Source organism: Mus caroli, unplaced genomic scaffold, assembly GCF_978045245.1.
Source record: "Mus caroli unplaced genomic scaffold, Mus_caroli_1 scaffold_5, whole genome shotgun sequence".
In the NCBI taxonomy this organism is placed as follows: Eukaryota; Metazoa; Chordata; class Mammalia; order Rodentia; family Muridae; genus Mus; species Mus caroli.
This window is the reverse complement of record NW_028227260.1, coordinates 6,320,964-6,895,747: the sequence shown is the minus strand read 5'-3', so window position 1 is coordinate 6,895,747 and position 574,784 is coordinate 6,320,964. Positions and strand designations below refer to the sequence as shown.

The 574,784-nt window shown below is 37.7% G+C and overlaps 1 protein-coding gene and 1 pseudogene across 1 annotated transcript; one reads left to right on the top strand and one right to left on the bottom strand.

Annotated features, from left to right (window-relative positions):
• The first annotated feature begins 125,038 nt into the window (after positions 1-125,038).
• Positions 125,039-156,073, top strand: LOC110286446 (serine/arginine-rich splicing factor 7 pseudogene; annotated as a pseudogene).
• Positions 156,074-160,796: 4,723 nt separating this feature from the next.
• Positions 160,797-361,543, bottom strand: Glra2 (glycine receptor alpha 2). The gene is made up of 9 exons (XM_029472935.2): positions 360,941-361,543; positions 358,611-358,744; positions 324,420-324,487; positions 316,147-316,370; positions 286,514-286,596; positions 283,660-283,797; positions 281,658-281,872; positions 212,368-212,517; positions 160,797-161,169 (listed from the first exon to the last, which is right to left on the bottom strand). Exons 1-9 carry the CDS (start codon positions 361,006-361,008, stop codon positions 160,891-160,893), a joined length of 1,359 nt encoding a protein of 452 aa, XP_029328795.1. The 5' UTR covers positions 361,009-361,543; the 3' UTR covers positions 160,797-160,890.
• Between the last annotated feature and the right edge of the window lie 213,241 nt (positions 361,544-574,784).

Sequence of the window (574,784 nt, the reverse complement as noted above, 5' to 3'; positions counted from 1 at the left end):
GTTGATATGACCATTATTCTGGTCTTGTTTAGGCATGCATATCTGGGAGACACAAGTGTCCCAGCAGACATCCTGGTTGCCTGTCTTCTGTGATGTTCCCGGGTCTTAGTTGCATCTTCTGGGGCTGGGCTCCCCATGATCTCTTGATCTCTGCATTGTATCCAGTTGTCCTGTAACAGAGTCTCACTAAGATATTCAAGCTGATCTTGAACTCATTCTGTAGCCTAGCAGGCATTGACACTTATCCTGCCTCAGTCTCCCAAATAGTTGCAACTACATACTTGTGTTACCTAGCCTGGCTACATATGGTTAATTCTGCACAGAAACCTATGAATTATAGTTATTAGTATTCTCACCAACTGAGGGGGAAGTTAAACCAAATTAGAGGGAGGGACACAAACATCGTGAGCTTATACCCTGGTTGTAATCACTTTTAAAAACAGCAGGCACTTTAAAAGCTCTACTTATGCAAGTGAATATTTTATTGTCTTGATAGCATCCCTTTATACCATTTAGAATTGGCTAAGTATTTTTCCTTAGTCTCGAGAAAAAATATATATTCAACTTCCATGTCCAGCTGTTTCCCCTAATAAAAATTTAAAAACTGAGTAATCTAAGATAGAAACCTATGCAAGGCTTTGATTTTTCCCTTTGCTTCCTCTCCTTCCCATCTGCTTTCCCTTTGTACAGTACTATACATAGAGAGAAATCATCTTTCTTCCATGTTCTCTAATTTTTATTTGAAAAAATTACCTCCCACTTTCAGAGGTTGCAAATGTAGACTTTTTTTTTTTTTTTACGTCCCTCAGGCAACTCCATTTGAAGAACATGACATATTTGCATTTAAGGACAGTTGGTGAAGTTGAAAGAATGATGAAACACAAACTGTATACTGCATTGAGTTCTTCAGAGGGCTTGTTCTGTTTACCATTTGGGGTTATCTATATCTTTGATTTGACTTGGTTAGTACCTTAACAACCACAGAAAGCCTTATTTTCCTTTGGTCCATATTCTTGGAATGCTTATAGTCTGGTCTTATTTTTAAAGTCCCTCTAACTTTTATTGATATTAAAGAAAGGGCCTTAATTTATAACCCATAGATATTGTGCATTTTAGATGCTGATACTGTACTGTACCATTGAAACAACAACCCAATGGCATGTTTGTTCACTTTTTAGAATCTCTTTTCAGTATCTATTCTGCTTGCTGTATTCAGTAAGTAGGTCCTGTTTAGACACTGATTTTTGATAAGCGCAATAAGGCAAGCAAAACACCCACGGTACTCTCATTGTTTGGATATTGGCCAATGGCTTTGCTGTATGAAAGTTCGTACCTTTTGGAGGGGAGGAGGGGCTGGGTGGAGTGAAGAGGGGAGGCTGTGGTTAGGATGTATTATATGAGAGAAAAATGAGAGAAAGAGAAACAGAAAGACACAGAGAGAGACAGAAGAAAGAAAAGGAAAGCAAAAGGAAAAGAGATGAGAAGAGAAAGAACTTATACCTGTAAATAGCTCAACATCATGGCTCTGAGTTCAGCTAGGGAGTTCTTTACCCCCTTTAACTTGAACTTTATCCACTTCCTCATAGAAGTAGTCACTGAGGACAGAGTGTAAGTAGTGTTATGGTCAGTTAGGTTGTCACTTGGCATCAGAATGTTTAGCATTAGTCCTTCCAAGTTCAGTCAGGTGTTCTAAGTATTATGTGCTCTATTAACTACCTCTTGTTTACCCATCTCCTCCTTTTTCTGTATCAGAACTTTTTATTTAGAAAGATCCCTTTTTTCCTCCAGCTCAAGTTCAGGGAACTGGGGCAATGATTCTTCATAACTACTCCCAATTGAATACGGGCATTGAGGTATTTTTGAGGGGGGGGTAGGGAATGGGGGAGCTGGTTGGCCTTAAGAAGGCCACACCAATGATTGTTTTAGTCTCTGATGTCTGTGTCCTGACTGGATCTGGCTGAAAGTCCCTGAGTTCAGGAGGTCAAGCAGGTCAGTTCAGCATGTCTGACGATGAGACTCACCAAGGCTGCATAATCTGTAATATACAAATCTCAAGACAAAAATTTTAATATCAAGGTAACTTTTTTGTTTGATTCTCTGGAATCTAGTTCTTCAAGGGGATCCCCCTTCTTCATATCTGATCCATGTTACTTTGGAAGGTGGATAGATACTAATCACCTTTTCTAAAAACACAAAGACAAAACCTTCCTCCCAAATCAGCAACCAGGAAAGATTATATTCTGCTTTCTCTTCCAGAGGAATAATAAAACAACCAAAAAAAAAATCCTCATAATCCTACTCAGTTTGAAAATCTGTATTCTCTCCTTCTAACTATAAAAACAATTTAATCACACTTCTATTAATATCTGCGAATAAGAAGCAGGCAGCTAGTCAAACCAGGATATTAACCCAAAATTCTCATGGAGTCCATAAACAAAGAATGTTAGTTACCTACAGACTTTAATATACCATCGATCTGTTATGCTCTCTGCCCGGAGCCATAGACATTTATTTTATTAAAACCTGTTAGAACATCTGTCTGTTGTGCTCTCTGCCTGGAGCCATAGACTTCTATTAATTAATACCTGTTCATAGCAGACAATTATCACTGTTCTCTACTTGGAGTCAGTAATTTTCCCTATTCTAGTTCCAACATGCGGGCGAAATTCCCCATTTGATTCAGACAAAATTTGTATATAAATCTATCCTAAAAGCAAATAATCCCAATTTTATAAATTCACAGTTCAGTCAATATCTGCCCCAAGAAGTCTGCACCTTCCATTCTCTGACTCTCTGGCTCAGAGCAGCCATGTTGTCTCTTTTCACAGCAGGGGACCTTAGAACCCTCTTTCTTTGTTGCAAGGTCCCGCTATTGAGTCCTCATATGACTCCACTCTACTCAGCTCACCAAACCTCCATATTATATTTCTAACTAAATTTTTAACTCATAGGCTAAGAATCTTACATTTCTAGTGGACTCTAGCTTCCCATGTTGGATTGCCACTTGTAGCGAGCAAGGCACCAGAGGGCGGGCCAGCTTGTTCTCAGCCTAGCAGACCCTCTGTCTCAGAACTCCAAAATCTCTCCACCCAGCTTGCTAAACTCCCATGGCAGGTGGCTGCCCCACGCTTCCAAATTCCCATGGCCAGCTGGGGTGCCTTGCCACCTTACCTTTTCACTAGAATTCAGTTGTGTCACCACATGAAGGAAAACACCACATAATCTTAGTTTAGAATCAAAAGGCAACACATTCGCTGGACCCAGCAACTAGCATCCTAATTTGTAAGCCATTCTAAGTTAAATCTTCCTGTAGCAGATCCCAATAGACCTGCCACCTGAACCGGGGACCTCCACTACCTACACTTTGGCCTTCTGTGTTCTTCTCCTGTCCAACAGTCAACTTTCCTCTCCCACCATCCCTTTCTCTGACCCGGAAGTTCCACCTACTCCCCCAGGGATTGGTTCCTTGAAATCTTTATTCATTAGGGAAAGGTTCACATGATATTACCTAAGTACCTGATTTACTCCTCATCCCAGGCAACCTCATCCCAGGCAGAATTTGCATCAAAATACAAACAGCACCAGGGCTATCCACAACACTTCCTCTCCAATTCCAGAGGTTAGCCTTGACCTTTAATAAGGTAGCAAACGCAAGATCTTTCTTTGGCAGTAATAGCTGATCTGGAACTGGCCCAAGACCGCACCCTCTTGGACTTAATCAGACTGAGAGAAAGGACTTGGTCCTCTGTGGAGGAAAGAACTCTGTCTAGATCCTGCTTGAAGGAGCTAGTCCTAATTTTAAAAGCTGAGAATTATAATTACAGGAAATTAAGCCTTGGAATGAGATTAAAAGTAGATATCATTTTCATTGTTACACCATGAGTCAAATCAAATGCAGTTTTCACTGCACTGCCAATTACTTTAGAAAAAAAATATTTCCTGTGACGAAAATGAAGGTTTCATTGTTTCTGGCTGCTAGCATTGATATTAGCATATACTTGAAAACTGTTTAATATTTCCTCTCTCTCTCTCTCTCTCTCTCTCTCTCTCTCTCTCTCTCTCTCTCTCTCAGGGTCTTATTGTGTGTTCTAAACTGTCTGTATATTCTAGAATGATTTTAAACTAAAAGGCAATAATTCCTGCTTTAGCTTGAGTGCAGAGATCACCTCCTAACCTCTGCTTCCCCTCTATTATGTACAGCAGGCCAGCTTGCTTTACATCTTCCTCATTGAGAAGAGCTGTGTGCCAGACCATTTTAGTTGAATCTCACTATTTCCTGTTGTAGAATATGGGATGATAAATGGAAAGACTATATCTGTCTAACATTTTTTTCTCTCTTATGTGTTTACACGTCTGAAGAGTTCAGAATTTCAGTGATTTCTTATAGCAATAAGAATCTTATGTTCTCAGCTGCCTCCTATCTTGTAACAAGAGAAGGAACCTTGATCATTTTTTTTTTATTGTTCAATGCATCTTTCTTCTGGAAAAGAAAAAGTGATTTGATGTCCTAGGACTGTTGGTAAAATAAAGTGTTATTGCTATATGACATAGGCCTAGGGTTATTAATTTGAGCTTACTCCCTTTCCAGGGTGTGTGAAATGCTAACCCTCTCTAACCTCTTCTAGCCATCTTATAAAACGTGGTAAGTTTTAGTGTGATTTTTGAGAGCCTAATGAAATGGTTTAAGGTTTAGAATGGTTGGGCAATTTATGTCAAGTGCAATAATAAAATCTTATAAGTTCTCCAAATAGGGAAATTATGCTATAGCTTTATACTTTAAAAATTCAGATAAAAGTAGTAAAAACAAAACACAACAAATCATTGTTGTATTAGAATCTGAATGGATCCATTACTGGTGGAAAAAATCCTTTAAAATGGCTAAGTATGTAGTACAGATATGTTGCCACCCACAATGAAGATGAGGATAGCTGTACAGACTACTCTAGTGTTTTCTGAAACTCATGCCACATGCACAGGGGAAAAATTAGTGGGAAAATAAAAATATCAAGAAAAAATATTCAAAAGTTTTAGGTAGAATATATAATTGTATATCACTTTTCTGTGGTGAGCATTGTTGGGTAGTATTTATGCCATTTATTGAACAAAAGTGTCATTTGTTGCTACTCAACTTTCCATTTAAATTAGTTAAAATAGAATTTAAAAATTAATTTGGGATCCTTACTTGCTGTAACAAGATTTTAAAAGCTGCATGTGGCTAGTGGCTAGCATTTGGTCTGTGCAAAGTAGGACATAGTCACAGAACGTTTTTTTCTACACTGCTACTTTAAGGTGTGTACTATTAACTAAGCCTCGTTTACTGATAGAAAAACTGATACCCATGCATGTGAAATAATATACCCAAGGTCACATTGCCAGTAAGGAACAGAGCCAAGATTTTAAGCCTTCAGTAACTATAACCTTTGCTCTCTTGATACTGTGTTTTTCTGCTTGTAGTCAGGATATTAATAAAATAGTCATGACCTGGTAATTTTATATTAACAAATTACATTTAGTAATTTTAAAATATAGAATTATAAATGCACATTTTTTAAACTATAACTTTGATAACACAATTGAAATATGAGGGAAAAGGTTGGCTATATTTAAATCTGGCAATGGCAATATTCTGAGAGTCAAGTGATAGCGTCCACGGCATTTTTTTCTCATAACCGCTTCTCTCCAACAATAGCTATAATGCACTCTATCTGTTTTCTATTTGCTCTCATTGTCTTTGTTAGTAGTATCACTTTCCAGAATTTTTGTATTGCTATTGCTGGTTCATATTTAGGGATTTCTTAAACCAATGTCAAACTTTTAAGCATTTTTTCTTTGTTTTGTCTCTTAAACCATTTATTTCTCCTGACCAGAAGGTTGGCATCACTATGGGTGGGTGAACACAAATCATTGTGTGCAGCAAGGTTCCAAGAACAGCTGTGCAGGTGAGAGCAGGACTCAGGAGAAGGTAGAACAGTTCCAGCCCACACTGGCTGTGTTCATGTCTTAATAGTTGATGTAGATCTGATCTGGGCTGATGTGTAAGGGATTAGACAGCAGGCCATACAGTAGCTTGCTGTAGGTGTGGTTCTGGGCACTGCCGATCTTGCAGATGCTGTGCAGGCTGCAGAGGGTGCAGTGGTTGCTTGATCTGCTAAAAGTCATGATCTGGCCCAAGACTGCATGCACTGCTATGTATTGTGCCAGTTTGGCAGTGACCTGGATTCTTTTTGAGACTCACCTAAGTCTTCCAGTAACTGAAGTGTTTGTCATTATTTGGCCATGACAATAGAGGACTTGGAATTCTAGAATAAAAAATGTAAGCTGTCTAGGCTAGAAACCTTTTGCCTTTGTTTTGTTTGAGTACTCATCATTTGAGAAGAAAAGAGGTGGAAATCTCTTTTCTATTTATTTACAGTTGCCATCTCCTGTCATACTTCCAGATGATATTCCTACCAAAAATGTTTTACCTCTTTCAAGATACCAAATGGCCCATGAAGTGGAAGATAAAGAGATTTGTCCATTTGGTCCTGTGTTTTTGCCTATGGTTTCATTAAGTACTTTGTACACATCTAGGGGCTGAGGATGGAAAGAAAACTTGGCTCTTTAAAGGGCTTACACTCTCAATGGAGAGATAATCATACAGAACAGTACTTCAAACAAAGTTAAACAAGTGTCCCTAGTATTTCAAGGGGGCAACTCTAAAGGACTATGTCCACTAGAAACATGATCTGAGAAAGGAGGTCTTCATTTAAAAAAAGAGGCTATCTTTTGGTAATCTGATAAAAGCCAAGAGTGTTCATGTTGGAAGTGGTTTAAGACTGAAGGTATTCTGGTGGTGTTTTACCTAATGATTCAGGAATAATGCCAGAACAAAAGGAAAATCAAGGCTGGAGAGATGGCTCAGCAGTTAAGAGCACTGGCTGCTCTTAACAGAGGTCCTGAGTTCAATTCCCAGCATCCACATGGTGGCTCACAGCCATCTGTAATGAGATCTGATACCCTCTTCTGGTGTGTCTGAAGACAGTGACAGTGTACTCATATAAATAAATAAATCTGAAAGAAAGAAAGAGAGAGGGAGAGAGAGAGAGAGAAAGATTGAACACATACAAGGAAATTCACACTAGAGCATTTTGAACATCATAAAGGGATTCAATACATAAGTCATACCTTTGAGATATTATGATGATTTTTATGTGGTGCAAAAGGGTGTCATACATGTTAGGCAAACCTTCTGCCACAGAGTTTCATCCCTAACTCTGAAGTATTTTTTATTGAAAATTTGATTTGATTATATAGTTTGAACTCTGACTTTCACATATACACCTACACACATGTGTGCAGACATACACACATATGCAAAATACCATTCTGATGGTTGTTATGAGGTAGAATAGATGGTTAGTGATAGGAGATGGAGTAGAAAAAAAGACTTCAGTTTATAATTTAGATAAAAGATATAAAGTTTGGAAGAAAAGTACTTTGAATTCCCTTGATGAATCCATTTAATTTTGTGTGCATGTTTTTTCATTAAATGGTTTGCACTCAAGGAGAACAATATTTCTTCCTTCTGTGCTCAAACAGTAATTCTGGCTTATCTCAGTAGCTTTTTTGGCAATTTCTCTGTACTGGAGAGCAATCTCACTTTTATATATTGAAAAGCTCAATCCAGTCTATTGTCTTCAAAATGAGACTATATAAGAAAGCAAATATCATAATTACAGTAGCAACAAAAAGTGCCCATAATAAGAAATGTTTATGAGCCAAATGCAGAACACATTTTAAAGGATTCCAAATAAGACTTAACAATAGCACATACCATATTCCTAAATTGGAAAGCAGATGACACTAATTTCAGTACTATGTTCACTTGAAAATGTACTGAAATATCAGTAGGGTTCATAAGAAATAAGTCAAGCTGATTCTAAAATTCTTGTGTAAAAATCTGCAATCCAGAAAGACCATGGGAACTCTCAAAAAAAAAAAAAAAAACCCATGGAGGGAATAGCATATCCCTACTGGATATTAACATGCAGAGTAGATTGTCAGTAAGTCAAAGTTTAGTTCTGTCATGTGTTTAGACATACCACAATAGAATAGAAAGTTCATAAATAACACCAGATGAATGTGATAATTTGGTACTTGTTAAAGCAACATTTCACTTAGGCAAAAATTTGGAGGGAGAATTGGTGACACGGCACAAAGCTAAACTGCTATAGTTTTTGCTTAGCATATTCAAAAAAACTGGGATCTACCTCTAGCATCATATAAAACCAAGTGCTCAGATCCAGGCTTGTAATCTCAGCTGGAGAATTTGAAGTCCATGGTCCCCTTGATCTCATTCAGCTTTCTTATTTCTCTGACTACGGCCTGTACTGTATTGGATAGGTTCAGTGGAATTGCTTAGAATTTCTCTCCATTTAAGTTGATGTTGGCTATGGGCTTGCTGTAAACTGTCTTTATTATGCTTGTGTATGTCTCTTGAATCCCTAATCTCGTCAAGGCTTTTATTATGAAGGGGTATTAGATTTTGCCAAAGACGTTTTCTGCATCTAATGAGATGAACATGTAAATTTTGTCTTGCAGTTTGTCTGCAAGGTGGATTGCATTTATCAATTTACCTGTGTTGAACCGTCTCTGTATCACTGGGAAGAAGTCTACTTGATCATGATAGGTGATCTTTTTAAGGAGTTCTTAGAGTTTGTTTGTGAGTAATTTTTGATTTTTTTTGTTTTGTTTTGTTTTTCGAGACAGGGTTTCTCTGTGTAGCCCTGGCTGTCCTGGAACTCACTCTGTAGACCAGGCTGGCCTCGAACTCAGAAATCCGCCTGCCTCTGCCTCCCGAGTGCTGGGATTAAAGGCGTGCGCCACCAACGCCCGGCAATTTTTGATTATTTTTGCATCAACATTCATAAGGGAATTTGATCTGTAATCTTCTTTTTTTTATTGGGACTTAATGTGGTTTCGATATCAGAGTAACTGTGGCCTCATAAAATGAATTGAGCAATATTCCTTCCCCTTCTATTTTGTGGAATAATTTAAGAAGTATTGGCGTTAATTCTTTTTTGAAAGTGAGTAGAATTCTGCACTAATACCATTTGGTGCTGGGCTTTTCGGGGTAGGAGACTTTTAATGTCTGTTTCTATTTAACTAGGGGTTATAAAGTTTACAATGTTTATCTGGTCTTGATTTAAATTTAGTAAGTGGTATCTATCAAGAAAATGATTGATTTATTTTAGTTTTTCCTATTTGTTGGAGTGCAGGTCTTTAAACTATGTTCTTATGATTCCTTGAATTTCTTCAATGTCTGTTCTTATGCCTGTACCCTTTTTTTCTTGTTTTGTTAATTTGGTTATTCTCTGCTCTTTTAGTTAATTTGCATAAGGGTTTGTTGCCTTATTGGTTTTCTTCCCCAATTTTAGGTTGTACTACAAATCTATAGCAATAAAATCCAAGTGTTATTGACGTAAAAACAGAGATCTTGATCAATGGAATAGAATTGAATGTCCAGACATAAATCTGCACAACTATTGACACCTGATTGTTTTTATGAAGAACCCAGAAATAGGTGCTGGAAAAAAGAAAGCATCTTCAACAAATGGTCCTGATGAAACTGGATGTCTGCCTGTTGAAGAATGCAAATAAATCTATATCTATCACCCTGCACAAAAGTCAAGTCCAAGTAGATCAAAGACTTCAACATAAAATCAGACACACTGAACCTGATAGGCGAGAAAGTTGGGGAAAGCCTTAAACTCATTGGAACAGGAGACAGCTTTCTGAACAGAACATCCATTCATTGGTAGCACAGGCACTAAGATTGACAATTAATAAATGGGACCTCTTGAAACTGAAAAGCTTCTGTAAGGCATAGGACACCATCGATTGAAGAAAGAGGCAGCCTACATAATGGGAAAAGATTTCCACCAATTCCACATCTTATGACAGAAGGCTAATATCCAAAATATATAAAAAACTCAAGAAACTAGATAACAAAAAACCAAACAATCCAATAAAAATGGGGTACAGATGTAAACAGAATTCTCAACAGAGAAATCTCAAGTGGCTGAGAAACACTTAAAGAAACATTCAGTATCCCATCAGAGAAATGCAAATTAAAACTACTCTGAGATTCCATCTTATACCTGTTAGAATGACTAAATTTAATAACACAGATGACAGCTCATACAAATGAGGATGTGCAATATGGGTAACATGTCTCCATTGCTAGTGGGAATACAATCTTGTATAGACTCTATGGAAGTCAGTATGACAGTTATTCAGAAATATGGAACTTGATCTACCTCAAGACCCAGTAATACCACTCTTGGGCATATACCTGAAGGATATTCTTTCCTATCACATGGACAGTTGTTCACCTATGTTCATAGCAGCTTTATTTATAATGGCCAGAAACTGCAAACAACCTAGATGTTCCCCAACCAAAGAATGTATAAACAAAATGTAGTACATTTACACAATGGAATAGTACTCAGCTGCTAAAACAATGACATAACAAAATGGCATCCATGTAGTGGATAGAAAAAAAAAAAAAAGGTCATCCTGAGTAAAGTATCCCAGACCCAAAAAGATAAATACGGAATGTATCTATTTATATGTGCATATTAGTCTTTACGTAAAGGATAACCAACCTAAAATCCGTAGACCCAGAGAGGTCAGGTATAGAGGAAGGGACTAGAGGGGGATACATGGGTCTCCCTGGGAGGGAGAAAGAATAGATTGTTGGTGTAGACTCTTGGCAGGGTGAGGAGGATGGAATTTGGAGGATCAACTAGAAAGGGACAGGGGAGATGGAGTTAAGAGAGGGGATGCAGGGAAAGAGAGCTAGAAATGGGGACCTTTTGAAAGGTGGTATGGAAACCTAATACAGTAGAAGCTTCCTAAAATACATGAAGGCAATCCTAATGAAGTCTCCAAATCCCCCATCTCCAATTGAGAGATGGAATCCCGACTAGTCATCTCTTGTTACCAAATGAAACTTCCAATACTGAGACTCGTTTAAATCCAATTTAATTTTGGGCCAAAGGAGTCCCATGGAAATCCCAAAATGCACTGAGCAGTTGTTGGGGTAAATTGTTGTCTACAAATGAACAGTAAGGTTCCATTGCTGAAGACAACACCTGTATGACTTCATCTATGAGTTTTGAAGGTATTTCACTTTTACGACTTGGAGAAGGGGGAGGAGAGATACCTCTCGATGGTTTGGGTGGAGGGAGATGAAGGTGGTAGCTCCTTTGTTTTTTGTTTTTTGTTTTGTTTTGTTTTGTTTTGTTTTAATGGCGCCTTGCCTTTGAGTGGGAGAAGGAGGGTCACGGGGAGCAGATGGTTTATTTAGTGTTTCCTCTGAGGCATAAGGAGGCTGTGGTGGATTGATGGATTTTATTTCTCTTATTAATTGGATAAGGGCTGTGAGATCTGAAATGGAGTGGATTTTAGGACCTTGATCTTTGGGTTCTTCTGACTGAGGGGGCTCAGGAGCTGTGTTGCTATCAGTCTGTCCTATTTAAAATGGTCCTATGCACTGCCTAATTGTAGCTAAGATTGGCAAAAAATCATGGGAGGGTATTTTTCCTTCTCGGGTATCTTTGTTTTTGATGAGAGAAGCTACTCTGATCCATGAGTCCGGGCTATACATATTATCATTGGCCATGCATGGTACTATCTGAAGAACTTCCTCCCCAAACAAAGAGATTTGGTTTTTGGCTATCTTTATTCCTCAGTGTTTTAGTAGGGCACATATTTCCCTGGTCTGGGGTGATTTTTTTTATGTGATGGTGAGTTGCCCATGATAGAAAAGAGGAAAAGTGCTTGTCCAATGGGAACGTTCCCTTGGCCTATTTAGCTTCAGGGGATTCCACAGAGGTCCAAAATGCTAAGCCTTCCCACAGATTTAAGAACTGGCAGCCACCCTGTGGCTTTTAAGTGGCTGCTGCATTATCAGGGTTTCTTTTTGTTTTAAGGACAAGTTAGATAGAGAGTCTTTGCCAATGCCCATTGCAGGCTGTCAGGATTTAGACAGAGGCCAGAAGGACCTTCAGCCAACACCAGGAGTAGCTCTGGCCAAGAGGTTTCAGTTGCCCCTTTAGTTTGTCTAAATCCACAAGATGGCACTGACCAAAAGCACAGTAGGAAAAGACAGATTAATTGTTGCCAGAGGTGTGGAGGGCTCACTTTCCCGAAGTATCAATTCGGTGCAGTCCTGTCTGTTCAAATCCTGCATCAGGAGCCAGATGTGGTCCTGGGTACCAGAGATTTTCCACGGAGATCTCTGGCCAGGCCTGGTATACGGGTTCCGAAGAAGAGATGCAAGTGCGGGCAGGGAGACAAAGTCTCTGCCATGCCTTCCAGGTCACTTGGTAACTCTGAGCTGCTTTGCACTGGGTTGGGCTGGGCCACAGAGAAGCAACTATCCAGTGACGAGTTCGGCGGAACCTCAGGTGGCACTTCAGGAGAGAAGATCTCTTCCCAAGTGTTACAGCTCTTGGAACAAAAGACTCAGAGACAGAGTAGTCCTCACATACCTTTAATTCCATGGATAGGGTTTATATACAGTTTGGGGGGGGATGATTCAGGGTTCCACAGCAGGTACCTCTCATTGACTTGGACTGAGAGCTGGGGGGGGGGGAGGGAAACCTTATTTGCATGTGGGAAAGCTTGGTGCTGCTCCTATGTGACTGATAGCCACACACCTCTCCTGCAGGGGCCGTAACTTCAACAGGAGCGGGGGGTCCAGGAGACATGATCGAACACCTTCCATCCCATGGAAATCACCACCCATCAGGTCCCTGGGGTTCCAGACCTTTGCTCCATTGGAGATCAAGCTGTCTGTTCACAGTCCACTGCTCCACAATCATCCATATAACTCACTGAATATGGAATTATTAAGTTGATGTCTGTATAAAGCCATCACTCCCCTTTTCTAGTATCTTTGGTATGAGGAAGTACTGTGAAGGCTACCAAAGAGTAGCCACCCACAACACTAGTCCAGCCACAAAATCTTTGATGTACAATGATGCCCTTCCTGCAAAATATGCTAGGGCAACTGTGGCACAATTGCAGGAGTAAGGAGTCACTGTTTGATTTTACTTATGGCTCAGTCCTTGAGATGGAACTCACATCTGACACTACTTGGATAGCTGAGAACCAGAGACCAAATAGCCCAGAGACCTGAGGTGAAACAGAATACTACTAGTCTTTAAATATAATTGTGATAAGATGATTCTTAATGATATTCTGCTATATTCATAGCTCAGTGCTTTATTCAGTTATCATCAGAAAAGTATCTCCCTTCCGCAGATGAGAACAAATACAGAGACACAAAGGCCAACATCACACACACACACACACACACACACACAGAGAGAGAGAGAGAGAGAGAGAGAGAGAGAGAGAGAGAGAGAGAGAGAGAGAGAGAGAGAGCTCTAAATGTACTAAATAGTATGATGGTATGTCTCCATCAAATCCCTCCCCTCAGAGTTCAGAGAACCGTTGGAAGAGGAGGCAGAAAGACTGTAAGAGCCAGAGGGGATGGAAGACACTAGGAGAGAAAGGCTCTCTAAGTCAACTGAGCTTAGTATTTTCATGGAACTTCTGAATGTGTAAACAAGTGGGTTTTCTTATGCCTGCTTTTGGGGCAATTTTTCGTCTGTTGGGGTGTCTTGTCTGACTTTGATGAGATGGCTTTTACTTTATCTTATTATATTTTATTTCATAATTCTTTGTTGCTATGTCTTAGAAGTCTGTTATTTCCTAATGAGAGACAGAAAGGGAGTGGACATTAATGGATTGGGAGGAATGGGGAGGATCAGAAAGGGGGAAAATGTAACCACCATATATTGTATGAGAAAAGAAGCTATTTTTAGTAAAAGGTGGAAAAAGAAGAAAGAAATTCAAGGTCTTCTATGGCTACATATATAATTTAAGGCCAGCCTGGCATACATGAGACCCTGTCCAAAAAAAAAAAAATGAATGAAAGAAATGTGATAGTAGGAAACTTAAATAATGATCTTAAGAAAGAAAAATTTTGGAATTAATAATAAATGAAGAGGGATAAAAAGGAAAAGTGAGAATTGTTCCCCAATTGACTTCTTGTCACCTCTTAGGGTAAGATTTCCTATCAGTCTTCAAATCAAGACTTCTGCAGTTGTATGGTATTATAATGATAAATTAATATATTAAGGTGCATACATTCAGATAGTTTTCACATTAGAATATTTACATAGTTCTGTTACTACACAAGAAATGTGGCACTGAGCCCCCAATTTTCTAAAAAACAGAACTTCCAAGGGAAGGTCTACTTAAAACACAAAGTTGGTTTCTCCATCAATACCTTTGCCAAGGTTTCAAATTGAATGGAGTAGGAAACTAAAGAGCTAAGCTGGAAACTTTTAGAAATCAAAAATTTCTTAACTTTGAGAGCTCATATATACCCTCCAGGAACAAGGAATAGTAACATGTCAGGTGTTGAATGAAGCTTAGTAGTGTTGCAATACAGTCCAGATTACATGATTTCTGACTGGAGTCAGTTCATTAATCCCTCATCTTTCTTGCCTAATGAAATAAAAGGGAAATTGAGTCTGGTAAAAGATAAAATCATCTGCAATATCTGTGATTCATCTGTATATACCACTTGGCACACAGTATTTTCTAGCTATGCAATAAGGAAAAGCTAAAATTCCACCAGAAAAAAATAAAGATGTCCATCCAGATGGGGTTGATACCGAGACTAACTAGCAGATAATGGTAAAATGGTGTATTAAATATGTCTAAAGTAGAGGGACACGATGAGAAATGGAACTATAAAAAAATTAGAGCACTTAGTCACCTAGTAAAACAGTCAGAACTGAAAATTGCAGCCTCTGAGATAAAAGACTCCATGCATGCATTTAACAACTTACATGACAGACAGTAGAATACAGTTAATGAACTGGGATGTAGGTTAACATAACAGAAAGTGAAACAGAGAAGGAAAGGTGGAAGAGAGATTACCATGTAAAAGCCATTGTGGGGCCAAGCCATGACACATGCTATAACATTTATGCATTAGAAATCTCCAAGAAAGGGAAAGATTGAGGCAAAAGCAATAGTTTAAGTGATAGTAGCTGAGGTTTTGTTCAAAACACATGAAATACACTACTAACTCAGACACTTACATTTTAGAAATTCCAAGTTGGAAAAATAGTTAGAGACCACATTTATTCACATCAAAGATAAATAGCTGGTTAAACAAAGACAAAGCTCTAGAATAATGCTATTAATATGTAGGCAGAAAGAGTTGAATTATTTTTCAAGCTATAACCTGTTTAAAAGCATCTAGATATGCCTGGATATAAAATAAATGTGAACTCTATTTTACAATTAAAATCTACCATCATTCAGACTAGTGAGAAAAGTCAAGTCATTAGACAGAAGCAAATCTGTAAGTAGAATTGGTAGGGAATATTCTAAAGTTTGCAGATACAGGAAAATTATTTCTCTCAACCTCATATCTTAGTTCTAGAGAGTTCTTATAGAAAATTGATATCATATACCTATGTATTATTTGCAATGTGTAGCAAGTCTTACTTTAAAGGTATACCATTTTATGAACTCTGCTTGCAATAGCTCATTTATGGCTTTCAACTAATCATGTATATTATCAAGAATAATTTTTTTAGAAATAGCCAACCAGAGTTCAACTCTGGGATCTTCCACTGACTGGCTAGGAACATCTTGGTAGTTATTTAACCTCCATAAGGTTAAATTTCTTTCAGCTCAGCATAGCTGACGGGAACTAAACTGTCTGGTTTTGGAGTAGCTGGTAAAGACACATCAAAATGAAAGTAGCACCTAAGCATTGGCTTGCTTTCTGCATAAGGACAAGAAGACTAAATCAGAGAAAGAGCCAGATTCTTCCTGTTCTACTCTGCTCTCCCAACCTCCTACCCTTTACAACCACCTCTGTGGAACAGTGATTCACATGGGTCGGGGGGGTTAGCTAATCATCATAGACATGGGAAAGACTGGCTATTGCGGGATCCCAAACAAGAAGTTCCTGTTCTGAGAACCAGGGATAGCAGGAAGTAAAACAGCTGGGGGTGATCTAAGAACACAAAAATAACTCCAGTCCCCAAACAGGAGAGGGACTCTATAGGAAGACCAACAAGACCTAGACCCTTGGGGGCTCCCAGCAACTGAATCACCAACCAAAGAGAAAGCACGGGTTGGACCCAGGCCCCCTGCACAGTCCTGGAGTTAGAAAACCTAGGAAAGAGATCAGGAGTCATAAGATGTAAGCATCAACAACAGAATACAAGAGATAGAAGAGAGGATCTCAGGTGCAGAAGATCCCATAGAAAACATTGACATAACAGTCAAAGAAAATGCAAAAGGCAAAAAGCTCCTAACCCAAAACATCCAGAAAATCCAGGACACACGAGAAGACCAAACCTAATGATAATAAGTATAGAAGAGATCGAAGAGTCCCAACTTAAGGGCCAGTAAATATCTTCAACCAAATTATAGAAGAAAACTTCCCTAACCTAGAGATGCCCATGAAGATACAAGAAGCCTACATAACTCCAAATAGACTGGATCAGAAAAGAAATTCCACCCATCACATAATAACCAAAACACCAAATGCACTAAACAAAAAGAAAGAATATTAAAAGCAGTAAGGAAAAAAGGTCAAGTAACATATAAAGGCAGACCTATCAGAATTACACCAGACTTCTCACCAGAGACTATGAAAGCTAGAAGATCCTGGGCAGATGTCATATAGACTCTAAGAGAACACAAATGCCAGCCCAGGCTACTATACCCAACAAAACTCTCAATTACCATACAGGAAACACACCTCAGTGACAAAGACAGATACTACCTCAGAGTAAAAGTTTGGAAAACAATTTTCCAAAAAGCAAGTTGGAGTAGCCATTCTAATATTGAACAAAATCGACTCAATAGAAACAGATGTATAAAAGTTGGAGTCTTAGACAGATGCACTTTGCACTTGAAATGAGTAGAATGCATAGAAACAAACACTTATCTAGGACTAATTGACTATTCTGTGTCTTGTTCCATATCAAATTGAGAATTTTCTTTCTATTTATGTAAAGAATGAGATGAGGATGTTGATTGTGATTTCATTGAATCAGTAAATTGTTTTGGTAAGAAGGTCTTTTTTCACAATGTTAATTCTACCAAGCTATACTCTTGGGAGGTTTTCAAATTCTAGAATGTTTCTTAATCTCTTTCTTCACACATTTAAAGTTTTCATTGTAGAGGGTTTTTGTTTAACCTCTTTTGTTATGTATATTTTAAATATCTTACTTTATTTGAGAAACTGGGAAGAGGAGCGTGTCGTGTCCATGACCTCTTTCTGAGCATGCTTGTTACTCATATGTATTAAGACTGGTAAATTTTGTAAAAAAATTATGATACATATCAACTATGTATCTTTGCTAAAATTATTGATAATTTCTACAATTTTTCTAGTCAAATTTTGGAAACATTGGGTATAAGATAATGTAATCTTCAACTGAAAATAATTTGACCTAATATTTTCCCATTTGCATCCCTTCTCTTGTCTTACTGCTCCAGCTAATTCTTCAATCACATTATGGATGAGCAGTAGGGATAGTAGGCAGTCCTCTCCCATTACTGACTTTAATGGGGCTTATTAATGGTTTCATTCATTTAGGATGATATTGGCCATGAGTTTGTCATAAATAACCTTTATTATGTTTAAATATGTTTCCTACATTCCTATTTGTTCTAGGGCCTTTATTAAGAAGACATGTTGAATCTTATCAAAGACTTATTCTTTCTTTCTTTTTTTTTGGCTTCCATTGAGATGATAATATGATTCTTGTATTTTTGTCCATGTATTTGGTTTATTACATTTATCTTTTTATACATGTTAAAAATAAAAAATAAAATTAATGAAAAAAATAATCTTAGCTTTCTCATCTTCTGTCCAGATAAGGTCTCAGAAGAGGAGCTGGAGAGATGCTTCAGCACTTAAGATCACTGATTCCTCTTCCAAAGGTCTGGAGTTCAAATCCCAGCAACCACATGGTGGCTCACCATCATCCATAATGAGATCTGATGTCCTCTTTTGGTGTCTAAAGACAACTACAGCATACTTACATATAATAATAAATAAATCTTTGGGTCAGAGGAAGTGGGGCCAGAGTGAGTAGAAGTCCTGTGTTCAATTCCCAGCAGCCTCATGATGTCTCAAAACCATCTGTACAGCTACAGTGTACTCACATACATAAAGTAAATAAATAATATTTTTCTAAAAAGAAGGTCTTAGAAAAATCCATGGCCTGGATAAAGACTTTCTGAAGGGTTTTGGCTTGGAAGGATATGTGAGGAAGAAGGCCTGCCTTTCTCCTGTGAAGCCTATTTTTTAGGTAAGCCTTTAAAATTCTATATAGTTGGACCTGAATACTCAAACATGGGTAGGTTTAGGGCACAGAGATGGAGTCTTTTGCTTTTTCAACTGTAAAATGTGCTTCCTAAATGAAATAACATATATAAAGTATTTAGGAAAATAGCACATATTAGGTACCTAATAAATGTGTTCTTGTCATCATCCCAGGACTATCACCCTTTGCTGCTATAACTTCAATTCTTGTACATAATCAAAATCCAATTTTTTTGATATTTTGCTTATACTACTGGTCAAAATCAGTTAAGACATTTCTTAGAAGACTGATTTCAATATGTATCCATGACCTTAGATCCTCACGATCTTTGAGCAAATGAACTGCTAGAAATATAGTCTAAGGAAACAAATTTTAAAAAGATATATGCTCAGATATGATCAATGTGCTATTTCAAACAATAAAACCTGAAATGTCTGACTGTACGGAAAGATTTTTAGGATGTGGGAATATTCTGCAAATCTTAAAAATTCTGTTCACATATACAGAAACAATTTGCCAAGATAATCAACTTAAGATTGGCAAAAATCCAAGTGTTGTCTGACAATACATTCTGCTGACGAGGATATGGGGAAACTTGTACTCTTGTGCTCTGCAGGTGGGAGTAGAGATGCAGAGATCTCTTAGGCAGGTAATTTGGCAATATCTGTTCAGAATTACAAATTCATTTATAACTTCAGAAAGAAATTCTGCTTCAGTCAAACTGGTTAAATTTATTTGTGTGTACATTTGTGCATACATGTGTACAAAGTTATTTATTTTCTCATTGTTTGTAAATGGAAAAAATAAAAATAATGGAAGGAAATAATTCATCAAATTAGAAATACCCATTCCGTGGTAGATGTTCTATGGACTTGTAAAACAAAAGGATGTTTTTTCTGCACTGAGGCAGAAAGACCACACACACACAGACACACACAGACACACAGACACAGACACACAGACACAGACACAGACACACACACACACACACACACACACACACACACACACAGAGAGAGAGAGAGAGAGAGAGAGAGAGAGAGAGAGAGAGAGAGAGAGAGAGAGAGAAAGGAGAGACAGACAGAGACAGAGACAGAGACAGAGACAGACTGTGAAGTTTTGGTTTGGCCATAGGGTCTTGCTTTCTAGCCTAGGGTAGCCTGGAATTCTGTATAACCCAGACTGGCCTTATACCCAACTCTTCCTATCATGCATGAGTCACTATGCCTAGCATCAACATATTGTTAGAGTAGCAATCTATAGAGCAGAATATTGTGAATGACTTTTATTGAAAAGTGAAAAGTATTATATGCTTTTTATCTGCTTTTAATTGCTTATATTTATACATATGCCTAAGTGTGGGAGGCTAACAGCCTCCATGAGTACACCTATTCCTATTCTTAGGAATGTGTACCTATTACCTTACATGGTAAAGTTGATCAAATTTATGTGGTATTTTGAGAGGAATTCTCAGTGCCATTGCAAGTATCCTCAGAGGGGCAAAGGGGTTATGCACAGAGAAGCAGGGGTAACCTATTCATCCAGGCTGATAATGGAGTTACATGCAGCTGTTTGTCAAGAAATTCTAGCAGCTGCCAGCAGCCAAAAGAGGCAAGCTGCAGCAAGCATGCTTGTCAGCCCTTGCTTTGTGCTCAGGCAGACTGAGTTCAACCTTCTCAGTTTGAAGTCTCCAGAAATTTGAGAGAATAAATTTCTTATTGTCTTAAACCATCACACTTTCTAATTTGTTCCAGCACCCACAGGAAACTAATGCAAATAGTCACATCTTAGAGAGAAGTGTGGGAGATTGAAACATGGGAGGCAGAAGTAGGAATTTGCACTGATTATCTCGTTAGGTTATCTTGTTTGCGGAATAAGATGGATACACGTCCATTTTAAAATTCAAACTATTACAAAATATCACATTCGATTTAAAACATTTGTGTGTGTGTGTGTTGTTTGTAGTGGTGGTGATCATGTACATTCAGTCACAACCATGCAAAGGACAGAGCTCAGACCTGGGTGTCTTCCTCCAGCCTTATTTTGTAAGGTAGGGTTACTCACTGGACCTAGAGTTCACTGGTTTGGCAGGTCTGGCCTGCAAGCCCCAGGGATCTTCCTACCACCATCTTCCGGCACCGGATTGCAGGTGTGCATTGCCGTGATGAACACTATGTTTAGGGAATAAATCTACTGTGCTGGGCTTGTAAAAAAATTTTTGGTTTTGTTTATATAATCTGTGAGGAAGTTGCTCCAACCTAGAATGTACCCTCTCAGCTAGACCCAGATGGACCAGTTCCTGGTACAGTTGGGCTCTTTTTTAAAGAAAAGAAAAGAAAAGAAAAGAAAAGAAAAGAAAAGAAAAGAAAAGAAAAGAAAAGAAAAGAAAAGAAAAGAAAAGAGAAGAGAACAGAAGAGAACAGAAGAGAACAGAAGAGAACAGAAGAGAACAGAAGAGAACAGAAGCCGGGCATGGTGGCGCTGGTTCAGTCCTGGCCAGTGTCTTTTAAAGAAAAAGTCTCTAATTTACAAAAACCAAAACTTGAGTCAGACTGATGAATCCCTGTAGAACCCCAGACCCACAAGGGCACTACCATTTGTCTTGTTATATAGCTGCTAAGTATCCAAACCCAGGCAAGCACTTGACTGAGGCACCTCCCTGCCCCTTTCCCCTTCTTAGCCTGACCAGCAATTGAGAAAGAGACTAGATTATTCTAGGAGCTTAGCTTTTCTCCTGGTTCTGGCTAGCTTCCAAAATGTCCATACACTGGAAGAACAGTTCTTGAGTGGTCCTAGCAATCAGTCAGCAGCAAACACTCAGCTGCAGTGTCTTAATCTCATAGCTTTTCTAACCTCAAATATCTGTATGGAGGCCTTAGTATTGGCCAAGTCTATGACAAAGGTCACAATGATTTCAGGATGACACCTTAACTCTTAACATTTGACATCATGTCTCTTCGGATCCCTCACCATCCTGGAAGATAGATAATTTTAAAATGCTCATAGTTAGCTACTGTCCACAGAATCTATTTGGCCTCCAGAGAAATGTGTCCCTCTTTCTCCTTCCAGTCTTGGCCAGGTACTTACTCTCACCGTTTCCCTTCCAGCTGTCAGGAGGTGGCTCTAACTTCAGCAAAGAACAGTGTAGCACTAGGGCTGCTCTTCCTCAGAAATTTGGAATTGCTTTCAATTCTTCCCAAGAAGCCCTTGCATCCATTCTGGTATCACAGGGCTGTCCTGTGGCTATGTATGTCACACCTAGCCAGCTTCAGTTGCTGAGCAAAATGCCCTTTTTTCCTGAGGGGGATGTCTTCCATCTTTCCAGAGATTTTGTGTTTTGCCCCTTGAGTTGCACGAGGGAAAAGAAAACATTCACACAAGGAAGAACACAAAACTTCCAGTATGCTCTCATTTCTTCTCACTTTGAGAAGTCACCTGACTTCTCTTTTTCTTTTGGAATGTGTCCTGAGATTTATCTTAAACAAGGTAGGTGGTGGTCACTGAACCAGTTTGTCTGCCTCTCACAACGTCAGTGCCTGGATGACTAGACACTTGATGCCTGTTGGCCTCATCTCTGGGGGCTTAACAGAATGTCCCAGACACTAAGAAAAGCCTTATATGAATTAGGGGCCGAATAATCAGCTGCTTAAATAATTAGGTTATACACGTCACAAAGCGTATGAAATGCTTTGTCTTATGCTGTTAGTTTCTCTGTCATGGCATATGTCACAATTACTTGTCAGCTGGATGACTGAGGGCACATTTGGCAGTTAGAGGGCAGAATTTCCTGACCAGATATTTTCCAATATAATTAAAACGCAAGATTAGATAGACCTTTCCCCAATTGACTGTCACGTTTCTACCCTCAGCACTGGCTTTCACTTTCCACCTAATTTTATCTGATTCTCATAAAGACTTTCTGTAATTGAGACACAGCTTGTTACTGAAATATGACAGAATTAGTATTCCAACGAAGTTGACTGGGCAGTTTACTTTACTAAAAATAGTATTTTAGTGGTTACAAGCATTGCAGAATATTTAGGATCAAATTTGCTTATGGCAAAAATTGTCTTAACTTTCTGTAGCTTTTATAGTCATAGCAGTAAGAGGAAGTTGTAATAAACTAAACTCACTATGACACATTTAGTCCTGCAATATGGGGAATAGTTTCTGGGTGTGTGTATAAATACTGAAATCCTTAGTACCTGTTTAGGAAAATGGTCAGATTTTCCTTTCTTTTGGCCTCATATGTTTATGAAAGCCCCCCACCCCTTGCCTTTTAAGGATATAAAGGCAATTTTAACTTGGAACTCTTTTAGATTTGCTTCTGAAGAATTGCTAAATGGACGGAGCTCCTACAGGGAAGCCTCTGACTAGTGTTAAACATGGAGGTGACAGATTCTGAAGCTTGTTTGAAAAGAGCTCCCTGCCTGCCATTCAGGGCATGGACTAGAGTGGAGCAATACTCAGTAGGCAGCCTTGGGAATCTGCAACAGCAATACAGATAAGAGATATGACCTATACAAGTGAGTGGCAAGGCACATTAATGGGCTTAAGAAATGTTTTGACATTGAACAAGGCAGAACTGTATGGTGGTTTATGTAATATGTTAGGTTGCCACCTGTAATCACAGCAATTGGACAGATGAGGCAGGTGAACTGCTGCAAGTTTGAGGACATCCTGGGCTGAATACTGAGTTCTAGTCTAGGCTTCACTACCAAGTGAGACCCTGAGTCAAAACAAACCATAGCTTGCCCTATCAGGCAGATAATGAATAATAATACAATATGCCTATATATTGTTTTAAAAATGTAAATTTCCATGTCATTTGTCCATTTAGCAGGACTGTTTGCTAATTTTTGTTTGCTAATTTTCTTATTATTAAATTTCTTATATATTTTAGATACTTGCTCTGTGTCCAATGATCATTTGGCTTATATTTTTCTCCCACACCGTATGTTGCCCATTTACTTGTTGAGTTTTTGCTTTGCTGGGTTGAAACTGCTTAGGTTAAATATAGTCTATCTCTCTAGAGTTGCCCGTGCTTCTAGAGTCATATGTAGGAAATATCTGTAGTCATAGTGTCTTTATTTACATTTTGTCCAGCAATATCACAGTGTTGTATATTACATTCAGGTTCTTAATCCATTTTCAGTTGATTTTTCAGTGTGAGAAGAGGCAAGGACCTAGTTTCAGAATTTTGTCTATGAATATCTAGTTTTTCCAGTATCATTCATAGAGAAGACAGTCCAATGGATGTTCTTGACATGCTTGTTGAAATAAGTTAGCCGGTATTCCTGGATTGAGTTCTAGATTACTTTTTGGTTTTGTATCACATTGGTGTCTGAACTTAGTTTTATACCAGTATTATGCTGTTGTGGTTACTACAGCTTGGTAGTATGTTTTCATGTCAGCAATTAGGATGTCACCATTTCCCTTCTGCAGTGTTTCTTTTTGGCTCTTGGAGACCTTTTGCATTTTTTTTTCTGTCTAGTTCTGGGTAAAATGTCATTGATATTTTGATATACATTGCGTGGCTCTATATCTCACTTTGGGTGATATATAAAATTTAAAAGAGTTAATCCTAATTCATGGGTATGATTATCTGTTTCCATTTTGTATCCTATAATTTACTTCATCAGTGTCTTAAAATTTTTATTACAAATAAATTTTCACTTCTTTAGGTAAATTTGGGTTTTGAGTGGCTATCATGAATAGGATTAATTTTCAATTTCTTTTCTAGACAGCTTGCCATTGATTTGTGAAAATGCTGTGTCTTTTTTATTTTTATTTCATATTCTGACACTTTCTTGGGCTTGACTACTAGTTCAAAGTGTTTTGGTAGGATCCATAGGTTTGCCTACATATACAATCATGTCAACTACAAAACAGGCTTCCTCTTTCCCAACTGGGAGAACTTTTTACTTTCTTTTCTTGTCCATTTCCTCCGGCTAAGAACTCTAGTACTATTTTATTGATTAGGAGTGGTAAAAGTGCACATATGTGTTTTGTTATAGACAATTTAACACGATTCATCTAGAGGTTTGTTATACGCAGTCCTAATTGATATATGTTCCTTCCTATTTTTGAAGGATTTTATCCTCAAGTCATGTTGAATTGTATTGAATGCCTTAGAGCATCAGATGCATCTTTTAGTCATACATGTGGTGTGTTGTAATGCATTACTGATATATTAATCCTGCTGATCATGGTGCATAGTCTTTTTTTTTTTTTTTTTTTTTTTTGGTTTTTCGAGACAGGGTTTCTCTGTGTAGCCCTGGCTGTCCTGGAACTCACTTTGTAGACCAGGCTGTCCTCGAACTCAGAAATCCGCCTGCCTCTGCCTCCCGAGTGCTGGGATTAATGCGTTGTTGTACTTGGCTTGTGCTAGTGTTCTACTGAGAAATTTTGCAACCCTATAGGTACTTTGTCTTAATTTACCAATGAGTCAGTAAAATCAGAGCTATTACAACTAATAACAAATGAATACAATGAATCACTAAGACTATTAGGATCAACTACTAACAAACATATGCAAAATCCTAGAAGAAATTGATAAGTATCTGGGTACACATAACACCAAAATTAAACAATAACAACATGACAGTCTAAACAGACCAATAATGAGGGATGAGGTTGAATTAATAATAAAAATCTCTAATAACAAAACCCCAGATGAGACTTGGTCTTAGTGTGTTAAGTTGGGAGGGTGTGTTGACTTTGATTCTAACTGGGTACAACACATACTACAGCTTCTTCATCTATAATGGATTTGTTTTGGCCAAGTGCATATCATAGTGGCATAGGACAGTTCATCCATCTGTGAGAGCCATTCAAAAGTGGGACCATTCTAGTGGTAAAGCAGATATAGTAGTTAGTTTAGATATATCCAGACAGTTCAAAAAGGTGAATAGCAGCAGAGGAAGCAGATTCCAGCAATGGAAGTGGTAGCCCTGAGGAGTTTGGTCAAATGAAATTTTTAATAGCTTTAGTTGGACTACTAGAAAGTAGCTAACATGTCTGATATATATTAGAGAATGCTGCTCTACAGTATTTGGGCAACTTATCTTAGTCTCATATCCTTTTTTTTAAAAATTTTCTTTTTTAAAAATTTTATTTATATTTTACACTCCATATTCCATTCCTGCCCCCTGAATGTTCCACATTGCACACCTCCTCTCCACCCTCTGTCTCCACGTGGATGCCCCCAATCCCCACCCCACCTGACCTCTAAACTCCCTGGGGCCTCCTCCAGTCTGTTGAGGGTTAGGTGCATCATCTCTGAGTGAACACAGACCCGGAAGTCCTCTGCTATATGTGTATTGGGGGCCTCATATCAGCTGGTGTATGCCGCCTGTTTGGTGGTCCAGTGTTTGAGAGATCTCAGGGGTTCAAATTAAATGAGACTGCTGGTCCTCCTACAGGATCTCCCTTCTCCTCAGCTTCTTTCAGCTTTCTATAATTCAACAACAGGGACAGCTGCTTCTGTCCATTGGTTGGGTGCAAATATCTGCATCTGACTCTTGCATCTGCTTGTTGGGTCTTTCAGAGGGTAGTTATGCTAGGTCCCTTTTTGTGAGCTCTCCATAGCCTCAGTAATAGTGTCAGGCCTTGGGACCTCCCCTTGAGCTGTATCCCACTTTGAGCCTGTGGATGGACCTTCTTTTTCTCAGGATCCTTTCCATTTCCATCCCTGTAATTCTTTCAGACAGGAACAATTATGGGTCAGAGATGTGACTGTGTGATGGCAACCCCATCCCTCACTTGATGCCCTGTCTTCCTGCTGGAGGTGGGCTCTGTAAGTTCCCTCTCCCTGCTGTCTGGCATTTCATCTAAGGTCCCTCCCTTTGATTCCTGAGAGTCTTTCATCTCCCAGATCTCTGGTGTATTCTGGAGGTCCCCCCGCCAACCTCCTATTTCCTGAGGTTGCCTCTTTCCATTCTTTCTGTTGGCCCTCAAGGCTTCAGTCCTTTTCCCTCACTCAATACCAGATCAGGTGTCCCACACACACACACTGCCCGTCCCCTCCCCCATCCACTTTTCCTCCCAGGTCCCTCTCTCCTTCCCCACTTGTGATTGCTTTCTTCTCTCTCCCAAGTGGGACTGAGGTGGCTTCACCTGGGTACTTCAGCTTGTTGACCTTTTTGAGTTCTGTGGAGTGTATCTTGGATACTTTGTACTTTTTTTTTTTTTTTTTTACTAATGTCCACTTTTAGTGAGTACATTAGGAAGGCTCAAATCTTAATATTTGCTGTACTCAGATTTTATGAATAATACCTTTTAAAGAATATACTTGATTACATGGTTTATAAAATATTATCCTAATTTCTATCCTATCCCAGCATTTTCCCTGTCTATGTTTCTGTCTATAACCCCCCCCCACCCCCTGCAAATACTAGGGATTAAAACAAGGCCATCAGGCATTACTCATGGTAAGTAATTTACATCTAAGCCACAACCCCAGTGTTCCTTTTACAAAGCCTACATAAACATTTTTAGTTGAACTTCCTTCCAGATGCCCATGTCTGACATGCTCTTTCCTCTCCTGATTCCCAAAGTGTCTACCTCATTTGTACTTCTTGCAGGTAAAATTGTCCCTTTCTTCTCAAAATTTAAGCCACTCAAGTCAAGGACATTCTTCTTCTTAATCATTTTCTATTAATTGGTTATCTTAGTTATTTACACTTCAAATGTCTCCATTCCTGGTCTCTGGCTCCTGAACACCCTCATCCCATTCCTCCCTCCACTTTGCCTCTAACAGGGTGCTACCACACCTACCCACTCCAGCCTCACCCTCCAGCATCTCCCTACACTGGGGCAACAAGCCTCCATAGGACCAAGGACCTCCCATCCCATTGATACCAGATATGGCAGTCAATCTTCTGCTATTCCTTTGACATTATCTATCAGATAAATCTCTTTCTTTGAGTAATTCACAGACTCAGTAAGGACTAGTTGATAATAATAAGCTAGTGAGGAAAAATTATAAATAGTTAATATATACACATATTACATTGATAAATGTAAAACTTGCTCATCCAAGTATATTATTACATTCAAATTATATATTTATGTCTGTTATGCACAATAGTGGAAAATGCTATCTAGTTAGCAAACAAAAGTTTTAATTGTGCATCTCTGGTGCCTGACCTTGGGTAAGTGTATTTCCCCTTTCTTGAGTTGAGTTTCTTCATCTAAAAGATAGATTAGATAATTCCCAAGGTGCATTGCAAATTACATGTTTATAACTCTACAATGTAAGTCATGCTTGAGTCCCTTATACACCACCCTGAGTGTTTTAAATATAACACACTGAACAGAAATTAACATTTTTAAAAATGTCACAGTCATTATTAAGAATGTTAATTATTATTCACTGACGCTATAATTCAGCTAAGTGATGTGGATAGCTGCTTACTCTTCAAAGCATGTGGCTTTTGTTTCTAATTAAAGTGTGCCCTTTAATTTCCTCTTTTAATGTCAGATCGTTACCTGTCACTGTCACTTCTTACTACTAATACAAGTCATGCCCATATCAATACCTTCCTTCTGCCTATCTCGTCTGATCTGGGACTTCTAACCTAAGGTATATAGAAAAATCAAGAAGTGTTAAGTTTATTTAACTTATGCCCCAAATTCATCATTTAATTACTCAAGAATCATTACTTAGACGCTTATGGTTGTCTATCATACCCAGGATGGCTTACGGACTGAAAAGAATAAAGTTTTAATTATTTTGGAGTGCTTTGCCATGAGGACTGTATCTAAACTTCAGTGCTGTACTTATGCATATTTTTCTGCTTTTCAGTTTTTAGACAAATCACTTGTAGAATATAAAACAATTAATAATGACAATAATGATGGCTAAGTATTCTCAAAGGAATATGCAAAGAGACAGTAAAACAGAACAGAAATTCCACAGATTAACTCCCATATATAGGGAACTGAAGTTACTAAAAGCAACAGTTTCTAAAAACAAAGAGACATAAAAATTCCGTGTCTCATTTGATTCTTCACTAATCTAGTGAGCCAGGCAACACTCTTCTTTCCACTTTACAGGTAAGACAACAGAGGTTCAGGAACATGTGCAAAGTCACAGTGGAAATGAGTGGAAGAGCTGAGAGAAAGTCTTCCAGGATTTTCAGTCTATTTCTGTCTGATCTCAATTCTGGGCCATTTCATAGGTTAGATCATCATAACCCTTCCATATTTCTTCTGTAACTGAAACTTCTAGAAGAAAATAGAGGCCGTTTTCTACACAATGTAGGGATAGGAGAGGACTTTCTCAACTAGATTCCATTTGCCAAGTAATTAAGGTCAACAATTAACAGTGGGGGCCTCATAAGAATGAAAAGCTTCTCTATAGCTAAGGAAACAATAAATCAAGTGAAGACATCCACACAATGGGAGAGAAATTTTACCAGCTATACAGCTGACAAAGGAATAATACCAAGAATATACAAACACTTCAAAAAACAATGAGTCAAGAAAACAAGTGAACGAACTAAAAATGGGCTTGGGATCTGAATATAGTTCTTAAAAGAAGAAAAAAAAAGACGGCCAAAATTCCTCAAGAATGTTTATTATCCTTTTCTATCAGGAAAACGCATAGCAAATGAAATTTCATCTCACCCTAGGCAGAATTGCTAAGATTAACAAAATGACTGACAACAACAAATGCTGTCAAGGTTGCAAAGAAAGAGCAACACTCATTCCCTGTTGGTGAAAATACAAATTGGTATAGCCATTCTGGAAATCAGTATGGAGAATCTCCAAAACAAAAGTAAACAAATCATATGACCCAGCTATGACACTTCATTGGCATATACTCAAAGAACTGGATACCTTGTTCCACAGATACTTGCTCAACTCTGGTCATTGCTGCCTTTTTCAGAACAGCCAGGAAGGTCTAAATTTTTCTCTAACTTTCCTCCAATAATTTCTAAATTTCAGGTCTCACATCAAGGTATTTGATCCTTTTTGACTTGAATATTTTGTACATTGTTAAGAAATAGGGGTCTAGTTTCATTCTTCTATTTATGGACATCTGATTCTTCCAGAGCCATTTGTTGAAAAAGCTGTTTTCCACTAGTGTCCATTTTTAACAACATTGTCAAGAGTCATGTCTGTGACTGCAAGGATTTATTTCTAGGGCTTATATTCCATTAATCCACATGCCTGTTTTCTGCTAATACCTTCCTTGCTGGTTTTGTTTCTGTTGCTGTGTAGTTTAATTTGAAATCAGGTATTGTGCTACTTCTAGCATTACTCTTTATGTTCAGGATTGTTTTGACTACTCAGCTCTTCTTAGTTTATCAGTGTGTGGTGATTTAATATGAGGAAAATATCTCTTACATTCTAAGAGACTGAAACTTTTCCTGGACATCACAGCCAAAATTAATAATGCATCTTGAGATCACTGAAGACTTAAGACTTCCATCCTGCTGCATACTCAAACTGTTTAACATTGTCTTAAAGGAGCAATGTAACAATCAACCTTACTTGCCTTGGATTTCCTATGTGATCAGCTTTTCCAGCTTAAGCTAATGTATAGTTCTAGTTTTAAGTTATGTTTCCTTCCCGCTCCTGACCCAGATAATGCATCAGTATCATTTGCTCAAAGCAGCAAATACAGAAATTGAAAGCAAGATCCTAAACTCTACCATAAAGTTTGAAAAGACTCACTTATGGATATTGAATGATAAATGGTGTTGGTGATCTGAGTCAGTTGGATCAGCTGGTGCCAGTGGCTTAAGTCCTTGTAAAACTCTATTAAAATTTCCTTAAAATACCCCATCCCTTCTTTGTGATGCTTTCTGTGCTGTTCAATAAACAGAGAATGAAGTCCTTTGTTAGAAACAAACATACAGACACAACAGACAGAAACAAACAACTAATAAAATGGACTAACACAAAGACACACAATGACAGAAGCAGAAAAAGACACATCCAGGGCAGAAACAGACACAGGAACTAACATATTAACCAGAAAGCCCCAGACAGGCACAGATTCAAATTCATAAATAGACAGACGGTGGGAAGATAATAGAGAATAGAGAACTGAAATCTGAACTCACTTTTGGTTAAATGACTCCAAGGGGGAAATGCTTTCTCTTCTTAATGTGACATGCATGCATTATTGGCAATGCAGGGTTAATCACTAATGTGACAGTCCATGAAGATGTGAATTCTAAGGTTGTGGTTAAGATTCTGAAATGTGGTGCATATGCATAATGGAATTTTGTCCAGCCTTAACAAAGCATGAAGTCATGACATTCTCTGAAAATCAGTGTAACTGAAAATTTTAACGTTATGTGTAAGAGATAAGTATTACTTTTTTCTCTCATATATAAACCCAAGATTTAATTTTATATCTGTCTATAGGCATGTCTGCTATATTGGTTTAGGTTAAAACAAAACAAAATAAAGCAAAGAAAAAAACCTATATTCTATTCTATTCCTTTCCTCAGTGTTTTTTCATTTTATATGTAGCATGTTTGATATCGGCACATATAGAACTACTGATTTTTGTTTTGTTGTTTTGTTTGACACAGGGTCTCACTATGTAGAACAGGTTGGATTTGAATTTACAGAGATCTGTCTACTTCTCTCCAGTGCTGGGATTAAATGTATGCACCACTATAACCATGCCTATAACTACTAATTTTTTATGTTGCTTCTGTACCCTGGCACTTTGATAAAAGTGTTTATCTGATCTAGAGGATTTTTTTTTACTGGAGTCTTTTGTCTTTAAACATAGAATCATGCTGTCTACAAATAGAGATAATTTGATTTTTCCCATTTCTATTTGTATGCTTTTTCATTCTTTCTCTTGCCTCATTACTCTGGCTGAGAACTCAAGCATTACATTGAATAAGAGTGAAGAGATTAAGCACACTTGTCTCATACCTGATTTTGTTTTCTGCCATTCTCTGTAATGTTAGGTATGAGATTGTCATATAAAGCTTTTAATGTATTTGTGTATGATGCTTCTGTCCCTGGTTTCTTAGGGGATATTTATTGTGGAGGAACATAGAATTTATCAAAGGTCTTTTTTTTTTCTGAATGTTTGATAACTTTATGTGATTTTTGTCTTTGATTCAATTTATGCACTGTAGTACATTTATATATTAATGTTCATTCACATATATGTATTATATGTTTGTACACACACATATATGTATGTATATATGAATTTTTGAATACATGCTCATCAAAGATGAACCAATATCTATAGTTTTTTTCTTTTGTTGCATATTTATTAATTCATTAATACAGGCTCTGGCTCTTTATAGTAAATTATGATAAAATTTGAGACATGTTACTCTTTTTTTTTTTTTAGTGTTTGGATCTTTTTTTTTAAAATATTTTTTATTACATATTTTCCTCAATTACATTTCCAATGCTATCCCAAAAGTCCCCCATAGCGCCCCCCACTTCCCTACCCACCCATTCCCATTCTTTTGGCCCTGGCATTCCCCTATATTGGGGCATATAAAGTTTGCAAGTCCAATGGGCCTCTCTTTCCAGTGATGGCCGAATAGGCCATCTTTCGATACATATGCAGCTAGAGACAAGAGCTCCGGGGTACTGGTTAGTTCATAATGTTGTTCCAACTATAGGGTTGCAGATCCCTTTAGCTCCTTGGGTACTTTCTCTAGCTTCTCGATTGGGAGCCCTGTGATACATCCAATAGCTGACTGTGAGCATCCACTCCTGTGTTTGCTAGGCCCCTGCATACTCTCACAAGAGACAGCTATCTTTGGGTCCATTCAGCAAAATCTTGCTAGTGTATGCAATGGTGTCAGCGTTTAGAAGCTGATTATGGGATGGATCCCTGGATACAGCAGTCTCTAGATGTTCCATCCTTTCATCACAGCTCCAAGCTTTGTCTCTGTAACTCCTTCCATGGGTGTTTTGTTCCCAATTCTAAGAAGGGGCACAGTGTCCACACTTTGGTCTTCATTCTTCTTGAGTTTCATGCGTTTAGCAAATTGTATCTTATATCTTGGATATCCTAAGTTTTGGGCTAATATCCACTTATCAGTGAATACATATTGTGTGAGTTCCTTTGTGATTGTGTTACCTCACTCAAGATGATGCCCTCCAGGTCCATCCATTTGGCTAGGAATTTCATAAATTCATTCTTTTTAATAGCTGAGTAGTACTCCATTGTGTAGATGTACCATAATTTCTGTATCCATTCCTCTGTTGAGGGACATCTGGGTTCTTTCCAGCTTCTGGCTATTATAAATAGGGCTGCTATGAACATAGTGGAGCATGTGTCCTTCTTACCGGTTGGGACATCTTCTGGATATATGCCCAGGAGAGGTATTGCTGGATCCTCCGGTAGTACTATGTCCAATTTTCTGAGGAACCGCCAGACTGATTTCCAGAGTGGTTGTACAAGCTTGCAATCCCACCAACAATGGAGGAGTGTTCCTCTTTCTCCACATCCTCGCCAGCATCTGCTGTCACCTGAAGTTTTGATCTTAGCCATTCTGACTGGTGTGAGGTGGAATCTCAGGGTTGTTTTGATTTGCATTTCCCTGATGATTAATGATGTTGAACATTTTTTCAGGTGCTTCTCTGCCATTCAGTATTCTTCAGGTGAGAATTCTTTGTTCAGTTCTGAGCCCCATTTTTTAATGGGGTTATTTGACTTTCTGGAGTCCACCTTCTTGAGTTCCTTATATATATTGGATATTAGTCCCCTATCTGATTTAGGATAGGTAAAGATCCTTTCCCAATCTGTTGGTGTTTTTTTTGTCTTATTGATGGTGTCTTTTGCCTTGCAGAAGCTTTGCAGTTTCATGAGGTCCCACTTGTCAATTCTCGATCTTACAGCACAAGCCATTGCTGTTCTATTCAAGAATTTTTCCCCTGTGCCCATATCTTCAAGGCTTTTCCCCACTTTCTCCTCTATAAGTTTCAGTTTCTCTGGTTTTATGTGAAGTTCCTTGATCCACTTAGACTTGACCTTAGTACAAGGAGATAGGAATGGATCGATTCGCATTCTTCTACATGAAAACAACCAGTTGTGCCAGCACCATTTGTTGAAAATGCTGTCTTTCTTCCACTGGATGGTTTTAGCTCCCTTGTCGAAGATCAAGTGACCGTAGGTGTGTGGGTTCATATCTGGGTCTTCAATTCTATTCCATTGGTCTATTTGTCTGTCACTATACCAGTACCACGCCGTTTTTATCACAATTGCTCTGTAGTACAGCTTTAGGTCCGGCATGGTGATTCCACCAGAGGTTCTTTTATCCTTGAGAAGAGTTTTTGCTATCCTAGGTTTTTTGTTATTCCAGATGAATTTGCAGATTGCACTTTCTAATTCGTTGAAGAATTGATTTGGAATTTTGATGGGGATTGCATTGAATCTGTAGATTGCTTTTGGCAAGATAGCCATTTTTACAATGTTGATCCTGCCAATCCATGAGCATGGGAGATCTTTCCAACTTCTGAGATCTTCTATAATTTCTTTCTTCAGAGACTTGAAGTTTTTATTATACAGATCTTTCACTTCCTTAGTTAGAGTCACGCCAAGATATTTTATATTATTTGTGACTATTGAGAAGGGTGTTGTTTCCCTAATTTCTTTCTCAGCCTGTTTATTCTTTGTGTAGAGAAAGGCCATTGATTTGTTTGAGTTAATTTTATATCCAGCTACTTCACCGAAGCTGTTTATCAGGCTTAGGAGTTCTCTGGTGGAATTTTTAGGGTCACTTATATATACTATCATATCATCTGCAAAAAGTGATATTTTGACTTCATCTTTTCCAATTTGTATCCCTTTGATCTCCTTTTGTTGTCGAATTGCTCTGGCTAGGACTTCAAGTACTATGTTGAATAGGTATGGAGAAAGTGGACAGCCTTGTCTAGTCCCTGATTTTAGAGGGATTGCTTCAAGCTTCTCACCATTTACTTTGATGTTGGCTACTGGTTTGTTGTAGATTGCTTTTATCATGTTTAGGTATGGGCCTTGAATTCCTGATCTTTCCAAGACTTTTATCATGAATGGGTGTTGGATCTTGTCAAATGATTTTTCCGCATCTAACGAGATGACCATGTGGTTTTTGTCTTTGAGTTTGTTTATATACTGGATTACATTGATGGATTTCTGTATATTGAACCATCCCTGCATCCCTGGGATGAAACCTACTTGGTCAGGATGGATGATTGTTTTGATGTATTCTTGGATTCGGTTAGCAAGAACTTTATTGAGGATTTTTGCATCACTATTCATAAGGGATATTGGTCTGTAGTTTTCTATCTTTGTTGGGTCTTTTTTGGTTTAGGTATCAGAGTAATTGTGGCTTCATAGAATGAGTTGGGTAGAGTACCTTCTGTTTCTATTTTGTGGAATAGTTTGTGAAGAACTGGGATTAGATCTTCTTTGAAGTTCTGATAGAACTCTGCACTAAACCCATCTGGTCCTGGGCTTTTTTTGGTTGGGAGACTATTAATGACTGCTTCTATTTCTTTGGGGGATATAGGGCTGATTAGATCATGAACCTGATCTTGGTTCAACTTTGGTACCTGGTACCTGTCTAGGAACTTCTCCATTTCATCCAGGTTCTCCAGTTTTGTTGAGTATAGCCTTTGGTAGAAGGATCTGATGGTGTTTTGGATGTCTTCAGGATCGGTTGTTATGTCTCCTCTTTCATTTCTGATTTTGTTAATTAGAATGCTTTCCCTGTGCCCTCTAGTGAGTCTGGCTAAGGGTTTATCTATCTTGTTGATTTTCTCAAAAAGCCAGCTCCTTAATTGGTTGATTCTTTGAATAGTTCTTCTTGTTTCCACTTGATTGATTTCGCCCCTGAGTTTGATTATTTCCTGCCGTCTACTCTTTTTGGGTGAATTTGCTTCCTTTTGTTCTAGTGCTTTTAGGTGTGTTGTCAAGCTGCTAATGTGTGCTCTTTCTAGTTTCTTTTTGGAGGCACTCAGAGCTATGAGTTTTCCTCTTAGAAATGCTTTCATTGCATCCCATAAGTTTGGGTATGTTGTGGCTTCATTTTCATTGAACTCTAAAAAGTCCTTAATTTCTTTCTTTATTCCTTCCTTGACCAAGGTATCATTGAGAAGAGTGTTGTTCAGTTTCCACGTGAATGTTGGCTTTCTATTATTTATTTTGTTATTGAAGATCAGCCTTAGTCCATGGTGATCTGATAGGATGCATGGGACAATTTCAATATTTTTGTATCTGTTGATTCCTGTTTTGCGCCCAATTACGTGGTCAATTTTTGAGAAGGTACCATGAGGTGCTGAGAAGAAGGTATATCCTTTTGTTTTAGGATAGAATGTTCTGTAGATATCTGCCAGATCCATTTGATCCATAACTTCTGTTAGTTTCACTGTGTCCCTGTTTAGTTTCTGTTTCCATGATCTGTCCATTGGTGAAAGTGGTGTGTTGAAGTCTCCCACTATTATTGTATGAGGTGCAATGTGTGCTTTGAGATTTACTAAAGTTTCTTTAATGAATGAGGCTGCCTTTGTATTTGGAGCATAGATATTCAGGATTGATAGTTCCTCTTGGAGGATTTTACCTTTGATGAGTATGAAGTGCCCCTCCTTGTCTTTTTTGATGACTTTGGGTTGGAAGTCAATCTTATCAGATATTAGAATGGCTACTCCAGCTTGTTTCTTCATACCATTTGCTTGGAAAATTGTTTTCCAGCCTTTCATTCTGAGGTAGTGTCTATCTTTTTCTCTGAGATGAGTTTCCTGTAAGCAGCAAAATGTTGGGTCCTGTTTCTGTAGCCAGCCTGTTAGTCTATGTCTTTTTATCGGGGAGTTGAGTCCATTGATATTAAGAGATATTAAGGAAAAGTAATTGTTGTTTCCTGTTATTTTTGTTGTTAAATTTGGCATTCTGTTCTTGTGGCTGTCTTCTTTTAGGTTTGTTGAGGGATTACCTTCTTGTTGTTTCTGGGGCGTGGTTCCCATCCTTATATTGGTTTTTTCCTGTTATTATCCTTTGAAGGGCTGGATTCGTGGAGAGATAAAGTGTGAATTTGGTTTTGTCGTGGAATACTTTGGTTTCTCCATCTATGTTAATTGAGAGTTTGGCTGGGTATAGTAGCCTGGGCTGGAATTTGTGTTCTTTTAGTGTCTGTATAACATCTGTCCAGGATCTTCTGGCTTTCATAGTCTCTGGTGAAAAATCTGGTGTAATTCTGATAGGCTTGCCTTTATATGTTACTTGGCCTTTTTCTCTTACTGCTTTTAGTATTCTATCTTTATTTAGTGCATTTGTTGTTCTGATTATGTGTCGGGAGGTATTTCTTTTCTGGTCCAGTCTATTTGGAGTTCTGTAGGCTTCTTGTATGTTCATGGGCATCTCTTTCTTTAGATTTGGGAAATTTTCTTCTATAATTTTGTTGAAGATGTTTACTGGTCCTTTGAGTTGAAAATCTTCATTCTCATCCACTCCTATTATCCGTAGGTTTGGTCTTCTCATTGTGTCCTGTATTTCCTGGATGTTTTGAGTTAGGATCTTTTTGCATTTTACATTTTCCTTGATTGTTGTGCTGATGTTCTCTATGCAATCTTCTGCACCTGAGATTCTCTCTTCCATCTCTTGTATTCTGTTGCTGATGCTCGCATCTATGGTCCCAGATTTCTTTCCTAGGGTTTCTATCTCCAGTGTTGCCTCATTTTGGGTTTTCTTTATTTTGTCTACTTCCCTTTTTAGGTCTAGTATGGTTTTGTTCATTTCCATCATCTGATTGGATGTGTTTTCCTGTTTCTCTTTAAGGACTTCTACCAGTTTGGTTGTGTTTTCCTGTTTTTCTTTAAGGACTTGTAACTCTTTAGCCATGTTCTCCTGTAGTTCTTTAAAGTCCTTCTTGATGTCCTCTATCATCATCATGAGATATGCTTTTAAATCCAGGTCTAGCTTTTCAGGTGTGTTGGAGTGCCCTGGACTGGGCGAAGTGGGAGTGCTGGGTCCTGATGATGGTGAGTGGTCTTGGTTTCTGTTAGTAAGATTCTTACGTTTACCTCTCGCCATCTGGTAATCTCTGGAGTTGTTATAGTTGTCTCTGTTCAGAGGTTGTTCTTCTGGTGATTCTGAGTATCGTCTGTCAGCAGACCTGGGAGACAGGCTCTCTCCTCTGAGTTTCAGTGGTTAGAGCACTCCCTGCTGACAAGCTTTCCTCTTAAAGGGAAGGTGTACAGATATCTGGCGTTTGGACCTCCTCCTGGCCGAAGAAGAAGGCGCTCCCTGCAGGGCAGATCACTGTCCTCCGGCTGGGAGGGTGCCGGATGTCTGCAGTCCCAAAAGGGTGTTGCCTCAGCGGCTCTGTGGCTCCCGCCTGTCCCAGAAGCTGTCTCATGTTACTCTTTTAGTAGTCAGAATTTGACAGTTAATCTATTCTAGTAGGGGTTTTTGTTGTCGTTGTAGTACTTTTTATTGTTTAAAGCTCGTGGTTCATTATCATATCATCTAAATTTTCATATCCTGTTCATTCAGTTTTATTAAATGACATTTGTCTCAAAATGTCTTTGGTTCTTAAGATTTTTCAAATTCTTTGCATATAATTTTTACATATTACTTGATTGGTTATCTGGATTTCACTACTGTTTTTTATAATATTCTTTACCCATACCTAATTCTATCAAATAGGGTCTTTTCTTTTGGTTAATTTGGACTTTGAAATGTCACAATAGGTTGCTTACTTGAGATTTTTAGTTATTTTTTCATATAGGTACTTAAAACTGCAAAGGTTCATTTTGGATCTACCTTTCTATATCCTATCCCAAAGGATCTTGTAAGTTGTATTTTCATTTCCATTTGTTTCTGTAATGAAGGCAACTCCACCCTGACTTTTCAAATAACACTGATCATTCAAAAGCATATAGTTTCATTTCCATGTATTCATATATTATTTGTAGTTCCTCTTGCTAGAGCTTCGATTTATTTATTTATTTATTTATTACATTTTCTCTGTATCACCTTTATTACTCTATACCTTTTAGCTGTCTGCTACTATCTTTATTGTTGATGCACTATCTTTCTTTTTAAGTCATAATATCATCTCTCCTTTGTTACCTTGACTCCTCTTATTTACATAGTTGCTGAGAATACATATTGATATGAATAAATAAAGAAGCTACAGTGACATAAAAACCCCTGTGTCTAGTTATAGAACAGTGGCACTAACTCATTCTCCAAGACCTGCTGAAGACATAATCTTATGCTATATCACTGAGAATACTGATTGTATTACTGTGCAGTCTAAAATATCTTGATGATTACATAACTGTTTATTAATAATTAGTTTGCAATTCTTGAGCTTCTACACACTTTGAAGACTTCACTTTTGCTTTGGAAATCAAGATGTATTATTTTACAAACATATTTGTTCATAGTGTTCTCTCAATCTCTAATCAGCATAAAGGTCCTAGAGAGATAACAGCCTCATTACAACCCTTGTGACCACTTAAGTAACTACTAAATATTATATATATCTGTTGGAAGCATGTACAAAGGAAAGAATTTTAAGGTTTAGAGAGATCTACTTTATGCCTCAAATGATTTCTTTTGGAATTGAATTTTGTTCTGAGATGTTACATCTCAAACATGAGAAATTCTACCTGCCTGTTATATAAATTCTATTATGTAAAATATAATGGAAATTTTATTTAGCTTCTTGGATTTCCAGATAAGAAATTGCAAAAATTCCAGCACAATTATAATCAATTCAGTCTTCATTTGTACATACTCCTCTTATTCACTTTGAATCAAAGTTGTATAATTATTCCTCTGACCCATTGCAAACATAACAATTTTGAACCATGGAATAAATAACATTGTTTTCTTTTAAAAATTGTCATCAGTGATTGTGTATAGTTGCTTTATACCTCTAATGTAGTACAATTGAGTTATCCTTTTCATAGAAGTATATGTATTTTATTTTCTGTTTTACATTGTTATTGTAGTAATCTATTCTGAAGCATTTAGTTACTTTATAGCAGTTCCATAAGTTTCTGGTTTGGGCTGAAACTGTAAGGCAAGGGTGACCTGCATGGCAATTACCAATTCTTTCAGTCTTATGGTAGTTGCATCTTCCTTTTCTCTGATGTCAAATAGACTATTCTCTCTGAGATTTAATTATTCAGGTGGTAGAAAATCTATAATGCTAGCCAAGTTGTGTGGTTAATGCTGTATTCCCAGCTTTTTTGTATGGTCACTCCTCACTGTGGTCTTTTTCCCCTTAAACACTGGCAGCTCTGTCTTCTCTCTGCATGCTGCATCACCTCTTTCTCACCTGTGGCACTGCCCTATACTAACAGGGACGCCTTAGTAGTCATAGAGTGGCTCCCATCTCAGAATAGTCACAAGAATCCATATGAAGCAGAGTCTTAGGCATTCCAGCTCATCAAAATTCCTTGCCTTGGCTGTTCTTACCAATCAGTGGATGTCTTCCTTCTCAAGCCATGGCATCTAAGCACAGTACCAGATGCTTTCACATGCACACTCTTCCGACAAAGCTCCTTCCTTCTTTTGGTAGGGCCATCATACCCTTTGATCAATATACCTTCATCCCATTCCTTTGAAAGTCTCTTACTTACTGCAGTACATACTATAATTTACTTAACCCAGTCTTGAACTCAAGTGTGTTCCTATCTTTCTATTTTTTTTGTCATATGAACTTTAACAATACATTCTGCCAAATACAGACCATCTACTCTGGGATGCCTTCTAAAAGCATGCATATATCCAGAAGAGCATTTTCTTCATTAGATATTGGACTACTACTTACAGACTTTTAGAACAAGAAGAAAGCAATATGAAGTATGAAGTAATTAAAAAAAGGATAATTACTGGAAAGTTCTAAAGAAAAGAAGAAACTGAATATGAAAGTTAAGGAATGTTAGTGAATCAAAACTAATAGGTTGGAGTTTTCCAAATGAACCACATAATATGGGACTTGAGAATAGAAGGAAGCCATTGAAAGTTGTAAGGAAATATCATAGTCATCCACTTGTGGTGGATCTCAGCACTTTTGTCTCAGCACTCAGGGATGGAAAGCAGGAGAATCAACCCCAAGTTCAAAGCCAATTGTGCTACATAATGAGACCACAGCTCAGAAGCAAAAGAAGAAAACATGATGTCAAAAAATAAACTCAATAAAGGTAACTTGAGTTACAAACTTTCAGTCCAAAAAGTATGAACTCTCTATGTTAAAGCCTATAGGAGAAATGGTGAAGCAAAGTGGATTCATGAGATATTAAGGTGGACCAATGAGTCAGTGGGAGGATGGAGCCAAGATGAACATTTTAGAGGGATAATCATGTCTTCTCTGAAATCAGGGAAGTCAATAAAGTTTTCTCTGAAATAAGTGGCAGTCAAGATCATGGATTTTGATAGTGGTGGTTTTGGTAGAAGTGCTTGTGAGACACTGTCTTGAGGATGTTGAGTAGCTAGCTAGGGAGCCTCAGATCCTAACACTCACAGATTTAATACACTAGTCTTTAGACCTGTCCTCACTAAAGCATAAGTATAAACTTAGGGAGTAATAAAATAAAATAATGTTCAGGAGTGAATCTTACAGTAGAAAGCCAGGATCATGGCTTTTGATAATCATGACTAAAGGTAAACATAAGTATAATTCCATTTTTTATTAATCATTATATACTTTTACATTTTAAATGATATCTCCCTTTACAGTTAGTTCTTCACAACTCCCCCATCTCATCCTCGCTCCCCTTTGCCTCTATGAAGGTGTTTCTCCACCCACTCACCCACTCCTGCCTCAGCACTCTAACATCCCCCTATGCTGGGGCATCAAACCTCCACAGGAACAAGGGCCTCTCCTCCCACAGATGTCATATAAGGCCATCCTCTGCAACATATGTATCTGGAGCTATGGATTCCTCCATATACACAGGTTGGTTAGTGGTTTATTCTCTGGGAGCTCTGGGTGGACCAGTTAGTTGATATTGTTCTTTCTATGGGGTTGCAGTCCCCTTCAGCTCCTTAGTCCTTCCCCTAGCTCTTTCATTGTGGTCCCCTGGCTCAGTCTGATGGTTCCCTATGAGTATCTGCATCTGTATTAGTCAGGTGATGGTAGATCCTCTCAGGGAACAGCCATACCAGGTTCCTGTCAGCAAGCACTTCTTGGTATCAGCAATGGTGTCTGGGTTTAGTGTCTGCAGATGGGATGGATCCCTAGGTGGGGTGGAATCTGGATGACCTTTCCTTCAGTCTCTGCTCCATTTCTTGTCCCTGTCTTTCCTTTAGATAGGAACATTTCTGGGTTAAAAAGATGCACTTAATTCTCAAGAGACTGGAAGGCCCAGGGAATAGGGAGGTCTAGTGGTGTGGAGGTTGGGAGAACATCCTCATGGAGACAGGGGGAGGAGGTATGGGATATGTAACAGTCAGAGGGTGGACTGGGAGGTGCATAAAATCTGGAATGTAAAAAAAAAAAAAGATTAAGTAAATGTAAAAAAAAAAAAGTTGTTGAGATGGGTGGGTGACCCCATCCCTCAACTGGAGGTGGTCTCTACAAGTTCCATCTCCCCTTTGTTGTGTATTTTAGCCAAAGTCAACCAGCCTTTGATTTTGTAGTCTTATTAAGTTGTGTGAAGCTGAGAAGTTGCTCTTAGAATTTGTTTTTTTTTTTCTTCTTCTTTGTACAAGGCATTCTGTTGAGATTGGCAGAGATAGGTAGGTCCTCACAATATGTGAAGGGATTGAAGTGAGGAATGAATTTGGAAAAGAGGCTGAAATTTCATTCACATCAGCAGAAGTATTTCTTTGTTATCTGTACTTGCTGTGGGTGGAAAACACACATGGTATTTGAAACCAGGAAAGGTGCTAATTTTTCACTTCTGGCACTTTTTCCTATTTTAACATTATTGGAGTCTACATGTGTTCCTCTCTGTCACAATGGAAAAAATAGTAAGAATACCTTCTCCTCCTAATGTCTTCCAACACACATATGTAGAGCATGTAGGCACCCACATCCACATCCAGTAATTAGCACATGGTTTTTCTTCGAAAGACATTTTAAAATGAAACTTTCACATTGGTGAAAAAATTCATGGCAATCATTCAGTGACAAAAGGAATTCCTGATTTTTTTCATGACAATAAACTGAATCTTTGTTCTACAATAATATTTGCTAACTCCAAATTTATGACTGAATCTCAAGTAACATGGCTGCTTTGGCCAAAGACTGTACTTACATATGGATAATGGGCAGGCCGATGTGGATCCTGGGGTGATTTATACACTTTGTCTACAGGAATAAAAGCTTATCTCTTTAGAAGATCTTGTCTGTAGTGTCCACAACCAAGTCTCGTTTGTGTATAGAAAATAGTTGGTTCCCAAAACTCAGAGCAAATTCAAGACCAGGACCATGAAACTGGATGGCCTTTCTCTACCCATGCAAACCTCTTGCTTCTGAAAAATGAAGCTTCGTTGTCCAATGACAAGAATTTATTCAAGCCAGGAATGGTAAAATATAGCTGTAATTGCAGCACTAGTAAACTGAACGAAAGAACTGCCACTAGTTTAAGGCCAACCTAGGCTATGTAGTAAATATCAAATAGCTAGAGTTGTGTGACAAGACCCTGTCTCAAAAACTCTATACCACAAAAATATTTTTATTCAACTCTCAGCAACATTTAGGTTCAGAATGTAATATTTATGCCCCATTGTTTTGTAAAAAATTTGTTTTTTATTTCTTCACTTTGTATCCCGATAGCAGCCCCCTCTATTCCTAATCATTTCCCCTCTGTTCATTTCCTCTTCCCCTTTTACTCAAAGAAGGGGAAGCCTCCATGGGTGCCAACTTTACCTGGAACATCAAGTCACTTCAGGACAAGGCACAACCTCTCCCACTGAGGCCAGTCAAAGCAGCTCAGCTAAGGGAAGTGGATCCAAAGGCAGGCAACAGAGTCAGAGACAGGCCCCAGTCCAGTTGTTCAGGCACCCACGTGAAGACAAAGCTGCACATCTGCTACAAATATGTAGGGGTCTTAGGTTCACCACACATGCTCTTTGGTTGGTGGTTTAGTCTCTGTGACTCTCATGAGTACAGGTAAGTTGACTGTATCGTTCTTCTTACGATGTCCTTGACACCTGGGGCTCCCTCAATTCTTTCTGGGGCTTTTCCAAATGTCTCCCCAGACTCTACCTAATGTTCTCTGTTTTCATAAACTGCTGGATGAAGTATCTCATAAGACAATTATGCTAGGTTCCTGTCTGAATGCATAACATAGTATCTTTAATACTGTCCGGGATTGGCTGTCTCCCATGGGGTAGGTCTAAATGTTGGCCACTCATTGGTTGATCATTCCCCCAATCTCTGCTCCATCTCTATCCCTGCATACCTTGTGGGCAGAACAAATTTTTGGTCAAAGGTTTTGTGGGTGGGTTGGTGTCTGCTCCTTCTACTGGGAGTCCCACCTGGCTGCAGGAGGTGGCCACTTCAGTCTCCATATCCTTAACTGCTAGGAGTCTCAGCTAGAATCATGTTCATATATTGCCAGGACCCTCCACTGTCCCAAGTCTCCTGTTCTTCCCAGGGATGGTTCCCCACCAATTTCCATTCTCTCTCCCAGCTCTCATCCACTCCCATTCACCACACATGTGATTCTCCACCTCCATTCCCTTTCCCCTGTCTCTTCCACCCAGTTCCCTCCCTCTGTACACATCTGATATCCATTTTATATCCTCTTCTAAGTGAGATTCAAGTATCCTACCTTGGGCCCTGTTTACTTATTGTCTTTGGGTCTGTGGATTCTATCAGTGTTATCCTATACTTAATGGGTATTATCTATTTATAAGTGAGTACACGCCATACATGTCTTTCATATCAGCTGGTGTATGCTGCCTGTTTGGTGGTCCAATGTTTGAGAGATCTCAGGGGTCCAGATTAATTGAGACTGCTGGTCCTCCTACAGGGTCGCCCTTCTCAGATTCTTTCAGCCTTTCTCTAATTCAACAACAGGAGTCAGCTGCTTCTGTCCATTGGTTGGGTGCAAATATCTGCATCTGACTTTCAGCTGCTTATTGCATCTTCTGGAGTGCAGTCATTCTAGGTCGCTTTTTGTGAGCACTCCATAGCCTCAGTAATAGTGTCAGGCCTTGGGACCTCCCCTTAAACTGGATCCCACTTTGGGTCTATCCCTGAACCTTCTTTTCCTCAGGCTCCTCTCCATTTCCATCCCTGTAATTCTTTCAGACAGAAACAATTATGGGTCAGAATTGTGACTGTGCAATGGCCCCTCTCCCTCATTTGATGCCCTGTCTTTAGAGGTCAGGTGGGGTGGGGGTGGAGATATCTACGTGGAGACAAGGGGTGGGAAGGAGGTTTGGGATGAGGGAATACAGAGTGTAAAAAAATAAATAAATTGGTCCCTTCTGGTCGAGACCAACTCCGGGCCACCTTGGATGAGAACTGGTGGACAGTTCCACATTCCCAGAGGACTCTCCACGCTGCAGGCGCCCTAGCATGCCCAGGATCTTAGGATCACTGGTGAGTGGAACACATCATCTGTTCCAAACCAATAGTGACCGGCCTGTGCAAACATCAGGGACGCAGGAAACCCACCTGACCAGGGGCAAATGTCCCTTCTGGTCAGCGCCAGCTCTGGGCCACCTTGGGCATGAACTCAGCAGACAGTCCCACATCCCCAGAGGACTCTCTACACCACAGTGCCCTAGAACGCCCAGGATCTTAGGATCACTGGTGAGTGGAACACAACATCTGTTCCAAACCAATTGTGACCTGCCTGTGACAGCAGGAGCAAGGACAAGGGAGCCCTGTCTGACCAGCAGCTTGGGTTCCTTCTGATCGGTGCTGGTATACCTTTGTTTCGAACACACTAGACAGCCCCATGGTTCCCAGAGGAGACACCACTCCCATAAGATCCACTAACACGCTCAGGATCTTAGGATTCCAGGATCCCAGGATCCTTAGTCACACAAGGATCTCAGGGTCTCAGAGGAAGCTTGACTGCCAAGAACTCTGACATATCAGGAATCTCAGGTTCACAGGATCCCGGAATCATAGGATCACAGAGAAAGCTGGACTCTGAGGAGTCCTGAATCAACTGGGATGATAGGAAGGACAGGCTCCAATCAGATATATTGAGGGCAACAAGCACTTGAGATAATCAGATGGCAGGAGGCAAGCATAAAAAGAGACGCAACAGAAACCAAGGTTACTTGGCATCATCAGAACCAAACACTCTCTCCATAGTAAGTCCTGAATACACCATCACACCAGAAAAGAAAGATATGGATCTAAAGTGACTTCTTATGATGTTGATGGAAGACTTAAAGAAGGAAATAAATAACTCCCTTAAAGAAATACAGGAAAAGACAGTTAAACTGCAATAAGCACTTAAAGAGGAAACACAGAATTCGCTTAAAAAGTTTCGTGAAAAGACTACCAAATAGGTGAAAGAATTGAACATAACCATCTAGGATCTAAAAATGGAAGTAGGAAAAAAAAACATAAATGGAGACAACTCTGGAGATAGAAATCCTAGGAAAGAAATCAGGAACCATAGATGTGAGCATAAGCAACAGAATACAAGAGATGGAAGAGAGAATATCAGGTGCAGAAGATTCCATAGAAAACATGGATACAACAATCAAAGAAAATGAAAAATGCAAAAAGATCCTAACTCAAAACATCCAGAAAATCCAGGACACAATGAGAAGACCAAACTTAAGGATAATAGATATAGATGAGAATGAAGACTTTCAACTTAAAGGGCCAGTAAATATCTTCAACAAAATTATAGAAGAAAACTTCCCAAACCAAAAGAGAGAGATGCCCATGAACATACAAGAAGCTTACAGAACTCTAAATAGACTGGAGCAGAAAAGAAATTCCTCCAAAACATAATAATCAGAACAACAAATGCACTAAATAAAGATAGAATATTAAAAGCAGTAAGGGAAAAAGGTCAAGTAACATATAAAGGAAGACCTATTACAATAACACCAGACTTCTCACCAGAAGACAATGCAAGCCAGAAGATACTGGGCAGATATTATACAGAATCTAAGAGAACACAAATGCCAGCCCAGGCTACTATACCCAACAAAACTCTCAAATACCATAAATGGAGAAACCAAAGTATTTCATGACAAAACCAAATGCACACATTATCTTTCCATGAATGCAGCCCTTCAAAGGATAATTAATGGAAAACTCCAACACAAGGAGGGAAATGATGCCCTAGAAAAAGAAAGAAGGTAATTCTTCAACAAACCTAAAAGAAGATAGCCAGTAAGAACAGAATCCCAACTCTAACAACAAAAATACAGGAAGTAACAATTACTTTTCCTTAATATCTCTTAATATCAATGGACTCAATCACCCAACATAAAGACATAGACTAACAGACTGGCTACATAAACAGGACCCAACATTTTGCTATATACAGGAAACCCTCAGGGACAAATACAGATACTTCCTCTGAGTAAAAGGCTGGAAAACAATTTTCCAAGCAAATGGTTCAAGGAAACAAGCTGGACTAGCCATTCTAATATTGAATAAAATCGTCTTCCAATCCAAAGTTATCAAAAAAGACAAAGAAGGAGGGGCACTTCATACTCGTCAAAGGTAAAATCTTCCAAGATGAACTCTCAATTCGGAATATCTATGCTCCAAATGCAAGGGAATCCGCATTCATCAAAGAATCTTTAGTAAAGCTCAAAGCACACATTGCACCTCACACAATAATTGGCATCATCAGAACCAAACACTCTCTCCATAGTAAGTCCTGAATACACCAGTGGGAGACTTTAACACCCCACTCTCATCAATGGACAGATCCTGGAAATAGAAACTAAACAGAGAAACAGTGAAACTAACAGAAGTTATGAAACAAATGGATTTAACAGATATCTACAGAACATTTTATCCTAAAACAAAAGGATATACCTTCTTCTCAGCCCCTCATTGAACCTTCTCCAAAATTGACCATAAAATTTGTCACAAAACATGCCTCAACAGATACAAAAATATTGAAATTATCCCATGAATCCTATCAGATCACCACGGACCAAGGCTAATCTTCAAAAACAGTATAAATAATATAAAGCCAACATTAATGTGGAAGCTGAACAACACTATTCAATGATAACTTGGTTAAGGAAGAAATAAAGAAAGAAATTAAAGACTTTTTAGAGTTTAATGAAAATGAAGCCACAACATACCCAAATTAATGGGGCACAATGAAAGTAGTCCTAAGAGGAAAACTCATAACTCTGAGTCCCGCCAAAAAGAAACTAGAGAAAGCATATACTAGCTGCTTGATAGCACACCTAAAAGCTCTAGAACAAAAGGAAGAAAATTCACTCAAGAGGAGTAGATAGCAGGAAATAACCAAACTCAGGGCTGAAATCAACCAAGTAGAAACAGAATGAACTATACAAAGAATCAACGAAACCAAGAGCTGATTTTTTTAAAAAAAGAAAATCAACAAGATAGATAAACCTTTAACTAGACTAACTAGAGGGCACAGAGACAGTACCCTAATTAACAAAATTAGAAATGAAAAGGGAGACATAACAACAGAACCTGAGGAAATACAAAACATCATCAGATCCTACTACAAAAGGCTATACTCAACAAAACTAGAAAACTGGATGAAATGGACAATTTTCTAGACAGATAAAAGGTACTGAAGTTAAATCTGGATCAAATTAAGGATCTGAACAGCCCCATATCCCCTAAAGAAATAGACGCAGTCATTAATAGTCTCCTAACCAAAACAAGCCCAGGACCAGATGGGTTTAGTGCAGAGTTCTATCAGACCTTCAAAGAAGACCAAATTCCAATTGTCCTCAAACTATTTCACAAAATAGAAGTAGAAGGTACTCTACCCAATTCATTCCATGAAGCCACAATTACTCTGATACCTAAACCACACAAAGATCCAACAAAGAAACAAAAAATAAACACTGATTTCATTGTGTGCCATAAGTTTGAGTATGTTGTGCCTTCATTTGCATTGAAATCTAGAAGTCTTTAATTTCTTTTTTTCTTTATTCCATGACCTGGTGGTAGTTCAATAAAGAGTTGTTCAGTTTCAAAGAGTTTGTAGGTTATCTGTTGTTTCAGTTGTTGCTAAAGTCTCATTTTAATCCGTGGTGATCTGATAAGTAAATGTATTATCTAAATTTCCTGTATCTGTTCAGGCTTGCTTTGTGACCAACTATATGGTCAGTTTTGGAGAAGATTCTGTGAGGTGCTGAGAAGAAGGTATATACTTTTGTGATTAGGTGAAATATTCTGTAGATATCTGTTAGGTCTATTTGATTAATAACCTCTGTTAGTTTCATTATTTCTTATTTAGTTTCTGTCTCAATGACCTGTCCACCACTGGTAAGAGTTAGGTGTTGAAGTGTCCCACTGTTAATGTGTGGATTTTGATGTGTGATTTAAGCTTTGTAAGATTTATTTATTTATTTATTTATTTTTATAAATATGTATGGTCTTGCATTTGGGGAATAGTTGTTCACAATTGATATGTCATTTTGCAGGATTTTTCGTTTTATTAGTATTAAGTCCTTTCTCATCTCTTTTGACTACTATTGGTTGAAATTCTATTTTATTAGATACTAGAATTGCTACTCCAACTTGACTTTTGGGCCTGCATGCTTAGGAAACATCTGTCTAGACTTTTACTCTGAGATAGTGTCTATCTTTGTGGCTGAGGTATGTTTCTTGTATGCATTAGAACTTATTTTCACATACTTTCTGTTAGCCTGTGTTATTTTATTGAGAGAATGAGTCCATTGATGGTGAGATAGTAATAATCAATGATTGTTAATTCTTGTTATTTTCATGTTGCTGGTATAAGTCTCTCTCTCTCTCTCTGTATCTGTCTCTCTCTCTCTTTGTGTGTGTGTGTGCATGTCTGTATGCATGCACACTTCCTTTCATTTGGTTTTTCTAGTGTGGAGTTACTTCCTGTGTTTTCTTGTGTGTAGTTAACCATTTTGGGTTGGAGTTTTCCTTCTATTATCTTCTATAGGGCTGGATTTGTGAATAGATATTGTTTAAATTTGGGTTTTTCATGGTATATCTTGTTTTCTCTATCTATGGTTATTAAAACTTTTGCTAGTATGGTAGTATGGGCTGATATCTGTAGTCTCTTAGAGTCTGCAATGCAAGATATCTGCTCAGGCCCTTCTCACTTTTCAAGTATATGCTGATAAGTTGGGTGTTATTCTGACACACACACACACACACACACACACACACATATATATATATATATATATATATATATATATATATATATATGCTCACATCTGTTGGCTGTGCCCCAGGTAGACTCTGCAAGCAGGTGATTGTTAGGAGATGGATCTAACATGGATGTTCCCAGAGCCAAGAATTTCTTATATTTGGTGCATATTGACATTTTATATATGTTATATGCTATTTGGCCTTTATTTTGTGTAGCTTGTTCTGTACATTTAGTGTTTTGATTAATATTTGTGTGTGTGGGGGGGGATGAGTTCTTTTCTGGTTCAGTCTAAGTGGTGTTTTGTAAACTTCTTGAACGTTTATAAGCATCTCTTTAGGTTGAGGAAATTTTCTTCTATGACTGTGTTGAAAATACTTGTAGGCATTGGAGCTGGAAATCTTTACTTCTTCTATTCTTATTATTCTTAGATTTTGATCTCTTCATAGTATCCCAGATTTCCTGGACGTTTTTTTTTTTTCTATCAGAATGTAAATGCTTTAATATGACTCAATTAATTTTTTTTTAATATTTTTATTGCATATTTTCCTCAATTACATTTCCAATGCTATCCCAAAAGTCCCCCATAGCGCCCCCCACTTCCCTACCCACCCATTCCCATTCTTTTGGCCCTGGCATTCCCCTATATTGGGGCATATAAAGTTTGCAAGTCCAATGGGCCTCTCTTTCCAGTGATGGCCTACTAGGCCATCTTTTGATAGAAATGCAGCTAGAGAAAAGAGCTCTGGGGTACTGGTTAGTTCATAATAATGATCCACCGATGGGGTTGCAGTTCCCTTTAGCTCCTTGGGTACTTTCTATAGCTCCTCCATTGGGGGCCCTGTGATCCATCCAATAGCTGACTGTGAACATCCACTCCTGTGTTTGCTAGGCCCCTGCATCGTCTCACAAGAGACAGCTATATTTGGGTCCTTTCAGCAAAATCTTGCTAGTGTATGCAATGGTGTCAGCGTTTAGAAGCTGATTATGGGATGGATCCCTGGATACGGCAGTCTCTAAATGGTCCATCCTTTCATCACAGCTACGAATTTTGTCTCTGTAACTCCTTCCCTAGGTGTTTTGTTCCCAATTCTAAGAAGGTGCACAGTGTCCACACTTTGGTCTTCATTCTTCTTGAGTTTCATGCATTTAGCAAATTGTATCTTATATCTTGGGTATCCTAAGTTTTGGGCTAATATCCACTTATCAGTGAATACATATTGTGTGAGTTCTTTTGTGATTGTGTTACTTCACTCAAGATGATGCCCTCCAGGTCCATCCACTTGGCTAGGAATTTCATAAATTCATTCTTTTTAATAGCTGAGTAGTACTCCATTGTGTAAATGTACCATAATTTCTGTATCCATTCCTCTGTTGAGGGACATCTGGGTTCTTTCCAGCTTCTGGCTATTATAAATAGGGCTGCTATGAACATAGTGGAGCATGTGTCCTTTTTACCGGTTGGGACATCTTCTGGATATATGCCCAGGAGAGGTATTGCTGGATCCTCCGGTAGTACTATGTCCAATTTTCTGAGGAACTGCCAGACTGATTTCCAGAGTGCTTGTACAAGCTTGCAATCCCACCAACAATGGAGGAGTGTTCCTCTTTCTCCACATCCTCGCCAGCATCTGCTGTCACCTGAATTTTTGATCTTAGCCATTCTGACTGGTGTGAGGTGGAATCTCAGGGTTGTTTTGATTTGCATTTCCCTGATGATTAAGGATGTTGAACATTTTTTCAGGTGTTTCTCTGCCATTCGGTATTCCTCAGGTGAGAATTCTTTGTTCAGTTCTGAGCCCCATTTTTTAATGGGGTTATTTGACTTTCTGGAGTCCACCTTCTTGAGTCCTTTATATATATTGGATATTAGTCCCTTATCTGATTTAGGATAGGTGAAGATCCTTTCCCAATCTGTTGGTGGTTTTTTTGTCTTATTGATGGTGTCTTTAGCCTTGCAGAAGCTTTATAGTTTCATGAGTTCCCACTTGTCAATTCTCGATCTTACAGCACAAGCCATTGCTGTTCTATTCAGGAATTTTTCCCCTGTGCCCATATCTTCAAGGCTTTTCCCCACTTTCTCCTCTATAAGTTTCAGTTTCTCTGGTTTTATGTGAAGTTTTTTGATCCACTTAGACTTGACCTTAGTACAAGGAGATAGGAATGGATCAATTCGCATTCTTCTACATGTTAACAACCAGTTGTGCCAGCACCATTTGTTGAAAATGCTGTCTTTCTTCCACTGGATGTTTTTAGCTCCCTTGTCGAAGATCAAGTGACCGTAGGTGTGTGGGTTCATTTCTGGGTCTTCAATTCTATTCCATTGGTCTATTTGTCTGTCACTATACCAGTACCATGCAGTTTTTATCACAATTGCTCTGTAGTAGAGCTTTAGGTCCGGCATGGTGATTCCACCAGAGGTTCTTTTATCCTTGAGAAGAGTTTTTGCTATCCTAGGTTTTTTGTTGTTCCAGATGAATTTGCAGATTGCACTTTCTAATTCGTTGAAGAATTGATTTGGAATTTTGATGGGGATTGCATTGAATCTGTAGATTGCTTTTGGCAAGATAGCCATTTTTACAATGTTGATCCTGCCAATCCATGAGCATGGGAGATCTTTCCATCTTCTGAGATCTTCTATAATTTCTTTCTTCAGAGACTTGAAGTTTTTATTATACAGATCTTTCACTTCCTTAGTTAGAGTCACGCCAAGATATTTTATATTATTTGTGACTATTGAGAAGGGTGTTGTTTCCCTAATTTCTTTCTCAGCCTGTTTATTCTTTGTGTAGAGAAAGGCCATTGATTTGTTTGAGTTAATTTTATATCCAGCTACTTCACCGAAGCTGTTTATCAGGCTTAGGAGTTCTCTGGTGGAATTTTTAGGGTCACTTATATATACTATCATATCATCTGCAAAAAGTGATATTTTGACTTCATCTTTTCCAATTTGTATCCCTTTGATCTCCTTTTGTTGTCGAATTGCTCTGGCTAGGACTTCAAGTACAATGTTGAATAGGTATGGAGAAAGTGGACAGCCTTGTCTAGTCCCTGATTTTAGAGGGATTGCTTCAAGCTTCTCACCATTTACTTTGATGTTGGCTACTGGTTTGCTGTAGATTGCTTTTATCATGTTTAGGTATGGGCCTTGAATTCCTGATCTTTCCAAGACTTTTATCATGAATGGGTGTTGGATCTTGTCAAATGATTTTTCCGCATCTAACGAGATGACCATGTGGTTTTTGTCTTTGAGTTTGTTTATATACTGGATTACGTTGATGGATTTCCGTATATTGAACCATCCCTGCATCCCTGGGATGAAACCTACTTGGTCAGGATGGATGATTGTTTTGATGTGTTCTTGGATTCGGTTAGCAAGAACTTTATTGAGGATTTTTGCATCAATATTCATAAGGGATATTGGTCTGAAGTTTTCTATCTTTGTTGGGTCTTTTTGTGGTTTAGGTATCAGAGTAATTATGGCTTCATAGAATGAGTTGGGTAGAGTACCTTCTGTTTCTATTTTGTGGAATAGTTTGTGAAGAACTGGGATTAGATCTTCTTTGAAGGTCTGATAGAACTCTGCAGTAAACCCATCTGGTCCTGGGCTTTTTTTAGTTGGGAGACTATTAATGACTGCTTCTATTTCTTTGGGGGATATAGGGCTGTTTAGATCATTAACCTGATCTTGATTCAACTTTGGTACCTAGTATCTGTCTAGGAACTTCTCCATTTCATCCAGGTTCTCCAGTTTTGTTGAGTATAGCCTTTGGTAGAAGGATCTGATGGTGTTTTGGATGTCTTCAGGATCTGTTGTTATGTCTCCTTTTTCATTTCTGATTTTGTTAATTAGGATGCTTTCCCTGTGCCCTCTAGTGAGTCTGGCTAAGGGTTTATCTATCTTGTTGATTTTCTCAAAGAACCAGCTCCTTGATTGGTTGATTCTTTGAATAGTTTTTCTTGTTTCCACTTGGTTGATTTCACCCCTGAGTTTGATTATTTCCTACCGTCTACTCCTCTTGGGTAATTTGCTTCCTTTTGTTCTAGTGCTTTTAGGTGTGTTGTCAAGCTGCTAATGTGTGCTCTCTCTAGTTTACTTTGGAGGCACTCAGAGCTATGAGTTTTCCTCTTAGAAATGCTTTCATTGCGTCCCATAAGTTTGGGTATGTTGTGGCTTCATTTTCATTGAAGTTTAAAAAGTCCTTAATTTCTTTCTTTATTCCTTCCTTGACCAAGGTAACATTTAGAAGAGTGTTGTTCAGTTTCCACGTGAAGGTTGGCTTTCTATTATTTATTTTGTTATTGAAGATCAGCTTTAGTCCATGGTAATCTGATTGGATGCATGGGACAATTTCAATATTTTTGTATCTGTTGAGGCCTGTTTTGTGACCAATTATGTGGTCAATTTTGGAGAAGGTGCCATGAGGTGCTGAGAAGAAGGTATATCCTTTTGTTTTAGGATAGAATGTTCTGTAGATATCTGCCAGATCCATTTGATTCATAATTTCTCTTAGTTTCTCTGTGTCCCTGTTTACTTTCTGTTTCCATGATCTGTCCATTGGTGAAAGTGGTGTGTTGAAGTCTCCCACTATTATTGTATGAGGTGCAATTTGTGCTTTGAGATTTACTAAAGTTTCTTTAATGAATGTGGCTGCCTTTGTATTTGGAGCATAGATATTCAGGATTGATATTTCCTCTTGGAGGATTTTAACTTTGATGAGTATGAAGTGTCCCTCCCTGTCCTTTTTAATGACTTTGGGTTGGAAGTCAATCTTATCAGATATTAGAATGGCTACTCCAGCTTGTTTCTTCATACCATTTGCTTGGAAAATTGTTTTCCAGCCTTTCATTCTGAGGTAGTGTCTATCTTTTTCTCTGAATTGAGTTTCCTGTAAGCAGCAAAATGTTGGGTCTTGTTTGTGTAGCCAGTTTGTTAGTCTATGTCTTTTTATCGGGGAGTTGAGTCCATTGATATTAAGAGATATTAAGGAAAAGTAATTGTTGTTTCCTGTTATTTTTGTTGTTAAAGTTGGCATTCTGTTCTTGTGGCTGTCTTCTTTTAGGTTTGTTGAGGGATTACCTTCTTGTTGTTTCTAGGGCGTGGTTCCTGTCCTTGTATTGGTTTTTTTCTGTTATTATCCTTTGAAGGGCTGGATTCGTGGAGAGATAATGTGTGAATTTGGTTTTGTTGTGGAATACTTTGGTTTCTCCATCTATGTTAATTGAGAGTTTGGCTGGGTATAGTAGCCTGGGCTGGAATTTGTGTTCTTTTAGTGTCTGTATAACATCTGTCCAGGCTCTTCTGGCTTTCATAGTCTCTGGTGAAAAATCTGGTGTAATTCTGATAGGCTTGCCTTTATATGTTACTTGGCCTTTTTCTCTTACTGCTTTTAGTATTCTATCTTTATTTAGAGCATCTGTTGTTCTGATTATTATGTGTCGGGAGGTATTTCTTTTCTGGTCCAGTCTATTTGGAGTTCTGTAGGCTTCTTGTATGTTCATGGGCATCTCTTTCTTTAGATTTGGGAAGTTTTCTTCTATAATTTTGTTGAAGATGTTTGCTGGTCCTTTGAGTTGAAAATCTTCATTCTCATCCACTCCTATTATCCGTAGGTTTGGTCTTCTCATTGTGTCCTGTATTTCTTGGATGTTTTGAGTTAGGATCTTTTTGCATTTTACATTTTCCTTGATTGTTGTGCCGATGTTCTCTATGGAATCTTCTGCACCTGAGATTCTCTCTTCCATCTCTTGTATTCTGTTGCTGATGCTCGTATCTATGGTTCCAGATTTCTTTCCTAGGGTTTCTATCTCCAGTGTTGCCTCATTTTGGGTTTTCTTTATTGTGTCTACTTCCCTTTTTAGGTCTAGTATGGTTTTGTTCATTTCCATCATCTGTTTGGATGTGTTTTCCTGTTTTTCTTTAAGGACTTCTACCTGTTTGATTGTGTTATCCTGTTTTTCTTTAAGGACTTCTACCTGTTTGATTGTGTTATCCTGTTTTTCTTTAAGGACTTGTAACTCTTTAGCCATGTTCTCCTGTAATTCTTTAAGTGAGTTATTAAAGTCCTTCTTGATGTCCTCTACCATCATCATGAGATATGCTTTTAGATCCGTGTCTAGCTTTTCCAGTGTGTTGGGGTGCCCTGGACTGGGCGAAGTTGGGGTGCTGGGTTCTGATGATGGTGAGTGGTCTTGGTTTCTGTTAGTAAGATTATTACGTTTACCTTTCGCCATCTGGTAATCTCTGGGGTTAGTTGTTATTGTTGTCACTGTTTAAAGATTGGAGCAGAAGCTGTGTTCCACTCACCAGCAGTCTCAAAATCCTGCGGCGGGGGTCGTGGGAAGCTGGCGGTACCCCGGTGCTGATCCAGCCAGAAGAGGCCTGTGGTCCTACTCAGGCCGGTTTTCTGCTTCCCTAACTAATGCAGTCTCTGGTCCCGCGTGCAATTGGATTGGAGCAGAAGCTGTGTTCCACTCACCAGAAGTCTTAAGATCTGTGGCGGGTGTTGTGGGTAGCTGGCGAGTGTCAGCCGACCCTGTGCCCTAGCTGCCCAGGTGCTTTTCTGACCGGAAGAGGCTTGTGGCTTTATGTAGGCCGGATTTCTGCTTCCCCAACCAAAGCAGTCTCAGGTCCCGCGTGATTGGACTGGAGCAGAAGCTGTGTTCCACTCACCAGCAGTCTCAAAATCCTGTGGAGGGGGTCTTGGGTAGCTGGCGGGTGTCAGGCGACCCTGCGCTCAAGCTTCCCCTGTGCTGATCTGGCCGGATGAGGCCTGTGGCCCTACTCAGGCCGGTTTCTGTTTCCCTAACTAATGCAGTCTTAGGTCGCGCGCGCAATTGGATTGGAGCAGAAGCTGTGTTCCACTCACCAGAAGTCTTAAGATCCTGTCTTCCTGGACGTTTTGTGTCAGGAACTTTTTAGATTTTACATTTTATTTATTTGATGTATCAAGCTCTTCAATTGTACTATCTGTGCTTGAGATTCTCTCTTCTATCTCTTATATTCTGTTGGAGATGCCTGTATGTGTAGTTCTTGTTCCCTTACCTACGTTTTCCATCTCTAGGATTCCTTTAGTTTGTGTGTTTTAATTTTTCACTTCTATTTCCATTTTAATCAATCAACAGTCTTATTCATTTTTGTCACCTGTTTGATTGTATTCGTTTCCTCTTTAAAGGTCTCTATCATTTTTCTAAAATTGGATTTAAGGTCATGTTCTTGTGCTTCTATTGTGTTAGGATAGCAAGGGTTTGCTTACATAGCCCTGCTTTTATTGATTTTGTATGCTGGCCTTTAGCCATCTGGTTGTCCCTGCTGTTTGCTAGATGTTCCTGATACCAACAGGGCTCCTTAGGGAGGCAGTCAGTGCTGTGGTCCTGACAACAGAGTTCACAGTACAGTGTGCAGCTCACCTCTGTTGGCTGTGCCCCAGGTAGACTCTGCAACCATGTGATTGTAGGGAGATGGATCTAACCTGGATGTTCCTGGGACCAAGAATTTCTTCTTCTTCTTTTTTTTTTAATAAATATTTTTTTAACATATTTTCCTCAGTTACATTTCCAATGCTATCCCAAAAGTCCCCCATACCTTCCCCCCCACTCCCCTACCCACCCATTCCCACATCGGCACAACAATGAAAGAAAATACAAAACACAAAAAGATCCTAACTCAAAACATCCAGGAAATACAGGACACAATGAGAAGACCAAACCTACAGATAATAGGAGTTGATGAGAATGAAGATTTTCAACTTAAAGGGCCAGCAAATATCTTCAACAAAATTATAGAAGAAAACTTCCCAAACCTAAAGAATGACATGCCCATGAACATACAAGAAGCCTACAGAACTCCAAATAGACTGGACCAGAAAAGAAATTCCTCCCGACACATAATAATCAGAACAACAAATGCACTAAATAAAGAGAGAATATTAAAAGCCTTAAGGGAGAAAGGTCAAGAATTCCTTATATTTGCTGCATATTGACATTTTTCTCCTTGTAAATTAGGTTTTAAAAATACATGGTAATGTAGCTGTCTTTTTGCTATTTTGTGGTTTCTCTTCCACTATTCTCTACCCTCTTTTCATCAGTTCAATCCCCTAAGACTAGATAGAAGAGAAAACATGATAGAGGGGAAAGGGAGTAATGTTATCATTAGACTACTTCCTGCTGATCAGGGGCATTGAGTTCCTTGGAACAACCTTGATCATCATCAGGTTATCTAATTTCTTCTTCTTGTTTCTTCTTTGCACACATTATTTTAAATACTGCAACCAACAGCAACCAATCAACAGCCAACAACCCACAATAACCCTTGCCACTCCTGCCTCTAGCATCTATATACTCTCTGAAAAGTCTTCAGAATCACAAAGGTCACACACTCTCAGAAACTATCTGCCGCTGTCAAAATCATTCCCTCTGTTAGAGCATGAGGCAAATCATAGTCAGCTGCTGTGGACAGTCGGAAGCAATACTATATTACATACATGGGATTAAAACAAAACATATTCTCCTATTTCCTGTGTGTGTGTGTGTGTTTAAAGAAAACAAAATTCTCACTACAGGTAAAAACAATGACTTATAATATGAAGTAAAAGGATTGATTGACTAAGGCCTGCATAATTCATTTATTATTTATAACTTGACTTAGCAGACAGAAAAAAAGTGTTAAAGAACCAGTTATCTAGCATTCTGATTTAAATAGATTTCCTATAGGCACATGAATACAGTTTAGATCAAACTATAGTTATCTTTTCTCTCACATTTGTTCCAATCCTCTACCAAGCCATGTAACCACAAAGTCTTGAAAGCATCTACCACTTCTGGTCTTCCCCTATGTCCACATTTTCTTGACTTTATCTCTTAAAAACCCGTTTCTATTGCTTACTCTGTCTTTCCACCATTTTAATTAGATCACCACTATGTATCATCTTCAAACAGTTATTGACTGTTCAACTGACTTGACTGTTCCTGAAAAACAATGCTGGAGGGAAGGACTTGATACACTACCTTCTGTCTATAGTAGCTAAAAGGAGGGGAGGAAGCTGTATAGATCCAGTCCCAAGGTCTCAAGGAATTCACAAGGGTATTTAAAGAGCTAAACCCACAAAGCTTTTCCAATTATTGTACATTTTACTCTTTTTCTTTGTGTCTTCTGCAGAATGAAGTTTTTTTTTTTTTAAATCTATGTTTCTAGGAGGTGCTGGTTCTTTTGACCTGGGTCATAGTATTGATTTAAAAAGCAGAATGATGGCCACAGTTATTGTGCAACAGGCAATTGTTAATTTTTAAACTGAAGATACTTTTAAATCATGATAATGCCCTAGAGACCACTATTTTATTTTTGTTTTAATATCATGACTTCACATAGGATATGCAGCACACAGCTCTGGCATCATACAAAGTATATGTGTTCAGTAATAGGCAGTGTTTGCAGAGACCCAACAAGAAACAACTATTTGTGGAAGGGAGTGATGGCAATCAGTAGGATCAATATCAAGCTAATGAATGTCATTCCTTGTATTTTAAAAGCTAAAAGAAGTGTGTAGTGCAATCCAATCTTGACTCTTCTAAGAGCTGAAAGAAGTTACCAAATCAATAGAGCATGAAGTCAGAAACTAGATGATCATTCCAACCCAGCTACTTAGATTACAGGGATTTAGAGGCCATCTGAGACTTTGAAGCAGTGATACTGTTGGACAGTCTCATCAAGGTGGTATTTCTGACTTGTTATGCATATCAAAATGACTGACAGATAGTGGCTCAGGACATAAACAAAGCCCTTGAAGAATTTAAATCCTTTACTAATGAGCAGTGGTGTTTGTTAAAAAGAATGCTTCCTGTCTTTAATTGGATGTAGCATGCAAAATATTGGCTGGGACTTTATAGTCATATGAAAGAAATAAGGAGTTTGGAGATCAGAGGAGATGAAAATAGACAAAATGTAAGTATTTGGATTTTAAAATGTATTGTAAGCCAAACTTGAAAATGCTCACTTATTTGTCAGATTGTTTAATTAATTTACTGCAAAATTTATTAAGTTAGATTGGTTATTTTGGTTTGCTAGGTCAGTACAGAATATTTATGTAAGGGCAACACAAGAGGGAATTTCAGCTAGTTTATACTTTCTTGTACCTGTTGTATTATTTTTTTTAAGACTGACATGACAGTACAGCAAACTGAGTGCTGTACAAACTAGAAATTTTTTCTCCTGTGTTTAGTATCTAGAAGTCTAAAATCAAAGTACTGACCAGACCATAGTCCTTCTAAAGTCTTCAGGTTTGGTTTTCTGTCTTTCTGACATTCGGCAGCTGCTGACAAGCTTTCGCTTTGTTCGTCTTGTGAAGATGTCAATTCAATCATTTTTGTCTCCACATGGCACGTTTCCCTCTGCGAGTCTTCACAGAGGGGCTTTCTTTCTTCCTTTCAGTCCAAGTTGACAGTGTCTTTCCTGGTATGAGATTCTTGAACTGTATCCATTTTTTTTTCCCACAAAAATCCATGGCAGTTCAAGCCATTAGACATGACAGTTCGGTACAAATCCTCCCTAGGTAACCCCATCACGATTCCTGTCTGCAGGTGGGATGGTTCATTAGACCCATGTCACATTCCCAGTCTTTTTATCAGAAGGTAGCATAGTTATACCATTTTCTTCAAAGCATACTTTCTCATTTTCCTGCATTTACGTATGTTGAGAAGTTCCCAAGTCAATAAGTGTTCCTTCCTTTTTATAAACAATCCTTTATTCAGTTTACCTCTGTCCTCTAGCATGCTCTTGTAAGTAGTGAAGAAAAATCAATTCACAGCTTCCAACGTTTTGCTTGGAAATTGTCTCTGGTAGAGATTCAAGTAGATCACTTAAACAATGTACCTTCCACTAAATACTAGTACACAATTCAGTCAAGTTCTCTGCCATTGTATAATCTAGAAGGCCTTTCCTCCAGGGTCTGGACACCTCCCCAGAATCACTTTTAACTTTCATAGTTCTGCTAATATTCTGTTCCTAGTAGTTCCTTCTGAGAAGATAGAAACTTTCTCTGCTGTGAATACCACTTCTGTCTGCACTCTTACCTGAGTTACCTTAAATATCCATGCAGACAGTAGAATTAGCCATCTCTTCAAGACAATTTGCACTTTTTCTTTGAGCCAGTGATAGTTAATGAAGTAAGATGTTACTTTCTCAGTATCTACCCAAACACGTGTATTGCATTGTGTTGAAAATGGAAAGGAAGATGAAAGTTAAAAAGTTTCATGTTTTGAGATGCAGCACAGCAGAAAACAAATATATTAGAACTAAAATACAGACATGTCTGGATAATAATCTGCTAATAATTTGAGCATCTAATAGCTAATTAAAAATCACTTAAGGCATCATATGGAAATTGAGAAGCTAAAGATCTAAGAGACCCATTCTTTTATCGTTAGCCGAATATTACTTTGTAAAGCCAGAAGGCTAACAAAAATTTCCCCTGGAAGCCAAGTAGCAATATTGTAGCCAAGTGGCAGTTCCCACCCCTTTAAATTGCATCCTTTATTACATTCTCCTTTCAGAATATGAACTACAAATAAACTATACTTGGTTTTCCCACCATGTTGCTCTACAGGCATTTCCTGGGTAAGCTCACCCTCTGCCACGACTGAATGACTTAGTGAGTAAGAAATAGGAAAATGCGTAGATTGCTGTTCAGTGAGAATTAATTGAATATTGGCTCTATTTCTTACAAGATCTGTGGCTTTCCAGAAATACTCCATCTTCCAGTGTCCTCATCAATACAAATAATATGCAGCAGTGGACATTATGTGAGATAAACTTGAAAATGATTTTTATGGTGGCAGTTACCTTGCCTTCTGTATTCACAAGTGATTGACAAAAGCATTTATACACTTGCCTCCTTAGAACCAAATCTATCCAAAACATGATTTTTGATATATAATTCTGTTCATCATCTCTTACATCCTTCCTTCTCCAGTGCTCACTAGGTTTGATTTTATCGATCACTACAAGGCAACCAATAATCTACTTTCTATTTCTGTGTTTGCCTAGTCTCTGCATTTGTGTAAATAGAACCACAGAGTATTGTTTTCTGATTGGATGTTTTGCTTAGCATATTATATTAAAATTTCTTCCATATATAAGACGAATAAATTCTTTACTTTTTAAAAATACCATAACATATTTTGACCCTTTTCTTCAGGATTGGTTTTTGAAAATTTATTTTTATTTGATGTGTCTTGGTGCTTTGCCTGTCCTTATGTCTGTGTGAGGCTGTCAGAGCTTATGAAACTGAAGTTGCAGACAGTTGTGAGCTGTCATGTGGGTGCTGGAATTGAACCTGGATCCTCTAGAAGAACAACCAATGCTCTTAACCACTGAGCCTTCGCTCCAGCCCCATGGTGGGAAAACACTTTTAATCCAACTTTGTAGAGCTCTTATTTTTTTCAAATCTATGAAACACTTTATCTGTTAAAAAACAAACACATGTTGAAGACTAGTGAGATAGATCTTTAGCAAAGGCATTTGCCATAAACCTGACAACTTGAGTCCAGTACCAAGTTGGATGTGGTAGGGGAATGCTGACTGCTCTATGTTGTCGTCTGGTATCTACAACCACTTCCATGTACATATATGCACAAAGACACAAATAAATAGTTCAATTTAAAGAGCATGTAGTGATTGCCCATTTTTGAGAGTTCAATTACTTAGTATGTTAAAACACAAATAAATTCACATCAGGTAAATATGGAAGGTGAATTGATTAAGTCATCTCTCACTGTAACATCAATGTAGCTTCTAATTAGGTAGTTTAGTGGAAAGTATAGAGTTAGCTACACATTCCTAAAATTTTCTTTTATTTCATGTTATATTTGACACAAGGCATTATAAAATGTATAAATTCAAAACATGACAATAAGTAGTACACACTCTCTTTTAATAATAACATCTCTTCCATGAAATAAAATTCATGCCTTCAATTGCTCTTTTTGCTTTGGAAATGTTATAGAGAGGAAGAAAAAGCCATCTTACATTATATTTTAAAATGTATCTAGTAATGACAATATGTACTGGAAAAAAGATAACACCTTTCATTCCTTATTCAACAACATAAAAACCAAATGGCACATTTTCTTCCTGAATTTATAGCATTATAAGTGGGCATACTATTTATAACAAAATTTCAGGGTTACTTCCAACATACTCTTTGTATTTTTATCTCTTGACAAATTACAGCTCCTTTAAAGTGAAACAATGTATTGAATTTTTGAATTCATCGTATCTGATTTTTCTAAATGGTGCATTGATTTTGAAACTGGGACTGTGCTTTCAGTTCATCAGCAGGGTTCAAAGTCTATATTCATTCTAGACAATTGCTGCTTCACTTTGGTGAGGGGCAGGTCAGGAAGGTGTGAAAGGAGAGTCAGATTCCAATAAAAGTAGGCCACAAGAAAGGTATGCATGAAGAACCTTGCTCTTTCTTCTTATCATATGTATTCAGTATCTTGAAAAATAAAATCTCCTCACTAATTTGTGCATGAACTTCTTTTGAGACTGATGCTTTTGGAGAGAATGTACAAAATGGCAATGTCTGGGAGTAGCACTTGTAGCAAGATATTCCTGACCTAGTTAGAGAATTTTAAATTCCAGGCAAAGAAAAAAAAAAACGTTTCCAATTTCTTGGCAGTTCTAGGATACATTTTTGTGTGTGTGTGTGAGTTCATTACACCTCTAAAGCATTTCCAATATAAAAGATTATGAATATAAATGTAGGGTTGTAAGTTTAAAACAGTTGTTATACTTCTTTTTGTTTCTGCAATTCTCACCATACAAAGAAAGGAGGAAGTTCTAAGGCAATTGGACTGTTAACTGCCCTTGTTTTCAAATGTGTTAGCAAGTGCCATTGGTTCCTATAAAAGAGGAAATGGAATCTCCATGGCTGGTGTAGGAAGAAATAGTATATAATAAATGAAAATAGAGGGCTTTAACATTGCTTCTAAGAAACCCTGTAATGCTTTAGGCTACAGTGCTATCCATTTCTGGTCATATCTATCCTGCTTTCCTTGAGGAGTTGCTAAGAGACAGTGGGCTGATTGCTTAGCCTAAGTCTTTCTACCTGCCTTGACTTTTGTAGCAGATGAATTTTAGTGCACACGTTACTACCCTTACAACTTGTAAATCCAGCCACAGCCACAGCCATATTGCATAGCTCCTCCGATGCTCAGAGCCCCCCTCCCCAACTCCCCTTCCTGGAACTGTCTGTCTCCCCCCCCTCCCCTTTTTTTAAAACAAACCAAGTTTTTTGTCTCAAGGTTCTGGAAGCTGAAAGTGCTTTTAGCATCAAGGTGCTGGCCATTTTTGACCCCTCAGGAGATACTAGGAAAGGGGTCTGTTAGAGAGCTCTTTCATGGCTTCTGCTAGTTTCCACATTGGAGGTGGTAGTTCCAGTCATTAATTGATTTCTCCCTCTTACTCTATATGAAAGGGTCTTGCTGTATAGGCCTGACTGGCTTGGAAGTTGCTATGTTCTAGCCCTTACTTCTGGAACACTAGGATTATATGAAAACACTACCATATCTGGGCTTGTCTTTTTTGATAAGAACACCAGTCATAGTGGATTAGGTCTCAATTTAATAGCCTCATTTTGAACTCGATCACTTCTATAAACACTTGATATTCAAATCAAGTCACATTCAATGGTACTAAAGTTAGCATTTAAACATATGAAATCCAAGGGGCCACAATTCACCCCATAAGTTCACACCTTACTTTTTCCCCATGAAAAAAAAAAATCCCCTTTCCAAGGTGAAGGTAGGAAGCCATTGGGCATAGAAAGTGCAACGAATTGTTGAAATCTGTGGGGGTAATCTTTAATCAGAAATGGAATTCAAGTGGGGAAATGTGCTGGCTTTGATACCTTTGGTGGTGAGACAGTGAGGTAGTCCAGCTGTGAGAAGCCAGATACTCCTGGATCTACTTGCTGTAACAGTAACCCCACGACTGACTACTGTTAACATTTCTCCCATATCAATGTGCTTTTCCCCTTGCTACAACTTTAAGGATCCTTCCTCAAGGAAATTGCTGACATTTTGCTGAGACTAACTCCTGGTCTCAGTTGCCATTTTAAAAACAGTACAGTTTATTTTCATCATTTTCAATAGAAAAAATATGCTGATTCCCTAAAAGCTTACATCTGAAGTTACAATGATAGTAGTATCGTTGGTTATGATATTAAAATAGAAAAATAAAAAAATAGAAAAATATTTCCAGTCTTCATAAACTTTATAAACTTATCACAATAAGCTTATAAAACACTGTCTTATTGCTGAGATCCTAGAGTTGTGGTCCTATGTTGACAGGTAAGAGAACAAATTCATGTAGAATCTTGTGTACCAAAGTAGAATTTTTTTCTTTACATTTAATTCTTACTATTAGGAATACTTAATTTGTTGGTAAATATGGTTCCACGACAAGGGTATTGTAAGTTTTAAGGTAAAGGGATGTCAATTTCTTTTTCTTTTTCTTTTTCTTTTTCTTTTTCTTTTTCTTTTTCTTTTTCTTTTTCTTTTTCTTTTTCTTTTTTTTCCTTTTCCTTTTCCTTTTCCTTTTCCTTTCCTTTTCCTTTTCCTTCCTTCCTTCCTTCCTTCCTTCCTTCCTTTCTTTCTTTCTTTCTTTCTTTCTTTCTTTCTTTCTTTCTTTCTTTCTTTCTTTCTTTCTTCTTTCTTTCTTTCTTTCTTTCTTTCTTTCTTTCTTTCTTTCTTTCTTTCTTTCTTTCTTTTTCTTTCCTCCCTCCCTCCCTTTCTCTCTCTCTCTCTCTTTCTTTCTTTCTTTCTTTCTTTCTTTCTTTCTTTCTTTCTTTCTTTCTTTCTTTCTTTCTTTCTTTCTTTCTTTCTTTCCTCCTTTCTGAGAAGAGAGAGAGAGTTAATCTATGTAGCCCTGGGTTTCCTAGAACTAACTGTGTAGACAAGTCTGACCTCAAACTCACAGAGATTTGATTCTGCCTCTTGAGTTTTGGGATTAAAGGTGCATGCTACCACTGCCTGGCTTGGAGTATTAATTTCTTAAGGACATGGAATGATTCCTACTCATGAGAAAAATGTTCTGTCTTTGATATAATAGATGCTATTAGCTCTGTAACGTCATGACTTTCATCTAGTATTTTCACTGATATGATTATAAGTATCTAGTATAGTATCTGGTCCCTAATATACACTCAATTAACCTTTGCTAAGTATACAAAATAGTTTATCAGATAATTAATGGTAATTATTTCTGTACTAGAAAATCCATTGATTATAGTACAGTTCTACATGTTAAAAATGTTTTAGCTTGTCAACATGTATTCATAACCTCATTTAATCCTCAAGTGATTCTTTAAGGTTAAGGAGACTGAAACTTAAGTGAATTTAGTAACTATATTAATTTCAAAGCTAAGCAATGTCCCAACCATGTCTCTTCATCATGTTGCCTCCAATTGGCATAGCATCGATAATATCAGGGTCAATATTAGAGAGACTAAGAGCACAAAGCACTTCTAGCATCGCTTCGGTAACAAGAAAATATCTTGTAAACATCACAAACTGACAAGGTGAAGGATTTCTTCCAAGTTATTTTTAAGTCACACTGAGTGTGACAGGATGTGGTGAATCATCATCAAATCAGAAAAAAAAAAAACCCAAAACACCTTTGATTCATCCCTAAAGTCTGTTGTGAACTGCAGTTCATTAACTGAAATGACTTTTATTGTCATAATACCTTATATGATTACGTTTCACTATTAACTTGGATGTCTGGGCCCAATTTAGTCTTTCTTAACACATAACATACTGCTCAAGAGTTGCAAGTGAAGAAAATCTTCATGTGAAAGTGTGAGCTCCCTATGATAGCCTGAGATAACATTTCAGAGGTTTAATCAACAGCTCTGGAATCAACTGCAAAGCTTTTGTCAAGTTGTATTTTAGTTGCTTATCATTCTTTTATTTATTACAACTCGATAGATAAATTACAAAATCTAGGAGCATAAAGACTGTCAGACTTGCTCAGGAACACAGCACCTAGGAACAGACTCTGTTTCTTGGTGTACCCTTGATTTACTTGCCTGAACCAAAACATGTGTGTTTTAATTAAATATTTTTCATACAATAGAGTTTGATAATATTTTTCTGTCACCCAGCTCCTCTCAGATATTCCTTACCTCTATAATTTTATATTCTTTCTTTATCTCTCTCTTTAAAAATACACACACACACACACACACACACACAAAACTAAGATCAAAACAAAAGCTAGTAAAGACAAAAAATGCCCAAACTAAACAAAAGCTTCTCTCCATACAAAAATAGATGGTGTTAATTTTATGCTGGTCTCTTGACATGCCATGTGGCCAATCTACTCAGAAGGGACAGGTTTCTTTCTGTCCACCTGTGTTCCTGGTTGTCATTCTTATTGCAGTAGTGGTTATTCACTCACTGTGACGATGACATTTGGTCCAGGATTGCCATATTTCCAGAACTGGCTTCATTGTCTCATTATGATGATGTTTGTATTTTGTGTTCTCTATATTAGGAGTGGGAGTATGAAGATGAAACTCAGGATTTGGGGCATTCTTGGAACATACTTTATTATTGAGCTAACCCCCCCCCCTTTTGGTTTCTTATGTAAAGACTCATCCGTTTCATTTATTTTTTTTTATTATGTATTTTCCTCAATTACATTTCCAATGCTATCCCAAAAGTCCCCCATACCCTCCCCCCCCCACTTCCCTACTCACCCATTCCCATTCTTTTGGCCCTGGCATTCCCCTGTATTGGGGCATATAAAGTTTGCAAGTCCAATGGGCCTCTCTTTCCAATCTTTTCTGTTCTGTTATTTATACTTACTTAGCTCATTAATCAGTAGACATAAAAGCAGAATGGAAAATAGTTGGAAAAAAAGAGTTCAGCAGAATGGAGATGGCAGCAAGAGAGACTAATAGGTGACTGTAATCAAAATATATTGTATGAAATTGTCAAAAATGATACTGTATACATGCATAAAATTTCCAAAAATAAGAAAACCCTTTACAATTAGAAAACAAGCATTCATTTAAGTTTTATTTTATAATATAGATTTAGATTCTTTTTATGAACTGAATAATGATTGTATATGTGGACTAGTTACAATAATGTATTTATACACTAGACTGTAATGTTTTGATTTATGTATATATTCTAGAAATTTAAAGTTAAGCTAATTGGTACATTTAAAGCCACCTCTTTGGCAGCATTAATATGAACTGTATATTAACTATCATCATCGTTTTAGGCAATAGATCACTAAGCCTTATTTCTCTTGTCTAGCTGAAACATTGTCCCATTTGATCATTGTGTTAGTGTTATTTTTCTCCTTACCCTCAGCTCCCTCTTTTTGGTAACCACCGTCCTCTCTGTTTCTGAGTCTGCCTTATCTAGGGCCCATACAACCTTATCATGCAACATTGGTCTTTCTTTGGTTGGTTTATTTGTACCTTTTTCTATGTTACAATATGCTTTAAATGTCTTTTCATAGATATGCTGAGCACAGAATGAGGTTTCAAGATCACTAATGAGAAAAGATTTTAAATTCTGAGACAAATGGAGGTCTTTCCACTCCTGGATCTTCTCGTCTGGGTTCACTAATGGCTTGTTCTCTAAAGAAATTCATAAAAATTGACTTTCCTCAACATAATAATCTCCATTTTGCCTTTGAATCATTCTCTTAACTGGCACACTTTTATATCCCTGTATCTCACATCTTTTGGCTTACTGAACTCTGAATAAGTGGCCTATTCAATGTATTTCCATTGGATATTTGACAAGTTTGTCTGGTATCATGTTAAAATTTAGTGTTATGGATGTGATAGCAAGGGCAAAGCTGATAAGATGAAGTCCTCAGGTGGAAATGAACTTCATAATTCCAAAGGAAACTATTTAGAAACTTTGTTGATGCTAATGTTTAGAGAATTTTAGTACAATATATGTTTTGTCTACTGTAAGGTTCTCAGTCCTCAGTTCTCATTAGGGACACAGAAAGCTTTCATTTAGGTAAGTGCATTTTTTTCTCACCTTACTTCCCTGTCAGGAAGACAAAAGAAAGACTAGGTAGAATATGAAATAGCACAATTAGGGGTTTAAAAGTAGTGTGGGTCTGCACTAGATGGGCTCCTAGAGCCTTAAGAAGTAGACACATAAGCCGAGCGTGGTGGTGCACACCTTTAATTTCAGCACTCAGGAGGCAGAGGCAGGCGGAGTTCTGAGTTTGAGGCCAGTCTGGTCTATAAAGTGAGTTCCAGGACAGCCAGGGCTATACAGAGAAACCCTGTCTCAAAACACCAAAAAAGAAGAAGAAGAAGAAGAAGAAGAAGAAGAAGAAGAAGAAGAAGAAGAAGAAGAAGAAGAAGAAGAAGAAGAAGAAGAAGAAGAAGAAGAAGAAGACACATGCCCAGATACTAAACCCAGAAGCTATTTCCAATTGAAAACCAACTGCAAAGGAAATTTTAGTTTTCTTCAAGAGAGTCTAACTGGGAAAACAAACTACTCTTAAGGGTAGGTGACATGTAGTAGATGGCAAACACAAAAGGTTCTCATTGGCGTCTTTAACAGGTTCTTTGTCTCACAATGTCATGTCACGGCTTTCCTTTCTTAAAATTTAATTTATTGGTTTTCTTTTATTTTATATTCTGTCTTTCTTTGTGTGTGTTTCTCCCCATCTCTTTGTTTCTCTGTCTCTCTATGTGTCTGTCTGTCTGTCTGTCTGCCCTACAGGCCCTTTGCATATATATTATTGCTTCTAGTTTAGTGTTTTTGAATTCCTAAGTGTGTGGGTAAGTGGGTGTCTGCATCTATATCTGGGTCATGTGCCTTTTCTTGGGCTCTTTTCCATCTGATTATTTTCTCCTAGTCTGATGTATTAGTTTGTGTTTTATTATGTCATATCATATCATATCATATCATATCATATCATATCATACCATATCATATCATTATCCTTTGTTTTCTAATGAGAGACAGAAAGGTGGTGGATCCAGTTGAGGGTCTGAGTAGTGAGGAGGAACTGGGAGGAAAAGACAGAGGGGAAACCATAATCAAGATATATTATTTGGCAGGGAGGTGGTGGCGGATGCCTTTAATCCCAGCACTTGGGAGGCAGAGGCAGGCAGATTTCTGAGTTTGAGGCCAGCCTGGTCTACAAAGTGAGTTCCAGGACAGCCAGGGCTATACAGAGAAACCCTGTCTCAAAAACAACAACAACAACAACAACAACAACAACAACAGATATATTATTTGAAGAAATAAAGGCTAGTAAATAGGGGAAAAAACGTTTTCAATAAAAGAAAAAAGGAGTTTATTTTCTTTTCAGGAGGGTTGTTTTCATTTGTCACATTTTATCCTTGGTCATAGATGATAAAGCAGAGGGCCAGACCTCATCACTTTTAGAGAAGGATCTAAGATATCATATAACCAACTGGAGATCAGGAGAAGACTACAAATCTAAAGTGCTGGAGCAAAGTACTTTTTCATGTTTACCATCACTTTGGTTATAAATGCTGCTATGCACTACACAGGTGTCCCTTAAGACTGAAACACCAATCTTCCCATCAACTTTGCTAGGAGTTGGCAACTGTCTGTGAGTTGTTCGTTTGTATTTTTGAAACTACCCTTGGCTGACACAGTATATCACATTTCTACATTAGTTGCAGTTAATTGCTTAAGCTATTTTATATAAAGGCCCAGCTCCTTTGAGGCAGTATAAGACAATTTAAAGGGCAGTGTGGGTTTCAGAGCACTCTACCAATGCTCAACTGAGGCCATTTCTATAAGTATATTACAATGACTTTCTCTGAGTTTCCATCAGTGCAATCCTTACATATTTCCCTAAGAGTACTCCCAGAACACAGAAGTTTCATGCTAAGAGCAGTGTAAAGACACATGGTCTAAAATGGGGTCATCTATGCATCTGTAACTTTCCTCATTATTCTTTTCTTTCTTTCTTTCTTTCTTTCTTTCTTTCTTTCTTTCTTTCTTTCTTTCTTTCTTTCTTTCTTCTTCTTTTTTTTTTTTTTTTGGTTTTTCGAGATACCTATTCATGGTGGCCAAGTTCCTCTTGTGAAATTCCAGGTCCTAAAGGTTCTACAATGTCCTAAAACAGTATCACTAGATGGAGACCAAATATTCAAACTGATGAGCCTGTGGATGAGATTTTACATGAAAAGCACCATCTTGTTGTCCATCAGGACCTAATCACTGGGGAGGTAAAGGTCAAAAGGCTTCTGACATATTTTATCCCTCTAATTGTCAAAACTGTAATGGGGCACCTTTTCTTCTATAGGAGATATAACCTAGAAAAAGGAATAGTGGATTTCCGAGGGGAGAAAGTTGCTGCTGGATCTACCAAGATATGCTATTAGGTTCTAGAAGAGACCCATGCTTATGGTTTTTAATGGTACTAGATAGACCAAGGGGGTAAAAAACAGATTACTTCAAGAGCAATATATTGATTTAGGAATATTTCTATATGATGAAAGTTTTAAACATTTGGCATAGATCCAAGAAGAACACGCCAGTATAGGTAGAATCATTTCCAGAAGCTTAGAGGAATTGATGATATCTCTCAAGTTTCTAGGAAACTTTCAGAATTTACATAGCAGATGGTGGGAGTAGGGGTCAAAAGATTCAGAGAAAAGAGTAATGTAGTCTTGATAGACTGGGTGAGGTAATAGACCTCAACAGTTATTATGTTTCTGACCTCCAGAATCTGTGATGCTGCTGCTGTCCTATGGTACAAAAAGGACTTTGCCACTATGATCAAATTAAGGATTGTGAGATTATCTTGGATTCTTTATTTGGACCAGCAAACATCACAAGGAACTTCATAAGGAGAATTAAGAGTCAGAGATGTGAGGACAGAAAAAATTACTTGAGTGATATGAATGTGGATTTTAAAGATGGGGGAAGGAGCATGAACAGAGGAACTGGTGCCTTCTCACAAGTGTTACTGTCCTGCCTGTGCCTCCGTTTCAGGGTAGTGAAACCTGTTGCCTACTTTTGGCTCTCAGCAGTGCTAGAGCACAGAGTCACAATGTTTTAAAGATCAATAAAGATTGTGTAACTTGTTACAGTAACAGTGGAAAAGTGATACTAATACAGATATGTTGGTTAATTCAGCATATTTGTATCCTTTGCCATTAGAGCTGTTGAATTCATAGTAATACAGGTAAGTGTTAAAGAACTCCAACATATATTCTCCTGTAGTTATGCTCAAACATTTCTAGAGTACATGGTACTTTTTGTGATTTTTTTTCTTGCCTTTCTTTATATAGTCTTCTTTTCAAATTAACATGTTCACCATCTGTCCCTAAAAGTATACACTTAATATTTGCCCACATAATTTAACAATTTATGATAGTTCTTTTGCATAAGCCTTCAGTTCCCTAGTTTGACTTCATACTCAGTCTCTTCCCAAGATAAACTAGACTCTTATTGTGGCAATTAGCCTAGTGATAATAATTGGGAAGATATGAATGACAAAATTTGTTCTGCAACAAAACACTATTAAAGCAGGAAATAACTGTTCTTTAAAGAAAAGAAAGGACAACTAACTACTCTCCAGGCCCTGGGAACTCCATTGGAAGCACTTCACAGGGATGTGGGAATTTATGGGACTCTAAGAGTGCTTCAAACATTGTGATTGTACTCTGTCCAGGTCACCTCCCTCAGCTCACATCAAACACCTGAAAAGTGCCATGAATTTGGCTGATACTGTAATTCAGCAAGCAAATTCATATTGGATCAGATTTAAAACCTGAATTAGGTTTTTTTTGTTTTTGTTTTTGTTTTTTTGATACTTCATTCACGCTGCTATAAGAGAGAAGGAAAATTTTTTAGCATGATCACAGAAAATCTTTGATTGAAATCTGCACCTTGCAGTGACCATTAACACATACAAAGGTTTTGTTCTTCACATTTCATGCTGCTATCAGTAGCAGACATCGAACACAGTGGCTACATCTCTCTGCCCAGTGGCACCTACAAGGCTCTTCTATCAGATAGCAAACATAAAGTTTATTTTGTTTTCCTTCCTTACTACTTAAATTATGATCTTCAAAATCAGCAGTATGGATATGTCTTAAGTCTCAGGAGCATGCTAGAAATGCAACCAAAGCTTCACTCTCACTGCTTCCTGTAGTGGCCAGTCCATACTTTCTGCCTTCTTGAGGCCTTTATGCCAAGACACCCCTGACACACACTGTCTGACCTCAGTGTGGCTCTCTGAAACCATGGAGGAAGACTCCATGACCTCGTCCTTCTCGTAGCCTCCATTCCTCTAAAGCAAACACGCTGCAAATGACACTGCCAAGTTCAATTGCCAGACTTGTATGATAGTGGCTGGTTCTGTCTGTCAACTTGGCACAGGCTGGAGCTATCACAGAGAAAGGAGCCTCCCTTGAGGAAATGCCTTCATGAGTTCCAGCTGTAAGGCAATTTCTCAATTAGTGATCAAGGGGGGAGGGCCCATTGTGGGTGGTGCCATCCCTGGGCTGGTAGTCCTGGGTTCTATAAGAAAGCAAGCTGACCAAGCCAGGGGAAGCAAGCCAGTAAGAAATATCCCTCCATGGCCTCTGCATCAGTTCCTGCTTCCTGAACTGTTTGAGTCCAGTCCTGACTTCCTTTGGTGATGAACAGCAATGTAGAAGTATAAGCAGAATAAACCCTTTCCTCCCCAACTTGCTTCTTGGTCATGATGTTTGTGCAGGAATAGAAACCCTGACTAAGATAGGGATAGACCCTGGCCATTTTTTATCACATTGGCAGCAGCTTTTTTATTTGTCTGCTTTCTAGGGACAAGAATATTCTTTAGGATCTCTTTGCACAAGTTGGAAGTTTAGTTGTATAGGGCTTTGTACCAGGGGTTATCTTCTCCTTATTATGTAGCAGGGGGCCTCTAGCTCCTTAACTGTGCTAATCTCCTTAACAAACACAGACTGTAGCATTATATTTCCTAGTGCCCCTTCTTTTCATCCAAACCATGCATTTTATGTTGCCTTGCTATTTTTCTTTGTAGACTTGCTTAAGCATTATGAATACCAACCCCACCAAAGATTTGATATTATGCTGACTTGAAATTTCCTCCAACAAAGAAATTACTTTTAATTCAGCCTCAGTCAAGTTCTTTGGATATACATGGGAAAGATCCCAGGCTGAATAATAGCATTCTTTTTTTTTAATTAGGTAATTTCCTCAATTACATTTCCAATGCTATCCAAAAATTCCCCAATACACTCCCCCCCAGTCCCCCACCCACCCACCCCCACCCCTTGGCCCTGGCATTCCCCTGTACTGGGGCTTATAAAGTTGGCAAGTCCAATGGGCCTCTCTTTCCAGTGATGGCCTACTAGGCCATCTTTTGATACAAATGCAGCTAGAGACAAGAGCTCTGGGGTACTGGTTAGTTCATAATAATGATCCACCTATGGGGTTGCAGTTCCCTTTAGCTCCTTGGGTACTTTCTCTAGCTCCTCCATTGGGGGCCCTGTGATCCATCCAATAGCTGACTGTGAGCATCCACTTCTGTGTTTGCTAGGCCCTGGCATTGTCTCACAAGAGACAGCTATATCTGGGTCCTTTCAGCAAAATCTTGCTAGTGTATGCAATGGTGTCAGCGTTTGGAAGCTGATTATGGGATGGATCCCTGGATATGGCAGTCTTTAGATGGTCCATCCTTTCTTCACAGCTCCAAACTTTATCTCTGTAACTCTTTCCATGGGTGTTTTGTTCCCAATTCCAAGAAGGGGCACAGTGTCCACACTTTGGTCTTCGCTCTTCTTGAGTTTCATGCGTTTAACAAATTGTATCTTATATCTTGGGTATCCTAAGGTTTGGGCTAATATCCACTTATCAGTGAGTACATATTGTGTGAGTTCCTTTGTGAATATGTTACCTCACTCAGAATGATGCCCTCCAGATCCATCCATTTGCCTAGGAATTTCATAAATTCATTCCTTTTTTTTCTCTTTTCTTTTTTTTTAATTAGGTATTTTCCTCAATTACATTTCCAATGCTATCCAAAAAGTCCACAATACACTCCCCCAAATTCATTCCTTTTAATAGCTGAGTAGTACTCCATTGTGTAAATGTACCACATTTTCTGTATCCATTCCTCTGTTGAGGGGCATCTGGGTTCTTTCCAGCTTCTGGCTATTATAAATAAGGCTGCTATGAACATAGTGGAGCATGTGTCCTTCTTACCGGTTGGAACATCTTCTGGATATATGCCCAGGAGAGGTATTGCTGGATCCTCTGGTAGTATTATGTCCAATTTTCTGAGGAACCGCCAAACTGATTTCCAGAGTGGTTGTACCAGCTTGCAATCCCACCAACAATGAAGGAGTGTTCCTCTTTCTCCACATCCTCGCCAGCATCTGCTGTCACCTGAATTTTTGATCTTAGCCATTCTGACTGGTGTGAGGTGGAATCTCAGGGTTGTTTTGATTTGCATTTCCCTGATGATTAAGGATGTTGAACATTTTTTCAGGTGCTTCTCTGCCATTCGATATTCCTCAGGTGAGAATTTTTTGTTCAGTTCTGAGCCCCATTTTTTAACGGGGTTATTTGATTTTCTGGAGTCCACCTTCTTGAGTTCCTTATATGTATTGGATATTAGTCCCCTATCAGATTTAGGATAGGTAAAGATACTTTCCCAATCTGTTGGTGTTCTTTTTGTCTTATTGATGGTGTCTTTTGCCTTGCAGAAGCTTTGCAACTTTATGAGGTCCAATTTATCGATTCTCGATCTTACAGCGCAAGCCTTTGCTGTTCTATTCAGGAATTTTTCCCCTGTACCCATATCTTCGAGGGTTTTCCCCACTTTCTCCTCTATAAGTTTCAGTGTCTCTGGTTTTATGTGGAGTTCCTTAATCCACTTAGATTTGACCTTGGTACAAGGAGATAGGAATGGATCAATTCGCATTCTTCTACATGATAACCGCCAGTTGTGCCAGCACCATTTGTTGAAAATGCTGTCTTTTTTCCACTGGATGGTTTTTGCTCCCTTGTCAAAGATCAAGTGACCATAGGTATGTGGGTTGATCTCAGGGTCTTCAATTCTGTTCCATTGGTCTACTTGTCTGTCGTTATACCAGTACCATGCAGTTTTTATCACAATTGCTCTGTAGTACAGGTTTAGGTCAGGCATGGTGATTCCTCCAGAGGTTCTTTTATCCTTGAGAAGAGTTTTTGCTATCCTAGGATTTTTGTTGTTCCAGATGAATTTGCAGATTGCCCTTTCCAATTCGTTGAAGAATTGAGTTGGAATTTTGATGGGGATTTCATTGAATCTGTAGATTGCTTTTGGTAAGACAGCCATTTTTACAATGTTGATCCTGCCCATCCATGAGCATGGGAGGTTTTTCCATCTTCTGAGATCTTCTTTAATTTCTTTCTTCAGAGACTTGAAGTTCTTGTCATACAGATCTTTCACTTCCTTAGTTAGAGTCACACCAAGGTATTTTATATTGTTTGTGACTATTGAGAAGGGTGCTGTTTCCCTAATTTCCTTCTCTGCTTGTTTATCCTTTGTGTACAGAAAGGCCATTGACTTGCTTGAGTTAATTTTATATCCAGCTACTTCACCGAAGCTATTTATCAGGTTACGAGTTCTCTGGTGGAATTTTTAGGGTCACTTATGTATACTATCATATCATCTACAAAAAGCGATATTTTGACTTCTTCTTTTCCGATTTGTATCCCCTTGATCTCCTTTTGTTGTCTAATTGCTCTGGCTAGGACTTCAAGTACAATGTTGAATAGGTAGGGAGGGAGTGGGCAGCCTTGTCTAGTCCCTGATTTTAGTGGGATTGCTTCCAGCTTCTCACCATTTACTTTGATGTTGGCTACTGGTTTGCTGTAGATTGCTTTTATCATGGTTAGGTATGGGCCTTGAATTCCTGATCTTTCCAAGACTTTTATCATGAATGGGTGTTGGATTTTGTCAAATGCTTTTTCAGCATCTAACGAGATGATCATGTGGTTTTTGTCTTTGAGTTTGTTTATATAATGGATTACATTGATGGATTTTCGTATATTGAACCATCCTTGCATCCCTGGGATGAATCCTACTTGGTCAGGATGGATGATTGTTTTGATGTGTTCTTGAATTCGGTTAGCGAGAACTTTATTGAGGATTTTTGCATCAATATTCATAAGGGAAATTGGTCTGAAGTTCTCTATTTTTGTTGGGTCTTTATGTGGTTTAGGTATCAGAGTAATTGTGGCTTCATAGAATGAGTTGGGTAGAGTACCTTCTGATTCTATTTTGTGGAATAGTTTGTGAAGAACTGGGATTAGTTCTTCTTTGAAGGTTTGATAGAAGTCTGCACTAAACCCATCTGGTCCTGGGCTTTTCTTGGTTGGGAGACTATTAATGACTACTTCTATTTCTTTAGGGGATATGGGATTGTTTAGAACATTAACCTGATCTTGATTTAACTTTGGTACCTGGTATCTGTCTAGAAACTTGTCCATTTCATCCAGGATCTCCAGTTTTGTTGAGTATAGCCTTTTGTAGAATGATCTGATGGTGTTTTGGATTTCTTCAGGGTCTGTTGTTATGTCTCCCTTTTCATTTCTGATTTTGTTAATTAGAGTACTTTTCCTATGCCCTCTAGTTAGTCTGTCTAAGGGTTTATCTATCTTGTTGATTTTCTCAAAGAACCAGCTCCTTGATTGGTTGATTCTTTGAATTGTTCTTCTTGTTTCCACTTGGTTGATTTCACCCCTGAGTTTGATTATTTCTTGCCGTCTACTCCTCTTGGGTGAATTTGCTTCCTTTCGTTCTAGAGCTTTTAGGTGTGTTGTCAAGCTGCTAATGTGTGCTCTCTCTAGTTTCTTTTTGGAGGCACTCAGAGCTATGAGTTTTCCTCTTAGAAATGCTTTCAGTGTGTCCCATAAGTTTGGGTATGTTGTGACTTCATTTTCATTAAACTCCAGAAAGTCCTTAATTTCTTTCTTTATTCCTTCCTTGACCGAGGTATCATTGAGAAGAGTGTTGTTTAGTTTCCACGTGTGTGTTGGCTTTCTATTATTTATTTTGTTATTGAAGATCAGTCTTAGTCTATGGTGATCTGATAGGGTGCATGGGACAATTTCAATATTTTTGTATATATTGAGGCTTGTTTTGTGACCAATTATGTGGTCAATTTTGGAGAAGGTACCGTGAGGTGCTGAGAAGAAGGTATATCCTTTCGTTTTAGGATACAATGTTCTGTAGATATCTGTCAGATCCATTTGTTTCATAACCTCTGTTAGTTTCACTGTGTCCCTGTTTAGTTTCTGTTTCCATGATCTGTCCATTGGTGAAAGTGGTGTGTTAAAGTCTCCCACTATTATTGTGTGAGGTGCAATGTGTGCTTTAAGCTTTACTAAAGTATCTTTAATGAATGAGGCTGCCCTTGTATTTGGAGCATAGATATTGAGAATTGATAGTTCCTCTTGGAGGATTTTAGCTTTGCTGAGAATGAAGTGCCCTTCCTTGTCTTTTTTGATGACTTTGGGTTGGAAGTCAATCTTATCAGATATTAGAATGGCTACTCCAGCTTGTTTCTTCCTATCATTTGCTTGGAAAATTGTTTTCCAGCCTTTCATTCTGAGGTAGTGTCTATCTTTTTCTCTGAGATGAGTTTCCTGTAATCAGCAAAATGTTGGGTCCTGTTTCTGTATCCAGCCTGTTAGTCTATGTCTTTTTATTGGGGAGTTGAGTCCATTGATATTAAGAGATATTGGGGAGAAGTAATTGTTGCTTCCTTTTATTTTTGTTGTTAGAGTTGGTGTTCTGTTTTTGTGGCTGTCTTCTTTTAGGTTTGTTGAGGGATTACCTTCTTGCTTTTTCTATGACATGGTTTCCATCCTTGTATTGTTTTTTTTTTTTTTCTGTTATTATCCTTTGAAGTGCTGGATTCATGGAAAGATAATGTGTGAATTTGGTTTTGTCGTGGAATACTTTGGTTTCTCCATCTATATTAATTGAGAGTTTGGCTGGGTATAGTAGCCTGGGCTGGAAATTGTGTTCTCTTAGTTTCTGTATAACATTTGTCCAGGCCCTTCTGGCTTTCATAGTCTCTGGTGAAAAATCCGGTGTAATTCTGATAGGCTTGCCTTTATATGTTACTTGACCTTTTTCCCTTACTGCTTTTAGTATTCTATCTTTATTTAGTGCATTTGTTGTTCTGATTATTATGGGTCGGAAGGAATTTCTTTTCTGGTCCAGTCTATTTGGAGTTCTGTAAGCTTCTTGTATGTTCATGGGCATCTCGTTCTTTAGGTTTGGGAAGTTTTCTTCTATAATTTTGTTGAAAATATTTGCTGGTCCTTTGAGTTGAAAATCTTCATTCTCATCTACTCCTATTATCCGTAGGTTTGGTCTTCTCATTTTGTCCTGTATTTCCTAGATATTTTGAGTTAGGATCTTTTTGGATTTTGTATTTTCTTTGATTGTCGTGCCGATGTTCTCTATGGAGTCTTCTGCACCTGAGATTCTCTCTTCCATCTCTTGTATTCTGTTGCTGATGCTCGTATCTATGGTTCCAGATTTCTTTCCTAGTGTTTCTATCTCCAGTGTTGCCTCAATTTGGGTTTTCTTCATTGTTTCTACTCTCCTTTTTAGGTCTTGGATTTTTGTGCTTCCTCTTTAATGTCTTCTACCTGTTTAGCAGTGTTCTCCTGCAATTCTTTAAGGGATCTTTGTACTTCCTCTTTAATGTCTTCTACCTGTTTAGCAGTGTTCTCTTGCAATTCTTTAAGGGATTTTTGTGCTTCCTCTTTAATGTCTTCTACCTGTTTACCAGTGTTCTTTTGTATTTCTTTAAGTGTGTTATTAAAGTCCTTCTTGTTGTCCTCTAACATCATCGTGAGAAATGCTTTTAGAACCGGGTCTAGCTTTTCCGGTGTGTTGGGGTGCCCTGGACTGGGCGAAGTGGGAGTGCTGGGTTCTGATGATGGTGAGTGGTCTTGGTTTCTGTTAGTAAGATTCTTACGTTTACTTTTCGCCATCTGGTAATCTCTGGGATTAGTTGTTATTGTCACTGTTTAAAGATTGGAGCAGACTCTGAGTTCCACTCACCAGAAGTCTCAAAATCCTGTGGCGGGTGTCGTGGGTAGCTGGCGGGTGTCAGCTGACCCTGTGCTCTAGCTACCCTGGTGCTGTTCAGACCGGAAGAGGCTTGTGGCCCTACTCAGGCTGGATTTCTGCCTCCCCAACCAAAGCAGTCTCAGGTCCCGCGTGGTTGGACTGGAGCAGAAGCTGTGTACCACTCACCAGAAGTCTCAAAATCCTGTGGAGGGTGTAGTGGGTAGCTGGCGGGTGTCAGCTGACCCTACACTCTAGCTACCCAGGTGCTGGTAAGACCCGAAGAGGCTTGTGGCCCTACTCAGGCCGGTTTTCTGCTTCCCTAACTAATGCAGTCTCAGGTCCCGCACGCAATTGGATTGGAGCAGAAGCTGTGTTCCACTCACCAGAAGTCTTAAGATCCTGTGGCGGGTGTTGTGGGTAGCTGGCGAGTGTCAGCCGACCCTGCGCCCTAGCTACCCTGGTGCTGGTCTGACCGGAAGAGGCTTGTGGCCCTATTCAGGCCGGATTTCTGCCTCCCCAACCAAAGCAGTCTCAGGTCCCGCGCGATTGGACTGGAGCAGAAGCTGTGTACCACTCACCAGAAGTCTCAAAATCCTGTGGCGGGTGTCGTGGGTAGCTGGCGGGTGTCAGCTGACCCTGCGCTCTAGCTACCCAGGTGCTGGTCCGAATAATAGCATTCTATCATGAGTTTTTGTACCTCTGTCTCAGTCAGTGCCCTGTTGCTTTGAAGAGACACCCAGACCAAAGACAAGCTGAAACATCTAGCCTTGTGTATTGAACAATTACTGGATTCTTGAAGTTTACATTGGGATACAGGTATAGTTCATATAGTCAGACTATGATCTGTAAGCAATCTAGGGCAACCTGGAGGATAATGATAGCTAATGATTCCAGCTCCCCATCCTTCAGAAGAACATCGCAGAGTCACATACTACAAACTAGTAATCAAGTACCATACTATTTAGTCTTTTCCTTGCTTGCCCTCTTCATTTCTCTGTCTCTCTCTCTGCCTCTGTCTCTTCCTATGTATGCATTGTGCCTTCCAGTATCTCCAGGTTCGCTTACTTACTATTCCTTCCTGGAGCCACTCCTCAAATAAATTATCTCACCTATAGATGATCCCTGCTTTAGACACCACGTTCTCAAGCCGTGTTTCTTGCTATCTGTTTTTGTATATTTTTAATCTAGACAGTCTTTTTAGTCTTTTAAACAATTTTAAAAATCAAAAGAATAATCGTTTGTGTTGTATGATAATAAAATGAAAATCAGACACTTGTGTCCATCATCTTTTATTCAGACAAAGCCGTAACCATTAGTTTATATACCACCTATGGCTGCTTTTGTATGGTAAGTCAATACAGTGATGAATAATCGGAATGAATCATCTAGCCTGAAATGTATAAAGTAATAGATGGTAAATTAAAGTTAAATTATAATATTGTCTAAAGTACAGATCAAACCTACTGTTATTCATTTTAAGACAATTTCTTTTGGAATTCTATAGAATTTCAAATTAAATATCATAAATAATTTGTTTTTTTCACCTCAGGCTAAGATTTAATACTATAGGAAGCTCCTTATTAATTACATGTATTTATGTAATGAAATTAAAATCCATAAAACTATTTTCATGTTTATGATGATCACTTTTTAATAACTGAAAAGAGTTAGTTTCAGTGAAGGATTGCATAGATCAGGTTGGCCTGTGTGTATGTCTATGGGATATTGTGTTGATTATCTTAATTGATGTTGGAAGAACCAGCCCACTGTGGAAAGCACTATTCCTTAGGCAGGGGATCCATGGCCAGTTGTGAATGTATAGACAAGTTGCTGCAAACAAGGCAGCACGCATGTATATATTCTCACTCTGTATTGTCTATGTGACTGGCTGCTTCGCATGTATATATTCTCACTCTGTATTGTCTATGTGACTGGCTGCCTCAAGTTCCCAGTGACTTGACTTTTCCAGAATGATGCATTGTAACCTGCAGTTGTGAGCTAAAATAAACCCTTGCTTCTCTACTTTGCTTTTGTCAGGGTATTTTATTACCGCAACTGGAAAGGGAACAGTACAATATTTAAGTTTACTAACAACTTTTTTTTTTTTTTTTTTTTTTTTTTTTTTTGGTTTTTCGAGACAGGGTTTCTCTGTGTAGTCCTGGTTGTCCTGGAACTCACTTTGTAGACCAGGCTGAACTTGAACTCAGAGATCCGCCTGCCTCTGCCTCCCAAGTACTGGGATTAAAGGCGTGTGCCACCATCACCCAGCTTACAATCAACTGTTAAACAATTTATTTAGCGGTAAACACATGGTAGGAAGTAGTAAGGACTATTCAATAATAAAACAAAAATGTATTTTTTCTGAGATATCAAGTAGGTTTGTTTCATGTTAAAAATTTAACTTGTTATAGGGATAAGTTATATTTCCCTTTATAAAGTAAGTGATCTTAGCCCATAGAAAGCAAGACTCCTTTTCATGGTTGGCTGCAATCACAATTCAGGGTCATTTGATCTATTCTTAAATTTCTATAGCACAAAACCTCTTTGTATGCACAAAGTAATCAACACCTAGGAATTTTTCATTTTCTTCCATTACATTGTGCTGTACTTGCAAGTTCCCCATTACTGAGTAATGGACTTGGAAAATATCTAATAAATTATGTTTAGTATCAGGGAAGGTTTATAAATGTAGCTGATTCAATTTCATGAAGAATGCTCTCCTTTACTGAAAAATCATTAGTAATTCTTATTATTCACAGAATATATGCACATTCCTTAGCTAGACATACCCTGAATATATCCTATCTCTTTGACCTTAACCTGCCACTGTCATTCATGCTCCTCTTCTAAATCTTTTCAAGTCTTCCCAATCCATTGATTTTTGTTTGTTTTGTGCTTCTGTAACAAAATACCTGAGACTTGGAAATGTACAAAAAACAACAAGAAAATATTTTCTCACAGGCCTGGAGGCTAGAAAGTTCATGATCAAGGTATCAGGATTTTGGTTTTGGTGAAGGACTTCATAGTTAATCCATCCTGTCTTAAGTAACAAGTCCCTGTCTCAAGCAGGCAAGCAAGCAGGCAGGCAAGCAAGGAAACAAACATTTTTGCCAAGGAAGGGAACCCAAAATTGGTAAGAGAAATCTTAATTCCAGTTCTGTCATTTCCTCTCATGTGTAATTACCATGAGTCACATACCACCTTATGCTTTGTGGATGCCATTGGATGGAGAGAGTTAGGGAAAGGAACACTGACCTGTCACTTACTCATCTGGAGAATATGGACATATGGCTAAACTTTACTTGGTCTCAGATAGTGCTTCTTGAAATGTTCTAACAGATGACTGTTCCTGTATTAAACAGGTTTCAAGGGAAGTTAGTACATAACAGCTCTTCCATTTAGGTTAAATCTAAAATCACCTTAATTGGCCAAACTCTACTAACTACTATACAATAGAGAGAAATGAATTATGAGCTCTTATATTTAGAATGGTTAAATGCTATTGACAAATGACGTATAAAGGTTAGGTTGGACTCCTTAACTTCAACACTAATGACATTTTGGACTAGATTACTCTTTGCTATGGGTGACCGTATTGTCCATTGACTGTACCACGAGTAACATCATCCTTAGCCTCTACCTACTACATCTTTTTTTTTTTTCTTTTTTTTTTCTTTTTGGTTTTTTGAGACAGGCTTTCTCTGTATAGCCCTGGCTCTCCTGGAGCTCACTTTGTAGACCAGGCTGGCCTCAAACTCAGAAATCCGCCTGCCTCTACCTCCCGAGTGCTGGGATTAAAGGCGTGCGCCACCACGCCCGGCTCCTACTACATCTTAATAGCAGTTCCCAGTTGAAAAATTAGAAAATAACCCTAGAAATTAGAAAATGTGTCTCATAAGGATACTCTATAAATGTGGGAAATATAGCTTCTTTTTCCTCTTTAAGTAATATGATTTTTCTGCATTGTGAATGTTTTTTCTCTTTTCTTTTTTGAGAGAGCATGGCTTGCTATTTTGTTTTGCAACATGGTTAAAAAAGGGAGGGAGGAGCTTCACATATTTCAAATAAAAGAATTTGAGGAAAACCATGCTGTGAGAAAGAACACACATGTCCCCAACACTATTCAAGATATTCTCTCATGCTTGCAGACAGAAGCCTAGCATAACTGCCCTCTGAGAAGCTCCCCCTGTAGGATGGAAACAGATGCAAAGATCCATGGCCTAACATTAGACTGAGCTCAGGGAGTATTGTGGAAGAACTGGGGGAGGGATTGAGGACCCTGTAGGAGATAGGGACTCCACAAGAATATGAACAGAGTCAACTAACCTGGATCCTTGAGGACCCCAGATCCACCAACCAAAGAGCAAGCATGAACTGGACTCTAGGCCCCCTGCAGGTGTACAGTTTAGGTTTACATGTGAGTGCCCCAACAATTAGAGCTGTGCCTTTTTCTGATTCTGTTGTCTGCCTGTGAATCCTGTTCCCCTAACTGGACCACCTTGTCTGGCCTCAGTGGGAGAGGATGCACTTAGTCCTGGAGTGACTTGATGTGCCAGGTGGGTTGATACTGGGGTGGAGGTGGGGTGTGATGTGATTCCCCTTCTCAGAGGAGAAAGGGTGGGGGAAGGGGTTGTATGATAGGGAACAGGGAGGAGTTGGGGGGGAGTACTGCAATCAGGATGGAAAGTGAACAAATATATAAAGGGGAAAAAAAAGAATGTCCAGATTTTCAAAGAAGCCAGGGTTTAAATTAGGATTTCTTTATTTAATCTAACATCTTGGAAGCAGCTGATGAAACACTATTATATTGGATAATGATTGATTGTTTCCAACATAGCATTTTGTTGGAAACTAGAAGAACACAATGAATGTTATTGAGTGAGATAAGATGTACCAACCTCCTTTCTATAAGGGAAGATTGTCAGTACTTAGCAGCTGTAGTCTAATGAGGTATGTGTGGGACTGAGTATTTCCATCTAAGATGCTGTCCAATAATTTTACCTCTACATGACCTCTCAGTTCCACTTTCAATTTGCTTCTGTCATCTTTATCAAAGAGAAAATCAAAGTAATTGAAATTATTAAATCACTATAATTGCAACTTAATACTAATCCAGTAATTATCCTTTGAATTCAGATTTCAGCACTGTGGATTCATGTCTCTATTAGAAGCAGATAAAATGGAAAGATAATATTGAAGAAAGCAAATGATATATCAGGAATTTGAAGGGACGTTACTTTCTTATGTTAGAAAAATATACTGCCAATTTTCAAATTCTCCTCACATACTGATAGCTGTCAACTGAGGGACAGATTTATATGGAGGCCCTAATATGTTGACCTCTGTGAAAAAGAAGTTTGTATGTGACCATTGGAGTTTCATTTAAGAGGGGCCCTTGACTCTTCATGAATTGAATTTGTAAACCTTTAAGTATTTCAGCATTGTAAAGATATATGTTATTTATGTAAATCTGCTTTCTGATATAGGAATGATTGTGAAGGTTACAGAAACAGCCCATTCTTCCATGGAGGAGAGAAAGCAGAGGGCTTAGTGCAATGCCAGTTTTATATCTCCCACTTGCCTTCAGCCCACCTCACATTTTGTAGTCTCCTTCCTTTGGTTCATTTTGTTACCTCCCCTGGTACTCCATCTCCCTAGCTTCACCACTGAGTTACCCACACAGCCCCAAAACAACATGGCCACTTAGTAACTCTGCTCTTCTTTCCTGAGTTCCCCTTGGCTCCGATGCTCTCTCAGTTCAAAGTGGAACAGTTTACAAATCAGTACCACTTCGTTGCAGACCCTGCTCAGCTGTCACAACTTCACTGTGATGTTCTCTAGTTAATTTCTATTTTAACTTGGTTAAGTGATTATACAATTTTATTTTGATGCTAAACATATTGTGCAAACAAAACTAGTGAAGTTGCTCCCGTAAATAGAGCAGAACAGACTTGTTGCTCTGGGAGAAGTGATATCTGGAGTCCCCGGGGCAAAGCTGCAGTCTCAGCTTAGGTACTACACAAAGTGGAGTAGTCCATGTAATACTACAGTAGTTTGCCTTTCCTTAAAGTTTCCTTTCTGGAATTTCAATTATTCATTGCTGTCTTAGTGAGGGTTTCTATTCCTGCACAAACATCATGACCAAGAAGCAAGTTAAGGAGGAAAGGGTTTATTCGGCTTACACTTCCATGTTGCTGTTCATCACCAAAGGAAGTCAGGACTGGAACTCAAACAGGTCAGGGAGCAGGAGCTGATGCAGAGGCTATGGAGGGATGTTCTTTACTGGCTTGCCTCCCCTGGCTTGCTCAGCCTGCTCTCTTATAGAACCAAGACTACCAGCCCAGAGATGGTCCCACCCACAAGGGGCCTTTCCCCCTTGATCACTAATTGAGAAAATGCCTTACAGTTGGATCTCATGGAGGCATTTCCTCAACTGAAGCTCCTTTCTCTGTGATAACTCCAGCTGTGTCAAGTTGACACACAAAACCAGCCAGTACAATTGCTAACTATGGTCTAAAAATAATAAAAGGAAAATTCTCAGAAACAGTTCATGTTTTAAATCCCATACAATTCTGAACAACGTGAAGAAAGTCTAACTTTCCCATGAAGGGAATATATCATTCCTTTGCCCAGCATATTCATGCCTATAATCTACTTGCCCATTAGTCATGGCTATTAGGTCAACTGTCATGGAATCACAGTGCTTATGTTCAGGTAAGATTTATTTTACTTAATTATATCCCAGAAGCAAAAGTGTAGTTATAATAGCAATCCTGATAATGCCAAAAGAAGCTATAAAGGCCTTCATATAAATGAAAGGATAAGAAAATTCCTGATTTAATAAGGAAAATGAAAATATATGTTGATATTGTTGAGTTTCAGAGTATATTTGAAGAGTCTGCCTGTCCCACATCACCCAGCTCCCTTCTTCTGAATTGATCACTCAGATAGGAGCACTGCCAAGCATGCCTGATAAACTCCTCTAAAAAATTCAACAGAGATCATTCTGAATCCCTGGGAGGAAAGGTTGTGGATGTTGCCAAGAATGGCATGCCAAATTAGATGTGCATAAGGGAGATGTACTTGATATCCAAGCCACTGCTGCATTATTAGTTGCCTGCGTGGGACTGGGACTCTATTGTCCTCACTGAGACTCTAGTGGCCCTGAGTTCTGAGTTGTTGTGGTCCAAATGCAACATCTTCTCTACTCAAGATCATTATAGCCAATACTGACACTCTAATGAATGCCTAGAAGAATGAATTGATGGAGAGCACCTGTGGTACAATGAGCAGATACTATACTTTCAAGGATAGAATCCTCAACATAATTTTGGATAATGGTGGTGACCTTACTAAGGTACCAAAGTTTCTCTTAAGCATCCAAGGTATCTCTGAGAAGACACCAGTTAGGGTCCACAGCTCTACCAGATGATGGTCAATGGAATATTGAGTGTGTCTGCCATCAACGTCAATGAGTAGGTCATCAAAAACAAATTTCCCAACCTCTCTGGATGCCTGGAGTCCCTCATAGATGACATCAAGCTGTGTTAATTAGAGGCAAGATGTTAATGGTATCAGGCTACGGCAATGTAGAAAAGGGCTATGCTCAAGTCCTAGGTAGCTTTGAGGCTCAAGCCATCATTAATGATATTGACCTTGTCAATGCACTGCAGATAGGGGGATTCCCTGGAGGGCTATTATGTGACCACCAAGAATGATGCTTGTAATGAGGGAAATATCTTTGTCTCCACCCTAGGCTGTGTTGATGTCATCCTTGGCCAGCTTTTTTTTGTTTGTTTTTGTTTTTGTATATGAGTCTGGTCTCACTGTGTAGTCCAAGCAATCCCTGGAATTATGTAGACCAGGCTTTGTCCATCACATTGTACAAATAAAGCATGATGCCACTGTGTGAAAAATTGGACACTGGGATTTGGAAATTGATATGAAGTGACTCAATGAGGACACTGTGGATAGGTTGACTCTTAAGCCACAGATGGACCACTACTGGCTGTAGAATAGACACTACATCATTCAGCTGGATGAGGGCTGGATGGTCAACCTGCTTTGTGCCATGGGTCACACTAAGTTATGGTTTAGGTACAGATTGAGCTCAGGAACTATTCAAATAACTTGTTGGGGCTCACTTCATGCATAAGAAGTTCAAGAAGGCTATGATTAAAGTCCACCTAGGCAGGCTGAATATGAAGCTAATTAAGTGGACTGAAAAGCAAGCCCAGAACATCACCATGTTTGTGATGGCCTCTTTAAGACTGATCACTACTGCTACTGGTATCCAGGACTACTCTTCATTTTCCACCTTCCATTCATATACTAGGCTCCACCTTACTTCTCCAAGAGTAAATGGCACCAACTTTGCAATATATGTTCCTGGGACTGGTCACTCACTCTTTGGCCTCTGCTATTCCAAGTGTATCAAGAGGAATTGAGAGGTCTCAGTAAAGATGGGGGTACAAAGGAGTCATCCACGGTGCATAAGAGCTTAGGGGCCTTGCAGATCTATAGGGTGGAAGTAGCTAATGATGTCTCTAAGCTCCTGTATTTTATTCAGGCCCTTCCTTGGTCTTTAGACCCAGCTGTTGATTTTTAGAATCATTGGATGTTCAGCCAAGACCTCTACCAATGGGAAAAGAACTATTGGAGCTGGAATGTTTCTGAGAGCTTTGTTTACTTAGTGCTGGGTCTTCTCTTAATTTTCGAAATCCTGAGATGGGTACTTTAAGTCTCTATTACACGGGGCTTAGAATAACCAAGAAAGGGCAAGAGAAGTGTCAGCCAGAGGTTGGGATGGGTGAGATAGATATAAACAGGCAAAGATCTGTTACTATTTTGTATCTAACAGTTCCTGTCATCTCTAGGTCATAAAGAGACTATTTTGTTTTGCTAATTTATTTACATATTTTTATTAGTTTCCAAAGTTGAGAATGTTAAAAGTATGCAGGAAGCTAGATAAATAAAATATGTGCTGCCAAACGAAGGTGTTTTAAGAAAGAGATCACATTTAAATATATTTTATTAAGGTTTATATTTGTTCCATTTATTAACAATTTTGTTATTAACTTTTTAACCCATTTAATTTATGTTTTACATGTTATCATACACATGTATGAATAAGAAAACTGGTACAGATGAGGTTTTTGTATCACCTGCAATTTCAAACATCCACTGGGATCTTAGAAGGGGACAATCGTATTTGAAAATTCCTGACTTGGTGCATTTTCCTTGTTTCTCAAATGAGGGAAAAAGGTGCAGAGAGTTTCAGACACAAGTTCCCAGGCTCATTGTTCATTTTGGACAGGGCCGGGGTTTCAGTTGGCCCAGTGCTTTCCTCCCAGCAGTCATTCTAACTATGCTGGCTAGGTTTTTAGGAGGACTTGTTTTGTTTTGTTTTGAAAACCTGAAGCAGGTAAACCTTTGCTCTATGATTAGTGACCCAAATCAGTCGGAATTACTTGCTTTATCATTCCTGATGAACCAAAGAGCACTCTGGGAAAAAAATACTACATTCAAGTTGAAATGTAGCTTGTCAGGTGAAACCTCTTCATTTCTACCATATCTCAAATTCCAAGGAATTTCTTTTTGCTCCCTCAAACCCCATATTAGTGATTTTGAAGCCCGATGAAGACATATACAGTATGTCTATTGACAAATCTTTTCTATTATATTTTTGAGATTAGATCTCACTGGATAGACCATAGAGTTCTGGAATTTACTATGTTGACCAGGCAAGGCTTGAATTCTAGATCCGTCCCTCATACAAGTAACAGAGATTGTAAGCATACGCTACCACACCAGGCTCTACTATCCAGTTTTATTCATGTCCTGATGCTCCTCATTAGACCTAGTTGGCTCAGGCTCTGACTTCTCTCAGTAAGGTTTGTGGGTGCTGATGACATATCCATTGCACTTCTTGTTCTTATTTGGAGACATCTTTTAATATCAATAGTCTTTCCTTTTTTTGTCATCCTCTTTATAATATCTGATTATGCTCTAATGCCTTGTGGAGGTTCTAGGACTATGACCAGGGTTCTTCTATAAGGTGCAGGCCTTTGTGCAGTAGTGGGTGCTCTTCTGTACTGACCCCAGACAGTTGTCAAAATAAGCCAACTCTCCAATCATTTTAATTGGGGGACTAGATCAAACTTAGATTACAGAAATCATTTTTTTTTGTTCTTTCTCAATAGATTATGCAATTTTACAGACAAAAATCAAACATTGGCAGAGCCGTTCACCAGGGCCCACAGACCTGACCAGACAGGTTTTTCTCCTTGGTGACCCAGAATAAATTCAAGCTGGGACTCTACTATGTTATGAAAAGTAATTTTCTGATCTTGAGATTTGGCTACAACCTAGGTCCTCTTCTGTTCCACCAAGCAGTCTCCTTTCTTTGCTACTTCCCAGCAAACCAAAATGTTTGCAACATTGTCCTTTGATTTAACTAGTTATTCTGATGCTTCATGTCCCACAAGATCTGATGAAACATTGATTGATTTGAAAGATATAGTAATGAGGGTAGGGGAAAGATTGGTTATAGGAAAATCTGCAAGTCAACTCCCAGTGAATGACTTATACTTTGGATTGTACTGAATTCTATGTGTACTGTACTTTTCTTACACACATCTACACAGATGTAATGTTTTCTCTTTGTTGATTAGGCACTTGTAACACACCATTGATAACATTTGGAGTTTGAGGTGTAATAGCTAAACCCACATTAATTTTCCTTCCTCTTTCCCATGATCTCCTGGGTTAAAGATTAATTCTCATCATAACCCTTATCAACCTTATTATGTATCTTCCTTCTTTCTCTATTTAGTTGGGAGCTTATATTACCTCCTTAGTTAAAGGAAGACATTTCTTTTTTCTTTCTAGCATATCCAAGTTCATAGCATCTCTATTCCTGTGCTTTGGGGCCATTATCAAGTAAAAGAGTTACTTGAAAACAAGGGAGGTGTCTCTTCAGCAGTTAATTTCATAGCCAAGGCTTCCAAGTGACTAATATGTGGCTAGCATATTAGAGTGTGGGTAAGCCAGGTAAGGGGAGGAGGAGTGTACACGCTGGAATGGAGTTAGACAGTGCTAGATGTCATCACATTACTTGGAAGAAAAGGCAACTTAAACATTATGACTTGTTTATTTTTGAATTTCTCCATTAAAAAATTTGATTCCCAGTTGGCCATGTATAGCTGAAAGTGTGAAAAGAGAAAGCATATACCAGAGGAGACTGCAGTACACTGGAGGGGAACAGCTGGTGAGGATGTGAGTGACTCTCTTGACATGAAACAGAAAAAGAATTGCGGCATCCAAATGGAAGGACTGGGTTAGAGGAATGCAGTAAGAGAATGGAAATATCAAGAAGAGCCTAAAGCAGAGTGTTCTTAGTTACCTATCAGATGGAGAAATGAGAAACAATTTCTGAATATGGCACTTAGAGTGTGAAAATATATGTTAGAACATTTTTATTTTTCTTCCCCATAACATGGAAAGTTATCTCTCCCCACAGGGAATAAAGCCATTTATCTACTTTCCCTCTAGATTTATCTATCTATCTATCTATCTATCTATCTATCTATCTATCTATCTATCTATCTATCTATCTATCTATTACTTTGAGAGGTCTTATACTATAACACAGGCTGGTCTAGAATTCACAATTATGGTCTAGGTTGACTTCAAACTTCTATCAGATCTTTTGCCTCAGCCCCCCCACCCCAATGAATGATATTTTTATAGGCCTGAATCTTCATGTTCTCTCTGTCTTCTATGACACTTTTCCCCATGAGGTTTGTCAGACTAGCTTCTATGACATTTTAAAAATTAATTATGTTATTTATTTACATCTCAAATGTTGCTCTTCTTGTACCCCCTCGCAGAGTTCTTCACCCCATTCCCCTCCCCTTCACCTCTGAGCAGGTGCTCCCTCCATATCCTTTCATCCTGGGGTATCAAGTCTCTACAGGATTAGGCACATTCTCTCCCACTGAGGCCAGACAAGGCAACCTTCTGCTACATAAGTGCCAGGGGCAGGGATCTCAGACCAGCCTGTGTATATACTCTCCAGTTGGAGGCTTAGTCTCTGAGAACTCCCAGGGGTCCAGGTAACTTGACATTATTGGTCTTCCTTTGGGGGTAGCCATCCCCTTCAGTTCAAGTTTTTTATGGGAATGGCTAACCAATGACTGGTCTAATTTGAGGCCTGTGCCACCAGAGGGAGCCCATGTTTGACACTACCTAGTTCACCAGGAACTGGAGGATAGATAGCCCAGAGATCTAGGATAGGAAAAAACAAAAACAAAAACATGGATAGGTCCTTAAAACAATTGTCATCAGAGATGCTTCTGAAGGTAGCTGATGGGAGCAGATGCAAAGACTCACAGCCAAGCATTAGATTGAAAGAGAGACCAGATAGGAGATCTCCATCAAGTCTCTCCTCATGGAGCTTGGGGAACCCCACAGAAGAGGGTAAGGAGCCAGAGCAGTCAAGAACACCAGGAGAACATGGTCCCCAGAATCAACTAAGCAGGGCTCATAGGGGTTCAGTGACTGAAGTAAAAATCAGAAAGCCTGCATAGGTCGGAACTAGGTTGTCTGCATATATGTTATGGTTGTGTATGTTGTGTATGTTGATGCTCTTGTGGGACTCCTAATAGTGGGGAATGGAGGTTGTCTCTGTCTTTTACCTGCTCCCAGGACCCTTTTCTTCCTACTGGGTGACCTCGTCCAACCTTGAGATGAGGGATTGTGTCTACTTTTAATTACATCTTGATATGTTGTGTTTGGTTGATACCCTGGGGGAGACCTGTTCTTTTCTGAAGGGTAGTGGAGGAAATGTGAACCTGGGGAAGAAGGAAGGTTGGTGGGCATGTGGACTGGGAGAATTTGAGGACGGAAATTATGGTCAGGACTATTGAAAACAAACAACATAAGAATTCCGAGTTTTAAATCATTTGTCTATTTGGATTTTGATGCACACTGTGAAGACCCAATCTCAGGTTTTCACCCAGTTGTCTCTGTGCCATTTTAAACAGGCTCAGCTTCACCCAACAGTCTTCAGATGCTGATTCTGCAATGTGCTAAATTGTCATGTGTGTTTGTCCACCATACCTTGGGACTGTTCCATTAAATGTTACTTCTGGTCATGAACCAGTTCCATATTTCCAAAGTATGGTGCCATTGTCAATATGTTTCAATACACTTGTCATTCTTGGTTGCTCTTACTTCTTTTCAGGCTTTGCTGATTTATTCCTATTTATTTTCTAATATGACTTTGCAGTTTGTTTACCTAGTAGCAGACACAATATTTTGGCATTTATTTAGATCTTATTAACGTTATCAAACATAATTAAAATTTTAATGCTGACTTATTATCTATCATATACTGGTATTCCCTAGCTATTGAACATTATTTTATTTTTTGGACAGTTAGTTTATAGACACATTACTGTTTTGCAAATTTTGTCTTCTGTCCCCTTTTAAAGTAATTGATCCTTTCTTACTCTATATGTGTTAGGAGGAGGCCATGATAAACAGCCTCTCAGTATTCTCCTAGTTGGTTCAACAGATAGCTCTAACTCGGACCAGTCAGCTTCCTTGTTTGGCACTTCTGAATTGGGAGTATCACACTAAGTATAAAGTTATGAACCTGTGAGGTTAAAGTCATAAGAATGATTTTCCTTCCTGGGAAACTCAGAAGACAAAAGAAAAAGCTGATATTTACAAAATGCCATAGGCACATATTTTAAGGCACTACTACTAGAATTCCACACTTGCTGCTTACAACAGGGAAGAAATCCATTATTGTCAAAATTAGCTTTAACTGAAGGAATACTGAGTACCCATCTTTTCCCTCCCCCCTCCGCTCTTGGACCAGATGTAAGAATCACAGTGAATATTTAGAATGATCTAGAGTGTGATTGTGCTCCTTTAATTTTCCTTCCTTTTAAATTACTGTTTCTCTTTTGTAACAGGGATCGAACTCAGAGGCATGCACATGTTGAGCACGTGCTCTCTCATTGATCTACATCCCAAGCCCACCGTTCATGGTTCTTTGCATCTGTAGCCATCCACTCTCCACTCATGCCTTCCCTTCCCTTCTCTCTCCCTTTCCCTCTCCCTTTCCCCCTCCTTCTCTCTCCCTTTCCCTCCCTCCATTCCTCTGTGCCCCTCTCCATTTTTCTCAAACATCCCAAATACCAGCCAGACTGCTTATTTCCTATCCCTTGCTTGCCTTTGAAGCCTTTCTTGAAGTTGCCATATCTGCCTATTTTCTGATTCGAACAGAATCAGTACACCTAAAAGGTATGTGCAGAGCTCTCTCAGACCCTTGCTATTACTAACTGGAAATGTTCCTTCAGTATTTCTTCGAAGGTTCATTTTTGTGCTCTTTACAAATCACTAAAGTTTTATCTGTCATTCAAGTGCTGATGTACACAAACACCTGTTTTATTCTTTTCACAAATTACTATATGTTGTACTAGAGCAAAAGTAAATGAAAGCCAATCAATGAAAACATGTGTTTACCTAGTTTTACACATTGTATAGCCCACAGTGTTGTGACAACTGTTATTGTAATGTTTGCTTTAAGAAAGTTACCCATAGCCGGACATGGTGGTGCACACCTTTAATCCCAGCACTCAGAAGGCAGAGGCAAGGGATTTCTGTGTTCGAGGCCAGTCTGGTCTACAAAGTGAGTTCCAGGATAGCCAGAGCTACACAGAGAAACCCTGTCTTAAAAAAAAAAAAAAGTTACCCATTGTCAAAATTATACCAAGCCTTGTTTACTATGCTTAAAAAGCTAAGATGTTCAGTTAATTTTGTCTTTTTCCTCCTATGTGCATTTACTATAAACTCAAATATTTATGTCTCTTTGGAAATAACACACATTTGACTCACCTCCCATGTCACTCTCAGGTACATACACGTTTCTTTAATACCATAATGAATTTCTTATACATGTTAGCTTTTGTTCCAAACACCTGTCAAATTGAAGAGCTAAATCAAATTTTATTGAGTGAAAAAGAATAATTGTAGGGATATTTAAATGAATATATTCGTATAGACTAGCTCAATGCACTAAATGTTTTCACAGTAGAAATATCCCGAATACAAGAAGATTACATCAATGTGTTTTGAGAGTGTGATAGTCCCCTTTGCCCCTCTGCCTCTCTGGATCAGGGTTTTCAACCTTGGAAGTGATAACTTCCAAGTTTTTAAGATAGGGGTGTCCCTGTAAGTCAGAAGACATTAGTAGTTGTCCGAGTGAACATCCACTAGATGTCAAGTAGCTACCCTTCCCAGTTGTGACAACCATAACTTTCCTAGATATTCACAAATATCCTAAGTGGGAGGCGCCCTTGATGGAAGCTTACAACTCTTGAAATTCCAGGGTTTTCCATTTCCTCTCTTCTTTTTAGCTCTATGTTTAATGATGTATAAATCCTTTTTAAATTTTGTTGCATTTTGTTTATTTGGGTGTGCATGCTTGAATATGCACACATGCAATTGTGCATATGTGGAGGTCAGAAGAAAGTTTGTGAGAGTTAATTCTCTCCTTCCTCTATTTGGATCCCTGGGATCGAACATAGGTCACCAGGCTTGGGAAAAATGCTTTTAATCCCTGAGCTATCTTGCCAGCTCATAAATCATTTTAAACTTCTTTTCATTCCAGCAGAAGATGAATGGATAGCACCTAATCTCTTAGTTTTGTAGTGTGCAATTGCCATTTCTGTGAGATTTTCTAATTACAATAAACATCACTTGCCTGTCATCAGCATTTTCAGACTGAATCAAGGTGTCAGGCTCTGCTACGTTGAAGCTACTGTTGCCAACTTTAGTAAGCACAGATGACAAAAAATAAATGCTTTATGAACACTCTAACAAGGAGTCCTGTTTGACTTTAATTCAATCAAATAAATACTGAAGCACTTCATTAATAAAGAATGAAATTAACTGATTTTTAAAAATAATATTTTTAACAAGGAGAGGGCCTAGACCCAGACCATCCGTGGGCTGGTAGTCCTGGATTCTATAAGAAAGCAAGCTAAGCAAGCCACAAGGAGCAAGCCATTAAGCAGCACTCTTCCATGACGTCTGTATCAACTCCTGCCTTCAGGTTCCTGCTCTTTGAGTTGCTGTCCTGACTTCCTTCAATCATGAACAGTGATGGAAGTGTAACCACGTAAACCCTTTTTCTCCCCAACTTGCTTTTTGGTCATGGTTTTCATGGCAGGTATCTAAACCCTAACTAAGACACTATTCTTGCAGAAGACCCTAGTTTAGTTCCCAACATCTGTATCAGCGGGCTCACAGCTGTCTGAAATTATTGTTCCTGGAGATCTGACACCTCTTTTGGCCTCCACAGGCACCTGTACTTATGGAGCCAACAAATAGGTATATGTACATACACATAAATAAAAATACATTTAAATATTTTAAAGAATGTTATTCTATGTGCAACATGGAAAACAATGTAGAAGGTGGGGTTGGGGTAACTCTGAGGTGTATGAGACTTAAGAGATGGTATTCATTGCATGTGATACTCTGGGAAGGAGTCTGGTAACAAAGGAGGGGAGAGCATCTCCTCTGGAGCAGGTTAAGTTTGATTTACTAAGGAGATTGTGAAAAAAAGGTGTTGGAGCATGGTCTAGCAATGTGAGTTCAGATGAGAAAATTGAATTAAATAAGAGAGCATGTAAAACATTTAATTCAGCATTTGGACCTCGGAACTAAACCTATATTGTGCTTTCCCATTCATAAAGTCTTTAATGTGATCAAATTAAATTTGTAAGGCTGACAATCTTAGCACATTTCAAAGTACTAATGCAGCCCCAATACACTTTAAGAAATTAATAAAGATTAGGGAGAAAAAATATTTTTATAAATTCTTTGAGAATTTGATCAAATTCATGCTCCCTCCCAGATCCTCTCTACCCCCCCCCAACTTCATATCTCTCCTCCTGAATCTTTCTCTCTTTCTAAAACTACACAGTCCACTTTTTGTTGGGCAACTATACTTGAGCGTGTGACCTGCCCTAGAATATGCTTGATGTAGCAGGTAACATACCATTGATGAAAACTGACTTTCCTTCTCCTAGCAGCAACTAAATGTTGGCAGTCACTTAGGTAGTGGTCAACCTTTGTCCTCACCTCTCCTCGACCATGCTGGGATTTTCTCTGGATTAAGCTTGCCACATGGCATGTGGATGCTATCATAATCACTGTGAGTTCATATTGCCCTGTTGTGGCTGGAATAGTTTCTTGAGTCATTTACTACCTCTGCCTCTGACAATCCTTCCACCTCCTCCAATAGCATGAATAGCATCTTCCAACACTATGAACATAAGGATGAAGCATCTATTTTAGTACCAGCCAAAATTATCAATGTCCTATGCTCTGAGTATGTAGGATGTTCATCAATAAGGCTTCACTATCAAGTTTTGGCAGATAGCCAATAGTACTGGAAAAAGCCTTCAGTGTTTGTGGGATCCTTTATGACCCATTGTCAACATTCCAAGCATTCAGGTTCTTACTTGGTAGTATTTGTTGTCCAGTAGGGGTATTTTCTCCAACTGTAGGATGACTCAATTTAAATGCTTTATATATGTTTATATTTTTGAAATTTTCTATAGCAATTTAACCTATTTTTTATCACTTCTCTTATTTTTGGAATGTTAAAATAGCTGTATCATATACTATTCCCTTTCCTTCCTTCAAAATCTCCCATCTACCCCATCCATGCTCTATTCCAAATTCATGGCCTCTCTATTCATTATTTGCTCTTACATGCACAGTAGTGGCACACATACTTTGACAATAACCAACAGTTCTCTAGTTGGAGTTAAGGCCTCCTCAACAAAGGGGAACTTATGCCTGCTACTGGAAACATAGCCAGCTACCCAGGGCTAGTGAAATTATGAATCTTATAGAAGAAATTACAACACCATTTTACTAAACAGCATAATCCCTAATGACATTGTAAATATTTGTTCTTAACTTATATTTTTGAACTATCATAGTATTCACTAAAGAAGAGATTTTGCTTCTCAAATTAAAGAGCCATCTTTGATAATTGCATCTCATAAAAGAATCAGGCTGGCCAGCCGAGATAATGGGTGGCAGTTAACTTTTTTATTAATCACTCTAGACACATATTAGTGTCTTGGATTATTGTACTCCTCAGACTTGTTATCTGTACATGACAAGCATAAGTTATTTGAATATCTGGGGGACAGATATCTGGGAGAAGTTTCCCCAGTGTACTAGCTGGTTTTATGTGTCATCTTGACACAGGCTGGGGTTATAACAGAGAAAGGAGCTTCAGTTGGAGAAGTGCCTCCATGAGATCCAGCTGTTGGGTATTTTCTCAATTAGTGATCAAGGGGGAAAGGCCCCTTGTGGGTGGGACCATCTCTGAGATGGCAGTCTTGGGTTCTATAAGAGAGCAGGCTAAGCAAGCCAGGGGAGGCAAGCCAGTAAGTAAAATCCCTGCATGGCCTTTGCATCAGCTCCTGCTTCCTGAGCTGCTTGAGTTCCAGTCCTGCATCCTTTGGTGATCAACAGCAATATGGAAAGTGTAAGGTGAATAAACCCTTTCCTCTCCAACTTGCTTCTTGGTCATGATGTTTTGTCCAGGAATAGAAACCCTGACTAAAACAAATTGGTACCAGGAGTGGGGTATTCCTGTGACAGCCTGACATTGTTTTGGGGAGGACTGTGGAAGGACATTGGAAATTTGGGCCAGAAGATCCATTTGATGTTAAGAGCTCTGTTGAATGTTGTGTAGGACTTGGAAGATAATGTTGAGAACAATGCAGAAGATGGAAGCCTGGCTTGTGAAATTTCAGAGGGAAGATTAAAGACCATTGTTAGTTTGATTGTGAAGATTCTGTGGTTCTGTTTAGCTGGGGCTGAAGAATCAGCTGTGAATAACAAGATACCAGAACTACTAAAGCAAAAACTTTGCATTACTGGGACTATTGATGCTGGTTAGCTGGAGCTAAGAAATTAGAGGTGATTAAGAAGAGACCTTGATTCTTTCCAGCTTCTGGCTATTATAAATAAGGCTGCTATGAACATAGTAGAGCATGTGTCCTTCTTACCGGTTGGGACATCTTCTGGATATATGCCCAGGAGCGGTATTGCTGGATCCTCCGGTAGTACTATGTCCAATTTTCTGAGGAACCGCCAGACTGATTTCCAGAGTGGTTGTACAAGATTGCAATCCCACCAACAATGGAGGAGTGTTCCTCTTTCTCCACATCCTCGCCAGCATCTGCTGTCACCTGAATTTTTGATCTTAGCCATTCTGACTGGTGGATACAGAAAATGTGGTACATTTACACAATGGAGTACTACTCAGCTATTAAAAAGAATGAATTTATGAAATTCCTAGGCAAATGGATGGACCTGGAGGGCATCATCCTGAGTGAGGTAACACAATCACAAAGGAACTCACACAATATGTACTCACTGATAAGTGGATATTAGCCCAAAACTTAGGATACCCAAGATATAAGATACAATTTGCTAAACGCATGAAACTCATGAAGAATGAAGACCAAAGTAGGGACACTGTGCCCCTTCTTAGAATTGGGAACTAAACACCCATGGAAAGAGTTACAGAGACAAAGTTTGGAGCTGTGACAAAAGAATGGACCATCTAGAGACTGCCATATTCAGGGATCCACCCCATAATCAGCTTCCAAACGCTGACACCATTGCATACACTAGAAAGATTTTGCTGAAATGTTCCAGATATAGCTGTCTCTTGTGAGACTATGCCGGGGCCTAGCAAACACAGAAGTGGATGCTCACAGTCAGCTATTGGATGGATCACAGGGCTCCCAATGGAGGAGCTAGAGAAAGTATCCAAGGAGCTAAAGGGATCTGCAACCCTATAGGTGGAACAACATTCTGAACTGACCAGTACCCCGGAGCTCTGGACTATAGCTGCATATGTATCAAAAGATGGCCTAGTCGGCCATCGCTGGAAAGAGAGGCCCATGGGACACACAAACTTTATATGCCCCAGTACAGGGGAACGCCAGGGCCAAAAATGGGAATGGGTGGGTAGGGAAGTGGGGGGGAGGGTATGGGGGACTTTTGGGATAGCATTAGAAATGTAATTGAGGAAAATAGGTAATAAAAAAAAAAAGTAAAAAAAAAAAAAGAAGAGACGTTGACCCTGGCATTCCCCTGTACTGAGGCATATAAAGTTTACACGACCAATGGGCCTCTCTTTCCACTGATGGAAGACTAGGCCATCTTCTGATTCATATGCAGCTAGAGACACGAGCTCAGGGGGGGGGTGGTATTGGTTAGTTCATATTGTTGTTCCACCTATAGGATTGCAGATCCCTTCAGCTCCTTGAGTACTTTCCCTAGCTCCTCCATTGGGGGCCAGTGTGTGGGGGAGCGTGTGGGGGTCTTTTGTGATAGCATTGGAAATGTAATTGAAATAAATACCCAATTAAAAATATAAAAAAAGAAAAACAAAACAACAACAACAACAACAACAAAAAGAAGAGACCTTGATTGCAGCTGCCTCTTGCCATTGATGATTGTTCTTCTCTCCTTCGGGAGGGTGAGAGGGAGGGAATTCAGTCTGAGTGGATTTTGGCACACTTTTCACTGCTCTAAAATTCAGAATAGTGCATCTTGCATTCATATGTTCTCTACCCGCGCGTTAGTCCTGTATGTGTTTTTATCTTATTGCTAAGCTTTTCTTAAAGTCTACTTCTTTTTTAACTGTTCTTGACAAGACCCTGAGTATTTACCATGTTCCTAAAACATCCCATAAAGAAGGGTTTTCTAGGTAATATCTTGGTTTTTACAAATATCTGTTATAGAATTTTTTATATGTTGTTCTATCTATATTCCTATTAAGTTTTTGCTGAGTAGTCATTTAGGGTTTTATATACTTTTCTTTTGCTATGGTGAGAATAAGATATGCCACTGCGCCAGGCGGTGATCCTAGCACTTGGGAGGCAGAGGCAGGCAGATTTCTGAGTTTGAGGCCAGCCTGGTCTACAAAGTGAGTTCCAGGACAGCCAGGTCTATACAAAGAAACCCTGTCTCGAATAAACAAACAAACAAACAAACCCCCCAAAAACCAGCCAAACAAACACAAAACAAAAAACAAAAAAAGAAGAGACCAGCTTCAGTGAGGTGACATCTTCTGGGAAGTGTTTTCTGAGATCACGGAGGCTGTGTTCCAGAGATAGCCAAGGTTGTACCTTGTGCTGTGGCTGGACTTGGTAATATGTAAGAGTTACCCAGGTAGTACTGGTTTTGAAGGCATGAAGGGGTGAACCAGAGCAGCTGAGGCTTGGTAATGTGAGAGGCGATGGAAGGCCACTGGTGAAGGTGCAGCCTCAGTTGCAACTGATGTCCCAGGACTGAAGGGGTCATGCAAAGGAGGTGAGGCTTGGCACTATGAAGAGAGCCTATGAGAGGATATTGGTGAAGCCTAGTTACAGTGGAAGACAGCAGCGTTTTGATGATGCCAGTACCATGAGATGACCACCAAGAACAGCAGTAGCAGTGGAGTACAGGCAGCTGCAGCCTAGAAAACAAGGTGTGTGCTACAAAGGGCATGGCTGGAGAAGTGACCCAAGCCCTTGGAGGAGCCCAGAAGATCGTGAGTTGGATCCCAGACATTGGACACTTGGAGTTTAATTTTTGCTTCTGATTGTGACCGTGCCCTGATACTTTTCCCTCTTGAAGAAGAAATATTTTAGTGGATCCCACAGTTAAGAGACTTTTAATTGTAAAAAGACTTTGGATTTTAAAAGATATTGTATAATTTAAAAGGATTGAACTTTTAATATGTAAAGACTGTGGGACTTTTAAAGTTGTTTAGATCTCGGGGATGAATAAGAACTAAGGGTTGAGGCTTACTAGTGACATGTTTGTGTGTCAAGTTGACAAGGGGTCAATTGTACTGGCTGGTTTTATGTATCAATTTGACACAGGCTGTGGTTATCACAGAGAAAGGAGCTTCAGTTGGGGAAGTACCTCCATGAGATCCAGCTGTTGGGCATTTTCTCAATTAGTGACCAAGGGGGAAAGGCCCCTTGTGGGTGGGACCATCCCTGGGCTGGTAGTCTTGGTTCTATAAGAGAGCAGGCTGAGCAAGCCAAGGGAATCAAGCCAGTAAGTAATCTCCCTCCACGGCCTCTGCATCAGCTCCTGCTTTCTGACCTGCTTGAATTATAGCCCTGCATCCTTTGGTGATCAACAGCAATGTGGAAAGTGTAAAGTGAATAAACCCTTTCCTCCCCAACTTGCTTCTTGGTCATGATGTTTTGTCCAGGAATAGAAACCCTGACTAAGACACCCAGAAAGTTATAGCTTAGGATCTCTCATAAAGTTACAGTTAACATGTTGGTTGCAGCTTTACTGAGATGATCAAACGGAAGCTAAGCTGAGAAATCTGGGTCACTCTTGTGGCTCAAGACAAATAAGAATGTTATATTTAAGGAAAAGAAACCTTGCCAGAGTGATTGTACCAGCTTGCAATCCCACCAGCAATGGAGGAGTGTTCTTCCTCTACATCCTCACCAGCATGTGCTGTCACCTGAGTTTTTGATCTTGGCTAGTCTGACTGGTGTGAGGTGAAATAGGTGAGCCCTCTGTCAGATATAGGATTGGTAAGATCTTTTCCCAATCTGTAGGTTTCCATTTTGTTCTGTTGACAGTGCCCTTTGCCTACAGAAGCTTTTCAATTTTATCAGATCCCATTTGTTTGTAGTTGATCTTAGAGCCTGAACCACTTGCCTCCAATTCAGGAAAATTTCCTCTGTTCCCATGTGTTCAAGGTCCTTTCCTACTTTCTCTTCTATCAAATTCAGTGTCTCTGGTTTTATGAGGAGGTCCTTGAACCACTAGGACTTGATCTTTGTACAAGGAGATAAGAATGGATTAATTTGCATTCTTCTACATGCTGACAGCCTCTTGCATCAGCACCATTTGTTGAATATGTCCTCTTTCCATTGGATGGTTTTGGCTTCTTTGTCAAAGATCAAGTGACCATAGATGTGTGGATTCATTTCTTGGCCATCAGTTCTATTCCACTGATCTACCTGCCTGTCTCTGTATGAATACCATGCATGTTTTAAAATCACTATTACTCTGTAGTACAGTTTGAAGTCAGGGATGGAGATTTCCCCCAGAAATTCTCTTATTATTGAGAATAGTTTTCATTATCCTGGGCCTTTTGTTATTCCAGATTAATTTGAGAATTGCTCTTTCTATCTCTATAAAGAATTGAGTTGGAATTTTGATGGGGATCAGTCTAATGGTTCCTCAGAAAATCAGACATAGTACTAAACTGAGGCTCTAGCTATACCACTCCTGGGCTATACTACTCCCAAAAGATGCTCCAACATATATCAAGGACACATGCTCCAATATTTTCATAGATGCCTTATTTATAAAAGGCAGAAGCTGGAAACAAGTCAGATGCTCCTCAACAGAGGAATGGATACATAAAATGTGGTAAATTTACACAATGGAGTACTACTCAGCTATTAAAAACAATGACTTTATGAATTTTGCAGGCGAATGGATGGAACTAAAAACCATCACCCTGAGTGAGGTTACCCAGTCAGAAAAGAACACACATCATATGTACTCAATGATAAGTGGATATTAGCCCAAAAGCTCAGAATACCTATGATACAACTCACAGACTATGTGAAGCTCAAGAAGAAGGAAGACCAAAGTGGGGATGCTGCAGTTCCACTTAGAAGGGGGTACAAAATAAACATGGGAAATAGAGGGAGGTATAGACCTGGAAGGAAGAGTGGAGGGGGAGGGAAAAGGGGGCCAGGTTCAGGTATGGGAGAAGACAAGGGAGAAGTACAGAGGGTCAGGAAATTGAACAGAAGTGTGTAGCAGTGGGGGATTGGAAACTGGGGGTAGCCACTAGAAAGTCCCAGATGCCAGGAAATCAAGAGACTCCCAGGACCCAATGGGGATGACATTAGCTGAAATGTCAACAAAGGGGAGATAGAACCTTAGAGACCTTATTCAGAGGCTAGGCATAGCCTACAGTTGAGGGATGGGGGCACCCACCCATCTTTAAAATATTAACCCAGAATTGTTCCTGTCTAAAGGAAATGCAGGGGCCAAGACTGTAGCAGAGATTGAAGGAAAGGCCACACAGAGACTGTTCCATCTAGGAATCCATCCCATCTGCATATACCAAACCCAGACACTATTGATGATGCCAAGAAGTGCTTGCTGACAGGAGCCTGGTATAACCCCTGAGAGGCTCTGCAAGAGCTGAACCAATGCATATGTGGATGCTTGCAGCCAACAATCAGACTGAGCATGGGGACCCCAATGGAGTAGTTAGAGGAAGGTCTGAAGGAACTGAAGGGATTTGCAATCCCGTAGGAAGAACAACAATATCAACCAAAGAACTTTCCTATCCCTCAGAGCTCCCAGGGACTAAACCACCAACCAAACAGTACACATGGAGGGACCCATGGATCCAGCCGTATATGTAGCAGAGGATGGCCTTATCTGACATCAATGGGAGGGGAGCCCATTGGTGCTGTGGAGGTTCTATGCCCCAGTGTAGGGGAATGTTAAGGTGGTGACAGCAGAAGTGGGGGATCACCCAAATAGAAGCAGGGTGGGGGAGGGGGAATGGGATAGGGAGTTTGAGGAGGTGAAACCAGGAAGGGGAATAACATTTGAAATGTAAATAAATAAAATAACCAATTAAGAAAGAAAAAAAAAACCTTACAAACAAAATTCAAGTCAACTTTCATTTAAATTTTAGATAAATAATAATGTGGCCGTGTATATCATATGTCCACTGAATCATTCTTCATTATTTATCTGAAATTTGAACTGTACTAGTATTATGGGTTGTATCTGGTAGTCTAATTGGTAATAAGTTTCATAGTTACTTGGCTCATGAACCACTTAAAGGATTGTTTGAATTTTCTTTTTTTTTTTAAGTTTTTTTTTTTACAGTTATGTCATACTGTTTGCTTTATCGTTTATTATTATTATTATTTTAATTTTTAATATTTTTATTACATATTTTCCTCAATTACATTTCCAATGCTATCCCAAAAGTCCCCCGTACCGCGCCCCACTTCCCTACCCACCCATTCCCATTCTTTTGGCCCTGGCATTCCCCTATATTGGGGCATATAAAGTTTGCAAGTCCAATGGGCCTCTCTTTCCATTGATGGCCCACTAGGTCATCTTTCGATACATATGCAGCTAGAGACAAAAGCTGCGGGGTTCTGGTTAGTACATCATGTTGTTCCAACAATAGGGTTGCAGATCCCTTTAGCTCCTTGGGTACTTTCTCTAGCTTCTCCATTGGGAGCCCTGTGATACATCCAATAGCTGACTGTGAACATCCACACCTGTGTTTGCTAGGCCCCGGCATCGTCTCACAAGAGACAGCTATATTTGGGTCCTTTCAGCAAAATCTTGCTAGTGTATGCAATGGTGTCAGCATTTAGAAGCTGATTATAGGATGGATCCCTGGATACGGCAGTCTCTAAATGGTCCATCCTTTCATCACAGCTACAAACTTTGTCTCTGTAACTCCTTCCCTGGGTGTTTTGTTCCCAATTCTAAGAAGGTGCACAGTGTCCACACTTTGGTCTTCATTCTTCTTGAGTTTCATGCGTTTAGCAAATTGTATCTTATATCTTGGGTATCCTAAGTTTTGGGCTAATATCCACTTATCAGTGAATACATATTGTGTGAGTTCTTTTGTGATTGTGTTACTTCACTCAAGATGATGCCCTCCAGGTCCATCCATTTGGCTAGGAATTTCATAAATTCATTCTTTTTAATAGCTGAGTAGTATTCCATTGTGTAAATGTACCATAATTTCTGTATCCATTCCTCTGTTGAGGGACATCTGGGTTCTTTCCAGCTTCTGGCTATTATAAATAGGGCTGCTATGAACATAGTGGAGCATGTGTCCTTTTTACCTGTTGGGACATCTTCTGGATATATGCCCAGGAGCGGTATTGCTGGATCCACCAGTAGTACTATGTCCAATTTTCTGAGGAACCGCCAGACTGATTTCCAGATTGGTTGTACAAGCTTGCAATCCCACCAACAATGGAGGAGTGTTCCTCTTTCTCCACATCCTCGCCAGCATCTGCTGTCACCTGAATTTTTGATCTTAGCCATTCTGACTGGTATGAGGTGGAATGTCAGGGTTGTTTTGATTTGCATTTCCCTAGTGATTAAGGATGTTGAACATTTTTTCAGGTGCTTCTCTGCCATTCGGTATTCCTCAGGTGAGAATTCTTTGTTCAGTTTTGAGCCCCATTTCTTAATGGGGTTATTTGACTTTCTGGAGTCCACCTTCTTGAGTTCTTTATATATATTGGATATTAGTCCCTTATCTGATTTAGGATAGGTGAAGATCCTTTCCCAATCTGTTGGTGGTTTTTTTGTCTTATTGATGGTGTCTTTAGCCTTGCAGAAGCTTTGTAGTTTCATGAGGTCCCACTTGTCAATTCTTGATCTTACAGCACAAGCCATTAATGTTCTATTCAGGAATTTTTCCCCTGTGCCCATATCTTCAAGGCTTTTCCCCACTTTCTCCTCTATAAGTTTCAGTTTCTCTGGTTTTATGTGAAGTTCCTTGTTCCACTTAGACTTGACCTTAGTACAAGGAGATAGGAATGGATCGATTCGCATTCTTCTACATGTTAACAACCAGTTGTGCCAGCACCATTTGTTGAAAATGCTGTCTTTCTTCCACTGGATGTTTTTAGCTCCCTTGTCGAAGATCACGTGACTGTAGGTGTGTGGGTTCATTTCTGGGTCTTCAATTCTATTCCATTGGTCTATTTGTCTGTCACTATACCAGTACCATGCAGTTTTTATCAAAATTGCTCTGTAGTAGAGCTGTAGGTCCGGCATGGTGATTCCACCAGAGGTTCTTTTATCCTTGAGAAGAGTTTTTGCTATCCTAGGTTTTTTGTTGTTCCAGATGAATTTGCAGATTGCAGTTTCTAATTCGTTGAAGAATTGATTTGGAATTTTGATGGGGATTGTATTGAATCTGTAGATTGCTTTTAGAAAGATAGCCATTTTTACAATGTTGATCCTGCCAATCCATGAGCATGGGAGATCTTTCCATCTTCTGAGATCTTCTATAATTTCTTTCTTCAGAGACTTGAAGTTTTTATTATACAGATCTTTCACATCCTTAGTTAGAGTCACGCCAAGATATTTAATATTATTTGTGACTATTGAGAAGGGTGTTGTTTCCCTAATTTCTTTCTCAGCCTGTTTATTCTTTGTGTAGAGAAAGGCCATTGATTTGTTTGAGTTAATTTTATATCCAGCTACTTCACCGAAGCTGTTTATCAGGCTTAGGAGTTCTCTGGTGGAATTTTTAGGGTCACTTATATATACTATCATATCATCTGCAAAGAGTGATATTTTGACTTCATCTTTTCCAATTTGTATCCCTTTGATCTCCTTTTGTTGTCGAATTGCTCTGGCTAGGACTTCAAGTACAATGTTGAATAGGTATGGGGAAAGTGGACAGCCTTGTCTAGTCCCTGATTTTAGAGGGATTGCTTCAAGCTTCTCACCATTTACTTTGATGTTGGCTACTGGTTGCTGTAGATTGCTTTTATCATGTTTAGGTATGGGCCTTGAATTCCTGATCTTTCCAAGACTTTTATCATGAATGGGTGTTGGATCTTGTCAAATGCTTTTTCCGCATCTAATGAGATGACCATGTGGTTTTTGTCTTTGAGTTTGTTTATATAGTGGATTACGTTGATGGATTTCCGTATATTGAACCATCCCTGCATCCCTGGGATGAAACCTACTTGGTCAGGATGGATGATTGTTTTGATGTGTTCTTGGATTCGGTTAGCAAGAACTTTATTGAGGATTTTTGCATCAATATTCATAAGGGATATTGGTCTGAAGTTTTCTATCTTTCTTCGGTCTTTTTGTGGTTTAGGTATCAGAGTAATTGTGGCTTCATAGAATGAGTTGGGTAGAGTACCTTCTGTTTCTATTTTGTGGAATAGTTTGTGAAGAACTGGGATTAGATCTTCTTTGAAGGTCTGATAGAACTCTGCACTAAACCCATCTGGTCCTGGGCATTTTTTAGTTGGGAGACTATTAATGACTGCTTCTATTTCTTTGGGGGATATAGGGCTGTTTAGATCATTAACCTGATCTTGATTCAACTTTGGTACCTGGTATCTGTCTAGGAACTTCTCCATTTCATCCAGGTTCTCCAGTTTTGTTGAGTATAGCCTTTGGTAGAAGGATCTGATGGTGTTTTGGATGTCTTCAGGATCTGTTGTTATGTCTCCTTTTTCATTTCTGATTTTGTTAATTAGGATGCTTTCCCTGTGCCCTCTAGTGAGTCTGGCTAATGGTTTATCTATCTTGTTGATTTTCTCAAAGAACCAGCTCCTTGATTGGTTGATTCTTTGAATAGTTTTTCTTGTTTCCACTTGGTTGATTTCGCCCCTGAGTTTGATTATTTCCTGCCGTCTACTCCTCTTGGGTGAATTTGCTTCCTTTTGTTCTAGTGCTTTTAGGTATGTTGTCAAGCTGCTAATGTGTGCTCTCTCCAGTTTCCTTTTGGAGGCACTCAGAGCTATGAGTTTTCCTCTTAGAAATGCTTTCATTGTTTCCCATAAGTATGGGTATGTTGTGGCTTCATTTTCATTGAACTCTAAAAAGTCCTTAATTTCTTTCTTTATTCCTTCCTTGACCAAGGTATCATTGAGAAGAGTGTTGTTCAGTTTCCACGTGAAGGTTGGCTTTCTATTATTGATTTTGTTATTGAAGATCAGCCTTAGTCCATGGTGATCTGATAGGATGCATGGGACAATTTCAATATTTTTGTATCTGTTGAGGCCTGTTTTGTGACCAATTATGTGGTCAATTTTGGAGATGGTACCATGAGGTGCTGAGAAGAAGGTATATCCTTTTGTTTTAGGATAGAATGTTCTGTAGATATCTGCCAGATCCATTTGATTCATAATTTCTCTTAGTTTCTCTGTGTTCTTGTTTAGTTTCTGTTTCCATGATCTGTCCATTGGTGAAAGTGGTGTGTTGAAGTCTCCCACTATTATTGTATGAGGTGCAATGTGTGCTTTGAGATTTACTAAAGTTTCTTTAATGAATGTGGCTGCCTTTGTATTTGGAGCATAGATATTCAGGATTGATAGTTCCTCTTGGAGGATTTTACCTTTGATGAGTATGAAGTGCCCCTCCCTGTCTTTTTTAATGACTTTGGGTTGGAAGTCAATCTTATCAGATATTAGAATGGCTACTCCAGCTTGTTTCTTCCTACCATTTGCTTGGAAAATTGTTTTCCAGCCTTTCATTCTGAGGTAGTGTCTATCTTTTTCTCTGAGATGAGTTTCCTGTAAGCAGCAAAATGTTGGGTCTTGTTTGTGTAGCCAGTTTGTTAGTCTATGTCTTTTTATCGGGGAGTTGAGTCCATTGATATTAAGAGATATTAAGGAAAAGTAATTGTTGTTTCCTGTTATTTTTGTTGTTAAAGTTGGCATTCTGTTCTTTTGGCTGTCTTCTTTTAGGTTTGTTGAGGGATTACCTTCTTGTTGTTTCTAGGGCGTGGTTCCTGTCCTTGTATTGTTTTTTTTCTGTTATTATTCTTTGAAGGGCTGGATTCATGGAGAGATAATGTGTGAATTTGGTTTTGTCGTGGAATACTTTGGTTTCTCCATCTATGTTAATTGAGAGTTTGGCTGGGTATAGTAGCCTGGGCTGGAATTTGTGTTCTTTTAGTGTCTGTATAACATCTGTCCAGGATCTTCTGGCTTTCATAGTCTCTGGTGAAAAATCTGGTGTAATTCTGATAGGCTTGCCTTTATATGTTACTTGGCCTTTTTCTCTTACTGCTTTTAGTATTCTATCTTTATTTAGAGCATTTGTTGTTCTGATTATTATGTGTCGGGAGGTATTTCTTTTCTGGTCCAGTCTATTTGGAGTTCTGTAGGCTTCTTGTATGTTCATGGGCATCTCTTTCTTTAGATTTGGGAAGTTTTCTTCTATAATTTTGTTGAAGATGTTTGCTGGTCCTTTGAGTTGAAAATCTTCATTCTCATCCACTCCTATTATCCGTAGGTTTGGTCTTCTCATTGTGTCCTGTATTTCTTGGATGTTTTGAGTTAGGATCTTTTTGCATTTTACATTTTCCTTGATTGTTGTGCCGATGTTCTCTATGGAATCTTCTGCACCTGAGATTCTCTCTTCCATCTCTTGTATTCTGTTGCTGATGCTGGTATCTATGATTCCAGATTTCTTTCCTAGGGTTTCTATCTCCAGTGTTGCCTCATTTTGGGTTTTCTTTATTGTGTCTACTTCCCTTTTTAGGTCTAATATGGTTTTGTTCATTTCCATCATCTGTTTGGATGTGTTTTCCTGTTTTTCATTAAGGACTTCTACCTGTTTGATTAGGTTATCCTGTTTTTCTTTAAGGATTTGTAACTCTTTAGCAGTGTTCTCCTGCAATTCTTTAAGGGATTTTTGTGCTTCCTCTTTAATGTCTTCTACCTGTTTTCCAGTGTTCCTTTGTATTTCTTTAAGTGTGTTATTAAAGTCCTTCTTGAAGTCCTCTACCATCATCAGGAGATATGCTTTTAGATCTGTGTCTAGCTTTTCCGGTGTGTTGGGGTGCCCTGGACTGGGCGAAGTGGGAGTGCTGGGTTCTGATGATGGTGAGTGGTCTTGGTTTCTGTTAGTAAGATTATTACGTTTACCTTTGGCCATCTGGTAATCTCTGGGCTTAGTTGTTGTCGTTGTCACTGTTTAAAGATTGGAGCAGAAGCTGTGTTCCACTCACCAGCAGTCTCAAAATCCTGTGGTGGGGGTCGTGGGTAGCTGGCAGTATTCCGGTGCTGGTCTAGCAGGAAGAGGCCTGTGGTCCTACTCAGTCCGGTTTCTGCTTCCCTAACTAATGCAGTCTCAGGTCCCGCATGCAATTGGATTGGAGCAGAAGCTGTGTTCCACTCACCAGAAGTCTTAAGATCCTGTGGCGGGTGTTTTGGGTTGCTGGCGAGTATCAGCCGACCCTGCGCTCTAGCTACCCCAGTGCTTTTCTCTGTTTGAATTTTCTTATGGCATGGAAGCAGATTGCCTGAGAATGAGTAACAGATAGATGGGAACTTCAGTGATTTAAAAAAACACAATTTAGCCTCAGAAATCACAACACCACTTCTGTCATACCTCATAGGTTATACAGTAAAAGCCAGATAAAAATAGTATTATATATGACTAATTTATTCTATTTTAAATCTGGCTCCTATACCATGACACTAAAGTGTTTTGGAGAAAATCTGCTCTTCAAATGGTTAAATTTTCTGGAAGACAGAATTTTCTTTACATATAACACAGTTCCCTTTTGTGTTAGAAAAGCCCAGGACTTGCTTTTATTCAATAGAATATGACAATGATACTGAAATATATCAAAATACATCTAAATATGTAAAAAGCTTTGATTGACATATAATACAAAGGTACTAAGGCATCCTTTACTTAATACTGTTACTTTATGTGAGATTCTCTTTGATGGCTAGGAAAAAGAGTCTTGCTTTCTGACCTTAAGGAAATTGCCATGTTGAAAGGCTCATGGTGGAGTCTGCTTTAAGGAGTGTGTGCAGACTAGGAATATAGAACACATGCCAGATAACTGGCAGCAAGAAAGCAAGAGTTTCAGTCTAATAGTGAGAAAGAACTAAATTTGACCCATAGCCACAGCCATATGAGATTTATTGAGAGTTCTAGGAATTAAGTATAGCCCTAATAGTGAGTCCTTGGAGAGACCCTGAAATTGGGAGATCCAGCTAATCCATGCTCACTTGAACTTTTGATGAACAGAGACTGTGTGAAGATAAATGGATGTCGTTTTAAATTCCTATGTTTCTGATATAGTAATTGATTTGTTTCGACTTTCTTCGGCATAACAAAATATCAGGGTTGACATGGGCTATTCCTAAGTCTTCCTTCACGTGCTCTGTATACATTTTCACAATGAGCTTAAAAAGATATGTAAAGCCAGTTTGAAAAACTTGATTGAACAATTATTTGTAATTAAACACAAACAGTTATTAAGATTGATGAACACACATGATGAGCACACAGCGTGAGGAACTAAAAGAGTTTAAGAATCAAGAAACACAACTCTTGCTGATTATATTAAAATTAGAATAATAATAATTAGCTATGCAAAGGGTGAGAACATAAAGGCAGAAAATTTTAGAAGTGTCAGCTATTGTGGTATGACACCGAGGAAAGTTCATAACTCCTAAGTATTCAGCTTGACAAACTTTCCACAAAGTAGACACTATCTTTCATATTCTCAGATTAGGTCAGTCTTGATGATGAATCAGTGCATAATGGATGCATGTATAATGAAATGCATAATTAAAATGGTATATAATGTACAAGATGGAATTTTATTCAGCTATAAAGAAAATGAAATTGTGAAGTATTCAGGAAAATGAGTGGATCTGGGATATTTGTGAGTGAGGTATCTCAAATCTAGAAAGGCATATACCACATGTTCTCTGTCATCTGTGTATTCTAGGTTCAAGTTATTATATTTATATGCTTAACTTGTAGTGTCTTTTGAGTCCAGGAATCTAGAAGCCCATGAAATCAGGGAGAAGGAAGAATTTTAAGGTGGGGAGCAGAGAGTAGAGCATATATGTACTTTTTTATTTTGAAAATTTTCTATTTATGAGTTTTCAATTTTTCTATTTATAAGTGGTGTACCTAAGAATCAATTATGAAATCCAAGACTGGACTTATGAAGCTTCAACTTGTTACTTACTCAAAGCAAGCATCCAATACATTTCCTTTATATGAGAATATTTTCCCTTCTTTCCTGGTCTCATTCAAGGATCAACTCAGTGTATCTTTTCAGCACCAATTTGAATGCTGTGTTCTGGGTACAACATGGCCATTACACTTATGAAATCACAGCAGCTGTTTTTACCTGCATAAGTCCTGTACTACATAAGATTTTCAATATTCCATTACAGAAAGGGGAAGGACACATGAAGCACCACCCTTCTGAGAATTTATAGTTACTTAACATTTGCTGGGGGGTGAGGATTCAGAAGGCCCCATCTCTTCTGACAATCTATATGAAGTTATCTGGGAGAAGGAGACATTTTCCTTAACTGTGTAGTCACTGATAAGTAGTCCAAGCTCCAGTCCATGGTCCTTCATGTGTGCTCTTTTAAGCAATCCCAGTTGAACCTATTTGGTTATCAAAAAGGAAAAAAGGCATGCATGTAGAAAGAGGAAGAGTTGAAAAGAGAAAAGGGATCAGTGGAAATGGGAGGAAAGCAAGAAAGGCTGAAGATGGAAGAATATGATCAAAACCACATCCTGTACTGTACAGAAAGGTCATAGTGAAACACATTATTATGTACAACTAATAATACATGCTAATAAAACACAAAAAGAAAACACTGGAAATCGTTGCTTACTCAAATACCTCATTCTGTCAGGACACATTTTATGTCTGCAATCACTTGATGGGCACATTTATTTTGTATATTTTTATTCTTTTAGAATTGTGGTGATTTGAGCACAAACACAAATTTTGTCTTCCTTTGAAAACAATTTCTTTACTAAATACTCAGTATATTTGTGAAGTCAATGTATGGATGAGCAATTATGAGAAACTGTGCATTCTCTTGTCAGATAGCTTAAAAGCTTTTTCTTGCATTCTATGGCTTTTGTGGGAAGAGGACATAGATTTCCCAATCCAAGAGTCAGATAAATGTAAAATCAATTGAAACACATGGCATTGTCATTTGGCATTGAACACCAAGAACAATTCTCATCTTTGCCTACTCTCTGTGAGTCATTTTTGGAGACTTTCCAGTTTTCTCAGGGCTGTCTGGATCTTTTTACATATATCAGGAGAGAGGAATTTCACACAAAGTTTAACATGTTATTCATATTTCTAAAGAAATGTTCTACATCCTATTTTATTTAAAGCTAAAAGGTACTACTAATGGTGAAGGTTTGTGTTAGGAGTCAAGAACTCTTTCATGGGGATCTAGAGATGGCTCAATTATGCAGAGCACTTGATGCTCTTGAAAAAGGTCTAATTTTTCTTCTCAGCATACCCATGATGGCTCACAGTCATCTATGACTCCAGATCAAGGTTATATGATGCCTGTGGCATAAAGACATACATGCAGTCAAAATATCCACTCACATAAACAAAATAAATGTTAGAAATGTTTCAAAAGAACTCTTGTATAAGAGAATAGAATCAATGCATTTCTCTCTCTCTCAAATACATTTATTTCGTAGAAAACATTGTGTCACTGCCTACAAATAAAACAAAAATGGCTCATCAGTAGAAAATAACCAGAACCTTGAAAAATGGTGAGTTTGAAACAAGGTACCTGCAGGGCTATGTTAGTTAGGGCTGCTCCCAAAAGACATGGGTTATTAAAAGAAAACTCAGTGCCAGGCATGAGATATCTTCTTAGGAGTTATTAGTCAGGGCAGGTCCCCAGGTACCTACAACAACACAGCCTATCATCCTTGGTTACTTGCCATAACTAAACAGTGGGCCCCTAGTGCTGGAGACAGCACACAGCTTAGTTACAAAAGACAGAGAAATGTATATTGAAATGAGCAGAAAACTATGTCCCTGCTGGCTACCTTCCATAGTTCCACTGTGTAGGTTCTTGGAAAAGTCACCAATGATCTGACCTAGCACTGGATCCTGCATGCTACAGTACTGACGTGCCAGGCAAGATGTATTGACAGAGAAATGGTGGCATGACTGTTACAGGTAATAAACTTCTTTCTGATTGATTCTGAGGCTGTTATTATAAAACCGGTCAAAAGTACTTGACAAGGAAGGTCATTTGACCTGGTAAGGGAATATATCGGCCTTTTGTTACATTGGTCATGTTGTCAAAATGCTTTCTAAGTCTTTCTTTCTTTCTTTCTTTCTTTCTTTCTTTCTTTCTTTCTTTCTTTCTTTCTTTCTTTCTTTCTTTCTTTCTTCTTTCTCTCTCTCTCTCTCTCTCTCTCTCCCTTCCTTCCTTCCTTCCTTCCTTCCTTCCTTCCTTCCTTCCTTCCTTCCTTCCTTCCTTCCTTTCTTTCTTCCTTGCTTGCTTCTTAAATTTTAATCTCATCTGTGATTACATACATAGTTACTACAATATACAAAACTCTTCATATTTTGGTTTCTTTTAATTTTTTATTTTTCCTTTCCTGTTCTGTTTCTTTCCAGTTTAGCACATCTTTTCTTAGTCTCCTCCTTTGCCTTAGGGCATCAGTGTAGTTGAAGCTGTAGCAGAAGTGCCAGTTTTTAAACTTGCAGTTGTAGTTCAAGAAAGATGGACCACTGCGTTTCAGAGGAACAAAACTGACCAAGCTGCATGGATGAAGCTTTCCTTAGATTGAGAAGAGAAATGATTTTGACTTTATGCTTGGGCATCTATGGCATCACAGAAGAGCCACTCCCCCCAGATGTTAGTGATCTCTAAGTGCATATTGAAATAGTGATTGCAATGGCTCACATCTGCAGTTTATATTGATAAAAGACTTGCATGGTTATTTCATTTTTCTGTATTCTTACGAATGTCATATAAATGTACAATGAAAGGTGATCATTTCTACCTTTATTTGCTCCCTTAAAATCCCCCCATTTGGAGTTTACCCAAAATGTCATTTTCCCACCTTCATGTCATTTTTTTGTAGACTATTATTTAAGAAAAAGGTTTCAACACATAGAATTGAATTCATATTTATTGTATGTTTTATATATTCATACATAGGTATATAAGTGTGCATCTAGTGTTTATGTATGTATTCATAATATAGATATATATAAAGAGATATTGCATGCACATGCCCATATACATATGCCAAATGTGTATTATATTTATGTTATATTTGTGTATATGCACACAATACACATACTTAACACCCCTATGTATGTCCTCTGTTGTTCTGAGGACCAGGCTCATGCTTTTATTTTATTATTTTTTTTATTGAAAATAGAATTTATCATTTAATATATCATGATTAGTTTCCTTTCCACCTTGTCCTCCCAGTTCCTTCTTACCTCCCCTCCCGTCCTGATCCACTCTCTTTCTGTCTCTCATTAGGAGAAAATATGCTTCTAAAGGATAAAATATAATGTTAGAACTAAAACTAACACATGGAAATTGGTCAAAACAAACAAACAAACAAACAAACAGAGGACCTGGTACAGACACATGCAGGCCCTGTGTTTGATGTCTCAGTCTTTGTGAGTTCATATGAGAATTGATCAGGTTGCTCTAGAGGGCCTTGTTTTTGTGGTGTCCTCCATCCACTCTGGTGCTTATATTACTTATGCTTCCTTCTCCTCCTTCTATTGGGTTCCCTGAGCTCAGCAGTATGAAATTTGGTGAAGACATCTCTCTCTCTCTCTCTCTCTCTCTCTCTCTCTCTCTCTCTCACACACACACACACACACACACACATGTCTAGATGCAAATCTTTGCATTTGTTCCCATCTGCTATAGGTGGCAGCTTCTCTGATGATGATTGAGCAAGGCACTGACTTATGAGTATAGGAGTATATCATTAGGAATGATTTTATTGCTATCTTTATTTGTTTGTGTTTTAGAATGGTAGTATTTGGTTTACCCTATGTCCCTGGGCTATCCAGTCTTAGGTTCTTGGTCATCCATGTATTGTTGGGTATAGCTTCCATCTCATGGAGTAGGTCGTAAGTAAATCAGATATTAGTTGGTTTCTCTTCCAAGCTTTGTGCCACCATTGTCCAAGGCAGGGCAGTATTGCAGATTAGAAGTTTTGTTGCAGGCTTATTGTTTATGTTTCTCTTTAGATTTATATATTGTTCAGAGTACCTATATGAACCAAAGGCACTAGAATATATGTGTGAAGACTTTATGTAAGCACCAGCTTAATTTCTCTGTGTTCATTGAGTTCTATAGGTGTTGTCTTCTGCAGTGGGAGCTTGCTGTTAGTTTGTGGAGAGCAACCTACAGTCAGCAACAGCCTGGGTTGTTAGGGGGTTCTCATGAGAGCCTTGGGTCAACAACTCAATTAAATGAGAAAAACAGATTTCTGATTTATGAAATTGTGTGATGTTAGGCCTGAGAGTGTATTTTGTTGGTAAACTGTATATAATACACACAAAGTATAGCATTCTTATATTTTGTTATTTTCATCACCTCTTGAATATCTGCATATGTCAATACTATGAATTTTAATTCTGTTTAATATATCCTATACATGATATTAAATTTAAAGGTATATTTTAAGTAATCACAAGTTAGGAAGATTATGATGATGAGGGAAACTTCCAAGAGTCAATGCAGGTGACCTTAATCAAGTTGAATTGCCAACAACGGGTCATGGAACCTGAAGAGGCCACCTCCTGCAGCCAGACAGGACCCCCAGTAGAGGAATAAGGACAGCAAATCACCCACAAAACTGTTGACCAGGGAGAGGGAGTGCCTAGCCTGAGCATCTGCAGCAGACATCCTGGTTCCGGGACCCCGCCAAGTGTATTCTGCACAGGTGAGAGTAAGGAATACAGAAGCTAAAAGCTTCTGGGATGGGGGAGCCACAGAGCTTCTAAGGCAGCCCCCTTTTCAGGCCCCAGACAGCTGGCCACTTTTCTGGCCAGTGGTTAGGGATCCTACCGGCCCAGGAACGCTTTGCCTGTGCATCAGCAGCAGACATCTTGGTTCTGGGACCCCGCCTAGTGTATTCTGCACAGGCCCCTGACACCCGGCCACCTTCCAGCCAGTGGAAAGGGGTCTGAGCGGAGAGGGAGCACTTTGCCTGAGCATCAGCAACAGACATCTTGGTTCCGGGACCCCGCCGAGTGTATTCTGCACAGGCCCCAGACATCTGGCCACCTACCGGACAGAGGAAAGGGGTCTGAGCAGAGAGGAAGCGCTTTGCCTGAGCATCAGCAACAGACATCTTGGTTCAGGGACCCCGCCCAGTGTATTCTGCACAGCCACAGAGATTACCAGATGGCGAAAGGCAAACGCAAGAATCCTACTAACAGAAATCAAGACCACTCACCATCATCAGAATGTAGCACTCCCACCCGACCTAGTCCTGGACACCCCAACACAACCGAAAATCTAGACCCGGATTTAAAAGCATATCTCATGAGGATGGTAGAGGACATCAAGAAGGACTTTAATAACTCACTTAAAGAAATACAGGAGAACATTGCTAAAGAGTTACAAGTCCTTAAAGAAAAACAGGAAAACACAACCAAACAGGTAGAAGTCCTCAAAGAGAAACAGGAAAACACATCCAAACAGGTGATGGAAATGAACAAAACTATACTAGACCTAAAAAGGGAAGTAGACACAATAAAGAAAACCCAAAGCGAGGCAACGCTGGAGATAGAAACCCTAGGAAAGAAATCTGGAACCATAGATGCAAGCATCAGCAACAGAATACAAGAGATGGAAGAGAGAATCTCAGGTGCAGAAGATTCCATAGAGAACTTCGGCACAACAATCAAAGAAAATACAAAACGCAAAAGGATCCTAACTCAAAACATCCAGGAAATACAGGACACAATGAGAAGACCAAACCTACGGATAATAGGAGTTGATGAGACAGAAGATTTTCAACTTAAAGGACTAGCAAATATCTTCAACAAAATTTTAGAAGAAAACTTCCCAAACCTAAAGAAAGAGATGCCCATGATCATACAAGAAGCCTACAGAACTCCAAATAGACTGGACCAGAAAAGAAATTCCTCCTGACACATAATAATCAGAACAACAAATGCACTAAATAAAGATAGAATATTAAAAGCAGCAAGGGAGAAAGGTCAAGTAACATATAAAGGCAGGCCTATCAGAATTACACCAGACTTTTCACCAGAGACTATGAAAGCCAGAAGAGCCTAGACAGATGTTCTACAGACACTAAGAGAACACAAATGCCAGCCAGGCTACTATACCCGGCCAAACTCTCAATTAACATAGATGGAGAATCCAGTAATCCACGACAAAACCAAATTCACACATTATCTTTCCTCGAATCCAGCCCTTCAAAGGATAATAACAGAAAAAAACCAATACAAGGAAGGAAATCACGCCCTAGAAAAAGCAAGAAAGTAATCCCTCAACAAACCAAAAAGAAGACAGCCACAAGAACAGAATGCCAACTCTAACAACAAAAATAAAAGGAAGCAACAATTACTTTTCCTTAATATCTCTTAATAACAATGGACTCAATTCCCCAATAAAAAGACATAGATTAACAGACTGACTACACAAACAGGACCCAACATTCTGCTGCTTACAGGAAACCCATCTCAGGGAAAAAGACAGACACTACCTCAGAGTAAAAGGCTGGAAAACAATTTTCCAAGCAAATGGTCTGAAGAAACAAGCTGGAGTAGCCATTCTAATATCGAATAAAATCAACTTCCAACCCAAAGTTATCAAAAAAGAAAAGGAGGGACACTTCATACTCATCAAAGGTAAAATCCTCCAAGAGGAACTATCAATTCTGAATATCTATGCTCCAAATGCAAGGGCAGCCACATTCATTAAAGACACTTTAGTAAAGCTCAAAGCACACATTGCACCTCACACAATAATAGTGGGCGACTTCAACACACCACTTTCATCAATGGACAGATCGTGGAAACAGAAACTAAACAGGGACACAGAGAAACTAAGAGAAATTATGAATCAAATGGATCTGGCAGATATCTATAGAACATTCTATCCTAAAACAAAAGGATATACCTTCTTCTCAGCACCTCACAGGACTTTCTCCAAAATTGACCACATAATTGGTCACAAAACAGGCCTCAACAGATACAAAAATATTGAAATTGTCCCATGCATCCTATCAGACCACCATGGACTAAGAATGATCTTCAATAACAACATAAATAATGGAAAGCCAACATTCGCATGGAAAATGAACAACACTCTTCTCAATGATACCTTGGTCAAGGAAGGAATAAAGAAAGAAATTAAAGACTTTTTAGAGTTTAATGAAAATGAAGCCACAACTAACCCAAACCTATGGGACACAATGAATGCATTTCTAAGAGGGAAACTCATAGCTCTGAGTGCCTACAAAAATAAACTGGAGAAAGCACACACTAGCAGCTTGACAACACATCTAAAAGCTCTAGAAAAAAAAAGAAGAAAATTCACCCAAGAGCAGTAGACAGCAGGAAATAATCAAACTCAGGGGTGAAATCAACCAAGTAGAAACAAGAAGAACTATTCAAAGAATTAATCAAATGCGGAGTTGGTTCTTTGAGAAAATCAACAAGATAGATAAACCCTTAGCTAGACTCACTAGAGGGCATAGGGACAACATCCTAATTAACAAAATCAGAAATGAAAAGGGACACATAACAACAGATCCTGAAGACATCCCAAACACCATCAGATCCTTCTACCAAAGGCTATACTCAACAAAACTGGAAAACCTGGACGAAATGGACAAATTTCTAGACAGACACCAGGTACCAAAGTTAAATCAGGATCAAGATAATGATCTAAACAGTCCCATATCCCCTAAGGAAATAGAAGCAGTCATTAATAGTCTCCCAGTCAAAAAAAAGCCCAGGACCAGATGGGTTTAGTGCAGAGTCCTATCAGACCTTCAAAGAAGATCTAATTCCAGTTCTGCACAAACTATTCCACAAAATTGAAGTAGAAGGAACTCTACCCAACTCATTCTATGAAGCCACAATTACTCTGATACCTAAACCACAGAAAGATCCAACAAAGATAGAGAAATTCAGACCGATTTCCCTTATGAATATCGATGCAAAAATCCTCAACAAAATTCTTGCTAACCGAATCCAAGAACACATTAAAGCAATCATCCATCCTGACCAAGTAGGTTTTATTCCAGGGATGCAGGGATGGTTTAATATATGGAAATCCATCAACGTAATCCATTATATAGACAAACTCAAAGACAAAAACCACATGATCATCTCCTTAGATGCAGAAAAAGCATTCAACAAGATCCAACACCCATTCATGATAAAAGTCTTGGAAAGATCAGGAATCCAAGGCCCATACCTAACCATGATAAAAGCAATCTACAACAAACCAGTAGCCAACATCAAAGTAAATGGTGAGAAGCTTGAAGCAATCCCTCTAAAATCAGGTACTAGACAAGGCTGTCCACTTTCTCCATACCTATTCAACATTGTACTTCAAGTCCTAGCCAGAGCAATTTGACAACAAAAGGAGATCAAGGGGATACAAATTGGAAAAGATGAAGTCAAAATATCACTTTTTGCAGATGATATGATAGTATATATAAGTGACCCTAAAAATTCCACCAGAGAACTCCCAAACCAGATGAACAGCTCCGGTGAAGTAGCTGGATATAAAATTAACTCAAACAAGTCAATGGCCTTTCTCTACACAAAGAATAAACAGGCTGAGAAAGAAATTAGGGAAACAACACCCTTCTCAATAGTCACAAATAATATAAAATATCTTGGCGTGAATCTAACTAAGGAAGTGAAAGATCTGTATGATAAAAACTTCAAGTCTCTGAAGAAAGAAATTAAAGAAGATCTCAGAAGATGGAAAGATCTCCCATGCTCATGGATTGGCAGGATCAACATTGTAAAAATGGCTATCTTGCCAAAAGCAATCTACAGATTCAATGCAATCCCCATCAAAATTCCAACTCAATTCTTCAACGAATTAGAAAGAGCAATCTGCAAATTCATCTGGAATAACAAAAAACCTAGGATAGCAAAAACTCTTCTCAAGGATAAAAGAACCTCTGGTGGAATCACCATGCCTGACCTAAAGCTTTACTACAGAGCAATTGTGATAAAAACTGCATGGTACGGGTACAGTGACAGACAAGTAGACCAATGGAATAGAATTGAAGACCCAGATATGAACCCACACAGCTACGGTCACTTGATCTTCGACAAGGGAGCTAAAACCATCCAGTGGAAGAAAGACAGCATTTTCAACAAATGGTGCTGGCACAATTGGTTGTTATCATGTAGAAGAATGCAAATTGATCCATTTCTATCTCCTTGTACTAAGGTCAAATCTAAGTGGATCAAGGAACTTCACCTAAAACCAGAGACACTGAAACTTATAGAGGAGAAAGTGGGGAAAAGCCTTGAAGATATGGGCACAGGGGAAAAATTCCTGAACAGAACAGCAATGGCTTGCATGGTAAGATTAAGAATTGACAAATGGGACCTCATGAAACTGCAAAGCTTCTGCAAGGCAAAAGACACCGTGAAAAAGACAAAAAGACCACCAACAGATTGGGAAAGGATCTTTACCTATCCTAAATCAGGTCGGGGACTAATATCCAATATATATACAGAACTCAAGAAGGTGGACTCCAGAAAATCAAATAACCCCGTTAAAAAATGGGGCTCAGAACTGAACAAGGAATTCTCACCTGAGGAATACCAAATGACTGAGAAGCACCTGAAAAAATGTTCAACATCCTTAATCATTAGGGAAATGCAAATCAAAACAACCCTGAGATTCCACCTCACACCAGTCAGAATGGCTAAGATCAAAATTTCAGGTGACAGCAGATGCTGGCGAGGATGTGGAGAAAGAGGAACACTCCTCCAATGTTGGTGGGATTGTAAGCTTGTACAACCACTCTGGAAATCAGTCTGGTGGTTCCTTAGAAAATTGGACATAGAACTACCGGAGGATCCAGAAATACCTCTCCTGGGCATATATCTTGTAGATGTTCCAACCGGTAAGAAGGACACATGCTCCACTATGTTCATAGCAGCCTTATTTATAATAGCCAGAAGCTGGAAAGAACCCAGATGCCCCTCAGCAGGGGAATGGATACAGAAAATGTGGTACATTTACACAATGGAGTACTACTCAGCTATTAAAAAGAATGAATTTATGAAATTCCTAGGCAAATGGATGGACCTGGAGGGCATCATCCTTAGTGAGGTAACACAATCACAAAGGAACTCACACAATATGTACTCACTGATAAGTGGATATTAGCCCAAAACTTAGGATACCCAAGATATATAATACAATCTGCTAAGCACATGACACTCAAGAAGAATGAAGACCAATGTGGGGTCACTGTACCCCTTCTTAGAATTGGGAACAAAACATCCATGGAAGGAGTTACAGAAACAAAGATTGGAGCTTTGTCGAAAGGATGGACCATCTAGAGACTGCCATACCCAGGGATCCATCCCATAATCAGCTTCCAAACGCTGACACCATTGCATACACTAGCAAGATTTTGCTGAAAGGACCCTGATATAGCTGTCTCTTGTGAGACTATGCCGGGGCCTAGCAAACACAGAAGTGGATGCTCACAGTCAGCTAGTGGATGGATCACCGGGCTCCCAATGGAGGAGCTGGAGAAAGTACCCAAGGAGCTAAAGGGACCTGCAACCCTATAGGTGGTACAGCATTATGAACTAACCAGTACCCCGGAGCTCTTGACTCTAGCTGCATATGTATCAAAAGATGGCCTAGTCGGCCATCACTGGAAACGAGGTCCATTGGACACACAAACTTTATATGCCCCAGTACAGGGGAACGCCAGGGCCAAAAAAAAAAAAAAAAAATGGGAATGGGTGGGTAGGGAAATTGGGGAGAGGGGGGAGGGTATGGGGGACTTTTGGTATAGCATTGGAAATGTAATTGAGGAAAATACGTAATAAAATATATTTAAAAACAAAAACAATAAAAAACCTGTTGATCCAAAATTTGTCCTGTCTAAATGAAATTCAAGGACAAAGATGGAGCAGAGAGTAAAGGAATGGCCAACCAAAAACTGGCCCAATTTGAGACCCATCCCATGGACAAGCATCAATCCCTGACACTATTTATGATGCTCTTATATTTACAGACAGGGGCCTAGCATAACTGTCTTCTGAGAGGCTCTATCCAGCATTCAGTGGAAATAGATGCAGATACTCACAGCCAGACATTAGAAGTAGGTCAGGAACTCTTATGGAAGACTTGGAGGAGGGATTGAAGCCCCTGAGTGGGATCGAAACTCTGCAGGAAGACCAACAATGTCAACTAACATAGATCCCTGGAATCTCTCAGAGACTGAGCCACCAACCAAAGAGTATACATGGGTGAAATCTAGGCCCTGCCACATATATAGCAGATGTGCGGCTCAGTCTCCATGTGAGTCCCCCAACAACTGGAATGTGTGTCAGGGGGTGCTGTCTTTAAAACTGTTGCCTGACTGGTATCCATTCCTCAAGAGGGCTGCCTTGTCTGGCCTCAATGGTAGAGGATGAGTTTAATTTGGTGGGGTCTTGATTCACCAGGGTTGGGAGAATACCCATTGGGGCCCCATTGTCTCATAGAAGAAGGGTGAGGGTGCGGGAGGGCTGGGAAGCTGGACTATGAGGGGGCAGCATTTGGGATATAAACAAATAAATAAAAGCAAACAACAAAAGGAAAAAAAAGAAATAGCATCCTATGTTTTCCATTGCTATATCACAGCATGGATCACTAATGAAAGACTTGGTATTGCTGCCTTTAAAGACAATGCAGGCTCACTTCATTAGAACAGTCTTAGAATTTCCTATAACTCCCCACCAGGGAGAGAGATCTTTGAGCTTCCTCTAGAAGCATACTCTCCCTGTTGTTTTTCTTATAATAGGAACTTGTACACAATTATCTGCCATCTACTTATGTTAATTATGTTAATTATAATTATAAGGGTTATAGTATAGAAGAGTATTAGAGTTCATTTTTTTTTTGTCCTTAAATTTAACCCTTTTACCAATAAAGACACAGTAGATTGGGGAAAACCTTTACTAATTAGCTAATATGTAACGTCTATTTCTTCTCATCGGTGTAACATTTTGAATTTAGATTTTGCCAAGATTTTAGGGGAAAGCCTTCCTCCTTGTACTTTTATTACCAGCATGTTAATTACCCATGAAAAATTTTATCACGGGTTTGTTGTTTGTTTGTTTGTTTGTTTTAGCAGCTATTGGATAATATAAAATGTCTGCAAATAATTTAATTGTGATTGATATTTTGCAGCATTGTTCTTTCACAGACTCTGGGCTGGCCTTGTGATTTTCTTTAGCCAATCAGACTTCGTTAACATGACTCAAAGATGTAAATAATCATTTGTGTACTGGGGCCTGCTCTTGCTTAGTATAGGAACTCTACAATTAACCCTACGTTAGTGATTCCAGGTTAGTCTGATGGATGGCAAAAAGCAGTGCCAAGGCATCCTTATCATCATGGCTGTTATTCAGTCAACTGCTAAGCATGGCGGTTAGTTTATCTACTAGGGATATCTTACCTTATAATACTAAAATATGAGATTTTCATCTACAAACATGTTGAGCTGCATTCACAGCTATCCTACAATGTATGCAGTCTTCAGGCCACAGGTTGGCCATGGCTTTTAGACCATTCTACTTCAGCCAAGTTTGTGTAAATGAAACAACCATCATGTTGCCTAACTGAATAGTAAGAAATGGAAACTTTACATTCTAAAATGTTTGTTGTTGTTTTAAGTCACTTACTTTGGAAATGATTTATTATATTTCAAAATCCATCCAATACAACCTAAGTTTAAAAGCAGTATTGGGGAAAAAAATGCTTTGTTTTTTTTTTTTTTTTTTTTTTTTTTTTTTTTTTTTTTTTTTCAGCAACATCAATGCCATGAGCAAAAAGAAAGACCAAAGAATTGGTTTTTGTTGTAGGAGATTAAAGAGGGAAGAAAATGAAGTATAAATGCTGTCTTGGATTGGATCTTAGATTGAAGTGGGAGACTTCTTCAAAGGACATTGTTCAAATAATTGACAAAATTGTAATATACATTTTAGGGTAGATGAATATATTATGGTATTTTAAGGGAAAATATTCTGTTCTTAGAAGATATGCACCAAAGGATGGGGAGACAAATGTTTGCTGTACAAATGGGTTGCCGGAACCTAACTGTTGGATGATGTAGTAGTATGTCTCTAGTTTTGGTGCTTTAAAGATGATAAAGGTAGAATCCCCAGAGAAACTTGGCTAGTTAGCTAAATAGTCATATTGGTGAGCTCTGTGTTCATGTTAGATATCCCGGTTCAGTGAGCAAGGTTGAATCAATAAAGCAGCTTTTCTCAACCTGTGGGTCATGACACCTTTGGGGGTAAAATATATCCTTTCACAGAGGTTGTCTGAGATCATCAGAAAACACAGATATTTATATTATGATTCATAATAGTAGCAAAATTATAGGTATGAAGCAGCAATGAAAAGGATTTCATGGTTGGGGGTCACTACATGAGGAACTGTCTTAAAGGTTCACAGTATTGGAGAGGTTGAGAACCACTGCAATAGAGGAAGATTCCTGATATCAACCGTGGAACTCTACATACTCATGCACATACCCACATCCACACCCACACACATACACACATATACACATACACAGATACACAGATGCACACACAAACACACACATCATGGTTAAACAAGCATATAGACATGTGTATGCTCTATACACATAAAAATAAAATACTCACCGAAGTATCTTGAGGACCAACAACAATTGCAATTATATTATTGTGAAAACTTAACATGTGGGTGTGAGAGAGAAAAGAGAGAAAAGCAGAGCAGCGAAGAGAATACAAGAGCATGCATGATGATGGCAAAATGTTAAGGGTGTCATTAGTTTCGATAAAGTTGTATGGGAGCTCCTCGTACTATTCTTTATCTTTCAACTTTTAAAGATATTTCAAAATAAAGTGAAAAGAAATCTTAGTAACCAAAGGAGTAAGCAGCATATTACTTAATAATATTGTTTCAATGTATTTGTTTTACATAAAAGCCAAGTAGACTTGTTAAGGGAGGCATTAGACCTGGAGCCTTTGGATTGTAATAGGAAGTAGACAGTGTTGGAATCATGTTCATTTCATGCCGACTCCATGTAGTGAGAAGTAACTGCCTTTAAAAAATATGAGGCATTAGAAGATATGCTAGATAGGGGATCAAAAAAAGCTTGAAGTTTCATATGTATTTCCATAACTACCTTTATGTCATAAAACAAATGACTCAATTCTCTTGGTCTCAGTTTTCTTCTAAGGCTGAATACCAAGGTGATGTATTACAGCTTTACTGATCATATATTTCATAAAATCTTTATAAATAAAATTTGGCTATTAATATTTTTATAGTTTTGATCATACTGATCATTTGTTATTATATAATAACTTCAAATGAGATATTTATTGCTATTTTGTTTGATAAGAAGCACAGTGAGTATAGGCTGGAGTAATTATGAGATAATTTCTAAACAGTCTGAATTATCTGGGAATGATAGTAGTAGAGAATTAATTTTACTTTATCTTGATTTTGGAAGCCTTATTCCCAATCAAAGCAAATTATATAAAATTTCAATGATTGGAATTAGCAATGATCATTTCTACCAGACTCTGTGTGTTTATATGTGTGTGTGTGTGTGTGTGTGTGTGTGTGTGTGTGTGAGTGAGCCCGCACGAGCTCACTTGCATGTGCATGTTCACTTTACCTGCATACCAAAGTGACCAAAGAAAGAGAATAACATTGACAGAAATGACAGGATAGCATTTGGAACAGAAGACAAATCTGGAAGACCTGTAGTGGATTACCCATAGGGAAGACTTACATGTTAAACTGTATTACAACTTAGAATAAATATGAGTGCCATTCTCCCTGTAGAAAAAGTGTTCTGGACCCTTTTGTAATTGCCTGGATTTTGAAGTGTTTAGCAGAGCCATAATCTAGAAGAGTGGTAGATATCTCAGGCTCTTAGTACCCAATAACTTTTCTCTATGTTATTGCTATCTCTCACTTTTTATGGCTTACCTTTATGTTTCTTCCCCTTGTTCCTGTTCCTCATTTTTTTCTCCAAAAATGTGGTAGCATTGGTGAGACTAAGCACTTTTGGGGTCTTTTAGAGGTCACCATTTATACTGGATAGTTTTGTGTCAACTTGACACAGCCGGAGTTATCACAGAGAAAGGAGCTTCATTTGAGGAAATGCCTCCATGAGATCCAACTGTAAGGCATTTTCTCAATTAGTGATCAAGGGGGAAAGGCCCCTTGTGGGTGGGACCATCTCTGGGCTGGTAGTCTTGGTTCTATAAGAGAGTAGGCTGAGCAAGCCAGGGGAATCAAGCCAGTAAAGAACATCCCTCCATGGCCTCTGCATCAGCTCCTGATTTCTGACCTGCTTGAGTTCCAGTCCTGACTTCCTTGGTGATGAACAACAGTATGGAAGTGTAAACTGAATAAACCCTTTCCTCCCCAACTTGCTTCTTGGTCATGATGTTTGTGCAAGAATAGAAATCCTGACAAAGACACCATTTTAGAAAACTTTGTGTTGATGTAAGTTTACAGTACAATGAATTTTTATAATCTGGTTGCACCTTGTAAGTAACACCCTCATCTCAAAAGATATTTTCTGTACCCCACAAACTAGTCTCATGTCTATTCCCATTTACTAGTTCCTTCCAGAGACTGTGGTACTTCTCTAACTTCTAACAGTACCTATTCATTTTATCACTTCAGGTCTTTAAATAAAGCAAACAATAGAGTAGGTGTTTCATTTTTGCTTAGTATGAGCTTATGAGATCTGCCCATGTTGGTAAAAGAAGGTATAATTTTCATTTTCATTGATCACTAGTAATATGTACAAAATAAACCACAAAGTACTTACCCGTTTTGGTGAGCATTAGTATAGTTTCTGATTGTAAGACATTATGGTGGTTTGAATAAGAATGATCTCCATAGGCTGGTATATTTGAATGCTTAGTAATCAGAGAGTGGCTCCACTTGAGAGAGATTAGGTTTGGCCTCCTTTGAGTAGGTGTGGCCTTGTTGGAAGAAGTGTGTTGATGGGGGTGGGCTTTGGAGCTTCAAATGCTCAAGCCAGACCCAGTCTCCGTCTCTTCTTGCTTCTTGTTGATCCAGATACAGAGCTCTCAGTTACTTCTCCAGCATCATGTTTGCCACCATGCCTCCTCACTATGTCGAAAATGAACTAAACTTCTGAAACAGCATGCCAGCCCCAGTTAAATGCTCTCATTTATGAGTTTGCTATGGTCATGGTATCTCCTTACAACAATAGAACACTGATTAAGAAAACCATTATGAATAGTGTATTGCAAACTTTCTGATACTTAGGTTTTGGCAAAATTTGCGTGTATTATGTATATATCAGAGAGATGAGTTACTGGACCATATGAGCAATGTGTTAAAGTTCAGTAGATGCCATGTGGACATTGTTTGACAGGAGTATTATTTGCCATATACTTGGTATGTCATTACATAATCTTTCTATTAAACATATTTCTATTAAACAAACAAGTTAATCTCTGAAAATAAATGATGCAGTTTTTCATTGTTTTGGCTGGAGCAGGAAACTTTATTTGTCTTGATTTCAAGGTTTGTTTATTTGTTTGTTTGTTTTGAAATAAGGTCTTTCTATATTGTCCAGGCTGGCATTGAACACACAATCCTTTTGTGTTAACTATATGTAGGGATCACAGGCATTTACCAGTACACCTGCATAAGCCCCTTTTTTCTCCCCTTTTGTCTGGCTTCTAAATTCTGTTGCAGAACTGTTTTCATATGATTTAAGGTGATGGCAGTAGCTTGCTAAGCAATCCTGTCTCTTTTATTGGCAATGTTTCTAGCTATAAATCCTCTGCTATGTGTATTGATTAAAAATGCCAGCATAAGTAAAGTGTACAAAGGCTCAGATACACTCTTGCTTTTTTTCTGGCTCTGCAGAAATAGCTGCCTGTCCTCTGAATATGTGGCTTCCTTTTTGAATATAGAGTTGTTGCCTGACAACCTGTAACTCTGTGTTTCCTATTTTCATTATGTCATGAAGGACAATTTAGCATTAAAAAGTCCACATGCAAAGAAAAGACTGTCATATCACCATATAAATACTTAAAATATTGTTTCTTTTATGCTGAACAACATAGCTTTTAGCAAGTAGAAATAACTTTCTGAGTACTGGCAACCCATACCCATAGATCCTCTCTGACTTTAAATGCCTATGGATACTTCTTATCCATCTAAACTAATTCACTTTAACTGTGAATTTGGGGTGAAACTTGAGAAGTTTCATACACATTTGTTGAAAAGGCTGTATTAACTTTCAGGTATAAATATATTTTTATTTAATTTTATTTTTGTATTTATTCACTTTACATCCTACTCACTGCCTTCCTCCAGGTCACTCCCTCCCACAATCCTTATCCCCTCCCTCTTACTTTTCTCCTCTGAGCAGATAAGACCCCCTGCTGGGAATTCCCCCACCCTGGAACTTTAAGCTCTGAGAGGCTAGGTGCTTCCTCTTCCACTGAGGCCAGATAAGGCAGCCCAGCTGGAAGAACATATCCTACATACAGGCAACAGCTTTTGGGATAGCCCCCCTCTACTTTAGTTGATTAGGACTCACATGAAGACCAAGCTGCACATCTGCTACATATGTGCAGGAGGCCTAGGTTCAGCCTATGTATGTTCTTTGGTTGCTGGTTCAGACTCAGAGACCCCAGGGTCCAGGCTAGTTAACTCTGTTGATCTTCCTGTGGAGCTCCTATTCCCATCAGGGCCCACAGTCCTTCCTCCTATTCTTCCATAAGAGTCCTCAAGCTTTATCCACTGTTTGGCTGTGGGTTTCTGTATCTGTCTGAGTCAGCTGCTGGGTGGAGCCTCTCAGAGGATAGCCGTGCTAGATTCCTGTCTGCAAGCATAACAGAGTATCATTAACAGTGCTAGGGATTGGTGCTTTCCCATGGTCTCAAGTTGGACTAGTTACTGGTTGACCATTCCCTTAGTCTCTGCTCTATGTCTTGTGCCTGCATTTCTTGTAGATAGGCTAAATTTGGGATTAAAAGTTTTCTGGGTGGGTTGGTTTCTCTTTTGCTCCACTAGGGTTCCTGCCTAGCTATAGGAGCTGGCTTCTTCATGTTTCATATCCCCTATGCTGTTAGTCAAAGCTAAAGTTACCCAATTGATTCTTGGTTGATTCCCTTATCCCAAGTCTCTATCTTGTCCTAGACATGCCATCACCTCCTCACTCCTGTCAGTTGCAGACTTCTATTCATTTTCATGGCCACTTAGCCATCTCTCCTTTCCTTCCCCGCACTTGATCCTGAACCACCACCCCCATTTTCCTCATAAATATATATTTTAATACATCATCTAATCCACTGAAAAGTACTTAGGTGAAGCGTGGGCATTAAAAAGCAAGAGGCATTGCACCATGAAATCATTAATCAAGAATGCAGTTTGCATGGTTTATCTGTGTTTCTCTTATTTTAAAAATCGTAAGTGTTGGAAGATATAGTCTACATCTATAGGCAAGTGGATTCTAAAAATCTCTGCTCCAGTGTCAGCAAGGAATTTCTGCTGAGTCCTAAATCAACACTGGAGAATTTTAGGCTTTATCTTTTTTTTTTCCCATAGGAAAAAACTCCAATTGTGTGGATTATTATGTAAGACAAGGCACAACATACCATTTTGAAAGGGGGTTTTCCCAAGTGGAGAAAAAAGGGGAAAGAAAAAAAAACCCTTTAAATTCTTTAAGTTCATTCAGGCTTTCTGGAGAGAATCTGAGAGAGGCTAGAGGAACACTCTAAGGAATTCTTCACCAGCTTGAGGCTTGACTCCAGCCACACAGCCTTCTGTGCAGATTCCAACACAGGATATGTGTGGACTTTACAATAGCCTTGCAAATTGGGTGCTGTTGTCTAAGTTGTCATTAGAGATGGAGGAATTGAGAAAATGAGTTGGTAAGTAAGATTTCAAAGGAATAGGACCAAGACTGAAATGAGTATGTCACACTTGTAACTAGGACCCAGGTCAGCTTAATGCCAAAGCCTGCACATGTAACTACAATGCAATCAATATTACACCATTAACATTCTCGGATGTAAATAAAAGGATATTACTGAATTTCTAACAAGCAGTGTGGTAAATCTTCACAGGTTTTTTCAACTGCTAGAATGTTTTACCTAAGCTTCTACAGTGAATTTTATTTATGTCTTTATCTAGACAAGACATACTCCTTTGCTCAAGTGATTGATGTTTGGCAGTAGATGGATTATGTCAAGTTTCAAAAGGAATGTTTAATCTCGAAACTTTAGAGATCACCCCTCTTTTATTTCATTCTGATAACCTCTGTGCTGTAAAGACATTTATATGCAGAAATGAAAAACCAATCATATTTTCCCTGCTCAGAATCTTACAAAAGAATTCTTTTATTCACAAAATAAACCCAATATCCTTAAGCAAACACATGGTTTTATATTTCCATCTCTGCTTTCCTCTCCAATGTTGTTTTTATCCCCATTTCAGAGTGATAAGATCCAATTATTTTGGATTATCCATAGCTATTGTAGTTTCTTTAAACACATACACTCACCCATGTGTACACACACACACACACACACACACACACACACACACACTACTAAATATTTGACATAATGATTTATTGTAAATCTTACTGTAAGATAAGAGGTTCCCCAAAGACCTTAAACATTAACTCCTGTTATACCACTTTTGGGAATGTACCAAAGGCTGCATCAGCCTACTATAGAGCCACTAGTTCAATAATGTTCATTGTTGCTATGTTCATAATAGTGAGAAATTGGAAACAGCCTAGATGCCCATCAACAGATGAATGGATAAAGAAAATAAGGTACATTTATACAACAGAATATTATTCAGCCACTAAAAACATGACAATGTGAAATTCGTAGGTAAATGGATTGAGCTAAAAATAATCAACCTAAGCATGCTAACCAAAACACAGAAAGATAAATATGATATGTACTTGCTGATATGTAGATACTAGCTATTGCACCAATGATAACAAGCTATAATCCGTAAAGCCACAGAGGAGAGGCATAGAGTAAGGGACAAAATGGGACAGATAGATCTCTCTAGGAAAGGAGAATGAATAGACAATTATGGATGGATAAATGGTGGAATGAATAGAAATGGGGAAGAAATAGGCAGACAAGGGAAAGAATATGGGGAGAGACAGCAAAAATGAAAGGCTATCAAGGTTAGCATGGAAATCTTATACAGCAGAAGCTTTCTAAAATAAATACATATATGAAGGTGATATAAATATAATTACCAAGTAATGGGGAGACAGAGCCCCACCTGGCCATTTCTTGTTCTCAAAGAAACTTCCATTCCTAGGATTGGGTTACATTAATTGAGTTGCTGGTCAAAGGGATTCCAAGGGAAGCCCCAAGCAATCCATGCTATTGACAAGACTATAGATTGTTCTTTACAGACTGATAATAATACCCTATTGCTGAAGACAACACACAACTCATTGAACATAGATAAGTCAAGCTGATGCCTACATGGAACCTTCAGTCCTATGTTCTAGCATCTGTGGTATAGGAAGATACTCTGCACGCTAGCTGAAGTGGAATTTTCCTGATATGTCAAGTGATGCAGATTCACGGGGTGTTTTGCTGATACAGAGTCACATGGGGTTTTGCTAAGGCAAGACCTGTGGGAGGAGATGTATAAATAGGACTCAACAGTGATGGAGTTCTTGCATAGATGCCTTGCAATGCTTCTTTGGTCTTATGCCTTTGTATTTGCTGATTTTTACTTCCTTGAGAGATGCATGGCAGAGAACTTCTCCTAGCTTCTCAGCTAGTCCTGATTTCTCCCACTGACTTGTGCTGATTTGGAATAGGCCTGCATATTTCTCCTGGATTCGTGCTGAGGCTACTGATTTGTGTTTGGTATCCTTACACTACTGAAACTGGACTGCTGGTATCCTGACAGAGGGTGGAATCACCTCAAAGAACTATTTCTAAACAGGTCCACATCCTGTTGTCCTATTTACCATCTTTTCTCCTCCACCACTGAAGCACTTGAGAGCCCTTATTAAAAGAAGGTTTTAAAAAATCCAAGCCTATAGCTAGCAAAAGAGAGATGTAAATGCCAAGCCATTCACAAAACCTTTATCCCCAGTAGTATACTGTCTGCAATATATGCTAGTGCAATGGTGGCACAAAGCTTATGGGAGTAACCAACCACTTTCCAATTTGACTTAAGGCCCACTATATGAGATGGAACCCATACCCAACACTGCGGGCATGACCACGAACCTGAGATTAGATAAATTGGGAATCTACAATAAAACCAAGTAACACTGGCCTAAATGAAAAGAAAACAAAACAAAAACAAAAAGAAAAACAAATAAACACTCATAGCAATAAAATGACTCCTGACATTGTGCTCTACTAATAGATCAGTGCCTTGTTCAGCTATCATCAGAGAAGCTTCCTCCTGCAACAGATGGGAGCATATTCAGAGACCCACAGCCAGGCATTATGCAGAGGGTGAGAAACCTTGGAATACTCAACTCTGAAAGGATGTTTCCATCAAATTCCTCCACTCAAGGCTTAGGGAACTCCATGGTAGAGGAGGAGGAAAAAGGATAAGACTCAGAAGGGGTGGATGTCAGCAAGAGGTCCTCTAAAATAATATGAGCAAAGCTCATATAAACTCATGGAAACTGAGGCAGGTCTGCATCAGGTCCTCTGTATATATTATAGCTTCTAGTTTAGCGTCATTATAGGATTCCTGAGTGTGCAAAGGAGTGGGTCTCTGAGTTTTGTGCCTTCTCCTCAGCTCTTCAGTTTGTTTTGTCCAATTCTGAGGTGTTACTTTTCACTTTCTTTAATTTTATTCTATTGTATTATATCTTAATATCATCCCTTAGAAACCTGCTAGCTTTTTTTTGACAAGGGATAGATAACGTTGATCAAGATGGGAGGGGAATTGGGAAGAGACTGGGAGGAATAGAGGGAGGGGAATCTGTAGTCAGGATATATTGTGTGAGGAAAAAAATATATTTTCAATAGAAAGAAAACAAAAACAGAAAGACAACTTCAACTTGTCTCCCACCACTCACCCCCTCAGGATGGCCAGTACCTTCAGGATGAGCTACGGTTAGCACATATTCATAAGTCCAGCATCTCCACGTCACCAATCTCTCTCTTTCATTGTATTTGAAGGCAATAAGAAATCCTTTTTTTTTTAATTTTTAATATTTTTTATTATATATTTTCCTCAATTACATTTCCAATGCTATCCCAAAAGTCCCCCATACCGCGCCCCACTTCCCTACCCACCCATTCCCATTCTTTTGGCCCTGGCATTCCCCTATATTGGGGCATATAAAGTTTGCAAGTCCAATGGGCCTCTCTTTCCAGTGATGGCCTACTAGGCCATCTTTCGATACATATGCAGCTAGAGACAAGAGCTCCGGGGTACTGGTTAGTTCATCATGTTGTTTCAACTATAGGGTTGCAGATCCCTTTAGCTCCTTGGGTACTTTCTCTAGCTTCTCCATTGGGAGCCCTGTGATACATCCAATAGCTGACTGTGAGCATCCACTCCTGTGTTTGCTAGGCCCCGGCATAGTCTCACAAGAGACAGCTATATTTGGGTCCTTTCAGCAAAATCTTGCTAGTGTATGCAATGGTGTCAGCATTTGGAAGCTGATTATGGGATGGATCCCTGGGTATGGCAGTCTCTAGATAGTCCATCCTTTCGTCTCAGCTCGAAACTTTGTCTCTTTAACTCCTTCCATGGGTGTTTTGTTCCCAATTTTAAGAAGGGGCATATTGTCCACATTTTGGTCTTCATTCTTCTTGAGTTTCATGCGTTTAGCAAATTGTATCTTATATCTTGGGTATCCTAAGTTTTGGGCTAATATCCACTTATCAGTGAATACATATTGTGTGAGTTCCTTTGTGATTGTGTTACCTCACTCAAGATGATGCCCTCCAGGACCATCCATTTGGCTAGGAATTTCATAAATTCATTCTTTTTAATAGCTGAGTAGTACTCCATTGTGTAAATGTACCATAATTTCTGTATCCATTCCTCTGTTGAGGGACATCTGGGTTCTGTCCAGCTTCTGGCTATTATAAACAGGGCTGCTATGAACATAGTGGAGCATGTGTCCTTTTTACCGGTTGGGACATCTTCTGGATATATGCCCAGGAGAGGTATTGCTGGATCCTCCGGTAGTACTATGTCCAATATTCTGAGGAACCGCCAGACTGATTTCCAGAGTGGTTGTACAAGCTTGCAATCCCATCAACAATAGAGGAGTGTTCCTCTTTCTCCACATCCTCGCCAGCATCTGTTGTCACCTGAATTTTTGATCTTAGCCATTCTGACTGGTGTGAGGTGGAATCTCAGGGTTGTTTTGATTTGCATTTCCCTGATGATTAAGGATGTTGAACATTTTTTCAGGTGCTTCTCTGCCATTCAATATTCCTCAGGTGAGAATTCTTTGTTCAGTTCTGAGCCCCATTTTTTAATGGGGTTATTTGACTTTCTGGAGTCCACCTTCTTGAGTTCTTTATATATATTGGATATTAGTCCCTTATGTGATTTAGGATAGGAAAAGATCCTTTCCCAATCTGTTGGTGGTTTTTTTGTCTTATTGATGGTGTCTTTTGCCTCGCAGAAGCTTTGCAGTTTCATGATGTCCCACTTGTCAATTCTCGATCTTACAGCACAAGCCATTGCTGTTCTATTCAAGAATTTTTCCCCTGTGCCCATGTCTTCAAGGCTTTTCCCCACTTTCTCCTCTATAAGTTTCAGTGTATCTGGTTTTATGTGAAGTTCCTTGATCCACTTAGACTTGACCTTAGTACAAGGAGATAGGAATGGATCAATTCGCATTCTTCTACATGTTAACAACCAGTTGTGCCAGCACCATTTGTTGAAAATGCTGTATTTCTTCCACTGGATGGTTTTAGCTGCCTTGTTGAAGATCAAGTGACCGTAGAAGTGTGGGTTCATTTCTGGGTCTTCAATTCTATTCTATTGGTCTACTTGTCTGTCACTATACCAGTACCATGCAGTTTTTATCACAATTACTCTGTAGTAAAGCTTTAGGTCAGGCATGGTGATTCCACCAGAGGTTCTTTTATCCTTGAGAAGAGTTTTTGCTATCCTAGGTTTTTTGTTATTCCAGATGAATTTGCAGATTGCCCTTTCTAATTCGTTGAAGAATTGAGTTGGAATTTTGATGGGAATTGCATTGAATCTGTAGATTGCTTTTGGCAAGATAGCCATTTTTACAATGTTGATCCTGCCAATCCATGAGCATGGGAGATCTTTCCATCTTCTGAGATCTTCTATAATTTCTTTCTTCAGAGACTTGAAGTTTTTATTATACAGATCTTTCACTTCCTTAGTTAGAGTCACGCCAGGATATTTTATATTATTTGTGACTATTGAGAAGGGTGTTGTTTCCCTAATTACTTTCTCAGCCTGTTTATTCTTTGTGTAGAGAAAGGCCATTGATTTGTTTGAGTTACTTTTATATCCAGCTACTTCACCAAAGCTGTTTATCAGGTTTAGGAGTTCTCTGGTGGAATTTTTAGGGTCACTTATATATACTATCATATCATCTGCAAAAAGTGATATTTTGACTTCATCTTTTCCATTTGTATCCCTTTGATCTCCTTTTGTTGTCGAATTGCTCTGGCTAGGACTTCAAGTACAATGTTGAATAGATATGGAGAAAGTGGACAGCCTTGTCTAGTCCCTGATTTTAGAGGGATTGCTACAAGCTTCTCACCATTTACTTTGATGTTGGCTACTGGTTTGCTGTAGATTGCTTTTATCATGTTTAGGTATGGGCCTTGAATTCCTGATCTTTCCAAGACTTTTATCATGAATGGGTGTTGGATCTGGTCAAATGCTTTTTCCGCATCTAACCAGATGACCATGTGGTTTTTGTCTTTGAGTTTGTTTATATACTGGATTACGTTAATGGATTTCCATATATTGAACCATCCCTGCATCCCTGGGATGAAACCTACTTGGTCAGGATGGATGATTATTTTGATTTGTGTTCTTGGATTCGGTTAGCAAGAACTTTATTGAGGATTTTTGCATCAATATTCATAAGGGATATTGGTCTGAAGTTTTCTATCTTTGTTGGGTCTTTTTGTGGTTTAGGAATCAGAGTAATTGTGGCTTCATAGAATGAGTTGGGTAGAGTACCTTCTGTTTCTATTTTGTGGAATAGTTTGTGAAGAACTGGGATTAGATCTTCTTTGAAGGTCTGATAGAACTCTGCGCTAAATCCATCTGGTCCTGGGCTTTTTTTGTTTGGGAGACTATTAATGACTGCTTCTATTTCTTTGGGGGATATAGGGCTGTTTAGATTATTAACCTGATCTTGATTCAACTTTGGTACCTGGTATCTGTCTAGGAACTTCTCCATTTCATCCAGGTTCTCCAGTTTTGTTGAGTATAGCCTTTGGTAGAAGGATCTGATGGTGTTTTGTATGTCTTCAGGATCTGTTGTTATATCTCCTTTTTCATTTCTGATTTTGTTAATTAGAATGCTTTCCCTCTGCCCTCTAGTGAGTCTGGCTAAGGGTTTATCTATCTTGTTGATTTTCTCAAAGAACCAGCTCCTTGATTGGTTGATTCTTTGAATAGTTCTTCTTGTTTCCACTTGGTATTTCACCCCTTAGTTTGAACATTTCCTGCTGTCTACTCCTCTTGGTTGAATTTGCTTCCTTTTGTTCTAGTGCCTTTAGGTGTGTTGTCAAGCTGCTAATGTGTGCTCTCTCTAGTTTCTTTTTGGAGGCACTCAGAGCTATGAATTTTCCTCTTAGAAATGCTTTCATTGTGTTCCATACGTTTGGGTATGTTGTGGCTTCATTTTCATTGAACTCTAAAAAGTCCTTAATTTCTTTCTTTATTCCTTCCTTGACCAAGGTATCATTGAGAAAAATGTTGTTCAGTTTCCACGTGAATGTTGGCTTTCTAATATTTATTTTGTTATTGAAGATCAGCTTTAGTCCATGGTGATCTGATAGGATGCATGGGACAATTTCAATATTTTTGTATCTGTTGAGGCCTGTTTTGTGACCAATTATGTGGTCAATTTTGGAGAAGGTACCATGAGTTGCTGAGAAGAAGGTATATCCTTTTGTTTTAGGATAGAATGTTCTGTAGATATCTGCCAGATCCATTTGATTCATAACGTCTGTTAGTTTCACTGTGTCCCTGTTTAGTTTCTGTTTCCATGATCTGTCCATTGGTGAAAGTGGTGTGTTGAAGTCTCCCACTATTATTGTATGAGGTGCAATGTGTGCTTTGAGATTTACTAAAGTTTCTTTAATGAATGTGGCTGCCTTTGTATTTGGAGCATAGATATTCAGGATTGATAGTTCCTCTTGGAGGATTTTACCTTTGATGAGTATGAAGTGCCCCTCCCTTTCTTTTTTGATGACTCTGTGTTGGAAGTCAATCTTATCAGATATGTGAATGACTACTCCAGCTTGTTTCTTTATACCATTTGCTTGGAAAATTGTTTTCCAGCCTTTCATTCTGAGGTAGTGTCTATCTTTTTCTCTGAGATGAGTTTCCTGTAAGCAACAAAATGTTGGGTCTTGTTTGTGTAGCCAGTTTGTTAGTCTATGTCTTTTTATCGGGGAGTTGAGTCCATTGATATTAAGAGATATTAAGGAAAAGTAATTGTTGTTTCCTGTTATTTTTGTTGTTAAAGTTGGCATTCTGTTCTTTTGGCTGTCTTCTTTTAGGTTTGTTGAGGGATTACCTTCTTGTTGTTTCTAGGGCCTGGTTCCTGTCCTTGTATTATTTTTTTTTCTGTTATTATCCTTTGAAGGGCTGGATTCGTGGAGAGATAATGTGTGAATTTGGTTTTGTCGTGGAATACTTTGGTTTCTCCATCTATGTTAATTGAGAGTTTGGCTGGGTATAGTAGCCTGGGCTGGAATTTGTGTTCTTTTAGTGTCTGTATAACATCTGTCCAGGCTCTTCTGGCTTTCATAGTCTCTGGTGAAAAATCTGGTGTAATTCTGATAGGCTTGCCTTTATATGTTACTTGGCCTTTTTCTCTTACTGCTTTTAGTATTCTATCTTTATTTAGAGCATTTGTTGTTCTGATTATTATGTGTCGGGAGGTATTTCTTTTCTGGTCCAGTCTATTTGGAGTTCTGTAGGCTTCTTGTATGTTCATGGGCATCTCTTTCTTTAGATTTGGGAAGTTTTCTTCTATAATTTTGTTGAAGATGTTTGCTGGTCCTTTGAGTTGAAAATCTTCATTCTCACCCACTCCTATTATCCGTAGGTTTGATCTTCTCATTGTGTCCTGTATTTCTTGGATGTTTTGAGTTAGGATCTTTTTGCATTTTACATTTTCCTTGATTGTTGTGCCGATGTTCTCTATGGAATCTTCTGCACCTGAGATTCTCTCTTCCATCTCTTGTATTCTGTTGCTGATGCTGGTATCTATGGTTCCAGATTTCTTTCCTAGGGTTTCTATCTCCAGTGTTGCCTCATTTTGGGTTTTCTTTATTGTGTCTACTTCCCTTTTTAGGTCTAGTATGGTTTTGTTCATTTCCATCATCTGTTTGGATGTGTTTTCCTGTTTTTCTTTGAGGACTTCTACCTGTTTGATTGTGTTATCCTGTTTTTCTTTAAGGACTTGTAACTCTTTAGCCATGTTCTCCTGTAATTCTTTAAGTGAGTTATTAAAGTCCTTCTTGATGTCCTCTACCATCATCATGAGATATGCTTTTAGAACCGGGTCTAGCTTTTCCGGTGTGTTGGGGTGCCCTGGACTGGGCGAAGTGGGAGTGCTGGGTTCTGATGATGGTGAGTGGTCTTGGTTTCTGTTAGTAAGATTATTACGTTTACCTTTTGCCATCTGGTAATCTCTGGGGTTAGTTGTTATAGTTGTCAATGTTTAAAGATTGGAGCAGACTCTGTGTTCCACTCACCAGAAGTCTCAAAATCCTGTGGCGGGTGTCGTGGGTAGCTGGCAGGTGTCAGCCGACTCTGTGCTCTAGCTACCCTGGTGCTGTTCAGACCGGAAGAGGCTTGTGGCCCTACTCAGGCCGGTTTTCTGCTTCCCTAACTAATGCAGTCTCAGGTCCCGCGCACAATTGGATTGGAGCAGAAGCTGTGTTCCACTCACCAGAAGTCTAAGATCCTGTGGCGGGTGTTGTGGGTAGCTGGCGAGTGTCAGCTGACCCTGCACCCTAGCTATCCTGGTGCTGGTCTGACCGGAAGAGGCTTGTGGCCCTACTCAGACTGGATTTCTGCCTCCCCAACCAAAGCAGTCTCAGGTCCCGTGTGATTGGACTGGAGCAGAAGCTGTGTTCCACTCACCAGAAGTCTAAAAATCTTGTGGCGGGTGTTGTGGGTAGCTGGCGGGTGTCAGCTGACCCTGCGCTCTAGCTACCCTGGTGCTGGTCTGACCGGAAGAGCGGCAATAAGAAATCCTAAAGCAATGGACTGTGTATTTTCCCAGCCAAATGAGAAGTGTAGTGAGTACCAGATTCTCAACAGATTGGAAAGGACAGAAGCAAAGAAATTATTGTTACTAACTGAAGACCATTTAGATTTTGGTGGTTTCAGCACACTGGACATACGCAAAGGGAGAGCAAACTCCTTTGCCTTCTCCTTCAGCAGAATCCAAAAATGCTTGTAGTTTCCTATGGTCTATTCGTGCATACCTGTCCACTCAAAGAAACTTTAAAAACGTCAGTGGCTTCAGTCATCTTTCCACGAGAAATATAGTTTGAACTTGTAAAAAGGTCATCTCCTTAGAAGAGTTGGAAGAAAGATGTAAAATAGTTTTTAGTTCATTTTCAATCCTGTTCCTACTGTCTCCCCAAAGGATAGATGAAGCTTGGACTCAGGACCTTTGGGTTGATTTGCAACCTAACTCTGCCTTGCCACTTAACAGCTTGTTAAATCAGTTTCTAAAGCCATTAGGAAAATTGCCTCATAAAAGGGAGCTGTGCTGGCCTATTATGAATGGTACCTTGAGAGATACCTTTTGGAACTGATAAATGGGACCCTTTTGCCTGCCTTGATGTATATGGTGTTCACCCACTTTGCAGGCTCCAGATCCTGACATGTGAACCCATTTTAATGATACCAGAGAACAAAAAAAAAAAAAAAAAAGAAAAAAATTAGCTAGACCCACCCCAGGTTTTTCTGAGATCAATACCATAATTACATTTTAGACCCTCCAGGTATTAATCTTCTACATTCCGAAAAGCAATTCCATTTTCCGAGCATGGTCTCTTAGAAATAGTACTGCTTCTCCATGGCTCTTTTTTTCTTCTTTGCCCCAAGGGGGAAGGGAAGCCAAGGCTTTTCCTTTTACCTTTTTTGCTCTTATAGTCCTTCCCTCTTTTAAATTGAAAGTTCATTGATGCACAGAGAAAGAGATGATGGGAAAATATTTTATAATATTAACAGCATGAATATTTGGCTCCTTTTAGTGCTTTCTGGCACTCCTTGCTTTCATTAGTTTATTTAGCAAATTTGTATTTGTCATCTAAAAATAATGCTAATAATCTTTGTTGATTATTATTGTTATGGGCTAGTTACTGTTCTAAACACTTGACTTGAATGAACTAATTTAAATCTCATTAGAACCCTGAGAAATTGGAATCATTTTAAGCATCAAGACTCTGATGAATAGAGCTTTGAGGACCATTGCATAAAATCTCACAGCTGTTGGAGACAGAAGGACCATTTGATCTCAGTCAATCTTACTCCAGTTCCTGCATATTTATTCACTAAGCTATATACAGCAGAAGATGTATATATTTTATATTGGGCTAGGTACTAAAAAGACACAGTTGATATCTATAGTGGTACTAGGTTGAATAGTGTCTCTATTGAAATTAATATTCACTCAGAAACTCAGAATGTATCCTTATTTGGAAATGGGATCTTTGTGCACACAAAGAATTAAGATGGCATCACACTAGATTAGGATGGGTACTTCTTAGTGTTCTTATCAGGAAGGAGAGGATATTGTTCAGTTAGTAAAGTATTTGCTATGCAAAGTGAGGACTTGAGTTTGAGCCCCAGAGTCTATGTTAAAATAAATGTTGCATATGGTGGCAGATGCTTGTAATCCCAGAAATGGGAAAGTGGTGACAGCATATCCTTGGGTATCACTGGTTGTCCAGTTTAGCTTATTTGAAGACTTCTAGGCCAGTTAAAAGCTGTGTCTTAAAAAGGGAAAGAAAAGACAGGAAAAGAAAAGAAAAAAAGAAGGAATAAAGGAAGGAAAGAAAACTGGAAAGGAAGGAAAATGAAAAGAAAAGAAGAGAGGAGAGGAGAGGAGAGGAGAGGAGAGGAGAGGAGAGGAGAGGAGAGGAGAGGAGAGGAGAGGAGAGGAGAGGAGAGGAGAGGAGAGAGGAGAAACAGCATGGTATCTGAAGAATAACACCCAATATTATTCTTCTGGCCTCTACCAACATGTACCTGCAGGCATGTAGCCTCTCCATGTACCTCCAACAACCCCCCTGCCACACACACTAAAAAGAACAGGAAAATTCATATAGTAAGTGAAAGTGGCTATGCAAAGACAGAGGTAAGTATTGTGATGGTAGAGTTACAAGGAAAGGAACTACCTACCAGCAGCCATTGAAAGGCAGGAAGAAGCAAAGAAGGAGTCTTCCTAGGGATTTTAGAGGAAGCATGGCCACAGTCACACCTTGATTTACGTATCTAAGACCCAAAATTGTAATTTTGTAATTCTGTTGTTTTATGCCATGCATTTTAGACAGCAGCCTCTGAAATTCCATATGATAGTAGGGAAATAAAGGAAACAATCATTTGAGTTGATATTGTCATGCAATATTTCCTGAGAGGTTTAAAGGAATGTCTATTTTTATGTACTACAGACAGGAAAGGTGCAAACAATCCAAAAAAAAAAAAAATTCTAAATCTAGCCTCTGAACCAATGAGTTTATTGGGATTCCTGACTCAAAGGCAGATAAACTTCTGTGAAGTACCCTAAGCATCTCAAAGATAGAAACACCACTGGGACGTCCTACCTGCATTGTGGATGATTCAAGAAAAAGCTGCACCAGTTATGAGTCTTACTCCCAGTGTTTATTTACCTTTTATATTGCTTCAGAAAGGGTAAAGACCTACTGTGCATTTCTTAAAGGCTCATGAATCTTTTAAGCACCATAAACCACAAGAGCTACATGAGCCTTGTGTTCCTCTACCACCCTCCACAAAGGATTGTTAATAAACTTGATATCTTCAGCCCTTCTTCATGCAGGGAATCACAGAAACTACATCAATGAACATGTTGTATCCAGAAGAGTCAGTTACAAGACCGAAATGTTAAGGTCTACAGAAATATCCAAAGTATTACCTACAAATCCTATAGGGATGGATGGTTCCTCTTCCAACATAATTCCTTTTAATGAAGAAGCTGTATAATGTAGTAACTAAGAATGCTAATAATGTAGAACTACTGTCTGGGTTTAATCTTGATTGTGGCACTTATGAGTGGTAGGTCATTGACAAATTACTCAACTTGCCTTTTTCTTGTGTTTCTTTATGCTTGATGCAATTTCCAGAGGCCTTTGACATTTACATTTAAAGAAAAAATTCCCACAGATCCTTGAAAGGTAAAAAGATGGAACAGATACCATTGTTTACATTTTATAGACATCGTCAATAGTCATAATGGTTAGTACCTGATAGTAAGATCTATCTTCATGACAGTGGACCATCTGCTAGTCATGGCATGCTTAGTTTTTTTATGTATAGAATGATGATGGTGCTACTGAGGCTGCTCATAATAATGATGATGCTGAAATTATGATGGGTATCACATACTGAAGTCCTACTCTATGATAGGTCCTTTGATGCAAAACTATTTTGGTTCTCCATTTTATAGGAGAATAAAGTGAGGCATTAAGAGAAATTAGCCCAAGGCTAGTATCTCTAGGCTCACATTATGATTTTGCAGAATTTCTGTAAATCTTATTTTCAAACTTTATTGGGAATACACCCCCCACGTACACCCCCAACCCCCTCACATATCCCTTCTAGTAACTCCCCCCACACCAACTGAAGCCTTTAAGAATATTTTTTTCCATCATGAGTCCTGAATAGATGGCTAAGTTTCCTGTACCATTTACTATTTTTGTCTTGTTGAGTGATCCTGGAGTCTGATTGGACTTGATCGACTGTTGGTGATCATCAAGGTATGCATACCACTACTGTACCCTTAGCATGAATATGCTATTCTGGTTGTTGCTTATGAGTCACAGTTGGGGAGTACTGGTTGTTGCTTACTTCCTTTGGAAGGTTCCGTAGTGCTTTCTGGAACTATGTAAGCTAATCCTCAGAGAAGAGCCATTAAAAAGTAAAAATAAATGAAAATATATTATATAGACATTTTTCTGAATTAGATTAAAGCAAAACTGTTACCAAAAAGTTTGTTCAAACTTTTTCTTCATATGATACTTTTACTTTCAGCTAGCCTTTTAGAAATTATTTGTTTCATATTTCAATATTATAATTATATCACTTCTTTCTGCTTCTTCCTCCCTCTAACTATCCTCACTCTTCTTCAAATCTATGGCTCTTAAATTCAGTCATTCCTTTATATATATATATATATATATATATATATATATATATATATATATATATATATACATTTGTCATCTCAGTCTGTATGTTACTTATATGTATATGTTCTCAGAACTGACCATTTGGTATTGGATTTCCAATTAGTATGCTCATCCAACAGGAAGCAGGAAGACTATTTTCTTTCTCTTTCAGCATGTCTTAGTAGTTTGTAGTTCTTTGTGTAGGGTTGAGAACTGGTGGGCTTTCAAGTCTCACCAACATGACTGAACATGAACTGAATAAGGTCAATAAGCCTTATAATGTTTAGGTTATGGTTAAAAATGATAACAGTTATTGTAAATCAAACAAGAACAAACTCTATTGAAAGGCAAAGGTCTCTGTACTCTTGAGTATAAGGGTAAGTGCAAGGATAAATGCATACCCATGTTACCATGCCACAAAAGACAAGTATGGAATTTGACTAGGTGTTCATCAGCAGATGAATAGGTAAAGAAAAAAAATATGTTTTATTTATCTATAAAGAAGAGTAAATCATATTGTTTTCAGGAACTTTGATTGAACTGGAAATAACTGTGATAAGTGAAATAAGCAAAACACAGAAATATAAGCACTACATATGTTTTCTTATATGTGGACTCTAGACAAGAAGAAGGGCTGAGATGACAATAAGAGAGGGTAATGGGGTATAAATGGAATCAATTACATGGCATATTTATATGAAAACATCATAATAAAGCTGGTTATCGTAAATAATGAATATACACTATCAAGAATTAGAATAAAAGTAAATTCATGAAAGAAAATATGATTAATTGAAGGTAAGCAGAGAGTGAAATCATAACTTCTTACTCAGTAACCAGTAAGTGGCAGGTATTTATCAGGTTAATCCCCATATGCAATAGGATGAGGTAGATATTGTGATATTTGGTGCTATCTTATGTTCTGGAACACTGAACATAAAAAAGAGACTTTGAATTCCGATGCTACGCCACAAACCATCGTCTTTATGAGCATGCCATCTGCCTTCCAGCAACATGGACAAATAATCATGTGGAACGACTTTCTCTCCCTGGAATATGGAAAGCAGTGTAAAAAGCAGGGGATTTTGATTCTACGCCTAAATGCACATTCATATATCACTTTACCTCTCTGGGCTTTGGTCATATAATAGATGCCACAGATGCCACATAATAGTTACATGGCACACCTGAGTTTTTGTTTGTCAGAAAAATGTATCCATCTGGAGATACAGTTTAGTATTAGAATACTTGCCTACATGAGTGAGGACTTGGGCTCACTCTCAGTACAGAAAAGCAAAGGAGTCCCAGGGCCATGCAAACACTGAGAAGGAAACATTTATATGAGCCCTGAAACTAGTCAGTAACGCTTCACAGATTCTGCTTCAGACCTGTACTAACCTGGACACCAGTGAGCTTTGTGTTTAAGCTAGGAAAAACTCTAAAATGTATTCTAAATACCAGTCTTTTCAAATGCTCTTTGGACACCTTTTCATATTGTGCTAGATTTCATCCATTAACCAATTAAGTGCATCTTGACATGCATTCATTTTGTATATTCCTGAGTCTTGACACTTTTACCTTTCTAATACTATGACTGAAATTTTAAAATATTTTCACACACACACACACTGTATCATTTTCAGTTTTATTTGTAAATCACAACACTGATTTCATTGAACTGGAACCTGAGAACACTACCTAGCATTTGGGCTTCTTAAAGTATCATGAACTCAGCAGAGAAAGAAGAGGGTCACTGAATTGCCCTGGGTGAATGACCTGGTAAATGGTCGCTATGAACTGTGAAGGGATAAGGAGAAATATATCAGGAATGTAAGAAACCCCCCTGCAGTACCTTTCAGAACTCTCCCATTTTATAATGTCCATGGCTTCTCTTAAAAGTATATGGGATTTGCAATAGTCTCTGGGTTTGGTGGTTATATATGGGATGGGAGGAAAGGCCCTTGGTCTTGCGATGATCATATGCCCCAGTACAGGGGAATGCCAGGGTCAGGAAGCAGGTGGGTTGGGGAGCAGGGCAGGGGTAGGGGTATAGGGGGGGTTAGGGATAGCATTTGAAATGTAAATGAAGAAAATATCTAATAAAAATAAGTATATGGGAAACAAGAAGACCTTAGTCCAGGTTGGACTGCTAATGCTTTGGACTCTGGAGAAGTTTCCATGGTGAACTTTGGATAATTATCTATCTAGCACAAATCTGTCCTTTTAAAAATGGATTTAAAATCTAGTGAAATTTTTACTTCAAATTTTTATCTAATGAGGCAATAAAAGGTTCCCTAGTTCTTTCTCTAAACCTCCTGTGCAAACACTAAATTAGCTCCTTAATAAATGTGAAGTATGATTCACTGAACAAATGCTATATCAATTAGATAGCTACTAAGTGCCAGGCCCAGATATAGACCTTGAAACTATCACAAGCAAATTTTTGTGTTGTAATCTGGAGCTGCCCTTGGTGGTGGTGTTTTTTGTTTGTGAACATTCGATTGTGCGTTGTGTGCCTGCTTGTCCCTGTGTGTGTGTGTGTGTGTGTGTGTGTGTGTGTGTGTGTGTGTGTGTGTGTGACAGAGTGGGTCATTTGTAACACACTGCCTTCAGGCCAAATCTGTTTGCTATTATTTTTTAGAGGAAAGTGTTAATGGAGCATAGTCCCATGTATTTGTTTCTTCATTATTTGTGACTGGTCTTTGTTACTGTTCACAGAGAAGAGTACTTACAGAAAAAACTCTAAGACTTTCAAGCCTTACATCTTTTTTTGTCAAGTCCATACAGAAAAGGCATGTCGACCTCTGCTCTGGGAAAATAGTGTGCCACAATGAAAGTAAATGTCCTGGAGAGAACACTTTGTCTGTTTAAGAACTGGTAAGGTGTTCATGCTTGAAGGAAAAGAACCAGGAGGGCATGGGAGGGAAGCAGGATCAATCACATCATCACGCCGAGGAATCTAGCTTGTTTTCTGAGTAAGACAGAAAGCCAACAGAGGCCAACTGAGTGCTGTGATTTGATTTTTATCTTAAAGGGGAATTTCAGTTTACTATCCTCCCTTTATTTAATTTTCCTTCGTTACGGTTCTCAATATTTCTCCTCAAGAAACAGCAGCTACTAAATTTAACTTCGGGTTATTTTGGATCCTTGCATCTGAGTGGCCCTTGGTTCCATGGCTCTGAGGACATGGGGCGACAGTGAAGCTGCAGTCTTATAAGGGCTTAATAAAGGCTGTCCATAACACAAACGGCTCTGAGACTGACTGTTAGAAAGCCAATATTCAGCGCACTACACAAAGGGCACTCCACAGATTTGCCTCCCTCTTTAAATGTATGATCTCTCATTTCAGAATCATCTGTGACAAATGCTGACTCATCAACATACAAACATCCTTTACAAACAGCCTTTAGTTTGGGGGAAATGCCTTGCTTGTGATTTTTAAAATGCGTTTGCACCGAAGTGGGAAGAATGTGTCATTTCTCATGAGGGAACACGTGTGACAATGCAATGGTCATTTTTCTTCCATCAGGATGGAAATATACACTGTTTAAATTGAATTCTCTTGGTCTTGATTTCAAGCTGAGAATGATTGTCCATTCAGTCACACAAGATACTGAGTCATTTAGAAGATGTTATTCGTAGTGGATACACAATTTTCAGTTATTTCTCTTAGGCATTCCCATTGTAGATATTCTATTGTATGCCCTCTTTTTCAATTTATCTTATCATCCTGGAGGAAGAGACATAGACTATAGGTTTACTTTCCAGGACTTTCTTTCCTTAGGTAGTTTAGTTAATGTGAAATTATGCAGGCAGAAGAATTGAAAGATGAACTGTGGTGGATATTCAACGTCTACTATGATAAATAATTTGACACAAAGCTTTTGTGGTTGTACTGATCAAAGGGTATGCACTTACTGGTCATGACTTGGCCAACCCAGATGGCATGGATAGGTTCAAGTATAATTACACACCTAAATCGTGTTGCTATTTTTCAGAGCACTACAATGAATATGTGGTTGTGGTGTTAATCTTTCATTCTTTTAATTTTGTGATTGATGAAAACAAGTGTTTTGCTCATTCAAATTATACATTAAAAATTGGTAACAGTAAGAAGTTGTATAAAGCACAGGTTGATGTTGCAGGAATTTCCAACCCCAATAATCCCATATAAAAAACATGCAACCAATTATTATAATTTTAAGCTATAAGCCTCTATTTTGCACTAGATCTAACACTATACTAACTTATTCCACAGGTATAAGAACTCTTGCTACTGTGGTTTCTCTGGGCCACATGGTTCTGCTCCATCATGGCTACCTCCTCTTCCTCTTCTGTCCTCTCTCCTTCCCATCTCTCCTTTTCTCCTTCCCAACCTGCCCCACTCTCAAAAACCACTAGTCCGACCTTTCCCCTCCACTGCCCAATCAGAGACTCTAGCCTTTGTTGACCAGTTAAAATGGGGAGAAGGTTCACATGAGATCACCTGAGTATGGGTGACCAACTGCTTGCTCATAGAGGGCAACTTTCTCTTGAAGCAGCATTAACATCAGAATATAAATAGCATCAGGAGAACCCCCAACAGGTTGGAATAATTAAAAGAGTATATGGCATATATAAGATTTAGATTTCTCTGGCAAATTGGCTTCAGGTTTAAACAGGGAAATGAATAAATCCTTTAAAATATTGGAATAGATTTTTTTCTTCTTTCCAAAGCTGTGATTATGGAAGTTTGTGCTCTGTTTTGGTAAGAGCATAGGTATTTGTTTGTTTGTTTTTGGCTAGTAATGGAGTAAGTAAAATGTATAATGATAATTTAATCTTTATTGGCAATTCTGTTTTATGAGTTTGGTACTTCTGGTGAGTGGGGAGATGAACAGCTTAATGCGAACTCTGTTCCAAAGGACTTTTGGGCCCTTCAGGTCTGCAGTGCCAGCACCGGGTCACCTGTGTGCAGAGTTGGTGGACACCCGCAAGGTCCCCTAGAGGACTCTCCACACGATCTTAGGACCACTGGTGAGTGGAATACAACTTCTGTTCCAATCCAATCGTGCGGGACCTGAGACAGCATTAGGGAAGCAGGAAACCCGGCCTGACTGGGGTCACAAGTCCCTTCCAGTCGGTGCCAGCACCGGGTCACCTGGGATGCAGAGTCCGTGGACACCCCCAAGGTCCCTAGGGGACAGCTTCTGAGACAGACCCTGTTTCAGGCTCCAGACATCCGGGCACCTTCCCTGGCAGAGGAGAGATGTCTGCCCTGCCCAGGAGGGCTTTGCCAGAGCACCTGGGGGAAGGCATCTTGGTTCCCAGATTCCTCCGAGACTAGCCTGCTCAGGTGAGAGTGTGGACTACAGAAGCTAACAGCTTCTGGGACAGGTCCTGTTTCGGGCCTTCATCTTCTGCCAGGAGGCAGGTCCAAATGCCAGATATCTGTGTACCTTCCCTGTAAGAGGAGAGCTTGCCTACAGAGAATGCTCTGACCATTGAAACTCAGAGGAGAGAGCTAGTCTCCCAGGTATGCTGATAGAGGCTAACAGAATCACGAGAGGAACAATATCTAACCAGAGACAACTATAACAACTAACTCCAGAGATTACCAGATGGCGAAAGGCAAACATAAGAATCTTACTAATAGAAACCAAGACCACTCACCATCATCAGAACCCAGCATTCACAACTTGCCCAGTCCTGGGCATCCCAACACAACCGAAAAGCTAGATCTGGATTTAAAGGCATATCTCATGATGATGGTAGAGGATATCAAGAAGGACTTTAATAATTCACTTAAAAGAAATACAGAAGAAAACTGCTAAAGAGTTACAAGTCCTTAAAGAAAAACAGGAAAACACAACCAAAGAGGTAGAAGTCCTTAAAGAAAAACAGGAAAACACATTCAAACAGGTGATGGAAATTAACAAAACAATACTAGACCTAAAAAAAGGAAGTAGACACAATAAAGAAAACCCAAAGTGAGGCAAAGCTGGAGATAGAAACCCTAGGAAAGAAATCTGGAACCATAGATGCAAGCATCAGCAACAGAATACAAGAGATGGAAGAGAGAATCTCAGGTGCAGAAGATTCCATACAGAACATCAGCAAAACAATCAAAGAAAATGCAAAATGCAAAAAGATCCTAACTCAAAACATCCAGGAAATTCAGAACACAATGAGAATACCAAACCTATGGATAATAGGAGTAGATGAGAATGAAGATTTTTTCAACTTAAAGGGCCAGCAAACATCTTCAACAAAAGTATAGAAAAAATATTCCCAAACCTAAAGAAAGAGATGCCCATGATCATACAAGAAGCCTACAGAACTCCAAATAGACGGGACCAGAAAAGAAATTCCTCCCGACACACAATAATCAAAACAACAAATGCACTAAATAAAGATAGAATATTAAAAGCAGTAAGGGAGAAAGGTCAAGTAACATATAAAGGCAGGCCTATCAGAATTACACCAGAATTTTGACCAGAGACTATGAAAGCCAGAAGACCCTGGACAGATGTTATACAGACACTAAGAGAAAACAAATTCCAGCCCAGGCTACTATACCCAGCCAAACTTTCAATTACCAAAGATGGAGAAACCAAAGTATTCCACAACAAAACCATAATCACACATTATCTTTCCACAAATCCAGCCCTTCAAAGGATAATAACAGAAAAAAAAAACAATACAAGGATTGAAACCACACCCTAGAAAAAGCAAGACAGTAATCCTTTAACAAAACTAAAAGAAGACAGCCACAAGAACAGAATGCCAACTTTAACAACAACAATAATAGGAAGCAAAAATTACTTCTCCTTAATATCTCCTAATATCAATGGACTCAATTCCTCAATAAAAAGACATAGACTAACAGACTGGCTACACAAACAGGACCCAACATTTTGCTGCTTACAGGAATCCCATCTCAGGGAAAAAGACAGACACTACCTTAGAATAAAAGGCTGGAAAACAATTTTCCAAGCAAATGGTCTGAAGAAACAAGCTCGAGTAGCCATTCTAATATCGAATAAAATCGACTTCCAACCCAAAGTTATCAAAAAAGACAAAGAGGGACACTTCATACTCATCAAAGGTAAAATCCTCCAAGAGGAACTCTCAATTCTGAATATCTATGCTCCAAATGCAAGGGCAGCCACATTCATTTAAGAAACTTTAGTAAAGCTCAAAGCACACATTGCACCTCACACAATAATAGTGTGAGACTTCAACACACCACTTTCATTAATGGACCAATTAACCAATTTCATTAATTTAAATCATGGAAACAGAAACTAAACAGGGACACAATGAAACTAACAGAAGTTATGAAACAAATGGATTTAACAGATATCTACAGAACATTTTATCCTAAAAGAAAAGGATATACCTTCTTCTCAGCACCTCATGGTACCTTCTCCAAAACTGACCATAAAATTGGTCACAAAATAGGCCTCAACAGACACAAAAATATTGAAATTGTCCCATTCATCCTATCAGATCACCATGGACTAAGGCTGATTTTCAATAACATCATAAATAATAGAAAGCAAACATTCATGTGGAAACTGAACAACACCCTTCTCAATGATACCTTGGTCAAGGAAGGAATAAAGAAAGAAATTAAAGACTTTTTAGAGTTTAATGAAATGAAGCCATAACCTTCCCAAACTCATGGAACACAATGAAAGCATTTCTAAGAGGAAAACTCATAGCTCTGAGTGCCTCCAAAAAGAAACTAGAGAGAGCATACACCAGCAGCTTGACAACACACCTAAAAGATCTAGAACAAAAGGAAGCAAACTCACCCAAGAGGAGTATAAGACAGGAAATAATCAAACTCAGGGGTGAAATCAACCAAGTGGAAACAAGAACTATTCAAAGAATCAACCAAAAGAGGAACTGGTAATTTGAGAAAATCAACAAGATAGACAAACCCTTAGCCAGACTCACTAGAGGACACAGAGACAGCATCTTAATTAACAAAATCAGAAATGAAAAAGGAGACATAAAAAGAGATCCTGAAGAAAGGATATACTCAACAAAACTGGAAAACCTGGAAGAAATGGACAGATTTCTAGACAGATACCAGGTAACAAAGTTAAATCAGGATCAGATTAATGATCTAAACAGTCCTATATCTCCTAAAGAAATAGAAGGAGTCATTAATATTCTCCCAACCAAAAAAAGCCCAGGACCAGATGGGTTTAGTGCAGAGTTCTATCACACCATCGAAGAAGATCTAATTCCAGTTCTTCACAAACTATTCCACAAAATAGAAGCAGAAGGTACTCTACCCAATTCATTCTATGAAGCCACAATTACTCTGATACCTAAACCACAGAAAGACCCAACAATGATAGAGAACTTCAGACCAATTTCCCTCATGAATATCGATGCAAAAATACTCAATAAAATTCTCGCTACCCGAATCCAAGAACATATCAAAACAATCATCCACCCTGACCAAGTAGGTTTCATTCCAGGGATGCAGGGATAGTTTAATATATGGAAATCCATCAATGTAATCCACTATATAAACAAACTCAAAGACAAAAACTACATGATCATTTCCTTTGATGAAGAGAAAGCATTTGACAAGATTCAAAACCCATTCATGATAAAAGTCTTGGAAAGATCAGGAATTCAAGGCCCATACCTAAACATGATAAAAGCAACCTACAGCAAACCAGTAGCCAACATCAAAGTAAATGGTGAGAAGTTGGGAGTAATCCCACTAAAATCAGGGACTAGATAAGGCTGTCCACTTTCTCCCTACCTATTCAACATGGTACTTGAAGTCCTAGCCAGAGCAATTAGACAACAATGGAGATCAAGGGGGATACAAATTGGAAAAGAAGAAGTCAAAATATCACTTTTTGCAGATGATATGATAGTATATATAAGTGACCCTAAAAATTCCACCAGAAAACTCCTGAACCCGATAAACAGCTTCAGTGAAGTAGCTGGACATCAAATTAACTCAAACAAGTCAATGACCTTTCTCTACACAAAGGATAAACAGGCTGAGAAAGAAATTAGGGAAACCACACCCTTCACAATAGTAACAAGTAATATAAAATACCTTGGCGTGACTCTAACTAAGGAAGTGAAAGATCTGTATAAGAACTTCAAGTCTCTGAAGAAAGAAATTAAAGAAGATCTCAGAAGATGGAAAGATCTCCCATGCCCATGGATTGGCAGGATTAATATAGTAAAAATGACTATCTTGCCAAAAGCAATCTACAGATTCAATGCAATCCCCATCAAAATTCCAACTCAATTCTTCATCGAATTAGAAAGTGCAATCTGCAAATTCATCTGGAATTACAAAAAACCTAGGATGGCAAAAACTCTTCTCAAGGATAAAAGAACCTCTGGTGGAATCTCCATGCCTGGCCTAAAGCTGTACTACAGAGCAATTGTTATAAAAACTGCATGGTACTGGTATAGCGACAGACAAGTAGACCAATGTAATAGAATTGAAGACCCAGAAATGAACCTACACACCTATGGTCACTTGATCCTTGACAAGGGAGCTAAAGCCATGCAGTGGGAAAAAGCCAGCATTTTCAACAAATGGTGCTGGCACAACTGGCGGTTATCATGTAGAAGAATGCGAATGGATCCATTCCTATTATTAAGGTCAAATCTAAGTGGATCAAGGAACTTCACATAAAACCAGATACAGTGAAACTTACAGAGGTGAAAGTGGGGTAAAGTCTTGACGATATGGGCACAGGGGAAAATTGAATAGAACAGCAATGGCTTGTGCTGTAAGATCTAGAATAGACAAATGGGACCTCATAAAAATGCAAAGCTTCTGTAAGGCAAAAGACACCGTCAATAAGACAAAATTCCACCAACAGATTGGGAAAGGATCTTTACCTATCCTAAATCAGATAGTGGACTAATTTCCAATATATATAAAGAACTCAAGAAGGTGGATTCCAGAAAAAAAAATAAAACATTAAAAAATGGTGTCCAGAGTGCTGCTGGGATTGCAGGCAGGGGAGGTCGTGCAGCCGCTTCTGTGCTACTCGTGCTGTGAGCATTCCAAGCTAGAGCCCAGTATGTGGGCCGGCTAAGGGCGGTATGGAGGAGAAACCAAGGTATATGTTGGTAACCTGGGAACTGGTGCTCTTAAGAACTGTGTGGATTGCCAGAAATCCTCCAGGATTCACCTTTGTGGAATTTGAAGACCCCAGAGATGCAGAGGATGCAGTTTGAGGATTGGATGGGAAAGTGATTTGTGGTTCTCGAGTGAGGTTTGAACTATCAACAGGCATGCCTTGGAGATCTCGTTTTGATAGGCCACCTGCCCATCCTTTTGATCCTAATGATAGATGCTATGAGTGTGGTGAAAAGGGACATTATGCTTATGACTGTCATCGCTATAGCCGATGAAGAAGAAGCAGGTCACGATCTAGATCCCATTCCCGATCCAGGGGAAGGTGATACTCTCGCTCCCGCAGCAGGAGTGGAGGACAGAGGTGAAGATCAGCATCTCCTCGATGATCAAGGTCTGTGTCTCTTTGTAGATCAAGATCATCTTCACTCAGAAGATCTAGGTCTGGTTTTATAATAGGATCGAGGTATTTCCAATCCCGCTCAAGGTCGAGATCAAGATCAAGGTCTATTTCAGGACCAAGAAGCACCCGATCAAAATCCAGATCTCCATCTCCTAAAAGAAGTCGTTCCCCATCAGGAAGTCCACACAGAAGTGCAAGTCCAGAAAGAATGGACTGAAGTTCTCAAGATCACCCGTTGTTTACATTATTATAAGGGATTTGTTATGTCTGTAAAGTGTAACCTAGGAAGGATCATCAACCATCTAATCAAAATGGATCTGGATTATTGCTCTGTAAAATTCACAGCAGTAAATATTGTTTTTGTTGAATGTATTATCATCTTATGGTCTGAAAATGTGGGTTTTTATTTGACACATTTAAATAAAATGTTTCTAACTAAAAAAAAAAAAAATGGTTTACAGAGCTAAACAAAGAATTCTCACCTGAGGAATACCAAATGGCTGAGAAGCACCTGAAAAAATGTTCACCATCCTTAATCATCAGGGAAATGCAAATCAAAACAACCCTGAGATTCTACCTCACACTAGTCAGAATGGCTAAGATCAAAAACTCAAGTGACAGCAGATGCTGTTGAGGATGTGGAGAAAGAGGAACACTCCTCCATTGTTGGTGGGATTGCAAGCTTGTACAACCACCCTGGAAATCAGTCTGGTGGTTCCTCAGAAAATTGGACATAGTACTACTGGAGGATCCAGCAATATCTCTCCTGGGCATATATCCAGAAGATGTTCCAACTGGTAAGAAGGACACATGCTCCACTCTGTTCATAGCAGCCTTATTTATAATAGCCAGAAACTGGAAAGAACCCAGATGCCCCTAACATAGGAATGGATACAGAAAATGTGGTACCTTTACACAATGGAGTACTACTCAGCTATTAAAAAGAATGAATTTATGAAATTCCTAGGCAAACGGATGGACCTGGAGGGCATCATCCTGAGTGAGGTAACCCAATCACAAAAAAACTCACATGATATGGACTCACTGATAAGTGGATATTAGCCCAGAAACTTAGAATACCCAAGATACAAGATACAATCTGCAAAACCATGACACTCAAGAAGAATGAAGACCAAAGTGTGGACACTTTGCCCCTTCTTAGATTTGGGAACAAAACACCCATGGATGGAGTTACAGAGACAAAGTTTGGAGCTGAGATGAAAGGATGTACCATCTAGAGAGTGCCATACCTGGGGATCCATCCCATAATCAGCCTTCAAATGTTGACACCATTGCATACACTATCAAGATTTTGCTGAAAGGACCCAGGTATAGCTGTCTCTTGTGAGGCTATGTCGGTGCCTAGCAAACACTTAAGTGGATGCTCACAGACAGCTATTGGATGGATCACAGGGCCCCCAATCGAGGAGCTAGAGAAAGTACCCAAGGAGCTAAAGGGGTCTGCAACCCTATAGGTGGAACAACACTATGAAATAACCAGTACCCCCTCCCCAGAGCTCGTGTTTCTAGCTGCATATGTATCAGAAGATGGCCTAGTCGGCCATCATTGGAAAGAGAGGCCCATCGGTCTTGCAAAGTTTATATGCCTCAGTATAGGAGAATGCCAGTGTCAAGAAGTGGGAGTGGGTGGATAGGGGAGTGGGGGGAGAGTATGGCGGGACTTTTGGGATAGCATTGGAAATGTCAATGAAGAAAATACATAATAAAAATTTGAAAAAAAAAAAGACTTTTGGAAATCTCTAGCTAGTCTGCTTTGTAGCATCTCTTCAGGGCTGAGGTATTTGACTATGTCAGAAAAACTTTCAATTGGAAGTCATTCTGATGAGGTTTTAGAAGGTAAATAATGGAAACTGAAAACATGTTTTAAAGGCATTCCATTTATCTCAAACCTGCAGCAGGAGATAGGTTCCTCATGGGATTCCTGTGCTGGGGAAAAGTCATGTGGCTTTCAATTGGCTAAGCATTTAAAAACTATTATTAGACATATATGTTAGACATTTAAGCCTTGGCAGACATGTGGAAAACCCAAGACAACACAGCCTTGTGATCAGAGGGTTTTATCACAACCAAGGAACAGGTACCAGGGCAGTGTCCTTCCTATGATACCAGGGCAGTGTCCTTTCTACGATTCTTCTAGAGTCAGGTACATTTGGGGAGGATTGTTAGTCTCAAGTTTACAGTTTTGCCAATGGTGGATAAGAATGGAGAACAAGGAACAAACCCTCCTTTTTTGGCAAGGATCAAAAAAAGGACATAAACCATGGCTAGGTCTTCTGAAGTGTCTTGTGCAGAGGATATCAGAGGATGTCCAATACTATATTATTCCTAATAGCAGCTATTCTACTATCTATTGGCTTTTGACAATTTATGGATTAAGCATGGTAATAGTGGATTCAACTTCATTTTTCCTTAGAAACCATGAACCATTTAAAGTTAAGTATTTAATATCACCACATTGATAGACATCTGAGCTAGTCTCTGTTGAGAAATTCGTACTTCTGCCTACTTTGCCATATACTTCTTGGTGAAAATGTTTCAGTATTTAAACAAGCTTCAAGGCCACACACACTCACTTTTGAGTGAGCATCTTAAGAATATTATAGCACATCCCTTTAGGTATGGAAACTCTTCAAGGTTAGAATGAGTTAACTCTATTTCCTTTAGGTTCTCAGAATTTTTCTTTTATCTTAGACCCCCATCCCTGATGGAAATAGGGGTAGTAACAGGAAAAGTTGATCTTTTAAGTTTCATTTCACTGTCAGATTTTATTGTTCTTCTGTGGCTTGGACATTTTTCATGTCTCACAAAAAGCACCCAGTTTTAAATTTTCTGCATATTGGTTACTGCTAATGCCCCTCATCTCCATGTATATGTGTGTGTGTGTGTGTGTTTGTGTGTGTGTGTGTGTGTGTGTGTGTCTGTCTGTCTGTCTGTCTCTGCATCTGTCTCTCTTTCTGTCTCTGTGTCTCTCTTCATCTGTGTTTCTTGTTGCCTCTGATAATCTGCCTCTGTCTCTTTGTCTCTGTCTCTGCCTCCCTCTCCTCCCTCTCCCTCTGCCTCCCTCTCCCTCTGCCTCCCTCTCCTCCCTCTCCCTCTCCTCCCTCTCTCTCCCTCTCTCTCTCCCTCTCCTCCCTCTCCTCCCTCTCCTCCCTCTCCTCCCTCTCCTCCCTCTCCTCCCTCTCCCTCTCTTCCCTATCCCTCTCCTCCCTCTCCCTCTCCTCCCTTTTCCTCCTTCCATCCCTTCCTGCCCCTCAGTTTGTGGTAGAGTTTTACCACATACCTCTCCTGGAATTTTCCATGCAGTACATTGCTGGCCTTTGACATGTGATAATCTATCTCTAATTCTTCTTTCTGAGTCATTGCAGGCATGAGTCACCCCACCCAACCCAATTCCATATTTCTACAATGAAAAAATATCAACATATATAAGCATCAATGATGTAATAGCTATTTCTCTATTATGTTTATTAGACAGCAGTTCACAGCATTCCTCCTTATCCTCCAATTCTTATATCCTTTTTGTTTCTTCCTCTTTGAGCCTTGAGGATGAAGTATTAATAAGAGTGAGGAAGGAATTGTATGTTGCATATGATCATATTTCATTGTGTATATGTATAAAATTCTCAAGAATAACAGACATTATAATAAAAAAGAAAAATAGTATATTAGCTATATAAATGATTCATTTATGAGGAAGATCACACAAAAATCCAAGTTATTATAGCCATGTGAATGATTTACATTTTAGAATAAAAATCTAAAGACTCTGGACAACTTAGTGGCACACTTATCTTTATTGAAACTGAACAAATGCTTTTTTAAAATAATCCCTTTCACAGCACATGTAAAATGTAATTATTTCCATATATTTTTACAGGTTGTCTTTTGAGTAAGCAAAAATACATCTTTTTTTTTTTTTCTTACTTAAAACATGTAGCCAGGATTCAAACCACGTAGCTCTGGTACCAAAAAGGCAACGGGTTATGAAAATCACAGTACAGTTTTAAAGTTTTTAAGTTAGTCAAGGATATTTAAAACGATATTCACTTGGATTGAAAGTACAAATTACTGGTCAGTCAACATTAGGACTAGTAGTTACAGCTACAATGAGGGCAGAAATGGGAAGTTTGAGCTAATCTGAGCTACACTGGTCACAACACACCATCTCCATAAATACTGTGGCTTAGCGGCAGCAATAGCTAAGTTACACTTGGGCACTTAAAGTCACACGTAAATATAGCCAAAGTGAAAAAATATACATAGTATGCTAACTTGATCTAAAATAAAATGAGCATTTGTTTTCAGGGTATATACCAGTAAATCAATTACACAACACACAATAAAACCCCCAATTTACATCTAGGAAAGAAAAATAATATCAAAGTGGACACCTACAGACAGTAGAGTAGAAATCTGTTCTTTGTCATTTGTGTTTATCTTGTTTTCTGGATACGTAGAAAGAATTTACAACCCACAGAAGGAGTTCTTGGGTGAAACACTAATTACAGACATTGTAAATGTCATAGCTCAGGAGGCTTGTTTTAAAAATGAGGCAGCATTTTCCTGAAAAAGTTTGGTCCTCAATTTACTATAGACTAGTCACTATTGTCAGATGGTAAGCATTTTCAGTGTGTGTGCGTGTGTGTGTGTTTGTGTGTGTGTGTGTGCATTAAACTAAACTTTCAGAACCAGATCTCATCAAATCAAACCATAAATTAATCATCCATTGAGAACTTGACCTTGCACATCATGTCTGAGCGATGCATCATCTGAAAGAACAATGCTATAGACTATGGATGGGAGTTATGCTCATGTGATTCTGCAACACCTTAATTTTGTGCAGTTTTCTTCATTTCCCATAGAACCTGTCTTTTGTCATATAGGTGCCAGAAACCCCACCCTCGTGATTTCCCTCCCCCCACCCTCAATGTTCTTCTCTGTCGAAGCGATATAAAGACACTATTACTGTGTATTTACAAGCACAACACTTAGGCAAGAAGGTCCAGGGTCAACAGGGTACATCTATTTCTTGTGGACATCTTCATGCCGAATGATCTTGTATGTGATCCAGTAAAAGATGTTGAAAATGAGGAAGGCCAGTGGGAAGGCAGCTCGAGATATGGTGTCAATTCTTTTTGCCCGATCCACAAACTTCTTCTTGATAGCATCTGCATCTTTGGGGGGTTGTGGAAGTGGGTTGGCAGGCGTAGCCTTGACAGCTGTGCCATCTTTCACTTGGAGGCAGTGACCCATCCCATAGCCACTGAAGTTAAAACGACTTTCACGAGTAACATCTTCTTCCTGGCAGAATAGAGACAGGAAGCACAGTCAGTCAATTTTGATGGAAGGTTCCTTAAAATTATAAGGATGAATTATTGTTAACTGTTAGTGTAGGAGGTTCTTGAAATAGGGAGTGCTCTTTTGAGTTCAATTCAATTATTTATAGCACAGATACAATTCATTAACTTTTCATGTGGAAAAATTAAATATAAGAATAATGACTTTGTGATCTTTTTAATTAATCAACAAACACCAACACCTATGCTAGATTCAATATTGAGTTTTATAAATCATGTTTTCCAATCTATAGATTTTATTAGACTGTTTTAAAACCAGTTTCCAAAATTCTAGTATTAAACTAAAAATATATGAAGAGTATCATTCATTCATTTCTTTATTCATTTATTCTTTCTCCCAAAACACCTTTTCTGAATTACTGTTATATACCTGACCCTGAGTTAAGAACTTTTAGTAGCATGACCCATTTATGAATTGGTTACTTAATTAACATTTGATTTAAGATGAACCCCTTAATTATACTATTTCTCCTATGGCCCCCTGGTTCATTTAGACTATAAAGTGGAGATTATATATTAATCATTTGTTATGTGTATCTGTAGAACAGACAGTGTTTCCAGTATTGATTGTTAACATTGATTCTTCGACCAGTAAGAATCTTTACCATAGTTAAACATACCATTTTAGTCAATGCTGGTTGTGTTTTATGCTGATTATTTCTTCACAAATTAGATGCAAGACAGAAAATAGTTTTTATCACTTGATCTGAAAGGCAAATCACCTTAGAGACAAATGGGTTCAGAGTGTAAAGTTGAGTCAAAAGAGGTAATCAAATGGTGGAATTTAATGACTTACTTGATGCCAACTTATCTATAAATAGTCACGGATCAAATTATCTTCCCTTTTGGCTAGCTTACTTCTTATAATAATAATATAATAATCCTCTGCTGCACTTTTAAGCTTACCTAATACTGGTAAGGGTAGGTTTCCCAAAATATAAGAAAACTTGATATTACTATTACTTATCATTGTTAACATGTCTGCAGTACCTTCAGTCACATATAAAAAGTATGCCAAATGGAGAAGTTTGAACATATTATGAATGTAAGCTCATTTATATCCCAAATGGAGTGAAGACAGATTGCACCTAGTGCATTCAAATGAGGTTTTAAAGTCACAGGAGGACCTAGATAGGTAGAGACAAGAGTAGATATTTTTAGACTGCTTTATTGCTTACAAAATGGAGAGACAGCCCTGTGCATGGATTAAAGAGACACGTAAGCATTTCCAGAATGGTTAGGGTAGATTATAGTTCATGCGCTCAGATGATCCATTGCAGAAGTCAGGAAGGAAAACAGATTGCCTTCCATGTGTCTTACTTATCCAGATTAGTACATGCTACTTCCCTCTAAGAGAAACACATGCTCCTTAAAAATGAATAATAGAGATCCATAGAATTCTTCCAGCCTTGGTTTATCAACATTGCCCATTGTGATAAAGTGCCCTTGGTGATAAAGCCGTAAACATGGCTAAACATACCATTGAAACCTGGCAATGACTTAGAATTTGAGGTAGAGAGCTAGTTGGTATGGGTAATTGTTAGGCACTTCATTCCATAAATATATATATATGATCTCTAGGAAAGTCAGAGTAGGAGACAGAAGGGTCATTCATTTGACACATTAGTTATTCATTGATATTTGTGTTTATTTTATTACTGTTTTAGAATTTCATACACAAGTGCTGCATTTTCACCCCACACTTCCCCACTTGAACTTTTCCCATAAGCCCCTCTCAAATTCATGACCTCTTCTTCTTTAATGACTATTGTTATATATGTATGTGTTTATGTAAAAGTATTCAGTTGATTCTGTCTAGGGTTGTTCATGTGTACACAAGTCTAGGGCTGACCATCTGGGATTGGATAACTTATCAAGGGGTCACCCATAGAGATTGATTCTCCCCCTCTTAGCTGCCACTAATGGCCTATAGGTCTTCATCTAGGAATGAGACCTTGGGAGATTTCCTGTATTCATTTTGGGATATCAACTGTGAAGCTTTGTTTAGATGATCACTGTTTTAAGGTTTTGGTTTTTTTTTTCCAGTGAAGCTCTCTGTCAGACATAAATTATAGTATGTAATAGCATATATATTGGTCCTCTGGCTCATTGGATCTTTCTACCTCCTTTTGTGTGACATCTCTTGAGCCTTGGTTATGAGGGTTATGTTGCAGATGGATCTGTTGGGGATAAACACCTCATAACCGTTTGCTCTCTGCATTTTGACCAGTTGTGTAATGGTCTTTATTCGTGGCAAAATGGAGCTTTTTTGATTGGAGGTGAAAGGTACACTTCTCTGTAGTTGTAAGAATATGTATTTACAGTGTTACTAGGAATCATACTGGCTTATGGAAGTGAGAGTAGTAGGTTGTCTTCTAGAATACATAGCCTTATTGGCCATGGGTAGTACCCTTGTTTACAGTACCAGGCAAAAATTCTTCATCTTTTTTATCAACAAATGGTTCTAGTGTAATCAACAAGGACATTAATTATAACCTTTAAACATTCTACTTATAATCACAATGAATCTGACCTAAGTTCTTCTATAAAGTAATTGTGAAACTGCTACTTTATAAAGGCATCCCTCCTTACTGTCAATGCTGTTATAGTATCCTATAGAAGTTAGTTTAGTGATCGATGTGCCATAGCTTACTAAAAGCAAATGAAGTTTTCATTCAGCAACTAATTGTTGAGTGTTGATTTTGTGTCAAGAATTCAGCTAGATTTTGTGAGATAGTTAATGTATTTGGAAGTAAGAAGTTCTACTTGTATAGATTTTTAGAATGCAATGGAGAGGATAACCTAAAGTTATTATCTTATATAGAATCTGGCAAAGAATATTCAGCCTGACATCAGAGTAGTCTCATGTGCACAACTGCATGAACTTAGTAATAAATGGTCAAACTGGGCTCAGATTGAAGTACTATATTTTTTCTTTTCTTAAAATGTAAATGACTTAGACATCCTTGTTCCTGTAGCAACCTGCTTACAGGAGACCTTTTTCTGACCCCATCTCTACCTCCTGGAGAGTCTGCTTCTTGATGAAGACCCAGCTTGTCTCTTTCCTTTTGAGCCTACTATCTAGCCCATCTCCATTCCTTTCTCAGTCACAGAGCCCAGAAACACTTTTTACCAGGAACTCACAATAGCCACACCAGTCTAGAACTTGGGTAGGAGATTTTCAAAGCCCTTCCTATTCTCAATTATGATCTCTTTAGAGTTAGTCCCATAGCACCCTAGCCTCCAGGGGCCATTCTACCAGTCTATCTTCATTCCCTGGGGACTTGACATCTTGGTATGGACCCAGGGTTTCCTTAGTTCTTTCCAGAGGCCCCTCTCAAGCTTTCATCCTAGTCTATCTTCATTCCTTTCTGTCACTCATCAAACCACAGAAGCACTCTCTACTAGAGACCACAGCCACAACATTTGCCAAAGATGCAGTATAGGCAACAGCAACCAAAGAATGGAACATTTACCCCAAAGACAGGACTAGATATCAACACCAAGGAACACATCAAACATTCTAACTCCAGATGCATAGACGCCAATGCAAAAACACAAATATGAGCAGTAAGGAGTCCCCCAGATGTCTGTATCTCTATTGTGAGAGAAATGCAAAATAGCTGAAGTACAAGAAAAGGATTTCAAAATAGCAATTATGAATATATTCAAGGATGTTAAAGAGGATGATGGGAGTAAATCCCTCAATGAAGTCTCTAAAAGCAGTTAAATGAAAGAATAAAACAAGACATAAAATCAGAACCTAACAAAGAAATAGGATCACTAAAGAAACCCCAGATTAAAATAAAGCTGAAAATAAAAAGCTTCATGTGTCAGCTTCACCAATAGATTATAATACATGGAAGAGAGATACCCATGTGTTGAAGACAAGTTAGAAGACATGGATAGCTCATTCAAAGAAAAGGCTAAATATGAAAGTGTGTGAATGGTTTAACTGGTTCAAAGTTACAAATAAGTGTTTTAAATATGGAGTAAACATATGTGTTAACTATGACAGTGTCTTCATAACCATCTGAAGACTTATTTCATGCAAGAAAGGGGCAGCACATGCATTATGAGGAGGGGACCTACTCATCATATTGGTTGTAGGCAACCTCAGGTTTTCTAACTACTATATTTTAAGGTAGGGAAACTAGAGACAGTTTGTTACTACAGGGAAAGCACTTCCCAGGATGAGAGTGAGTAGTGATCAGGGAAATGGTATCTGCTCAACTGTGTCTAACTACCATCAACCAGAATGGTTAGTGCTATGGAGATCCAGTCTGGGATTGGGATATTTGGGTCTTAGGTTTTGCTGGGAGAAGGTTTATAAACTGTTGATCTCAAGCAGTTATGTTTTTCAGACCACAGATGCCTCATGCCAAAAATGTGAAGATTGTACTAGAGCCGTGGATTCCTGCTGTGGCTGCTGGAGATTTTTTACAAATATGCTTCTTTGTGCCTTTCCTTACATTCCCTTCAAAACCAGTTGGATAAGATACTCCAGGAGTCAGAATTTAGGACCTACAGGTTTTATCCAGTGGTTCCAATGGAAAAGATTTGAAACCACTGGCTTTTGTTAATTCTAATGTCTGACTCTAAAATGTACAGCGAATTGTATATTAGTAAATCTAACATTATTTTTCAAATGGAAGCAACCCTTAACCATATGTTTCTCTCTAATCTGCCCAAGCTTATTGAGCTTTTCTTTTTTCCCTGATTACAGAATTTCACAAATTTCTATTCTCCCTTTTAGGACCATTTGGAAATTCATAAGTAAATATTTATCACTGCTTGAGTGAGATAATATTTAAGTTCCTGAGTTCTGAAAAAAAAATAGGAGTAGTTAGCTAGTTACCTGGTTTTAGCACATAAAACAAAAAAAAGGCTAAGAGATGCACATCCATGTTTCTTTTCAGGCTGGCTCATTCATAGAATTTCTCTAGCCTTTCCACTCACACTGTGAATGGACAGCTAAAGAGATAAACTCATTCAGTTAAGTACCAGAGGTAGACTAGAAGGATACCCAGTTTGAATAGCATTATTTTATACATTGTCATGCAAACTGTGGGCATTTAATACAAACTTGGTGAATAATGAGGGAGGTGGAATTTTAAGAGGGTTCCCCTATACTTGGAAATTATTTCTTCATTCATTCAACAGTTTTTCAGTGATTCTTCTGAGCATAGTTATGGTTAATTAAGTCAGTTCTTTAAAATTTGCTGCCACAAAATTTACCTGTTGTAGTGAGGAATTATCTACCCAACTCCCCCCGCCCCTCTTTGATTTTTTTTTTTTTTTTTTTTTGAGACAGGGTTTCTCTGTGTAGCCCTGGCTGTCCTGGAACTCACTCCGTAGCCCAGGCTGGCCTTGAACTCAGAAATCCACCTGCCTCTGCCTCCCAAGTGTTGGGATTAAAGGCATGCACCACCACTGCCCTGCTATCTACCCAATTCTTGATAAACAGGTGATATGAATACTAGTTTAAGGGTCTTCTTGTTTACTTTTATGACTTGTTCAGTGCTTTTAAAATTAAATAGAGAAGATTAAGTTATCCACATCAAAGGACATGGTTTTGATTTTGAAAAGCATAATGGTAATTGATTTGGATATTTGTTGTTGTTGTTACACTAAATGGCTAAGGTTCAGAATAAAATGTTTTGGCAGTATGGCAAGATTCCTAGGTAGTAGAAAATGGAGAAGAGTCTTTTACCGAGTCAGGGGTAAACGGAAGCTGAAATAAAAACCAATTTGTATACATGGCCTGTAAATATGCCCAGCCTCCCAGTTAGGAAGGAATATTTGACACCGCTTCCTCCTCCTCCTCCTCCTCCTCCTCCTCCTCCTCCTCCTCCTCCTCCTCCTCCTCCTCCTCCTCCTTCTTCTTCTTCTTCTTCTTCTTCTTCTTCTTCTTCTTCTTCTTCTTTTTTAATTAGCTGGGAACTGTTAACCATTTTTGCCAACCCACCATCTTCAATCACTGAGCTTCAAACACGAAACACCTCTAGCTTCCCTGTTTCATGTTGTGCTGATTTGTAACATTTCTACAGAAACTGACTCATCTGTTGGACAGATCAATGCATTCATTTGTATCTCCTGCATTGATAGTATCTCCAATTTGGTCTGTAGTAGAAACTACTGCTTTGGCACTGAAAATCATTAGAGATTTATTGTTATTATTGTATATTTTGTACTTCTGTTTTTACATGCCATTAAATGTGCCCGTTCTTGCATTGACAATAAATTGAATCTGAAGTTGTTCAGAATTACAGCACAGTGAACTTGTTATAAGAAAATGATTTTAATATAATTAAAGAATATGGCACTTAAGAAAAAAATACTGTAGTGCACCGCATGTCTCAGACTTTTATGCCCTCGAAAGTAAAAATGGAGAATTTCTAAATGCTAGGGAAGGGGAAGTATCTTTTCTTTACATTCTACACCCAGATTCTTTGATTGGATCTAGTGTCCCTTCTGCTATAATTGGAAATTGCTCAGTTGGAACTCGAGACTAGTGTGCCTCAATCAACACAAGGGCATAATAGAGTCTCTAGCCCTCCTTAGGAAATTGTGTGAATCCAACCACAATGAAATTTCAGTGACAAAATCCTCCAAAAGTGATGGCTAGATAATTTTTAGCTTAATTATAAGCCTGGATATCTTTATTGCCTTAAGAGATGATTCTTTCAATTTGGATGGAACATCAGTTCCTTCCTCTATATTGAAACTTGCTATGAATTGATATATATATATATATATATATATATATGAATAATAGATGAATATAATTTATTGATTATGACTACATATTATGTACTTACAAATGTAGTCAGCCTCATTGAGAGACCAACCTTGTAAACCACAGGAGAAATTGAGGCAAAAAGATGCTACATGGTTTTGAAGTGCTATATTATTAATAAATGGTAAAGCTGAGATTCAAGGCCAAGCTGGTTTGAATGCACACTGTATGATTTGGAAGACACTAGAAGTCTTTGACTTTCATGAACTTTTGTCTATATCAAGCCCCAAGTGATTTACTTTCACAATTATGGATGATGAGTTGATTAAGATTGTCAAAAGACTTGAAATTAATAATACAATTCGTATTATTCCTTGTTATTTAATGGCAGGTGGTAAAATAAATCAGTATTTTCAGCTTTTTGTATATATTATGAAAGATAAGTTTTTTTACAGGAAACTAATACCCATGGGTCTTTTATTTTTCTAAGAGAAAATATTGATATAATTGCTTTAAAAAATTCACAATCTTACTTTGTGTCCCAGGATGGTCTTTAAAGTCAGAGTCTCCTGACTCAGTCTACCAAGTGTTGAAGTTATATACCTGCCCCACTATGCCCTCCTATTATTGAGTTTTGAAGAAGAGATTTCTGAGTTACATTTATAAACTACATATCATTCATTTATTTATATTTTCACCAGTATTTACTGAGCTTTTATTATGTGCAAGGCAAATGGTAAGGAGAAAGCAGTAAATAAGAAGACAAAATTCTCTGCTTTTTCTTAATGCTTGTATTCTACTGGGAAAAACAGTAGTTAACCAAAACTATATTCACAGATGCATATAACACATACCTATACACATGCAAAAATTCACCTGCACATTTCTAAAATCGAATTCAAATGGTCAAGATCAACTTCCAAGGGCAAATCAACAACAACAACAACAAAAAAAAATCTGCACTAGCCCCACATCCGATAGAGGGCTAATAACCAAAACATACAGAACTCAATAAACTAACCTCCAAAATAATGGAACAACTCAAACAAAAATTGAGATAATAGAACTAAACTCAGAATTCACAACAGAGGAATCCTGAATGTCCAAGAAGCACTTAAAGAAATGTTCAAAAGTCCTTAGTGATCAGGGAAATACAAATCAAAATGACCCTGGGATTCCACTTACACCAATCAGAATGGCTAAGATCAAAACCTCAGGTGACAACACATGCTTGAGAGGATGTGGAGAAAGAGGAACATTCCTCCATTGCTGGTGGGATTGCAAGCTGGTACAACCACTCTGGAAATCAATCTGGAGGTTCCTCAGAAAACTGGAAATAGATCTACCTGAAGACCTAGATATACCACTCTTAGGCATATACCCAAAAGATGCTCCACTATGCCACAGGGGCCCTTGATGCAGTATGTTCATATAGCCTTATTTGTAATAGCCAGAAGCTGGAAACAACCCAGATGTCCCACAACAGAAGAATGGACACAGATGTGTTTTATTTATATAATGTAATACTACTCAGCTATTAAGAAAGAGGACATCATGAGTTTTGCAGGCAAATGGATGGAACTAGATAATATCATCCTGATCCTGAGTAAAGTAACTCAGACACCAAAGGACATACATGGTTATGTACTCACTAATAAGTAGATATTAGCCAACACAATTACAGAATACCCAGGATGCAATCCACAGAACTCTAGAAGGTTAAAAACCTGAAGGGCCCATGTGAGAATGCTTCAATCCCCCTTGGGAGGAAGAAGAAAGCAATCACAGGGAGAGGGGAGGCAGAGGGAGAGAGGGACCTTGGTGGGAGAGTAGAGAGGAAGGGAAAAGGGAAAGGGGGTACATGATTAGGTATTAGGAGGGGGAACAGGAGTAACACCACGAGGGCTAGCAGAAAGAATGGAAACAGCCAACATTGGGATGTAGGAGGTGGGGGGACCCTCTAGAATGTACCAGAGACCTGGGAGGTGAGACGCTATAGTGGGGATAAGGAACTTGTAGAGTCCACCTCCAATAGAAAGACATGGTATCAAGCAGAGGAGTGGGGTCACCATCCCACAGTCAAAAACTCTGACTCAGAATTGTTCCTGTCTAAAAGAAACTGCAGGGACAAAATGGAGAAGATACTGAGAGGAAAGAGGTCCAGTGACAGGCCCAAATTAGAATCCATCTCAAGGGGAGGCCCAAGGCCTGACAATATAACTAATACTATGGTGAGGTTACAGACAGAAGCCTAGAATGGCTGTCCTCTGAGAAACCCAACAAGAAGATGAACTAGACAGACTTAGATACTTAACCAAACCAGTGGACTGAAGTTGGGGACCCCTGTGTTGAATTAGGGAAAGGCTGGAAGAAGATGAGGAAGGCGACCCCATAGGAAGACCAGCAATCTCAACTAACCTAGCCCCCCAACCCCGAGGTCTCTCAGGCACTGAGCCACTAACTGGGCAGCATAATCTATCTGGTCTGAGGTCCCCCGACTCATCTACAGCAAAGGACTGCCTGTTTTGGCCTCAGTGAGAGAAGATACACCTAACCCTTGAGAGACTGGAGACCTCAGGGAGTTGGGAGGTTTGGAGGATTAAGGTAAGGGTTGTGGGGTGGGCTGGGGACACCCTCTAGGAGACAGGGGAGAGGAAAAATGGAATGAGGAACTGTCTGAGGACAGACATGGAGGGGGATAAAGACTGGATTGTAGAAAAAGGATTGATGTTGATGATAATGATGATGATGATGATAATAATAATAATAAGCAAATCACTAGATGGATTATACTGCCAGTCAGTGAGAAAGAAGGGCATAAAAGAAGATAATTTTGTACTGAGGAAAAATACGATTGAGAAGGAAATGTTTAGGGCCAACTCACCTGGAGGCATATATTTGGTTACATGTTAACTCATGATTGGCCATCTTTCTACATAAACTATTTTCAAGACAGACATCCTAAAGATGACTTACGGTAAATGTCAACTTTTAACTAAAACAGTTAAAGTTTAAGATTTACATATTCTTTCATGTTTTGTTTATATTTCTTTCTTTTAGCTACAACAACTTTTGCAAATGTTCATGAATTCAAAATAAATTCATTGTGGTGCTTAAGATCCCTTGATGTTTAGCTGAACATTCTAATACTTTATAAAGTAGCTGTCCCTTAAATCCTTTGGGTGGAATCCCATAAACTTATCCTGGAGATCCCTCCACTGGTCATGGGAGTCTACATCTCTTCCTAAATGGGCATTTGACTTGCTTCTAAGCAACAGAATATATCATGATTAAATTGACACTAAATAATTTCAGAAACTTGGTCAGAATAAGCACTGCCATTTCATTCTGGCTTGCTAGAATGTATACTTAGATCTTTTAGTCTCTATGTCTATTGTCTAGCTGCTTTGAGACAATTAGAGTATATAATAAAATAATGGGTCCATGTGGAGAGATCAAGTATACAAGCTCTGATACTAGGTGAGAAGAGAAAGACATGTGTCTAGCCCCTAAGTGTTTCAGCTCCTTCTACCTTCTAACTGCACCTAGTCATACCCTAAGCTGAAATAACTCGAGCAGGACCTTCCAAATTCTTGACACATGGCCACTGTGAGAAACAAAGTGCTAAATATAGTTATTTGAACTCATTAAGATTTGGGGTGATTTATCATAAAGTAATAAATAGCTATGCACATAATCAATAGTATCTTCCAAACCTAAATGTTGTAGCATTGTCTTTGGGTCCAGGTGCCAGGCAGAAGCTGGAAGGGGCTCAAGGAGATGGTTGGAAGACCGGAAGGGGAAGGAAGTATTTACTGTTGCAATCTAGGGAAAGGTGAACAGTTCACTCACTATATCCTGTGCTAACATGAAAATAGAAAATACATATTGCCCATCTGGTCTTCCAGCTAATGAGATTCCCAGATGAAGTATTGTGGCCATTCAATGTAGAGCCAGTAGTTAGAAGATAAATAAAGGATAATGAGTGGATCTGTAACATCTCTGTGTTAAAATTCAAGAAATATCTAGACAAGTGCCTTATGACTTCATTTCAACTGACAGCAAGACTTAGTAGAACATACTAGAGTATGTCTGGAAGACTCTGTCCTTCAAACATCAAACTTCTAAGAACACTGAGGGTTTTTGCCACAGTAGCCTTATACAGAAGGAACCTATGGTCAAGAACGTTAGCTTTTTTTCTATTTTTGAATTATTGTCTCAATAAATAATCCAGTTTCCACGAACTCACAATCATCTTGCCCAGTCCCTGCTGTTCATGGAATACAGGTGAGCACCACCATGCCTGCTCAAGAAAGGCTTAGCTTTAATTGACAAATAATAACCATATGGATTTATAGAGAATAATATAAGGTTTTGATAAATGTATCACTTGGAAGGTTTGCATCAAGTCAAATCATCCTGTAACATATTTATCATTTTGGGCGATAACCACACCTACATAGCTGTCTTAGCCATTTTGAAATATATAACATATTATTTTTAATTTAAGCATGCTGTGCAGTACATCTCTAAAATCCACTCTTGTCAAACGGATACTGGGCTTATCCTGAAGAGATTTGTGGATATGGATTGTGTGTAATGATGTGAATTATAAATTGATATCCCCAAAGCTCTAACAGGTAAAGGAATTCTACCTGCTTGGCTTGAAAGCAACAAAGATGATAAAAAGTGAAAAGACTTTTTTGAGCCCTTAATCTTCTTTTGGTGGGGAAAATAGTATAAAAGAGCTACTTAGTTACAAACAAATGTTGTGTCTTAGTAAGAAACACCACTAAAATAACAGAATAAGCCCTCAGAGAACAGAGAGGAAAGCCAGCGCAAGCATCCCAAGAATGCATTCCTAGTCAGGGACTTGCTAATCTCAGCTTTTCCACATTGTAGAATTCCCACTAATCAATGATTGCTATCCATCATTTAGTTCCCCGATTTTGAATAGAAGTGTAGCAGTACACGTATCTCCATATTGTCTGATGCATATTCTGGGCAGATATTTCAGTTCTCAGGTCACAAGGTTCATAACAAGTTCTGCTCACAGGGCTTAAACTGAGGTATCTTCTCTGAGGTAAAGAGCATGATCCTGAGCTTTAAAATGTGTTTTAATTCAATAACTGTATTCACTTTCATCAGTGGAGGCTTCTTATACATTACCAATTAGTTTTTCTCATATAGAAAATAGCAACACTAACAACAACCACTGAAGAGAAGCAGCTTTCTGGTTTACTATTCATGTAGATGTGTATTCCTTTGGTCATTGAGACTAAACACAAGTATGATCTGTGTGCCTGAGAGAAGTGGATTTTGACAAGAAAGGTATTGGAGAAGAGTTTGTCAAAGATGATTTCTATCACATCTCCCATACATATATTTTCTTTGATGAGACTTTGAAACTCTTCCTGCAGAGTTTTAGGGATCTTTATTCCCACATACTGAGTTGGGAAAGCCTGTGACATTCTTCTAACTGAAAGAATGCAGTAAGATGACACTTTATGAATTCCTCAGATAGTGTGCAAAAAGAGACAGAGCTTCTGCCTGTTCCAGGGCTCATCTGTGCTTGGTCTCAGGAGCTAGCATATAAAAAGCTCCGCTTCCCTGCAGCTGCCATGTTAAAAGGAACCTAAGGCATGTGGTAAGGTCAAATATGGGCACTCTAATTAGCAGTCCCAATCTCAGGAGCTCCCAATCTAGACACCTGACATGTGAGTGATTAAGTTTACAGATGCCTAACTCCCAGTTGTCAAGTAAGAGACAACCTTTGAGACCTCCAACTGAGACTTCAGAAATCATTTAGCAGCAAAAATCCATCCTCATCCTGCTCTTTGCAAACTCCTGAGCACAACACTATGTCAGTTGTTTGTGTCATTGAGTATGAAGAGATTTATAACAGTAAGTTACTGTAACAGGCTGTTTGGGTCATTGGTGTACCTATTTTTTAGTTTTAATGGCTAGTACTTACTCTTGGCATAAAATAAAATTAGAAACATTATGAAAATATAGACATGAGTGTGTCCCTGAGTAACTGGTATTTTTCAGATTTTTAAAAAAACATTTATTTATTATTATACATAAGTACACTGAAGCTGCCTTCAGACACACCAGAAAAAGGTGTCAGATCTCATTATAGGTGGTTGTGAGCCACCATGTGGTTGTTGGGATTTGAACTCAGGACTTTCGGTAGAGCAGTCAATGCTCTTACTGGCTGAGCCATCTTGCCAGCCCCCCCCCCTTTTTTAGCTTTAAATGTTGGTTGTTCAGTGCCAAATGATCAGCCCTAAAAACACACATATAAGTAATATTATAAGATTGAGGTTATATTTAGGAATATATACACATACACACACACACACACACACACACACATATATGTATGCAAAAATAATTAGTAGAAAAAGAGGCCATAAATTTGAAGGAGAGTGGCAAGGGGTATATGGGAGGTTTTGGAAGGAAGAAAGAGAAGGAAGAAATGTTATAAATATGTTATAATCTCAAAATTAAAATAAAATATCAGAACATCCAAAATAGACATAAAAATGCCACTCTCTAGGGTTGTATAGGTGGATCAGCAGTTAAAAATGCTTACTGCTCTTGGAGATGACACAGCATCAGTTCCTAGTACCAGTCCTATCAGGTGGCTCACAACTGTAACTCCAGTTCCAGGGAATCTACTGCTCTGTAGCCTCTGAGGACACCTGAGCGCATGTGGTACACATAATCTCTGTTTCTCTCTGTCTCTGTCTCTGTGTCTCTCTCTCACACACACATACACACACATTCATAAAAATCATAAACAAATCTTTTTTGAAACATCATTCTAAATACAGCATTGATGAAAATTGTTCTGTAAGCCATGGCAGGTAATCTGGCCTTATGGAGATGAGCTGCCTGTATCTTTCCTTAGCTATCTGAGGTTCAGCATCATTGCCTTGGGCTCCAATGTTCACCATATTAGAGGAATCATACTACTGAAGAACTAATGCCCTTTGGATAGAGAATGATAACTCCAGCTCAAAAAAAATACACTTCTTGTTTCACCTCTATATTGGTGCCACGGAAGAAGCACTGTCATAACCTGCTGATATTTTCAAGGTAATCATTTCCAAGAATCACATTTTACTTATCAGCCAATCTCTATTATAAAATAAAGTACAAGTGTTTTTCTTTGTGAAGTACATATCTGAGCTACACAAAAAGATATAATAAAAGATATAATTTTGTGTGTAATCTCTTTGATATTGGATTCAGAACTGGGTTTCTAATGTGTGCTTAATAAATCCCTGGTAAGTCCTTGCTGTTTGCCTGGTGGGTTCTTTTTTTTTTTTTTTTTTTTTTTACATTGTAGACAGAGTTTCCATTTGCTACTAAACCCTAGGCCACATAATTCCAGATTTGATCCACATAAAGTGCTTTACACTCAACACTTTCTACAATGTTTATGTTCCATATAGTTAAACGTGATCACAGTTTAAATATTCTAGTAGGAAATACTCTAAGCTACAAAGGAAAATTTGTACACATAAATATTAAGGCAGATTTATAGATTATAAAGATTGCAAAAGAATATAAACAGAAGTGACTGCTCTTTAAATACTTTAGACAATCCAATATAAAATTATCAGTAACAGGTAACACTTGGCATGACAATATCTGTAAAAATAAGACCAGGTCATGGGATCAATATTCATTTTTTTGTTTACTTTGTTCAGTAAAAAAACTGTCAAATTTATAAAAAAGAGAGAAATGAAAGTATCTTTTAGGTATGACTGGCCACTTCTTTTACCTTGATCCACTAAAACCTTCATTGTCCCCAGAATGTCTACTTGGAGGATTGTGCAACCATCCATTCTACTTACCAATCGATGCTAATGTTTAATAAAGAAACTCTTATAATAGAGTAAGCACTGGAAATACAATGATAAATCATAACCACCTTTAAACATTTGTTATCTTTTGTAATATGAAGATTTACAAATATCTAAATAGAGTATGAGAGATTATTGATAAACAAAGCCAAAGATATGGGGTATTTAGGTGAGCATTAATTATCCAAAGCTTATGAGAGTATTTATGGTACTAACACTAATTTATGCAAGCCTGTATGTAAATCATCAATGATATACTCTTGCCCTTGTGTAACTGTAGGGGCCAGTTTGGGTATTAATACTTATTTTCCTCTTTCTTATTTAATTTTTCTTATTCATACTAAAGAACAGGTGATAAAGAGCTCTAGATTCTGATAGCTGATTTCTACAATTGTCATCACTCAGCAGAAGGTGACTTTCTGGGATTGTACCCAAGTCACTTCTCTAACAGTATTCCCTAGGACATTTCATGGATCCAAATAGTCAGTTATTTTGTTGAGAATGAGACTTTTGATTCTGAAAAGTAGCCCTTTGTGGAGGAAGAGAGGGTGATAGCAATTGTCTCCTGTGTGACATTTTCTCTTCATCTAATGCAATCCTTTCTACACTGTCTAGGTCAATTGTTCTCTCACAGAACTTCTAACACTTCCTTTCTTACTGGAAATTACAGGGGAAAATGAAATCTTTTCTACTTCAGAGATTTGAGTTTGTAATTGGGGAAGACTTGATAAAACACATCACTGTCACTCAAGAACCAAGTTACATTTTGTCAGTGTTTAGTTGTCACAATGTTAAGCTAATGGTCACCTAAGTTCTATGAACCTTTGATCTGCTTTATTAATTATCTCAGAAAAAATACACTCTTTGTAAAACAAAATGCATGAGATAGGTATTCTAGAATTTAAAAATATTTTTGCATATGAAGTTATTTAAACCAAAAGGTTAAAGATAGGCCAATGAAAAGTTGATATGTGCTAGATATTAGCAAATACTTCACTAAATAAGTTAGACTTTATCTATTACTATCCACAGTAAAGACTAGGGACTATTTATATAATATTAGAGTATTTAAACTCAAATGCCAGCTATTTGGTTTGACAAAGAAAGGGAAACCCCTATAAACCTATGATTATTGCCAAACATTTGTTTTAAGTCTTACTATTCTGGTTCAACAGAACTTTGTCTTTCAAAAAAAAATGTCTTTAAACAATTAATACCTTCATGGTGAAGCTATCTATTATTTAGATGTCATTATGCAAAATCTCTTCTATTGACTATATTATACTATATATATATTAAAAGTCACTTAAAATATTATGCTATTTTATGAGCTGTATGAAAAAATTCACCAGGGTCTCTTATTCATTGCCAATAACAAGGGCAAATATGTGAGCAAGGGAGGACACAGAGAACTCAGTTGAAAATATTAGCACTATATTGATTACTTTTGAGTCACTATGACTAAGTTCTCTGAAGATGCTTTGATGAAGGAAGGGTTTACTTTGGCTCATGGTTTCAGAGGATTCAACTTTTCATGGTAAAGACAGCATGAAAACAGCTTATATTACGGCAAACAAGAAACACATACAGAGAGAGAGAGAGAGAGAGAGGGAGGGAGGAGAGGAGAGGAGAGGAGGGGAGAGGAGGGGAGAGGAGGGGAGAGGAGGGGAGAGGAGGGGAGAGGAGGGGAGAGGAGGGGAGAGGAGGGGAGAGGGGAGAGACAGAGAGGGAGACAGAGAGAGACAGAGAAGGAGAGAGAGAGAGACAGAGAAGGAGAGAGACAGAGAATGTCAGCACTTTTTGGATCTCTGTCTTCCCTCCATTTATTTGATCTGGGACCCATGGGAAAGTACTCATATGCAGAGTGGTGATTCCTCTAATTAATCTCCAGAAATTTGCCTCACCACCTCCAGAATTCTAAACCCATTCAAGTTGAAAATGAAGAAGCTTTTCAGTTACAAGCACCAATCTGTAGTGACACAGTTGACTGGGCTTAGGTCCTGACCAGTTTCTACTGTTTTTCTCAAGGAGGAAAGTAAGCTGGTTACACGAATTTATAGTTATTTGCTTTAGCTGTTAATGCAATGTGACTTGTGCTCTTGCTGCTGTTCCTTTCCTACTGTGATGGACCATATGTTTGAACTGTGAGCCAAAATAAACCCTTTATACATTAATTTGCCTTTACAGGGATTATTATACCACAGCAGCAAACAAAGAAACCAAGACAGACAAAGTTACTACAGCCTACTAATGGCAGAAATAAAAGTGTACAGGATTCAACAGTTTAAGCCTCCTACTTACCCAACAAACCCATTGATTTTATCTTTTGCTTGTGGGTTATCATTTAGTTCACAGCTACTTAACTAAAGATCTATTGAATTTTGAATTCACATAGTTGTTATTAGGAAATGAGCTTTTTCTTGAATGATGTTTAGTGACATATCTCTCTCCTCGACTCATTAGATTCCAGAAGCAACTATCTTTCCTTATTCAAGACAACCAAATATGGCAACATTTACCAAATATTTTTTAGAAGAGTAAAGTAATCTCCCAAGAATGCTTTTGGTCACCTCTTCACATATATGCACAAAGAAAGACTCTAATTTTTAGTCTCCTTTGCACCTGTATGGCCTGCAAGATCTATCAGGTAACAGGATTCAAATTAAGAGTTGAGGCAGAGATCAGTCTTATTTTTCCTTTAGTACTACATAGTGGTCTGAGTCCCCCATTACAATCTATGAAAATTACCCCAACTGTGATTATTAGATTGTATGGTTTTTTGCATTGACCTGCAGCTCAAAAACCCCTGCTTCCAACAATTACCATTTGCAATGCTGAAACGAAAAGGAAACTGTTACTCTGTTAAGTCATTCTTTGTTAGCTCAATATTCTGCAATGACTCTCACTTTATTGATCTGTAAGTTTCCCTTTAGCTTTCAGACCTCAACTCTTGTTGCTGTTATGCTAGCCCAGTCATCGGCAAATACCCATTATAAATGTTTAAAAACATGGCAAATAAAGATTTTATTTTATTTTATTTTTTTAGACTTCATGAGCAATGCAGTCTCTGAAGACCAGGTATTTAGAGATTTTGAGTGTATATATTTTATTCTATATTTCTATAAAATATATATTTCATTCTAGTTTGGGGAACACCCCACCTACAACACAATATTTTTTTAATTAACTGGGTGTGGTTGTTTAGTCATTTGGCTTTCTGCTCAGAAACTTAAAACTAAAAAGTGTTTTCACTTAATGTTGTCTGTAGTCTTAGAGAATAACAGAAAAATCAATAACGTAGTTGTGGTGTTTCAATTCCTCAAGAGAGTAGCTATGCCTTGTACATGGAAATGCCTTCCTAGTACTTTCTGTCAACCTTGCTCAAGAATACTCAAAAGACACTCTAAATTCAAAGAGGCATGAAGGTGAACATCTTCCATCTGGTCTATGAGCTGTTCAATTATTAACATCATTTGCCATCTGTTCTGGGTACAGTGCGAACACTGAGAATGGAGGGAACAGGTATTCAGGGGATGCTCCTACTACTAAACTAGAAACAGGGAAAGCACTAGCATCAATCGCAAACCGCACTGAACACTTGTTGGATGATGCTGTTGTTTAAGGTTTTCAGACTACTTTTATGTATCACTCTTGCCCAAGCATGCTCGTCTACACACTCATGTATGTAGAGCTCATGGTGCCATCCTTATTTCAGGATTATGAAATGCTTAACTGGTACCACCCCACCTGATGAAGTTCATGAAAACCTACATTCCTAAGAATTATACTTTTAAAAAACGAATTGTTATTCTATGGATATATGTATAGGTATATGCCTAGCATCCTACATTTTAATCGGGGGTGGTGGTATTTGTTGCAAAGCACAGAAACCCAGTGTTGCTAGTTTAAATAACTGAGAAAATGCTTTTAAAGGGTGATTTTAGGAAAATTATTTTGAGATAATAGTCCGAGTCTTCAGGTATATGGAATTCTATACAATAAGAAGAATCCATTCTTTAAATCTTGCTGCTGCCACTAATCAATATGGGAGCTAGGTAAGTCAATCTGTGTGCCTCAGTCCCCTTTGTGGTAAAATGGAAAGAATGACTCATTCTTAAAAGAAAGTTAAGGTTTTTGAGAGTATACACTGAGATATCTAACTGTATATAGTATATAATAATTCTTTGTTTATAAAGTTTGCTCAAAATACTTTAGTATGACGTTAATATTGTTGAGAATGTAAGCAGTTAACCCAACTCAGTAATTTACTGAGGTTTTCATCAAATTAGATTCACTGTTATTCTCTATTACTTCTGCTTTTGTCTTATTTGATTCTTTTTTACTTATGTATATACTAGCCTGTCCATATCAGCTTCAATCCTACAGAACTATTTGAGTCCTTTTATCATTTACTTAGTGTATCAGGATATTTTTTGTTTAATTTCTCAAAAGATTCTCATTGATATATCAGTTTATATGCCAGTCTGTAAGTCAGTGGATAAGAAAAAGGACAGGGTCACAAGATAAGAAACACTTTGAGAGGATGAAGGTATGCTGGCAGGCTGCTGAATTCCTGAATGCATTCCCTATGAGGAACTGGAGAAGGAACAAGAAATGATGAGCTTCAGAAGAGGTAAAAGTGGATCATATGAGAGTTATTTTCTAGAAAGCAGAGGGCTTTTAGGGATTTATATTTATACTAATGGTTTCAAGGGAGCTAATAAAAATTAATTTGTTGACATTAGGAGTAGACAAATTCAAAATGAGGATGAATAAAATAAAAAGAAAAAAATCATTAAAACTCTACAGTTGAATATAGAACATGCCATGTTGAAAGGTCATGAATTCCTGGATATAGAGATAGGCAAGTGTTTAACAATTTGTTGGAGGTACCAAATAGTTTATAGGAATATATGACTATGTAGTTTTCATTTGTGAAACATTAACTATAAGTGAAAGTCACTAAAGTCAGAAATCTAAGAGAGGAAGCCATGATGGAAGTCTAGTTAAGACATATTAAACTCAGCTACATACATCTCTTAACTCCCCAAATTGTCTAATCATTCTGATTGAATGTTAATAAACTTGCTCCAATACAATCTACTCTACACAATAGTTCAGTTGTCCTATAATTTTTGCAAAGAATCTAATATAAAACTTATAAGATATAGGGCATGAAAATTTAAATCTCCTAAATAGCAGCACACAATCTTTCATTAAATAATAAAAAAGGAATTGAATTGGATATCCCTCAAGTGTCTACAAAACCAAATACACGGAAACCTAGGAACAGTAATAGGACCTTCTTCAAACCCATTTCTTTCTTTCCTTCTTCTATTGCTCAGCTTCTGCTACAAGTTGCTCAGAGGGACAGAAGTCAATGCTGTTGGTAGTCAAAGCCTGTTTGGTACATTGTTTGTTTCTTCAGGGAGTCAATAAACTAAAGAACTGAGAGCTTGATCGATCAATAAAATCATGTCTATGCTTCGTCTTGCCCTGGATGCCTTTCTCCTAACTTGGAAGAGATAGCTTAAGACTGCAATCACCAGCATATGGCTTGGAAATGACTTAAGGGATTTTGAGGAAGTGGGGAGTGGGGGGGGGGGCACCTATGGGCTGTCACTGCTTTGCACACCTACGGAATATACATGTGAATCCAGATGCACAAACAGTATCCCACCAACTCTGGCCAATGTTCTATCCTTCTGAATTTGCATAATCCTCTTAAGACTGTTTTCTTTTTCCTCAAATAAATAGGGACTGGGAATTCTGTTTCTAAATCAGCAGTTACTGATGCAGGTGAACACTGTAAGCCATCAAAAGGTACTTCCCTGTGCCTTCTCCTAAGGACACTCAAAGCAGCAGAATGAACCCAGAACAATCTGCATCTTATTATTCTCGCTTATTATTTAGTTTTGTAGATAATCTTTGTCCTAGCTCTCTTAGCCATTACCTGCAACCTTTTTTTTTTACACCTACAACTTCTTATATGCACCTCTTTCATATAAAAGGAAAATAGGAAACAGTAGATAGACTTAGTTTTTAAACGGAGGATTTGCAGTGCATTTCCAAGATCTGCCTTTCTTTCTGGTTCACTACTATGGTTATCAGATTTAAGACTTCAGAAACATAACCTGCCTCTAGGCCCACAGGGACTATTGATTGCAGTAAACCACAGAAGACGGAGACTGATCACAAGGTGAAAATATCTCTAGTATCCGGTGATTTAATTGTTAGCCAACCGAGTTGCTGTATAAGCAGATGTGCACAGAGTCAAGCAGCAAAGAACTTAGGCATTGCCCCTCTCCTTCTCCCAAACTGCTAGTTCAATAGATTTATGAGCAGCCTCTAGAATGGCTCCTGTGGCTCTCGGAAGGAAGACCTATTTTCACAGAAAATGCTCTGAATGCCTAGGCTGAAGTTGCCTTTCCCTCTCCAGCTGTATGCCCTCTAATAAAGCAAGTATACCCAGCTGGCATAGCATCAATACGAAAAGCACAGGTCACCAACTGAGGAGCCCACTGACTTGTGGGCATCAAAGTCCTCAGCTGAGCTTTATAGGATGAAGGGGCTTAATGAGTTGTGGTAGGTGCAACAGTTGGTACAAGAAACAGCATCCATACCTGCCATCATAGCAAAGAAGTCCTGAGAACTTCTAGATCTAGACGTGCTTCTTAAAGGTGTCTGAGAAGGTTTAAGAAAGAGAAACCCCAGTGAACTTGTTTACTTGCCTCTCAAAACATATTTGCTGTGTGATACCTCATGATTGTACTTTTGTGGTATCCAAAATAATCAAACTCATCAAAAGAGAAAAAAAAAGTGGTAAATGCTATGGGCTGGGAGGAGGAAAATTGTGCTGGTCAAAGGTTACAACGTTTCACTAATGCCAGATAAGTAAACTATAGGGTTTTAATGTACAGTAATATAAGTACAGGTTAACATGCTGTATTATACCTATACTTGTGATTTGCTGAGAGGGTAGAGCGTAAGTATTCTTACAAAACAGAAAGAGAGCAATGTGCTAATTGGTATAATCATGGTGCTTATTATATAAAATATGTATATCACATCCTCAAGTTATACTCCATAAATGCAGTTTTATAAGTTATACCTAATAAAGCTGAAAGAGTCATAATGAAAATAATCTAATATTGAGTACAAAACCCATATCCATATAAAACATTTTTCTGTGTCCCAACACATACATACTGTCCCACTCATTAATACATCTAGCATAACAAACACTGAACTAAGCAGTATTTACGTTTTCAAAGTAGGAATCACTGCAACATTTTCTAATCTGTGTCCTAATTTTTACTTTTTCACCATTGCTGACAAACCACTAAATTGGCTTCAGCCACATCTCGCAGTTCAAAAAATATTTCATCAAATGGCCCCAGTTTCTTTGCTGTTAGAATTCATTCATTAAATACTTTTAGAGCATCTACCATGTGATATGAATGTACTGTTTATAGGGAAATCTGAAAGAGAAGCATCCAAATGGATTGTCTGAGTCCTGATAGACTGAGAGGCCAGTTAAATACTGCTTACATTCATGGCAACTGTTGCCTACCAAGTTCTACAAGGCACTGTGGATTCACACAAGTCTGTGAGGCTCCTCACTATGTTCCAGGTCTTGTAATAGATCCTGACCCCTGCTGTGGAGACCTACAGACTATTTGCACATCACTTCCTGTAGATACTTGTGATGATAAAGCATAAGTCTATGTATTCAAGAGATGCTAGGAGAAGAATCTCTTTTATTACAGCTGGTAATATTAAAGTTGCTGAATTCATTTTTATACTTAATTCATTTACTGGTAGCATACCTCCATGATAAAAAAGTATGGATTACAAGGCACTAAAGAGAATAACCATTATGATCAGCCTGTATTGGATTCTCCAAGCTTCTTTTTGCAATTTTCATTGCATGCTTCATGTTTCTACTATTGTCTGTTTCTTTGTTGATCTTAAAGTTTCCCAGTTGTCCAAACTGTTTCATGCATTTTTCTGTTGTCCATCCCCAGTCAAATTAGAAGTCCCTCTGGGAGTTGCCCATCACTGTTAAGCAGTATCTGTAGATACAGTGTTCTGTTCTTTTCTAAATGCTTGCAGATTTTTAATAATGTAGTTGTGGGTCTCTTATGCACTGATCAGCAATTATGGTCATCAAAATAACATGTAAGAGAGTTTTAATTAAAGAGCCAGAGGACATTTTGCATGAGCATGAGAAAACAAGTTTACATAATGAACTCAATTATACTATTCTAGGTAGCTGTCCATTTTCTCCCTACTGACTTGCTGTTTGGCCTAAGTCTTCAGTAGTTTGAACTCTTAAGCACATTTAGCTACGCACACTTCAAATATCCTATCTAAGAAATGGCATGGCTTCATTTTTACTTTCAGATCCTTGAGATATTAGGCCTAGTGTAGAAACAAGAAATTCATTAGACAGAAGTGAGTGTGTACCAGACACTGTGGCAGGCACTTCAGAGCAAAATATAAAGAGGCTCTGCTGTTTGAAACAACTCTAATACCATGTTTCCTTATACCTTTATGAAAACCAGAAGAAAGTACATGGAAAAAGTTGACGAGTATTGCAGGTGTGCTTAAGAACCACCATTTGAATCCCTCATTTGCCATCTGGTGTAAATAAAAGAGCCCAGTAGTAAGTGAAATCTGTCTTATTGGTCATATATATTGTAGTTATTTTGACAAAAGTGACTTCTTTGTTTGCAATCAGATTGTGCTCACAGAAGACAGCATTTCTCTCAGAAAACTCAGTTGTTTATGTGTGTAGCTTATTTGTTGTTTATGTTAGACTTTTCTTAACCATTTCCTTTCTCGGCATGTGGATAATTCTTTGCCTATGCACAAGATGCTTTACTTTAGCAGGTTTCCAGTCTTCTATTCACTGTATTTGTGCAGCATACCCAACCCCCATTCCCAAAATTATCAATTAAAATGCTTCCAGATAGTGATGGATATGCCCTGGGTCAGGGAAAACATACCCCCTGTTCAAGAGCCACTGCCTTTGATCAAAGAAGGTGGCTATGATACTGACTTTCACTTTCATCTGAAGTTCAATATATGGGACAATCTCCAGGTTCCTGTGATGTAGATGTGAGGTCTAACAGTCAAGTAGGTTGAGGTCATTTTCTGGTGAGCTCAAAATGCCACCTCTAAGAATGTAGTTTTCACTATCTTTACTCTTAATTCTGGCTTACTTATTCATGAGACTAACATGAACATGCATTGGTTTACTATTAATTTTTTTTTAACACACACATGTTGCTTTTTGCTAGACAAAAAATGTTCTTTATGCTGCATTAGAGTTTTTCTGCACTTGTCTTTTTCTTCTTGTTGACATCTAAAGCTGCATGTACAGTCTTTTCAGGCAATCTTTATATTTTCTACCCTTTTTTAATGAAGAACTCTATAAATGAAACACTAAAAACGAGTTGTTTAGCCAGAAAATTCTAAGATTGTCCATCACCTTAAAGAAAAAAAAAAAAACTTAAGGTAGTATCCATTTCCTTAAATTCTGTCTTTCATGGACCCAGAAGTATTCATTTTTCTAAATAGGTATTATTGTGTCAAATACTATTTCATTATACAAGAAGAAAATAACTCCACATTTATCTAAGTGTTTCCTCATCTTCCTGTGAGCTCCTTGCCAATGAGAACAGCATTGATAGCAGACAAGTGAGTGTTGTGTTTACCCAAGTCAAACTGTTTAAATTCAGTTTGATCTTTTTATTTGAGTCCTAGTCATACTGAAATAAAGCAGCTTGACTAACAATGAGTTATCTTATAACAAGTGAGAGCTAGGCAGGAAAGGAAGACTGAAGACACCAGTAGCAGTCTTTATACTATTAAAGAGCTAGGTCCCAGGCTAGGTCATAGGGTTCAGGAATGGAAAGCAAAAGAATTATCTTGTGAAAGCTGCCAATTTGTTTGGGAAAGCAAGTACAGAAATTAGTTAACATTGCCAACTGTAAGACTCAGTGGGAAGAATTTGATTATTTATTCTACCCTCGAGGGTGTTGGCACTCAGCACTCCTAGATTCTGAGCGCTGGCCCAGGGGAGAGTGCATCTCAGTTTCCTTGAGTTATTTTACAATGTAATTTCAAGATGAGTAATTTCATAAACGAGGCTTCTTTAGAAGCCAGTGTCAGAGGTGTGGTGGCAGAAAGTGAGAGAACATCAAAAAAGGATGTCAATGTTTAGAGGGTTACCATGGTTCATATACTAAGCTTAAACCCCTGAGACTTAGACTTGATCTAGCAAGGTTTGACAATACTGGAGATTTAGCTATCAACCCATCTTTAGGTGAGAAATCTTCCAGCTTTTCTTCACAGCACTTCTAGCCTGCACCAAGGATGCATGGAGTATGTCTCTCATTCTTGGCTACATTCCTGTTACCAGCTTTTCTCTTTATCTTGCTCCACCAAGGCATGAACTGTTCTACCTTGCCATTCTCTTCTTGTCACGATTGTCTAGGTTCTCTGAAACCATGAATATATACAGCTTTCATTTAAGTTGTTTCATCATGTGTTTTGTTCACACTAACATGAAAATAACACAGACTGCTTCTGTGTTATTTTCATTTCATTTTAGATTTATATGTGCTATCTTAAAAGCCCACTAACAAAAAACTTTGCTTTTATGTTTGTTTGTTTCTAACTTAGCCAGGTTTTTGGGCACATGGAGTTGCTTTCTTCATACATCTTGTGAAACTGTACATAGCATCTTTTGGTCACTAACAGGAGCTTTGTGGTTTCCCCAAGTTGCTGTTGCCTTTTGAAGGCCAAACCCTCCTCACCGTCAACTACATGATTGAGTTCCTCTTTTTCTGACCTCTTCCTTCCCTACAAATCTCCTTGTCTTCCCTGCTGCATAATGGCACTGTTGTTTAAGATGACTTCATGTTCTGAAGGGTCTGATCTCTCAGGTAATGCTAGACAAATACTGCCAAATTAAGTTTACTGCATGTGACTGCCTCCATAGCCCTCTCTTTTCCTTTGATGAGACACCACATGTCAGTCCCCATCACAGACTTCCAAAAGCAACATAGCACTTCTGACATGTGGTTAGAAGCCCAGTGAGACCTGTGTTAGGTGTCTGACTTTCAGAGTTTAGACACCGTTTGTCTTTCTCTAAGCCACCAAATGTCTGGTGATTTGTTACTGTGATGACAGGACATACTTGTTACACTAATAATTCACCCAACACCTGTTTAAGATAAGCTTTGCTAACTGAGCAATTAAGGGAGTGGTTAAATAAAAAAAAAAAACTCTGCAGCCATTCTCTAGATCTTGTGTCTCATTCTAGTGTGGCCCTAACCATATGGAAGGATAGTTTTCTAGTTCTAATCTATAAATCTCAATGAAGCCATCTCTAAAGCCTTTCAGAAGATTCTACTTTGTGAGCAATTAGAGTCTGCTAGCCCCTAAGGTATTATGTTCTCAGCACTTTTCAAGACCCAGGTCTGTGTGATAGAGTGAAAGCACTGCATTGTTTGTTTGACTTATAGGCTCTCTTCCCTGTGTCTGTCTCTGACATGCTGCTATGCACAGGGTATTGCTCTCCAGCTTCTCTTCTTTCCTTTCCCTTCTTTTCCTATCCTTTCTGATTTTTTTCCTGCCATTTCTTTACCCATTTCTTTATTTGTTTGCATCCCAATCTTGTCAGTCTCTTATCTCGTCTTCTCATTTTTTTTCACTTTCCTTGTCAGTTCTAATCCTTGTCCATAGATTTTGCCTCTCTATCTTCTGCTGATTTTCTAGCATGTCCATCCATCCCTGACCTCTCATCTCTAGGAAGGACTATGGCTTCATGAACCAGTCTACCTTGGTGTCTCGAATTTTGGCTTGTTATACACCAAGCTCATATCTGAACAGTTTGTTCTTTTTTTTTTTTTTTTTTTTTTTTTTTGGAGACAGGGTTTCTCTGTATAGCCATGGCTGTCTTGTAACTTACCTTGTAGATCAGGCTGGCCTCAAACTCAGAAATCCACCTGCCTCTGTCTCCTGTGAGTGCTGGGATTAAAGGTGTGTGCCACCACTCCCAGCTAACACTTTGTTCTTTATCATGTAATTTCATGATCCTTCTTTGGATAAAGTCATACTCTGACAAGTCAGCTTAAATGTTTTCTTGACATTTTTAAGTCCAGTTAATCCATGACATATTAATTTCACTTTCTTAGTTTTTTAATCTTCACTTAAAATTTTTCCACTTTACATTCTAACTCTGATTATAAAAAGAGCCTTATGTTATTCTCCTGTATCCAACCATTTTCTGTTTGAAGAATTCGCCCAAGTCTCCAGGTGAAATAAGTTTTCTATAATGCAAATCTTACCATGTCATCCTCATGTTTGAATATCCTTCATATTTTCCTATCACCTTCAGGAGGAAGCTGCATTTCTTTGTTATGATACCGAATCTTCCCTTGCACAGTGCATGCTTACCACTCCAGCCTCTCTTTTGTTACTCATATTTGAGGGAGCCTCAGCATTAGCTTGCTGTTTGTTTTAGTTTCTTTTATGTAGAGGACCTGAATAAAGATGTGAGTGCCAGTGGCCTGAGAGGTCATATCAAGAGCTAGTAGAGGGGTGGTACAAGAGCCACCTCTCTATTGTGGAAAAGCCAGGCACCAACTCTTGGTGCACTAGTAAGCAGAATTTTTATGAGTATCCAAAGCTCAATTCCACAGGAATCACTGGAAGCCAGCATGGAGAATCTCTATAAAAGTGACAAGTAAACTAATATCTTTCCTCAGTCCCCAACAGTTATTGGTGGAAGGTCGTTCAAGTGTAAGTTCTCTACATTTTCAGCCTACCTTGAAGAAAAATGAGCATGCTGTTAGGACTAGAATAAGGTACACTCTCTTTTCTTAAATCAAATCAAGGTATAGACTGAAATAAGAAGCCATTTATAAAGAGCATAGAAGAAGCATCACAGTGATGATGGGTGATATATCAACAATTTCTAACATGTGGACTCTAGTGTATTTCCACAGTACTCCTATAGTTTCTATCATGAACATGTCTTATCTACATAGGAAATGTTTGTGCTCATTAATCTGGCTTTCCATAAACTATGAGCATCCCAAAGCCATTGGACTTTATATGTTACATTTATGCAGAGTATATGAATAAATTAATAAATTGAAGGTAAAGGAAAGGGAAAATTTGAAGAATAAAAAACTAGACCAAAAAAAAAAAAAACCCTCAACTATGCTTAAGTGGGAAGGTAAGTAGTAACAAAAATAGAGATAGAGAAGCAAGAAATAATTGGAAGGAGACATGGAAAGGGCAGGAATCTTCTTCTGCAAGGCTGATTCTGAAAATCACTTGCATCTTGTATAAAGGAGTTCCTTATTATAAGCCTTACAATATCACAAGTCTGCCATCACACATAACAAAATAGAGAATGCTCAAAAGAAAATTCTCTTCAATGTAAAAGGTCACCATGTTCCTGACAAGTACCAGTTCTGTACCCTGATAATATAGAGAATTACAAAGCAGCATGACAGTTATTCTGGATGTCTTCTGCAATTAAGTTTAAATTTCTAATCCAGGCAGTTCTGTTGAAACCTTGTCTAAACTCTTCATTTTTTTTTCCAGGTAAAAAGAAAGTAGGACTTCTGCTCTGGGGAACAGTTACAAGCTTTCAACATCACACTTGCTTAGAAGTAGTTGTTAAGTTCATTAAGAATCTAAGAAATCATCTTTAAACACCTTTAAAAATATGTGGAAGAATGTAAAAATAATCACAATAATAAGAGGGATCGATGCTATTTCACTGTATCTTCCTCCAATGAAGGAGATTTAGGAATCACACAGAAGGGTTTTCTTTCCAAAGACAAGGTAAAGGGGATCTACAGGGATTTCAAATCTAAACATGTCTTGCATATTTTCTCTTTGTTCATTTTCAGTGATTTGTTTTCCAACATGGGACCAGTTCCCATGGTTTAATGGCATTAGCATGGCCACATTAGTAGCCAAGAAAGGAGTTAATTGGAGCACTGTTATTCCTAAAAGGCATGTTGGGATGCTATGAACTGTCACCACTCACTGGATGCTTGCTAGACAAAATAATCATGGTTTCTAGCCCGAGCCACTAAATTAACATTTCTTAGAAGGAAGGGCATGTATTTGTGCTCTCCCTTGGGCTCTCATAGATCCTCAATTTACATTTGAGAAGCATGGCCTAGAGAAGGATGATAAAAAATATCATGTCAGCAGCAATCTGTGAACTCTTTGTTGTGTCTAGCAACTGGACAATTATGCTTCTGACAGTTTATTGCTAAACCTTATTCTATTGCTAAACCTTATTTTTTTGATATAAAATTTAATTTTATGTAAATTTCTATAAATGACCAGAGGAACATTGAAAAAATAAAATTGCTAGAAGCAACCCATTTATACAAGATTCAGAATCATAATTTGACCAAAAAAGACTCTACATTCAGTCAAAAATATTGGTGAGAAAAACTTAAAATCCATAGACACAGAGAAGCATGCTATGTTCAGAGGAGACTCAGGACTGTCAGTTCTTCCCAAATTTGCCTACAGGATTTGACCAAGCCAGCTCAGTCAGTCAACAGGTTCTCCAGCACACGTGCGAGGATTGAAAAAAAAAAAAAAAAAAAAAAAAAGAGACAGAGAGTGCTGCAGCATGACCCCAGTCAAGTCTGAGACTGAAGGCAAATTTAATTTTCCCAATCCGCTTTTATGCCATTTTAATTACATGCAAGTATTAAGGACAAGTAGTACAATGAGGGATCAAGCAAGACAATAGTTAAGGACAAGCAAGACAATAAACACCAAGCCCCGTGGTCATTCTGGTGATAGCTCTTTCTAAGGATGATCAGGATATCTGAGCTTACGTCTTTGTTCTACCCTAAAACCAGATTCTTACTTCCTTGTCCTTGGCCAATGTCAGGTCCCTGCCGGAGCTTACTTCTTTGTCATGCCCTAATGTCAGATTCCTGCTGAGGGGCCCATTTCCTTATCCTTGGCCAATGTCATATTCCTGCCTATTTCCTTGTCCTTGGCCAATATCAGATTCCTGCCAAGCACCTCAAAAGGCTCTCCATATCTATCCCCTTTTAATTCATAAACAAGGCTGAGCCTGTCTTAGGTTGTTCTGAATCCCTTCCTTACCCATCTTCAAGACATGTGCAGCTTGTGCTAAACCTTATTCTTATTGCCATTAAAAGGATAAGCTTTTCTTAGACAACCTTAGTAAGAAAACAGTCTTAAATATTCCCATTGGGTTTGTAGAATAGATGAAACAACAGTAGACTAAAAATAACCTGTTCCATTCCCTTTCTCTTTTATATTAAAGATCACTGTATCAATTGATCTACACACATTTGCCAGACATTCATCCTAACCTCAACATATAATGTCGAGATGTATGAGAACTCTAAAAGTGAATGAACTAATTTAAAAGGTGTGTTATCACCGTGAGGCATTAGATTCCTGACCTTTTCTAAAACATGTGTGATTAAGAACTTGATTATAAGGACCCAGATATAGCTGTCTCTACTGGATGGATCACAGGGCCCCCAATGGACGAGCTAGAGAGAGTACCCAAGGAGCTAAAGGGATCTGCAACCCTATAGGTGGAACAACAATATGAACTAACCACTACCCCCTGGAACTTGTCTCTCTAGCTGCATATGTATCAGAAGATGGCCTAGTCGGCCATCAGTAGAAAGAGAGGCCCATTGGTCATGCAAACTTTTTATGCCTCAGTATAGGGGAACACCAGGGCCAAAAAGTAGGAGTGGGTGGGTAGGGAAGTGGGTGGGGGAGGGTATGGGGGACTTTTGGTATAGCACTGGAAATGTAAATGAAGAAAATACCTAATTAAAAAAAAGAAATGGCAAAAAAAAAGAACTTGATTATTAGTCGGGCGTGGTAGCACATGCCTTTAATCCCAATACTCAGAAGGCAGAGGCAGGCTGATTTCTGAGTTCAAGGCAGCCTGGTCAACAATGTGAGTTCCAGGACAGCCAGGGCTATACAGAGAAACCCTGTCTCGAACAAATCAAAAAAAAAAAAAAAAAAAACCCTTGATTATTTGCTTCTGACATACAAACATGTCTATCTCAAAAAATATGAGTGTTTGTTCTAAGCCCGATCCAAATTCCACAGATGGGGGCTACCTGACTTTATACATAAAGATATACATAACATCATATAACTGTTTCCTTGGTGATTGTAGCATTTAAATCCAGATAATTAACATATTTTCTTACTAAGTGAATCCAGTCAAAGAGAGCTTTCTTTCATACTCAGCTGAGTGTGCAAAATCCATTTTTTCAGTGTAATCTCTTGGGCACAGTTTGCCTTTCCCTGATGTGAGAATTTGTTTTTGGTTTAATGGTTCGGAGAACACTGTCTTAATAGGTAGAGGATGCATTCTGGCTATGTCTTTCCCTGATGAGAGGGGAAGACAACGACCCATTGCCTAAGGAATCCCTCCATATGTGTGATTTTTTTTCCAGAAAATTATATTAGGTTTAACGTTATTGAAAACACCATCTTGATAGGTAGCTGATGTGTTCTGTTTAGAGGAGATACAGAAACATATTGGGCTGTTGCATATAGAGAAATACATGCCCACAAATGCTGCAAGGCTGGGTTTTTCCACTGCAAGCATTGGCAATATTAAAGGCTGGACAATTCTTTGCTGTTGGAAGTTGCCCTGGACATGGTGAGATTTATAGCATCCCTGATCTCTACACAGTAGATGATGCAAGAACCTTGTCTCCTATATGAGTAACCATGAAACAAGTCTCCAGACATTGCCCAATGTCTGCTGGGAAACAAATTCACTCCAGGTTGAGAAATATTGCTCTGTCTAAACTTTTGGAAAGAAATAGAAAAATATAGAAAGAATTTAAGCAGGGCTCTTCAATACTGATCCTATTCTGATTATACTTTAATGAGTTCTTCATTTTCTGAGGTTTATTGGCAGGTTCGACTTAGTGGTAATGACATTTGCAATCCAGCAGTCTTCTTTCAAAGTCATTTAGCATTCCAATTGGGTTTGAAGGGTCTTAATGTGGGGAAAGTTCTCATCTACTTAAGACCTAGTTAGGTACAGCATCAGCACGGAATCAATGGAAAGTAAAGCCAAGAAATTAACTTTCCTCCTGATTCTTTCCATTGTCCTTGTTTAGATACAAAATACAAACAAATCTCATTCCAATGATGTATGCAGGCCACATTTTCTATGTAGTTCATTTTGACAGAATAAACACAAGAGGAGCGGTGTGTGGGCAGGCAATTGCAGCTATGCTGTTTAGTATGATGTATTGGCACAAGTTGCCCCAATAAGCTGATCAACAGTTTTGTTACCCAGAATCTGCTACCTGTTTCTGTGGAAGAGAAAGTACAGTGCTTTCCACATGTTATGGCCTGCTCATGAATCATGTTTATCATTTGCATGTATGTGTGTTTATTTGTGTATGTGCATGCAAGTGCAAATTACATTCATCCTATGGCCTACTTCATGCCTACTTCAGAGGGCAACTTTGACTATCAGTCCTAGCTTTCTACCTTGTGCTTGAAACATGGCCTCTTTTTGTTCGCTGTTTGCATACGCCAGACTAGCTAAACCAGGAGCTTCTGAGGATTCTCTTCCCTCTACTCCCCATATCCCAGGCAGATGTTGTATTCCTGTACCTGGCTTTACATAGTTTCTAGGGATCTGAAACTCAGGTCTTCATGCTTGTGTCTCAAGCCCTTTACCCACTGAGCCATCTTCCCTGACTCTGTTTCATGATTTTTACTGAAGGAAATGCATTTAATATTTATCACAATCCTGTGGTGGGAATAATTTGAATGGCATGTTAAAGGTGAGGAAAAGAGGCACAGGATTTTAGGTATTTGGGGATTTGTTTTTAAGTATTCTGTCAATCATAGTCAATGCTGACAAATTAAGTCTTTCATTTTAAGAGAAGCAGAAGTATATCCCTAAAACAAAAGTACCAACCTCACACAAAGTTAGTCTGAGAGCATGCCTGGAAGAGTGAGATAAAGCAAGCCCCCTTCAAATTTTGTCAGAACACAGATTAAACACTAAACACCTCTTGGTAGTTGTTGGAGCATGGATTACTACGTCTTTATCAATTACAGCAAAGTTTTGTTGTTTGGCACTGTACACAGAAGATTTATTAAGATGCCATAAGAGAATTTCCCCTCCTGTTTTGGACACGATCTAGACTAAATTCCCATTTTAGATGGAATGTCCCTCACATTACTTAACTTGTGCAAACCATGCCCATTCTTCCAAACCTGGCTAGTCATATCAGACAATAGTAAGATGATATGCTGGATAGAACATAGACTTCTTGTTGGTCACTTTGTCCTAAAGGAAATTGATGTTTCTTTGCCTTTAAAGAATTATGAAACAAGATATAGTTGGTAATTTTCCAGATGATTGAATTTGTGACAAAAGTATTAATACAGCTGAAGATACTGTTCAGTGGTAGAGTTCTTGTCTAGTATTCATAAGGACCTGAATCCTACTACCATCAACACCACCATACACACACACACACACACACACACACACGCACACGCACACGCACACGCACACGCACACACACACACAGAGAGAGAGAGAGAGAGAGAGAGAGAGAGAGAGAGAGAGAGAACTCAAGAGACAAAGACAGAAAGAGGCAGACAGGGAGAGAGACAGAGAAAAAGAGAGACAGAGACAGAGAGAGACACACAAGAGGGTGTGGGGGAATGAAGGATGGAAAGGGAGGGACTGATAGAAAAAAAGAGAGAGTGTGGGAGAAAAGTGTGATGAATTTAATATGATGAAAATTTGCACACAGGAATACATATAAAATCTTTTTTGGATAGAAGATATTATCCAAATAATCAAGAGACAATGATAGCTGTTTTTGTTAATAAATAGAAAACACATGGGAATTTAACAAGCATTTACAAGATCGACTTGAGTACTTTATGCATATTCCATGAATAAAGGTCTACAATCTGGTGTTCTATTTAAAAGAGCCAAAATTCCAGGTAAAGGGATGGCAGGCTACTACTGATTGGAGTTATATATTGATCACACCTACACTATTTTTCTGTAACTCATACTTCAAGATGTTCATTAGTAAATGAAAGAAAAGATGGCTCACATAGTGAGTGGCTCTCAGTCCTATCACAGAAGAGACCAAGCTAATTTAGAACAGAAGTCTCAGAAAACTTGCTAGCTTGCCACCCTTCAGTGTTTGAAGCAGTGGCTCTCATTTCCACCCTTTAATACAGTAGTGTCAACCCCCAATCATAAAATCATTGTGTTGCTACTTTATAATCATGATTTTGCTACTGTTATGAACCATAGTATAAACACCTGAAGTGCAGGATACCTGATCTGTAACCCCTTTGGGGGTCACAGATTGAGAACCACTGCTTTTGCAGACAGACCATGATGTGTCTGAAACACATAGAAGTAAGAAACTGACTTCTAACATATGTTCAAATCAACTGGTTTTCTTTTCAAAATAGCTATTTTTTTAATTAAAATTTTTGTACATGCGTGAGAGCTTGTGTGCATTTCTGTGCACCACATATGTGCAGGGACCCATGGAGGGCAGTTATGAGCCTCCATGTGTGTGTTAACAAATGAACCCCAGTCCTCTGGAAGTGCTGTTACCTTCGAGCCATCTCTATAGCCCCAAACATTTCTTTAAAACTGTTCATCTTCAACCTTTTAGGAGATTGGAAAGAATCAAGATGACTTTTTTAGCCAATCAAATATGAGATTCTTTACAGAATCAGGTAGAAACTGAGAATGTTCATTTGAGTAACAGGGCCACACTAGCCTGTGAATGCTCATTGTTACATGCTGATGGATTTGGTTTCTCTCTCTCTCTCTCTCTCTCTCTCTCTCTCTCTCTCTCTCTCTCTCTCTCTCTCTCTCTAATTTATTTACATCCCAAATGTTGCCCCCTCCCAGAGTTCTCCACACCATTCACCTCCCCTTTGCCTCTGAGAGGGTGCCCTACCCCAGTATCCTGGCGGATTGAAAGCTAAAGCCTTATTTAAAAAAAGAATGTAATTTGTTGTGTTTGTATGTTTATATCTTGATACCCTTCCCTGGGGTATCAAGTCTCGACAGGATTAGGCTCAACCTTTCCTCTGAGGCCAGACAAGGCAGTGCTCTGCTACATATGTGCCAGGGGGCCTCGGACCTGCTAGTGTATGCTTTTTTGTTGGTGGCTCAGTCTTTGAGAGCTCCCAGGGTTCCAGATTCATTGACACTGTTGGTGTTCCTATGGGGTTTCTATTCCCTTCGGCTTCTTCAATCCTTCCCCTAACTGATCCATAGGTCCCTGACCTCAGTCCAATGGTTGGCTGTAAGTATCAGCATCTGTCTCAGTCGGTTGGTGATAGATCCTTTCAGAGGACAGCCATGTTAGGTTACTACCATGGTCTAGTTTACCACACTCAGGATGATAGTGTCTTGGCACCATTCTTGCTAGATCTAAAAGTCTAATCTACCTGCAGAAAATTCTGAGATAATGTATCATACTTTCTGGAGTGAATTCAACCAATTTAATAAGCCACTTCTAGGTGATCATGGATGCTGGGTCCTTCTGTTCTGGCCTTAATTGGTGAGGCCTACTGTCCTAGTGGAATTTGAAGACTGAAGACATTAGAATAGTGGTTAAGAAACAGGCAGTGTAGGGATTCTTGGTTTATGCATTTGAAGGGCAAAAGACTTCTTAAACTTTTCTCCAGCCTGGAGCCCTGGAGAACTGAAGGCTAAAAGTCTTATTTAAAAAAAAAAAGAATGTAATTGATTGTGTTTGTATGTTTATATCTCTCCAATGGATTAATTAGAAGATGTTTAGTTGAGAGAAAATTAAAGTATTTTTAGATGAAAGGTCCAAAAGGCTATACCTTAGTATCATTTCAATTTTATATTCCTTTATAAAATATGTATAACAAATGAGTCAAACGAGACAGTTGTTATGAAAAGGGACAAATTAACTCTTTAAAAGAGTGGAAATATTTCTGTCCTATAGAATCAAGAAATGGTCTTTTGAGGAGTTAGCAGTGTAGTTAATACTAAAAGTTGGGTAGAGAAAAATAGAAAAAAAATCTCAAAAAATTGAATACTGAAATCTCCTTTATCTGAATTACTATAATTTGAGATACCTGATTAGGGCTCAACTTCCTTATCTTGTTTTAGTCAAATAAAGAGGTCTCATATTTTCTTTTTAATTTTGTAATTATTTGTTTATCAGCATCAGCATCCTCATCAGAAGCAGCAGCAGCAGCAGCGGCAATCATCATGGACATCACAACCATCATCAATCATCATCACCATCATCAATGTGTGTGTGTGTGTGTGTGTGTTTGTGTGTGTGTAGAAGAGTACAGGTCCATGTGCCAAAATGGAGGGTCAGGACTTTGAGCAGGGACAGGGGGTCTGGCTTTCCTTTTATTGTGGGTTTTGGGAATTGAACTCATGTTTGTCAGGTTTGAGGGGTAAGTGACTTTAAGCACCATGGCATCTTGCTGACACATATTTTTGGGGGACTGGGTATACAGAATAAATGTCTAAATAGTCACCTGGTCATTACATGCTCTTAAAGCCATAACTACATTTTCAAGAAGCCATTATTTCTGTTTGATCACAGGGTTCAAAGAAATCAGGACTATCTGAATGACTGGAGATATCTGACATCAGGGACAAAAGCAGGTAAATGCGGTTGAAGCTTTAACATTCATGTAGTGAAGGCACTATAACCCTCACATTCTGTGACTACTTCTCATTGGCAAAGATAAGATAATATAAAAATGAGGTTGTCACATACATCAATTGTGTCAACTTCTAATAGACAGACTCTGCCAGTTCTGTCAGTGAACATCTGAATGTGTTGGATTCTGAGATACTCTACTTTGATAAAAGAGACAGTGGGTATTTTGCAAAACACACAAAAGATAATTAAAGCAAACACACCTTGCTGTAAATTGTCTGGCCTCTTCTTGAGAGTGCCTCTATTTCACAACCTGACTGTGAGTCAACACTAGGCAACTCTTCCCACACATGCCAGGGTAATCTCAGGGACTGTCTCCATTGTGGAGGATTGAATAGTAATGTCTTTGTGTCCTTGTAAAATCATGTTCTTATTTTTATTCTAAGACCTTCAAAGGAATCAACCTGTATTATTTTTCAGAGGAGGCCAATTTTTTCAGTGGAAAATTAAAGAGATGACTTTATCAGTGGAATGTTGAACATTTGACAGTGGTAAATTTTTGCTTGTTTGCTCTCTTTAATTGGATCAGAGTTGATCGGGACCTGTGGAAACTAATTTGGTAGCACTTGGGTAGAGAAAAGCAAGGGATGCTCTAGGTTCAGAACTGAGGGGAGGAGGGGAATGAATTTAAGATATGTGAGATTATTCGTGCATCACTTAAAGTCATTATTAATGCAAAAATCTACAGGGGAAAAGTAAAATTTAGAATAAAGATCAAGATCTGATTCTGTAGTTTTATGATTTACCTTACTTATCCTGTCTTATCCTTGATTCTAGCTACCTTTAAAAAGCATAAAATTTGTAGCATACATTTAAAAATATGTAAGGGTGTATGTTGCATTAGATAATAAACTAAGGCGTTGAGACTCTTAGCAATAAGCTAAAAATGGCCAAGAATGCCTGCATTGTATCTTTGATGATACTATTTAAACTGTCTTGGTTTGGCCTTCTCATCTGTAAAATGGGATAAAGCACTGCCTTCATTACTGCCAGAATAATAGTTTATTCGAATAAAGGTGTTCTTGATAAGATAATGGAAGGTGGCAATAACAGACATTAGCGGTCTACAATATTGCATGTTGCACATTTAAAAATTAAACGAACCAGTTAAAGATCTATAACATAAAAATGTTGAACTACTCAACCCTAGGCATTCATTGTCTCAACAACAGGACTATTCAGCCTCTTTTTCTGTTCACTTCTGTTGTCAAGTGTCTGGTGCAGTGGCTTCACAAATCTTGCATGCTGGTACTGTAAATCACCAGTGGGGGCAGCAATGTCCTATTCCTTTCAGAGACCAAGACAGTGGCTTGTTGCCCATCTCTTGTGTCTGAGTGCATTTCATTTGATGAGTGAGCTCCATGCAAACTATTCTAGCAGGGGAATGTTAGTTTTTAACAGTGTAACTGAAAAATATCCTAAGAGGCCTGGGATACTGTTTTTATTTTATTTTTTATTGGTTATTTTTTAAGCTTTCACTATGTGTTAAAGTTTTTATTTGTTTAAATTACATACACAGACTGGAGGTTAAAAATATTTGTTTATTTTAATTCAGTAATTATTTTGTTTCGAATGATTAATTTAAGACAAATGCTAAATCACACAAGACATTGGGATAACAGGCCTAAATCAAGAAATTTCCAAATAAGCAGGGCTCTATGACTAGATTATTTCATAGAGGGGGGAATGAGTGCCTTTTTATACATAAAGAGTTAAGAACAATCTGCCCTTCCTATGGTGCAAATAATGTTGCCTTTTATCTTCATTATAGCCTTTCTCTCAAGCCATGACCTGGGTTGTTAAAATACCTACCAACTTTGAAATGCACAGACTTCAGGATATCTTCGTGGAAGGCTTGAAGCTTCCACTTTTAAATAATATTTAAATATTTCGTAAAGTAGTAAATGTAACTCTCATTTGGCATAGTTTACACCTTTCCCCCAAAGATCAGGAAGTATCATCGAAGAGAGGGGTAGGAAAACTGTAAGACCCAGAGGCCAGACATGATAAGGTGAAACTGTTTCTTCTGCCTATGCCAGAAATGCTGCCTCCATGAACTCAGAGCAGCTATGAACTCATGAACTCAGAAGCTGTGCTTATCAGCACAAGGCCTAAATAGATCAAGCCAATCAATTATCTAGCATGAAGTGGGAAGATCACAACCTCTGATCTCTAGCTGAGGACCCACTGGCAATTGATAGCTTCTGGAAAGGGGGGTTAGTATTTTTTGAAGGTGTAGTAGACCATGTTCTAGTGGACATCCCTAAAACCCTGAGTATATGGGCAACACAAATTCGATTATGGGTTATATGGGAGGTGTTAGTTGGAAAAGTGTGGAGTCAGTACGACTAAAATACATCATCCAGACATGCTTTGTAAGTGAAAGAGTACTTCATTTTCAGAACATTTTAAATTTCCATTCTCTTGTTGGGTGATTTCACCTACCTTTGCAGAGCTTAAACATTATCTGTTTCCTGATCACTCTCCAGGTTTTGTCCCTCTCATGAACACAGACATCTATCTGATTGCTTGCCAACTTTACTGAGCTGTTTTCTAGGCATCTAAATCTGATCATATCAAATGTAATTCTGGAATTCAACTCTAAATCTGCATCTATTACAGTAAGTTTCATCTTAATTTAATAACTACCCAGTTCTAACTACATAGTTGCTTAAGCCAAATATTTATGTCCTGTTTCATTTCTTCCTTTTGCTCACATCCTCACATGAAAACATCATGGCCCATTGATTTCACTTTCAAGTCATAACCACTACAATTCGAGCTTCATCAAAGAATTATATTTTCTCTCCTGTTTTACAAGGAAGTCTAAATATCTACATAGTGTTAGGTGCATAATACCTAGCAAATAAATATTTGTGAATGAATGGATTCTTTAGTGTTAAATCTGACCACTTCCCTGCATTCTCAGGGTCAACACTGTAGTCTAAAGTCACCATCATCTTTTACGTACAGTTTTTCTAACTAATCTGGATATCTGCAGACTTTTTCACCTGTGCTCCAGTTCCCAAAATAATGACTCTGAGGCTTATTATTTATGAATAAATGCTTAGGCTTGTTCCCCCACTAGCTCATAACTTAATTATCCTGTCTATTCTATTTTATGAATGTGACATGGCTGGTTACCTTTCCTCAATTTCAACTGTCTCCTCGGAGTTCAGGGGGGATCTCTACCTGTGCATGCCTGATTCTACCCAGAGTTCCTCTCTTCCTACTGGAATTCCCACCTCCTATTTCCTGCCTCAGTTAATATGCCACCAGACTTTTATTGACAGGTGATGCTTCCATATAGCACACAAGAGCATCTCTCTACAGATCCCTGATGCCACTCCTCATCTTCATCCCATAACTCAATAGCTTATTTGAAGATTTAACACAACCCCTAAGATTCTTGCCCATTAGCATACAATAAAACCTTTTATACTAATCTGATAAGTATATACATATTTCTATAATCTCATTTGTCAGTTCTTTGTCTCATTCTCCATTGCAACCACACATTTCCTGGCTTAGCATAATAGGTGATGAACAAATGAATGAAAGTGTGTCATGTCAAAAAGTGAGGGTACATAAAATTTCGTTTTGCCCTATCTTTTCCCTTGAATTAAGTAATTTACTTTTGATTTCTAATCATTCTCACTTAACAGTTAACCTTGAAACTACTACAGTCTTTTATCTTTCTAAATACTGAGCTAAAATATTCATCATTAGGTAGTAAATTCAATTCTTCTAGTTAATTCAATTTTGTCCTTGGCATCATTTTGCTGTTCTACACACTTTGTGTTTTACTTCCTATTTATTATTCCATATTCATGAGATAGATATTTAGATAATTTATTTACAAATCTGTCTTTATAAAATAGTATTTTAAAGTGCACATTTTTTGGTAAATATGGCTTCATTTACTTTAATATATTTTGAAATGCATAGTTGATCTTTCAATTAAAATACTGTATAGCTCCTCTTGAGAATGTTTTTACGGCTGAGATGATCCTAGAAGTATTTCTAATTTTCAAATTTTCATAATAATCATATTATTATTGATATTTCATCTGAGTTCATTTGGTTAGAATACATAATTATTTATTTATAACTAGTTATAAATAAATATTTATATTTAATAACGTAGTTATTTATAACTGATTTCAATCCTTTGATGTGTTGGGTAACTGTTACTAACTTGAAGAAATTTAGATTCACCTGGCAAGAGGAACAGTCTATCAAAGATCTGCCTCCATTAGATTGGCCTTTGGGTATGTCTTGACTGATGATAGGTGTGTGGGGCTGGTAGTTGAGGCAGCCCACTGTGGATGGCACCATATCTAAGCATTTAGTCCTGGGTTGTATAAGAAAGCTCACTTGAGCATGAGCTGACTACCATTTCTCCATAAGTTCTGCTTAGAGTTCCTGCTTAGATTTCTACCCTGCCTCCCCTTGGTGATAAATTATGACCTGGAAGTATAAGCCAAATAAATCCTTTCCTCTACGAAGTTGCTTTAATTCAATGTATTTAATACAGAAACAGAAAAGCAAATTAGAACAATGCTGTGACTCTCTTTTATAGTTCAGCTCATGGTAAACTTAACACAATGGTCCTTCTGTGCTTGTATGTATTTTCTTTGGTTGTGGGTACAGTGAGTATATTAATTCTGTTGCTAAGTTTACGCTCGCTCTACTGTTCTTTTAATGTTTTTCCTGTTAATTATTGAAAGATGTACATTAAAATTGACCACTATGACTATGGGTTTATCTGCCTTTCTTTGGCAATGTAATCAATCATTATATATCCAAGACCATTCTATTAGCTGCATATAAGTAATAGGTTTGTGTATTTGCTTTTATTTGTAGATGTTTTGTAGTTTAGGCTGGTCTGGAACTCACTATGTAGCCAAAGCAGACTTCAAAGAATTTACAGAAATCTTCTATCTGGGCTTCTTAAGTGTTGGAATTATCCTTGGTAGTGAACATGCCTGACTTTAGTAGCAGATTTGGAAAGTCTACTTTCTTAAATATTAAGGCCCTGAACTGGCTTTATTTGATTAGCATTTTCACGATGTCGTGACAGATGGATTGAGAATGTTAATTTTAGGTGTCTTTATTGCCCTTATAACTGCATCTATTATAAGCAAGAAGGAATTGAATTTTATTTGAGCTTTTATTTTATCTGACAATCTTTGTCTTTTAATTAAGGCATTCATCTATTTTCTTTTGTGGCATTTGCTCATGCATTTGACACTCTGCCATCCATCTTGTTTTCTACCCTTCCATTCTTTTCTCTCTACTTGCATTTTTACTGTTTTCCTCTCATTTCGTTTATGACTTAGAGTTTTTAAATTGAGCTAGTATTTAATGACTATTATTCTATTATGCCAGTATTGTCAAGAAATCACAAAATTCATTTCCATTGAGTTTAAAGATCTTCTACACTGACTTCCTCAATACATGGACAATTATTCATTTTTTTAAAGGAAAATAAAAGTCCCTTTCCATCTGTGACCACAAGCAGTGAGCCAATATAGCGATTTTAATTTTTTTTTTTTATCAGAATCACCTGAAGTGCTAGTTAATGCTGTATATTCTTGTGTTTCACTCCAAACCTCCTGAGTCTTCAGAGTTCACTTAGAATTATCATTTTCCATAAACCTAAGTGAATCCCACTATAATAAAGAAAAAATTCTGTGAGCTTGGGCAATATTAGCTCCTAAAAGAGGTTGTTGAGTGACTTAAGCCATCCACAGACAATTACTTCACTGTAACATACGTGTTGTAAACTCAACACTATTTATGAGGTGAAATATCATCACAAATCAATAGTTCCTGGGCAGAAAAAGTGACTCTGAACTTGTGCCACTAGACTAGACTTCTCTGAAGAAATAACTAGCTTCCACAGAAAATGTATGTAAGCTTAATATAAAAAGGCAAGGGATGCAAAAATACTTAATAAAATTCTGGTGAGGCAAATCCAGGAACACATAAATGATCTTCACCATGATCAAGTAGGCTTCATCCCAGGGATGCAGGGATGGATCAATATATAGAAATCCATGAATATAATCCACTATATAAACAGACTCAAAGAAAAGAAAACCACATGATCATTTCATTAGATGCTGAAAAAGCACTTGACAAAATACAGCATCCCTTCATGATAAAAGTACTGGAGAGATCAGGAATTAAAGGTCCATATCTAAACATAATAAAAAATAATATACAGCAAACTAATAACCAATATCAAATTAAATGAAGAGAAACTTGAAGCAATCCCACTAAAATTAGGAACAAGACAAGGTTGCCCACTCTTCCCCTATCTATTCAATATAATACTTGAAGCTCCAGACAGAGCAATTTGTCAATAAAAGGAGATCAAAGGCATACAAATTGGAAAGGAGGAAGTCAAGGTATCACTATTTGCAGATGATATGATAGTATACATAAGCAGCCCCCACAAATCCACCAGAGAACTCCTACAGCTGATGAACAACTTCAGCAAAGTGACTGGATACAAAATTGAAAATAACTCAAACAATTCAGTAGCTTTCCTCTACTTGAAGGATTAGCTGGCTGAGAAAGAAATTAGGGAAACAAAACCTTTGACAATAGTCACAAATAATATAAAATATCTTGGTGTGACTAGAACCAAGCAAGTGAAAGATCTGTATGATAAGAACTTCAAATCCCTGAAGAAAGAAATGGAAGAAAACCTCAGAAGATGACAAGATCTCCCAAGCTCATGGATTGGCAGGATTAATATAGTAAAAATGGCTATCTTGCCAAAAGCAGTCTACAGATTCAACACAATCCCCATCAAAATTCCAACTCAATTCTTCACAGAGATAGAAAGAGCAACTCTCAAATTGATCTGGAATAACAAAACACCCAGGATAGCAAAACCAGTTCTCAACAATTAACAAACTTCTGGTGGAATCCCCATTCCTGACATCAAGCTGTACTACAGAGCAATAGTGATAAAAACTTCATGGTTCTATTGTACAGAGACAGACAGGTAGATCAACGTACTCAAATTGAAGACACAGAAATAAACCCATTACCTAATGGATGCTTAATCTTTAACAAAGAAGTCAAACCATCCATTGGAAAAAAGAAAGCATTTTCAACAAATGGTGCTGGTTTAACTTGCGGTCAGCATGTAGAAGAATGCAAGTTGATCCATTTTTATCTCCTAGTACAAAGCTCAAGTCCACATGGATTAAGGACCTCCACATAAAACTAAATATACTGAATCTAATGGAAGAGAAAGTAGGAAAGAACCTTGAACACATTGGCACAAAGGAAAATTCCCTGAGCAGAACAAGGGCTCATGCTCTAATATCAGTGATTGACAAATGGGACATCAAAAACTACAAAGCTTCCGCAATTCTAATATTGAATAAAATCAAATTCCAAACCAAAGTTATCAAAAAAGACAAGGAGGGACACGTCATGCTCATCAAAGTTAAAATCTACCAAAATGGTCTCTCAATTCTAAATATCTATGCTTCAAATGCAAGGGCAGCCACATTCATTAAAGAAACTTTAGTAAACCTCAAAGCACACATTGCATCTCACACAATAATAGTGGGAGACTTCAACACCCCACTCTCACCAATGGACAGATCCTGGAAACATAAAATAAACAGAGACACATGGACACTAACAGAAGTTATGAAACAAATGGATTTAACAGCTATCTACAGAGCATTTTATCTAAAAACAAAAGGATATATACCTTCTTCTAAGCACCTCATGGTACCTCCTCCAAAATTGGCCATATAACTGGTCACAAAACAGGCCTCAACAGATACAAAAATATTGAAATTATCCCATGCATCCTATCAGATCACCACGGACTAAGGTTGATCTTCAATAAAAACATAAATAATAGAAAGCCAACATTCACATGGGAACTGAACAACACTCTACTCAATGATACCTTTGTCAAGGAAGAAATAAAAGACTTTTTAGAGTTTAATGAAAATGAAGCCACAACATATCCAAACTAATGGGACACAATGAAGGCAGTCCTAAGAGGACAATTCATAGCCCTGAGTGCGTCCAAAAAGAAACTAGAGAGAGCATATACTAGTAGTCTGACAGCACACCTAGAAGCTCTGGAACTAAAGGAAGCAAATTCACCCAAGAGGAGTAGATGGCAGGAAATAATCAAACTCAGGGGCAAAATCAACCAAGTGGATATAAGGAGAACTATTCAAAGAATCAACCAAACCAGGACATGGTTCTTTGAGAAAATCAAAAAGATAGATAAACCCTTAGCCAGACTCACTAGAGGGCACACTGAAAGCATCCTAATTAACAAAATCAGAAATGAAAAAGGAGACATAACAACAGATCCTGAAGAAATCCAAAACACCATCAGATCCTTCTACAAAAGGCTATACTCAACAAAACTGGAGAACTTGGATGAAATGGACAAATTTCTAAAGAGATACCAGGTACCAAAGTTAAATCAGGATCAGATTAATGATCTAAACAGTCCTATAGCCCCTAAAGAAATAGAAGCAGTCATTAATATTCTCCCAAACAAAAACAGCCCAGGACCAGATAGGTTTAGTGCAGAGTTCTATCAGACCTTTAAAGAAGATCTAATTCCAGTTCTTCACAAACTATTCCACAAAATAGAAGCAGAAGGTACTCTATCCAATTCATTCCATGAAGCCGCAATTACTCTGATACCTAAACCACACAAAGATCCAACAAAGAAAGAGAACTTCAGATCAATTTCCCTTGTGAATATCGATGCAAAAATACTCAATAAAATCTTCGCAAACCAAATCCAAGAACACATCAAAATGATCACCCACCATGACTAAGTAGGCTTCATCCCAGAAATGCAGGGATGGTTTAATATACGGAAATCCATCCACGTAATCCACTATATGAACAAACTCAAAGACAAAAACCACACGATCATCTCATTAGATGCTTAAAAAGCATTTGACAAAATCCAACACCCCTTCATGATAAAAGTCTTGGAAAGATCAGGAATTCAAGGCCCATACCTAAACATGATAAAAGCAATCTACAGCAAACCAGTAGCCAACATCAAAGTAAATGGAGAGAAGCTGGAAGCAATCCCACTAAAATCAGGGATTAGATAAGGCTGCTCACTTTCTCCCTACCTATTCAACATTGCACTTGAAGGTCTAGCCAGAGAAATTCGACAACAAAAGGAGATCAAGGGGATACAAATTGGAAAGGAAGAAGTCAAAATATCACTATTTGGACACGATATTACAGTATACATAAGTGACCCTAAAAATTTCACCAGAGAACTCCTAAACCTGATAAACAGCTTCAGCACACTAGCTGGATATAAAATTAACTCAAACAAATCAGTGGCATTTCTCTATACAAAGGATAAACAGGATGAGAAAGAAATTAAGGAAACAACATCTTTCACAATATTCACAAATAATATAAAATACCTAGATATGACTCCAACTAAGGAAGTGAAAGGTCTGTATGACAAGAACTTCAAGTCTCTGAAGAAAGAACTTGAAGAAGATCTCAGAAGATGGAAAGATCTCGCAGGCTCATGGATTACCAGGATTAATATAGTAAAAATGGCTATCCTGCCGAAAGCAATCTACAGATTCAGTGTAATCCCCATCAAAATTCCCACTCAATTCTTCAATTCAAAGGGCAATTTGCAAATTCATCTGGAATAACAAAAAACCTAGGATAGCAAAAACTCTTCTCAAGGATAAAAGAACCTCTGGTAGAATCACCATGCCTGACATCAAGCTGTACTACAAAGAAATTGTGATAAAAACTGCATGGTACTGGTACAGTGACAGACAGGTAGATCAATGTAATAGAATTGAAGACCCAGAATGAACCCACACACCTATGGTCACAAGGGAGCTAAAACCATCCAGTGGAAAAAAGACAGCATTTTCAACAAATGGTGCTGGCACAACTGGCGGTTATTATGTAGAAGAATGTGAATTGATCCATTCTTATCTCCTTGTACAGAGCTCAAGTCTAAGTGGATCAAAGACCTCCACATAAAACCAGAGACACTGAAATTTATAACGGAGAAAGTGGGGAAAACCCTTTAAGATATGGGTACAGGGGAAAAAATCCTAAACAGAACAGCAATGGCCTCTGCTGTAAGATCAAGAATCTACAAATGGGACCTCATAAAATTGCAAAGGTTCTGTAGAGAAAAAGATACTGTCAATAAGACAAAAAGGCCACCAACAGATTGGGAAAGAACTTTTACCAATCCCACTTCTGATAGGGGACTAATATCCAACAAAGAGCTCAAGAAGCTGAACTCCAGAAATTCAAATAACCCCATTAAAAATGGGGTACAGAGCTAAACAAAGAATTGTCAACTGAGGAATACTTAAGGGCTGAGAAGCAGTTGAAAAATGTTCAACATCCTTAATCATCAGGGAAATGCAAGTCAAAACAACCCTGAGGTTCTACCTCACACCAGTCAGAATGGCTAGGATCAAAAATTCAGGTGACAGCAGATGCTGGTGAGGATGTAGAGAAAAAGGAACACTCCTCCATTGCTGGTGTGATTGCAAGCTTGTACAACCACTCTGGAAATCAGTCTGGTGGTTCCTCAGAAAACTGGACATAGTACTACAGTAGATCCAGCAATACCTCTCCTAGGCATATACCCAGAAGATGTCCCAACTGGTAATAAGGACACATGTTCCACTATGTTCATAGCAGCCCCAGAAGCTGGAAGAACCCAGATGTCCCTCAACAGAGGAATGGATACAGAAAATGTGGTACATTTACACAATGGAGTACTACTCAGCTATTAAAAACAATGAATTTACGAAATTCTTGGGCAAATAGATGTGTCTGGAGGATATCATCCTGAGTGAGGTAACCCAATCACAAAAGAAGTCACTTGATATGCACTCACTGATAAGTGGATATTAGCCCAGAAACCTAGAATACCCAAGATACAACTTCCAAAACACAAGAAAATCAAGAAGGAAGACCAACTTGTGGATACTTCATTCCTCCATAGAATAGGGAATAAAATATTCTTGGAAGGAGTTGCAGAGACAAAGTTTAGAGCTAAGACGAAAGGATGGACCATCAAGAGATTGCCCCACCTGGGGGTCCATCTCATAATCAGCCACCAAACGCAGATACTATTGTATATGCCAGCAAGATTTTGCTGAAAGAACCCTGAAATAGCTGTCTCGTGTGAGGCTTTTCCAGTGCCTGGCAAATACAGAAGTGGATGCTCACAGTAATCTATAGGATGGAACACAGGGCCTCCAATGGAGGAGCTAGAGAAAGTACCCAAGAGCTCAAGGGGCCTGCAACCCTATAGGTGGAACAACAATATGAACTAACCAGTACCCCCAAAATTCCTGTCTCTAGCTGCATATGTAGCAGAAGATGGCCTAATTGGCGATCATTGGAAAGAGAGGCCCCTTGGTCTAGCAAACTTTATATGCCCCAGTACAGGGGAAAGTCAGGGCCAAGAAGTGGGGGTGAGTAGGTAGGGGAGCAGGGCGTGGGGGGAGGGTATAGGGGACTTTTGGGACAACATTTGAAATGTAAATGAAGAAAATATCCAATAAAGAAAAAAAAGAAAAGAAAAAAAAAGCTTCTGCAAGACAAAGGACACTGTCAATAGGACAAAATGGCAACCCACAGACTGGAAAAAGATATTTATCAACTCTACATTCCACAGAAGGCTAATATCCAAAATATAAAAAGAACTCAAGAAGTTAGACTCCAGAGAACCAAATAACCCTATAATAATGAGGTACAGAGCTAATCAAAAAATTCTAAACTGAGGAATTTCAAATGACTGAGAAGCACTTAAGGAAATGTTCAACATCTTTAGTCATCAGGAAATGGAAATCAAAATGATCCTGTGATTCTACCTCACACCAGTCAAAATAGCTAAGATAAAAAACTCAGGTGTCAGTAGATGCTGGCAAGGATGTGGAGAAAGAGGAACACTCCTCCATTGCTGGTGAGACTGTGGAAATCAATCTAGTTGTTTCTCAAAAAAATTGGTAATAGTTCTACCTGAGGACCCAGCTATACCCCTCCTGGGCATATATCTAAAAGATGCTCCAACTTGTAACAAGGACACATGCTCCACTATGTTCATAGCAGTCATATTTATAATAGCCAGAAGCTGGAAAGAACCCAGATGTCCTTCAACAGAGGAATGGATACAGAAAATATGATACATTTACACAATGGAGTACTACTACTCCCTGACTCCAGGGAAGGGAGAGGTTCCCAGGAGCCAATGGCATCGACTTTAGCTGAAATACCCAACAAAGGGGAGATACAACATGTAGAGACCACCTCTAGTAGTCAGGCACAGCCCCCATTGAGGGATGCAGCCACCCATGCATCTCAAAATTTTAAACCCAGAAATGTTCCAATCTAAAGGAAAGACAGGGACAAAAAGTGGAACAGAGACTGAAGGAAAGGCCATCCAGAGACTACCCCACCTAGGGATCCTTCCCATCTGCAGACACCAACCCCCTGATATGGCTGTTCCCTGAGAGTTTCTACCAGCACCTGACTAATACAGATGCAGATACTCACAGGGAACCATTGGACTCAGCCAGGGAACCCCAAATGAAGAGCTAGGGGAAAGGCTGAATGAGCTGAAGGGGTTTGCAACCCCTTAAGAAGAACAATATCAACTAACTAGTCCACTCAGAACTCCCAGGGACTAAACCACAAACCAAAGAGTATACATACAGGGAGCAAGGACTCCAGATACATATGTAGCAGAGGATGGTCTTAACTGACATCAATGGGAGAGGAGTGAGTTTTGATGCCCCAGTGTAGGAGGATGCTTGAGGGGTAAGACACATGAATAGGTGAATGGGTGGAGGAGCACCCTCATAGAGGCAAAGGGGACGGGATTGGGGGGATAGTCTGGGGGGGGTTGTTGGAGGGGTAAGTGGGATATAATTTGAAAGAGGGATATAATTTGAAATGTAAATGAATAAAATGATTAATAAAAAGGAGAAAAACAAAAAAAAAGAAAAAAGAAAAAAAGGGTGAGAAAAGGTGTCTCTTTCTCTGACTCTGTCTCTCTTTGTCTCTCTGTCTCTGTCTCTCTCTTTCTTGGGGTGTGTGTGTGTGTGTGTGTGTGTGTGTGTGTGTGTGTTCCTAGCCTGGATAGATAAAATTTTCTGAAATGTAGCTAAGTCAGGTCATCCAGCAGTATGTTTTTGGTATGCTTTTAAAAACCTTTGGTGGATGCAGCCAGGATGTAAGAAACTTATACACATACAGAGTGCTCAAAGTAAACAGCATCTAACAATGTCTGAGGTTTCTATCTAGGCATTTAAAAGAAATAAGGTTTAAGCACATTTTTCAACTCCAGCATAACAGCATGGGTCACTGTTTGATTTACCTTCACCAACAGGTTTAACTTAGGAGGTCGTGGAGGGCAGAGTTTGTACAGTCCATGTAGGCTACATTAAAATTTGACTTTTTTTAGTGGTATTGTTATAGAAGATAACACTTTCTATATCAACAGCCATAATTCTTTTGGAGATGGACAGCCAGGTACAATGCTTCTGAGCCCCATCCTGAAATAGGAATGTAATTGGTAGTGGGTTGCAGCCAAAGTTTGGGAGTTTTGAAGAGGATTCAAGTGATTCTGATGTGCAGGCAAGTTTGGGACCTACTAAACTGGATATATTGAACTACAAAGTTCAAATGTAAACCACTGAATGAGGTAAATACTAAGGTTTCTGTACAAAAGTTGCAGTCAAACAATGAAATTAGCCTAACTGAATTTCCAGCATGGAGTGTGGCCCTGTAGGGCACTGTTCACATAAAGCAAAGGTTCTCAGTCCTTGCGTGGCAATCCCTTTGATGCTAAATAATCCTTTCACAGGGGTTGCATATCAGATGTTCTTTATATCATATATTTAATTATGGTGAATAAGAGTTATGAAGTAGCAATGAAAGGATTTTATTGTTGCGGGGATGGGGGTTTATCCCAATATGTGGAACTGTATTAAAGGGTCACAACATTAGGAAGGTTGAGAACCACTGACATAAATACAGATTAACTGATGGAAAACATAAAACCAGTTATATAAACACAGTCACACACAAAAAAATATAATTATTCAATCAAGATTCTAAAATGAAAAAAAAAAGATTCTAAAATGGTGGTCAATTTTAATCTATATGCCCAATTAAGATTGTCAGATAAGTCGTGCGTGGTGTCACATGCCTTTAATCCTAGCCCTTGGGAGGCAGAGGTAGGCAGATTTCTGAGTTCTAGGCCAGCCTGGTCTACAGAGTGAGTTCCAGGACAGCCAGGGCTAGACAGAGAAACCCTGTTTCGAAAAACCTAAATAAATAAATGAATAAATAAATAAATAAATAAAAATTGTCAGATAAAAATCAGAGAGCCCAGTAAGGTTTGAATTTCATATGACAACAAATAATTTTAGTAAATGAATATCCCATGCACTACTTTGTATGTAGTTATATTAAATGTATTTTCCTGGAATTCAAGTTTAACTGCATGCCTTGTAATTTTATCTATTCAAACCTTACCCAACATTTTAAATGACTTATTTGAGGAGTAATTATGAAAACAATTAAGATAATCTTCTTACTCATGTGTTCTCTTTTTTGAGTTATATTACTTGGTTAACCAACCCAAGTTCCAATGATTCCGTACTGAGAGACAATTCTACCTTATTCTGCCTCTTCTGTCGTCTCCGGAGACGAAGGAACTCCTTATGTTGCCTGGAGACAAAGTTCACTGCTGCATATTCCAGTAAGGCAGCAAACACAAACAGAAGGCACACCGCCATCCAGATGTCAATCGCTTTCACATAGGAGACCTGAAGTATAGGATGGGTGAGAGAGAGAGAGAGAAAAGGAAGCTATGAAGGCTTTCAGAAAACCTAATTCTACAGTTTTGTGAATGGCACACATAAAGGACAAGGATTTTCTAATCTTTACTATAGATGGCTACTGCAACTAGTGCTGCAACAATTGTCTACCAATAGAAGAATGTATACAGAAATTGTGTCATTGGAACTGGAGGGCATGGTCTTAACTGAAACACCATCTCACTTATATGGAATCTGAAAATGTCTCTCTCGTAGAAGTTGAGAGTAGAAAACATTTATCTCACAGAAATTTCCAGAGACTGAAAGAGATGGGTAAATGGACATAATGCTATTATTGGAGGAATTAAACTTAATTTCAGTGGCACAGAATCATGAACATAATTAACAACAATGTATCATATATTTCAAAGGAGTTAGAAAAAAGTATTTTTGATCAACTTGCTAGAAAGAAATAGTAAAAAAATTTAAGATGGTGGATATGCTAATTACTGAGTTGACCATTTCTTAATGCAGACATGAATCACAATATTACACCAGGATCTGGTGAACAGGCCAGCAATATGAGTCATATTCAGCAACTGTGGGACTTTGGGTTCAAGTTTCTGTGTTAAAAAATTACCAAACACAATAGTATAGCTAGCTCATAAATCTATACCAATAAAAAGTGGTATAATATTAAAATAAAAACAGGTACAAAAGTCATGTCTTAGTACCACTTAGAAGATTAAATATGAGACAGATGAGACTGGCCAATTATAGAGAAAGGGGCCTTGTGACTGTCACTGCACTGCAGGGATCAACATCTCTATACACACTTTTATGGTATAGGGGAAACCATGTAGGACTATTTTAACATTGCAAATTCCAGACTTCCAAAGACACTTACCAAACTTCCAGGTGAATGTGTACTCTTTAGTTCTAATTTGTTTTTCTTTCTTTTTTTCTTTTCTAAGTACTTGCTAGCTACTGTTTTAAGTATTGTATATCTAATAACTGTTAAATACTACACCAATTGGATTATCCCAATTCCTGAGAAGGAAACTGGAGTAAAGAAGGGTTAAATTATTAACTAGAGGCACAAAATGAAAACTTGAAAGCCAAGATTGACAGTGTGGACTACTGTGTTTCTTTTCTAATCACATATCATATGGTTCCTAGAGTCACATGGCTAGAGGAACATAGCCTCTGTTTCCTTTAGACATTTTTGGCATTTCTCATGACATTTAACTTTCTTCTAATTCATCATTTCCCATGTGTGCACACATTATAAGACATTTACATTGTTTTCAATTACACTTCTCTGACTACAAATTTTGCTGATGTGAACTTCCTTGTCCCCAAATATTTGATTGTCTCTGTGCATATTTGTTACTTTGGTTTTTGGATGAATTACATTAAGGAATGACACAAAACTAATCTCTTATGTTAGAAAGTCAGCAGGAGCACAGAGAACAAGAGTACAAAGTCTAGAACAGTGATTTTCAATCTGTGGATCACAACTCCTATGGCTGTCCCATATTAGATATCCTATATATGAGATATTTACATTATGAATCAAAACAGTAGGGAATTATAGCTATAAAGTAGCAATAAAATAATTTTATGGTTGGGGGTCACCACAACATGAGGAACTGTATTAAAGGGTCACATCATTAGAAAGGTGGAGAGCCATTGGTCTAGAGTAAGGATGAAGAACTTTGTTAAGGAATGTTGATAACATCTCCAAGTTGCTGCCTCTCTCTGTTTCCATTCCTCAACTGTCAAATAGGAAGAGTCATAGTATCACAGTATCTTGTAGAGTAGTTTTGTGAAGAAAATCATTTATATATCTATAGATATATAGATATATTAGAATAATGTCAAGGATAGAATAAGTGCTATGAAAAGACTTGTAATTATTTGACTACATATGGATGTGGTCTTGTAAATGGAAAGACTTTTTGGAAGAGAGAAATTCACAGGGAAAACACTTGCGATCTTATTAGAACGTAGTTATTATTACTATTTTTATTTGGAGGGGAATTTCGTACATGTATACTATATTTACATCATTTCCATCCCTTCCCTTTCCCTCCAATTTCTCCCATGACCTACCTCTCAATTTCATGATCTCATTTTCCTTAATTTGTTCTCTCTCTCTCTCTCTCTCTCTCTCTCTCTCTCTCTCTCTCTCTCTCTCTCACACACACACACACACACACACACACACACACACACACACACACACACACACGTAGGGCATTGGGCTATACACAGACAATCTGGTTTCCAGTCGAGTTGGGAGCTGAACGATGGACCCGGTGGTGATAATTCACCTACGTGGGATGGTAGGTGTTCCCTCATATCTCATGGACTCAAGACTCCTGTTGAAGTTACAGCCCCCACAGCCCCCACAGCCCCCACAGCCCCCACAGCCCCCACAGCCCCCACAGCCCCCATAGGAGAAGCATGGCTTTTAGTCACATAGACAATGTCCCAAGCTTCTGACCTTCAGGCTAAACTCCTCCTCAATTACCTAGCAACAGTAAAGATAACAGCCCACCATAAGAAGGGCTGCTTAGCCCCACCTCACTCTTACTATCTCTTCCTTTTGCTCTCTCCCTCTTACTCTAGCCTTTCTTCTCTCTCTCTCTCCTTTTCCCCCTTCTCTCCTCTTGGTCATGGCCAGTCTCTCTCTCTTTTACGTTCTCTCTTCCTCTCTGCCTTTCTACAATAAAGCTCTAAAACCATAGACTGCCTCTGTTCATCAAGGCCTACTGTGCTTGGACAATGGGATAGGCTTTTTCCTAATGAGCCATTTCTAATCTCCTGATCAAGGCCCGGACTAAGGACTCTCGCCTGTGTGGGAACCTCTCTTTCTTCAGCCCTCTCTCCCATAACCCCGGGGCTACAGGGTATCCCCCAGCCCCCCTTTGGGGGCTGCCCCTTGTCCACCCCTCCACCCCCCACCCCCGACGAGTGAGATCACTGGCTTAGATGCCCATCCAGGGCAGAGTGGAAAGTGTCTGACAGCCCTCCCACGTCTGCCTGCCCAGAGCATAGGAGGAACTCTGGCTAGATGTGAGCTATCTTCCCTCCCACTCCTTCCCCTACACCCCCTTTAGTTCCTAACACACACACACACTCCTACTGAGTCCAATAAGTCTTACTTATATATGTATGTTTAGGGCTGAAGACTTGGGATTGAATCAGGGGGATGGGTCCCTGGAGAAGACTGACTCCCCTTCTTTTCAGCAGTCATTGATTCCCTGTAGCTCTTCATCTAAGGGTCAGGCCTCCTGAAATTTCCCTCATCCATGTTGATATGTCAGCATTCTTTAGGGCAACCATATTGTTGAGAAAGTATGTTGAGAAACCATTATAAGTATGGTTTCCCCATCACGTCTATAAGATACATTCTTAAAGCAGACGTCTTGCTAGTGTACTTTCTTATTAAAGCTGCTATCTGCTTTACTCATTTTATTTTAAACAATTGGAAGTTCTTGCCAGCCCTCCTCCCAACCCCGTATATTGTTGCAAATTTGCCTAGTGCTTTGCTATCTTTTTCCCTTGGAATGTACCACTATTTTCTACCTGGGATGATTATTCATAGTATGTCTGATTGAGACTTTTTCAGAATCTCTCAAAATCCATCAGAAATGTATCTCTCCTAGAATGCTTCCTCTTTCTCCTATCTGGATTAGGAGATACTCAGTTTATTTTCTTATTGCATTTTATATAATTTATCTGTTCTTTCTTAGCTGCCTATTTCCTTAGCCTTGTCAATAGATTGTAAGCTTGATTTGTATTCGTGTCTGGATAAGTTGTTTGTTTTTGGATGAATGACCCTGAGCCAAAAAATTCTTTGTATTACTAACACAGAACCTAATAAGTCATGGGTAAGAATAAATTTTGTATATATGTATATGTATGGAATAATTAGTGGAAAAAGAGGCCATGAATTTGAAGGAAAGTAGGGAGGGATATATGGGAGGTTTTTGGAGGGAGGAAAGGCAAGGGTTAAATGTAATTATATTATAATCTCAAAAATAAAACCAAGAATGAATTATGTAGAGTGACTAGATGGATAAATGAATAAATGGATGAAAATAAGGAATAATCTAGCCATTTTGTATGTCTTACATTAAATTAGATAATTTTAAACTATCACCTATTATCTACAACTTCATATATTTGATGCTTGTAAGAGCAGAATATAAAAAACGTTTAAATTCTCTTAGCATACTTAGAATTCTGGAATATTCTTCCTCAGTAAGCAATAGTTTGTATTGTACTTGCTCATCTGAAGCAAGCATATTCTCTGATAACAGAACATTACTAATCACAATATTCCGTGTTATCTATTATTCAGATTGCCTGTAAATGTTTCAGATCTCATAATGAGGAGAATTTGTCAATGCCTGAGACATACTCATGTAAAGAATGCCCAGATGAGCTGACCATCATTCACACTCCCTTGCCTGGTGTTTATGGCATGCATTCAGGAATTACTAAACCCCTTTCCCATCTTCTTTTTATCATCAGCAGGCTCAGCATGCATTTGCTCTTTTTTTTTTTTATAGGTGCCCATAAATGAATCCTTTCCCTTTCTTAAACATTTTGGTTGGGCTCTTAGTTTCCTTCAAATTATGAACTTCTTACCAGCATTAAAGTGGTGGCATTAAATACATTATTCACATGGAGTGAGAAGGTGGCGGGGAAATGTCTGCTCCATAAGATGTGATGTCCCTTGGTGTTGTTCTCTCAGGATTGAAATTCCTCTTTGTTGCTTTTAACCAGTTCTAATGTCAGATCCTCTCTCTTTGGCTGCTAAGCCTTAGAAGTCTATAGCTCACATCTTTTCCTGTCACATTCTCTTTATGATTCTTGGGCTTACATGATCCCTTCCTGAACTACTTTACTACAAACTTGCAAGACAGTTTTTCAATGGTAATTAAGCTCTCAAAATGTTGCTGTGACTCACCGACTTGGATACTCTAGAGGGATTTTTATTTTTTATATGTATTTTTAGTTTTAGTATTTTAAGACAGGGTTTTGCTATGTAGCCAGGCTTGCTTGGAAGTCACCATCCTCCCACCTCGGCCTTCAAAACATTGGGAATACTGAAAGTCTCCTTTTAAGAGTATTTAATTATGCCAGCAAGAAGGCTCAGCAGGTACATCTGCCTACTGTACAAGCCCCATGGCCTCAATTTTATATTTCAGCTCTACAGTAAAAGGAGAGAACCAACATCCAAAACTGTTCTCTGACCCCTACACATGCACTGTATGTAGTACACACACACACACACAGGGAGAGAGAGAGAGAGAGAGAGAGAGAGAGAGAGAGAGAGAGAGAGAGAGAGAGAGAGAGAGATTTTAAAGATAACAATTTCAAAAGCAACATGAAGAAATGAAAAGCATAACACATTCATACCCTAGTGATATATGAAAGGCCCTGTAGTAGTCTCTGTGAAAGGGAAATCAGAAGATACAAGATGACTAAGATGCATATTGATCCTTCCCAGAAGTTCTCTGATTACACTTCTGGGGATTTTGTTCACAGTAGACCAGGGAATAGTAAATCATGGCTCAAGGGTCAGATCTGATTCACTGAATATCTTCCAAATATTTATTGAAACACAGCCATACTTGCTTAGTTACACATTGCTCATGGCTACACTTATATTAAAATGACACAGTTGAGTAGCTTTGACAAAAACCAAAATGGCCCACAGAGCCTAAAACACTGATTATTTATGGAAAAATGTTTGCCAGTCTCTAGCCTAGAGGAGATTAATGGGTAGAAGAGGCTGTAATGACAGACAACGTTCTGAAAATAGAAGATGGTGGAAATCCAGTGATTTGCGTATGAGGTATATTTTAGGGGTGGTGCATGATCACAGAGAGATAGATAGGTGTTGATTGCAGGCAGAGAAGGCACTGAAGGCAGACAGAGTCAAGGTTTCTATATCTTCATAAATATATATTAATAACCATTTTCAAATGATGTATAGTCATACAAGTCTTATCACAATTTCCACACAGTTCCTTGTGTCCAAAATCATAGGTCTTATCAAAAGGCAACATTTTCCTTCCTAATGGAAATATCTTTCCTCTTGATATTTCAACTTCCACACAGACCTAGTTCTCTTTGATCAGATCTATGACTCCTGTGGAGTCATGTCTTGGGTCTTCTATAATTTTTTCTGCTTTAATTTAGACTCTACATTCATATCCTCCATAAATCCACCATCTTTTATAGATTTCTTATTTCTGTGTGTTTGGGGGTGGCAGAAGTGTAGTGGGTGTTTTTGTTGGTGTATACCCTAAAGCAAAGCCTGGCCAACTTCTTGTGAATCACATTTGCTGCACCAGTAAAACTAGATTTTTCTAGTTTAGTAGAATACACAATGGAATGTGAAATAAACTCTGCATGCTAGTTGAGGGCCTCTAAAACATTCCTGAGGACTTAACCCTTCACTGGATATCTACACTGGCTTCAAGACAGCAGTACCCTAAGATGGAAGAAGCCAGCCATCTCAAAAACTCTGGCCCACTTCCTCCAGAATAGAGTGTAATGTAAATGAGACTCATTCATCCACTGATTTCAGCCTTTTGTAGTTCCAAAGCCATCCCCAGGTATATCTTCTTTGCTTTTGTGCTAACTCTCTAAAAAACGTCTACAGTTATCATTTGCAGAGTCTATTTCATTAAATGTCTCCTCTTTCATTCATTTCACTGGAGTCCTCTCACTAGCAACTCTGCTTTTCCCATTGGTTCTTGCTTTGCCATCACTTCTAGTGTTCAGTTTAGACATCACATTTCTTTTTTTTTTCCCCTTTTTTTTAATTGGATTTTTTTTGTTTATATTTCAAATGTTATTATTCCATTTCCTGGTTGGTTTCCACTCTGCAAATCCCTATCCCATCCCCCCTTATCCTGCTTCTATGAGGGTGCTCACCCACCCACTCCTGCCTCACCATCCTAGCATGCCTCTATACTGGAGCATCAAGCCTTTACAGGACCAAGGGCCTCGCCCAGATAAGGCCCCTTCAGCTCCTTCAGTCCTTCCCCTAACTTCTCCATTGGAGTCCCTGTGCTCAGTCTGATGGGTAGCTGTGATCATCTGCATCTATATTGGTTAGGATCTGGCAGAGCCTCTCAGGAGACAGCTATATCAGTCTTTTGTCAGCAAGCACCTGTTGGTATCAGCAATAGTGTTTGGGTTTGGTGTCTGCATGTGGGATGGATCCCCAGGTAGGGGAGTCTTTGGATGGCCTTTCCCTCAGTCTCTACTCCACTCTTTGTCCTTGTATTTTCTTTAGACAGGAGCAATTCTCCATTATCACATTTCTATCTGCAAAGTTCCCCCTGCATTTACTCTTTATGGTCTCAGCCATTGACAGGGAGACCTAGCTAACATAACAATAGGTCCCTTTGCATTCCAACCTCCTAGTGGCACTCTGCCCTTTGGCTTCTGTGGAATGAATTTTAAAATACCAATTTCAATTAGAAACACATAGACCTCAGCATTACTAAGGTTGCCTCTTGCAGGCTCTGGTATTCAAGATACCATCAGTATGTGTCTGCCCTAGTTATTTAACTTTATCCTACTCTTTCCTAACAGAAACTTTGCTCTTTGTTTAAGCAAGTCTTCTTACTGCCCTGCCCCACAGGAAGCCAACTCCATTCCTACTATGACTCATTGTTTACACCAGTGGTTCCCAAATTGAGGGAGTGATTTTTACACCTCAGGGGAAACCTGGCAATATCTGCAGATACTTTAACTTGTTACAACCACTGGGAGGCACTACAAGTATGGGTCAGGGATGCTTCTAGACATCCTATAATGGCCAGGATTTCCATAGCCAGATGCTAGTAATTTTGAGTTCAATAGCCCTAAGATTAGGAAAGAAAATAAACGTTCCTGATCTCTTATCTAGTCCAAGGAGTCCCGGTCAGGAATGATGCACCTCTCAAGGACACTCGGGGATTTCTGAATCTGAAGTGAGGAGCCCAGAACAAAGAACTTAGTGCCAGATGTGAATGTTGTTATTAGATTCAGAAATCTTGCTTAACATTTTTGTCGGCTGTGTAATTCTTACACTTCTACTTGTTTCTAGATAATTGCTTCAGGAGTAGTTCAAGTTCTATCTTAAAGATGATGCTTTCTCTGTCTACCATGATCTCACGCATATTTAGGTTTTATAATGCATTTATAGTTAGTTGACCCAGTTTAGTGTTCATGAATACATGTTGAATCTGCAAAACTCAAGTATAGAATATATTCAGGATTTAAAATTCAATACCTTTCTATCTATGCCACTGAGGACAAACAGGCTTTCAGTTGTTAGTAAGTGCCCCAAATGTTGCTTTTGATTGACAAAATTTCCAAAAAATTACAGAAATTTTAATTCCTTTCACAATTTTATACAAAGAGGCAACTACAGAAGATATCTAAATGAAAGACAATTTTAGAAGATTTAAAAAAATATTATTATTATTTTAGAACCATGGCAGTCACTGCCAGCTACTCAGGATGCTGAGGCAGAAAGATCACATGAATCCAGAAATTCTGAGTTGTAGTGTGCTACAGCCACTGTGTGCCAGTTACCTGGAGTTGGGAATGACTAGGTAGCCTCAGGAGGATACAGCCCAAGATGGAAATAGCACAGGTCATACATACTTCTTGTGCTGGCCAGTAGTCAGTCATATATTTTAGAGCTGCTAGCTAATGGTGTTCATGTTACTCTGAATCTGTTTTCACACAGGGAAAGATTTATTATGTTTTTATAGCTTTACAGCTCATATAGTTTACAAACCTATCTAGTAGAAAAGTAGAGCCAACCAGGTGGCTTAGGTTTTCATGGTGCTAGCTAAGCACCTATTTGTTGTAATTACTGCTGCTTTGGCATCATGTCAACACTCTTTAAAGGTACTTCTCATTGATGGGTTTTCAATTCTCTCCATGTTTTTGAAAACTTGAACATTTTCTAGAGCCAGTGTTTCATTGATGACCTACTGAACTCAATTTCAAAGTAGGAAACCAAGTTATGAGTTTATTTACCTGACTCTTAGAATTTATTTTCTATATTCAGATGCTAAGCATTTCCCAAGACAAGAGGTCATTTTTTTTTATGAGTTGGGATATTTTCTATCCCACATTGATGCCCAGGACAATTTATGGGTAATCATGTCACGAGGACTACTCTTTATTCCTTGGGCACGTATTCCCATAGGGCAGTGTGCCAATAAAAATACATTCCTAGCCACTAGGCTAACCACAGGGATCTGTGACAATCCTTTACAAGCCAATAAAGGGGATTGTTTATAAACATGCATGGAGAGAGTTTTCCATAGTGGAGAAAATTCATAAGTGGCTATGATAAACCAAGCATTCATTTTAATAGAAAAACAAAATGGTAGTCATAGGACCATCTTAATGTGCCCGGCTATTTTTCTTTTCTTTTGTGTGGGAAAATAAAAGGCATATGTGTATGCTTGTGTCAGGGGTACACATGGCTGTGTGCACACATGTGGAGACCTGAGAAGGAAGTAAGGGTATTTTTCTAGCACTCTCTGTCTTATTCCCTTGAGGAGTCTCTTACTGAACCTGAAGCTCACTTAAGAATGGAAATGAATTTATTAAATGCCCAACAAAATCATATAATGCAAGAAACCAACAAGTATGGAAAGAACAAGAACGCTGGCTTTGCTCTTTGCTTTTGTCTCTTATCTATACTCATTCATTATATCATCCAAAATAGACATTTGAATTAAATGTGATGCCAAAGATTCTTGGTATTGTACAATTTTGCCTTATAGTTTCAGGGCCAAATTGTGATTTTTATTGCCTAATTAAAACAGCTCACACCTGCTGTTTAATGCAGGGAAATTAGATTTCCTTGGCAAAGACATATAGTGGCAGAGTTGACTATCTGGTCTATGCCAGTATCACAACCCTTGTGCATTTTCTTTTCATAGCTGATACTCTTGTTGGATGGAGTCTGGGCAAAGTAACTTACAATACAGCTCTCATGAAAGTGTTGTTTGCATAAATAGCCATTGGGTGGCAGTACCTTCAAGGCTGGCATCTGAATGAATCAACCAGATCTGAAATGGTTCTGAGAACCCTTGGGAATCAATTTGTTTGTTCTGCATTTGGTGCTACACAGGTCTAGTTAGCTGATATTATTTATAAGATGAGCACATCTCTCTTCATTATAGAAGTCAGAAAACTGTTCAAAGTGGTGTAGCAAAGACATATACCCATGTAACTTTTAAAGAGGGAAGGGGTACTAGAAGAAAACAACTAGCCACTATCCACCCTCCAAATATACAAGCAATCCCAGGCAACGCTCCCTGTACCAAATTGCACTCTGAAGAAATGCTCCAGACAGCTTTCTGCAAGTAAGATATCTGGAGAAGCCAAAGCCAGAGAAGTATTTGCATCTTGAAAAGGGGGAAGAAGCAGGACTCAAGAAAACATTTTCCTGGTGCTTGAGTCTGCCACACTACATTCCATTCTCAGCTAATAGGATTACTACCATTGTTTCCTTTCTGTGACTGCACCTTCAGACAAAAAGGAGATGGATGCTTCTTCTCCAGCTGGTCAGGAATAAGAAGTTAGTTGGAGGTCAGTAGCTAAATGGCCACTATTAAAATACAAAGGGAAAATTGAAAAAAAAAAAGAGCTAGCTATTTTGTGTAAATATTAGAAAGTTGATATCAGGGAATGACAAGATGATGCTCATTTGAATAGATACTAATTCAGTGAGTGTATGTGTGTGTGTGGTGGGAGAAAAGCATACTGAGGCTTAGTCAATTTGTATTTCCATCCTAGCTGAATGGTCAGAGGACTTGGGAAAATGATTTAACCTTTTGGAATCTCAGTTTCTTCATATTGAGACACAGGTTTCAGTCCAATGGGGTCTATAAAGAATTGAGTAAGTCACTTTCTGTAAATCTTGACACCCATTTAGTAGTTTGTAGATGCTCATTTGCATTGGTTTGCAAGGGATGACCATCTGATGTCATTGCATAATTTAAAACTAGCATGATTCAAGGCAATGTCCTCAAGGGGAATAAATGTAAAATTAAATCTCTTTCATTTCATGTTCTATGTATCCATTAAGACGTTATTAGTATTTTTTCCTTTGTCCTACTAAAACTCACACAATCTCGGTTCACATAGATGTGAATCTCATTGTAGTGACATACTGGATGTCATAAAACCTGATATACTGTTACAGAAAATTATTATCATCAGTAAAGAACTTTCATCACTCAGGTCTGATTTAGTTATCTCTTACTATAATGATAAGTGTGTTTACTCTTTAACTTTACCAAAATCAGGCAGCCAATGTTTGAGCTGCAAATCACAATTAACCTGGATTGACCTCAAATTATGTTTTTCTAGTTCATTGACCTCTGGGGAACCTCTGTTTGTTTGAAGGTGAGTCTTGAATTACTCATGGACTCTGGTTTCACTCAATGACATCATCTGCAGTGAAAAAAGCCAAGAGGATGCATGCAATGGCATAAACATGTAAGAAGCAGGGGAACTGTAAACCTACAGCCAGAGAAGATGATAAATATTCAAAGATAAGCACACTGTTCACTTGATCTGTCCATAATCACTTGATCTCTCCGCAGTTCATGCCACATGTTCTTTGTAAATTTGTCTATTTATTTGTTTGTTAGTTCATTCATTTATTCTCAATCTCTATCCTAACCTAGGTTCTTATTTTACAGCTTATGAAGGAGGGAGAACAGAAGATAAAACTAATTCTGAAAAAAAAAAAACATGAACAAATAAATAAATCTACTCTTGGGCCTGGTGATAAAGCTCAGTTGGTAGGATCTTGCCTATTATATACAAGGCCCCAGGTATAATTAGGAATCTGGCTTTCATCAGCCAAGCCAGGGGTGGTAGCACATTCTCACACTCACCCAAATTATGTGGTAGACACAGGAGGTTCAGAAGTTCAAGGGATTTTGTCTTAAAAATAATTCAGTCCTGATCTTCAGATTATACTAAATGAACTATTTTAGACTGGCCCTTTAGATTTGCGGTGATGACAAATGTTTGCCATCTTATAGCTCCTCAACTGGGGAACCGAGAAGAAAAGCACGGAAGAGCTGAGAAGTCTCCATTCCCTGAAATGTACTTAGTCATTCAGGATTTATAAGTTAATTCTCTGCTCCTAGAATGAGATGAGTCAGCCAGATCAGGAGGGCAGCATCGGGGACACTTCTCATTTTTTATTATTTCTGAATCTCAGAACCTTACCAGAGTCAGTAGATGGGCACATGCTAAGTAAGTGAACGTACCCAAGTTCCCCAGCGTCCTACAGTGATAGTATGCTCACAGTGTTGAGTGGTCTGTATAAGCCCCATTGGCTCATAGTTTCAAGTTTTTGGTCCTCAGTTGATGAACTTGTTTGGGAAGGATTTAGGAGGCATGCTACTTGGGGCAAGGTTTGAGGTTTCAAAAGACTTGGACATTTCTAGTGGGTCTATCTCTGCTTCCTACTTGCAGATCAAGGTGTGCACACTCAGATTTTCCTGTGGCCAAGCCTTTGTTCTACTATCATGGACTCTAACCTTCTGAAACCATATGTGCCATTAAATGCTTTCGATTTTTATAAGTTGCCTTAGTCATGGTGTTTTGTCACATCAATAGAAAAATAAGACACAATGCAAGCTAATTTTTGAGATGACTGATTGGTAAGTTATGTAGAGAATAGGTGATTGTGGGCTATAATTCAGGTCTATAATAGAAGCCAAGTTTAACCTACAGTGCAAACAAAGAAACAAACAAAGAAACACAATCATACCACTTCCCAAAGACTGCCTTGAATCTTGGGTTACCCCTAGGAGACAATAGACACTCTTTGTAATAAGATTCCCAGCAATACACTTGAAACCTTTTACCACTGGGATCTGGCACCCCAGAGGTAAAGACAGAGTCTCCTACAGTTTAGTGTTGAAGAGTATTTCACATACAAAACATTATTTAAACTGGATGGCAGAGTCAGTGGCAGGCAAGAAGCTTTCCTATCCAGTGTCTCTCCTATGGCCTAGTTTACCATCAGCGCTATACTTAAATGTGAACTCGTGGTGGAGGCTTGAGGTCAGCAAGGATATCTCCACGGGAGCCTACTTGACAGAAACTTTGCTTTCTTGGCCTTGGACTCTGGGCACTCAAGCTTAGTGTCTTCTAAACTAAAGCTCTTGAAGCTAATCAGCTACTTGCTGTTTCAGTGTCTTCCTAAGTGAAAGTGAAATGGAAAGATTCCAGAGCCTCACCATACTCCAGGTTCCATGTGGAGAGAAATAAATCAGAAAAAGAGCTACAGGTCAATCAGAGGTTGGGAATTAGTGTGGGACAAAAGCCTCTGTCTGTGCTGCTGATCATATTTTTGGTAGCAGAAGTTACCAAAGATCATGTTTCAACTGGGCCCATTTCCTGCAGCTAAACAGCATTTTGATGCACCTCAGAGCCATATGTCCATGCTTACCATAACAAACAAACAAACAAACAAGTGGGAATGGGTAGGTAGGGGAGTGGGGGGGGGTATGCGGGACTTTTGGGATAGCATTGGAAATGTAATTGAGGAAACTATGTAATAAAAATATTTAAAATAAATAAATAAATAAATAAATAAATGAAACAAACAAACAAATGACCCAACCAAACCAAACCAAACCACCACCACCACCACCACCACCACCACCACCACCAACAACAACCAGAAGCACAAATCACTCACTAATTATTAGATGCATATTTGCCTGGGGGAGTCTGTCAGTATTTAAAAACAAATCCTAGAGCTTCCTGAGTAAAATGACATGAATAAATGTGTAAGCTCTTTTGAAGAGATGAAGAAGAGACCATGCCATCAGGTGACATTATTATTATTATTATTTTCAGTACAAAAGCATATCACGTAGTTGAAAAAGAAATTGGAAGTGTGAAAAGATTTTTGTTGGGCTCACTGAACACATCAGTTTCTAATATAGCAGTTGCATACATGTGCTTCAGAGAGTGTACATCAATTTGAGTCTCTGAGTAGGATAGAAACTTAGAGGAGACAGCAGAGCTATGATGAAGGCAGCAGTGACAAGAGGCCAGACATATGGGCCTTGGCTTAGCCACTGATGGAGCTTGCAAACTTGGCCACAGCCTTTCTTCAGTCTCAACCCTACTTCCCTCCTTTTGAGATTCTCTTTTGTAAGAGTTTGTAACTCAAAGGAAACAAAAGGTTAGGAGGAGGGAACCTAGTCAATAGTAGAGTGGAGTTCCTCCAATAGTAAGATGAGACCTGACAGTCCTAGAAATAGTCTCCAGGCCCCTTTCTTTGCCTTCCTAATGCTTTCAGTGACATCCGATAATATATATTCATTGATTATTTCTCTACATGGCAGGGTAGAACTTGCCGAAAATGGAGAATTACCCACTAAGATTAAAGAAAAATACCCATGCAATACCATAATGAATCTTCAAATGATAAGGAGGCACAGTGATAAAATGGATTCTAAGTGTTAGCCTTTGGGTGTCCTAATACTGCCTTGGTTCTTTCTATCTGAATTACTCTGCATATAATGGCTTTGTGCCTCAGACTTATCAAATGAAAAAAAAATAAGGATAATAAATGGAGCCCACCTAATAGACTTGCTGTAACGGCTTGAGTACACATGAAATAGCAAGAACTGGGGCTGGTATCTTCTAAGTGCTCAAGCATGTTAATTCTCATCATCATGGTGAAATTAGCCTCTTACATTTCTATAATATCATTAGAGTCAATGCCTCGAGTACTGCAAATTAGTAAGATTAATTAATAGTTTCATCCAATTTAAAGTCTTCATTAAAGTTAAGTGTGAGAGTCAGTCTCCTGTGACTTCTTTCTGGATGGAAGCACATAGGAGATTTAGAAGCAACTGCTCTGTCCTGAAGTCAATGTTGGGGGCAGAGGGATAATTTTGCTCCAAAGAATCTTATTTTAAAATTACCCTTTGGCCTGAAACAGCTGGGGTTCACCTTTAAATCTCAAAGTATTAATTTTCAAAACAACTGAATGACATTATGCCTCTAGAATTTTCAACAAACATGATGTAAATTCCAATTTATATTCCCTTAAGTGTCATTAGAAGTAAATTTATGCTGTTACAATCCATAATTAATTTTGTTCTTTGCTAAAGTTCTCAGGCTTTCTCTGTGAGTATAAGTGATGTGGGTAAAAGGGAAGGTATGCAACTAATAATGAACAGAATGGAAATACTAGGTTTGTATAATTTTAACCAACCCACTCTAACTATATGACACCACAAATAATTGCACAGGGTACACTCATTTTTCAAAAAATGTAATATATCACTCATTTAACTTCTATGTATGATTGTGAACATAATGGAACAGAGATATTAAACAATCCCCCCAGGTTTAAAAGAAACTAATAAAAGCAAAGCTAGATGTGGAAGTGGACTCAGCCTTATTGTGATACCATGTGTGCAGCCCTAGTATGTTGTAATTCTTTCTATTCCTCTCAACATTTTATGACATGAGGATTTATAGGAGATTAAACATATACCTTGCTCATTCCCACTCATTCTCTCCTATGGTGATTTTGTGTTTTGAAACCAGCTAGTAACACAGCAATCATACAACTCCAGAGAAGAGGCACATCTAGATCAGCTAATGGAATTCTCTCATTTCTTCAGTTGAATAAAAGGAAAGGAAAGCTCATGGCTGAGTCTCTATGCCTGCTATAAACTGCCTGCATGTATTCCCAAGGCACAACTAAGGACAGAAGTGGAAGAGCTACTTGGAAGATTTATTTAGATGAATAAGCTCTCTTTGGGGGCATAGTTTATGAAAAATTAAATTGACAGTGACAGTTCATTGCTAAGTACTTTAACAAGCCCAATATTCAATTGGGATCCACCTAATCAATTGGAATCTTCATAGTGGAAAGGTAAAAAAGACTAAGGAAGTGTCTTCATATTGCATCCAGAGAAGTAATATGAAATTACTGGTGCCTTTAGAGTTGGGGCTCTGAAGCTGGAGGTGGGAGGCCTATGGGGAGTGCTGGTAATGAATATTGTCCACCTTGCCATTTTTCTTATTGTATGTAGGCTGATGCTGTGGTACTGACTCACATCTGACTATCAACATGGTGCCTGTCAGTATCTGGAAGATATCTCCAACCTACCCGTAATATTTTCATCCATTTTCTCTCTCTGACCAGTTGTCTTTTCTATGGAAAATCCTAAAGTAGGAAAAGCAAAGGACATATTCATCCAGCTATTCAACAAATGACTCTGAGGCCCTTCTAGGGTGGGAAACTGGCATGTTCTGAGGATGTAGCAACATATAAGACATAGCACCGGGTTGTAGGGGTCTTATATGACTGGATAAGTAAATATGCAACTATAATCCAGAGCAACAACAGCAGGAAATACAGTTGTTAGAAAAGCAGGGATAAAGGAGGCCTGACTGGCCTTAGGCTGTGCTAGTTTTGAGAAAATATCTTCAAAAATATCTAGTAAACCAAGTGAACATAAGTTGAGAGAAACTAGATGATCCATATAACACAATTAATGAAGAAGATCTGATATTTTGAACTCTGGAGCAAGCCAGTGAGAGAGAGAGAGAGAGAGAGAGAGAGAGAGAGAGAGAGAGAGAGAGAGAGAGGGAGAGAGAGAGATTATCTTCGAGATCTCAGAGACTTTGTTTGCAAGTACTAGGGTCTATTCATAAAAATCAACCATGTATTTATATAATAAAGATAACTCCAAACATTTAAAAATTTGAAATAATATGTACACATTTTCTCATAGGAATATGAGAAAGCTTAAAATAAGAGCAAGGATGCACCAAAAATAAAATTCTTACTTTCTATGGAATAACAGGTTATTTTGTTAACACTTAAACAAGAAATATAAAGGATGATTGCATAGTGTCTAGAGGTAATAAAATGGTTTGTGTTAAAAAAAAACCCTGCATATAATAGTCCTCTGAATGAGATTTATGTCTAATGTGTCTATTAGTGTACAATATGGTTCACTAAAGTAGAAGGAATTAATAAAGAAAAAAAAACAAGAATGCATGTGTTAGAAAAGTCAGTTTCAAAATAAGTACAATAAAAGATAGTTTTATACTACCTAAATGCATATCAAGATTAATCCAGAGAAAAGGAATCATATAATTATTTGGAATAAGTAAGCTAGGTAGAGAGGCACATGCCTATAGTTCCAGTAGTAAGGAATCTATGACAAAAGGATTATGAGTTTGAAGGCAGTTTGAGGTAGATCTGCCTACAAAGTATGATCCTGTCTCCAAAATATCTACAAAGTGAAAGAATAAAAAAGTTATAAATATGGAAAATGTTTTTGTAAGAATGCAAATGATAGAAATAAGGGAGAGATTTGGGGGTTATAATAATAAAAATGCATATTACACGTATATGAAATTGTCAAAAGACAAACTTTATTAAGGTTATAAAAACACCAAAATGATAATGGTAAGAAACACCTAAAACAACAACAACAAAAACCCAAAAACCAACCAACCAACCAAACAAACAAACAAAAAAACCCAAAACCCAAAAACCAAAAATCAAAACCCAAACCAAAACAAAACGAACTCATCTCAGAAGAGATTTTTTAATGTAAATTAGTTTAGACATTATGGAAATCAGTATGGAAGTTCCTCCAAAATTGAAAATGGAACTCGCATATGACTTAGCTGTACACTTGGGGAGTACATATCCAAAAGAATCAAAATCAGCTTACTGTAGGAAGTTGACTATCTATGAATGTTCTAGCACTATCCACAATAGCAAGGTATGGAATTAACTTAGGTGTCAATCATCAGGTGAATGGATAAAATAATTTTGATCCATATACCATAATATATATTTCATGGGAAATATATATATATATATATATATAATGAATAAAAACTTCATATGTATTCTCAGTCATTAAAGAGAATAAAATTATGGCATGTATAGAAAAATGGGTGAAACTAGATGAAAATGAAAAGGATGAATGGGAGATAAAATGGTAATAGAAAGGGTGAATATAGTCAAAGTATATTATATTTATGTACAGAAGCATCATAATGAAACCCTTTTTTATATAATTAATGTACATTAATATTAAAATTTTAGTAGGTTAAACATGAGAATGAATAGTTGGATAAAAATCATGATAATTTCTTAGAAGAAACAATGACATTTCTTCAAAGGTTATTTTTTCAGAATATAATTGAATGATTATTTTCATAAATCTATCAATATTAAATATTGAGGAAATTTATTTCCTATAACAAATTATCTTAGGACTACTAATTCTATTTTACTTACTTGTGACTTATTTTTAATAGTTTGTTGACTTGTTTGGTAAAATATATATATTTCTAATCATGAACTTCCCAGTTTTATTTCCCATTTTTTCCAATAACATTTTCAACTTGCTTAAAAACCAGATAATTGGTGCTTCCCATGGTCTTCCTTGAGTGGATATCTGTGAAGTTGGTATTGATCTCTTAAGTAGTTCATGTTTCAGCTCTCTTAGGGCCAAACACAAGTTGAAATTCTGAATTTTCTGGATTATATACAAGGTAGCATGATGCTTAAACTATAGATTTCAGAAGATGGACACCAACCAGAGCTGAGGCAATATGTACCTAATTATCAAAAGCAACAGAATTCTAACAAAAATCTGGTGACATAATTTTGAATAGTTTGATTCCTTTTCAGCTCAAGCTTTGTTACTAACTGAGGTCTGTCTTTGAAATGTCTTAGTTCTGAACATTTTGAATTTTGAAGTTGTAGGTGAGGCCTTGTTTGGCCTAGAATGTTTTCCTATCCTGTGTATGTAGTTACACCAGCCTTGGGGTGTGTTGGGGATTCTATGTCCAGTGCCCAAGCAGGCTCTCCCATTGTTCACTCAACTGACTATTATAAGTCAATGCAGTACACATTTTCTGAAGATTTCCTGTATGCCTGTTATGATTTAGATGCTGTGAGAGATTTGAAGGACAATAGATGGGTCTTGATGTTAGCCAGCTTGTGGTAGCATATCAAAACACTATAGTTAAGTGACGGAAACAACACACACTAGTTTTCTTAGGGGTTTAGAAGTTTGAAGTATAAGAGCAAGATTATGGCAGGATTCATTTCCTATGAAGGTCTTTCTTCTTGGCACTTTTCCCAGTTCAACTTGTTTTCCTGTGACCTCTTTGTGTATGCAGGGAGAAAGTGATCTTTGGTGTCTCATGTTCTTCCTATAAGGCTATTGGACCTTTTGATCTTAAATGTTAATTAGATCCATAAAAGAAAGCTGCATTTGGGGAACTAGGACTTGAAAATAAGAATTTTTGAGAAGTTAGCATCATCACTAGAAAGCTCTTTCCCTCATTTGGCTCAGTCTAGTAGAATGTTAATACATAAGGACTGAATACTGATGTTTCAGACATTTTAGTCCATACTACTTTACTCTATTTATTCTGGCTTCTGTAGTAAGGTAGAATATCAGGGTAGTAGGAGCATGTTGAAGAAGAGACTGGGGACCAAGAATAACCTTCAAAAGCGTGTTACCAGTGACCTGTTTTCTCCAACTGGGCCCTATATCTTAACCTTCCCATCATCTCCCAATACTAGCTAGCCCATAGAACCCAAATAGCATTGCCACCTGGGACCAAGTGCTCAGTACAGGAGCTGTGTGGAACATTTTATATAAAACCACAACATTCTACCCTTGCTCCAACCCCAATGCTCCTGGCTATCTTATAATGCAAAACACATTTAGCTCATTTTCAAGAGTTCCTAAAGTCTTAATAATTCCCTTCAAAGGTCCAATTCTCCTCTGAGACTTGAGGCAAACTCTTAGTCATGGTCCCATTTTGTCTTCCCAGTCCTGGGCTGTAATAATTTTCAGACTAGGACCAGATAGAAAATCTCTGTTTGCTACATGGTATTTTTGTGTTCATTTTCCTAAGTGAGACTTGGGACTTGTGTGCAATTATATTTTGTATATGTGCAAACTTAGGGGAGAATTTTAATATCATTTTTACATTTTCTTAGGGATGAAGTTTTTCACTAGGGTTAAGCACAAACCATATTAGAATTATCTGTTCTTTCAAGGTAGAAGTTGGCTGTAAACTAATCTTGGTCTGCAATCTAGTGAAAACCATAACATAATAATATCCTAATATGGTTGGTTCTTGCTTATCAGATTTGACCTAAATTCTTGATAAAAATTTTAACAGTAATACTTTGAGGTAAATTTATGATGTTCACAGAAATCAGACTTTTGTCTAATGGAGAAAGACTCATGCAATTACAAATATCTGGACTAATGCTGGAATGCCTATGTTGTAATTAAGTCAATTAGACAATCCAGGTTTACTTGAGGCATAGAATTTAGAAAGAAAGTGATACTATTATAATCATTATGTCATTCTATCCAGACAAATTAAGAAACTCAACTGAAAAGCTACAACATTAAGGTAATTTAGCATAGCAAAGTACCACATTTTAATAAATATGGATCAATAACTTTTGTTTATAAAAATATAATGAATAATAAATTAGTAATAATACCAATTTAAAATAACAAACAACTTGAATTAACAGAAAAATCTATAAGCACATAAAAGTTGGTTTAATCAAATAAAAAGTTGTTCCTATTTGGCCACTGGGAAGCCTAATATAAGAAGTGTTACTGTTTTGTAGGTCAGCATTGCTCTAATGTGTTTGTAATCAATAAATAAAATGTTTACTTGTTGAGAGCAATGAGCTTAGCTTGGCCTCTAAAATATGTAGTGAAGAAAGTTGAAAATACTTCATGTGGCTATTCATGTTAATGTATTGACTACTAATACAAGAAAATAAGTATTTTTATAAATCACATGCACCCAAATCTATCTAAAATTTGTGGGAACATTCATATCTGTGGGAGCAGTGGATGAAATTCTTACCAGGGTAAATTTGCTTTCTGTCTCTAGTCACATTTGAATGCAGTATTAAAAATGAATTAGCTTAAGTGAATTGTGTTGCTCATCTTTCTGTGCAATAATATACAATCTGAAGTGAAGAAAAAATAGTAACTGAGCTTTCTGGATTCTGAAAACAAAAGACTTCCTCCTTTAAATAAAAGCACCTCGCTGATGGTCAGTTTTCATTAGTAGATTGTTCCTGTATATATGTCTGGATGAGTGCAGGTGTTTCATTCTAATTAATGAATTTAAGAGAGATCTTGGAATGTATAATTCATTTTAATTTATCATGGAAAAACAGAAGGAATTTTAGTGACAACCTGGAGAATAGTCAGGTGCTCTTACAGTTTAATTGTATTTGCTAATTACCCTACTCACTTAAATATGTTCTGAAAATTAAAAACATAAATTATTAAACATTATGACATTAAAACGCATATAAATATTTATATTAGAATTTTGCTTGGACAGGGCAACTAGGTTTAATGAACCATAATCTTAGGACAATAGTCTTAGAAATTATTAGTAATATCTGAGAAAATAGAGAATTTTTAGATTGTGGATGATCTTGACAAATCTTTTCCCACTTTCCAATTAAGTGTTAATAAAATTATCTAGTCTTTAGAGTTTATTAGTTTCTCTTAGCTTTGTCTGACAATTGTAGACTTCTTCCCAAGTGGAAGAACACTTTTGTCTATTTTCAGAAGAACACCTTTTGTCTGTTTGTAGAGCTAAAACCATGGAAAAGATGGGCACAGTGCCATGAATTCAAGATCACAGTTGATCCTTTAAACTGGTAGATATTTGCTTGAACAGGGAAGCTTTCTAAGCACTCTTAAACACCTTTAAAGTTGAACAATTTGAGGTCTTCTTTTTATAAGGCCAAAGAAGTGTTACTAGCTTCTAAATAAGTTCAAAATGTATAAATTGGCCTCTGGAAGTCATGTGATCATTCATTCATGTACCATCATTGTAGATTAGTAAAACACACTGTTTCTATTATATTCTGATACTAGGGATAGGGATGAAAATATAAATAAGATGTAGTCCTGCCATTAAAGCATTTAAAGTCTAGAAAATGAAAGAGGACCTGTATTTTCTTTTATTCATGGATTCTTAATCTTTAATTATTATTGTTTTATATATGTATGTGTACATGTACATGTATATGAATGTATAAATGTATAAATAGAACATGCTGGATTTATTTTGTGTTAAAGCTAGCCTCTTGAAATTGGATAACATATTAGGGTGTTCATGCCCATAACAAAAAAGTGCATTCTGCCTTTCATCAGCAATTAATTGGCTAGCTGTTCTTCTATAGGTGGGGCCTTGTGAGTTTTCCCCCCACCAACTTAGCAGTGCCAATTGTTGTCATTATTCAGGTCTTCTTTAGGTGGCCCAACTGTTGACATTTCATAGGTGCATCTTCCCTGTCATATATAGATGACACAATGCCACAGTAGTTTTCCTGGCCCTCTAGTTCTTTCAGTTATCTGCCCTCCTATTCCATGGTGTTTTCTGAGTCTTAGTTGTAGATGTCAGTGGGGGATGGACAAACCACAATCAATAGTTCTCTGTATTTTTGCACCCTGGGCCTTGCTGTAATGGTAGGGGCTATAGTTCCATCAATGAAGTTAGTATGTTCACCAAGGAACTTGATTTAATATCATATTCATATATTGCCCCACCCGAAAATTCCAATGTCTCATGAAATTTTACACTACCCGAATCTCCTCTATTATTCCTCATCATTATGTTGGCTAGTAGCAGCAGCACTGCCATTGCTTCAACAACAACAAAAATCTATTTTCTTTAAATCCTATGCAGTCTGACAGGAAGACATCCTGACACACATATAATAAAGATAAAAAATTTAAAGTATCAGCTATTTAAAAGCTTTTTGTAGGTTAACAATAATTAGCATTCATTGTTATGGCATGTCAAGTTACTGAAATATATGTTAAATGGATTGATAAATATAAGTTAAATGGATTGATAAATATAACATAAGTGCTGTACATAATCGAAACATCAGTTTGTTGCAAATTGTCTTGTTTCTTCTTAACAGTTACAGGTGCTATTAAGATCTCCTTGAGTAGGATCCAGGAAATATTTTCAGTTAAGGGATACATAGCAAATATTTAAAACTTTGTGGGCCATACAGCCTGTTTCATAGCTACAAATTATATTTTTGTAATGAAAAATATAGCCATATGCAAATGAACAAATGTGATTATTTTCCAAGAAAAATTTAAATCCAAAAATTACATAATGGATTGATTTGGACATTGGTTCATCATTTTCTAATCCATAATGTACAAAACTCATGGGGCCTTAAGAGAAATTGACAGGATTAGGTAACCTATTAAATAACTAGCCTAGCTACATGGGGATTTTATTCACTTATATTGGTTTCAAATTCTGGGTCTGTATTCATTTACCCTATCCCATTGGGTAAAAGTGTTAACTACACTTCCTATATTTGATTACTCTCTCATCTTAAAATGTCAGAAATTTAACTGCATTTCAGAATGGTGGTGGACTGAGAAAATGTATACAGCATGGTAAATACAAACACACCAATGACTCTTGCTCTCTTCTCTCTAAAAAAGAGATTTCTGTGTCGCTAGGGTAGCCAGCCCCTCTGATACAGTCAGCAAGTTCAGCTTTTGCCATGTTGTCTTTGGAGAATTGCAAGATGCTCAAAACATAGTGGAATGACTTGCACCAGAAATGATATGTAGCTATTCTTGAGTGACAGAAGAGGATTTGGAAAGAAGGAGGAAAACAGACAAGAGAAAGAGAAGAAAATCCAGCCTTGCATGAGCTCTAGGGTGAAATGTTCAAAGTTTGCAAGATGTGAGATTGGGTATAACTCTGAAACATTTCTTTTCGAGGCTGTCTGGAGACATGTATAGAAAGATGAGGAAGGGTCCCCAGGAATACTGCTCTGTGTTAGGAGGGCAGTTCTCCTGGAACTTTTAGAATGAATATAATAAAGACTAAAGCTTCAATTTAATTTCACAGTGTAGGACTTTGAATAAACCCACTTTATTGCTTGGCCAGTAGGCAGTCTAATTTTATAGGAGTTATATAAGGTCAGATCTTGATACAGAATAGTATCAATTCAAAATAGTAACTATATAGTCTTTATGGTAGTATTTAAATTTGATGGGGGTATATAAGAAAGAGGTTCATAGAAAGTAGGTTATTACATGGAATTTTGTAGAGTAAGGCGATGTTTCATTAGATACATAAGCAACACAACTGAGCTCACATGGTAGATACAAAAGAGCTAGATTTTAAAGGTTAGTGCAGGTGCTTTTGCTTGACTTTAGATAAACTGTCAACACTATGTGTGACACAATTTCCTGTTAATAAGAAATAAAATACTCAACATACAAGGGGCACTAAATTTGACAACAGAGAAAATACTTAAAATAGATATGAAATAAAATTAATATTCCTTTATATTAGTCAATGCTATTTATGGTGTAAATATTTAACCAAGCAGATGTATGAAAAACAGGAGACCTACCATAACACACTTATCAATATCAGAGATATCAGTCATAATTTTAAGCTCCTTTTAGGAACTAATATTCTAACTAAGGCTTTAAAAATTAAAATTTCTGTTTCGTTTTTAAAATTTTACTTATTTTATTTTATGTGCAGTAGTGTTTGGCCTGCATGTATGGCTGTGTAAGGGTGTTAGATCTTTTGGACCTTGAGATACAGATCCTTGTGAGCTGCCATGTGGATTCTAGGACTTGAATTGAGGTCCTTTGGAAGAGAAGCAGTGTTCTTACCTGCTGAGCCATCTCTCCTACACCTAAAATTAATATTTCTATAATAGGGACATCTTTATGAGTCCTAGATAGACTACAATAACTGAATTGTAGAAATAAATCCATGGCATAGTTTGTAAAACAGTGGCTCTAAAAGCAAGGCAGCAGAAACATCAGTACTATTTAGTTTTAGCATATAGTTTGGAATCAGAGCCATGCCCTGATACTTAGGAAGCAAGATCCAGACAGTTGTTTTTCTCCTGATTGTGGTTTTCTGAGGATTTCACACAGTATTCTAGATAGATACATAAAAACAAAGGAAAGAGAGAGATGCAGAAGAGTATGTCTGTATGGACCTTATCTCAATGCAAGGCAGTAATAAATGTGGTACAATCAATGTATTATTACCTGTCACCATAATGCTATCTCTCTATTTGATAGTGCCATCATACACATAGATCCATACTGACATGTAGAAAAGTTGAGCCAATGGGGATGTCACTCTGAATTTTGCTTACTTTTCTATGATTTAAAAAATTGAATATTTTCATCTCTAGATAATTTATATTTCACTTAAAAAACTCTGAACCTTGAGTAATTTCAATACTTGAGCAGTTTCCTTGAGTGCTGCTACAAGCACTCTTGCCCTGTTGCTAGCCCTTGATTATTTCTCATTTGTTCTTACATTGGAGCTTTCATTACTAAAAAGCTCTTTGAATCCTAAGGTCTGGACCACTTTTGGCATTTTACAAGTCTGTTCATCTGTCCTCTCTTCAGAGAGTTCTTCCTTGATAATACAGCTGGTTAAAATCAGACGACTCCTGACAACTACTACCCCTCACTCTACATCACTGCCATTTATTTTCTTCTTAGTATTTAATGCTATCCATGCTGCCATTCTGCCTTCTATTTTATTATCCAAACCTCATTATACATTTATTAAGGCAAGAAGTATTCTCTTTTAGTTACCATTATAGTCTCATTGCTCAAATGAGAATATATGTCTTTATCTATATGTTGAATTAATACATTCTAAGTAGTGTGTCTAAGTAGGAACTAGAGTAGAAAATCACTTATATTTAACAGACAAAAAGAATTAACTTATCAAGACATTCAGTGGTGTATCCTAGGATAAAAATATCATTGTTTACAGAGCCAGAACATGAAAACTGTAAAGCCTTGGTACTTCTCTTCTGCCCTAGTACCCTATCAGCTATGAATATGTCATTGGACAACCACTATATATTAAAAACTAAACCAAGGACAATTTTAGTAGTACATGAAAATAGATATTGTGAGATGAATCTCAAGGGTCTTCCAATATAACATGGAATATATATTGCAAAAGAAAGATTACACATGATTACCAATCATGATTATTCTACAGAACTGTATCTCAACTGTGAAATAAAATACACGTAGAAATTTGAAAACATAGAACTTAAATAAAAAAAAATAAAAAAAAAACATATTTGGGCTCTATCTCCAGCCGGGTCTGTCAGTCTATGAATATGATCTAACTTTGGCATTTTTCCACTTTATTGTATTTTATTTTATTATTTAAAATATTTTTAAATTAAATATGTCTTGATCATATTTGCCCCTGCTTCTCCCAGACTCTAACCCTCTCCCTACCCACCTAATTTTAAGTTTTTTCTCGAAAAAAGCAAAAACCCAACACAACAACAAATTCCTTAAAACCAAGAAAACAAAACCACACCCCCCAAATAAAAACAAAATAATATAAGAGACCCACCAAACTGTAACCAAATAAACACACACAGACACACACACACACAGACACACACACACACAGACACACACACACACACAAACACACACACACACATACAATATCCCTGTGGATTTCATTATATGTTAGTTAACTACTCTCAACCATTAGGCTTACCCTGGGGTGCTTGATATATCCAGTTTCACTCTATTGGAGAAAACTGATCTTCCCTCTCCCAAAACTGATCTTCCCTCTCCCAGCTGGTTTAAGTGACAGTTCACTTGCTAACCTTTGCCCTTATGGCTGGGTTTCCATGCATCTATGCATCCATCCATCCATCTCTGCATCCATTCATGCATCCATGCATGGCATGCATCCATCCATCCATTTTTCGAAAGTATAACAAAATAAAACATGACAAGAAAACACCATTACAACAAAGTTGGACAAGACAAATTAACAAAAAGAAAAAAGCTCAAGAGAAGGCACAAGAATCAAAGACCCACACATCTGCATACTCTTGAATCCCATAAAAACACTACACTGCAGTTCATCCTTGCAGAGAACATGAAGAACTATGCAGGACCTGTGCATGCTGTTTCCAGTCTTTGTGAGTTTATATGAACTTTGCTAATGTTGATTTAGAGGGCCTTGTTTTCTTCATGGTCTTCATCTCCCCCTGCCTCTACTTCCATGTGGTTCCTTGAAGTCTGAAGAGAGGGATTGGATAGGGACATCCCACTTAGAGTTGTGTGTCCCAAGGTCTCTCACGTTCTATGTAATGTCTGGTTGTGGGTCTCTATATTTGTTTCCATCTGCTTTAGGAGGAAGCTTCTCTGATGATGTCTGAAAAAAGCACTGATCTATGAGTACAGAACAACATGATTAAGAATAATTTATATGTAAATATGTAATCTCTTTTTATAAACCAGTATTATTTGCCTTTACTCTAGGTCTCTGGGCTATCTAGTCTCAGTTTCTTGGCCATTGAAGCAATGTTAGGTACTCATTCCATCTCATGGAGTGGGCCTTAAGTCAAATCAGTTACTGGATGAGTTTCTCCCACAAGCTTTATGCTACCATTGATCTAGCATATCTTGCAGGCAGTACACCACTGCAGATAAAGGGTTTGGGCTCGCCTGGTGTTTATTTTATTTTTTTATCTTTTGATAGCATGCATAGTACCTTCCTCTACTAGAGACACTGGAATACAAGTTCATATGCTCTATGTGGGCAGAAGCTTAACAGTCAATGAGTTGCATAGGTGTTGTCTTCAGCAATGGATTTCTGCTGTCAGTTTGTGGAGAGCAACCTATTTTCTTGGCAAAATATTCCAAATATGAGTTATGCAGAACTATCTTTAAAACCTAAACAAACAAACAAACAAACAAACAAATCAGACCCAAACGACAGAAGCAGCCCTGAGGGCCAGCAGAAAGAATGGAAACAGGCAACCTCGGGAGGTAGGAAGTAGGGGGACCCTCCAGCATATACCAGAGACCTGGGAGATGAGAGGACTCAAAGGGAAAGACCTTAGATCAAATGCCCTACAGTGGGGAGAGGGAACTTGTAGAGTCAACCTCCAGTAGAAAGGCAGGCATCAAATGAGGGATCCATCCCACAGTCAAAAACTCTGTCCCAGAATGGTTCTTGTCTGAAAGAACTGCAGGGACAAAAAAAGTCTGAGGAAAAGGAAGTCCAGCGACAGGCCCGAAGTGGGGTCCAGGTCAAGGGGCAGCCCCCAAGGCCTGACACTATTACTGAGGCTACTCACAAGAAGGGGCCTATCATGGCTGCCCTCTGAAAGACCCAACAAGCAGCTGAAAGAGTCAGATGCAGATACTTGCAACCAACCAATAGACAGAAGCTGCTAGCCACTGTGGTTGAATTTGAGAAACGCTGCACAAAGCTGAGGAGGGTGACCCTGTAGGAGGACCAGCACTCATATGAGGCCCCTAACACACATAGAGCAGAGAACTGCCCAATCTAGGTTCAGGCAGAGAACATGCACCTAACCCTCAAGAGACTGGAGGCTCCAGGAAATTTAGAGGTCAAGTGGGGTGGGGGCTATGGGAGGTGAGGACATCCTCGTGTAGATGGGGGTGGGGAGGAGGTATGGGATATGTAACAGTCAGAGTGTGGATGGGGAGGGGGATAAAATCTGGATTGAAAATGAAATATTAAATAAAATTAAAAAGAAACACAAATACTTCATGTCCTTACTTGTATTTTAAAAGTAAACTATTGATTTCATAAAACTGGAGAATAGAATGATTTTCACTAGAGGATTGATAGAAGAATAGAAAACAGGGTGATTACAGAATGTTTAGACAAATGTACTAAAATATTTAGATAAGAGGAATCAGTTGTAGTGATTTTAGGTACAGTGAAAATAGACTAGAGCCTATAATTCTTTATGTGTTTACAAAAGCTAGATCATTACACACTCATATTTGACATTGGTATCTCAGAAGTATTTGTACCAATAAATTACCTAACTGCTAAAGTGGCTAAGAATCTGCGACTACATAGGTCATGAGTCTATGGGAAACCCAGTACTATCATTCTACTAAAAGAACATCCCAATAAAATGCCTTAAAATGATATTCTGTGACTCACACAGCTCACTCTGAACAAAGCTTCCTCTGGTAGTAGATGGGAAATGACTACAGAGACCCCCCAATTTGACAATGTGCAGAGAATGTGAGACTTAGGAACACTCAGCCCTACCTGGGATGTCCCCCTCTCCCCAAGGCTCAGAAGATGGGGTGGAAAATTTGTTAGAGGTGTTTGTTAAGTCCAAGGACACTGTATCTTCCAGACACAAAAGAAGTGACACACATATAAACTTACAGAGACTGTGGTTGTATGCACAAGGCTTGCATAGGTTCAAAGCAAAACAAAAAACAAAAAACAAAAATCCCAGAACTGAGAAGGGGGAAGAAGAAGAAAATAATAAGTCCCACCCTTAATCAAGAAACTGTTTGCAGTTGATACTTTCTGGGAAAGGGAGAATTACTTGTCTCCAATGGAGAGTCATTGGCTATATCAAACACACTGCATGGGAAGCTCCATGTGCAAGAGTATTTGACTAAAACAAACTCCATTTCTCTCTCTCTCTCTCTCTCTCTCTCTCTCTCTCTCTCTCTCTCTCTCTCTCTCTCACTCTGTGTGTGTGTGTGTGTGTGTGTGTATGCATGCATGTATGTATGTTCCTTGTTTTGGTACTTTTGTCTTAATTATTTTTCTTTATTTTTAGCTTCTTTTGCCTCTTGATTTTATATTAGTTTTTATTATTTTTCATAGAAAGAGAGGGGTGGGGGAGGGGGGAGAAATAAAATGAAATTGTGTAAGCAGGGGTGATTTGGGGGAACAATAAAAACAAAAATATAATAAAATTAAAATTTCAATACAAGTGCATTAGCCCAGTGTTGTCTCACATTGTAGTATGCATATGAATCAGCTAATTGATCTTATTAATTACAGAATATAATAAATTAGATCAGGGGCAGGCCAGAGGTTGTAATTGTAACAACTTCCCATGTAATGACAATGCTGCTTGCTCCTTAATCCTGCTTGAGTGTGGAGGACCCAGAACATAAGAAGGTACCTGGATTGGATAGCAATGTATCTTTATACATGGCTTTAATATCAGCACTTGGAATACAGAGGCATGCAGATCTCTATGGGTCTAAAGCCATTCTAGTGTACATAGAGAGTTCCAAGTTAGCCAGGGCTATGTAGATTGCCCCTGTGTCAAAAACATTACCACCACCACCACCACTACTACTACTACTAATAATAATAATAGCAAAAACATAAAAAAAATTTAAACAAACCAACCAAACAAAAAACACCACAATACAACACCAGATGGATACATGGCATAGAAAGCTAAAGTTTCACTGTTTTTGAAAAAAAAAAAAAAGTTGAAATGACAAAGTGTAAATGCAAGAAACTGAGACAGTAGGATACACAGGTGTGGCAGGAGGTAAACAGTAACACATCTAAAAGCTGACAATCAGAAACAAGAGCTGTTATGAACCAATTCTGAGAATAGAATAAATTTAAAAGGGCCACAGTAGAATATGACTGCAAGTTCTTCCAGGGGATGTGTAAAGATACCTTCAATTTGGATGACTGACATAAAGAATAGCAGAGACTTAACATAAAAATATGATGTGACTGCTGCTTTCCCTAATCTACCGCAAGATGCAAATCAGGAATAGATGAGCCAAAATGAAGACATCTTTTTTTCTAGAGTGCAGGATGGAGAACACAAGCCCACTACTATGGGGATATTGGAGAATCTGAGAGAGTACGTAGTTCTATGTTCCACAGATATTTTTTTTATAAAATCCAGCTTGGCTCAAATCTTCACTGATTTTATTTTGTGTCTTATTTTTGAGAACTTGAAAGAAGCATACAATGATATATGATCATGCATATCCCACATAACCCCACCTGGTCCAATACCCTCTCCAGCATCTACCTCCAATTTTATATCTTTTTAATAGTTTTTTGTTGTTGTTTTTGGTATAATGTATGGGTAACTACCGTCTCTCTGTTTGGAATTTTGGCCTGCGTCACAGAAAGAATTTTAATTCTTTATAGAGTAATCCTGGTTAAAAACCATGTTTCAGAAGTCATTGGTTCTGGGGCAGTGTTTCTAGAACTGTGGGTTTCAACCATTTGGGTGGTCGAATGTCCCCTTCACAGGGGTCACTTAAGACCACCAGAAAACACAGTTATTTATATTATGATTCATAACAGTAGCAAAATTACAGTGACCAAATAACAGTGAAAATACTTATATTTGGTGGTCACCACAACATGTGGGACTGTATTAAAGTTTGTGACATTAGGAAGGTTGTAAATCACTGCCCTAGAGCCTGTTATTGCTATTTTGCTATTTTATATTATCGTGCTGTCAAATTGCCTTCTGGCTGTTTATATTTATAGGCATTTACTTCTATTCAGATTCTTCTTATGTATAGAATAAATCTTCAATAGTCTAGATTTTCACTCAAGCAAATTCCCATTTCCATATTTAGAGAATTTCCTACATGTATACAGTCCCTGCTCAGTACAGCTATTACAACTGGATTATTTGTTTTTATTTAAACATCTTTCATTTTGCTCCATTCTCAATGCTGTAGATGCACAAGGTTCCTTTATTTCAGCCCCAGATATTGCAGTGTCCATTGTGCTTAGACCATTATGTAACTGCATGCTCATTAGAGATGTGTGATGAGGGTTCTGTTCCGAATAGGCAATAGATGGTTGCATTCTTACTACGTGCTTAAACAGGTCGGAAGAGAAGCAGCCTAAGTAAGCTCTGTTGAGTTACCTCTTGTAAGGGAACTAACCTCATATCATCATGTGATTCTGCCTTTCTTGCCTTCAACTCAAGTTAACCACCTCTTAAAGTCTTCATCTCCAAATGCTACCACATTACGGTTTTAAATGACATAAATATAGAAATCTTGAAAGACTATAAACACCCAATAAAAAATAGCTAATTCTTTGCTGTATTAAGATTAATTGGATAATTTTTTATTGGATATATATATATGGGACGATATATATGGTATATATAATATGAATAATAAATATAATATATACTGTAACATATATTACATGTATATATGTTATAGTATATATTATTCTGGTATATATTACAATATATATATTATACAGTGAAACAATATATATACATATATTATACAGTGAAACTGAAATCTCTGATAAATCAATTTATTATGTTTAAATGCAAGTACATTTGTCTTTAAACAGTTTAGGTAAAAATGGTTTTCTGGAACATGCCACTGCTCCTGCTTGAATTTTATTAATAAACAAATACTATTTTCAAAAGTGATAGGAACCTTGATGTTATTCAGATTCAACAGACTAATAAGGAATATAATTATGTTTGTACAAAGTTATCTCAGGGATTACATGTTTGACATGAGTCACTCTTTACAAATATCATTATATAGATAATAACAAACCATGAGAGGCCCCTAGGTCTTGCAAACTTTATATGCTCCAGTACAGGGGAACGCCAGGGCCAAGAAATGGAAGTGAGTGGGTAGGGGAGCAGGGCGGGGGGAGGGTATAGGGAACTTTCGGGATAGCATTTGAAATGTAAATAAAGAAAATATCTAATAAAAAAATAAAATAAACAAACCATGATAGGAAAAAATAATTTCATATATATATATATATATATACATATATATGTACATATATATATGTGTGTGTATGTGTGTGTGTGTGTATAATTTCCCATTTAATTCACAATCATGAACACAATTCTGAGGGTCAAAATTCACAGAAAGATGTGTGTTTGCCTGTCAGTTAGGGAGCCATAGTAAGGTTTCATCCTTAACTCGTTTAAGATGATAAGTGGAAGTTAGAGATATCTTAAAAGAATGAATATGTCAAAGAAACCATGCCTGGGATGTTGTGTGTAAGCTCTCTTCAGCTTTACAAATAAGAATGGGTGGGAGCCTTCTAATTTTTCTATTACAAGGTACATGAAATGAGAATCGTGTACATTTTTAGGCAGTGTATGAGATAGAAATATTGTTATAAAATGGAGGATAAAGAAATGGTGTTTGTATAATGAAAATATAATGATGATGATGATGGTGGTGGTGGTGGTGGTGGTGATGATAAGCAACATACAGATTATATTTTCTACTTTGAGTCTATGTTAAATAGATTGCTATGGGGATTCCTTAGTGGGTAGAAAGTAGCTGGGATCCACCCACTATGATTCAGCTCACAGGCTTCATTAGAGAAGGTGCTGAAAACACTAGTTGCAAACTCACTTTAATGAGGCAGAAGCCTTCCTGAAGGTGAAAGGTACAAGGGATGTTCTGATGTATTCTCCATTTTTGCCATTAAACTTGATTAACTTATCATCAAAGAACAAAGGATCAGCAGGAGACTAGGCAACAGGGATTTTATTAACTTTTTTTCTGAATACAGCTTAATTTTCACATCATGAGGAAAACCTGATCTTTTTCTTATGTCTGTTACTCTGTTGAGAGTGCCCTATGTAGAAAATCAATTTTCTCATCTCAAGTTGGTTCGCCTATTTAATTAACTAAGTAGCTTAATGGAGACAAAAGTGATTAAAGTGGTTTGAGAAAGCTTTCAAAATTAACATTTATTATATACAATAATATTTCATCAAAGATTTCCCCATAGTAATTATGATGTGGGTAGAATTTGTTTCTCTTACTCCAATGTTTTATTAGTTCTTGAAGGTGGTTAGAATAGTGGTCCTGAAAAATTAGTAACTAAAACACTCTTGCTATATCTTAATACATGCATATTAAATACAATATCATCCGAAATAGAATATAATATTTGACATGAAATATGTTTTATGTTGCTTTTGCTTAATTCTGACATTAAAAGTTGTCAATTATTCTAATTAAAGTGATAATTTATTTCAAAGGTCAGCTTTAAAATTTTACTTTTTATATCCATTCAACATTTTTATTCATACCATTTTTAGAGTACTCAGTAGAAATCTATACATCCTTGATGAGATAAAAAGGAAGAAGATTTTTACCAATATTATGTTTGTCATTTAATTGGGTAGATATGAGAAAAAATAGATATTAAGGATAGCTATCTCCATGCCAAGCACATCTTTCACCAAGGTTGACCCTGGTAAATCTACTGTATTCCTCCCATGTATCTTCCTCAGTCCTCCCATCTCGTCCAGGCCCCACATCCATTGAAGAGCCTAGTTTACCCATGCTTGCACAGCTCCCAAAATCTAGGCTCTGACTAGGACATAACTGCCCACCTGCAACCTATAGGCCTCTCAATCTCACTACCCAGCCAGATCTTGCATATCCTTTGATAGGGTGTGGCTGGGTGAGGTGGACTGATTCTCCCCTTCAGTATACACTCCCCAACATCCAGATTCATCCTCAAACTCCAGACTAGGACCAGAATGTACATCCTTTAAGCCAGACTGGCCCCCTTTTTTCCACCTGACTTCATTCCACCTAAGCCATATATACATACAATAAACCTCACTGTCCACATTCTGTGTCTTTCCCAACTTTCTTTATCCACTTCAGACACAGAACTAACAACAACAACAATAAAACCATATGCACAGATCTCATCAGAAAAATATAAACAATATAAAATATCGCCGCAGTACCTCCTCTCCAAACCTACTAATCCCTTAGAAACGTTCACCTATGAGAATTATGTAGATAAACCCCAGATCCCAGAATTTACAAGAAAAATACAAACTTCAACATATTGGAAATGAGGGCTGCCACAAAATGATCAAACATTTGAATTACAGGCATCGATGAGGGAGACGAATCCAAATTCAATGGCATTGACCAGATCTTCAACAAGAGTATAGAAGAAAATATCTCCAAATTAAGGAAAGTAATACCCATAAAAATACAAGAAGCACATAGAACATCAAAGAGATAAGACCAGAAAATCTCCATAGCATATCATAGTTAAGACACCTAACTATACATAAGAAAGGAAAGATTTCTAAAGCTACAAGAGGAAAGAACACAAATGAGACACAAAAGAAACTATCAAAATAAGAGCTGATTCCTCAGTGAAAACTTTGAAAGCTAGATGAGCCTGGACCAGTGCATTCCCCATTCTAAAAGGCCATGATGGGCATCCTAGATTAATGTAACCAGAATAAACTCTTTGTCATAGGTGAAGGAGAAAGCAAAACTTTCCATTCCATAAACAACCTAAATATTTGATATCCAACAGACTAAGTGACATGAAAATACAGGGAGAAAGGAAGAATAAGGAGAGCTAAATAAGGAGAGCTAACAGTCTGCAGAAAGGAAACAAAAGTAGCTCCATATAATTCTTAAAACACAAAGTACCACTGAGAACACCAATTACAACAACAACAACAGAAATCAAGAGTACAATGACAGCAATCAACACACACCTTTCAATAATTACTTTAAACATTGATTGTCTTGATGCACTAGTCAAAACGCAGAGGAGTTTATCTCTGTATTGTCTACAAGAAAAAAAATCCTAGCTTTAAAGATAGGAAAATGGATGAAAAAGGCATTCCAAACAAATAGAAACAGGTAGCAAGTAGGCTTGCTATGCTGATATCCAACAAAATGGACTTCAAACTAAATATAATGAGAAGAGATAAAGAGGGATATTCATCCTAATCAAGGAGACAATAGATCAAGAAGACATTACTATCCTAAACATATATGGATCAAACTCAATGACACCTAATTTCTACTACTGGAATTAAAGACACGAATTAACATCAATCCATTACAAGTAGATGATTTCAATACTTCATTTTCTCCAATAAACAGGTCACCTATAGAAAAAAATAAACAGGAAACAGCAGTTTCAATTGAAATCCTATGAAACATGTACTTAAGAGATATCTACAGAATATTCTTATCCAAATGCTAATGAGTACACATTGTACTGAGCAACACACAGCAGCTTTTGTATAGTAAACTACAATCTGGGACACATCTCTACAAGTTCAAAATGATTGGAATAGCTTCTTGAATCTCATCTGATCACCATGCAATAGAACTGAAAACTGACAGCAAGCAAATCTCTAGCAAATACATGAACTCATGGAAATTAAACAACCCATTACTGAATGATGAATATGTCAAAAAGAAATCAGGAAGGAAATTTTTAAAAATTCTTGCAACTAGCTAGATTAAAATAAAAAACATATCACAAAACAGTCTGTGAGGCATTACAAAAAGTCTTATGAGATAAAATTATAGCTGTAAATACCTACATTAAAAATCAGAATGAGCACAAATAAATGAGTTAGTAGTGATGCAATTCAAAAATTTGGAAAAACAAGAACAAGCCAACCTCACTAGATAAAACAAGCAAACAAACAAACAAACAAATAAACAAACAGCAAAAGTTAATGAAACAGAAACAAAGCAATACAAAGATTCAATTCATCTAAGAGTTATCTCTTTGAGAAGATAAACATGATCAACAGGCTATTGGACAAACTAACCAAAAGAAAGAAAGAAAGAGATAGCTTGATTTAACAGAATGAGAAACAAAGGGGGAATTATTAAAGTAGAGACCAAAGAATTGAGAACATTATGAGGGAATAATTTAAAAAAACCTGTACTCCATTAAGGAAACTCTAAAATAAATGAATGAAATTTTAGATTCAGCCTACCCACCAAAATTAAATCAAAATACCAAGAGTATATGCAGACCGATACATAGCAAACAAAAAGATTGAAACTGCAATAAAAAGCCTTTCAACTTAAAAATCATCCAGAGCCAGATGGATTCCTACAAGAATTCTACCAGACTTTCAAACAAGATCTATAACAAATCTTTCTAAAGCCATAGAAATACAATTAGCACTCCCAAATTCCTTTTTATGAAGCCACAGTCATTGTAATACCCAAACCAGGCAAACAAACAACAACAACAACAACAAAAACAAACAAAAACTATAGGTGAATGTCACTGATTATCATACATTTAAAATTCCCCAAATAAAATACTTGCAGAGAATGGCCTAGTCAGCCATCAATGGGAGGAGAAGCCCTTGGCATTAAGAAAATCATATGCCCCACCCAGTACAGGGGAATGCCAGGGCCAGGAAGCAGGAGTGGGTGTGTTGGAGAGCAGGGCAGGGGGAGGTATAGGGGGCTTTGGGGATAGCATTTGAAATGTAAATGAAGAAAATATCCAATAAAAATAAAAAAATACTTGCAAACAAATTGCAGACATACATTAGAAAGCTTATTCACCATGCTGTTTTTATTCTAGTTCAACAAGCAAAAGTCAATAACAAACCAACACCCACCCACACCCACAAACATAAATGGACTTAAAGTCAAAAATGACATGATCATCTCAATAGAAGCAGAGAAAGCCTTTGATAAAATCCATCATGCCTTCATTAGTAGAGCTGTAGAAAGAGAAGGAGTAGATGGAATGTATGTGTCTCAACATAATTAAAGCCATGTATGAGAACCCTACCCTAATCTCATCCTAAATAGAGAGAAACTTGAAGCACACAAGACACCCTTGAAGTAGATGCTGTGTTACTTCTGTGTTTACAACTGTCATTTATTCTCCAAAACCTGATGAGTTCATATTCAACTACTTAGTTTGCTATCCAAAGGTGTACCTGATCTCATATCCTGAGCTTTCCAGTGGTACTACCTTTCATGTATCCAGTTTAACAGTTGGTCTTAAAATGTCATTGCTCTTCATCTGTGATCTTAATTTTTCCTGTTCACATTCATTTCTTTTTTTCCATCTGCAAATTCATAAAACCCCATTTCTTACTAATCATATACTATCTATCTAAAAAAAATCACCATTTTATTTAGATTCTCATAATCTTACTTACACAGGTCATTGAATGCAAAGAGGTTGAGCTGCTGTCTGCATGGAACCATCACTGATATGTTCTAGTCTCTTTGGAACAAGAAGGTATTCTGTAGGCTCTGGAAAGAAACCTGGACACCAACCCAGCCATAAACCCTCTATCTGTTCTGACTGAAAGATGTGCGGGTGTAATGGTGACACAGAACTTGTGGGAGTGGCCAATCAATGTGTGATTTAACTTGAGGTCCATGCCATGAGAGGGAGTTCATACTTTATACTGCCTAGATGGGAAGGAATCAAAAACTGGATAGCCCAAAGACATGGGGTAGAAATAAACATGACTTGTATAAAAACATCTCTCTATTCCTATTTCTTGATATATGGTACATTCTTCATTCATCCGTTGTCCCTCCTTCCAAATTTCCCTATTCAGCTTCCTGCATATTCAGGCTGAGAGTTTAGAGAGATTTCAGCTGTGGGTCTAGCAGGTTCTGCAAGTACTACATGGGCCTTCTATTGCTTCCTTTGAAAAGGAGCATCTTGCCTGTCTTTGAAAGCTCTGTAAATTTCATAATACAACGAATTGTAAAGTCATTAGCAAATATAACATGCTGTACAAATATAAAGTATTGGAGTCAACTTTACCTGGAACCCATCCATCTACAACCCACAGATGAAGACAAATGTGTTTGAGCAGCACTTTCTGGGTCAGGAGTATTTTTGACATTCTATAAAATGATCTTTGACTCAGAAGTCTGCATGGACCCAAAGCAATTCCTGAAAGTAGTTCCCTCCTGCTCCCTCTTCCTCCTCTTCCTTCTTTTTGCCTTTTCTTAGGGTTTAATTAGATGCTTCTGAATCCCTTTGTATGATGTCCAACATCTGTTTATGCTTCACCATGTCAGGTTCTGTTCAGCTAATGCAAAAGGGAAAAATGACCTATTTTGCTTGATTGACTCACATTTTTGAAACATGCAAATCCCTGGCCTAAAGGTGTTTGTTATGTCTTTTACAAAGTACTGGGACCCAGATGGCAGGAAGCGAGAGAAAAGCCAAGAGTAAATCTTCAACATCATTTAAGGGATCATGCCCACCTAGGCAAAGCTCTGTGAGTATAACAACTACAATGCCCACTTTCCCTGATAATGAACCCTCTGCATCTTTGCCAAACCTCTGTGTTATACAAACTGTTGTTTTTCTGTTGCACATCCTTCTACACATTCCCAGTTATCATCTCTTAAATCCTTTATACTCATCTAAGATTCAGTGTGATTCTATATTAAATTGATCCTCTTTACTTCTCAATGCCAAGGTTTTAAACAAGCTATCTGGTATACAAAAAGAGGCTGCAGTTAAAAGCAGGGCCCTCGGAGAAAGATTTTCTGAATTTAAATTCCATTCTTGCCATACCCCCTTTTCGAAGACTGCAAGTCACAGAATTTCTCTTACCTCAGTTTACAAAACTATACAATGGGCGAACAAAGTGAGTCAGAGTCTCTACTTCATCCATTGATGGAGGGAGCTAATTAAGCCAAAAGAGTACACTAATTGCTCAGGGAATTAAGAAAGAGTACTTAAGGAACATGTATTGTAGTCAATATAATACTTTGTGTCAATTAAAGAAACTAATGAAACCTAAAACATACCCATAAGTGCATGGCTTTGGACTCTTGAAAAGTGTACATTCTTATGTGGCCTCTACCAGTTACTGGCCATCCATGCAACCTACATCTAAAATATCTCTATCTCTATCTCTATCTCTATCTCTATCTCTATCTCTCTCTCTCTCTCTCTCTCTCTCTCTCTCTCTCTCTCTCTCTCTCTATCTCTATCTCTATCTCTATCTCTATCTCTATCTCTATCTCTATCTACATCTACATCTATATCCATATCCATATTCATACCCATATCCATATCAATATATACACACACATATATGTATATATATTTAAACTCCATCATCTATAAATAGGATCTTTAATATAGATCACTGCATTAAACATTAAGTAAATTTATACATAAATATCTATATCTATGTATGTTAAATTGATAATCTATATGTAGATTTAGATTAAATTAAATATATATTTATATATCACATGAAATGTTTATATTTATATTAAATATATTTATTGTGATATATGTTTATATATCACATTTAATAGGCTTTGATAAATATTAAGTACAATAGTAAATTGGCTAGTTTTCCTTCTAAGTTTTTTGTAATTCATTTCCCCAGTGGTTTCATCCTGACTTTCCATAGTCCTGTCCAACTTTCCTCACTTATTTGAGAGGAAGAGTTTTAATGCTATAACAGAATAGTCAGGTTGGATGGCAGTACACTAGATTTGTGTTATTTACCAATTACCAAAGGATCAATGTTGGTATTGTGCAAACAAGACAGCAAAGTTTGAGAAACACACAAACAAGTGTGAATAGTTTTAATGAACTCAAGAGATGAAACTCCTCTAATTGTTTTCCAGGGTATAAGGATCCCACTCTGTAGGAAAACCAGCGACCAATAATGCACCAAGTCTAGGACACCCCAGGTGGACTGTTCCAAATGCTCTGTGCTCTTATTCTAGTTTTTTATTGGCTAATGACAAAGATGCAAGACAATATATTGAGGGTTATGTTTTGTTGTTACTTATCTTCAAAGTTCTTTAGAGAATGGTTTTTCCATATTTGTGTACAGTGTTAAGTTTTAAAGTCAAAGAGGAAATGAGAGTTTACTGTGTATACTTTTTTTTTTTTAGAGAAGAAAATGAGAAATACATTCCAATAAGAATGAGAAGCATAATAACCATTAGGATGAGAATGAGGAACAAAGAAAGGATGAGGCAAATGTTCACTTTTGCCAGGTAAGAAGGATACTTATTAGCTAATTTGCTATATATGGAGACTTTAAGGCTCAAATTAAGACATACCATTTATTCCATAGTCTCCTTTTTTCTATTCAAGTAGATTAATCAAGTCATAGGCATAGCAAATATAATAGGCTTTACTACTCATGTTTACCCATATGTGCCTTTCATGTGGCTCAAGTCGAATCAGTAGTTTAAAAAATTCAATGTCTCATTAATTTCCATAAAATAAAACTGTGCCAGCCACAACTTTACTCATGTCGCCATTAAAATTCTTCTTCACATGTAAATGAAGTACACTTTTAGAAATTAATATTGAATGTTATTTACAACATCCCTTTAAACATTGCCATTGGTACTACCCTTTAACACACAAGACAGGTAGAAAAAAAATAAATTGCTTATTTCAAAACATAAATCTAAAAGCCAGTAAAGAACTGGACTATCTTCTGCTCATTCCTTTTCTTAAAATCACCATTATAAGTTGACTAGCAACAGTGTTGAAGGCTAGAGCAATACTTGAGACTATTTAGAACAACTGAAGTAAGAAAGAAAATTTACTGTTGGGAAGGTGAGCATTCTAATTTTTAAGTATGCTAATTAAAAAGAAAAATTACATAGATCATCAAAATTTTTAGCAGACAGGAGTCTAGCATGGCTGTCCTTTGAGAAGCTTCACCCACCATCTGACACAGGTGGATACAGACACCCACAACCTAACAGTGGATGGAACTTGGAAACTCTTATTGAAGAGTAGGGGGAAGGATTGCAGGCCCTGAAGGGGACAGGAACTCCACAGGAACATCAACAGAATCAGCTAATCTGGACTCTTGGGACTCTCAGAGACTGAAGAACCAACCAAAGAACATACACAGGCTGGACCTAGACCTCTCTGCTCATATGTAGCAGCTGTGCAGCTTGGCCTTCATATGGGTCCTAAACAACTAGAGGGGGGCATTATCCTAAAAGCTCTTGTCTGTCTGTAGGATATGTTCTAGCTGGGCTGTCTTGTCTGGCCTCAGTGGGAGAGATATATCTAACTCCTCAGAGATGTGATATACCACTGTGGGGGAATACCCAGAGCACCCCACCCTCTCAGAGGAGAAGGGCACAGGGGAGGGGGAAAGATTGTGGCAGGGGATGACCAGTAGGGGACAGTGAGTAGGATGTAAAGTGAATTTTAAAAACAGAACTAGAAGGGCATTACTATTAGCTATAGAAGAAAGGAAAAAGGAAGGAAGGAATGATGAGAAAGATTGTTGAATGGGTATGGTCCACACAAACTTGTAGAGCTATTCCTAAGATATACAGGAGGTAAGCAAGTATATTCCTCGCTCCTAATAGCTGTGTTTATCTGCTTATATGATGCATTGACAAATTATAACTGGACATACTTATGGTACACAAAGTAAATTAAATTGTTATGTTTATTACTTTAAAATTTTTCGTTGTACCTATTTATTATACATGTTACTATTATATAAGGACATTTTATATAAATATATATTGTACTTTGAACATATTCTTCCTCATATCCTTTATTCCTTACCTTCCTTCCTTCTCTCATTAATGTTTTTTTTGTTGTTGTTGTTGTCTTGGGCATTTTTGATTCTACTTTCATGTCAGGCATATATATATATATATATATATATATATATATATATATAATTTTAAGACTGGATTATTTTGCTTACAATGATTATTTCCAGTTGCATCTATTTTCCTGCTAATGACATAATGTCACTCTTCTTTGCTGAAAATAGTTTTACATAACTTTTTAAAAGTGTGGAATGACTACAACTGAACTAGTCTTATGCCAGCCCTGCTGTTTCCTGGTTTTAAAGAATACTTGATTTAAATCAACTTAAAAAAAAGAAAGGGCTCTGAGACTGTAGCTCAGTTGGTAATGGCTTGCCTAGTAATCTTCATTTCCATGAAAAGAGGGAAAGAGAAACATTTTGGTTCATGGACTCAGAGGTTTCAGTTAATGGTCAGTTGACCCTGTTTGCTTGGTGACTGTGTTGGTAAGGCACATTATGGTAGGAAGATGTAGTAGATGTGGCCTGTTTAGTAAGCAAAGATAGAGAGAGGAGTCAAAGATCCCCTAAATATCTTCAAAAGTATGACCCAATGACTTAACTCGGTTCAAGTCATCCCCACCATCTCTCAAAAGTACAACATTCTAAGAGCCAAACTTGCAGCAGATAACAATTGGGACCATTCCAGGCCCCAAACTATACTACCAACAAAAAGAAATCAGGACCCATTTTATTTCTCTTTAGTGATCCCTCTGCTCATTTATTTTATTTCTCTGTATTTTGGGAATGGTGTTAGAGTTTGTCTCCTCTTGTTACTTTATACTTTTGTAACAGCTTGCTTATGTTGCCTAAGTTTTATTAGTGCAATTCTGTATCAAAGATGTATGATATCTACTTGTTTCCATTTCACTGACAGAGCTGTTATGGCTTTACTATACCTTACTCATATTGTTTCTAAAGTGCAGAAGAGTCCTATAGCAGCCAAGAAGAAAGCAGATAGCAAAATAACATTTCTGCCAGAATTCACATTTAAATGGAAATGATTAGCAAACTAGATTGGTATCTAGTGAACTGTTAGCTTCTCACTGACATACTCAGTATTCTTGTTTCCCGCTCTAATTATATTATGACACTTGCTATCAAGATGATAAGTGGAATCCATTCCTAGTGAGATGGCCTTGGATAACCTGAGCTAATCTTTGAGTACTTACCAGCCATTTGTTCCTCTACCCCATGTTCATTCATTGTCATTTAAGAGAAACTGTGAGTAAAATCTGGGATATTAATCTTCTGTTGCTCTGTAACATATGTGTAATGTGGCATAAGTTTTGTGGCTTAAACAACACACTTGCTAGTCATTTATGTAGGCTGGATGCCTGACATAACATGTTCCAGTGTAGTGTTTATAGAGTCTCCCAGTTTTGAAATCAATGCATCAGCAAGCTGTGCTCACATTAGACTCCTTAAGTCTTATTCCAAGCTCATTGCAATGGACAGAATACAGTTTCTTGTGGGAAAGAAGTATCTTTTTTTGTTGATCTTTGTGGGCTGAGAACCGCTCTCAGTTCCTTATGATGGAACTGAAGCTATGGATCTCTGATATCTTCCTCCATCTATAAATAAAAGCTGAATATCCCTTGTGCTTTGAAATCCTCTGAGTTTTTCGGGGGGGGGGTGCTTTCATTTAGTTCAGGGTAAGGTGACTATGTAGTGAAAGATGAACCTTGAACTACCAATCCTCCTGCCTCCACCTCTGGAGTGTACCACCATACACAGACTTTATGAAGGTCTCTACTCCAATCCAGAGCCTCATACATGTTAGGCAAGCAATATACCGACTAAGATAAATGTCTAGTCCCTGTATCTTTTTTCTTAGCAGTTAGAGATATCTATTTGTTTTTAGAGGCTCAGTTGATTAGATTGGCCTACCTAGGTAATATTGTATCACATATATTATCTCATAACAATGAGAATGTTAACTCACAAGGCCATAAATTCTAGGGGAAAATATCACAGAGATATAAGCAGGAATTTGTTTTATTGTCTATAACACCTGGATAAGACTATATAAAACAAAACCTTACATTGGCCTTTCTTTATAGCTGAATAATTCTCAACAATAATTTTCTTAAAACCATGTAGTAGAAAGATACCTTATAGCAAGAAATCCATATATCTATAATTAGATGCATTGTAAAGAAATCATGGCTGAATGCAAATCACACATTCTTACATAGGCATTTGTGGGAAGCCAACATCATAATGATATTTATAATAAGTGATAGGTGTGATTCCTTTCTAAGTCTAGCCAGTTAACAGAAGAAGGGCAGGCAGTTGGGACGCTTCCCTGGCCTCGTTGTATCTACTGTGCAAAGAGCTGGACCACTGCACGATCCTTCCTGGCTATGACTTAAAGTGACTGTTTCTTGAAAAATTGTTTCTGACATGCAACTGGCACATGCAAAAGGATAGAGATGAAGACTTATTTCTTTCTGTATTAGGAAGAGCAGATTCTCATTAGCAGAAGAATTGCCAGGCACCTGGCCCAGGAAGATGGAACTAATGAGAGAAAAAGCTCATAGTTTCTCATAAGTTACTAGCAGAGAGGAGATTCTTTTAGGTAATTTCCTTCCCTACCACTTTGGACTTGCTTTTTCTAACCATTTTGATGCCCTTGAATCTGTTACTTTTATGGAATATTCTATAGGTTTCACAAAATGATTCTCATTGAACCTAAGTCCTATACTATTAAAATCTTCCTGTGTTTGAGGGTGTTTGGAAAAGAATCTACCCTTTTTCTCATATTCTTTTTAATTCCTTCCCAGAACTAGAATAACAATTTGCTAGTCATGAATATGTATAATATGTCTGAGCCCTCCTAACTCATACACTAATGGAATCATTACATGTATTCTGAATCCTCAAAACCAAATGGACCTGAAAGAACATTTGCAACAGGCCTCAGCAATCATTTCACTGTTCATTTCTCTGAGCCATGCCTAGTGATTTAGATCTTAACTCACAGTTATTGCCCAGTCAATAGGCTAATCAATATATCAATAGGTCAATTATTTCTAAATTTGTTAATGTTCTGCACTTGATTCAACAGACACAAAAAGAACTTGATATTGTAACTCAAGGATTGTATCAATAAAGAACACTCCCTGGCGGTTTGTTCTAAATGGGGCATTACGCAAAGAACATTCATTCTATCTATTAAGTGATCAGTGAAAAATTACTAGGCACATTTTCTTATGATCTCTGTTTATAGAGGCAAAGAGTCACCAGATTCTTCATAGTAATGCTACACAGCTCAAACTCAGGTAAATTAACGTACAAAATAATGTTTCATTATGACATTTTCATACATATATATCATGTACTTTATTTGAATCAATAAACAGGGTGGACTTGATTGCCCCCATGATAAAATCTGCTAGAAATAAAGCTTAATATATAGAATTCTCATTGTGAAGAAAATGGTCCCTTTTAAATCACTGCTTTACTGTTATCACAAAGAACTTCTAAAAAAAAGCACAAACCATTGCTCATGAAAAGCTCATTGGACTGATTTGGGTACATCATGTAGAACTCAACAGAGTACTTGGATATAAGCTCTCAAATGTAGTTGTGCTTCATAATAAAATAATGGACACAAACACAGAACAAGCACTTTATAAAAGATAACTTAATGGATACCACACACACAAAGATTCTTCCTCAGCATGTTTAGGCACCAGAAGTGTACTAGCTAAAACCAGAACAGGCTATCAAAATAGTCTGAGTAATTGAAGAAAAAGTCAAAACTGGCAATAATGAGTGTTGGCATATATATGAAGTATTAGGAATTCTACCATATTGCTTAGAAAGAACAAGTTGCTTGAACTACTTGAGAACACTTTCAATATACACTGGAACTAAACATATTCATATGCTGCAGCCCAACAATTTGGTTTATAGATATATTCTCAAAGAGTGCATATTTTCATTAACATAACACACTAAATTTGATAGAGGATGTAGGACAGAGCAGTCTACAACCTGGGAGTGGTGTTTTTCAAGAGGAGAACAATGGAGAACAAAGGGAAAAACAGAAGTAAGCACACAAATATACACAAATATCATGACTCCATCTCAGAAAATGAGGTTTCCTGAAAGTAGCTAATCATGAAAGAACACATGCTATAAAATGTTACTTAAGCTAATTGAAGAAGAGAAGAATAGAAAAAATGTTAAATAAGAAATCTGTGTACCTCTGAGGGCAGCTATTGATCTGAATGGGAAACAGAACTTTTGGAAGGTACTAGGCATGTTCTGTATCATTATCTGTAATGTGCACATATAGATTGTATGCAATGTTTAAGGTATTTGTGGATTTTAATCTATTCCTGTATAGGTTTCTCCAGTAAAAAGGAAAAGAAGGAAATTCTCTGGCAAATTTATTATATATTATAGAACAAACATGTTATCTCTTTTCATGTGTGCAATAGCTCTTCCATATGGTGCACTACACGCATTTCCTCAAATTATCACGTTAGGGACCTTTCAGACAAACATGACAAGGAATTATCCACCTCCTTCACTAAGCATATTTTCTTTGTATCCATTATCTCTCACTAAAAGTATAGGAAATTCAAGAAAGGATATTTGTCTTGCCACCAATGCAAATGTTGAAGGAAAGCAAATAGGGGAGTAACAGGGGCATCAGTAGAAACCATATGTGACAGCAACACATGAAAAGTTGATACGATGTGAGCTAAATTAGAAATCGAAATAAAATCAAATTGATAGCCCCTTAAAATGTGTTTCTGCTTCCTCAGGTCTGGTTGTCACTGTGTCATGACAATGCAAAGGAAAAGTTGTGCTTTAGCCAGGAAGCAGTTACACCATAGTCTTCCTACCAAGAAAAGGTGGATCACTAAATATGTGAAGCCGCCCCTTGAAACGCAGTTCTGAACAAGACATTACTTGGCAACATCATGTTTTTACTATGAACATTTGCACATCTTTGTAGGGTTTCTTTTATTATTCCAACAGTTCTATCAAGCAATATAACTTTTAAAAAGCGACATGGAACCCTTGTATTAAAGAAAATACACACACACACACACAGAAACATAGAAGGTCAATAAATAGGAATTCACTTAAATAATATCAAACTTCCCTCCTGTTTATATAAAACACTCCTTATGGTTGGATTTCCCAAACATTTTTTTTTTCTTTTTTGGTTTTTCAAGACAGATTTTTCTGTATAGCCTTGGCTGTCCTGGAACTCACCCTGTAGACCAGGCTGGCCTCAAACTCAGAAATCCACCTGCCTCTGCCTCCCAAGTGCTGGGATTAAAGGTGTGTGCCACCAACTGCCTGGCCACCCAAGCATTTTAAGAGTTTGGAATCTTATAAAAATGTGGTAGTTTGAATAGAAATGACCCTCATAGACTCAGGTGTTAGAATGTTTGGCCCGTAGGAACTGGCACTTCATAGTAGGTATGGCCTTGTTGGAGGAAGTGTGTCACTGTGGTGGCAAGCTTTGGTGTTTCATATGTATTTAAGCTATGCCTAGTGTGGCTGACAGTCTCCTGCTGCCTGTAGATTAAGATATAGAAATCTCAGCTACTTCTCCAGCACCATATCTGTCTGCATGTTACTTGCCATGATTATAATGGATTAAATCTCTGAAACTGTAAGCCAACCCTAATGAAATATTTTCCTTCCTAAGAGTTGCTGTGGTCATCGTGTCTCTTCACAGCAATAGAAACACTGAGACACAACAAACCAAATCCTTGGAATTGATAAGAGTGGATCGTGTTTGAAGGATAGAAGGCACAGAGACAAAGGGTACGGGGCTGAAATGGTAACTTTGATTAGGGGAATAGAACAGAACCAATTGCATTGCATGAAAAGAAGTTATAAAGTTGACAGAGCTCAGCTTAAGTCATTAAATATTGGATATTTCCTTTCCTCTGATGTGGCATTTCCTTCAGTGGGAAATTTAGTCATTTTCTTCTAGTTCATCTAGTTATTCACTTGATAAATAGGATTTGAGTTTCTGTTTTATTCCAGTCTCTATGCTATATACTAAGAACACAATGGCTCCTACCCTCCATAGGATATGTGGTTTAGAGTTTCATATTTTTCAGCGTCAGGGTCATGGTTGTTATGAAAACTCCCTGGGAAGGATTGGCGGAAGTTTAAAGGAAAGGAGAAGGAGATAGCTCTTTTATTATATGTTATAGGAAACTTTATATATAAAGCATATCATTCTAGAGTAGTACATAGGAACATTAGAGATTGTTAATATAACAACTGCTTTGGCCACGGGTACATATGGCCAGGAAGAGACTCAGATTCAAGGATATTTTTAACCTTGGAATTTTTAGAAGTTGTAAACGATTGCCTCGCTAAATGCTGTAAAATCAATTTATTCAGTCAGCAAATGCTTACTGAGTACCTATGTTCCATGGGGCATTATCCTAAGGCTCTGGTTCTTAACCTATGGGTCTAGATACCTTTGCAGGATGAATGATCCTTCCACTGGGGTCATTTAAGACTATTGTAAAACACAGTTTACATTATGATACATAATAGTAGCAAAATTACAGTTATTAAATAGCAACAGAAATAATTTTATGATTGGAGGTCACCATAATATGAGGAACTGTATTAAAGGGTGTCAGTATTTGGAAGGTTGGGAACCTCTCTCCTAAGCATACTGTGATCATGGTCTTCCAATTATATATGAAATGTGTCTTTCCAATTTGACTATTAATATAAGTAAATTTGATGTAAAAATAAAAATGTACTACAGCAAAATAGAAGACTTTAGACGGTCTAGAATAAGTTTTTATGCTAAGTATTATAGATTGAATAAATAAATACTGTGTTTTCTATTTTATGCCATAATTATAAAATACATGTAAAGTTGATGTGACCTTGTCTGAATATAAAACAGCTTTACGAGTCTGATGTTACATTTTCTATTAAATTATTACTAAATAAACACTTATTTTCACCTTGGAGAGTGGGTACTTTTAGTATTAAAGGTAATATCTTTATGTTTAAAAGGATACAAATTATTATTACAATTAGTAACAGAATGAAATAAATTATAAGTTAATGCCTATATGTTTACTTGAATGACATGTAACACTTTGAAACGTGGATTTTATATAAATAATAAGGGAAGATAAAAATCTGTCTCATGGAAAATGTAAGTTGCAGAGGCAAAATGAGTCATAAAACTATTCTCATATTTTAAAGATCTTTGTAATAGTAGAATGTAGTTGCAATGGACATTTTCCTGACTCTGACTACCACCCTCACAAAGATCTCTGACAGAATGGGTTTCACACAGCCTTCTAAACACCAAATAAATCATGGATCAAATTGAACAAACCCTCTACCATCAGAGATACTGCATGCCCAGGTCAAGGGCACTAGTGACTAGCAGCTCTGGTAGCAAGACCTTATTGTTTATTTGGTAAAACTTCTCTAGTTATTCCTCTTTTCTATAAAACAGTTTGTAATTGTGTTTGCCATGTTTACTGGTAAGATTTATTTTGTGGTTAAAATAATAATAAAGAATGCAAAAGAAATTTGGAATGTATCGACATAATATGAAAATAATGTATTGTTAATGAGGTGGGCATATATCAGTCCCAGTGTTTCAAAGGTTTTCTTCTTTTTACTTTTGCGGCTCTTTCTTTAAAAGCTATATAGAATTTGACATTTATGTACTTCAATATGCTTACCATTATAAACTTATCCCCTGTGAATCTCATGGGAGCTATTATGCACAGCAATGCAGAGCTTTTCAAATTTTATTAAGGTAATACTGTAGCATATAAATATATATTACACATTACTTACTCCTAATGGGGCTTGGGGAAGACCCTGTAATCAAACACATTAATATTTCTTTGGAAAACAGTATGAATACTCACACTAAATGGGATATGTAAAGGCTATAATTAGTCTCTCATCAGTTTCCAGCAGATTTTGCTGCCATCTGAGCTATGGGAAACCTTTTGGTTTTCAGAGTTTGGGGGATTTTAGAAGTGTGGATAAGGGATTTTAGACTTGCACATTCTCAGAATTACTAAGTATTTGTGTTTCAAGTTAAGTCCATATCCTATGCCAGTTTTACATATTTCATGATAATATTCCTATACCTCTAGCGGATAGATACTGATCTGACCTGCTCATCATTCTTTATTATGAAGAAGTTTTTCTTTTCCTTGGTGTACTTCCACATTATTTACATGGTGGACCTCTAGGCAGCCAAGTATATTTCTATACTTTCTCTCCCCCTCTTTCTCTTTCTCTTTCTCTTTCTCTCTTTCTCTTTCTCTTTCTCTTTCTCTTTCTCTTTCTCTTTCTCTTTCTCTTTCTCTTTCTCTTTCTCTTTCTCTTTCTCTCTCTCTCTCTTCTCTCTCTTCTCTCTCTCTCTCTCTCTCTCTCTCTCTCTCGTGTGTGTGTGTGTGTGTGTGTGTGTGTGAGAGAGAGAGAGAGAGACAGAGAGACAGAGAGAGAGAGAGAGAGAGAGAGAGAGAGAGACAGAGACAGAGACAGAGACGAGACAGAGAGACAGAGACTCTGCTCCCTTGAGAACAATTTCCAAATGAACATAGAACCTAAGATTACCTTATGATTTAGCCATTCAGGGATTTCTTCTAAAATACTACGTGCTATTTCATCATTATTTGTTTTTAGCTGCCTTTGTGAGTTTTTAGACTCTACTTTTCTCCTGCAAATATTCCTTTTTTGATGACTTTGATAGATTTAAGGAACATTGCTTAGAAATTTTTTAGACTGTCTCTCAATTTAGAGTAATTAAATATTTTCTCATGTCTAAACCAATGGACTTACAGGAAGACTGTAGAGGTAAGTGCCATTCTCATCTCACCATATAAAACATCCTGTCACATCATAACATACCTTATTTATATGGATTACCACTAGTGTAGGTAGTACTTATCAGGTCTTTCCATTTTGTACTTTCCTGTCTTCTTTATATACTTGCTCTTTATAACTAAGTTATGGTTTTGAGACAGAATCACACTAAATAGTACTAATCAGACTAGAACTCACTATGTAGACCAACCTGATCCCAAAATCACAGAGATAGGTCTGTTTCTGCCTCTTGCATGCTGGGATTTGTGGTGTACATCACTGTTCCAGGGTGGAATGAAATTGTTATATGAAGCCCTCACTTAATGAGGAGAAATGATTTACTCCTTTGGAACAGAATATGTCTATAAATTATTTGATATTCCATCCATCTGCCTGAAACACTTCTTCCTAATCTCTCAGTCATTTAACATATAAGATATAATATAAAATATTTAATATGTAATATATAATTAGCATAGGTAGGCCCAAGGACATATAATTTACTATATAGTTTATAATCTGATACTATGTTATTTCTTGAATATTTACAGCTTCAGTCAGTGGACATTTGTTCAGTTAAGTTCTATGACACTTTGGCATACCTGACACTATTGTGTTTTGTTGTTTTCTATAGTTTGAGACAATCTCAGGTGGCCCCAAATGGACCAAGAGCAGTGTTGTATTATGTGTTTGTGTGGTGAGGGCTTCTTTTTATGCTCAATTCAAACTGCAGTTCTTGGTGCCCATGGTTTGAGACTGGGAGTCAGAATGCTTAAAATAATTCCTTTGGAGATGTTTACAATAGACATAACAAGAGAGCCACATCTCATATGATTTAACTAATTTATATAAATAACAAAAGAACATTTTAGGTACATGTGCTTGCTTTCTAACATTTTGAAGTCTACATTGAATTGCATATTTGATTTTGAACAATAATGCACTCCGTTGGCTCTTATATTTTCTTTAACTTATTTGCTGACAAAAGAACAATACTGCTCATAAGCTCTTATACAATGTCACAGATACACAGGGGTTATGGAAAAAGTTCCTGATAGATAGATAAATGGTGTCATTTTTTGCTCCTTCTAAAAGCTCTCCATGTAAAAATGTTTGGTCCTCTTATTTGCCATATATATATATATATATATATATATATATATATATATATATATATACATATATATATATTCAGAGTCCATGTCTGACTGTCTTCAATTTCTTAGTTGATGTGAGAATAATGACTCAGAGTTCTGCAGTTGTGTTCTCTTCCTGCAATTCCAAAGGTTTGCTTAAGTGCTAACCATTGTTTCATTTTTCAGAAGCTGTCAAGATGAACACTATGCATTTTACAAGATAATTTTTAATGAGATACTAGTAATTCTAGGAGGATTTTAGAGTCTTTCTCAGATTTCTGTCTTCTCAGGTTAAATTTGCTACATAATTAATAGAACACAAGTTTTCAACTTACTTCGTAAGCTTTAATATTCATTTAATATCACACTGATTTGAATCAAACTCATTTAAATTATGTATTCCAAATTCCATGCAAACTATATTCAAACACAAAGATTAATTCATTTAATTAACCTTTTGATTAAAAATAAGACCCTGGTACTTACCTATATGGATTTTTTTCCTTGAGATAGATTGTAGAGAACTGCAACTTAGAAGTTGTATTTCAAGTGGCTAGTAATTATGGTCAAATCTAAATGATGAGAGAATTAGAGGAATTAACCTATGCATAATTGCAAGATGTTTTACCAAAGCCTTGCTGAAAAACAAAGTTGTTAATCTTTTAAGTAGTGAACATTTCTACTTCTTGTCAGCCTGGTCTTCAAACCATTATAAGTTTTAAATATATATCTGGAAATTCTAATGATTTGGGGTTTATTCATTAACCCTATAAAGCATGGTTTCCTCTGCTATAAGGTTCCTTCTCTGGAACAGTGAGGATTGGGATGTAACTAGTACATAGTAACTATCTAAAATGGAAAAGTTGTCTAATAGGGGAATAAGGCAAGTACAAAGACAAGTAGAAGAGAGGGACAGAGGACCAAAGAAGAGGCTAGCAGATCCATAGGAAGTCATTACCTCCATCTGGGTTGATGTGAAGAGTTTACATTTCTTTATTTTTCTAGATTACAACGTGATACAATCGATCTTTTAGTGTAACAAATGATACCTCCCCTTCTCCCAAATCTTTAGTGCTTACTTGTAGAGGAATTTTCATCCAACAATATATGGTTGCTTTGGCAAGGGATCACACACAAAGACCCAGGACTATATGATCTGGCCAGAATACAAACATGATATGGATTACAGTATTATCTGGCTTGAAATCAGACATGTACTTAGCTTACACTTTTAAACCCTAACAATGAAGGTAAGGATAGTTGTAGAAGGAAGGAGGCATGTTTGAAAGTGATGTCTAATTGCGTGACAGACAAAGTGACAAATCAGAGAAAGATTTGATAGAATAAGATATGCCCAACTTTCACCAAAATAGAGAGGAAAGATAGGTTATTTAGGGAAATGCCAGGGCCAGGAAGAAGGAGTGGGTGGGTTGGTGAGCAGGGGGAGGGGGAGGAGATAGGGGGTTTTTGGAGGGGAAACCAGGAAAGGGAACATTTGAAATGTAAATAAAGAAAATATCTACTAATTATAAAAACGAACAACAAGAGAGAACAGGGTGGTGGTGACATATGTGTATAGCAGTTTTACAGGTACAGTTTTACAGAGACAGGTTGCAGAGAGAGTACAAGCTAGACCCAGGTGAAAACAGAATGAGCCAGAGAATGAGAAGGAACCAGAAGATTAGAATAGATTGACAAAATTAGTATGGGGCCAAGAAGAGCAATTCAGTCAGAAGCTGAGAGAAATGCAGTTGAATCAGTCAGCTTGAAAGATTAGATTGTATGGAGGATAGAAACTTCCAGGCCTAGGCCTGGAGATAGTTGGAGCAGAGAAAGAAACACACCAGGTTCAGCATAACCTGGGTATTTACACAGCTTGCATATGGCTCTATCTCTCATTACATCTTCTGAGGAAATAAAAGCATCATTTATATTTACTTCAGGTTTTGCCCCCTCATTCCTGCTTATATCTTCTCAAATATTACTTTCTACATCAAGTCGTTCATTGTATATACAAAACAACTATTGTCACATAAATGTCTTCAGTATCCCAGACTTCTTATCACCTTTCTGATACTTCTATCTTCTTGTTTATATTTTTCTCATTAGATCAAGTTTGCTAGAATACATCTGTGCTCATTTGCTTACATATTCTCTAAACTGCCTTTCAGCAACCACTATAGAGATAAGTAGTTGCAACAGTTATATTGTGGCTTGGAAATCTAAATTGGCCCTTTAGGTCAGTTGATGCTTGCTCACTCATGTGCTTGGTCATAAATCCATCCCCCATGAAAGAGTTATCTTACTTTTTTGTACATTATTGACTAATGTGGAAGGTATACCTTGACTATATACTAAAATAAATTGAGCTTTATTAAAGTGTAAATGTACTGCAGTATCCACAAGAGCAGGTGTGAAAATTCAACATGCAAAGACAGGAGACACAGTTTCTTTCCTCAAAGCAGTTAACATGAAGATAAAAAAAAATCTGAAGCAATTATAAGTTTAAACACATTAGGATATGTTACTTTGAAACAGTTCTTTTGATGAAACATTTTTAGAGCAAAACTGATTTCTCCTTTAGGATATAAATATTCATGTCTATGCTTGCTAATTATTAGTTTCCTCATAAAAATTATTCTTAGCCATTGAGTTCAAAGACTGTGTATTTAATAAATTTAATCTTCATTGATTAAAACAACCATATTCTTAGCATTTACAAGTTCGTGTCATTTCAGATAATTATTTCAATTATCTAAATTGTCGGTTTCCATTTACTTACATTCTATTAATGTGTCAAATTTCATAACAAAGTCAAACATTCAAAATCATATCAATGAGCTCCACCTTTCGTCAAGATGGAATAACAGGGGTCAGATTTACCCTTTATTCTAGAAGGCAAGTCGGCTCTCCATTATATCATCAATACAGATATTTCCCTTTATCCTGATCAAAACAAACCTTGAAATATACTAAAAATAATGTGAGATGTCAGATATCAGAACAAGATGATGATCTTTGAAACATGAAAAATACTGAGTTTGTCCTACTGTTATTCCAGTTTTATTGTCTTGAGATACCTTTCAAGTCATTATATACTGAAATAAAAAAAAATAAAGTCTAACCAAATCTTAGAACTGAGAAAATGGTTTGGGGGTTGAGAGAAACTATACTTACACATCAGGATATTAAAATGGAAAGTTGCTCTGTTGATTTCTGGAGTGTTTCTATAGAGTGATAAGCTAGCAAAGAGCATGAAAATGAGAAAAATAACTAAGGTGAAGGGAGAAAACAGTCTATGTGTATCCATATAAATATATAAGTTAGAAGAAGTTACATAACTTAGGCTGGCAATGCTCCCTGAAACAGTCATAGACTATGTCATAGACTCATGTAGTCAAATGCTTGGCCCTTAGGGAGTGGCACAACTAGGAGGTGTGGCATTGTTAGAGGAAGTTTGTGACTGTGGAGGTGAGGCTTTGAGGTCTTAAATTCTCAAGCTTGCCTGTGTGAAAAAGCCAGTTTCCTCTTGGTTGCCTTTGGATCAAGATGTTAAATTATTGGCTCCTCCAGCAGCTTGTCTGCCTGCAAGTTGCTATGAGTCCAGCAATGATGGCAATGGACCAAACTTCTAAAACTCTAGGCCAGCCCCAATTAAACGTTAGGCTTTATAAATGTTGTCTTGGTCATGGTGTCTCTTCACAGCAATGGAAATCCTAACTAAGACAGACTATCTAACAAAACCCCAAATACTAGGCATGAGATATCCTCATTCATGTTGTTTTTCAGAGGAGTCCAATTGACTCTCAAAACAATATGCGCTGTTGCTGTTGCCCTTGGTGGTCTCCCAGAGACACAATGCGCCTCAGACACAAGACCCAGAGGACATAACATATAACTTGCATGGCTGTCCTCTAAGAGGTCCAACAAGCAGCTGACTTAGTCAGATGCAAATACTTACACCCAACCATTGGACTGAAGTTGGGGACCATGGTGGTTGAGTTAGAGAAAAGCTGGAAGAAGCTGAGGAGGAGGGCACCCCCATAAGAAGACCAGCAGTCTCAACTAACCTGGACACCTGAGATCTCTCAGTCACTGAGCCACCAACCAGGCAGTATACATGAGCTGATCTGAGGCTCCCAACACATATATAGTAGAAGACTTCCTGGTCTAAATTCAGTGGGAGAAGATGCTCCTATCCCTCTAGAGACTTGAGGCCCCAGGGAGTGGGGAGGCCTAGTGGGCATGGGTAGACGTCCTCTTGGAGACAGGGGGAGGAGGAATTGAATGAGGAACTGTGGTAGAGGGACCAGGAAGTGGGCAATGACTGGACTATGAAAGAATAAAAATAATGAAAAAAAGAAAGATTCCTTTCTGAGGACTAGGTTACTTTCATAATATTAGAAGGAGCTATGTAAGCATTCAAGCTAGAGAAGCAACCAAGAGTCACCCAGCTATGGTACCTATGAACCATAGTGATGACCAGCAAGCCACAGCAACCATAAATATGTAATAGTGGTCTTCACAGTTGGAGGTTAATTAGCAGCTCTATAGATAGACTTAAGGTTCACATAATAGGAATGAAACTATTTTTCATACTGGAAACCTAGCCAAAGGCTTAGAGCTAGTAAAGTCACACATCTCAGAATAGAACATACAATCACTAATTTATTAAACCAGCATAATTTCTAAATGCACTATTTGTTCTTATGCTTACCCACATCAAGGGAACTTTTGCTGTAATAGATGGAATACAGAAAATGACAACAATCATAATGCAGGGTTGTGGAGCCCAGTCCTAAGTGATATATCTACAAAACACCTCTACACCTATGGCTCCGGGATCATTCCCAAAGAGGGGACAGAAACATTGTAAGAACCAGAGGATCAGGGAGTTTTGTGTAAGGTTGTGTTGCCTAGGAATATATGAAGTTTCACCTTTAAAGTCTCAACAACATGACTGTCCAAATGTAAGCTGAACAAGGACAACGAAAATAGGCATAACAAAGTGAATGGGGAAAAGTTCATGAGGCTTTAACTCTAGAAAAGAATTATAGGCAACTAAGGAATGCTGAGAGTGGGAGACTCCCCAAGGGAGAGCACAGCAATTGTTTATATAATACCCACTGGTCAATATTAAAAACATGCATGTGATTAACAATGAGTAATCAGGGTGTATTTAGAAATATATATATATATATATATATACATATATATTTAGAATATTATATATATTAGTTTTTATGTATATATAAACAACTAACGAATAAGAGCATATGAATTTGAAAGAGAGCGAGGGAAGATATATGGGAGGTTTTGAAGGGAGGAAAGGGACAGAGGAAATGTTTTAATTATAATCTAAAACATAAAATAAATAATTTTTAGAAAGTCAATGAACTGTACAAAATCAGTAGCTTTCCTATATAACAACACTGAACCAGGTGAGATATCAGGTAAAAAGAACTCATTCACAACAGCTTCAAAACATAAAAATACTTGAAATAAATTTAAACATATGAAAGAATGCTGCAAAAAGAACATTGAATTTGAAGGTACTGAAAGACAAAAAAAAATACCTCTTATGCTTATGGACTCATAGAATTGACACAATGAAAATTTCTATATTATGAAAATTAATTTGAAAACTTAAAACAACCCACATTCAAATGCCAGTAACATTTTTACATAACTAGAAAACAAACTTGAATTTCATATGAAAGTGGAAAAAGAGCTGACAACATCTGAAGCCATTCTCAGCAGAAAAAGTACAAAAGACAGAATTACCAAAAGACCTGAGGTAAAAAAAAACTAACAAACTGCACGAGTAAAGTCAACACTTTTTAAAAGAAGTACAAATGGCCACTAAATTTACAGAAGGTGTAAAATACCTGTGCATGTTGTGGAAATTCAAATTAAGACTCCTTTGTCTCAGTCTGAATGGCCATCACCAAGAAAACATAGAAAAAATGTTGGGTAGGATGCTTAGGGAAAAGGAGCACTCATGCACTCTTGGGAATATAAATTAGCCTAGCTATTCTGAGATCAGAAAAAAAATATGACTTAAGCAATATCAATTATCCTGATTAAAAATGTTTAAGAGCATAAAGTCAAATAATGATATCTTTTCATTCTTGGTAACATTAATATGAGTTGTGAGAGATTCATTTTGTTATTTGTGACTGCAACTCATTCCATCTTAAATTTCATTGTCTGAATAGATCATAGTCAGTTTAATTATTTTCTTGTTGATGGGATGTAACAAAATCACATATGCTGTGCATCGATGAAAAGGGTGGTTTTGAGGGTTGCAGTGGAGGAAATAAATAGCATTAGGGTTTAGTTAGGAACTCTGCTGAGGATGAACACTTTTTATCAACAAGTGAGAACTTGAAATAGGAATTTCAAGAATATTATAAAGCATGCTTAATATGAAGAAGAAATGACAGCTATATCAGGGTCCTATCAGCAAAATATTGCTGGCATATGCAATAGTGTCTGGGTTTGGTGTCTTGACTGAGGCTTGGTTAGTGCCTGGCAAATACAGTAGTGGATGCTCACAGTCATCTATAGGATGGAACACAGGGCCCCCATTGGAGGAGCTAGAGAACGTACCCAAGGAGCTGAAGGGATCTGCAGCCCTATAGGTGGAACAACAATATGAACTAACCAGTACCCCGGAGCTCATGTCTCTAGCTGCATATGTATCAGAAGATGGCCCATTCGGCCATCATTGGGAAGAAAGGCCCCTTGGTATTGCAAACTTTATATGCCCCAGTACAGGGGAATGTCAGGGCCAAGAAGTGGGAGTGGGTGGGTAGGGGAGCAAGGTGGGGGAGGGTATAGGGAACTTTCAGGATAACATTTGAAATGTAAATAAAGAAAATACCTGAAGAAGAAGAAGAAGAAGAAGAAGAAGAAGAAGAAGAAGAAGAAGAAGAAGAAGAAGAAGAAATGACAACCTGCTTAACACTGTATCCTGTATCTTCATCAAAATGATTAATAAACACACATCACCCCCACACCCAGATACCACTAATAACATTATAACAATGCTTTACAAATAGGGTGCTAATTTTATAGTATTTGAATTGCTTTGAAAGAGTATGCATCTGTACCTTTGGATCAGAGCTTCTGTAGAAACTTCACATGAGAAGGCTTCTGGATACCTTATCAGAATGGCAAGCATTAGCATGTATTCAAATAAACTGGGCAAGGGAGAAATGATAATGGGTGCTTGAGTCAGCAGACCACAAAACCTCCAAATTGTTTGTGACAGTGCTGAGGAAGCAAAGCTGAGGTAAAAATAGTCTGTCTGGATGCTTTCTTATCTAAACCATTATTTAATTATTTCCTTGGTTAAAAAGCTGGATAAGGACTATCTACTAAGGAAAGCTGAATAAAACCCTTCTCCTCACTATGAGAGAAATAAAAGCTTACAAAATTATTATACTAGAATAATATACACATGCATAATTTTCTGTGATAAAGAATAGTCAGTCAAAGATGGTGCCCTAGTCATGTGCATTTTTAAAATTTGTTCTCTCCAGGAAGCGGGAGTGTGTGGGTTGGGGAGCAGGGTGGGGAAGGGCATAGGGGGATGGCATTTGAAATGTAAATGAAGAAAATATCTAATAAAAATATCAAAAATATCAAAATATCAAAAATATTTAGCCAAGATTTATGTAAAACAAGGAATTACATCTATGTAAATTTGACTTTTAATAAATGGTAAAATTGTATGTGCACCAAAAAAAAAAAAAGAAGAAAAGTTTATATGGACAGTTCTCAATGACTAGATAATAAAGAAGTGTATGCCTACTTTTAAACCAGTACTTACTGAACATACGCTATGAGCTAAGTTCTGCTCTAAGGAATGAGGCAGATTAAATCTTTTTCATGGAGATTATAGTAATATCAAGGGAACTAGATTGCATAGAATAAATATAAACCACGATTGTTTTTTATATAAACCTCAGTATTTCTATCTGGAGACCTGTGTTGTGGAGAAATAAATATACCCTGCAAAACTGAGTTACCTCAGGTTGGTGATGAAGACCTGCAAAGGTGATGTAATGGACAGAAGAGTCTTCAAGGAGGACGGGAGTTTAAATAAAGGTTTGGAAAAGGCAGAAAAAAGAGTGGGGGGAAGGTCTGGGGTACATTATTAAAGGCTCGCATAGCTATTGTAATGGCTCAGAGATGGCACAAAGTACCATCACCAGGAATTAGCAAGCAGACCCATGTGACTGGAGCAGTGAGCAAGGAGATAGGTTAATAAGAGGTCAGATCAAGAGACAGTAAAGGAAAATTATGGATGCCCTTGCTCAGAATCACAAGGACACTGCTTTATCCTCTGCATGAGATGAGGCTCTATAGAAGGACATTCAAGAGAGAAATGCTAATCACAATTTTTTTTTTTTGGTTTGTGTTTTAGCCTCATAAAAGCATGAGCAGACAGCTCAATCAGGCAATATCAAATATCTGACCTGTGAAACTAGTCTGATAAATGACTATTCCAACTTCTGAAGTTTGTTACACAGCAATAGAAAATTAATGCATCAATTGATGGCTTCCTAATATTTTCTATTATATTGTATACTACCAACATCTCTTTTAATTCATAATTTTATTGATGTTTAGATAAATGAATATACAAAAGTGCCTATATACCAGTACATGGTTCTCTCTGAGAAAGATGTACACTTATTACAAACTTAGCAACATCCTGTTCCTTTTGGGTAGTGACAGATATTTTATATGCAGAGGTAGGCATTCAAAAATTGCCTAATTGAAGCTTCCTTTGGAAAACTATCAAGAAACTTTTCCAAAGTTCTTTACCAGAAAGAAGTGCAATTTTAAGAGCAGTTTGAAGAGGAAATGAAAAGATATTGGATCTGGGCAAGAAGAGAGTTGTGGGGGAATTGGGAGGACTGAAGGGAGGGGAAACTGTGGTCAAACTACATTGCATGAAAGAAGAATCTCATTTTAATAAGTAATAAGAGTAGCTTGAAAGTTAGAAAGACTATACATAAAGTATTCCAGACTTATCCTATAACCACTGAAGTTAGTATGTGTTATTTCCTTGAAAACAGAATGTTGGTGGGTAATGTGTTTATAACAAAAATCTTCGGTTTTCATGGAAAATTTGTTCAAGTGTTTCTTCTTCATGTCCCTTCTTCTAAGAAGTTACCAAATAGGCCAAGAATCCTTTAAAGCAGCTATAGCCCTCTGTATCCAACTCCGTCAATAGCTGTGTGGGTTAACTGGCTCTGCAATAAGCTCCCTAAAGATTTTGTGGCTTTTGGTCTATGGTCAGCTGGGCTTGATGAGATCTATTTCATGGAATCATAGTCTGGCTCATTTATCTTTGTATTTATTTTACAGTCTATTGACAAGTGATCTTATCAGCTCTCTTGTGTTGGTGTCATCAACCCTCTGGTGCTGTCATTTGGGTGACTACAATAACTTGTGAATGTTTCATCTTTCAAATGAGAAGCCTGACTTTCTTCATTGAGCAATGACCAGGCCATGGGGATCCTTAAATGACCAGGAGAAAGTCAGCCACAATTTGTAACAGTATTTCAAGTCTTCATTGAGCACTGTCCATTTTCCAAGTTAAGTCACATTACCAAACTACAATAAACCAAGAGGAGTCTACTAGTGAGGGATTTGTGTATAGGGAGAAAATTATTGCACAAGTTTATTTTTCTGTTTCTTTTTGACCAGTGTATCCCCCAAATCACAGAAATCCACCTTCCTATGCCTACCAAGTGTTGAGATTAAATGTGTGCACCACTATGCCATTTTTGAAAAATGTCTGCATCATTGTCTTTATACCATTGTCAAAGATAGAATTCCCCCTTCCTTCTTTATACCCTGAGCATTCAAGACAGGGTCTCACACTATTTTGTATGCACCACAATAGTTCATTTTTATAGTGCTCTAAAGAGGAACCAACAATATTTATAGTGTATGAACGAGAATTACTCATTTTAGCAAAATAGAGTGAGAACAATTTCAAAAGAATCTTGAGCCTTAGTATACTATCCCGATACCCCCCCCCCATTCCTCCAGCCTTGGAAGAATTTGAGAAGAAGCAGAGCCTAGGTAACTTGTCCCACTGTCAGCTTTCTTGCAAAGGCTGTCAGCAACATTCTTAAGCTAAAGTGCCAATGACACTCCAGCTCTCTCCCCAGAGAATTCACACACGTCATCTCCTTGCATATTTTTATCTCATTTTTCCTACATCAATGATTCTTCAATTTGCTGTGGCTTGAGAAATGGCAGAAGGGAAAGTTTATGAACTCTCCCACATATGCAGACATCTAAGTCAGGCAAGGCCCATAGAATCATTTTGTCAAAGCTTAACCTTCTCCCTGTTTAATATTTTAACCAAGAACTTCAAAAGTACTGATTACTTAGAGAACAAAACTGTTTCCAATCCCTCTCAAATATACTAGTATGACCTAACCACCGATTATTCCAAATAGCTCAGGGTGTACTTAACCCTAATATATGCAGCTAAATCTTATTTAAAACTATACTATCACTCTTAATGCCTTCAGTTGCTCCAACTTCAGTCTCTAGTTAGAAGCATTTTGATGGGGAATAAAGCAAAACCAAGCATGGCAAGACTATGGTCACTTTTGTTTTAAATTCTAAACTTGTTCTGAGTTTGGCAGCTGCTTGAAATGGTCCATCTGGCCTTAGTTGGCCCAGATGGCTGAAAAGTAAGGGTGAAATGTACTTCTATAGAAAATAAAGCACCCTATTTAATAATGGCTAATAACAGTTCCCTTGTAAACCTGCTCTGGTGAGATAGTTATAGATCTGTTAGAGGCCCCTGAATACTGGGTTCACCACATCAGTTCCCTATTGAAGTGTTCTTTCACTTCTGCAGTCTCTAGAGAATAGTCACAAGTGACGATTCTAGACTCTGTTGGGCATAGCTTCAAATTGCCCTGCTATAATCATAAACATGAAATAAAGGAAAATAATTATTCACCCTGCACTGGATATCAAGTCTGCCTGATATCTCACAGCTTTCCATTCAATTCACCCAGCTATGTTTCTGTGGGTTGGAAGGGAAATAATCCACCGAGCCTGTAGTCAGCCTGCAGGTCTTTCATGCTCAAAAAACTTAGAACATTGTCAGCAGAAGTATTTCTTAAAGGTTGTCAAAGCAAATGGAGAGCTTCAAATAGGAAGGTGCCTATGTTTGATTTCCTTTGTATTTAGGGGAGACTGTGGATATCTAAAAACTAAAACAAACAAACAAATGAAACTAAATAGCAAACATACATACCCTTCTGTTGCCAAAAATCAGGAAACTAACTTGAAATCAATAAACACAATTTTCTTACTTGAAATGTGTTTTAAATTTGTGAAACATGATGAAAACATTTCTCAGACTGTCTCTCTTACCCTAAAAACGTTGCCATATTTTGTAAGTGTTACCCAAATGCAATCAGTGAAGATCCTCCTGGTCTGGAAGCACCTTTACCTCTGCCCCCCTTACCAACTTAATGTACTTCATAGACTCAGATCAGGATCCTCTTCTGACTTCAGGCTATTTGCCTAATACTGCTCTGTCTCCCTTTCTTTGCCCTCCTTTGCTTCTCTCCAGCCCTGCCATTTAATATCTTAGAGATCCTCCTTGATATGATATTATATTTCACATTTTTTAATCATCAGCATTCCAACTGACTGCTTCTGCCCTACCAGATTATAAACCCCCAATGATAAAGACTGTATTTTGATTCTTTTGATATCTAGTATAATGCTTGGCCCAAAGAACATTAATCAAATAAGGAAACTGATGAATGAATCACCGCTTAAATTATGCCAAGAACATCACTTGGCTATTTTTACTACTGTTCATTAATTTACTGGTGCTTTAATAATCGCCTACTAGAAATAAATTATTGTGCCAAGTTTTAGGTATATGAGCATGAGCCAAATCAATGAAGTTCTTTCCTTCCTAGAGATAAAGTCTAAAACTAAGAATGCTTATTTCTAGGTATGACTGTATAGCCACAGAAAATTCTGTTGCCTCAGAATTTATCCTAAGGTGTTATATTACAGGATCACTGTTCACATTTGGGAAGGCCAGGTCTTTTCTTCAAAGAACAATCACTGTCTATAAACAGTCATGCCCACTACTCTATATCAAGGATAATACTAGTAGATATGCCAAAGTAGGTGGGACAAATCCTAAGAGACCTCGACCCTACACAAAGAACTATAGGCAACTAATGAAAGTTGGTAGTGGGAAAAAAGTCTTCTTTGGGGAAGAGACCACCAATTGGTTATCTAATATCAAATGGTCATCCCTGAAAACATACAAAAAAAGTAACATCATACATACTGAGCAGATTATATTTAGAAAAATATGTGCATGTGCATGAACAAATACTCATATAACAAAAAAAATTGAGGTCATGGATTTAAAAGAAAATAAGAAGGGGTAGATTTAAGGATTTAGAAGGAGAAAAAGAAATGGAGAAATGATATAATTATATTATAATCTCAAAAATAGTAGAAAAATTAGAGGTCAAAAATATCAAATTGAAGTAATGAAGTTTCATGATGATGTCACTGTTGTGGCATCCTTCCTATTCTCCTAAAGATGGGAGGAGGTGTTTCACTCTCACTTTTGTGATAGAAGAGATTCACATCTATTCCAAATGTCATATTTTGCTGAGCTGCTGAAATTACAATACATTTCCAAGGTTCAGAAAGGAAGAATTCTTCTGAGAGCCTCTCATGGGTCCTTAGTAGTTTGTGATTTCTTTTTATTTTATTTTTTAATATTTTTATTAGGTATTTTCCTCGTTTACATTTCCAATGCTATCCCAAAAGTCCCCCATACCCTCCCCCCCACTCCCCTACCCACCCACTCCCATTTTTTGTCCCTGGCATTCCCCTGTACTTGGACATATAAAGTTTGCAAGTCCAATGGGCCTCTCTTTTCATTGATGGCCGACTAGGCCATCTTTTGATACATATGCAGCTAGAGTCAAGAGCTCCAGGGCTGGTTAGTTCATATTGTTGTTCCACCTATAGGGTTGCAGATCCCTTTAGCTCCTTGGATACTTTCTCTAGCTCCTCCATTGGGGGGCCTGTGATCCATCCAATAGCTGACTGTGAGCATCCACTTCTGTGTTTGCTAGGCCCCGGCATAGTCTCACAAGAGACAGCTATATCTGGGTCCTTTCAGCAAAATCTTGTTAGTGTATGCAATGGTGTCAGCATTTGGAAGCTGATTATGGGATGGATCCCCGGATATGGCAGTCTCTAGATGGCCCATCCGTTTGTCACAGCTCCAAACTTTGTCTTTGAAACTCTTTACATGGGTGTTTTGTTCCCAATTCTAAGAAGGGGCAAAGTGTCCACACTTTGGTCTTCATTCTTCTTGAGTTTCCTGCCTTTAGCAAATTGTATCTTATATCTTGGGTATCCTAAGTTTCTGGGTTTGTGATTTATATGAAGACAGTAGGTTAGCTAAAATACCCAACATAATGGGATAAAAGTAGAAATGTTAATAGTTGGTCAATTCGTATTTAGCAAGGCCATAAAACTTGTGGTTTTTATGAACCAAATAAACGGTGAACAAGGTAACTAAATGTGATTTAAAGGCAGCATGTCAGACAATGGAGATGTCTTCCTCTGGTGTCTTCCATGGGCAAGGAACACAGAGCCAATTGAATGTGTTCAACGACAGTGATTGCAAAACAGCCAGATCATTACATATTCAGATCCTCTGGATCTTAACTTATTTATAAGATAACCTACTAAAACCACGAGAATGTGCATACATGCAAACATATGCATTGTACATCATATGTATGATGAGCCTTGGTTTGCTTATTGGCAACATGACTAATGTTTCCAATAATGAGTCATCTAAAACTTTGGCACCTTCTGTTCATGAGGGTCTTTATGAATATTCTAATACAATCTGCCATCTCAGTGAACAGACTTTTCTACTACAGAATGAATAGAAAAATAACAATAACTAGAAAGAGTTCTGGGCCTACCATGTATAAACTGGAATAAACAATTTATACAGGTAGTGCTTCATCTTGTCCTCATTTAATATTTGAAAAGGGCAACTTAAGATGTTCTTATTTTAGAAATGAGTAAACAAGCTTAGAGATAAGAGGAAGAATATTTTCCCCAGGATTGAAATCCAGGCCTGCCTACATTTCACAGTGTATCTTTGTACATGTGTTCTAAAGTTTTCAGAGTGTGCTGAAATACTTTAGGAAAGGGGGGTATGGTCTATGTTATTAGACAGGTCACATATCTTTATGGTTGTTATTATTACAACATTTCCTTTATATTAAAATTCTAGCCATTGCACTCACGAACTCTCTGCTACCCAAGCTTCATGAAATCCTTCCAACCCATGCTAAGGCAAAGAACCCTAATGAAACTCAACAGTTCACACAATAAATAAATAAAGACATCAAAGTAGATATCAGGCTTGTTGGAGGAAACTACTTTCAGGAGGAGAGAGGATACTGGGGAGTTGACAATAATTAAACTTTACCATGTGTATTATAAAATTGTCAAAAAATAATAAAAAAAGCTTTTGAATGTTTTATACAAAAATTCCATCCTTATAGTCCACACTGGGTATGCTTTATGCTAATCATGGTCTCATTTGGGAAGGTCAGGGGTGTTCATTCATTTGTTTATCAGCAGTGAGGACACATTTCTAATTTCAGCAACACATATTCCAGGTGCTGAGGTAACACAATGAAGATGACAGAGTTCTTGCATACATGGTCTGCACATGTTGTTGATTACCATCCTGTCTATCTTCCTTCATTTACTCTGCTCACAACATTCAATATAGGCACATGTAAATTTATTTATCATCACCACATTTATATAGGCAGGAGAGAAGTCCCTCAGTAGATAAGATGGTGAGATAAATGGCAATTGAGACATAAGGTAGTCTATTACTAAGTCATTAGAGATTGATCATGGCATGAGACTATGCATCAGTGATAGTGTGCGTGCCTAATGCATGTAAGAAAGACTAGGTTCAGTCTCTGTCACTGCAACAAAGATAGACTCATAATACATTTTAATGAGAAAGGATATAGCATAGAATGACATAAAACCTGGAACTAAAATTCTCTATGCATATAAGGAGCTTTGTTTACAAATGTAAACAGAATTAGAGATAAACAACATATATTAATTTCTTAATAACTGTGATGTACTGGAGAGTTAATATTAATGCCTCTTTATCTTTCCGTAAGCATATAAAATGTATGTGCGTATTCAGTACATAATGTCAAAGTAGGCCCTGGAGTACCAGGACTAGTAAAATCTGGACCATCTGGTCAGGAACTGTAACATTTATAAGTCAATGAATATTTATATATATGTTCAAGTAAGTATATGATCAGGATTTTTCATTTTCCATGACTCATACTTTAATCCCACTTTAGTGTCTCTCCATCATACATATGAGTCACATCTCTTCATGGTCAGTTGAGAGTTGACTATGTTTAATAATGGTCAAAACAAAACAAAACATGTAGCAGGAGAAGTCTACTCATGGCAAAAGGTTAACCACTATGTGTTCAAAACAAAGTATAAAATTATTTTAAATTATACCCTCTTGGTTTATCTGAGATCCTCATTGTCTCTATAGAAAAAAAAATCACTGGTCAGTGACCATTTACTTAGTAATAATTTTGCCTGCTGATGGAGAATCATAATAGCTCCATAGAGTGAATCACACATTTACAAAACTGAAAATCTCATTCTGCAAATAAGTGATTACTCTTTTCATCACAACGGGCAGTTGGAAGCTAAATGTCTTATGTTTTGACATTATATGCTCACAATTTGTCACCAATACTTTAGCTGTCTATTAAATTGTAAAACGTGTTTGTGAATCCTGCAGATTAATGGTGTGCAGTGATAGTGGTAAGTAATAGCTAGAGAGAAATAAGCAAATGAACCTGTTTGGCATGAGGGCATAGAGTAGATTAGAATTTCTATTAACTAAAATGGAACTGTGATTATGTAGTTGAAAAAGCCATGAGTATTTCTGACATCTGTATTTTAGTAGGCATATTATACAAGTACATTATTCTATTTGTTATTCTACAAAATGTTTCAAAAGATGTCAGAGATAGGTCACTTGCTTCTATTTGAATATAAAAACCTCATATTTATCTTCAGAAGTATGACAATTAGTTAAGTTGCACAGTTATTTTCTTGCATTGTGATCTAATGTTACAAACACCAATGATAACATGGACCATACTCTAATACTTCTCATCACATTAAATGCAACACAACCAAATATGAGCTCAAGCCAAAAAATGAGAAGGGATTACATCCCAATTATTTTATGGAACTGGATTTGGAGAGACCATTCAATCACCATGAGACTGAGTATGCTGAATACTGAGTTGAACTCACACTCTCAGAAAACCAAAGCCAATTGCGCAATGTACTCTTCAAAAATGAGAAAGCACATATATACAATTTTAGGGAGCTGGAGCATTTCATAAAAAGGACATTTTTCATTATCTAAGCATATTTGCTCTAGCAGAAGCCTTTTCTTACATAAAAATAGATCCTACTTAGAGGATCTATTATCAGAGCCTTGATACTCTCAAACTCAGCATTTTATTTTCTTAATGGACTCATCTTTCCAACCCCATAGTGGAAAGGCAAAATTTCTGTTCTCATGGAAGTTTGTTTTCCACCAGACCTTTGGAAAGCCTCTGAGGTCACTTGTTGCCACGTGAGTCATTTCTTACCTTTGGCAGAGATGCCCTGGAACCTGAACTCTGCGTAGTCATTGTCAGGACTGTTGTGATGCCCAGGGCAACCCTGGCAGGGGCTGCATCCATGTTTATCCAAAAGGAGACCCAGGACAAAATGACTATCAACAGGCTGGGGATGTACATCTGGATCAAATAATAGCCCATCTGGCGTTCCAGGTGAAACTTGACCTCAATGCAGGTAAACTTGCCTGGAATCAGAAAAGAACCACTTGACATCTTATTGAACTCATTTTTCCCATTTTACTTTCCTATTTTATTTTGAAAAGTAAATAACAATGCAAGCAGATTGGAAAGACTGTAGACAAATGCTCACCCTACACAATCAACTCCATTTTCTAAAATTCTTCTAACAATGGAAATGATTGTGTAAGCATGAAAGAGCCTTCATACTGGAGTCATATGATTGTATCCATCACAGATTTTTCTATACAGAACTATAGCAATTTTAAGACTGATTAAAAATGTCAAGAATGTTTGTGTTATATGTAATATACATATCATTTACAATCATTAACATATACTATATACTATGTAACATATAACATATCATGTAATATGAAACAATTGTAACCAGTGAAGAGAGACAGAGACACACAGAGAGGCAGAGAGAGACACAGAGAGACAGAGAGCATGCTTGTGTTGGGGTTCATGTGTGTGTTCTGTTCATGCATGTGAAAGTCAGAGGTCAACCTCAAGTTGACTCCACCTTGAATTTTGAGGCAGGCTCTTGGCTGGCTACCTGTGTCTACCTCCACAGTGCTTAAGCTATACACACATGTCATCATTCCCTGGGTCCTGGGGACTGAACTCAGGTCTACACGCTTGCATGACAAGCACTTAACTGAGTAAGATATTCCACTATCCCCTTCTAATAAGCAAGAAGAATATCCTGAGTGTTTGAATAGTTGTATGTCTTGTAATCTCAATGGTAAAAACCAAAAGGTACATTTAGAGAGTATATGTACACTCTGTTCATTGTGGAAACTTTCTAGTCTTTTGAGAATTTCTTGAAGAACCTTGGAGTATTCCTTCTCATAAACTGTAGTGCTGCTCCATCTATAAAGAAAAGAGTGTATAGGAAGGTACGACAACTTTTAACATTGTTATTAAGTAGATGCGCTTGCCACTTTCTACATTTTTCTCTCCTTTTATTGACTTTTGAGTTAAACCCTGGAAAATCATTTGTATTTTTCACTACAAAGATAGAAGACTGGGTTGAAGTCTTAGAAGAGTACCTTGGAATCAGGTTTTAGTTACTTCATTGGAAGTCACTGTTGGCTGCTGTAGAATGTTCTACTCACAAGAGACCCAAGGAAGTTTGTGATGACTGTATTTCTACCATCACACTTCATGTTATCAAAAGACCAGAACATTTAGAATAAAAGACATCAGTTTTCCTGGTCAGGTATAATCTTCCAGGCAACAACAGATGCCCACTTGTTGCCACTACCTCAACCTTGCCTACTCCATATGTCTTTCAGTGCTAAAGATAGCACCTGACTTTAGAGCCAGCTGAATTCTCTCCAGATGATGCTCATTGAGACTGGTATTGCTTTCCAGAACTGCAGAGCACATCTCTATTTCTGGGTTTCCACGGACCTGTGTCATTATCACTTTCTTCCACTAAGGCCAGGAATGCAAATTGACCCGAGGATGCAATGTGAAGAGTAGATGCAAAGAGTAGCCAAGAATTTATGTTTTCTGTACAATTAATGAGGTCTACACCTTTCCTTAGACTCATTCACCAGCAGACTCTCATTAAGAGAAGAGTAAAAGATTCCTAATTCTTCTGTGTTTGAGGGAGACAATCTGCTGCACTCACAAGCCTATTCCATAGGGTACAGTAACCCTACATGTTGAGTGTTTTCTTAAATTCAATCTGCTTCATAAATGTGCAACTATTAAGATAATAGGGTACCTAATCTCATATACAAATGGAGAGCTCTTGGGTTTAGCAAATGAAAGAAAACCTTACCAGTGTTGTAATGCTTTGTGCAATAACCGAGCTCCTTCTCTTCTTTCAAAATAAACTGGGGCAAGGTGAGTCCTTCAGCAACTTGTACTGGACCATCACTTAACCACTCAAATATCAGGTCATTCATGGTGTACCCAACTGGAGGAAAGAAGTAGTAACAAACAATGTATCTTTTCTGAGAAAGTGCAGAATGTAATGACAGGTGGGCAAGCAGGGGAATCATTTCAAGTACAGTCTTTATAAGAGCTGCTGTGGTCATCATAACTACGTGTCATCAGATGCAGAGAAACTGAACACAGCAAGGTATTTCTGATTAATGTTTTTCGTGTGTATAACGAGAGAAAGGAATCTATAGAATCTTTTATCTCTGGCCTCTTTATTCACTAACCCTCTCTGAAGAGCAAACAAGTAAACAAGCACCGAAACCGTTTGAAGATTTTCTTCACTTGAAAGAGCTGTGTCTGTGGCAGTTCAATAAGACAATCCAATTCATGGTCTTAGTATTTCAAATAAAACCACTTCTTTTGAAATGTTTAATGAGAATGAATTCATTATAGGCCTGCCTGCAAGTATTACCATTGCATATTTGGCTTCTTCTGGAGCCTTAGCTTTACTTGTAGGAGCCTTTTGTTAATTACTGAGAGTAAATTCTCAGTCATTTTAGCAAGTGTGAAGGGCTATGGGCAAGTCATTTAAGAGGACCTTGTATGATATGTAAACCTAGAACAATGATATAGGAGCTGGAGATTGTAACCCAGTTGATGTAGTTCTTGCCTAACATGGACAAGGTCCTACTTTCAATCCCCAGCACCACATAAAATAACAAGTGGTGACACAGGCTTGTAGACCCAGAACTTGAGAAGTGAAGGATGGAAGATCAGCAGTTCCTGATCATCCTTGACTGCATAGACATACAAGGCTGCATGAGACCATATCTCAAAACAAAAACAAACCCCACAAGAACAGTTATATATTCTAATGCATTGCTAAATTGCTTTACTCATTATTTGCACAAAGTGAAACAGATTCCTTATTTTGTAAAGTCCTAATGTTATATTACGAGAAGCATACAAATCATAAAAAGTATAGAAAACCAAAGTTAGGTCTTTCTTTCCCAGAGCCTACACAATTGGGTCATTATTTGTCAATTTGCCTGCCTATTTCTCCATCCCAGAAATAGATAGCTTGTCTTATTTACACTCATTATTTCTTTGCCCTCCTTGATTTTTGTGTTTTGTTTTGTTTGATATTTGAACTGTGGAAATCAGACTGATAAGGACAAAGAATATTCTGTGAAGACTCAATTGGCTAATAACGGTAGCGTATTTATTAAGTTTATAATTTATTATTCTTGCTTACTATACCAAGCCGACCTAGAAATCAATGGCAAATTTATTTGGTGTCTAGAGTCTCTGGAATACCTTAAAGGCAAAAATGAAACTGTAGAAAGCATCAAACTGCAATGTGGATCCTGCCCAAACATTGGTCGTCCACAACTGCAAAGGATAACCAATCTACTGCCAATCTGTATGAATATATCCTAACCACTTCCAACAAATACATAAAGGGACGAAGCGAATCTACCATTTAAAGGTTTTATGTCTTAGAAGAATCGCCATTGATAGATCTGGGTCCTGCTTTACAGAGAAAATGAAATGATTGGGTGGAGGCTAGGGAGCTATAGAGTAGTAAAGGAGACACTGTATAAAAGAGTTTTGCTCAATTTTCTTCTCAAGAAATGTGACATCATAGAAAAATAAATACATACAACACACAAATAAAAAAAATCTCATTTCATCTCTGATAACATCTGAAAACAAAAGATGATTTGCTATTTTCTTTATTTTTATCAGAGGTTTTGGGAGACATATGTAGTGACTTTAAGTGATCAGAAAGAAGCCTGTTGCTATTTCTTTTTTAAAAGGGTATTCAGTGAGTCTTTTTACACTTATTATTTTTCTAAACTAAGAAGTTAAAATATTTTTCTTGCCCCCTGCCTCATTATATCTCCCAAAAACTCTGTAAGTCAGTAGCACTCATTATTATCTTTTGGATTCTGTAAACAGAGAAACTGACAAGAGTAAGCCAGAGGAAATTTCATGTCTCTTAACAGAAAATCCCATTACCTTGAAGGCATGAGTAACTTATGGTGCATGTCAAAGATTTCAGTGGCAGCAGAATCAGAGGATAAAAGGGACAGAGTAGAAGACATTTCCCTATTCCCTTCATCATGCCCTAGTGTGTCCATTGCTTATCTAAGAAAGATGCCAACTCTTATTCCTTGTCAACTTATGCCCTTCAACCTTTTATTCATGTATTACTTAGGATCAAATCCAGGGCCTTGAGCACTTTAGGCAATCACACTCCTGCTGAGCTTCGGTCCTTGTGCCTCTCCTATTTGAATACACCTATGGCTAAGGGCTTTATTTTTTTGTTCTCAAAGCAATCATATCTTCCTTGCAGTATCCCTTTGGATACATTGGTCTTGATGAATATAAGACAGAAAGAAATACGGTTTTCTGATAACATAGTGATTCTTTATACCGATGAGGTGGCTAATGACCACAATCATGCAAGGGGACATTTATTTCACAGACAATCTTGCTACGTCAGAATTGGGTGGGATTTTTCTTTCTTTGAGGAAGGGAAATTTATTTAGCATCTTGAACTGAAAGATTGTCTTTCTGTATTGATAATGGACTTCTATTAAATACCAATCCTCCAGTAAGACCTTCAATGCTGGTAAACTGGTTGAGAATGACGTTTACAAGTACTTATTCCTTTTTGATACACTAAGAGGCAAGTCAGTGGTTATAACAAACAAGTGGTAAATAAATTAATAGTGATGACTTACAACTCTCCAGCTGCATTGTACAGGTCTGGACATCCATTGGAAAGTTCTTCAGGTCCATTGGACAAGATAAAGTTAAGGTGAGTCTTAACAACAACAACAAAAAAAAAAAAATAGAATGTGAAACTTACTTTAAAATCTGTGCAGTATAATCCTTGAGAGACAAAAAAGTCCACTTAGAACTAGCAAAATATATTGATTCAAATATTGAAATCTAAGCTCCCAGGACAACCCTTTGTTTTAATGAAGGGTATCCATTGGCAACTTTACAGCATATTTTAACAATTCATTATAAGCCATTGCTCTCTATTTGTCAACCTCCAGATTCTGAGTATTTCTTATATTCCAGATTCTGACTTCCTCTAACAATGACCCTAGTCTCAAGTAAAAATATTATACTATGAGCAATGGACTCTCAACCACAATGATGAACAAAAAGACCTAAAGTTTGGGATGTTTTTAGAGTTGCCTCACACTCACATGTGCATGCCCTCCCCACACACACAGGAATGAATAATGCTTCTCCTTCCTTCAAATGGGTAGATACTTGGCTTCACAGACTTTTAATTTACCAGTTCACATGGATGAATTAACAACTTATAGCGGCATTCATTATAGGAGTTCCAGTTATAGAACAAGTAATCTTTGAGTGAAAAAAAAGCAATCAAACAGACAAACAAACAAAAAACACTTCAAGATAGTGGGTTGCACAGTCTTTGTCTCTCTGCAGCTGTTGGAGGCAACTCTGACCTCTTTCTCTATGGAACTTTTCTGAGATCCAGCCAGCGCAACCTGGGTCTTAACTCAGGATATTCATTGAGCTACAATCTCCTTCTCATGGTTTTTCTTTGGATTTCTCATGTGAATGGTGCATAACTCTTGCTCTGAAATTCTTTGTATTTTAGAGATTCAAGGGAACCAATTAGAATTGATAATCAGCAGAGCTAGTTCCCTTCTTCATACTGCCTATTATAATGACATTTTATCCAAAGCAAGATATTAAAACTTGCTAAACAATTGTTCCTCACTGATCAAGTTAGGAAGCAGGATATATGATGTTTATTCCTATTTGGCTCTAATTCTAGAAGTAAATAGCTCCAAGTTTTGTATCTTAATTAACTTTTGTATCCAAAAAATTGTGTGGTTGTCATATTATTACCCCAGTCTCCCTTCCCAGTATGCTCCTTCTCAATCCCCCTCCTAATTTGCTTCTCTATATTTCCTATGGTTCATTTTGTAGTCTATTCAAGCACAAACAAACTGCAGCACACACTTTAAAGAAAGGAAAGATTTGAGATTGAAGAGAGAATAGGGAGTCCATGTTGACGGTTGCCAGAGACATTAAAATACAGCAGCAAGGGACCAGAATGTCACAAAGCAACAATTCTGGGAAAATATATTCAGGCTTGTAAACCAATTCATCCTGTGTTAAAAGTAGATATTTCTAGGTCTTGGAAATATTTGTGGGTTTTCTGTTTAATTTTGGTTTTACTCCTTATTTTTCCTGTGGTGTCTTGTGTTGAAAAGTATAGGCTGCTTTAAAGAATTCATAAACTCCATTATCAGCTCACTCAACTTCAGGAAATGAAAACGGGTCCTTTCAAAGTTATAGCTGAAAGGGAAAATTAGAGAATTTTATTTTATTCAGTATTTTTATTATAATCTTATCAAATCCAGTATTACACCTCATTACTAGATGAATAGGCATCTCTAGAATCCAAACACCATAATTGCAGAGGAAAGGTGGCTTTGAGTTGTAAGGATCTAGCTTAAATTATAATCTTTAGATATAAAAAGACTATTTATCAATTTATCAATTTTGGAGTATATATATATATATATATATATATATATATACTCCAAAATATCTGTATATATATATATATATATGTATACAGATTTTTCCCTGTGTGAACTTTTGTTTTGAAAAAATAGTTTTCTTAGTATTGTTATCATGAACCCTTCAGAGCAAGGACAATGAAGAAATGCAAAACCAAACTCTCGCTAGTGAATAAATAAATAAAAAGCTTATTTTAAAACATGGATTAGTGGTAAGTCAAAAATAATCCATGGTCTTAAAATTAATTTTATTTTCATTTCTATTTACAAAAAGATATTAGTTTCATCATACATAAATAGGTTCTTCTTTGACTTTTTTCTTGTAATGCTTGCTATAAACAAGTATAAACCTTAAGTAGGAAGAAAGAAGTATTTTTTTGTGAGACTTATTGCACAATATTTTAAATTTAATAAATGATGTGTTTTCACATTTCAAAATTGCTGAGAGTAAATTCCACATGTTCTCACCACAAAAATAAGCATTTGAGGTGATGAATAAATTAATTAGCTTCATTTAATTACTCTATATTTCATTCACAGTTCCTGACTCCACTTTTGCCCCACAATTTTATATATATATATATATATATATATATATATATATATATATATATATGTTCAAGTTGAAAAGGAAAAACTAAAATGTTTGGCATACAATAATAATTGGATGGTATAGATAACTAACGTGAGTCAACACCAGAAAATCTGGAAAGATGATTATAATGTTGAAAGCTCTATCTCCAGTAAATTAAAATATAATAATAATGGAAGTGGGTGTAGTTTAATTACACAGTTGTTACTGTGACAACTCAACTCTGTTTTAATCATCATAGGCTATCTGTACTGGATTCTTTGGCGGATTGTAGTCTTTGTCTCTATGCCTCAGTTGGAGGCAAGTCTGACCTCTTTCCCCATGGAACTTTCCTGAGTTCCAGCCAACTTTACCTGGGAGAAGAGATGGAAAACACACAGAAGGCGGGCAAACAGGAATTCTGTGCTTTGCTTTATTTGTTGCTTGGTCAGCCTTTACTTACTCTTACTAAAGATCTATGGCCTTTGGGAATTTAATTCCTGTTTTTGTACAAAAAAAGACTGGGTGCTTCTCTGAATATGTACACCTTTATGTGTGGTGTATTGACAGTAAGGATAATCAATGCTTAGGAAATGAGCTTATTAACAAACATCAAAAGAAGGCAGGCAGTCCTCAGATCATTGACTTCAGGTACAGTGGTCTTAATATTTCAGGTTATGGAGTAGAGAATGAGTTTGGCATGTTATAAGCAGTGTCTGCTGATGTGTAATTTAAATTTCAGAAAGATTGGCAAGACTACTTAAACTTTAAATAAAGTACTTAACTCTGTGAAATCCACCAAATTTATTATGTTTTGTTATTTAGTTTTTCTTTTTTCAACAAACATATTTAGGGCATTTTAGGGCATTTTCTGAATCTTGGTATAAAATAACACTGAGGGTTTTTCTAATTATTTAAATCACATTTAATCTTTTCCATAAAAATGAGGTGATAGTTATTTTAGGAGGTTCTGGTAGGCAAAGAAAGCACAGGGATTGTTCTTGGGTGATATGAGTGTTACTAATCAGGATTAGAATGTTTATCACTAAGGTAGATATAAATCTAAAAAGTAATCAAACTGCATTTTTAGGTTTCTGGCATTGTATTCTGTTCAATGTATATGCCAAAGGAAAGGGGGTTGACAAAGAAGAAACCTATTTTAGGCCTCCAGATGCATGTTAAGCAGACATCATAAATTTAGGACTCTGCAATCCATGCACGACCAATTAGATTTTACAGTCCCTTCCCATTTGCTTGTCCAACAACATGATTTAACAAAGCATACAGCTGCTAACCCTCTGTTTGACTATTGGTGCTCATTGTGTTCCAAATGTAAAACCTGTCTTAAAAGAAATATACATAAGCAAAAGACAAAAATAAAATGTCACGAAGTGAGCTCTCATCTGAAACAGGATCAGGAGACAGTTTCATATTTGTGGAGAATTTTTCTCAGTATGTTCAGTCATCTGTGCTGCTAATAAAATTCTGTGTCCCGGTGGGATTGTTAGATCTGACACAAAGGCAGGAGTAATTACGTGAAAGTTTCTCTGCTCTCTGAACAAATGAGCAAGCAATAGCATTTTCAAAAATTTGAGATGTCCTAGTAAATGGAGCATATGGGTGATATAGTTTTTACACCTCCCACTCTGTACTGGTTAGTTTTTAATGTCAACTTGACCCAAGCTAGTGTCATCTCAAATGGAAGAATCTCAATTTTAAAAAATGCCTCTATAGGATTGGCCTCTAGGTAAGTCTGTAAGACATTTTCTTCATTGACTGATATAAGAAGGCTTAGAATACTGTGGTGGAGGCTGAAACAAGCCATGAGGAGAAAGTCAGAAAGCAGCATTCCCTCATGGCCTCTGCATCAGTTCCTATCTCAAGGTTCTGTCCTCATCTCTCTGGATGGTGGGCTACAAGCTATAAAACAAATAAATTCTCCTCCCCAAGTTGCTTTTGGTCATGGTGTTTTATCACAGCAATAGAAACTCTAACTAAGGAAGTATTATCACACCACATTCTAGAATATAATCCATTATTTTTTGAGAACATAAGAATTGCCTAACTGGAAGTTTTAGATCTGCTAAATAGTTCCTCTCAGTATATTGAAATTTCTGAAACATGTGACAGTCTGGTATTGGAATGATTTGACAGGATACAATGAGAGTTAAACAAGATTGTCATCCCAAGCCATCTAAACCCTAAAAGTGAAAGTATCCTGGGGGGCAAGTTAGAAGTCAAATTCCACCATTAGGAGCTGGGGAGATAGCTTAGAGGTTAAGAATAATTTTTCTTCCAGAGGATCAGGTTTTGATTCTCTGCATCCATATAACAGCTTACAGCTCAAAATGCATGTAGGCAAAACAGTCACAAACATATAATAAAATAAATTAATTCTGCTTAAAGTACATCATTAATAAGACTCATTAAGAGAAAAATAGTGAAAAAGTGAGAGGGTATTGGTGGATTAAAATGTTCTGCTAACTTGATTATCTTCATCCTTTTAAGTTTTATTCTTTGCTGAATATGAGCATCATCTGCAAGGCTTTTGTGAGAATTAACATTCTTCTGGTACTTTTAATGAGAAGTCCAGGTAGGGCTGATGGCATCGCATAGGCTACCTTAAGAAACACTACTTCACACATCCCAAAGGGATAACTTCATGCTAAATAATAGACTTAAAAGACAATGGTTTCATAAGGTAAATAAGAGAGAGCTTGTGAATGAAATCTGCAACTTTCCAGGAGCATTAACTTGGTCACATTCTTTTCACACCCAGGGTAGGTTACACAGCTCCAGGCAGGCTGCTATGTGATTAGGAAAATTCTATGTCTTAGGACAATGAGACAAAAGGGATATAAGCCAGGTCATCCTTGACAGCATGTTGGTAGAGTCTAGGCAACAAAGCCAAGATTAATTTACTGTCAACCAACAATTTTGTGAGTGCTTAAGAACACTGGGAGATCTGCTAGGTAAGTGAGCAGCTAAGAAGAGGAATTGGTGTTAGTAAGATTCCACCTAGGCATTAAGTGTATATAACAATAGTTTGGCAATATTTGCAGGATACCTTATGTCAAACACTTGAAGTGAGACACTTTCTTAGTTATATTCATAGCAGCTTTATTCCTGATAGCTATAAATGGGAAACAACTTAGATGCCCTTCAACCAAACAATAAATAAAGAAAATGTAGTAAATTTACAATATGGAGTATTACTCAATTATTCAATACAATGGCATCATGAAATTTAAAGGAAAATGGATGAGAACAGATCATCCTGGGTAAGGTAACCCTAACCCAAAAGGACAGGCATTGTGTGTACTCACATATAAGTGGATATTAGCTGTAAAGTAAAGGATAACCATGCCATAATTCATAGTCTCAGAGAGGCTAAGTAACAAGGAAGGCTCAAGAGGGACTTGTGTATCTCTCTGGGAAGGGAAAATGGGAAAATAGATTTTTCTGGGATGATTAGGGGCAAGTGGAATGGAAACATCAGGCTGGGGACAGGAGAAAAGTACTGGGAGAGATGGAGTTGGGGGACATTTGGGAGGCAATGGAGAAACCTAGTACAATTGAAATTCCCTGGAATCTAAAAGAGTGATCCTAGTGAAGTTTCCTCGTAATAGCAGATACAAATCCCAAAGGAGCCACCTTCTATAATAAGGCAAAGCTCCCAGCAGTGGAACTGGGATACTACTCCAGCCATAAAACCTTTTACCTACAATAAGCTCTGCCTGCAAGATGTGCCGGAATAATGGTGGCCCAGAATATGTGGGGATGGCCAACCAATGACTGGTCCTACTTGAGGACCACACCATGAAAAAAGAACCCACACCTAACACTATGTAAATAGCTAGCAATTATAGACTGATTAGCTCTGAGACCCAGGATTAGAACTGAATAAGACTGCTCCCCCCAAAAAGAAAATGAGATGATCCCTAAAAATATTCTGCAATACTCATACATTGGTGCCTAGTTAAATTGTCATCAGAGAGGCACAGTTAAGCAACCAATATGAGCAGATGTATAGACTCACAAACACTAGGTGAAGCCTGAGAACCCCAAAGAAAAAGGGAGGAAGTATTCTAGGAATATACACATGAGGATACCATGATAGCATAACCGACAGAGTCAACTAAGCAGGGCTCATGAAACTCACAGAGATTGAAGCAACAATCATGGACCCAGTATAGGTCTGAGCTAGGTCCTTTGCACATAAGTTAATGCTGCAGAGCTTTGTGTTCTTGTAGGATCCCTAATAATGGGAGTAGGGGTATCTCTGACTCTTTCCTGTCTTTGGGATAATTTTCTTCCTACTGGGTCACCTCATTCAGCTTTGACATGAGGGTTTATGACTAGCCTTATTATAAGTTGTTATACTCTGTTTAGTTGATATCTCTGATAGGCCTACTCTTTTGTTTGTTTTTGAAGGGAGACAGAGGAGGAGTGAGCCTAGGGGAGAGGGGTGACTAGGAGGTATGGAGGGTAGAAGAAACTTTGGTTAGGATGTAATGTATATAAAGAGTGAAAAATTTAAAAAAATAATTTCTTCAATGGGATCACACTTTGGCATGGGAATATTTAATAGCTGAGAACTTATTATCCAACTTCTTTTTGAGTCAGGATGTAACTGTGTAGTTCTGACTGCCCTGAACTCACCACGTAGACCAGGATAGACGCAAACTCACACAGATCTGTCTGCCTCTTCTTCCAAGTGCTTCAATCAAAGGCATTCACATTATACCCAGTATTTTTCAACTTTAAAATGTTTTATCCAATTATTCATTTAAAGAGGCTTATTTTCCTTCATCTAAACAATCTTTCTTGATAACGCAAATGAAACATCTAAACTGAATGGAGTATGGACCTACCCTTGGGACACACTCTAGGCTTCATCTGGTCTAATGATCTCCTGACCCAAGTACAGGTTTGACTCTATCTGACAAAGCTCTTCACATAAACATTGAGGAGATTGTTATGAGTTAAGAGTTCTAGAATAATCTCAATTTTCCCTTGTCCAAATCCTATTGATTCTTGGCAATTACATACAAATCAACCAATAAACATTTAATTATAGCTTCCCATGGTTATAAAAACACAAAACTAAGTTTCAAGTACTAATAGTCATGTCTGTCTTTGTATAAACCAGCTGATAGATTCCTACATTTCCAAGGGCAGACTTTGATACTGAAAGGAGGTGTTCAATTAGAAACATTTAAAGCAGCAGCAACAACAACAACAACAACAACAACAACAACAACAACAACAACTCAGACCTTTGAATAGTGTGTATGGGTAGCAGAGGCACATCATGATTTCACTATTGTCTTAGACTGGTCCAAATCTACAGGTTGGTCCTGAGATGCAAGATTACATTCTCCCCCCAGTTGGTTCCAAATAAGCAAGCCGAGTGTTTTCTTTCTTCCTTCTGAACTTGGGATAGGAGGGAAACTAATGGCAACATTGTCTAGATCATCTGTGTTTCTATTCCTTTTCCTCCTTAAAATCTCACTGAGTAGGAAGATCTGTGTTTACCAAACATTAAAAAAGGCATCATAGGAAATACCCATCTGCATTGAGCAATACCAGCTCGGAAGGACAAAAATATAATAACGCTTCCCATCTGTGTGTGGTCCTTTCAGAAACTGTGCACACATATGGTTGGCTCGTGTTAATTAAGTCCAAATCTGGACTTGATTCCACTTGGAGAGGAGTGGATCTCTCCAAATGCTTTCATAGTTTCTGAATAAAAATGTTGTCAAAGTGTGGAGTAAGGAGAGGGATAAGCTGAACACTAGGAAAATAGAGTTCCAACCAGTTTATTTAAATCAATTTCAAAGTCATTTCATGTCTAGTGCATTCAAGCATTTCTGAAGATAAACTATTACTAGCCTGCACATTAAAACAATAAGAAATCACTTGACCCTTGTCATTTGGTGTCTAATTTTATAGCTATTAGCAACAACACTGAGGAGAAGAGAGAGAGAAAAAGAACTAGATAGCAATGCCCTTAACATTTCGTTTGGAATCATATTAGTTTTGACAAAATGGAGCACAGAACAAGTCAAAGCATTTTGTGAAATGCAGACATGATTTTGAGCAAAGCAAAGTAACTATGTACCTATTGACAGATGGGAACATAATTGTGTATATGCTATCACAGCATTAAGACCTCTAGTATGGTAACTAGAAGAGGCTTATTAACTGCTCTTATGGCAGCAAAGAAAGATGAGAATGTGGATTTGGGGGCAGATTGTTAGATTCTTTCCTTTTTTTTTTTGAGACAGGGTTTCACTTCAAGCCTGGAGCTGACTGTGAGGACTAATCAGGCCTAAGAATCACAAAGATTTACCTGCCTCTGCCTCCTGAATGTGGGGATTAAAGGCCTATATCACTACACCAGAAACCATGCTTTATCTTTGATAGGACAATGATGTATACCTACTTTTTCTGCATTGAAACACTATGTCTTGCAGGGAGAAGGGCAACCCTTAATATGCAAGAAAGTTGGCAAGCAAATGAGGCCCCTCTCTAAGGTTATATAAAGAAAATAAAATTTCTGGGGAAGCCAGTCTGCCACCTGCAGCCCTGAGCCAAGGCTGATCTATAACCTGCAGTGCATGGGTCCTGACAGGAGAGAAGAGACCTGTTCTTCCAGGAGTGCTTGTATTCCCAGGCTTGGAGGTGAGATAGCCAGTTTCTCTCCAATAACTGTCTGGAGCTGGGCGGCAAGGAGCACAAGAGGCACAAGAACAGTGAAGCACCTGGAACAGGATCCTACCAGCCTCCATCTGCACCCAGGACTTGGGCTGTTCCAGAGCCCTCTGTACACAAGTTCTGCCAGGAAAGAGCTGGTCTCCCAAGAGTGTTGACACAGGCATACAGACACACAGGAGAAACAAGCTCCAGCCAGAGACAGCAAGAACATCTAACACCAGAGATAACCAGATGGAAAAAGATAAACACAATAATCTTTTTTTTAATTAGGTATTTTCTTTATTTACATTTCAAATGATATCCTGAAAGTTCCCTATACCCTCCCCCCGCCCTGCTCCCCTACCCACCCACTCCTGCTTCTTGGCCCTGGCATTCCTGTGTACTGGGGCATATAAAGTTTGCAAGACCAAGGGGCCTCTCTTCTCAATGATGGCCAGCTAGGCCATCTTCTGCTACATATGCAGCTAGAGACACGAGCTCTGGGGTACTGGTTAGTTCATATTGTTGTTCTACCTATAGGGTTGCAGACCCCTTCAGCTCCTTGGGTTCTTTCTCTAGCTCCTCCATTGGGGGCCCTGTGTTCCATCCTATAGATGACTGTGAGCATCTACTTCTTTTTTTGCCAGTCACTGGCATAGCCTCATACAAGACAGCTATATCAGGGTCCCTTCAGCAAAATGTTGCTGGCATATGCAATAGTGTCTGGGTTTGGTGGATGATTATGGGATGGATCCCCAAGAGGGGTAGACTCTGGGTAGTCCATCCTTTCATCTTAGCTCCAAACTTTGTCTCTGTAACTACTTTCATAGGTATTTTGTTCCCTATTCTAAGGAAGAATGAAGTATCCACACATTGGTCTTCCTTCTTCTTGATTATCTTGTGTTTTGCCAATTGTATCTTGGGTATTCTAAGTTTCTGGAGGCATCATCAGAACCCAGTTCTCCCACCACAGAAAGTCCTGAATTCCCCAACACACCAGGAAAGCAAGATGTGGATTTAAAATATTATTTCATGATGCTGATAGAGGATTTTATGAAGGACATAAATAACTCCCTTAAAGAAATACAGGAGAACTCAGGTAAACAGGTAGAAGCCCTTAAAGAGGAAACACAAAAATCCCTTAAAGAATTACAGGAAAACACAACCAAACAAGTGAAGGAATTGAACAAAACCATCCAGGATCTAAAAGTGGAAGTAGAAACAATAAAGAAATCACAAAGGGAGACAACTCTGGAGATATAAAACATAGGAAAGAGATCAGGAGCCATAGATACAAGCATCACTGACAGAATATAAGAAATAGAAGATAGAATCTCAGGTGCAGAAGATTCCATAGAAAACACTGACACAACAATCAAAGAAAATGCAAAATGCAAAAGATCCTAACTGAAAACATGCAGGAAATCCAGAACAAAATGAGAAGACCAAACCTAAGGATAATAGGTATAGAAGAGAGCAAAGATTCCCAATTTAAAGGGCGAGTAAATATCTTCAACAAAATTATAGAAGGAAACTTCCCTAACCTAAAGAAAGAGATTCCCATGAACATACAAGAAGCCTGTAGAAACCAAATAGATTGAATCAGGAAAGAAACTCTTCATCAAATAATAATAAAACACCAAATGCATTAAATAAGAAAGAATATTAAAAGCAGTAGGGAAAAAGGTCAAGTAAAGGCAGACCAATTAGAATTATACCAGACTTCTCACCAGAAACTATGAAAGCCAGAAGATTCTGGGCAGACTTCATACAGAGACCCTAAGAGAAAACAAATGCCAGCCCAGGCTACTATACCCAGCAAAACTCTCAATAACCATAGATGGAGACACTAAGATATTACATGACAAAAACCAATGTATACAATATCTCTCCACAAATACAACCATTCAATGGATAATAAATGGAACACTTGAACACTAGGAGGACAACTACACCCTAGAAAAAGCAAGAAAATAATCTTCTGTTAAAAACAAAAAGAAGACAACACAAAAAAAAACCATATAATTTCCCCTCTAACAACAAAATAATAGGAAGCAATAATCACTTTTCCTTTATATCTCGTAATATCAATAGACTCAATTCCTCCAATAAAAAGACGTAGACTAACAGACTGGTTATGTTAACCTGGACCCAACATTTTGCTGCTTACAGGAAACCCACCTCAGGGACAAAGACAGACACTACCTTAGAGTAAAAACCTGGAAAACAATTCTCCAAGAAATGATCCCAAGAAACAAGCTGGAGTAGCCATTCTAATATCGAATAAAATTGACTTTCCACTTGAAGTTATCAAAAAGATAACTTTATACTCATCAAAGGAAGTTACTACCAAGAAGAACTCTCAATTCTGAATATCTATGCTCCTAATGCAAGGGTACCCACATTCATAAAAAAATTTTTACTAAAATTCAAAGTACACATGCAAAACACACAATAATATTGGGAGACTTCAACACTCTACTCTCAGCGATAGACAGATCATGGAAACTGAAACTAAACAGAGACACAATGAAACTCACAGAAGTTATGAAACAAATGGATTTAACAGATACCTATAACACATTTTATCCTAAAACAAAAGAATATACCTCCTTCTCAGAAACTCATGCTACCTTCTCCAAAACTGACCATATAATCAGTTAAAAGCCAGGCCTCAACACATACAAAAAAATGGAAATAATCCCATGCATCCTGACAGATCACCATGGTCTTAAGGCTGCTCTTCAATAACAACATAAGCAATAGAAAGCACATATACAAATGGAAACTGAACAGCACTCTACTCAATGACCATTTGGTCTAGGAAAAAATAAAGAAAGAAATTAAAGACGTTTTAGAGTTTAATAAAAATGAAGCTACAACATACCCAAACTGATGGGACACAATGAAAGCAGTCCTAAGAGGAAAATGCATAGCTCTGAGTGCCTCAAAAAAAAAAAAAATTGGAGAGAGAGCATACACTAGCATTTTGACAGCACATCTGAAAGCTCTAGAAAAAAAGAAGCAAATATACCCAAGAGGAGTAGATAGCAGGAAATAATTATACTCAGAGCTGAAAACAACCAAGTGGAACAGAAAGAACTATACAAAGAATCAACCAAATCAGGAGATGGGTCCTTGAGAAAATTAACAAAATAGTCAAACCATTAGCCAGACTAACTAGAGGGAAAAGATACAGTATCCTAATTAACAAAATCAGAAATGAAAAAGGGATGCATAACAACAGAAACTGAGGAAATCCAAAAAAAAAAAAAAATCATCAGATGCTACTACAAAAGCCTATACTCAACAAAACTGGAAAATTGGATGAAATGGACAATTTTGTAGACAGATACCAGGTAACAAAGTTAAATCAGGATCAAATAAACAATCTAAACAACTCATATCCCCTAAAGAAATAGAAATAGTCATTAATAGTCTCCTAACCAAAACAAACAAACAAACAAACAACCCTGCAGGACCAGGTAGGTTTAGTGCAGAGTTTATGAATTCATCATGAATAACAAAAAAACCCCAGGATACCAAAATCTATTTTCAACAATAAAAAAACTTCTGGTGGAATCACCATCCCTGATCAACTGGTGACTAGCATATAGAAGAATGCAAATTGATCCATTCTTATCTCCTGTACAAAGCTCAAGTACAAGTGGATCAAGTACCTCCACATAAAACCAGAAAAAAAAGTAGGGAAGAGCCTTGACCACATGGGCACAGAGGGAAAAATTTCCTGAACCAATAACTTAGGCTCTAAGATCAAAAATTTAGCCAGGCGTGGTGGCACACGCCTTTAATCCCAGCACTCGGGAGGCAGAGGCAGTCGGATTTCTGAGTTCGAGGCCAGCCTGGTCTACAAAGTGAGTTCCAGGACAGCCAGGGCTACACAGAGAAACCCTGTCTCGAAAAACCAAAAAAAAAAAAAAAAAAAAAAAAGATCAAAAATTTACAAAAGGGATCTCATGAAATTTCAAAGCTTCTGTAAGGCAAAGGACACTGTCAATAGGACAAAACAGTTACCAACAGATTGGGAAAAGGTCTTTACAAAACCTACATCTGATAGATGGCTAATATCAAATACGTACAAAGAACTCAAGAAGTTAGACTCCAGAGAAACAAAAATAATGCGTTATAGAGCTAAATAAATAATTCTCAACTGAGTAATACCAAATGGCTGAGAAGCAGCTAAAGAAATGCTCAACATCCTCAGTCATCAGGGAAATGCAAATCAAAACAACCCTGAGATTCTATGTCACACCAGTCAGGGGGCTAAAATCAAAAACACAGGTGACAGCAGATGCTGGCAAGGTTGTGGAGAAAAAGGAACACTCCTCCATCGCTGGTGGGATTGTAAGATGGTATAAACACTCTGGAAATCAGTTTGGTGGTTCCTCAGAAAACTGGACATAGTACTACTGGAAGATCCAGCAATACCTCTTCTGGGCATATATCCAGAAGATGCTCCAACATGTAATAAGGACATGCTCCACTATGTTCATTGCATCCTTAAGTATAATAGCCAGGAGCTTGACAGAACCCAGATGTCCCTCAACATAGAAATAGGTACAGAAAATGTTGTACATTTACACAATGTATTAAAAACAATGAATTTATGAAATTCTTAGGCAATTGTATAGAACTAGAAAATATCATCCTGAGTGAGGTAACCAAATCACAAAAGAACACACATGGTATGTACTCATTTATATGTGATTATTAGCACAGAAGCTCAGAATACCCAAGATTCAATTCACAGACCCCAAAGTGTAGATTCTTAGATCCTTCTTAGAAGGGGGAACAAAATACCCATGGAAGGAGTTACAGAGACAAAGTGTGGAGCAGATATTGAAGGCATGACCATCCAGAGACTGTCACCTGGGGATCCATTCCATATACAATCACTAAACCCAGACACTTTTGTGGATGCCAACAAGTGTTTGCTGACCAAAGCCTGTTATAGCTGTCTCCTAAGAGACTTCACCAGTGCTTGACAAATACAGAGATGGATGCTCACAGCCTACCATTGGAGTGACCATAGGTTTCCCAATGAAGGATCTAGAGAGAGGACCCAAGGATCTGAAGGGGTCTGCAGCCCCATAGGAGGAACAACAATATGAACCAACCAGTACCTCCAGAGTTCCCAGAGACTAAACCACCAACCAAAGAGTATACATGATGGGATTCATGTCTCCAGTTGCATATGTAGCAGAGGATGGCCTAGTCGGTCATCAATGGGAGGAGAGGCCCTTGGTCCTGTGAAGGCACTATGCCTTAGTGTAGGGGAATTCCAGGGCCAGTAAATTGGAGTGGATAGGTTGGTGAACAGGGGGATGGAGGAGGGGATAGGGATTTTTGGAGGGGAAGCCAGGAAAGTGGATAACATTTGAAATGTAAATTAAAAAAAAAATCTGGAGGAATGGAGACTCTTCACCAGAGTGGCCCACAAATTGAAAACGGAGCTTTAGTAATTCAGCTTTCATAAATGATTATTAAAGTCTTGAATGGGAGTTTTAGTGACAGTTATTGTTTTACCCATGTGCCTATAAGCAACCTCAATGACTACACTGTTTTGTCAAACTACCCTTAAGTAGAATCCTTTCTTTGTTCAGGGGTCTGTTATCAATGGCAGGTGTGAAGTGAATAGACAGATGGTTGTGTATCTCTCCACAGGAACAGTCACCAGAGAGATAGCAATTTCAAATCACACACCATCACTAAGTTTACTTCTCACAAAGAGCTAAAATGGCAGCTCCAGAACCAGCCTAATTATTATCTGAAAAGACATGCAATTATCACTTCCATTATTAGGCATTTGCCTTCCCCAAAAGAGGAAACACGAGACCAGGAGAGTATCTGATTTGTACTAAGTGGAATCTAGATAGCCTAGGTACTGAATAGAAAATGAGTACACACATAAATTAGGGTGGGTGGTAGGGGGAACTGTCTTTCTGCTTTATTTCTTTTATATTCTAAGAATCATTAAACATTTTGTATGGATGAGGAACTGAAAGATTACTACAGTTCTAAGAAATGTTAAATGACTTTTTAGAGTCACTTAGTGATATTGGATCTGAATCTAAGTCTTCCTGGCCCTCAGAATTGACATCTGTCTCCATAGCATTTTATCATTAATTGCCTAGCTCCCCTTCTGCTTTTACATTCTTCATCTGACTTCTCAATAGCCCAAGTGAAAGGAGATGCCTTTTTTGTTGTTATTTCATTGTTCTTTGAAGCAACACAGTTATCAATGGCTTTGTTCCAGGAGCATGGGAACTCACATAATTATTTACATTAATTATTTGTCTTTTAATTACTGTCCAGTGATCACTGTCACACCTTCTACAGTACAGATATTTGTTTGTAGTTTTAAATGCTTCAAACAAGGTAGAACTTGTAGAGAGATTATAAAGCTTTGCAAACATATAAATCTTCTCCCTTTTAAAATGGAGTGTCTTTCTTCTAGAGCAGTGAAGGAGCCCTTTGGCAAACTATTTCCCAAACTATTTACATTATTAATTATAACAGTGGCAAAACTAAAGTTATGAAGTAGCAATGGAAATAATTTTATGATTGGGGGTCACAACAACATGAGGAACTATATTAAAGGAATATTGTTAATCATTGCTTGAGTATATAATCTGGCAGAATTTACTAAAATTATTTGCATATCTTGAAAGAGCCACAGTGACATTATACATGTTTCTCTGGGGATTGATGCCATATAGGGATTCTGTTAAATGCAGCAGAAGCCCTTGTCAACATAAGTCATCTTTCCCAGAACCTCTGACTTTTTCCTTTGGTTTCCTGACATGAGAAAACATAGGTAATAAGTAATGATAGACTGGCCTTTAAACTTTATTGGTTCAAACCTTCATTGTGATTAGATTCACCTACATATCTAGCCAATTGTTGAGTCAGCCCATCATAAGTTTTAACCTTCCAAAAATGCCCTATAGTTTCTCCTGCATATTTAGCTGAGGCTAAAATGATCGAGATTGTGATTGGTAAATTTCTCTGCATTTATAATAGTTTAGACTCTCATTGAGGGTTATAAGGCCATCTCTTAAACCACAGGAATTTCAATCTTCCTTGTTCTGCTCCCAAATCTGATTTCTCACTTGTGGAATTGGATATTGACATTGGGAGAGAATGGTTCCAAGATCTAAAAGCAGTATGAAGTAGGCACCTTGAAATGAAGACTTTCTTCTTGTCCTCAAGCTCTACAGAATATGAGAAAACATTAATTCATTGAGAAGTAGTTTGGTGGCTTGAGGAGAAGAGAAAAGTTGTCATAGCACTAGTCAATTTTGTCTGCTTTCCTGGAGAAGAAACTATGTCAAAATGATGATCTGATGAGGCTGAAGAGAGCTGTTCTGTGACCGCATAGGACAGATTAAATAAAAGAAGGAAGTGTGGCTCTCAAATTTTCCCAAGATACTTTCTTGTTATTCAACCTCTACAAACTGATGAATGTTAATGCCGCAGAAATCACTTCCAAATGCAGGGAAATCTTTCTATTTCTAGTCCAGTCAGATGAAGTCAAAGGTGACTAGTTATTTGACTTCCATATATTTTGCTGAACACTTTCTTCTCCTTCAAGCGTACATTCAAAGATCCTAACTATGTTTCATAGGAGACAATCCATTTTATATTTGTATTTATCAACTCAAATTTGAATTCAACATAACTTTCCAGAAATTATGAGAATTTGTTATGTATATAACCCACTTCTGATTCCTTCATAATTTTGTCCCCAGCTGCTCCATTTTTGAAGGCTCTTCTCCAAAACTATCCTCTTGGTGCCACTTAGCTCAGCTCATACTTAATCTACCAGTATAGTACATACCAGCTTTTCCCACCCTTGAAACCCTACTTATCCCTAAGAAGAATGGGATCATGTGGTTTCCATGGTACTTTATAGTACTTTCTTGATTTACTGCTTAACTCTGGTGATGGTGCTTATGTTATAGTCATTAATTTCTCCAATAAGTCAAGTCACAAAAATAATGAATATTTGGAGACAGAATTACAAAATGAGGATATAAGATATAAAGATAAACATGGTCTAGTCATAGATATAGAGAAAGGATCACAACTTTTCATACCTAACAAATGTGTGTTTTTGAGGCTCATCAAAGTTGAGTAAAATATCTTTAGCATCATCATGGTAACATCTAAGTAAGTCTCATTTCAGTGTGAATTTTATTTTCAGTTCTGGCATCTAAATAAAGAATGTTCTTTTATATTATTTTATTTAAAAAATCATTCTATAACCAGAGTCAGAATCCTTTGAGGCTCTTGCATTAGGCCACAGCATGAGTCAAGAATGGGAGGCAATCTGGAAAAAGTTGGCCTTTTATGTATGAATAGAATTGGTCATCAGACAGGATTGTTTAGGGGGCACAGTTGGGTGTCTGTCTAGAAATCTACACTCTACCTACTCCCAGTGGTATTTGTAATGTATCTGTAGAGAGACAAGGGATGTCAGCCCCCATTGATTTTCTATTACAACTCAAACCCTATGGGGAAGGTGGGAGACTGAATCATCAACACCTATAACTGGGAACTTAACCAAAAAGGATTTACAGACATTTTTTACCTCTAGTGCCATAAAAAGGTAGGTTACAGCTCATGCAAAGACAAGCAGAAGCTTTGGCAATATGGGATGTTTTGTGCAGAAACATTTCTATAATTATTGATGGTTTGAGAGAGTGTGACAGTTGCTTTTAAATGTCAACTTGCCACAAATTTTAAAATAACCTGAGCATGGAGCTTCAAGTGAGAATTGTCTTAATTGTGTTAACTCACATGGGAAATGGTGATGGCCCCCTTCTGGTAGTATCCCAGAAAAAAAGGCACAACAGAAGGAAGATGATTTCATCTTTGTTCACTTGGCCTTTCCTCTTGCCACTGAGTTAATTTGTCCTGCTGCTGATGCTGCTGAGTCCTTTCCTGATACTAGAAAAAAAATTTCTGAGTTTCCAACACATACAGAGAACCAGCGATTCTTCTGCAACCCTCTAAGTCTTTGGCACCAGATTGAGATTGCTAATATAAGAACACAAGAAAAGTACCAACTTCTAGGTCTCTCTGGTATTAGACAGTCGCTACTGGATGACTCTGATGGTGGAGGCACCCAGCCTTAGGGACCAAACAATAACCCAGTTCTCAACCTTACCAGAGGAAGTAAGAGTTAGAGAACTAGGCAGAAATTGGCATTCCTCCATGGTTCTTTAAACTAGACTTAACTAGATTTAAGTTTCTTGTTGATTGATGGTAATATGAAAGCAAACGCAAAGCAAACCCTTTCCTGTGCAAGTCACTTTAGGTCACACTTTCTTACCACAGCCACAGAATGAAACTAGGTCATGGGAACTTTCAGAAGTGATCTAATTTAAAGGAATAAAACAACTATCAATAATGAGACAGCAAACATGTGAGACAAACTTATCTTCTCCTAAAATGTTCACCTTCTATCGTTTTTCTATTATTTGTCCCACCATGTCCTACAATGCCCAGACCTTTGCTAAACTCAACAAAATTGGAATGATAACATTTTTTATACCTAAACTCAACAAAATTGGAATGATAACATTTTTATACTAAACTCAACAAAATTGGAATGATAGCATATGTTGTACACCTAAGTAGGCTCACCTAATTGCTATGGATTTGTGCATTATTAAGTAATGCCAACATAGAATCTGACTTTCTCTAAAGAGAATGCACAATTCAAGATGTATATCCTTCTTTATACTTTGGCCATGGATAATTAATTTGGCAAGTCAGCAAAAATACTTTCAAAAGATGGGGTATGATAAAACATATTAGGAACATTGTGGTATGACTTTGTTAGTCAACTTGACAAAACCCCTTAACTATCTGGGAAGATTCTCATTCACAGATATTGGGTTAGCCTTTGATCATGCCTGCATGTGGTTGCTTTAATTTAATTGATATGGAGAGACTAGTGTGGGTAGCTCTAATCCATGCAAAGGGGATCTTGAATTATAAAAGAGTAGAGAAATCTCAGCACAAACAAACAAATAAGTAAACATATGTGCATTAATTTCTCTGTGCTCTTTGCTATGGAATTGATGTTAGCAGCTGTCTGAACCTCCTGCCTTGACCTACATCATATGATGGACTATAATCTGGAATGAGAAATAGAAATAAACCTTTTTTTCATCAGCTGCCTTTTTCAAGACATTTATCACAGACAAAGAAATAAAACTAGACCAGAAATCAATATTAAACAAAGAATCTGAAGAAAATTCAACAAAAGTGATTTTTGACACATTTTGGTCAACAAAAGCTATATCATACATCACTAGTTAGATATTCCCCAAGACATTTGCTTCCTATTGAAAAACACCTATTTGGTTTTCTGTCATGTGTCTCAAACATTGGACTCAGGGCTTACCAAATGCTAGTCTGCTTATGGACTTCTAACCACTACTACTTCATTTAGGCTCTTGACATTTGGGAAGCAGATATACAAATTATTTTGAAATATGATCTTGCTTATAATGAAAACATTTGAGTATATATATATATATATATATATATATATATATATATCCTCTTGTTCTGGTTCTAAAAGTTGAGAAAATCATGGAATATTTCCCAGAGGAAATATTATTAGCATTTGCTATTGGTTTCAGGAACATGCAAATATAAGACCTGAACACCAAGCACTGTATTTTAGATGCAGACCAAATACTTCAGTAAGTCTTTTTACAGGATGTAGACAACTCATGAGTTCATCTTTAGTACTTGTAGTTTCTTGCTTGTGTCTTTCTCAACCTCTCTTTCTCCTTACCAATTTTGTCTTTTAGGGATCCTCTATGTTCTCACTCTTCTTCCAAGAAACCAAGGCCAAGCACTTTATTGCTTTATATGAACTGAGGCCAATGGTTTCTTAGAGAACTTACATCATAAAATTTAGTTTTTAGGAACAGCCTTTAGTAATGAATGAAATGTCAGGAAAATTTTCAGCAGCTTTTATACAGCAAGTATTGATTGCTTGACTTCCAACTTGAATTAAGTCCTTTACTGGAAATAAATTAACACTAATAATTCCTTGGTCACTAAATAATTTAGTCTAATACCTCTCAAAACAGTAGATACTGACCCTTAAATTTTAACACCAGTTTGAGAACACAATTTGTAAAGTACTAACTACTTTTCTTTTCCTTGTTCCTATTTATTATTATTTTTTAATTAGTTATGTGTCCAAGTGCTTCATTAAAGCTGAGCCTTTTTAGGGTAAGGTTGGTAATTTACTCAGCCTGAATCTTTTATGCCCAAGGTATTGTCTGGATCATTGAGAACTTCTTTAGAAAAATACATTTCTGTAGTTCAAATTTACCAATGGCTTGTGTTCTTTGAATGTGGCATCTCTAGTTCTCCTTCACCAAGAATTTTTCCCTCAGATTTCAGAGACTATCCACATAGCCTGCCTAAGGATAAACTCCTCAGAATCTAAGCAATGAATAAAGTGTCAAATTTCAGAACCAGAGATACCACAATTGCCTCTGGATCTATGTCTGGAACATATATCTGCCAATGATACAGAGCAGAGAGACTTTCACAAGACAAAAAGAAATGACAACAGCCTGATTTTATTTCAGCAGTGTAGACCGTTCCATTTTTACTAGAACGAACACAACCCAAGGCCCAAAGGACTAGCTGAAGCAGCTGATACACTGTGTTACTTTTTATAACTCTCCTTTCCAGCATCATGCTCTACATATGTCCCATTCTATCAGGTCACATCAACTTAGGTCATGCCCAACACTGCATCTTACAACAGACAAATGGATATCCAGCAGAATATTGTTTTCTTAACAATGAAGTGGGCATTGAAGGAATTTGTCTGATTGTTTAGGAAAGCAATGATATTGCTACATTTCACAAATGAGTGGCCCCGTATTCCATAATTTACAGCAAGCATTGTCTTATACTAGATATATGAATGAAATACAGTAAAAAACAAGTTATATAACAACTTCTTAAATGGTGGTGAGTCTACTAACTTGGAAAAAGTATTTATAAGAACACTAACTGCCCACTTTGGAGGGGATGTTAATAAAATAAGAGAGTATGGGGTGCTTTATAAAGGACACATGGAATTAACCATATAATCAGTCACAAAGGAAGCCTGAACAGATGCAATAAGATTGACATGACTGCTTGCATCTTATCAAGTCACCATGGATTAAAGCTGGACTTCAACAACAACAGAAACAACAGAAATCCTATCAACTCACAGAAACTGAACAACTCTCTACTCAATAACAACTGGGTCAGGGAGGGAACAAAGAAATAAATTAAAGACTTCCTAGAATTCAATAAAAATTAAGGCATAGCATTGCCCAACTTATGGGACATGATAAAAGAGGGATGCTCATAACACTAAGTACCTTCAAAAGAAATTGTAGAGGTCTCACACTAGCAACTTAAAATCATACCTGAAAACTGTAGAATAAAAAGAATCAAACACACCCAAGAGGAGTAGATGGCAAGAAATAATCAAAGTCAGGGCTGATAACAATAAATTAGAAACAAAGAGAACAATACAAAGAATCAGTGAAACCAATAGCTTGTTTTTTTTTTGTTTTTTTTTTTTTTTGAGAAAATCAACCAGATAGACAAATCCCTAAGTGAACTAACTGAAAGGCAGAAAAAGAGTATCAAACTTAACAAAATCAGAAATGAAAAGGGGGGAGATAACAGAAACTGAGGAAATTGAAAAATCATCAGAACCTACTACAGAAAAGCCTGTATATCACAAAGTTGAAAAATCTAAACTAAATGGATGATTTCACTGTAGATTCCACTTACCAAAATTAAATCAAGATTAGATAATCTATTTAAACATTCCTGTAACATTTAAGGAAATATAAGTAGTTATTAAAATTCTCCCAAGTAAAAACGGAGCACAGGGCCACATGGTTTTATTACAGCATTCTACCAGATTTTAAAAGAAGAACTAAAACTAATATTCATTGAACTCTTTCACAAAATAAAAACAGAAGGAACTTTGTCAAACTCATTCTATGAGGCCACAGTTGCCCTGCTACCTAATCCACACAAAGACTCAACAAAGAGAATTTCAGACCAATTTCTATTAGGAGTACTGATCCAAAAAATATTCAACAAAATACTTGCACACTGAACATATATCAAAAATATCATCCAACATGACCAAGTAGCCTTCATTCCAGGGATGCAGGGAGTGTTCAATATTTGAAAATCCATCAATATAAACAAACTGAAAAAAAAACCCCACATGATCATCTCATTAGGTGATTTAATAAAAGCCTTTGACAAAAGCCAACATACCTTTCCATACCTCAATGCATTTAAAACAATATATAACAAGCCAACAGTCAACATCAAATTGAATGGAAAGTAACTTAAAGCAGTTCCTCTAAAACCAGGGACAAGACAAAGGAGCCAAATCTCTCTATCTTTTCAACATAGTACTTGAAGTTTTAGCTGGAGCAATAAGACCACCAAAGAAGATCAAGGGGATACAAAATGGAAAGGAAAAAGTCAAAACATTGCTATTTGAAGAGGATAAGATAGTATATATAAATTACCCCCAAACTTCTACCAGAGAACTTCTATAGCATATATACACCCTATGTAAAGTAGCCACATACAAAATTATCTTAAAAAATCAGTAGTGCTTCTCTATACAAATCACAAACAGTGCAAAAAAGAATTTAGGGGGAAAGCATCCTTTGTAATAGCCAAAGATAATACAAAATATCGTGGAGTAACTCTAACAAAGCAAGTGAAAACCCTATACGACAAGAACTTCAAGTCTCTGAAGAAAGAAATTGCAGAAGATATCAGAAGATGAAAAGATAGCTCTTGCTCATGGAGCAGTAGGATTAACATAGTGAAAATGGCCATTTTACCAAAAGTAAGCTACGGATTCAATGAAATTCCCATCAAAATTCCAACACAATTCATTTCTGATTATGAAATGGGGCTGTGAAATGCAGCCTATTCTGGTTGAATGAGGCTTGTTCTGGCCACCCAGTAGAAAACTCTACAAGGCATGGAACAGTGAGCCACATTCCCAGAGACAGGTGTCTGATACCACAGAGCCCCCAACTCCATAATTCTGTGACTATAAGTCACACAGACAATGTTCTAAGCTCCTGGTATTCTGGCTAGACTCCACCCCCACAGTTACCTGACTATAGCCAGGTATACTCCTCCCCATATTTACCTGGCAACAGAAAGATAGTCTAGCTCACTTTAAAAGGGGCTGCTTGGTCCCTCCTCTCTCTCTTTAAGCTCTCACCTTTCTTACTCTCTAGCCCTCCTTCTCTCTCTCCCTTCACCCCTCTCTCCATGTGGCCATGACTGGCCTCTCTATCTTTCTACCTTCTCTCTTTCTTCCTGCTTTTCTACAGTAAAGCTCTAAAACTAGACTCTCTCTGATGAAGACCCGCTGTGCTTGAACGATGGGACAGGCTTTCTCCTAATGAGCCACATCTGACCTCCCACCAGAAGGCCATCCTGTGCTCCAGCCACGGAAAGGATCAGACCAAGGACTCCCACCTGGAACCATCGAGAACCCCCTCTCCTCCTTTGGCCCCAGGGATGACTGAGCTTCACCCGGTTTCCCATTTGTTCTCAGCTCTTCTGTGGTATCCAGCAAGGAATGCCCGTGACTGAGAACCTGCTATCTCTGGCCTCCATGAGGCCCAGAGACCTAGGACTGCCCCTTTTCCCTCCCCCCCCCCAACATGGGATCCAGTGGCTTCCTACAGGCCAACTCCCACACATGGCTGCATGGAAATTGTGAGGCAGTCCTCCTGAGTCTGCCTGCCCAGAGCACCAGAACGTGGGTTTTCTCCCTCTCCCTTTATTTCCCTGGTGCACACTGCCCAACAAGTGAACAATATTCAACATCATCACTGAAAAACAAACAAACAAACAAACAAACAAAAATAGGAAAACTAAAACAATTCTGTACAATAAAAGAACTTCTAGGGGTGTCACATCCCCCATTTCAGGGTGTACTACAAAGCAATAATAACTAAAAAGCTTCATGATATTGACACAGAAACAGATAGGTTGATCAATGGAATCTAATTTAAGATCCAGAAATATACTCACATACCTACAACCACTTGATTTTTGACAAAGAAGCCAAAACCATACAATGAAAAACTAAAGTATCTTCTACAAATGGTGCTGGTCTAACTGGATGTCAGCGTATAGAAGAATTTGAATAGAATAGAATAGAATAGAATAGAATAGAATAGAATAGAATAGAATAGAATAGAATAGAATAGAATAGAATAGAATTCATCATCCAGCACAAAACTCAAGTCCATGTGGATCAAATACCTCATCATTAAACAGAGAACACATTAACACAGGAAGCAACTTCCTGAACAGAAAATCAACACCTCAGGGAATAAGATCAACAATTAACGAATAGGACCTCACCTCATGAAACTGAAACACTTTTGCAAGGCTAAGGACATCATCAATAGGACAAAGTGGCAGCCTACAGAATGAGAAAATATCTTCATCAACACTACATCCAACACCAGGCTGATATAAAAAATTTATAAAGAACTTAAGAAATTAAAAACCATAAATACAAAAAACCAAATTAAAAAATGGGGTACAGAGCTAAACAGAATACTCAACAGAGAAAACTTGAATTGTTGAGAGGCACTGAAAGAAATGTTCAATCTCTTTAATTATCATGGAAATGCAAACCAAATTGACTCTGAGATTCCACCATACACTGGTCAAAATGGCTAAGTTCAAAAACTCAAGCAACAGCTCATGTTTTGAATGAAACAGAACAGTTCTCCATTGCTGTTGGGAGTATAAAATTGTACAACCACTCTGGAAATCAATTTGGATGTTTCTCAGTAAATTCTGACTAAATCTACCTCAAGAACCAACTATACCACTTCTGGGTATATACCCAAAAGACGTTTCACCATACCATAAGCTCAACTATGTTCATAGTAGCTTTATTCGTAATAGCCAGAGACAACTTCAATGTCCCTCAACTGAAGAGTAAAAAAAGAAAATATGCTACATCTACAAAATGGAATACTATTCAGCTATTAAAAACAAAGACAGTGGGTTGGTAACACCATCCCTCCTCCTGAGGCTGTGTCTATCTATTGGAGGTAGATTCTTTGAGTTCCTTCTCCCCACTGTTGGTCATTTCATCTAGGCTCACTCCCATTGATTCCTGAGACTCTCTGACTTCTTGTCTCTGGTACTTCTAGACACAGAATTGTTCCTTTTTAGAAGAACTGCAGGGACAAAAATGGAGAAAAGACTGAGGGAAAGGTAGCCAAGTAACCAGACCAACTGGGGATCCACCTCATAGGTAGACACCAAGCCCTGACACTATTACCGGTGCCATGATGCACTTATGGACAGGAGCCTAGCATGGCTGTCCTCTGAGAGGCCCAACCAGCAGCTGACTGAGACAGATGCAGATACTTACGCTCAACCATTGGAAATTGGGGAGCTCTATGGTTGAACTAGGAGAAGGGTGGAAGAAGCAGAATAGGAGGATGGCCCCATTGGAAGACCAGCAGTCTCAACTAACCCATACTCCTGGGAGCTCCCAGAGACTGAGACACCAATCAGACAGCATATATGAACTGGTCTGAGGCCCCTGACACATATATAACAGAGGACTGCCTGGCCTGACCTCAGTAGGAGATGTACCTAATCCTGGAGAGACTTGGGGCCCCAGGGAGGAGTGAGGCCTGGTGGTGGTGGACCATCTTCTCAGAGCCAGCAGGGAGGAGGAAAGGGATGAGGAACTGTGGGAGGGGGGATTGGGATTGGGGGCAATGGCTGAATTGTAAATACATTTTAAAAAAATCACCAATTGAATTGAAAAAAACAAACAAAAAACAGAGACAACAGGAAATTTGAAGGCAAATGGATGTAATTTGAGAATAATCATCCTGAGTGAAATAACCCAAATTCACAAATATACATCTGGTACGTACTCACCTGTGTGAACATAAAATGCAGGATATCCATGCTACAATCCACAGACCCAAAGATACTAGGCAATAGCAAGGGCCCAAGGGAGGACATGTGAATCACACTCAGAAGAGGAAACAAAATAGTTATCAGAGGTGGATAGAGAGAGGGCACCGAGTGGACGAGAAGGTGAGTAGAGGTCTGGGAATGGTGATCAAGTGTCAGGGGAGGGGTGGGAGAGGGCTGAGAGTGACAATAAAAATTAATGGGGGCCATATATGTGATTAGCTGGAGACTTGGATTGGGGAGGCTATCTGAAATTTATGGGGGTGACCCTAGCTGAGATTCCTACCAGCAGGGGATATAGAGACTGAAGTGGCCACTTCCTGTAGCCAGGTAGGGCTTCCAGTGGAATTAGGGGGATATCAACCTATCCACAGAACCTTCCAGTTGAATTTTGTTCTCCCTACAAGATGTGCAGGGATAAAAATGGAGCTGAGACTGAGGAAAAACCAACTAAAGACTTCCCCAACTTGGTACCCATCTTTTGTGAGAGAGCCAACTCCTGACATTATTAATGATCAGACAAGAACCTAGCAAAACTGTCTCCTGAGAGGCTTCATCAATCAGCGGATGGAGGCAAATGCAGAGACCCATAACCAAACATCAGATGAAGCATGGGGAGTCTTATGGAAGAGTGGGGAACAGGATTGAGCAAGCCAGTGGGAGCAAGGACAAGACAAGAAAACCTACAATGTCAACTAACATGAGACCATGGGGGTTCAGAGACTGAACCACCAACCAAAGGGCATGTAGGGCCTGGATCTGGGCCTGCTCCCATTTATAGCAGAAGTAAAGCTTGGTCTTCCTGTGAGTCCCCTACTGATTGGAGTAGGGACTGTCTCTGACACTGTTGGCCTGCCATCGGATCTCCTTTCCCTACCTGAAAGGCCCGATTGGGCATCAGTGGAGGATGTGCTTCGTCCTGCTGAGACTAGATGTCCCAGGGTGGCTAGTTCCCAAGGAGGGGGTTCCCCTTCTTTGAGGAGAAGGGGAAGAGGTAATAGTGGTATTTATAAGGGCAAAGAATGGGAGGAGGGGGATTGCAGTTGGGATGTAATGTGAATAAAAATAAATAAATTATATTAAAAAAGGAATTAAAAAAGACAAAACAGCAGCCCACAGAATACCAAAAAGATCTTTAACAACTTTACATTCAACAGAGGGATGATATCCAAAATATATAAAGCACTCAAGAAATTAGACACCCAAACCCCAAATAACCCAATTTAAAAATGGGGAACGAAGCTAGTCAAAATTAATGACAGAAGAATCTTTAATGCCTAAGAAACACTTAAAGGAATCTTCAACATCCTAAATCACCAGGGAAATACAAATCAAAACAACCCTAAAATTCCGCCTCACACCAGTGAGAATGTCTAAGATCAAAAACTCAAGTGAGCACATCCTGGTGAGGATATGGAGAAAGAGGAACACTCCTCCATTGCTGTTGTGGGTGAAAACAAGTACAACAACTCTGGAAATCAATTTGGTGGTTTCTCAGAAAATTGTAAATAGTTCTAACTCAAGACCCATCTATACTAATTCTGGGCATATACCCAAAACATGCCCCCACTATAACACAAGGACACTTACTCAATGGTGTTCATAGCAGCTCTATAAATAATAGCCAGAAACTGGAAGCAATCTACATGTTCCCTCAACAACTGAAGAAAGGATGCAGAAAATGTGTTACATTTACACAATGGAATAGTACTCAGCTACTAAAATCAAGGACATCATGAAATTTGCAGGCAAATGCAAGGGATTTGAAAATATCATTCTGAGTGAGATCACCCAGACCTAGGAAGACACACATTGTATGCCCTCACTTTTAAGTGGATATTAGCCATAAAGTACAGGATAACCATGCTACAAACCATAGACTCAAGGAAGCTAAGTAATATGTAGGATCCCAAGGGAGGGGTAGACACTGAGAAAGGGAAATAGATTACCTATTGAGTGTGGATACAGGGAGGGGATTGGGTGGGGAGAGTACTGCAGGATGGGAATAGAGGAGAGAGGTGGGGGAGTATGGAAGGAGTGAGAACTAGGAGAGGGAACTGAAATCAGAGTGTATGCATTTCTGGGATGAGCTAGAAACATAGGACAAGAGAAACTCCCAGTAATCTTTGAGGATGACCCTATCTAAGACTCCTAGCAACAGGGAATATGGAACCTGAAACAGCCATTTTCTGTAACCAGGCAATACATCCAGTGGAGGGATAGGGACACCTATTCCCTCAACAAAAGTTTGATCCAAAATTTGTCTTGCTAACAAGATGTGTGGGGAAAAAATGGAGCAGAAATGGAGGGAATGGCCAATCAATGACTGGCCCAACTTTCGACCCATGCCATGTGAGATAGCCATTCCCTGAGACTATTAATGATATTTTGCTATATTTCCAGACAGGATCCTGTTCTCTGAGAAGATTCTCTTAGCAGCTAATGGAAACAGATACATAGACCCATAGCCAACCATTAGGCAGAACTAGGGAAATTTTGTGGAAGAAGGGAGGAAGGATTAAGGAGCCAGAGAGGCTAAGGGCACCACAAGAACACTTACAGAATCAACTACCCTGAGCCCATAGGATCTCACAGAGACTATACCACCAACCAAAGAGAATGCATTGGATGGACCTAGGCTCCCTACTCATACCACAGATGTGTAACTTGGTTTTCATGTGGTACCTATAACAAGTGAAGCAGGTGATGTCTATGACTGCTACCAGCCTTTGGATCCTTTCCCTTTAATTGGGCTGTCTTGTCTAGTCTTAATAGGAAATGAGCCTAAGATGCTTCAGTGTAGGGGAATGCCAGGACAGGGAAACAAGAGTGGGTGGGTGGGTGAGCAGGAGGAGGGGGGTTGGGATAGGGGTTTTCAGAGGGGAAACCAGGAAAGGTGATAACATTTGAAATGTAAATAAAGAAAATAACTAATAAAAAAGATGAGCCAAGTCTTACTCCAACTTTTATGCCAAGGCCAGTTGATATCTACAGGACTCCTTACCCACCATGAGGCAAAAGGAAGGGAGATATGATAGAATGAGAAGGAGAGAGAGGGTCTGGGATGAGAGAAAGGAGGAGAAGCTGCAATCAGGATGTAAAGTCAATAAAAAAATGAATAAATGAAAAATAGAATAACTGAAATTAGAAATCACATACTATGGTTCATGGTAATTAGATTGAAGAATCAATAATTTCTTGATTTAATACATTTACTTAGGTGTTTATATAATACCATAATCACCTGCCCATAAACAAACTGGATACATATTTGTTGTGAAGAATCATACTTATTAGACCTTGAGATATTCTGAAATCCATATATCTAAGATTCAAATAATAAACAAGAAACCACAAAGTCATATATTCATAAAATTCTGTCCTGAACAATCAGACATCTATATAGGCCTTGAAAAATGAAGTGATAAAACCAACAGCTTACCTAATACTGTAGAGCACTTTGCCATTTTTGGAAATCCGCAACAACTTGTTGTCAGTGGTGACATCATGGAAATTGGCACCCTTCTCATTGGCAAAGAACAAATCTGGTTTCCAAATCGAATCCAACATTGAGGGATCCAAATCCAGGGAATCATCTGGGTACTCACTGTATGCCAGCCGTGAATCGTTCCACTGCTGTCTCAGAAAAATGTTCACCCGGTAGTCCTACAGAGATGCCATAGACAAGAGCCACTTATTGCCCACCCTGGCTGAAGAAATCTATTCAATTTTTCTTCTCACAGTCTTTCTGTTTTGATAGAGTGTTTTTGTCTGGTCAAACCATTCTCTGTACACGTTGATCAAAATACATCACTGAGATCTACTAGAATTTACGTTGGAGAGGATGAAAGAAAGAGATACAAGCAAATCAGAACACCAATTAAACATGTGGACTTTCTTGACCTTTTGTGCTTGAATTACTATTTCTTGGTTGAAGTTGTATTAAATGAAGATGATTTTTCTGTAGAAAAGGGCAATGATGAGTACAGAAGTTGATGTGTCATGGCAGATTACCAAATAAACCTGCTTCATTTTCTCTATCAAAAATGACAAGATTATTGAACTATTTTTTTTTTTTGCTTAGATGCTATGTACAGAAGAAAACTCACTCTGTAATTTGGGAGGGAAAATCATATAAAACCATATTATGATAGATCAATATTCTTAAAATCTTAAAAACATTAAGACACTTCATGGTGACAAAATGGTTCTTTCACAACTAAGTACTTTCAAAGCTCTTAGATATTTCACTGAATTCCCTCAATGTGTTATGTCTACAGTAGACAGCTTGATGCTTCATTCAAACAGAAATTGTTTATGTTTTTCCCATACGAAAACTTTCAGACAAAGGTTTTCACCCTGTGGGAGCCTCAGGTAAAGCCTTGTCTTTCCTACTTGATCCAGGTATTTCCTTCTGTGCTAATGAATCAGCTTGCAACTGTAACTGCTTTCCTGGGGGCTTGTGTTAAAAGACTTTTAGGTTCATGGAAGCACCAACTAACTTGATGATCTAGACTCTGAGGCATCATCAGGAGCCTCTAGTCCATCATGACTGTGGTTTCAGAGCTACTCATTCCTGTCACTCATGGTTATTAAAGGTGAGAGACACATTCATTTGTTCCTTTCTTCTCATACCTTTCACTTAAGCCCTGTTGGCTTCATCTCCACATCCTTGGACTCTAGATATTTTTAACCACTATTTTTCTTTAATGTTGATTATTTTGTCTTATTTTCTTAAAAACTTTCTACTTTAGGTTCAAAACTATCACAGTACCCTTATTTGTAAGCAAATATATGTGATTGTTCAATCTGCCAAGTAAAATGGAAACTGCCAAATAATAGCTTATTTTGATTAATTCTCTTATAGTCAAAAGAAAATAAAAGTTTTAGAGATGAGGATATACTAACCTATTAAAATTTCTATGCCATTTTTTGAAACTGCAGACTACTGGTAACCAATCTCATAGAACACTTCGAATATCGTAGTTGTTGGGGAAGTTGCCTAATGTAAGGCTGGAACTGGCTAAAAATCAAATAAGTCTCAACTATTGCAAATAAACGATCAACCATGAGATCTTTTGGAGAGCCTGCATTATTAAAAGTGATTACCGAAGGGTTTCCACTGTAGTATCATGAACATTCTAACTTGAAGAGGCTTAGAAGGTGACATTTATTTGGAATTTTTTCACAGCAAATCTTCAAATCAGAGATGATGCCATTTGGTGGCTTAGTTCAATAAGTACCCTGACCTGTCAGCTCAATGGCTGTCCCAGTGAGAGACAAAGTGAATAGCAGGACCTCAAACTTCTCATTGTTCATTTTGGGAGTTACACAAAGAGACCAGAGAACTATGATAGGAAAGAGACTATTAGCAGTTCAGTGTCTATTTGGGAATGGCTGTTACTGAACCATTCAAAATTTGTGTGACAAGTGAGCAAGAAAGCCTAATTTGTGAAAATTAAAGAAGTTACAGTTAAAAATGCAACACCATGTTCATGTTTGTATTGGGTATATGTGACATGCTTTTAAGATTTCCCAAAAAAGGCAATGAGGCCTCTTCAGTTTATGGGGCCAGTTACCCTCTTGTTTCCTATAGTGAGAATACATTCTTTTTTTTTAATATTTTTTATTACATATTTTCCTCAATTACATTTCCAATGCTATCCCAAAAGTCCCCCATAGCGCCCCCCACTTCCCTACCCACCCATTCCCATTCTTTTGGCCCTGGCATTCCCCTATATTGGGGCATATAAAGTTTGCAAGTCCAATGGGCCTCTCTTTCCAGTGATGGCCGACTAGGCCATCTTTCGATACATATGCAGCTAGAGACAAGAGCTCCGGGGTACTGGTTAGTACATCATGTTGTTTCAACAATAGGGTTGCAGATCCCTTTAGCTCCTTGGGTACTTTCTCTAGCTTCTCCATTGGGAGCCCTGTGATACATCCAATAGCTGACTGTGAGGATACACTCCTGTGTTTGCTGGGCCCCTGGTGAGAATACATTCTTAACAGAATTCTTGGTGGGTTGGGAGAGTGTATATGCTTGTTTCAATTGCACAAAGGAAAGAAGAGGCTCTTCTCCCCTACCAAATCTAGAGATGCTCTAATTCCAGGAAGTATGTGCTGCTAGACATAAAAGTGAAAGAGTTAAATATTTAGAGAACAGCAGCATCTTCCCTAGGATGTATTTTAGGGTGTAAAAGGCCATGAGAAGCCAGGTAGAAATCACTGGAAAACAAAATCACAAATATAGTATCCTTGTTATCCTCCTGTACTCCTGAGATAATTTAACCCTGTCTATTGATCCACATAGGGGATATTAATTTGGTGACATGCTTATGTTAAAATGGTAACTTTTAAGAAAAATATCTCCACATATGTTTTCATAGAAAATTCCCATGAGTATTCCCCTGTGGTTCTTGGTTTTCTATTTTGAATTTTATGTTGAGATAATTATAAAATGTTTCTTTGTATTATTTAAATCTTTAGAAGAAACACAAGACCATTAATTGTCGAAAGTTCATTTAAAATAAAAATTTCACTATGCATAAATACCAGTATGCATAAAGGGAAAATATTTGTATCCAATGATTACATATGAGATAAAATATATATGAGACCTTTATAAGTAGATACTCCTTTGGATATATAGTCACTAGGATTTATCCATGATATTTTTGTGATGAAATACACTATTCTGAAATAGATAACAACTGTTAAATGTACTTAAAATTTTAAAGTATTAAAAGGTATCTTTAAAAGGAATGTCCAAGGAGAAATTAGATAAACAAAGACAAGTTTTTGCAGCTATGCCTGTGTTCAGGTTCACTATGATTTCCAATGTATGATAATTATTTGGCACACATAATTTATCAATGTATCATTTCTCTTTATTTACAAATAGATTCATGATCTAATAATAGCATAGATCATAATAGAGTGGTTATATAATTCTGTAATCCTTCTTGGGATTTTCTCCTGCTTCCAGGCTCAATAAACTATTAAAAGGAAAGTAAATACTGAGAAACATGTTTAAATGCAGACTAGTTTCTCTTTTACATTGCCTGTACTCTCTAAGGACAAATTCTACTTCAACTAAATGACATATTTCCTTGTACTAAAATTTGTTTTTATATTATTGAATCTCTGAGCATTGGACAAGGCGATAGAAACATTTATATTATGTATGTGGATATATTTCATTTAAAATAATATACACATATAAACTGCATAATCTTTATTATGGTCTTAAAACTGGTAATATGTGTTCTTACATTCCATAATAGTCTTTTATGTCAAATTTAGAATTTTTCAAGTTTCTTTTTCAAATCCCTTATAAAGCAGGGCCTACTCCATAGACATTGTTTCATTAGGCTGAATTATTTTGTACTACTATACCAAGCTCTGAATTTGTACATAAAGATGGCCACTTTATCCCATACACATGCATATCAAACCCAGTCATTACTTCTTACTGCTTGGTATGTGTGCAATTTTCAATCTAATTATAAATATATCAGATATGACAACCCAACTCCTTGATTCTCCATAATGCTTATATTACAACTTTGGTTTTTAAACCTGACTACAGTCTAAAAATATTTTCATAATCTCAAAACTGTATTAGTTTTAACGAGAGAACTTGGATTTTTTATGATGAATGTGGACATAAGGATTTCACTATTAATTTAGAGAGCAAGTTCATCTTATGTATCAGCTTAACAAAATATCTAGTTTATGACAATGTGCTGATTATTCTTTAAGATGTTAGAAATAAGAAACATAATAATATGCTATCTCTTATCAGTCAGCATCTTTTTGTGACATGCTCATTCAGTGACTGACTTAAAGGAAAGTGCTATGCATCCATGTCAGGCTCTGTCTTCTCTGAGTTTCTTAGGAAGGCAATTTCTGATTAGTGGCAAAGTAACTCCTAGTAGCGCAGTAGGAATGGAAAAAAATACATTCAAGTACATTTATCTATCCCTCACATTTCTTAAATATGTCAAGACTCAGAATCTACTGTTGGAGCATGGGTAGTATATAGGTGACTACAGGCCCAAGTCATATAGAATCCACTGCCATCTCTTTGGGCAGTCATTTGGTGATGGGAAGAAAGTTTATCATCTCCATTTTCTGATGCATCAGGCTTTGGGAGAGTGGCATACAGTTGGTACGAAATACCCTTGGCTGCTACTTATCTTGCTAATATTTTCTATTTCTTCCTCAACCTTAAGAAAGACAAGAAGGTAAATATATTCCTTATCTTGCAATTCAATTGTCATCATCAACTAAAGAAAAGGGAGAAAGAAAAAAAGGAAAGGATAAACTGATATTTCTAAAACAGAGAATAACCTGTGTCAGTGTATATCCCTTCTTAGTCTCCTACATCTTTAAGACCATACAAAACTATATCTGCTGAACAACCATAGTACAGGGCCAAACAGCAACAAATTCATGTGCCTCTTAAGGAACAAATAAACATATTATTGTGTAACCTATCATTATGATGATCCATAAAACTATTCCTTAAAGAAACAACAATATGCTGTTCTATGAGTGAATCACTCCAATACTTGTATCAAAGAAGGGAGCATTTGTATTGATTCTGTAAGTAAACCAATACTTTGTCAACAAGCAGTATTTACAATAAATCAGTGTGATTTCATTAACCATGGGAGGGGCTGGTCGTATAATACCATAAGAAAGGTGACAGAAACAGATAATTATCACCTCTTCTTTAGAAACATCCAACCAAAATAAATCGTTCAATAATGCTACTTCAGTCACTGTGGGAAAATGAAATTGAAAGAAACAGAGAACAACAAATATGATCAGAAACTCAGTTTGGAAGCACTCTTGGGAAAAATAGTTCCAGAAACTACAGATAACACTAATTGATGTCCTCCATTATTTATTGATCTGAATAAAGGTTAACATTTCTGATCGAAACTAAAATTAGGTGAAGTTCGGTTTAACTTTTAAACAACTTTTGTGAGTCAAATTTTGGGGAAGTATCAACAAATTTATTAATTGTAGAATCCTGGGGATTTGGGAAAGTAAGTTTGGGCTATGACAACATGTGTGCGTGGATTAGGCTAAACATTTATAACCTCTTAAATCTTAGTTTTAAAACTCTGACTCCCAGCAGGATAGTATTCAATTATGAGAACTTTCTAGAATGGGAAGACACACACACAGACACACACACACACACAGACACACACACACACACACAGACACACACACACACACAATATCAGCAGTCTCTAACCTTAATAATTCCCTTACCAACACTGATGTGCTGTTGGCACCTAATTCTTGGGCTTCCAGCCTCCAAGAGAGAAATCAATTCTGCTGTTTATAAACCATTGAGTTTGTGCTACTTTGTAGCCTGACTCAATTAAGACAAGTTGAATCAGGTGGACACCAAGGCAAGCTTAATCCTCTTGGAAGTCAGGAAATTTTAACAATATTTTTCACACTATTATCAATATATCATATATTTAACTACAAATGCCTTACTTCCGTGGTTGGCATGTTTGACCCAGTCTAAATTTGCAAGCAAAGTTTTATTGGAGTGCACTCATATCAATTTGATCACGATTAGTATGGCTGTTTTTGTGCCCAAAGGGCAGAGTTGAGTAGGCATGAGAGAAACCATCTGGCTCCCAAGGTCTAAAGTCTGTCTTTTTATAGGAAGCGTTTGCCAATTCTCACCCTAGGTGACATGAGATTTTCTTCTTGAACAGAAACATGACCATTTTTTGTATTTTTTTTGTTTCATATCAAAGCCATTAGAAAACAACATGTACATGTGTTTTTCAAAACCGAAAGAAGCTTGTCATTACATCAAAAGCTAATAAGTGAAATAAAAGAAGCACACTATGCAACACTCTTCTAAACATGCAGTTTGATCTGCCTTACACAGCAGATAAACAGGCTGCTGATGTTACCTTTGAGCAACAGTTTCCTTTCCCCCCCATTGGAAACATGACAAAGGACACTTACTAAGTGGCCAGAAGCACCTAAGCAGCCCAATTACTAAACAGCTCTGTAAATCTTAAAGACTGAGGAAAATTGAGTATCCATACCTTCCATTTTCATCTCCTTAAATGTTTAGCTTCTTGTATTAATGAACATGGAAAAGGTGCATATTTACATTTTTGATTGAGATTAAAATGCAATGGGGGAGATTTAATCAAGGCAACTTAGGAGTCTAAGTAATGCAATCAGCATTAGGTCGTGCAAATATGGTCATTGAATGCCATCGTGTAAAGCTGGTGACAGTGGGCTACTGGAAACAGTGTCCCTCTTTTAAAGGAAAAGCAATAGGAGTGACAGAAACTGTTTGTCAAGCCTAGAGTTGTGTTTTTCTGTTCATGTTTTGTTTTGTGTTTCTTATAACCCTATCAAAAGTAGCTTATTTAGGTAAAATTCTCAATGTACTACACATCTTGCTAAAAATCTTACTTCTGGAAGATGCTGCTTCAGAGTGATGTCAAAATGGGTAATAGATATACATTATATTTTATGCTTTGCCAATAAAGTTGACAAGTAGACTAAATTAATTCTTCTTAGTATCAAAGACATCACAAAATACAGTAATTCACTAAACACGAGCTTAGAAGCCTAGAAGAGAAAATCTACTAATTTTTTTATTTATCAATGACATCGTATGTTCATTTTTCACCTCTTGAGACTTTGTAGTATGTATGTTAGTATAACACTCAATCAAATTCAACTACAGTTTCATTTTGGTCTCATCCAATAATGTTGCTATATGATTTAATAACCATGTAAATTAGGAGCAAGCAACTAAGAACTTTTAATAAACCAGACAGAGTCCAAGGAAAAATTTCACCCTAGATGTAATCTCATGATATAATCTAGAGCTATGTGGGGTTAGCTAATGATCTAATTGTCTGAGTCATTTGCAACGTGGCCATTTTATTGATAAGTCATATTAGCACATTGTACAATCTACTTCAAATAGTTGGAAGATTTTTGCACTATGTATTTTAATGGATATTTTATTATGTTTATATTTTTCAAATCTGTTAATATTTTGTGTAATTTCTGTGAACTTGATATTACCTTCTATTGCCAAGAAAATTATGTGTACATATATGAACATGGGTGTGTGTACTTGTGCTAATCTGAATCTCTCCTTTTTGTGGTATCATAAACTTGCAATAGACAGGCTTAATGTTGTCTCAGCTTTTGTAATAAGTAAAAGACTAACAATGACAATCATATGTCAAACTTAAAAAATACAAACTTATGAAACATTGGAGATTGATACTCATTCTGACAAATCTAACAAAAATTATATGTTATAAAATTGCCTTGGGGTAATAGGTAAAGATTCATTGGATTTTAAGTTGTAGCTCCTTAATGAATGACTTTTTGAAATGAAGATATAGAAATGTCTGTTTTTAGAGGATGGTGAGGTTAGAGTTTGGCACTCAGTTAATGTCACATAAATATGCAATAGTGCTGTGATCCCATATCCCATTCCTTCACACGATGGCTTCAATGCTCAGTCCCACTCACCATTGTAGTTTCTGCTATTGACCCAAAGCTGTTGATAAATATGTTGCAGGTAACATTTACAGGACGTCCTGTAATTTGAACAATAGAAAATTTGACAGGTTGTGTTCATGGCATAATTGAGTCACGTTTTTCTCTTGCCAGTGGAACTGTAGCACTTACCATGGTGGTTTCTGTGACCGATCCAAAACTGTTGATAAAAATATTGCAAGTAACGTTTACTGGAGGACCTGCAGAATGCAATAAAAATATTGCAATAGACATTGAAGCAACATTACAGCTCCATCAACATCTGTGGTTAGAGATGTAAACAAAATGAAAATGATGATGAGACTGCAAAGAAAAAAATTAAACCAGAACTGCATGATAACTTCCCACTAGTATTTTGAATAATGGCAATTAAGCAATGATAACTTACCTCCAAAGAGTTTTGAGTTTGGAAAATATAAGCTCAGATCATTTAGCAGAATTCATCAGCAGAAGTTTTTTTTTTTTTTTTTTTTTCGACTGGCCATTTGGTTGACTGCTTTGCTTTAATCATTAGATCATCAATATTTTAGACATTGCCTAAATATTATTATGCTGATGAGCAAATGTGGATCATTGGATCAGCATAAGGCTGAAACTGGGGTTCCGGATGGACAGCGATGGTTTTGCTTTAAATACATATGCTAAGCAGATTCTTATAATGCCTCTGAATTTACTCCTTTGTTTCTATATATACTATGATGCTTGGACAAACACACACACACACCGTGTACAAAAATACAAAACAAACTAAACCAACTAAGATTCAGATATAAACACTGGCAGAAATGTCACATAATATCTATACTGTTGCCAGAGTAAATTAGATGTAAAGCAAAAATTGCCATGTTTTCAGTGTACTTTGATCAAAATAAGAATTGATTCATCTATTCAGAGATGCAGGACTAGACTGATATTACTGATATTCTTGCCTTTGTCAACAAGAAAATCACTGTCTGATGATCCCCTGCTTCATGTTTTGTTTTGTTTTGTTTTTTCCTGTGGAGTATTTTAAGTGTCTCCATGGACATTTCCCTGAATGCTTTCTGAGATAGGAAAAACCTGTTGCAATCCATCTCATTGGATTCAACAGAATCCAGAGATGCATTCCTTTGCGCATGACAAATTCTTCTCAGTTGAATCAAGTAACACCCCTTTTGGCTATGTAAACAACCAGCCAGGAAGCTCTGAATGAAAGAGTTTAGCACTGGACCTCCATCAAAGCTCCTAGGAAAAAGGAGCCTTTCTCTTATTCTGTCTCTTTCCTGGTTATACAGTTCTATCACAAATCTATTTTCTGCTAGGAAGAAATCAACTAGACAACATGGAGGGAAGCCATGAAAATTTGTATGTTTACTTTTTTGCCTCTCTCCTCAAAGAAATGCATCATTTTAAATTGGTTTATCGGATAAATGTCATGAATTTTTATAAAGCAAAATAGAAAATAAGTGGTAAGAGGATAGGAATGTTAAAAAAAAAAGGTAAAGCCATTTCAAAATATTCCTCAAACTCACTTTATAACATTTTTTACAGTTATAACATTTTAAAGAAGAAACATGAAACTTTACATCTTTGTTGTCAGTGTGTTGCATATTATTATATATACAGTTAGCTTGGAAACATTCATAATGCTGTGCCATATTGGAATTTTTTTTTGTCATTCATGCTAAGTGACAGTGTGGGGCATATTTCTGGAAGCTAAAATACTTTTAAGCTACTAAATCCTAAGCACATTAACATTATCAATTTAAAGTGCTGGGGAGATAGCAATGTTTTTTTCCTGTATGTCCAAGGACTCAAGTTCAATCCCCAGAAACCGCAATTTTTAAAAAGCTACTTGTATGGGTACATGCTTGTAACCATAGCACCAATGTAATGGTGATATGCAAAGCACTGGAAACCCCTGACAAACCACCTCAAACATACATTATGACTTGTGTGCCAGTGAGAGTCCCTGACTCAACAAAAGTAGATGGCACTTGAGGAACATCTGAGCTTGTCCTCTGTCCTTTAAGATGCATACACACAAGCATGTGTATCTTTTTGCATGAACATGCACACCCACATTGCTTGCCTTAATCCTCACAAGAGGAAAATTGAGTCCTTTCTGTCTAATTGGCTGGCACTTATCAGGTTTTTTGTTTGTTTGTTTGTTTTTTGTTTTTGTGTTTTGGTTTTTTTTGGGGGGGGTTCAAGACAGTTTCTCTGTACCCCTGGCTGTCCTGGAACTCACTCTCTAGACCAGGAATCTGCATCTTCCTCCCAAGTGCTGGGATTAAAGGCATATGCCACCACCTCCTGGCTCAGTTTTTGTTTTTGTTTTTAAGATAAAATTTGAAACTTCATTTGTAGGTCTTTAGTCTACAGTTGTAAGTACTTAAGAATCAGATGGCCATCAGGGAGACACTATCCATACATTTCTTGATCATTAACATCTGACCGCTTCAATCCTGAGCATTTCATTTGAATGAATTCACATTTATGGATACAAACTAGTAAAATGGGTTATTGTAAAAGCAAGGGATTAGCATATATGTGTAGTAAGAACTAAAACACTGAAAGCTCACTGTGTGCCAGTGAGCACTGTATGTCATTCCACAGTGAGTAGGTATTATTCTGTTGTCAATTTTACAGATGAGGAAGACTAAGGAAGACATAAAGGCAGTTCACTGTGGTGGTTAATTTTTAACTGTCTACTTGACACAACCTAGAATCACTTAGGAAGAAAGTCTCAATTAAGTACTGAGGTGGACCTGTGAGCCAGCAGCAATGATTATTCTGTTAGGTAAATGTCTTTTTCCAAAGGAAATTTAACTTCTATTTGCAGCAACCACATATATTTAATATTCCACTTCCATACAAGGGACTTACACCAAGGCAATTGTGATACTTGAAGACATGTTAAATTATTTACAAGAAATAAAATGCGAAATGAAAATGTCATACTTGTCTATTTGTGACAGCAGCAAAAAACATGACATTTCATTTTGGAATTCAAAGACTGCTCTGTTCTTGCAAGTAATCTTTCACCTAAAAGTGATGTTGGAAAATATCTGGGACAAAACTAGACATTAATGACTAATTGTCTTGGTGTCATACAAGGTTCCTTCTTGATAGTTACTTTTAAATAGAATAAAACATAGTTATTTTAAATTATGTAATGTTTCTTATTAGCTTAGAAAGTTGTGGTAAATGCAAACACACGTTATACTATACATATGCTTATATGAATAAGATTATTTAAAAGTAATTATGAATAATACAGGGATATTGGAAGAGAACATGGCATATGTTCATTACAGGCTCATTTTATCAAGGAGATAGAAAAATTACAAACTGAATATTAGTCTTTCTTTCAACAAATATTCTTTAAACTTTTAATTCACTTTTATTCATGTGCACATGTTTATGGGGGTTGTGCATGTGAGGACAGAAGAGGGTATATATCTCCTGTAGTTGACATTACAGGGAGCTGTGAGCTACCTGATCTGGGTGCTAGGACCCAAACTCAGGTCTTCTTCAAGAGCATCAAGTGCTATTAACTGATTAGTTATCTCTCTAACTCCTCTACAATAATCTGAATCATGGCATTCACCACCACTGAACTGATTCTATTCAACATCCTCTTTGAAATGGCATTTATCTCAAACCTACCATTACCACAACTGTAAACAAAACAGAATGATTAAATGCAGGTCTTAGTTCACATTTTATATATTGACTGGCTCATTATCTCTATAGTTAGCATAAATTTATGTCTAAAAGCACATGAGCCTATTGAACTTTTTAATAGCATGCATAAGAATAACAAAGTATATGAAACACACATCAGTATATTTGAATGCACAATTTTCGATATAGAGAACACCATGCACAGAGAGAGCTTATGATCCCAGCAATAGTAAGATGGGAGGAAGAGATGGGTGAATCCCTGGCAGCTTTTTTTCCCAATTAGTCTAGGCTACCTGGTGAGGTACCAGGCTACAAGGAAAATCTGAATCAAGAGAAAGGAGAAAAGTATGTAAGAGCCGGGCGTGGTGGCGCACGCCTTTAATCCCAGCACTCGGGAGGCAGAGGCAGGCGGATTTCTGAGTTCGAGGCCAGCCTGGTCTACAAAGTGAGTTCCAGGACAGCCAGGGCTATACAGAAAAACCCTGTCTCGAAAAACCAAAAAAAAAAAAAAAAAAAAAAAAAGTATGTAAGAAATGATATTCTAGGCTGTTCTCTGACCTACACACGTATGCTTGGACACCCCCCACACACACACACATACTTATATCCCACTAACAAAAATCCATCTTCAATAAAATTTAAGAAATTAAAGTTGCTATGTATATGTTAACTAAATAGGAGGGATGTTTGTAAACTGGAAAATACAAAAACATCGCTGACATAAATTAATGGAGGCATAAATAAATGCAATGGCATCCCAGGTACAGGAGTAGGAAAACAATATTCTAACAGTATTAATAATACCCATTGGGATTCACATGGCCAAGTGAGTTGGGGCAAGAATGATGAAACTCTTAGGAATAAGAGAAAAAAGTAAAGGAGTAAGAGTGAGAGGAAAAGGAGGGAAAGAGAGATTTTAAGAAGAGGGAATGGGGACAAGAAAGGGAGGAATTTGGGAGAGGAGAGTGATCAGAAAGCCTACATATTATATTCTGTTTTCTGTCTGATTCTCATCCAACTCAATAAATCTATCAGAAATGTTATTAGTTATTTTCCTACATGTAAAAAGTATAGTCATTTCATTGGTGATCATGTCTAAGAGCATGTTCTTGACCATCAAAACGTCTAATCAGATTACTGGATTAACATGCAAATATATTGGCATGTAGTAGGATAACTCTTAAAGGCAAATTTAAAAGGAAAATCCTTCACCCCAAAGAAATTATGGATTGAGTGTTAGTATTTATGTACCTTCTCATCATTAGGATAGAAGTCAATTAGGACATATGTCCACTGGCTTTAGAATAAACTAAATCATGGATGAATTATAAAGCTGTAGAGTTAAGAGATAGAATTTTGATATCTGGACACAAGTAAGCAGAGATCAGATATAGACTTCCTTATGATGTTTTGTGTTTTGTTTTTTTGTTTGTTTGTTTGTTTTTTTCTTTTTTGATTTTTGTTTTTTATGTTACATGGTATGTTGATGCTCAAGAGAAAGGAAGTCTTAGAAGATAAGACTTCAAGGGGAAATAGTTTGTCATAGTGGCAACCACTTGGTGAGGAGATATTTAAAGCACATAATTTGAAAGAAAGTACAATTGCAGATATCATCATCATCATTAATATAATCTAAGCAATTACAATAGCTTAATTGAAAATTCATCATGAATTAACTATATAGCATTAGATATTCTCTCCATAGTTTCATGAAGGACAAATTATTCAGAGGTAATGGAGCTAGTAAATTATTGATTCCTGTGTCCTGATTAGTTGGTAAACCATTAGTTTAGGACCAGCTCTATTGATAGAAATGAAGAAATTTCCATGTAGTGCAATAATTATCTCATAATTTGTATTTTATACATCAAGAATGAAATGGTGGCATCTATACTTAATTCCCACCATTGGCTACCAATAGATCCTGTACAAAGTTATAGTCCATGGACAGATAGACAAATGTCTTTGCTCTATCTCAGAGAATTTTAAAATATTGGCAAATTTCTAACATTGTATGGATTTTGCCATCGGTTAAAGAGGAAGGATAGGATGAGTTCAACCATTTTATGTTGGCTGATCACTATTTTGTTGTTTTGGTTTTGAGGCATAGCTTATTTAGTCTTAATACATATCCCAAGGTAGCCCCAAAAGACAATGAACCTTCTGTCATTGCCTTTAATTTTTAAGCATGATTCACCATGACTTACTTTGTGGTGAACACTTTTAATAAAGATAATACTCAGGAGTATCAAGGATAAACTAATTGTCTTGAAAGAAATGTAGACAGACCTTAAGTCATATTTATCAAAAGCAGATTGAAGTATGATAGCTATAGGTTGTCTTATTTTCAATGCTTGCTCTGATTATTACCACCTATTGACTAAACAGATTACAGAAACTCTCTTTACCGTAGGATTAATGTATCTATTCAGGAAGTATGCCACCCAAATCATTAATTTTATTTTTATGTGTATGAGTATTTTGCTTGCATGCCTGGTGACTTCAGAGGTCAGAAATGGACATTGGATCCCTTAGAACTGCATTTATGGGTGGTTGTGAGGCACCATGTTGGTTCTAGGAATTGAACACTGGTTCCTCTGCAAAAGCAGTATGTTTTCTTAATGGCTGAGCTATCTCTCTAATCTTCCCTCCTCACCCTCAATAATTTTAATGTCGAGTAAATTAAAATCTTTAGACCACAATTTAGCAACCTCTAATGTTAATATTTACTAAAAATGTTGCCAGTCTTTTCATTTTTTCTCTCTTTTATCTGGAAACTCAGATAATTTCCAACTTTACAGAGTTTCCTCACAAGAATCTACCATGCTTCATCACTTTCTTGCTCCTAGAATTGCGTGTCATTATTGTGTCTGGAGAATCCTCTAGATACCATGGTTTTGAAATGATTGCTACATTTATTTTTAATAATGTATTGGCAACACTGGCATGCGGATCACAATCATTCTTGGTTGTGAGGAGTTTTCAGCATCACTGTAAAATGTTTACCAGTGTCCCTACTCTCTATCCATTAAGTACCAGAACTAGTAAAACTTTGCCCCATTAATTGCTAATGTTCATCCCAGGCAATTTCTCTCTCAGTTGAGAACTATTATATTATAAAAATTAAGGGAAATATAGCAAGGTGAGTGAAAGGGTTATTCAAGGATCATGTGCTACATGATAATAAAATTAGCTACAGAATAGTCTTCTGCTTCTCCAAATACCAGTGCTATAATTAAAATATTTCTCAGGAATATAACTTTCTCATGAAAATGTTTGCCCAGAAACTTAGAATACCCAAGATATAAGATACAATTTGCTAAACACATGAAACTCAAGAAGAACGAAGACCAAAATGTGAACACTTTGCCCCTTCTTAGAATTGGGAACAAAACACCCATGGAAGGAGTTACAGAGACAAAGTTTAGAGCTGAGTGCCATATCTGGGAATCCATCCCATAAGCATCTTCCAAATGCTGACACCATTGCATACACTAGCAAGATTTTGCTGAAAGGACCCAGATATAGCTGTCTCTTGTGAGACTATGTCGGGGCCTAGCAAACACATAAGTGTATGCTCACAGTCAGCTATTGGATGGATCACAGGGCCCCCAATGGAGGAGCTAGAGAAAGTAACCAAAGAGCTTAAGGGATCTGCAACCCTATAAGTGGAACAACAATATGAACTACGCAGTACCCCCCAGAGCTCGTGTCTCTAGCTGCATATGTAGCAGAAGATGGCCTGGTCGGCCACCAGTGGAAAGAGAGGCCCATTGGTCGTGCAAACTTTATATGCCTCAGTACAGGGGAAGGCCAGAACCAAGAAGTGGGAGTGGGTGGGTGGGGGAGAGTATGGGGGACTTTTGGGATAGCATTGGAAATGTAAATGAAATAAATACCTAATTTAAAAAAAGAAAATGTTTGACCTATTTTAAAGAGATTTATGAATCTGAAATTTCCTATACAAACATTATGTTAAAAACAAGGTGATATACCATTTCTCAGGGCTCAGAAAGCTAGGCAGACCAGAAAGCAGAAACATTGTAATAGCAAGAGGATATGGATGACACCAAGAAAAAAGCATCTTCTAGACACAACAGAACTGATGCACATATGAATTCATGCAGACCATGAAAACATTTGCAGGGTCAGCACATGTTCAAGCCAGACAGGGTCTCAGTGCTGAGAGGGGGAAATGAACATGAGCTCCTATTCCTAACCAAGAAGCTATCTCCAATTGACATCTGTTTTTCAAGGGAAATTAGTTTTCCGAAATGGAGTTCCACTGGGTATATAAACCACACTTAAGGATAGGCCCCATGTCCAGCATAAATGGCCAACACAAAATGAACACAGTGGAATTTTGTGCAGATTTTTGTCCCATTTTGCTTCGTTTGAGCAATTTTTGTCTTAATAGTCTTTTACTTGTATATTATGGTTTCTGATTTTGTGTTTTTATGGTATGTGTGCATGCATACATGCAGGCATGTGTGAGTATATTTGTTTGTTCATCTGCTTGATTGTTTTCTAAAGAGAGAGAAAATGGGAAAGGGGTGAACTGGGTAGATAAAGGAGTGAGTAGGATCTGGGAAGAATTGGGGCTGATGATCAAAATATATTATATGAGAAAATTAGTTTCAATAAAAAGAACTATTAGAAAAACAGGGCAGCATTCTAAACCTCACACTTTTGTTTGTTCATTATGAAAGTAAATTGCAAATTAAATTGGCAGACATTTGTTGAAATTGATGTATTTTACTCTTAAACACCTCCAGTCCCTCATAACATCAAGTAGTTGTTGAGTGCCCATTATATGTCATTACATTTGATCCTCTTGTTCTCATTTATAATTAGTTGGTGAATTGTGGTGCTAAATAGGAGAAATCCAAGCATTACTGATGAGTCAAAAACAATTTGCAGGAAATCTCTTGAACCATTTTGTAAGAATTGTCAGCTAAAACAAAATCCATGCTCCAAACCAAGCATTTCCAAGGGATGTATTTCATACAAGTAATCTGCTGTCTTTTTGCTTGTTGCAAGATCATAGTGATCATAAAGTGGGTGGTAATGTTAGGGGAGATTTGGAATACTTTGTTTTGTTGTACAAGGTCTTTTTCTTGTTTTTAAAGTCTTAGAAGCAAAATGGAACCTTTATGCTTAAAGCAATTTATAGATCTACATGTATTTCTATTTCTGTCATAATAAATTGTCATCTGACAGTACTCTGTGCTGTAAAAACATAAGGTTCTTTCTGTCTTGGGATTGCTTTAGATAATAAATAAAAATCTGTTTGTCCTTAGAAGAAGACAATTTTAAATGCCATTTTAAATCAATGTAGAAATAAGGGGACCCTGAGAATTTCTCATGAGCACAAATGACATTTCCTTTCATTTTAGAAAGTTACACAAATAGAATTAAACATGACTTTGTCTTGTTAATTGAATCCTTCACTCTCTTACAAAATTAATAGCAAGTTCATCAACTTGTTAGTACCTAACAAATTAAAAAATAGATTTTTGATATTAATAATTTATAATGAAGAAATTATGCTGTCCTTTTGGTTGTAATAATAATGTTAATAAGAACATATGCTCCACTACGTTCATAGCAGCCTTATTTATAATAGTCAGAAGCTGGAAAGAACCCATGTGTCCCTCAACAGAAGAATGGATACAGAAAATGTGATACATTTACACAATGGAGTATTACTCAGCTATTAAAAACAATGGATTTGTGAAATTCTTGGACAAATGGATGTATTTGGAGGATATCATCCTTAGTGAGGTAACCCAATCGCAAAAGAAGTCATTAGATATGGACTCACTGCTAAGTGGATATTAGCCCAGAAACATAGAACACCCAAGATACAATTTGCAAAACAGAAGAAAATCAAGAAGAGGGAACACCAATGGGTAGATACTTCATTCCTCCTTAGAATAGGGAACAAAATACCCATGAAAGGAGATACAGAGACAAAGTTTGGAGCTAAGACAAAAGGATGGACTATCCAGAGACTATCCCACCCAAGGATCCATCCCATAATCATTCACCAAACCCAGACTCTATTGCATATGCCAGAAAGATTTTGCTTAAGGGACCCTGAACTGTCTCATATGAGGCTATGCCAGTGCCTGGCAAAAAAAGAAGTGGATGCTCACAGTCATCTATAAGATGGAACACAGGGCCCCTAATGTAGGAGCTAGAGAAACCACCCAAGGAGCTGAAGGGGTCTGCAACCCTATAGGTGGAACAACAATATGAACTAATCAGTACCCCCTGAGCTCGTATCTCTAGCTGCATATGTAGCAGAAGATGGCCTAGTCTGCCATCACTGGGAAGAGAGGCCCCTTGGTCTTGCAAACTTTATATGTCCCAGTACAGGGGAATGCCAGGGCCAAGAATCGGGGGTAGGTGGGTAGGGGAGCAGGGCGGGGGAAGGGTATAGGGAACTTTCCGGATAGCATTTGAAATGTATATAAAGAAAATATCTAATGAATTATAAATAAAGAAAATATCTAATAAAAAATCTAAAAAGAAAAAAATAATTCATGGAAATGGCTTTTGCACATAGACACATTTGCTTCCATGTTTGCTGCACTCATTCTTTGAAATCCAATGACATTTTCTTAATAATTTTTGTCATTTAATCTAAATATCATATTTCTTGGCCTTTCCAAAATCCTATATCCTTTCCCATGTTGTGTTACTCTCTAATATTTTTAATGTTTGTCAAAGTTTGTGTAGCACACGCTATACAGGTCATGGCTTGTGTCTGACTCACTGGTATGTTCTGCTGTGTACTCAATATAGTTTTGATCATACAGTAGGCACTTTATAATGTATGTATTCACCAAAAATATGAACCTCTGCATGAAAAAAGACCTGGAACTGTATTTGTTTTTTCACCTTCACTGGGAAGCTGATTGGCAGAGCTTAGTGGTGAAGTGAGTGCTTGGCTTGGGGACTTTCCCATGTTCAGTTTCTAGCTCTCCTCTTCTGCTGTTGCAGAAGGATATTCCTCATCAACTTGTGATTTTCTCCTGTGATACTCATATTACTCTGGATGTGTCTAATCTCTAATGGGCATTTCCTTCATCAGTTGTTTTCTTTACTTTGCATTTCCCTTTCTCTCACCTCTACTCAGCATTCCAGAAATGACCTGAGCTTTCAAAGGGTAGAAACTGTAGAAAAACAAGCAATCACTCCTTATGGGGTTTATATTATGAAATCCAAGAGTCATGAATGTTCAGGGGAAAAAATCCCTTCAGTGAACTACTACACATTTTTTTTTTCTATAATACACCCTTTGATATTGTCTGATCTGAATTCCATGGGAGTTACTGTACAACTATGTAAATATAAAAATAGCAGTAATGCAAACTATCTTTTGGGCATGCAAATTCTGTTCTGTTAAAGCTCAAGTAATTTCTTTCACCCACTGTGAGAGAGGTAAGTCTTGCCTTCCTTTCCACATACATTTCAGTATTCTTAGTCTGTGTATGTTCCTTGAAAATTTCTTAAACTGGCTGTGTTATCTCTCTGGTTTCCTAATTGATTGACAAGTTAAATACTTTTTAACATGTATTGATTTTATATCTGAAGGAGAGTCATGGTTTCACATTTTTAAAATCCTTCTCTCATATATTACATCCAGACCACAGTTTCACCTCCCTCCACTCCTCCCACTTTTCCACTTTAACTTCTCCTTCTCCAAGAACCAGTTTTCTTTAGTTTCACATCAGCAACAAGCAGAGACCTTAAGGATATCAACCAAACACAGCATAGCCAATTACAATATGACTGGCATTTTTCCTTCTAATGTAAATCTTTCAAAATAGAGATTATCACTCTTTGGGAGGCTGTCTAAGAGCCAGGGTTGGAAGCTAGAAAACCTAAATTCTGTTCAAGACCATTGCACTGCTAGGCATACCACTTTCTATTTAGCTGTCAAAAGAAATCAGAAAGCACCATGTCTGCCAATGAACAGTATCCAAGCTCTTATTTCCTTCTTCTATTCCTCTGTGGCTTCCACAAATGGAGACCTGTTCTCTCCTTAGGCATCATGCACCATTTCTCTGAGTGTGAGAAGGTCACCACTGTACTGTTGGGAAACAGGTTTTCTGTGTCAGAGGGAGATCTAAAAATAGAAGCCAGAGTTACTGATATGTACTCTTCTCTTTTAACAACTAGGACTGCTGCCTCCAAACCACAGTGCACTTCATGTTTACAAGTGCTCACATTTGACTAATGGGTCCCCTGCACTTAGGGAGCACAGCACATTCAGGTCTTAGTGCATGTTACAACATGCTTCTCTGTAATTTGGTCTAACTAAAAGAACATTTACTAGAGTCTTATATCTAGGATGATTAGTTTTCCTTAAGTCGAGGATTGAGATGAAAGTATTTTATGGTGAATGTGAATAATATCCCGAATGGGAAATGTATATGTGAGAGCGAATAGCGAGAAGTAAGAAAGGAAAGATGAGGTATTATGTTCATTTTCCTCTGATAGCAAATGAAGCCATTTTTCTGTGAACAGCCATTATAGACATATTCCTGACCTATTCTTCCCAAGTAAGAACTTTTACTTAAATTCTCATTACTCACTGTAGAAGTCTCTCCAAATTCATTAATTCATCTTCCTTTCTTTTCTAATGCAAGGATGGACAAAAGGGCTCAGGTCAGAGATATCCCTACAACAGAAGTTCTCAACCTGTTAGTCACAACCTCTTTAGCACACCTGTATCTCCCAAAATATTTTCATTACGTTTCATAACAGTAGCAAAATTGCAGTTCTGATGTAGCAAAGAAAATAATCTTATGGTCACCATAACATGAGGAACTGTATTAAAGAATTGCAGCATTAAGGCTGAGAATCTCTGCCCTAGAACAAAGAATGCAGCTGCTACCCTCCAAAAGCTGTATACTATTGTGCTAAGTGATTCGAGACATGAATGAAGTACTAAAATTATCCTATAAGGCTTCCAAAATAGATATAATACAGGCATTCTGTTAACTCATAATTTGTGACATAATCCCATGAATAAGACTAAAATGCAATATTTAATAAGGACGTTCTTTGAAAGGAACATAACAAAGGAATCTATGAATTTGTGGTGAAAAGGGGAAAGAAGGAGATATATTTCTTTGAGGTTAGCATATTGCTTTATGTAAAGGGGAGAAGAAAGAACACATTTTGATATACACACATGCAAACAGACAGGCACATACACACACACACACATATATATATATATACATATATGTCTTTATATATATATATATATATATATTTGTAATATATATATGAGAGAGACTGTGTGAGAGAGAGAAGAGAGTGAGAGAGAAAAAGTAATTGAAGTCTGGATCTGCTTCATTTTCTTTATCTCATTTCTCATATTCTTTGTCAAATTTGAAACATCTCAATTTTGCATAATTAGAGATATTTAAAGTGACAAAGAAGCATAAAAGATTGGATATTTTGCCAAATGAACAATATGGAGTTTATATATATGATTCTTTCATACTAGAGACCAGATTTGTTGATACTTTAAAAGACTCTATTTTGTATGTTATATCAGATGCGAGAAAGCATCACTGTAGAGAAGTGAATGTTCTTTGAGAAAACATTCCCCAATCCCTCAGGGCATTGGGTGGGATGCCTGCCATGTCAAAATAAATAAATCTCCTAATAAAGTCTTGGGAGATGAGCTTTAGGCTGGAACACACTTCATCAAACACTCATCTCTGGTCATATATGCTCATGTACTTGCAAAGACCAACCACTAGTAACTTGTCTACACCACTATAAAGAAATGTACAGTGGTCCACTTCTGCTTATTGGAAAACCAAGTAAATTTCCAAGTGTAATCTTCTTAGTCCTGACAGAATGAAATCCCAACAATCAGTTTTCAGAACTTCTCCTTCCTTGTTCCCCAAGCAAGCTTAGAGTTTATGCCAATATTATCAAGTAATATAAAGACAAAGTTAAGGATTTCCTACCTCACTTAGTACCTCCTCTAACTATGTCCTAATGATTGAATCTATGAGACTAAAATATTCCTGAAGACCTTACAATTAATTCTACTGTGATAGAAACTGTATGAGTAGATAAAAATGCCAGATTGAAAAGCATGCTTCATATTTTGTCAGAATTTCCTTATATGTTTAAGCATAGTTTGCCCTGAAAGGTATAATAAATGATTGCAAATGCCATTCTCAGAATTTTTACTGTATATATTTATACAGTATAAGTGCAAAGAACATTTATATATACTCCAGGAAGGCATCAGCATCCTTGTTCTGTCTCCTTTCTTCAACCATGTGTGGCTCCCTGCTGTCACTACCTCTTAATATACAAACTCGTTTCAATACTTCCCAAGTGAAGGCTGAAGTATAAACTGTAAGGGTTATTTGGAGAGTCAGTTGTGTTGGATGGTGTTTTGCTGGGGCAAGCACATGAAAGAGTGTTTTTCTGAAGTGGACATAGGTGAAAGGCTAAGGCAAGCTCATGAAGGAACGTTTCACCTAAGCAGAGACACAGGAGAGATGTTCTGCTAAAGCAAACAGGTGAAAGTACATGTGATAAAGAATTCTTTGCTAACAGCATGCATGTTTATTAGTCTGCCTTACATTTTAGTAGTTGAGCTGCCTTTGTGGGGACTCCATGAGAGAAACACACCAAATATGTTCTGCTGGTGCACTGCAGTTTCTTGCCACTTCTGCAGACTTGGGCTGATTGGATGCCCATGCTGAGCCAAGGCATGTGGAGGACATATGATGTTTGGAGTGCATAAATAGGACTCTACTGAGTGAAGGAGAACTTGGCTTGCTAGTACAGCTAGCTGTGCAATGCTTTTGGGTCTGGCATCTTCCCTGATCTTTGCTTCTCTGAGAGAGGAATAGCCAAAAATTTCTCCTGGTGCTCCTCCATGTCCCTCCTACTGATTCAAGTTAAGGCTGAGGCCTGGCTGTCTCTACTAGGTCTTATTACTGTTGTTAACCAACCAAACTGGACTGCTGTTGTATCTGTGAACTGTTTGCTAGTGGACCAAGCTGCCACTGTTTGCTAACCTGTGAACTGAACTGCCAATATCCAGGCAACATAGATGGGAGTTGTTCCAAAGAACCTTTCAAAATAGGTACACTACCCTGAATCCTTTCTTTTCCAGTATCTCTGAAGGGTGTTGGGCTATAAGGGAGGTTAAAGCATTTAAGAAACATCATTAAACTAGGATGGACCCCATGACCATGAGTACTTGACCAATACAAACTAAACTCCAGGATTTTGTGAAAAAAAAACAACGTTTGAAAAAAATTAAAGTTACAGAAAGCAGTTGGGTATTTGGAGATAAATCAGCTTTGCTTGTTCATTTAATTATTCATCAAATATTTACAAAGGATTAATAATGTGCTCAAATCTCAGGATGTAATGTCGAAGAATAAACAGATCCTGAGGCAAGGCACTCCACAGTCCTTTGCAAGGCTGCAGACTCAGAAGCCCCAAACATGGCTGTGTTAATTAAGTAATAAATACAAGGCTCACTCATGAAGTCATTATACAGCACTACAAACCCACCAATGGTAATAAGGGCTATAGCCTGGAATCAAAAGCCATTTCTATACTCTTATTTGCTGCATTTCAATGAGTCTTGTAGTTAATCTCCATTGCCAACTTACTAGGTTTAGAATCATCTACCTAGGATACTAAATTCTGTGTGTGCTTGAGAATGATTGCCTGGACCAGGTTAACTTAGGTGGACAGACCCATCCTAAATGTGGGTAACACTATGGCATGTATTGTAGTCCTGGAGTGAATAAAAATTTAGAAAATTAGCTGAACACCAGCATCTGTGCCCTTATGCTTCTCAACCAAAATTGGATTGTGAGCAGTTAGCTCTCTCCAGCTGCCACGCCTTCCCTGCTGCCTCTTCTACTGCTCAGAGGAAATACCATGACTAAGGCAGCTTATAGAAGAAAGACTTTATTGCAGGGACTGCTTATAGTTTCAATAGCATGGCAGCATGCAGGCAGGAATGACACTGGAGCAGTAGCTGAGAGCTTGTATGTTAAGACAACAACCATGAGTAAGAAAGAGCCAACTGAAGTGACATGGGCTTTTTACACCTCAAATCCATTCTTGTTGAAGCCATCACAGCTGCCATACTGGACAATATTGCCTCTTCTACCCTGTGAGCCAAATTAAACAGTTCCTTCCTTAAGCTTCTTTTGTTAGGTATGGTGTCAGAGCAATGAGGAAAATAATTAATATAATGGGCTATCACATAAGCTGTACATTATGTTTTATTATTATTTCTTAATTATTTCTGAGTTTGAGGCCAGCCTGGTCTACAAAGTGAGTTCCAGAACAGCCAGGGCTATACAGAGAAACCCTGTCTTGAAAACAAACAAACAAACAAAACCAAAACAACAACAACAAAACACAATTACTGTAAGCTTAAAGTGTTTCTATTAAATATTTCAAACACTTCAATGAAAATGATGTGACCAGGGAAACGAGGAAGATCAAAAAACGAAGTTAATGGGTAGCTTGAATACTGAGTCTCTTCATAGCCCTCCTTCAGCATTGTGTATAGGAAATAAAATGTGTTAGACCTTAAGCACAGGAGGGATAGTAAGTTCTCAGACTATAATGCCATAGCCAGCAAAGTGTCAAATGTGAGGTATATATTTAATAACTGTTCACACATACAAGAATTCACTTAGTCAACATAACCATTTCTTTAGTTCCTCAAAAAACAAAACAAAACAAAACAAAACAAAAACAAAACAAATACATGAAACCTGGGGCTTCAAAGGAAAATTAGATTAAATTAAACCTCTAATAGAAAGCTTTACAAGTGTTTTAAAAATATATCCAATAAAGTATCCAGATAGAGACTAAGTGCTCCTGATATCATTTTTAATGACATACATTCCTCTCCATCCTAGGCTTTATAAATCTGGAGAGATAATGTCAGTTTATGACCCATAAAAATAACTTCTTTCTCTTTCTAAACAGCAAGAAAGGAAAACAAAATTCTGGCTGTTTTTGATTCGAGGAAATGCTGTGAAGAGCCAAATGACATAACACATAGGAATGTTCTTCATAAATTTTAAACAGAACAGATATTGCAGGATTGCATATTTTAGTTGAGTTGCTCATATCCACGTTTGATCAGTACAAATGTGGGGATTAAAGATTAATATAATCTACCTATTTATTTAGTAGATGTTTATTATATGCTCACTGACTGCTAGTGTTAGAATTAGCATGAAGATGATATTAGTACAATACTATTTTTCTTTTTTCTTTTTAAATTTTTTATTAGATATTTTCTTTATTTACATTTCAAATGTTATCCCCTTTCCTAGTTTCCCCTCCGAAAATCTCATATCCCCTCCTCCCTCTCCCTGTTCCCCAAACCACCCATTCCCATTCCTGGTCCTGGCATTCCCCTATACTGGGGCATAGAACCTTCACAGGACCTAGGGCCTCTCCTCCCATTGATGACCACCTAGGCCATTCTCTGCGACATATACAACTAGAGCCACAACACCAATGGCTTGTGCTGTAAGAACAAGAATTGACAAATGGGACCTCATAAAATTGCAAAGCTTCTGTAAGGCAAAGGACACTGTCAATAAGACCAAAAGGCAACCAACAGATTGGGAAAATATCTTTACCAATCCTAAATCCGATAGGGGGCTAATATCCAATATGTAAGGAACCCAAGAAGTTGGACTCCAGAAAACCAAACAACCCTATTAAAAATAGGGTACAGAGCTAAACAAAGAATTCTCAACTGAGGAATATCGAATGGCCTTGAAGCACCTTAAAAAATGTTCAACATCCTTAGTCATCAGGGAAATACAAGTCGAAACAACCCTGAGATTCCACTTCACACCAATCAGGATGGCTAAGATCAAAACCTCAGGTGAAAGCAGATACAGGTGAGGATGTGGAGAAAGAGAAACAATCCTATTTTTTCTAGAGCTAGTTTATGATTGAAAGAGAAAGTGTGAAGCAAGCATTCTGGAGCCGGGAAATATTGGGGACTTGTAGAATTCATTTGCACCACATGGGAAGAAAAATGATTACATGAAATATTCCATTTATTCACTTATGTACTACTTGAGAATAATCTTTAATCAATAACTCACACAGAGGGAAATATAAATGTTCAGTTTTTGTTTCCAATAAGGGTGGCTACAGGCTGTTCTCCCAGTCTAGATTTCTCTTAAAGGATATGGCAGAGAGTACTTATTGCCTATTGGACTTTGTCTGCTCACTGAATAACTCACTGTTTTAGTTTTCATTCTTGTCCATTTTTTACCCACTTACCCACTGTACCTGGTTGTTAATCCATAATAAGTTATTTGCACACAATCTCTACTCTGGGGAAAGCCAACCTTAGTCAGATAGAATCATGAACCCAACCATGAAGACATTACATTAACATTGTAAGCTTATGTGCAGGTGTATGGAGTTGATCTGAAAGTAGGCAGAAGTGCTAGAAGAATTTCAAAAGTCATTAGCAGCCTAAGAACATCAAGGAGACTGAGATTTCGAAGCTCTGCACACCCCTGGCTGACAGTTCTGTTTCCTTTCTCTTTGCATTCAGATAAAGATACAGCCAATCAGGCTCTCCAGAGCAGCTGCACTATGGATTTTCTAAAAGGAGTACAGGAGCTATTTCTGATCTTAGCTTTCCTGTAGGAGCTATTTATTATCCATTCTATATTTCTATGTCGTCTTGCACCTGCCACATCACCCCTCAGGAGTCAATAACTCTCATTGAAGGTGTCATTCTGCAATTTATATGGCATATTGCATAATGTCACTGATGGACACTTTTAGTTAATACCCTCAAGTATTCTGCCTTATCACTGAAGCAGATAATTTCCTCTGGCATTCGTATGAAAGAATGGACACTGACAGTGTACCTGCTCACTTGAGACTTTATGTATGCACTGTTTATTTTGGCACATATTGTTAACACATGGCTCTGAATTTCTACACATTTACTGTATTTTTAAACCTTTGGGGGAGGAAGAGAAACCCCACAGTAAACTGACAATTTAATCATGGAAGCTTCAATGTATGGATCTACTTCCATCAAGCTCCAAAAAGATATCTTCACCCATGCTACATTGCTGTTAACTAACATTGGTATCTCTTAAATGAATCCAATGGAAAGGGGGTGATGTGCAATGCTCTTTACCTGGAAGGCCTTTATAAACCAGTTCCAAAAGAATACAGTAAACAAATCATGTATATATTTGTGCCAGTTACAGAATTCAGTAGGCAGAAGTTTAGAATTTTCTCTGTTTGGTAAATATATCTTGTTAGGAAATTTTTATATCATAAGCTTCAGGGTTTTTGCCTCAAGTGTCACATTCATACAGTTTTCTGGAAAACTTGTATGTTATAAACTCGGGTGTCATTCAGGAGAACTACAGAAGGGAAGTAGTTTTGCTGCATTTTTAAATGGGAATATTGACTGAGAAATACACTGAATGAAGTTGTGAATAAATGAGGCAGATGTGCATGAGAAACAAACCTGAATATTAGAAACATAGATGCATAGGTGTCCTAGACTGTGAAGAATTCTCCCTATTTTTGGAAAGCTATAGAGAATATATCTGATAATAATGTGGGGCTAGTTTGCTAAGACCCAGATCATGTGTGTCTATATAGCTTATAACAGAGATGCCACTGGTTTCAAAGAAAAGAATGAGGATATTTATGAGAGGAGAATATCATAGTGACCTTGGCGATAATAAGCTGTGACTTCAACCTTAGATAAATATTTAACTACTAAAATTCTCCTGAAAAAGAAGCTGAAAATGGTGGTACCAGGGCTGCTCATTCATTGGATACTCTACTGGGCATGCATAGCATTATTCTCAGAGTTATCTCTAAAAGTGTTATATTTTGAGAAGACTTTGTTGACTTCAGTTAGAAAGAAAAATACTTCAGAATTCTGAACATAATGTTATCTTCTTGCTCATATTCCATGACCACTATAACTAAAGATTATCAAACCTCCCAGTATTTGATGATCTGTTGGAAATGAAGCTTTGCTATTGGAAGGAAATGATAACAAGGAATATGAGTCAGGTACCCAGGATATATAAAACAAATGCTGAAGTTATTGTAAGGAAATCATGTGCAAACAAATGGTTAATCTTCCTTCACCTCCAAGCCTCAATCCATCCCTCAAACCTTAATGTCTTTATCTGTTTATTGTACAGTATAATAGTAGCAATGCTAATGATGTCATCTTGAGGCAGTGCTTTAAATAAATGGTTAGTTCCCTTTAAAATGTACAAAGGTTTCATCACCAATGTGTCTTTATTTACTGTATAAGTGACACAGACAAGGAACCAATGATTAACTCTATGTAGCTTCAGCATCTTCCCACTCCCTATATCTTTCTAAGAGGGACAAGAATCCAATAAGAAAAAATTAAAATATTATTGTATTTGAGAGTACATAAATCTTAATATATGTATATTCAAGAAGGATGATCTACATCTATGTATATATCATATTTGATATCCATTTCCAAAGACATTTAGTGACATTTTCAAGGCATTTCTCCATCTGCATTCATGCCATTGAAAACAATTTTTTGCATTTTTTATGAATTTATAGAAGTATATGAAATATCATTTTATATATGTATAGTATGTGGAGGAGAGATGAGATCGTAACAGTGCACATGTATGTATACATATGTTCATGCATGTATATAGAAGCCAAAGCTCAGCCTTTGATGTCATTCCACAATTGCTGTTAACTTTTATTTGACACATGCTTTCTTTATATTCTGCTCCTTGCATCTCATGTGGGATTTTGGCCTTGACCAAGCCTTGGATCCACTTTTCCTCCTTCCTGGTGCTGGGGTTACAAGCATACACTACAATCACTTTAAGCAAACCAACTTAGAATCTATTTTATTCATATTCACATTTTCTCAATTAGTGACTTATATGGGAAGACACAGCCCATTTTTAAGTGGTGTCACCCCTGGTGCGGTAGCCCTGGGTGCATATAAGAAAGCAGGCTGAGCAAGCCATGAGTAGTAGCAAGATAGTAAGTAAAAGTCCTTCATAACCTCTACACTAGTTCCTCCCTCCAGGTTCCTGCCTCGAGTTTCTGTTCTGACTTCCCCGAATAAGAGACTACAAGCAGCAAGCTGAAATAATTTCATCCTCAAATTGAGTTTGGTGATGGCCCTTATCACAGCAATAAGAACAGTAGAAATTATATATGTCTTTTTATACCCCTTTTCTTTTGGTTAGCCCTCCAACTGATTTCTAAATGGGATCCTGCCACCACTAAGGCTCAGGGAACATTGCAGGAGAGGGGGCAGAAAGAAGGGAAAGTGTGTAAGAGCTGAAGGATGGAGATTAGTGCTCTAAAATACTGTCTTCCGTCCATGTCATGGCTAAAAGAATTCACTTTAACCCTGGTTTGCTACAGAAGGTCAAAGCAGCCAGTGATCACCAGGGCTTCTGCATTACCAAGGTTTTGGGTGGTGTATAGTTGCTGGGGTGTGAATGTTTTTCTTTTTGAGGATGTGGCCACTAGTAGGTTTTCCTACTAGACCCACATCCATGCACATAGGAGCTGTGCTTATTGAACCCTGAGTTACAAAAGTGTGACCTAAAGTTGAGGAGGGGGGTATTGAGTATAAATTAGGAGAGTTTGTGGAAGAAATAGGGATAGAAACAGTCATATTTCATTATATACATGTATGAAAAATGTAAGTATGTACATACTAGCTACTTTCCCAGAAATAGTCTTGTGCATGAATTTATGACTCCTGAGCCAAAAAACCAAGGAAAGACTTGGCTGATTTACCCAGTAATTCAACTGTACATTTCCAGGTTTTCCTGTGAAAAAATAACTGTCTTAACAGTATTGAAAGATGAAATAAAAATATGGACTACTGCAAACTTCCTGGACAGGATTAGTTATTTCCAAGAGAAGAGACCAATTTTCTAGCAAGATTGGATGAAGCTAAGATGTTCTGTGGATGAATCAATAATTTACGAAAGAGCACACTGAAATCTATTAACTTAGAATATCAATACCAGGGACTACAAACGTTGGAAGCAAACTTAAAAAACATCTTGGTAGGTTGTTTATAAATGATACCAGTGAATCAGAGGACATGTTTCCGGCCATAGCTGTCAGCATCTTAGTATATGACACATGAGACTCAGTTTAAGTTATTCCTTTTTCCTCTGTGGTGTTTCAGCCCTTGGTTTGGTAAAGGCATTATGGCACACAATGTCTTAGACAAAATACTGTAAAGAAGGCATCACCCATTAAATATTCTAGTTCTACAATTGTTAAACTAAAGGTACCAGTGGATCTCTTGAATATTTCAGGTGCCTCCATCCAGATACTCAGCAGAGGCAAAGCTTGAGAAATATGAGGTATAGGATATATGCTTCAAACTTTAATTAATGCATTAAATTTTTACACATTTGTGAAATTTCACGTGACATTTTAATGTGTGAATATAGTGTGTATTGTTTAAGTCAGGGTAAACATTCTTCTTTCTTTACATTTTTATCATTTATCTGTGTTAAAAACATCCATTTTGTTGTGAAATTGCTTTAATATTAAATCCTAAATTTGTTGATCTAGTATATTTCATAGAAAAGTCCTGCAGTAAAATTAGTCAGTTAAAAGAAAAAACGTTGAATATAAGAAACCCACTGTGAATATTACGTGATATGGCTACAAGTTATCCTAGATCAAATCATCTAACTTGAATGGCCCCAAAGAGGTTACCTAAATACCTGAGGCCCTTCTTTTACAGAGGCTTTGAGGTTCCGAGCTAAATAAATAAGTTCCCATCTCTCAATACATTTGTGGGAAGTGAAAACAAAAATACCTTTTTTTTTTCCCTATAAGAATATCTGATAAAAGAAATCTTAATTCCCTTGTTGGACGTGAAGTGGTTTCTAGGAATCAACACAGATATTTAAATAGAAACAAATTAGAAGATTAGAGATTATATTAAATTCCACAAACACTTGGGTTTTAAAATGGAAGAACATTTCTGTGCTAAAGTGGATGAGGTTTCCTAGAGAAGCAGAATGGTGACAATAAATAGCTCCAGATCAGATAGGGAATGATAAACAAGTGATGCTTTCCAGTGCTCACCATTTCCTGAAAATACATACTGCTTACTCTTCTTCTATGCTCTTTGAATCCCTCACCCAATGATTCTTGTTCTTTAATGACGCATCAGTTATATGTAGAACTGAAGGCCATGAATAGAAGAACGTGTCTTAGAAATACTGTCCCAAATAGATTTGGAATCACATCTTGTATCCAAATGTAAGCTCACAGTGTATTTCATCATGGAATTGCCACTGGACAGTCAAAACAATATTAGCAAACTTACCAAATCCAACAGAAAGAAAACTATTCCATTACGAATAAAAACATCTTTTGTTTTCGATCCTACATCTCACATGGCCATCCTGTCTCTCCATGTTTAAATTTCTCTTAACTCTCTCACATATTATAACTAACACACACACACACACACACATACACACATGCATATTGGACATATAAATACCATACTGCATTATACTCTTTTCTCATTTATGTGTTCTGGAGTATTGTTTATCTATCAGGAAAATATCTATGAGAAATACCCCTTCTTTCTTTTCTTCTTTCTCCAAATTGATAAAGGAAGACTCACTAGAGTTATTTTAGAGGCATCTACTTGACCATCTGAATGTTGGCAGGGAGGTAACTTTGCTTACAAATTGACATTTAGTTTAGTTACCTTAAATTGTCACCACCTTCAATGTCTACCACTCTTATTTGTGTATTCTGTCTACCCTGGCAAGCTAACCTTCAGGGTTTCCATCAGTGAGCTCTCTTAACCTCTGAATGTGGACATGGAAAACAGAAGAGTGAGGTTAAGTGATGTATCCCCTGTCTCTGGCAAGACTGCAAGGATTATCCATACTGCTTCCCCATTACCAGTGGGTGGCTTCTTTGGATGGAAGCCTTATGCTAGAGTAACTACTCCCTTTTGTCTTCCTTCAAGTCTTACAGTTGAGTTGAAGAATATCACATTTTCTATTTTTTTCTTTTTTCTTTTCCCCTCTCCACTGTAGAGCACTTCATCCAAGGTCTCTCTTTTTAAGTTCTGAGAGTCTCTCACCTCCCGTGTCTCCAGTACATTCTAGAGGGTCCCCTCACCTCCTACCTTGTTGAGGTTGCTTGTTCTCATTCTTTCTGCTGGCCCTTGGGGCTTCAGTCCTGTTTCCAATAACTGATCATGTTTCCCCCTTTACCTCCCTGTCCCCTCTCCTACCCAGGTCCGTCTTTCCCTCTGCCCCTCACCCCCACCCTGTGATTGCTTTCTTAAAGGACTAAGTCCCTGGTTAGCTGAAAACTCAACTCAATATCCACTCCAAAAGAACTCCCAAGAATAGCTACCAACCAACGGCCATCATAAACATATTTAAAAGGGGGCAGGGGAAGGCAATTAAACTAAAAGAATACCACATTTTCAATTTTCCTAAAACTTCTTACAACCCTTTTTGAGTGAACCACATAATTTCTATACTGGACTACTCACCATCCAGCTTTTACATTGTATCCTAATCTTCATTGAAATGAGATAACAGAAGTGAAAACTGACATTATTAGTACACAAATAAAATATGTTTAGACCTCAAACATAAAGATAAAAACTACCTTTACATATATATTTTCTATGCACAAATAGGCTCCCTTGCAACATATTGATTCCTTGCTTTGACAGTACATAGAGAAATGAGATTTTTACTCCCCAAAAAATATGTCCCCCAAGCTGGGCGGTGGTGGCGCATGCCTTTAATCCCAGCACTTGGGAGGCAGAGACAGGCTGAATTCTGAGTTCGAGGCCAACCTGGTCTACAGAGTGAGTTCCAGGACAGCCAGGGCTATACAGAGAAACCCTGTTTCGAAAAACAACAACAACATCAACAACAACAAAAGAAAAAAAAAAAAGAAAGAAAGAAAAATGTCCCTCTCTCAACAAAAAAGAAGAAATGGAAAATAAAAACTATCCAGTATCATACATTACAATTACTTATGAATTTCCCACATTTATGCTCAATCCAAGAGTTGTTTTAGCCTCTTGAATGGAAGTGTGCACTAAACAGAGCCATCATTTGATGTATCCCTGTACAAATGGAAAGTTGGTTGTGCACTTCAGGACAAGACTAAAAGAGAATATAGCTTCCCACTTGAATTGGCCTAGTTATTGTCCTGGTTGGTGAGCCATACTAGACTCCAGCGGGGTGCCCCGCCAGGTTAACTTCCTCTTTTTTGAGGAGAAGGGGAGGGGATAATGGAAGAAGGGATTTGTGAAGGAGGGACTGAGAGAAGAAGAGGAAAGGGGGCTGTGATTGATATGTAAAATGAATGAATGAATAAATAAATGGATAAAACCTATTGACTTTATTCCCAAATCTCCTCCATACACCCGAATAACACTCAGATATTTAAATCTTTTGTTCATATAAATCATTGAGTGGCTTTTACATGTTACAGGTATCTATTATCAGTCATAAATTTCCAGCACAGCTCTCTCAAGAGAGTGGTTCAGTGAGCAAGTACTGAGGCCATGGTGTCTTCAGTGTCTTTGATCAGTATATATTGTATGAAAAAATATTTTCAGTGAAAAAACATAAATATTGCTTCCAAAAAATCATGTTAAGAGGCTTTCTAATGCCCTATTCCAATAACTGTCTAATCCAACACAGCAGGAAAGTATCTATTACCTATTATAGCATTAAGAATAAACCAATGGCTATTTGTTTCTTACTCTAAGCCTAATGACTCCAACTAGAATTATTACACTGTCCAATCATAAGTGCAATGACACCTTAATATACTTGGCATTATTGTTTTAATTTTTATTTTTTAAACTACAGTTTCATCAGCAACATAGATCAATTTGTCCTTCAAGATAGAAAGGGAAAGAAAGCTCTCTTGAGTTCAGCACAAGATGGTTAGACTTTTTAGTGAAGAAAGTAAATATATGGGGTTACTCATCATTAACTAAGGATTTACACAATACATTCTCAAAGACTACACAATGGGCCTCAATTTCTCATGCTCTTAAGTTCCCATGTTGCAGAGATCAAATGCTCTCTTTAAAACACTTACTGTAAAATTGGAAATCAATTATGTATGCTTGTGTAATGAACCTTGCACCAACAGTAAGCAGGCAAGAGGATATATCAGAAACAAAAGTAATAGTGGCAACAGTTAAATGCAGGACCTCCCTTTCATAGACTGGGTGAGATTTAGTCTACAGTTTTTACTTGGTTTATTCTTTCAAACAAATCCAATGTAATAATCATGGGTGGTATTTGAAAGGAAAAATGTAATGCCTTCATACAAATGGCTCCCTCTTAGCTTCATATTTAGGCATTTCAAATAACCCTTTTACATTAAAAATACTCCCACTGAACTAATAAAAGAAAAACAAAGTGAGATACATAGCATCTGCTGTGCAATCACTAGCAGTAGAATTGAATGTGCTAGAATGTCTCTAATTGGTTTCTTCCAATTTAAAAAAAAATCAACATCTATGAGGATATACTCATGAAGGACAAAGTTCTGATAATCACAGTAAATGCTGAGTTAAATAATGCAAGGATGGTAGTAGTAACTCACAGTATTGATAATAGTCCCTCTTACATAAGTTCAATTTGTGATTTATTAGTCTTTTATTAAAGTATATTAACTATACATCATAACATTTTTATTAGATATTTTCATGCATTTAAATAATGTAGTTTGATCATATGTACCCCTTTTTACCTTTTCATGCCTGCTTATCCCCTTCTACTTTACAACTAGTCCCTACCCTTCTAATTTTGTGTTTATTTTTGTTGTTGTTGACTTATTGCATGGAAGAGATCAGTTATAGGGTATGAGCACCTTAACAGTGACTATACCAGTGAAGAGAATGTTTCTTCCTGACCCACCAACCATTAGCTACCTATAGATCTTCAGGCAGGGGTGGGATCTAAGAGGCTCAAAAAGCCCCCATTCCTCCATTGCTGCATTTAGTTACTTACTATTATTGAGGTGTGTGTATGTGTGCATATGTGTACACACCTATCAACATGATATAGATTTCTGAGCATGTGTATAGCACAATGCATCTATGGAGATCAAAGGATCACTTTTTGGAAGTATGTTATTTCCTTTTACCATTGTCTTTAGGGCTCTTACTGACCACATGATGGAATGCTGAAAGGCTCAATATTATAAAAGTCTTATGCAAGTAATTATAACTACTTACTTAGATGAAAACAATTTTAATAGATAAAAACAAATAAAATGCATAACTATTTGCCTCATTTGAGTCTCAAAATAACCCAAATGATGCAGTTAAAGGCACAAGAATATACAAGACATGAATAAATGTGGTTATGTGTTCTCAAAACTGGCTGAACCACAACATAAATGTGAATCTTCTAGACCTGGGTCCAGGTCTCTTTCCAGAATGCTATTCTGTTCCTATGCAATGGGAAATGACATACTGCTAAGCTTTTGGCATGTGCTTTGTAAGAAATCATTATTATATTGTGGGTTCTTTCTTTTGATACCAACTATAACTCCTGATAAGTATCCCATGGGCTTAAGGCAAGGATTGGGGGCTGGTGTAATCAGATGGACTGATGTTCATACAGTACACAAAAACTAAATTAAATTGTGATATAATCTGTGGGCTTCAGATGTTTAAATCTTCATTAATATCATTATTGAACAAAACAGCTACATGTAAATTTCATTTTGTTACCCACATGTTTATCTGCAATTGTCTTGTTCTTTAAAACTCACCCAGTGAACTGGGCGTGGTGACACATACCTTTAGTCCAAATACTCAAGAGGCAGAGGCAGGCAGATCTCTGTGAGATCAATGCCAGCCTGGTTTACCAACTGAGTTCCTGAACAGTCAGAACCATTACACAGAGAAAACTGGTCTCAAAAAACCAACCAAAACAATAACCAAACAAAACAGCAAAACAAAACCTCACTCAGCGGATCACAAAACAAAACAAGAGGCATAAATGTGGAAAAGGAACTTTTCGGGAGGAGTGAGAGCCTGACAGGGTAGGAGATGAGAGTAATTAGAATGCCTTTTTGTACCTGGATAACAACATCAAGAAAAATTTAATTAATTGAAACAAACCCCCAAGACCTAGGGTCTATATATTCAAGACTAGAAACAATATTCAAGACAAGGTTTGAAGAAAGTAACTGATAAGCCTTACTATTAATTCCATCATTTGTTTTAATGTGAGATGAGAAATGAATGCAAAACAGAAGCAACAGCACTGTAATTTGAGCCATGATAGTAGCAAGCTAATTTAAGAAATACATTAGTCAGGGAATTTCAGGCAGGAGTTTTGAATATTATTGAAATCAGGCCACACTCATATTACTGTACCTAAAGTGGCATTTGTTCTAATCTGTAATTAAAGCCTGAACAGTTTGAGAGATTATTCCTTGAATTCTATGTTTCAATACATATTTACAAATTAGTTCTTCTTTGGAAATAGAAATGTGTGTAATGACTAAAGTTCAGACATGTTGAATAAAGGGAAATTCTTTCAATTCTAGGTCCCCTGGTAACAACTCCCACTTTTTAGAGGTAACCAATATTCTCATCTGTATCTTTTAGATATTTTAATGCATATACAATCAAGGTTTATGTATAGACACATATAGCCATGCTATATGTACATTGGAAAGGGAAGGGAATGTATAAACATACTAAAGACACTTTGTAAAGTGGTTTTTATAATTTGTTCTAAAATATAGCATTCTTATTTTCAATCATCTAATTTTCTTTCTCTTCTCTCTCTTAGTTTTCTTCTAGTTTCCTCATATTGGTTTCTTCCACTTTCTGTATATAGCCAAGGACAAAGATTTTTCCTAATAGAAATGACAATCATCTTGTAATTGGGCACGGTTATAGTCCACTTGAAATAAGTACTGTTGCTATAATTTTTAAAACTGAGGTCTACAAAAAGCACATGCTGCATTTATTTACATCATGTTTTTACTCTGAAACTTATAGATATCTGAAAAACAAGCATTTTACATTTTCTAACAATTACTCTAGTATGTTTCAACACTGATGTTATTCCATTTGGGCTTTTCTCCCCATTCCAAGACTTAAAAATGAATTTACCTCAAACCTGTTGATTAATTCTGGGAAATCCTAAATTAAAGCAGAGTAAGAATTGTGTGAGGAAAGTCATCATGCAATGGATAATTCATATGATTTCATAATTTTTACCAAAGTAACTGAGATGATATTTTCTGTAGTTCCTAATAAAGTGGAGATCTCAGAATAGCCAAGGTTTTGGAACATTTTAGGGTGCCTGAGGGCTTTTACTACTTTCTGCAGACTCATGCCTCACACTTAGAAGCATTCTATTCTTCATTTTTAGAATTCAACATAATGTCCAATATCCATGTGATCAAACACATGATCATGGTTGGCTACTTTATTCCTAACTGAGAAAGGTACCATTTTCACCTGTCTCAACTGGATAGGAGTTGATATTCATATCTGAACTTCAACTGAATTGTGCTACAATCTCCAAAAGTCAAAGCCTGAAGATCTTTGGTTTCATGGAAGAGGATCAACCCAGCTCTAACTGTATATGACATGTTTCTTTAGCTACTAACTCACTGGACATTTCAGAAATCTATATTGAGTACAAATGTAGGTTTTAATGTCACACATTCCAGTTTCAAACATAGATCTCAAGATATGAGAAAAATTAGTTGGCATGGCAAGCACAAAGATGAGGAAGAAATATTATCCCCTAATATTATCTACTCCAAATTCTATCCCCCAGACTGCTGCAGTGCAATCTATTTTTTCAGTGGGATGGGATTCAGGATTTAACTTGAAGTTAATTTTATTTTCAAAGAAAATTGTATTAAAAGAGATAAAGGCTTTGTTTCAAAATGAGAGAAACAGAACTAACGCATTTTATCCAATGTTTGAGCATTTCATTAAATGTTTAGTGTTGAAAGTAAAACTTTCAAGGTACAAAGTGACAAAGGCAAATGTGATAGGATGATAGAACACAGCACCATGATAAATCAACTGAGACCAGTCACCCAAGTGGAGGAAAGACACTTCTCTGTTGATACAGAATCAACCATTTTCTATGGTCTTAGGACAAGGTAATTATGAATGGTCATACTTGTGCTTTTTTTATGTGCAGAGAAATTTGAAAATTTAAGTTTTGATGGGGTCTGATTTGCATCTTTATGTATCTTACAGATAGAATTCAATTGACAGCTCTGACTCATGGTTTTGTTTATGCACTTGTGCCTCAGCAAGTAAGAAAAGCTATTTTTTCCCTATAGTTTCTAAGAATCTCTCAATTACAGGGATTAAAACTGAATCATTTTTTGTTTCTTTCCCTAATTTGCATCTACCTTCCTTCATATATGTATGTCCATTATGACATCTTTCAAAACCCATCAGGGAAAGGGAATAGACATGCAATATTTTCCTGACTTGAAAGTACATTGGGAAAAAAAAAGCTTTCCAATATGAAAAAGTTATACATTTATATTTGCTTTTCCTGTTTCCAGTGTGAAGGAATGAGGAAAGCAGAGAAACCTCTTATGATTTCCTAAGGCTCATGAAGTAGCCATTTACCTTATCTTAGTAGCCCATATCTGGTATGGTTTTTGTTCTCATGGTAAAAATCTGTCTCTCTCTCTTCTTCTTGATTATTATTGTTATCAAGATCAAGATCATCATGTTTATTATTGTCATAACCAATTTGCCTTAGAAGGAGTCTCTCCCTATTCTAGATGCAATCACATCTCTTAATTGCTCTTCATTTCTACATACTATGTAAAATTTCTCATTCATACATTTACAAACAAATATAAGTACTGTAGTTTTCTTCCTAGGTTATTGATGCTCCAAGTTTCCAATTATTTCTCAATCTTAATTTTGTTCTTGACACTAATTTAAGAGTATTTTTATTTGTTACTGTGTCTACTGCTACCCAAAGTCCCACTCTCAACATCTAGCAAGTCAATTCAAAGCAATCATTTTCACAGTTTAATCTGCCATTCTTTCTCTTATTTCTTATTTTTTCATTCTACTAAAAAGGATGAGCTATTTGCTCTAAACTACCATAAATTCCCGCGTGTATAAGTAGAATAGGATACCATCCTGTCTTCTTAAGTACAGTATAGAGTAGATTAATAATGCATAAATATGCATATTTATCTTATTAGACATATAATGTCCCATTAGAGTGCCAAGAATAAGAAATTACTTTACTTTAAAATATTAGAGAATAATTTACATTGAAATACCAAGCTCCTTAAACTAAAGAACACCTTGGAAAGATGTCCAGTAATTGACCTGGTCTGATATAAATTGTCTAGCTAAATAAGGTTGTGAGGAAATAAAAATGTTCATTATAGTAGAGAGTTAAAGGGAGAAGACAAAACTCAATGATATTCATTCACTTTAGAATTGAAATTTGTAACTTGTACTGACCCATCTATTTTACATTATCTTTGTTTTCCTACATTGTTTTTGCTCATTTTACATTGCAGGAGTGGCTGTGAAGAAGTGTTGTTTAGCAATATCTTCTTAGTATCTTAGAGGCAAATAGTGCCTGTGAAGCAACACTGTGTTCTAATGTGTAAACTTTTCTTATGAAATCTTTCTACCCATATATTCTTGCTTGCATTCTAGAATCAACACTGACCATCGGAGAGTTTACTGATGATTGTACACTCATGAACGTTTTTCGGTACATGTGGACTGAAAGAAACAGAGCATGTATAGGCAAAACATTATTTTGGGTGATGATATGCCCTATTATGTGTTTTAATGACACAAACAAGTTTAGTGTTTTGCACTGGATATTGCTGTATACTTAAAAGTCAATGTTTACCATATGTATGACTTCTGGTTATGTGATAAGCTGTCCTAGAGTGCTGAGACTTTTATCTAGAGGACTGTGTATGGAAAAGTCTTTCATAAGTATACAGAGTAAAGTTGTCTTTCAAGAGTGAGAGATGGGGCCACCCACCCATCTCAAAAATTTTAACTCAGAATTGTTCCTGTCGAAAAGAAATACAGGAACAAAGAGTGGAGCAGAGGCTGTAGGGAAAGGCCATGCGAGACTGCCCCTCCATGGGATCCATCTCATATGCAACCACCAAACCCAGACACTGTTGCTGATTCCAAGAAGTACTTGCTGACAGGAGCCTAATATAGCTGTCCCCTGAGAGGATCTGCCAGGACCTGAAAAATACAGATGTGGAATCTTGCAGCCAAACATCAGACTGACCACAGGGACCCCAATGAGGAGTTAGGGGAAAGACCAAAGTAGCTGAAGAGATTAGCAACTTCATAGGAAGAATAACAATATCAACCAACCAGACACCCCAGAGCTTCGGGGACTAGACCACCAACCGAGTTGTGCACATGGAGGGGCTCCGGCAAGGAATGGCTTTGTCTGGTGTAGGTGGGAGGAGAGGCCCTTGCTCCTGTTGGAGAATGCTGGGGCATTTGGGTGGGGGATGAGTGGGTGGGTGGGGGAGCATCCTCATGGAGGCAGAGGGGAGGGGGGGATGGCGTAGAGGTTTGGAAGCTGGGAAGGAGGATAATATAGAGGTGTGGATGGATAGAATAGCCAGTGAAAAAAAGAAATAAGACTGCAGAAAAAGAGAAAGTGAGATTGTTTATTATTATTATTTATCTTAAATCAGTCCTTTAAAAGTTCTGTATTTTTTCTTTATGTATTGACTAGATCACAAAGAGGTGACTTTGCACTGCTAACCCCAACCTCTTTGCTTATTGATCTTTTAGAACTACAAGCATCATTTGTAAATGTGACATCCACAGAAGAAACAGTAGAGGGAAAAAAATCTGTGAGATATCATAATTCATTCTATATGCATATTAAAACACTACATAATCACACATATGCTTGCTTTACTAATATTTGACAGGGATAAGAATTATTAATCAGGCAAAAGTACTTATGAACTTGAGAAGTTTTCCATATCTGGATAAAATGAGGCTTTCTATGAAGGGCCTAGTAGGAAACTATCTTTCCAATATAAGGGACCCTCTCATATTATAGTCATAGTACACCATAGTACACCATGGTACAAATACCATACACATTCATATAACATCTTCTTTTTCACATTGAATGTTTTGTGTGTATACACCTGTTTCTTCTCTCAGTTTTCCAAAGTGCCCAGCACTTAGTTTTACACATATGGTTTACACTCTATATATGTGAATGAGTGATACTATTGAAGGCTGACTTCATTTCAAATATTGAGTTCCTGAGAAGTGTCCACAAAATTGTAGAAAATTGAATGAACTTACAAATTTTCTTCAGGAAAATGGAACTTAGCTCTATTTTAAAGAATCATTATCAATTCAAAGGATACTTGTTTTGCCAGAATTATGATATACAACCTTATGGAATGTGCTCAAACTGGGTATATTCAGAGGCATTATATTTAAAGAAGAAATCAATTTAGAGTTTAGTTTTCATGCTAATATTTGCCAATAGTAAGAATCAAAACTCCAGGAAAGTAACATGATTAAATTACTGATGAGCAAAACCAAAGTGATGCATGTACTGCTACATAACAGTTGGATTTAAATTATCCCCCTTTATAATATATCATAAATATTTCACAGTGTATTATGTTACACTCAACAGTTTAGAAAGGACACTTGTCATTTAAAATATGTATTAAAAACAAAAGCATCAGAACAATTCAATTCTAGCGACAATTGTTTGTTTCTTTACTACAGTTTTTTTTTCTGGTTTAAAAAAAAAGAATTAAATGGACAAATCAATTACTTCTACATACTAATAACTGAATTTTGTAATGTTAAACAAGGAAAAACAAAATTAATCGTTTGTTTTCTTCCAATTAACCCAAAAAGGATCCACCAACTCTGACAGGTATATTTTAGAATCCTATACTATTTCTTTTCATTAATTTCAGATAAATAATTTCAAATCAACAATTGGAATATTCAAATCACTTGGAATTGAAAGTATCTGATATATTAAATTAAAGCCTTTTCTAGCAGAGTTCAAACATTAGAGGCCTGAAAGAATACAAAATAGGATGCATTATATTAAAATTCAGAATTTACACGGACATATTGTTGAAAACAACTGAGTATTTTGGTGTACCCATTGAACTTGGTGCATGTCTTCATAGACATTCATGCAAGCAAACTCTATCATTGGTTCTTCTGTTCACTTTCAGTCACAGTCCAACTTAAGACAAAATAAGGATTGTGACAATAATCTCTGCCACTTGTATAATAGAATAAAACCAAGGAAAGTTTGTGAGCATGACAAGTGCTAAGTAATATGTAAAATGTTTAAATCTAGAAATATTTAAAAGAAGGCCAAAATAAAACAAATGACATACTTGCTGATTCTTTTTCACTGTGAGGCTGAAATTGTGTAATGAAAACGTACTTCAGTACAAAGTATTCCTACACCTGAGACATTTCACAAAGCTGCAACATAAGTTTTCACTGGAACCTACCTTTAAAATTTGGCCTGATTCTTGCATCATATCCTGATGTTCTTCCCATTAATTTATCCAAGAAATCTGAAGGAGATAGGGTCTGCGAGGGATGTTTTCCAGACCTGGAGTCATGGTCTTTGCAGAAAGCTTCCCTAAACACATTATTAACTCTTTTAGTAAGAATTACCCTTTCATTTTCTTAGAACTAATACAGAGCATTTGAACCACAATTTGCAAAAGATATTTAATACAAGAAGAAAAATAGAAAAATTGAGGTCTTGATCAACTTCTCAACTTGAACAATTTTTAAAGTTAACTTTAACTAATTAGAAGAATAAATCCTGAGCAATGTCAACCAAGTTGCTGAACTTTAATTATATTTTGTTTAAGGTGAGATGATGTATATTGATTCAGGTTCCAGATTTGTGGATGTACAAAGGATTTTGGTTTTTAGAATTATCAGAGAACTGAACAGTTATTTAAATTCACATGATAACATAATATCAATTCTTCATGGCTATAAAAATCATTACATTTCAGCTTTAAGCTTATCTTTTACCATTTATGAGAAATATATAATAACAAGGTGGACTGAATAATACAGTTAATTATTACATGTGTATTTTCTCACTTGATACCATTCTATTGCAGCTATCAGCATTAGTCTTTCCCAGTGTGTTATCTGAAAAAAGAACATTCACTTGGTATTTTACCACCATTTTAAAATAGATCCATAATGAGTATGTTACTTGAATTATTTTCTCAGTTCTTATTCATATATGAATATGTAAATTGCTGATTCTCCAATAAATCATTAATGGAATATCATTTCTAAGGCATTGGACCTTTTACATTATCAAAACAGGAAAAGGTAATGGAAAATTTATCTGATTTTTATATATATTTTAGAAATCATAGAGTATATAAAATCACATATTTGTTTTATAAGATAAATTCTTTCATAATACATTGCTAGTTGACTGAATGTCACTAAAGTGTTTGTGTGTACATATATGTATATGCTGTGTATATATATATATATATATATATATATATATATATATATATATCCATGTGTTTTAAATAATTTGTTACTTCTGCCATTAAGATAATACAACACTCATACCAATTTTTCAAATTAGAGGCATTAATTATAAGTGCAAAGATGATATGAACATTTGGTGGGAGTTAAAAATTGATTTAGTCATCCAGAAATACTCACATTTCCATATGCAGATTCATCTGATTAATTGAATATTATTTTACTATGATGGTGGTTGGAATGAGGCTGATGATGATGATGTTGATGATGATAATGATGATGGTGGTGGTGATGGCTCTAACAAAAACCCAGCCTACAATCTTTCTTAATGATAGTAAGAGGTGTAAACCTGAAAAGAACATAGGGGGTTTTCCTAGTACCCATAGCATTATTTCTATGTGTTCAATTTCTCCTGGTTCTGTGAAAAAAAATAACATAAAATCTTTTAAAACATTAAATGACCTATATTTTGTTTTAATGGCATTTTTTTTTATGTCTAGCCTGTCTTAGACTCTATGTCATTAACTGGATATTTCACTCACTGGCAGTAAAACTGATTGAAGTATCAATTGATTTCACAATTAGTAAATTATATAGAGAATACAAGCATGCAAATATGACATCTCACTTGTTTTAATTATCCACACCCCATTTCTCATACAGACATAAGTACAAAGATGTCATTTTTAATTAAATTTTGATATGCAATCAATTCTCAAATAGACCGAACAGGAGGATAGAGTTGCATAAAGATATTTACTACTTGAAAAAAATGTCTAAATCATAGACTTCATAGTACGATTTTAGTTAGTGAGATATAAGAGAAGTCCCAAGTTGGCTGAGGATCAGCGTTCTTATTTATTTTACATCAAATGAGCGTGCTCCTGGGGAATTAATCCAATCACTTCCATTATATGAAAAAAGGAACATTGCACCCAATAATCCCTTTAAATGACTTCCAGAAGAATTTGAAAGCTAAAGATATCAACCTTACACAGTAATGTAAAGAGCACACAACTCACTAGTCTAATCTTAATATCACACTGACAGCGAAAATGTGTTTCAAAATGCATAGAGTGCAGCTATGTAACATAAAACTTGCTTTGGTGAACATTTGCCTCCCTCACACCATAATTAAGCTTTTTTTTTTTTTTTTTTTTTTTTTTAATGAACAAAAGAAAGCAAACTCTCCTCTCCAACATTGAAATAGTAGGATTCAGGGAACAGACAGACAGATCATTACATACTTTCTCTTTCAAACAGTTTTCATGTGGAAAATATAAGCATGCAAAATCATTTCACCTACCTGAAGTGGTTTGTCCCTAAGAAAAATGCAAACAAGGCTGTCAAAATGTTCACTAGCTGTCGGTTCATTCCCGTTTCTGTGATGGTTGTGGAAAATATCCCGAAATGATTCCAGAAAGGAGACTAGGACAAAGTGCCTATTTATTGTCCAGACTCAAAATCTGGCAGGAATCTAGTTTCCTTGAAAATCAAAAAGAGATTTGGGGTTGTACAGTTTGCTGAGAAAAAACAAAAAGTGCCAGTCTTGGGCATCATGGTCAGGTCAAACCAAGGCTCAGAACCATCAGTTAGCCCAGGAGAGACAAAGCCTCAGAACTGATGAATCCCCTAGCTGCTTTTCCTGAATAATAAAAATGCTGTTACCTTAATCGCATCACCATGCAAAGGGGGCTGGTGACAATGCCACGCTGGAAGTCAGGCTGCTGTAGCTTTTGTTTTATATCTTTTCTATTCAGCAAAGCCCCTTTCCTTAGGAAATGTTCTCTTTTAAAAGGAAGTTGTAAATGAGGGAGAAGAAAAGACTCTGTATATTGGAGTGTTTAGGGGAAAGAGGGAAAAAATGCTGCGATCCTGTGCTGGAATGAGAGCTACAGAAAGAGACGGAGACGTGATCTTACCCAGCCTATAAATTTCAGCACTCGGACAGCTCCTAGCTCTGAAGTGCGCATGTTTCCTTTTTCAGTAGCTTGGGGCGGGGGTCGGAGAGAGGCTTTCGAGAGGAGATGAGCCTGCTGTTGAAATGCAGAGTGACTGATTCTTTGGTGAGGGGCTACTGAAAGGAGTGCGATAACAACTATGGCTAGGGTCTGTGTAGAGGGAAAAGGTGAGGCTAGGGTCGAGCTCCCAGAAATGCCTGTGGGTAGGCGGGAAAGGAGTTTGAAGCAGAAGAGACTGAAAGAGGATTAAAAGTATCAGAAAAGTAAACTAGGACAACAGAGAACAAGATCCAGGGAACTGAAATTATAATAGGGATATGGGAAGTCAACATCTAGTCAGCGGAAGCTAGAGGAAAAGCGAAGTCCTGTGCTGAAGGCTGAAGTGGAGAGTGTATTTCCTCGGCATAGAGAAGCTTTCACGTACCAAAAAAAAAAAAAAAAAAAAAAAAAAAAGGTGCGCGGAGATCAGCAATTTAGAATATCTTCTGCCTTTCTCAGCTCTTAAGTGTTTTGTTTTGATTTTAGCCTCTTTTTCTTAACTGATCTATCTTCCTACTTGGGAAAGTTCATTCTACTGTTCAGTACATAAAATCTTGGGGCATCCTCAAGTCGCAAGTAAATACCAAAAGGGAAAGAAAGGACAGTGAGCCAGCAGGGGGCAGTAGCAATCTTTTTCTGCCCGAATTAAGGTTTGAACAGGGTTCCATGATAGAAATGGAGCAAGAAAAAGTGAAGACTGGGGGCTTAGTTTCACCTCTGCAGTACAGAGTCATAATCACCAATAAGGGTCAAATAATTAAGTGGGTTTTTCCTCGTCCCACACTGGCTGAAAACTGATTGAAAGTTCCTGAGTTCAGTTCAAAGCATATCATGTAACCTGCTCTCTCCAAATGAATTTACCAATACAGTCAATAAAAAGAGAAAGCGGAAATATTTTAACAGTAGTAACTAGTTTCCCTTGAAAATGTGCACTTACAATGAAGTGGGTGAGGAACTTGCATTTGTCCATGAAATATAACTCCTAGCCACCTTGGCACTCTACCACAGGACTCTATTTGAGAATGCTTTACTATTGTTAAATTTATCCCATAAATGACAAGCTTATCCTTGGGTTGGCTTAAATATCAAAGCAAAGTCACAAAAATTCTATACTTTTTCAAAGGTAGATTCTGAGAGGAAAAAAAATCTAAGTTCTTTTCATTTTTTTTTTCTTTTAAACACAGGAAGGTCCCACATTATGATACTGTAGACCTGAGGAGAAATGAAGAACTAGAATACAGCCTTTAGGAAATCAAATGTCTGCAGGCTAGGTAAAGAGGCTATGCATGACAAAAAGACAGAATAGGAGACAATCTTGGAGACCACTGTGTCACAGGAGAAATGTCAAGTAAGATAAAAGTAGATAAAGAATTCATTAGCAAATTGAATGAGAGTTCTTTCTGTGACTTAAAAGGTATAGAATCTAAATTGAGAGGAACTGAGAAGTAAAACAAATAGGGTAAACTAGATGCTCTTTAAATCGTCTTCCAGATCTCAAATAATAGTGTCACAATTCTGTACTAGCATCTGGGTGTCTCTTTTACAACTCACTCCATTTACCTCTTTCTAGTATATTAACTTGGCTCTGTGTTTTGAAAGAAGGGGTTAAAAATTGTTTTACTTTGAGCATAATTACAGTATTATATCTGGGACAATCATTTTTTCTACTATTATCTCTTCTTTATTTTGGGGATATTCTTAAGTTTTCACACTCGCACATGAGTACACACGGCCTTTTCCATATTGAATTGACTGAAGAGATACATTTCCAGGAACTGATCTTATTTTGGCTGGAGTATCAGGCCTGCAGAGATACAATCAGGTCTAGAGTTTCTGTGTGGTGTAGATGATCTTTAAAGTGAAAAGATTCAAAACTGGAATAAAGGTATGTCTCACACTACACCATATAGTTTTTGTTTGCGTGTTTGTGTTTAAAATGAGGCACTTTTTTTCTAAGTTTAAGTATTATTAAAACAAATGCATGGAATTTATTTTGAATGTAAGAAGAATGTATGACTTTGCTATATTTTATCTCAGGAAAGATTCAGAAACTCTTTTTTTAAAAAAAAATATTTATTTATTTATTTATTTATTTATTTATTTATTTATTTATTATATGTGAGTACACTGTATCTGTCTTCAGACACCCCAGAAGAGTGAGTCAGATCTCCTTACGGATGGTTGTGAGCCACCATGTGGTTGCTGGGATTTGAACTCAGGACCTTTGGAAGAGCAGTTGGTGCTCTTACCTGCTGAGCCATCTCACCAGCCCAGATTCAGAAACTCTTAACTGTCTGAGTGATATAAAATGCTTATGAAAGGTCACTCAGAACCTTGCTGTTCAGTGTATGACCGTGGACCAAATCCATGGTCATTAGGTAAGAAGAACTTATTAGAAATCTCTATTAGACAATATTATGATACTATAATTTCTCTAGTCTTTTCCTGTAAACTACACAGACACACACACGCAGACACACAGACATACAAACACATATATGATTTAGTCATCCATCTGCTTCTTTGATCATTTCTGCTTCATATCTATATATATCTTTAAATTCCTCCCATGATTAAACATGTTTGAAAATCCCCTCTGACCTTCTTCTGTAGTATCTACTCCACTGTCACCAACCAATGGACAAAGCACGCTCTCTGAGATGCCTTTTTCATGCATCTCCACAATGAGGGTTTCACAGAGCTCCATTGATTTGTCTTCTATTTGTCATCTACCCTTTTTTCCATCTTAACTTCTCCAATCCCAGTTGTGAGATTTTGATGCTGTTGTGTTATGCACCTTACTAGTCCACTAGAACCAACAACCTCTTTAAATATGCTCCAAACAGAATGAAGGATTAAAATTAGAATCTGATTATGCATAACCTCTAATTAATGCTATGGTTTACCACTGATCTTTAGGTACAACAAGAAAATTATTTAATATGTTCAAAAACTCCCACATAATCTGATTATACTTACACTTTTCCTTATCTTGATCCTTTTTTAGCCTGTCCGTTTTAATCAGTTTGAACTTCTTGGGCTTGCTGTAGTGTTTTATGTCATAGAATGCTCAACTACATTAAAAAAGTCTTTCCTCATGAAGACCTTTCTTAACTTATGTGGGATAAAATTGGGGTTCAGAGTCGGGCCCAGGGCTTGGCTCCTGGGTGAGGCAGGACGTGGGAAGTCCAACTGTGTGGACCCCACACTGCTGCCAGGTGAGACACAGGGTCTCAAGGCCTACACAGAGGCCGATTTTGGCAGGGCCTAGTTCTTGGACACCAGAGATGCTCCTAGATGTCAAGAAAGAGCTGAGAACAGAGTGTGGGCACAAGGGAGGAGCTGAGGGGAAAAGCATAGGAGGAGGGAACTCTGGCAGGTTCTTGCAGGGAGGAGAGTCTTTGTCTTGCTGGGCGGTTGGCATGGTGGTGGTGGAAGCAGCTAGGAATGAAGGGGCCTCCTGGCTGGAGGTTAGATGGGCAGATCTTTAGAGGAAGACTTGCTTCACTGCTCCAGTGCCATGGATCCTGATTAAATGAGGCAGTCTGTGGTTTTAAGGCATTTATTGTAGAAAGGCAGAGAGAAGGAGAGAGTAAGGAAAGAGAGGCCAGACATGGCCAAGTGGAGAGCCAGGGTCGGGGGAGAATGGCGAGAGATGGAGAGAGACAAGCAGGGAGCAGGAGAAAAGCAAGAGAGTAAGAGCAAGAGAGCAAGGAGGGGGCAAGCAGCTCCTTTTATAGTGGGCTGGGCCTACTTGGCTGTTGCCAGGTAACTGTGGGGAGAAGCACACCTGGCTGATGCCAGATAACTGTGGGGGTGGAGTCCAGACAGAATACCAGGAGCTTGGCTCCTAGTCTACATGACTGATGGGCAAAGAATTATGGAGCTGGGGCCTCCTGTCAGGAGTCTTGTGTCTGGGAGCATGGCAAACAGCCCTTGCAAATTAATCTTCCTGGTCTCCGGGGTTTAAACCTAGCTCGACCAGAAAACGGGCTGTCTTTCATGGTCCAACAAACTTACACAATTCTATCAGCTCTTTCTACTATAAGGAAGTTTAATATTCCCAATCTCTGATTTATGAACCATAGTTATCATTTCATGAATATTCTGGTATGATTACGTAGTGTTATGCATTGGATGCAGAATGACTCTCAAATCATAAAATATTGGGAGTTTGGGTCTCAATGCAATGTTCAGAGACAGAGTTTGGTGACCATGATTGGATCAAAATAGTTTGAACTTCTCAATGGATTAACCTAGTAATGAGCTCATAATTAAATGTCTAGTAAAAGGTGGTAGAAACTTTAAGTAGTTGGTTTTACTTGGAGGAACTAAGTCACTCAAAGTGTGTTCTTGTAGGCTATATCTTGTACCTTATTCTTTGTTTTCCTTGTGGCTACCATGATGTGTCACATAAAAAGAACATTTATTGTATCATATACTCTACCACCATAGTGTTTTACCCCAGCATAACCTCACTACGACAAGGTCAAGCAATCATTGGCTGAAAGTTCTGAAACAACAAACCAAAAATATTTTTTTTCTCTTTTGAGTTGGCTCAGGCATTTTTTTTTACAGTGACTTAAATGCTTAGATAAGCTTTATGATGAACAACAATAGCAGATTCATTCCATTAATTCACTCCCATATATTCAGTGCTATTGACAACACATAGAATGATGATGATGATAGTAACTAGGGTACAATTTTAAACATATACTCAGAAATGCTGATAAATGTCATAATATAAATAGTTCTATAAGACCACAAGTTAATTCTACAAATGTACTTATTACAAATCAAAGATTTAAGATTATGAACATTTGAAAGGAAATCACATTCAGTGGATCAGAAGATTTTAACATGAAATAAAAATCAAAATAGAGAGATACAAATCTAACTTACTTGTACTAAGTTCTACTTCTAAGACTTGTTGGTTATGTGACCATGGGCAAATCATTTCAGCCTTCTGAGCCTCATTCTCATATTGTGTAACATGTAGATAATGTTATCACTTCAAATCATAGCTAAGAAAGGATTTCAGGTTATTATTCTCAGTTCCTGGAATCTACTTGTTGTTCAAATTTAGGTTTTGACTTGGTTCTTTGGAGAATTCTACTTTCAATGACAGTAAGACTCGGGAGCTTTGAAAAGGTCTTATTTGCAAAGCAATGAACATCCTGAAGTCTAGTCCTTTTATGCATCTAACTTACCAAATTACAACTAGTTGCAGGATATGGCAGCCTCATTCTATTTGATCCACCATATAATACTGTAAAGATAAACACATAATGATTGATCTATAGCATTATATATCTGAACATATTTAAATAGATACATAAAAGAAACATTTTAGATGAATGCCAATATCATCTATCAATAATTAATTCTTTAAAACATTCAGAAGGTAAATAAGACTTCAAAGGTTCCAAAAATACTCACACTCTGGGGCATAACAATAATTAATGCACAGATTTTTTCCAAAGAAGAGTGTAACATTCATTTACTTTCATTAATTTTCCCTAGTATTCATGATCAAGTGACAAAGGCACACTTTCTATGGTTATTAGCAAAGCAAACAGAATTATTTCTCATTATGTGTGATTAACACTATTCTTTTAGTTGCTGGAAGAACACTGCATACCAATAATTATTTTTTAGCAACCATATTCTGATGCTACTGCAATAAATCTCTTTTCTTAATGGTACTTTGATCACCATTAATTAACATATGCATACAAATACATGCGTATTATTAATAGAAAAATCAACATTAAAAGTCTCAGAGACAAATTCTTGAAGGGAAGGCCAGGGAGATGCCTAATATCCTTCATCAAAACATTAAGCAAACTCTTCTCAAAAATGAGCATTGTTCCTTCCATTTTAAAAGACTTAGTTGACATTATAAAAGAAAGTATTAACTTACAGTTAATACACACTGAGCACTAAAGGAAAATTTGAATTAATAAATCACCTGGTTGTTTCGTAAAACATTTAATTGATGAGAATTGCTTCTTCACAAAGAATAAGCTACCTTCATCTTAATAAAATAATTCTCTTGAATTATATGAAAGATACACGTGCCCTAACATAGTCTCATCTTATCACATGGCTCTAAATAAGAATAGATTTTTAAGATGAAAAAAAAAAAAACTTCTGACATACAATTTGGAGATTTTTTATGATGTTTTTAATTTACGTAGTTCATGAGATAAGTTCGAGAAATTGCCCTTCCTTAACTAGATATAATTTGGTATGCAAATAGCTAGAGGTAGGCGATTTATTAGTGAGATTGGTTAATATGAAAATGGTCTAACTTATTTACAACAGGTGACAGGTTATCTGAAGTTGGAGATCCTGAGATACCGGTGACTATGTCGAAGTCAGAAAGCTGCAGAACCAGGATAGTCAATGGTTTAACATTTAGTTCAACATCAAAGGGTTGAAAGGTCAGAGCACCACTCACTCCGATACTTGAGACTCTAGAGTTCCCATATCTCAAAGCAGGGTGATACTCAGCACAGTAAATGCTGTTCTCTTACATCTAGGGAAGATTCTACCAACACACCAGTCTCCTCCAGAAATACACTTACAGCACACCAGAAATAATGTTTAACTAGTTCTTAGAAATTTCTTGCCAGTCAAGTTGACACAAAAAATTAACCATCACAAATGTATTATTGATCAAGTAGAGAGTCTCTCTCTCAAACTGAGCTACTCCATGCAGAGTTTCTGACAGCTCTTGACTAACACAGCAACTTGCTGACACATATGTCCTGTATTATTTCCTTACATAGTAATATTGGAAATGAAAAGCATTCTGAAGCCCCCATTTTTTTCATATTAGATAACTTGTTAATGAGCTATGGTAGTGAAGAAGGAAGCGTAATCTCTACATGTTTATTTGTATAGATGTTGCAAACATCACTATTAATAAACCAAAGGCAGTATTCAATGGCCAGCATTGTCCACTGAGCAAGAATCCCAAGAACTGATGTTACTCTACACCCATGTTTTCTTGTTTTCAGAAATACAGTTTTCTCCTCTCACATGTGTTCTGTGAGATAAAGATATCCAGCATTCAGAACCACAAGTTTCAAGACTAGGAAGTCTGAATGTGAAATTACTGCTCTCCCAGGCTCCTAGCAGACAACTGGATGTCTTTCCAGAGTATTTCTGGATTAAATTACTTTGGAAGTCATTTTAAAACTGGAACTCATCAACTTATTAGTTTTCAGTATTTACAGACCACAAGTGTGCTCAACTTGAAATAATTTCTATTTCCAGCCATGTTTCATAGCAAATGATTGCTGTTCTATTGGCTAAAGGGAGAAATGTAGAAAATAAGAAGGCAAAGAATAAATTGGAGGAAAAATTCAATGTAATAACATTTAACCATGTTATAAGGCTCCTGCTTTGCTATATTGTAAAGATAAAAATAATGAATAACAAGAAAATGGATGGCTGTAAGATCACATGCCTTGTACTCTCTCCTGGATCTTATCTGAAACTGATTTTCAGGTTACCTTCTTCTTTGTAATGTCCTACTGAAATTTTCTTTGGAGAGTATTCAGAGTTTAAATTCTTGTTACAGATAACCCTAATATCTATTTTCACTCCATAAAATGTCTATTCTGGGGTTGTCTTGGATTAAAAAATTCTAAAACTATAATTTCAGACAAAGTAAATGATTCAAACTAAAATAATAGCTTTTTGTTGGAAATTATTGGTAGCTGAAGGGGTGTTAGAATCAGAGACGACATTTTTTCAACTATTCATTTGTAGACAGCCAAAAATAGATACTAAGCACTTAAAATAAGTGAAGTGCTATATATATTTTGAAAATAATGAGGCAAAATATTATGTGCAATGTTCAAAGAATTATATATGTAAAGATGAAAATAATATGATGGAGGTAGAATTTTAGGGTATCACACAGGGAGATTAATTTATTGATATCCAAGAAATATCACAAATGGATATTCTTTCATTTACTTTTGGGTCTAAACTCTAGTTCTTACCTTAACAAGTTCACAAAAGTAATCTTGTTGGTCTTCCAATTATGATACAAATTAGGAATATGACCTAGTAACTGTGTAATATCAAAGAGCATGACATATCATCTGGAATGAAAATGCAGCAAGTGATCTAGTGCATAGGCTTCCTGGCTGTATACTGAAGTGCTTCATGACAAACATTACATTAGAATAATGGACTATCATTAAAATGTGAAAACACTAAGCAAGCATAAACCAAAGGAAGTGATGGTGTCATCCCATCTCCAGCTTCATAATAGGCAATATTTAAGCCATTTGTGCCATGACTCATTTCTGGCATGGGGGCTTGCTTTATCTGTCAGACTTATTATTTTTCTCTCTATTTATTGTTAACTTGTTCCTAACTCATTGCTCACTGCATTTTGAAAATGTTACATAATGGAACAAGTAGTTTGAAGTGCTTAGAGTGTAAATAACTTGCATATGAGACTTTTTAAAAAACAGATATTTGTGCAACCACAAATAGCACAAGACAATATAAAAATCAGGGCTGACTCAAAATGAGTGTCTCAGTCATTGAAAATGTTTACACTCAAGCCTGACTACTTGAGTTTCATCTTTGGAACTTATGGTGCAAGGAGTAAACCGGTTCCCCAAGTTGTCCTCTGACAGCCACACATGTGATGTGGCACAAGTATGTGCACACTTAAACACACACACACACACACACACACACACAAGAAAATCTGTAAGACAAAACTACCAATGCCTCTATAAACCCCTGAGTGCTAATCCATTCTTCTCTCTCTTGTGTTGATTGCTACACTAAATATTTTTCTATTATTCTTTCTCTACCATGTTATTTTAGTGCACACAGAACTCTTACAGTTACTCTTATTGTAAAGTGTTCATAAATTGTGTTCTGCTGTGTTTTGCTTTCTTTAGTCAGTATAATGTTATTATACTTAGCAAGAATTCATTCTTTTTCTTTTTCATGCTCTGCTGCTTCATTCAATGCACATTCCACAATTTATTTATCTGTTCCACTGCTGGTGGGATTTGGAGTTGCTTCTAGTTGGATTTTTTTTTTTTTTGCTACAATAAATAATGCTACATAATGTTCTTGAGCAGTTCTTCTGCAATACATATGCAATGTTTTTCTAGGGTGCCTATTTGGAGGAAGAATTGCTAAATCTCAGGGTATACATAGCTTCATTTTTGTTACATCCTACCATGTTGTATCCTAATATATAATAAAAACTTAAAGTCTTCCCATAATGTGGAAATACTCTAATTACTTTTTATTCCTACCAACACTTGGCATTTTCAGACTTCGTAATTCTTGCCAATCTGAAGATCATTAAATACTATCACATACTACTTTTAGTTTGCATTTGTGTAATTACTAATGTGGTTGCATGCCAGTGTAATATATTTCCAGATTTCATTTTGCCTTCCAAATGCCTATTTATTGATTAGAAAAACTTTCAAATCACTTGTTTCTTTTCCCTGATTTATATGTATGAATTATTTTATAGTGGCCATTTTTCAATTATCGTGTATATCTTTGCCCAATTTGTGTGTGTATGTGTGTGTGTGTGTGTTTGTGTGTGTGTGTGTGTTTGTGGCATGTATTTTTAAAAATTTTTAATTTAATCATATATTGTTATATATCAAATATTATTAGCAAATGCAATGGATATTTTCTAAGTTAAACTGTTTTAAATTTTGTAATAGATCTATCCACTATACAGCCAAGTGTTTCTTTTTTTGTCTTTTTATGGTAATAAAGACACTTGGTTCAGATGTTATGTCTTATATTTTCTATCATGTGTCCCTGTATTTTTCTCAGTGTTCTTAAAATTAATATCTAAAGTAACTTTTGTTCATTTTAATTTTATAAGGCACTGCCATAAACACAAAAGGGAAGACAGATGTGTGTATATCATATATAAATTAAAATTTTGAGTTACCTCTTCTCAGAGTTGGGAGATGAAGGTGATCTATAATATTGGGACATATTACAATATGTATTGGCAAATTAATTAAAAGACCTACAATGTCTACCCTTGTTCTAGTAATATGCTGCTATGTAATAAACTGCCTTTAAATATACTAGTTTAAGACAATTATTTCTCCCTTTGTTTTATTTGAAGATTTCATTGTCAATACACTGTAATTGCATCATTTACACCCTCCAAATATTCCTTTGTTCCCCCAACTACCTCCTCTTGAATGCATGACTTCCTTATTCATGTGTGTGTACTAAATTCTATGTAAATTACAAAATAGTTGGTTCCATTGCAACGATGCATATGATACATTTTGGTCATACCCCCAATTATTCTTTTTCCTCTCTCCTTTCCCTGATTCTTCCTCCCTCCCTCCCTCCCTCCCTCCCTCCCTCCCTCCCTCCCTCCCTCTCTCCCTCCCTCCCTCCCTTCCTTTGTTCCTCTTTTCTATTTTCTCTTTCTATTTGTTTTATTGATTCCACATATAAAACAAAACGTATGATACTTGTCTTTAAGAGTAGGTGGATTATTTTTTAACATGATAATCCTTGATTTGATTTATTATATGCAAATAATGTAATTTTCTTTCCTCTTTATGGTGACTCTAGTCTACTGCACATATACCACATTTTCTTTATGCATTCATCTGCTAACAGGCATCTAGACTGATTAAATAATTTGCCTGGTATGATTAATGCTGAAATAAACAAGAGGATGCAGGTTATTTCTATTGCATTCTGATTTTGATTTCGTATTCTGTTATTCTGACTTTGATTCCTTTCGATATATCCACACGAATGGTAGAGAGAATCACATCACAGTTCTATTTTTTTCTTTACACTTCTCATGTTGTAGTATTATAGTTGGTTTTAAATGTTAACTTGCCACAATTTCGAATCACACTCACAAGGAGCATTGATTGAGGAATTGTCTTGATTGCCTTAACTGATGTGGGAACACCCATCCTTTGTTTGTTCAGAACCTTCTTGTGGAGTCCAGCTAAAAAGAACACTGAAGACAGAAGAATATTCATGTTTTTTAGAGGGAGGGGGAGATTAGTCTTTCTTGTCACAGTCAAATTAATTTACCCTGTTGATTCTGTTGTTAATATTTCAGCTGATATCAGGACAGGCTAAGGCTTGAGTCATCTGAAGTTTTGACTGAGCTAGACTTCCATGATGGCTTGCTTACATGATTGGAATGTTATCCTGGCTGTAAAGTACTGAATAGGATCACAGATTGGACAGCTAGTCAGGAGGCACATGCATGTTCTTTCCCTAAAGGTTAGCTTCTTACACCATGATGACTGAGTTCTGAGAAAATTCTTCCCCACAGTGAGTACAACAAAGTGATTTTAAAGAGAAGGTGATGTAAGAGTGTCTCTGGGTGGTCCATCCTTTCGTCTTAGCTCCACATTTTGTCTCTAACTCCTTTCATGGGGATTTTGTTCCCTATTCTAAGGAGGAATACATCCTATAATCAGCCACCAAACCCAGACACTATTGCATATGCCACAAAGATTTTGCTGACATGACCCTGATATAGCTCTCTTGTGTGAGGCTATGCCAGTGCCTGGCAAATACAGAAGTGGATGCTCACCGTCAGCTATTGGATGGATCACAGTGCCCCCAATGGAGGAGCTAGAGAAAGTACCCAAGGAGCTAAAGAGGTCTGCAATCCTATAGGTGGAACAACAATATGAACTAACCAGTACCCCCAGAGCTCGTGTCTCTAGCTGCATATGTAGCAGAAAATGGCCTAGTCAGCCATCTTTGGGAAGAGAGGCCCCTTGGTCTAGCAAACTTTATGTGCCCCAGTACAGGGGAATGCCAGGGCCAAGAAATGGGAGTGAGTGGATGGGGAGCAGGGTGGGGGGAGGGTATAGGAAACTTAAGGGATAGCATTTGAAATGTATATAAAGAAAATATCTTAAAAACAAAGAGTTCTCCTAATCTAGCCCCAGGAGTCATACAGCCTCCATTTTTCTGCAATTTACTAGTGGTATATATCTCACCAAGTTTTAGGATATAAGGAAGTAGTATCAAATGGGAAAAAACATGGTTCATTGGACAGTAGTCTTTGATGAGTATGTCAGCTTTTTAGCTGAGCAATGAAGATTAGATAGAATGCAAAGACCCTCAATAAAGAATGTTTCAAATTTATGCATAATTTTTTCATGTTTTTGTTAAAACATGAAAAGATAAAATGGTTACGAGATAAAGGAAATTCTCAGAACACTAAAACACAAAAGCATGAATTCATAGTAAAAACCCAAGTGCTAACAGCACAGTGCCTTGGAGTGGCTTTTGATTTCACAGACCTGTGGCTGAAGTTTCAGTGGCACCTTGGGGAAATGGGAGAATGAGAAAAGCAGTCTAGAACCCAAGAAAAGTAAAGGTCTACTGATGAGCCATGCAGTGTGGTTTAAAAAAAATACAGACAGCTGGAAAACATGCTTACCTGAAACTAGATATTTAATACAACATAAAATTATAGAATTTTTAGTAGTAGGAAAACATAAGTGTTTATTATACTAATTAATAATAAGTCCATAATCAAAATACTTCAATCAAAAAATTATTTAAAATTCTTCAAAGTTTTCAATCTGAAGAATCTCTGTATAAGCAATTGATACTTCACTTAGGGGAAACAAACTTCAACACATATTTCATGGTTTTCCTTCAACTAAAGATATTGTGAAGATGATCTGCCAATACAAATTGCAGAACACACAGCAGGAAACTCAGGAGTACAAGCTAGGAGAAGCAAAGACTAAGAGAGTAAAATACATCAGATACGAGAATTTCCAGAGTTCAAATAAATGTATTAAATCTGTTTAGCAATTACAAAGAAAAGTGACAAGTGAGAAATAATTGATCGAAATCACAACCAAATATAATATCTATAAATGAAATGTGTAATAATTAAGTCTTAGAAGCTAGTGAACCATATTAGATATTTCTGAATGTCATATTAGAAATGACAAATGAGACAATTATTGAACTGGAATAGACAAAAGTCTTACCAAGAATACATGACACAGAAGCAAAGTATTTGATGATATGAAAGAGATATCTAGATATATCAAAAGTAGAAGACTGGCTATCTTACACATTTTAAATAAGAGTTTAAAAAGAATACAAAAATTCAGAGGAGGTAGTCTCTAGACATAATGGCTAATTTTTCAGGACTGACAAAAAGTTTGAGTGTTCAGAATTAGGGATTTCAGTGAGGTTCAGGATGAATGAAATATTGTCACATTTAAAAACCTTGAAATCAGCTGTGCAGTGCTGGCTTATGCCTTTAATCCCAGCACTCAGAAGGCAGAGGGAGGTGGATTCATGAGTTTGATGGCAGTGTGGTCTACAGAAACAATTCCAGGACTTCCAGGGGTACACAGAGAAATTTAGTCTCAAAGAACAATTATAAACTGACTTTTAATGGGGAGCTATGGGGAGGTGGGCAACAGCTGGATTGTGAAAAAATAAAATAAAAGTAAATAACTATGCCCATCCTGGAGATGCCACCCACCTCCTCACCGCTGTCAGTTGCAGATTTCTATTTGTTTTCATGGCCATCAAATCATGTCTCCTTTTCCTTCCCCATACCTGATCTTGAAACCCCCAATTCCCCTTCACATGTCCCCTACATTCCAGTTCCCTCCCTCCATCTACCTCTTATGACTATTTTATTCTACCTTCTAAGTGAGATTCAAGCTTCCTTGCTTGGGCCTTCCTTCTTGTTTAGCTTCTTTGGGTCTGTGGAGTGTAACATGATACTTGTGTTTTATACATACCATGCATATTCTTTGAGACTGGGTTACCTTACTCAAATAATATTCTCAATTTCCTGCCAATCCATGAGCATGGGAGATATTTCCATCTTCTGAGATCTTCTATAATTTCTTTCTTCAGAGACTTGAAGTTTTTATTATACAGATCTTTCACTTCCTTAGTTAGAGTCACGCCAAGATACTTTATATTATTTGTGACTATTGAGAAGGGTGTTGTTTCCCTAATTTCTTTCTCAGCCTGTTTATTCTTTGTGTAGAGAAAGGCCATTGATTTGTTTGAGTTAATTTTATATCCAGCTACTTCACCGAAGCTGTTTATCAGGCTTAGGAGTTCTCTGGTGGAATTTTTAGGGTCACTTATATATACTATCATATCATCTGCAAAAAGTGATATTTTGACTTCATCTTTTCCAATTTGTATCCCTTTGATCTCCTTTTGTTGTCGAATTGCTCTGGCTAGGACTTCAAGTACAATGTTGAATAGGTATGGAGAAAGTGGACAGCCTTGTCTAGTCCCTGATTTTAGAGGGATTGCTTCAAGCTTCTCACCATTTACTTTGATGTTGGCTACTGGTTTGCTGTAGATTGCTTTTATCATGTTTAGGTATGGGCCTTGAATTCCTGATCTTTCCAAGACTTTTATCATGAATGGGTGTTGGATCTTGTCAAATGCTTTTTCCGCATCTAAGGAGATGACCATGTGGTTTTTGTCTTTGAGTTTGTTTATATACTGGATTACGTTGATGGATTTCCGTATATTGAACCATCCCTGCATCCCTGGGATGAAACCTACTTGGTCAGGATGGATGAAAGAGGAACACTCCTCTATTGTTGGTGGGATTGCAAGCTTGTACAACCACTCTGGAAATCAGTCTGGCGGTTCCTCAGAAAATTGGACATAGTACTACCGGAGGATCCAGCAATACCTCTCCTGGGCATATATCCAGAAGATGTCCCAACCGGTAAAAAGGACACATGCTCCACTATGTTCATAGCAGCCCTATTTATAATAGCCAGAAGCTGGAAAGAACCCAGATGTCCCTCAACAGAGGAATGGATACAGAAATTATGGTACATTTACACAATGGAGTACTACTCAGCTATTAAAAAGAATGAATTTATGAAATTCCTAGCCAAATGGATGGACCTGGAGGGCATCATCTTGAGTGAAGTAACACAATCACAAAAGAACTCACACAATATGTATTCATTGATAAGTGGATATTAGCCCAAAACTTAGGATACCCAAGATATAAGATACAATTTGATAAACGCATGAAACTCAAGAAGAATGAAGACCAAAGTGTGGACACTGTGCACCTTCTTAGAATTGGGAACAAAACACCCAGGGAAGGAGTTACAGAGACAAAGTTCGTAGCTGTGATGAAAGGATGGACCATTTAGAGACTGCTGTATCCAGGGATCCGTCCCATAATCAGCTTCTAAACGCTGACACCATTGCATATACTAGCAAGATTTTGCTGAAAGGACCCAAATATAGCTGTCTCTTGTGAGACGATGCCGGGGCCTAGCAAACACAGGAGTGGATGTTCACAGTCAGCTATTGGATGTATCACAGGGCTCCCAATGGAGAAGCTAGAGAAAGTACCCAAGGAACTAAAGGGATCTGCAACCCTATTGTTGGAACAACATGATGTACTAACCAGAACCCTGGAGCTCTTGTCTCTAGCTGCATATGTATCGAAAGATGGCCTAGTCGGCCATCAATGGAAAGAGAGGCCCATTGGACTTGCAAACTTTATATGCCCCAATATAGGGGAATGCCAGGGCCAAAAGAATGGGAATGGGTGGGTAGGGAAGTGGGGGGCGCTATGGGGGACTTTTGGGATAGTATTGGAAATGTAATTGAGGAAAATATGTAATAAAAATATAAAAAAAAAAAGAATCAGACTTATATCACACCCAATATTTGTCTTGACACTAATCTAAAATTGCATTACTGTTGAATTTGTATTTCTGCTTTATATAATATTTAACTAAAAATAAACGTAATAATTACATAAAAAAATATTCTCAATTTCTATCCATTTGCCTGAAGAATGCATGATGTCTTGTTTTTTAATAGATGAATAGTGTTCCATTGTTTAGACATTTTCTTTATTTATTCTTCAGTTGAGGGGCATTTAAGTTGCTTCTAGTTTCTGGCTGTTACAAATAAAGCTGCTATGAACATAGTTGAGCAAGTGTCTTTGTAGAGTGTTGGAACATCTTCTGGGTATATGCCCAGGAGTGTTATAGCTGGGATCTGCGGTAGATCTATTCCCAGTTTTCTGAAACAAAACAAAACAAAACAAAACAAACAAACAACAACAACAACAAAACAAAACAAAACAAAACAAAACAAAACAAAACAAAAAAAGCCCACCAAATTAATTTCCAAAGTGGTTGCTCAAGTTTGCACTCCCACCAATAAAGAAGAAGTGTTCTTTTTGCTCCACATCATCGCTAGCATGTGCTACCTCTTGAGTTTTTAATCTTAGCCATGCTAATGGGTATAAAATGGAGTGTCAGAAATGTTTTGATTTGCATTTTCCTGATGACTAAGGACTATGAACATTTCTCTGAGTGCTTCTTGGCCATTTGAGATTCCTTTGTTGATAATTCTGTTTACCTGGGATAAGGGAGGTTCCCAAGAATCAATGGGGGTGACCTTAGCTGTGACTCACTACATTAGGGATATGGTACTTGAAGAGGCCACCTCTTGTAGCTGACAGAAACCCCAGTGAAGCATTAGAGACAACAATCCACCCACAAAACTTTCAACCCAAAATTTACCCTGTCTACAAGAAATGCAGGCATGGGAGATGGAGCAGACTGAGGAAATGGCCAACCAATAACTGGCCCAACCTAAGACCTATCCCATGGGCAAGCATCAATCCCTTATACTATTAATGATACTCTGTTATGCTTGCAGACTTGAGCAAGTTGTCATCTGAGATGTTCCACCCAGCATCTGACTCAGACAGATAAAGACATCCACAGCCAAACAGTGGATGAAGATTGAGGACTGTTATGGAAGAATAGGATGAAGGATTGAGGGACACAGAGGGGATAGAAACTTCACAGGAAGACCAACAGAGTCAACTAACCTGGATCTCTGAGAGATTGAACCCAAAGATCTCTGAGAGATTGAACCACCAACCAAAAAACCATACACAGGCTGGACCTCGGCCTCCCCACTCCTATGTAGTAGATGTGAGGCTTGACCTTCATGTGGGTCCTGAACAACTGGAGCAGGAGATATCCCAAAAACCTGTCTATGGGATATGCTCTTCTAGCTGGTCTGGCTTGTCTGGCTTCAGTGGGAAAGGATGTGCCTAGACTCACAGAGGCTTGAATTTCAGGGTGGAAGCATACCCAATATGGGGCCCACCCACTCAGAGGAGAAGATGAGGGGTGATAGAAGAAGGATTGTGGGAGGGGGACTGCTAGACGGGCAGTGAGTGGGATGTAAAGTAAATAAAAAAGAAAAAGAAAAGAATTTTTAAAAATGTATGTAATAACTGGAGAGATGAATTCTCTGCAATACTACCAGGACAAAAATAGTAAAACCAAAATACTTAAACTCAATATACTGAAGTGTCATAGCTTATGACCTAGGGTTATGTATAAACCAAGTTCTTTTACTTGACTAAGAAAGCAACAACTGTCAGACAAATAAAAACAGTTACTAAAATTAACACTTTAAGAAAGAAAAACTTAAAGAAACATTTCAGGGAAAAGGAGAAATCTCCCAGAAGAAAAAGTATTGATGATTAAGTATTAATTTCTGACAACAATAGGTTTTAAGGAAAACACACACACACACACACACACAATTAAGAACAATGAAATCTTAGGGAAGGCCAGGAATTACACTCAAGTTAACTCAGGCAAAGCTATTCTATGATGCTTCATGAGAACAAAAGCGGTGACTGAGCCAATGAAAACGTAAAAAAAGAAAAACAGAGAAAGGAAAGGCCAGAAGGGCATAGGGCAAAGTGTTTAAATGTCAAAGAAAAGCTGACTAGACTTACTGTTTTCAACTGGAAAAATCAAAGTTTTTGTCTGCTTTTTACTGCAGCAGCCCTCTCTGGTTTTGACCCCACTTGGGTGCTCTCTGAGGCTTAAGAGGACACTATAGTGTTTACTTAAGCTAAGCACTGTTGATAGTTCTATTACTGTATTAAAAATATTCAACTGAAGGTTGCTTATGGGTGATATAGTACATTACAACATAAAATGCATTTTTAGAGACAGATTCCACTTTTGACTTAAACTACAATCTCCCAAGACTCAGCTTGAATGTTTGAAGGCAAGGCCAGAATACATCCAATACATGAAACTAAAGAAAAGAAGGATATTTTTGTCCACAGGAAAAGGATCCAGTTTTATTTTGCTAGTAAGAGCGTAGGTGCACCTATGTGCATACCTCTTTAGGAAGAAAAAAAAAAATAATGGGCCCCAGTAAGGCCTGAGAGATGAATACCCAAATCAGACAATGTGAGGCCATTCCAGTAGTGAAAGTCATGGCATTAATGTCTCATGTCAATTTTGCAACAGACTATAGTAAACATGAACTCTAGAACTGAAAAGTTTTGCATTTGATTAATGGTTCTGCAATGTTAACTGGCCAGACCCTCCAGAGCTCCCAGTGACTGGAACACCAACCAAAGAGTATACATGGAGGGACCCATGGAGCTGGCCGCATATGTGGCAGAGGATGGCCTTGTTGGACCACAGTGCGAGGAACAACCCTTGTGCCTGAGGGTGTTCAATGTCCCAGTGTAGGGGAATGCTATTGTGGGAAGAAGGGAGTGGATGGGTGGGTTGGGGAGCACCCTAATAGAGGCAGGGGAGGATAGGGGATGGGTTGGGGGTTTCTGAAGAGGAGACCTGGAAATGGGGAAATATTTAAAATGTAAATAAAGAAAATATCCACTAAAATAAAAATAGATAGATAGATAGAAAGAAAGAAAGAAAGAAAGAAAGAAAGAAAGAAAGAAAGAAAGAAAGATAGATAGATAGATAGATAGATAGATTAGATAGATAGATAGATAGATAGATAGATAGATAGATAGATAGATAGATTAGATAGATAGATAGATAGATAGATAGATAGATAGATAGATAGATAGATAGATAGATAGATAGCTGAGCTGAACTAGTGATACCATCAGGTTTCTAGATTTTTTTTTTAAATTGATGACCTTAAAATCTATTTATTTACTCAGCAGATATTTTACTGAGTGTATATTCCAGGCCTCATTCAATAAATAATGGATATTAAAAATAGAAGCATTAGAAAGTTGCTAACCTCATAGGACTTAGCATGACACTGCAGGCTGGCCTCCTCTTTAGCCATCAACCGACCCTAAAAAGGGCCACATGGCACATTGCTCCTCCTGTGTCCATAGGCAATCATGCAAAATGCACTAATTAAATGTCTCCATAATGACTGTGTGCTTCAGGAATGGCCGTTTGCCAATGCCTTGAAAAGGCAGCTCCAAATGCCACTCTTGTCCAGCAGCTAATGGATAAAGTGACCACAGCATACGCTTAGAATTGATTGTTTGCTTTATATTTAATCAAGCACCTCTCCTCCTCCTCCTCCTCCTCCTCCTCTTCTAAAAGTAGTAATGTTCTTTTTTTTTTACAACAGTCACTATACCTTAACCAAAAAGAATCAGATTTTCCCTCTGACTTTTAATTATCCCTGGGCATCTTTGAGAAATGACATGAGTAACACAACTCAGAATTGCCAGTTGGCTTTGGAATGCATCCCATTTGCCTTGGAAACAAATTTTTGAGCTCCTTTTGAACAAATGTTAATGTTTATTTGTGTTTTCTTGATCATTCTTTGTTGTTGTTTTGTTTTGTTTTGTTTTGTTTTTTTTTTTTTTTTTTTTGACAGGGTTTCTCTGTATAGCCCTGGCTGTCCTGGAACTCACTTTGTAGACCAGGCTGGCCTCCAACTCAGAAATCCACCTGCCTCTGCCTCCCAAGTGCTGGGATTAAAGGCATGCGCCACCACTGCTCAGCTTATTTGTGTTTTCTTAACAGACATCAATGGATGACAAGAGCATGAAGATAAAGGGTAAGTAAATAAAAAAAATTGAATAATTCTTAAAAGGTTCTGTAGGTGATACATGCATGCCAGACATTTCTTCAACTTAGATACCATCCACATCACTGCTTGTAAAAGTATCTGTGTATACTAGGCACTTTTCAAAAAATTCAAATCTGAAAGTTTCTAATAGCCAGCTCTCTATTCTGTGACACACACCTCCCCCTATTAAAGAGCAATAACAAACAACCAGGCATGCATTGTCATGAAACTCATGTTGAGCATGCCCAGTCTACATAGAAAAAGGTTAAATTTTAAGTAGCATATAATATTAAAAAACATTTTACAAATATTATAACTGAATATCCACAACCTTCATGAGAGGGCAAAATATTTCCATTTTATATAGCAAAACAAGAAGTATAGAGGGGTAAAGTAATTTGCTGAGAGTCACTCAATTAGGTAGTGATAGACCATTGCTTCTGTACTCAAATCTTTCCATCATCATGTGTTAAGGCTCAGTAAGCAGCAAGATTGGATAGAGTTTGAAACATAGGTTTTTGACAAAAGAATGACACTAGACAGAATCTCATAGATCAAAGTCACAACGTAATACTAGAAAAAAAAAAAAAAAAGAAAGACCAGAAGCATTTAAATTTGGTATGAGTTAAGTACTAAACAGTTGAAGATAACAGTAGTTGAAACTGGTTCAGCTGCTACCCATGAAGTATGTCTCATGAGCAACTAGCACAATAATAATTTATGCATTTTCACCCTTTATTCGTAAGACAATGAATCATAACGATAGTGGTAACCTGATTATTTCATCACTTTCCAAAGTACCTCAATGAGTCTGATCTGTCTATAGTTACCAATCCATAACTAATTGTACTAAGAAAACAGAAGATGCATTTTTGGCATGATTTGAGGTTCGAGTGGAGTGTGCTATTATGCTCAGGGAGATCAAATTGTGTTCCATTGAGGGTCACCTAATTAAATTGCTTGACTCCTCTTTATCATCAGAACACAATCCTTGTGGGGAAGCATATCCTGTGAGGCCAGCAGAATTTAATAACCCCCAATGGAGTAGATGAGGACCATGTATGGCCAAGCTCAAGGTTATACACAAGATCCAGTAGATTATATATTCAAATGTATAAACTACAGAAACATATACCATCATACACTCCCATATGTACAACACACACAATCAGCTGTTAATATCCACACCATCAAAAATGATCATTAAATATGTTTTGTGTACATTATTTAATGGGGATTGCCTTGAATATGTAGATTGCTTTTGGTCAGATGGCCACTTTTATCATATTAATCCTACCAATTCATGAGCATGGAAGATCTTTCCATCTTTTGATATCTTCTTCAATTTCTTTCTTCCTGCTTAGTTAGAGTTGCAACAGGATATTTTATGTTACCTTATGCTATTGAGAAAGCTGTTTCATTGGTTTCTTCATCAGTCTTTTTGTCATTTGTATATAGGAGGGTTACTAATTTGTGTGAGTTCATCTTACTACTTTGCTGAAAGTGTTTATTATCTGTTGGAGTTTCCTAGTGGAATATTAGGAATATTAGGGGTTACTTATGTATATTATCATATCTATAAATAAACATACTTTGACTTCTTCCATTCCAATTTGTATCTCCTTGATCTCCTATAGTTTTCTTATTGCTCTAGCTAAAACTTCAAGAACAATACTGTGGAGAGAGTGCACAGTCTTCTCTTGTCCCTGATGTTAGTGGAGTTGCTTTAAGTTTCTCTCCATTTAGTTTGATGTTGGCTATTATCTTCCTGTACATTACCTTTATTATGCTTAGATATGTGCTTTGTATCCCAATATCTCTAACACTTTTATCATGATGGGGGGGGGTTAGATTCTGTCGAAGGCTTTTTCAGCATCAAATGAGATCATCATGTGTGTCTGTGTGTCTGTGTGTGTGTATGTATTTCTTTCAGTTTTTCTAAATGGTGGATTACATTTATTGATTTTCCTTTTTTTCTTTTTATTGGTTAAATGATATTTTTATTTGATATTTTCTATATTTACATTTCAAATGTTATCTCCTTTCCTGGTTTCCTCTCTGAAAACCCCATATTCCCTCCCCCTGCTCACCAACCTACCCACTCCCATTTCCTGGCACTGGCATTCCCCTATGCTGGGGCATAGAACCTGCACAGGACCAAGGGCCTCTCCTCCCATTGATGACTGACTGGCCATCCTTTGCTACATGTGCAGCTAGAGCCATGAGTCCCACCATGTGTTTTCTTTGGTTGGTGGTTTAGTTCCAGGGAGTTCTTGGAGGTACTGGTTGGTTCATAATGTTGTTCCTCTTATGTGGCTACTTACCCCTTCAGATCCTCGAGTCCTTTCTCTAGCTCCTTCATTGGGGATTCTGTGCTCCATCCAATGGTTGGCTATGAGCATAATGATTTTCATGTATAGAACCATCCCTGACTCTCTGGGATGAAACCTACTTGATCACGGAGGTGACCTTTTTGATGTGTTCTTGGATTAATTTCCCAATCATTTTATTGAGAACTTTTGCATCTATGCTCATAAAAACATTTGTTCTTTAATTATCTTTTTTGGGGGATCATTTTGAGTTTAGGTATCAATGTAACTGTGGCCTCATAAAACAAGTTAGGTCATATTCCTTTTGTTTTTATTTTGTGAAATAACTTGAGTATTGGTATTAACTCTTCTTTGAAAGACTGGACAAATACTGTACTAAAGCCATCTGTCCCCAGGATTTTGTTGTTGTTGTTTGTTTGTTTGTTTGTTTTTGGTTGGGAGACTTTTAATGAGCTTCTATTTCACTAATGATTATAGGTCTGTTTAAATTGCTTGTCTGATCTTGAGTTGACTTTGGTAAGTGGCAAGCATGGAGAAAATTGTCCATTTTTTTGAGATTTTGCAAGTTGGTAGAGCACAGGTTTATAAACTATGTCCTTATGATTCTTTGCTTTTCTTTGGTGTGTGTTATTTCTTCTTTTCTTTCTTTTTTTAAATAATTTTACTTTTTTACAGTCCAGTCATTACCTCCTCCTGATCTGCCCTCCCACAGATCCTTATCCCATTCTTCTTCCTCCCTGTCTTCAAGAGGATGTCCCTTTCCCATCAGGCCTCCCTACTCCCTGGGGCCCCAAGTCTCTCAAGGGTTAGGCATGTCTTCTCCTACTGAGGCCAAACCAAGAAGTACTCTACTAAATACGTGTTGGGTGGCCTTGTACCAGCTTTTGTATGCGGCCCAGTTCATGGTTTAGTGTCTTAGAAATATCAGGGGTCCAGGTTAGTTGAAACTCCTAGTCTTCCTATGGAGTCACCCTCCTCCTCAGCTTCTTCCAGCCTTCCCCTAATTCAACCATGGTGGTCCCCAACTTCAGTCCAATGGTTGGGTGTAAGTATCTGCTTCTCGGAATGAATGAATATATGCAACCTCGAGGGCTGAGAGGTTGAGGGAACTGCTAGACAATACCAAAGTCCAGGGAGGTGAAAGATTATCAGGACTCAAAGAGAGAGACCTTAAATGAAAATGCCCAACAGTGGGGAGAAGTAACTGGTAAAGTCCTCCTTCAGTAGAAAGACAGGGCATCAAGTGGAGGGATTGGGTTACCAATCCACAGTCAAAACTGCTGACCCAGAATTGTTCCTGTTTAAAAGAACTGCAGGGACAAAAATGGATAAGAGAGTGAGAGAATGGCAATAGAGTGATGGGTTCAACTTGGACTCAACTCAATGGGAAGCTCCAAGGCCTGAAAAGTATTACTGATTTTATGGTGTGCTTACAGACAGGAGCCTGTCACGGCTGTCCTCTGAGAGGCCAAAGCACATACTTACACTCAACCATTATTTCTCCTTTTCATCTTTAATTTTGTTAATTTAGATCCATTCTTTGCCTTTTATTTAATTTGGATACTGGTTTGTCAATCATGTTGATTTTCACAAAGAACGAATTTTGTCTTATTGATTCTTTTTATTGTTTTTGCTTGTCTGTTTCTATTTTAATGACTCAGCCCTGGTTTTGATTATTGTTTGTGATATATTCCTTTTGGGATTGGTTTATTCTTTTTTCCTAGAACTTTCAGGTATGTTATTAACTTATTAGTATGAGATCACTTCAATTTTCCTATGTTGGCTCTTAGTGCTATGAACCTCCCTCTTAGAACTGCCTTCATTGCATCCATGAGTGTGGGTATGTTGTATTCTCACTTTCAGTCAAATCTAGAAATAGGTAATTTTTTACCTGACCTACTTTTCATTCTGCAGGAATTTGTTCACTTTTCATGAGTTTATAAGCTTTCTGTTGCTGTTGAGATAGAGCTTTACTTCATAGTGGTCTGATGAGATGCAGGGTGTTATTTCAATTTTCTTGCATCTGTTGAGATTTTCAGTTTGTCTGAGAATGCGGTCAATTTTCAAGAAAGCTCCATGAGGTTCTGAGAAGGTTTATTCTTTTGTGTTTGGGTAAAATGTTCTGTAAATATCTGTTAGGTCTATTTAGTTTATAGCATCAGTTAACTCAATTATTTCTCTGCTTAACTCTTGTCTGGATGACCTGTCTATTGGTGAGTGTATGGTGTTGAAGTCATGGACTATCAGAGTATTTAGGTGAATATATGATTTAAACTGAAGTCGTGTTTCTTTTATGATCTTAGGTGTCCTTGTGTTTGGTGCATGGATGTTAAGAACTGAAATGTCTATTTTTATGGATTTTTTTTACTTCAATGAGTATTTATGGCCCTTCCCTATCTCTTCTGATTAGTTTTGGTTTGAAATTTATTTTTCCCGAAATTTAAATGGGTACACCAGATTCTTTCTTGGACCCTTTTTCTTGGAATACATTTTTCCAATCTTTTTCCTCCAAAGTACTGTTTTTATTGAATTCTTGAGTGTGCAAAAAATTGTGTCTCTGTGTCTTTATCTGTTTATTGTGCTCTTTTCTTTTTTCCCTATTGCAATTTTTTCTTTTCTTCTTTTTTTATTAGATATTTTCATTATTTACATTTCAAATGCTATCCCAAAAGTTCCCTATAGCCTCTCTCTGCCCTGCTCCCCTACCCACCCAACTCCCGCTTCTTGGCCCTGGCATTCCCCTGTACTGGGGCATATAAAGTTTGCAAGACCAAGGGGCCTCTCTTCCCAGCCATCTTCTGCTGTGCTTTTTTTTCTTGAGCTCCTTACCTTCTCTTTGTTTGTTTTGCCCTATTCCAAAGTATCACTTTTTGTTTTATCTTATTATATGTTATCATTATCATTTAGAAGACTGGTTCTTTTTTGTTTTTGTTTTTTCTATTTAGAGATGAGAAGAAAGGTGGGGAGAAACTGTGGGGGATAGAGGGAAGAAAAGCATAATCAGAATATATTATGTGAGAAAAGAAATATTTTCAATAAAAGGAAGAAGCTAAACATATTTCTCAAAAACAAAACACAAAACAGAAAGAAAGGAAGGAAGAAAGAGAGAGAGAGAGAGAGAGAGAGAGAGAGAGAGAGAGAGAGAGAGAGGAAGGAAGGAAGGAAGAAAGAAAGAAAGAAAGAAAGAAAGAAAGAAAGAAAGAGAAAGAAAGAAAGAAAGAAAGAAAGAAAGAAAGAAAGAAAGAAAGAAAGAAAGAAAGAAAGAGAAAGAACAGAAAGAAAGAACAGAAAGAACAGAAAAGAAAGAAGAGTCCCATTTGGCAGATGTGGAAACCAAGATTTGGAAGGTATCCAGAAGAACCCAAGGTCATTGTGCAAACTTTAAAGAATACTAGATTAATTCCCTAATTTTTCTCCTCCTAGCTGGATCCTTTCATATCTTCTTTAAATAGACCTGTCACACAGAAAGTCTATGCTCTTGGCCCAGGATTAGACAGTAATTTAATTTTTTTTTTTTGCATTTTGTAATTTTATTAACATTTTTTCTTAGATTTTTGACATCAACTTTTATTATACTCACAAACAATTTTTCTCTCTGGGGAAGCTCTCCATTGAAAAATATTACTGGTGCACTGCGAGAAATTATTTTCTATAAGTATAGGAATTCTTCTGGAATACTACCAAGTATGCAGTTAGAGCTGAGAAGAGAGGTAAGGAAGAATTGCTTTAATCTTTTTTGTGACTTTTTTATTGGTTTATTTATTTATTTAGTGTGTGGAATGTCTTTATTTTATTAGATATTTTCTTTATATACATTTCAAATGCTATCACTTAAGATCTATATACCCTCCACCCACCCTGCTTCCCTACACACCCACTTCTTGGCCCTGGTATTGCCCTGTACTGGGGCATATAAAGTTTACAAGACCAAGGGGCCTCTCTTCCCAAAGATGGCTGACTGGGACATCTTCTGCTACATATGCAGCTAGAGACACTAGCTCTGGGGGTACTCATTAGTTCATATTGTTGTTCTACCTATAGGGTTGTAGACCCCTTCAGCTCCTTGAGTACTTTTTCTAGCTCCTCCATTGGGAGCCCTGTGATCCATCCTATAGATGACTGTGTGAATCCACTTCTGTATTTGCCAGGCACTGGCATAGCCTCACACAAGACAGCTATGTCAGGGCCCTTTCAGTAAAATCTTGCTGGCATGTACAATAGTGTCTGGGTTTGGTGGCTGATTATGGGATGGATCCCCGGGTGGGGTAGTATCTGGATAGTCCATCCTTTCGTCTCAGCTCCAAACTTTGTCTCTGTAACTCCTTTCATGGGTGTTTTGTTCCCTATTCTAAGGAATAATGAAGTATCCACCTGTTGGTCTTCCCTATTCTTGATTTTATTGTGTTTTACAAATTGTATCTTGGGTGTTCTATGTTTCTGGGTTAATATCCACTTATCAGTGAGTGCGTATCTAATGACTTCTTTTGTGATTGTGTTACCTTACAAAGGTTGATATCCTCCAGATACATCCATTTGTCCAAGAATTTCATAAATTCATTTTTTAATAGCTGAGTAGTACTCCATTGTGTAAATGTACCACATTCTCTGTATCCATTCTTCTGTTGAGGGACATCTGGGTTCTTTCCAGCTTCTGGCTATTAGAAATGAGGCTGCTATGAACATAGTGGAGCATGTGTTCTTATTACCAGTTGGAACTTCTTCTGGGTATGCCCAGAAGAGGTATTGCTGGATCTTCCGGTACTATTATGTCCAATTTTCTTTTTCTTTTTTTTGTTGTTGTTGTTTGTTTTGTTTGTTTTGTTTTGTTTTTTGTTTTTTGGTGTGTGTTTTAGATTTAGTTTTTTGTTGTTGTTGTTTTTGTTTGTTTGTTTGTTTGTTTGTTTGTTTTTTGTTTTTTTTGTTTTGTTTTGTTTTGTTTTTTTTTTTTTTGAGACAGGGTTTCTCTGTATAGCCCTAGCTGTCATGAAACTCACTTTGTAGACCAGGCTGGCCTTGAACTCAGATATCTGCCTGCCTCTGCTTCCTCAGTGCTGGGATTAAAGGTGTGGTTGTACAAGATTCCAATCCCACCAGCAATGGAGGAATGTTCCTCTTTCTCAACATCCTCACTAGCATCTGCTCTTGCCTGAATTTTTGATCTCAGCCATTCTGACTGGTGTGAGGTGGAATCTCAAGGTTGTTTTTATTTGCATTTCCCTGATGATTAAGGATGTTGAACATTTTTTCAGGTGCTTCTCAGCCATTTGGTATTCCTCAGTTGAGAATTCTTTGTTTAGCTCTGTTCCCCATTTTTAATGTGGTTATTTGAATTTCTGGAGTCCAGCTTCTTGAGCTCTTTGTACATATTGGATATTAGTCCCCTATCAGATTTAGAATTGGTAAAAATCCTTTCCCAATCTGTTGGTGGCCTTTATGTATTATTGACAGTGTCTTTTGCCTTATAGAAGCTTTGCAATTTTATGAGATCCCATTTGTCAATTCTTCATCTTACAGAACCAGCCATTGCTGTTCTGTTTATGAATTTTTCCCCTATGCCCATATCTTTGAGGCTTTTCCCCACTTTCTCCTCTATTAATTTTATTGTCTCTGGTTTTATGTGGACGGCTTTGATCCACTTAGACTTGAGCTTTGTACAAGGAGATAAGAATGGATCAATTTGCATTCTTCTACATGATAACTGCCAGTTGTGCCAGCATCATTTGCTGAAAATGCTGTCTTTTTTTTCCACTGGATGGGTTTAGCTCCCTTGTCAAAGATCAAGTGACCATAGGTGTGTGTATTCATTTCTAGGACCTCAATTCTATTCCATTGATCTACCTGTCTGTCCCTGTACCAGTACCATGCAGGTTTTTTTTTTGTTTTGTTTTTGTTTTTTTTTTTTGTTTTTTTTGTTTTTTTTTGTTTTTTTTTTTTTTATCACAATTGCTCTGTAGTACAGTTTAATGTCAGATGTGGTGATTCAACCAGAGGGTTTTTTTTTTTTTTCATTGAGAATAGTTTTTGCTATCCTAGGTTTTTTATTATTCCAGATGAATTTGGAAATTGCCTTTTCTATCTCAGTGAAGAATTGAGATGGAATTTTTATGGGAATTGCATTGAATCTATAGATTGCTTTTGGCAAGATAGCCATTTTTACTATATTAATCCTGCCAATCCATGAGCATGGGAGATCTTTGCATCTTCTGAGATCTTCTTCAATTTCTTTCTTCAGAGACTTGAAGTTCTTATCATACAGATCTTTCACTTCCTTAGTTAGAGTCACACCAAGGTATTTTATATTATTAGTGACTATTATGAAGGGTGTTGTTTCCCTAATATCTTTCTCAGTCCGTTTATCCTTTGTGTAGAGAAAGGCCATTGATTTGTTTGAGTTAATTTTATATCCAGCTATTGCACTGAAGCTGTTTATCCGGTTTAGGAGTTCTCTGGTGGAATTTTTGGGGTTACTTATATATACTATCATATCATCTGCAAATAATGATATTTGACTTCTTCCTTTCCAAATTGTATCCCCTTGATTTCCTTTTGTTGTTTAATTGCTCTGGCTAGAACTTCATGTACTATATTGAATAGGTAGGGAGAAAGTGGGCAGCCTTTTCTAGTTCCTGATTCTAATGGGATTGCTTCGAGTTTCTCTCCATTTAGTTTGATGTTGTCTCCTGGTTTGCTGTATATTGCTTTTATTATGTTTAGGTATGGGCCTTGAATTCCTGACTTTTCCAAAACCTTTATCATGAAGGGGTGTTGGATTTTGTCAAATGCTTTCTCAGCATCTAACGAGATGATCATGTGTTTTCTGTTTTGAGTTTGTTTATATAGTGGATTACATTGAAGGATTTCCATATGTTAAACCATCCCTGGATCCCTGGGGTGAAGCCTACTTGGTCATGATGGATGATCATTTTGATGTGTTCTTGGACTCAGTTTGTGAAGATTTTATTGAGTATTTTTGCATCGATATTCATAAGGGAAATTGATCTGAAGTTCTTTCTCTTTGTTGGATCTTTGTGTGGTTTAGGTATCAGAGTAATTGTGGCTTCATAGAATGAATTGGGAAGAGTACCTTTTGTTTCTATTTTATGGAATAGTTTGAGAAGAGTTGGAAGTAGGTCTTCTTTGAAGGTCTGATAGAACTCTGCACTAAACCCATCTGGTGCTGGGCTTTTTTTTGGTTGGGAGACTATTGATGACTGCTTTTATTTCTTTAGGGGAAATGGGACTGTTTAGATCATTAATCTGATCCTGATTTAACTTTGGTACATGGTATCTGTCTAGGAAATTGTTCATTTCATCCAGGTTTTCCAGTTTTGTTGAGTATAGCCTTTTATAGCAGTATCTGATGACATTTTGGATTTCCTCAGGTTCTGTTCTCATGTCTACTGTTTCATTTCTGAATTTGTTAATTAGGATACTGTCCCTGTGCACCCTAGTTAATCTGGTTAAGGGTTTTTCTATCTTGTTGATTTTCTCAAAGAACCAGTTCCTGCTTTGGTTGATTCTTTGAATAGTTCTTTTTGCTTCCACTTGGTTGATTTTTATCCCTGAGTTTGATTATTTCCTGCCTTTTACTCCTATTGGGTAAATTTGCTTCATTTTGTTCTACAGCTTCTAGGTGTACTGTCAGCCTGCTAATGTATGCTCTCTCTAGTTTCTTTTTGGAGGCACTCAGGGCTATGAATTTTCCTCTTAGGTCTACCTTCATTGTGTCCCATAAGTTTGATTATGTTGTGGCTTCATTTCCATTAAACTCTAAGAAGTATTTAATTTCTCTCTTTATTGCATCATTGACCAAGGAATCATTGACTAGAGTGTTGTTCAGTTTCCACATGAATGTTGGCTTTCTATTATTTATGTTGTTATTGAAGATGAGCCTTAGTCCGTGGTGATCAGATAGGATGCATGGGTTAATTTCGATATTTATGTATATGTTGACTGTTTTGTGTCCAATTATGTGGTCAATTTTGGAGGAGGTATCATGTGGTGCTGAGAAGGTATATCCTTTTGTTTTAAGATAAAATGTTCTGTGGATATATATTAAATACATTTGTTTCATAACTTCTGTTAGTGTATATGTATCTCTATTTAGTTTCTGTTTCCAGAATCTGTCCATTGGTGAGAGTGTGGTGTTGAAATTCCCCACTATTATTTTGTGAGGTGGAATGTGTGCTTTGAGCTTTACTAAAGTTTCTTTAATTAATGTGGCTGCCCTTGTATTTGGAGCATAGACATTCAGAATTGAGAGTTCTTCTTGGTAGATTTTACCTTTGATGAGTATGAAGTGCCCCTCCTTGTCTTTTTTGATAACTTTGGGTTGGAAGTCAATTTTACTCGATATTACAATGGCTACTCCAACTTGTTTCTTTGGACCCTTTGCTTGGAAAATTGTTTTCCAGCCATTCACTCTGAGGTAGTGTTTGTCTTTTTCCCTGAGATGGTTTTCTTGTAAGCAACAAAATGTTGGGTCCTGTTTGTGTAGCCAGTTGATTAGTCTATGTCTTTTAATTGGGGAATAGAGTCCATTGATGTTAAGAGAAATTAAAGAAAATTAATTGTTGCTTCCTGTTATTTTTGTTGTTAAAGTTGGGATTCTGTTCTTATGGCTGTCTTCTTTTAGGTTTGTTGAAGGATTACTTTCTTGATTTTTCTAGGGTGGTGTTTCCGTCCTTGTGTTGGTGTTTCCCCTTATTATCCTTTGAAAGGCTGGATTCATGGAAAGATATTGTGTGAATTTGGTTCTATCATGGAATACTTTGGTTTCTCCATTTATGGTAATTGAGAGTTTTGTTGGTTATAGTTGTCTGGGCTGGCATTTGTGTTCTCTTAGTGTCTGTATAACATCTGTCCAGGATCTTCTGGCTTTCATAGTCTCTGGTGAAAAGTCTAGTGTAATTCTAATAGGCCTGCCTTTATGTTAATTGACCTGTTTCCCTTACTGCTTTTAATATTCTATCTTTATTTAATGCATTTGTTGTTCTGATTATTATGTGTTGGGAAGAATTTCTTTTCTGGTACAGTCTATTTGGAGTTCTGTAGGCTTCTTGTGTGTTCATGGGCATCTCCTTAGAGGACACCTCTCCTCTGGCGGGGAAGGTGCCAGGATGTCTGGAGCCTTAAGGTTCTTTAGGTTTGGGATGTTTTCTTCTATAATTTTGTTGAAGATATTTGCTGGCCTTTTAAGTTGAGAATCTTCGTTCTCATCTCCTCCTATTATCCGTAGGTTTGGTCTTCTCATTGTGTCCTGGATTTCCTGGATGTTCTGAGTTAGGATCTTTTTGCATTTTGCATTTTCTTTGATTGTTGTGCCCATGTTCTCTATGGAATCTTCTGCACCTGAGATTCTATCATCCATTTCTTTTATTCTGTTGCTGATGCTGACATCTATGGTTCCAGATTTCTTTCCTAGGGTTTCTATCTCCAGCGTTGTCTCCCTTTGGGTTTTCTTTATTGTTTCTACCCCCCTTTTTTAGGTCTTGGATTGTTTTGTTCAGTTCCATCACCTGTTTGGTTGTGTTTTCCCATAATTCTTTAAGGACTTCTACCTCTTTAGCAGTGTTCTCCTGTATTTCTTTAAGTGAGTTATTAATGCCCTTCTTGATGTCCTCTACCAGCATCATATGAGATATAATTTTAAATCTGAGTCTTGCTTTTCGGGTGTGTTGGGGTATCCAGGACTGGCTGAGGTGGGAGTCCAGGGTTCTGATGATGGTGAGTGGTCTTGGTTTCTGTTAGTTAGATTCTTACATTTGCCTTTTGCCATCTGGAAATCTCTGGAGTTAGTTGTTATAGCTGTCTCTGGTTGGAGCTTGTTCCTTCTGTGATTCTGTTAGCCTCTGCCAGAAGACCTGGGAGTCTAGCTCTCTCCTGAGTCTCAGTGGTCAGAGTACTCTCTCTAAGCAAGCTCTCCTCTTGCAAGGAATCTGCACAGATATCTGGCATTCAGACCTGTTTCCTGGCCTGTCCCAGAAGATGTGTTGCCTCTGCAGTCTGTAGGCTTACCTGCACAGTCTCTGAGGGACAAGGGACACAAGATGGCTCTCTCACCTTTTCTGGCGGTCATACCCCTCCCAGGTAGACACCTCTCCTCTGGCAGGGAAGGTGCCGGGATGTCTGGAGCCTGAAAAGGGGTCTGTCCCAGTAGCTGTGTAGCTTCTGCCTGTCCCAGAAGCTGTGTTGCTTCTTTAGACTGCACTCTCTCCTGGGAAGACTAGATTCTGAGGGATCTGGGACCCAAGATGGCTCCTTCTCCTGCTCTGAAAGAGCCCTCCTTAGAGGACACCTCTCCTCTGGCAGGGAAGGTGCCAGGATGTCTGGAGCCTTAAACAGGGTCTGTCCCAGAAGCTGTGTTGCTTCTGCAGTCTGTTTGCTCACCCTTTGCTGTCTGTGAGCTGACCTGCGCAGACTCAGGATTAGACAGTATTAAGATAATCAACCATTCCTGTTTTCCTGGGACTAAAAGTTTTTACAGGTCTTTGATTATGTTTTAATTTTTAAAGTCGCAAACAAACCAGGATTTTGGTTATTATATGAAGAGGTACTGAACCGCCAGATTATTTGTTGATGACAGTTTTGTTTGTGTGAATGGAATCCTAGACAAGTGTTTTCCTCATTTCACATTTCTGATTCATAGAGTCATTTAATCTCAAGGGTCTAATAGTTAAAACTTGCTTCCTAGTGTCTGCCTTAGTTCCATCATTTGTGATTCACTTTTGTGTATACCTACTCTATCTGCATCATGAACAATAAACAAACATATTATCCAGTCTTCATTTCTTTTCCTCTGGGATTTGATCACATCTAGTCTTTGGAACTATCATCAAATCTCACTTGCCATTCATATGAGTTGAAGGAATCTGCTAGTTATCTTACTAATATGTCCTGATCTCAACTTCTAATCCATTCTGGAAGCTCTTTGATTCTAATTCAAATTTCTGTCTGAGCTTCTTTGCATAGTCAGTTATTTTGCTGCCAAAAGTTTCAAACTGCATCACATCTTGGATCTTGGAAAGTTGGCTATGTATTTTATTCCCCATGAGCCCAATGAACTGAATATCCCAACCTAATAGAACAGCAGAGGATCACTTCAAACTCTTTTTGTCAAATTTCAAACTATCTGGACTACTGTGTGTAAGTAGTATGTCTAAATTAGTGTCAAAAATTTTCATTCACCTTGAGAAAACCTTCTGCATATCATTTAAAGAGAGGTTTGTTAGGTAACACAACAAGGGGATTTCAGCATGCCATTTGAGAAGAACTTTTTATTTGACTCAGTATTTGTTCCTGTAGGGAGAGCCTGTGGCTTTTATTCTATTCATCTACTCACTTAAATCTATTTTAGGTTTACCTCTTAGATTCTGATCTGAACTCTTTCTTCAAAGATCCAGACATGTTCTTTAAAAACAAAACAAAACAAAACAAAACAAAACAAAACAAAACAAAAAAGCCATAAACAGACAATAAAAGGAAAATCCTCCTTGGCTCAAATCTATGTCTCCCTTAGTCTCACTGGCCATTGAACAAAGCACTCAAGGGATGTGATTAGAGACATAAAATAGCATTAAAATTCTTGTCATGAAGCATTCAAACTCAGCTATCATGTGATAGATCATACCGCTTTTGCTCCTATTTAGTAAACAATAAGTTTTTTTTTTTTTTTTTGCTCTTGCTTTTGTTTCTTGGGAGTAAAAACCATAATTTATTTCTTCCAATGCTCTGAATATATAGACATCAATGATAATATGAACAAACTGTGGGAAAGAAAATCTGTTAATTTGCATATTTGCTTTCTGTACAAGACAAAACTTTACTCTTGTTTCAAGAGAATATGTTTAGAAGAAGCAACACCCAGAGGAAGAGAAAGTACACTTGCTTTTTATTCTAACTCAGGTGGTGGCTATGTCTTTTCTCCAAAGGGTTGGTTTGAACTTATATATTATTATACAATTGACTACTCTGAAAATTACTGGTGTATGGAAAATGAAGGAAGAAGGGGAAAAGGCATCACTGCTTAGGCTATTAAATTTCTAGAATTCATCATGGGGCCTGTAGTGGTTATTCCTGGTTGTCAACTTGACTATATCTGGAATGAACTACAATCCAAAATTGGAAGGCTCACCAGTGGTCCTAATCTGGAGGCTGGGAGATAGAAGTTTCTGACCTGGATCTTGATATGGAGATCTTGAGGCATATTGGCTATGAATTCCAGAAGATTAAGACAGGGAGATCTCTGAGTTCAACTTCATCTGGGATTAAAGGTGTGGTTGCACACACCTTTAATCTGGTCTACATCTTCAGTTGGAGACCTACATAAGTACATTGGGAGAATATGTTTTAAAAAAAGATTTTACTGGGTATGGAGGGGAAATAGAACATTTGCATAAAGGTCTTACAAAGTGAGGGACATAAAACTATTTGAATTCTTTCTTCTAAACACATTTTATAGTTTGTGATTAAAAATGATTTGTATTTAGTATTTCTTACAAATCCCCTTTTCTACCAAAGGGCATTAGATTGTGGCTTCATCACTCTGGAGACCACCTTAGAGACAAAAATAAATCCAAGAGCTCAATAAATATTCTCGTGAGTTCATTAAGAGAGTCTAGTGAAGCTTGACTTGAACATTTTCAAATCTCTTTACAGACACCACCCCCACCCCAACATCTGAGAGATGAGGGCTCTTAGATAGGTAGGTGATCTAGAGGGATAATCCCCCCAAACTGCCACACACAACACTCTAAATTCAGTTGTAAGAAGCCAGCTTAGTTACCACCCCACTACAGTAATGGAAATTAGAGTTTGTTTATTAGAGGAAGGAGATGATACAAATGGAAGGAAAAATTGGCTAGGCAATTTAGGGAAAAAAAAAAAAAACCTTCCAAAAAAAGTAACCAATTTCTTCCTTGACAAAAAGTCAGAAATGTCCTTAGGACTCTTGGCAGCTTCATCCTTGCCAGAAGCCAAAGAAGCCAAAAATGTTTGGGGCCTTTGATCTCTGATTTTGTTTGTGATTCTGGGGTCATTAGAGAGGCACAATGTAGTAACGAAAGCCTCTTAAGTGAAAACTGCCCTTGATCAAGAGAATACAGTTTCTGACCTGGGTGAACAACTAATCATTCCAATGGGGCCAGGGGCAAGCTGAGGAAGGACAGCTAACTTTAAACCATGCTAATGAAATAGATGCAGTCATTAATTATTTCTCCTAAGTGAGTAAGTGAGATTTATTGAGTCAACTATTACTAAACTGATAATTCCTCTTTATTGCAGTTTCTTACTCTTAAAAATGACAAAGAGAAGTCATATTTTATTGAGTCTGATTAGCATATTTATTATAGAATCCATATTAATGTTTTCCATCACTTCCTTGTAGAAGAGATGGTGCTACTAGTTTTAAAACTAAAGTTAGGATTTTGGCTTATAATCTATTGTCTTGAGCCTCAACAGACACCAACATCCTTTTCTATATGTGATAAAATTGAAAGGCAAAGAACTCCAAGTGGTAGTTTTCACTCAGGAAACCTTAAAAATAAAGATACTTGGAACCCACTACCAGAGCCTGTCAGATTGCTCTGGAACCAAGGCTGGCATTGGTGGCCATTCAAAGCCTATCTCATGAACAGTTGAAACTGAGAATCTTTGTGTTTTTATTTGCTCTTTATTCTTAAATTAATTTTTGAAAGTTAGGATGCAATGCAATGGGTTTCATATATGGTGCTTTCATATATGTTGTATACTTTGTTTTTGTCCTTCCTTGTATCCTTACCCTCATCAAATCCTCTCTTTGCTTTATGTCTCCTGCTCTGTCTACCTTCATGTCTGCATACACACTTATAGATTCCATACATAAGAAAAAACATGTGACGAGTACACTTAAAACATGTCTATATGTTTTCAATTTATTTTAGAAGAGAACAGTATGTATATGTCACAGTAGCTAGGTCTCTCTTCCACCATATGGGTTCCTGGGACTGAACTCAGGTAACCATGATTGACAGCTAGTACTTTTACTCTCTGAGACAACTTTCAGCCCACAACAATGTCCTTTTTGAATTTCTAGTTCAACCCATTTTCTGCTAATTTCATGATTCATTTTTCTTTACAGCTGAATAAAATTCTACTGTATATATCTACTGTATTTTTTTCATCCATCCTTTAATGAACATCAAGGCTGGTTCCATACTTTGGGTAGTGTGAATGGTGAAACAGTCATGAATATATAAATGTTTTGATGATATACTGATGATTAGTACCCAGTACTGATATACCTACTGGCATATCTAGGTGATATGGTAGTTTTAGTTTTAGTTTTTTGAGGAACCTCTATAACAACTTCCACAGTAGCCCCGTGAGTTTACATCCCTACCAAATTGGGTCAGTGTTCCCCTCTCTCCACATTATCCTCAGCACAGAATTCCTGTTTTAAATTTTAGTGGCAGTTTAGGGAATAGAATAAGATCATATGGGTATAGAAAAAGGTACATGTTCCTCTATTGCAAAACTCTTGTCATTGGCATTGAATAGAGCACTGAAAGCAGAGTTAAAGCTACATTGAAGAAGAGTAGTGTCATCCACAGAGACAAGTGAAGTTTAAGGAGAATACAGTTCTATGTCAGTTGAATGAAAGTACTTCCCATGAGCCTGAGGACACATGAGAATATACTGACCAACTACATTATCCAGCTTGGAACTCATTAGGTTCTTCTCTGATTGTGATAACACCTACCCCATCCCAGAAAGAGAAACCAATGATTTAATAAGTGGAGTGATGTGGGAACTAAAATGGGGCCCAGGGAAGAAAGGAGAAGAAGTACTGACGTCCCACCAGCGTTTCACCTATGCTCTGGACAGGCAGATGTGGGAAGGCTGCCAGATGCTTTCCACTCAGCCCCAGGTGGGCATCCAAGTCTCTGACCCACTCAATGAGGGGTGGACAAGGGGCAGCGCAACCTGGGAGCCCCTGGGCTACACCCTGTGGCCCAGGGGTTATGGGAGAGAGGGAAGAGGGAAGAGAGGTTCCTACACCCACGAGAGCGAGCGCAGCAGATCTTGATGAGCTGAGCAGAGACTATCTATGGTTTTAGAGTTTTATTGTAGACAGGCAGGGAGAAAGAGAGAAGGTAGGAAGACAGAGAGAGAGAGGGAGGGAGGGAAGGCTAGAGAGAAAGAAAGAGTAAGAGGGAGAGGGGAGAGGAGAGGAGAGGAGAGGAGAGGAGAGGAGAGGAGAGGAGAGGAGAGGAGAGGAGAGGAGAGGAGAGGAGAAGAGAAGACAAAGAGAGAGGAGAGAGAGAAGTGAGAGGTAAGAGAACAAAGGAATGAGAGAGCAAGGAGGGGTCAAACAGCCCCTTTTAAAGTGAGCTGCTATCTTTTCTGTTGCTAGGTAACTGGGGAGGAGTTTATCCTGAAGGTCAGAAGCTTGGGACATTGCCTATATGACTTCTAGCAATGCTTCTCTTCTGGGGGATATGGAGGGTGGTAACTTAGACAGGAGCCAGAGTTCCAGGAGACATGAGAGAACTCCTCCAGTCCCATGTAGGTAAATTATGACAACCAGGTCCCGGGTTTCAGCATCTCCGCTCAACTGGAGACCAGCCTGTCTGTGCATAGCCCAGTGCCTCACAGAGTGACAAATCTTGAAGGGGATTGACATGCTCAAAATCCTCTACCCTCCTAGAGAACATATGGAATTAGAACACTCCTACCAATGCTTTAAGTCACTAGGTTAATCATTAAACATTTCTTTTGCCACCTTATCATTCTGTCACTTTCTAGGGAGTAAGCATCACTTAAGAAACACACCTTTTCTTTTTCAATGTGCCCTAGATTTTTAATATAGTGCTCATAAGACTGTCAATGTCTAGTATTCAAGGATTCTGTATTGGTGAGTTCACCTACTTGCTGAAATTTATATGAAACTTCAAAATCAGTACTTAGAGAGTTTTCACAGTTCTTCATGGACATGGGCAGAGCAACTAAAAAGTAGTCTTCAAATGTGCATGCATATTAGCAACCGATGTGAGCAAAGGAGCATTCTGCCTTCTTCTTTCAATTTTCAAACAAAACAAAATATCCTACTGAGGACAAATTGATGGCACATTTTGGGGGATATTTTTTGTGTTCTTTGTTGGCAAACCTGCTGTGTCAAATGTGTTTTAGGGACTGATGCTGTTCAATATAGGAGGTCTTGCCAAATATGAAAATAAAATAAAATAAAATAAAATAGAATAAAATAAAATAAAACGTGTGTCAAGTGCACTGCTACATTGCTAGTGCCTAGTGTCCTTAAGTGCAAGAAGGCTGAGGTGTGAAAGGTATGCTTTATGGATAAAGTCACTTGAGTCGAAGATGTGCTTTGTGGGTAAATTCACTTGAGTAAGATTGACAGGTAGGAGGTCAATGTCAACAAATCAATGTTGTACGTTAAATAAGGTGTTTTTAAATGTGAGTGCACATAAAATAATGTTATGTATTGAGAAAGTAATGAAATCATTGTGGCTAGAAGCTGTCAAGAGCATAATTCTGTATTTCCTTTAGGAATAATGATTCAATATTCTATAATTCAGTATTCATGGTACCTTTGTATAAAAATAATCACCAGAAATATTGAGAATTGATTGTGCATAGTCTGTGTTCAGTTAGTAATTATGAAGGGATATCTTAGTATTTTTATGTATATAGGTATTCTTATATGTATGTAATTTTATTGGTTCTATGGTAATACTTAACAGATACTAATAATAGTCTATTGAGTAACAGCTATAATTCTAGCACTTTTGATATCTATTGTTCTTTTAGTCTTCACAACAATTCTATTAGACAAAATTTATCTTTCTTATTTTGTGAAGAAGGTTACTGAGGTTTAAAGAAAATAATTTCCTCAAAGTTCCTTACTGGATGTAGTATTCTGATCTAGTACTACAACTGAACTGGGTCTTTCCTTTACCTGTTCAAATTCCTCTGGTAGATTTTTAATCCCCTAGTATCTCAGAATGTGACTGTATTTACACTGGGATTTTAAGGAAGTAACTATGGTAAAATAATGTCAGTGGGTGAGCCTTAGTCAAGTGTGATTAATGTCTTTCTTTAAAAAAAAATAGGACACAGACATACTCAAAAGAAAGACAATGTAAGGGAACAGATTGAAGATAGCCATCTGAAAGTCACATTCAGAGAGTGGCTCTAAAAGAAACCAACTCTGTTGACAGCTTGATCTCAGATGTCTTTCCTCCAGAACCTTGAGGAAAAACATTTCTGTAGTTTAAGCTCAGAGTGTCGTCCTTTGCCTTGGCTGCCTGAGCAAAGGAATGACACTAGAATTGAGATGCTGGGCTGATAAATCAGACAGGCTCTCGGCCTTCAAATCTCCTGGAGTCTATCCACTTATCATAACCCACTAGAGTACATATTTTCCTTTTTTTTCCTTTTTCTTTTTCTCTTTTACTCTAGGGAGGGAACAATATAATTACGAATGATGCTATGACTAAATCTGGAATTTCAGACGCTAGTAAGAATGGAGCAAGTGAGAAAAATTGCTGGCTCTTGGGTCAAAGCCAAGTGGAGCATAGAGGTGGCCAAGCCAGAACAAAGCACTGGGAGCTGTGCCAGACCAAAGACTTACATGCCAAGCAGGGAACCAGAAAAAAAAAAAAAAAAAAAAAAAAAACCAAGGCCAAGTGTGCACAAGTGTGCAGATGAGAAGGAGAACCAGGTCACAATAGTAAATGTTTAACAATGTGAAATGCAGAGACAGAGCAATCTGAGGAATGCTTTCGGGACCAACAGCTCATCTGAGTTCCAACCAGCTAGGCCTGCTTTCCTAATGCTGAGACCCTTTAATACAGTTCCTCATGTTGTGGTGATCTCTAACCATAAAATTATTTCATCACTACTTTATAACTGTAATTTTGCTACTGTCATGAACTGTAAAATATCTGTGTTTTACAATGTACAATCTTACCTGACCCCTTTGAAAGGGTTGTTCTGCCCCCAGAAGGGTCATGACCCACAGGCTGATAGCCACTGGGCTACAACCTATAACCTATAACTGTAAAAAGCTTAAGCTCACTTCCCTACCTGTTTCTTTATTTAATTCATAAGCATAGAACTAACTTAAATTCTGACATAGTTACTGAAATATGTTTCAGTTCTGAAATGATCATAATAAGTATGTCATGCTGAGTTCCTCAAAACAGGTACTGAGAGGAAGCTTCTAGAATATACCAATCTTTGATATTAATAGCTAGGAAAACAAATCTTTATTTTCTAGTTTTGCTAAAGCATTCTTGGCAACTTTTCCTTACTTTGGTTTCTCAAATTGTTTTCTGTTTTGTAAATTCACCCAGCCACCTATAAAAAGATGTTGCTGGGTCCAGATTTCTCATATGCACTTAAAACTTGTTTGTCTAATTAAATCCTACTTGATTTTTTTATTTTAAAAATTGTACTAATATATATATATATATATATATATATATATATATATATATATTTGGAAGAGGGTAGCATTTGTATTATATTCAGTAACGAAACATGGGGTGTTCCTGTCTTATTTAATGTGTCTCTATTAAATGTGCAACTCTCTAAAGCTCATGTTTTGGTTTGTTTGTTTGTTTTTCTGTTCATCATGTCATTTTGTCTCAATTGTTAATAGAATGTATAATATATGTTCTGTTTCCAATTCTGCCTGGTTTCATTATAAATCAGCTGATTTTTAAAAAAAATGTACTTAGGTCTAGTGCTTATTAAAGGCCATTGTTTCTCTTTAAAGCTTTTTATTTTACTCGTAATTTTAAATATTTTTAGGTTATGCCATTTACACCTTCCTTTTTTCCTCCAAATCCTCCCTGCTTGCTCTCTCTCAAATTGATGACCTCTTTTATCATTAATTGTTGTTACATACATTCATACTATGTATATTCATATGTTCATAAATGCATAAATATACCCTGTTCAATCTTACATGTTAGTTGTATGTGTGTTTTCAGGGCTGACCACTTGGTATTGAATAACCAGGTGGTATGCTCTTCCCTGGGGTAGACAGTTTCTTCAGCTTTGACCATTCCTTAGTTGCCTTTAGTTCTTTGTATAGGGTTTCAGCCTTTTAGGCATTCCCTGTCCACTTTAGCATGTCTATTACTGTTGTCCTTGTTCAGCACATGTTTATGTAGTTATGTTGGTGAGACTTTATTGATGTAGCTTCTAACTTGAAGACTCAAACTTCCTGATCCTCTGGCTCTTTACAAATTTTCTGTCCCTTCTTCCACAATGATCCCCTCCCTTAGTATGTTATTTTCTCATTTCTGCAATTTACCTGTAATGACTGTGGCTGATCAAATATAAGTGGTATATCTGAGTCACATGGAAGATTTAATTTTAGCTCTTTTGAGAAATCTCCACACTGATTTCCAAACTGCCTGTACAAGTTCACAATCAGACTGCAGGAAATGAGGCTTCTCCTTTCTCCAGTCAGTTTTTTTATTGATCGATATAATTTTGACTGGACTGAGATGAAACCTCAAACTTGTCTTGATGTGCATTTCACTGATTGCTAAGAATGAATTGTATATGTTTACATTCTGTTTCCATGCCTATCTGATCACAAAACAAATCAGTGGACTTTGAAAAACTAGTTCCTTGGCAAACAATATCTTATTACCACATTTTGTTCCAAATCATGATTTATATTTAATTACCTTATGTTGGGTTTATATGGATCCATGAAATTATTTGCATACTGGAACCATATGACTTAAATATTTACTTAAATTCTTGAAGGAATCTCTACATTTGCTAGAATTCTAAAGTAATGAAAGCAATACCATGTTCTTGATTGAACCTAAGCTACTGGTCAGTATTTACTGAGTAACAGGATGCTGGATATTTTATATAGATTTCATACTCCCTCGTGGTGTTCCAAAAAGATATGATTCAGTTAAAGCACTTTTTTAAGTGGAACAATGTGTATGTAGCTAGAGGATTTCAGGGGCTTTTGAGTTTTTTCCTGTTGTTTGGGTTGATGGGGTTTGTGAGAGACAAAGAAAATAGTGCAACACAGTTATTCCCCTGCTCGTATTTCTGTAGTTGTTGCCACATTTTTAAAACTGCAAATTTGAGTTTTGTATACATTTTAAGGTTCGGTACAAATGTCCCCATTATTAAACAGAGTAGCATAAACATTCCCCCTGCACCATGTCTTGTGCCTTCTGGAAAGTTGGAGACTGTCTATTTCTACGTAACTGTGTACAAAGGCTTGGGGCTCAACTGCTGTTTGTTTTTCCATAACAATATTATATACCTTTCTCTGTCCTCAAGGGAAAAACCTTTTTCACATAGCAAAATCTGTATGGATCTACAATCTGAATTCTTAGACTTCCCACTCTGCCTCTTCTAAGGGATGTCTTCCTATGCTTCTGAATCAAATAACTGGATGATTTGTTCTCTCTCCCTTCACCTTTTTGCTTTCTCATTTTAAAAATGCCACAGAATCCCAGGGATGCTAAGATCAGTTGCCCTGGTTATTGGATGATTTCTCTCCTCTAGAGTGACCTCTCATCATACCCTTTACATCATTTTGCTGTGTGCTACAAGTCTTTATTTCAGTGCCTTGTGGTCTAACCTCTCTAGAGCAAACCATCTATATTTTGTTTTTCCTCTTATGTACTCTAAGATATCTATTATTATTAGCAGCTTATAATTAACCCAGTCTATCAGATGCATAGTATTTGGGCCTACATCAGTGTTCTGCCCAACACACACACACACAGAGTTGATCCTACCTGCAGTGACAAATTTGGCTACATTTCACATATGTCAATGAAAAGGTTTTTCTTTATTTTTCTAAGATTTTGATGTGTTGGTATTTTGAACCAGTCAGACTGTGATGGCTCAAGTTGCCTAGTAACCATCCAAGGAACAGCACCAGAGGGGAACCAAGAGAAACTACACTTCTTAATAAAGAGGGCAACAGCAGGGAAAGCAGTAAGTCCGGGTTCACAGTTGGTTTGGATTCTCACTCCTTAGAGGGTGTGATTGACATGGCTTTCATTAAGCTACCCAAATCCTCTGTCTATAAAATGGGCCTGACATTTGGCAGTAGTTGCCTCTTGCACGTATGGTGAGGATTAATAAAGAACCCAGAAAAGAGTTTGAACCTTTTAGAATAAAAGTGTGTAGGGATTGTGGAGGATTCCCAATAATTTGGGCCAATTGTGAAAAAAAAGTTGGAAATCAGGATCATATAAACCACTGATTTCTAAGATTGATTCTCTCTCTCTTTGTATATGTGTATGCAGATACACACGTGTGTGTGTGTGTGTGTGTGTGTGTGTGTGTGTGTGTGTGTGTGTTCTTGTAGGTATTTGTGTTGTATGTGTAGAGACCAGAGGACAGGTTTGGGAGTCATTCCTGGAGTACTATCTACCACTTCATTTTTTTTTTCTCCATAGGGTCTCTCACTGGACTGGAACTTGATGTGCTTGCTTCTTCTCCTTAGGGCTGGATCCATGTTGGTTTCTTTCTTCTTCTTGCCCCAAAGCATAATGACTTCTCAGCTGTGGCTGTCATCTCAGAAGCAGGTGTCTTAAAACAAAGGTTTATTTTTTTTTCATAGTTGTCTTAGATTGTATGAAATAGAGCTATCCAGATAGAAAAGTACTTACAAACTTAAGGACCTGAATTTGGATCCCTAGACCCCATCTAAAGCCAGATGCAATAGTCCACATTTGTAATTCTAATGCTGCCATGGGGAGATGGAAGGATGAGACATGGGACTCCCCAAATTGCACAGGCCAGCCATACTGGCATATGCAGCAGTGAAACCACAAGACCCTGTCTCAAACAGGATGGAAAACAGCTAGAAACTCATATACATGAATTAAAAAACAAACAAACAAACAACAATACTCTACAATGGATTTTTGTTTTCTAGGTTCACAATAACATGACTTCTGAAGGTATCATTAAGCAACAAGAAATACATTCAAGTCTTTTATTTGTTATTTTCTGTAGACTTAAGGTAAAGTATTCCATCTCGCTCTGGAGTAGATATTCATTTATAAAATAGCCTGCGCTTATGATTCTTTTCCTGTTTCTAGGTTGCCTCATCCAGGCTTGATATGAGAGTTTGTGTCCTGTCTTACTGAATCTTCTTAGGCCATGATCAGTGGGTATCCCTTGGGAAGCCTGTTTTTGTTTTGTTTTGTTTTGTTTTGTTTTGTTTTGTTTTGTTTTGTTTGTTTGTTTTTTTAGAAAAGGAAATGGAGGAGGAGTTTATCTGGGGGGAATGGTAAATGGGAAGGGGACTTGGAGGAGTGGAAGGATGGGAAACTGTGCTCAAGATACAATGTATGAGAGAAGAAAAGAGTAAAAAATTAGGTGGAAAAATAAAATAAAATATATATCAATATATTAAAGTTCATTGTAAAGTCTAAGTGTCTATAATAAATTTGGACATATTTTTATATAGATGTATATTTAGGCTTTATAAAAAGTGCATATGTGTATATGTCCACACACATATATAGTAAGTCACAAGCTACATAAATATTTCATGTTCAATAATCTTATACTTGGTAGACTTCTTTCTCTTTCTTTTCCTCTCTCCCCATGTCCTTCACAGTGTCCGTCTGTCTGTCTCTCTCTCTCTGTCTCTCTCTCTCTATGTGTGTGTGTGTGTGTGTGTTCCTCTCTCTCCATCAAGCTCCCTCTAGTTCTCATTTCAATTGTAGACGTTCTCCTAGAGGATAGAATATGACCTTATATCACCTAACAAAACATACATATTCTTTTGGTAAGGATTTGCAACTTCATCAAAAAGAAACACATAGCGTCAGCTGGCTTACATTTGAGTTTTCTGCAATACTTAGAAATTACAGATACTTTGTCTTCCCAATTACCCTACGTTGAGATTATATGTTAATCACAAGTGCAAAAATCCTGCTTATTAAACACAGGAAAGAAGCCTCTTCCTTCTTAATATTAGAGGAACCATGAAAATCTACAGTCATACACACACACACACACACACATACACACACACACACACACACACACACACACAGAGAGAGAGAGAGAGAGAGAGAGAGAGAGAGAGAGAGAGAGAGAGAGAGAATACCTTCCACTGAAAACTCTCAGGCGTCCTAGGCCATTTGTGCCTTTTCTCCAGGAATTGGGAAACACATTGTAGTAAAACCTGTGGTGGCCTTGGCTGACTCTGATGTACCAGCCAGGACTTGATGGAAGTTATCAATCACTTGTCCTGAAGCCACAGCTGAAATTTCAGTCCTCTGAAGGAACATAGGAAACCAAGTCCTTTCACTTAACGTGGAAGACAAAAAAAGGCATCCTAAAGATGGTTGATTAAAGGCTAGGTGCTATAGTGAGCCTTACCTCAGCTCCTCACAGGATTTTGCAATGTTGTTCTGACAGGAATCAAAGTTCCCTCTTCCTCTGCCCCTCCTCCCTCTCTCCCTCCTCCCTCTCTCCCTCCTCCCTCTCTCCATCCTCCCTCTCTCCCTCCTCCCTCTCTCTCTCCCTCCTCCCTCTCCCTCCTCCCTCTCCATTCCCCTCACCTCCCCCTCCCCCTCTCCCCTTCCCTCACCCACTTCCTCTCCCTTTCTCCTCTTTCTCCCTCTCCCTCCTCCATCTCCCTCCCCTCCCCTCCCCCTTCCCCTACCTCTCCCCCTCTGCAGCCCCCTCCCTCACCTCCTCTCCCACTTTTCCTCCCCTTATCCCCCTATCTCTTCTTCCCCACACTCTCAACAAGTGCTAGCAATTCCACCCAGCTTTGCTTTGAGACCCATCTGAGGGCTTCTGTGGGGAAAGAGATTTCCCAATATCTCATAACTTCAGAATCTTTCTCTTCTAAAAAGTGCAAAAACTATGTCTCTTGTGTTGCCTTTCAATAAGCTCAGGGCTTTCCCCCTTTTAGCAGGCAGAACCCCTACACTCAGGCAGTCTACTCTGAGGGAACAAGAAGCAGCCTTCTTAGAAATATAGCCAGAGATGGAGAATGCTGCAGCTCTACCAGTTTCTTCAAATAGGACAGGATTTAAACTTATCCAACTTAGAAAATCCAGAAAAAAAATATCACTTTTAATCTTAATGTCATTCAAGATTCATTCTTACTTCTGTAATTCAGTGGTAACAATGACTTTGGATGCAAACCCCTCATTGTGACACTAAGAAAAAGCTGTTGAGCAAATTGTATCTTATATCTTGGGTATTCTAAGTTTCTGGGCTAATATCCACTTATCAGTGAGTACATATTGTGTGAGTTCTTTTGTGATTGGGTTACCTCACTCAAGATGATGCCCTCCAGGTCCATCCATTTGCCTAGAAATTTTATAAATTCATTCTTTTTAATAACTGGGTAGTACTCCATCATGTAAATGTACCACATTTTCTGTATCCATTCCTCTGTCGAGGGGCATTTGGGTTCTTTCCCCCTTCATAGAATTGGGAATAAAACACCCATGGAAGGAGTTACAGAGACAAAGTTTGGAGCTGAGACAAAAGGATGTACCATCTAGAGACTGCCATATCCGGGGATCCATCCCATAATCAGCCTCCAAACACTGACATCAATGCATACATTAGCAAGATTTTGCTGAAAGGACCCAGATATAGCTGTCTCTTGTGAGACTATGCCGGGGCCTACAAACACAGAAGTGGATGCACACAGTCAGCTATTGGATGAATCACAAGGCCCCCAATGGAGGAGCTACAGAAAGTAACCAAGGAGCTAAAGGGATCTGCAACCCTATAGGTGGAACAACAATATGAACTAACCAGTACCCCCCGGATCTCGTGTCTCTAGCTGCATATGTATCAGAAGATGGCCTAGTCGGCCACCAGTGGAAAGAGACGCCCATTGGTTGTGCAAACTTTATCTGCCTCAGTACAGGGGAACGCCAGGGCCAAGAAGTGGGAGTGGGTGGGGAAGCGGGTAGGGGACCTTTGGGGTAGCATTGGAAATGTAAATGAAATAAATACCTAATAAAAATAAAATAAAAACGTATTTAAGTCAATAGCTTTCAACATGTGAGGATAAAAATATAATTTTAGAAAAAAAAAGCTGTTGAAAAATAAAAACAAGAAAAAAAACTGTTGAAACTTCTTGGAAAGCACAATGCATATCCACATTTAAGTGCATTAGTGTATGCACAAAACTAGTCAAAACATTATAGCTTGATATGATTCTACCCACTCATAACAATTGTATCGAGGTAAATAGATATTCTCTTTGATACCTAGCCACTTACTCTCCTACCAAAGAGAATACCACCCCAGGATCTAAGACCATCTTATTCTGCCTTTTATTTTTTATTCTAAAATTCAGTAATAACTTCTGCAAGCAGGTAGATTTATTGTGTACAGTTGCAGTTCATTCTTTCCTCACACACATTCCATTGTATCTGTCCATGATGCTATTAGTGGGCATTCAGTTACCTTCACTTTTATTTTTTATTTATTTATTTATTTATTTATTGGCGTAAGGACTTTACTTTCATTTTTTAAAATTTTTAATATTTTTTATTACATATTTTCCTCAATTACATTTCCAATGCTATCCCAAAAGTCCCCCATACTGCCCCCCACTTCCCTACCCACCCATTCCCATTCTTTTGGCCCTGGCATTCCCCTATATTGGGACATATATAGTTTGCAAGTCCAATGGGCCTCTCTTTCCAGTGATGGCCGACTAGGCCATCTTTTGATACATATGCAGCTAGAGACAAGAGCTCCGGGGTACTGGTTAATTCATCATGTTGTTCCAACTATAGGGTTGCAGATCCCTTTAGCTCCTTGGGTACTTTCTCTAGCTTCTCCATTGGGAGCCCTGTGATACATCCAATAGCTGACTGTGAGCATCCACTCCTGTGTTTGCTAGGCCCCGGCATAGTCTCACAAGAGACAGCTATATTTGGGTCCTTATAGCACAATCTTGCTAGTGTATGCAATGGTGTCAGCGTTTGGAAGCTGATTATGGGATGGATCCCTGGATACTGCAGTCTCTAGATGGTCCATCCTTTCATCACAGCTCGAAACTTTGTCTCTGTAACTCCTTCCATGGGTGTTTTGTTCCCAATTCTAAGAAGGGGCATATTGTCCACATTTTGGTCTTCATTCTTCTTGAGTTTCATGCGCTTAGCAAATTGTATCTTATATCTTGGGTATCCTAAGTTTTGGGCTAATATCCACTTATCAGTGAATACATATTGTGTGAGTTCCTTTGTGATTGTGTTACCTCACTCAAGATGATGCCCTCCAGGTCCATCCATTTGGCTAGGAATTTCATAAATTCATTCTTTTTAATAGCTGAGTAGTAATCCATTGTGTAAATGTACCATAATTTCTGTATCCATTCCTCTGTTGAGGGGCATCTGGGTTCTTTCCAGCTTCTGGCTATTATAAATAAGGCTGCTATGAACATAGTGGAGCATGTGTCCTTTTTACCGGTTGGGACATCTTCTGGATATATGCCCAGGAGAGGTATTGCTGGATCCTCCCGTAGTACTATGTCCAATTTTCTGAGGAACCGCCAGACTGATTTCCAGAGTGGTTGTACAAGCTTGCAATCCCACCAACAATGGAGGAGTGTTCCTATTTCTCCACATCCTTGCCATCATCTGCTGTCACCTGAATTTTTGATCTTAGCCATTCTGACTGGTGTGAGGTGGAATCTCAAGGTTGTTTTGATTTGCATTTCCCTGATGATTAAGGATGTTGAACATTTATTCACGTGCTTCTCTGCCATTCGGTATTCCTCAGGTGAGAATTCTTTGTTCAGTTCTGAGCCCCATTTTTTAATGGGGTTATTTGACTTTCTGGAGTCCACCTTCTTGAGTTCTTTATATATATTGGATATTAGTCCCTTATCTGATTTAGGATAGGTAAAGATCCTTTCCCAATCTGTTGGTGATCAAGTGACCGTAGGTGTGTGGGTTCATATCTGGGTCTTCAATTCTATTCCATTGGTCTATTTGTCTGTCACTATACCAGTACCACGCAGTTTTTATCACAATTGCTCTGTAGTAAAGCTTTAGGTCCGGCATGGTGATTCCACCAGAGGTTCTTTTATCCTTGAGAAGAGTTTTTGGTATCCTAGGTTTTTTGTTATTCCAGATGAATTTGCAGATTTCTCTTTCTAATTCGTTGAAGAATTGAGTTGGAATTTTGATGGGGATTGCATTGAATCTGTAGATTGCTTTTGGCAAGATAGCCATTTTTACAATGTTGATCCTGGCAATCCATGAGCATGGGAGATCTTTCCATCTTCAGAGATCTTCTATAATTTCTTTCTTCAGAGACTTGAAGTTTTTATTATACAGATCTTTCACTTAGTTAGAGTCACGCCAAGATATTTTATATTATTTGTGACTATTGAGAAGGGTGTTGTTTCCCTCATTTCTTTCTCAGCCTGTTTATTCTTTGTGTAGAGAAAGGCCATTGATTTGTTTGACTTAATTTTATATCCAGCTACTTCACCGAAGCTGTTTATCAGGTTTAGGAGTTCTCTGGTGGAATTTTTAGGGTCACTTATATATACTATCATATCATCTGCAAAGAGTGATATTTTGACTTCATCTTTTCCAATTTGTATCCCTTTGATCTCCTTTTGTTGTCAAATTGCTCTGGCTAGGACTTCAAGTACAATGTTGAATAGGTATGGAGAAAGTGGACAGCCTTGTCTAGTCCCTGATTTTAGAGGGATTGCTTCAAGCTTCTCACCATTTACTTTGATGTTGGCTACTGGTTTGCTGTAGATTGCTTTTATCATGTTTAGGTATGGGCCTTGAATTCCTGATCTTTCCAAGACTTTTATCATGAATGGGTGTTGGATCTTGTCAAATGCTTTTTCTGCATCTAACCAGATGACCATGTGGTTTTTGTCTTTGAGTTTGTTTATATACTGGATTATGTTGATGGATTTCCGTATATTGAACCATCCCTGCATCCCTGGGATGAAACCTACTTGGTCAGGATGGATGATTGTTTTGATGTGTTCTTGGATTCGGTTAGCAAGAACTTTAGTGAGGATTTTTGCATCAATATTCATAAGGGATATTGGTCTGAAGTTTTCTATCTTTGTTGGGTCTTTTTGTGGTTTAGGTATCAGAGTAATTGTGACTTCATAGAATGAGTTGGGTAGAGTACCTTCTGTTTCTATTTTGTGGAATAGTTTGTGAAGAACTGGGATTAGATCTTCTTTGAAGGTCTGATAGAACTCTGCACTAAACCCATCTGGTCCTGGGCTTTTTTTGGTTGGGAGACTATTAATGACTGCTTCTATTTCTTTGGGGGATATAGGGCTGTTTAGATCATTAACCTGATCTTGATTCAACTTTGGTACCTGGTATCTGTCTAGGAACTTCTCCATTTCATCCAGGTTCTCCAGTTTTGTTGAGTATAGCCTTTGGTAGAAGGATCTGATGGTGTTTTGGATGTCTTCAGACTTTGTTGTTATGTCTCCTTTTCATTTCTGATTTTGTTAATTAGAATGATTTCCCTGTGCCCTCTAGTGAGTCTGGCTAAGGTTTTATCTATCTTGTTGATTTTCTCAAAGAACTAGCTCCTTGATTGGTTGATTCTTTGAATAGTTCTTCTTGTTTCCACTTGGTTGATTTCGCCCCTGAGTTTGATTATTTCCTGCCGTCTACTCCTCTTGGGTGAATTTGCTCCCTTTTGTTCTAGTGCTTTTAGGTGTGTTGTCAAGCTGCTAATGTGTGCTCTCTCTAGTTTCTTTTTGGAGGCACTCAGAGCTATGAGTTTTCCTCTTAGAAATGCTTTCATTGAATCCCATAAGTTTGGGTATGTTTGTGGCTTCATTTTCATTGAACTCTAAAAAGTCCTTAATTTCTTTCTTTATTCCTTCTTTGACCAAGGTATCATTGAGAAGAGTGTTGTTCAGTTTCCACGTGAATGTTGGCTTTCTATTATTTATTTTGTTATTGAGGATCAGCCTTAGTCCATGGTGATCTGATAGGATGCATGGGACAATTTCAATATTTTTGTATCTGTTGAGGCCTGTTTTGTGACCAATTATGTGGTCAATTTTGGAGAAGGTACCATGAGGTGCTGAGAAGAAGGTATATCCTTTTGTTTTAGGGTAAAATGTTCTGTAGATATCTGCCAGATCCATTTGATTCATAACTTCTGTTAGTTTCACTGTGTCCCTGTTTAGTTTCTGTTTCCATGATCTGTCCATTGGTGAAAGTGGTGTGTTGAAGTCTCCCACTATTATTGTATGAGGTGCAATGTGTGCTTTGAGATTTACTAAAGTTTCTTTAATGAATGAGGCTGCCTTTGTATTTGGAGCATAGATATTCAGGATTGATAGTTCCTCTTGGAGGATTTTACCTTTGATGAGTATGAAGTGCCCCTCCCTGTCTTTTTTGATGACTTTGGGTTGGAAGTCAATCTTATCAGATATTAGAATGGCTACTCCAGCTTGTTTCTTCATACCATTTGCTTGGAAAATTGTTTTCCAGCCTTTCATTCTGAGGTAGTGTCTATCTTTTTCTCTGTGATGAGTTTCCTGTAAGCAGCAAAATGTTGGGTCTTGTTTGTGTAGCCAGTTTGTTAGTCTATGTCTTTTTATCGGGGAGTTGAGTCCATTGATATTAAGAGATATTAAGGAAAAGTAATTGTTGTTTCCTGTTATTTTTGTTGTTAAAGTTGGCATTCTGTTCTTGTGGCTGTCTTCTTTTAGGTTTGTTGAGGGATTACCTTCTTGTTGTTTCTAGGGCGTGGTTCCCGTCCTTGTATTGTTTTTTTTTTTCTGTTATTATCCTTTGAAGACCTGGATTTCTGGAGAGATAATGTGTGAAATTGGTTTTGTCGTGGAATACTTTGTTTTCTCCATCTATGTTAATTGAGAGTTTGGCTGGGTATAGTAGCCTGGGCTGGAATTTGTGTTCTTTTAGAGTCTGTATAACATCTGTCCAGGATCTTCTGGCTTTCATAGTCTCTGGTGAAAAATCTGGTGTAATTCTGATAGGCTTGCCTTTATATGTTACTTGGCCTTTTTCTCTTACTGCTTTTAGTATTCTATCTTTATTTAGTGCATTTGTTGTTCTGATTATTATGTGTCGGGAGGTATTTCTTTACTGGTCCAGCCTATTTGGAGTTCTGTAGGCTTCTTGTATGTTCATGGGCATCTCTTTCTTTAGATTTGGGAAGTTTTCTTCTATAATTTTGTTGAAGATGTTTGCTGGTCCTTTGAATTGAAAATCTTCATTCTCATCCACTCCTATTATCTGTAGGTTTGGTCTTCTCATTGTGTCCTGGATTTCCTGGATGTTTTGAGTTGGGATCTTTTTGCATTTTCATTTTCCTTGATTGTTGTGCCAATGTTCTCTATGGAATCTTCTGCACCTGAGATTCTCTCTTCCATCTCTTGTATTCTGTTGCTGATGCTGGTATCTATGGTTCCAGATTTCTTTCCTAGGGTTTCTATCTCCAGTGTTGCCTCATTTTGTGTTTTCTTTATTGTGTCTACTTCCCTTTTTAGGTCTAGTATGGTTTTGTTCATTTCCATCATCTGATTGGATGTGTTTTCCTGTTTTTCTTTAAGGACTTGTAACTCTTTAGCCATGTTCTCCTGTAGTTCTTTAAATGAGTTATTAAAGTCCTTCTTGATGTCCTCTACCATCATCATGAGATATGCTTTTAAATCCAGTTTAGCTTTTCAGGTGTGTTGGGGTGCCCTGGACTGGGCGAAGTGGGAGTGCTGGGTTCCGATGATGGTGAATGGTCTTGGTTTCTGTTAGTAAGATTCTTACGTTTACCTCTCACCATCTGGTAATCTCTGGAGTTGTTATAGTTGTCTCTGTTCAGAGGTTGTTCTTCTGGTGATTCTGAGTACCGTCTTTCAGCAGACCTGGGAGACAGGCTCTCTCCTCTGAGTTTCAGTGGTTAGAGCACTCTATGCTGACAAGCTTTCCTCTTAAAGGGAAGGTGTACAGATATCTGGTGTTTGGACCTCCTCCTGGCCGAAGAAGAAGGCCGAAAACAGGACCTTTCCCAGATGCTGTGTTGCTTTGGCAGGTCACAGAAGCTGTCAGCTTCTGTGGTGCACACTCTCATCTGTGCAGACTAAGTTCCTAAGTTCGGTGGAGTCCTGGATCCAAGATGTGCTCCCTGCTCCTGAGGCAGAGGGCTCCTGTGCAGGGCAGTCCACTGTCTTCCAGCTGGGAGGGTGCCGGATGTCTGCAGCCCCAAAAGGGTGCTGCCTCAGTGGCTCTGTGGCTCCTGCCTGTCCCAGAAGCTGTCTGCCTCTGTGGTCCTCACTCTCACCTGTGCAGACTAAGTTCGGTGGAGTCCCGGAGCCAAGATGGTGCTCCCTGCAGGGCGGACCTCTGTCCTCCAGCTGGGAGGGTGCCGGATGTCTGCGGCCCCAAAAGGTTGCTGCCTCAGCGGCTCTGTGGCTCCTGCCTGTCTCAGAAGCTGTCTGCCTCTGTGGTCCTCATTCTCACCTGTGCAGACTAAGTTCGGCGGAGTCCTGGATCCAAGATGGCGCTCCCTGCAGGGCGGACCTCTGTCCTCCGGCTGGGAGGGTGCCGGATGACTGCGGCCCCAAAAGGGTGCTGCCTCAGTGGCTCTGTGGCTCCCACCTGCCCCAGAAGCTGTCTGCCTCTGTGATCCTCACTCTCACCTGTGCAGACTAAGTTCAGCGGAGTCCCGGAGCCAAGATGGCGCTCTACCTTCACTTTTAAAAAAAGAAAAATGACCCAACAAACAAACAAACAAAAAACCCCTTAAGGCTATTTTGAATAGTGTCATTATGAAAATTGTTATGTGTGCCCTTCAATGAATGAATATAAGAATTTGTATTGGGTAGAGGAGAAAGACTGAGTTGGGCCAGCATTTACACCTAAATATGCATGCACAACGTGAGAAAATGCTGCTTTAATTTCTTTTTAAAGATATATGGGGCAAACTTTACTCTTGTTTGAGCATAAGGTTCTTAGACCAATCTCTTTTTCGTAATACAAATATTTGATATAACTTTATATTACTTTTAGAGTCTTAATTCATTTTTATTATTGAGTAGTATTCTCTTGTACAGGTATATATTATATAATTAATTAATGTGTTGAAAACATTTGGATTATTTTCTTACGCCAAGACTTCTCTAAATATTTATTTCTAGGTTTTCACATAGAGTTGTAATCTTTGTAATTATTTTACAGATTTTAATGTATGTGTGTACTCAACATTTGTTTTTGGAACCTGTGATCCAATGTAAAAATACTAAGAAGTTTATCCTTAAGGTAGTGACTAGATTATGAAACTTCCACTTCTCACGAATTAGAACCTTGTAAAAAGTCACAAAAGAAGTAGTTATACCTTGTAGGCCTTCTAGTAGTTGAAGATACAGTGGTGGTCTCCTTTAGAGAGTACAGAAAGAAGGTGTCATCTTGGAAATTTAGACCAGAACTTCATCCTAATGTAAATCTGCATGTGCCTTGATTGTATTATCTCCAATATCCGCAACTGTGAGAAATACATTTTTGTTCCTTATAGGTTATCCAACATTATATATTTTGTTGTAATAGAAATAATGGATGAATAAACACGACAATCACTTAGAAATATTGGTTCACTTGGTATCTCTTTAAGAATATCCATAATTATTTTCCATGGTCACTAGGCCATTTTTAATTTTGATCATCAATGCAAGAGCACTCTACTTACCCTGCATTCTTACCTTTACTTGTGATTGCCACATATTTTAGAAACCATTTAAGTCCTTATGTTGGGATATCTTATTGTACTGTGGTTTAATTTATGTTTCCCAAAGGACTAATTTTCTGAAAATTCAATATATTTTCATGGGTGTTTTTATTTTATTTACATTGCATTATTTTTATTAGATATTTTCTTTATTTACATTTCAAATGTTATCCCCTTTCTAGTTTGCCCTCTGAAAATCCCCTATCCTCTCCCCCTCTCCCTGCTCCCCAACCCACCCATTCCTGTTTCCTGGCCCAGGCATTCCCCTGTACTAGGGTACAGAACCTTCACAGGACCAAGGACCTCTCCTCACATTGAAGACCAACTAGGCTATCATCAGCTACATATGCAGTTAGAACCACGAGTCTCTCCGTGTGTTTTCTTTGATTGGTGGTTTAGTCCCAGGGAGCTCTAGGGTTACTGGTTAGTTCATATTATTGTTCCTCCTAGGGGGCTGAAAACCCCTTCATCTCCTTGGATAGTTTCTCTAGCTCCTTCATTGGGGACCCTGTGCTCAGTCTAATGGATAACTGTGAGAATCCACTTCTGTATTAGTCAGGCACTGGCAGAGCCTCTCAGGAGACAGCTACATCAGTCTCCTGTCAGCAAGCTCTTGTTGGCATCTGCAATAGTGTCTGGGTTTGGTGGTTGTTTATGGGATGGATCCCCAGGTGGGGCAGTTTTTGGATGGACATGCCTTTAGTCTCTGCTCCTCACTTTGTCTCTGTAACTCAGTCCATTTGTATTTTGTCCCCCATTCTAAGAAGGATCAAAGTGTCCACACTTTGGTCTTGTTGAGTTTCATGTGTTTTGCAAATTGTATCTTGGATATTCTAAGTTTCTGGGCTAATATCCACTTGTCGGTATGTGCATATCATGTGTGTTCTTTTGTGACTGGGTTACCTCCCTTAGGATGATACCCTCCAGATGCATCCATTTGTCTAAGAATTTCATGAATTAATTACTTTTAATAGCTGAGTAGTTCTCCATTGTGTAATTGTACCACATTTTTTTGTATCCATTCCTCTGTTGAGGGGCATCTAGGTTATTTCCAGATCCTGGCTATTATAAATAAGGCTGCTATGAACATAGTGGAGCATGTGTCCTTATAACCATTTGGAACTTCTTCTGGGTATATGCTCAGGAGAGGTAATGCTGAATCTTCCTGTAAATCTATGTCCAGTTTTCTGAGGAACCACCAAACTGATTTTCAGAGTTGTTGTACCAGCTTGCAGTCCCACCAGCAATGGAGGAGTGTTCCTCTTTCTCCACATCCTCAACAGCATCTGCTGTCACCTGAGTTTTTGATCTTAGACATTCTGACTGGTGAGGTAGAATCTCAGGGTTGTTTTGATTTGCATTTCCCTGATAATTGAGGATGTTGAACATTTTTTCAGGTTCTTCTCAGCCATTCAGTATTCCTCAGTTGAGAATTCTTTGTTTAGTTCTGTGCCCCATTTTTAATAGGGTTTTTTTTTGTTTTCTGGAGTCCAACTTCTTGAGTTCTTTATATATATTGGATATTAGCCCCCTATCAGATTTAGGATTGGTAAAGATCTTTTCCCAATCTGTTGGTTGCTCTTTTGTCTTATTGACAGTGTCCCTTTGCCTTACAGAAGCTTTGCAATTTTCTGAGGTCCCATTTGTTGATTCTCGATCCTACAGCACAAGTCATTGCTGTTCTGTTCAGGAATATTTCCCATGTGCCCATATCTTCGAGGCTCCTCCCTACTTCCTTCTCTATAAGTTTCAGTGTCTCTTGTTTTATATGGAGTTTCTTGATCCACTTAAGCTGGATCAATTTGCATTCTTGTACATGCTAACTGTCAGATGAGCCAGCACCATTTGTTAAAAATGTTGTCTTCTTTCCACTGGGTGGTTTTAGCTCTTTTGTCAAAGATCAAGTGACCATAGGTGTGTGGGTTCATTTCTGGGTCTTCAATTCTATTCCATTGACTTATCTGTCTGTCTCTGTACTAGTACCATGCAGTTTTTATCACAATTGCTTTGTAGTACAGCTTGAGGTCAGGCATGGTAATTCCACCAGAGGTTCTTTTATTATTGAGAATAGTTTTTGCTATCCTAGGATTTTTGTTATTCCAGATGAATTTGCAAATTGCTCTTTATAACTCTGTGAAGAATTGAGTTGGAATTTTGGTGGAAATTGCATTGAATAAGTAGCTTGCTTTCGGCAAGATGTCCATTTTTCCTATATTAATCCTGCCAATCCATGATCCTCAGATACATACTTTATGAAGCTTGCCCATTGTTTTCAGTTGAAATTCATGAGAAGACTTGGTAGAGTGTACTTTTTCCATCTCAGAAAGGTCTAGACATGTTCAATACATTTACATCAAATTTTAGCATATTGTTCAGTTGCTCTTATATACAGCAGAGCAGATAAATTAACTGCATGAAGACAGCAGATGATATGGATGTAACTCAATAACACCCAAGATAACTCATCTCTTATGATTCTTCTCTTGTTTTCTTGAGAGCCTGCTATTCTGTAGGATAAGCTCCTACAAAACTCAAGTTTACAAAGAGTATATGTGAATATATATATATATATATATATATATATATATATATATATATATATATATCTGAAAATACTCTCCACACTGTTTTCAGGCTTTGATTGCCAGGGGAACATTTTAACCTTTCTATCTTGGACTAGGGAAGTTTAAACCATAAAGTTACTGAGTGTGCTCGAGTGCTTCCTCCTTTTTAATTTTTTTCATTTATTAATCATTTCATACCTTTACGTCTCAAATGATATCCTAATACCAGTTACCCCTCCACCAACCCTCCATCCCACATATGTCCTCTCTCCCCTTCCCTTTGCCTGTATGAGGGTACTCCCCTACCCACCCACTCTCTCCCACCCCACTGCTTCAGCATCCCCCTACCCTGAGGCATCAAACTTCCAGAGGACCAAGTTCCTTCCTTCCCATTGCTGTCAGGCAAAGCCATCCTCTGCTACATATGTATCTGGAACCATGGATCCCTCCCAGTAGATTCCTTGGTTGGTGGTCTAGTCTCAGGGAACACTAGGTGGTCCAGCCAGCCTATGTTGTTCTTCCTATGGGGTTGCAATCCCCCTCTGCTCCTCCAGGTCTTCTGCTAGCTCCCTCACCAGGTTCTCTGAGCTCAGTCTGAAGGTTGGCTCCAAGCATCTACATCTGCATTGGTCAGGTGCTGGCTGGACCTCCCAGGGAACCTCCACACCAGGCTCCTGTCAGGAAGTACCACTTGATCAAAGGCATCAGTGTTGGGTTTGGTCTCTGCAGACCCAGGTGAGACAGTCCCCGGATGGCCCTTCCTTCAGTCTTGCTTCCATTTTTTGTCCCTGTTCTTTCTTTGGAAAGAAACATTTCTGGGTTAAAAACTTTGAGATGGATGGGTAGCTCCATCCCTGCTCGGGGTCCATGCCTATCTATTGGAGGAAGTGGTCTCTACAGGTCCCTATCTCCCCCTTCTCTGCACATTTTGGATAAAGTCATCCCCATTGGGTCCTGGAAATCTCATGTTTCCCTGGTGTCTGGAATCCTCCAGTGGCTATCCCCAGTTCCTCATCCCCCCTGCTACATATTTTCGTTTCATTTCCTGACCCTCTGTACCTCTCTCACATCCTCTTCAGTTCCTGATACTGCCCCCCTTATTTCCACTTCCTCCTCCTTTTTTAGCATAGTTTACTGGCATGCACTCAAGTTTTTATTGGACCTAGTAGTTCGCAATTAAAGAAAACAGGCTTTCTTTAGAAAATTCATATTATATATACTTGAAGTGTACAAGGACCACCTCATCACTGCAACTGATAATAGGTATACGTTATGTGTTCATCTATGGAAACATAGAGTTTCTCTCAAAATAGTAATTTTACATCTAATTTGTAACACACCCTGGTCTCAACACACACATACACACACACACACCTTGAAAGATGGCTAATGTTTTATACAGCTCCATTGATCCATCCAAAGTGGGTCAATGAATAGTACCTGCCAGAGTGTGATTTGCCTCAGGGACAGGTAGGGACTGTGTAAAGTTCCTGATACCCAAGTAATCCCTTCTGAATCTTACCTCTGATCTTAGATATAGACTCTTGGATCTTACCACATATTCTAAGGGATTGTTGTATAGTCTGAAGTTTAAGGACAAATGAGTCATAATTTGTCTTAGTTATCACAAAATTGAACTTGAAAATGGTGAAGAAGAAATGGGATTTTTCTTCCATTATTTTGAAATCTCTACCAGGACTTAATATATTCCTCTTTCACAATTATAATTATAATGAAAACTACTGGAAACGTTAAGAACTCTACAAAAGAAATAATGAAGATGGCTTTATAAAAGCAGTGAACAAGACTGTAGGAATGTGTAGCTTTATATTTGCAATAATAGCCAGAAAATAATATTACAAAATGTAGAAACTGTAAGTAAAATACACCCTTAAAACTCTTTTATTGGCATGTGCTCATTCTAAATGAAATAATGTTATACAACAACATTCTTATACAAGTATATATTTACTGAGTATGTCCCCTTCTGTATTTCCCTTCACCAGCTGATTCACCCACTCATAATCCCACTAAACTCTTTGTTCACATAGAAGATTTTGTTTCTACTTTTGGCATCTTATATGGGCATAATCATAACCAGTTTCAACCAGCTGTGCACACTCCAGACATAATAAGTATCCAATACATACATACATACATCTGGGAACAATGCATGAAATTATGTAATATGTCTCTTTTGAGACTACTTAATTTGCTTAATATAATTATCTACAATTGTATATATTTTCCTAATATACCTTTATAATTTTTCATGACTGAAAAATATTCCATTGTATATGTATATTATACTCTATCACTTATTATTAAACACCTAAGTTGGTTTCCTCCATTAACTACTGTGAAGCATGCTACAATAAATGTTGCTAAGTAGGTATCACTCTAATATGATGACTTGGATGAATCTCTGGGTAAATATGCAAAAGGGAAAGTGTGATTTTTGGGGGGCCATTATAGAGAAAATACACATGGTAAAATAAATTTTAAGTAAGAACTTCCTTTTTCAAAATAATATTCTGAAGATGATAGCTAAACCACACAATTTCTTGTGTTATGTGATATGTTTCCCTCTAGAATGACATTGTTTTCTTATCATAATGCCAAGGCAAAGTGAGCATATTTTATTATAGTGATTCTGATCCTAATCTGATACTAGAGCCTATTTAAAGGAATTTTGAGACCTAAAATCAGTTAGAGGGAGAATGGTAGTGAAAAAAAAAAAAGAAGAAAAAAAATCATGAACAGTCTCCTAAAATTGAACTTGAATTGGTCAGCTGCTGTTAATAAATATTTATTGAGTACTTATTATGTGTGGAGTGTGCGCTTCTAGCTGAAGCTGGCCATCATTATGCCCCTTTGGACAAGCTGGCCTTTTAAAATATCCACCAAAACCCAGAGATGCAGATGCAAAAGAACGATTTTTTTTGTTCTCTCCTGTGTTTGCCTTCCACTCCTCTCCATTATTTCCATTATTTCTGTTAATATTCAAGGAAAGAGCAGGGGGAGAAAAAAAGAGAGAAAATAGTTACAGAAACACAGAGATAGAGACAGACAGATACACACACACACACACACACACACACACACACACACACACACAGAGAGAGAGAGAGAGAGAGAGAGAGAGAGAGAGAGAGAGAGAGAGAGAGAGAGAGATTTCTATGCTCTTGTTTTACTGGAGAAGTGGCTCCTACTGTTTTGTACCAAAGGCACAGGGTTTTCATTGTTTTATTTGTTGTAGTTATTGTTGATATTGTCTTTTGATCTAGCCACAGATTGTCTGATTTGCTCTTCCCCTCCAAGTTATTAGCAGCAACACGGATTTTGCAGGCTAATCAACTAAAATTTGAGGTGAAAATTGTGGAACAGGAGTGAGCTAAAGGAGAAAAAAAAAACCCAGAGGAGTTAATTTTGAGGAAAATTGCCCGACTTTGCCATTTAAACTTTAAGCAAAAGATACATATCGGATTGTACTTTTACACAGTCTTCCAATTAATTTCACTGTGAAAAAAATTTGTTACATGGGAATGAGTCATCTCATCATAGCTTTTAGTCTTGGGACTGAAGCCTGAGTGCCTCACCAGTTTTGACACCTCGCTGCTGCCCCTCCACCTCCCAGTGACTTCAATCTCAGCTCACTGAAGAAGAACAGATGAAGTTGCCCATTTAACCAGAACTGCAGAGATATTTGACACACTGCAGAATCTGAAGGAATGGGAGCTGCCTGATCATCTTTATACAGCTTTAACCATAGGAAGATGACTAGCAGAGTTGTTTGAAAGGGGAAGATGGTGGGTATTAGGTTAGCTGGGTACTTTCCCCACTCCAGCAATACCTAAGAAAGTCAAAATCACTACCACACAAAATCTGGGTAGGAGACTATGTGCCTAACATCTCTTGAGCTCCCTCTAGGTCTTATTATTTCCTTAAGTTTCTAAATAAATTGTGGACTTTTGGGAGAACAGGACGTAGGTGATCATTCTAGATAAGCAGGGGTTTTTATTATTTATTTATTTATTTTGGCTTTGAAATGATTTATCCTGTTTCCTTTGTTAAGAACCCAGATATATTTTCTAAGCTGTTCTAAGGATAATTGAAGGATCAGGAGTGGCTCCTGTTGTTTAAAATTGTATTATAATCAATTTTACATATTAATCTGTAGTAGGAGAGGACCTAACTCCACATGATGCAAAACAAGGTTGTATAACATGTATGAGCTTTGAGAGGCAATATGGAGAACTTTTTATATCATCAGAAAAAATTATCATGATTTTTACTTATATTTTTAGGATTAGCTGATTGAGAAAATACTTGAACTGGGATGAAAGTTGAGTACATAATAAGAATTTTACAAGGCCTTGTTCTTGATTAATCACAGCATGTGCAGATATCTAAATTTAGCAGTTTATATACAGGAAGATCTTTTTATTCAGAATGCAAACAGTACTTGTGGATCAAAAATGACTAAAGATCCTTTATATACAGTACCTTGAGCTCCTAAGCATCTGTAATGCATAGACTTGACACCAATGATTTAGCCAGTGAAAATATCTAATTAAAAAAAAAAGTAGTACCATCAGGCAAACACATCTTGCTGATAAGTAAATATTAGTTATTAAATGGTATTTTTTAAAGATTGTTTTCTCTTTAGGCATTCAGTAATACAGATCATGTAAACATCCATAACATTGAAATGAAACATTGCCAGGAAAGATAGGCATGTGCTTAATGGCCTGGGCTCAGACAGAAAGCAACTCAATCCCTCCTACTTTACCACTCCTACTGCTAAGGGCATGATAACTACTCATCAGAGGTGGGAAAGTCCCATTTTATCAGGGATTCTAGGACCTACCAGAGCCATCTGTAACTAAACAAAAGACTGGTACATTGGTAACTCACTCCTCAACTTTTGATTCCTCATAATCTCTCTTGAGGGTTCTGGTGAGAATTTGAGTACTATTTAATAGAAACGTGGCCAAAGAATAAAACATCACCTGGAATTTTATCTGGAAGGCTCACCTTGTTTCTTCTCCTTGATATGTCTACAGATACCCACAATAGTGATAAGGAAGAGGTTGTCATTCTGTACTTGAAATACCAAAGAAAATTTCTATGCAACTTCTCAGAAATCTGTGGCTTAGACCCACAAAAAAGAAAGACACAGATTATTCTTTCTTCAAATGCAAACCACATTTTCAAATTTTCACTACTTTCATGTCAGTCACATTAGAAATATGAAACCAGGCTTTAGAGTGTTCAGGTGTACATGTAGTAGAAAACAAAGGAAGAAATCCACAGCCTAGCATCAGATTCTGCTCCACATAGGTAAGCGACACAGGAAAAGAAATCCATGTTTGACTCTTGAGCACATAGACATCCATTAAAGCCCTAGGACCTAAACTACTCAGATTTGGCAATGTGCATTTGGTGGGGAAAATATTTAGAAAATAGACAAGAAGACCCTTTAATTTCTCTGCAGTATGTATCTCTCTCGGAAGAGAGAGATTTAAGCATTCTATCTTAGAGAAAAAGTAGCTTTAAAATTTTTTCACAATGGATATTTTTAGCCCTTGAAATGCTGCTCATCTCATACCAGTCAGAATGGCTAAGATCAAAAATTCAGGTGACAGCAGATGCTGGTGAGGATGTGGAGAAAGAGGAACACTCCTCCATTGTTGGTGGGATTGCAAGCTTGTACAACCACTCTGGAAATCAGTCTGGCAGTTCCTCGGAAAATTGGACATAGTACTACTGGAGGATCCAGCAATACCTCGCTTGGGCATATATCCAGAAGATGGTAAGAAAGACACATGCTCCACTATGTTCATAGCAGTCTTATTTATAATAGCCAGAAGCTGGAAAGAACCCAGATGCCTATCAACAGAGGAATGGATACAGAAAATGTGGTACATTTACATGATGGAGTACTACCCAGTTATTAAAAAGAATGAATTTATAAAATTTCTAGGCAAATGGATGGACCTGGAGGGCATCATCCTGAGTGAAGTAACCCAATCACAAAAGAAAAGAACTCACTGATAAATGGATATTAGCCCAGAAACTTAGAATACCCAAGATATAAGATACAATTTGCAAAACACATGAAACTCAAGAAGAATGAAGACCAACGTGTGGATACTTTGCCCCTTCTTAGAATTGGGAACAAAACACCCATGGAAGGAGTTACAGAGACAAAGTTTGGAGCTGAGACAAAAGGATGGCCCATCTAGAGACTGCCACATCCGGGGATCCATCCTATAACAGCTTCCAAATGCTGACACCATTGCATACACAAGCAAGATTTTGCTGAAAGGACCCAGATATAGTTGTGTCTTGTGAGGCTATGCTGGGGCCTAGCAAACACAGAAGTGGATGCTCACAGTCAGCTGTTGGATGAATCACAGGGCCCCCAATGGAGGAGCTAGAGAAAGTACCCAAGGAACTAAAGGAATCTGCAACCCTATAGGTGGAACAACAATATGAACTACTCAGTACCCCCCGGAGGAGCTCGTGTCTCTAGCTGCATATGTATCAGAAGATGGCCTAGTTGGCCATCAGTGGAAAGAGAGGCCCATTGCTCCTGCAAACTTTATAGGCCTCAATACAGAGGAATGCCAGAGCCAAGAAGTAGGAATGGGTGGGTAGGGGAGTGTGGGGGGTGTGTGTGAGGGTATTGGGGACTTTTGGGATAGCAATGGAAATGTAAATGAGGAAAATACCAAATAAAAAAAATTTAAAAAAAAATGCTACTCACAACTTGTTGGCACAAACTGAACTTGTATGCCTAGAAACCAGTCGTCTTTGACTTCCTAAAGCTGAAAAATAAGCAGGCTCATGCTGGCACTTGATGAGTTAAATGAGCTGAAATATAAACTCTGGCATATTTGTTAATGCCATTTCCTCTAGGAAAGAGGATCAACAAAATCCCTAGGAAATAAATCTTAGCTTCATCTCCTACTGATGATATTGATGGAACTGTAGAGGTATTTTTGTACAGAAAGGCAATCAATTTCTTGCATTTGTAAAAAGTGGATAAAAACAGTATGTAATGTAAGGTGATAAGAATGTTCTAGAACTGAGAATTCAAATAATCTGTATTATCTGTTGTTAACAATAAAGGTTGTAGGTTTGTTGAATGTTTCACCTCTGACAACATGACTTGGAAATTTGATTTTCTATGATTTAAATTCAGATTAAATAAAACACATTAATTTGTGTCTTGATTACTATAACCACAGTTTTGGTGATTTGAAAAGGTTTGGCACCCCAAAGATTCATGTGTTTTAATGTTTGGCCATAGCAAGTGGGATTATTAGGAGGTGTGGCCTTATTGGAATGGGTGAGACCTTGTTGGAGGAAGTGTTTTACTGTGTAGGTAGTGAGCTTTGAGGTTTCCTGGTACTCAAGCTCTGCCCAATGTAAACAGTCTTTTCCTGGATGCCTTGAGATCAAGATGTAAAACTCAGGATGTAGGTCCTCTAGCACCATGTGGGCATGTATGCTGCCTTGCTTCAGTCCTGATGATAATGGAATAAATAAACATCTGAAACTGTAAGCCAGCCTTAATTAAATGTTTTCCTTTATAAGAGTTGTGTTGATTGTGGTGTCTCTTCACAGCAATAAAACTCTAAGAACACTTCTGAGAAAATTTTCCCAGTCATGAGCATCATATTATTATTTAATATAGCATTGGTATAAAAAGGATGTAGCATCACAAATCCCTTCTGGTCAGCACCAGCACCAGGTCACCTTTGGCGCAGAGTAGGCAGACACCCTCAAGGTCCCCTAGATGACTCTCCATGCGATCTTAGGACCACCAGTGAGTGGTACAAAATTTCTGTTCCAATTCAAATATGTGGGACCTGAGACAGCATTAGGGAAGCAGAAAACCCGGCCTGACCAGGGTCCCAAGTCCCTTCCAGTCAGCACCAGCACCAGGTAACCTGGGCACAGTCAGCGGACACCCCCAAGGTCCCTAGAGGACAGTTACTGTGGCAGACTCCATTTCAGGCTCCAGACATCCGGGCACCTTCGCTGCCAGAGGAGAGGTGTCTGCCTTGCCCGGGAGGGCATTGCCACAGCACCTAGAGGAGCCATTTTGGTTCCCATATCCCACCAAGACTAGTCTGCACAGGTGAGAGTGTGGACTAGAGAAGCTAACAACTTCTGGAACAGTCAAAAGCCACAGACCTTCTGACACAGACCCTGCTTCAGGCCTTCATCTTCTGCCAGGAGGCAGGTCTGAATGCCAGATATCTGTGCACCTTCCCAGTAAGAGGAGAGCTTGCCTGCAGAGAGTGCTCTCACCAATGAAACTCAGAGGAGAGAGCTAGACTCCCAGGTCTGCTGATAGAGGCTAACAGAATCATGAGAAGAAAAAGCTCTAACCAGAGACAACTATAACAACTAACTCCAAAGATTACCAGATGACGAAAGGCAAATGTAAGAATCTGACTAAGATCGAGAATTGACAAATGGGACCTCATGAAACTGCAAAGCTTCTGCAAGGCAAAAGACACCGTCAATAAGACAAAAAGGCCAACAACAGATTGGGAAAGGATCTTTACCTATCCTAAATCAGATAGGGGACTAATATCCAATATATATAAAGAACTCAAGAAGGTGGACTCCAGAAAATCAAATAACCCCATTAAAAAATGGGACTCAGAACTGAACAAAGAATTCTCACCTGAGGAATACTGAATGGCTGAGAAGCACCTGAAAAAATGTTCAACATCCTTAATCATCAGGGAAATGCAAATCAAAACAACCCTGACATTCCACCTCACACCAGTCAGAATGGCTAAGATCAAAAATTCAGGTGACAGCAGATGCTGGTGAGGATGTGGAGAAAGAGGAACACTCCTCCATTGTTGGTGGGATTGCAAGCTTGTACAACCACTCTGGAAATCAGTCTGCCGGTTCTTTAGAAAATTGGACATAGTACTACCGGAGGATCCAGCAATATCTCTCCTGGGCATATATCCAGAAGATGTCCCAACCGGTAAAAAGGACACATGCTCCACTATGTTCATAGCAGCCTTATTTATAATAGCCAGAAGCTGGAAAGAACCCAGATGCCCCTCAACAGAGGAATGGATACAGAAAATGTGGTACATTTACACAATGGAGTACTACCCAGCTATTAAAAAGAATGAATTTATGAAATTCCTAGCCAAATGGATGGACCTGAAGGGCATCAACCTGAGTGAGGTAACACAATCACAAAGGAACTCACACACTATGTACTCACTGATAAGTGGATATTAGCCCAAAACTTAGGATACCCAAGATAGAAGATATAATTTGCTAAAAGCATGAAACTCAAGAAGAATGAAGACCAAAGTGCCCCTTCTTAGAATTGGGAAAAAAAAACACCCATGGAAGGAGTTACAGAGACAAAGTTTGGAGCTGTGACGAAAGGATGGACCATCTAGAGACTGCCATATCCAGGGATCCACCCCATAATCAGCTTCCAAATGCTGACACCATTGCATACACTAGCAAGATTTTGCTGAAAGGACCCAGATATAGCTTTCTCTTGTGAGACTATGCCGGGGCCTAGCAAACACAGAAGTGGATGCTCACAGTCAGCTATTGAATGGATCACAGGGCTCCCAATTGAGGAGCTACAGAAAGTACCCAAGGAGCTAAAGGGATCTGCAACCCTATAGGTGGAACAACATTATGAACTAACCAGTACCCCGGAGCTCTTGACTCTAGCTGCATATGTATCAAAAGATGCCCTAGTCGGCCATCACTGGAAAGAGAGGCCCATTGGACTTGCAAACTTTATATGCCCCAGTACAGGGGAAAGCCAGGACCAAAAAAATGGGAATGGGTGGGTAAGAAAGTGGGGGGGGGGTATGGGGGACTTTTGGGATAGCATTGAAATGTAATTGAGTAAAATACCTAATTAAAAATAAAAATAATAATAAAAGCATGTAGCTTACACAAGACAAAGAACATTAAATTTATACATGTATTATGCAACCCAGTGTAAGATACTATAACACAGATATCTGAAATTTCTCAGTGCCCATGTAGATTCCCTGTATTCTATCCCACCACAAAATTAAGGATAACCTTGAATTCTCTGCTTATTACTTTGTATTACTGTGTATACCTTCATGAAAATTTATGTACAAAAATTTTATTTAATTATACATGTGTTTGATATTAGATAAATAAAATTCAATTGTATGTATTCTTTGGTGAGAATATTTGTATAAAGCAATATCAAAAATTTTTTCATTATTCATGAAGTATTAAATAGATGTGTTATTTACTCTCTGATTCCCTGTGGCAACCTTTTTATACATGAGAACTATTTCAGGCTCTCCTTTTTCATTAACCGTTTGTCTATATTTCATATTTTAATGTATCTTTCCTATCATGTATGTGAACACAGTTCCAGTCCCATCTTTATATTCTATCAATATGCATAATAATGATATAATAACAGTATCTTTATCATTGTACTGTTAAAAGAAAATAGCCACACACAAAATTGCATCTAATGTATCCTGTTTTTTACATAATGCCAAAAATATAATACTCTGCTCCAATCACCCAAGGAGAAAGCAGGAGATGTAGTCAGAGGAGTGTAGGGAAAACCCATAAATGATATGGAAGACACTAAAAGGCTTTCAGTAGATGAGTAATATGGTCTGACTTGTGTCTCTAAAGTGTAATTCTGAAACCTCATTGACCAGACACCTTTATGATTCAAGAAAAGGGGTAATGAGACTAGTTATGAGGCCAATACAAAAATCCAAAGAGGAGATTATGGAAGGAGACTATGGTGACAGATATAGAGATGGTTGCATGATGTGAGATTTCAAGTATGTTATGAAGAGAAAGATATTTTCTGATGAATCCATTGTGCAATAAAGAAGAAGAGTATTAAAAGAAGAGGACTTTGGAGCTGCAATTATCCCTCAGTGGTAGAGAGGATGCCTAAGATAGAAGCATCACTGAGTTTTATTCCTAAAGTAGCACACAAAAAAGGGAAAACTTTTAAAATTTGAGCTTGGACTTGTTCCAGACCATTGTAATCCCAACACTTTGGTGGCTGAGACAGAAAGATTTCAAATTTAAAGCCATCTAGGATTACATATTGAGTGTGACTCTATCTCACAAAATTGAGAAAGACACATAAAGTTAAATCTGGAGGACATTATGCCTGGTGAAATGAGTCAGGTGTAGAAGGAGAGACTGCATAATTTCACTTAAAGTAAAATATACAGAAATACAAAATAAAAGTGTTTACTATGGGTATAGACAGGGTGAATGGGAAAAACGGGGAGATGTAGGTGTATATCAAAGGACAGTTTGTAAGTAAATAAAGCTAGGATATAAAGTAGGGCATGAAAGTCATAACTAACCAATTTGTTGCTTCCTATAGACGTGACCAAAGAGTATATCTTTGGTTTTCTCACAAAACAAGGCCAGAATGTGAAATGATACATATACTAGATATTTTTTTTCACTACTATGGTAACCATTTCACTACATGTAATTCCACCAAAATATCACATTATAAATATTAAGTATAGGCAAGTTACACACACACACAAGAATGAGATCTGTTGTTTGAGAAATTGCTAGAATAGATTACATATGTTATTAAATTTCTTCTATTACACACAGAATGCATAGTACAAATTTTGATGTAGTATGTCTATGTTTACTAAATAGTCTCTTTCCTTCAATTTTGATGTATCAATATAAAATCCATTCTAGTTGAGAATATTCTATGGGCACTTAAACTTAAAAATGACTTCATCTTCAAGTGATAAATTCTGGGTTACTCTGTCAAATAATGAATTGAAGATGGAAGGAACTTTCAGAAGGTGATACTTACAGTTTTGACTGTTAGGAAGGGAATATACAACAGTAGAGACTGTTACCTTTTGAAATAATCAAAAGAAACAATGTTGCTAAAACAGAACGGCTTCCAAGAAGACAGTATTTTAAAGAATGGGTGCTGTTTGGCACGAGACCAAGGCAGGATATTTGTGGTAGAGACCTAGATCTGTGTGGAAACAGAATATTTGAGTTCCTGGAATGAAACCTGAGGTATTTACCAAATTAATCATTATTCTCTGTTGTGGCTTATCAGTGAAAAGCTTTCCAAAAGTTGTTTAATTGCATCAGTCCTCAGGATGGATGGTTTGACATGACCTTATTGACTAGGAGCCTTTAAGAGATGACAGACAGACCCCATCACTAACATGATAAAGTGGCTCTCTGTGCTTCTTAGTCTGTTCTTAGTCTGCAAAGCCAATACCAAGTATTTGATGTTCAAATTAACACTATCAACATCAGATTAATCTTTGTGGTTGCTACACAAGCAGCACTTTTGCCCTTTCTGGATTTATAATGGATGTGTTATCAAAGACTTTTCCAACACCTGTGTCTCTCTATTTACTATCACTTGGTTTTCTAAAGACTCAAAGAACTAACACTAAATCCTACTACCCACTCAGCTGAGATATTGCTAATATATTTTTGCCTGGAGTATCCATTATTATCAACTTTTTTTTTCAGATTACAACAAAAGCGCAGGGTACTGACTAGCAGGAAACAATTGCCTATTCTAAATTGACATCCTTCCTCAGTAAAAGGCATAGCATATGCAGGGTGCCCTTGTGGAATATGTAGGTCCTTTCCTATTTATATCATAAATTGACTATGGTAGTTATTTTATATCACTATGACTTCACTTTTGAAATTTGTTAGACTATTACAAAATTGACTAAGGTCTGAAGTAAAAGATCTGCCTTGTTACCCACACATTTTATGCACTGAAACATCATTGAGCTCTCACTCATAAAAAACAGCAATTTTGCCAGACATCTGCCATTAAATAGTTTATTATCACAGAGAGACAGATTTAGAAGCTAATGGTGTTGGACATGGCAAATGGCCAATTGTCACTTCTGGGGAACAATTTAGTTGTAAGAAAATAATATTGTAGTTCGATAATAAGAGCTAGCATTTATCCTATAATAGTATGTTGCATGCAGCAATCCTGGTAATATTTATTAAAGAACCTTTTAAATTAGTATGTTGTTTCTTATCAGTTTCAAGTAAAGAAACTAAGGACTGGTTAGATTAAATGACCAAACTAACCAGGAGGTATTGATGGGTGCACTCAGTTTGTTCTGCTCCCAGATCAGCATCTAATTTGGGTCTCTAGATTCTCTACCTTTCTGATGTCCAGTTATGAAAATGAGTGCTACCATTTACTACAGTAACAAAGGTTCAGAAACAAAAGAGCATTTTAGTGTGCCTGTATATTACCAATCTGAAAACTTGGAGCCTTCATGACTACTCAGGTAATGAATTTTAAACCACTTTCTAATAGTGCTTTCAAAGCAGTAATTTAGAAAAAAAGGCTTGCCCTTGTGTTTTAGAATATGCTCTAAGAAGGGAACCAAAGATGGCATTATTTGTGTTTTAGAGATATATACTTTGATGCTCTAAGAATTTGTTCTGCTTTAAATGTGAAAACTAATATCTAACCTCATGGGGTTTATATGATAATTAAATATTCTATGGACAATGAAATGCTCATCTTTGCATCTGGAACATGACATAAGGATCATGACGACAAAAAATCATATGGCAACATGTTCAACATCAAGACTTTCAAACCTGAGAATGCCTTGCCAAGGTGCTCTAAATTATATTTCAGTCTTAGTAATGCAATTTTACAATCAGAGACAGCCACACAGCACTTAGCTTTGCTGTGATCTGTGACCAGTGAGCTTTCATATACTTCTTGGTCATTATTCTAAAATCCTATAAAAACCATTATTTTTCACAATAGCCCTATAATGATAGTTGCCTTGAGCAAACTGAGCTGAAAGAATTTTTGCTTAGATGATATTTGTCCTACGTGTTTTCTCATACTCAAGAATTTGAATTTTCAGAGCATGACTCTCAAGATTCATTTGACCAGATTAGGATTTCCCTTAGACTAAAGAAATAGCACAATCTTATTCCTATATAAATGGAATGGCTCACTCAGTTCATTATGTACATTTTGCACATATCCACTTCCACCCCCAGCCTAAATAAGCCAGAAACAATGATTTTCATGAAATAATTCATTGGACATCCTTACCTAAATTCATATGTAACATGTTGACTGCACATTTACCCTCCATCTGATCTATGATGAACCATCAAGAAAGACATATTAAGTTTCTGTAGTACACCAGTTGATATGAAGTCTCTGACAGCAGAGGGCTGCCTGGTATAATACCCAACTAGTTAACATTCCAGAACATATGGGTGGGCATTAGCAGGCCCCATTCCCTAGCCAGTCAACTATTGACTGAGTTAGTTTTCTTGAGAGAAGAAACAGTATCAATTATAAATCTGCCACAATTAGGAATTGACTTCTTTAAGAATATGCATTTGTCAAGTGACAGGAAGGTAATCATTTGGATGACAAAATGTATCAGTCCTAATTTCAAATTTTCAGGTAAGGACATGGATTTTACCTGGTGTGGGTCGCAAGTTCAAGTATGGACATATCAACTGTACATGTATAACAAAGGTTATATACAACAGAATATGGTTACCAGGAGTTACCATTTAAATGAAACTGGAATGATGTGCCAGGGAACGATTCTGTTGTAGCCATGACAATGGTATTTGAATACATTGATGTCAGGAGATATAAGGCTTAATTAAGGCTACAAATAAGGTTTTAAATAATTGGTGAATAATCTAGAGTGTCTCCTCTGAATCTAACCAGTATTAACCATGATTTTAACCAAATCTACAAGTCAATTCAAAAAGCAAAACCCTTGAAGGAATGTTGGCCAAGTATATATTTTGTTTTGTCAAGGATGTGCTTTTTATTTTAGATGATTCTATGAAAAAGTTAAATAAATATTTAGATTATTAGATTTTTGTTCAATGTTTCATACATTGATACAATGCCCCATGTGCATACTGTTTCTCTCCTCTGTCATTCTCTCCCTCTCCCACTGAGACTCTTCTCTTCTCAACAAGTCCCCCTCCTACTTTCATTGCTTCGTTTTGTGTGTTGCTGCTGAGTTTAATTAGTGTTTCTTGCCTAAGTGTGAATGGAAATTTGAAAATTAACTATTCACACATAGATAAAAATAGTCTGTATTTAAATGGAAGTGATTCCAGATGGACCTGGGCACTAAGTCCAAATTTTTCTCAGTAAAGACGTTAAACTGCTCAGCGGACTAGATGAGAACTCAGGGATCTGGATCTGCTCACTAAATAAGAAAATTATAGGTATAAGTGGGTTCATTTTAACTTAGAAATGTTAATGGGAGATTTTAGTATCATCTTTAATGATCTCCAGGTCATCATTCTGGCTTCAAGGAACCTCTCAACTATGATCATGGGGGAGAACTTATCTGATGACATCCAATTCAAAATTATATTTTCCTGAAATTGTCCAAGGGGTTAGCTCAGAGTACTCAGAGTACTCACTATAGGAATAAGTTCCCTCTAATTTTTAATTAAAGAATTTAATATGTTCTATTGATGACTTGAGTAGCATAGAATTTGAAGGAAGTCTATATTTATCACTCTATCTTTCCTCCTGCCCCTTTTCATAGATAGGACAAAATGGATAGGATAAATAGACCAAAAGTTACATTTATGCCTTGGGAAGAGAGAAAGAAGTATAATAACTTACTGTATCATGTATTTCCCAGCACATATATGAAATTTCCAAGAATTTTTTACTCTCTGCTTATTGTAGTCACTTTCCAAATAGTGTACAGCACACTGACACACATTTCTTTTTCTTTTCCCCCTGGCTAGTAGGATCAGGCTGAGGCCTTCCCAGAACAAATGATTAATGTTATCAGAAGAACATAAGAGATGGGTTTGATATAACTGAGAGGACAACACTGTTAGCTTCTTAGAACAACGGCATCCTTAAACTGGGATATGAGCCATCTTATTGCATTCTGGACATAACAGAAGAGGACCCAAAAGAACAGCTTTAACATCACAGTCAGGAAACACGCCAGTAAGACAACGGATGGAGTACAGTTGGCAGGATCTGGGAAAACACCAATTGAATCCAGTATGTTCATTACACATTACAAGTGCAATTCTGAGCTAGTAGAAGGCCAGAAATGAAGTAAGAAAGCAGTAAAAGTGAAGTATGAAGTGAAGCCAGTATGGTTACAGAGATCAGCTGTAAAAGTCAGGAAACTTGAGAGGTTTGGGTTTTTGTTTGTTTGTTTTGTGTTGTTTTGTTTGCATTTTTTGAACCAAGTAAAGGAGATTGGAATATATGATAATAGTCGTCAAACTGCAGTTCTCATAACAACAGAGGTTGTTTGAGAACTTGTTATTTTTTTACTGAATCAGGATATGGGTGGAGAAGCTCAGAAAGCTGTCTTTTAAGACAAGCTTTCAAGTGAGAGGATGGCTCATTCAGTAGTGTGCTTGCCTTGTGGGCCTGTGTCTCCATATTTGGATCACCAGAAACCACATAAAAGCATGTTCCTAAAATTCTAGGTTTAGTGAAGTGGAGAAGGGAACACGTCTAGCCAAACTGGTGACATCTGGGTTCAATGAAAGACATCATTTCAAATAATAAGGTAGATAGAAATTAAGGAAGAAGCTTACTGTTTATCTGTGTTATTCACACACGCATACACCACTACTACCACACAGGGAGACACATACACAAACACACACACACACACACCACTACCACCACCACCACACACAGGACATACACACACACATGAACATTGCAACAATCAAACAAAAATGACAGTTGAAAGTAGAAAAATAGTTTTATATTCTCTTTCACAACTCATATGTTATTTTCTCATATAAGTAGTACTTCTGAGAAACATTAGTACCATGGAATCAGTAGTAAGAGGTATATATTAAGATAAGTGATAAGGCACTATCTATTCAAGTATAGATGAATGAATAAACAAAAAGAAGTTTAGATAAATATACTAGGAGTATATTTCTTGGAACCAACTATCTTTTACAGAAGCCAGATATATGACTGAGTCATGAACTATAAGAGTCAGTGTCAGCATTTGGAAAACTCAGAGTAGAAAATACCTATGTCATGGCTCACCTTAAACGTCACTCAAAGTCACCCTCCTAAGCCTGCCCTTCTTTCTGGAGATTCTGGAACCTTTACTATATAAGAGGTATTTGGAGGAAATGAGAACCTTGGATATGTGATCTTGAAGATCACATGAAGAGGATGTTCATGAAGAGGATCTTGAAGAGGATGTTCGGGCTCTAGCCCTATCTATCTCCCTGCTCCTCAAGTGCCACCATGTGAGCATCAGCAGTGGCTCTGAACTAAGTGTCCATTCACTGAAACCTAGGAAAATGTAAGTCAAATTAATCCCTTTCTTAGAAGCTTTTTTTCAGGGATTTTATCATAATAATGGAACATTGTATTGTTAGGATAATTTCTCCTTAAGATAATTTTTTTGGTCTTTCCTTATGTATATGTGTGCCTCCTAGTAAGTAGGGTAGAAAAATTCTTTATTACCTTATATGAAATTTTATTGGTGTATAGACTCATTATGTAAGTTTGGGTTTCATATAGACACATTCTATCAAGTATATCATGTACTTTGGCCATAGTAAACTTCCTCATATTCCATCTTTTAATCCATTCTCTTCTCTGCTCTCCCAGCTACTCTTCTGTTCCTTAGAGTCCATCTTTACTTTCATGTTATATGGATCTTAGGTGAACAATTGATCTGAGTGACTCCAATTCAAGTATTTAGGTCCATAATTTTCTAGAGCCCACTCATAACTAATAATGATAAAAATAACAGATTAGGTGTTATTAAATGAAATTTCTTAGCCATCCCAGCTGAGGTTATTCTAAATCAGCTTAGATTGACTCTAGTTAAAAACTTTTGGTAAGATGGCTATTATTACTATTTTAATCCTACCAATCTATGAGCATGGTAACTCTTTCCATCTTCTGAGGTCTTTTTTGATTTCTTTCTTCAGAGACTTGAAGTTCTGGTTATACAGAACTTTCACTTGTTTGGTTAGAGTACTATACAGAATAAATAGGAAGAGAGTGGGCAGCCTTGTCTACTCCCTGATTTTAATAGGACTGGTACTACTTTGTCTCCAGTTAATTTAATACTGACTGTTTGTTTGCTCTATACTGCTTTTATTATGTTTAGGTATGGGCCTTCAATTCCTGATGTCTCCAATACTTTTAACATGAAGACATGGCAGATTTTGTCAAAGGCATTTTCAGCATCTAATGAGATGATCATGTGATTTTTTTTCTTTGAGTTTGTTTATATTGTGAATTGTGTTGGTGGACTTTCATATTTTGAACCATCTCTGAATCCTAGAATGAAAGCATTGTTTTGATGGGTTCTTGGATTTAGTTTGGAGTCTCTTTGTTGAGTCTGTGTGGTTTAGGTATCAGAGCAACTGTGGCTTCATACAATGAATTACATAGTGTTCCTTCTGTTTCTATTCTGTGAAATAGTTTAGAAGTATTGGTTGTAGCTCTTCTTTGAAGGTCTGAAAGAATTCTGCACTAAATCCATCTGTCTCTGGGGTTTTTTTGTTTGTTTGGGTGGTTTTAAATGATGGCTTCTATTTCCTTAGGAACCCCTAGGGACTGTTTGGATAGTTTACTTGTTCTTGGTTAAATTTTGTGTGAGTTATCTGTCTAGAAAGCCATCCACTTCATCTAAATTTTCAGTTTTGTTGAGTATAGGCTTTTGTAGTAAGATCTAACGACTTTTTAAAAAAATTTCCTCAGTTTCTGTCATGTCTCCCTTTTCATTTCTGATTTTGTTAATTTGGATATTGTCTTTGTGTGCTTTAGTTAGTCTGGCTAAGAGGTTATCTATCTTGTTGATTTCCTCAAAGAACCAGCTCCTGGTTTCGCTGATTCTTTGTATCATTTTTTTTTCCTAATTGGTTGATTTCTGCCCTGAATTTGATTATTTCCTGCCATCTACTCCTCTTGGGTGTATTTGCTTGTTTTTGTTCTAGAGCTTTCACGTGTGCTGTTACATTGTTAGTGTAGAATCTCACCTATTTCTTTACAAGTGCATTCAGTGTTATGAATTTTCCTCTTAGCGCTGCATTCATTGTGTTCCATAAGTTTCTGTATACTAAGTCTTCATTTTCATTAAATTCTAGAAAGCTTTAATTTCTCTCTTTATTTCTTCCCTGAACGAATTGCTCAGCTTTCATGAGTATGTGGTCTTTCTCTTCTTGTTGTTCTTGAAGTCTAGCATTAGTCCATGGTGATCTGATAGGATGCATGGGATTAATTCAAACTTCTTGTATCTGATGTGGCTTGGTTTGTGACCCATTATATGGTCAATTTTGGAGAAGATACCATGAGGTATTGAGAAAATGGTACATTGTTTTGTGTAATGTAAAATGTTGTGTATATATCTGCTAAATCCATTTGGTTTATAAATTCTATTTGTTTCACTGTGTCTCTGTTTAGTTTCTGTTTCAATGAATTTTCTATTTGTGAGAGTAGGATGGTGAAATCTCCCACTATTATTGTGTGGGGTTCAATGTGTGCTTTAAGCTTTAGTAAAGCATCTTTGAGGAGTGTAGTTGTCCTTACATTTGGGGCATAGATGTCCAGAATTTAGACTTTGTCCGGATGATTTTTTTTTTCTTTGATGAGTGAAGTATCCTTCCCCATCTCTTTTGATAGCTTTTTCTTGAAAGTCTATATTATTGGATATTTTAATGGCTACTCCAGCTTGTTTCATGAGACCATGTTGTTGGAAGACTTTTTTTTTACAGCCTTTTACTCTGAGGTAGTCTGCCTTTGTCACTGAGGTGGGTTATTTGTTGTTGTTATTGTTGTTATTTTGTTTATGTTAATTTTTTTGTATGCAGAAAAATTCTGGATCCTGCATGCATAACCAGCCTACTTTTTTTTTTTAAACTGTGGAATTGAGTACATTGGTATTGAGAAATATTAAAGATCAGTGATTTTTTTTGTTCCTGTTATTTTTATTTTTGGAGGTGATATAATGTGTAATGACTATGTTCATTTTGGGGGTTTTGTAAGAAGATTAATTTCTTGCTTTTTCTTAGGTGTACTTTCCCTCCTTGTGTTGGAGTTTTCCTTCTATTATCCTCTGTAGGGCTGGTTTGGTAGAAAGATATATATATATATATATATATATATATATATATATATATATATATATATTTACAGTATAAAACAATTTTATTTGCAGGAATGCAAAATGATTGTTTGCCATGAACATTTTGAGCATATGACATGCCTAATTTTCTTGTTAAATTTGCATTTACTGGGGAACTGGTGTGTATAAAACCTTAATTAGGTATAAGCTCTGATCTTCATCGTGGTGCCTATTGGGTATGTGATATAACTGCAGTATCCCTTTGGGGAAGGGGAGAAGGTATTTCTTACCAAGTCCTACTTAAACTATAATTTTACTTTTGACTTTAAGCTATCAACTTAGGACTTGGCAAAAAAATTTTTTGAGGGTGATTCAATAGAGGATGCTTCACCACTGAACACTCACTGTCATCAAGGTGTTTTAGAAAATTAAAAACATAGCACAAATGATTGTACTCTATTCTACAAGTTATCATGACCTGCATAAGAAATGGAAAGCTGATTCACATTTTTATAGTGATCAGCAGTAACAAATGCACTAATGAAACATACCTTTTACCTAAAAAGTTAAACTACAGCCATATACTAATTTCTATGATTTATGAAAAAACTTCAAAATATCCAAATGTCAGGCTTTGCTGTACAATTGTCAGTTTTAGTCTGACTTTTTATAAAGGGACACTGCAGTATTTAGTACAAGTTCAGATGCACTTTTTTTTGAACATCTGATGTCTTACAAAAGTAACATCTTGCTAAACTATTATACATCCAAATAACTACAATATCTGAAGAAGCAAGGCTGCTTTTTCAGCCACAAAATACGACAAAAGCATGGCCTGTTATGATGGTCATGAGGAAGTCTTACAAGCCTCTGAAACTAAAGGCAACTAAGAATGTTACATTTGGTATATTAAAATCTTACCCTCATATCATAGTTAACAAGCCTTGCTTTTATCTACAAAGATGTACAGTACTAGTTAACCAACCCTTTAAAAAAGGTTCTGAAAAGAACCACTATCTGGAATGCCTGACTAACCAGCTCTGATGATTACACCTGAAACTGCATCTGAACACAATTCAAAAGTGATTACTATAAAAAAGATATAGACAATCATGATTAACCTTGGTGAGCAGAAATAAAAATTTAAGGGTACCAACAGTGGCATCTGTATCACTGCAATAAAATTTAAATGCACAAATTCAAGAGAATATTTCAGAATACCACTGCTGAGATCCTTAATTAAAAAAGAGGGGAAAAATCCACTTAGAGCAGATTTTTTAAAGAGAACAACTTTATTCTTTATTAAGATACCATGCTAGAAGTTATGAAGGATTTTTTGGAACACATTTGGAAAATAGAGTAGCTTTAGTTTAATAACTTGCACTGCAGAGAAAATTGTTAAAGAAATTCATAGCAAAGTCCAAGTATTAGTTCAATGTCCCGTATTTGATTCCATGATCTTCATAGGAGGGTCTTCTGCAATAGAATATGCTCCTATACATCCAAGATATTTAAGGTTTCTTGATTTTCCTTACCATTACTCCACTGCAAGCTTCTGGTGTAATCCCACATAGCAAGTCAGTCTTCATTGTAACAGGTCAGGACCGGCCTCGACCCCTTTTCCCTGCCCGTGGCCTCTTTGTTGTTGGGCACCTCCTCTCGCACCACGAACGCCTCTTGCTGATCCAGGGCCTCCTCTCTGTGAATAACCGGCTCTACCACGGGGAGGAGCAGCCCCACAACCTCTGGATGGAGCAGCACCCCTTGCTCCTCTACCACCCCTTCCTCCTGCTCCAACTTGAAAATCTTCATAACCATAGTATGGATCTTCATATCCACCACGATAGTTATGGTAATCATAACCATAATAATCATAATAATCTTCGTATCCATAATAATCTGGAGGATATCCATAGCCACCTCTACCTCCACGCCCTCGACCTCTTGTTGGGGGAGGCATATGAGGTGGACCATAATAGTAGTAATCATCGTACATTTGATTCTTTGCTGCTTGCCTCTGAGCTTTTCTTTCTTTCCTCTTCTGATCTGGTGGCTTAGCAAAAACAATTTCAATATTTTCTCCCTCCAAGTCTTTACCATTAATTTCTTCCATAGCCTTGACAGCACCATCTCTCTCATCAAAATGAATGAAAGCATAATCTTTTAGCTTCTCAATCATGGTCTGCCACTTCTTGACCATGGAGCACATTTTGTCCCGGGTAAGATCCATACCATGGAAGTTAGTCAGACAGTTTTTGCCCTGAACGTCCTCAGTGATTAGCTTGAATTTTCTAAACGCAACTTCATCATTCTGTAGATCTGCAAGGCTCACTTCAAACACATGACCCTTGAGGCCATCAGAGGCAATTTTGGTTCCTTGAGTCCTCGTGACTAGTGTCTTCCCGATGTTCCTAATATTGAACACGGCTGGAGCTTTCACATCGTACCAGTCTTTCTTAGAAAATGAATCGACCACTTTCTTCTTAGCTCCTTTCTTGCCACCTTTCGTCAGGCGCTTGTTCTTGCCGACCGCCATGGTGCCGACCGGAGAGCCAAAAGGTGAAAGATATTTTTTAAATTTGGTTTTGTCATGAAATATTTTGATTTCTCCATCGTTGATGATGGATGGTTTTTCTGGTATAATAGCCTGAGCTAGCATTTGTCTTCTCTTATGGTCTGAATGTCATCTGTCGAGGATCTTCTGGGGTTTTAGAGTCTCTGGTGAGAAGTCTAGTGTAATTCTGATAGATCTGCCTTTATCTTACTAGGGCTCTCCCCCTTACTTCTTTTAATAGTCTTTCTTTTTTCTTTGCATGTAATGTTTTGATTATCATGTTATGGAGGGATTTTTCTTTTCTGTTCCAATCTATTTGGCATTCTATAGGCTTCTAATATTTTTATGGCCATCTTTTTCTTTAGATTAGGGAAGTTATCTTCTATGATTTTGTTGAGGATAATTTCTGGCCCATTGAGCTGGGAATCTTTGCTCTCTTCTTATTTCTTAGATTTGTCTTTTCAATGTGTCCTGAATTTCCATGATGTTTTCGGTTAGGATTTTTTTTTTTCCGAGACAGGGTTTCTCTGTGTAGCTCTGGCTGTCCTGAAACTCACTTTGTAGACCAGGCTGGCCTCGAATTCATAAATCTGCCTGCCTCTGCCTCCCGAGTGCACGCCAGAGCTTTTTATGCTTTGCATTTTCTTTGACATGTGTGTCATTATCTTCTATAGTGTCTTCTATGCTAAAATTCTCTCTTCTATCTCTTGTATTCTGTTGGTGATGCTTGCTTCTGCGCCTCCTGGTCTCTTTCCTAGGTTTTTCATCACCAGGATTGCCTACATTTGTGATTTCTTTACTGTTTCTACTTCCACTTTTAGGTCTTGGACTGATTTGTTCAATTCCTTCACGTATTTGTGTTTTCCTGTATGCCTTTAAGGAATTTGTTTCCACTTTAAGGGCGTGTACCTATTTGCTCTTTTTCCTGTATTTCTTTAAGTTATTTATAGCCTCCTTAAATGCCTCTATTATTTTCATGAGATAGTATTTTAGGGGAGCATCATGCTTTTCAGATGTGTTTGGGGATCCAAGTTTTACTGTGATGAGAGAACTGGGCTCTGATGTTGCCCAGTGGCATTGGTTTTTGTTGATTATGTTCTTGTGCTTGCTTCTCACCATCTGGCTATCTCTGGTGTTAGCTTGCCTCCTTGGAGGCAAGTAGAGCTCTGTGATCTGGATTAGAGTAGGCCTCGTGGGATGTGGGGGAGGAGCTGGCATTATTATCTGTCCTTGGCAAAGGTATAGACAGTAAGGGAGATAGGGATCACACAGAGGGTAATGGTCACACATCTGCAGGACCCTGTGGGGTTCCAGCTGCGGAGGTTATTTTGGTGAGGATCTCACCTCTGTCCCTGGTTGCTGCAGATCTCCTGGGAGACTTGCAGGTTGTGGGCCAATTCTAGATTCTTAAACCCAAGATAGCCAGTGTACACATGCAAGGTTTCCTAGGCCTAAGAACTAATTTGTACCACCTTTATTCAGATAATTATGCATATGGAAACAGAGAACTTCCCGTACCACTTCAATAACTAATTATCTATATGACATCCTGTGTAAAATCATTCTGAAAATGTTTTCTTTTGTCAGAGAATCCTCAAGATCCAGACAAGCCTCAGTGTCACTTCTCATCTTCTCCTTGTTTTCTATCCTTTTCATGCTATCAAATGTGAAGAAGACAAGTGATTCTCTACTCCATATTTTCTCAGTTTAGACCTATTTCTTTTTCCTACTAAAAAAATAAATAATTTTCTTTCTTAATATCCACAAATTCCTACATTAGTCACAATGAAAGAAAATTACATCCTTGTATAACCTCCTATGTACAGACAATAAAACCTGATCTCCCTGTTTTATTATTCTAAATGGGAGTCAACAAGTGTTTACTGTAAGATAAGCTTAGGAAGAATATGAAAGAGGACAAGATCCATAGATGCCCACAGAACAAAAGAAACATTTCATACAATTTGGGCAAGGGTGGGGGGAGGGAGAAGAAAATCCAAAGAACACAGCAATGCTGCGTTTCTGTAACAGGCTCCATGGACAAATTAAAGTGAAAAATTCTTGTGTATGGGCTTTGGGTTGTGTGAGGCCTCAGTAGCATCTATAAGATTCATAAAGCAACTTTTATCCTCATTACCTTTAGTAAGAAGTAATTAAAAAAAAACAGTTGTTTAAGAAATATTTTGTGAGCATCTTGATTTATGAGAAAATGTCTTGGTTTCTTTGCTTAAGCCAGATGTTTACTGAATTTTATGGAGAAATACATTTCACTTCACACATTATATGTATGCTTTCTTTCTTGAGGCTTTGTGAATAAACAACTTTGTGTTTCTATGAGCAAAACAGAAAAGTTTACTTTTTCTTACTTTGGACTCTTTTGGCAAGACAAATGTCAATCTAGAAATGGTAATTTTCCTCCCATAGTACCTACTCCAAATTCTTCAGCCTGCTTTTTATTTATTATGTGATAATTTTACCTTCAGAATATTTTCTTTTTTATTAGATATTTTCTTCATTTACATTTCAAATGATATCCCGAAAATACCCTATACCCTCCCTCAGCCCTGCTCCCCAACCCACCCACTCCTGCTTCCTGGCCCTGGCATCCCCCTGTACTGGGGCCTATAATCTTCACGGGACAAAGGGCCTCTCCCCCACTGATGGCTGCCTAGGCCATCCTCTGCTACATATGCAACTAGAGACACAGTTTGGATGGGGAGGGGGATACTGATTAGCTCATATTATTGTTCCTCCTATATGGTTGCAGACCCCTTTAGCTCCTTGGGTACTTTCTCTAGCTCCTTCATTAGGGGTGCTGTGTTCTACCCAATAGATGACTGTGAGCATCCACTTCTGTATTTGCCAGGTACTGGCATAGCCTCAAAAGAGACAGCTATATCAGGGTCCTGTCAGCAAAATCTTGCTAGCGTATGCAATAGTGTCTGAGTTTGGTGGTTATATATGGGATGAAACCCTGGATAGGGCAGTCTCTGGATGGTCTTCGTTCAGAACGTTGTCCCTGTAACTCCTTCCATCGGTATTTTGTTCACCATTCTAAAAAGGAATGAAGTATCCACACTTTGGTCTTCCTTCTTCTTGAGTTTCATGTGCTTTGTAAATTGTATCTTGGGTATTCTGAGATTCTGGGCTAATATCTGCTTATCAGTGAGTGCATATCATGTGTGTTCTTTTGTGATTGGGTTTCCTCACTCAGGATGATACCCTCCAGATCCATCCATTTGCCTAAGAATTTCAAAAATTCATTGTTTTTAATTGCTGAGTAGTACTCCATTGTGTAAATGTACCACATTTTCTATATTCATTCTTCTGTTGAGTTACGTCTAGGTTCTTTCCAGCTTCTGGCTATTATAAATAAGGCTGCTATGAACATAGTGGAGGTTTTGTCCTTATTATAAGTTGGAACTTCTGGGTATATGCCCAGGAGAAGTATTGCTGGATATTCTGGTCATACTATGTCCAATGTTCTGAGGAACTGCCAGACTGATTTCCAGAGTGTTTGTAATAGCTTGCAATCCCACGAGCAATGGAAAAGTGTTCCTCTTTCTCCACATCCTCCCCAGCATCTGCTGTCACATGAATTTTTGATCTTAGCCATTCTGACTGGTGTGAGGTAGAAACTCAGCATTATTTTGATTTCCCTGATGATAAAGGATGATGAACATTTTTTCAGGTGCTTCTCAGCCATTCCATATTCCTCAATTGAGAATTCTTTGTTTAGCTCTGTACCTCATATTTAACAGGATTATTTGATTTTCTGGAGTCCACCTTCTTGATTTCTTTATATATATATATATATAAAGGGACCTTTTGGTCCCTGTCTATGTAGCATGGGTCTCATATATATGAATATATATATATATTCATATATATGAAATTATCCCCTTATCTTATTTAGGATAGGTAAAGAAACTTTCCCAATCTGTTGGTGGCCTTTTTGTCTCATTGACAGTGTCTTTTGCCTTTTAGAAGCTTTGCAATCTTCTGAGGTTGCATTTGTTGATACTTGACCGTACAGCACCAACCATTGCTGTTCTGTTCAGGAAATTTCCCCCTGTGCTCATATTTTCGAGTCTTTCCCCCACTTTATCCTCTAGAAGTTTTAGTTTCTCTGGTTTTATGTGGAATTCCTTAATCCACTTAGACATGAGCTTTGTACAAGGAGATAAGAATGGATCAATTCGCATTCTTCTACATGATACCTTCAAGTTGTGCCAGAGACATTTGTGGAAAATGCTATCTTTTTTCCACTAGATGGTTTTAGCTCCCTTGTCAAATATCAAGTGACCTTGGGTACGTAGGTTCTTTTCTGTATCTTGAATTCTATTCCAATGATCTACCTGTCTGTTGCTGTATGAGTACCATGCATTTTTTTCCCACGATTCCTCTGTAGTACAACTTGAGGTCAGGCGTGGTGATTCCCCCAGAGGTTCTTTTATTATTGATAATAGTTTTTGCTATCCTAGTTTTTTTGTTATTTCAGATGAATTTACAAATTGCCTTTTCTTACTCAGTGAAGAATTGAATTGGAATTTTGGTGGGGATTGCATTGAATCTGTAGATTGCTTTCAGCAAAATAGCCATTTTTACTCTATTAATTCTGCTAATCCATGAGCATGGGAGATCTTTCCATCTTCTGAGATCTTCAATTTCTTTCTTCTGAGACTTTAAGTTCTTATCATACAGATCTTTCACTTTCTTAGTTAGAGTCACACCAAGGTATTTTATATTATTTGTGACTATTGTGAAGGGTGTTGTTTCCCTAATTTCTTTCTCAGCCTGTTTATCCTTTATGTAGACAAAGGCCACTGATTTGTTTGAGTTAATTTCATATCCAGATACTTCACTGAAGCTGTTTATCAGGTTTAGGAATTCTCTGGTAGAATTTTTAAGGTGGCTTATATATGCTATCATATCATCTGCAAATAGTGACATTTTGACTTCTTCCTTTCTGCAGCAGACCCTTTTGGTCCCTGTCTATGTAGCATGGGTCTCTAGTTGCAGGTGGACAAGGAGTCGGTGAATGACAGACAAAATCAACACAAGAGGTTGTGTAGAATCTGAATGTAATTGTCAAGTTGAGCATCAAATTTTTTTATACAGAAGAATAACAAGAAACCATGTGAGATTCATCCACTGAGTTCCAGTGACACAAAACATAAGGAATGTATACATCAAAAGATGGCGGGCATCAGGCACTGCTTTTTAACTCTAAGAAGGGAGCCAGGTGTAATTCTAGTCTATTGTTAACCCCACCTCCAGGGGTTCCAGTGAAGAAACCTGTCTCAGCGGGATTGCCTGATTTGCTCTCATGGTAAACCACCTATTTGCTAGGCCATTGTGTATTCCCTTGTCCAGTTAAGACTGGCTATTGTCCCAAGTAAACCCTCTGCATACCAGCCCTGAGCTATTCTGGCTTCATTCTTTGTAATGCCTAATTAGTTTCACCTTCTCAACTAGAAGGTGAATTTAAATGTTACTGAATGGGAAACATTCTTACTGAATTCCTACTGAATTCCAAGTTTGTAAGCTTCAAGGATTTTCTGGGACATTGGAACACTAGCCAAGGCTTAGCTATGTCAGGCTTAAACCTTTAAAGGCACTTATAAAATCATACTAAAAGATGGCACGTGGGTCCATACAATAGACCAACGCGGGTATAGGGTATGAGTATACAGGTTATGAGAATGCCAAGGTTCCAGAAGGTTGGGTTTCCTTGAAATTCTTTGCCTCATGAGTGCTTCCAGGCCTCTTGACCTGCCAAGCACACTTCACTGGAGCTTACGTAGCCCCTTTCCAATTTGTATCCCCTTGATCTCCTTTTGTTGTCTAATTGCTCTGGCTAGAGCTTCAATTACTATATTGAATAGGTAGGGAGAATGTGTGCAGCCTTGTCTAGTCCCTGATTTTAGTGGGATTGCTTCCAGCTTCTCTCCATTTAGTTTGATGTTGGCTACTGGTTTGCTGTAGATTGCTTTTATTATGTTTAGGTATGGGCCTTGAATTCCTGATCTTTCCAAGACTTTTTTCACGAATGGAGGTTGGATTTTGTCAAATGCTTTCTCAGCATCTAATGAGATGATCATGTGTTTTTTGTCTTTGAGTTTGTTTATATAGTGGATTACTTTGATGGATTTCTGCATATTAAACCATCCCTGCATTTCTGTAATGAAGTCTACTTGATCATGATGGATGATCATTTTGATGTGTTCTTGGAATCAGGCAGCGAGGATTTTATTATTTTTCCTTGATATTCATAAGGGAAATTGGTCTGAAGTTCTCTTTGATGGGTCTTTATATGGTTTAGGTATCAGAGTAATTGTGGCTTCATAGAATATATGTAGAGTACCTTTTGTTTCTAATTTGTGGAATATTTTGAGGAGAATTGGAATTAGGTCTTCTTTGAAGGTCTGATTAAACTCTGCACTAAATCCACCTGGTCCTGGGCTTTTTTGTTGTTGTTGTTGTTGGGGGATTTAATAACTGTTTCTATTTCTTTAGGGGATATGGGGCTGTTTAGATCATTAATCTTATCTGGATTTAACTTTGGAACCTGATATTTGTCTAGAAAATTGTCCATTTCATCCAGGCTTTCCAGTTTTGTTGAGTATAGCCTTGTATTTAGAGCATAGATATTCAGAATTGAGAGTTCATCTTGGAAGATTTTACCTTTGATGGGTATGAAGTGCCACTCCTTGTAGTTTTTGATAACTTTGGGTTGGAAGTCTATTTTATTCAATATTAGAATGACTAATACAGCTTGTTTCTTCGGACCATTTGCTTGGAAGATTGTTTTCCAGCCTTTTACTCCAAGGTAGTGTCTGTCTTTTTCACTGGGGTGGGTTTCTTATAAGCAACAGAATATTGGGTCCTGTTTGTGTAGCCAGTCTGTTAGTGTATGTCTTTTTAATTGGGGAATTGTGTCCACTGATATAAAGAGATAGTAATGAAAAGTAATTGTTGCTTCCTGTTATTTTTGTTGTTAGAGTTGGGATTCTGTTCTTGCAGCTGTTTTATTTCAGGTTTGTTGAAAGATTAGTTTCTTGCTTTTCCTACTGCATAATTTCCATCATTGTGTTGGTGTTTCCCCTTTATTATCCTTTGAAGAGCTGGATTCTTGGAAATATATTGCATGAATTTGGTTTTGTCATGGAATACTTTGGTTTCTCCATCTATGGTAATTGAGAGTTTTGCAGGGTATAGTAGCCTGGGCTGGCATTTGTGTTCTCTTAGGGTCTGTATAACATCTGTCCAGAATCTTCTGGCTTTCATAGTCTCTGGTGAGAAATCTGGTGTAATTCTGATAGGTCTGCCTTTATATGTTACTTGACCTTTTTTCCTTACTTCTTTCAATATTCTATCTTTATTTAGTGCATTTGTTGTTCTGTTTATTATGTGTTAGAAGGAATATCTTTTCTGGTCTAGTCTATTTGGAGTTCCATAGACTTCTTGTATGTTCATGGGCATCTCTTTCTTTAAGTTAGGGGAAGTTTTCTTCTATAATTTTGTTGAAGATATTTGCTGGCCCTTTAAGTTGAAAATCTTCAGTCTCATCTATACCTATTATCCTTAGGTTTGGTCTTCTCATTGTGTCCTGGATTTCCTGGAATTTTTGAGTTAAAAATCTTTCTTCATTTTGCATGTTCTTTGATTGTTTTGTCCATGTTTTCAATGGAATCTTCTGCACCTGAGATTCTATGTTCCATCTCTTGTATTCTGTTGCTGATGCTCGCATCTATGACTCCTGATGTCTTTCCTAGGTTTTCTGTCTCCAGGATTGTCTCTCTTTGTGATTTCTTTATTGTTTCTACTTCCCTTTTTAGATCCTTGACTGTTTTTTTTCAATTCCATCACTTGTTTGGTTGTGTTTTCCTGTAATTCTTTAAGGGATTTTTGTGTTTCTTCTTTAAGGACTTTTACCTGTTTAGCAGTGTTTTCCTATAATTCTTTAAGGGTTTTTTTTTTTTTTTTTTTGCTTCCTCTTTAAGGACTTCTACCTGTTTAGCAGTATTCTCCTGTATTTCTTCAAGTGAGTTATTAATGTCCTTCTTAATATCCTCTACCAGCATCATGAGATATGATTTTAAATCTGTATCTTGCTTTTTGGGTGTGTTGGGGTATAAAGGACTCACTGTGGCGGGAGTGCTGGGTTCTGATGATGGTGAGTGGTCTTGGTTTCTGTTAGTAAGATTCTTACATTTGCCTTTCACCATCTGGTTATCTCTGGTGTTAGTTGTTATAGCTGTCTCTGGCTGGAGCTTCTTCCTCCTGTGATTCTGTTAGCCTTTGTCAGCACTCTTGGGAGTCCAACTCTTTCCTGAGTCTCAGTGATTAGAGCACTCTCTGCAGGCAAGCTCATCTCTTAAAGGGAAGGTGCACAGAGGTCTGGAGCTCAGCTCTGCATCCTGGCTGAAGATGAAGGCCCGAAGGGACCCTGTCCAAGAAGCTATGTTGCTTTTGCAGCTCACATGCTCTTCTGTGCAGACTGGTCTCTGAGGGACTCGGGATACAAGATGACATTTTCACCTAGTCCCAGGGTCAGAACCCACCATAGAGGCTGACTCTCCTCTGGTGAGGAAAGTACACAGAGGTCTGGATCTCAGCTCTGCCTCTGGCTGAAGATGAAGGCCTGAAGGGACCCTGTCCAAGAAGCTATGTTCCTTCTCCCACCCCTGTGCTCTCCTGTGCAGACTGGTCTCTCCAGAATATTTTTCTAACTATAAGACATATCTGATAGTCTGTACCTCTATCTAGGCATTCAAAAATAATGTTTAATTATTTCATTTTCTCAAACACATAATAAGCCTTTATAAGAGAAATTCTATATAAAATAGACAAATACTATCCAACTCTCTCAGTGTACTTGGAAATGAATTAGAAGTAGGAGATGATAATAATCTTTAGGAATTTTTTTTATCTATGGACTTTCCAGCCATAAACCTCTGTACACTTGGTGGAAACTAGAGCTGATGGGGAAAATTGCAACCTATTTTAGTTGTGAAATATGTCCTTTATATACTCTGAGGAAACTTCCGATTAGATAAGGTAGGACATGCCCTTTGAAAATGTACACACACACACACACACACACACACACACACACACACATTTATATGGACAGAAACATGCTTAGACATAATCAGATCAAATGTTGTTAGAGTTTTAATCTAAATGTTCAAAGTTTGTGTGTGTGTGCAGAAGTTGTGGAGCCTTTAGGAGGTGTGGCCTTAGTAAGGATTGATTACTGGAGGCAAGTCATTTAGCATCCCAGGCCAATCATGATTTTGGACCAGTCCATGCCTTTCTGACCCACCAAAATGTGAAACAGCTGCTTCACACACCTGCCAGTATAAACCCAGCCACCTCAGCCACTGTGCCTTACACAGTGGACTATAACTTCTGAAACTGTGTGCCCAAATAAACCTCTTTACACTTAACTTTCTTCTATCAGGTTCTTTGTCACAGTGATTGTAACTAATACAACAGGATTTATAAGACCAATGGTTTATCCACTGTACTATGGAACCCTCACACTACAACAGGATCATATAAGAAATAATCTTAATCTTAGACTTGAGGGAGTAGGAGGGTATAAGAGAGTTTGAAGGGAGAAAAGAAAAAGGGCCAAGTGTGTAAATATAATTTAATTAAAAACATACAAAATAAAAGGAACTGTTAATTCCACCACTGATCTATGATTCACATACAAACAAAATTAATATTGTGTTGTGTTTTAATCAGTAAGAACTACTTTTTATTTGTACATAAAGCCCAGTTTCCTCAATCTCAGATGATACATTTTACAATGTGCCTGTCTTTTCATAAGAACTTCAAATTAGCTGGCAATGCCAGAAATAATTTTCTAGCCAACTAAACAAAATAGTGGTGGGATAAAAATTTTTGTTCCACCTTATTTAATAGCTCCATAATTTTTAACAGCTATACATTTCTATGTTTTCCTCTATATTAGTGGTACTCAAACTTCTTAATAATATGACTCTTGTACAGTTTCTCATGTTGTGGTGACCCCCAAACTTAAAATTATCTTTATTGCTACTTCATTGCTGTCATTTTGCTACTGTTATGGATAATAATCCAAATAACTGATATGCAGGGTATCTGATATGTGACCTCTGTGAACATGTCATTCTACCCATCCAAATGAATCATGACCCACAGGTTGAAAACTGCTGTTTTATATGATGACCATTTGGAGGATCACTAGTCACATGCATTGCTGGGGAGATAAATATAACAGTCATTCAAAAGTATGTTACCTACTTGATAATAAGTACTTGATAAATACTGATTTTAGTAGAATAGATTTCTTCAAAATCTATTAGTTTTCATCTTCCATAATATTTCCTTCTCCCAAACTGGAAGCACAGATCATGAGTCAAAGAGAAGAAAGAAGATTCTAATGACATTGTGATCTGTAGTCATAGACTTCTTTAATGTATTCAGCCTTGTATTTGTTCATATTGGTTGAAGTTGCTCTCATGAGCCTACTCAACACTGCTATGCTTTTCTATTACTATTAATCAGGGCAACACATGTTAATTAAGTGCTTTGCTGTTTTTGCACATGATTTATTGGAGCGCTTCTCACTAATGTGTTTGATCAAAATAGAAAAGTAATTTTAAAAAAGTAATTAAATGGAGAACAGTAGTAGTAACACATGCCTGGCATCAATTATTAAATAAAAAGGTTCTTAGGATGAGAATCTGATCACTTCTCCTGCCAATCATAGCTAATGGTAAGTCATCTGAACTATTATTACCTCTAATTCATAGATTCACTGTTATTTCCTTGAAAAGTCCTAAAGAGGAATAGAATTTTCTATTTATATTAAAAATAACAGCAGCTGTAAAAGGAAAGACTAGAATGGCATAATCTTTTCTTTATTCCTAATCATAGAAAATCAATAAAACTCTCTAGTCAGAAATCCAGGATTTATCCTTAAAATATCAGCAATATGATTTTATAAGATAGACTTCTCAGCAAATATCAGAGCATATTTAAAAATTGGAAAACAACCCATTTTAAGAAAAATGAAGAAAACAACATTATATCTTTCTTGGATAACTTGTTTTCCTGACTAATGGATTCAGAATGAGTTGGAAGGCAACACTAAAGGTCATCCGATGTAACCCTCATTTTTTTAAACAAGGTTATAAAAAAAATCTTTCTATAATTTTCAATAAAAGCACCCAAAATGATGACCATTATTCAAGTGCTAAGATTAATACAGTTATGCTGATAAATCTGTACAATGAAGGTCATCGTCTCCTACTCTCAGTAATATTAATATACTTTTGGTTTTCAATATTTTAATGCCAATGAGTTATAATTTTTGGAGTCGATTTAAGGACATTTTGACAGTAATCATAAATTATATTTTGAACAAGGATACAAAGACACAAATAAATTGATACTGTTGTCAGGAAATAGAGAGTTAAATAATAATTCAACTTTTGATAACAATAATATATCTAACCATAACAATGGAGCTCAGTTTTCAGCCTTGAAATTTATTACTAATGTTGACGATATTTCTTAGCTCCATTATTTTACATTTTATATATAAAAAAGTGCAAGCAAAGGTCCTTTTTTTTTTTTGAAAAAAACATTGGACCAAAATGAAAAGTTTGCTTAGCATTGCCGTAAGCAAACTGGAACATGAAATAAACTAAATGGGAAAGACAAATCTTGACTGAAAATGAAAACTAAAAAGTTAATTTAGGAAGCACTTTGATTTCTGAAAAGTAGTTTCAAAGTACCAATGGTTGTGACTCTCCTAATTATAAGTTTTTGTGCTGTTATTAATCCTTGAAATCAAATCATACAGTAAAAGTGTATTGACCTTGAAATTATATTAACATTTAAAAATTAGATTTCTATAAAGTTGAGTGAGCAACAAATTAAAAATAATTTTGTTCTCCATCTTATTAAAAATTACATAAGTACAGTTTCCACATATTCCATGCTTAATTTTCATAATAGGTGATAGTGTGATAAAATTGGAAGTAGTTCTAAAAACAGCCACTTTTTCAAAATTATACCTATGGAACATTTATCTTATTTAATGGTACTAGTAAAAAATGGTTTATATCAAATGTGTTTTGAGAATACATCCAAAGAGATGTATTTGTATTTGGAGAGAGATTTCATCTAAACAATTCAAGAAGCCTGACACTAGTGAAATTTGTGTAAGTATATTTAACTGAACATCCACCTATCTATTTGGCCATGGATTATACTTTTCTAACTCCGTTTAGCATCCTCTCATACTTTAGGAAACTCTTATCTAGGAAAGTTCTCTAAAACATTCATATAGCTGTAATCCCAGATCCAATAGCAGTGTTGGCAGTGAAATGCAGATACCGTGAATACTTGATAGATGCTCATTTTCTATTATATACATATATTCAACACCTTCACTCAAGAATCAAGAGGTTCCAATTTGTTCCTCATCCAAGGTCCTTTCCTCATGTCAAGAAAACAGAGCAGATAGTATTATGTCCAATTTTCTGAGGAACCTCCAGACTGACTTCCAGTTGTACAAGCTTGCAATCCCACCAGCAATGAAGGAGTGTTCCTCTTTCTCCACATCCTAGCCAGCATCTGCTGTCACCTGAATTTTTTATCAGAATTAGTCATTCTGACTGGTGTGAGATGGAATCTCAAGGTTGTTTTGATTTGCATTTCCCTGATGATTAAGGATGTTGAACATTTTTTCAGGTGCTTCTCAGCCATTCGGTATTCCTCAGGTGAGAATTCTTTGTTTAGCTCTGTACTGCATTTTTAATGGGGTTATTTGGTATTGCAAACTTTATATGCTCCAGTACAGGGGAATGCCAGAGCCCAGAAGCAGGAGTGGGTGGGTAGGGGAGCAGGGCTGGGGGAGGGTATAGGGAACTTTTGGGATAGTATTTGAAATTTGAAATGTATATAAAGAAAATACCTAATAAAAAATTACAAGCTTAAAAAAAAAAGAAAGAAAACAGAGCAGAGCAAAAAGTATCATGGCACAAATTTTGTAATTAATACCTAAAAGGCTGAAGCAGCAGGTGTGTCATGAATTTGAGTCTTCTTGGGCTACATAATATCAGTGGAGGGTAGAGAAGGGAAGGAAAGGAAGAAAGGAGGGAAGAAGGAGGGAGGAAAGGAGGGAGGGAAGGAGGGAGGGAGGGAGGAAAGGGCAGAGGAAAACATAACAACAGGAAAGATTCCTTTGACATCTTCCCTGATTTAAGTCAACCTAACCCTGGTATACCACAGCACTGTTGTATTCTCTTGCCTTAGAACACTTGAATATTTGGATGATTATGAACAGATTTGAGTTCATCAACTGACCCACTTAAGAAGGAAAATTCTGCCTTGCCAATTTCTATTCCAATTCCTGTTAATTCTAAATGCCTTCAATAACCTTGAGGTAAAGGTTTTCTGTCTTAACACTAATGCTTCTTGAAGGTCATGTATGTCACACTTCAGGAATCTTTTCTCATTACCTCAGGAACCATGAGGGAGTGAAAAATCTCTATCCTTACAGGAATGGAAATGGAATGTATGTTGAGAATACTGGATGCTTATCTCAAGTCGTCCTAATGTCTTTAATTTAATTGTACACAGTATTGTGTTTCTCCAACATAATCTACTGCTAATTTGGAGAGAGTTTTTCACAGTAATAGGAAGTTATTTGCTCACTTACTGAACCAGTCATGTGTTGTTTAAAAATCAAGTCCATCACATATTTCTTTTTAAACATACATTTATATTGATTATTAGGGCATTTCATATAATGCACCCTGATCACCCTTACTTCCAAATCCTCTAAGGTCTGCCCCCCTTCCCTTGTGATCTGTCCCCAAAACAATTTTTCACAAAAGTCTAATTTGTGGTGCCCATATAGTCACTGGAGCATGGTCAATCTCCCAGCAGCCAGTGTCTTAATGAAAAATGAATCCTACTTCCATTACCCAGTGGCTCTGTCTTCTTGTTTTTCCTAATATTCTCAGATATTTAAGGATTACATAGCATTTCTGTGTGACAACATAGCCTTCCTCATATTGTGATTTATGCCTACTGCTTTGAGAGTGAGAGAAAGAAACATAGACTCTTAGAGTAAATCCAATTTGAGATGGATCACATTTTAATATGATCTCCTTGTTATCTGTATGACCATAGAATTAGGAAAACAATAATATAGTTTATGTTACAAAGCAGTAATGTATTTGGTGATAGAAGCTAAAATCAAGCATTCTATTTTTTTGGCACATACATCAATATTAATGTATTAGATATGTGTGGCTTTACAATGGGGAGATAGAAACAAATCTGAAGATTTTAGAACTGTTTTAAAATGAAATGAGTCAATTTGTAACACAATAATAAACTAACAGACAGTCTTCTTTCACTCCAGAAACTGACAACTGAAGCTAGGAATCACTTAGAATCACTAAGAATCACTAGAATCACTTAGAATCACTAAGCTTAACATCACTCAGAATTATATAGGGCATGGCAGCAATGCACCCCTTATATAACCATTCTGGGTAAACCATTAATATGTATAACAGAGATCAAAACAGACCTTAACTTCAACCTTCTTGGACACTTCCAACAAATTTCTCTGCAGCTAGATTCTTGAGACCAAGGAAGGAATGATAATCAAGTTTCTAATATGCCCTTGATATAAAGAAAGTGTGAATTTCCTTAGGTTACAAAGAAGTGGTGTATGAGAATCTACACTAATCTTATTCAATAAGACTTTGATTGATTTCTTTTACTGTGCATTTTGAAGTGTTATATCTTAGCTTTCTCCGAGGAGACTTACCAGAGAAGCTCATTATACTACACACACACACACACACACACACACACACACACACACACACACACACACTCCCAGTGAGAAAAAGGGATTAATCCTTATTATGCTCATTCAGTCTTAGAGCTGATGGGAGTCCAGGCATAAAAAGCTACACATGGTGAATTGAAATTCTGGACTACTTGCTCATTGATAAACACCCAGACTCCATTTTTTTTCACATTCACTTACTAGTTACCCTCATTTTGTCATTCTTTAGTCCTAAGCATTGTCATTTTAAAACAGAATAGGTGGATACAAAGACACCCTAAAGACCTATCTTAGTAATAAGTAAAGATGTATTAGCAATAAATAAATGAAATATTAAAAATAAATAAGTAAAGATATATCAAAGTAATAAATATCTTTCTCATACTCTGATAAAGTATAATTATAAATTACATCAGTCAATGATGTTTGGATGGAGGAAGGAGTATCATTATCTAATTTCTATCATACAGTCTACTAAACAGTATTATTAAGCTTTAATTGATTTACATTTATACATTTGTGAATGGTGGACATCTGTATGTGTTGAAATCAGCAGTTTGTGTGGAGACTGTCAATTTTCCCAATAACGTATAGTTCATTTAGGGAGAATGGAGACTGTGATATTTATTCCATAGAACATATTTGGTTTTTGCATGAGGACTGTTAGATGATTAATTTAAAGTAATATCTCAGTGATGAGATTTTTGGTTCTCAAACTATAGAAGAACATGAGGCAAAGAGGTTTCGGGTTCACTCACATCATGCAGACAACTGGCACTTCTAACTTTGTTAAGAACAAAGATTTCATGAACTAGAAGATTCTTAGCAGTTTGAAAACCATTTTTTTCATACCAGTGACAGTACATTAGAATATTAAATTCTGACATTTTTGCTACACTAGCTGCTAAATGAAGACATGGGATAATCTAAGTAGATCACATAAATGTACTGAATTTCCACAGAGTAAATGAGAATATTTTAAAAAGAATACAAGTATTTTTAAATTAGGCTAAATTCAAAGAAATATATAGGAGAATTACAGTTATACACCAATAGATTTGAAAAATCCATATGATTGGAACATTTCTCTAAGAAATTAGACATTATTAAATTTGACCTGAGTCTAGTTAGGAAGGCTTAATAGAGCATTAAACACATTTTATTCTCAAATTCTCTCTTTTTCCTCATAAGCCATTATAACTAGATAATTCTTAGCATTAAGGCCATCAAATCTTTAAAAAAAAAAAAGATATCCATCTGTCTGAGCAGTTCCAATGCTAAGAAAAAGATAAAATTCTAGATTTATTTCTGAGATATTCAACTAGCTCTAAGATGTGAATCAGATAATGATAATGTCCTTACACCCCAAAAGTTCTTAATAAGTTCCATTCATAAATGTAATGTGATAGAAAATTTAAAAGATTACAGAAGATACAAGATTATGTCAGAAAATCATATGCTCAGAATATGTTTTTATATCACTATAAGAAGACATTTGATTCTCTTAAGAGATTTGGTACCCCTGCATCCTTTATTGTTTATGGGTTAAAATTCAGAACTACAGAATTAAGTAATGAGATGTAAATATGATCAAATTCCATTGTATTCACATATGAAGTTTTCAAGAGTGACAAACTTTTTAGTGTATGCCCTTAAATAAAGTAGGCACATTCCTTGGGACAAAGAGCAAATATTTTACAAAAGGGTAATATAAGTATTTATATTAGCAACAGGATCAAGACAATAATCCTCATGGTCAACTCAGTTTTCAGCATCTTCCTGTGACACATGAAGCAGACATACTGTTTTCAAAATCTTTGTTACAACACATATCATCACTTTGAATCAAATAAGTAGATTTTTTTGCCTTAATCCAGTTTTCTCCTAAAACAACTCTGTTATAATTTCTTAAATTATGATATTGCTCACTAACTAAAGAGAGATTGTTTCATCTTTTATAGACATGTAATGTTTTTGCCCTATGTCATTTTCCGGATGTTTCTCTGAAACCATGCTGACACTTTGGTTCTCTCTTGTCTTGACATGTCAACTATAATTATCTTCTATGTGTCAAATAAATGAAACAGAAGAGAGTTGAAAGATCTAACCTTACCTTCTCCTATGGCTTTCTACCTTCCGTAGTTTCAAAAATAGCAGCATCCTTCATTTTCCAAAGCAGGGTTTATATCTTTAATCTTCTGTTCTCTAAATTCCCATTAGTAGTAGAGTTATGGTGGTGACTGGTTTAGAAGCAAAGCTATTAGCACCACTGCAACAGGGGTGGAAAATCACAGTTTCTCATTAACAAAAAAGTACAGTTAACTGATAAATTAAACAAAGAGCACACATAGCAGGCTCAATATTTACAAAGGTGATACCAAGTTCTAATAAGAAATATATTGCCGGGTGTGGTGGCGCACGCCTTTAATCCCAGCACTCTGGAGGCAGAGGCAGGGGCATTTCTGAGTTTGAGGCCAGCCTAGTCTAAAAAGTGAGTTCCAGGACAGCCAGGGCTATACAGAGAAACCCTGTCTCAAAAAAACAAAACAAAACAAAACAAAACAAAAACAACAACAAAAAAGAGAGAAAGAAAGAGAGAAAGAAAGAAAGAAATATATTAAGTACAAACGTTGAATAAGTAAAGCTGGGGGGGGGAGTTGACCTTGAAAACTTCAGTTTTCATGGGATGTCATTCTTAAAAATTGTGATAAGTTGAATTTTAATACATTATTCACTGGCTCTATAATCTTAGTAAATTGGAGAGAAGTTGTAGATAAATAATGGATAAAAATTATTTCATGTGCTATGTTTGTGCTAATAGCTGATGATGATAATTTAATCTAGAGAAGCACAGACTAAATAACATCATTTTGTAAGCAAAACTGGTAAATTATATGAGAGTCACTACAATAAAGATTCAAGAAATTAATCTGTATATTACACATTTAGGGAAAGGCATCAAAATCATACATTGGAGAAAGTGTTTCAGTAAAAGATGCTGAGAGAACTAGGTAAGTTCAGAAGTGTGAAACTTGTTCTTCCTCTTAACATACAAAAATATCAACTAAAAAGTATGTCAAGTACATAAATATTAAGATATAAAGCTATGAAATTACTATAAGAAAATATACAGGAAACATAAGACAAATGGGCATTTTTTCTTTTGTGAGTACATATTACATGTATGCACATATGTGTTCTTGTAGAGGGTGTGTGTCTATTTGTGTAGGATGCATACATATATGTTCATATATCTGAATGCTAGAGAATAACCTTGGGTATTATTCTATTGGTGCCATTCGCCTTGTGTATAGAGACAGGTTCTCTTTTACTGACTTGGAGATCATCACCTACATTAAGCTGCTTTGTCAGAGAATCCATGATTCTCTGTATTTCTAGTGTTGAAATTACAGGTGTGTGCTACCATATGTGGCCTTTATTCAGGGATCCTAGAGAAAGAACTTGTGTCTCATTATTACATGGTGTTCCAGTTTCCTTTCTATTGCTTTGATAAAACACTCTCACAAAAGAACTTAGGGGAAGAATGGATTTATTTGGCTTGCATTCCATCATTGAAGGAAGTCTGAGCATGAATCCAAAATAGGAACCTGAAATAAAAATCATGTGTGCTGGCTTACTCTTACTTAGTTATCTTTCCTCTATAGTTCATGACCACAGGCTTAGGGATGGTGCAAACTACAGTGAATTGGAATCTCCGACACCAATTAACAATCAAGACAACCAACATCCCATAGACACACTCAAAAGACAGTCTGATCTAGGTAATTCGACAATTGAGATTTCCATTCAGATGACTCTTGGCAGCATTTTTTAACAATTGAACCTAACTAGAACATATGGCAAATACTTTACCAACTGAGCTCTCTTTCTAGCTTCCCAAATATTTTTGTAAGACCTTAAACCCACCAGTAACAAAAGTAAAAATCAGAGAAATGTGATTGTGTCAAACTAGGAAACTTCTTTACATCAAAAGAAGCAATCAATGGAGTTGTGAGACAAAATACAGAGTGGAGAAATTCTATTTTAATGAGAAGAAATTCATATACAGATTATAGAAAGCATTCAAAACCTTGGTACCAACAAATAATTCAACTAAAAATGGGCTCTGGATATGAATTAGATATAAACATGGCCATCAGGTATATGAAAAAATATTCCACACCATTAGTCATCAAGGAAGTGCAAATCAATATCAAAATGAGAGATCACCTTATCCCAGTTAGAGTGGCTATTGCTGAATCCCCAACATTTTAAAAGAAGTAAAGAAATCATATACATTAAATTGTCAAAAATATAAACATCAATCTAATTGGAAAATTGGGATATAATGGGAAAGGGAAGGGGTAAAGGGTGGCAAAGGCCATTCAAAACACAGAAAGGAAGAATTTGTTCTAGATTTCCATGACACCAGAAGGAGAGGAGCAATGACATATGACATATCTGAGATCAATTAGAAGGGTATGAAAATCCCTAATGTATAGAAGCTTGAGGAGCTAGAAGAGATTCTCTCCAAGATTTGATCACTATGTATTATATGCATGTGTTATCATACTGTACCTATGAAGCCACCTGAATGCTATCAGAGGAAGAAGAAACTGTGTACCGTGCCTTTGCTTTTGCTCAATTATATTTTATGAACTATGGTAGATTAACACAACCAGGAAGCTGATATTGTATGAATACATCAAAATTGCTCAATTGTCTCTAATTTTACTTGTACTTACTCAAGGCACTGAGCAATTCCATAAACACACACAAACACACACACACACACACAAACACACAAACACACACAAATGAGAATTTTGAAGATCCACTCACCTTCTTCCTGCTACCATTTCCCATTTTAAACCATAGATAACCAGTATTCTGGTCTTTGTAATATTAAGAATGCCATCTAAATAAGATATTTTAATATAAAAATAATAGATTTGAGAATTGGTGTTTTTTTTACCAGCATAATTCTCAAAAGATTCATTCAAGTTGTCTGTATTAATAACTAATTCTTATGTGTGAGTAATAGTTCATGGGATGAATGAAGCCATCATTGTTTAACCATGTACTCATTGCAGGACATCTGTGCTTTCATTTGATATTGCGGGGGACAAATCTGCTTTGAGTATCTGAGCACAGATTTTTTTGAAAGTAAAAAGTATACATTTCCCTTGAATAAAATGCCCGAGTACAATTATTAGATGATATGACAATTAACAGTTTACTTTCATAGAAATATATCTGTCAAGCCATTTTCTCTACAGGCCATACTACTATACATTCCTATAAGCACTATATGATTGATTTTGCTTGGTGTCCTTGCCAGCATCTGAAAGGAGACTTTTTTTTTTTTTTTTACTTTTTAGTCAATTTAATAGCCATGTACTGTACTTTTAATCTGAGTCTCTCAAGTGAGCCATTGCTGACATTTCTAGTAGAACTGGATAAAGGTTTTTTTGTGTGTGATTTTATAATCTTCAGCACTATTCACACCCACCTTCAAACTACAAGATATCTGCACCACACCATATCCACTCCAGCCCATTCTACCACTTTTATGACAACAAAAATGTCTTCAGGGATTGTTCAACATCCCCTGGTATGGGGGATGATTGGTCCATTAAAAACCTCTGTAATCCATCTTGTCATTCTACTTTTACATAAAAACAGGAGGACCAACGCTCATTTATCTCCTTTAGGCCTTCTCCTTTATTGAAATTAGAAATTTCTCTTAATATCCCACTCTCCTACTCTTTTCCAAACAAATCCCTCAACTCATCATTCAGATCTGTAAGATCATAAAACTGCTCTGATGACTTACTGGACTAAGACCAAACTGAAATTGCTTTCAAATGCTCTAGTACAGGCTATTAACTCTCAAATTTCCTTCATCATCTACAAATGTACCAACCTCAACTTGTTTGTTGGATACTCACTCCAGGGAAGAAACAAATTGAGAATATTTACAAAATGAGTTTTAAAAAAAAAAACACCTGAATTATAGTCTTCAAAATGTGGGGCTGAAGCAGATTAGGGAAAAAAAAAAAAAAACTCTTTTTAAACCAGATAATGCTGCAAGTTGGGAAAAAAATATAATTCTAGTTGCCATGCCTGCAGAATTCTACAGACATCTAACATCACTTCAAGTATATGTCAAAACACTAATCTCCCACTTCTCGGTCTATTAAAATGCTTCACATCCTCCAAAGCTCAGATCAAGTACTATCTCTTCTGTAACACCTTCTGCAATCCTCCCAGCCAAAACAAAATAATCCTTCCCCAGTTTTTGCCAACATTTATCTCCACCTTGATCATTACTAGGACTCATATCTTTCAGTGCATGCTATGATTATGTGTGCATCTGTCCCTATCCTAAGATAGCTAGCTCCTTGGACTTTATTTAACAGTGACTTTAAGACCAGGGAAAAACTGCCTGTAGAGGAATACTATGGCTACTCAGTGAAAAGTAGTGAAAGGTAGAGAAACAGCTGGCAGTAGCAAAACAATGAAAGAAACATGGATTTTTTTCAAGTGAGGATTTTTAAAGACCTTTGGGTCTAATTGCTCCTTCAAATTTGGTTCCAAGCAATCTTTGGGACAAGGTTAAAAACATGTTTACTATGAAATCAGGGCAGTGGACCTTTTTTTGCTATTTAGTTTATGAGATTATAATTTCTCCCTTCTCTTTCCTCCTTTCAAACTCTCTTATATATCCCTTCCTGATCTTGAAATTCATGGTCTCTTTTTTCACAGTGTTATTGCATGTTATACTGCCTCGTTTTGACAAGCTAGATTCATCAGCAAAAAAGGAGCTTGAGTTGAGGAAATGCTTCCATAAGATACAGGTGCAAGGACTTTAACAGAGCACCTGGGGGAGCCATCTTGGTTCCCAGACCCCTCAGAGAATAGTCTGCGCAGGTGAGAGTGTGGACTACAGAAGCTAACATCTTCTTTGACAGGCAGAAGCCACACAACTTCTGGGGCAGATCCCATTTCTGGATCCAGACATCCGGGCACCTTCCCTGCAGGAGGAGAGGTGTCTGCCCCACCTGGGAGGGCTTTGCTGGAGCACCTGGGGTAGCCATCTCTGGTCTGTGATCTCTCAGAGACTAGACAGTGTAGGTGAGAGTACAGACTACAGAAGCTACACAGCTTCTGGGACAGGCCCTGTTTTGGGCCTTCATCTTCTGCCAGGAGGCAGATGTGAAGGCCAGATATCTGTGTACCTTCCCTGCAAGAGGAGAGCTTGCCTGCAGAGAATACTCTGACCACTGAAACTCAGGAGAGAGCTAGTCTCACAGGTCTGCTGATAGAGGCTAACAGAATCAGGAGAGTAAAAAGCTCTAACCAGAGACAACTATAACAACTAACTCCAGAGATTGCCAGATGGCTAAAGGCACATGGAAGAATCTTACTAACAGAAACCAAGACCACTCACCATCATCAGAACCCAGCACTCCCACCTCAGACAGTCCTGGATACCCCAACACACCCAAAAAAGCAAGACCTGGAGTTAAAAGCATATCTCATGATGATGGTAGAGGACATCAAGAAGGACTTTAATAACTCACTTAAAGAAATACAGGAGAACACTGCTAAAGAGTTACATGTCCTTAAAGAAAAACAAGAAAACACAACCAAACAGGTAGAAGTCCTTAAAGAGAAACAGGAAAGCACAAACAAAGAGGTGATGGAATTGAATAAAACCATCCAAGACCTAAAAAGGGAAGTAGACACAATAAAGAAAACCCAAAGTGAAGCAACGCTGGAGATAGAAACCCTATGAAAGAAATCTGGAACCATAGATGCAAGCATCAGCAACAGAATACAAGAGATGGAAGAGAGAATTTCAGGTGTAGAAGATTCCATAGAGAACATGGGTACAGCAATCAAAGAAAATGCAAAATGCAAAAAGATTCTAAGTCAAAACATCCAGGAAATCCAGGACACAATGAGAAGACCAAACGTATGGATAATAGGAGTAGATGAGAATGAAGATTTTCAACTTAAGGGGCCAACAAATATCTTCAACAAAATTATAGAAGAAAACTTCCCAAACTTAAAGAAAGAGATGCACATGAACATACAAGAAGCATACAGAACTCCAAATAGAGTGGACTAGAAAAGAAATTCCTCCTGACACATAATAATCAGAACAACAAATGCACTAAATAAAGATAGAATATTAAAAGCAGTAAGAGAAAAAGGTCAAGTAACTTAAAAGGCAGACCTATTAGAATTACACCAGAGTTTTCACCAGAGACTATGAAAGCCAGAAGATCCTGGAAAGATGTTATACAGACTCTAAGAGAACACAAATGCTAGCCCAGGCTACTATACCCAACCAAACTTTCAAATACCATAGATGGAGAAACCAAAGTATTCCAAGACAAAACCAGATTTACCCAATATCTTTCCACGAATCCAGACCTTCACAGAACAATAACAGAAAAAAAAAAATACAAGGACAGAAACTACACCCTAGAAAAAGCAAGAAAGTAATTTTTCAACAAACCTAAAAGAAAACACCCACAAGAACAGAATGCCAACTCTAACAACAAAAATAATAGGAAGCAACACTTACTTTTCTTTAATTTCTCTTAATATCAATGGACTCAATCCCCCCCCCCAAAAAAAAGACATAGAGTAACAGACTGGCTACACAAACAGGACCCAACATTCAGCTGCTTACAGGAAACCCATCTCAGGGAAAAAGACAGACACTACCTCAGAGTGAAAGGCTGGAAAACAATTTTCCAGGCAAATGGTTTGAAGAAACAAGCTGGAGTAGCCATTCTAATATGGAATAAAATCAAATTTCAACCCAAAGTTATCAAAAAAGACAAGGAGGGACACTTCATTCTCATTAAAGGTAAAATCTTCCAAGAGGAACTCTCAATTCTGAATATCTATGCTCCAAATTCAAGGGCAGCCATATTCATTAAAGAAACTTTAGTAAAGCTCAAAGCACACATTGTACCTCACATAATAGTGGGAGACTTCAACACACCACTTTAATGAATGGATAGATCATGGAAACAGTAACTAAACAGGGACAGAGTGAAACTAACAGAAGTTATGGACCAAATGGATTTAACAGGTATCTAGATAACATTTTATCCTAATACAAAAGGATATACCTTATTCTCACCACCTCATGCTACCTTCTCCAAAGTTGACCATATAATTGGTCACAAAACAGGCCTCAACAGATACAAAAACATTGACATTGTCCCAGGCATCCTATCAGATCACCATGGACTAAGGCTGATCTTCAAGAACAACATAAATAATAGAAAGCCAACATTCACATGGAAACTGAACAACACTCTACTCAATGATACTTTGATCAAGGAAGGATTAAAGAAATAAATTAAAGAACTTTTAGAGTTTAATGAAAATGAAGCCACAACATAACCAAACATATGGGACACAATGAAAACATTTCTAAGAGGAAGACTCATAGCTCTGAGTGCTTCCAAAAAGAAACTAGAGAGAGCACACACTAGCAGCTTGACAACACACCCAAAAGCTCTAGAACAAAAGGAAGCAAATTCAAGCAAGAGGAGTAGATGGCAGGAAATAATCAAACTCAGGGGTGAAATCAACCAAGTGGAAACAAGAAGAACTATTCAAAGAATTAACCAAACGAGGGGCTGGTTCTTTAAGAAAATCAACAAGATAGATAAATCCTTAGCCATTCTAACTAGAGGGCACAGGGATAGTATCCTAATTAACAAAATCAGAAATGAAAAGGGTGACATAGCAACAGATTCTGAAAAAATCCAAAACACCATCAGATCCTTCTACAAATGGCTATACGCAAGAAAACTGGAAAATCTGGATGAAATGATCAAATTTCTAATCAGACACCAGGTACCAAAGTTAAATCAGGATCAGATTAATGATCTAAACAGTCCTACATCCCCTGAAGAAATAGAAGCAGTCATTAATAGTCTCCCAACCGAAAAAAAAAAAAAAAAAAAAAAAAAAGCCCAGGACCAGATGAGTTTAGTGCAGAGTTTTATCATACCTTCAAGTAAAATCTAATTCCAGTTCTTCACAAACTATTCCACAAAAGAGAAGCAGAAGGTACTCTACCAAATTCATTCTATGAAGCCACAATTACTCTGATACCTAAACCACAGAAAGACCCAACAAAGATAGAGGACTTCAGACCAATTTCCCCTATGAATATCGATTCCAAAATACTCAATAAAATTCTCACTAACCGAATCCAAGAACACATCAAAAAGATCATCCATCCTGACCAAGTAGGTTTTATTCCAGGGATGCAAGGATGGTTTAATATACGGAAATCCATCAAACTAATCCACTATATAAACAAACTCAAAGACAAAACCACATGATCATCTCATTAGATGCAGAGAAAGCATTTGACAAGATCCAACACCCATTCATGTTAAAGGTCTTGGAAAGCTCAGGAATTCAAGGGCCATACCTAAACATAATAAAAGCAATCTATAGCAAACTAGTAGCCAACATCAAAGTAAATGGTGAGAAGCTGGAAGCAATCCCACTAAAATCAGGGACTAGGCAAGGCTGCCCAAGTTCTCCCTACCTACTCAACATAGTACTTGAAGTCCTAGCCAGAGCAATTCGAAAACAAAAGATCAAGGGCATACAAATTGGAAAGGAAGAAGTCAAAATATCACTTTTGGCAGATGATATGATAGTATGTATAAGTGATCCTAAAAATTTGACCAAAAGACTCCTAAACCTGATAAACAGCTTCAGTGAGTTAGCTGGATATAAAATGAACTCAAACAAGTCAATGGCCTTTCTCTACACAAAGGATAAACAGGCTGAGAAAGAAATTAGGGAAACAACACCCTTCACAATAGTCACAAATTATATAAAGTACTACTCAGCTATTGAAAAGAATTAATTTATGAAATTCCTAGGCAAATTGATGGACCTGGTGGGCATCATCCTGAGTGAGGTAACCCAATTCACAAAAGAATTTACATGTATGTACTCACTGATAAGTGGATATTAGCCCAGAAACATAGAATACCTAAGATACAAGATCCAATTTGCAAAACACATGAAACTCAAGATGAACGAAGACCAAAGTGTGGACACTTTGTCCCTTCTTAGAATTGGGAACAAAACACCCAGGGAAGGAGTCACAGAGACAAAGTTTGGAGCTGAGACGAAAGGATGTACCATCTAGGGACTGCCATATCTGGAAATCCATCCCATAATCAGCTTCCAAATGCTGACACCATTGCATACACCAGCAAGATTTTGCTGAAAGGACCCTGATATAGCTGTCTCTTGTGAGGTATGCTGGGGTCTGGCAAACACAGAAGTGGATGCTCACAGTCAGCTATTGGATAGAACACAGGATCCCCAATGATGGAGCTAGAGATAGTACCCAAGGAGCTAAAGGGGTTGGCAACCCTATAGGGGGAACAACAATATGAAGTAACCAGTACCCCCTGAGCTTGTGTCTCTAGCTGCATATGTATCAGAAGTTGGCCTAGTAGGCCATCCTTGGGAAGAGTGGCCCCTTGGTTGTGCAAACTTTATATGCCTCAGTACAGGGGAACTCCAGGGCCAAGAAGTGGGAGTGGGTGGGTTGGGGATTTGTAGGGAGGCATCTGGGGGACTTTTGGGATAGCATTTGAAATATAAATGAAGAAAATACTGAATTAAAAAAAGATATAGCTGCAAGGTATTTTCTCAATTAGTGATCAGTTGGGGATAATCCAACCCATCGCCAAGTAGTGCCATCCTTAGCCTGGTAGTCCTGAGTTCTATAAGAAAGCTAGCCATTTAAAGCAAGCCAGGAAGTTGCACCTTCATGGCTCATGCATCAGCTCCTGCCTCAAGGATCCTTCTCTGTTTAAATTTCTGTCCTGACTTCTTTCAATAATGAACAGCAATATGGAAATGTAAGCCAAATAAAACCTTTTTTTCTCAACTTAGTTTTTGTTCATGGTGTTTTGTCACAGCAATGGAAACTCTAGCTAAGACACATGTGTTTATGCATTTATATTTCTAAATATGATCTATTGAGTCTATATAGTGTAACTTATATATATGCTTTCATGACTGACCACTTGGGGTCCTGTGCCTGTGAATATATCTCCAAAAGATTCCAGCAAGTAAGTCCCAGGGAACATTGCAGAAGAGAGAAAGGAAAGATTGTAAGAGCCAAAGAATTATGGAGTTTGCTGTCCGATTGTGTCTTGTAGGAATTCAGAAGTGGCACACATAAAGTCTTACTAGCAATGGACTTTCTTAGTCAGTGATTCTCCTCTGTCATCATCTTGACAGTTTCATAAAACACAGGCTGCTGGGTAGCACCCTTTGTGCATTTGTTAGGTCTGATGTAGTGCTTAAGAATGAATATGTGTCTTTAGCAGGTTTCCAAGTGTTTCTGAGTTTAGAGGTCCAGCACCAAATTCTGAGAACCAAATCGCTTAATCTCATTTGTATTGACTACATGGATGTACTTTCATGGTTGCATTACAATCTGTGAAGGTCAGCCAAGCTGCATGACAACTAAAAACAGTATCAGGACTTTAATAGTAGGACAAAACTGAGTAGCACTTCTTTTCTGAAACAGCTCTAGAAACTTCCGTGGGCATGGGATATGGAGCTGTTTTAATGATTAAACAAGCATTTACAGGGGGGATTCACATTCATTTTTATATTTCTGAAATATTTTATACTCAATGGTTAGGGAGAAACCTGAAGAAGTTTTTTAATGGAAAGATAAGTTTAAAAATCTTTGTAAGTCTTACATAGCCCCAGCATAGAGCAGTTTCCTAGTAAAATTGTTCTTGGCATTGCTATTTTTGAAGCTAATAGTCTAATAGTGGCCTTTTCAATGTAATGTTAAACAAGGTGTTACATATAAAAAAGGGGATATGTTTAGCATAATAGTCACTTTTTAAGAAAAAAAAAAAACTCTGAGGATGGAGAGACAGAGCACTCAGTAAAGTACTTGCTAATAAGCAGAGGGATCCAGGTCCTTTGTACCAGTAACCCCATAAAAAGTTTGGCAAAGGCCCATTGGACTTGCAAACTTTATATGCCCCAATATAGGGGAATGCCAGGGCCAAAAGAATGGGAATGGGTGGGTAGGGAAGTGGGGGGCGCTATGGGGGACTTTTGGGATAGCATTGGAAATGTAATTGAGGAAAATATGTAATAAAAATATTAAAAAAAAAAAGTTTGGCAAAGCTGCTGCATACCTGTCATTCCAGCCCTAGAGAAGCAGAGACAGGAGCCTGGGAGCTGCTGACTAATCAGCCTCCCTGAATCAGCAGATTCAAAATTTAAAAAAAAATGGTAGAGAATGATGGATAAAGAATCCCAATATCTATCTTTCCAAATGCATGCATACACATGTTCATGAACACACACATACACAAGACAGGAAACTGATGTATGCTGCAAATACTGCCAATATAGAGTTGTTAGTTGGAGTCCTTACAACTTTATGTTCTCTTTTTCTGTCTTTATCCCTCTCTGCTTTGTGTGTGCAGCATTAGGTAATGCCTTATCAAGAATCCATATAGCAACAGACAGAAAGAAACCTCAGGCTATCAGCTAAGCATGACACTAACAATCTCAGGAATATACTAAGGAGAGTCAGATCCTTCATGTGGAGCCTTGAGATGGCACAGTAGAGCCGGTTAAGCTGTATGTGGATTCTCTAGCCACAGGAACTGAAATGATAAATATGAGTCCTTTGAAGGCACTCAGTTTGGGGACAATTTGTTAAATGAAGAAATAGATGAACTGTACATAGTCTTTCCCACAAAATAAATGTTTTCTGTAGTGCATTAAAAAAGTAGTGTGTGTGTGTGTGTGTGTGTGTGTGTGTGTGTGTGGGAAAGAGAGTAAGAGCAACGTGACAAAAATATTTCTGACACCCTAATAGGAATTGTTTTCTCTCCTGGGAGGGGGGATTGTTGCTACTCTGATTTCCTAAAAAAATGTAAATATCTAGATTTCTAGAATTAATTAGGGTTGTCATTATTATTCAATCTTCCCAAACCTAATTCCACTATACCATTCACCTATTTACATCAAGATGACAAAACTGTAGTATTTACAATAAAAGTGCCTTGTATTTCCCTATCTGATTTACATAGAAATAAATTTGTATTCTTGTCACAGTTACACAAGACTTATAAATAATGTAGCTATGTACTGGCCATGGCTAGAGATGACTACTCAAAAAAGTCTCACAAAGAACAGTCATTTCCTTATCCATCCAATTTTCATTTGATGTTTATTGACTGCCTTCACTGAGAAACACACTATAAAAAGAAATGGAAAAATAGCCATGAAATTAGTGTACTAATATTTCCTTTCAAATATACAGGGAATGTATTGTCTTTACAATGATTTTGTTTTAGTATTATCTACGTAGCCAACATTGTAAAAATATTATCAGTATGGAAATCTGCCAGGGGAAAAGGTGATGCTGAGGAACAGAACTCTGTCATTGACAGGAGCTTCAACCAGGTTTTTGAAAACTTAAATGCTAGCAACAGACCATTTTATTGTTACTGGTGTAACATTTGACTTGAGATTCAAAACTTTTTATCTGGCTATTTCCCAAGAGGCTACAATGAAAGCTTAAGGGCTTTCTCTGTAAAGATGAACCACAATGAGGAAGACACCAATGGGTGTCTGACATGAATTCAGCTCTGCTTGGACAGTTAAGCATATAGCACAACAACAGCTCATAAAATCCTATATCCCTCAGGGTTCCTAGATATCACTGGAAGTAAACAAAATACAGAGTAAGCTCTTAAGACACATTGCTTGTAAGCGAAGGCAGAGGGAGAAAGAGAAGAAAAGGGAGAGGGAGGCAGAGGCAAAGACAACAGAGACAAGAGAGACAGAGACAGGGAGAACAAACCAAGCAAAGGAAATTTGGCAATGCATATTGAGAGAATTTTTCATTTGTATATCTTTTAATCTAATAATATATTTCTGGGAGTTTATCCTAAGGGATAAGGGTGAAGGGAATCAGATGGCTTTGAAAATTTTATGGCTATGTGAACATTTACTATAAAATATAAGAAAAGAAATTAGTAAAAGCCTAAATGTGAATAAAAGAGACAAGATAAACTAATTATTCTATAATTGCACAGTGGGATGCAATTCAGTCATTAAAATAACATTGCATAAATAATTAACAAATAGGTCAATATTAATATTCAGCATCTATTATCAACTTAAAAAGCAAGTTAAGAAGTGACAAATACAATGTTATTATTTCCATCAGTACCTCAGAGTTTGGCAGGAGGGGTAGGGCCACATGGATTTCTCTCTAATCTAGGATTGACCAGTCCAGGCCCATTGCAGGCTGCCTTTGCTGATGTAAGACTGTGATTACATTGGTCATGTCATGCCCAGAAGACAAGATTCCATAGGCCCACTCCCAACCCCACCTGATCCTCTGGCTCTAATATTATTTCTACTGTTCGAGAAAAAGGGCTTTTTAATTGGATTTTAGTTGAAGCATATAAAGTATCTGAATAGACTGCAAACATAATTTAATGAGTGCTTTGAGTCTGTTATGTTGCTTCTTTCTAAGAGGCACAGCACAAAGGGAAGGGGGATTAGCAATTGATGTAGAAGACAGGTCGCAATCTTCTATGCATGCCAAATAAACCAATTTTGACTTTCAACCCAATATATAGATGCTTTAATGGGATAAAGTATACTGTGAATGTTTTTGAAAACCAGGACAAACCATTTTAGAAGTACCTAACATTAGAATTTGTTAAGCTTCTAGAAGAAGAAAGTTGAATCTTAAAAGAATGAAATTTTAACCCAGTAATAAGTAGAGCTCATGAGTAAGGGCATAGGTGTGTCATTGAAGAAATGTGGGCTGGACGACACATAATAAAGAAAGGAATTCTCAAATTGGTATAAAGATACCCATTAATCCCTGCTATTTGATTTAACCAGCAACTATCAAAATTATTAGTCTCAAAGATATACAAGACTTCCCAATGATGTTATATTAATTTACTGTTAAAAACTATTCATTCATCTTTCCATGTCTGTCAGAGGGAAGAATATACTTACTCACTTCTTGATTCTGTACTGACTTGTGTTCAATAACTGAATATCATGATATGGGAGGCTTGAGGCTGGACGGCAGGTCTGTTGACAGAATATCTAACAAACAATCATGAGTATGTGAGTATGGATCCACTGTACCAGCATAAGAACTAGGGTGTAGTGCTGCGCACCTGGAATCCAAACACGAGGAAGGCAAATCCCTGGTGCTTACAAGCCATGCAACCTAGGAGAATCAGCGAACACTGGGATTGGTGAGAAACCTTGTGGATTGGTGAGGAACTGTGTCTCAGAAAATAAGATGGAGACTAAACACCTGATATCAGCCTCCAGCTTCCATAGATGCACACACATCAGAGAAAGGGAGAGATGGAGAAAGGGAAGGAAGGGAAGGGAAAGGAATGGAAGGAAAAGGAAGGGAAGGAAAGGAAAGGAATTTCTGCAGTAGGGTTTTTTGTTTGTTTGTTTGGTTGGTTGGTTTCTTTCATTTTGTTTTTTTTTTTGGGGGGGTGATTGATGTTTGTCTGTTTGTTTTGTTGTTGCGGCTGGTGTTTTTTTTAAAAAATCTCTAAAAGAACTCACTGTGGCTAGCTTGCTCTTCTTAGGAGGAAAATGAGAGAAATACAGAGCATAGCCATCCCACATCAACCACAATCCAGCTTATCCGAGATTCTAAAATTTTATTTGTAAGTAATATTGTTGTGGGCATAGTTGCACCAATTAAAGTAAAGCTATGTCTTGGTACAATGTGTCTAACTCCACTGTCATTAACATTTTTTGAGCAAGTGACTCATTACAGCTTGTATTTTTTTCTATATTGAATGGGTATATAATAGAGAGAGGTGTTGTGTGTGGAGTTTTTGTGAAAAAGAAGGTCTCCACACACCCAAGAGAAATGATAATTATTATGGTTCTGGGCTTCTGAAAGCAGAAGGGGACAAGATTGTAGTGTGGTACTAGAGCCAATCAATAGTTCAAGATGTTATCTGTTACTCAACTGAATGCCTGATTTGGCAAAAATTAGGATGCACTACAGACACCTAAACCCTTTCAAGATATATTGTGTTTGGGGACTAAAAGACTATATGTTACAATGGCATCATTTCTGCCCAAATTGATCTATACATTTTATGTGATCACAGTCATCACACAAATGCACAAACTGATAATAAAATGTACATGGAAATTCAAAGGCCAGGGGAAGAGCTGAGAAAAGCTTGAAGAAGCAAAATGTCAAAGGAGACTATCAGATGATGGCAAGACTTAATTTAATCTTACTATAATTAGGTCTATGTGACACTGGCATGCGGAGAGACAAATAGGCCAATGTAACAAAATAGAATCTAAACTAAGTCCACCCATGTACAGGGACATGCTTTGCATCACAGTTGACCCTGAAGTGCAACTGACCCCAAAGTGAATAGTGTACTTTTCAGTAAAGTATATTGAATTATTTAAAAACTCCAACTTAAAAAATAAATCATGATCCCTATGTATAAATCAGTGCCCAAATCAATTTTTAAATAGATAATAGATATAAGTGTAAAAGTACTGAAAATAAGGAAATATAGAATAAAACTTTCATGATTTATGAGTAAGCAAGTACTTCTTAAGAGTGACCATACCAGCCGGGCGTGGTGGCGCACGCCTTTAATCCCAGCACTCGGGAGGCAGAGGCAGGCGGATTTCTGATTTCGAGGCCAGCCTGGTCTACAAAGTGAGTGTCAGGACAGCCAGGGCTACACAGAGAAACCCTGTCTCGAAAAACCAAAAAAAAAAAAAAAAAAAAAAAAAAAAGAGTGACCATACCATAAATGAATTTTTTTGCTATAATTCTCATTATTTAGTAGCATTATGGAATAGACTAGTCAAGCTTCATTCCATAAGATTCCCAAACTCTGATTTAAAAAACTACTCACTAATGATATAGTGAGTGTAGAATGAATGAACTTCATTTCGAATATAAATTTTATTCACTAGTATTACTATTACGAAGCAATTGTTAAAAGTCATTGGATTTTCAACACAATTTTCTCCAATATCAGTATGTTAATGGTGACAAGGTATCAGTAAAAGCAAAAAGTCAGTAATACTTCCTTGCTTTTCTCAAACCATTTGCACCATTGGATTCAAAGTCCCTGTCTAACAAACTTCCCTGATACATTATCATAATCTTCAGACCACTGAGTACTTGACCCAACAATGGGGTTAAATCTTCAGTCTTAGACTTGCTAAGCAGAGATATTCCTGGAGTGAAAATACAATAACTTCAAGGAGGAGCTGAGTCAAGGCCAAAGATTAAGCCTATAGACTCAATAGCTAATTGCATCTGTCACATACTTGGTTTCAAGCATTTCAAGAGCTGAAAGGCTCCATAAGAAGGAGATGGGCCAAATAAGAGAAAACCTGAGTAGTAGTCCTATGTTCCCTCTGTGTTCTGTGGTATTCACAAACATGCAGGTGGCTGACCTCACTTGAAGAAGTCAGAAGTCTTAAAAAAAAAAAAAGGTTGCTCTTGGGTAAACTGTAAGCTATTATGTTCTTTTGCAGATATGTGCCAGGATGGACTTGTGTCCCAAAGCAAGGAACTAGAGCATCAGTGCTAAAGTCTTTCCATAGATGTCAGAACACCCTACAGAGAACTCCCCCTCTCTCCCACCAAGCATGTGATATCATACAGCCTGCCTTGCTGAGAGGCCTGACAAAAAAAGAAAGTTCTGATAGTAGTCTCTCAACTCTCTCTCTCTCTCTCTCTCTCTCTCTCTCTCTCTCTCTCTCTCTCTCTCTCTCTCTCTCTCTCTCTCTCTCTCATGTGCGCGCGCGTGCATGCACGCACCTGTACATATGTACTTACACATACCTATGCAATATTCTGCATAGGAGGATCAACTAACAACAGAATGAGAAGTATTGTGCAACTTATTGCATGTAGATACTCAAATGAGACAAAATTGAGCTACATATTAAAAGCTGCCTACTACAACTGGATTTCTTGTTTCACCAAACAAGAAGGAAGTATTATTCCTGCCAGGAAGAAGAAAACAATGCATAATTGATGCATAATGTCCATATCAGAGAAGTGTTTTTCAAACTGTCATTTTCCCCAATATAATTTCTTCCAGATATATCTGCTACTGTGATGGATTATATGGGACAATAGATGGCCTGTTTTTCATCTAGCTTACTTAGACCTTATATTTAGTTAGCTAACTTCTTTGTTCCTTTGACTGAGAAATTAACACATTAAGAAATTGCTTATTTATTGCCTTCTTCAAGGTCACCAGCAAGTAAAGACTCTATGAATATTTTTAAAATTACTTTTTGTTCTTTCAGCTCAATTATGCTCTAGCATGCTAATACCCAAATGTGCTTAACCTTGCTGAAGACTAACTGATCAACTTTAAAATGACTTCAACTTTTATTTAAAAAGTGCACAAGCACAAAATATTTGCAGCATTACCGAGAAAGCTTTGATGATTTATTTCCGCACAGCAGAACTAAAAGAATTTTTATTAAAAAATGAACCACTTCTTAATATGAAAATGACTTTTCTCTTTACTAAAAGAAGAAAAAAAACCAAGACATTCATTTGAGATTCACACTTAACTGGTTATGTGATAAATATACCAAATAGGCTTGTGATATTGGTAATATATTTAGAGATTTTAGCACAATTAAGTAAACATGCCAACTTCCTTTCCCTAATGCATCTTCCACACTTTAATTCCTAAATGGAGTCACAAATAGAAAGGAAGGCAAGTTGTCAATTCCAAAATGTTTTGCCATAGCAAATATTCCTTGGAATCAAATGCGTAGAAAGCTAAGATTTCAATCTCTATTCCTGAAATACAGTTCTTCCATGAGCAAAACTTTGAAAGTCTGATAGTACTCATTGTAAGACAATCGAACAGAAAGGGCCTTTTCTGTTTTGTCTTCTCAGTTTAAATTGGAGTGGCCTTGGGATCCCAGCTCTCCTCCTAGTTTGTCTCCCTGCTTCTTCTCTTGACTAAATGACATTGGCTGCATTCTGATCGGCTATGGAAATTGATTCCGCATATGTACAGATTCTACCTGGCAAACCTGATAAAGGCAACTTTCAGGAGCAGAGTTGAAACAAAGGCCTGAATAATAACAGAGGATTTGCAAAGGACAAAAAAACATGGGCCACTATGTGATAGTGACAGTACTTACTTAAGCAAATGTCAAAACACTTGAAAAAAACAAGAGGAAGGCAAGTCATGAATATTTAAAGCTGAAGCATGCCACTCTATTGATATGCCACTTGGAAAGAGAGCTGGCTCAAGTTAGTTCACAACTCATATGCAGCCTCTAGATCTTTATAATGGAAAAGCTGAATTATAATTGGTACAAACTGCACATACAATTTCTTTAATCTCTTAGTGCCTTTCTACTCAAAGTTGCAGTCTGTGGATTCACTGTAACTCATACCTAGATGCAGATATAGAGAATCAGAATCTGGATTTTACACGTTTGTAACTTCCCTTCTCAGAACGTCTGTAAAGGCTCTCCTTTCAGTGAAGTCCTATTGCAATTTCCTGTACTTACAATGCTTTCTTAGAGTATAGGATGGTTACAGTTATCTCAGAAAATACAACTCTAAATCATTTGCTATCCTATCAGGTCTGCTCATGAATCTATAGAATTCTATATGTTCCAATCATGTTAATGTACAAGCATAGAGAATCACAGATTCAGTTTCAAAAAGAAAAAGGCTGAAGTGGTTACTGAAGGGCTCTAGTAGGCCATATACAGCAAACATGACAAGTTTGGTCATGTACCCTTTCCCCCCTTGCTAAACCATTATATTACTCTCCTAAAGGAGCCAGTTACCAAGATCTAGTCCCTTATTTGGCCACTGAGTCATTCTGGAGACCAATCATCAAGGCCCAACTATAAAAACACCAAGGTTGGAACTGGAGAGATTGCTCAATGGTTAAGGGCATTGACTGCTCTTCCAGGGGCCCTGAGTTCAATTTCCACAAATCACATGATGGTTTACAACCATCTGTATTGGGATCTGATGTCCTCTTCTGGTGTGTCTGAAGACAGCTACAGTGTACTTATACACATTAAATGAATAAAACAAACAAACAAATAAATAAATCTTTAAAAAATTACTAAAAAAAAAACCCTACTAAAGTCCAGTAATCAAAATTCATTTTGACTAACCTAATTAAAATACCCAGTCAGAACTTACCAACACTTTCTAGTTCATTCTAACACAGATCTCTCCTTTTCCTTCTGAAAATTAACACTCGAAAAAGCTATTTGCCCCTGTGTTTGCCCCCGTCAGACTCAACAGCCTTGTCTGTTTGCCTTGCTTAATAAAGAATCTCTTGGATTTGGGTTTTGGGCTTAGAAGTTGATATTTGGGTGTGGTCTGTGTCTAGTAAAGAGTCCAGAGGGGAGCACCCCACAGTGTGCAGGTCCATTCAGAGACAGCCTTACTTCTCCAGAGTATGAAGGATGCCCCTTCTGGGTCTGCAAATTCCACTGGGCCACCAGCATCATCCAATGGCAGGCCCTGGGAAAAGCCATTCATAAAATAGAGACTCCTTTAGTTACTCTACTAACTGGAAAAATTCCTGACATGATGAACCGTCTCCAATCTCTTTATTTCTTTAAAACATTCATGCTGCATTTCTTAGAATAAATTTAAATTCCACTTACTAGAGGGAAATGTTATCCAAATATTTATGACCTCAGTCAGGGGATTGAATCAAGTCAGCATCAAGGAAAGCACGGTGTACTCAGAACTGATAATGATTTGAGCCTGTATAATCACTTTAGAAAAAAACTAACATACCAACACTCTATTGCCCTCTGTAGAAAACCAAGCCCCAGTTGGTGAAATGACACATTCAAGTTTTCAGGAATAATTGACAAAAGAGGTGGAATTATAGTCCTGGTCTTATCAATCAAATCAATGATATCTCTCTGGTCAATGTGCAAGTGTGCAATCTGGGAGATTGAGTTGTGCAAATGCACAAAATCCTCAACTTTCCCCATGAAGACAATTGCATCATCCAGTGTATTCAACAATGCCTTCACCTGCTCATTTGGAAACAGTTCTTTTAAAAGGAATTTCAAAAGTCATGTCCAAAAATAAAAAGAGGTGTAGCCCTGAAAAAATAGAGCTGCTTCAAACGGAGCTAGGTGCTTGTTTGAGTAGTTAATGGATAATTTTAAGCATCTGATTGCATTTATACCAATTTATACCAATTATGTGTGCCAATGGAAGCTTTCCTGGAGAAAAGAAGAGGTAGTTTGAGGAAATTACTTTCCAACTTGTGACCTGCAAAGTCACACTGAGGCTGGTTATTTCTCCCCCTGCCTTTGACAATCAGAAAAGAGGATTCACAGGAAGTTCAAAGGGCAAGCAAGTTCTCTCCCTTGAGCAGGAACAGTGCTAGATACTGAACACTCAGCCAACAGATGGTGCTGCCAGTGTGCTGCCCCCCACAGCTTAGGGGAAACACTAACCATCAGAAGAAGCTCAAATGGAATTATTGTCTTTAGATGAACTAGTACTGAATAAGGCAAGACCATCATTAAGTATTGTGCCGTTTGCTAGTCCTTTTATCTAATAGCCAATAAACATCCCCTTAGACTATATCCCCTTGAAGTAGTGTATATCTTTTAAATTAATAAGTTACATGCTAATCCATAATTATTAGCTATCTTCAAGGAAGGCTAACTGAAGGCATATCAACAAGGACTTCTTCCTGTGCACATGATGGTGCTTATCTACAACAGTTCAGAGGATCTAGTGGCTTTCTGAAGGAGAGACATGAGGAAAATAAAACTGTTAAAATGGTAGAGCACCTGAGACTAAATAAGACATGGGCCTAGGAGAGAACCTACTACTATTATTCTCCTAAAGGAACAGTAAAAGAAATGACCTCTGTCTACATAATGCTGTGCCTACAGATCAGTGCCTTGCTCAGCCCACACCAGAGAAGCTTCTTCTTGTAGTAGTTGGGAACTAACACAGAGATCTACACCTTGGCAAGAGGGAGAGACCTTGGAGCACTCACTTCCAACTAGGATGTTTTCACCAAAGCCCTCAAGGCTCAGGGTTATATGAGGAAGGAGAGGTGGATGACTCCAAGGAAACAGTATCTTCACTCACAACACAACTGATACACAAATGAAATGAAACTGACAGTGGCAACTCACAGGAAACCTGTACAAGTTCAAGCCAGATGAGTGTCCCAGCACTGAGAGGGGGAAGTGGTCACAAAGTTCCACCCAGAACCGTGAAGTTATTTTCAGTCCATACCTGCTGGCAGAGAAAAAAGTCATTTTTCTCCAGTAGAGTCTCACTAAGTGTAACAACCACACTCCAGAGCAGGCACCACAGCCAAGAAGAATAAGCCAACACACACACACACATGCACACACACACACACACACACAAAACAAACAAACAAACAAACAAAAACTTAGTGGTACTTTTGTGAACTTCTCATTTTGCTTTGTTTTGGCATTTTCCCCCTAAACCATTATCTGTATCTTTTTTAAAAAATTAACTCTTGCCAGGTGTGGTGGCGCACGCCTTTAATCCCAACACTCGGGAGGCAGAGGCAGGCAGATTTCTGAGTTCGAGGCCAGCCTGGTCTACAAAGTGAGTTCCAGGACAGCCAGGGCTCTACAGGGAAACCCTGTCTCGGAAAACAAAACAAAACAAAACAACAACAACAAAAAAAACTCTTTCACTTATTTACATTCCATGTTGGTCCCCACTCCCAGAGTGCTCCCCTACCCCCTACCCTCCAAGCCTCCACCTCACCCCACCCCATCTACCCACCACCTCACCCTGGGCATTCTCCTTCCCTGGGACATCAAGTCTCTACAGGATTAGGCACATCCTTTCCCACTGAGACCACACTGTCTTGTTGGCCTCTTGCTTGATTTATTGTTTTGTGGGTTTGGTTTTTTGGCTTGTTGTTGTCATTGTTATTGTCTGGTTGTTTTCTATGTGGAGAAGATTTAAAAAAAAATCCTTTTAAATAAAACTTTAAAAAGAGAGGGGGTTAAGGTCACTGGATATTAAAATGAAACTCTGCTTCCCATCATCGTGTTTTACAGAACAAAATATTTACTGTCCAAAACCCCACTTTCCACACTGCGAAAAGATACTTTTGTAGGGATTTAAAAACAAACAAACAAACCTCAGTAAGTTTCCTCTCCCTGAAATTCTGCCCCCAGTATGGGAGTTTAACTGCTAGTAGTTTTGCCTTTCCCAAGCTAATCCATCTTTGCTAGAAATAAAAGTACACAACCCAGATACTGATATTCAACCATGCACACAGGAATCAACTGTGGGCTGATAAGTTTTATTTGCCTTGAGAAACTAGAACAATGAACTCCAGCAGCAAACTGCATTCTTACCCCAATGGAGTCAAATGCTGATTGTGGCTTCTTGAACAGCAGAGAATATTTTCCAGTATTCTTCAAACCACCCAGCATCATCTACTACCTTTACCAAATAGACGTAGGGCCTCTGTTGGTTGTTAAATAATTTCCCCTAATGAATAGCATCTTCTTGATGTATTGATTTCTGTAGTCCTCTACTAAATGAACTAGGGGCTTGGCTCTGTGCCTTGCTTTATCCAAGAAGACATCAGCAAATGTGATTGAAGCAGTGGTTGATATGTGTTTGAGCACTGATGTTTGCCCCCTGGGAGACCTGAGAGCATGCAGTGGAGAAGCAGAGCTTTGCCTTGATGAGTCACTTCTCCACAAAGCATGCATGTAGAGAAAGAGTAAAAACACTGAAACAATAAAATTCTCTGTGCCTCTGTGAGTAAGTGATTGCAAATGACGCCACCACTTATCCAGTCTTCTACCAAGTGATTATGCTATAAATGGACTTGTGTGTGACACCAGCATTAATAATTTTCCTTTGATATGTATAAAGCTTACTTCCTTATCCTTTTTGATAACTTATGGTTGGAATTCGATTTGTTCAATGTTAGAATGCCTACTCCAGCTTGTTTCTTGAGAGAATTTGCTTGGGAATTTTTTTTTTCCAGCCTTTACTCTGAGGTAGTGTCTGTCTTTGTTACTGAAGTGCACTTTGTGTATGCAGCAAAATACTGGGTCATGTTTAAGTATACAGTATGTTAGTCTATGTCTTTTTATTTGAGAATTGAGTCCACTGATGATAAGAGGTATGAAGGAATAGTGATTGTTGCCTCCTGTTATTATTATTACTTTTTTTTTTTTTTGCTGGAGATGGAATTATGTTTGTTTGGCTATCTTCTAGTTTTGTTGAAAGATTACTTCCTTGTTTTTCTAGGATGTAATTTCTCTCTTTATGTTGGAGTTTTTTATCTATTATCCTTTGTATGGATGGATTTGTGGAAAGATATTGTGTAAATTTGTTTTTGTCATGGAATATCTTGGTTTCTCCATCTATGTTAGTTGAGAGTTTTTTGAGTATAATATCCTGGGCTGGCATTTGTGTTCTCTTAGGGTTGGTGTGACATTTGCCCAGGATCTTCTAACTTTCATAGTCTCAGTTTGTTGTTATTGTTACTGCTGTTGCTGCTGCTGCTTCTGCTGTAACAAAATACTCTAGCAAAAGCAACTTAAAGGGAGACTAGGTTCATTTTAGCTCAGAGTTCCAGGTTATAATCTATCATTATGGGGAAGTCACAGTAATAGGAGCTTGAGGGAGCTGGTCACATTGCATCCATATCAGGAAGACAGAGTGATCAATGCATTTGCATACAAGAGTTCAGTCTCCTCCTCCTCCTTTTCAAAGTCTAGACTTGAATCTTCCAGGCCACTTAATGATACCACCCTCAGTAGTCAGACTGTGTATCAGTTAACATAATTATGTTAATCCCTCACAGACATTCTCAGAGACCCTGCTCCTGGTAGATTGTGTCCAGTTGACAATTAAAGTTAACTATCACAATGGCCTTACCATGGTTTTCTCCTGTTTATACATCCACTCTGTTAACTTGGTCAATTGAGTCCATTGATGTTGAGAGATATTAATGACAAATGATTATTGACTTCTGTTATTTTGATGTTGGTGGTAGTGTGTGTGTTTCTCTTCTTTTGGTTTTAATGTGAAAATGATTTATTTTATTTATTTTCCTGAGCATAGTTAGCCTCATTGAGTTGGAGTTTTCATTCTAGTATTCTCTGTAGGGCTGGGTAAGTGGAAAGATATTGTTTAAATCTGGTTTTGTCATGGAATATCTTGGTTACTCTATCTGTGGTGATTGAAAGTTGATAAATGTGCCATTCAGTCATGTCTCCATGGAGGTCTATTTGTGGATAGAGAAAACAGCTACTACTGTGACTACACAGATAATATATTCAAAGGAACACAATGTAAAACTCTGATGCGTCATCATTGGTCAAAGTCACAATAATACAACATGTTAATACACTGTAACAGCTATATTTGTCACTGCTGGCCTGGATACACAGGTGCCCTCTGTGAGATGGGCATAAATGAATGCAGTAGTAATCCCTGCCAATTTAGGGAGGAATGTGCCAAGGTATCCTCACAGGATCAATAGGGACAACAACAGGCCTGCCTTCCTCCTTCAGCTACCTTGGAGCCTCAGGCTATGTTTGTATCAGTCAGCCTGGATTCACAGACAAGAGCCTAACATATCTGTCTTCTGGGAGGCTCCCCCAGCATCTTACTGAAACAGATGCAGAGAACCACAATCAAACATTAGATGGAGCTCAGAAAGTCTTGTAGAGGAGTTGGGGGAAGGATTGAGGAACCAAGAGGGGATAGAGACTCAATAAGAAGACCATCAGAGTTAACTGAACTGTACACTTGGGGCTTCCCAGAGACTGAACCACCAACCAAAGAGTATACAAGGGCTGTACCAAGCCCCCTTGTACAGATGTAGTAAATGTACAGCTTGATCTTCATGCAGGTCTCCGAACAACTGAAGTGGGGCTTACCTTGACTGTGTTGCCTGCCTGTAGATGCTGTTCCCCTAACTATTCTGCCTATTCTGACCTCAGAAGGATAGAATATAAGTAGTGCTGCAGTAACTGAAAGTGCCAGGGTGGATTGGTACCCAGGGAGGACCTCTCTTTTCTCAGAAGTGAAAAGGAGGGGTTGATGTGAGAGGCTGTATGGGAGGGTACTGGGAGGGGGCTGTGATCAGTATGTAAAGTGAATGAATAAATAAATGTAAAACATTTAAAACATAAATAAACAATAAGTACTTCATCTTTCTCCCTGGACATACTTAAGTTAATGTTTAGCTAAATAGTTTAAGGAACTATGTCCATTTTCAAGTAACAAAACATAAGGCATTCATTAAAGAAATGTGGTTGTCCATGTGTGGTGATACTATTTCCAAGAATCTTACAAACTGGGGTTTCTAGAACTTTATTGACACACATAGAATTTTGCCATGTGTATTGTCCACCATCACTCTGAAGGCATACAAATTCAGAGGAGAAAATTTGCTCGATATTGGATGGATTGTGATCCTTTCAAATTGTGGAGTTTCAAGTGTCTGCCTTTTACTTATAGCAATGAACCAACCATGGTACCTCTCAGTGCCAGATGTGGTAGTTTAGAGTGGGAAGTACAATCACTACTTAATGTTCCATTGAGATGAAAGGGGGACTCTAGAATAAGCTTTAAGAGAAAAAAGCTGTAATCTAAAATTGAACTATTTGATGCATCTGTGCTTACAAAGTACCTGAAAACAAGAATAGACATTTTACTTGTATGGTTACATCGTGTCCTGAGCTAAATTCTCCTAAAATCACAGAAATAAGCCCTTTTACTCCAATACAATAGACTAGATCTGTTTTTCCTGAATATTGGAATGTGGTAGCTTCAATCAGAATATTAAATATCGTATTTCAGAAATTTTGTATGACAGAAGTGTGAAATGTTTTATAGTATTTTATGTCAAGTAAAGGTTGAAATATTGAGGTAAACTCTATTAATCTAAATTTTTTCTATAAATAAGATTGTTCATTGGTCACTGTTAAAAATATCTGTATTTTCAACAGATTCTAATATTGGTTGTCCAGCTCTATAGGCTCCTTGAGCTACAGCACCTGTCTCATCACTAGCAGCTTTTTCAGAACTACCGCCTGCATCATGAAGGCTCTATGACTTTTCCCAGCTCACACTTGGGCATCTGCAGCAATTTCACATTTTTTGAGGAAGACATTGCAAAGAGGATAAATAATTGCAGCCCTTTTCTTTACATTGCCAAGGCTGTGTAGAATCAATTCATTTGCCAGTTCTTTCAAGTCCTTTGCTTGAACTGCTCAGGTCATGATTTCTATCATCTTCTTTTTATTCCGAAAGAACTATTGGTGTTACAGAGAGGATATCTTGGCTACTGGGTGTTGAGGTTTTTCAATGAGATCAAAATAACAGATGGAGCAAACAGCCATCAGTTGTCTTGATATTAACATGATATTTGATCATGGACTGTGTTTTGTTGTTGTTGTTGTTGGTTTTTTTTGTTTTGTTTTGTTTTGTTTTTTGTTTTGTTTTGTTTTGGTGGTGGTGGTGGTGGTTTTTGTTTGTTTGTTTTTTTCTTTGTTTTGTTTTTGCGTTTTAATATGGAACACATTTTGTCCTGGATTCATGCCAGGAAAGTTAGACAGTTCTGCCCTAAACATCATCAGTAATTATGTAGAATTTTCTTTCTTTTTTTTTTATATTTTTTATTATGTCTTTTCCTCAATTACATTTCCAATGCTATCCCAAAAGTCCCCCATACCCTACCCCCCACTTCCCTACCCACCCATTCCCATTTTTTTGGCCCTGGCATTCCCCTGTACTGGGGCATATAAAGTTTGCATGTCCAATGGGCCTCTCTTTCCAGTGATGGCCGACCAGGCCATCTTTTGATACATAAGCAGCTAGAGTCAAGAGCTCCGGGGTACTGGTTAGTTCATAATGTTGTTCCACCCATAGGGTTGCGGATCCCTTCAGCTCCTTCGGTACTTTCTCCAGCTCCTCCATTGGGGGCCCTGTGATTCATTCACTAGCTGACTGTGAGCATCCACTTCTGTGTTTGCCAGGCCCCGGCATAGTCTCACAAGAGACAGCTATATCTGGGTCCTTTCAGCAAAATCTTGCTAGTGTATGCAATGGTGTCAGCATTTGGATACTGATCATGGGATGGATCTCTGGATATGGCAGTCTCTAGATGGTCCATCCTTTCGTCACAGCTCCAAACTTCCATGGGTGTTCTGTTCCCAACTCTAAGGAGGGGCATAGTGTCCACACTTCAGTCTTCATTCTTCTTCAGTTTCATGTGTTTAGCAAACTGTATCTTATATCTTGGGTATCCTAAGTTTTGGGCTAATATCCACTTATCAGTGAGTACATATTGTGTGAGTTCCTTTGTGATTGTGTTACCTCACTCAGGATGATGCCCTTCAGGTCCATCCATTTGGCTATAAATTTCATAAATTCATTCTTTTTAATAGGTGAGTAGTACTCCATTGTGTAAATGTACCACATTTTCTGTATCCATTCCTCTGTTGAGGGGCATCTGGTTTCTTTCCAGCTTCTGGCTATTATAAATAGGGCTGCTATGAACATAGTGGAGCATGTGTCCTTCTTACCGGTTGGGACATCTTCTGGATATATGCCCAGGAGAGGTATTGCTGGATCCTCTGGTAGTACTATGTCCAATTTTCTAAGGAACCGCCAGACTGATTTCCAGAGTGGTTGTACAAGCTTGCAATCCCACCAGCAATGGAGGAGTGTTCCTCTTTCTCCACATCCTTGCCAGCATCTGCTGTCACCTGAATTTTTGATCTTAGCCATTCTGACTGGTGTGAGGTGGAATCTCAGGGTTGTTTTGATTTGCATTTCCCTGATGATTAAGGATGTTGAACATTTTTTCAGGTGCTTCTCTGCCATTCGGTATTCCTCAGGTGAGAATTCTTTGTTCATCAATCTATGGATCAAGGCTCACTTCAAACATACAACCCTAGAGGCCATTAGAAGCAATTTTGGTTGCCAGAGTCCTTGTGGCAAATTTTTTTCCAGGCATGTTCTTGTATCCTTTTGTCAGGCACTTGTTCTTGCTAACCATTATGCTGCCACCTAGAGAGCCAAAAAACAAATTGAAGTATTATTAAAATTATTTCAGCTCATTTCTATTTTTTTCTTTTTTGCATGGGTACTAGAAAAATTAATTCTTTTTTGATTAATATTATAAGTTATTAAACAACCACAGCATAGAGAAAAAATAGGATGTGGATTGACTGCCATATTAGTTGGGGTTTAATCTGTTTTTTTTTTTTTTTTTTTTTTTTTCTGTGCATTTGTTTGTTGAGACATGATCTCATTATGTCACCCAGGCTTGCCTTGACCTGATAGGACTCAGGAATTCTTCTGTCTCAGCCTCCTAGATATTGACCGCAGGTATGTGTCCTCATGCTCAACATTTTTGCCTGGATTCTAATCCTGGTTTCCCCATAAAATAGCTGTGTGTTCTTTGACAATTTATTAATATTTTCCAGGTCTAGTTTACTTATATTAAATAGCAATACAAACAATGATGCCTCATCTGAGAAGACAAAATAAAATTTTGGATACAAGATGCCTCACTCCATGCTTGATTTACAGTGAGAATTTAATATAAATAAGAAAATTTACAAAGTGTTAAGAATAGTTATGTTAGTGATTGTCTTCTTGCCCAGAACCTTCTAGACATTTTCCATAAACACTAAGATTGTAAGTACCTTAACATGTCTGACAAAAGAAGCCTACAGATGTTGACCCCAGTGCAATTCCTTATCCCCATTCTACTCTGCTCCTTATAAAAATAATCTTCCTGTATTCCAATGTAGCATCCCAACACAGATGATCTCATTTGTTGTAGACTGAACATTGTTAGCCCTGTCTCCCAAGACTTTTCTCCATTCTTGTTTTCTGCAAAATTACTTCCAACACATTTGGATGGGTCACTTCCTTCATAAAGTTCCATCTAATTTTCAAGCCTATATAGAAATAATTAAGAATCCCACATTTTCTATGTAACTTGTATATATAGATATTACTGTAAATGATGAACCATAATGTAGTTACATGCATATTTTTTAATATTACTCATACAACATCAATGCTTTTGAGGGTCAAGGTAAAATAATGCTTAACTGAATTCTTTTTTTTTTTTTTTTTGGTTTTTTTTTCGAGGCAGGGTTTCTCTGTATAGTCCTGGCTGTCCTGGAACTCACTTTGTAGACCAGGCTGGCCTCGAACTCAGAAATCTGCCTGCCTCTGCCTCCCGAGTGCTGGGATTAAAGGCATGCGCCACCACGCCCGGCTGGCTTAACTGAATTCTTGATACAAGCTCAAATTCATCTGCTGGATGAGTTACTAGATGCCTGCTAATATGATCTGTAGATTTCTTTCTGTACCCTAAACACATCTCAGTTTACTCTCTCTAATCCCTAGCTATCATGTTTCCCTCACCATTGTCTCTCTTCTTCTTCTCTTCCCCTTTGCCACCCAGCAAGAATGCAAGTAATGTAACATGCCAGAATTGCAAAATTAACTCTTTATTCAACAGGTCATTACTTGGAAAAAGACAGGCAAATGAACCCAAAACCTTATCGTTATACTGTGTTCTAAATGATACCTTTGTGATATCGAGCTATCGAGAACTTGGAACTTGTTAGTGCATCAAAGCTTTGCATATCCTGACAAACTCAATCTAATAAATATAATTTAATGTTCTTTTAATTATAAATTCTCCTGAGAAGAGGAGCAACACACAACAATAACCCACATTGATAATAACATCCTTCTGCCTAATCCAGAGAAATTAAAAAAAAAAACGATGATATATAGTTTTTGGAAGCTAAATCTTGGATCTCTGAGAGGAAAGGGCTGAGTGGAAAGCATGTAGAGAAAGTACTTGCTTGGTTGCTGGACAGCAAGTTTCAATTAATATCAGATTATACCAAAAACAACAGCAAAACCATTAGCCCAAAAGAATGAATATACATATAGAAAGCCCACCCCAAAATGCATGCTGCTCCCTTCTATCCTGCTTTCTCCTAGACAACGCTTAGCAGTTGTATAAATAGACATGAGTGGAGCTTTATAGCAACAGTAGAGCTTAATTTATTTTTTTTCTTTAGCTTCCTGATAAAGCTAAAGGATAAAGTCCTTTTTAGAAAGCTTTTATTTTGGCTCTGTTAGGATGTTCTATTCTAAAATATCATCAATATTCTTTAAGGTATCTAAACTAATTTTAGCAAAATGCCCCAGGAGTTGACTGTTGCTGGTCTGATAATGGATATCAATTTTTTAAACTGAAAACAACTAAGAGTCTTTTTTTAAAAAAAAAAATCCTATAAACCATGCAGACTTCCCTCCTCAAACACTGGGCTCTGTGCTTTTATCATTCCCCACAGTTGTATCTTTTGTTATAAGCTACAAAGGATATAGCTGACCATAGCAATGACATAATCCCTTTCATCTGAGATTTCTTACATTCACCCGCTTCATCTGATCTTGTGGCCAGAGAAGAGTACAGTCATGTGGAACATAACAATATTTCCATGGTCAGCAAGAGACATCATAAATGACAGTAGTTTACTAAGATAACAGTGTAGTTTTCAAAAAAAATATACCACCTTGTGGTGTCCTAGCTGTTGTAATGCAACATATTACTCACTTATAATAATTGATATAAGTATCAACTTGCTAAGCTGACATTTGGAATAATGTACAGTGTGTTTAAGATATAACATTTGATAGTAGTGATAAATGATTATGGATATTGTATGTATTTACTATTCTATGCTTTTAGAGCGACCTCTATGGACTCTTTCTACTTAATTTTTATTAGGTATTTTCTTCATTTACATTTCCAAAGCTATCCCAAAAGTCCCCCATACTCTCCTCCCCCACTCCCCTACCCACCCACTCCCAATTCTTGGCCCTGGTATCCCCCTGTACTGAGGCATATAAAGTTTGCAAGTCCAATGGGCCTCTCTTTCCACTGATGGCCGACTAGGCCATCTTCTGATATATATGCAGCTAGAGACATGAACTCTGGGCGGGTACTGGTTAGTTCATAATGTTGTTCCACCTATAGGGTTGCAGATCCCATTAACTCCTTGGGTACTTTCTCTAGCTCCTCCATTGGGGACCCTGTGATTCATCCAATAGCTGACTGTGAGCATCCACTTCTGTGTTTGCTAGGTCCCGGCATAGTTTCACAAGAGACAGCTATATCAGGGTCCTTTCAGCAAAATCTTGCTACTGTATGCAATGGTGTCAGCATGTTTTCGTCTCAGCTCCAAACTTTATATATATATATATATATATATATATATATATATATATATATATATATATCTTGCTATGCTGGCAGTAACCTTCCAGAGGTTGAAGTTAAGTCCACATTGCTGAAGACAGTGTGTTTGGTCACAGGATCTGGAAGATATGAGATGTATATTACCTGAAAACTTCTTCCCTGAGATGTAACTTTCAGACTAAGAAGGAAGCATCCAAGGAAAGGACACACACACGAATCTTACCCAGCTATGACACCTACGAACTACAATTACCAGAATGCCGTGATAACCCTAATGATGCAAAAGTGGCATGCACATCTTCCTAGTAACCAGCAGCTCTCTAATTGCACTTAAGGCCCACTCAACAGGAGGGAAACCATGCCTAGTACTGGAAACTTAGCCAAATATTTGAGGCTAGTGAGATCATAGAACTTAGAGGAGAATATAGAGAAGAATACACTACTGCCATTTTACTAAACCAGCATAATTCCCATTTGCATTCTAAATATATATCCTTATCCCTACAGATGAGCTTAGCTTTTATCACTCATCAATGAAATTTCTCTTTGCAACCAATGAAGACCATTATAGAAAACTGAAACTAATCCAAATTCAGAGAACCAGTGATTGTGTGGTGCTCAGCCCTATAATGATACACTGTCAATGCAACCTCTTCACTTAAGGCTCAGGGGACATCAAAGAAGAGGGGACAGAAAGACTGTAAGATCTAGAGTACCAGGGAGTTTCCATGAGATTGTTACTCATAAAAGTGTTGTGGAAGTCACTACAATCATGAAGTCTTGGTAACATGCCTACCTAATGAAGACCTAAATAAGGACAACATCAACAGACATGTCAACATGGAAGGGAAAGATCTTACAGGGTCCTAACCCAGAACAGTCATTCAATTAATCAGTCAATTGTATATACAAACAGAACTCTAGTAAAAACTCTAAACATTAAAACTCCAGTTGGCAGTTGACTTCCCTGGTTGTTAATATACACACATCACACATTAGTACCCGGACAACAACATTGGGAGTCAGGTCAGGGTAGAGAACAACAGAAACTTCAAAATAAGGATCTGGAGAGATGACTCATCTGTTAAGAGCACTTTCTGCTTTTACAGAGGACTGGACTTAGGGTTGTAGCACCTGTGTTGGATATAACCTTCTATAATTCCAGCTCCAGGACATCTGGCATCCTCTTCTGACTTCCAGTAGCAACTACATACATATAGTGTACATACACACAACTAGATGCACATACATACAAATTCAAACAATACAAAGTGATAAAAAAGAAGCAGTAGCTTTACACCTAAAAGTGTCATGAACTGTTTCACAGATTCCTTAATTTACTTTAAGCTGAATACTTGATCTGTAATAAACCCTAAAAATTAATAAATAGTAAAGAGAATAGTTTTTCTGGAAGGCTTGTACAATCTCCTTCTGAATTGCCAATTCTTAGACTAGATTTGAAGCTGCTGTTAAAAGCTACTTCACAAAGAAACAAATATGTTTCCAAAAGCTAGTTCTATGATTTCAAAAATTAAATTAAATAAATACAAAGTAGGAGGAAGAAAATGGCTTTACAGTCTTCATTAGACTACCTGTAATAGTAAAATGCATGATCAGATGGAAAACCTAAAGAGAATAGCACGCTCGGGAACTTAGCAGCCATCGTGAACTTGGACAGTTCATGTACTTCCTAGATGCTTCAATAGTCTCAACAGTGAAATGGAAAAAAGTACCATGTAGAAAGAAGACCACTACAAAAATGAAGCAAGCTAATGCACGTAGAGTGTTTGAAATTCCAATGTTTTATATATCCATATTAACTATGTAAATGTATTCTTCTTTCCTTTGAAATTTTATGTGAAACCACAGCCCTTACACTATTTTCCCACTATACCAAAATTATTCTTTTCTGAAACATAAAACTGTTTTTTTTAGATTATTGATATTACTGGTAATGTCTATAACGCTGTCTTACTACAAAGTTATAATAATACACTATGATTGAAAAACTACTAATCATATGCTACAGTGATATAACATAAAAGCTCCAGATCAGATGAAATGAATGAGTAGGATTGAATGTTCATATTATAGGCATAGAGGGACATTGTTAATAATGGCATCTTAAACTTGCATAGTTCTCTCTAAATTTAAAGTCTTTTCAAGCATGTATTTTTCTCTATTCCAATGATTTTCTGAATTATATGTCTAGAATTGTTAGATTATTTACTATTACCTTATTTTATAGAAACCTAAAACCAAAATAGAATTTGTGCCTCAATGTGTCATTTATTTATTCATTTAACAAATAGTCATCACAGAGTAATTGTCCTGTGAGATCATAATATAGGTGAACTATTTTACAGTGATAAAACCTTTACACTCATCAAATTTAGATCTTATACATCCTGTTTTTGAAATTTTTCCATGTAATTAAATAAAAAGTTAGATATTGAATCTGGCTGTTCTAAAACTAGTTCATCAAATATTCTTTTCTATCATTCATCTTTAATGTACAGCTAAAATGGAATTGATTTCCAACTTGTTAGTCAGACCACATATTTCATTTCTACTTAATGTTATTTGAAATCATCTTGTAGTGTGATTTTGTGAAGTAAAGTGGAAATATTGTAAAAGCCAGAAATGAGGGTAGGCTAAGGTTTCCAGGGTGTCTTCTGGACACCACAGGATTCCTACATGGATGAACTCACAACCATTGTGGTTACCTGAACAACTGCCTAAGAACAAGTTAGTTATCACTCCAGCATGGAAGGTAGGACACTCCACAACCTCCAAGCTCAACTGCAGAGCTGTGAACTATAGCTTCCAGGAGAAGAGGATTCAGACATTTTAAAGGTGTGGCCCCTGGTGAGATCAATAATGTTTCAGTGGATTTTAGACTCACAACAGTGAATGCATGGGCTACCAGATTGGATGCAAAGAGTTATATAAAAAGAACAGTTGGAATAGAGATGGGCTTGAAGCATAGAACAAAGAGGGCTTATGGGCAAAGACTGAAGAGTATAATCAAATTACATTACATGCATGTTTAACAATTTAACACTTACTTATGGGGCAGAAATTATGTTCCAGGAGTTGTTCCGTGTATACACAATGAGGTACACCATAAATGCAAGAGTATGTGAATAGAAGAATAGACTATCTTTTTGAGTACTCCAGCATAAGATAATTGGACAGAAAATGCCTTTCAAATGGAATATGAGTGCAAACGTTAAGCAGGTGAATAGGGACATGGGTATGAGGAGGAAGCAATCAGTATGGTTCCATACAAGTATTGTGACATTCAAGAAAGTTCCAAACAGCTAAGTACTGTAAGCAAATTAGAATGGTGAAGCAGAATGGACAAATTATAGCCAGATCATGAAAGGCTTTATGAACTGAATTAAGATATCTATTTATCTTGAAAGGTATTTAAAATACATCATGGGATTTTTAAGGGAAATGGATAGCAGATGGGTGATATTTAATATTTTAATTAAAAAATACATTGTACTGAAGAGAATCAAAACCTCAATGATAAGTTATTTCTCTGACTATGAAATGATCTCACTCAAGCCAGATTAGATTATATTAAATGCAGGTTTATTGGGAAACTGCTCTTGAGGAGGCAAGTTCACTGACCCTAAGGAAGGAGGCCAGGGAAGTCACCATGGGAAGGGAGAGAGAGTAGAGGGGGAAAAGAGATAAAGAAAAAGCATGCGTGCAGAGAGTGAATGAGATGGGGAGAAAGCAAGGAGACCAAAATGTCTGGATTATATAGGAATAGCCTTTGAGGGAAGGGCAACCCAGCCCCTGGGCTAGAAAATTCATGGTTGTGGACAGGGAATTCCAGGTAGGGACCAAGGGATGTAGGGAGAACCTGGAGACCAGGTCTACTTTGATAAGTACAATATATATATATATATATATATATATATATATATATATATATATATATATCAGTCCCTTGTCCTGGGATCTAAAACAAAATATTCAGGTCCTGTTAAGAGGCCATCAGAGTGGATTTACTTTTACACACACACACACACACACACATATCAAAATGACTGTGTGCATGAAGCAAAAATAAATATACAAAGGTCTTAGAAATAAATTGAACCTAAAGTGTAGTAAGTTCTGTTTGGAACGCTGTAGTTCTTTCAGAGAACTATGAAACACTAGAGAAGTTGTGTTACAATTTGATGACTTGGTTTGAAGTTCCAAATTAAGATATTCATAGGTATGGAGGTGATCAAATGCCTATTTGGAATATTTTTTTTTTTTTGCTATTCTCATATAAGTCATAAGAAAGCCATTAACACTTCTTCAAACTACCCAAATATTGCATTATTAAATGAGCTAAAGTCGTCCCTACATGAATTTGACTCTAGTCTCTTCCAATTCTGATAACTGTAAGCAAATAATAATTCCAATTGATGGACATTAGAAATATTCTCTCCAATTAATGTTTATCATTTGCCATTTGAACTATTTGTAATTTAATGCCTTCTACATATTTAAATAGACACAACTTAGTACTGCATATTTAATTTATTGCAACCTGTTAGAAAGAAAATCTTTGAAAAGACAATCCAAAGATATTTTAAAAGATATTCTTAAGTTCCTACAACACAACACTCTAAATTACTTTAAATTTTTTTTCTGTGTAAGGGACCACCATATGCCTATGAGAAACAGTGTACTATAGTATTATCCATGAGAACTCAAAAGAAAGCAAGATAACACAAAAGCTTCAAACCAGGGCCTCGGAGATTCAGCTCAGTGGGAAAGACCACTTACAGTATATGAGATATGAATAAAAACCCTCAGCATGTTTATCTGAGTGCAAATTCCAAGCATTCATATAAAACTCCAGACATGGTTGGATATTCCTTTAAACCCAGCTATGGGGTTGTAAACAGGCAGATTCTGTGACCCCACTGGTCAGCTAGCCTAGTGGAAGTAGCCATTCTCCAGTTCAGTGAAAGACTCTGCCTTAAAGGAATAAAGCAGAAAATGGTAAAGAATATACTTACACAAACACGGGCACATACTCCTGCCCTGTTTGAGTTCCTGTCCTGACTTCCTCCAGTGATAGACTATGATCTTGAAATGTATGCCTAGTAAACCCTTTCATCTACAACTTGGTTTTTGGTCATGGTATTTTCATAACAGCAATGGGAAGCCTAGTTAAGCCAACTTTTTTTAATTTAGATTATTGCTCGATATATACACATCTCTCTTTTTCCTTCCTTCTTTTTCATTCAAGAATCATGAAATTGGCATTGAAGTTCAAAAGTTTATCAAGTGTGTCAAACCCAGGACCTGTGGTCTTCTTGGTAACAGGATATCTGTGAATTCAGACAAATACAAAATCATGAACTACTATAAATTATAAGATTTAAAGAATTATTTTTGTAATTAAATTGTGTGGCTCTGTAACATGAACTTTGTAAATAATAATATTGTGTCACAGTGTCAAAAGATCGGGCATGCAAATCCCAGTAAATAAACTTTAGTCTAACAACAAAATCTAGCCCATTTTGTTCTGACCTTTAAATATGATATTATTAAATGAACATGATATGATATTGTTAAATGAACATGGCCATATTCATTTGCACTACAATGCCAGAGTAGAATAGTTCTGAATGACCACATAGTCCATAAAAGCTAAAATATTTATTTTCTGACCCTTCACCAAAAAATGACCATCTTTCATCTAAATGATCTCCTATTTTTTCTACCTATCATCATTTGCTTAAAAATCAAAAGACACGAACTTAGTCTGCACAGGTGAGAGTGTGCACCACAGAGGCAGACAGCTTCTGGGACAGGCGGGAGCCACAGAGCCACTGAGGCAGCACCCTTTTGGGGCCACAGACATCCGGCACCCTCCCAGTCGGAGGACAGTGGTCCCGCCCTGCACGGGAGCCCTCTGCCTCAGGAGCAGGGAGCACCATCTTGGTTCCAGGACTCCGCCGAACTTAGGAACTTAGTCTGCACAGGTGAGAGTGTGCACCACAGAAGCTGACAGCTTCTGTGACCTGCCAAAGCAACACAGCATCTGGGAAAGGTCCCGTCTTGGGCCTTCCCTGTAAGAGGAGAGCTTGTCAGCAGAGAGTGCTCTAACCACTGAAACTCAGAGGAGAGAGCCTGTCTCCCAGGTCTGCTGATAGACGTTAATCAGAATCACCAGAAGAACAATCTCTAAACAGAGACAACTATAACGACTCCAGAGATTACCAGATGGCGAAAGGTAAACTTAAGAATCTTACTAACAGAAACCAAGACCACTCACCATCATCAGAACCCAGCACTCCCACTTCGCCCAGTCCAGGGCACCCCAACACACCTGAAAAGTTAGACCTGGATTTAAAAGCATATCTCTTGATGATGGTAGAGGACATCAAGAAGGACTTTAATAACTCACTTAAAGAATTACAGGAGAACATTGCTAAAGAGTTACAAGTCCTTAAAGAAAAACAGGATAACACAATCAAACAGGTAGAAGTCCTTAAAGAAAAACAGAAAAAGACAACCAAACAGATAGAAGTCCTTAAAGAAAAACAGGAAAACACATCCAAACAGATGATGAAAATGAACAAAACCATCCTAGACCTAAAAAGGGAAGTAGACTCAATAAAGAAAACACAAAATGAGGCAACACTGGAGATAGAAACCCTAGAAAAGAAATCTGGAACCATAGATGCGAGCAGCAGCAACAGAATACAAGAGATGGAAGAGAGAATCTCAGGTGCAGAAGATTCCATAGAGAACATTGGCACAATAATCAAAGAAAATGGAAAATGCAAAAAGATCCTAACTCAAAACATCCAGGAAATACAGGACACAATGAGAAGACCAAACCTACGGATAATAGGAGTGGATGAGAATGAACATTTTCAAATCAAAGGACCAGCAAACATCTTCAACAAAATTATAGAAGAAAACTTCCCAAATCTAAAGAAAGAGATGCCCATGAACATACAAGAAGTATACAGAACTCCAAATAGACTGGACCAGAAAAGAAATACCTCCCAACACATAATAATCAGAACAACAAATGCACTAAATAAAGATAGAATACTAAAAGCAGTAAGAGAAAAAGGCCAAGTAACATATAAAGGCAAGCCTATCAGAATTACACCAGATTTTTCACCAGAGACTATGAAAGCCAGAAGATCCTGGACAGCTGTTATACAGACACTAAAAGAACACAAATTCCAGCCCAGGCTACTATACCCAGCCAAACACTCAATTAACATAGATGGAGAAACCAAAGTATTCCACGACAGAACCAAATTCACACATTATCTCTCCACGAATCCAGCCCTTCAAAGGATAATAAAGGAAAAACCCAATATAAGGACGGGAATCACACCCTAGAAAAAACAAGAAGGTAATCCCTCAACAAACCTAAAAGAAGACAGCCGCAAGAACAGAATGCCAACTTTAACAACAAAAATAACAGGGAGCAACAATTACTTTTCCTTAATATCTCTTAATATCAATGGACTCAACTCCCAAATAAAAAGACATAGACTAACAAACTGGCTACACAAACAAGACCCAACATTTTGCTGCTTACAGGAAACTCATCTCAGAGAAAAGGATAGACACTATCTCAGAATGAAAGGCTGGAAAACAATTTTCCAAGCAAATGGTATGAAGAAACAAGCTGGAGTAGCCATTCTAATATCTGATAAGATTGACTTCCAACCCAAAGTCATCAAAAAAGACAGGGAGGGGCACTTCATACTCATCAAAGGTAAAATCCTCCAAGAGGAACTATCAATTCTGAATATCTATGCTCCAAATACAAAGGCAGCCACATTCATTAAAGAAAATTTAGTAAATCTCAAAGCACACATTGCACCTCATACAATAATAGTGGGAGACTTAAACACACCACTTTCACCAATGGACAGATCATGAAAACAGAAACTAAACAGGGACACAGTGAAACTAATAGAAGTTATGAATCAAATGGAACTGTCAGATATCTACAGAACATTCTATCCTAAAACAAAAGGATATACCTTCTTCTCAGGACCTCATGGTACCTTCTCCAAAATTGACCACATAATTGGTCACAAAACAGGCCTCAACAGATACAAAAATATTGAAATTGTCCCATGCATCCTATCAGATCAACATGGACTAAGGCTGATCTTCAATAACAAAATAAATAATAGAAAGCCAACATTCACGTGGAAACTGAACAACACCCTTCTCAATAATACCTTGGTCAAGGAAGAAATAAAGAAAGAAATTAAGGACTTTTTAGAGTTCAATGAAAATAAAGCCACAACATACCCAAACTTATGGGACGCAATGAAAGCATTTCTAAGAGGAAAACTCATAGCTCTGAGTGCCTCCAAAAAGAAATTAGAGAGAGCACACATTAGCAGCTTGACAACACACCTAAAAGCACTAGAACAAAAGGAAGCAAATTCACCCAAGAGGAGTAGACAGCAGGAATTAATCAAACTCAGGGCCGAAATCAACCAAGTGGAAACAAGAAGGAGTATTCAAAGAATCAAACAATCAAGGAGCTGGTTCTTTGAGAAAATCAACAAGATAGATAAACCCTTAGCCAGACTCAGTAGAGGGCACAGGGAAAGCATTCTAATTAACAAAATCAGAAATGAAAAAGGAGACATAACAACAGATCCTGAAGACATCCAAAACACCATAAGATCCTTCTACAAAAAACTATACTAAAAAAAAACAGGAGAACCTGAATGAAATGGAGAAGTTTCTAGACAGATGCCAGGTACCAAAGTTGAATCAAGATCAGGTTAATGATCTAAACAGCCCTATATCCCCCAAAGAAATAGAAGCAGTCATTAATAGTTTACCAACCAAAAAAAGTCCAGGACCAGATGGGTTTAGTGCAGAGTTCTATCAGACCTTCAAAGAAGATCTAATCCCAGTTCTTCACAAACTATTCCACAAAATAGAAACAGAAGGTACTCTACCCAACTCATTCTATGATGTCACAATTACTCTGATACCTAAACCACAAAAAGACCCAAGAAAGATAGAAATCTTCAGACCAATATCCCTTATGAATATTGATGCAAAAATCCTCAATAAAGTTCTTGCTAACCGAATCCAAGAACACATCAAAAAATCATCCATCCTGACCAAGTAGATTTCATCCCAGGGATGCAGGGATGGTTCAATATACAGAAATCCATCAACGTAATCCAGTATATAAACAAACTCAAAGACAAAAACCACATGATCATCTAATTAGATGCGGAAAAAGCATTTGACAAGATCCAACACCTGTTCATGATAAAAGTATTGGAAAGATCAGTAATTCAAGGCCCATACCTAAACATGATAAAAACAATCTACAGCAAACCAGTAGCCAACATCAAAGTAAATGTTGAGAAGCTTGAAGCAATCCCTCTAAAATCAGGGACTAAACAAGGCTGTCCACTTTCTCCATACCTATTCAACATCGTACTTGAAGTCCTAGCCAGAGCAATTTGACAACAAAAGGAGATCAAAGGGATACAAATTGGAAAAGATGAAGTCAAAATATCATTTTTTGCAGATGATATGATAGCATATATAAGTGACCCTAAAAATTCCACCAGAGAATTCCAAAACCTGATAAACAGCTTCGGTGAAGTAGCTGGATATAAAATTAACTGAAACAAATCAATGGCCTTTCTCTACACAAAGAATAAACAGGCTGAGAAAGAAATCAGGGAAACAACAGCCTTCTCAAAAGTCACAAATAATATAAAATATCTTGGCGTGACTTTACCTAAGGAAGTGAAACATCTGTATAATAAAAACTTCAAGTCTCTGAAGAAAGAAATTATAGAAGATCTCAGAAGATGGAAAGATCTCCCATGCTCATGGATTGGCAGGATCAACATTGTAAAAATGGCTATCTTGCCAAAAGCAATCTAGAGATTCAATGCAATCCCCATTAAAATTCCAACTCAATTCTTCGACGAATTAGAAAGTGCAATCTGCAAATCATCTGGAATAACAAAAAACCTAGGATAGCAAAAACCCTTTTCAAGGATAAAAGAACCTCTGGTGGAATCACCATGCCTGACCTAAAGCTTTACTACAGAGCAATTGTGATAAAAACTGCGTGGTACTGGTATAGTGACAGACAAGTAGACCAATGGAATAGAATTGAAGACCCAGAAATGAAGCCACACACCTATGGTCACTTGATCTTTGACAAGGGAGCTAAAACCATCCAGTGGAAGAAAGACAGCATTTTCAAAAAATGGTGCTGGCACAACTGGTTATTATCATGTAGAAGAATGCTAATCGATCCATTCCTGTCTCCTTATACTAAGGTCAAGTCTAAGTGGATCAAGGAACTTCACATAAAACCAGAGACACTGAAGCTTATAGAGGAGAAAGTGAGGAAAAGCCTTGAAGATATGGGCACAGGGGAAAAATTCTTGAATAGAACAGCAATGGCTTGTGCTGTAAGATCGAGAATTGACAAGTGGGACCTCATGAAACTACAAAGCTTCTGCAAGGCAAAAGACACCATCAATAAGACAAAAAAACCACCAACAGATTGGGAAAGGATCTTTACCTATCCTAAATCAGATAAGGCACTAATATCCAATATATATAAAGAACTCAAGAAGGTGGACTCCAGAAAATCAAATAACCCCATTAAAAAATGGGGCTCAGAACTGAACAAAGAATTCTCACCTGAGGAATACCGAATGGCAGAGAAGTACCTGAAAAAATGTTCAACATCCTTAATCATCATGGAAATGCAAATCAAAACAACCCTGAGATTCCACCTCATACCAGTCAGAATGGCTAAGATCAAAAATTCAGGTGACAGCAGATGCTGGTGAGGATGTGGAGAAAGAGGAACACTCCTCCATTGTTGGTGGGATTGCAAGCTTGTACAACCACTCTGGAAATCAGTCTGGCGGATCCTCAGAAAATTGGACATAGAACTACCAGAGGATCCAGCAATACCTCTCCTGGGCATATATCCAGAAGATGTCCCAACCGGTAAGAAGTACACATGCTCCACTATGTTCATAGCAGCCTTATTTATAATAGCCAGAAGCTGGAAATAACCCAGATGCCCCTCAACAGAGGAATGGATACAGAAATTATGGTACATTTACACAATGGAGTACTACTCAGCTATTGAAAAGAATGAATTTATGAAATTCCTAGGCAAATGGATGGACCTGGCGGGCATCATCTTGAGTGAGGTAACACAATCACAAAGGAACTCACACAATATGTATTCACTGATAAGTGGATATTAGCCCAAATCTTAGGATACCCAAGATACAAGATATAATTTGCTAAACGCATGAAACTCAAGAAGAATGAAGACCAAAGTATGGATACTATGCCCCTTCTTAGAATTGGGAACAAAACACCCATGGAAGGAGTTACAGAGACAAAGTTTGTAGCTGTGAGGAAAGGATGGACCATCTAGGGACTGCCATATCCAGGGATCTATCCCATAATCAGCTTCCAAACGCTGACACCATTGCATACACTAGCAAGATTTTGCTGAAAGGACCCAGATATAGCTGTCTCTTGTGAGAGTATGCCGTGGCCTAGCAAACACAGAAGTGGATGCTCACAGTCAGCTATTGGATGGATCACTGGGCTCCCAATGGAGAAGCTAGAGAAAGTACCCAAGGAGTTAAAGGTATATGCAACCCTATAGGGGGAACAACATGATGAACTAACCAGTACCCCGGAGCTCTTGTCTCTAGCTGCATATGTATCCAAAGATGGCCTAGTTGGCCATCACTGTAAAGAGTGGCCCATTGGACTTGCATACTTTATATGCCCCAATACAGGGGAATGCCAGGGCCAAAAGAATGGGAATGGGTGGGTAGGGACGTGGAGGGGGGTTTTGGGGGACTTTTGGGATAGCATTGGAAATGTAATTGAGGAAAATACGTAATAAAAAATATAAAAAATAAATAAAATAAAAAGACACTAAGGCTAAAAACATGGCTGAGTTGGCAAGAACACTGGTTGCTTTGATCACAAAGACCTGAATTCTAACCCCTAGTGTGCACAAAATTTTAAGTGTGGCCATGGTGCCAGTAAACCTGGAAACTGGGAGAAGGAACTAAGATAGGAAAATTGCTAAGGCTTGCTGGCTCCAGTTTCAGTAAGAGACTCTGTCTCAAAACAATGAGACATAGAGCAATGGAGGAGGATATCAAACTTCCTCTTCTGCCTTCCTCATTTTCACATGTATGTGCATACAAACATGTGCAACACACACACACACACACACACACCATATATATTCAATAAAACACAAGTAATGAATAAATAATAACCAACCCAATATACTCCTATGGAGATGCCTGAGAATAGAGAAATACAGATTACCCAACATTTGAGCTAGATTCTCCTAATCCTTAGATAATTATGCAGCATTAAAGTTCCCTCCTCTTAGGGAGTGGTTTTAATGTTTTGAGTTAATCTGCCCCCTCCCCCCAAATCGAGAATCTGTGCTTCCAAACTTTGAAGATCCTTGTCCCCAGTTGGTTTTTTGATTGATCAATAAAGAGCCAACAGCCAATGGCTAATGGCTGGGCAGAAAGACTGAAGCAGCATGTGAGAATCAAGAGAGTGTCCACATGGGCCACTTCCCCAATTGTATTTTGGGTAGCAGAGATGAAATATAGATTTTTAAAAGATATTAATTCAGGAGTATGGGAGGAAAGTGTTTGCTACCAGTGGGAAGGATTAGAACTGCCCAGCATTTGAGCTTGTGAAGGCATATTAAAATTAATTGGTGCTCAAGCGAATGTGTGTGTTTGTGTGTGTGTGTGTGTGTGTGTGTGTGTGTGTGTATCTTTAATTTATAAATCCAGAGGGCTCTAGCAGGTGGCTGGGAGTGCCATTCACTGGAAGAACAAAGCAGTTTAGCTAAACTTACCTCTACACTCCCCCCAAAGCTCTTTGCCTTGTAATGTTATGAGCCATAGTGCCATGTCAATTTTGGGGGCAATTTAATGTGGAACTAACACCTTTTAAAGGGCTTTTATTTGTATAATGATAGTAGGTTGAATTTCTCACTACTCCTAGTTCATCAACTAAAACTCCCTGTATGCCCTTTATTATTTCTCTTTGCAGTTTTAAACATCAAAGACATAAATATATGCACCTCTTTCTTTTACCTGCTTTAACCAGTAGGATATGATTATGCTGATGAGTGGCTTTCTGTGGAACTCAGGAAGTCTGTTGGGTTTCTATTCTTCCCTCTTGCACCTCTGCTTTTCCTGGTTAGCTTTGTCTACATCTTAAAATCATCTGACAAGAGCATCTCAATTGTCGGGATTTCCTCATCAGACTGTCCTATGGCATGTCAGTTGCAGATTGTCTTGATAGTTAACTGAGAAATGAGGACCCAGCACACTATGGGTGGTACTCTCACAAGCAGATGTTCCTGATCTGCATAATAATGTTACTTGAGTATAAGCTAGACCACAAGACACCTAGTAATTAGCTTTCTTTTAGGTCCATGCTACATTGACTGTGAAGTGAGTTAGAGGTTATGATGTGTGGAATAGCAACGAGTCCTGCTTTCAAGTTCCTGATTTGATGTTACTGCCTTGGCTTCCTCCATAATAAACCAGGGAGTGTAAGCCAAATGAAGCCTTTTCTTCCCAAAGTTGTTTTTGATCGGGGTGTTTTATCATATCAACATAAAAGAAACTAGAACATCACTCTTACCATAAAAATATCCTAGGAGGATGAAAGACATATATAGCGTGGGCTTGAGGTGGGTTTGGAGCACAGGATCTGCTTCCAGGCACAGTTTCGAACTGGAAGTAAGGTTTGTCTCATGTAGAGAGGGAGATCCTGTGTCCTCTGGTCCCCCAGGAGGCCTCAGTTAGGGCAGGCATTTCGGTGGAGGGAAGTCATCTCTGAGCCTGGGGATGTCAGAACATCTGGGTGTCAAGCTGTCTCTGGGTGTGGGTGGGTATGGTGGTGAGGAGTGCTAGAGCTCACTATCTGCTCCTGGAGAAGTTGTGAACTGGAAGTAAGGTGAGTCTCTGGCAGGGCAGGAGGTCTTGTGTCTTCTGGGTCCTGAGTTTTCTCAGTTAAGCAAGGTATTGGGGCAAGGGCAGGGCCTCACCTGTGAGCTTGGGGGTGTCAGAACTCTGAGGGGTCAAGCTGTGTCTGGGTGTGATTTTATACCAGAAGCCTTAATCTTTGCATAACATAAATACAAAAATTTTGCAAGTTGTGACTATAGAATATTTTGATGTAATTATCAAACATTTCATACATTCTTCAGGCCTTCTAATATATTACCGATAAGGAACAATCAGTTATTTCCTTCTGCATATTTGGTGAATAAGGCATAGATATAGTTCAATTGAAACAAGCCTGTTGCATGTTGGAGTTTTCTCTAGAGTTTAGGGGCTGAGAGCGACTAATTATTAACAAATTGATAGATCTCCTGGTTCAGATCTTTGGATTCCCATTAATTTACTTGATGTGGAAGATACTTGCTTGGCCTTGGGCGAGAGAATTTTATCTAGTACATTTGATTGGCATCTGTCCTTGAATACGGACAACACAAATACCTGAGAGTCCTGTGGTTTCATTCATAGGCACCTTGTATTATTATTGCTGTTCTCATGGATGCAGGAGACCTTGGCCTCCTGAGTATTGTAATATAATATCTTGTGTAGTTAAACTCCTCTGTGCATTTTTTCCGTTTTCAATGACTTTTCATTAAAGGGATGAATGAGAGGAGGGAAATATCTGTCCATCCCACTCATGGATGCTGTAGTTTCAAGTCAGAATTCAAAAGGTTCCAGAAAGAAAAAAAAATAGTTATTTTCCCCCAAGGTTTCAGAATATCTGGGCTTCATGCCAACAGTTTCTTCCTTATCTCAGTAGACTGTATAACAAGGTAATCTTTTTCTACATGCAATTTTGTCTGCAAATATCAGATATTTAACACTTAAGTTTCAATATTTTGATTTAATTTCAAACCAGTATGCCTAGCAATCATGGATCATCTTGAATTAATTATGAATACAATTTATACTTCCTTGAAAGTCCTAATAATGTTTGTCATGAAATTCATCTAGGTCCCTCCAGAATGTTTTCTTTAATTGTTCATTTCTTACTAGATTTTCCCACTAGGATTTTCATATCTCTCTTGTTCCTTTTTCTTTCCACTTGAGTATATGGAGAATTAATTTTTAATCTCAAATTTCTGTCTATTTGGACATTCTGTAGATATCCAAATCATAGTGCTCCAGATGCATAGCACATTTTCTGAAGATGTTCATAAACAGCACATTCTCTACACTCACGCATCACTGAAAGTAGACCAGCCGTGTTTGGGGGATTTTCTTTCTTCTTTCTTTTTTAAATATGATTCCTCAAGATAGTATGAACAAGTGTGTCTCATCTCATTTCTCCCTGTCTCACATTTCAACCTAATATTACCTACTAATTGTCTCATTTAAGACTACAGAATGGTTGTTTGAAAGATACTTCTTTTCTCAATCTGCCTTTTGTCTCTCAGTTCATCTGTCTTTTTTCTCTTTCTTTCCTTCTTTCTCTCTTCTGTGGAACTGTGAGTTGAACCAGACCATTGCACATGACACGGAAACACGTCTACTAATTTTTTTAACTTTTTACTGATTCTTTGTGAGTTTTAAATCATGCATCCAAGTCCTGCTCATCTCTCTGTCCCCTCATATCCAACCTTTACCCTTACAATATGGCACCCAACATAAAACACCCATACACACACACACACACACACACACACACACACACAGAGAGAGAGAGAGAGAGAGAGAGAGAGAGAGAGAGAGAGAGAGAGAGAGAAACAAGCAAACAGACAAAAACCCCAAAGCATAGAAAACGTCTTATCATGGAGGTTGTAGTGTGTTACAGTGTGTTCCATAGTATATTCTTCAGTCCATACATCTTCACTTACAAATGTTCATTATAATGAGGCCTTAATTTAGTTCAAGATCTCTGGCTTCTGTGACACCATCAATATTGGATCCACACTGAGTCTCCTTCCAGTTATCCTGTTATTGCTCTGTGTCATGGAGTTCCTATAGCTTTGGAATAGCAGCACTGGGCCTTTTACAGATAATATAGATTTTGGGATGGGCCAATTCAGAGCCCTGGATCTGGGTCTAGGTAGTAGCTGAGCTGCTCAGATCACCTACCTGCAGACTCTCCCTTATCCATACTACCACAGCAAGCTCTCCAGCACTGCTCCAGCTTGGCTACCCATGGGCAGGAGGAAGGCTCAGCTATCCTGTTTTCATGTCCTTGGAGCCAGCTCACCTGTGTCTTAGCCATCACACCACTGCTACTGGGCCACCTCAACTGCATTGCCCAGGCAAGGTGTAGGGGTGGCTAATCAGTAAAGTACAACTAGTGAGCTGTCATGATCCCAGGATCTCCTCTCCTGACTACTGCAGGTATTGGAAGGAGGACACGGCATCACCCCCTCACCCATACCACCTTTTGCTAGATGAGTGGTGGGACTCCTATGTTCTTGCCCTCATTTCAGCTAACCTGTGACCCTTCCACCAGGGCCAATTCTCCTATGCTCCCCAGAGAAAATACAGGATCCCACTCTCCTGAGTGCTGCAGCAGGTGAGAGAAAAGACCAGGTCACTTGCTCTCATGAAGTCAGGGCCAGTTCTCCAGACTGGAATTACAGAAGTGGTGAGGAGTGAGGTAGGGAGGACATCACCACCACACCCACACCACCTTATGACAGCCTAGTGGGCAGGCCAACTTTCCTGTGCTTTCTCACCCTTGGGATTGGCTCATCCATATCCCCTTGACTGTCAGACTACATAAACACTTCAAATTAAAAAATTGTAAGTCATTTTTTTATTTACAATGCCCCCAAATTCAGAGTTAATGGACTTCACCAGGGATAAATCTTTCTTCCTCATTTGGTATTTGTTCTGAGGGTCCAGGATTATCTCTGTGGGCTATTGGTGTTGATATAGATCATTACACTAGCTTTGGTTGTTAGGATTGATGTCTTCACATCAATGATAATTTTGGTGTTTCTTAATATTAATACCATAACAGGGCAATTATCTGAATGACCAAAAGATAATAACACGTTTAGTTGAATTATATCAAGCTTAGTTTGTAGGAAAGAGTATAAAGATGAATGAGAAATGGGAGAAATTCCCACATGCAGAAAAAAGCTTCCAGCATTCATATTAAAATTACTCTGAAAAATGAAGTTTTCTGTGAAAATACATATAAAGAAAAATTCTGCAAGACTTTAGAAAATAAAAACATCATGTTCTTGGTGATCTTTTCTAGTTCCTACACCTGCCAGCTCATCTGAAGAGCTGGTTGCACAATATCACACCTAAGAACACAGAATATGTAAAAAGTAATCCTGTTTATTCCCCAATGTTTACTGCTAGACCAACTCTTAGGGGGAAAGTGTAGGTTTTTTTTTTAAGTATATGCTCATTCAGGTGTATTATTTAAAATGAAAGTAAAATAAGACCTAGAGCAGAGGGAGAAAGGACATGAACAAAATGATAGTAGAAAGAAATGCCTGTAGAAGAGACTGGGAAAGACACAGCAGAATAATAGGAAAAGGAAAGACATCTGGGTGGTGATGATGGGAGGAGAATCACAGAATTCAAGAAAGAGATGGCGTGCCTGAAACTTGCATTTTGTTTTCTACCTCCCAGCTTCCTGGGTGCTAATAAGGTGAATAGTAAAAGTCATTCTGGGTAGGGTGGGATCAGACACATATCAGTGATTGACAGTGACAAGACAGGTTGTGGAGAACTCAAGCAAGCAAAGAAGTATGAAATAGTAAGAGATAGGGGTTAGACTTAAAGGGGGTGGGTGCAATTTAGGATTAGAAAAAAATAAAGTAGTGGTCAGCTGAGTAAATTATCACCCAAAAGTCAAGTAAAAGAAAGGAGATAAAATAAGTTCAGTAGATCATTGTGTGACATGGAGTTTATCTCAGAGTGACACAGCTCAAGGGATGTGGCATGCAGCTAGGCTGGCTGAGAGAAAGGCATGGGAATGAAATATGTACTGTGGATGACACCGACTTTATAACACATTGATGGGGAGATTAGAGAGATGGAATCTCTAATCAATAATAAATATCAGACAGAGTACAAATATACAAAATAGATAAAGAACTCTAGAAGTTAGACACTGGCAAGCCAAATAACCCAATTAAAAATCAGATACAGAACAAAAAAGAGAATTCTCAACAGAGGAATTTCTAATGGCTGAGAATCACTTAAAGAAATGCTCAACGTCCTTAGTCATCAGGGAAATGCAAATCAAAGTGACTGAGAATTCATATTACACCTGTCAGAATGGCTAAGATCCAAACTCAAGTGACAGCACATGCTGGCAAAGTTGTGGAGCAAGGGAAACACACTTCCATTGCTGTGGGGCAATGGGCTATGCACAGACAGTCTGGTCTCCAGTTGAGCTGAGGTAGAACCCCAGTAGTGGTAATTCCCACCTACATGGGAGAGTAGGCATTCCCTCATGTCTCCTGGACCCCTGGCTCCTGTCAAAGTTACAGCCTCCACAGCCCCCACAAGAGAAGCATGTGGTTACGAGTCACGTGGACAATGTCCCAAGCTTCTGACCTTCAGGCTAGACTCCTTCCAGTTACCTAGCAACAGCAAGATAACATAGCCCACTATAAGGTGGGCTGCTTGGCCCCACCTTGCTCTCTCCCTCTTACTCTCTAAGCTTTTCTCTCTCTAAGCCTTTACCTTTCTTACTCTCTAACTCTCTCTTTCTCTTTACCCCTTCTCTCCTCTTGGCCATGGCTGGTTTCTCTCTTTCTACCTTTTCTCTTCCCCCTGCCTTTCTACAATAAACCTCTAAAACCATGGACTGTCTCTGTTCATCAAGGCCCACTGTGCTTGGATTATGGGATAGGCTTTCTCCTAATAATCAGTGCCTAATCTCCTGTCAGAAGGCCTTCCTGTGCTCCAGCCACTGACTGGACTAAGGGCTATCACCTGAGTGGAAACCTCTCTCCCTCTGCCCTCTTCTCCCATCGCTGGGGCTGAGAGTGTGGCCCTTGGGCCCTGATTACCAGGGACTGCCCCTTGCCCACCCCCTGATGTGTGGGTTCAGTGGCTTCACACAGCCAGATGCCCAACCAGGGCTGAGTGGAGAGCGTCCAGCAATCCTCCCGCATCTGCCTACCCAGAGCATAGGAACTCTGGCCGGATGTTGGCTCTCTCCCTCCCCCTTCTTCCCCTATACCCACAGCCCCACAAATTGCTCCTGGGAGTGCAAACTTGTATAACTACTTTGGAAATCAATTTGATGGTTTCTTAAAAAACTGGGGATAATTCTACCTCAAGACCCAGCTATGCCATTTGTAGGCATATACCCAAAATATGCTCTACCATACCACAAGGACTCTTGTTCAACAATGTTCATGGTGGCTTTATTTGTAATAACCAGAAACTGGAAATAACCTAGATGTCCCTCAACTGAAAAATGGATAAAGAAAATGTCGTACATTTACATAATAAAATACTACTACTCAGCTACTAAAAACAAAGACATCATGAAAGTTGCAAGGAACTACATGGAAATAGAAAACATCATCCTGAGTTGGGTAACCACACCCAGAAAGATATGTATGGTCATGGGCAGGTAGGAGAGGGCTGAGAGAGAATTAGAGATTGAAATGGGGACATCTCTGGAACAAAGTGGAGACCTGAGGCAGTGGAAGGGACGAGGGATTCTATGAGGAGAACTCTAGTTAAGACTCCTAGCATCTGGAAATATTAACACTGAAGTAGTCATCTCCTATAGCAAGGTGGGACTTTCAATAAAGGGAGAGGGACACTACACCCAAAAACCCTTCAACCCAAAATTTGCCCCCCCCCCCTACAAGATGTGCAGGGATAAAGATGAAGCAAAGATCGAGGGAATGGCCAAACAATGATTGCTCCCACTTCAGACCCATCCCCAACACCATTTATGATACTCTGCTATATTTTCAGATATGAGACTAACATAAATGTCTTCTGAGAGACTGTATCTAGCAGCTGATGGGAACATGTGTGGAGACCCACAGCCAAACATTAGATGGAGTTTACGGATTCTTGTTGAATAGCTGGAGGAAAAAATGGAGGGAGCAAGAGGAGTTAAGAATACCACAAGAAGACCTTCAGTCAACCAACTTGAGGCCCCTAGGGACTCACAGAGACTAAATGACCAACCAAAGAGCATGTATGGGCTGGACCTCGGCCCCCTACACCTTTGTAGCAGATGTGCAGCTTGGTTTTCATGTTGATCCCCTAACAATTGGAGCAGGGGCTGTCTCTGACTCTGTGGCCTGCCTTTGGATCCCCTTCTGCTTGCTGGGGTGCCTTTCCTGGCCTCAGTGGGAGAGGAGGTGCTTAGTCCTGCTTTGACTTGATGTGCCAGGGCAGGTTGGTACCATGGGGACCTCCCCTTCTCTGAGAAGAAGAGGAGGGGTTATGAGGGAAGGGTTATGTGAGAGTATGCCCAGTGGAGAAGAGGGAGGGGCTCTGATCCAGACATAAAGTGAATAAATTTTTAAAATTCTGAAAGAAATGGAGGCTGTGGGGAACTTAGCTTATGAAATTTCATAGGTAAACATGGGAATATACCAGGAACTATTTATGTAATATTTTGGCTAAGTGTCTGGATTTATTCTACTCATATCCTGAGATCCCACATGAAGCTGAGTTTAAAAACAATGGACTAATTTGTTTGGAATAGGAAAGTTGGAGATGAGAGAGCATTCAGGCTGGTGCTGATGAAGTAGCTGTAATTGACAGAGATCATTTTAGAAGAGCCTCATGTACCGCATTGAGACAATAGGAAAGTGTTTCTGCAGGTCATAACACAGAGGATAAAGCTGTTGTCCAGTAGAGTTAGACTATATTTGAAGCTGACAACAGAACTTGGCAGTGTTGTAAACAATGTCTACTTGGTCCTGATTTTGAGGATATGAAAGATTCAAGGCTGAGTGAACCATGGAAATCATCAGATGATTTCCACTAGGTACTGTGTGGAGAATCCCTGAGAAGACTTCGCATGAAGCTGTGAAGTTGCAAAGGAGACTCCAGGATACTGGAGATGCCACAGCCATCAACTATCAACCAAAGAGAGCTGCAAGTGTCTAAACCTAAGAGAGAAGTTGTGTATGCCACAGATGGCAAAGCAAGAGAGGTATGGCCACTCCTTGGAGAGTGGTTGATTACCTTATACACTTAAATGATGGGCACAAAAAGAAATTAAGTATATTTGTAAGATTGTTTTGTTTTTAGATTGTTGGGGATTATATTGATTTAGTACATTAGTGGTTGTAGATTCTCTGGGTGAGAATTCATGGTAGTGAGTAAATAACTAAGTTTCCAGTAAAAGGAAACTTATTGAGTGTCTCTTAAATCCAATTAAAGAGCTGTTGGCTACTGCCAAGATATGCATGCCACTACCACAACCTTAATGTTATTGTGCCACACTACTCATTGATGTGGTTCATAGGCATCATAGCTGGGTAAGATTACTGGTGCCTCTCTCCTTTGTAAGCTTGCATGATGCTTGATGGTACTATGAGAGCTAACTTCAGAGAGTAGAAACTCATGTTAGTTCCAGCTTTGGGTCTCTGAGACCTTTTACTGAAGTGCAGGATCTTCAGCAATAGGGACTTACCTTCCATCTCAGAGGAGTAACCAAGGGAAACAGCAATTGGCTGTACATCATGATATTCCCCTTTATCCCCCCCCCCATCTTCTACATTGACTGTTCCCCCTCCCTAATGAAGCTTTTCATATCCTATTCTCTGATTACATTACATGGACCCTGCTATTCCCCTGTCTAGCAATACCCCTATTTTACTTTCCTAGTTCCTGTAGTTATACAGGCTATGCATTCACAGCTGAGAATTTGTATCTAGGAGCTCCCAATAAGAGAGCATGCAATATTTGTCCTTTTGAATCTGGATTGCCTCATTCAGTATAATCTTTCCTAATTCCTTCAATGTTCATTATTTCATTTTCATCACAGCTGAATAATATTCCTCAGAATATAGATATCACATTTTCATCATCCTGTGGGAGGTTATAGAAGATTTAGATTCTTTCTTTTCCTAGCAAAAGTAAATAAAGCCAGGGAACATGTGAACATATTTAAGTGAATTATGAACATGGACAAGCAAGTATATGTGGGGCATGATGTTGAGTCATTTGGGCATTTGTCAAGAAGTGGTATAGCTTGGTCATAAGGGATATTTAACTCCAGCTTCTTAAAAATTTTCCACATGGATTTTGGTAGTAGCTGGGCCAGTTTTCAATCCTACCAACAGTCAATGAAGGCTCCCTCTTCCCTAGGTCCCCTCCAGCATTTGTTCCTGGTTGTTTTATTGCTCTTTGCCATTCTGACTGAGGTTAGATGAAGATCAAAGATGTTTTAATTGGCATTTTTATGATTGTTAGTGATGATAAGCATTTTTGAGCTATTTTAAGCCATTTTTTTCCTCTTTGAGAACTCTGTATTTGTGTTTCCAGACCCATTTTTTAAATGGTTCATTTGGGTTTTCATTTGTTCATTTGTGCTTTTGCTTTTGTTTGGTTTGATTTAGACTAATTTTTATTTTAGTTCTTTGTATATTTGGCCTATTAAACCTCTGCCAGACTTCTTGTAGCTGGCTGCCAATCCATGGTCTTCCTTTTTAACCCAGTTGGTTAATTCTTTAGCTTTTCAGAAGGATTTTAGTTTCATGAATTATATTTAGGAAGTCCTTTCCTAAACCTATATTATGTATGGTACTGGGTATGTTTTTTTCTAGATATTTTGGTGTTGAATGTTTAAGTCTTTTATATATTTAGAATTTTTTGTGCAAAGTGATAGATGTGGTTGTAATTTCATTCTACTGCATGTAGGCACCTAGTTTTCTCACAACCATTGGTTGAAGATGCTATCCCTTCTCAGGTATATGTTTTTAGAATCTTTGTCAAATGTTAAGTGACAAGAACAGATACTTTTAAGAAAGAAAAAACTTCAAGGTCTAAATTGTCAGAGAGAAGATACAATGAAACTGAATGAAATGAATACCAAGGAGAGAATGAGCATTAAAATTTTCTGACTATATTTGAGCAGAAATATGGGAGTTACTTGCAATTATTGTGATATTTCTTCCACTGTAATAGAATGGAGAGTTAATTTGTAGAATGTGTGGCTTAAAGTTAAAGGTATTTCATCTGAAAGCAGATTTACCAGAGCTAAAGAATGTGAGGGAAACAACAAGTAGGATTTGATGACTTTAGAAAAGTAGATAGTTAAAATAGTTCTTTGACAAAAGACATGAACAGCTACATAGGAAACTAGATTAGGATTTACAGGCTGACAGGTTGGGCCTCTAATTATTTGTAATCTATAAATTGTAGCATGCTCCAATAGGCTACTACTGTTTGGACTTTGAGAGTTCTAAGTTGTCTCCATATTTACATGGTGGATAATAAAAAGAATTCTAAGTAGGGTTTGGTAAGAAATATGGAAGAAGAAACAGTAACTTAAAGGGAATCAAGAACTCAAACATGGAAATGAAGCTTAAAAGACAATAGGAGATGAGGATGGTATTTGTGGGGGAGGGGCAGTTCTCTTTCATATTAACTATGTTTTTATTGGATCAGTTATTTATTTACATTTCAAATGTTCCCCTTTCCAGGTCTCCCCTTCAGAAACCCCTTATCCCATTACCCTTCCCCTTCTTCTATGAGGGTACTACCCCACCCACACACCAACTCCTCTCCCTGACTTTCCCCTACACTGGGGCATCAAACACCCTCAGGCCCAGGGGCCTCTCCTCCCACTGATGTCCAACAAGGCCATTCTCTGCCACATATGCAGCAAATGCCATGGGTCCCTCCAAGTGTATTCCTTGGTTGGTGGTTCAGTTCCTGAAAGTTCTGGGGGCTGTCTGGCCTCTTGACACTGTTGCTCCCTCCATGGGGCTGCAAACCCCTACAGTACCTGCAGTCACTTCTCCAACTCCTCCATTGGGAAACCCCACACTCAGTCCAATGGTTGGTTGTAAGCATCCACCTCTGTATTTGTCAGGCTCTGGTAGAGTATCTCAGGAGGCAGTCATATCAGGCTTCCATCAGCAAGCACTTCCTGGAATCCACAATAGCATCCAGGTTTGGTAGCTGTATATGGGATGGATCTCCAGGTGAGGAATCTCTGGATGGCCTTTCCTTCAATTTCTGCTCCACACTTTGTCTCCATATTTCCTCCCTTGTGTATTTTGTTTCTCCTTCTAAGACACACTGACACATTCAAATTTTTGTCTTCCTTCTTTTTAGGCTTCATATGGTCTGTGAATTGAATGTTGGATATTCTGAACTGTTGGGCTAATATCCACTTATCAGTGAATACATACCGTGTATGGGTACTTTTGTGACTGAATTACCTCACTCAGGATGATATTTTCTTTTTTATTGGATATTTTCTTTATTTACATTTCAAATGTTATCCCCTTTCCTAGTTGACCCTCCGAAAATCCCCTATCACCTCCCACCTCCTCCCTCCCCCTGGTCCCAAACATACTCACTCCCATTCCTGGGCCTGGCATTCCCCTATACTGGGGCATAGAGTCCTCACAGGACCAAGGGCCTCTCCTCCCATTGATGACTGACTAGGCCATCCTCATCTGCATATATATCTAGAGCCACAAGTTCAACCATGTATTTTCTTTGATTGGTGGTATAGTTCCAAGGAGTTCAGGGGTACTGGTTAGTTCATATTGATGTTCCTCCTATGGATCTTTAGAACCATTCAGCTCCCTGGGTATTTCTCTGGCTCCATAATTGGGGACCTTGTGCTCCGTCCAACTGATGACTGTGAGCATCCACTTCTAGAATTGCCAGGCACTGGCAGAGCCTCACAGGAGACAGCTATATCAGGGTCCTGTCAGCAAAATCTTGTTGGCATCTGCCTAGTGACTGGGTTTGGTGGTTGTTTATGGGGTGGATCCCCAAGTAGGGCAGTCTCTGAATGGTCATTCCTTCAAGCTCTACTCTGAACTTTGTCTCTGTAACTCCTTCCATTGGTATTTTGTTCCCCCTTCTAAGAAGGATCGAAGTAACCACACTTTGGTCTTTCTTCTTCTTGAGTTTCATGTGCTTTGCAAATTGTATCTTGGGTATTCTAAGTTTCTGGGCTAATATCCACTTATCAGTGAGTGCATGTCAAGGGACTTCTTTTGTGATTGGGTTACCTCACTCAGGATGATATCCTCCAGATACATCCATTACCCAAGAATTTCATAAATTCATTTTTTTAATAGCTGATTAGTACTCCATTGTGTAAATGTACCAGATTTTCTGTATCCATTCCTCTGTTGAGGGACATCTGGGGTCTTTCCAGCTTCTGGCTATTATAAATAAGGCTGTTATGAACATAGTGGAGCATGTGTCCTTATTACCAGTTGGAACCTTGTTTCCTGGTATTTTTGATGTTATTTTTATGTTTGTGTGGCTTTCTTCTTTTGGGTTTGTTGAAAAAAGATTACTTTCTTCCTTTTTCTAGGGTGAAGTTTCCCTCCTTTTGTTGGAGTTTTCCATTTATTATCATTCGAAGGGCTGGATTTGTGAAAAGATATTGTGTACATTTGTTTTTGTCATGGGATATCTTGGTTTCTCCATCTATGGTAAATGAGAGTTTTGCTCTCATTTGTATAGTAGCCTGGGCTGGCATTTGTGTTCTCTTAGGGTCTGTATGGGATCTACGCAGAATCTTCTAGCTTTCATAGTCTCTGGTGTGACTTTTGGTGTTATTCTGATACTTCTGCCTTCATATGTTTTTTGACCTTTTCCCATTACTGCTTTAAAAAAAAAATTGTGGAGTCTTTATTACATAGGATTCAACTGCCATCTCTTTGTCCTCTGCAGAGGCTGGGAGTAGAGTGGATAGTGCCAATTTTCTGATGATAGGGTTGGTTCCTTTGGTAAGCATGTGCCATCTTTAGGTTATTCAAAAATCCCTTTGTTAGGACCAAAAAATATCCCAATCATACACATGGGAGATTGCAGCAGCCCAAACCACGGAGCTGACTGTGCCCCCCTAGTTTTCTCTCCCTTGTGATGCTGCCTCAGACAGTTCCTGGTTTTGGCATCCTTCCCAGTGTTGTGCTACTCTAGTATGCTTTAGAACAGCCCACTAAGATGCATCCGGTGCTTTTCTCATGCTTCCACTCCTGGAGGGAAGAGCAAGTTTTGCTTCATCACACATGTTAAGGTCACACCCTATGAGCAGCATTTATCCTGTTGATCTTGACCTTGGTTACCTGGCCTTGTCACATTTCCTGCTTATAAAATTACTCGGTTTCCTCTTTCCAATATCTGGAAGGAAATCATTCATTAAAGTCCATACTTAAGAACTGGAAACGTAGGGCTGGAGACACGGTTCAGCGAATAACTGGATAAAAAACAAAACAAAACAAAACAAAAAAAAAAACATTCTTGTCTTCCAGAGGATCTGAGTTCAGTTCCCAACACTCATATCGGGGTGGCATGCTCAGTGATTTAGAGCATTTGCTGCTCTTCCAGGTGACTTGAATCCAGGACCCAGCTCCCTCATCAGGTTTCTCAGACCTGTTTTAAGGATCTGACGTCCTCTTCTGGATTCTGAGAGCACCTGCACACACATGGCACATACATGGCACACACAGACACACACACAAAGTATCAAAAAACTGGAAATTTGTAATCTTTCTGGCTTAGCTTGTACTATACACTGAGAATTCAGGAGGCTAAATTAGAAAGAGCACAAGCAGGATCCAGACCAGTTTGGATTACACAGTGCATTGGTATCTTAAAAAAAAAAAAATTGAAGTATCATTACATACACTGTTTTGGAATTCTTTGTCTCCTCTTCCCCATCTACTCGTCTACTCAGGCAAGCACTCTTCCACCCCATTATTGGAGCAGAGTCCTGCTATGTGGCCTTGGCTGGCCGAGAATCTGAACCCAGTTTGTAGCCCAGCATAGTGGTTTAAATGGGACTGGCCCCCGAAGTTCATATATTTGAATATTTGTTGTCCAGATGGGCGAAACTGTTTGGGAAGGATTAGGAGGTGTGGCCTTGCTGGAGTAGGTATGTCACTGGGAGTGGGCTTCAAGGTTTCAAAAGCCCACACAATTCCTGGTCACTGCCTCTTCATACAGAACTTGTGGGTGTGGATCCATTGTAAGCTCTCAGTTACTGTTCTAGCACCATGCCAGCCTGCTTCCGTGCTCTCCAACACAATGGCCATGGACCCTAACCCTCTGGAGCCATGGGCCCTAAATTAAATGCTGTCTTGTATAAGTTTCTATAGTCATGGTGTTTTGTCAAAGCAGTAGAGAAGTAACTAAGACAATCAAGCTGGCCTTGATGTGGCATGGTCCTCCTGCCTCTGCCTCCTAGTCCCAGTATAACACTTGTGCATCACCATGCCTGTCTACTTATTTATTGACAGCAGTATGAACTTATGGCTACTTTAAATCCAATATTAATTTTTGTTGCTCAAATTGTTTCAGCTTTCATTGGAGACTTCTGTATCTTTTTGATCTTCACCAATGTAGTTTAATAGTTTCACCCTTTTTAACTTTCTGCTGTTCCAGGATGCTTCAGACCCATCTGGTTTCCTCATCTCATTCTTGCTATTGGCTTAGATCATTTATTTCTTGGAGAGTCTAAGTCACTTATTTTGTAGATTAGTATTTGGTACTGAGCATGCTCATTGCCACTAGACCCTCTCAGCTAAAAGATCACGGAAATAGGCATATAATGGGTATATTAACTGATAAATCTATCCATATCTCAAAATAGTCTATGCAGGGAACCGTTGTCTTCAGACATGAAGCCAGCTTGCTGTTACCAAAACATTATAAACTAGGTGTCTTACAAGCATCAAAAGTTCATTGTTCATGGTCTAGAGAATGTGAAGTCCATGATCAAAATGCCAGCGCATTCACTGTGTGGCAAGAGCCCATTTCCTGATTCCTAGTTGATGACTTAATGCTGTTGTTTCACATGGTGGAAATGGCAAGAGCTCTCTGGAACTTACATAGGGGCAGGGGTTCCGTTCTTAAAGGCTTCATTCTCATGACCCAGCTACTCTCTTCAAGTGTCCCCATCACTGGAGCACTGGTAATTAAGACTTCAACATGTAAGTTTTAGAGAGACCCAAATATTCAGCTTATACTACATGGATGCATTGGTTACTTTTCTTTTGTTGTAATAAAATACCCCAACAAGAAGTAACTTAGGGAAGAAAAGGGTGTTTTGGCTTACGGTTCCAGGGAATAGAGCATTCTACGGCAGAGAAGACAGCAATAGGCAGGGAAGTCATGGCAATAGGAAAAGGAAGCTCCCATGTTTCATCGTCTAATTAAAAACACAAATCCAGAAGTGTAAATGCAAATCTTGTCTGTCGGTGTCTACCATCTTAGGCTCCCTCATGGTCTCTGGCTTCCAGCGAGCTTGGACAGCCCCATTTCTCCAGCTTTGCCATCGCAGCAAACACAGCTTGTCTGTACACTAAGCTATCTGCATTTCACTCATGCAGCTCTCCTTGGCAGGCATCCCACAATCTTGTCAGACTCCATGTGTTTGAGGTCTCCAATGAAACTGGAGCTGAACTTTAAATCACTGGCCTTTCCTGGCCTCACCTCAGCAACTCCGTCCTTGAGCCAGCACCTCGGGAGTGATTCTTATGCATTTCCAAGTTTGGCCACCATTTTGACCCATAGTCTTGGCTCACTTGGACTACAGTTTCTGCATGCTGACGCTGAGGAAATACTTCACATAAGATTTTACCTCAATGATGCAGATCCCTTACTAACAAGAGGTGACTTTTCAGCCCGAGCTGCGCAGCATCCCTTGTCCAAGTAAAGTTTGTCCATCTGACACCGGTCCTTTGTTAACCACAGCTGCTTCTTTAGCACCCTTTGAGCAAATAGACTACGGAGGCAAGTTATTGTACACTATGGAAAGATTATCCTTGTTTTATTCAAATAATGATTTCTCTGCCCCCGTATCTGGTTGCAATCCTTATTCTGAACCCATTATTGCTTTTTAATATTTTTCTTTGTTTTGTGCATTTGGTGTTTTGACTATTAGGTGATCGGAGGAATTTCTTTTCTGGTCCAATCTATTTGGAGTTTTGTAGGTCTCTTGTATGTTCATGGGCATCTATTTCTTTAGGTTAGGGAAGTTTTCTTCTATAATTTTGTTGAAGATATTTACTGGCTCTTTAAGTTGAGAATCTTTGCTCTCTTCTACACCTGTTATTCTTAGGTTTGGTCTTCTCAATGTGTCCTGGATTTCCTGGATGTTTTGGGTTAGAAGGTTTTTGCATTTTGCATTGTCTTTGACAATGCAAACATTCTGTCAATGTTTTCTAGGTTATCATTTGCACCTGAGATTCTCTCTTCTATCTCAATTATTCTCTTGATGAGGATTGCATCTATGACTCCTGGTGTCTTTCCTAGGTTTTCTGTCTCCAGGGTTGTCTCCCTTTGTGATTTCTTTGTTGTTTCTACTGCCATTTTTAGATCCTTGATGGTTTTGTTCAATTCCTTCACCTGTTTGGTTATGTTTTCCTGTAATTCTTAAAGGGATTTTTGCTTTTCCTCTTTAAGGGCTTCTAACTGTTTACCTGTATTTCTTTAAGGGAATTATTTGTATCCTTCTTAAAGTCCTTTATCATCATCATGAGATGTGATTTTAAATCAAAGTCTTGCTTTTCTTGTGTATTGAGGTATGCAGGGCTTGCTATTGTGGGAGAACTGGGTTCTGATGATACATGTAGCCTTGGTTTCTGTTGTTTATGTTCTTTCCCTTGCCTCTCTCCATCTAATTATCTTTGGTGTTAGCTGGTCTTGTTGTCTCTGACTGACTTTTCCTTCCTGCAGTCCTGTGTGTCTGTACTCCTGGGAGACTAGTTCTTGCTGGGAGGAATTTGGGTATGGAGATTTGTGGTACAGGGTCAGTTCTAGGGTGCAGACAGAAACCAGAAGTATCCTGTCCCTGGCTGTTCCTTGGTTACTGTGTCCTGATATCTCTGGATGGGTTCCCATTGGTCCAGAAATTTGAATAGAAATGGTAGTCTTACCTGTGTTCACAGGTGTGGTGGCACTCCTGGGAGACCAGCTCTTTCCTGTTGGTATTTGGGTATGTAGTGCTGTGGCACAAGATCAGCTCTGGGCACTCTGGCACAGGATCAGTTCCAAGAACAGAGGGAAACTGGAAGGCTTCTGACCCAGGTCTCTCCTTGGTTCCTGTCAAAGATGGTCTTAATGAGGGAATATAGTATTAGAAAATCAAGAACAAAAAAGAAGTAATTTGATCACATTGGGAATTAATAATTTTTATTTTTATTTTTTTAAGTTTTGAATCTAGAACATTTCTCAAGAAGAATAGAACAAAAATGAAATACAAAGCAATCACATGGCACACATACATACATGCAGGCAAAATACATACATAAATTAATAAAACAGTGTGCCATGATTTAGTGGTGCATACCTTTAAAAAAGAAATATTACATTTTAAGGCTTATTTAAAATGTATCTTATCAATGAAAAATAATATCAAGCAAAGTAAGAGAAGCCCCTACTCTTAACAGTACCATCTTTCGAGTTTCCTGGGTCCTTCTGTGTGAGAAATTGGCCAAATCACTTCTCGTAATTAATACCAGAAGAACTGAAATGGGAAACCAGAGTACCCATGGCAAGGAAGCAAATTAACGTAAATAACAGAGTTAAGAGTTTACAGTTGAGCAAGGAAGCCTGATTTTCAGGCCAGCATATTCAAGGTTAGGTAAAGCAGAAAAAACATCTGAGGTATTTGAACATCATTTATCCCAACTATTCTCTAGAAGTTGAGGGATGCCTGTGTTCCTCCCCACATTTGTCTACATTCCAAATTTGCTTATTAAGAATTATCAAAATCTGCTGTTACCATGCCATGTTACAAATTCATTATGTCCTTACATAACCTTAATTTAAGCCTCAACATTATGCAGATGTTGAACTTCACTGTTACTGGAATTCTTACATAGGACCTTCAGATTCCTTGAACACTAATGTTCAGGGAGGAGGCTTCCAGGTTAATTCTATCTCCTTTCCTCCAACTCCTGTGCTTGTAGTCTGTGATATCCTCAGCAAAAGTGTTTTGCCATCAAGTTCTGGGAGAAAAAAAAAAAAAACAATGGCATATATTATTCTGGGTGTCTCATGTACTCCCCTGACTTTCCCATGTCAGATACTGGGATTTTGGTAGATAGCTTGTGGTTGACACACATGCATATATATGTGAATTTTAAATATAAAAAATGTTTCCTTATGGCTTTTATTTTTTAATTAAAATAGAATTATCTTATTTTCCCTCTTTTCACTCTAGAAGCCTTCTCATGTGCCTCCCCTTTTTCGCTCAAATTCATGGCCCGTATTTTCTTGATTGTTGAGATATATATCCTGCTCATTCTGTACAATGTTACTTGTACATATATGATTTCAGGGATGACCACTATAACTTTTAAGAAACAAACTTTCCTGGTGTAATTTATTCCTCCTCTTTCCTCAATTTAGACCCTGTGCCTTATTATTCCCTTCTCCAGTGTTCTACAGAAGATCCAACATTCTCTGCCAGCACATACACACATACATGCATATGCATACACATGAATAAAGAGAAAATAATTTGGTTCCATGAAAGCTAGTCCTCAGGAAAGGGAAATTCAGATCAGTTCCAGCTCAAGGGCCTCTAGGTCCTGTTCTTAAAGTGCATGCTGTCTTCAGCAAAGGAGATGCACTTGTATTTGTACACAGTCTTATGTGTATCATAGAGGTTTTTCAGATAGTTAATAATATAATCCTTTTTGGTTTTGGCCCGGGCGTTCCCCTGTACTGGGGCATATAAAGTTTGCATGTCCAATGGGCCTCTCTTTCCAGTGATGGCCGACTAGGACATCTTTTGTAGGGAAGTGGGGGGGAGGGTATGGGGGACTTTTGGGATAGCATTGGAAATGTAATTGAGGAAAATATGTAATAAAAATATTAAAAATAAAAAACTATATATAAAAAATAATATAATCCCTTGTGACATTTTTACTGTAATTTTACCATCCTCTCTCCTGTATTCATCTACCCTAATTAGAACTCCCCATTTTCCCCCACCAAATCATTTGTGATTTGTTATTCCCCTCTTTATTGTTCCTTCAGCCCCAACCACCTCTGCAACAGTCTCTTTTTACCAGCTTTGTTTTTGCAGATACTCTAGGATATACTCATATTTGATGATTTGGAGTTAGGCGCCTTCCATGAGACATGTGATGTTTGTCTTTCTGAATCTGTGTTACCTCACTCAATAATATCTTTTATCATTTTATCAATTTACCTGAAGAGTTTCTGGTTCCATTTTTTTACAGCTGAATATTATTTCAATTTGTATATGTATCACATTTATGTTACCCATTCATTGGTTGACGGGCATTTTGATTGTATTATATAGCTGTTGTGAATTTCATAATAATATACATCTGTGGAGTAAGATGTCAAGTCCTTTGGGCACATGCCAAGGAGTAATATATTTCGATTGTCAGGTAGATTTAATTTTACGTTTTGAGAATTCTCAACTGATTTCCATAGAGGCTGCAACATTTTGCGATACTATCAACAGTGGATGAAGGTTATCTTCTCCTCATATACCTACTAGAATGTGCTATCAACTGTCACAGTAGAAAGTGTAAATTTATAATAATAAAAGGGAAAAATAAAAATATGATCAATCTAAGAGAAGCATCAGGTATACCCAGTTATAATGGCTATGAACCACAACAATGACCAACCAACATGGCACAGTCACCACAAGGGTGCAGTAGTGGCATGTATACCTTGGCCGTAAACAATGACTCTCTAATCAAACCTAAGATTTGCTCAACAAGAAAACTTAACTATCTAGGGGTAGTTAAGTTCTAGACTTCTAACCATCACTTTACTAAATCAATATAATGGCTAAGCACACTCAAAATATCTGAACTTATAGCCTCAGTGAAGTAGAATCTTGACCTCTTATCAAGAAAATTTCTTTTGTAATGCATAATAGTCATTACATACAAAAATAATATAAGATGTAGAATTGTGTAGCCCAATCCTTATGGATACATATACAAAACATCCTTGCATATAAGGTTAAGAAAACACAGTAGAAGGTCTAACAGAAAGATTGTAAGTGGCAGAAAATTAGGGGATTTCCTGTGAAATTGTGTCTTCTAAGAATATCATAAACTACATAAGAAAGTCTCTATCATAAGAGTTTCTATCATAAAAAGTCTCACTAATATGACTGCCTTTCCATGAGCTCAAGAAAGACAACAGTAGACATGCTAAAGTTGACAAGCAAAAGCTTAGAGAACCATTATTCTTTTTATACTAAAGTAGAATCAAGAAATCTGGGAAACAAAGGGGAATAATAAGAGAGAAAGGGGAAAAATAATGGGTATATGGTATATATTTGCTTTCTGTAGCTCAACTCTATACAAAGATTTATAGGCAACTAAAGAAAGCTGAGAGGAGGAAAAATAGTCTTTCCCAGGGATGAGAACACCAACTAGTTATCCAGTATCAAATAGTCAGTTCTGAAAACATGCATACAAGTAACATTATAAAGATTGAGCATGTTATATTTATGAATATATGTATATATACATATGCATGTAGCAGCAATTAAGACAGAAAGAGGCCATACATTTGAAACAGTGCAGGGATAAAGTGTGATGGTTTGTATATGTTTGGCCCAGGTAGTGGCACTATTAGGAGGTGTGTGGCCTTGTTGGAGTAGGCATGTCACTGTGGGCATGGCTTAAGACCCTCACCCTAGCTGCCCGGAAGTCAGTATTCTGCTAGCAGCCTTCAGATGAAGATGTAGAACTCTCAGCTGCTCCTGTACCATGCCTGCCTGGATGCTGCTGTGTTCCTGCCTTGATGATAATGGACTGAACCTCTGAATCTGTAAGCCAGCCCCAATTAAATGTTGTCCTTTATAAGATGTGCCTTGGTCATGGTATCTGTTCACAGCAGTAAAACTCCAACTAAGACATGGAGGGTATATGTGAGAGAGTTTGGAAGGAGGAAAGTAAGGGAAAAATATATAATTATGATCTCAAAAAGTAAAGGAAATAATTTTTAAAAGTAATGTGAAACTAAAAGTATATAAGGAATTGCAATAGATGAAGAAATCTAACACAGCAAATCCCTTTAGGATTGTATAATCATCATTAAAGCTCACTTTGGGGCAATGTGCATGCCTTATGAATGAGAAACAAACATTTACTATTAGAAGATGGTGGATGGTTCTTGCTGCAGAGTAAATGGGTATATCCTGAAATGTAAAAATGTTTTAACTGTGAATTATATAATTCTTGATGGTTAAGATATTTGAGTTCAATATATGGAACCAACTTATGTATATATCAATAAAGGAATAAAGAAAATATACACCCACACATAAGGCAATTCTATTCAAATACAATGAAGAACAGAAGTATGTATAGCAAGCAGAAAAATTCATGGTATTAGAAAGCACTATAGCTAACTAATTAAGTCAGTCTCAGGAAAAATCCCATTGTTTTTCATCTGTTGATCCTAATTTTTAAACAAATACATGAAATTATGCATATGTGACACCGGAGGAGAACACTAGGAACCAAAGTGAGAATAATAGGAAAAGAGGGAGTTAAAATAAAGGGTAGATACTTTGGGGTAGGTAGTCAAAGTGCATTATGTCCATAAACAAAGACATCCTTATGGAACCCAGTATTATGTAAAATGAATATATGCCAGTAACAAAAAGTAAGACATCGAGTTTAGCTTTATCTTTCTTTGTGTGTGAGCGCCATGAATATGTCTCAAATGGCTTTGTTTTCTCCAACTTATTTATTTATTTATTTATTTATTTATTTATTTATTTATTATATCCCAATCTCTGTCCCCTCCCCCAAGACAGTTTCTTAAGTAAGACAATGTATTGTTCAATACCACTGTGAATGCTACATGGCAGATTCTCTAGAAATGATTGTTACTAATAGAAATGTCATGAGTTGAAGACTATAATGTAGGAGTTAACTTGATGTGGAAAGTGATAAAACAAGTACTGAAAACAACAACAACAACAATGCAGAAGCAGGGAGACAGGGAAAGGAATGAGATTTTCTTTAAGTAGTTACTTTGGGGGTTACAGCAAGCTTCCCTAATAAGAATTCCTTCCTGTGTAAGGTGCATACCAATATGACTGGGAGAACCTTCTTCTGCATCTTGATTTTTCTTCCCAGAAGAGATAAAATGACTACTGTGTTCTGATTCATTTCACAGAACAAGAAGCACACACTATGGAATGTGATTACATTGCAAATATGCTGGAAAATGATTTCATGAATCTGAAATTTTCAATCACTCTTCAGAATGACAGGCAGAAGGGGAAATGCTAAAACAAGTTCCCCTGAGAACATTTAAAATCAATATGAAGTCTATTTTTCCTTTTTATGCATACTTTTCTTGAGATTTAATGAGACAAGGTATTTGGTTGAGCCTAACAAAAGATAACCAAGAGAATCAATTAAGACTGTGTACACGTTTTTATATATAGTAAGGAGGCAAGTCAGTACACCAAAATATCCAATACCATCTATTGGGCATGGGAAATCATGTGTTTTCTTTTTCTTTGCTTCCTTCTTTATTGTTCTTCCCTGATCTTTAACTGGCCTTCTCTCTTCCCCCACCTGTCTGAACACTTGTTTCTATGGTTGTTAATTTTAGTGATATTCACCAGTCTTATGCTTTTCTTTTTTTTTAATTTTTAATATTTTATTACATATTTTCCTCAATTACATTTCCAATGATATCCCAAAAGTCCCCCATAGCGCGCCCCACTTCCCTACCCACCTATTCCCATTCTTTTGGCCCTGGCATTCCGCTATATTGGGGCATATAAAGTTTGCAAGTCCAATGGGCCTCTCTTTCCATTGATGGCCGACTAGGCCATCTTTCGATACATGTGCAGCTAGAGACAAGAGCTCCGGGGTTCTGGTTAGTACATCATGTTGTTCCAACAATAGGGTTGCAGATCCCTTTAGCTCCTTGGGTACTTTCTCTAGCTTCTCCATTGGGAGCTCTGTGATACATCCAATAGCTGACTGTGAACATCCACTCCTGTGTTTGCTATGCCCCGGCATCATCTCACAAGAGACAGCTATATTTGGGTCCTTTCAGCAAAATCTTGCTAGTGTATGCAATGGTGTCAGCGTTTAGAAGCTGCTTATGGGATGGATCCCTGGATACAGCAGTCTTTAAATGGTCCATCCTTTCATCACAGCTACGAACTTTGTCTCTGTAACTCCTTCCCTGGGTGTTTTGTTCCCAATTCTAAGAAGGGGCACAGTGTCCACACTTTGGTCTTCATTCTTCTTGAGTTTCATGCGTTTAGCAAATGGTATCTTATATCTTGGGTATCCTAAGTTTTGGGCTAATATCCACTTATCAGTGAATACATATTGTGTGAGTTCTTTTGTGATTGTGTTACTTCACTCAAGATGATGCCCTCCAGGTCCATCCATTTGGCTAGGAATTTCATAAATACATTCTTTTTAATAGCTGAGTAGTACTCCATTGTGTAAATGTACCATAATTTCTGTATCCATTCCTCTGTTGAGGGACATCTGGGTTCTTTCCAGCTTCTGGCTATTATAAATAGGGCTGCTATGAACATAGTGGAGCATGTGTCCTTTTTACCGGTTGGGACATCTTCTGAATATATGCCCAGGAGAGGTATTGCTGGATCCTCCGGTAGTACTATGTCCAATTTTCTGAGGAACTGCCAGACTGATTTCCAGAGTGGTTGTACAAGCTTGCAATCCCACCAACAATGGAGGAGTGTTCCTCTTTCTCCACATCCTCGCCAGAATCTGCTGTCACCTGAATTTTTGATCTTAGCCATTCTGACTGGTGTGAGGTGGAATCTCAGGGTTGTTTTGATTTGCATTTCCCTGATGATTAATGATGTTGAACATTTTTTCAGGTGCTTCTCTGCCATTCGGTATTCCTCAGGTGAGAATTCTTTGTTCAGTTCTGAGCCCCATTTTTTAATGGGGTTATTTGACTTTCTGGAGTCCACCTTCTTGAGTTCTTTATATATATTGGATATTAGTCCCTTATCTGATTTAGGATAAGTGAAGATCCTTTCCCAATCTGTTGGTGTTTTTTTTGTCTTATTGATGGTGTCTTTAGCCTTGCAGAAGCTTTGCAGTTTCATGAGGTCCCACTTGTCAATTCTCGATCTTACAGCACAAGCCATTACTGTTCTATTCAGGAATTTTTCCCCTGTGCCCATATCTTCAAGGCTTTTCCCCACTTTCTAATATATAAGTTTCAGTATCTCTGGTTTTATGTGTAGTTCCTTGATCCACTTAGACTTGACCTTAGTACAAGGAGATAGGTATGGATCGATTCGCATTCTTCTACATGTTAACAACCAGTTGTGCCAGCACCATTTGTTGAAAATGCTGTCTTTCTTCCACTGGATGTTTTTAGCTCCCTTGTCGAAGATCAAGTGACCGTAGGTGTGTGGGTTCATTTCTGGGTCTTCAATTCTATTCCATTGGTCTATTTGTCTGTCACTATACCAGTACCATGCAGTTTTTATCACAATTGCTCCGTAGTAAAGCTTTAGGTCCGGCATGGTGATTCCATCAGAGGTTCTTTTATCCTTGAGAAGAGTTTTTGCTATCCTAGGTTTTTTGTTATTCCAGATGAATTTGCAGATTGCACTTTCTAATTCGTTGAAGAATTGATTTGGAATTTTGATGGGGATTGCATTGAATCTGTAGATTGCTTTTGGCAAGATAGCCATTTTTACAATGTTGATCCTGCCAATCCATGAGCATGGGAGATTTTTCCATCTTCTGAAATCTTCTATAATTTCTTTCTTCAGAGACTTGAAGTTTTTATTATACAGATCTTTCACTTCCTTAGTTAGAGTCAAGCCAAGCTATTTTATAATATTTGTGACTATTGAGAAGGGTGTTGTTTCCCTAATTTCTTTCCAGCCTGTTTATTCTTTGTGTAGAGAAAGGCCATTGATTTGTTTGAGTTAATTTTATATCCAGCTACTTCACCGAAGCTGTTTATCAGGCTTAGGAGTTCTCTGGTGGAATTTTTAGGGTCACTTATATATACTATCATATCATCTGCAAAAAGTGATATTTTGACTTCATGTTTTCCAATTTGTATCCCTTTGATCTCCTTTTGTTGTCGAATTGCTCTGGCTAGGACTTCAAGTACTATGTTGAATAGGTATGGAGAACGTGGACAGCCTTGTCTAGTCCCTGATTTTAGAGGGATTGCTTCAAGCTTCTCACCATTTACTTTGATGTTGGCTACTGGTTTGCTGTAGATTGCTTTTATCATGTTTAGGTATGGGCCTTGAATTCCTGATCTTTCCAAGACTTTTATCATGAATGGGTGTTGGATTTTGTCAAATGCTTTCTCAGCATCTACCGAGATGCTACCTGGTATCTGTCTAGGAACTTCTCCATTTCATCCAGGTTCTCCAGTTTTGTTGAGTATAGCCTTTGGTAGAAGGATCTGATGGTGTTTTGGATGTCTTCAGGATCTGTTGTTATGTCTCCTTTTTCATTTCTGATTTTGTTAATTAGGATGCTTTCCCTGTGCTCTCTACTGAGTCTGGATAAGGGTTTATCTATCTTGTTGATTTTCTCAAAGAACCAGCTCCTTGATTGGTTTATTCTTTGAATAGTTCTTCTTGTTTCCACTTGGTTGATTTCGCCCCTGAGTTTGATTATTTCCTGCCGTCTACTCCTCTTGGGTGAATTTGCTTCCTTTTGTTCTAGTGCTTTTAGGTATGTTGTCAAGCTGCTAATGTGTGCTCTCTCTACTTTCCTTTTGGAGGCACTCAGAGTTATGAGTTTTCCTCTTAGAAATGCTTTCATTGCGTCCCATAAGTTTGTGTATGTTGTGGATTCATTTTCATTGAACTCTAAAAAGTCCTTAATTTCTTTCTTTATTCCTTCCTTGACCAAGGTATCATTGAGAAGAGTGTTGTTCAGTTTCCACGTGAAGATTGGCTTTCTATTATTTATTTTGTTATTGAAGATCAGCCGTAGTCCATGGTGATCTAATAGGATGCATGGGACAATTTCAATATTTTTGTATCTGTTGAGGCCTGTTTTGTGACCAATTATATGGTCAATTTTGGAGAAGGTACCATGAGGTGCTGAGAAGAAGGTATATCCTTTTGTTTTAGGATAGAATGTTTTGTAGATATCTGCCAGATCCATTTGATTCATAACTTCTGTTAGTTTCACTGTGTCCCTGTTTAGTTTCTGTTTCCACGATCTGTCCATTGGTGAAAGTGGTGTGTTTAAGTCTCCCACTATTATTGTATGAGGTGCAATGTGTGCTTTGAGATTTACTAAAGTTTCTTTAATGAATGTGGCTGCCTTTGTATTTGGAGCATAGATATTCAGGATTGATAGTTCTTCTTGGAGGATTTTACCTTTGATGAGTATGAAGTGCCCCTCCCTGTCTTTTTTAATGACTTTGGGTTGGAAGTCAATCTTATCAGATATTAGAATGGCTACTCCAGCTTGTTTCTTCATACAATTTGCTTGGAAAATTGTTTTCCAGCCTTTCATTCTGAGGTAGTGTCTATCTTTTTCTCTGAGATGAGTTTCCTGTAAGCAGCAAAATGTTGGGTCTTGTTTGTGTAGCCAGTTTGTTATTCTATGTCTTTTTATCGGGGAGTTGAGTCCATTGATATTAAGAGATATTAAGGAAAAGTAATTGTTGTTTCCTGTTATTTTTGTTGTTAAAGTTGGCATTCTGCTCTTGTGGCTGTCTTCTTTTAGGTTTGTTGAGGGATTACCTTCTTGTTGTTTCTAGGGCGTGGTTCCTGTCCTTGTATTGGTTTTTTTCTGTTATTATCCTTTGAAGGGCTGGATTCGTGGAGAGATAATGTGTGAATTTGGTTTTGTCATGGAATACTTTGGTTTCTCCATCTATGTTAATTGAGAGTTTGGCTGGGTATATTAGCCTGGGCTGGAATTTGTGTTCTGTATAACATCCGTCCAGGATCTTCTTGCTTTCATAGTCTCTGGTGAAAAATCTGGTGTAATTCTGATAGGCTTGCCTTTATATGTTACTTGGCCTTTTTCTCTTACTGCTTTTAGTATTCTATCTTTATTTAGAGCATTTGTTGTTCTGATTATTATGTGTCGGGAGGTATTTCTTTTCTGGTCCAGTCTATTTGGAGTTCTGTAGGCTTCTTGTATGTTCATGCGCATCTCTTTCTTTAGATTTGGGAAGTTTTCTTCTATAATTTTGTTGAAGATGTTTGCTGGTCCTTTGAGTTGAAAATCTTCATTCTCATCCACTCCTATTATCCATAGGTTTGGTCTTCTCATTGTGTCCTGTATTTCTTGGATGTTTTGAGTTAGGATCTTTTTGCATTTTACATTTTCCTTGATTGTTGTGCCGATATTCTCTATGGAATCTTCTGCACCTGAGATTCTCTCTTCCATCTCTTGTATTCTGTTGCTGATGCTGGTATCTATGGTTCCAGATTTCTTTCCTAGGGTTTCTATCTCCAGTGTTGCCACATTTTGGGTTTTCTTTATTGTGTCTACTTCCCTTTTTAGGTCTAGTATGGTTTTGTTCATTTCCATCATCTGTTTGGATGTGTTTTCCTGTTTTTCATTAAGGACTTCTACCTGTTTGATTATGTTATCCTGTTTTTCTTTAAGGATTTGTAACTCTTTAGCAGTGTTCTCCTGCAATTCTTTAAGGGATTTTTGTGCTTCCTCTTTAATGTCTTCTACCTGTTTAGCAGTGTTCTCCTGTATTTCTTTAAGTGTGTTATTAAAGTCCTTCTTGAAGTCCTCTACCATCATCAGGAGATATGCTTTTAGATCCGTGTCTAGCTTTTCCGGTGTGTTGGGGTGCCCTGGACTGGGCGAAGTGGGAGTGCTGGGTTCTGATGATGGTGAGTGGTCTTGGTTTCTGTTAGTAAGATTATTACGTTTACCTTTCACCATCTGGTAATCTCTGGGGTTAGTTGTTGTCGTTGTCACTGTTTAAAGATTGGAGCAGAAGCTGTGTTCCACTCACCAGCAGTCTCAAAATCCTGTGGCGGGGGTCTTGGGTAGCTGGCGGGTGTCAGCCGCTCCTGTGCTCTAGCTACCCCGGTGCTGGTCCGGCTGGATGAGGCCTGTGGCCCTACTCAGGCCGGTTTCTGCTTCCCTAACTAATGCAGTCTCAGGTCCTGCGCGCAATTGGATTGGAGCAGAAGCTGTGTTCCACTCACCAGAAGTCTTAAGATCCTGTGGCAGGTGTTGTGGGTAGCTGGCGAGTGTCAGCCGACCCTGCGCCCTAGATACCCTGGTGCTTTTCTGACCGGAAGAGGCTTGTGGCCCTACGTAGGCTGGATTTCTGCCTTCCCAACCAAAGCAGTCTCAGGTCCCGCGTGATTGGACTGGAGCAGAAGCTGTGTTCCACTCACCAGCAGTCTCAAAATCCTGTGGCGGGGGTCGTGGGTAGCTGGGGGGTGTCAGCCAACCCTGCGCTCTGGCTACCCCGGTGTTGGTCCGGCCGGATGTGGCCTGTGGCCCTACTCAGGCCGGTTTCTGCTTCCCTAACTAATGCAGTCTCAGGTCCCGCGCGCAATTGGTTTGGAGCAGAAGCTGTGTTCCACTCACCAGAAGTCTTAAGATCCTGTGGCAGGTGTTGTGGGTAGCTGGCGAGTGTCAGCCGACCCTGCGCCCTAGCTACCCTGGTGCTTTTCTGACCGGAAGAGGCTTGTGGCCCTCTCTTATGCTTTTCTAACCCTACAAACATCCCCTCGATTTTGCTATCTTGGCTATTTTATTTGCTTACCTGTAAATGGATTCTATCCCCTTCTGAAATCTTGTCTCTACCTGCTTTATTGCAGAACCCTCTACATAGATGTCCTACCATATTTATTTTACCCTATTCCTGTTTATTTTATCTGAACTATTATTCTTTTTACACTGAAGTAGAAGCAAGACTATCTATGAATCAAAGGGGAATAATAAGAGAGAAAGGGGGAAAATAAAGAGTATATAATACCGAGTATAATTGGCCATTATAATTTCTTTGGATCTTTAAAAAAAGTTTAATGCTATGAGGGCTGCACTGTTCTTTGGAAATATCCTAAATTTACTTGTGTGTATCCAAACTCTTTCTTGTTTTGACTTCACCTATCCAAAGCCAGTTAGTTTAAATTTTACATTTCTAAGATTTTTTTCACTTACTCTCTTCCATGCTAGATATTTTTTAACCCAGAAAGGCTAGAATAGTATCTGTTTTGATCTCTTCCTAGTCTCTAGCATATGGTAGACATTCAGTAAAAGACTGTTGAGTAAATGAATGAGTGGTACAAATTGAGCATATCATGCTCCCTAACTTTCTATATTCTTAGAAATAAAAATCTTGAAAAATCACCTCTACCAGTATCTAGGGGTTTCTTTACATACCACGATCTCCTTCACTCCTGACCTGTAAATACTCATCACTTTCTAGTACTTTTATCTTGAAAATTCATAGCACCCTTTCTCCATCCCTGCTATTACTGCATTGTTTACATTCTCACCAATTTTTGCTGAATTCATTATGCTCTCCTAATCCTTTGCCATCACTGCAGGAAATTTTCTTAAAGTGCATAAGTAACCATTTCATTCTGATGCTTAAAACCTTTCAGTAGACTCCCTATTGCTTTTAAGATGCAATTCACATGCTTAAACTTGATCAACTAATCTCTCCACAACCTAAATCTCCTCTCAGCCTTCCTTGGTCTAACTCCCTAACTCTTTTCATCTTTTCCCATCCTCTCTTGTCATCCAGAACTAACAGTATCCCCAATCACGTTCTTGTACACACACATGGTCTCTTTGTCTAGAAGGATTCTATAGAGGTTTTCTACCTACCAAGACCTTTTCTCCTCTGAGAAATCTTACAAAATTTTCCTAGACAAAAAGCCTGGTACTCTATACTGAGAAGTCTAAAAAGTCTTGACTATAGACCCTTAAAGTCTTCAACAGCTACTTCTTATGGTCTTGACTCTGTGTTCATTGGCCTGATCTACAGGCAAGATCCAAGTCTTATTTACCCTAAGTGCCCTAGATTACTAGTCCCATATCTAAGTTATTTCTGAAAAAAAATGTACATTCAAAATACACAAAGAGTTCACAAACTCATTAAAGTTGAACACATACCCAACATAAAATAAGCAAAAGATTTCTTTAATTCTTTATAAAAGAAAATATAAGGATAATACCTCTGCTGACTCAATATTATTAATCTTAAAAGGCATACAGGTTAAAAGTACCCTCTGGTTGTTTTAATCATAATGTCAAGGAGTAAGCTGTTAAATTACTAAAGGATAATGATTCTTAACATACTGATTTTAATTCATTTTTTAAAGTTCAGTGAAGCCTGTGTTTCCTTGTACATGGACACCCACCTAACTGTCTTGCTCAGCAAAGGAATATTGCACTAATTTCTCTGCCCTGTGCCATATTTTCCCCTCCATCCTGCTCTTTTGGTTGTTCTTGTTCTCTTCCTTACAATGTTCTTTGTATAACTGATACCTAACAGGACACTTCAAAACATTTGCATAGAGTCATGGAGAGCATAATTTAATGAATGCTTTTTCAGCTGATTAAAATTCATGAACTCTCTAGGTACCAAGGATGCTTTAAATCTCATGTATACTAGTGTGTGGCATCTTAAAAATACAGAATAATGAACACATAAATGAGATAATATTAACAATACATCTATATTTGAAATTGTATAAATTCCCCCAGGAATGTAATGTGTTAACATTACAAGGAAGAAACAAAAAGAAGTCTAGAAAGAATGTGGAACTGGGTTTGGAAAAGAGGCAAAAGTAACATATGGAAGAAAGCACAAACCTTTGGAAATAGGACTAATTTATAGTTACAGAAATGGGACCAAATGATTGAACATTGAAAGAAAGAGCTTGTTTTCTTAAAACAAAACTTTGTTATGTTTCAAGACCAATGAAGAAGGACCAAAGCCCAACAAGCACACTCAGTATCAAGATTAGCAGCTTCTGTTAGGAAATAATCAGCCATTACTTGGTGCCCGGAGGAGAATGCAATATGACTAACTTCCTCTTGCCATTCCTGGGCAGTTCCTTTCAGAGGGAACAATTTGGTACCCGGGCTTTCTGCTTATATGGTAGCTTCCTCTTCAACTCTAACTTGCAATATTTTTCATCTCTACATTTCTTCTAGCACATTATGACTTCAAACACTTGAAAGCAGTTAAGAAATGACCTGTGCCTACAAACTTTGGCAAAAACCCCATTGTGTCATTACATACATTAGTTAATGATTCCCTGCTATCCAAAAGTGGTCCTGAGATCAGCAGCATCACAAGTGCCTGAGAAATGGTTAGAAAGGCAAGATCTCTGCTGGTATAGTGGCACACATCTGAAATCTCAGCATCTGAGAAGGATTACAAATTCCGTGTCAGTCTGAACTACAGAATGAGTTTCAGGCCAGCTAGGGCTACAAAGCAAGACCCTTCCTCAAGACATACAAATAAGTGTGCATTATTGAGCAGCACTTCTGAGTTTCTAAATAAGAATTGAAATTAAAACAAAATACTCAAATAGTTTAAACCTTGGTATTTAGGAGTTTGATCACAGTATTTACTTTACCCATTAGTAAAAATAAATAAATACAGAAAGAAAGAAAGAAAGAAAGAAAGAAAGAAAGAAAGAAAGAAAGAAAGAAAGAAAGAAAGAAAGAAAGAAAGAAAGAAGCTTGAGGCAAAGAAAGGGTTGATGATGTGATGAAAGATAAGTTAAGGTACCCTGGAGTTATAACTTGGCATGAAGCAACCATTCCATGGATTCTGCCTTTCCTCAAAGTTTGTAGTTTTGAGCCTATTCAAAACCTCTACCATGCTTCTCTGGATACTTTGAATCAGGCATATGTCCTTTCTGTACAGTGTTTCCAGGGAAATGAACACAGAATGTACCTCAGAGATTTACCCCTGTGATCCAGAGAGATGGAGAAGAAATGTGAAACAGCTGTGCTCTCCACGGCTCAAGGCTACAGCATCATAAAAAAACAGACATTTCAAAAATGTTTCCAGTAGTGACTATTTTGGAGTCTGTCCTATGTACTTAACAAATATACCAGGAATTGTCTTAAAAGCATTATTCAGGAAATGTACCTTGTTAGGGATGGAGAAACGTTTTTTTTCTAAAAGCTAGTAGCAAATTTTCTTGGTACAAAATGGTGGATTTTTATCATTAAATTTTCAAACAAGTACTTTGACTATATTCATGCCTCCAGTGCTCTCTCCCTTACCTGCAACTACCCTCTTAACCTGTTCCTTTTCTCTTCTCCTTTCTTTGTTCTTACTATGACAGAGAACATATGATATTGATCTTTCTGAATCTGGCTTATCTCACTTAATATGATGTTCTTCAATTCTATTTTCCTCCACACACCATAACTTCAAGTCCAGCTTCTGTACCAGGCCTGCAGGGGTAAGATCAAATGCCTCCTTACTATGACACACTGATATGACATGCATATATTACCTCCTGTCCTAGCTTTGGTGCTCAGTTCAAAGCATGTCTGAATCAGGCAGCTTATTCCCTGGCATTTGTTATATCTTATTTCTGAAAGCCTGACTTGGTACTTTTTAAATTACAGTTTATTCTTTTTTTTTTCCTTTTATTGGATCACATTCCTTCTTGCCTGACTTGAACTTAAGTCTGTTTATGCCTGTGTCCCAAATATCTCCCCACCTAAACACTTGAGCCCTTCAACAACCTTTGGGCTACACTCAAGAACATCCTAGCAGGAGTTCAGTAGTATTGTTAATTGCTCTATAAACTGGATGAAGCATAAAGCTCACCTAATGGCAATCTCTGAAGGTGAACTATTCACTATTGGTTGAGCAATTTTACTTTTTTATATGTAATTTGCAATAGCTGACAGCTCCTTTCTTGTAGTCATTGCCCTTGGGAGTTTTGTGTTAATTCCTGAGTTGTGTTTGCTTTTGTTTTGTGGTGCTTTAATTTTGCCTCTTTCTCTTCAAAGATGTGAACATTATTTACATTTCCTTTATATTTGATCACTCCTATCTCTGGTTAATTTGACATAAGAAAAAGTAAAATTTCTGTTAACTTTTTTATATACTTGCACATATCATTCTCTAATATTTGGGAATTTACTGTATGTTATGTGTTGTGAAAAGCATCTTACATATATTTTGATCTTCACCAAAATAATCCAATGATATATGTGTTATTGTACTCCTACTTTGCACAGGAGGAGCTTGAAATATCAAGAAGTAGTTTGTACATGATTATACTCACAGTGTGGGCTATGTGTTACTCATAAGACTGTTAGTCATGCTTCTGTAGAGGAACACAAACAATAGAAGGAATACATATTATAAAGGGGATGTATTAGATTAGTTTACACAATAAGGGCTGAATTCTCCAATACTGGCTCTCTGAATGCTGGAGAAGTGTAAAGCAGGTAACTTGCTCAGTATAGGAGTCTGAATGCCTCATGAGTACTTAACACCTAGAGGATTTGCTGGTATTCAGTCCAGGTTAGAAGGCTAAAGAACTGGAGGCTGATGTTAGTGAAGGGTGGCTGCCGTTTGGCAGCAGCAACAGCAGCTAAGGAAATGGCAAAGGCAGTGGCAATGGAAAAGGAAATGGAAATGGAAACGGAAATGGAAAAAGAAACAGAAACAACAGACACTGACCATCAGCAAGAAGTGAGGCCAGATAGGCAAAGAGCACTGATTTTCCCCAGACCTCTTCATTCATATCTGGGGCATATATTAGAAGGTGCTGCCCACTCAGGAGGTGGCGAGGTCCTCTCTCAATTAGTCTTGAAGTCTCTCGACTTTTCTCAGAGCATCTACCTTTCTGTCTTCTGTAACAAGTATTCAGCAAACATAGATGAATCCTTATCAACTTCAGTTAAGCAATGAAAACTACAGTATCTTAGTGTGTGTTGGCATCAGTATTGTTTTTATAAATCACTAGAAAAAACGCAACTGCCACTAATATTTTAAAAATTCAATATAAAAGATTTTTGAATATTTCAAATGTTGGATTATTCATAAACACTTGACCTTTCTCCAGTAGCAGAAGTCTCTCAGTGTCGACATGTTACAGGCATTTGAAGAGGCCATTATGCAAATGGGGGTATCATGTCTCCTCAGATATTTGTTGTAGGCATTATGGCAGACACAAAAATAGCATAACTCATCCTCTCAAAGGATTCACCAACTTTGGAAAGGCATAAGGGGTAGAGCAGGAGATAAGGTAGATTCATTGAATAACAAGGTAAATGTTAAATGGACCTTTGAGAATGTGATGACAACACCTCAAGTTAATGCATGATTATACCTCAGCAATTCAGAGAAGGGGCACAAAATACTTGGATAAACAATCTAGGGAGGTAAGGAGGAAAGATGGATTTAAAGCTACAGTAGGAAAAGCCAACACAATTAAGTATGTATAGGGTTGGTAGCATTGTGGACTAAATGAAACACTTTGGCAAGCATCTTCATTATGCTTGGTTGGTGACTCAGTGCTGAGCAAATGAACTATAACTTAGTTTAAAAATTGTGATTTATGTATTCTAAGGCAAAGCAGTAGAAGATGGAATTAAGATGTCTGTGACATTCTTTTTGTTGTTGTTGTTGTTGTTTGTTTGTTTTCTAATTTATTTTTTTATTAGGTATTTTCCTGGGTTACATTTTCAATGCTATCCCCCATACACACCCTCCCCCAATCCCCTACCCACCCACTCCCCCTTTTTGGCCCTGGGGTTCCCCTGTACTGGGGCATATAAAGTTTGCAAGTCCAATGGGCCTCTCTTTGCAGTGATGGCCAACTAGGCCATCTTTTGATACATATGCAGCTAGAGACAAGAGCTCCGGGGTACTGGTTAGTTCATATTGTTGTTCCACCTATAGGGTTGCAGTTCCCTTTAGCTTCTTGGGTAATTTCTCTAGCTCCTCCATTGGGGCCCGTGTGATCCATCCAATAGTTAACTGTGATCATCCACTTCTGTGTTTCCTAGGCCCCGGCATAGTCTCACAAGAGACAGCTATATCTGGGTCCTTTCAGCAAAATCTTACTATTGTATGCAATGGTATCAGCGTTTGGAAGCTGATTATGGGATGGATCCGAGCATATGGCAATCACTAGATGGTCCATCCTTTCGTCACAGCTCCAAATTTTGTCTCTGTAACTCCTTCCATGGGTGTTTTGTTCCCATTTCTAAAAAGGGGCAAAGTGTCCACACTTTGGTCTTCTTTCTTCTTGAATTTTATGCGTTTAGCAAATTGTATCTTATATCTTGGGTATCCTAAGGTTCTGGACTAATATCCACTTATCAGTGAGTACATATTGTGTGAGTTCCTTTGTGATTGAGTTACCTCACTCAGGATGATGCCCTCCAGGTCCATCCATTTGCCTAGGAATTTCATAAATTCATTTTTTTAATAGCTGAGTAGTAATCCATTGTGTAAATATACCACCTTTTCTGTATCCATTCCTCTGTTGAGGGGCATCTGGGTTCTTTCCAGCTTCTGGCTATTATAAATAAGACTGCTATGAACATAGTGGAGCATGTGTCCTTCTTACTGGTTGGGACATCTTCTGAATATATGCCCAGGAGAGGTATTGCGGGATCCTCTGGTAGTACTATGTCCAATTTTCTGAGGAACCACCAGACTGATTTCCAGAGTGGTTGTACAAGCTTGCAATCCCACCAACAATGGAGGAGTGTTCCTCTTTCTCCACATCCTCGTCAGCATCTGCTGTCACCTGAATTTTTGATCTTAGCCATTCTGACTGGAGTGAAATGGAATCTCAGGGTTGTTTTGATTTGCATTTCCCTGATGATTAAGGATGTTGAACATTTTTTCAGGTGCTTCTAAGCCATTCGGGATTCCTCAGGTGAGAATTCTTTGTTCAGCTCTGTGCCCCATTTTTAATGGGGTTATTTGATTTTCTGGAGTACACCTTCTTTAGTTCTTTATATATATTAGATATTAGTCCCCTATCCGATTTGGGATAGGTAAAGATACTTTCCCAATCTGTTGGTGGCCTTTTTGTCTTATTGATGGTGTCTTTTGCCTTGCAGAAGCTTTGCAATTTTATGAGGTCCCATTTATCAATTCTCGATCTTACAGCACAAGCCATTGCTTTCCTATTCAGGAATTTTTCCCCTGTACCCATATCTTCGAGGCTTTTCCCTACTTTCTCCTCTATAACTTTCAGTGTCTCTGGCTTTATGTAGAGTTCCTTAATCCACTTAGATTTGACCTTAGTACAAGGAGATAGGAATGGATCAATTCGCATTTTTCTACATGAAAACCGACAGTTGTGCCAGCACCATTTGTTGAAAATGCTGTCTTTTTTCCACTGGATGGTTTTAGCTCCCTTGTCAAAGATCAAGTGACCATAGGTGTGTGGATTCATATCTGGGTCTTCAATTTCGTTCCATTGGTCTACTTGTCTGTCACTATACCAATACCATGCAGTTTTTACCACAATTGCTCTGGAGTACAGCTTTAGGTCAGGCATGGTGATTCCAGGAGAGGTTCTTTTATCCTTGAAAAGAGTTTTTGCTATCCTAGGTTTTTTGTTAATCCAGATGAATCTGCTGATGGACCTTTCTAATTCGATGAAGAATTGAGTTGGAATTTTGATGGGGATTGCATTGAATCTGTAGATTGCTTTAGGCAAGATAGCCATTTTTACAATGTTGATCCTGCCAATCCATGAGCATGGGAGATCGTTCCATCTTCTGAAATCTTCTTTGATTTCTTTCTTCAGAGACTTGAAGTTTTTATAATACAGATCTTTCACTTCCTTAGTTAGAGTCATGCAAAGGTATTTTATATTATTTGTGACTATTGAGAAGGGTGTTGTTTCCCTGATTTCTTTCTCAGCCTGTTTATCCTTTGTGTAGAGAAAGGCCATTGACTTGTTTGAGTTAATTTTATATCCAGCTACTTCACCGAAGCTGTTTATCAGGCTTAGGAGTGCTCTGGTGGAATTTTTAGGGTCACTTATATATACTATCATATCATCTGCAAAAAGTCATATTTTGATATCTTCCTTTCCAATTTGTATCTCCTTGATCTCCTTTTATTGTCTAATTGCTCTGGCCAGGACTTCAAGTACAATGTTGAATAGGTAGGGTGAGAGTGGACAGCCTTGTCTAGTCCCTGATTTTAGTGGGATTGCTTCCAGCTTCTCACCATTTACTTTGATGTTGGCTACTGGTTTGCTGTAGATTGCTTTTATCATGTTTAGGTATGGGCCTTGAATTCCTGATCTTTCTAAGACTTTTATCATGAATGGGTGTTGGATTTTGTCAAATGCTTTCTCAGCATCTAACGAGATGATCATGTGGTTTTCGTCTTTGAGTTTGTTTATATACTGGATTACGTTGATGGATTTCTGTACATTGAACCATCCTTGCATCCCTGGGATGAAACCTACTTGGTCAGTGTAATGGTTTGTATATCCTTGGACCAGGGAGTGGCACCATCTGAAGGTGTGGCCTTGTTGGAATAGGTGTGCCCTGGTTGGAATGGGTGTGTCACTGTGGGTGTGGGTATAAGATCCTCCCCCTAGTTGCCTGGAAGTCAGTCTTCCACTAGAAGCCTTTGGATGAAGACATACAACTCTCAGCTCTGCCTGCACCATGCCTGCCTGGATACTGCCATTCTCCCACCTTGAAGATAATGGACTGAACCTCTGAACCTGTAAGGCAGCCCCAATTAAATGTTGTTTTTTATAAGACTTGCCTTGGTCATGGTGTCTGTTCACAGCAGTAAAACCCTAACTAAGACAGTCAGGATGGATGATTTTTTGATGTGTTCTTGGATTCGGTTAGCAAGAACTTTATTGAGGATTTTTGCATCGATATTCATAAGGGAAATTGGTCTGAAGTTCTCTATCTTTGTTGGGTCTTTTTGTGGTTTAGGTAACAGAGTAATTGTGACTTCATAGAATGAGTTGGGTAGAGTACCTTCCGTTTCTATTTTGTGGAATAGTTTGTGAAGAACTGGAATTAGGTCTTCTTTGAAGGTCTGATAGAACTCTGCACTAAACCCATCTGGTCCTGGGCTTTTTTTGGTTGGGAGACTATTAATGACTGCTTCTATTACTTTAGGGGATATAGGATGGTTTAGATCATTAACCTAATCTTGATTTAGCTTTGGTACCTGGTATCTGTCTAGAAATTTGTCCATTTCATCCAGGTTTTCCAGTTTTGTTGAGTATAGCCTTTTGTAGAAGGATCTGATTGTGTTTTGGATTTCTTCAGGATCTGTTGTTATGTTTCCCTTTTCATTTCTGATTTTGTTAATTAGGATGCTTTCCCTGTGCCCTCTAGTGAGTTTGGCTAAGGTTTCTCTTTCTTGTTGATTTTCTCAAAGAACCAGCTCCTTGATTGGTTGATTCTTTGAATAGTTCTTCTTGTTTCCACTTGGTTGATTTCACCCCTGAGTTTGATTATTTCCTGCCGTCTACTCCTCTTGGGTGCATTTGCTTCCTATTGTTCTAGACCTTTTAGGTGTGTTGTCAAGCTGCTAATGTGTGCTCTCTCTAGTTTCATTTTGAAGGCACTCAGAGCTATGAGTTTTCCTCTTAGGAATGCTTTCATTGTGTCTTATAAGTTTGGGTATGTTGTGGCTTCATTTTCATTAAACTCCAAAAAGTCCTTAATTTCTTTCTTTATTCCTTCCTTGACCAAGGTATCATTGAGAAGAGTGTTGTTCAGTTTCCACGTGAATGTTGGCTTTCTATTAGTTATTTTGTTATTGAAGATCAGCCTTAGTCCATGGTGATCTGATAGGATGCATGGGACAATTTCAATATTTTTGTATATGTTAAGGCTTGTTTTGTGACCAATTATGTGGTCAATTTTGGAGAAGGTACCATGCGGTGCTGAGAAGAAGGTATATCCTTTTGTTTTAGGATAAAATGTTCTGTAGATATCTGTTAAGTCCATTTGTTTCATCACTTCTGTTAGTTTCACTGTGTCCCTGTTTAGTTTCTGTTTCCATGATCTGTCCATTGGTGAAAGTGGTGTGTTTAACTCTCCCACTATTATTGTGTGAGGTGCAGTGTGTGCTTTGAGCTTTACTAAAGTTTCTTTAATGAATGTGGCTGCCCTTGTATTTGGAGCATATATATTCAGAATTGAGAGTTCCTCTTAGAGGATTTTACCTTTGATGAGTATGAAGTGCCCCTCCTTGTCTTTTTTGATTATTTGGGGTTGGAAGTCAATTTTGTTAGATATTAAAATGGCTACTCCAGCTTGTTTCTTCATACCACTTGCTTGGAAAATTGTTTTCCAGCCTTTCATACTAAGGTAGTGTCTATCATTTTCTCTGAGACGAGTTTCCTGTAAGAAGCAAAATGTTGGGTCTTGATTGTGTAGCCAGTTTGTTTGTCTATGTCTTTTTATTGGGGAGTTGAGTCCAGTGATATTAAGAGATATTAAGGAAAAGTAATTGTTGCTTTCTGTTATTTTTGTTGTTAAAGTTGGCATTCTGTTCTTGCGGCTGTCTTCTTTTAGGTTTGTTGAGGGATTACCTTCTTGTTTTTTCTAGGGCGTGGTTCCAGTCCTTGTATTGTTTTTTTTTCTGTTATTATCCTTTGAAGGGCTGGATTCTTGGAGAGATAATGGGTGAATTTGGTTTTGTCGTGGAATACTTTGGTTTCTCCATCTATGTTAATTGAGAGTTTGGTTGGGTATAGTAGCCTGGGCTGGAATTTGTGTTCTCTTAGTGTCTGTATAACATCTTTTCAGGCTCTTCTGACTTTCATAGTCTCTGGTGAAAAATCTATTGTAATTGTGATAGGCTTGCCTTTATATGTTACTTGATCTTTTTCCCTTACTGCTTTTAGTATTCTATCTTTATTTAGTGCATTTGTTGTTCTGATTATTATGTGTCAGGAGGAATTTCTTTTCTGGTCCAGTCTATTTGGAGTTCTGTAGGCTTCTTGTATGTTCATGGGCTTCTCTTTCTTTAGATGCGGGAAGTTTTCTTCAATAATTTTGTTGAAGATGTTTGCTGGTCCTTTGAGTTGAAAATCTTCATTCTCATCCACTACTATTATCCGTAAGTTTGGTCTTCTTATTGTGTCCTGGATTTCCTGGATGTTTTGAGTTAGGATCTTTTTGCATTTTCCATTTTCTTTGATTGTTGTGCAGATGTTCTCTGTGGAATCTTCTGCACCTGAGATTCTCTCTTCCATATCTTGTATTCTGTTGCTGATGCTCGCATCTATGGTTCCAGATTTCTTTCCTAGGATTTCTATCTCCAGTGTTGCCTCACTTTGGGTTTTCTTTATTGTGTCTACTTCCCCTTTTAGGTCTTGGATGGTTTTATTCAATTCCATCACCTGTTTGGTTGTGTATTCCTGCAATTCTTTAAGGGATTTTTGTGTTTCCTCTTTAATGTCTTCTACTTGTTTAGCAGTGTTCTCCTGTATTTCTTTAAGTGACTTATTTAAGTCCTTCTTGATGTCCTCTACTATCATCATGAGATATGCTTTTAAATCCAGGTCTAGCTTTTCAGGTGTGTTGGGGTGCTCTGGACTGGGCGAAATGGGAGTGCTGGGTTCTGGTGATGGTGAGTGGTCCTGGTTTCTGTTAGTAAGATTCTTAAGTTTACCTTTCGCCATCTGGTAATCTCTGGAGTTAGTTGTTATAGTTGTCTCTGTTTAGAGATTGTTCCTCTGGTGGTTTTGTTACCCTCTATGAGCAGACCTGGGAGACTAGCTCTCTCCTCTGAGTTTCAGTGGTCAAAGCAGTCTCTGCAGGCAAGGTCTCCTCTTTCAGGGAAGGTGCACAGTTATCTGGTGTTTGGACCTCCTCCTGGCCGAAGATGAAGGCCCAAAACAGGATCTTTCCCAGAAGCTGTGTTGCTTTGGCCTGTCACAGAAGCCATTGTTTCAGTAGTTCACACTCTCACCTGTGTAGACTACTTTCCGCGGAGTCCCAAAACCAAGGTGGCTCCTGCGGAACCTGAGGCAGAAGCCTCTTGGGCCTGGTGGACACCTGTACTCTGACCAGGAAGGTGGCCGGTTGTCTGGAGCCGAAAATGGCGCCGCCTCAGAGGCTCTGTGGCTCTCGCCTGTCCCAGAAACTGCTGGCCTCTGTATTCCACACTGTCACCTGTGCAGACTGCCCTCAGCGGAGTCCCGGAACCAAGGTGGCTCCCGCGGAACCTGAGGCAGAAGCCCCTCAGGCCGGGCGGACACCTGTGCTCTGACCAGGAAGGTGGCCAGTTGTCTGGAGCCGAAAATGGCCGTCTGTGACATTCTTATGACTATGAAGTTCACACTGAAAATGAAATGACAACTATTTGTTCAGTGGACTTTTGAAAATTTTTAATTGCATCTTTTCTCTTTTCCTCTTCATTGTTCCAAACCCTCACATATATCTCTCCTTGCTATTTCAAATTCATGTATTCCTATTTCATTAGTCATTGTTCTCTCTCTCTCTCTCTCTCTCTCTCTCTCTCTCTCTCTCTCTGTGTGTGTGTGTGTGTTTTTGTGTGTGTGTGTGTGTGTGTGTGTGTATAGCCTGCTTGGTCTGTATAATGTTATTCATATATATGTTTTCAGGGAAGACCATTCTGTGCATAAAAAAAAAAATGCCAAAACTAGAGGAGAAAGAAAAGCCACAAGGCTTCAACCTTACACAAAGAACTACAAGCAACAAAAGGATACTGGCACTGAGAAATAGTCTTTCCAGGGAGGAGCATACCAATTAGCTATCAGGGGACTTTCAAGACAAGGTTTTGAGGTACATCTGATGAAGTATAAACTTTACAGAAATACTAATTGGCATATCCCAATCTTATTCTAATAGGTCTCTGAAGGGTTTCTCAGCTACTGCATCAAAGTCAGACACTGACATAAAAATGTAGTGTAGAGTGAATAGAGCTTCATGATGTCACTGCGACACTGTGCAGGCTACCCTCCCAGAAGAGCAAGAGAAGCCACCACTACCACAGATTCTAAGAGTAATTTCTAAATCTCAGACCTTTTCAGAATGGTAAGAAAACTTCTCTAAGAAAAAGAATTAGAATTTTATTTTTGAAACATGCCAAGAATAAAGCTAAGTTACATGATTAGTACATTGATAGAATTGAACCTCAGCAACATAGCTACTCTTCTCTTTAGCGACTAATACATTTGGTCCACAAGAAGGGAAATGATACATACAGGAGAATAACTGTTTCTTACCAACCTTTGCATTACTTCATTCAGCTATGATTTCTTACAACACATAATATGCTGCATGCAACAAATTCATATGGTTTTATCTCACTATGAAAGATAGTATCATTTATAAAAGGAAGAAGAAAATATGAATGCTCTCAGTTTATGTGGTTCTCTGTGTAAAGATAAGATACATGCTAGCTAGGCTCCAGAAATGGGAGGATAAGAATACAAACCTAGAATCTGGTTGCAATTCAAGTTGAAGAGAAAACCTTAAGGGAGGCCAAAATTTAGAGGCTATTAAGTAAGCACCTGGACCTGAGAACTTGGTAAAGAGCAGCCTCACAGAAACACCTTCAGTCTTCCCAACAATATGACACATAGTTTACCCAGAAGGCAATGAGGAATAGTCTGTTTTCCTGTTGAAATACCTGTGGGAAGTTTATCCAGGGAAAGTGCACCAAGAATGGAGGGTTGAGTCTTTCATCAAAACCGAAACAGCACCTGATAACAAACTACTCCCAATTCTCAGTGCAAACTGTAATCTTGCAAAAAGGAGCCTCATCTCCTAGTGAGCAATATATATGATTAGTAAGAACATTATACCAGATTAAGGGGGGGAGAAGAAGAGAAAAAGACCTAGTTCAGATCTTTTTGAGACAAGCAATAGTTTCTATTGTGATGTAAAGGATCCTTAAGCCACTACTTCCTTTAGAAGATTATCACAAATGAGATCTGAAAGTCACATATTATTCTCTGGTATTATATTTACAAAATGGAAATTTATTTGAGAAAGTATAAGCTAGAATAGGTTTGAACATTTGTCTAAATTATTTTAGTATGTTTCCTGCCTTAAATTTCTCTAACAATAAAATTATTTGAAGGAAACAGTTTTATAGAACACATGTAATAAAATATGTTATATAGACTGACATAATCATGATATTAAACAGGTCACTAAACATAGAGGGTAAATAAGAAACTGTGTGTTCATCTCAAGCAGCAGCTGTATTCTTGCTGGAACATTGCATGCCCACTCATCTCTTAATGGAATAAAAGCGCCTTTCAAAAGCATAGATGCTTTTGACATAAAAACTGCATCTGGTTTTACTATAATCTTTGTCTCAAGCATTTTGTCTTCTAAGGGATGAGAGGAAAAGAGAAGGAAGAGGAGTAAAACATGGAAATTGAACGCAGGGTCAAGACAGTAATAACAACATCTACCAAAGAAGGCATAAAAATAATAGTAGCAATGAGCAACAGTGTATATTCCGTATGAACAGGGGCAGCTTATTAACCATTTGGCTTCTAAAAATATGTAGAGAAACACTATTGCTTGGTTGGCTATGGTACACTATTAGACAAAGTAGAATAATTTGGGGCATGCATAAGATTTCTGAAGAAAGTACAGTTACCCTGGTGCTAACAGCATGGATGACTATGGGAGAAAGTTTCTGCTTGTATCTTAAGATGAATTGGCTAGAAACTAAAAGTATCAGTAAAGTGGAACAGTAAGATCAAGGGCAAATGGGACTGGATAGATTTGCCAGTGGTTAGAAACACTCATTCCTTCAGGGAATCCAATTTCACGTCCCAGCATTCAAATCAGGCAGCTTACAACCACCTATAACTTCAACTCCAGAAGACCAAATGCTGTCTTCTGGCTTCCAAGAACACCTAAGCATACATGACAGACACATAAAAACATAAATAGCAATAAATCATAAAAATATTAAGGACAAATATAAAACAAATTTTAATAAGAAAAGACAAACCTATACTTTTTATGTAAACACCATTGATACATATTTTTAAATTCAGCATTTGTTAAAATGATTTGAAATTACCTTTTTAGGCAGCCAATACACAGCTATAGATTTTGTGGAAGGAAAGAAAATCATTTTGGTTATATTCTCATAAAGCATAAGATATAGACTATTCACAATTTACAACCACAGAACAGAAACATATCCAAAGTAACTAAACAAATGAGTTTTCCCACTTAGATGATGAGATTTAACTTAAAATTTGTAAGCCCAAGAACATAAATATTTGCAAAAACTAAAGCCAAGGTAAAAGGATGATCCTTGAAAGGGTTGTTTTTAGTTATTTTACTAAACTACTTTCTACTATGAAGTAACAGCAGCAGAAGTGGGGAAACATGTTCAGAGAAGAGAGGTAGGGAATTCTCATTTGGTGGAAGTCAGATCTGAGCAACAAAGCTTCAGTGAAGATGGCTTTACCATTAATCCTTTCTATCTCCTGATCAAAACCCTGATGACTGTGGGGTGTATGATACTGGAGCTAGAGCACTGTATTTGAAGAGGAGAAAATGATTGTCTGTCCTAACATTGGACTTAACCTCACATTTAATAGAATTTTCGGATGAATTTGACAGACTCTGCATTGTAATCAAGGATAACTGACTTGTGCTTACTAAATGAGGTAGTCTTAATTGGGTATATTTCCCAAAATCCTTCTAGCAGACCCCTGTATTGCATGGCGCATTATGTATACTTCTGTAGGATCCTGTTAGAGTTTATGTTTTTCCCAAGTCAATTTTGGAACAAAACTTGAGGTGTGAAAATAATCCCAAGTATCAAGAACAAGAAATTGAGAGATGGAAAAACCGTTGTCCAAATTATTGTTTCTTATATAGTTATACTCTTATATACTGGAATCTTCTTAAAAAGATACATTTATCCCAGCCGGGCGTGGTGGCGCACGCCTTTAATCCCAGCACTCGGGAGGCAGAGGCAGGCGAATTTCTGAGTTCGAGGCCAGCCTGGTCTACAAAGTGAGTGCCAGGACAGCCAAGGCTACACAGAAAAACCCTGTCTCGAAAAACCAAAAAAAAAAAAAGATACATTTATCTCAAGAACTATCTATATATGCTGGGAAGCATGGCCCCTAGGTTGTTGTTACAACTGTACTGATAGACCAAATGGAAAGTACAGAGTCAGAGTACATACTAAGAAAAATTAGCAATATGAGTGATGTGCAGTTTGATGGGGCACTACTAACATAGTTACAATGGGGCTTGTAAGAAGTGTTCACCTACTTTGGCTGGGACTGAAGGCAGATAGGACATGAGAGAGAGGATAAGACATAGATATAAGAAATATCTGATATAGGACCCTAGCCTAAAAGTGTTTAAAATTAACACCATTTATGGAATATAGTCATCATCTGCATAATAGAAACATAGATATGGTGATTTGAATGACAATGGCCTCATAGACGCATATGCTTGAATATTTAGTCCCTAGTCATGGAGCTGAACTGTATGAGAAGATTTAGGAGGTGTGATCTTATGGAAAGAGATGTGTCGAGGGGATGAGCTTTGAGGTTTCAAAAGCATACACCATTCTATTATCATTTAACTCTCCTCATGCCCTCTCTTTCTAAGTCTCTCTCTTCCTCCCTCTCCCTTTCCCTCCCTCTCTCTCTGCCCTGTGTCTGTGGATATGGATGTAAGCACTCAGCTACTACCCCAGCACCATGCTTGTCATGCCTGGCTGCTGGTAGTCATGTCCCCTTCCAGGAAAGTAACAGACTTACTCTCTGAAATTGGAACTCTTTTCTCTATAAGTCACCTTGGTCAAGATGTCTCATCACAGCAATAGAAATATAACCATAGGGTTTAAATGGTCTGATACAAGGCAATCCTCTGTTCTTCTGAATCCATGATTTTGAATAAGAATGTGTTGTTTTTATTAAAACAATGTTCAATAAGCATTGTTTTGGTTGGATTTAGTGTAAATATGCATTAAAATTTAATGATATGCCTGTGAGGTTTATTTTTAGTAGTAAGTGATAAAACCAACTTATATTCTATTTATCATTTTCATTAAAAATTCAAGCAACATTATCTTCTCATTCACTTGCACATCTCCTCAGGGGTTCTTCTAGCTTTTTGTTAATAAAATGCATTAGCCAGTAAGATGTTTTAAAAGTCTATTTGTAAATATCATTCACACAAATGAAAATTTATAACCACAGGGCTTATAAATGATGTGTTAAAATTCAGAGACATTATTAGTTGAAAGATTCAACTGGTACCCTAAGCATTTGCTCATTTATTTTACATTCATAGAACATGTATTTCTTTTAAAAAAAAAAAAAGATGCTGTCTATGGAACTGGAAATAATTATTCTAAGTGAATTAACCTAGATGCATAAAGACAAAACATATTCTCTTTCATATGCAGGTCACAGATTTGAATGTTTAGATAACTGCAGTTAAATTGAAGTAACTACAGAAGTAAGGAAAATGGTAAGGGGCCATTCCGGGACTTTCAAGTAGTGTTTTCTCTACATATTTTTAGAAGCTAAATGGTTAATAAACTGCCCCTGTTCATGCAGAATACACACTGTTGCTCATTGCTACTATTATTTTTATGTCTTCTTTGGTAGATGTAGTTGTTAGTGTCTTGACTCTGAGTTCAATTTCCATGTAAAATACAAGTGCTGTGAAGGGTAAAGGATAACAATGAATCAAGAAGGGTTAAATTAGTAAGAGATGAGAGCACATGGTAGAAGGTAGAGTATGTGGAGAAGCTAACAGTAAAATCATTTGAAAAATGATATGTAAATATACTATATAGAAAAATTATTTATATATATATATATATATATATATATATATATATATATACAAGTTTAAATGTAACTACTCTATAAGAAGAGGACAATACCCTTTACAGATACCATAACTACCAAATAAACCCAGTGACAGCTATAGGTTATATTTTTCAAGTATTTAGGCAATGAGATACCCATATCCCCTAAATATTATAGGCTATTTTTATTGGTTTTGGTTACCTGATCAGCAGTTCTAATCCTGTGGGTCACAGCCCCATTGGCAAATCTCTATCTCCAAAGGTATTTACATATGATCCACAAGAAAGGCAAAATTATAATTATGAAGTAGCAAAGAAAATGATTTTATGGTTGGAAGGTCACCATAACATTAAGGACTTTATTAAAAAGTCACATCATTAGGATTGATAACCAATTCTCTATATGGTAAATTTCTGATGGTTAGACCCCGTTGCTGAAGACACTACTTACCTGAGTCATAAAACATAGGGAAATAAAGTCCATACAGATCTGAAAACTTCATTCCAAGTGGCTAACTTTCATAGAGCTGGAAGATGCTATGGATGCTACTGTGGAAATAACTATTAGGCCCAACCCATCTATGAATCTTGCAAGCTATAATAGCAAATAAGATAAGCTGACTGATGTAATAGTACCGTGAAGGTTATGGAAGTTTTCAGGCACTGAATTTAACTCTGCTCCAAGAGACAGAACATAATTGCCACCATTAATGGAGCCAAAATGCCATGACTGAGTGAGTAGTTCAGAGGCCATAGAGGAGAACCTACTATTGTTAATCTGCTAAAAGGATATTGTACTAAATTACTTTCCACATATTTCTCTTCATACCCATAGATCAGTGCATCTCTTGATCTTCATTGGAGAAGCATCTTTACACTGGAGATAGCTATTTATACATATACCCATACCTGATCAATGTGAAAGAATGGGGCATAGAATATGTAGACTTAAATGCGACATTAGTATTGCACCCCTCCCAAGGATTGTTGATTATAGTAGAAGAGGTGACAGAAAGATTGTAAGAGTCAGAAGTAGCAGATAACTACAGCAAATAGTATTCTCCAGACAAAACAAGGCAGTAGCACATATGATTTGCCAGCAGCTATGGCTGATATACAGTTTCTATTCAAGATAAAGACATACAAAATCTCATCATGGATCAAGGAAGGAGTCAAAAACTCCTTTTCCTGGTAAGAAGCTATTAGAAATTGATTGATGCTGCAAGAAGGAGAGTCAGTTTTCTTCAAGGATAAGGAAAGATGATCCAGTATATGGCACTTATACCCGTGAACATACTTGTTAGAATGAGGTAGACTCAGAGATTTTATTTATTTATTTATTTATTTATTTATTTATTTATTTATTTATTTATATATTTATAGAACTCATGAGATTGAAAAGTAGGGAATGTGGAGGTACAAAGGAGGGATTAGAGAAGAGTGACTGGGGCGACTGATTGACCAAAATATATAAGATGTGTGTATGAAATTCTCAAACAATAAAAATAAACTATCATATGTAATATGACACTGAAAAAGAATGGAACTAACTGTGGGAAAGAAGAAGACCAATAGGAACAAGACATGGGAAGAGGAGGGAAGACGAAAACCAACCAGGACAAATTATGTGTGTGTCTTACGGTTACTATTGCTGTGATGAAACACCATAATCAAAAGCACATTGAGGAGGAAAGAGTATATTAGGCTTGCATATCCTGGATCACAGTCCACTGAGGAAAGCCAAAGCAGGAACTCAAACTTGGCAGGTACTTGAAACCAGGAGTTGATGTAGAGACCACAGAGGATGCTCCTTACTGGCTTGCTCAGCCTTTTTTTCCAAAATTACACAGGACAATCAGTCCAGGGATGGTACCACACCAAGGACTGAGCCCTCCAACATCAATCACTAATTAAGAAAATGTCCTACAGTCTTACCCAAAATGTCCTACAGTCTTACCCAAAGCTCACTCTTATGGAGGCATTTTCTCAGTTGCCTCCTCTCCAGTGAGTCTAACTTGTGTCAAATTGACAAATAACCAGTCAGCATAGTATAAAATGGCATAACCACTCATAATTTTGTATGTTACTTTTACAAACATGTAAAAATAAAAACAGAAATCCTCTTCAGATGAGTCCAGCCTCTAGCCCTCCTCAATGTTTTATATATATATATATATATATATATATATATATATATATAAACAGAAACTGTTTATATATAAACAGTTTCTGTTTATATATAAACAGAATATATTCTGTTTATATATAAACAGCCCTGTTTCCTCCTTGTATTGAGGACCCAAGTGAGGTTTGTCTGAGGCACTTAGGGACTGATATTTGTTTGAGGTAATTTTGTCTGTGTGTAATTTTTGTGACTGAGTTATAATGAATTCTGTGTAGTTTCAAAATTTATTTTGGGGACATCCTCCTGGAGACAGGGGAGAAGATATGGGATTGGGAGCAGTCTAGGAGTGGAACAGGAGCTGGGTTGAGCAGGAGTGGGATAGAGGCTGAGCTATAAAGGAAGGTTAAAGAATAATAAAACTAAAAATAAAAAATGAAAAAATGAAATTTATTTTGAAATACTGAATAATATTAAAAGACGTTGAGATCATATAGCATATGCAAATGTAGCTCTCACTCAATTCAATAAATTACATATACCAAAATATTTGATACCCCCTGTATATTTCACTTTGATCAAATTTCAAAACTTAATTTCCTCATTCATTATTAAATTTGGAATTTCTTCCACATGCATTATCATATTTCTGGGACAGTGTACTTTCACTTTTGTATATTATTCTATTGTATGACTAAAAAATGACTGCGATGTTATTGATTGATGATTGGTATTTGAGTCTTTTCTAATTTTAGCTGTCACAAAATTATTTCAAATAGTAGTGTTTCATTGATATCTATATGTAATATAAGAATTGATTCAGAACATAGACATATGACAAAAGTTAAGTATTTGTTTTATGTCACTAAGGACCTGAGTTTAGATACTCAGCATCCATGTAAAACCTGGGTATGATGGTGGATGCCTATAATCTCAGCACTTTGAAGTCAAGAGAGAACCCTGAAAACCTGCTGGCATGCCATCCAGATTCACTGAGAGGCCTTGTCTCCAAAAAAGAAGTGTTGTCAAGATGGCTGCTGACCTGATGTTCTGAGTTCAAATCCACATGGTGGAAGAAAAAAAGACTCCCTACAAGTTGTCCTCTGACCGGTACACACATCACATCATGGCACTTTAGCATACGCACACACACACACACACGTGTGCACACATAGAAATAAATAAATAAATAAATAAATAAATAAATAAATAAATAATAAATATATTTCCTGGCATAGTAGCAAATACCTTTAATCCTAGCACTAAGGGGCAGAGTCAGGCAGATCATGTGAGTTCAAGGCAGCCTGGTCTACATATCAAGTACATAGTGAAGACTAAATAGTAAACGCCTGATTCTAAAACTAAAACTAAATTAATACATATGATTAAAAAATAAGATAGAGAAGTAATTGAAGAAAAACTCTAATACCTATCTTTGGCCTACACACACAAACACACACACACACACATACACACACACACACACATACACACACACACACACAAATATTTGCACAAATACATGCATGCATGCACACTAATATGAATAAAATTTCTAGGTTCTAAAAGAGGTATTATCTTGATATGTAGTGTCAAACTGATTTCTGATATTTTGTATGAAGTTATACTTATAAAACCTACGTATGCTTATCACAAGTAGCATGAATAGGTTTTAATTTGAGTTCCCTTGGCTACTACTATATTTTTATTAGGTATTTTCCTCATTTACATTTCCAATGCTATCCCAAAAGTCCCCCTACCCTTCCTCCCACTCCGCTACCCACCCACTCCCACTTTTTGGCCCTGGCCTTCCCCTGTACTGGGGCGTATAAACTTTGCAAGTCCAATGGGCCTCTCTTTCCAGTGATGGCCTACTAGGCCATCTTTTGATACATATGCAGATAGAGTCAAGAGCTCCGGGGTACTGGTTAGTTCATAATGTTATTCCACCTATAGGGTTGCAGATCCCTTTAGTTCCTTGGGTACTTTCTCTAGCTCCTCCATTGGGGGCACTGTGATCCATCCAATAGCTGACTGTGAGCATCCACTTCTGTGTTTGCTAGGCCCCGGCATAGTCTCACAAGAGACAGCTATATCTGGGTCCTTTCAGCAAAATCTTGCTAGTGTATGCAAAGGTGTCCTCGTTTGGTAGCTGATTATGGGATGGATCCCCAGATATGGCAGTCTCTAGATGGTCCATCCTTTCATCACAGCTCCAAACTTTGTCTCTGTAACTCCTTCCATGGGTGTTTTGTTCCCAATTCTAAGAAGGGGCAAAATGTCCACACTTTGGTCTTCCTTCTTCTTGAGTTTCATGAGTTTAGCAAATAGTATATTATATCTTGGGTATCCTAAGTTTCTGGGCTAATATCCACTTATCAGTGAGTACATATTGTATGAGTTCCTTTGTGATTGGGTTATCGCACTCAGCATGATGCCCTCCAGATCCATCCATTTGTCTAGGAATTTCATAAATTCATTCTTTTTAACAGCTTAGTAGTACTCCATTGTGTAAATGTACCACATTTTTTTTTATCCATTCCTCTGTTGAGGGGCATCTGGGTTCTTTCCAGCTTCTGGCTATTATAAATAAGGCTGCTATGAACATAGTGGAGCATGTGTCCTTCTTACTGGTTGTGACATCTTCTGGATATATGCCCAGGAGAGGTATTGCTGGATCCTCTGGTAGTACTATGTCCAATTTTCTGAGGAACCACCAGACTGATTTCCAGAGTGGTTGTACAAGCTTCCAATCCCACCAAAAATGGAGGAGTGTTCCTCTTTCTCCACATCCTCGCCAGCATATGCTGTCACCTGAATTTTTGATCTTAGCCATTCTGACTGGTATGAGGTGGAATCTCAGGGTTGTTTTGATTTGCATTTCCCTGATGATTAAGGATGTTGAACATTTTTCAGGTGCTTCGCAGCCATTCGGTATTCCTCAGGTGAGAATTCTTTGTTCAGCTCTGAGCCCCATCTTTTAATGGGAATATTTGATTTTTTTGGAGTCCACCTTCTTGATTTCTTTATATATATTGGATATTAGTCCCCTATCTGATTTAGGATATGTAAAGATCCTTTCCTAATCTGTTGGTGCTCTTTTTGTCTTATTGATGGTGTCTTTTGCCTTGCAGAAACTTTGCAACTTTATGAGGTCCCATTTATTGATTCTTGATCTTACAGCACAAGCCATTACTCTTCTATTCAGGAATTTTTCCCCTCTACCCATATCTTTGAGGCTTTTCCCTACTTTCTCCTCAATAAGTTTCAGTGTCTCTGGTTTTATGTGGAGTTTCTTAATTCACTTAGATTTGACCTTAGTACAAGGAGATAGAAATGGATTAATTTGCATTCTTCTACATGATAACTGCCAGTTGTGCCAGCAACATTTGTTGAAAATGCTGTCTTTTTTCCACTGGATGGTTTTAGCTCCCTTGTCAAAGATCAAGTGACTGTAGGTGTGTGAGTTCATCTCTGGGTCTTCAATTCTGTTCCATTGGTCTACTTGTCTGTCACTATACCAGTACCAATGCAGTTTTTATCACAATTGCTCTGTAGTACAGCTTTAGGTCAGGCATGGTGATTCCACCAGAGGTTCTTTTATCCTTGAGAAGAGTTTTTGCTATCCTAGGTTTTTTGTTATTCCAGATGAATCTGCCGATTGCCCTTTCTAATTCGTTGAAGAATTGAGTTGAAATTTTGATGGGGATTGCATTGAATCTGTAGATTGCTTTGGGCAAGATAGCCATTTTTACTATATTGATCCTGCCAATCCATGAACCTGGGAGATCTTTCCATCTTCTGATATCTTCTTTAATTTCTTTCTTCGGAGACTTGAAGTTCTTATCATACAGATCTTTCACTTCCTTAGTTAGAGTCATGCCAAGGTATTTTATATTATTTGTGACTATTGAGAAGGGTGTTGTTTCCCTAATTTCTTTCTCAGCCTTTTTATCATTTGTGTACAGAAAGGCCATTTACTTGTTTGAGTTAATTTTATATCCAGCTACTTCTTTGAAGCTGTTTATCAGGCTTAGGAGTTCTCTGGTGGAATTTTTAGGGTCACTTATATATACTATCATACCATCTGCAAAAAGTCATATTTTGACTTCTTCCTTTCCAATTTGTATCCCCTTGATCTCCTTTTGCTGTCTAATTGCTCTGGCTAGGACTTCAAGTACAATGTTGAATAGATGGGGAGAGAGTGGACAGCCTTGTCTCGTCCCTGATTTTAGTGGGATTGCTTCCAGCTTCTCACCATTTATTTTGATGTTGGCTACTGGTTTGCTGTAGATTGCTTTTATCATTGGCTGCTAGTATATTTAAGACAACTTTGTGAATAGCATTGATATTTCCTATTCTGAGAATTGCTTAATTACATATCCTACACACTTTTTCTGGGATTTTTTATTCACTAATTTATATGATGACAGGAAATTAAAGACAGCCATTCAATCGTGATACAGAAGTTTAAGTTCTGCCTAACCTTGGTGAGAGAACAAACTGAATAAATAAAACATTATTGTTAATATGGGATATATAAAAAGTTGCCAGTGTTCTGGACCCTTATAAGAGAAGAAAAGGAAACATATTCCATGGGAACAGGGTCAGAATCAAGATATACACTCTTAGTAATAGTCACAGCCATATTTTCTGTGGGTGATTGGATATTATTTGTGTTCTAGCCATAACATTTATATATTACATAACCTACTATATGAATTCAATAACTGTAACATTTCTAAAGATCCATTTAGCTTTATGAAGCTCAATATATGAGGAAAGGAAATATAGAGGCCTAATTTCTAAGACACCGATTTAGGTAAGGTACAATAATTAGGTATAATTACTGCTCTGGCCTGAACTAGCAGTACATTATTCATATACACACATGAGCATGCCCACTTAAACACACACACACACACACACACACACACAAATTCACTTCAAGGGCAGTTTCAAAATATTTTGAAGAAAATATAAAGACATTTTTTCTTAAAAGTTTTATGCATTTTTATTAAAATGGATAGAATTGAAGAACTTTTCATTCAATGAGACAAGTGTGACACTAAAAGGCAAATGTCAAAAGTCTTATTCAAGTAGGTAAACTTAAAATGTTGATCTCAAAGAAAAGCAGGAATCCTTAAGTACATGAGTCTGGGAAGCATATAAGAAGGGCATGGAAAGGTGGGGATTTCATTGAAAGAATAAGTTTCAGCACTCTGCATTATGGCATGGTGACCACAGTTCACAATCAGTGTTTTACAAAGAACTGGAAGATGGGAAATATATGGACCCAGAGAGAGGAAATTATAAAGAAATATAAATGCTGATTATCTTGCTGATTGCAGGTCATGCATATGTATTAACTTATCACATTGTATCCTATTACTATGTACAACTCTTATATGCCAACTTAAAAATAGGATGCACAGGGGCTGGGGAGATGGCTCAGTTGTTAAAGGCTATGCTCACAAACAAAACAGGATGAACAAGTGAAATGCAACTTAAAAATAGGAAACTGGGTGTCTATTGAATTTTACTCAATTTAGAAAATTATTATCTTATTTTGTAATGGACAGAGAAAATGTACTTTTGTATCATAAACAGGCTTTAAAGGTTGCTGCACATACATTTTGGTCATTTATAAGCCACCTGTGTTTTGTTTAGATTTTTGTCTTTCCTTGTCCCTTGTTACTGAGGTAAAAGTGATAAATGATAGTATTGTGTACGTACAGTGTAAGAAAAAACACAAATAATCCAGAGAGATGGGAAACCATCCGTTTCAGTTTTGCTATCGAATGAAGCTAATGTTATTCATCTTGTCGGATTGTCATAAGCATTAGGGATTAGGGATGAGTCGGCTGAACATAGTGCCTGGAGCTGAGCAAGTACTTTGCAAACCCTGTCTCCCTTTATTCCAGTTTGCCCAGAATTACAGGATTATGGGATTAATTTGATTATCAAGAAATATCAATATTTTATTCTTCATCCTTCCTTTTGTTGAAACAAATTATAAATCATTATCAATTTACTATGCTTGCAGTCTTTACAACTGGCCAAATGAGCTGACAATATTGTAGCGATGAGTAATTTGTTTTACTTTGTGCTGAAATCCCCACACAAGTTCAAATATGATGTGCAGTTAAAGTTCACATTTGTATGGAACAATGTGTCAGTTACGATGTTTCATGAGGTTCTCTTCCCAGACCACCCCATTGCTGCCTCCAGGCTGTTTTGGACTTGAAGGTCAGATAAGCATAGGTATTAGAAATGCCTGCAAAGTAGGAGTAAGTTCTGAGATTAATGTGGTTACCTTTTTTTTTTATATAGGAAAAAGGGGAAATATGGGTGCTTTGGTAAATTGGAGAATGTTTCATATAGTTCAAAAACAAGAAATTGTTCTTGACTATATTTCTGGTAGATGACAACTTGAGAGCCCCCTTCCAAATGAGGATTTCTTTCTTCAAAATACTGGTAGATCAGCAGCTTCCTCTACAAAAGTAAACATTAATGTGGAAAAGCACCCAGGAGATGTTATTTTTTTCCTTTTCCCCCATACTCAAAGAGTGGATATATTGAGAATTTAAAAAATAAATTAAAATAAATAATAGTACTTTAGCCTCTAGGCATCTTACTCTTCACAGCCTCACATTTTCTATGAACTGAGACAATGGTGTAGCAGTTTATACAAAAATCATAATGACAAAAGTCTAGTTATATTTCAAGGTTTGAATCTCAGAATATCTTTCCAATGGAATATTTAGTTTCAAATCACAGTCAGGTCATATATATTATTCTAGAAAACTATATAAACCATAATTTAAACAGAGTTTAATGTAAATGCTTCTTTTCTGAATACCATTAAGAAGAATACAGCCTCCTTTACTTTAGTATTTCTCATTTACCTGTTTTGTTTCTCTTTCAAAATCTATATCTTGGTGCTGTCTCAGATCTTCCATAGATCTTCCTCATCAAACTCCAAATCACTTTATAATGTTGGAATAATTTGAAAGTAGCCGCAAATAAGTCATGCTAACATGAGAATGACTCCTAAACTTTCCAAAGAATTTAGATGTTCACAACATATTTTTTTTGTTATCCCAAGTGAACCTTTATTATCATGAGTAAGGGATATTAACAAAGTAGGAAAATGAATTACTTTTGCTGATATGTTTGCAATGAAGGGAGACTCACATTACCATTGCCTTGAGAGTTTCTATACAAGGGGTAGGGGCCTCTCATTCTCTGAGGAGAATGGGGCTGCAAGTAGTGGGGAAGAAGGCATCTGTGAGGGTGGAACTGGGAGGAGAGGAGATAGCAGGAGCTACAATCAGGATAAAATGTGAATAAAAAAATAAAGTATTGAAAGAAATCTTTACCACCTTTACCCCATGCATCAGTAGCTCTCTCTCCAGTGTTTTTGAAATGGGGAGTCTACATGGGCTTATTCCACAAGACAAGAATGGTTCATCTTTTGTTTACTTTCATCTCTTAGAATAAATCCTTGAAGCTTTGATTTTTATCTTTCTGGTGAATTTGATAGGGAATAATAACTACTCCATCTGCCTGAAGTCAATAGTCCTCTGTATCTCTCTTTCTGACTCTACTATGAAATAAACACATGGGGAGGAGAAGGTAGGGGGAAGAGGCAAAAGCAAAGGCTACAAGTACTGAGAGTGATTTTTCAACCTGATCTTGACCTAGGAAGAAAGCTTGCTTCTGCATCCTACAATTGATGTTAATATTAGTCTGAAACCATGTAATCTACAAATGGAGCAAAAGATTAAGACTGTTAAAAGAAAATTGAATTGCCTTCAATGTCCCCATAAACAGTACTATACACAATCACAAATTCTAGTCTTCTGGTCAATGAATACCAATTCCTGGAATGGGTAGTTTGGAAGATAGCAATGTGAGCAATATCTTCAAATAATCATTATGAAGTCTAAGTTGTATTATTGACTCATCATTCAGGAATTCCATTATTACTGTGTGCTTGATGAAATGATCATATCTTTGATAACACTGTAAAGTATGCCTGAGCCTTCTCTATATTCTCCTGGAGGTCATTAATCCATGAAAACTAAAGAAAAAGTCATCTTAGCCACCTTTAAACTTTATTTTTTTTCTCATTCTATCAATTTCACTGACTGAATATCACTACTGTACCTGAACTAATGTCCTTGACACAACCCATGTCTTTCTCAGTTCTGTCTTCTTTAGCCCAAAAACTTTCCATGGGGCTGTATTGAAAGAAACATGTTAGTTTCTATTTACTTTGCCTTCACTTGTCAAAGAACAAAATTCTCCTGGCACATTATGTTTTTAGTACTATGGTCTATTCTGACTGCAGGGAAATAGCAAGTAAAGCTTTGATTGGTGAACTCCATTAAATGATAGTGTGCTTAATTTGTTCATTTATTTGTTCACAAAGATTTATTAACTCATTACTGTATGCTCAAGGCTAGACTAATTGCTAAGCAAAAGTACCGAAGAGGATTGCTTCAAATAAAGATTAGCAGCAGGACAGATAGACTACACAATAATTATAAGAGTCATGCTATAAAGTGTCACATACATGTGTCACCAAGGGACATGAGGCAACTACTAAAGGTCATCTGGAAGAAGTGGCATTTTAACAGAATATGAAAAGTTTAGTAAGAGTTCGAGCATGTAAAGGTTGGAAATGGTCACATAGAAAGAGCAATGCTTACACGAATTCTTGAAGGTAAAAGAGATCATGATTCATTTGCAGAAAAATAGTTTCTTATAGAAATCTTGCAGAAAATGAAACTGTAGTAATGAGGATTGAAGCTTTGGGAGACAGGCATGATTCAGATTACGGCAATCTTCAAGTACATGTGACTCTTGCATCAGAAAGTATTTAATTAGGGCTTGCTTACATTTTTAGAGGCTTAGTTGGACCATGGCAGCATGCGTGCATACATAATACTTGAGTATTAGCTAAAAATTTTACACTCTGATCCATAGGCTGGGGGTGGGGCGGGTTTGCGGGGCCTTTTTGAAACCTCAAAGCCCATGCTCATTGACACACTTCCTCAAATAAGGCCATACATTCTAATCCTTCTAATCCTAACAAATAGTCCTACTTTCTGGTGATTAAACATTCAAATACATGCACTTATAAGGGCCATTCTTATTCAAACTACCACACATGCTAAGGAGGTTGTGTTTTTTTTTTTTTTTCAAAGAGACACAGCATATTTTCAAGTTGGGGAGCAACATCTCCATTACAGAACTATGTCTAGCTCTAATTTACAGACATATCTGAGAATGACAAGACTAAGCACAAGAAACTCAGTTATGAACAGACTTTAAAGCTCAGCTTCCAGCAACATGGCAGGCTAAGGTATTAATGGAACAATGATCTTACTGCAAGTATCTAAGTGCTCTAAAAATATTAAAGATAGCTTAAGTAATTATGTGTGGTCACAAGGAAAAAAATTGACAGAAATGAAAAAGGAACTAAAATCAAGGAGAATCTATCAGGATGGCTTCTCTTATGACTTAGATATGAGCTTGGTATGAAAGCCTACTTACGGGAAAAACACTGTTATTGCTGCGGGGTATTCACAGGAGAAGACCTCTCAGACATGAGCTTAAGCTCACAGAAAGTCTTGATTAGCCTGTCAGTGATTATTCTGGGTGTTCATGACCTCAGTATAGCACTGAGCCATCCTTTCTCAGGGTGAGCTTTTAAGCATAAAAACCATGTTCTGGATTAACATACTTCATTTCAATAAAAATAGTTAGCCAGACGAGGAACTACAGAAGTCAAAAGCAAGGTTAGTATAGTATATTTACAGATGTTCATAGAACTATGGACTTTGATGGAACAAGCTTTTGTTTTAGTTTTGGCAGGTTGTCTAGTCTAATGGCACTTCCATCATAGAATCAGTTGGATTAAGGACTCTGGGCCTATGAAGGTTTAGGGACCTGTTGCATTATGGAGATGAGCTTGAGTGACTTAGAAATTAGATCAAAGATTCTCCCAAACTGCAGCCTCAATGAAATGGAGAAAACAATGCAAGTCTGACTATCAACAGGAAGATAGAAGAAACTTTCAGGGGACAGTTGTGATTATTACTTCATTAACATAAGCAATCTGTGTCCTAAAGCCTGGAAATGATCTCCAAAATGAATATTAGAAGATAAGATTAAATATATTTCTTTCAATATTACACAACCTTATTTTGAAAATGATAAAACAATTATATAACTTTAGACTTTGTTATTTGAAGCATCACAGGTACCAAAGAAGTAGAAGGTGACTTAGGGTAAGACAGTAACAGGCATAGAAAAGTTAAATGCAAGGCATTCTTACATAAAATGTAAAGTAAAATGTAAAATAAGAGAGTTTGAATAAGTCAAACTGTACCAACATTCACTTGAAATGTAAAAAGACTAAATCTTTCAAAGGCAAGGAATGTCAATTTGAATCATGTCAACATGTGAAAATCCTGGAAGAATAAAATTAAGTGAGATACACTTTACCCAAACATGGCTTCATATAAATATTAATGAAAATAGAACTTCAAGAAGTTAATATTTGGTGGTTTAGTAATAATTATAATATTAATTTAAAACTTTAATAGGATGATATAATTCTTAGCTGCACAGATTTCATAGTGTAACTTCAAAATCTTTAAACAATTACTGAAAATAAAGGAATTTTAAATGTTATAGCAATTTAAAATTGGTAAATCAAGTGCACATAAAAATGCAGAATGTACATAAGAATTTTTAACCATTAATCCATTGAATTAACTTAAATTTACCCTTTCCTTTTTCTCCTTTTTATTAATTTTTTTACTGTTTTTATACCATATATTTTGATTATATTCACTCCATTCCTCCATTTCTCCTTCCCTATCCACAATTTGTAGCTGGCAGTTTTTGTTGCTGTTGTTGTTTAATTTGGTGCTGTCTTAGCATTTAGGTAATGGGTACAACTTTCTAGAGCATAGGGGACATTTGTTAACATTTAACATGAGAAGAATGCTAAAACTATGACTCAACAACCATCAAGGGCTCAATAACCATCAAGGACTCAACAACCACCAATGACTCAACTTTATACAGATGGACTTTCAGATAATGTTGAAACAGTATTTCTTTTCTGTAGTGTTTCGAATAAATATGGCCCCCATAGACGCATGCGTTTTTATGATTGGCCCATAAGGAGTGGTACTGTTAGAAGGATCAGTCTTGTTGGAGTAGGTATGGCTTTGTTGGAGGAAGTGTGTCACTGTGGAGGTATAATTTCTCATGTATGCTCAAGCCATGCCCAGTATGGAACACAGTCTCCTTCTGCTAGGTGTGGAGCATGCTGCCATGTTTCCTGCCATGATAATAGACTAAATCTCTGAAACTGTAAGCCAGCTTCAATTAAATGTTTTCCTTTATAAGAGTTTCCATGTTCATGGTCTCTTCATGGCAATGAAACACTATTCTGTGCTGTATAGTTTTATGTCAACTTGACAGAAGCTAGTTATCTTAGAAGAGAGAATCTTAATTTAGAAAATGCCTTTGTAAAATGGGATTGTAGGTAAGTAAGCCTGTAGGACATTTTCTTAATTAATGATTAAAATGGGTGGGCCTAACCATTGTCTGTAGTGCCATCCCTGAACTGGTGTTCCTGGGTTGTATAAGACAGCAGGCTGAGCAAGCCATAAGGAGCAAGCTAATAAACAGCACTCCTCCATAGACTCTATCAGTTCCTGCCTCTAGGTTTCCAAATCTGCTTGAATTCCTGTTCTGATTTCTTTTAATAATGGACTATGATGTAAAAATGTAAGCCAAACAAACCTTTTCCTTCCCAACTGGGCTTCAGTCATGTGTTTAATCACAACTATTTTAACCCTAACTTATATATCTTTGTATGTGTTCTGGGAAATTTATAAACTCTCTTTTCCATAAATTCCTGGCCAAGGAGTGCATGTTCTGAACTGGGAGCAAAAAGAATCACTGCCATGTAGCAACAGTAATTTCCCACTGCTAGGTAGACATGATGGTGCTAGGGATGGGGGGATTGATGAGTTAATGCATATGTGAAATAGTAAACAGCAAGGAGGTGTTATCAAGGCAAGCAGCAGCAATTGTTTTCATTCACTTTTAAAAACTTGCAGTATAAGTTACTTATTTTATAACAATTATATATGTGTATAAAAATACTGAAGAGTAAAACATATTAAATTGATAAGATGCACAGAAAAAATAGCTTATTAACTTCCAATAAAACTCATATATCATCACAACTCAGTTAAAGTGCATACAGAGAGTGTTATATAACTACCATTGTTATCTAATTCCAGAATATTTAATCATTCAAGAATGAAATTGCATTCACTTAGCAGTTACTGTGCATCCCCCCACTCTCTCTCCCACTTTTACCAACTTCTAATGTCTTTTCTATCTCTATATATTTGCTAATTGTAGACATTCCATTCAAATGTTAATACTGCAATGAGTAGCATTTTATGGTTAACTTTTTTCATTTAGCTTGTTTCAAGATTCACTACCATGGTGTAATACACATCAGTACTCTATTCTGTTTTATTTTATTTTTACATTTTATATATTTTTATTTTTATATAACTTTTATTTTTTACAATTCAGGCTTTGCTCCACTCCTGGTCCACCTTCCCACAGTTTCTCATTCTATTCCTCCTCCTCCATGTCTCTAAGAGAATGCCCTACCCCCACCAGGCCTCCCCACTCCCTTGGGCCTCTACATTATTTTTAGGCAATATTCAACAATATGAATGCACACATTATTTACTCACACATCAGTTATTGAATGGTTTTTGTGTTGTGCATATTACAGGTAATGCTCAGTGCTCATTGACATGTGTTTTCCATTTTCTTGAGTTTAAAATCAAAGAGGGAAAGTACTGGGTCATATGGTAATTGTTTATTTAGCATTTTTCATAATTGCCAGACATTTGCAGAACAGCTACACCATTTTATATCCCCATAGATATGTTAAGCTTTGCATATCAGTATGTGCAAGCATCAAAGAAGAAGACAATTATTCATACCAGAGAAGTATCCATGGCTACTACCACTAAAATACAGCAGCATTTTTGTCAAAACAGCATGAAATGAAGCTCATAGTGGGACAATTTACATTGAGAAAAATGAAACCTGCCTTTGCTGCCTCACAAAACTACAAAGTTCAAGGATTTAGAGACTTGACAAACAAGTTTGTTCTCAGCTTTTAACCATATCATGGTGGATGAATTTTGAGATCAGGTCTATACAACTAACAAGTAGGATTAACATTTATTACCATGTCAAACATTCAAATTTATGAACAACAAATTGAAGAGGCAAACATGTTCATGTTAAATTTAGGGCATAGCAACAGTAAGTCTAACCAACACAATGTCTTTGCTTAGCATCAACATGGATTACAGAGTTATGATCAGTAAAGTCATAAATTCTTATTACATTTCTATACTTAAGGGGAACACATGACAGCACACGTGTTGAGGTCAGATGACCAATGTTCAGGGTAGGGTTTTTTCCTTCCATCTTATGGCTCCTGCAAATCAAAGTCTTTATAAATGAATAGAATTTTATTTTATTGGTTGATGTACCATCTTTCATTGTTCTTTTAAAATTTTTATTAGATATTTTCTTTATTTACATTTCAAATGCTATCACAAAAGTCCCCTATACCCTCCCTCCTCCCTCCTCCTAGCTCCCCTACCCACCCACTCCCACTTCTTGGCCATGGAGTTCCCCTGTACTGGGGCATATGAAGTTTGCAATACCAAGGGGCCTCTCTTTCCAGTGATGGCCGACTAAGCCATCTTCTGCTACATATACAGCTAGAGACACGAGCTCTGGGGGTACTGGTTAGTTCATATTGTTGTTCCACCTATAGGGTTGCAGACCCCTTTAGCTCCTTGGCTACTTTCTCTAGATCCTCCATTGGGGGCCCTATGTTCCATCCAATAGATGACTGTGAGCATCCACTTCTGTATTTGCCAGGCACTGGCATAGCCTCACAAGAGACTCCTATATCAGGGTCCTTTCAGCATAATCTTGCTGGCATATATAATAGTGTCTGGGTTTGGCGGTTGTATATGGGATGGATCCCCAGGTGAGGCAGTCTCTGGATGGGCCATCCTTTCATCTTAGCTCCAAACTTTGTCTCTGTAACTCTTTTCATGGGTATTTTGTTCCCTATTCTAAGGAGGAATGAAGTATCCACACGTTGGTCTTCCTTCTTCTTGGTTTTCTTGTGTTTTACAAATATTATCTTGGGTATTCTAGGTTTCTGGGCTAATATCCACTTATTAGTGAGTGTATATAGAGTGACTTCTTTTGTGATTAGGTTACTTCACTCAGGATGATATCCTCCAGATACATCCATTTGCCTAAGAATTTCATAAATTCATTGTTTTTAATAGGTGAAGTAGTCCATTGTGTAAATGTGCCACATTTTCTCTATCCATTCCTCTGTTGAGGGACATCTGGTTTCTTTCCAGCTTCTGGCTATTATAAATAAGGCTGCTATGAACATAATGGAGCATGTGCCCTTATTACCAGTTGGAACATCTTCTGGGTATATGTCCAGGAGAGGTATTGCTGGATCTTCCGGTAGTACTATGTCCAATTTTCTGAGGAACTGCCAGACTGATTTACAGAGTGGTTGTACAAGCTTGCACTCCCACCAGCAATGGAGGAGTGTTGCTCTTTCTCCACATCCTCACCAGCATCTGTTGTCTATTTTAAATTTTGTGTTTTAATTACATTTCTGCCTTTCCCTTCCACCTTCCAAGCTCTCCCAAATACCTTCTCACACTCTTTTAAATTTGTGGGGTTTTTTCCTTAAGTTGTTGTTGTATGCATACTTGCATTTGTATATACATATATCATATACATTCCCAAATATAACTTGTTAGATATATATAATGTTACCTTCTGTAAGGAAAGATAATAGCAATATACTGTTTTGGAAATTTCTTTGATAGCCCTGATGAACAACTCTAAAGATAATGCTTCTGCAACCCTATAGGTGGAACAACAATATGAACTAACCAGTACCCCCAGAGCTCATATCTCTAGCTGCATATGTAGCAGAAGAGGGCCTAGTTGGTCATCACTGGGAAGAGAGGCCCCTTGGTATTGCAAACAATATATGACCCAGTACAGGGGAATGCCAGTGCCAAGATGCAGGAGCGGGTGGGTAGGGGAGCAGGGCTTGGGGAGAGTATAGGGAACTTTCGGGATAGCATTTGAAATTTATATAAAGAAAATAACTAATAAAAAAAGATGGAAAAAAAGACAAAGAAAATGCTTCAAGTCTGATATTGGGCTTTTTGTCAAGTGGCCTTTGTCTCTTTGAAGAAGCACTGTTAGCCAAGATAAGATTCATACATTTTTAAGGCTATATTTTGCAGTAGAATTAGCAGATGAGGAATCATTTAATATTTTGGAGACATTAAAGATTGTTGTGTGGCCCAAAATGTAATTACTATTAGAAAATGAAATGCCATGCACCAGTGAGAAGGAATGTTCCTATATGGGAAGATCTGTTAGATCCAAGTGACCTACAGCATAATTTAACTTTGAGGTTTCTTTGCTGAATTTTAGTTTAGAAGACTTATCTAAAGATGAAAATGCAGTACTGAAATCTCTATTATTATGTTAGGTCCTATTTAACCTTTCATATATTTTATATTGGTTTTATTAATTTTACAATCCCAATACTTGGCCCATAAATATTTACAGCTTGAGTATATTCTTAATGATATTCTTTATTAATGTATATTGGCCTTTTTATTTCATCTACTAATTTAAGGCTGAAAATATTTTAACAAATATGATAATAGCTATATCAACTTATTTATGACTGGTATTTGGAGTGATAAGTCGACTTCTATGAATGTATATTTTCAAACGGCTGTGGTAGTGAGGTATGGTTCATGAGACAAGATATTGAGTCTTGGATTTTTCAATCTAGTCAGTTAGCTTATATCTTTTGTATGGTGAATGAACCCATTGGCATTTGAGGTTATTATGAGAGGAGCTTTGTACTTCTTACAATTTTATTGGATGCTGCTTTGGTTAGTTGGACTATTGGTAGGTCTTTTCATCCTCCACTGTTAGAATTAGAAGTTTGCTGGTTTGCAACGTACAGCATGATGAATTCTGATATGGCTCTTCTATACTCATCTATCAATCTATATTGATAGATATAGATTGATACATGACCATAAATATATTTATATATTTAAAATATATAGAGAATGTATATATACATATATATATATATATTCTATGTTCTTGCACTTGAGATTTTCTTCTATATATAATAATAATATTCTTTTAATTATTTTCTACAATGTTGCTTTGATTGTTGGATCACCTTAATTTGTGCTTCTTTTGACATGTTCTTTTTCTCCATAAATTCTAAGAAGTAACTTTTCTGGGTATAGCAATATTTTTTAAAAATTATTTAGTTTTATGTATTGAAACATCATTTTATAATTTCCTAGAGTTTATACTTGATGATGGTAAATCTTTTATAATTCTGATATTTCTGACTTTGCTTGTGATATAATCCACCATAGAGATTTATATTGAAAATAAAATTAAATAATATCAAATAAGCCCTCACAGGGTAGAGAATCAGCAATTGTTTCTTCATATTCCTCCCTCATTCATTTCAGCTAAAATGCATAAAGTTCTTGGGGGAGGGGATTAGAAATGTAGAAGTAACCGAGAGTATGAAATATACAGAATCTGACATGTAAGACAACACATCTTAGGGACAGAGCAGCTTAGGTCACATGCATAAATGACATTCATATCATAAGCATAGACGTTGGTCCTATGAAAGAATTAAATAGTCAAAATATTCATTTTCCCCTAGTGAATGAAAGTGACTAAATGTCTCACTTCAGGTATGTGTATGTGTTCGATTTTAAGCTATTATGGAATAAAAAAGATGTCTTACATGCAATAAGCAATTTGTCTATTGTTTCAACAGCAATGTTAGGAAGATACTAATTTTATCTTTAATTCATAAGTAAGTATATTAAGGCATAGAGAAATTAAGAACAAAAGATAGAGAATGTCCACAGGAAAGGGTGAATAGGAAAAACATTCAGGGTGAGGGTCAAGAGAAAAGGCCATGACAGATGCCAAACAGGAGTGAGTATAACTGAACAAGTGACTAGAGCTCATTAGATCATATCCAATACTGAGTGCTTTAAAAATATAAATTGCTTTGGTATGATCATCACGAGGAATGGATATCTGCTTTCCAGAGTGTTTAGGTATGTATATATAACAACCTATGACCTGTTGCACTACTAGGTTCAGTCTTTGCTTATATGGCACTTCCTATATCATAGGTGACATGAGGCATATGATGTTAAATAAGCTTAAATACATGAGATAACATGTGATGCTGAGGCCATGCAAATCCCAAAGGAAAATGCAGGCACTATAGCTGGCAGTAGTCTATGATGACTTCCAGTATAAATATGAGTCACTTTGATAAGAGAGGTATTTTATAAAGTGTTAATGAGTCAAGCAAAATTCCTGAAGTAGGAGAAGACATTGATTTCAAATGAAATGAGCATCCTTTAGTTTTGTAAGTGTACCAAAATTGTGACATATTAACATTAGAAAAATCTAGCTGAATATTATATATAATAAAAAAGAGCTATATGTCCTATCTTGTAACTCTTGCATGCATCTAAAAATTTGTCTTAAATTTTAGAACAATTAGATGCATGGGTGTATGTGGGAGACAGGAAAGTGTATATGTCTGACTTAAGAACATATCTAAAGAAGGAAATGAAAGAAACAGTTCTTGTTCCATTATAATTGAGACAATTAATGATGATAAAAGAGGAGCTGGTCAGATAGAACCAAAAGTGTGACTAAATCAATTCAATGCTCATGGCATATGATGAATTGGAGAATGAGCTGAAAATATGAGAGCAGTGAAGGGAGAGTATTTAGCACCAAATCTATTGTTAGCAAATCCATGCCAGTTATGATTTCAGCAAATACAAGTTAAATTATGGAAAACAGTTTTATAAAAATTATTCATGTCAAATTTAACAAACTAAAAATGAAAATATGCTTCCCCCATACATGCTTGTAGAATTTACCATGTGAGAATAATGTTTTAGTTTTAATCAGCAATATATTGCATAGTCAATGTTACCCTGTGACTTAGTCCATTAAAATTAGTTGGTAAACATGGTTGTATTTTTAGAATATAATTGCAACATTTATTAACAAAGGCATGAAATGACCTGCCATGGTTTAATGTCTGCTAATGGAGAGTTCAAAAAGTGTTTGAATAATTATTATAGTTATTAAATATTAAATATTATAGTTATTCCAAGGTCCAAGTTTGAGCCTGACTATTGCATTCCAAGTTATGTTCTTTTTAACAGATTCTTGAATAGAAATAGGAGAAGATATATGTTGAAAAGTCAATGAAAATATGCAGGAAGAAATACATATCTATATATGTATCATAAATTCTTATATGCATAGGCTTGTCTATATAGATTTACATATACGAATTGTATTTAGTCCCTTGTTTGACTAGTTACTGAAAATGTTAATATCAGTGATTTATTTTATTATTTTGCACGTACATACTCAACAACAGCCATCATATCTGAAAGATTTCAAAGTGCTAACCTCAACTTTAAGTTTTCAAATGTATCAATTTATGAACTATAAAAAGTGTCAAATTTACAAATAATTTGCTTTATATGTGAAATTTACATTCCTGGTGCCCAGGACCCTGTATAAAACCACAAGTTTGCACCTGCCATGGAAAGAATTTGACAGATGCAAAATGTCTAAGGAATATAGGAGGTTTGATGAGGAGCAGAATTATAGGTGATTGTGTCTCCACAAAGCTCCTTCCAGTCACTCAACTTCCCATAGTCAGATATACCACCCCTTTATAGAAATCACTTTAGCTTCCAAATTTGCCTAAGGGTGTCATGTTCAGTTATTTCTGCTCTGAAGATTTTTCAATGAGAATGCTAAGCAAGAAAAAATACTTTCTGTTTAAACCTGAATGCCTGAGCCCAATCCCTGGAACCCACACTGGAGGCAGAGATCTTCCCTGAATGTTGTCCTCTGACTTCCACCATTCTCTCTCTCTCTCTCTCTCTCTCTCTCTCTCTCTCTCTCTCTCTCTCTCTCTCTCTCTCTCTCTCTCTCTCTCACACACACACACACACACACACACACAAACACACACACACACAAACACACACACACACATGAGCAATAACAATGATAATTACAAATAATGTTTTCCTAGTCTAGGATACTAGTAAAATATATTATGGATTAATTCAAGGAGAAGTATGTCCCTTTCTTCTCAATGGAGTAATTTTTGTTAGAACTCCTATGGGGCTAATGAGGGTAAAATAGGAGAATAATAATTGAGCTGTGGTCATGAAGATTTATTGTTTGTTCTTCAGAGGAGGCCATTCGAGAAGAATCTTACTATGATGAAGTTAGAAGAGAGTCTTCTTATGAATGAATACCATAGGAAGAACATCCTAAGCACAGAGGTTTTGATAGGAGTTGGCCTGGGCTGTTGAAGTGGTGATAATGATTCAAGAGTACAGGAAGAAGAGTTCCAGAGAGACAGTCAAAGAGAGGAATCAGAGAATGAGAATAAGGGATTTGTGAGATGAAGGGAGTCTCATAAGTGATCATGGAATCTTATGAGACTCTTAAACAGCTTTTATTCTTTCTTTTGTGTGAAATGGCAAAACGTCGCAGAATTTTGAGCAGCTTCGTCATATGAACTTGTTATTTTTTTTTAGAACAACTGTGGCAGTTCTGTTAAAAAAAAAAAAAAAAAGAATGTTTAGAAACAAAGCAAGAAGAAAGGAACCCAGTTGGACCGCTACTACTAATTAAAAAAATCAGATAGGAAATTTTGACTCTACCAAGAAAGAAGGCATTTACAGGCCAAAGTATTTGGATTCCCTGAAGGATCAAATGTGAGGTATGAGAGCCAGAAGAGTCGAGGATAACACTGAGGTGCTTGGCCCAAGAGACTGCAATGATTCACAATATGTGGAACACAATAGCGAAAATGTTGGTGAAATTGTAAGGCTCCAATGTTTTACATGTACAACTGGGGATGCCAGTGAGATGCCAAATGTAAGTGTTTAGAAGAGTTAAAAATAGGAGCAACAGTGGCTTTAAAACAGCATTTCTGGATTAAAGCCTTTCAAGATGGCCAGAAAACAATAGAAAGAATGATTTCTTTCCTACTGAAATACCTTTTGTTTGGAGATGCATGACACATTTAGGGATGTGGTATGACAGATTCTAGCCAGTTACTGGATCAGGCTAGATGGCTCACTAGTACCTGGAGACTCACAGAAAAAAGATAAGAAAGTGAAAGCAGAAGAACACAAAAGATAAGCTCCAACTATTTTACACACTGTTCTGAAAGAAAATGAAAAAACAAAAACAAAAACAAAAACAACCCTCTAGCTTGTCTCTTATCTCTGGAGGCCAAGAAGTTTGTCAACCCATTACCTACTTTCCAGAACTAAAGTTAAAAGCACTAACTCGGATATTGGAGATCCTGTGAAAGAAAAGAGAATCATCACTTGTAAAATTGTTTCAATAGATAATTCCAAAGCAGGACTCTCTCACTTGAAAATACAATACTATTTCACTTTCAAACCCAACTCCTCCCTGATTAAAGAGCTTACTCGGGTATCTTTAATTGTTAGCATTACTTTCACTATCTCTTGCAGTTTTCTCTTTATAGAGCCACTACTTGTCCTTAGAGAGCATGTATTCACTGCAAATAGAAGAACCATGGTGAAATATCATTGGACTCTAGAAGTCATAGGGCCATTTGTAGTGACTTCTAACTCCGTGGAAATTGAAAACTATAGCCTGATTTTTTGAGAGCTCGGAATCTACTCTTCAGCCCCTGTCTCTAATATCTTTGCTCTTCATTAGCTAACATTTTGTTTAGGGAAACTATTTTAACTTCTCGAGATAATTGTAGGTATCCCATGGATTTGCAGAGCCCAAGTAAGGAATGTCTTTGAGATGCTTCGATTTGAAAACATTAAATTACACTAAATAAAACAAAAAAAATAAATAAATGGGATATGGAATCATAAGTGACTGATTAAAAGTCTCTTTTGAGAGGACAAAAGTATGAGATGCAGGTAATTAATGGTACAGTATCAAATGAGTTCTGGTGGTCTAAGCAATATAAGATGGAAGATCAGGTCTCAGAGTCATATACTGGCTGAACTTGTTCCAGAAAAAGACACAGGGTGATGGGATTGAGGGGGTTTTATAGAGCTACTTTGATTTGAATATATAAGCATTTGGGAGGCACAGTCAAGAAGGCTACTGATATTACAGAAGGGATGAAAAGATTGATAGCAAAAAGTTAACACTTCTTTCTTACTTTTCAAGTATAGATATGAGTGTCTGTTAGAGCTTATATTTCCCTCTCTCACAACACTAGCCAGCACCCAGTAAAGAATTCATAATTTCTAACCTGGAACACAATTTGCAAAGCTTTCAACTTTTAGTCTGATGGTTTTTGGAAAGGAAACATAAATCACACACTTTTAAACACTTTAGACTGCTTTGGGAAGCTTCCTTTTAGTATGACCTCAACTTTGGATGTGGCCCACCAAATATTTAAGCAAAGCCAAATAGCAAGTGATTAAATCCAGGCAATGAAGCTAACATTGATGTGTGGGAGAAAGTAAAGGGCATTATCACCGAAGCCCAAGGCTAACTCCAATTATCATTGATTAAATATAAAATCTGGAATAGTGCCCCTCACACGGGAAGCCTATCTTCACCTGGTGTCTTGTTGCACTCTCCTGCAAGAATTTCTTTTTCATAATCATAGTAAATGAGAAAGCATAAAACAAAAAGTATTAAAATAGAAAAATATCCATATTATTTCATGTAAAGTCTCATATTTTTTAACAGATGGGAAGAATAAAGTTAAAGGGAAAGGAGAAACTTGCCTAAGATAAATATCCTGGTTAGAAAGAATGCTACTGTATAAACAGGTAATACTTTTATATTCATATTTATTTTTAAAAATGTCACATAGGAATCCTGCATATTGTTTACACAATTGATAATACTAATTATCATTATATTACATAGGTGGAACAACATTATGAACTAACCAGTACCCCGAGCTCTTGACTCTAGCTGCATATGTATCAAAAGATGGCCTAATCAGCCATCACTGGAAAGAGAGGCCCATTGAACATGCAAACTTTATATGCCCCAGTACAGGGGAAGGCCAGGGCCAAAACGTGGGAGTGGGTGGGTAGGGGAGTGGGGGGGGG

What these genes read in the sequence shown, in the direction of transcription:
- Glra2 (XM_029472935.2), bottom strand. Translation starts at nt 361,008, where the DNA reads ATGAACCGACAGCTAGTGAACATTTTGACAGCCTTGTTTGCATTTTTC. An exon ending in TTAGGGACAAACCACTTCAG is followed by an intron (nt 358,745 to 360,940) that starts GTAGGTGAAATG and finishes TAATGTGTTTAG; the next exon opens with GGAAGCTTTCTGCAAAGACC. An exon ending in GACAGAAGAGGCAGAATAAG is followed by an intron (nt 161,170 to 212,367) that starts GTAGAATTGTCT and finishes CTATTCTGCCAG; the next exon opens with GAAGAAGATGTTACTCGTGA.